General features: G+C 39.2%; 3 protein-coding genes across 6 annotated transcripts; 2 read left to right on the forward strand and 1 right to left on the reverse strand.

The window, feature by feature from the left end:
• The first annotated feature begins 1816 nt into the window (after positions 1 to 1816).
• Positions 1817 to 74955, forward strand: GOLGA4 (golgin A4). 3 transcript variants are annotated; one of them, XM_088167930.1, is made up of 26 exons: positions 1817 to 1937; positions 7354 to 7449; positions 18454 to 18552; positions 24450 to 24515; positions 25642 to 25956; positions 27931 to 27978; positions 28311 to 28367; positions 31986 to 32084; positions 32615 to 32753; positions 35291 to 35478; positions 36426 to 36509; positions 37345 to 37492; positions 43586 to 43764; positions 44731 to 44862; positions 45890 to 46045; positions 48172 to 52250; positions 52946 to 53067; positions 54070 to 54200; positions 58264 to 58377; positions 65160 to 65180; positions 65346 to 65414; positions 66014 to 66089; positions 67880 to 67983; positions 69670 to 69756; positions 72133 to 72196; positions 74227 to 74955. In XM_088167930.1, the coding sequence occupies exons 1-25, from the start codon at positions 1851 to 1853 to the stop codon at positions 72160 to 72162; spliced, it is 6726 nt and encodes a 2241-aa protein (XP_088024056.1). In that variant the 5' UTR covers positions 1817 to 1850; the 3' UTR covers positions 72163 to 72196; positions 74227 to 74955. The 3 variants fall into 3 exon arrangements, with proteins under 3 accessions (XP_088024056.1, XP_088024062.1, XP_014732529.2); XM_088167936.1 differs by lacking the exon at positions 72133 to 72196; XM_014877043.2 differs by lacking the exon at positions 18454 to 18552.
• Positions 74956 to 91006: 16051 nt separating this feature from the next.
• Positions 91007 to 306258, forward strand: ITGA9 (integrin subunit alpha 9). Its single transcript, XM_014877065.2, has 28 exons — positions 91007 to 91289; positions 99438 to 99565; positions 100793 to 100899; positions 106758 to 106881; positions 112824 to 112891; positions 115072 to 115201; positions 116705 to 116790; positions 119361 to 119429; positions 122694 to 122831; positions 125443 to 125548; positions 126955 to 127049; positions 129915 to 130005; positions 130530 to 130575; positions 133969 to 134123; positions 142856 to 143016; positions 199230 to 199385; positions 211039 to 211115; positions 225493 to 225643; positions 245384 to 245470; positions 246804 to 246883; positions 250070 to 250159; positions 252888 to 252996; positions 256320 to 256427; positions 268879 to 269004; positions 269596 to 269715; positions 271406 to 271507; positions 281653 to 281772; positions 303326 to 306258. The coding sequence occupies exons 1-28, from the start codon at positions 91123 to 91125 to the stop codon at positions 303422 to 303424; spliced, it is 3096 nt and encodes a 1031-aa protein (XP_014732551.2). The 5' UTR covers positions 91007 to 91122; the 3' UTR covers positions 303425 to 306258.
• A 70715-nt stretch (positions 306259 to 376973) lies between these two features.
• On the reverse strand, positions 376974 to 380566 carry NEUROD6 (neuronal differentiation 6). 2 transcript variants are annotated; one of them, XM_088168001.1, is made up of 3 exons: positions 380286 to 380496; positions 379661 to 379929; positions 376974 to 378862 (listed from the first exon to the last, which is right to left on the reverse strand). In XM_088168001.1, the coding sequence occupies exon 3, from the start codon at positions 378839 to 378841 to the stop codon at positions 377828 to 377830; it is 1014 nt and encodes a 337-aa protein (XP_088024127.1). In that variant the 5' UTR covers positions 378842 to 378862; positions 379661 to 379929; positions 380286 to 380496; the 3' UTR covers positions 376974 to 377827. The 2 variants fall into 2 exon arrangements, with proteins under 2 accessions (XP_088024127.1, XP_014732611.1); XM_014877125.2 differs by lacking the exon at positions 379661 to 379929 and having other exon boundaries at positions 380286 to 380566.
• Positions 380567 to 475579: the final 95013 nt, after the last annotated feature.

The following is a 475579-nucleotide window of genomic DNA, read 5'->3' on the forward strand; positions in this document are numbered from 1 at the left end:
TTATTGAAGATGGTTAAAGGGTTTCCCAAAACATTCATCAGGCAATGCTCGTCTCATTTGATAAGCTGTGATTTTTACCACCATGCTGCTGCATGTCATATTTAGAGGAAATAGAAGCTACCTCACTGAAGTAGAAAATGTTTAAATTTTATGGATGCAATAAACTTAATTGCCCATTTTATCTCATTTCCTCATGGACTGCTATTCAGATAGTTTTGCCTTTTTAGTCCCGGAGACTTTTCCCTATAACCCTGTTTCAACCTACAGGAAAGATACCCTACAAATCTTCAAGATACTTACCTGGCTAACACAGCTTGCAGGTTCAGACTAACTTTTTTGAAGGTGTTTTCACATCCGTTGTTCTCACCAAAAATCAGTAGAGCGTGCAAGTCACTGCTGTCACCTGAAGTATGCCTAGTAATCTTAACAGCAACACTCAAACAAAAGGGTCACTACCAGTCACAGTTTATCTACAACTAAACAGATTGCTAAAAAATATTTTTGTTTAAACATATAGCAAAAAAAACCCCAGGAAAACCAGCAGTTTATTTTTGCTGTAGATGTATCTTGATTATTTTTTTAGTCAGTGTAACAACAAATGGGAAAATAATTTCCTATCCACTTCCCCCCCCCCCCCCCCCCAAATTATTTAGAGATTTTAGGAGTGTATTTCAGTGAAAACATTTCTGGGCATTTGATTACTGCATACAGCCTCCTTAGTAGGAAGCTTTACAGAAAACCACATGGTTCATCGTTTCTTGCAAACACCACCATGTAATTTTTAGCCTTCATACAATGTCACTGCCAACACAGTAAGTTTCAAAATAGTCCCATTGTCGGCGAATGAATGCTGGCTGCTGCTGACAGCCCTCTGCATCTACACTCGCAGCACTAATCACACAAACGTCATCCAACAAGGCATCTAAAGCAGAGGTTTTAACCTTAAGCAGCCAAGAACTTTTCCGCCCTAGTTTCGTGGAGACAGCAGCAGCAGCAATAGTAGCAAACCCTGCCTTTCCACCTTCAAAGGCACTTTAGTTATAACAGTGTATCTCGGGTTTACAAACAGAAGATTTCCGGGCCGACTAAACGAAAACGTCGCGACTTTGTTTTGAGCAGACAGGCTTCCAGGCAGTTTCAAAAAGCAAGTTTTGGGCATTTTTTAGTCGGAAGCTTTCACAAGCCTAATAACCGAGCACCTTTTTGTTACCTTGCTGCCCGATTCTTCGGCTTGTGACAGCTTGTCCTCGACACTGTGGCTGAGGAGGACTCTCACGGGAGGGCTTACAGACCCTCCGGGTCAGCGTTCTGGCAGATCCGGCGTCTCCGTGGCGGGGTTTAAGATATGGAATCACACGGCTAGGGCGGCGGAAAGGCGCAGCGACACGCCAGTCTTTACCGCTCTGCTCTTCCTCCCTCCGGACAGAAGCGGTCACTCCTCCGCCCGCTCCGTTCCCGGGACGGCACCGCCTCCCTCGCCCGCCGTGAGAGATGGAACAAGCGAGGCCGGGCAGCGCCGCTCCGCTCGGCTCCGCCCCGCCGCAGTCCCGGAGCCCAGGGCCGCACCTCTGCCCGCGGTGTGGGAGGAGTCGCGCCGGGCATTGCGTTGGGAAGTTTGTGCCTCGCCGCGCACCGTGCCGGCCGGAGCGCTCGGCTCCACGTTGGCTGCGCAGGCGCAGCGGCCGCGGCTGCCTGTGCCCCGCGGAGGGGGGCCCGAGGGCGGAGCGGCGGCGGCTCCGCGGGCCGGGGCGAGGGGAGATCGGTTCCACCGCCCCCTGGGCGCCCCTCGCCGCCTGACCGACCGGCCGGCCCGGAAACCGTACCCTCATCTCATTCTCCGTCCTGCCACCATGTTCAAGAAGCTGAAGCAGAAGATCAGCGAGGAGCAAGTGCTGCCGCGCGGAGCGGGGGGACGTGCGGGCTCCGTCCCGTCGCAGGTACGGCGGGGAGGGGCCGCTGCGAGACGTGTCCGCCGGAGCGTTGTGGGCGCTTGTGGCGGCCTGGCACCCGGCAGGGCAGGGCCGCGCCTCGCCCGGGGAGGCCTCGGCGTCCCGCGGGTCGGGCGGACCGGCCCCGCCGCCGCAGCCGCGGGAGGGTCGCGTCGCGCAGGCCGAGCCGACCGGAGGCTCCGGGATCGGTGGGCTGGCGGGAATCGCTCCCCGGGTCGCTGTCAGAGCGGGGCGGCTCCGCTAGAACTTCGTCATCCAAGTTTGTTGTTACCGGAACGCCTCCTGCCAGAGACCGTGCTTCGTTTTGGCCACTTTACAAAGGCTGTCTTGTGGTGGAATGCAAAAGCGATCTCTTGCCTGAACATCAAACAGAACGAAACAGAAATATGTTTTTCCTTGGCATTTAAAGTCATGATACTTTCGCGTGCACTGAATAACAATCGAGCATTGAGTTCCCTCGTTATCTTTGTCTCTCATCCTAATGTTTGTTTTTTCAGTTCTGTCCGTCCCTTCTGTTAGCATCTTTTAGAGGGCTGGTTTGCTTACCTCAACCTTATTCTTGAGGTTTTTAAACTGTAGATTGAGAATATAGTATAAATCTAAGAACAAGGCGCTTATTTATTTGTTCTAGTCATAATTTAATTGGCCATTTTCCTCTTGCATATACTTTCACTAAGTTATTATAAATGTATTCTAGAAAAAGCTGCTTTTACATGATAATAATACATGGTAGATAGGATATGTGTGGAGAGTATCCATCTAAGTGAAAGTGGCCAAAAGATATTATGATAATTTCATGCATGTGCCAAAGCAAAATAAACTGATAGTGTCTGTCTGTGTCTCATTGTTAGCTTAAGTAGCCTATGTATCTTGGAATCTAAAAGTATAAAAACTGATATAAACTCCGAGTCCTGTGAATGTTAAACTGCAGACAAATAATTTAGTTAATTTGACAAATAGATGATTACTTGCCTGAGCTTGGTCTGAGTGTAATTTGAACCACTGGGAGATTTGTCACTGCATAGTCTCAGTATTAGACCATGGTTTCAAAACTGCTGATGGTTAGGTTCTATTCTTTGAATCACTCATTTGTGAAATAGAGGTAAGATTTTTGGAAATGGATATATTGTAAAGTTTTATGTAGCTTGTTGAGTCTTACTTTAGGGCCTTCCACAGTATTAATTTTCTGCTTTTTCTAGTCAGCAAAGTTTATTTTTATATACAGTTTAAAGTGCTGTATTAATTGCCATATGTGGTGAACTTTCAGTGCAGTGTAAAAGAGATCGAGCTGCAGAGTTTACTGTTTTCAATATGCAGCAGCTAAATTTTGATAACTTTCACACAGTATTGTAATCCACTTAGTTCAAGGATACTTGGTGCATGTGTTCAAGAGTTGGTACTTGCTGAAAATCATCCTACTGAATAGATATGAGCTTATGTGCATACATGCACCCAACAATGTAATATACTTTAGTCTTTATCTGGCCTAGAATTAACATTGACAAATACCCCGAAACTTGATACGAGAGCTTATGATAAATTATACCGAGTCTATAGACCTAATCTGCTGTACTGTGGACAGAGCAGATCAAGTAACTCAAGGGTTGACATAAATGGAAAGGCAGAAGCAAAAAATTACAACGTATTTTTATTTTCATGTAAAATAGTTGTCTTGCAATGTTTCTTACTCATCAGTTGCTCTCAAGTAACACTAGGAGGAAATAGTTAAATTTGATCTTAGAGGTAAAATAGGTTTGTCTTCTCACTTCTTGTGTCTCATTTAAAAACAGGTTCTGTAAAGGAGGAAGAACTGACTTTTTGAGGCTTATAAAATATACTGTAGCCTTGCAAAAAAGTGTGGGATATGCTTTTTTCCTTTACTTTTTTGTAACTCAGATCCTTAAAATGCATTACTTCCTGTTAAATTTCTCAAGTGTAACACTTTTTTTCTGAGGAGGTGTTTGTAGGCCTTACTCTTCTGTATGAACAGTTATCTGACTGATGTCATCTGTCACATTGAGGATACCTGCCCCTCGCAGCCTGAGGAACACCTCCCTTTCTGACTGCTGGCAGGGAGGAAGAAAGCACTATTGCAATTACAGGCGTCTTGAACTGATACTTGTCCAAGATTGTCACCTGACAAATAGGGATGAAGGAGAAATGGAGGCAGTCAGTACTTTCTTTGCCTTAGCCTTTAATAGTACTGGCAGACCTTGGGCTGCCTGGTCCTGAGTCAGAGGACCACGACTGCAGGAACATTGACTTTCCATTTGTGAACACTGAAATTTTAAGAGACAAGTTGTGTCAGTTGAATGAATGTGCATAATTTCATGCGGCCTGTGGGATTCAACCCAGGGTACTAAAGGAGCTAGCAGTTATTACAATCTCAGTCATCCTGGGAATCTGGGGAGGTCTCTGCTGACTGGGAGCTAGCCAACATTATTCCAGGTTACAGGAAGGTCATGAGGGAATATGCAGGAAACGACAGAGTTAACCTCAGGACGTGGAAAAATTATTAAGGAGGTCATACTGGATGCTCTTGAAAGACATTTAAGAAACAGTGCAATCATCAGATACAGTCAACATGGGTTCACAAAGGGGGAATCCTGTTTAAAAAACCTTCTGCAGTAGGTTTACCTGCCTGGTAGATGAAGGGAAGGTGGTGGATGTAGTTTTTCTGGGTTTTATAAAGGCTTTTGGTACTGTTCTTCTCAGCATTTTTCCAGACAAGTTTTCCAGCAGTGGGATGAGCAGGTGTGCAGTGCACAGGGTGAAGAATTGGTTGAAGAGCAGGGCTCAAACTGTTGCAGCAAACAGGACATCTGGCTGGTGACCAGTTAGCAGTGGTGCTCCTCAGGGCTCAGTTCTAGAGACAGCTCTGTTCTGTCTCCTTATCAGTGAGCTGGAGGCTGAATGTGCAGAGAGTTTGGTGATGATACCAAACTGGGAAATGACTCTCCCACGGGACAAAAGGCTTTGCCTTGCAGAGGGATCTGGATTGACTGGAGTCACCAATTGATTGATTGAGCTGTCACCAATGACATGAAACAAAACAAGACCGACCAAATTCTGGATTCTGCACCTGGGATGGAGCAATCCCAGACATGAGTCTGAACTGAGAGAGGAATGGCTGGAGAGCAGCCCTGCAGAAAGGGGTTTGGGAATGCTGGTTGGCAGGAAGCTCACTGGGATCAGCAGTGTGTGTGCCCTGGCAGCCAGGAGAGCAAATCTCATCCTGGGGTGCATCAAACACAGCATCACCAGCCAGCCAGGAGAGGTGATTATCCCACTGAATTCAGCACTGCTGCAGCCTCACCTCGAGTACTGTGTGCAGTTCTGGGCCCCACCATTTAAAAAGGACGTGAAGGGACTTGAACGTGTCCTGAGAAGGGCACCAAAGCAGGGGAGGGGCTGGCAGGAATGTGCTCTGGGGAGCAGCTGAGGGCACTGGGCTTGTCTGGTTTGGAGAGGAGGAGGCTGAGGGGTGACCTCAGTGCTGCCTACAGCTTCCTGAGGAGGGGAATAGACAGGGAGGTGCTGAGCTCTTCTCCCTGCTACACAGTGCCAGGACATGCAGGAATAACTCAAACTATGTCTGTCATGGGAGGTTTGGACTTAACATGAGGAAACACTTCTTCACCCAGAGGGTGGCCAAAACCTGGAATAGGCTTCCTGGAGAGGTGGTCAATGCCTTCCCCAGCCATGCCTGTCAGTGTTGAAGAGGCATTTGGACAGTGCCCTTAAAGCCTGCTTTAACTTTGCTCAGCCCTGAGCTGATCAGGCAGTTGATCCCTTCCAATTTAACTGTACTGTCCTCCTTCAGCTCTTTCTGTTTTTGCATAAGATCGATGAATATTTGTGCTGCAAAGCTTAATGCCACTGAAATGACTAAATCGACAAGAAGTCTGAATGCAGTAGTGAGAATTGTAGGACCATTAAGGGCAGGGTCAAGAGGTATGTTCATACTGCTTCTAAGCAGTGACAGTGTCCTTGAATGTTTCTGGCCCTCGTCAAACAGAAGGAAATTGATTTCCAAATCATCTTCTTAAAATCCTTGCATTAGATTGAGGGTAGGAATGAAAGAAGAGTAGGCTGTCAGCATGAATATATCGGGTTTTTTTACAAACCCTATGAATACTTTGGTATGATTGTTTTCAGCAGTACATAAAGCTTCCATGATGAACACCTATTTTGATTTGGTACTAGCTAAGCTGTGTGACTTTTGAGTAGTATTTTCAAGTTGGGACATTAGTCTACCCCATCAGACCTGTAACTGTGACTGATTTTAGAATAATTTTGATATAAAAAAGAACAAATACAGCTACCACTCCTGGTTCCAGCAGTGTTCAGCTGATAGAAATTTCAAGAGGAGATAGGGTTAAAATATGCATGCACTTGCCTCATATCCTGGGTTAAGTACCCCTGTGCTCTTCTGCACAGGTGGAACTTCTGATCATCTGACAACTCTGGGCCTGGATTGGGGCTCCAGGGGTGGAGTGTGGCACATTTCCTCCGTGTACCAGGTACTGGCAGTCACTGCAGGACTGTGATGCAAGTCCGCAGGAATGGAGTGTGTGCAGAAGGGCATCACCTCATCAAAGCAAAGCCTGACCTTCCTCTTTCCCCCACCACATGCCTGAAATATTTTGAGTCCACAATCCTTCCAGCCTCTCATAATAGCCAATGAGAAATCTTTCTAATTACTTTCTTTTGTATGGGTCTGCTTGTTGATACTTTATGACTCATTACATTTATACTGAAATTTTATATTTGAAGTTTGCATTATGAGGCTGGCAGAGTAGTTTATTTGAGTTGGTGTGACTTTTTAGAACCTCAGTTTAAATGAGGTTGTAAAATTTCCGTGAATAGATGTTTAGTTCTGATAGGAACAACAAGTAAATATTGACATCAGAAAATACAGCAATTTCTTGTGCGTTTTTGATTGCTTAGATTAAATTTTATAGATTTTATAAATTTAACATTTATAATTTTTTTAGTATCATTTTTTGTTGTTAATTTTCTAACTTCTTGATCCAATTCTGTTCCACTTGTAAATTCTTGATTCCTTGTCAAATCACTAAACTTTTAAACCTGAGGCAACAGTACTATGTTCCTAAAATATTAGGAGGCTTGTTTTTCAAATATGGTCTAGGAGGACCATAGTCAGAAACAGTCAAAATAACACATTTTTTTGCTTGTTCCTGTGGCTAATTCATGACATATTTTGCTCTGGGGACTTTGTGGCAAGGTACAACTTGTCACAGACAGTTGCTTTCTTTAAAAAGATCTAGACTAGGCTTTACTGAGATGATATAGTTAGTAATTCTTGAAGTAAACTATGATACAGAATAATTAGGTCTGGAGTTAAAAATATTAATTGTTGATATACATGATCTCTCTGTAGGTCCCTTCCAAATCCCCTCCATCAACTGGCAACAGAAGCAGGACAACTTCATTTACAGATCAGAATGATGAAGGCACTTTAACACCAGACAAAGAGGTCAGTTGAGAACTGTTTTTCTCTGTTTTTCAGCTTTAAAAAAATCTAACTTTATGTCATTCCTTGCGTTTTTAAAAAAGTGTCTCAATCTCAATATTTTCTGTGTATTTATAGATATGAATAGTCTATTTTTTAGATTAAATACCTAAATATGTAATAGTAATAAAACAAATCTTTAATCTGTAGTGATTAACCTCCAGATTAGGAAATGTTTTAAGTCTTCAGGTCTTAAAAATCTTATTCCTGAACTGAACTCAGTGAGGCAGTGGGACACAAGATACATTCAGATAGACTAACTTTGGTTTTGTCCCACTTTTGGTTGAAAAGCTAGGTGAATCCAGGTCATTTGAGGTGTATAATCCAAAAGGTTTATACAAAATATTTGTGATTGTTTCTAACCGTACTAGTAATAAGTATCGAACTCAAAGTTATTTCCCCCACCCCACTTCCTCTCTCCTCTGCCCCCAAACTAAAAAACAACACAGCTCTCCTCACCCCCCCAAAAAAAACCCTCCAAAAACGAAACAACAAACCAAACTGATTCTAAATTATCAGTCATGAAATATTAAAATCATTATCAGGATGATGGGTAACCTTGACTTGCATAATAAAGCAAACTAAGAAGACAACCTGCACTTAACCTTGTTTCATATTAAGTAATACTGCTCTTTTGAAGCAGCTTGATTAACAAAAGGAACAAATACAAATAAACAAACATTTACCTGACTTAGTGAGCATGGACATTGGCTGGTGGCATAAAGCAGGATGCTTCTGTGGTTCTGTGAACTTTTTCAGAGGAAATGTTGTGTCCTAGTCAGAAAATTCAGTTGCTTTGTTTTGCCACAAAATATGATGTGTCTTCTTGCAGTGGAACAGTCCACTTTAATTTTTAACACCATGTTTTCTTTAGGAGCTAATCAGCTATACCTGAAATTTGTAATAGATTTCATTATGAATGCTATCAATGATTATAGCTTGGCAGTTTGCTTCCTGCAAAATAGAAATTGAAGGGAAAGTATCTAATGGTCTTGTTTAGTATTTTGGTATTTTCTAATAAATGCTTATTTTCTCCACTGTGATATATATATATATATATCTCTGTAATGAATTCCCTCTCTCCTTGGAAAAAAAAAAATTCTGTTAACTGGTGCTCCTGAATATTGGCAATCAGTGTCACCCAGGATAATTTACTAAGTTTTTCAATAAGGAGAGTTTTCTGATCTTAATACAGGGTATAGAAGTAGCATATTGCCACATGAAAACTACTACTGTGGCCTAGAAGGAGTGGGTTGGTACTGAGAATCGATTTCCCTTTTTAAAAAAAAAAATTATTGTATAATGTGAAGAAAAACTCATTTTGGCCAATGTTTTCTTCATGATTTCTATTGAGAACTACATTTACTTCATTAGATATGAGTTGTCCCTAGCAAACTCCATTTTCAGAGTGCTGTTCCAGACAAACAAGAGAAGCAAAAGATTACCCATAGCACATGCCAAGTGACATTGGAAGAACATTAATCTCTCAATAGACTGGTTAGACTGGAATGACCAGAGAGGCAGAAGGAGGAATAAGATTAAGAGTGGAAACAGAGGTACTAAGTACCTTCAGATTTATAGTTATCCTTGGTCTTAGGGGAGCTGCCATAACAGCTTTACTTGTGAAACACATCCTTTAATTAGAAATTCAGGAAATAGTGAAGTCCTAAGGGGATGAAAACCTCTGGGTTTTTTTTGTAAGGACTGATTTTACATCAAATGGAAAATTTTACGAAAAACTAAGTTTAAATGATTAAAACAATAAATTCATTTTCTCCAAAAATTTCTCGTCAATTTTGGCGGTATGATTAAAAGCAAATCATCTTTGAAATCTGTTGGATGAGATTTTCATAAAATTCAGTTCAGCAGCAGTATAGTTTGTTTGTTTAAATATGATGCAGATATTGCATATTGTCACTGAAAATACATGCCCTGGTTATATGAATGCATTATGTCTTTTGGAGGGCATTTTTTTGCTGTGTTCTCATTTGACCAGGCAGTTGCTCTATGTGCAGGTGTCAATGGCAGTGGCATTACAGTGAACTGCTGAACAACATTTAATATGCTGAAAATATTTGGTTGAAGAGTATTGCATGCTAGAACATTTTTGCAGTACATGAATAATTGCTAACTATTTTAGTACTGAAAGCCAAGCAAAATTAATGTTTCATCATTGTTTTGTATATTTTGTGTCCTCTGTGAGCTATGTTTTAGTATGTCTTTAAATAGATAAAGTTTTTGTGTATTTTTACTTCCACAGTATTAAAGTTGCAAGTATTACAAATGAAATATTTGGTTTATTCTCAGAATGTTTTGATAATAAAAACAATTTCAGAATTAGTTACAGTTGTAAATGACATCATTAGTCTGATCAAAGAATTGTAATAAAACTTATGTGCCAACATTATTGCTTTATACTCTACAATGATAAGATTTAAAAAATATTTTAGTATTTCAAAATTCCAAGATGCTGTCAGTTTAAAATAAACCTGCAGCTGGTATGCTCCATTTACAGAATACGCGGTAAGTTTCTTTTTCATGCCACCTTTCCTCTTCAGCTTGTATTTTATTGGATATCTGATTATCCAGTAGCAGTGTTATAGAAAACTTCAAATTTTTTTCGTGTATAGGAAAAAGCAGACATCTGACTAGTTCTGTATTCTCTTATTGCAAGTAGCTCATAAAATATGATCACGTTGTGAGGTAAAACTACTTCCACAGAGCTTTGGCAGACAATTTGCATATCCAGTCATTTCTGAGCTGATATGCTGCTGTCTGAAACAGCCCCAGACCATTAATACGGTTACTTAGTGAGTTCTTCTTTTCTAGGGAAGAATAGTGTTCAGTTTTCAAACTTACCACATTGACTTTTGAGCAGAGTTTGAGGTGAAATACTTAAATAGTATTCACTATAGTTCCTGTAAGTTAAAGATGTCCTTTTTGTTCTACTATATATGTTTGTATACTTAAAAATATATAAATCCCAACTGCAGAAGATAACAAAGCTGGTGCTAGTTCGCTTTCAGCTGTTAGATTGCTGTAAGTGACCTACCAGTCATGCATCCAAATGTCACTGACATCCTAATGAGTGTTATGGAAGTGACAGCAGAGCACAATATATATAGCTCTTAGACCTAAAGATACTTAGCCAAGGTACTTTCCAGTCTCACTTCAGTGATATTTAACGACTGTGTTATTAAATTAGTTGAGATGTTTCTCTAACATTGGCTATTAATAAGGCACCACAAGTAAAGCTGAAATAATATTCCTTCTGCACTTTTGTTATTCCTGTGTCTTTTCTGTATTCTTATACTTAATTTGAAGTACTTCTAAATAGGTGTTGCCATGCAAAGATGGTAGTGGTTCAGACATATCTGTACTTTTTTCCTTTCTGATATTTGGGACGAGATTTTGAAGGCTGCATAAGCTAGTTTGAATCTAAACTTGTATTTTACAACTCCTGATACATAAACCAACATGCTTAGCTTGCTCATCAAAATAAAAAGCAAACCAGGAAAGACCTATTTGATTTCTGTATTACCACTTTCTGAGAGTGCAGTTCTGTTCTCCTAGATTCTGGGGCTTGTTTAATTGCAGAGAGAAACCCTTGAAATTTTAGCTCTTCAGTTATTTCTATTCCCTTGTCACAGTAGTGATGAGGCATAAAAGATCATATTGCAAATTGCACAAAGCTTTTTGTGAATAAATATTTTGTAAATAAGAAAATTACTGAATTATTCACAACTTTTTTCCTGACTTTCACCACCTTGGACAAATAACCAAATTTATTTATTTATTTATTTATTTTACTCTGAGGAATGAGTTCTTTTTAAGTAAGAGTTGAAACGAAACCTTTTAGCTGATAGCTGACATCTTCTAGCTACTCAAAGTAGATGAGGAAATAGTGGCTTTTCTCTTAGACAAATTTTGTAGTCCCATCCTCTTCCCTCTGTCTTGCTGTGCTGGTATATAACATAGCAAAACTGCTCATGTACAATTATAGCAGCTTTTAGGTATTAACATATTAGAAATACGCATATGCCATGGTGCACTTTGCTAACAAGATGTATGAATTTTCAAATTTGCTTGATAACAGGCTAATAAAAAATTTGTATCTACTGATTCCCTTCTTTTTCTGAAAGGGAATAATGATTACCTTTTGCAGTCAAACGTATTAGATGCATGTAACATGTATAATATTCAACTACTGCCATCTCCAGAGCAATGAGACTTGAGTCAAGCTCTGATCCCTGTTAAATTTTGAGTTTTCTTTCACATCATATTAAAGAAGCTCTTTGATCTAGGAGGAATTGCAGGTACTTTGACCTTTGCACCCCACTCATCAGAATCCTTGTGAAAGAAGATTTGAGCATGGTAATTCTTCAGGGGGAGGAGGAATAGTAAGAATAATAAGAACACAGTCATTTCTGGAGTTCATAAAGTCCTTAAAAATCAATTAGGGCTGCTTCACTTAGGCCAAACTTGAGGGCTACAAAAACTGTTCAGAATATTGAAAATACAAAGGTTATTGAAACAGAAACTTTGTGTCCTTTGATAATACTGCAGGTAATGTCATCTGGTGTTTGGCTTCCTCAGCAATTTTACCTCATTTGCAACTTTCTATCCAAGGTAGAAACATTTGTTGCTCAGTAGGATTTTACTGTCAGAAAAGCAAAATAAGAGTTAAATACTGTGACAAAAGATCAGTAATGTCAGAGCCTGTCAGGAAACGTTTCTGTTTGACCACCCAGTAGCCACTCTGGCAGTCACACTTGAGCCACCCCAGGCTTTTGCTGTGGGACTGAAGCCCCCTCACCACAAGCAGCTCCAATGAGCTGATGGGTGCCCCACCTGACACACTCACAGGGAGACAAGTTTTATGAGAATTGCATGCCAGACAAGTTTCTCTCACTGCCTTGACCCACTTTTTCCCATAGAGTTCTAGACTCCGCTTCCTTTAGGAATTTTTAGCATGATGCAGCAAATAATGAGAGATGGAGTTGGGTGTCTCCTGGTAGGGACCCTGAACAAAGGAATGCCTGGCTTTCATTCTGTCTGCCTGTTCTAATGGTGATATTTGATCTGGGGTCTTCTCAGTGTTCACTGGGTTCTGCAGAGTCTCTGGGTGACTGGGCACCATCCAGCTGGCATGGCAAGTCTGTGCCTTTTATTGGGCAAAGGGCTCATCACTGGGGGTTTCAGCCATTTCTCACCACCCAGGGCACAACCTATACCTTGCAGTGCAACTCTTTGTAGTCTTCAGCCTATAAATCTAGTGCTTGAGATTAAGGTCAGTGTGGGCTGAGGAGACAGTTTACCCTGGAGTATCACAGAATTGGTAGGATTGGAAGGAACCTCTGGAGATGATGTAGTCCAACCCTGTTCCAAAAGCAGGGTCACCTAGAGCAGGTTACACAGGAAAAGAATGTGTCCAGGTAGGTTTTGAATGTCTCCAGAGATGGATGCTCTATGACCTCCTTGGGAAGTCTGTTTTAGTGTTCTGTTACCCTAAGTGTAAAGAAGTTCTTCCTCATGTTGAGGTGGAACTTTCTGTGGTTTAGTTTATGGCCATTACTCCTTGTCCTGTCACTGGACACCACTGAGAAGAGTCTGGTGCCATCATCTTGACAACTTTCTTTGAGATATTTGTATGCATTGATTAGATCCCTTCTCTGTCTTCTCTCCTTTAGACTAAATAGACTCAGCTCCTGCAGTCTCTCCTTATGAGAAAAGTGTTCCAGACCCCTAATTATCGTAATGGCTCTCTGCTGGATCCTCTCCAGTAGCTCCTTATCTTTCTTGTACTGAGGAGCCCAGAACTCCACACAGCACTCCATATGTTGTTTTATTCGGGATGAATAGAGGGGGAGGATCACCTCCCTCAGCCTGCTGGGCACAGTCTTCCTGATGTACTGCAGAATACCACAGGCCCTCCTAGCTGCAAGGGCACTGCTGGCTCATGTTCAGCTTGTGGCTCCACCAAGATTCCAGGGTCTTTCTCTGCAGAGGTGCTCTCTGGTTGGTCAGCCCCTAAGCTGTGCTGATACTTGGGGTTGATCTATTCCAGGTGCAGTCCCCTTGTTGAACTTCATTAGGTTTCTCTGTGCCAATTCTCCAGCCTATCAAGGTCCTGCTAAATGGCAGCACAGCCTTTAGGTGTATTAGGCAATCCCCCCAGAGTATGTTTGAAACCAAGTGTTGGGAGATCTTAGTAGGATTTCTGTAGCAAGCTTCAAGTGTGATATGATTGCATTCTTAGGATTAGAGAAGGTTAAAGACTGACCTGCATCTTTGCATCTTCTGTTTACAGTATGCTTCATCTCAGTTGATTCTAGCTTGTCTAGTTTTATTGATTGCAATACCAGCTTAGTGCTGATATGCTGCTAATATGATATTAGACAGTATAGCACCAGATGTATTTAATGTTTCTGAAGCTATTAAGATAATTTAGAGTGGGTTTTAGGATGAATCCTGAAGCACAAGAATCCTGTGTGGTAATGCTATTTAATGTTGGCTGACTAACAGGTTGTTTCTTGCCTGTTTGCTGGGAGAGGTAAATAATTTTCTTGTGAATTTTAATAATCCATTCCCTAACATCCCCGCCCCATGGTTAACTAGACAGTTAGTTCTTTAAGTTATACTAAATAGATGGTTGAAAAAATGAAAAAGGCAGATAAAAACAGATTGGAAATATTGGAAAGCATTAAGTAGTGTAATTGCAGGACTCACTAGAGGGCTCTGCCTGTAATTGAACTAAATATGTAGCAGGTTATGAGCTATCAGAGTGTCATGGTTTGACATTGGCCAGATGCCAGGCACTAAAGAAAGCCTTTCCCTCACTCTCTTGTTACAGTTGAGCAGAGGAGAGGGAAATGAAATTAATTAAGGATTCATGAGTTGAGATAAAGATTGGGAGAAAACACTCTAAGGACAAAATAGATTCAAACTTAAAGGTATAAGGGAAGTTTATTATTAGCAGAGTCAGAGAAGGATAATGAGAAGTAAAATAAATCTTTAAAACACCTTTCCCCTCCCCCCCAGCTGCTCCCTCTTTCCCCCTGATAGTGCAGGGAGATGGGATGGGGGTTTTGGTTAGTTCATCACCTGAGATATTTTTTCTGTTTGCTCAGGGAGGGAAGTCTTTTTTCTGCTATGCCGTAGGGTCCCTTCCATGGGAGATGGTTCTCCATTAACTCCTCCAATGTGGCTTCAATCTTACAAGCAGCAGTCCTGCCAAAATTGCTACATTTTGAGTCCCTCCCATGGGCAAACAATCTGTCTAAAATTGCTGTAGTGTGGGTCATTCATCCACAGGGTGCAGTAGTGCAGTACTTTGAGAATCGGCTGTTGTAGTTTGGAAGCAAGGGCCCTCTATCTCTTATCTCTGGAAGCAGGGACCCTCTCTCTCTATTCAGGTCTCCCACTGGATCACAGCTTTCTCTGGCATTCACCTGCTGCAGTGTGAGTACTTCTCTTATGGGCTGCAAGTGGACATCTGTATTTTTCTGGGCATCTCATGGCCTGCAGGAGGACAGCCTGATTCACCATAGTCCTCACCACAGCCTGCAGAGGAATCTCAGCTCCAGCACTTGGAGTACTTCCCCCCTTCTTTTTCTGTTGACCTTGGTGTCACCATGTTGTTTTCCTTCACATGTCCTCACTTCCTCTTCTTCTCTGACTGGAAGCAAAACTGTTGTCCATAGGTACCATTGCCAATAAATTCCACCAATTCAAAGATTTTTGCAGGATCCTGCAGTGCTGGGAGGTCAGTCTCGTCTAGCTTCCATGCTGGGGAATTGCTTGCCATGTTTTTGCCACCAGCCAGGGCCACTTGCAGTGGCAGCCACCATGGTGCTGGTGATATTTAATGCCTCTCCTTATGCAGGGTGGTGGGAAGGAGAAGCTGCTGCCCCTGCTCTTCTGCCCACAGTGTGGCTGTCTAGTGGTGGCCAGGCAAAGGCTCACTGTGGGCCACGCCGAGATGGTGGCAGCCACAGTGGCACAGTGCTGTGGGCTGTGCTGGGATGGCCCCCGGCAGCGATGCCTTGCTGCCCCTGGAAAAGTCTGCCTGTGCTCTGTTTTGATTTTCTTCTTAAATTTATGTCATACAGAGGTATTACCAACCTCTCTAATTGGGCCAGCAGCATGTCCATCTTCAGAGCCATCTGTCAGACACGGTGGAAGCCTCCAGCAGTTTCTCGCAGAAGCCACTTATGTGTCCCTCCCCCACTACTAAAAAATCAGGCCGTGCCAAATCAACACACTGAGTAACAAAAATACTGTAAGCAAGTCCGTAAATGTTGTTGGTCACCTAATATTGGAAAGTGGAGGATGACTAATGGGCAAATGCAGCCAGTTCTAAATGTGTTAAAGAAATACTGTTCTTGGATCATGGCTGAGTATATTCTGTCTTTGGTAGCTGTTTGAAGTGTGAAACTGTCATCTTGGCTACTGAAGAGGAAATATTTTGAAATTTCATATTGATAGAGTGCTCAATATTGTTTACTTGTAAGGTTGGCTCACAGAATCACTGTACATTCTACTGTTTGTGCAAACTTTTAGTTATGATGGAGACATTGGAATTGTACATTTGCAAACTCAAGCAGTACTGCATCAATTTCTTTTTTCTCAAATGCATTGGTATATTTTAGGCATTTTTGGATCTTCTTACTGTCTTATCATTCTACCAGGTAGTTTGAATGAATTTTTGAAATGAACCTGTGCCATTGCTTAAAGTTCTGTCATCTTACCTGTATGTTTTGGGTTTTATAATGAACATTTTGTGAAAGAATGAATTTTTAAAATCTGTGAATTTATGTCTGAGCCTTCTGAACTTGGCTGCAGTAACATGGTCATGGACTTCCAGGAGTGACTGAAAATTGAACAATTCATAGCTGCTGAACAAACTGAGAGACCATCTTTTTTGGGGGGGATGAATTTGTTAGAGATCAAATAGGAATTCTTTTTAATGCAAACTTTTAGTGTACTAAATAGTGCTATTAGGATTAAGCAAAGTAATGCTATGGTGAAATGTAACTTAGTATTTTAAGCATTAGCAAGCTGTTACTGTGAAGAGATAATAATTGAAATTGTCTGTGGTTCCTGAAGTTCTTGATGGTCATGTCATTAAAAGTGATTTAATTAAGCTGAAGATAATGCATGTTACATGTTGAAAATGTTAATAATCTTTTGGTTAATAATAGTTGCCTAATCCATTTATCAGTGCTTTGCAAACTGTGTTTCATCTTCGTAACTGGTCTTCTCCAAACATACAATGTAATTTTTATCTTAAAAAAATTAATAATTTTATTTGTGAATTTGCATACTTCTAATTCATGAGGCCATCAGGCTTGCTTGTAGTATTGCTGCTGTTTGTTTTTACACTTGTATGTACATAGTAGATGCCTTTTCTTTTATTGGCGTATGCCCTTTCCAAGAGGAGCAAGAACTTCTAGACCATCAACACTTGATGATTTTCTGGAACCATTATCACTTGTCAGTTTTGTCAGTTTCCTTATTTTTGTCTTGTCTTAGAGCTCAGAGGAAGAAAAAAACCATATATATATATTTATATATGTACCCACATACATATACACATATATATATCAGGAGCTTTTGCACAGCTAACTCATAAGAATTACACTTCTACCAGGCTGAGAGAGGAGGACAACAAACTCAATATGTGGTTGGTACCACAGTGAATGCACAGGGCAAGTGGATGGAGGCTCTGGGGGAGTGAAGAAGGTTGAGAGCATGAGGAACGTGAGCATCTCTTTTATTAGTAGCTCATCTTTGTTGTAACTTAAAAGTGAGAAATTTTAGCTGGGTTTGTTGGACATAACTAGTTATTGGCAAATCTGAGGCTATTTATTGTATATGGCTCTCACAGGACATTTACCACTTCTTACATTTTCTGAAAGGGTTCTTCGGCTAATATAAATTCAAAGTCATGTAGTCTTTCCCATCTTACCTGTGAAAATATTTTTCTCTCTCAATTTGAATTTATGTAATTAATCTGCTACAGCAGTGCAGTCAATGTAATTGCCACAAAAAAAGTAAATTAAACTCCTAAGTTATATTAGTATTTGATTCCTAAAAGTACTGTGTAGTAACTTGATAGAAGAGTTTGTCTCATTATTTCAGAACAATTTTGTTTTGTTTAGTGTTTTGGTTCAGTCAGCAATCAGTACAATTCTGAAATGTCAAGCAGTAAGGAAGTTGAACCTTGAACTTAGGTATGTGGGTATAATCATGAATGGAATCTTTTCCTCTCTCAGTTACAGCATCCTAAATGCATTAGGTTGCATTATATTACATGTATATATCCAATTTTAATTCAAATTCCAGTCTCTCTGCTTCATGTTTTCACCTCTAGGAATTCATATCTCTTCTTAGATACTGACTTGATAAAATGGTTAAATTGAACTATTGTATTTTTATGCAGTAGTTTAAAAATACTGCTAGTAGTTTAAAAAAAAATTGTAAGGAATTTTAAAAAATGTAGACAGAATTCTAGAGTATAAAAGCACTAGATGATTAATACTCCAAAGCAAGTATTTTATATGATATATAACTGAAACACTGATGGAATTTTTAGAATAGTGAATTGTTAATGAATAACTGAGAGCAAATAGGGCTCAGGGGTATATGAAGACAACTCATCCACAGAAGTTTAAAAAAATTGCAATAGAAATGCCTGAAACATAGTTTTTATCGGGCTAAACTAGGATCTTTTAAATACCATGCTTCATTAGTTCTAAATGATCAAAACTGTATTTTGGCTGTTCTGAAATGATGTAGTGTATATTTTCTGATTATGGCCTCCCTTTATCAATATCTCTTGTCTCATAAGCTGCTGTATTGTTTTGTTATGTTTTTAATAGCATGGAAAAATGGAATAAAATTTTGCAATGTGTTCTTTATTGCTTGATTTATTTTCATTTTCCTCCTTTTTGCATTAAATAACAGCTGTTAGCCGGGATGATAGCAGAACCTGCTTTTCTCTCTGAGTATACTATCTTTGCTTTGGATGCCACCAAACAGCCTAAGCCACAGAGTGACGGTGTGGTGAGTCCTCCCCACCCCTCTTAGTGATGCCTTTAGCAGGTGGAGGAGAGTAATGTACTAGAAGGCAAACTTAGTTGCTTGTGGCTTGTTCTCACAAAGACGTCTCTCTTAACTACCTTGTTGCTAACCCTGCACTAAATTTCACAGAGGTAATACCTGATTCTGGCTGGTATGCTGTATGATGTGAATTTATTGTAACATTAAAAAATTAACGTATTTTCTCTTTTACAGGTAACAATACACAGATTTAAATAACTGTTGCACAAGTTTGTATGTGTGTTACGTAGAAATTTCCTCTTCATATTTATGTATGTCTGTATGTATTTCAAGATAAATGGATAGAATTAACATTGGGATTGATTATGTGTAAAATTTATATGCTGTTTACTGTATACAGTGAAATGTAGTATGTGATTTACTGCTAATGGTAGCAGGAAATAATTATTTCACATAGACACATAAATTAATCTACAACTAGTTGAAAACCTGGCAGTTGTTATTGTGAGGATAAATAGTCTTCTTTTTTTTAATAATTAGATTTTACTTTAAATATATGTTTCTTTGCCTGGAAATTTCTTCACTGTATGTAAGTGGAGCAGCTCAGTGAGAAGAGGCAAGAAGTGAAGAAAAAAGAAGCAGGCATAGAGAGAAAGTCAGACTTCTGCTTTCTGATATAGCCACATACAAAGCTGTATTCTTATTATTGGCACAGGACAGGAATGGCATTTTTCACATGTTTCAGAAGCATGGCATTCTTAGTCCATAAGTGATTTAAAGCACAGTAATTTTTAGCATCTCAGCTGATTGTAATATTTCATGATTATATTGTAAGTGCTCTTTTCCTGCTCATGGTTTAAAATGACTAGACACTGAAAGCTGTAACAGGATCAAAATTCAGTAAGCAGGACCTAGCACAACAGCATATTGTGTTGGACTTGTCTCTCTCAGGCTAAGCAAGATTGGACAGAAACAGTGACTAAAATGGTGGTCCCATTCTGTATTCTGACCATATTCCAGGTCCAGCAATCGTTACTTAAAGATTCACTGCAAATTTAAGTAAACTTTTTTAGTTTTCACTATGCAACAGAATTATCTCAAAAAAAATTAATTTCAAACATCCTGTTTGTGTGAATGCTTCAATGTTACATTTTTAAGATCTTTTAGTATTCTTAGTGGCATATTTCTAGATATTTTGGTACTTTAGTGGCATATTTACTGGCTCATGTATTTATGCAAGACTGAATACATGCAAATAATTGTAATGTAACAGTTATTGTTAATGTGTTACAGTGTGTACTAATAATATGCTACCCTGTAAAACTCATTTTGGTCTCTGAACTTTTTGAAAATTCTAAAGCAGTACTCACAATAAGAATTGAGAGAGGGAGAAAATGATAAGAAATTTATAGAGAATAGGATGACTGATTAAAAAAAATATATTAAAGAAACACTCACATTATATATGTTTGCAAAACCTAGATACACTAAAAATACAGGAGAGGAAAGTTTCACCAACACACACAAACACATATTAATTCTGCTAAAAAAACCCCGTATTTTAACTGTATATGTGATCTGAGAGTGAACAGCATAGAGAAGTGACTGTAACTGTGGATTTTTTGGCATAGATGAAATTAGTATAAACTCTTTACTAACTAAAAGGTTTGTTGCATGAAGAAACGGTTCAAAATATTCTTGGACACAGTGGGTGTCCAATTTTTTTTTGAAGAAAAAGTTAAAGGAAAATTAAGGAAGAAAACATGCATTAAGCTCTCATTCCTTTCTCCCTTCCTAATTATTCAGTTTTGGAATACTTGAGAAAGTATTACTATTAAAAGCAGTAGAATGTTCTTAAATACAGACATTTTAGCTTTAACTTCCCAGGCTTGCTAATCTATTTAAACCTTTGAGAAATATGTATGATTTTGCATTTCAGAAATAGGAAAGTAAGGTGGCAGAAATGTTACTGGAACCTCCTAATGTGCTCCAGTTGAAACTGAGCTCTAATTTATACATCTTCATAATAAAAAAGCAATGTTTTTATCAGGGATTGTAAGTATAGCTGTCTTTGGATAGAGATATGGATGTTATGTTTTATGAGTTTGTGGAGGAACAACTTCCATTGGTCTCCAGAAACCCTGATTTAACTGCTGGTCTTAAGACTTTGAAAATGGCTGCTTGTGCTCTGTGAGAGTAATTTTGCTGAAAGCTCTCTTCAGGCTTATGAAAAGCTAGGGCTTTTAAGCTTTTCAAAGCCTCTTGGATCTATATTTATATATAGAACTTCAATTCATGCTTACCATTCGGTGTGTGGATTCCTAAATACAACCCTTCACTCTAGAGCACAGTGATGTAGACTTGGAGCAGCCAGATACCTATGGTGGTCCATTTTTTATATGAAAGATTACTGGTGTATCTCTAGTTTTCTATCATGTCAATAGAAAGTGTAACCCCAAATATAGGTTTTTTTTGTTCCCAAAGATAGCTGCATGATGAGTAGGAAACTTTTAAAAGTGGCAACACTAGTTTAGTTTTGAAATTACATTTTTAAGGATTTTTATAGGTCCATAAACGTCAGCTTTTAAAGCATCTTCACAAAAAGTAACAGCATCCATGGGTTTTATATTCATAAAAACCTTATTAAATTTAATAAATCTACTTAATCTTGTGTTTTAAAATAGATGTTAAATATTAAATTATACTTATGAATTACATGCACAAGCTCTCCATAGTTTCCTTTAACTCTTTTTTATGTGTATGAGAATACATGATTTTTGAAAGAAGTGTATTTAGTTTGTAAGTCACAGAATTAAGTAGGTTGAAAAAGACCTCTAAGATCATCAAGTCCAACCTATGACCTAACACCACTTTATCAAGACCAAGGCACTAAGTCCCACATCCAGTCTTTTCTTAAGTACCTGTAGAGATGATAACACCACCACCTCCTTGGGCAGCCCATTCCAATACCCAATTACTCTTTCTGTGAAGTCTTGGTAAAGTGTTTGCCTTCCTCTGTTGTCAGTCCTATAGTAGCACAGCAGATGCTTTGTAAATTATAAAGCAGAAGTAAAATTTTTTGTTCGGATTATCTCATTATTAACTTTTCCTGTTAGGAGATAAAACAAGAATGGGTAATGGAGCCAAGAATACAGTGTAAAAGTTTAAGCTTCAGTTTAAGACCCCCAAAACTGTTAATCTGCTAGGACCAAATCCACTGCCACAGGATAGTGTTCTGAAGCCAAATGCAGGTTTTATTCAAGCTAGGTGAAGCACAGTTTCTAAATCCAGACTTCTTGTATGGCTCGTTTTCTTTTGTCTGCATATGGGTAACTGCTCAGTTCGCTGGTTTCCTTAACTATCTGGATTTTTCTTTGTTCTGTGGTATTTCTGTACTACCTCAAATTTGCTCCATGTCAGACCTTTTTGAAGCCCTTTTACAGTGAATCATTCCTCTGCCACATTAATGTTTAGATATGCTCATAGGCATATCCAGAGTAGAAGCTGTGAGTGTGATCGTGTAGGGTGCATATGCAAGGGTGATTGTGATTGAGATTTCATTTCTATGTACACCTTAGATTTTGCAGTTTGCATGTAAGTGTCAGGGTACAACTTGATTAAAAGTTAAGAGTTACACTGCTCCTAGGTGAATTTACCACTATTTTGTTTGATATGCCTTAGTGTTTCACTTCTCTTGAAAAATCCATGTCCAAGATGGTGTCAAGCATATTCTGCTAATTCATTTGGACCGGATTTATAAAGCAAAAAACTATTTGGATTTGTGTAAGTTAGAATCATGGAATACTCTGAGGTGGAAGGGACGACAAGATTGACTCAAGTCCTACTTCCGTCCCTGCACAGCCCAAAGAATCATACCATGTTCCTGAGAGTGTTGTCCAGTCACTTCTTGAACTCAGATAGGCTTGGTGCTGTGACCACTTCTCTGGGGAGCCTGTTCCAGTGCCCAACCACCCCCTGGGTATAGAACTTTATTCTAATATCCAACATATTCTTCCCTGACAGAACCTCATGCTCTTCCCTTGGGTCATGTCACTGGTCACCACATCTTCTGTCCTTCCACATCCCCTCATGAGGAAGCTGTAAACTGCATGAAGTCTCCCTTCTGTCTCCTCCAAGATGAGCAAGTCAAGTGACCTTAGCTGCTCCTTGTTCAGCTTCTCAATGCCCTTCATCATCTTTATAGCCCTTCTTTGGATGCTCTCTAATAGTTTTGTATCTTTCTTATATTGTGGCACCCAAAACTGCCCCCAGCACTTGAGGTGAGGCTGCACCAATGCAGAGCAGAGCAGGACGATCCCCTTCCTTGCCCAGCTGGTGATGTTGTCCCTGATATACCCAGAACATGGTTGGCCCTCCTGGCTGCCAGGGCACTGCTGATTCACATTCAACTTTCCATCAGCCAGGACCCCCAGGTCCCTTTCCTTGGTGCTGCTCTCTTGTGTCTTGTTCCCCTGTCTATCTGTACTTCCAGGGTTGACCCATCTCAGGTGCAGAATTTGGCACTTGTCTTCATTGAACTTCCTATGGTTGCTGATTACTCAGCCCTCTAATTTGCTGAGACCTCCTCTTCCAGGGCTTCTGCCTTCAAGGGAGTCAACAGCTTCTCCCAATTAATTATCATTGTCAAACTTAGTGTACCTTCAAGTCCTACATTCAAGCGATTTATGAAGAGCACAGGGCTGAGGGTGGAGCCTTGTGGAACCCTGCTAGTGACAGCTCACCAGTCTGATGTCACTGACTGATGTCACCATCACAGCCCGATCCATGAGCCAGCTGCTCACGCACTGCATGTTACGTTTATCCAGCTGTATGCTGAACATATTGTCCGGAAGAGACAGTGAGAGACGGTATCAGAAGCTTTACTGAAATCCAGAAAGATTACAGCAAGTGGCTTCCCTTTGTCAGCTCAGTAGGTAACCTTCTAATAAAAGGAAATCAGATTTGGCAAGCAGGAGTGTCCTGTCGTGAACCCATTACTGGTTGTGACCAAGGACTGCTCTGTCTCACAGTTGTTTTTCAATAACTCTCAGAAAAAGAATCTCCATAATTTTACCAGTCAATGAAGTGCGTCTCAGAGACCTGTAGTTTCCAGGGTTATCCTTCTTGAAAATTAGAACTGAGCTAAAAAAAGTGAACACAGGACACAGGAAAAGCAGGATAGACAGGCTAGGAACAGAAATGTCTAAACTCTGTAAAAAAGAACCCCAAACCAATAAAAAAAACAAACCCCAAACCCAAACCAAACAAACTAACCAATTCAAGACTATTGTTTTTGTTGTATAGGTTTTGTTGTTTTGGGTGAGGTTTTTTAAATGTGTGTGTGTTTTGTTTTCCCTTCTTTGGGAATGCAAAAGTTTAATGCAAGATATATTTTCTTTATAAAATCTAATTTTCTTCCCATGCTTGTTGGAGTTTGAAACAGTTTGTTACCAGCACTTCTTTTCCAGGTAGTTTCTGTCACCCCAGTGCACTGAAACAGAGAAAGATGGTGTTACAGCCAATTCTTACTCATATTGGCTGTAAATACTAGTCATCAATTAGATTTTTCCTGCTATAATTTTGTCTTTTTGGTGTGTCTTTGATTTGTCCATAAATGTTATATAAATAATCGTTATGAATTACTTAATTGGAGATATCCGTATTTGCAGATGTCTCATACTAATCCATGCACATATAGCTGCTTTGTAGTTCTGCATATTGCAGCAATCTGTTTTGAATTTAACAAACTAGCCTGTTTGCATGAAGACATCTTAATAAGCTTTCTAAAGAAAGTACTAAAAACACAGGCAAAGAGAAAAGCACAGATGCTGTTTTTAGGAATCATTGAATTACAGTCCTTGTACTCTGTTTCTTCTAATGGTTGTTTTTACCTCCTGTAGAACTTGAATAAACAACCACTTCCTGGATCCACAGAAAACAATGGAAGTGAACCTGTCACTCCACAGGTACATGGAGGGCATGGGGGGTTTGCTTCCACCTTCACTGCTTTGTTGTCTTTGTGTTACATCGGCTTAAGTGTCCAGTATATATCTTCATGCTGAAGTAGGGATGATAAGTACTTGCCTGTCAGGATGTTCAGATATTTTGTTTGTGTGTTTGCTAATCCCATTAGCTGGTATTGCCACTGCTGTGTGGAGCTATTTTTTTTTTTTTTGTAAGGACTGGGTAACAGACTGCCAGCATTGAGATGCATCTTGTTGCACAGCCAGCATAGGATACAAAGCATTAAACTCACTTTCAAAAGTAGAGGGCCTATTGCATCTCTGGAAAGCTACCTTCTAGCTGGAGGAAAAGAACTGATAGGCTAAAAATATTGTCACTAGTGATAAAGATGTAGGTTATTTTTTAATATGTCTCAGGGAAACGTTTAGCTTGTTGAAATTGGATTAGCAGTGGCTTCTGATACGTGCCTTCCAACATTTGATTGTAGGGGCAACATCGTGCAGCAATGCTTTTGCATCACTTCTGTAGCACCAGCAGTATAGGTTATCACAGCACAGATCTTGTGGTGTAGAATGAAGTAAGTACTATAGCTATATAAATCAATAATTTCGTTTTATGTAAAAATCATACAGCCATTTAAAATAAAAATAAGTAAAGGACTGTTCAAGATGGCTTGCTAGAACTAACTATCATACAAGGAATTCTACCATTAATTTGTTCCCTATATCATAGGAAAGTATCTGTATCTTTGAGATAAATACAGTCTTCTATGTAAAACATCAAGAAGTGAGTCAGTTACATTTTTTAAGTTTGAGACAATAGTAAACAACCATTTATATTAGTCACACATCCTTCACTTTTTAGAGGGATTACACAGAAATGCATTCTTCTAAAAGTTTAAATCAGAGCTGTAGTTCATCAGATTTAGTTGCCATCTGAAATTGCGCACATCTGGTAGTTGCACACTTGATTTTTCTGCACAAGGAGATGGTTCTTTTAAGGGAGTGGCAGCTATTTGGTGCATATTTCTTTGCACGGGTCAGGTCTCTTTCCTGGACTTTAGTATGTCTGTCTGCCTGCCTGCCTAAAAGCAGCACAGAAATAATTACTTTCTTTGAATTTTTGCAGCCAAGTGACAGTCAGTCTTTTGCCCAGAGGCTTCAGCTTCGAGTTCCCTCCATGGAGTCTTTGTTTCGAAGCCCAGTAAAAGAGACCCTATTTCGGTCTTCTTCTAAAGAATCCCTAGTACGAAGTTCTTCAAGAGACTCACTGAATCGACTAGACTTGGAAACAGTCAGTCCCACCTTTGATTCACCTTCTGACATTGAAAGTGAAACAGAAGAGCCTCTGGGAAATATGGACAGCTTCAGCAAAGAGCAGTTGCTGCAGCGTCTGCGTAGAATGGAGCGCAGCTTGGGCAACTATCGGGGAAAATACTCAGAGGTAGGCAATGTGACTGGTAAGTAGGCAGCAAGGGGAAAGAGATTAGGCTAACAGATACTAAAGCAGTGGACAATCTTTTTGTTTTCCTGTTTGGAATAAATGTTTCAACTTACAGCTGACACGGAAGTTAAATTATTCCAAGTATTTTTGACCTAGATATGTCAAATGGTTTTTGGTAATAAAACGTGGAAATATTTTTCTCTTGTTTGTAAATAATTTCCCAATGTCAGCAGTAGAGATTAATTAATGGTTACACAGAGCAGGCCTATTAAGATTTCAACTTAATCTAGCAGGGGGTGGAGTTCACTACAGAGATGAGCATGACTTGTACTCCCATACTAGCAAATTTATTTTTTTTCTGCAACTTTTTCTTGAAATGCACAGTGTATATTCTACCCATGTGCAATAGGCAAGCATTTTGTTTTCAAGAAACAAGTTCTGTTCTTCATAATTTCCAGGTATTCCCTGGGAGGAATTAATTAAAACTTTTTTTTTTTTTTATGTTTTAGTGAAAACTAATTATATGAGTAGTTTTATTACTCATTTTCCAAATTACTGGGGAAAATAAAGCTGTTTAGCTGATGAGTTTTTAAATTAGTTTTGGGGTTTTGTTTGGGTTTTTTGTTATTTTTTGAAGTGTGAGTGTGTTGTATTTAAAACTGGATGTTTGTACTGTTTTTACAGTTAATATATATTAAATACAAAAATTCCTGTGCAGACTTTTGTTGAAATCCCTGGATTCTAAAATATGTATACAGTGACTGCAGTATTCAGCATATGCCTGAAAAAGCAGTTTTCTCACAGTAATTTTTCTTCAACTTACAGCTAGTGTAATAAGTATATTTTTCAAGTTTTTGTGAATAGTAGTTGGTAAAATGAAAATTATTCAGTTTGTGTGTTTGTTTTAGTGCTTTTTTTTGGTTATTTGGGTTTTTTTGTATTAGTGTAATCTGTCCACCAAGTCCTAACTTTCTCTGTCAAAAAGGCTTGGGTTTTTCCCTTGGTTTTATGAGTTTCTTTAGTTCAACTGAAAAGATTTTTTTTGCTGGAGCATGGAAGAAACTTGTTTTGAGTAATTGCAAAATTATTTTTTCCCTCTTAAAGTAGGATGGAAAGTTAGCATTTCAAAAATATGGTAAAGGAAACCACCCGTAGCAGTTTTGATTTTCTTAAAAGGGAAAAATAAATATGACTTTGAAATTAAAAGTAATTTTGAATTCTGAAAATGTTTAGTTTATTTTAAAATAAGAATTTGAAGATCTATTTTGATTTACTGATTTCTGGTTTAAGTGTTCCAGATTTAGTTTTCTTAAATTTTTAATCAATTTGAAAACAGAATGTTGTAATTCCAAGTGCCATTATGCTACTTCAGCATAATGCTACTTGGCAGTTGTAATCAAATATTTAAATAAACTCAGTTGTGGAGTTATTCTTTTTGCCAGCTTACAGTGAGAGAGGAAATACTCTCCACTTTCAATCTGTCTTTGCTGAATAGATGCAAAGCTTATGGGATGAGAACACTACACCTTGTTTTGTTAAATCTAGAAATGTATTTTTTAATGCATGCTTTTTGTAAAATTAGTTTTGCTTAATCTCCCTGGGACATGTACTCTTAAAAGTGGTTACCCCTGTGGGGTGGCTGTCTGGGATGTAACTTTCTGATACTATTGGGTTTGACCCCCCATGTTGAAGAATGGTATGTGGTGTGTTGTCTCAGGGAAGGGAAAACTGTGTGTGAATGCTGAGTAACATCATTGTTTTGTCATGTAGGTTTGTATTTTCTAACACATTGGAGACATTTTATAGATAGAAAAAGAGAACATTAAGAAAATTTAAGTACATTTCTATCAAAAGAGCATTGTCAAGTGGAGTGAAGAGTTTGAAAATGCAGGTAGTAATACAACTAAGGAAATTATTTTAATGGCTATACACAGATCATCTTTATCATCTTTATATCCAATTTGTGTATTTTAGCTAGTGTCTGCTTATCAAGTTATCCAGCGGGAAAAGAAGAAGCTCCAGGTAAGCATTACTTTTTGTCCTCTGCATGCCTTTTTGAATCTTAAAATGTGTAGTGACAATTCAGATTTAATTTTCTGTGTGTTGTGTGTATGTAACAGATGATTTCTTAGCTGGGATTTCTAAGGAAGTCAAGGTAAAATTAATTTGTCAAAATAACTGGGAAGTCTTGTACTCCAGCCTTTTTTGTTGCACCAGTTTATGACAATATTTGACATGAAGTGTGACTTGAAAGAGAAACAAATCATTACATCTGTGATTTTTTTTAAAATTTATTTATCCGTTTTAAAATTACATTTAATACACCTGATCTTTATTCTTCCTTTTTTCTTAAGAGCATTCTGAGTCAAAGCCAAGATAAAGCACTTCGCAGAATTGGAGAACTGAGAGAGGTAATTTCCTTTATTGATCACGTTTATTTTATGTCACACCTACATAGGATAGTTTTCTGCCTAGCTTTTGACTTTTTGTTCACAAAATATTTTCTATTATAGAGCAAGGTATTTTACTGCTTTTTTGTTTCGTTTTGTTTGTTTATATGGGGTTACTCCTCTGGCTTGCTTCCCATTCAGCAGCTTATTGCTATAGTCTGAGACAGAGCAGTGCATCACCAACTGAACTACTTCTCTTGTTCACTGTGAAATAAGTAGAAGTATGTGTGGTTCTTCCAGTATTGTTGGGCCCAGCCACAGATGTCCCTGTTTGTTGCTCTTCTGTTACTAAATAAGTAACTAATAAGTAATAAGTAAAATAAGTACTAATTCAGGCAAACACAAGTAATAGGCACATTTTCATAAGGATTTCAATGACTAGAAATAAAAATTAGGATAATAAAAAAAACATCTTTATCTCAGTTGTAATACTTATATTGTTTTATGGATTTTAGTACAGTTTAGGTCCGATCATAAAATCAATTAGGTTGTGTTATGTCTTGCCTCCTTAGGTTATAGTGAAATTAAAAGGAGAAGCTCTGGTGTATTTGGTATTGATAATAAACACAATGGATGTAAAAACATGTATAGATGAACAGGCAAAACAGATTAAAAGGGCAAGTTGAAAAACACCATATTGTCAAGTCCCAGTGAAGCACAAAGTGAAGCTGAAGCCATTTTATTGCCTCGGAAGCTAGTGCAACACCAGGTTTGGAGATGGGCATGTAAAGGTCTCTGTCCATGCTCTTATGTTGCTGGAGAGCTGAGTACCCTTTAGGCCAAAGTCACAGGCTTTGTATTATGACTGCACACCTCCTTCTGGCATGTGCCATGCTGAGCAGCAGCACTGGCATGGAGGTTCTGGCATAGAGGTTGCAGGAGCCATTAGACCATGGTGAGGTCCCACATTTGCCTGGAAGGGGAGACTTCTACATTTGCCAAGGGAGACTCATCCAGGCAGTTGGATGTTTTCCCTGCAGACAAGAACCAAAACCTGTCCCCTTCATAATGAGGGGTGGTGGCTGTGAGCATCTGGCCAAGTGTGTACTCAAGGCTCAAGCTCACCCACGAGCAGCTACTAGTCAGGCAGCCAGTCATTTCAAGGGAGGTCACTGGCAAATTGCTGGGCACTCTGCAGTGATCCTGGGAGTAATACAGGTAAACGTGCTGTGAATTGTGTGTTAGTGGGGTAGCATTTTGGTTCACATCTGTGCTGTTTCTGCCCCAGCAGCTGAGAACTGTGTGTCAGTGCTGGGAGCACCATGCTCATCTGAGCTGTAGCCTGGTCTACATATCCTAAGCTAAAGGATATGTCGATATCCTAAGCTGTCACCATATCCTAAGCTAAACTCTCAGTGCATAGGAGGGGAAAAAACCATTGCATTACTGTCAGAATTGGCTTACCAAGGTTGTATCTTTTCCAGATCTCTACAAGGTCAAATGAAAAAGCTTATTCTGTGCTAGATCTATATCTGCAAGCTCCTGTAGGATTAGTTTTCCAGTTTATTGCTACTTGTTGAAGTCAGGAAGGCATATGTGGAACAGAGTTAAATCTTTGGCATATGACAGAGTTGGACATGTGCATTTTATTTTTCACTTCTGTCATAGTCTTTGTGATTCATATATCTAGATAAGTTATACATATATTTCTGATTTATATATATACCTTTGTGTATGTATATATTGTGCAAAATTTAATTTCATTCTTACCAATCTTGTAAATTTAAAGATTACTTCAAATCTACCACTGAAATTATTTTTCATTAATTAATACACTTCAAAAAGTGTTTTTCTAATCTTTTGGAAACCCAGGTGTTGCAGCATTAGGTAAAACAGACAACAAAGGAAAAATTACAAATAATTTCCATTGTGGAAGCTAAAATGGTCCAAAGTAGTTAATTCATTGATATAGTAATTTGTTATCAGAAATTAATTTTAGTAATCCTTTTCTTCATCATGCTGGCCATTTCCCCCATGAATATGTTGAATCAGGCAAGCTTCTTCTAAGAAGGCCATGTAAGAGTATAACTGATCTTCCTTTAGGCTAAATTGACAGTGTGACACAGTCCCTAGAAGTCAATGTGTTTTTGCTTACCTTAGTTTTCTTCTGTTAGGAGTAATTACTCAAAACCAGTCTTAAAGCAGTCTTCAGTGCTCTCCTTCTCAGAAAAGGATCAGAAGGGACTCTGGGATCCAAAGAGGACCATTTCTGTATTGGTTTCAATAAACCTCTTTGACACTTTTTCTCACCCTGGCCTGCTTTGCTTTGTTTGAAAGGAATTGCTTCTAAAGCTCAGAAGCAGAAGCATGATCAGTAATTGCTGAGAACATGAGGTGTTAAGAGGTGGATATAGTTGGGAAGAGAATAATGGTTTTTGGCATGTTGCTTTCCCTCACTGTCCTGCCTGTGCATGGCTGGGTAGGCTCAGCTCATAGAGCTGTGGTTTTCAAAGCTGGTATCAGCCTCATCTGTGCAGGGCATTCACTGTTGGAGGTAAGGGATAGACAGCAAGACAGCATTAAAACAAGTTTTACAGTTGGAGGAAAGCAGCACAGGAAGCATCCAGTGCTCTGTTTTGTTTCATTTGCTTTTTCATCCTTTCTTTCTATCCTCCTCTGTCTTTGCCTGGCTAATGGAACTCATGTTTATGGTTGGTGATTGCTTTTATACAAGTGATCTTTGCAGAATAACAGTCATAGAAGCATTCTTTTCCTGGGGTAAATCATGGAGAAGATATATATGGATGAAATATATATATAAAGAAAAAATATTAAAAAAATTCTGAAAATATTTGCACTGCTTGCGTAATATATGTGTGGTTCTGGCTCTCTCAATAAGCAGTTAGATGTGAATTAAGTACATTTATTTTCTATTAGAATGATAATTATTTAAAGAAATTTAAATGTTTAAACTTTAAAAGCACAGGAAATAATTAGAAGATATCTCCTTCAGAAAATATGTTACAAGACTCTGTAGATCCTACTAATGAATTTAGGCAATATCTACAAGTTTCTAAGAGTGTTCAGCCAAACAAATGCATGTAGGTATAGAGTGAAGCCACATATTTAAATTATTTGGCATTCTCTGCCTTTCTCATTTGAGACACATTCTTGGAATAAAAAGACCGATTTTCTTCTCTTACACATAGTATTTGTAATTTTTAGAATGGTGAAATATTGAATGAGCATAATGAATTTTATATTTCTGCACTTAATTTGGTGGCTAAACGAAGAATCTATGAAAGTGCAGTCTTCAGTTTCCAGGAGAAATGTGTGCATGGAAGACAGTTTTTCAGGAGCAGGCTTGAAATGATCCCTATACAAATTTACTTTAAGGAAAAAGAATCCTTGATAATTTTGCATCAAATCTCAACTCTTGCTGTTTAATGCTGGTATTATAATTGGATATTCTTATTATATTGTATGGAATGTTACATAGTAAAAATAAATACACACTTTGTGGTAGTATTTTGGGATCACAACTATGAAAGAGGTATTTTTGATATTATTTCATAATATTTTTGTAAGTCTTTTGAGTTCACATTTCAGTATTCATTTGAGATGTGTTTGTATTATCAGGAGCTCCAGATGGATCAACAAGCTAAGAAACATCTCCAAGAGGAATTTGATGCTTCTTTAGAAGAAAAAGATCAACTTATTAGTGTCCTGCAAACTCAGGTAAGTTCATTTACCCAGCAGATGTTTAAAACTGCTCTTCTTACTTTTTCTTCTTTATTTATATATTTCCAATAATGCATATCCATGTTTTATTATAATTGCTCTGAAATTGTAAAGCTTCTTGTGAATTTAGGATTTTCTAGAAATTGAGTGTGTCTTTGTGGTACAGGATACCTTTGTAAAAATCTCACTCATGTTAAATATGATTGACTGATTTGCACTTAAATACTTTTGTGATACTTTTGTTATCAAAACATCGACATTATCAGGTGTCTGATCTAAAATTGCTTTGGCAAAATTAATATACTTTGCTTAATTGGTCTTTCTTTCTCTACCCATAGTAATTTTATTTTTGTTAATTGGAAGCATAATTCTGTCTTTTAAAAATGGTTAAAAATTTCAGACAGATTTTTCCATTTTCTACTTGCTAATATCAACATTAATTTAACTCTTTCTAGTTTTAAAGATGAAAAAAATTATCTGCTTAGAATCATTGGATTTTTTAAACAAAAAGAAGATTTTGGTTTTAGGTGTCGTTGCTGAAGCAGAGATTGCAGAATGGTCAGACAGGCACTGAATTGCCTGATCAAAACGTCCAATCAGAACCACAAGTTCAAAGCCCAACGAAAGAAGTCAGTGCAGAAAATATTGTGGAACCAGGAAGCAATGGTAGGTATTGTGGCTTTTTCAAGAGAACTTACATTATGGGGAATAAACCTGCTGTTATTTATGATGGAGTAACAATATTTAGGGCTGACCATGTCATAGTAAAGATATATTTTCTAGAAGAAAATAACTGTTTTGAAAGCCATCTGGCTGCTAGAGGACAGGATAACCCTTTTAAGAAACGAAATTTTCATAAGAATTCAGATCTGGTATGTCTTCTTTGTCAATATTGATAATAACATTTTAATTATTGCTTTGTTGGTAGGTGTTCTTACTATCCCAGCTTAATACTATTAAAAGATTCTGTCTCCCATAAGTGAGGACCTATTCTTGGAGTTAGAGAGCAGATTAGTTGCCAGTCTCTGTCTTTTTGTTTATGAATTTGGGATTTTCTTTCTCTTGTTTTATCAGAAAAAAAAAGTAGAAACTAAGATCAGTTTTGATATTCCTACTATTGAATAACCTAAGTGTTCCTCACATCCAGACACTGTTTAAATTAATGAGATTCTCAGTGTTGTGTATATTTGATTACTAAGCAGGGGACATTATAATGCTGACATATAGTAAGTGTCTTTCATTGGTACCCTTCATAAAAGGTAGGGTTAAGACAGAGGTAAACATACATCTTGAAATTATATTTGTTCAGCGTCTGCTATGGTTTTTACATGTACAGATGATATGAAGTGTTAGGTGAGATATGTTCTTATCTAGTGCCATGGTTTCTGTACTACTTAGTCAATAATGAAAAGTTTTGATTTAAGATGTTTTCTGGACTGTAGTGTGCCAGGCATCCACCAAAGTGTCTCTCTCACTCTCCTTCACAGCTGGACAGAGGAGAGAAAATTTAAAGAAGGGTTCATAAGTTGAGATGAGGCTTGGGAGAGATCCCTCACTAAATACCGTCGTGGCCAAAACAGGCTTGAATTGGCTCTCCTTCCCCAGTGGGGCAGGGAGACAGGGAATGTGGGTTTATGGTCAGTTCATCACCTGTGGTTTCATCTGCTGCTCTGGAAGAGGAGTCCTTCCCCTGCTCCACCGTGGGATTCCTTCTACAGGAGACAGTTCTCCAAGAACTTCTCCAGCATGAGTCCATCTCCTGGGCAGCAGCTCCCTGTGCTGCAATGTGAGCCCATCCCACAGGCAACAGTCCTTGCCAAACTGCTGCAGCACGGGTCACTCTTCCACGGGGTGCAGTTCTTCAAGGACAGGCTATCCAGAGTGGGCTTCTCTCTCCAGGGGCCTCCTATGGGGTCACAGCCTCCTCTGAGGCATCGACCTGCTCTGGCAAGGGCTGCCCCACGGGCTGTGGGTGGATCTCTGCATCCCCTTGGTCCTCCATGGGCTATAGGGACACAGCTGCTTCTCCATGGTGTCAGGTGCCAGGGAAATCTCGACTCCCGTGCCTGGAGCACCTCCTCCTTCTCCACAGACCTTCACTTCATGTCTGCAGAGTTCTTCCCCTCACATGTTCTCACTTTGCTTTTCTTTAGCTGCAATTATTGCACAATAACTTATTTTTCTTTCTTCTAAAATTTTTTGTCACAGAGGCGTTCCCCCCATTTCTAATTGGCCCAGCCTTGACCAGCAGCACATCTTTCTTTGGAGTTTTACCAGGAATTGACTCTGCCAGATGTGAAGAAAGCTTCTGGCAGCTCCTTGCAGAAACCACCCCTGTAGCTCCCTTTCCACTACTGAAGCTTGGCCATGCAAATCAGTACAATGCCAAATACTCTTGCAGCCTCCAGAGCATCAAAGCAGAAGCACACAGCAAAATACTACTGAATATGCTAGTTATCCAGTGATTCAAACTGAAAAGGAGTAGGTTTAAATTATAGACATGAGAAAAAATTCTTTACTGTGAGAGTGGTGAGGCACTGGAACAGGTTGCTCAGAGAAGTTGTGGCTGCCCCATCCTTTGAAGTGTTAAAGACCAGGCTATATGGAGCTCTGAGCAGTTTGTTCTGTTGTGAAATGTTCCTGCCTAAGGCAGAGGTTGGAACTAGATCTTTAAGATCCTTTCACAACCCAAACCATTCTTTGATTCTATGAATAGTACAACTCAGAATGGCACTAAGTATAACCTTTATCCTGCTGAATGTACTATTGCCAACCTGGATATTTTAGAACTCATGTCATACCCTGCCTTGGAAAAGCAAGAATCTGTGCATGGTACTTGAGAGGTGTGATTTGCTTTGCTTCACATTTTTTCCTACTTGTGCATATTCTCTTCGTAGCAGCAGGCAGGTTTATAAATCATGATGACTTTTTAATTACATAAAAAACCTTGTTGATTAATAGCTTTGTTTTGAAGCTGATAAAGTAACTGGGGTTTTGTAAGCTAACTTGGTGTGAAAGACTGTGTTTACCATTCTGTGTATGTGTAGAATGTTTCTGGCACTTAGAGTAGGAACTGGGAAGTTTTGCAGACTTCACACAACTTTCTCTAGAGACCTATAAGTCCACTGCATTGTGAATGATGAGTGTAGATCTACATTTTGGAAATGGTGTGCATATGGTAACGTTGGTATGTTGTCTTATAGAGGGTACTGAAGCTTCTGCTAAAACACTGGAAACTCTTAATCAGAGGGTGAAGCGCCAAGAGAACTTGCTACAACGCTGTAAGGAGAATATTCGGTCACATAAGGAGCGCTGTGCCCAGTTAACCAACGAGAAAGAGGCACTTCAAGAACAGCTGGAAGAGAGGCTTCAGGAACTGGAGAAAATGAAGGTATGGAAAATGCTCTTAGCTTTATAGGTAACCATGAAAATACAGTAACAACTCAAGTATTTCCAAAATTTATTGATTGGGCAGACTGTGTAACAAACTGTCCCTGTACTTTTTTGGAGATAAATGTGCAAAACCAACCTGGAATTTATACACTCAGCAATTATTCTAGAGTGGTGAAGTAGTATGTGAAACTTTACTGTATAAATAACCATCAGAATGGTATCAGAAATAAGTAGTTGTGGGAAACTGGGGTGAGAAAAAGACTGTCTTAGCACAGAACACAAGGTAAAGTGAGAAAAGTGGAGTAGAACTAAACCTTTAAGACATAGTGAATGAGGCATTAATTATGTAAATTAACAGATAAAAGAAAGGTAGGGCAGTGGAGATCACAATATAGGGAGCGTAAGTGCAATCCCAAAGCTACTAAACTAACACTTGGCTCAATTTTTCTTTTAAGGCCATTAATGCTGAGTGTGGAGCATACATAAGGTATCATAAACCTGAAAATGTGCTAAGTATAGGTGTACTTAACTTCAGTTGCAGAGACCAGATTCCCATCTATGTCTTCATTTCTGACCACTAGGCTGGTTTGAAAAAGCTTTGAAACACTTGAGTATTTTAATGACATTTTCTACAACCAGGCTAGTAATAATAATTTATGTTGCATTGCTGAGATCCTCTTGTAAACTGAGATGCAGGTAATAGAGCAGAAATCTTAGGCATATTTCATGTTTCACTTTAGCAACTCAGACCTCCGTGTGGGGAGGCTCTGACAAAGCCTTCAAGCCATAAGGCAGCCTACCTCTGGGAGATAGAAAAGTAACTTAAAACTGCCCACTTCAGTTTCCCTCGACTGTGTTCTTTGTTCTTCCACCAAGGGATAGTGCAGGATAAGAGCCAAAGCTGAGCTGTTTGTCAACCAACTTGTGGTTGGGATCTTTTTTTAGGACCTTCACATGGCTGAGAAGACTAAACTGATTACGCAGCTACGTGATGCAAAGAATTTGATTGAACAGCTAGAGCAAGACAAGGTAAACAAAGCCATAGGTTTTGAGGAAGATTGTTTAAAACACAAAATATTTGGCTCTTGGTATTAGAAGCTTGTTTTAGAGGTCTGATGGTTTTGTCTATGTTTTAATAAACAAGTAGTTTAAACTACTTAAGAATTTTTTTATATATATACCGTAAGATATAAATCTGTTAGGTAATAAGTAATACAGCAATGTGATATTATTTAGGATGAAGCAGATATACTAAATATACTCCTTGATGCCAACTGTAAAACAAAAAACCCCAAACACACGAAGATGAGATACAATTAAATTAATTTAAAAATAAACAGTAAAGTAACTGTATTTTCAATAGATGATAAGGAGTTTCTCAGTTTTTAGCTCCTTGAAAGTTATTTAATCACAATCTTGATTACTGGAAGATTACAGAAGTTACTGGAGTTACTTCTGGTGGTGTTGTAAATGACATGACTAACATTGTATGGTGTATTCTCAAAGGAGAAGTACAGACTCTACAATGCTTTTAGTTTGGGTTTGTTTACAGAATACGTGTTTCAAAGGAAAATATCTATACTAGAAGGAGGAAGGTTTTGGATGGTCCATGTTTGCTGGAGTTCTTTTCACCACTAGATAAATTTTGGATGCTCATAAAAATAATTCCTATTCATATCTTCTTTTTGTTAGCATTTTCTGTTAGCTTTTTCTGTTTTCTGCCATAGAAAAATCCCATGATCTCTGTTCTCATAATAACAGACTACAGTTTATTCCTTGCAAGGATTGTGCCCTGGCTTGAAATTGTTTCAGATATGTGTCTTATTTATTTGCTAGCTTTTTATCACAAGGACCTCTTCCATAGGGCATGGTAATTGCGGAGACAAAGCGGCAAATGCATGAAACATTGGAAATGAAGGAGGAGGAGGTAGCCCAACTGCGTGCTCGAATCAAACAAATAACTACAAAAGGCGAGGAATTAAAAGAACAGAAAGAAAAATCTGAAAGAGCTGGTAAGAATATAAGTAGATTACTGGCTTTCACATTTGTACATCAGAAAGCTTCAGTGTGGTTTTTTTTCAACAGTTGTTGTTTGGAATAGATATTAAGAGGTGCTCTTTTTTCTATTGTTCTACACATCACCCCGTACTACCATCATTACTAACTTCACTTCTGGACAGCAGAGTTTAGGGATGCTTTTTTACTCATTTGTTTGTTACCAATAAAACTGGATTTAGGAAAGAAACCTCTGAAAGGCAACTGTACTTCCCTGTTTATAGGTGAAACAATCGATGGAATCTTCTTCTGGTCTAACTTAAGAAGAGAAACTTGCAACTACCTATAAATTGTCATTATAATGCCATGAGGAATTCACATAGAAAACATAGTAGTGAGTGTATAAGAGTTTGTGAAGAAGTAAAAATGTTATAACCTTAGTAAGCATTTTCTTTGAATTATTTTAATGGAAGCATTTCTGATTTAAGCAAAACAGAAGTGATGATTCCTTTAGCTTCAGGCTTGTAACAGAAGAACATTTATGTAACTGTTCTATGATGTAGTTTGCTTTTTATGGAAATTAGGTAACATTATGTGTGCTTGAAGTTCTTTTGTGTGAAGTTAAACCATTGTTTTTTAAACATTGAAATTGTTTTATACTACATCAGAATTCTTTTAGAATAATTTAATTTGTTCTTATGGGCATGTAAAGAAGCTCACTCTTTCAGCAGAAGCTCAGGTGTTACTTTGAATAAAATATTATACATATTTTCTTTCTCTAAAAAGCAATGAGGAGTTCAAACAATACAGTTCATAGTGGTTTATTTTAAATCTATATAGATTTAGATTAGACCTTGCAATTTTAAAGATTAATTTGCATAGATCATTCTGCTGTAATGCAGAATAGCAGCTAGAACATCCATCTTGTCAAAGTAACAAACATTTTGATTAGGTATCTTCCTCTCCTGCCCTTTCAAGGTTGCATGTGTCTTTTTAGTCCTGGAAATTCATATTTCAGAAGTCAGTCAGTCCTGCTAAAGTTATATTTTGTTTGGTACTGGGAGAGTAGGAAGCTTTTCATGATTAAAAAAAGAAGATGAATAACCTGTTAATATTTCTGTAGACATGAAGTTATTGTCATAGTTGTTTGCAATAGTGTTTTTTAAGGCAGGAGAAACTATTATGAATTATTAATGTGTTATATATATACACCAATTAATGCAGTAATTTCTTCAAGTTTGCCTGGCCAGGAGCTGAAATCAGATTAGAGATGATTCTGTAGGCAACTGGAAAACTTTCTGTTATAAGAGAAGTAATTTAATTTGAATGAATGTTGTGTTGAGTACACTAGACTTTTCTAGGGGGAGATTTGTGTGTTAAATGTTCTCTTTTCAAAACAAAAATTTTAAGTACTTTGGTTCATTTTACAGTGCATAAGTATCATAAGTAACTTTACCTTTAAGTACATTTATTTATTACAGTCTTTTAAGCATGTATATATGTGTGTTGGAACCCTTGGAAAATTAGTTAACACTGCTTTTAAGACAGAATTGTAATATGACCTGTATTAGATTTTTCTATTACATCCTTGGCTTAATACATTCAAAAAATATTGTAATCTACAATGTTAGTGTGGTTCAATACAGTTGAACTAAATTATTTGAGAAAACCACCTTGCATACTGGGAGAGCATGAATTTGCTTTTTAGTCTGCAACCTTTGAATTGGAACGGTTTTATGCATTGGGCAATTTCATGTATTTTAGGTCAACAATTAAAGTTCTGGTTTTTGGATAGTTGATGTGAGGTGACTTTCACAGAATGGATAAGGTTGGAATGGATCACAGTATGTCACCTGGTCCAACCTCCCTGCTCTACTAGGGTCATCATAGACCACACTGCACAGGACTGCACCTAGACTGTTAAATTCTAGACATCTTTTTTTTTAATCATGGTTTAGTGAAGACGTGAATTCATGGAATGACGTAGAAATATTAATTTCCTTTATGTTGTAGCAAAATAATGATAAGCATTATACATTTGAAATTTACTTTTGTAGTGCTGCCTAGAGACTAAAAAGTGGTATAGTTTTCTATGTCATCATGCCTACTGGTACATCTCTGGCATTTTTCTTTGTAAATCAGGACTTAAGTGAATTGTTCCAGTGTTTGATTTAATGTGAATGCATTTTTGTATAATGAAATAGTGAAAAGATATGTATGCTTATTTTTTGTTGTGTTGTGTAAACTGTGACTTGGTCTCCCCAGTTGAAGTTCTTTTTTATTTTGTAGTTAGAGGTACATTATGTTGAAATCTCACAGAGCATCTTGTTTTTGTGCATCCACACATGCCAATAAGTGAATCATGGTGCCTTTCCCAAGCCTTGTATGAACAGGACTGGGGTAAGGGCTCTGGTTTTTTTTACATCACACTTGAACTGGGTGCTTGAACTGGGTTCTAAAAAGTAAATTCTGTGCTTCTCAGGCGCTTCTACTTGAGATAACTGCAACACATTTTTTTTTTACTTCAACAAAGATCTTTTTAATATTTGTAAATTTCCAGATAAACTAAGTTTGTTTCTCCTGAGATTACCTACCATAAGTACTTTATGACTTCTCAGGATGTAGATTACTGACCTATTTATATTCTATGAGCAAACAAAGTCTTTAGAAAGCAAATCCTATTTGTAGGCAGCATTTCTTTTGCAAGCTTAATTAACATATGCTTTGCACCTTTCTTCAGTGAAAAAAAGAAACTTGGACTATGCATTTAAAATCCTGCCTAGATGGACAAATCGGCCGCAGGAATGATTTCAACCTTTTTTTTTTTTTTTTTTTTTTTTTTTTTCAAAATTCGGACACGATACCTTCTCTCAGCCCTCAGAAATTGAACGTGCAATCCCTCCTTTGCCAGCTGGTTTACAGAGCTGGTTTGCTTCCTTCACAATTTTTAGCACCAGGAGGCACTGTAGGCAAAGAGAAAAGATGTGCGGCGCCAGCAGAGGAAACCAGAAGGCTTTGCAGTGCACCTGGGTGTTTCTCTGGGTGGGAGGGAAAAGGCAAAGGGAGCCGAGATTGGTACTTTGGAGTGGCACAGGTGAAGCAGTCAACTCTCCAGCATATGTTTTATAAAAAACAGGTTTGCAAACCTTGCGCTCCTTAAACTCTGCTCAGACTCATTTTTTGTGATTTACATATTACACAGGAAGGTTTTCAGTTTGTCTGGCTTTGTCACATGAATGGGGTTTTGCAACACTCACCTGAGATTCTACTGATGTGCTTGTTTCTATTGCTGACTTGCTAATGTGCCTTTCTGAGACTTCATTTAACCAATGAAAGATCTTCCCTGAACAAAAGTTCTGCAGGCTGGAGAAGAATGCAGAGGCAGTGCCTTTACTCTCTGCTTTCAGAGTAGGTGTATTTAAATAAAAACATGGACGTTATTTAATGTTTTATTACATGATAGAATTAAAATCTCTCACAGATTAAAAGTAATAGAGACAACATTCTGTCTGCTTGATGATAGTTTAGCCCTCTGCTGAACTTGGTTGTGTCCAGCTACACTAGAAATAACTACTTTGAATGAAAATGTTGTGTTTTGTGTAAGGGCTAAATGTGCCTGAGATGCATATAATTTAACTTTTAGAGAGCTAACTGTGTTTCTGTCAAGTATTGCTTTGTGCTTTCATACCCTCTTGGCTTTTTGACCACCAGCTTTTGTCCAGTTTTTGTATTAGCATCCTGCTTGTGATTATGGTGTTGCAGCTTTTGTACTGCATGTTGCTCAGCAATTCCATATCCTGTTGTGGACCTGGATCTTCTCTTTGGCTGATCTGTGGGCTATGGCAAAAGTATTCTCTTTCCTTTTGCAGAATTAGCAGGTTTCTCAACTGAAAATAATGTACATAATGCCCAGAACAAGAATTGGAAAATGTGTATGGAAAAGTGAAATAACTTGATTTTCTACTTACAGGCTATAGTTTCAAGCTATACTTTGCAAAGGTCCATAGGGTGGGGTTTTTTGGTTTGATATTTTTGTTTGCTTGTTTGGTTGTTTTTTGTTTTTTTTTTATTTGGTTTTTAAAAAGATGATGCTGTAATACTGAAGGACTTTGCCAGTTTTGCTTGGCCTGTGTTTATGAGGACTGAGAGGAGCATCAGGGAAGTCATTACCATTCTCCAAACATAGTTCTGCAGGCTGTATCCATAATTGACTTGTGCCTTGTGGCGAAGGGGGGGAACTTGAGTCCTGCAGATTGCAGGTTGCAAATGCCTTGATAGGGCTATGAGAAACTGTGCAAAATAAGGAGCTATAAGCCTGTGTATGCTTGTATTACATTTTAGTCTGCTTTCCTGCTTGAAATAATCTCTAGTGATCTTAATTTTTTGTAATAGATTTAGCATTTAAGCAGAACAAGGAGTGGAAAAGTGGATACAGTGGTCTGCTTTGGTATTGCCAAGGTCAATAACAGCCCTATTTTGCCTTAAAACATGATTGTTGCTGTGAGTAGTCTGGAAAAGGCTTTCTCAAAAAACAGAAGAAAATTCTGTAAAAGGTCAGAATTTGTGTGAATCCAGTTTTATGAAATTAAGTTACTTGAAAGCATAATTGCATCACTGCCTTAAAAGTTTTTAATGTTATCAAAAGATGTGGAGTAGAAATTATTGCTCACTTCTCAAACACGTCTGAATGATATTAAAGATAATTTCAAAAAAGCAAAGATTGCAATAACTGCTGTGAATGCCTACTAACTAATGATGAATCAGAAAAACTAGACATGTGTGAGTCTATTATGATTTTCTTTTGGGGACAGAATTTATTGGAAGAAAGCTTAGCATACTAAATAACATTGCAAAATAGAGTCCAAGTAGTCCAGGGTATAATAGAATAATATAATTTTAGGAAGTTGTGCTCTGATAAATTACAGTCTTAATATTGGCACTGTGATTTTGAATTTTACCTGCCAAAATTCTATTATGCAACATACTAACCATATTGTAGAGTATAGAGTAGAATACTAACCACATAGTAGAGTGTTCTGAGACTGAATTTTTCTAATATTCTGCAGGGGTTTTTCACGTTTATGATCCATTCAGGAAAAGAGATTTCTCTAATAATGATTGAACTCTAGTCGTGTGTAATTCTGTATAGATTCTGACATCAGTTGTAGTGAGTTTTAGGGATATTGAATAAATAAATAAGACCACAATACTGGAATTTATTTCCTTTCTTTTTATATACAAATTATAATCTGTGAAGTGAATAAAGCATGTTAGAATACTTCTCCTTAGCATGGATAAAGCTGTAGAATTATTGCTTCTATTTTGTAAATTAAAATATGTTTCAGTGGATTTGTGCTTCCTGTGCAAGAGTAAATAAATTTCAGCACTGCAGCTTGAGTGTTCTTTTGAATCAACTTACAGCTATTCAGGTTTTCTGGGAACAAATCTTAACCTCTATTTTTTTTTTTAATTTTTACATTTTATTTGTGAAGTTAGACGCACCAGACAGTCTTCTTAACACTCAGCTACTACACTAGTAGAAGTGTACATTAAATGTAAATAGTGAGATAATGAAATTAGCAAAGCCATCTCTGTGGACTCTCTGAAACACAGTTTAAAGAAACAATTCTCTAAGTTTTACAGTTTGGAATTACTCTTAGGTATATAAAGTGCCTGGTTAGTTATATAAAGTGCCATACATCAATATTCTATTCAGGAGAAACTCTGCGTGACCCACTAGTAAGTGATTTGCATAGTAGTCATTCTTGGTTTGTTTCTGTCTGCTGGTTTTAGTGTGAATTACCTTTCTTTGTGCAGCTGTTTTCCACTTCTTCAAAGTTTACTCAGCAGATGTAGGCAGAAGAGGAGTGTTATAGTTCATTCATTAATATGGTTTATGCATTTTGTAGTAATTTTAGGCAAAGAAATAGAAGCTACAGGATGTATTGGAAGAAATTCACATCTATTTGTCAGTTCTTTTCCCTTTCTAGAAAATAAACGTGTGAATTCTTGATGAATTTCTAAGTTCATTCTTCTCTTTTTGTGAAATTCTTCTATCAAAATATATAGATATTTCTCAATTATCATATACTCTTTTTTTTTCTTGGCAGCTTTTGAAGAGCTTGAGAAGGCTTTAAGTATGGCCCAAAAGACAGAGGAAGCCCGGAAAAAACTGCAGATAGAAATGGATGAAAAAATTAAAGCAGTGGAAAAGGCAAGTGAAGAAGAGAGAGTAAATCTTCAGCGGGAATTAACCAGAGTGAAACAAGAGGTGGTTGAGATTATGAAGGTAAAAACTTTATTACTATTATGCCATTGTTGTAAAATACATCAGTATGGCAGAACTCTGTTATAAAGCTTTTGCTAGTTAATAAAACTTATAAACGTTATTTTCTGTGATTAAAGATTTACTTAATGAAAAATAGAAAACTCCTCATAGGTTTTTTTGCTCCATCAGTTTAAATCAGTTCATTAATGGCATGTAAAAATAAATAATATTCCTCTTTGCTTCGCAGGATTTAATAAAATTATCTATTAAAAGTACACTTGAGGCTTTAAGCAGAGGCAAGAAGAAGAGATTAATGACAGGAAGCTCACACATCTCCACCAGGATCTTGGGTTTTAATCACTTCTAGCTTTTAATCATTATCCTAGCTGAGTACGTGTAAATGTTAAGGAACTTGTTGCCATATTGTTTGCTGATTAAAAGTTTTTATAATTTACTTCATCTGGTGTATTTAGGTAGGAATTGCTGGAGTACTTCACATGCCTTGTAAAGCTGTAAATTTGAACACCCTTAAGTTACAGTTCTTGTGTTGACATTCATAATAGTATAAGAGAATGCACTAATGTTTTAAGGGGATAACTGTCTACACAGAGTATCACCACTTGACTTTTTGGCTCATGAAATAAGAATACTGGGAAAGCTACAAAAAAGTTTCTTTTCCAATATATTATCACATTTGAACTGAAAACACTTAAGTTTGCTTTGGAAGAAGAGTCTTCATAAACTTTGGTGCTTCCTTTACTACAACTATGAAGGACTTGAGAAGGAAGATGGGTAACTTCAAGCTTGAAAATAAGAACTGTCAGGGCTTACTATTAAGCACTCCAAGTGGTCTTAACTTATTCAAAGGGAGCAAAGAGATGGTTCTGGTTTCTTCTGTCTGTTGCACTACATTCTTATGAAGAAAAGATAGAAAATGTTTTGTTAGTTACTATTTTGAAATTATTTTTTTCTGACTTGGATTCACAGAAGTCTTCAGAGGAACGAGTTGCTGAACTAGAAAAAATCCATAAAAAAGAACTGGCTACCAAAGATCAGGAGCTAAATGAGAGATTACAGGCTCAAGAAAAGGTATTCCAGGAGAAGATGAAGGCAGCTCTTGTAAGTAAACCTAAAATGCATAGAAAGACATTTCTCTAAGTGTAAGTTGGATTAGAAGTCTTGAGTTGGCACTATTCCACAGTGAGAGGCCTTCTGTACTCAAAGATAAGAGTGGCCTCCAAAAGTCAGATAGCTCAGAGACTTCAGCAATATGAAAATAAAGCAGCTGCAATGATCCAGACTGAATAGTATCACTATCAATACTCAGTAAAAGCTGTGTCTTGTGGAAACAAATTATATTTTTGAAATTTTTTTAGACTTGCTTTTTTAATATCTTCCTATTGGCAATCAGCCCCAGCAACTAGAGTAAAAGTACAAAAAATGAGGCTGTTTGAAAAATGTTTGTATAGTTATGTCTGGTTGTATTGTGTTATGTGAACAAGTTTAGCTATTCATAGTGTTTGACATCAGAAAAAGAATTTTCTTCTAGATCAGACTGGGAAGAATTGTTGGAATTCTTTGCACTTTTTCATGATCCACTGTAATCCACTATAGATAATAATGTAATTTTGCCTAAATAATTGATGTATATGTAACATATATGCATATATATCATCTACATATATCTGTTACAAATAGTGGATTAGTTTTTGTGCCCCTCCATGATGGATAGTGACTAGGACTGAGAGACATCGACAGCCGTGTCCTGAGTATATTTTTCTACCTGTTTCACAGGTTACTTCCTTAATTGTAAGAAACAGAAGCTTAAAAATATATTAGCAGTGGAATCAAAGGAGAACAGACTTTATTCTTCTCAGATATAATTCTCAATTAGTAGTGATAAACAAACCAAAATGGAAGGCTTGATTGCATTTTTTTTCATGCAAAAACAAATGGTTTCCAAGAATAAAGGAAGTGATTTATTACAATTATGTTTTCACAGATCAAATACAAACTACATGTCTTTTTGTGTAGAAAATAAAGGTGATTAGTGTATGACTCCTATTAACTGACTTGAAAATGTCCTATCATAATGTTCTTGAAGATGTGATGACTATATTTATAGTTTATTGTTTACTTCATGCAGGAAAAAAATCAGACTGAGTGCTTAAAAGCTCTTCAAGAGCAAGAGCAGCAAGAATCCCTAGCCTTAGAAGAATTAGAGCTACAGAAGAAAGCCATACAGTCTGAGTGTGATAAGAAAGTTCAGAAGATGCATCAAGAAATAGAGACTTGTAGAACTGTGAGTAAAGATTCCAAAAGACTAAACATTTACAAGTATGTGTTAACTGTGACAAGTTTACAAATGGTGATTTGTCGTGATTGGGTTTTGTGGGATTAAAGTGACAAAAGTTTAATATATTGCCATGCTATTCTGCAGTCCCTAATTTTTTATAAAATTAGATAGCAAAATATGGAAATACATTCAATTTGTATCATAGTGTGGGATATGAATTTGTATCCATCTACTTAATTTTTAGATATGTTATAAAGAGGAGTTGAATTTCAGGCTGTTTAATTTCTGGGTACTGCTACCTTAAAAATGCTTATAAGGATACTTTAGTAAGTGTTACAAATGAGTGTTTGAGATCACTTAAAAAAATCAGCAACAAGGGTATCAGTAAAAACCAGATTTAATATTAAGTGACAGCACACAGAACACAAAGTTCGTTTGCAATATTCACTATACCACTTATAGGACAGTTAAAGCACACTAAGGAAAAACAAGCAACAACAAAACCAACAAAATCCAGGCAATCAAATAGAAATGAACTGAGAACTATCTAGGTGGTGTGTGGGGGGGTGTGAGTTAAGTGCACGTGACAAAAGGACAGCGAGAGCACAGATGAAAAGGAATACAGTCTAAAAGTTTAACAGCACTCAAACTTAAGAGTACTTTAACTTAAATTATACCTTAAACCTAACAATTTAACAAAGAGATAACACTTGACTTATAACTAACTCAACTTACAACCTCACCTTAACAATTTAACAGAGCAATAACGTTTAACAGCATTTAGCCTAACCTGTAAGTTAAAATTAGCAAAGAAAACACTTAACAGCATTCCACTTAGCTTGTAACTTAATGACTTAACCTTACTGCAGGTCTAGCTTACTTAGATACCTAAGGTGCATAAAAATGTAAGAAAGCAGTATTTCTCCCAGCTTTGCTATAGCATATGCTCATATGCATGCACACAGACATAAAGAGTCAGTTCAAGCAAGGTGCCTGTGAAAAATTCCTCTCTAAGGTAAGTGAAATACTCACTTCGGATGCCTTTGCTTCTCCTCAACAAGTGAAGGGTTGAGCGTTGAGGAATGAGGATGTTGGCCCAGTATTCATCTTCTTTTTGTTGATCCTCTGAATAAAAAAATCTTGAGAGTTCTCTAGTTCTGACAAGTGGCCCACTCAGAGGGAGATTGCTGGTTGCAGCCCTCTGTGGTCCAGGGGAGCTGAAAGGGCCCCATTTTGGACTGCTGTTTACAGGATTGCTAGAGGGTGGGCTTTAGTCATAACAATGTTTCATCCTGGCCACACTTTCTGTTGGCACTTCCTTGAAAGTGTGAGAACAGGGATGTTCTACCATTCAGGCAAGAAGAATATTTTCCAATCCTGTTTGTAAGGAAAACCCAAGCTCCTTAGACAGCAGCAGTCACTGGGATTTCACAGGGTTTCTGATAAGCTTGGGAAGAGCTGAGTCCAGATGCTGTTTTTTCAAGGCTGAGGCCTAACAAGCATTTCTCAGTATCAGTGCAGCCTGAAAAGGAAGGGGGAACACACCACCATAGTAAGCAAAAAGATTTGCTTAAATTTTTGAAGTATGCTTTGCTTTATGTAATAAGACTGTATTATCTGCTAATGCAAGTTTGTACATTATTCCACCACTCCCAGATATTAGTTTGGAAGTTTTGTCTATAGAAAGATTAAAGCTTTACAGCAGCATTTCCATGAGAGGTAGAATTATGATAAATCAGTATGCAGGTACAAAACTCCATAATACTGTTGTAAATTCCCTATATTTTTCATCCTATATGCTGGTACTTTAGTTTAGGAAGAAAATGCAAACATACCTCTCATAAATATCACATTACTTACTTTATTTGAATTACTTACATTTTTTTCAAATTTTTGTGTTTATTTTCACTGCAGTGAAATAGAAATTTTTTTCTTAATTAACTAACTCTCCCTAATGGAAGCAAAAGTAAGAACAAACCAGATGAATGAAAGTCTTATAGAAGAAGCTGACATTAAGTAAAGATAATGGAATAACAGACCTGTAGCTATGTGAACCTGGTAAGATTTAAAAAAATTTAATCAAATTGTTACCTTTTGAGTAATCATATTCTTTTAAAACTGTTTTCTAACAGAGGATTCTTGAATTGGAAAGCTCTCTTGCAAAGTATTCACATGATGACAGAAAGCAGTCAGAGGAATTAAATACTCTCATAGAGTCTGAAAAAAACCAGCACAGTAAGGAAATTAATGATATGGTTGAAAAACACAATAAAGAACTGGAGAATGTGAAACAGCAGCAAGAAAAGCTTTGGACAGAAAAACTTGAAATTTTAAAGCAGCAACAAATAACTGAAATAGAAAAACTAAGAGAGGAGCAACAACAAGAGATACAAACCATTTTGAAAGAGAAAGAAACCATTTTTCGTGCACACATAGAAGAGATGAATGAAAAAACATTAGAAAAACTTGATGTGAAACAAACAGAATTAGAAGCACTGTCTTCTGAACTATCAGAAGCACTAAAAATACGTCATGATTTAGAGCTAGAACTCTCAGAATTAAATAGTAAAATGTGTGAAGCAAAGCAAGAATTGAAAGGAAAGTTGGAAGAAGAGAGAAAACGGCACAATGAAGTGATTGAAACAATGTTAAAAGAGCATGAAATGTCTATTCAAGGTGTTGAGAAGGTACTCAAAGAGGAACTCAACAAGCTCAAACAGTCACTGGAGGAGAAAGACAGACGTTTGGAGGAGTTAAAAGTACATGAACAGAAAATGAAGGAATCTGCAGAAAGATCTGAAGCTGAACTTGTCCAAATATCTGCAAAGCTGGAGGAGCAAAGCAGTGAAAATACACAGAAAGTAACCACTCTAACCCAGCAATATGAATGTCAGCTGGAGGACCTACAAAGAAAGGCTGATGAAATGAAGAGTAGTCTGACTGAGAAGGAAAATGAAATGGAGCACATGAAGAAGTTACAGAACAAGCAGGTGGAAGAGCTTAAAGAGAAGCTGTTAGCTGCAGAAGAGAGATTGAGTGCTTTACAACAAGAGTATGAAAATAAACTGAAATGTCAAGAGAAGAAAGTGGAGAAAATGAAACAGAAATCAAAAGATATGCAGGAAACTTTCAAAAAGAAACTTGCTGAGCAGGAAGCTAAACTAAAAAAAGAGCTTGAGAACAAGCAGTTGGAATTCAGTCAGAAAGAGAGTGAATTCAATACTAAAATTTTGGAAATGGCGCATGCCAGCTCATCTGGAATCAATGATGCAGTGTCAAAACTGGAATCTAATCAGAAAGAGCAACTAGACAATCTTGCTGAGGACCACAGGAGGAAATTGGAAGAAGTAATCCAAAGTTGGGAAAAGAAACTTAATCAGCGGATTGAAGAACTCAAGGAAGAACATGATATGGAACTGCAAGAGAAAGAGCAGGAAGTTGGAGACCTGAAACAGAAGCTTTTCATCTTCAGTGCTGAAAAAGAGGACTCCAGAACAGAAATAACCCAACTGAAGGAAGAGCAAGTGAAAAAGGAGGAGTGCCTGAAGGAGTTGCAAGAACAGCTGAGGCAGTCAGTGGACAAGGTGAATGCTTTGTCAGATAAGGAAAGTGACCTGAAAACACAGTTGAAAAAACTGGAAAGTGATCTTAAACAGTCTCTGAAACAGCAGACAGAACTTCAGGAACAGCTCAGTAAGCAGAAAGCAGTTGAAGAGAAAGACAAAGCCACAATTACTGAGCTGGCTGATACATTGAGAACCCTTGAAGAGAAACTCCAAACTGTGGAATCTTCTCAGTTTAAAGATCATGAAAATTATGAGAAAAAAATAGAGGCAATTCGACTAAAAGAAACTGAGTTTGAAAGGTTGTCAGGAGAACTTACAGCCCAGTTACATGCTTGGAAGAGTGCTGAAGCTTCGTTGCAAACTAAAGGTAATGACTTAATTGAAAAATGTATTGACAAAATTGGCATAGTAACATGTAAAATTGCAGACTGTGAGAGCCGAACTGCTAAAATTAAAGAAGCAATATTAATCAAAACAAGTAAGATAGCTGAACTAGAAGCTCAACTTAGAGAAATAACAGAGCATCATTCTGCTGCTACTACTTCTTTGCAAAAGTCAATGCAAGAACTGCAGGAGAAGGACAATTTAATTATGACCATGAGAGCTGACATTGCAGGACTTGTAACAGAAAAGGAACAATTGCAAAAAGAGGGAGGACATCAGAGGCAAGCAGCGTCAGAGAAAGAAACTTGCATAACACAGCTGAGGAAAGAGTTATCTGAAAATATCAATGCTGTCACATCAATGAGGGAAGAACTCCAGGAAAAACAATCTGAAGTGTGTGCTCTGAACAAAACAGTTACTGACCTTAATGTTAGACTTGAAAGCACAGTAAGTTTAACAGAGAAGGAAGCAGCCATATCTTTGTTGAGCAAACAACATCAAGAGGATCGGTTGCAGTTGTTAAATCAAGTAGAGGAGTTATCATCCCGAATTGAAATGCTGAGTCAAGAGAAAGCATCAGCTCTTGATCAGATAGATCATTGCAAGGCCCAGCTGTCAGAGTGGAAGATGAAAGCACAAACCAGGTTTACACAAAATCATGATACTATCAAAGATTTGCAGAGCAAACTTGAATTAAGAAATACTGAAGCCAGTAAAAAAGATGAAGAGCTAAATAAACTGAAGGAACAGCTGGCTAAACAAAGCAGGAATCTTGATAGTTTAAAAAGTGAATTGGAACAAAAGCAAAACAGGAAGGAAAAGGAAGAAAGTGAGTTAACCTCAAAGTTAAAAAAACAAGCAGCAAAAATTGCTGAACTAGAAAAAGACATTGCTCAGAAAACTTTAGAAAATGATTCCTTGGTGGAGGAACTTAAAAAGTGTAATGAACAAAAAAACGCAGAGAAAGAAGAAATAGCTTGTCAACTTCATCAGGCAGAGAAGGTGGCTTTTGAAAAGGAAAACAGATTTAAGAAGGCTGAAGAAAAAGTGCTTAATCTTGAGAAGCAAATAAGTTCACTGAAAGCTGATTTTGAAGCAAAGGAGAAAGAATTTGATCAAATGAAGTCAGTGATACTTCAAAGGAAAGAGGAAGAACTGAAAGAATTAGAAGAGAGACTGACTGCAGAGAACAGCACTAAGCTGGCCGATCTGAAAAAGAAGGCAGAGCAAAAAATAGGTTCTATTAGAAAGCAGTTATGGTCTCAGATGGAAGAAAAGGAACAGCAATTAAAGCAAGATAAGGAGGATCAGTTAAGAGAATTGGAGCAGAAAGTGCAGGAGAGAGAAGCCAAAATTGAGTCCTTAGAAGAAAAAATTAAGTCAACAAAAGATTCCACAGAATTAGAGAAGGAGATGCTGGAAAAAGTAGACAGTGTAAAAGCTGCTGTAGAACAAGAAAAAAAAAACTTGCTTGAGAGTGTCCAACAGACATATGAAGAGAAAATGCAGGTATTACAGAAGGGCTTAACTGAAAAAGATGCATTATTACAGAAGTATGAGAGGGAACAACGAGAGAGTAATGACAGCCATCTAGAACTGCAAAACAAACAGAAAGAACTCCTTAAAAAACTAGAATGTGTTGAGAAGAGCCATCAGGAAGAGCAGGTTAGGACCGAAAGCCTCAGGAAAGAACTTGAGGAGCAAACAAAAAAATATTCATTGTTAGTGGATGAGCATGCTTGTTGTGGTGGTGTTTTAGCTAGCAGTAGGGAAGAATTGAAGGTTAAAGAGCAAAAATATCTTGATATGGAGAATGTAATTGGAGATTTACAGAAAAAAGTGCAGGAAAAGGAGGCAGTCAGTCAGTCTTTAGAACAGAAGATAAAAGAGTTAGAAAATAATATAGTGAAGAAAAATGAAGTGCATAAGATTGAGATGGAAGATATGAGTTTAAGATATGAAGAAAAGCTAAAATGTCTACAGGAACAGTTGGGTGAAAGAAATGACAGTCTTAAAGTTTTTGAGGAAAATGCTGAAGAAAAAGCCAGATCTGTTTTGGAGCTGCAGAAATCACTAGTTGACATGCAGAACCAACAGAAGGACTTACAGACTAAACTAGAAGAGAGTGAAGCAGAAAAACAGAAACTATGGAAACAGGTGAATAATCTTCAAAAAGACATACGTGCTCTGCGAAAGGAACATCAGCAAGAGCTTGACATAGTCAAGAAAGAGTCCTTAGAGGAAATGGAGCAGAAAATCAGGTAAATTCTTTGTTCCTGTCTGTGTTACCATTTCTGTATTTTATCTCTAGCCTCTAAAACCTCAAGAATACTTTTCTAAAGCTCAGTTTGTAACAAGGAAATGTCTGATATTTTTCTTTAATTGTTCTAAATAGACTTAGTAAAACAGAAAGAAAAGAGGTTTGACATTTGGCAGAGTAATATCGTTTCTGATCTGTTTCAGTGATGGTAATTTTCAATATTACTGAAACATATTATATAATTCTGCTTTTCTCTAACAGGAAATAAAGTTTATTAAAACTTAGTACTGAGAGCTTCATGTTCAGATGGTATCAATAATTATTCATATGTACTGCACAAAATGCAGTGTATTTCTCAGCACTCTTAGTAGTTTCTCAAGAAATTCTAAAAGTTCCCTAAAAATTCTTCTTATTACACACTGTTTTCTTCTAGTTCTTCAACTTTCTCAGCAAAAATTCCATATCTTTGAACGGGTTCAATTCTGGGTTGTTTTTAAGTGAAACACCTATACCTACCAGGTGAATTAGAAGAGGAATAAAAAGCCTCCCTGAATCCCACAGAATTTATATAATTCAAAACCACCCCGTTCTAAAATAGTTTGGAAGAAATTTCCACATCTCTTGCCTTGCCTTGTATTTTCACACACTCTTTAAATGTTATATTTCCTTGCCGTGTCTTTTAACATTTTTGTACAGATGTGAACAAGAAGACATTGAGTTAAAGCACAACTCCACCTTAAAGCAGTTAATAAGAGAGTTCAATACTCAGCTGGCTCAAAAAGAGAAAGAATTGGAAACAGCAGTAAAAGAGACAATCAGTAAGTGAAATATTAATGCAACTGTAATCAGTAAAATAGTCAGAGAACTGAATCTTCAGTTATTGTTGTTTTGGGGGAGGGATTTTACCTATGACTGATAAACACAACATGTGTTTTGTGAATGTCTAGAGAACTTAGGGAAAGAACTTCTCTTGCTCAGGAAATAAATATTAATTGTAGTACAATTAGGAAAATGCATATGTAGCTGTTCTGCAGGAGGGATCTTTGATCTAGCACTCTTTACACCTGCCATGGCAAGAGTTACCCATTCTAGCCATAGGTACTTATCTTTCTGTCATATGTATAAAAGAAAAGAAAATGAGAGTAAAATTTTGAAGATGAAAGTGCATTGGTAAGTTTGCATTGCAATGCTACTTTGTCTCCAGTAGTACAAACTTTAACATTCCATTGTTAAATATATGGCACCTGGAGAGTGCCTTTTAGAGAAGCTGAGATCCATCTGAGGATGAGAATTGTGTTTTCTTAAGTGTGTCTTGCAGATTTCATTCACTAACCACTAACAGGTATACCAACTGGGTTGGTCTGATTGTAACACAATGTGGTTATAACTAGAGTACAACATATTTTGTCTTCTTGGTCTTTTGCCACCATAGTATAAGTTGGAGATTAGAGAAGTGAGAAAAAGGTGTGATTTGATTCCAGTTACTAGAAGTACACCTACAGGTGAGGAGTTTCTGAAGATTTGCAAAAGTTTCAATCACATCTCTAGGCAGGAGATAGAATTAGTTGATAAATATTGGTTGTCATCTTCTAGAAGAAGAAAAAAATTGCTCTAGATAACAAATTGCGGACAACAAATTTCATACATGTTAGGATCAAGGGACATAATAGGAGCTGATAGTGTGGAAAAATGAATTTTCTTGGCAAGTTTTCCTTACAGTTACTTTAAAGCATTTTAAAAATACTGTTATGACATAATTTTTGAAAAAAGAACAAACCAAAACTATGCTTTTCTAATACTCCTTAACTTTTTTTTTATAGGTAAAGCCCAGGAGGTAGAAAATGAATTGATAGAAAATCATCACATAGAGACAACACAGTTGCATAAAAAAATTGCTGAAAAAGATGATGATCTAAAAAACACTGTGAAAAAATATGAAGAAATCCTTGAGGTACCTTTTTTGAAAAGTGATATGACTACATAAATTTCAAAATAACTCTTTTGATTGCATATCTAGACAGAAAAACTGGAGTTCCTTCTAGTAAAGGTCTTACTGCTTGAATTACATATGATATGTCTGATGACCCAGCTTGCAATTAAAATATTTGTTTCTGTGCTTTATGGGCATGAAAGAACATCAGAAATTAAGCCCTAACTCTGATCATTCAATAAAAATCAGATGGCTTAGTCCTTACATCCTTGCACAGTTTGTGTGCCAGACTGGATTGAGAAAACTGAGTGACATTTAAGCCTTTACTAGAGTTGTGGTGATGATGTATTGTTTTTTATAAGAATTTAAATACAGTGTTTATGGGGCAATCTCACTCTCTATCCCCTTCCTCTGATGCCCTGCTGAGATTGGTGCCATAACCCTTAAAGTAGGGTTCTGTTCCATGCAGGGTGCAGTGTGTTTGCATGGTTTCTATGCTAGTAAAGATTTCTCTTTTTTTTTTTTGCTTGTTTTTGAACAGTTTTTCAGCATGATATTTGCAGATAGACATGATTTTTCTCTAGTAGCATTTCAACCAGAAGTTACCAGCCAATTTCAATTTAAGGATCACCAAGGATGTCTCCTGTTTTATCCAAGTGAATTGTCCAAGTCCTGCCTGTATGTTTTGAAAAGATTAAATGATTTTCAGCTCTAGACTGTACATCATATTGGAATGCAGGCTTTAACTTTGTTAATCTTAGCCCTCTTTGCACAAATAGTGTAATAAAAGAGAGGCTGTAATAGATGTAAGTGGACTGTTTGTGATCAGTTACCAATCCAAAGATACTCAGTACGTAACACTACTGAGTGCTTCATACTAAAAATTTCAAACGTGAGCAGGCTGGTGTGTTTCACTCTGATTTTTGAACTTCTAGCAGGATTAATAGCGTTAGCAGGGTTTTACATTTAGAGTCCCTTTCTTTTGTTTCCTAATTTTAAAAAAATGATTGATATTTAAAAAAGGTTGTTTTTGGGGGGGGGAGAGGCATGGGGGATTTTTTGTTTATTTTTGGTTTTGGTGGGGTTTTTTTATTTTGGTTTTTGGGGTTTTTTGTGTGTGTGTGCGTGTTTTTTTCTTTGTTTGTGGTTTTTATTTTGTTTTGTAGTTTGGTTTTTTTTATAACATAGGTCTAAATTCAGCATTTCTGGAGGATTTAAATTTTCCTCACCTTAGTGTGCAGTGTGTTGCCATTCAGGTCCTTACTTTATGGGTGCAGATAGGTATGTGATTTCAAGTCGTGCAGGTGTAATTCCTTCGTGTTTTCTGCTCCTTTCATCCTTAATGTCAGAAACAAGCATGATGTAGTCAATGTATTATCTTGAAGGTTTAGGCTAATTCGATTTATTAGTGCAGTTGGAGGTCATGAAAACTGCCATTTCTTTGCATCTAATTGATAATGGTAATACAGTTACCTGGAACTGAAATAAATGGTAGTTTGATATTTTAAATTATAGAATATCTAGGTATTCTGTGAATCTATCTTTCATAGGTATATGTGTGTTTTATTTCTGCTATTTTAGGGAATTAAAAAAAAATAGAGTTTTTTTTCCAGAAAGAAGTATTGCAAGCATCTCAAAAGTTGAGAAATATTTATGTTAAATTAAATGTATCTAATGTTCATTGACATCTCTGATAGAAATAGGAACATATACATCACTAGATTTAGGCTAAAGTACCAGTTATTGCCCCACTTATACTTGACTTGGCTTATGATGCATTTGAGAAATTTCATATCGTGCAGAGGAGTATATCTCAATGGTAAGAAGATGAAGCAAAAATAAAGCCAATTGCAAGAATAAATCTTGCTCATGTAACTTTGTTGCTCTCTGTTGCAGTTTAAACATGGTTGATGCTAAAAATTGTCTAACTTGATTTGAGTATTGATACTTGAGGACAAGCAAGAATTATTCCATATTTTAAACTTAATATGATTTACTTGTGAAGTGCCCCACTTGCACTTTATGTGTTGTTTTCTTTCATGAAAACTTTGATCACATATGATTTCATGAAAGTCTCCCTAAATAAAGGAATTTTAGACTGGCATAGCTAGCCTCTAATTTGAGAACTAAGTATTTTTTCTTCTACTACAGTATATCATTAGAGAAAAATTGATTGCTGTTTTCCAGGTAGTTTATTTTAAGCCTAAATATGAGTTAAAAATAAAATACCTAACTTCAGTTATGTATCCTTTCATTTGTTGTAATGCCTTCCATTAGAGTACAGGATAGGCTTTCTGATGAAGATTTGGGAAATTATAAGTTTTTTGAAGTCTCAGTCTATAACTGTGATTAAATGCTATTTGGATAGCATGTAGTTTATTTTCACAGTATGTCAGGTACTATATAGAACAATAAATTCTTACTGTAAATATAAATCAGTAGCATGTTGGAGCCCCACTTGATCGCTGGTAATTTCAAACTTAAAATAATAATCTCTCTTCAGGGGTTTATCCAAATAATTGCTCACAGGTATGTCCCTTCTACAAAAGTGTAATTCACCATTTTGACTTTAATTTTTTTTCACCTTTTCAACTATCATTTATAACTAAGAATAAAGTACATTCAATTGTGATTTATTTAATTAAACAGTTGTGTGCAAATTGTAAAATTTTAGATTCTTGGTAGACAAAAAAATCAAAAAATCTGCAAAAGCCAAAACAACAATCATTGCTATCCCTGAATATGCCAGGTATTGAGAAATTTTTACCTGGAGAGTATAGCCATCTATTAAAAAAAAAAAAAAGAGAGAAAAAAATTCTTAGAAATTAATAATTGTTGATGCACTTCTGAGGGCATATAAAATCATGGTAATGAATAGAAGCTAACATTGTTTGGAGGTCATGATGTTTGAACAAGGTTTTCTTTGAGCATGGGTATTTTTTGAGGCTGTAAAAATACTGCATCTTCTCAATTTTTGTGGGTAGATTTGCTTAGTTTCTTTTTGATGATGCATTCTGGACTGAGGGGCTGAATGGAGAAGGTGTTTTATTCTTAAGTCATGTGCAAGGAACACCTTAAAAATTGGTCTTAGAGAGAACTAGTTATTTTATTAGGAATGACATACTGTATGTCTATTAAGCCTAGATCAGTTTTCTAGTCCTTTCAGAGCATATTCTGTATCATTATAATTTTTACTCTTGAGATTTTTGAATAGAATAAAATTTCCATCAGGAGTTCTGGACTTGTTATCAGTTAATTAATTGTAGTAATTTGACTTGAAGTGCTACTGTGTTAGTAGAGCCATCAGCTGACTGACTGCCCTGTAGGGTTAGCATGAGTTAAACTAGAGTTTTAGTTTTGTTCAGCAACAGAGACATGCACTAGGAATCAGGGTGCTGTTTTATAAGGTCCCTAACATATTCTCTCACAAAAAGGCCAGAGGGTACACAATTTTTAAAAATACTTGTTTTTGCAAAGTGCCATATAGATGGATTAACTTCCTAGGATTTAGGTCATTGTATTTTTCTCCTATACAGGAAAAGTTAATTTCCTCCCTATTATTCTTGTTAGTGCTCCTTTCCTCCACACTGAATACTGCCTTCCAAACCCTTGAGAATTGGAAATTGTTGGTCACTGTTTTGGAAAATGTGCTTAAAACTGCTTTAGTAACATCTTTGTAAGAGTGGCTGAAGAAAGGATTTAGGTCCTTGTCACTTCCATAATATAGGAATTAATTCTGTGTTGTCATCTACCCCTTCCATGAAGATTATGACCTTTATGCATTTACTGGATTATACTCCAGTGCTGTTTTAGTGCCCAAGAGAAAGAGATCTTTTTTGGAACTTAAAAAAATGTAACTGTAGTCCTAACTACGTAATCTTTATTTTTGGAGGCCTAGAAAGTCTTGTTAAGCACCAATTCTTTTTCTTGGTCTGTTCTGTAGGAGTCTGGTGTAACTAGCTTTTACACAAATATCAAGCATATCCTTTCTGTGTTTGTTGATTGCTTTATGTCCACCATAGTTAAAGTTTGGAGTAGTTAGATGATTAATTGTATAAGTAATTTTTTTTCCTTTATTTTGAAGTCTCGTGAGGAAGAGATGACAGCAAAAGTTCATGAGTTGCAGGCACAGCTGGAAGACTTGCAGAAGGAATACAAACAAAGGATTGCAGAAGAGGAACATTGCAACAGTGAAAAAGTGAGCTGACAATGACGTTTGTTTTTATACCTCTAAGTGTGAAATTCTTGGTCCACATGAAACTCTGTAGTTTATTCCTAATTGGACTTTATTTATATATCTGACCGTTCACATACAAAATTAACCTCTTTAGAATCTGCAATATTTGATACAACCTTTTAATTGGTACGTTGAAAAGTCCAGTTCTGTTGTTGTTGTGAAAGTGGTTTTTTTTTTTCTCCTCTATACATGTTTATGCTGACTTTACTGGAAGCCCTTTAGAAGGAAAGAAAATCCTATTGTCATTTTTAGAGTGATTTTTCAAAAATTCACATTTCAGACGTGTCTGAAGTAGTGCCTTGAATATATCAATTATGGACAGAGAGGCCTTCATTGAAAGAAGACTGACTGCATTCTTTTGTCTCTCTGAGATCACATTTTAATTTGAGGAATTCTTTGGTGAACATACAGCTGTTATTATACTGAGGAGAGAGAAATTGTATGAGTTGTTGAGTCACTGATGAGAATTCATATTGACCTTACTTTAAATTTTTCAGTTTTTACAACAGGTAGATCTGGGGAGAGTAAATTTATGTATTTGACATTAGAAACCTAAAGTACAAATTATCTCACTGTCCTAGTGTTTGTTACTTCTTCCTTGCACTTGCATACAAAACCCTTTATATTACTTTTCATAACTATTCCATGGTATGTGTTGTTTTCATAACAGAAAAAGCAGAAGTATTTGTATAAGACTGCCTTGTCTTAATTAATCTGCCTTGTTCAGTTACTGATAGGCTTATATAATCTTATTATCTAGAGGAAGATTCTTAAAGAGACTACTAACTTCTAAAACATGATTATGAAAAGTTTGAACAGTACTTTTTCTTTAGAACTTTTTTAACTGTTCCACTCCTGGTTTGTTATAGCAGTCTGCTATTAATACAGGCAGTAATTTAGTTTTGTATTACACATGCATTGTCCAGATTACTGATATGACATGAAAGTTATATCAAATTTATAAACGGGCAATGGTATTTCATGTATTCAGCTCAGAAGCAGTGCATCCCAACAAGGAGTAAATCAAGCAAAAATTCCAGGAGGCCTCCATGGATGAATAAGGACCTGCTGGGCAAACTCAGAGCAAAAAAAAAAAAAAATAAAAAAAGAAGCTCTTAAGAAGTGTAAACAAGGACAGGTGGCCTGAGAGTGATATGGGGAAATTTTACAGGAAGCTAGGGACAAAGTTAGGGAAGCCAAAGCTCAGTTAGAATTGTTCTGGCTAGGGAAATAAAGGCAAACAGGAAGGGCTTCTATACATATGTTGCAAAGAAAAGGAAGACTAGGGATAATGTGGGCCCTTTTTGGAAGGAAATGGGAAACCTGGCTACCCCTGACTAAGAGGACGCTGGGATTCTCCATGATTGCTGTGCCTCTGTCTTCAACAGCAAGTGCTCCAGCCATGCCACCCAAGTGAAGAAAGGCAGATGCAGGGACTGGGAGGATGAAGACCCTGAGCCCACTTGTCGTGGTTTGACCCTGGCCAAACGCAAGGCAGCCATTAAAGCTGCTCACTCACCCTCCCCTGCCACAGCTGAGCAGAGGAGAGAAAAATGTAATGAAGGCTTCATGAGTTGAGAAAAGGACCAGGAAAGAACATTCCAAGAGCAGAACAGGCTCAACTTAGAGTTACCAAGTGAACTTTTTACTAACAAAATTAGAAGAGGATAATGAGAAGTAAAATAAGCCCTTAAAAACACCTTTTCTTCCCCCAGCCCCTCCCTCCTTCCCAGTGACAGCACAGGGATACAGGGAGTGAGGGTTTTGGTCAGTTAGTCACCCAAGTTTTTTTCTGCTGCTCAGTGGTTGGAGTCCTTCCCCTGTGAGACTGTGGGGTCCCTCCCATGGGAGACAGTTGTCCATGAACTTCTCCAGCATGGCTCCAATCTCATGAGCAGCAGTCCTGCCAAAACTGCACTGTGAGTCTCTCCCACAGTCCTCCCAGAGCTGTTGTGGCATGGGTCACTCTCCCACAGGGTGCAGTCCTCCAAGGACAGGCTGCTCCAGCCTGGAAGCAGGAACCCCTCTCTCCATCGGGTCTCCCACTGGATCACAGCCCCCTCCCAGGCATCCACCTGCTCCAGCATGGGCAGCTCCCCACGGGCTGTGGGTGGATCCCTGCATCCCCCGTGGATCCCATGGGCTGTGGGTGGATCTCTGCATCCCCCGTGGATCCCATGGGCTGTGGATGGATCTCTGCATCCCCCGTGGATCCCATGGGCTGTGGGTGGATCTCTGCATCCCCCATGGATCCCATGGGCTGTGGGTGGATCTCTGCATCCCCCGTGGATCCCATGGGCTGCAGGGGCACAGCTGCTTCACCATGGTCTCACCACAGCCTGCAGAGGAATCTCAGCTCTGGCACTTGGAGCACCTCCTGCCCCTCCTTCTGCACTGACCTTGGTGTCTCCATGTTGTTTCCCTCACATGTTCTCACCTCCTCCTCTTTTTGACAGAAATTAAAATGGTCCCCCACTTCGTTTTGATTTTTTTCTTAGATATGTTATCATAGAGGCATTACCATCTCTCTCATCTCCATCATCTCTCACTGGCCCAGCTTTGGCCAACAGCATGTCCATCTTCAGAGCCATCAGGGATTGGATCTGCTGGACATGGTGGAAGCTTCCAGCAGCTTCTCACAGAAGCCACCTCTGGGGCCCCCCTGTTACCCAAAACCAGGCCAAGCAAAACCAACGTATCACTGTAGGATAGGATCAGGTTCGAGACCATCTAAGGAACCTGAACATGCACAAGTCCATTGGACTAAATGAGGTTAATCTATGAGTCCTGATGGAGCTGAAGATGAAGTCACTGAGCCACTATCCATCATTTTTGAAAAATTGTGTCAGTCTGGTGAAGTCCCTGATGAGTGGAAAAAGGGACACATAACCCCCATTTTTAAAAAGGAGAAATTGGAATATCAATGAAACTACAGACCAATCAGTCTCACCTCTGTGTTAGGCAAGATCATAGAGCAGATTCTACTGGAAACTGTGCAAAGGCACATAGGAAAAAAAGAAAAAAGAAGTGATTAGTAACAGCCAAAATGGCTTTACAGGGGGGAGATTGCACCTAACAAACTTGGTGTCCTTCTGTGATGAGGCTACAATGTTGGTGGACAGGGGCAGAGCAACTGGCATTGTCTACCTGGACTTAATGCATTTCACACTGCTGCATGACATCCTTGTCTCCAGATTGGAGAGACAGGGATTTGATGGATGGACCACTTGGTGGATACAGAACTGGCTGGATGGCCACACCAACAGAGTTTTGGTCAAGGGCTCATTGGTCACATGAAGACCAATTACATGGAGAGGTTGCAGCAGTGGTAAATAGAGTAGGATAATCACCTCTTTTGGCAGATGATGCTATGTTTGATGCAGTCATGGGGTCAGTACTAGCTGGGGCTGATACTATTCAACGTCTTTGTCAGTGACATGGACAGTGAAACCTGTCAGTTCTGAGTGCCCCCTTAGCAAATTTGTTGAAAACACGAAGCTCTGTGGTGGTGCAGTCCACATGACAGAGGGAAAGGGTACTACCATCCAAAGGGACCTCAACAGGCTTGAGATGTGGGCCGAAGCAAACCTCATGAAGTGGAACAAAGCAAAGCCCAAGGTCCTACACGTGGGCCACTGCAATCCCAGATACACCAATGGGTTGGACAGAAGTGACTGAGAGCAGCCCTGCTAAGAAAGACCTGGGGGTGACAGGTGATGAAAAACTCCACATGAGCCAGCAGTGTGTGCTCACAGCCCAGAAAGACAATTGAGTCCTGGGCTGCATCACAAGGAGCGTGGCCAGAGGGTCAAAGGGGGCGATTCTGCCCCTCTGCTTGGAGTACTGTGCATGATTCTGGTGTCCCCAACATAAGAAAGACATGGAACTGTTGTAGCAAGTCCAGAGGAGAGCCATGAAATTTGTGAGAGGACTGGAGCACCTCCCCTCTGAACACAGGCTGAGAAAGCTGAGGCTGTTCAGCCTGGAGAAGAGAAGGTTACATGGAGACCTCATGGCAAACTTTCAGTATCTGAAGGGAGCCTGCATGGAAGCTGGAGAGGGACTGTTTATCAGGAACTGTAGTGAAAGGACAAGGAATAATGGGTATAACTTGAAAAAGGGGATATTTAGATTACATGTTAGGAAGGAATTTTTCACTTTCAGGGTGGTGAGACTGAACAGGTTGCCCAGGGGTGTTGTGGATGCCCCAGTCCTGACGGTGTTCAATGTCAGGTTTTATAGGCCTTGAGCAACCTGGTCTACTGGGAGGTGACCCTGCTCATGGCAGAGAGTGTTGAGATTAGATGATCTTGAAGGTCCATTCCAACCTGTTAGCATTGTATGATTCCTCAGTTGTTCCCAGAAGTGTATCAGACAGATTGGCTATGAGCTGTAAAGTATTTGAATATTGCAAATATTAAATCACTAAAAGTGCATATGTTTACAATAAAATAAACGTCTCAATTTCCCTGTGTCTGGAATGTTGTCCACAGCTCTCCACTCCTTGGAGTTTCCATGGCAGACTTTGGAGAAACTCAAAGGAGTTCTTCCATCTGTGGCGGATATAAACCAGTTTAGAGAGTTCCATCGCTGATAAACAGCTTAGTTTTCAAGGATAAAGGAGGTTTCATTTGTGGGGGAAGAAGATCAGGTTGTGTGGTAGTGCTGATGCTTAGATACAGTTAAAGCATTCAGGTTCAAAGTAGTTGCAGAATAAGATCACAGGGTTTTTTTTTCCTGAGTGTATATATGTGATTTCTCTAGAATACAGGAATCAAACTTTTTTGAGTAATTTTGAGAATTCCAACTAAATTCAAATTTAGCAGATTTTTCACAAGCTTTCTTTTGCATAGCTGATTCAACTGAATGTAAATGCCTTATTTGATAGCATACACAATGGTGATTTAGTCTCAAAAGAATATAACTATTCTAATAGATTGTGCTGTGGAAAGTGCACATAATTCCTGGTATATCTTCTGATCCAGTCAAAGCTCAAATATTTAGAGTGATACAAGTGGGCTTTCAGTTCCTGTTTTATCAGTATTTCAGGATTTGATTCTTACTCTGACACAATCTGTTCTGTGGTCAAGAGGTAGTTTTCTTTTGTCCTTCTTTGAAATTGAGTTGGTTTTAATTTTTACTCCTGTCTCAGTTTGTCTGTTGCCTGTGCTTGGTATGCTTGTAGGAAACTAATTTTGCTTTTACCTGGTACAATAGTAGATATTTACAGTGGCTATAATAGCATATCTAGGCAGCATTACAGAGCTATATGAGAAAATTAGACAGGGCCTGTGGAACCTGTCAACATACCCAAACAGAGCTGTATAAATCCACATCTGGATTTTACAGTGCATTCAAATTAATTATATTTGCCATGATATTTTTTGTCTCACTTGATCTCTTTTTTATTTTGTTGCTTTGTAACATTTTTCTATTTTGGTATTGGTTTCTTTTACCCTTCATTACTAGTAATCAAACAATTTGAAGTCTTGCATTGACTGGATGCAACTTTTTGTGGGTAACATTTTTTATCTAAAATCAGAGACTCCCAGATCACAGAAGTTTGTCTTATAAAACTTTCCTTGCTGCTTGTTGTCAGCTCAGATTAAACATTACACATAATATATCCACTTTGACATGAAGTGTAATAGACATTGGAACAGTATTTATCTGACTGTGATAACAAATTGACAAATACTAACAAACTTAAGTGTTAATGTTTGGAGGTAAGAATATCAGAAAGTGTCTATATGAGAAAATAAATGTCTGATTGAGGTTTTCAGAATCAAGAATTTAACTTAGAGGTTTGAGATCCTTAGAGGAATGATTTTCCTCTATTTTCTGTTTGTGGAGTATAGGAGACGCCACAGATTTTTATCAATCTGAGATGGGGAATAAATCTCTTTTTTGACACAATTGCAAAGAAGCTTGGGAAGAAAAAAGTAATATTGTCCCTGAGTTCAGCTGAGTAGGTTAGAACATGATGCTAATTACACCACAGTCACAGGTTTGATGCATGGGCCATTCACTTTAAAAGTTGGACTCTGAGCTCCTTGTTGGTCTCTTCCAACTTAGAATATTCTGTGATTCTTTGAATACATACCATTCCTGTGTTAAGGTTTAGCCTACCTTAAAAAAAATTCACACATAAATTATTTTATGTTTAAATACTTATACAACCTTGAGTTATACCCATGACTACTGAAGCATTACTTTCCTTAGAGTTGAAACACTGAAAGATAGAAATTTCAGCTTAAACTTTTTTCTGTACTTCATAAACTTTTTTGCAAGATGTAAAGCTCATGAAGCTCTTAACTGAAACTATTTTCAGGTAAATGTTCACATTTCCAAATTTGACTTGAAGAATTAAGGAGAAACATAAAATATTATGAATAATATTAATTGTAGTTAGGGTATCCTGTGATACATTTCTTACTCATTCAGTTATTATTCATCTCCAATATGCATTTCATAAAGAATTGGAAACACTAGGTTCTTGAAGTTATATTTGTGATGATTGTCTTACAGAATCAAGTGAGATAATTTAAATATCAGCTTTATGTACTATCAATACAAATCACTTGAACTATTTATGAGACTAGTTGTTATTATTCAGTAATTTCAATTTTTGTCATCCTCAATTAACACACTGTATCAGAACTAGATTGATATTTCTTTCTGCAGTGCTTGATATAGTCAGTATTTTTCATACATTTTAATCTAAATTTTTATTGTTGTTACAGGTCACAATAACAGAACTAAAGGTAAGTCTTACATGTTACTGATTTTCCTCTCTAATACTTTCGTTGTGAAGCAGTTTTAAATACTGAAATACTGCTTATAAGTTTGTGTGTGTACAAAGGAGAAATAAGTTTATTGCAAAGGTACCTATGATGTATTTTCAGCAATTTCCATATGTGACTTTTCAGGCACAACTTGCACAGAAGACAACACTAGTCAATGATTCAAAACTGAAGGAGCAGGAATTGAAAGAGCAGGTAAGGGTGACATTGAATGAGTAAGAAGTATTCTTGTTTGATACTCTGTGTTTGCAGTATTAAAAGATTTGTTCTTTTCAAGTGATGATATGGTGCATCTCCATAAAAGGTAATATGAATATAATAGACAAAAAATAGTTTTCATTCATACTTGCTCTCAGAAGATCTGTGTACTTTTCAAAGTATTCCTGTATCTCTTGAGAATAAAAATACCACATGCTTGTGATACTCATTAACAAAGCAATTGCACAATGAAAAAGGGAACAGTGTACTTTATGAAATTCTGGAATTTATCTTCAAAACTAAAACTTTTTTGGTGTTAAAGTACAATTTTTGTTGTATGCTTTTTTATCTGTGCTTATATATAAAATAGAAACATTAATATATAATATATGCATAACATCTGCTATAGATATTTTTATGTGTATATACACGTGCAACGTTGGGACAGTTTTTAATAACACAGTTTTTAATGTTTTCCTTCCTTAAAACTGTATTTTGCTTTTATAAGAGATGATATGTGGCTGGAAACTGTTTCAGTTGTGCTTATTTTAGCTGCTAGTTAAGACCTTTTATCATGTCAACTATTCTCTATTTAGATTCATGTACTGGAAGACCAGCTGAAACATTATGAGAAAAAGATGTATGTCACAGCAGTTGGAACACCATATAGAGGTAAGTACACAGTTTTCATCCCAAATAAGTTTTTCGTTTGTTAGAAAGATACAGTTTGGTCTAGAAAAGAAAGTGTCAGTCTTTTAAAAACACTTGTATAATACACTTAAGACATCCTTGTTTTCTCTTGTCTATTATAATAGAGTTGGTGTGCGATTTCAGATGAAAAATCACACAGCGTTTTGTTTGATGTTTTCTTATTTGTGTCATCCAGTTAAGAGAGCTCTGTATCAGAGTTCTCAAGCACTCTGCAGTGCAGGAGCCAAGAGTATCCAGTAGACAGGGGCAGAGATGGGCACAACTATGGCAGGGCACAGGAGGTCCCACCTGGGACACATCCCTCGGGCCCTTGGCAGGAGATGGTGGGGCTACCAGGGGAGGCTGGTCCCAGCCATCCAAGGCCTGTGAGCAGCCCCACGACCCAGATTGTAGTAGATTTTCACTGCTCATGTGCTGTCCTTCAGACACTGGTGCTTGGAGATACTTTGGAGATAGAGTATTGGGCCAGATGAACCTTCTCTCTGGTGGTATACTGTTCCTCTCAGACTCTTTTAACATAAGATAGAAAAGTGCACAAGGAAATGAACAGGTATTGCTCACTTCCAAAAGATTTGCAGCTGTTTAGTTGAGGAGACTGCATGAGACTGAGGGCTCAAACATTGAGCCTTGCTAATGTTAGAGATATGGAGTTTTGCCATCCTGTGCAGACCCATCTTAGCTGGATGAACCCAGAAGACTTTCAAAAACCACGTCACACTTGCTTTTTGCAAATTCGTGCAAATGGCCAAATTATCTCAGAATGATCTATATCTCTCATCCCCTCAGGAGGTCCATGCCTCCTTCCCTCAAGGTGACTGAGCCAGTGATGGGAGATGGTTGTGGGTGTTCAGTGCTTTCTGCTAGTGCAGGGCTGGGAAGAAACTTAATCAACGATTTCCTCAGCATAAACTGGTAGGGAGAGATGCAGGAAGCATAGCATAGCATAGTTCAGCTGGAAGGGACCAACATCAGTTTTGTAGTCCAGCTGTGTGACCACTTCAGGGCTGATGAAAAGATAAAGTATGTCTTTAAGGGCATTCTCCAAATGCCTCTTGAACAGTGACAATCATGAGGCATCAACCACCTCTCCAAGAGGTCTGTTCCAGAGTTTGATACCCTCTTGGTAAAGAAATGTTTCCTCACATCCAGTCTGAGCTCCCCATGATAGATGAAGGTTTCAACCATTTTCCATGCGTCCTGGCACTGGGTACCAGGGAGAAGAGAGGAGCCCATGCCTATCAACGTCTCCTCAGGAAGCCGTAGAGAGCACTGAGGTCACCCCTTAGCCTCCATCTCTCCAAATTAGACAAACCCAGACTCCTCAGCTGCTTCTCAGAGGACATGCCTGCCAGCACCTTATCCAGTAGCAGAGGTACCCTCTGGGTGTGTTCATGTACCTTCACATCCTTTTTAAATGGTGGGGCCCAGAACTGCACACAGTACTCGAGGTGAGGCTGCACCAGTGCTGAATTCAGTGGGATAATCACCTCTCTTGACCAACTGATGATGCTGTGTTTGATGCACTCCAGGATGAGGTTTGCCCTCGTGGCTGCCAAGGGCACATACACTGATGACTCCTGTTGCACCTCCTGCCAGCCAGCACCCCAAAATGCCTTTCTGAAGGGCTGCAGTTACTCCATCCCAGGTGCAGAATACAGCATTTGTTCTTGTTTGGTTTCGTGCCATTAGTGAAACTCGGATTTGGATGAGTGACTCTCGGTATAAATATTCTCTTCTTTTTGTTTGCACAGATGGAAACCTTCACCATACTGACGTTTCCCTGTTTGAGGAACCCACTGAGTTTGAATACTTGAGGAAAGTACTCTTTGAATATATGATGGGTCGTGAGACAAAGGTATGGAAATTTTTATGTGTTTACAGGTGATTCAAGTCAGAGTAAAGTTTAACACCCTGTTGCATAGATGTGAAATACTAAGTGTTTGTGATTTGTTATATGCTGTTTATTTCTGACATAGGATTCAATAGGCTTTCAATTTTTTTTCCAAAGAGGCATGATCCATAACTTCAAAACTTATCAGCCTGCCAAGATGAGTGGTAGGTGGAGGAGGTTTTCACATCTCTCACCACTGTACCTGCAAGACAAAAACCTTTATGGGTAGATGTGATTTTATCAGCAGAAGTCCTGTCGTCAGTCAAACTTAATGTAAAATGAAAGCTCATATGCACAATATTAGCAAAAGTGATCTTTTGATGTAATCTTGACATAAACATGGTAAATAACAGTTGGATTAAATAAAAGTTTCTAGTAGCTGTGTTACCAGCTGAAGATGGTGAAATACCTCTTCAGTAGTTGCTTAAAGATGTTTTCTAGTATTCCCGAATTTGTATACCTTAGATGTTACTAATTCACTCTTAAAAATAGTGAAAACCTGGTCAGTAGGCTTCTTGATTTCATCTGTTGTTTTTTTTTCAGTCATTAGATATGTTGCTGGAGGACACTGAGCTTAGTGTCTGCTCTCATCAGGATTATATCATATAATCATAAATTTATGAATATGTCTTGAGAACTGGTTTCATCCTGCAACATGGACTGGAAAACCATGAGCAGTGATGATGCGAATGATAAAACTTTTTAAAACAGTTTTAGGTATGCTTATAAAGTATTACTGTGCTTTCCACCACTGCACTCAACACTTCTTGAGTTAAAAGACCTACATTGCAATTTAACTTCTCAGTACAGATATTGCTTTCTCTCAACTTTTATCTTCCTGGACAAAAAGAGGCATTTTTTAAAATCTAATTTTGTCTTGTGAGATCATTCTGGCAGCTCTTCTCTGTGCACGATCCCCCTTTGTAGTGCAAATACATGTGCCTTGTCTCAAAGGTGATTCAGTAATGGAATTGTTGATATCTCTGGACATGCTTCCTTTTTTTTTTTTTTAGCAGTGTTCAAAATAATCTGTGCAAATTATCTTACATGTATTGCCAATTATGCATCCTAATAAATGACACTGGAATGCAATCAAGACATTAATGAATGCACCAGTTGTTCTACAATATTGGAGATATAGGAGAAATGTGGAGTTTGATATGGATCTAAGGGTCAGGAGTTAGTTTAATGATTTGTAATGTGTAACTTACCACATTCTTCATAAACTGCTTGACCAAGGTGTGTATGTGTCTTTGTGTCTTTGTTGAGAGGTTTTACTGTCTTGCCCTCTAATCCAACTTTATTATTTGCTTCTTGCTTGGCAGGATATCTGCAGCAATATTGACAGATTGTTTTTCTAGGCATGCACTTTATCTAGTGTGCTGTCTTATTAATGGACTCTATCATTTGAGCCTAGATGCCATAGAACTTACATCACATGACAGTAGTTAAGTTTGTGACCCTGTGCAAACATTGTTTTCATATAATTCACATCATGCATATACAATGGGAAAGAAATAATTACATCTTACTGATTTCACTGTTTTCCATTGACATTAATATAATACTACCCAGTATTATTAAATTAAATTAATTTTAAAATATTATAAAGCATTTTTGTGGATGTATGTATAACCTGTGTTTCTTTAGACAATGGCCAAGGTTATAACAACAGTGCTGAAGTTCCCAGCAGATCAGACTCAGAAGATACTAGAACGAGAAGATGCTCGACCAATGGTAAGTTATATAAGTAAATCAAGTTTGTGCAAGAGGATTAGGTTTCAAGAATAAGGAATTAGAAACTTTTTTAATGTCTTCCCTGTGTCCACATTCAAGTGGACTCCTTTTCTCCCTGCTCCCTCTTCTTCAGTGGAATATCAAATTCCAGCTCTAGGTTTGAATTTATAGCAAGAGTGAGAATAAAAGCAAGCATGTTTTCTTTGCTAGTATTTTTGTTCAGTTAAGACATATTTCTGATAGGGTACAATAGGACCAAAGCAAGTTCAAGCATCACTACTATTTGGGGATGAATTATCCAAATTAAAAAAGTAATCTGACATATTAAATATATATATAAATACATATAATATATAAAATTCATGCTTCTTAAATTCAGAAGTTTTTGTGGAGTCATACCAGTTTTTATGAAAAATATATCAAAAAACATTTTTTCAGCCCTGGGATAAAATTTCTGGTAAAAACAGGAGGCATTTTGCTTGTAGAATAGGAAGTTGATCATCTGAATCACCTGAGATATGTGTGTTTGAAGTGAGATTTGTACAGTTTTATCTTAAGTGGGTATCCTAACAAGACTGGGGATTTGATTAGGTTTTGGGGTTTTTTGTGTGAGCTGCTTTATTTTTATACTTAAAAAACATGAAAATACGTTAGTTCACTTTGGGTTGGGACAGGGCAAAAATAAGAGTCATCAACACTTTTACTTTTTTGTCTAATTTTTCCCCTTTTTTTTTTTTTGACATTTGCTTAGTATTTACCAGTTGACCTATTTACTAGAAAGTTGAAATTGGTTTTGAGAAGCAGATGCAAAAGGATATAAGATTATTTGAGCATAAGCATTTATTTGGTGTTGCTGTTACTATTTTATGTATTGGAGCTACTTTTAATTAAAATAAAAACTGCAGTAATAGTCTCCTCTATATCGTATCTGGAATCAACACTGTGATCACTCTCTTTGTTTAGGAATATTTAGGAATTAAAGTGAGAGGAAGAATTGCACGCTGTTTCTCTCACTGACCTTGCATATATATTTATTTAGTTCTTGCAAATATAGAATAAAATAAAAATAAAAATAATTTTACATTTAACTTAAAGTAGATACATTAAAGTCCTGTTGATTCACTGAAAAAAAAAATTTAAAGGCAGTGTTTTCATCTTGCAATATCACATCTGAGGAAAGTGTAAAATACTTCAACATTTTCCTGTACACTTAGTATGTTTGAGAGTCTTGCAGTCTTAAATATTTTAAATACTTTTAGAAGATAAAAATATTGATTATACTGCACCTTCAGTAAATATCATGTATCCCAAGCATTATTTTTTCCTCTCTCTAACATTAAAATAGAAAGCTGAGACTGTTTTGTTTTGTTTTGTTTTGGTAAGCCAGAGTAATATTTAGGAAAGATTTTGAGAACAGAGATGGGCCTTGTTTTGCAGCCACTTTAAACCTGTTCTTCCTACAACAGATATTCACAATTTCTGATACAAAATAAAAATTTAACTTGAATTCATCCAACAAATTTTTATCCTTGATATTAAATTTGACTAAAACAGACAGTGAGGTTTTTTTTGCAGGCTTTGATTTGTTAAGGATATTGTTCAAAGGGCTCTTGGGTTTCACATAACAGTCCCTTCTTGGCTCATATCTAGCTTATGAATTTTCTCCTTTCCAAATCCACAAAGAGATCGAGTTAGACATCTAATGGAAACTCAAATATTGGAGCATATTATGAAAAAGGATTTTTTTCCTTCACTTTCAACATTACTATGTTTGTTTGCTGAAGCATAGATTATTCTGGGGATGAGTCTTCCATAATTCTGTTTAGAACTAAAAAGTTGGAGATGTCTTAATAAATTATTCTGTCAAGAAATATGCTTGGGTTTTTTTGATTTTTATTTATTGCTTGACCATGGTACTAGTGTTTCTCCATGCTTAATATTGGACTGATGCTGGTACATGAAAATATCCAATGTTTAGCTCTCAGGAGCAATGAAGTTCTGAACTACAACATAAATGTGCATTTTAAAATAAAGCTTTTAGTTTATTGCTAAAACATCTCTAAGTAATTTTAACGTGTAAATTATTAACTTACTGTGCTCTTAGAGTAAGTGTGTGGTTCTAAGTGTCTCTGAGTAATTTTATACCCTCTTAGTGGGCATATATTTAACAAATTTCTGAAAACTTGTAGCACTTCCTGGTCAATAAACATATGCTAGATCAATGTAATCTTCAGTAGTCTGGCTTTTACTATGTAATTGTTGTGATCTAACTGCAGCAATCTCATCCATAGATGTCCACAGTGTTCTTACTTGTTAACATTACATAACGCTATTAACAAAATAGTCCAATAAGCTCTTTTCTTCCTGGCTTTGTAGTTTGCCTCACCTCGCAGTGGTATCTTTTGAATATGCCACCAGTCTGTGCTTAGCTAGCATGTGGGTGAGTGAAATCTAATACATTCTTGTTTATGTAGAATAAAATCTGTATGATGCAATTAATGATTCTTCTGCTTTTTTTTTTCTGCCTGCTTTCCTTTGTTAAAAAACAGATTTTGGTTGTATATGCATATAATAATTTTTCTTCTCCTCTTAATCATGTTTTGCTTTACAAAGCTGAGTTTGAAAATGGTAAATATTGATTCAAAACCTATCTTTTTGATTGACCCTAATCCTAAGCATAACTTCAAATGTTGATTAAGCCACAAAAATCTCAGTTGTAGAAATAAAATCAGATTTTAAATCAGTTAATATGTAATATTGAATTATATTGCACTTGGCTTTGTTTTGTATTTATTCATTTTCTGAGTTCCTTTTTTGAATAGGCAAATAAATCAGATTCGTGGGAGACATGCTGTACTGCTTAAAATGAAATATTACATATTGTAAATATGAAAATGAATTTTCTTAAAAAAGATTGATGGATATTCTCTGCAGAGGGATTAGGATATGATTGCATTTAAACACCAATGCCTTTCTGAATCACAGCTTTGGTTTGATATAAGAGAAGCTAAAGCAGAGAGATGATGGAGAGCAATTAGGAGAGCTTTATGCTCTATGAAAACTATTCAAGTTTTATTAAGCTACTTCAATTATGAATCTGCAAGACTAATTGTAGCGTTCCAAGAAAGGAACAAGTGATGTAGGCCTATAGATGCAGGTTGCATCAGACTAGCCTAGCTAAACAAGCAACATGAAAGCAATAACTGATTGAGAGAGGACTGAGATATGGAAGTACAAAGGAAAAAACTTTCTGCACTGACTGATAAAGATTATAATTTGAGTCACTAGTGGTGTATGATGTTTAATAAACTCTGCAGATGAATTCTATAGGATATAGTCAGTTCAAATTTCAATTTATTTTTCCTCTTTTCTGACTGGAAAGCAATGCACAGTTGCCAGGAGTTGATTCAGTGCATATGAAGCAGTTGCTATCTCTTGGCTGAAATGCAGTTGTTGGCCTGCATCACTGCCAGAGCAAAATTAATTAATTTAGGCTATTGCCATTGCCAGTTAACAGGTTATCTTCCTCTCCTGCAGTCATGTTAAACACAGCCTTCAACACAAAATAATACTTCTTTGAAAGGAAAAATTTGTTTCTCAACAGTCATGGCTTCTACTTTGTCTTCTTTTCCATCTTTGAATACTATAGTGAATGCACTTCATTGCACTTAAAATGCAGTAAAGTTTGGACTGTTTACCAACAGCCTTCATCAGTTCTGACAAAATCAGCAACTGTTTTCTCTAGTCCCTTGTTGAAAAGAAATTTTTGATGCTGATGTGACAAAGCTATTTACACTATTGCAGAATTGGTTGCAGAAGATATGTTTGAAACTTACATTCAGTCATGCTGTCTGTAATGCTGGTGTAAAAAAATCCAGGTGTTCTGAGCTGCCTTGGAAACATACCACAGAAAGGCTTGTTGATATCGACCTCAATGTCGGTTACACTTTCATAACATCAGCTAATGTATATGTAAACTGTTCAGACGCCATTATTCGATTGTAATTGCCTACTTCATCTCAAGTATTTTTGTCACATATTCTTGCATGTATATTACTTTTAAATTAAGAAGATGTTGACTTTATTGTGAAGGCAATTGATATTTTCCTGTAGAGGAGGCTATTTTCTAGGTCCAAAATTTTGCATCATCATTTCAATTTTGATGATGAGCCTTATGCAAGAGAGTCCAACTTTGTTTTTCTTTGGATTAATATGTAGTGATGTGGTGGGTCATTTCCAGTGAGACTGCTGACTGTTTTGCTGCACTTTATTTTGTTTTCATCAGTTTCTCAACTGTTTTGCAGGTACTGGAATGGAATTGCTTTCTCAAATAATTTTGCAGTTTGACTTATTTGAAATTCTTTTATCTCCTAATTGTATTAATAAACAACGCAATTATTTTAATATTAAGAGCTTCTACGTTGTTCTGAATAATGTAACATTTGATAATTTCTTTTAACTTTCTTCTAGTTGTGGCTACGACCATCTTGAAGATTTTGTGATGAGAATGTCTCATGACATTGCTGCTTAGAAATATGTTTATATCTCTGTTGCCCCTTGAGAAGGGACAAGAAGAAAAGCTATTATTCAAGGTCACAAACAGAACAGCAAGAACCAAAACTCAGCACCACTTCTGGACTGTGAATATAATCAAAACTGCCTTGGCAGAAATGCTAATCAGGGGTTATTTGGTTATTTTCTTCTATTGAATACTGTCTTCTATTTTGTGTTAAAGGTTATTTTTTTAAAGGAGAGAAAAGACTTTATCCTAGGAAAGAATTGCCTGCTACTGTATCTCTATACAGGTTTTACTGGGTGTTTTTTAAAAGTTGAAATAAATGATTTGTTTCTTCTATTTATTATTTTTATTTTTGATTGAATTGTGCAATACATTTTGGATGGATAGCGATTGAGGTGATTTTTCTGATGAACTAGGCACTCTTGTTGAATATTCTCTCCTGATTTGATCTTGATTGTTTGCTAGAAGGTCACTTCTATATGCTTTTGCCTACAATAAATCCAAATTGCAGTACCTCGTTTGTTTACTCCTAGCTTTTGTACTTACATTTTCTGGAGAAAAGGTGTGTTCCTGTAAATTGTAAATAATTACTACATAACTGTATCATATGCTGATCTGTGACTGTTGACAGCACTAATATGAATAGAGCTGAGATGAAATAAAGTTTATTTACTGTATAATTTTGGAACATCTCTGGTATGATTTTTCTTTTGAAGGACACACCAGTTTTGTTCTTTCTTACTCTGTTGGAGACATTGTTAGCTATTTCCAGGCTGAAATCACTCTAATAAGAACAGCTATTCAACTGTAATTATTCAACTGTAAGAAGTCAATGGAGACATTCAAGTTTCCAAGGGGTCACAACCTGCAAAACAGATACATGATGAGCTGAAAATTTAGCATGAGAATGTAGCAAATAGAGAAGCTTGATTTGTAAAAGTTCTAAATTATCATAGAATCACAGTCTGGTTTGGGTTTGAAGGGACCTTAAAGGTCATGTCGTTTCCACCCCCTTGCCATGGGCAGGGATGCCTTTCACTAGACCATGCTCAGAGCCCCTCTCCAGCCTGGCCTTGGACACTTCCAGGGATGGGACATTCACAACTTTTCTGGGCAACGTGTTCCAGTGCCTCACCATGCTCACAGTAAAGAGTTTCTTCTTAACATCTAATCTAAATCTATCGTCTTTCAGTTTAGAACCAACCCCTTTATCTTGTCACTATCTGCCTGTGTAAAAAATTTGTTCTGAAAGGCTGCAGTGAGGTCTTCTTGGAGGCTTTTCTTCTCCAGATTAAGAACCCCCACTCTCTCAGCCAGCCTTCATAGTGTAGCTGCTCCAGCCCACTGAGCATCTTTGTGGCCTCCTCTGGACCCATTCCAACAGGTCCATGTTTTTTCTTGTGCTGAGGACCCCAGACCTGGGCACAGCACTGCAGGTGGGGTCTCATGAGAGCAGAGTAGAAGGGGACAATCACCTACCTCAACCTGTTACCAATCCTCTTTTGCTGCAGCACAGGATACCATTGGCCTTCTGGGCTGTGAGTGCACATGGCCAGGTCGTGACCAGCTTTTCATTCCCCAGCACCTCCAAGTTGTTCTCCAGAGGACTGTTCTCAATGAGTTGTTTTCCCAGTCTGGACTCATTGAGACTGCTCCCAGCCAAGATTGTAGGACTTTGCACTTTTAAACTTGTTGAATCTCATGAGCTTCTTATGGGCCCACTCCCCAAGTTTGTCGAGGTGCACCTGCATGGCATCCTTTCCTTATGCTAACTGCACCACTCAGTTTTGTGGCATCTTCAAACTTGCTGAGGGTGCACTCAATCCCATTGTCTGTGTCACTATGATAAAGATGTTAAAGAGCACCAGTCCCAAGACAGAGCCCTGATGGACAAGTGTCATCACAGACCTCGGTGAGAGCCATTGACCACAACTTTTGGGCTGTGTCCATCTAGCCATTTCCTTATCCCCTGCATAGTCCACCCTTCAAACCTATGTCTTTCCAATTTGGAGATAAGGATGTCACGTGAGACCATGTCAGAGGCTTTACAGATGTCTAGGGAGATGGCATTGGTTGGTCTTTTCAGTCATTCCATCTATAGAAGTCCACCATGATGGAAAATTATGTATTTTTGTTCTTTTAAATAGTTCCTATGTGGTTTTTTTGTTGTGGTCCTCTGAAGTGAGACACAAGTATGCAGAAATTTAACCTCTAGCTACCATGATACTTAACGTATCTATAACTAACATCTGTAATATATGTTAGTGTGCCAGGGTAGTTCAGGGTGATCAGTCCTCTATGAATGTATATTTTAACAGGTATTTGAGGGGCAGCAGTCTGCAATGTATGAATGAGGCATGGTCCCCAGTCATGGTATACCTGGAAGCATTTATTAAAAGTGTATATAGTTCTTACAATATTTTCACTATTCACTGTCTGCTTACCAGTAATATACATGATCAAGTTTCTATTAGTCACATCAGCCTTTTTTCCTTAAAACAAGTGCTTGTGTAACAATTTCTTCTGCTCGCTACTGTGCCTCTGATACTTGTTACATTTTAGAAACTTTGTTACATCTCTCCTGCCTTGGCTGAATAGCATTCTTCCCTTAACTACAAGTTCTCTTTGTTTTCTTACTCCTCAGCAGTCCTCTAAGTTAACTTAGAACATTAAGGATGTGGTTTTTTTACCGTGGTTTTTTTTTTTTTTTTTTTTTTTTTTTTTTTTTTGTTTGTTTGTTTGTTTTGTTTTTGTTTTTGTTTTTTTTGCCAAGTGCACTGGGATTCACCTCTTTTGGTTATCTGCAGGAAAAGCAAAACCAAAAAACCTGACTTTATTTGCATAGATTTTTATTCTAGTGAAACTAGAAGGGGAACAATTTGAGTGCTCCAAGGCCTATTGTGGCCACTAGCAGTCTAAAGAATACATCTTGTTTTAAATTGTTGTTTAGGGTTTAAAGGGAGACAGGTTTCTTTTGATAGTTAAGTACCAAAAGTTACATCTTTATTTCCCACTGCGTTGTGTCTGGCAAAACTTGAAGTTTCATGCTGCTTTATCATTAGTAGCTTCTGGGAGGTTTAGGGGAAAGGGGTTAAACTTTTCCCTTTTATCAAACATCAAATGTATCACATTTTTTTAAAATATCCAATATTCTTTTTAAGTGTTTCCAATGTAAGTCGTCTTTCCTTCTGTTGTCTAGCAGAAAGACATCCTCCAGACAATCAGAGCAGCAGCCTCCACTGGACTTGACATGAGTACGTTTGGCTCTGAAAAAGCCTATACCTCTCATAGCTGACTGAGGATTTGTGAGATTTTGCTGTTGCTATATCATTACAGCAGTGTAAAACATAGATTTGAGTTTCAGTTTTCCATGTAAGCTATATGTTGTCTTAGGCTTTGGGAACTTCACTGCAGGGATCTGTTGCTTTAACAGCAAGTATTACTGTACTCTCTTACAGTTCTCTTGTCCTCACAAATAAGCTATTTTTCACATTTACTGGTTTTGTTCTTTTCCCTTTCCATGAAAGAAATGAGTTATGAACTGTACTTTGTCAAGCATGACCATGCAAGTGCAATGGAACAAACTGAAATAGTCTATTTAATACTCATACAACATTGGATGGACTAAATAATATTTCCCCTTAAGTAACTTAAATAAATAATCCAAAAGGGATTATAAAGTCACTATATTTTAAAAAACTAAAATCGGTAACCACCACCCAAATTCACATATTGAAAAAGTTAAACGTTTGGGGTGCTTTTCATATATATATATATATATATATATATATATATATACTTATTAGCAAGCACATAATTATTCCTTAATATAATGGGAAAGTGTGCTAAGTACAAGATTTTTTTTCAGGCTGAAGTTTTAACTGCTTCTAGATTTTCTTAGAAGAGAATATGTAAATAAGGGATTGCTTTAAAATTAAGATGAGCACATGAAAATAGGTGCTTTGCTTTGAGTAATGGTTTTTTGTTGTTGGAATGTCAAATGGTGTAGTAGTGCAAATCAAAGGTTGGGCTGCCTTTTTAACAAAGGTTAGAGGATGTTAAACTTGTTCAGACACAATTGTTAAAAGATGCATCTGCAAGAGAATGTATTTGAATAATCTTGTATTGAACCATGTCTTAGTCTAATGTGCAATATGTATGATATTTGTAATTTTATGAACTTATATACATGCGCACAGAAAAGGTGTAGTTCTCTTTATAAAAATAAGACTTAAAATGTTTATTGAGCATCCTCTAGTGTTCTAAGGATTTAACATTGATAATTTTGATGAAAAATACCAGGGATTTTATTCATGTATTATTTCAGTGCCGAGTCTGATACTTACTTGCAACATACTATTTCGAACTTTTTATAAACACTATCTATAAATCCATCCAACTTCTAGTTCTGCCATTTGTAGTACCTCTTTCTGTGATCTGTACTAAAATTTATTTGCTCTTCCATGTGGTACATGGTATCTGGTTCTTTCCTCAAAAAATGAGGGTTTCAGACTCTGTAAACTGGAATGAATACTGAGAAGATGGGTTTGATTTTTGTAACTGAAACTCTTGCATAAATCCTATTGTCCTTCTATGTGTGTTAAAAGAAAGAAGATATTTTCTTTTCCTCTGTGGAGTTTGTGAAATTGAGAAACTTATTTTTCATTTGCTGTTTCAAGAAAAAACAGCTCTTTTGTCAAAGTCATTACAGCTTTGTTATGGCCATCAATATGAGCAGAAGCCTATCAACCTCTCAACTATGTGAGGAATATCTAGAACAAGTTATGGTATAGCTGTTCATAGTGCTGGTCCTCAGTAACACTACTATTGTGGGATTTTCAAACTCTTTGGTTGTGTAAATTCATTATATGGCAAATTAGAAATGATAGAACAGAAATAAGCATGTTGGATGTTCTTCTACATTGTGTCTATCCATGCTCTAGCAGTTGCTACCTTTTATTTTCTTTCTCGGGCTTTCATTTACACTGATTCTGGTCTTCTGTTAGCACTGCCTTAGTTTCCTGTATGCACGTGAGTAATTTCAAAGCACATTGACTTAAAGGAAGTACATCTGTGGAGATTTCTTTTGCTGTAGAACAGTGACAGCCATTATTTTCTGCAGTTGCCACCTAATACCGTGTGACATATCAGAGAAGTAATAATTAAGCTTGTGGTAATGACATGTTATTTTATGGCTGTGCTTGCACATCATGGTACAGCAATGAATGGTAATGGAGCTAACAGTGGTGCAGGAACCTGCTGTGTCACATGGCTTGTGCCTCTTGGTTGCAACTTTCAGAGCAGCCCGGGTCACCTGGTGGCCATTAGGCAAATATTAGCTGCTTTCTAATTAGTTGAAAGTCCTTTTGATTAGGCAGGTGACTTTTCAAAATGGAGACAAAGGCCTGTGTGACTCTGGGGGCTGACCAGGTCCAGGGTGTGGAGAGCATCGTGGGTGCTGCTGCCAAACCAGGACTGCCTGCCTGTGGCAGAGATGCCTTTGCCTGATTACCTCTGGTTGTATCAGGATGCTTTGGATGTCCAGCATTTCTGTGAGCATTTAACTTTGCTTAAAGGAAAAGGAATGAACAGCAGAGTGCATCCTCAGTTATGTGGTCCTTTTAGAACAGTAGATAAATAAGAGGGGAAAGAAAAGAAAAAGGAGGAAGGGTGAGGTGAAAAGTCTTCCCTTATGGTAAAGAAAGTTGTAATTAGGCTGAGCTTCTACCTTCTACTTCCCTGAAATGTGTTTTCACATTGAAAGAAACTGTCCTCACCTTGAAGCCCTGCAGTGAGTGTTACCTGCATGTTATTTAAAGCTGACCACACTTCAGCCCCAAGATTCCAGTGTTGTTACTTAATTAAATCCGGTCCAACCAAATATTCAGTACAGCAAGTGTCTAGCTCAGTTACTGTGGACTTTTTTCCTCTTCTCAGCTCCAGAGGTAGCACATTCATGACATTATGATTCTCAGGATATGGAACTGTTTGAGGTGAAGCACAGTTTCTCTGTATTTTATGCAGGTTCTGCTAAGGCGGGACCTAATTTCTGGAATGGACTGATAGAAATGTGGGTGCTCTTCCTCCAGATGCAAGTATTCACATGCTACTTAAAAATAGTGTGGAATTTGAGCTGATCTTAGAGTACTCTCCTTGTTCAAGCAGTGAGTAAATACAAAACTGCCATGCCAATCCTTGGGCATCTGGGTGTGCCTTTATATATTGTAGTTGTATCTATCTGACATCCACTGGGTTTTTAATGTTGTCTTTTTTAGATGTGACTTGCTCAGTAGAGTAATAGAGGGAAGAATGTACCCGTTACAATGGCCAGCATGAATTAAGTCTTACAAGGAGATGTGGTTGCTTTGTTGTGTGTTGCTCATGGCCAGGCATAGGACCTCCTAGGTTTAGGATTTTAAGCATATGCAGATGCACTTCCTTAGTTCTTTGTAATGGTATTAAACCTTCTTTAAAAAAAGAAAATAAAGAAAAAAAGGTTTTGTGATTAGAGAAAGCCTTTCTGCTTGGACAGCCACGCTTGATGTCACACCTTCTGGCTGGGTGCCCATGGACACCTCAGTAAAACAGCAGGACAAACCAGAAGTTTGGGCAGAGCTAGCAGCTTCCTCTAGGCAAGAATGCTGCAGGCTGGAGAGCTGCTGGGCAACAGCCACAGCCACAGCCAGCCTTTCATTGTACAGGTAATCTCTTCAGATCCTCTTAAACATTTTATTTCAGTTGTCTTCATTGACCCTTTCCAGAGCTTGTGCATTGGTATTTCCTTGGAAATAAGTTTTTAAAGAGGGAGAAGATGGAGAGTGACTTTCAGTGAGCTGTTAGACAGCACAGATATGCTGTTGGTTTTATATAAAATCGGCAGACTGAACATAAGAAACAAATGCATGATGTCAACAGCTTCTTTTTAAGTTGAGAGTAGAATTGTGTATGACTTTAGGGAAGCTGTAATTAACATTTACTTTAGATAAGCTCTAATATTGACTAAGAATAGAAGTCGACTTAGGTATATTTGTAAACATCCTTCATCAGGACCCTGATGGTTTTCAGAAGCCTTTTGTGGCAGCAGTAGTGGCATACTGTAGTTAGGGAATCAAATAAATGCAGTGTATCTTATATGTCACTGCTGCTGTCAACCAATTGTGAGTGTAGTACATTTGTTTAATGTACATTCGTTTAATGTATTGCACTGGGATGCCTGGACTGATTTGTCATGTGTCAGGGAAGGCAGGGCAATTAACATCTCAACTGATTTCATGTGCTTTGTGACCAGCCCAGCCAGGCTGGTCCCAGTTTTGTTTGTGATGTTGCTGAGACAGAAGCATGGCTTGCTTTCACCTGGGACGTGCAGTCTCTAGGCACTCAGAAGGAGGCTGGGGAAGCATAATATACTCTCAATTTTTCCAAAAATTCTGCCTTTCTCTGAAATTGGAGTTGTGACTGAGCTCAGATTTTTTAATTTTTGCTGGAGGAGTCTATATCAAAAAGGTCTCACATCTTGGGCACAACAGTTGCTGTCTCCATTTTGGATGACATCCTAAGACTTTTCTAACCTTGCTAGTACCACCTGGTTGGTATCTTTGTTTTAATAAAGTGATGCTATAAGCAACTTGTTAGAAATCAGATAGTGAACCATGGAATTGTCACATCGACCTCCAAATTTGTCATGTTTTCTTTCTAGTCTATGGGATGGCAGGGTTGTTACTGTTGAATTCCTCCCAGAATATCTCTTATAGCAGGGCCAGTCACTGAGGTATGTGAATAATGTTGCTCATAAACAAGAGAGCTTGCTGTGTTATCACACCTGCTGTGCTTCTCTCTTTATGTTATTTGTAGTGAGTATCACTCTGGGGAATGCAAATTTCTTATCTTAAGTCCACTGAGTTAAATTTAATTATACTTGCCAAAAATTCTGTCAGAGCGAGGAGGGAGGGGGAGTGTGGTGTTTGAGGGGTTCATTTTGTTTGGCTTTTTTTTTCTTGTATTTTTTTTCTAAAATCACTGGTATCACATTTCATCTTCTTTTTCTTCTGCCAGAGTTGGGATTAAATGTATAAGAGCCAGTATTTCTTGTTCAGACTCAGATGTTTATTAATTCTTGTCTATATTACAGTGAGCTCTACAGCACTTCTAGCTAACAAGCTAACAAGCTAAAAAATGGAGATGTATCTCTCTCTACAAGGCCTTTTAAGGCCAAACTGTCCAATTTAGAACAGACACCTAAATTATTTTTACTTTTAACCCAATAACTCATCACCTGTGACCTGCAATGCGGAATTTTCTGTCCAATTAAACAAGATCCCACCTAGACCTATGAAGAAGAAGGTGAAGAAGAAGGAAACCTCCATCCCAAAACTTCCATCTTGCTTTATATATATACTACTATATTCTAAAACCTTAAATTCTAAATTTTCCGCCATGTGATATCACACACTTCTATTCAAACTACACACACATGATCCCAGTTCCATCACTCAATTTTGGAAGCAGCCTCCATGGCCTCAGGTCAAAAGCTGTGTTTTCTTGGAGGTCAGTGCCTGTAAACACAGAAAGTCTAAAATTCTCAGTGTCCAGGGTTCCACTGGCATCAAACAATATCCTTCTTGCTATCCAGATGCTCAGATTCAGTGTTTTCCATATTATTAAGCTGGATAACTATTCTGCTTCTGACATATCTCAGGACAATAGCAAGTCCTATGGAGTCCTACAGAATCCCACAGTTTATTTTTCTGAACTCTCTGTAGGTGCAATATACACCAACTTAAGCCATAGCATAGCAGAGCATTTACAAATAACTGGATCACAGAAGGGTCTGTGTATCCTAGATTATTTGTTTAAAGCTCAAGCTTTGAGCTCACACACACAACTTCAGAAAGTGTCTTCTCTATGTAGAGAATGGGTTTGGATCTCCTAAAGATCATAAATAGGTTATTGTTTGCATGAACTTTTCATGCAAAGAGTGTACAATGGTTAACATGTGGAATAATAAACATCGAGTGGCTGAATAATGGATAACAGATGTGCCAAGAATGCCAAGCAAGATATTTGAAAGCTGTGGTGTAAAGTGGACCTTTCAACAAGTAGCCAAAGCTTGTGTGACCACTAGGATCTCAGCCTAAGACATTTAAAAATCAGAAAGAAGAGATACCACTTCAATGTCTAAATCAGTGAGATTTAATATCATGTAGAAAAATGGTGGATCACAGGATCCATTATGGGGAGAGTATTCTATGACTTTCTCATATCTAGTACGTTTCCCACTTGGGATTTTTCTTCTGATGTAGTCAAATGAGAAAAATGAGATAAAATCCACTTGTATTTGGTTTAAAAATTCTAAGCAGTCTGGCTTCATTAAAGCTTCTGGGAGCTATTCCCTGACTTTCTGTGGGTTAGATCCAGGCTGTACCTGTATCACTGGAGGTTCACTAAGAGATGAAAATCAAAGGAAGCAGACTATCTATCTATCTCTCTGTCTACTTCTGTCTATCTATCTAATTATATACCTCATATCTTTGTCTTAAGCTGTAATTTTATAAAGCTAAGACATAAATTTAAGGGCATGTAAATTGGTATAATTTTTGCCTAGTTAATTCCACATAGATTTAAAACTCTATTATTGAAAATAGAATAATTCCTGGTTTCTAATAGTGTTTTTGTTTTGTAGGTCTCATCATCAGTTAATCCTTCAAGTCTGGCCACAGAAAATCTAGTAGGGAGGGTTAGCTGTCTGTAAAGCAGCAGTTCCATAAACTGTTAGGATAGTGTTGCTGATATACAGGCTGCAAAGTGGCTTTCCTTGCCTTGGTAAATGGTAGCCTCTAGCTGTGCTTAGCATATGAAGTGTGCTGGTTGAAATCAGTCGGATTTTTTCATGAGAGGTGATGCTTTCAGAATCTCATAATTTATTCTCTTCACTGCAACATTGCAGCATGTTAGTTCCCCTTAGGAAATTGTTCCATTCTCCTGAGGATCCTCTAGAAGAAGGAGGAAGAGCTGTTGGTGGTTTGCAACTCATATACTGACTGAGGCTAGGACTCAGCTGCTTACAAAAATTGTGATACCAATCCTCTATACCTTTATATCTCAGGGACACAAATGCGTGACAGACTGAGGTCACTGTAGAAAGTGCAGTTTTTGTGGCAGGTCTATTCCCCTCCTGATTCTGGACAGAGAACATTGGTAGGAGGATTTGATTTATCATTTCTCTTTGATGTATTTCTCTCATTGGCCTAGCACTTTTCTCAGTAGTTCCAGGGTTAGCAATAAAGAGGTAGTCTTCTAGGATAAAAGCTCTCTTGTGAAAGGTCACAATTTCAGCATTCACCTCCATTACTTATAATCCCCATTAAGTTATTAAAAAGATTATGGAGAGGATCTATAGCCTGGAACAATGTCTTTTGAAAGCTAGCAATATGTTTTTCTCCAAATTGCATGACTCATTTAACAGCCTCATCTATTCTGAGGTTAGAATTCAGCCATGGGTGAGAGCTCACTACGTGGCCAAGAAATATTAAGTTAGATGAAACTGAAACAATGCTATCAAGCAAGTCCAATTAAGAGCACATCAACTTTCTTAGGTGTGGGGGATACCCATGAATTATGTTTTAGGGGTATCATATATATAGTTGCATTCCAGTGATTGTTTAGGAGGTACTAGAGGCTAGTTTTGGTGGAGGGCAGTTAGTATTTCTGGAGTTTCATAAGTAAGAGAGAGGTTTTATCTCTTGAAAGCCCAGCTTTGAGTGCTCTGAATTGTCCACTGATGGAGCTTCACTTTTCCTTAACCATAGCTCTAGTACCTTGATAACCTGTCCCCTTTCTTATAGTGGTCCCCTGGAGCATCTCTGAAGGAAACAAAATTTCTTCATCATTTTGCTTAAGAGAAGCCTCATGGAGTAGGTGTAGCAATTTTAGGGGTAACTGAGACATGTTGCATGTGCTTCTGGAATATGTTACCACTTGGATTATTTTTGGATTTACAGATTTTTATCCACTGGTCTTTCTTATAAGTTGTATATAACAAAATAAATACCGCTTAGAAGATTCGATTATAGTATGCTGCCAAATTAAAGTGTGTCTCCAGTTGTTACAGTGATAAAAGGTGTGATAAAGTGATAAAAGAATTAAAAATATCCATCGATCCCTGAGCTGTGGTAATGAGGTTTAATTTGGGTAACTGAGCATGATCTCACTAAAGTAAAATTGCATAGTCACAACCCTACTAGCGAGATCAATGCTAGTGAAAAAAAAGAAGCCTGTGTGTATTTGACTTGCAAGGTGTGTGTGTACATTTTAAATTATGTAGTCTATAAGTAGGTACAGCAAAACTGTATTTCTGACTACATGCTGGCTGTCAGAAAATGAGAGATGCAAACTATGATGCCTGCTTGCTGTTAGCAGTATGAAAGGTAGCCTGAATCCTGTTCACCCCAAACTTCAGGCTCAGGTCTGCCATTCAGTTCCCCTTAGGTCAATAAAGTACAAGCATGTTCTCATATTTAAGCATGTACTTAAGGGAAGCATATACCACAGCTGAATGGAGACTGTTAGAGAAGGTCTGTTACATGAGTATGAAAATGCAGAGATCTGGACCTAGTTAAGAAAGAAAAAAGCCCCAAACCAAATAACAAAAATTTATCTGATGGATTTATGTTTCTTTTACTTGGCTCAGATAAATTCTTTCAGTTCCTGGTATACAGCATATGATAAATAATTTATAAATATGATGCATTTATGGCACAAATTGACCATAAATCAGACTGAAATAAACCCCAGTACTGAAACTATCCAGTGTTTAAGTGTTAATGCACAGTTTTCAATGGAATATAAAAAGGGCAGGAACACTAAGACTGGATTGCTGCTGAAATAGTACAATTTAAGAAAAGAAATCCCTTAAATGCCTTTGAAGTCACAATTTATTTCTGTATATGAGGCTTTGAAAATTCTCTTTCCACTCTATTATTTTCACTGTTTTTATGAGAAGATGATTTTTTTATTAAATCATCACCTTCTGTACTTTCCAAGATGTGCAATGGCTTAGCCAGTTGGTGTCTGGTCGCCAGTGGTGCACCCCAGGGATCTGTATAGGGCCCAGTCCTCTTTAATATCTTTAATAATGATCTGGATGAGGGGATTGAGTCTACCAACAGCAGATTCATAGGCACCAGGTTGTCTTGGAGTGTTGATCTGCTCGAAGGTAGAAAGGCTCTGCAGAGGGTTCTGGACAGGCTGGATAGATTGGCCAAGACCAATGGGATCAGGTTCCACAAGACCAAGTGTCAGGTTCTGCACTCCTTCTTACCTATTTACTCCAACTGGAGAGCTACCTACAGACAAATGGAAGAACAGACCAGCAGGAATTAAATGTCTGTATTATGTGAGGAGATCAGTGTAGGCACCTCACTCAGTTTTTCAGCAGCCTGAGGGTTAAACCTCCTAGTGCAGGATCAGTGGCACACAGACATGAGCTTGACCTGAACATGTTATCCAACCAAAGTAATTAGTCTTGCATTTGATGCAGAAATTGAGAGTGACATCTTCTTAATTTAATGGGAATAATGTAGAAAGGTATAGTTTCTGCAACAGCAGTCTAGATTTTCCCTCAAAGTCAAGATATAGGAAGTGATTTGATGTCTGACAGACTGAAATCATACCAGTAGAAATGTAGTCAGCTCCTCTCAGGGTGAGAGTTTCCTCTTTATCCAAAATACTTTATATTGCTAATATTTTATGTATATATATAAATATTTTGGCATTTTACAGGTACTCCTTTTATGTATTTCTTACAAAGGAACACCCCTTTCTCTGACAGCTTCGACAGTGATGAGGCCTTGAAAAGAAGGAAAACTCTTTTCCACTGTCCTTGCAGTGCAACGAAAGGTGGCAGCACTTCTTCGATGGGGGAAGCAAGCACAATCTATCTTTAGAATGAAGCCACAGTGGAAGAAGAATTGAAGAGGATGCTCTTTACCTGGTAGGCAAGAAGAGCTATGAGAAGCGTCTGGAAAACATCTCATCTAAGTTTGGTCACCTGAACTCTTTTCAGATGAGTCTGTAGGTGGGCTAGATCAGAGAGTTCTGTGGGAACTGACTGAAAATGAACTGCAGTGTTATTAGGACCTGATTTCTAAATAGAGTTACCAATCTCCTTGTATTGAGCACTTGCCAGAGAAATATGAAAAATGCACTGGAACAATCAGCAAGGCTCATCACTGCAATGGGAAACTTTTAACACAATTTCAGTTAAAACCTCCTTAATACTGAGCATGTAGTGACATAAATGTGTGAATAATGATGGGGAGAGGCAGCAACCTTTGTATTAAAGAGATTATGGGATGCTTTCCCATTGTTACCATGTCCCTGCTGATGGATGCCAGGGTGGGAGAAGGAGGTATCCTCCCATCCCCACTCAGCAGCACCTCCTCTCCTCATTTGTGGCTAAGAGGAGTAGGATGGAGCTGGGGGCCAGGCAGAGAAATCTGCACCCAAACAAGTAGGGCTCAAAAAAGATTGTCAGATAAGCTTACAGCAACTGTTAGTTGTAAGTGCCTATGGGAAGTGAAAATGAAGTTACTTGTGCATAGAAACTGTTTTGAAACAGATAGTAAAATTTCAACCTCAGCACTACTTCAGTACAAATGCAAAGAAAGGCAAATGATAAGTAGAATTATGTGTGAAGAATTAACTTCAAATTAAATAAAGTATTGGTAAAAGTGAGGAAACCAATATTAAATTCACCATGTGCAGTACAGGAACAAATTTATCTTTATATTTATATATACACACATATATATAAATCGCCTTTGAAGTGCCATTTTGGGAGGAGAAGCTTCCAGGAAGATAACTTATCTGTTAATGCTCACTCTTGATGAATGGAGTCTGTACACAACTGAATCTTTTAGCAATGAAGACATGGGGCATTTTGTTTTAATTTTAATTTTCTTTCCACAGGCATAACATTATTGCATTGGACTTTTTTTTTCCTAAGCTGTACTATTAATTAAAAAGTATTGTCAAGGGTGCTACTTCACTGTTGATTCTCGATTTACAGGTAATGTTTCTAATTTATAAACTGATCTGGAGACCGAGTCTTGCCAAAATACAGTGTTTAATTAATATAGGTAGGTGTAAAGTACAAATAAGCCCTATGGCACAGGTATGGAGCTTCTCTAGATGATACAAACATCAAGGCTCACATAGTGAGAATAGAGATACAGAAGTGCTTATTATAGATATTCCTGGTTTAAATGGTTCCTTCACAAAGGGTTTGCACCAGGATTTGTGTTCAGTGAGGAAAGAATTCTGTGGTATATGATTTAATGTATTATTCCGTGTTCTCACCCCTTAGTTTTACCGTCATTTTCATTTAACTGTAAATTATTATTATCCTTGTCAGTGCAGTTGGATGTCCCGTTGTTTTCATAAATGGCATGCCAGAATTGTATCAGCTAAACCTATGCCACTGAGACAGGCAGTTTCTGTTTCTGTTTCTGTTTGGACTGACAAAATTCCCATAGGATTAAATATTGTGAGATGACTTCAGTATTTGGACTAAAAGAAAGAAAAGGATGGAAGTACCATATTCCTAGCCTTTCCCTGGATACTCTCCCTTGCAAAGAATGGAGAGCTGACATTTTTATGGACTGTCACAATTTTGTATGTATCACTTCTAGCTGAAATAAGTCCTCCCGAGAGCACTCTACAACGTGAAAGACAAGTGTTCCATTTATATCATCTAGTTGCTTTTCTTCCCTCCACCCTCTGGAGAAGGATGAACCCATTGCTCTCTCTAGCATATCGTCCACATTTCCTTTAACTTGGTTTGAGAGCTTCCTGAGGACCATTTAGTGCCCAGATAATTAATTGAAAACCCCCAACACTTTCTTGCTTCAAAAGGCAGAGACGTGGCTTTGTAGTGCTAATGGGATTGCGTGTCATTTGTGGAATTTGCTTAATTGTGGCGTATTGACTTTCTGCCTAAATCAGATTACTTTTATCCATATTGATTGCACAGTTATAAAACCCCTGTGAAAATCTTTCTATTAAATGTTGTAAGTCTCCCTGCTAATATGACATTAAATGCCCCGCTGTTTTCACTTGATGCACCAATAAACAAATCAGTTCTTGCAGTTTGATCATACACCTAAGGCTTAAGTTTCTGATAAAGTGACTTTCCCTTTTTATTTGATAGTGAGCATTGTGCCACTCAGATTTGACTGGAAAATTTTCACTACTCCTGGTCACAGATGAAGGAAGGCTCACACTACTGCAACCTTTTCTCCAACCAGCTTGAATAAGAACACTAAATATTTATACCACTAAGCTTCACACAGCCAATATAAAACACCTTGGTGACTGGAAACATCCATTCCTCTATTGAATTTTTTTCACCACCAAATTCTGTAATTACTACTTCTCTATTTAACCCGTCCCTGAAAATTTTTATGTTTGCTTTCTGGCAACGCAGTCAACATCAAAAATAGCAGTTTCTAAACAGCAACATGTAGGTATGGCATGATACTCTGAGGGTGATGCTCAAAAGCAATGATTGCGATCCATCTTCTTCCGGATAAGCATGCTTGCAGAAACAGGCTGTGCTTTTGAAAGAGCCACATGGATATCATGAAACAGCTTATCCCAGAATTCCCTCCGCACTGAACACAAATCCTGGTGCAAACCCTTTGCAGAAAAATAATTCCTCTTTCACTCTTCACTGAAAGAAGATTCGACCTGCAAGAATGTGTTTCCATGACAGCTTTCCAGGAGCCTCAACGTGCAGCACTCTTCCCTGGAGATCACCGTTGTCACCAGAAGCAAATTTCCCATTAACCATCGTGTGCATATGCGAGAGGAACTGCACGTGGCTGCAAATCTCCAGTGACCTGCCACAGGTGGCAGTTCCTGTTGTGTGAGTTCCTGGCTCCTCTATTCTTGTGTTTCCCAGGTGTCACTCTGCTTCTCCTGGTGCACCTTCTAATGAATGAAGGGTGTACACGGAATTAAATAGTCAAAGCCAAGGCCAACAGAAACATATGAAAGTCACAATTATCTGTGAGATTATCTATTTATCCTCTGAGATTCTGAGTTTGATCCTTAAGAAGGATCTAAACATATGAATCCTGAGCACTAAACATATTGCTTTTTACTGAGAAAAGACACTGCCTCTCCTCACGGCTTCACTTTTCCCAAGAAAATCTCCCGTGCGTTTCGGCATGATGCAAATCAGATCTTTCTTCTGTCACTCGTGAAGCGTTCCTCTCCGCGTGTCAAATTCAAGCAGAGCTGATAGCCTCAAACTAATGGAAGTCGGGACTGATTCCTCCATGTCTTTCTGCCCTAAACTTTGCAATTTCCCTCTTCCCCCTCCGGGAGGCGACAGGGGGAGGGGCTGCGCGAGAAGGGGAGTAGGTGGAAAAAATGAAAGACAGGCGTAGCTGACGGGCAGTTTGCTGGAAGGGAGGGACGCGGCGGGGTGGCCGCGGCGGGAGGAGCCGGGCATCGGAGCCGAGCACGGAGCGTTCCGGGGCCGGCGGGATCGGGATCGGGATCGGGATCGGGATCGGGATCGGGATCGGGATCGGGATCGGGATCGGGATCGGGATCGGGCGCGGCACGGCCGGTGCCGCCCGAGGCCGCCAGGGGGCGCGCGGTGCCCGCGGTGCCGGCGGGGCCGGGCCGGGCCGGGCCGAGCCGGGACGCGGGGCGGGCACAAAAGCGCCGCGCCCGGACACGCCGCCTTGGAGTCGGCAACGGGGGCAGCGTGGGGTCGGCGGGCCGGAGCGCAGCGCTCAGAGGCGCCGGTACGGGCGGCCGTCTCGGGACTGACTCGCAGGATGCCGGCGGCGCGGCGGTGCGGAGCGCGGGTGCTGTGGACGCTGCTGTGGGTGGCCGTGGTGCGCTCCTACAACGTGGACGTGGGTAGCCCCGTGATTTTCCGGGGTCCCAACGGGTCCTTCTTTGGGTACTCGGTGCTGCAGCACTACCACGACAGCACGCGGTGGTGAGTAGCGCGGGGTGGGCGAGGGCGCGGGTGGCGGCGGGGATGCGGGCGGGAGAGATATCCCATCTTATCCTATCCTATCCTGCCAGGAGGGATGGGTAGCATAGGATATCCCTCCTGGCAGGCAGCCGCATCTCCCGCAGCGGGCGGCAGGACCCCAGCCCGCTCGCCAGGGCGGCGAAGGAGCGCCTCCGCCCCGGCTGCGGGGCCTCTCCCCGCGCTCGGTCCCGCTCCTCGCGTGGGTGCGCCCCAGTCGGGGCTGTGGGCTCCGCGCCCCTTGTGCGGGAGGGATTTCCCTGATGCGAGCAGGGGGCCCCGCGCTGGGAGGCGTTTGAACACGGGGATGTCCTTTCTGGGCTGGCAGCCGGCGCTCGGCATTGTGACCTAATTGTCTTCAAGCGCCGGCCGGCCCGCAGGCGATGTCTCGACGCTGTGCTCGATCCTTCTTCCTCCCAGAAAATGTTTAGAAGCTCGCCGTCTCGGCTGGGTACGAAAAAGCGCACGGGGTACGGCAGATGATGGGTTTTGCTGTGTTAATGGGAAATGTTTCTCATAGCGGGTAACCTCCAGCGGGAGCAGCACGCTCAGCGTTCCCTGAGCTAAACTCTCCGCACTCTGCTTGGCGGGGATCAAAATTCCTTCGGAGGCTGAAGAGACGCTTCCAAATCGCAGAGGAAATGTCTGTGTAACTTAACAAATATATAAGAAAGAAGGCCGAAGATAGAAAATTTATCTGCATCCAAAAACTTGTGAAACTGGCAAGCTTCATGTTTTCCCGTTGATTGAAAAGAGCATTGGACCATAGTCTCTCTGTTGTCTGGGTTAGAGGCTCTTTGTTAGAATTAATAGTAATTTCTCTTAATTGGACCTAGCTGGTGTCATCCGGTGCACTTCTAATGTGAGTAGGAGCCACCACTGCCAGTAAGCGTCCACAAAGCATGTATTTATCTTTTTATACTTAGATATTCAGCTATTGATGTTGGAACTTTGGTGCACTGTGGTTTAAATAAATGTATTCATTCTGGCATACAGATCTTTAAAAATGAATTTCTTTCACACCGTTTAGTTCACAAGTGGTTCTATGCTCTGCCTTTCTCCATGGTGGCTTTCATGAAGCATTCATTTTTAAGGACTTATAAGAAGATTTCATTGAGGAAAAGTACCCTGAGAGAAGAAAAGAGCTCAGTTTAAAGCAGTGCTTAACTTGGGTCAGGAGTCAATGAAGGGTGCAGAGGCTGAAAGGAACTTATATTCAACACAAGTTGCTGGGGATTTGAAATGGTGTGCATGAAATGATGATCTAATGCAATGTGGTGGGACAAAAGTGATAGAATTTGTTGCTTCTTATGTAAGTATCTGTCATTCTGACTGATAATATGAATTATCTTCAGATAGCACCTGCTGGTGTGGTATTTTTGGAAAGGAAGGTGGGCTAGGGAGGAGTCTTGCAGATATCCCCACTTTGTTTAGAAATATGCTGGACTTTAAGTGTTGGGCATCTGTCTGAAGGCAGGGGTCTGTTAGAAGTCTGGTGCTCAAAATTAAAATCTCCAGTTGTGTAAACTAAATTTTTAAAAAAATGGAGCTGATTCATGGTGCCTTCCCTGTGGCACTCAGAAGAAATTAAAAAACCAAACCAACCAATATCTAAGATGGTTAAATATTTTTAAATTGCAAAAAGGCCTAAGATCCAGAAGGGTTAACAGCAGCTGAATATGGTCAGCATCAGCACAGTCAGAAATCGTGAGGGTGGGATTGTTACCACTGATGGGAAAGTTCCTCTTTTCATTGTGAAACCAGGAAGTTTGCTTTCATGGGTACTTCAAAATCCTGTTCCCAACAGACACTGGGATAACAAGTTGGGAGAAGAATATTTTTACACTCCTCTTGATTCTAGTGTGCTACGTGCAGTTGTGCTCATAATGTGTGTGTGCATCCTAAAGGTCAATAATGAATGTATCTTAAAGGTATATGCAGCCTTCTTCCAGTTTTCTGAAGAAGCTGATCTTAAAAGTCAGGGTTATTGTTTGGTTTTGTGTGTCAAGATTTTTTTCTTTGTTCCTGTGACATTTATATACCCAAGGAAGAGCTATGATTTCAGCTTTCTTGTGTCCATACTACAGTGGGAAGTAGGTATAATAATTCAACTTGAGCAGTGATATTTTGGGCATTATAGGCTTGCCTGGTGAGTTTAGCACTGTGTGAGCCTGTAAAAATGTGGTTGCTCATATCTGAGGCTGATAAGGCTCCTGCCCATCTAAAATTGTTTAATGTGTTAATATGCTCTCAAGCATTTGAAAGTATCCAGGGAACTCTTGCTCTTTACTAGCTGTGGGCCTGATACTCACTTAATCTACTTCTGATCATGAGAGCTGTGTTGTTTTTGGTAGCCTTGTCTGTGTGCTGGTGTGTGTGAATGTATTTGTGTGTGTATATATGTATATATACACATATATATGGTCACCAATTCATATTAAGATAGTATCTCTCATAGCCACATCTTCCATGTTTAAATTCTTTATTTTCCAAGGCCACAAAGGCACCTGTCTGTATTGCCTACCTTAGGCCTGTAAGTTTTCAGTAAATTAGTTTGAGGTTTGGTGATTCTTTCAGGCTTTATATGAACCAAATATTCATGTAGAATGAAAAAAGGGAGGGGTGGGATATTTGATATGAAATCTTACATCAGATAAATTGAATAGTCAGGCTGCTGCACACAAATTATAATGGAATATGGGTGTAGCCACCACTACAGTAGTGGAGCAAGTCAGTGCCTTTGACGTTTTCTGCAAGTTGATTGCAATGATGGTTTCATTGAGCTGGTTTTTGCACATGTCTTTTTCTTGTCTCAAGAAAGCTTTCTCAACACAGATGTGCTGAGGTTATTGTATTTCTGACAATGTCTGCTTTTCCTTCCTTAAGTGGGTTTTATGGCTGTAAATCTTGACAAGTTTACTCAGTTACCCATCATTGCCATTTTCAGCAAGAAACCAGGTGTCTGGTTGCATTTGGAGCAGCAACAAGCTGAAGTGCTTCTGCTCTCTGCATATAATTTTGAAACTTGGTCAAAAAACCACCGAGAAACAACCCCAGACCGTTAAAAAAGAAAAAAAAAATTCCCAAAGAAAAGATGTTAGTAATTTGAAGTATGATTCTTCTTTTTAAAATTGAATGTTACTTTATTCTCTCTCCCCTTCTCTCCTTATGACTCCTTCTTGCTGACACCTTCAAATCTCTCAGCAGTCCAGGGTGACCATTTCATCTTGTCTGGCAAAATGATCTGGCATCAAAAAGTAATGAAGTCAGTTTAGTTGCACCGTGTCCTGCTGTGAGTTTTACAATAAAGAATGAGTCTGGTGTCTGTGCTGTTGCATCATTCCTTCAGCCCTGCTCTTCGCTGGTTTGCACTGCTGCTGGAATAATGAAGGTTGATCTGCACCTTGGGCTGGTCGATCCGTGTTGTTAGCATGTCATGTGTGCAGTGGGTAGGAAAGCGATTCAAAATTGGATGGAATAAACTTTCTAATACAATTTAAAACGTTAGAAAGCAGGCATTCTTTATCTGTGCAGGACAGGCAGCTGATCTCTCCTTGTTGTGCATATGTTGTGTGAGACTTTACAGCAAGGTAGTTATCATAAACATATATTCAATAAAGCATGTTTCTTATCTAATGCATAAACATCACTTTCCTAGAACTATTTTGCATGCATCTGCCTCCTTCTGAAAGTCCTTTTATGGTTCTGGAGGTTTATTAAGAGGGGTCTCTGGTGGTTGTATGCCCTGAATGCTTCAATATTAAGGGTGACCTTTCTTTGAACTTTTTCTTTGGGCACGCTCTATTGCTTCTTGTTACACAACTTGCCCAAACAAACACTGTAGGCCTCTTCATCTGTTTCTCCACTGGTTCCAGTCACATTTATCATCCTGTGTGTATACCTTTATATCTTTTCTTCTTTTATTTTTCTTTTTTTTGCCAGCTTAATCTTTAGGCTCTATTCAGCAACTTTAGGAGAGCTGAAAATTATTATTCTGATATTCATCAAAGGTATGGGAACAGACTGACCCGGTGGATACTAGATGTTGTATGCATAATCTAATCAGTGATACTGTAGGTCCTGCCATGGAATTTTGAGGAACCTGAGCTTGCTGATCCGTTGGTGATGGATCATCCAGCCCTCCTGCTTCTTACTCTGTGTGTAATGGATGAAACATGGGGTTTTATTTCAAGTAACTGGGATTTTTTTGCAAGTAACAGAGACCTTTCTAAAGGGGGCAAACTCAGCTGGGATATGATGGCAGGGCACCCTTCTCTGGTATTGCTTTTGAAATGAGCTGTGGTATGTGAGGATATTTAAAGACCTTTTTCCCCTGCCACTTAACATTTCAGTGAGGTGAGATACCTACAGTCCTCAGTCATTAAACTGTGATTGTCTAATCACTGCTGACGTGCTGTAGACTGATGCTTATTGTGCTTGGCCTCTCTCCAGCCATCGGTCAGCTCTGCCTTTTTGCTCACTGTTCCTTCTGTTAAATGCAACAATTAATTTCCAAATCTGTATGTCCTGAGGGTCAGTCACCGGGGAAGTGATCCTTACTGTTCTTCAGGAAGTAATTTTAAGCAAGTGTGAATTTTTCTGTGGCCAAGAAAACTTCTTGTCATCCAATAAAATTAACTGCTGCAACTTCTTCAGTGGGATGGTTTCTGGCCATGCAGCTGCATAGTTTTATCAACACAGATGAAGATGTTTGCCTTTGATCCTGTGAATATGAATGCAAGAAGGGAAAGTTAAGTGGCCTTTCTGCTTAATGCTCCATATTTTGGTTCAAACCCCTATATATTTTTTCACAGAGCCAGTGGGATGAGGCTGTTTCTTACAGATTTCCTCAAGGAAAATGGCTGAAATGGTTCCAAACTCCCCTCCTCCTTTTCTTGGTCCTCTTCCTTTCTGCATAGAAAATAACCTCTTTCTCTTGAAGGGATTTCCCCTTCAAGGTATCTTTTATGCAGCTGCTCACTAATATTCTAGGGGCTTCCCATGGAAGAGTATGGTTGTGGTGAGAACCTGCACTCATCAATATTCTCTGCAAAGAGTATTACTCACATAGTAAGCCTTTGGGGAAAAGGCTGGAGAACTGCTGGTGCTTGCTTGCTGACAGCCCAAGTAGTCATGTAATAGCATTGGAAATCTGTGCTGCAAAAATCAGTCATTCTAAACAAGTGCTGGTTAAACTATTTGGAGTATGTTGGAAAGCTGTACTTCTAGCTGTATTTATATCTTCTGTGTTTATGCCAGGCAAGACTCCACAGCACTGAAATGAGAGAAGACTCTATTAGACTCTAAGACTTTGTTATGAAATGTATTTGATTTGATATAGTAGCAGAGAATAGAGAGATTGCAGTGCTGTTTCATAGACAGTGCAAAAGATTTCAAAGGTGTTTTAAATATGTAGGGGAGATAAAAAACAGGTCCTTTTTTTTCACCAAAAGTCCCAAAGTATTTAGATGGAAATGAGTAGTCTATCCAGGTGAAAAGTCTCATGATAGTTACATGGGTGACTTCCTTACAACAGTTAAGGCATTACCTACTACAGCTAGTGAAAGAGTAAGCAAGTCTTTGTTGGCAAAGGAAATATTCCAGTCTCAAACCTTTGAATAAAATTAAAGTAATTGGTATGTAACAAATACCAGTCAAAAGGCATGTGAACCAACAGAAAACGTCCCCTTTCCCTGAAGGTAACCATCTTAGGGCATGGGTGAGCATGGATCATGCCAGATGAAAGAGTAGCTCTGCAAAGGTTTCAGTTGTTGAGTTTTAGGTCCAAGAGTGAATGAATGAGCCAAGATCTTAAGATGACATGGTGTATGCTGATTTAAATTTGAATGCATGGACATTCAGGACAATCCAAAATATATTTGCCATTAGCACACATCACTGGCTGCTTCTTTCTACTCAGTCCACATGAAGAAATGGCAATGAACATTTTCTTTTTGAAAGGTATAATTGCTCAAGCAATATTATCTGTGCCAGTAGCCTACTCAAATTGTTAATTATCAATTTTTCCCATTAATCTTTTTAAAGAGAGATGAAAAGTCTCTGTAATTTAGGCTCCATTGTCTCTTTCATGCTGCAACCCAAGGTATCTTGTGCCTAAGTTGCTAAATAACATTTACTTTTCTTAGGTTAGAGCAGAATCTCTTTTGAACTGGAGTTCAGAGTGACCTGTGTTATCTTATTGTTATAACGGGTCATAGAAACATGGTGTTTCCTTTTGCAGTTTGAACCTGTAACTCTTTAAGCTAGTAACGTTTATTTTTGTTAGACCTCATGAATGTCAATAAGTGAATGTTATGCATTCATTGCTTGTTTGAATAAAATGACTGGCATTTGATTTTATATCTGCTGCCTGCCTGGTAGAATTTCCATTTAGAGCTGTTTTTCAAGCTCCTTTGCACTTGCTCGCCAACTGTGCAGCCTTTGTAGGTTTTAGCAATTTAAGTATTTCAGACATTAATTCTCCTCACTTGTGAAACCATGACCTGTGTTGTAGAGTGCAAGATTGCAATTCCATCAGAATTTTCCAAATGAAATAGTTTAGTCTATAAAACCTCAGAGAAAATGGTCACTTAACACAGGAGTTTTTCATATTTTTGTAAATCTATCAAGTGCCACAAGGACAGTTTTGTTGCATCCAACATGCAGGGCAGTGTGTCAGGAGTGGAGATGTGCTCCTGTTGTGTGTGGATGAGGCTCTGATGCAGGACAAGCTCTTCTGGATGACTCAGGTTGACCCTGGACAAGTGCATACCTTGTGCCTTGGGTCTTCCTGTGTGTGCTGGGATGGTGTTGATCAGTGGTGATTGGCATGGAACTTTGGATTGGAGGGTGAAGGAACAGTTGTTTAAAACAGGGAAAGCATCCATTTTGGGGTTGGTGCTGGGCTGCCCATCTGTGAGTGGGAGAGCTGTGTATGCAGACTGACTTTGCACCCACAGCTCTTTAGTGGCTAAACCAAGAGCAGGGTCCCCTTGGTCAGCTGCTGCCTCCCAGGTGGCAGCCTGGGTGTGCACAGGGACTTCTGGAGCCTTAGCCTTTTAGAGATGGTTATCCTAAGTTCCAGCCCTGGACTTAACTTTAGTGAGGATTTTTTTACATTCAGACGCTCTGTCATGCATGACAGTACCAGAGAATTGCAGAGCTGTTCCCTGGCTACCTGGTGCTCCCCACTGCCCTCCTCAGAGTTGCCTTCCTCCTGCTTTACCTCCCTCCTCCTCCTCACCTGCTCAGGTCTGGGGTCACAACCACTTGAGAAAGATTGCCCTTTTAATGAAGAGACAGTGAAAGGACTCCTTTAATACTTGTGCTTCCCCTGTAATCCTCTTCAAAAAGCATCCCTTAGGGCATGAGAAGATAGAAGCCGGGTTGTTAAAGAGTTTAACTAGATCCTGACACTAGTGGTTAGAAAGTGCTGACTGTCTTTCTTTCAGGGGTAACCCTTGGTCAGAGCAGGCCATTGGTGCTTCCCAGAAACACTGGATCTCATGTGGGATAAATAGTCCAGGCCAAGTCTTCACAGCCCTAAAGATAAATATTGGCTGATAGCAATGTATTGTGGAAGAGATTTGCTTGTATGTAGGGGTGATTTTTTGCTGTTGTTTTTTGAAGATGTAATTATATAAAATGTTCTGAGAACTGGGTGCCTCAACTTTCTAAACAAGCTTGCAAATCTTGGGCTGGCTAGCAAGAGTGCAGGCAGCAGGAGGTTCAGATTTTTTCTGCTCGTGGGTATATTAGTTCTGGTTTGATAGGGATGTAGCTAAAACTGAGGCAAAATGGATGGAGATGCTGTTGTCCATCCTAATGTTTTCCTAAATGCTTTTGGGAGGTGTGTGGTGAGGGTGTGTCACTTTAAATGTGGTACACTCCTAGTGGAAATTTAATTTGTTAAAAATATTTGTGCCTTCACTGTGGAGAAATGCCTTTACTGTGTGGTGTTATCAGTTTGTGAATCAGTGTCATTGTTTTACAAGGTTGCTGAGAAAAGTGCTTTTGCTGGTGGAGCTCTGGTAATGTGAGCCTTGGTGGTGTTTGTTGTTTTTTCCTTTCCTCCTGAAACTAATCACTTGTTGCTTTGCTTTTGGTTTCCAGGGTCTTGGTTGGTGCTCCCAAGGCAGAATCTAAATACAGCACCTCTGTGCAGTCCCCAGGAGCAGTGTTTAAATGTCGAGTTCATACCAACCCTGACAGAAGATGCACAGAACTGGATATGGGGAGAGGTGCGTAGTTATGATGTTGGGACAGCAGGAGGTAACAAAAAAAATCCAAACCCCATGGCTGGCAGTCCTTCTGTCAACTTCAAATTGGCCCTGAAATACTGAGAGAGAACCATCAGCCTTTCCTGATGGATTTTGAGCACTATTAGCAGAACTGTCATATTCTCTTCAGCATTACAAAATAAATCCCACTCGTGCTGGTGTCTTCCCAGTGACCTTGCTTGCTCTTTCCAGAGGGTCATTAGGTAAATGTGGGTTTTTCCCTGCTTATCCTAAGCTTCTGTCTTTTCTTCACCTGCTTCAGTGTGACTTTTTAGCATGTTGGTGACTACCTAAGTGCTTTGGAGTGCTACTGCCTGCTCTGGGCAGTGCTGAAGTAAGTGTGCATGGGATGACCCCAGCCAGTGCAGTGATGGCCTTATGATCTGTGGTGATCTAGTAATGGGTTCCTTCATAATGCAGAAAATAATTTATTGAGTTTACTTTTTGTACTCAAGTGGTCTCAGTGAGACCATTTGTCTGCCATTGCATGGGATCAGGGTCGACTTCAGTTAATCTGATGAACTGTCTGAGGCAGGGGAAGGTGGAGGCCTCAATTAAAATTATGATCTAAAACTTTCCGCTGGATAATGATGGTAAAAATTGAAGCATTTTAATATTTTGGTTTTCTTGGTGACATGTTGCTTTCTCTGCCTATAAGAAAAAGGCATTGTTCATCTTTTCATACTTATACTAAGTAGAATTTCAGTTTATGAAACTTACATGTGTTAAAACAGTGTTTTGGCTAAGTGGTTTGTCCTCTACTAGACTGTAAATTGTCATGGATTCATGAGTGCTGCCTGATGAGACCACAGATTTCAGCCTCACTTTTTTTAAGTGCCCCTGATCTCATTTTCAAGATTGCATTCAGGAGGCCATCTGATACCTCTCCCATTGACTTGGTGGTTTGATGGCTCATTTAAGTAGAGCTGTGGACATAATGTGGTAGCTGCTGCCTGTTGTGCACAGGGTCTGTCCTCAGCCATTTATGTGTATGGTGCCACTTAAGAGTAAGAAGATTGCCCCAGTTAGTGCATTCAAGAGCTAATAAATAATCAGGATGCAGGGAGAAAGAAAAGCATCATCAGATGTTTGAGCAATTTCCTTTCCTTGTTAGGATTCTTTGGGAGGTATTTAAAACTTATGTCTCGTTGCCTTGCTGCCTTTCCTTTTTTTTTTTTTTTTCTGTAGGCAATTCTCGGGGCATGCTGTGTGGAAAGACCTGTAAGGAAGACAGAGATGATGAATGGATGGGTGTGAGCCTAGCTAGACAGCCAAAGGCTGGTGGAAGTGTGCTGGTAAGTCCATACTATCTTTGATCTCATTAAAAATGTAGCTACTGCCTGACTAAGCACATCAGGATTGTGTTTGGCAGTGACTGAAGGAGTCCAGAGTAAGAGGCAGCAGATTCTGTAGTCACTTTTCTTCAAGCAGAAGTGAGCCCCAGCCAGAAGATGTGATTTATAGAGGGAGGATTCCAAGCCATCACACCTGACTTGTGTCAGCCAGGGACTTCCTCTGAAATCTGAGGGTTTATGTCTTTAAACTGAATAAATACAGCTTGTCTGGGAGGTATTCTACTAATTTTTTCTTTTTGTTGTTTGCCTGTGTTTATCTAGGAAACACAAAAGCATACATTTTCCTTCAGCATATGAATTGTGTCTCAAAACTTACAAGGAAAAATGTCAATTGCTCTTTGTGGCCATATTTTTCATTTATCTATGTTAATTTCCTATTAACAAGGTGGAAGAGTTGCAAATAGAGATGTCTTAACTGTGTGTGGATTGGCTTCTTGTCTTCAGTGTGGTTACTGTGCACATAGACAGAACAAGGAGAACAGATATGATCCTTAGAATGTGCAATATTTCTTTGTGAAACTTTTCCTGTGATATCATGAAGAGTCCTGGGCATGGGTGTTTTACATTTTGATCAATAACTGTCTATCTGAGTGAGTGTGTCTGCAGGGAGGTTAACAGAAATAAAAAAAATTGCAGCAAAATGTTGTGCATGTTGTATGTGGCAGGCAAATGTCAAGGTTGTATCAGGGCAGCCCTGACATCAGTCTAATTCTGAACAGCACTGTTTGTGAGGAGGAAACTTTCAGCTGGCCCCATCTTTCCAGTGATACAGAGGACTGCCCTTGTATGCAACATCAAACTGTCAAAAAGCTGCCAGTGAGAAAGATCTTGTGCAGTCATTACTGCTCCAATCACCTGCAAAAGGCAAGAGGACAAACCTGCTTCCCTCAGACTTTTGATTAATATTTGCTTAGAGTACAGGTGCTCATACCCCAAATCTCTGTGCACTGACTTCCCCATGAGAGAGCAGGTGGGTTTGGTGTCTTTCTGTCACAGTGCTGAGATTTTTTTCTACTCCTCTCTTGGTAGATACCTTGTTAGTGTGATAGGGGCTCTCTTTACTTTTCTTGGATGTTTTAAATGTGTTCAGGAATAGAGGAGGAGAGGAGAAAGAGGGGCATAAATAAGACACACTGTAAACATGTACAACAGAGGACAAAATTAAGGCATTCATGCTAGTGCAAGCAATTAATATTTTCGAGTTGTATCCTGAGCTGTATGTGTGCTCAAATGTGTGTGACAACTGAGGAGTAACTTGTATTGTTCAGCATAACACTACCCTTGAGAGAGAGCATCCTTTTCATTGTCCAGTCATCAGGCTGAAATAGACAAATTCATCCTAATTAATTTTTAGAAGGCTGGTCATACATTTTTTTTTTTTTTTTTAAGCAACTCTAAAATTCTTCTTAAAATGATATTTTAAGAACAGTGGGTTTCTGTATTTTGATTCAAATGGAAACAGCTGATGCTTAGGGGTCATCTCCCTAGACAAGAAACAGTAGTTGAAGGGAGTGCTGGTAGGGCAAAAAGCCAAGTAGCTGCCAGGCTGGGTGCTGGCTGGCTGAATGGAAGCTACAAGGGTGAGACAAGGGCAGTCTTGGATTAGGGCTGAGGGGGTAGAAATTTCACACATAAAGCAGGTTAAAAGTGAAATGTAGATAAAGTGAAATAAACAGCTGGTGGTATGCTTATTTCACTGCAACTTAGGCTGGTAAAATGTCTCCACAAGTGACACTGATTTAAAGCAATCCTAATCCGGCCATTTGACAAGATCATGCTGCCCTCACGAGTGGATCATGCCCAGATACTGCAGAATATTTAATTATGTAATTCTCATTACTATTTATCACCAAGTCTTAAACTACTAATTATATATCTGTGTATGAACAGAGCCTGAAATGAATACATACAGGTTCCTTTGTGGAAGGAAATTACCTGGGTGTTTCAGGTCATTGTTACTCTCTGTTTTGACAACTTTTTACTGAAAAATATTTGTGGTTTTCCCACAGATGGTTTTCAATACACATGCTCTTCTAATTGTAAGGATTAGTGCTTCTTTAAAATGTAGCTTTTCTTTGATGCCCGTTTGAAAACCTGGTGTTCTGAGATGTGTCTGAATGTATGTTTATAGCTGTATTTGCCTTTTCTTTTTTAAATTGCTAGATAACATTCGTGTGTTTCTTTAGTTTGGAGAATTTAGAGTCTATATTGTCAGACATTACAACTCTATTTACTGCATCTCTTCCAGTGATTCCTTTAAGTCAGAGTAATATCTCTCTGGTCAGTAGCCCTGGATGGATTGTTTTTATTTTTTTTTAAATTTTTTTCATAAACAAGTGTAATTGCCTATGTGAAATATTCATTCTCTTGACATCTTGTGTTAGATTAACTAGTCCCACACTTTAACTGTATATGGAAGTTGTTGCTTTTGCATTGTAGCTGCTTAGTGGCCTAAATTTTTTTCTTATCAGCCTTTCCCAGTTGCCTGATAAGAGTACTGGCAAGGGGCAGTAGGGAAGGTGAGGAGTGTGCCAGAGTAAATGGTAAAGTGTTGGGTAAAATGTGGATTGTGTTTGAGCCCAAATTGTGCCAGATGTCACTAAGCCAGAATTTGGTGTTTGTGTGATGGATTAAATAGTAAAGCATCGAGCAGTGAAGGAGTAAGATTAAGTAAGAAAACTTCTTGTCCTTGGATGTACTGTCAGTCAGTCTGCATTAATCTCGGTACTGCAATAATGCATCTGAGATTGTTTGGAAAGAGCAGGCAGAAACAGTAAAATTCCTCCTTTTACTTTTGTTGGCAGAGGAACCAGGGACAGTGCATTGTGATTTGGAGATAAGCCACATCCTTCGGCCTTGCTCTTCCTAAATACCTGCCACTTCTGTCACTGTGGTGCTCTTCCTGTGCAGCAAAGCCCGCGGTGTTTTGCACAATATGCAAAACAGCCGAGTGTCAGCAGTTCCGAATTGGCCTATTCAGTGTATTGCAGCAATGCAACGTTGGCCATCAATAGGTGTCTCATCTTGCTTTGCTCAGAGGGATTTTATTGTGCTTCAAGGGTTTGCATCATTTCTCCCCTGGTCTGGGGTAGAGCTGGAACCTGTAGCCCAGCAGCAGCTGCTGAGCACCCAGGTGTGCTGGTGGTTTCCTTACTGCTCAGGGTCCTACCTATAACTTGCACTTAAATAGAGTGCACAGGCTGTCACTTGTCTGCAATTGCCTCAAATTCAGGGGTCTCAGTTCTGTTCCAAAGACTTCTTCAGACATGTGCAGTTGCTGCCAGAGAAGGAAACCTGTAGCCACATTGCCTTGCCTTGGCAGCATTGAATGATACAGCAGTGGCAGTGAACTGTAATCCACTCTAAATGCTTTTGGGAAGACAGAAAAACCAAAATCAGATGTGTTGTGGCAGGGAGACACGTGCCAGTTGTCTGGCTGCAGAGAAATGTGTTTTGAGGAGGAAGAGGGGCTGCTGGACTCCTGTCCATTGTGAAAATGTCAAGTTCTGTAGCTGTGGGACAAGGAAGTCTGGAGAAGTGCTGACTCAGGTAACCAAGGAGAGTTCATCCCTTGAAGCTTTGCAGACTAAGGCAGTCAGTGGTGAACTATAGTGTGTGTGCCTGAATACACATCCTGATGAAGGTACAGAAAAGTGGTCATTAACCCAAGACTTAACAGATTGGTTTAAATGAGCTCAGAATTGCTAGACTGAGCCCGTAGCCTCCAGTTGAGTTTGAACATACTTCTTACCCAGAAGCAGCTTTTTCTCTCCTTATATTATTTTATATTTCTTGGCCTCTGCACCTCACTCCTGAGCAGAGCCACCTGCTTGTGATGAAATACTGCTGCTCTATGGGACTCCATTGTTTGTACTCTTCCAAGAGATTAATTAGTAGTTTAATTTATGTGAGTGTCTTGTAGTTTCTGAAATATAAAATACCAAGGAATTTATAATACCACAATCCTTTATCTTTCCAAAATCTTAAAAAATACTCTTGGTCTGTTTCCATTTGAGTTTATATCCAGAGTTGAGGTTGACTTGACTATTGCTGTAATGGTATATAATGGTACTTAATGGTGTCTTTATGGCATTGTTTCTGCAAGGGTTGTGCATGTGTATATTTGTGCTCACAGCACAGATCCACCAGGAGAGAACCTGTTTTCTGGTTTTGCTGAAAATGAGCTATTCACGTGTTGGTTGTCTGTTGAATTTTGGATGAGTAGTGCATGGGGATGAAGATCATAACTGAGCCTCCTTCAAGTGCATGCCGGAGTCTCCAAAGCTCCTCTATGTTGTACTTCTCACATGCATTTGGCTGTGGAGCAGAGAGCCCTCAGAAGGATATTTTGCATCACAGGTGGCAGTCTGCAGCATGCAGTGTGGTGCAAAACTTTCTGCAGCCCCCAGAGCCCCTCGCTGTCCCTCTGTGATAGCCATATGTGGAAATATGTGCCTCTCCTTGAGCACAGGAAATTAGGAAAGCAATAAATATCAAACTCCAAACGTAGCACTGCTAACAGCAGAGCAGGTTTTGCACAACTGATTATGCTCTTTGAGAGTAGTATTGCCTATTTATGTCTTTCTGGACATAAGTATATTGAAATCTATTGATGGCTGTACTGAATTTTGAGCTTCTCAGAAGCTGATACGCTTCCCATGTCCTTGAATGGAGAGGTGACACAGCTGTGCCTGCTTTATGAGTGAATATCATTTTTAGCAATGTTGAGATGCTCTGGTGGGCAGCTCTGAGGTGCTGGAGGCAGAAAAGTGGAGTAGCACACAGAAATGGAAGACAGAGGGTATCTCATCTGGGGAGGATGGTGTCAAATATGGGGTTTGTGAAGGGGGTTGATGCAAAGCCTCCAGGAACAGCTGAAGGTATGTGAAGGAGGTGATTTGTAGCATAGAGGCTTGCTCTGTTGGCATGAAGTTAAGCCTTAAATGATATTAATTGACACATCTACAGTGACTTCAGTGTAGACTTAGACTAGCTGGAGATATGGTCTGGCATGTGCCAAGTTCAAAGTCCTTGCTGTTTGACATTTCCTTTTATTCCAAATAAATCCAGAGCAGAAGCCAACTTGTGGTTTGGCTGGCAGCAATGCAGTGTTAATTTTTGGAGCAAATGGGTTCTGAGAAGGTGTGAACCAGGCTCTACATGGCTTGCATGTGTGCCTGTGCATGGCAGTTGTACTGAGCAAGTGTCCTGGTGAGTCCTGTTTTTCAGGATGATCTCATTGTTCACTATAAAGCTCTGGAGCTTGTCTGCACCTTGGCTAAAGTTGCCACTCTTGTTGCTACAAAATCCTTGGCATTTTCAATCAAATTCAGTACCAGTAAGCAAGGCTCAGAACATCTGTCACCAGAACACAGAACTGCATTTCCCAGTGGAACCCAACCTTTGACTCACACCTGCATTATTTGGTGGTTTAACCTTCCAAGTATTCTCAGTGTCTTTATTTCTGTTTTTCACCTTTTGCTGGGTTGTGCTACTGCATCTTAAGTTAGAAAAGCTTTGCTGCCTGTGAGGACTCATGCAGTCAGAGATTTTGAAGTTTCCAGTATAGGCTCTGAGACCTCTTGTTTTCCTAGTTATACACATGTGAAGGCTGAGATCTGAGCTGCAGAAGCTAACATTGAGATACTTTATCTCAAAACAGTAGAATGTAAGGAGAGCACAATGGGTTTGTGGAGTGAAGGTAGTGCTGGGTGGGCCTGTTCATTCATGCTCTGCCTTGGTCAGAGTGCTCTCCTGTGGCTCTGGGCCAATAACCCATGTTGTATGATCTGCTCTAGGCATGTGCACACCGCTGGAAAAACATCTACTATGAGACGGAGTACATCTTGCCCCATGGCTTCTGCAACATCATTCCTCCTGACCTGCAGTCCAAAGGGAGGAAGCTCTTGCCCTGCTATGAAGGTAAGGAGTCAGACCAGGAGTGGAGCTTATAATGTCCCTGTCCCTTCCTATGCTTCTAGTACTACAGTAACCTTGACTACTGATTTGTTTCTTCTGTTGTTTATTTTTTTTTTGTGGTTTGGTTGCCTTGTGGTGTAGCTGTGGTGGCAGTTGGGTTTTGGATGAAGTTGGGAGAGTAGCACAATTACTGGGTTCTGTGACTGGCAAAGTGCATGGTTGCACTCTACTGGAGGAATAAAAAGTTTCTGAATTGTGTTTTGAGGCAGCAGCCCTCCCCTTAGGTAAATAACGAGAGGATATTGATATGAGCTTGGCCTCTTATGCTTCACTGTGACATGGAATAAAAATCCTGAATTATGAATCATGAACAAATTCGCAGATCTTATTGAAACACTTCCATTTTTATATTGTCATTTATCGGAGGATTGGGATGTGAGACTGGGAGAAGAGTTAGTTTCCTCATTTTGGGGTACTTCTGCATCAATTTATATGAAATTGCTACTATGATAAAGTCTGGGTTTGAGTTGGGTGCAGAGGGAGGGCTCCAGCTCTGAGCCATGGGTGGCTGTGCCTTTTGGTTCTGTGCCAAATTCCGTGTTCCATTGTTTTAATTTCTCCTTCTCTAGTGCATGTGAGACTTTTATACATGTTTCCATTTTTCAAAGACTTCAGAAGACAGAGTCTCCTTGGCCAAGAGCAATTAACTAAACTAGAGGCACAAGTGTCTTTTTAGGTAGAAGATATGGTATCTTTTAAGATCCTTTGCCTTGAGAGGCGCATTTTGGAGAAAGCACCCTTGCTTCTTCACTGTAGGAGCCTGAGGAAGTGGGCGAGTTTGGAGGACAAAACACAGCAGGGTTTGTTGTGGGCAAGACCTCTGATTTTACTTATTTGCTTTTAAGTGTTTTCCCTCCTGTCCATAGCTGGCAGCAGCCAGCAGCAGGTTGCTGGCATTCCTTAAGTTGGAAAGGGATAAGGCAGTGAATGTCCTGGCAAGTTTCTCTGCTGCTGTCGGGTGGCCAGGTCCTACCTTGGTGGCCTGTAAAGCCAGGTCTGTGACAGAACTGTGTCCATTTCATGCTCACTCTTCTGAGGTGCTCCTCACCTCCCTCTGGGCTTTGCTTAGGAATTTGCCATTGCAAACCCACAGGCCTTTTGGAGATAGCATACACTTGTGCATTGAGTGCTTCCCTGCCTTGAAATTGGTCTTTATTTGATATGTGAGGAGTTTTGAGGGACTTGTCCCAGCCATGCTAGCTGTTGTTCAGTAAGGTACCTATAAGCTATGTAAGCCTTCCTGTTGTGAGTACTGTCCTACTGTATTTGTTCTTTCCTGCCTCCCTGCCCTCCCTGTTACTGTCAGGAAAATCAGGATAAGGCCTCACACTGATGTCATACACAGCAAATCATCTGATATTAACTTCATGGACAATGTGTATGTGCAGGGATGCCAATGCCCTGTGAGCCTTTGGTACTGCTCCTGCACTGCCCGAAGCCATGGTGGGGATGTGGTTTCTGGAAGAGAAGAATCACTTGTGTTTATCTATGTGTCATATTTTTGGAGTAAAACTACTGATAATCTGACAGGATATTTGCCAGGAATTGCTAAAAAATAGAAATGTGTGGGCCTAGTATATGTAGAGCAGCCAATGGAAAGTTGGCAGGGTTGATGCAGTACTACGCTGGCTTAATTTCACTGCTTGGTAAAGAGAAAATTGAAAGTTTGAGACTTATTTCCACCCAGCCCCCTCACCCCATCAGACATGAAATCAGTGTCACAAGGAATGGGTGCTGTTGTTTACTCCTGATTCTTTAAATTTCATTAAAACAAGCTCAGAGAGATAGCTGTGGTGTGTCACACAGAGGAGTTCATTGTTTAAGGTTTGCTCTGAAATAAGTTCGCAATCATCCTTGTAACTTTTTTCTCCTTCACTTTCTGGAAGGAGCAGAATAATTTTCCTCCACTGACACTGTGAATGACTAATGCAAAGCATTCAGAGTCTGAAATGCTCCTGCCTGTGGCTGCACACCCTGCCCTAGGACATGTGCCTTTTTCCTGACAAGATTCCAGCGTCTCAGCCTTCTCTAGATCTCACCATAGGGGTAGACAGTGGCATCCTGGCCCTGTTTTCAGTGCAGCTAAGGTGGCAAGCCTCAGCTGGTGAAGGGTGCAGGCCAGCTGAGTGCACATCAGTGTCCACCCACGGAGCAAAAGGAAACTTCCTGACTAGGTGGCAGTGGTGCAACTGTGTCGTAGTCTCAATCCATCTTATTCTTGCCTGGTTTCCCTGAAAGGGCTGATGGAAGTCTGGAATTGAGAGATAATAAGAACACATTAGTTAAATATAATCTCTCTGAGTAGGAACTAATCTGATTTAGATGAGCTTGGATGTCCTTTGTGGTATAGCTGATGTATGGGGCCACAGTTTTCCAGGCAATACTTTCAGTTGGTTATTTTTCTGAAAGTTTTAATAGCTTTCCAAAAAAGTGAGCTGCCTCTTCATTCCCCCAATGCATTTGATTTGCAAAGAAGGATGGTTGTGTGTACTGTGAGAGGCAGTCCAGCTGATGTGGAGAGCTGGAATGGTTTCCTCCTTTTCTGTGGTAAGAATTGATGGTGGAAATAAGGAAGACTGATGGTCCCTTTGGTTAGTAAATAAGGGGAACAGCACATGCTCATTTTCCTTGCCTCCAAAAGAAACAGTAATTTTTCCCACGGGTCCAAACCACATTTGGTTTTCTGGGAGCCATCAAAACATCCCTGCTTTGTGGTGGAAACTCAGTATCACAATGCTGGGTCAGAAAGATTACTACTGTTTCTTCCTAGAGTAGTGAAACACTGTGAGATAGGAAATAAAAAGCTTTCAGTGCATGTGATAGTTTACATCTTTGAGGATTATAGATTATTTTATTGTACTCTGTAGTTTAGCTTATGTTATGGCACTGAAGCTTGCTTAGAGACTGGCAGAGAGTTTTGTTCAAAGAAAAAGTTCAGGGGCATTTACCTTCAGAATTGTCACACATCAAAGCTTATTCTTTTTGCTTGTTTGTTTCATGCAATTACTCGTTCCTGGGTCTCACTTCTCTTGTAACCTGAGATCATCCTGGCTACAAACCACTGCCATCTTCTCTTTTTTCCTGTATGTGTTATTCATGGCACATCTTCCAAGTTGCACAGGCTGCAGCTTCCTCCAGACTCAGCCTTATCATGCTGCTTTGCTGTCAGCTGTTGCTGCAGCAGTTTCATGGCTTGCAATCTCTGTAATCAGGAATGCACAGCAGTCAGCAGGTAAACAAGAAAGAATAAAGAAGTGTAGAAACAAAAAATTTGTCCTTGACTGCAGTTATTGCCTGGAGTTATGCGAAAAGAAAAATAATTTAACCTCATGCAAAGGTTGCTATTCAGGTTTATTTTGTTATTGACAAAAGCTGTGGGCTGGTACAATAACTACACAATTTCCATCCAGTTGGTTGCTTTGCTTTGTGGCTATGTTGTATGAGTGACAGGGGTCACTGCTGTGCACTGGAGTGGAGGCAAAGTAGAAGCAATCTTAGTTTTCATCCCTTTTGGGCTCATCCCTTGCTTGGGAGAGGCAGACTGGCTCTAGGGAGCAGACAGAAGTCTGTGATGCTGGGATGTGACCATCTAGGATGGGTGGCACCCCTTGGCCATGGGTGCATGAGTGGAAAGGAGTCTTGCTTGGGTGTGGAGGCAGGTGTACATCACTGCAGGTGGGAGCTAGGGGGAAGGCAAGGAGAGGTAGTTTTGTGCTGAAAGGGTTGGGCAAAAAATCCAGGAGTCCAGTGTCTCTACTGGGCTGCTGGCTCCTTGGGGAGGACTACATCTGTCTTGGTTCCCCCCAAAATGTGGGGTGCTGATCTCTCCTCGGTGTCACTAGAGCTTTAAATTCTCAAACAGCCCCAATATCTGAGGTGTTTGGGCCTCTGTGCTTACATTTCCACTTGTGAAGTGTTATGGCCTTGGCAGTGAGGACTGAAGCAAAGACAGCCTGAAGACAGGAAGAAAGCAAATGTCACCCCAGTCTTCAAAAGAGGCAGCTAAAGAAGCTGTTCAGTATTTCAGCCTTCTCTGCAATTTCTGTTGCAAGGTGTCCCTGTTTCCATTCAGAAGTGGGTCCTACCTTTTACTTCGTATCCTTTTGTTGTTGATGTATCTGAAGAAGCCCTTCTTGTTAGCCTTGACAGCCTTCACCAGATTTAATTCCAAATGGGCCTTGACCTTTCTCATTGCATTGTGCAAGGGTGGGGATCCTGCTATAGTGAATGCAGGGCTTTTAAGGACATGCACAGAATTATTTTTCATGAAATGCTGGGAGAAGCAATCTCCTCTCCCTGGGTCTCTTAATGAAAAAAATATTCATCTTGATAAAAAAATATTTTTCCTCAGACAAGTACTGCCTGGAGAACCTGTATATGGAGAATTAGCAATTCAGAAGCCCAACACTTGCTGAATAGCTATGGGCTTCAGTTCTCAGTGGAATTGTCATGCATTCCCACTAGGAGACCCAGCTGTGTTCCCAGTCTGCTGGGATGCATATCTGCTTTGGCAGGGCCCTGCCTTGGCCAAGACTGTTGGGCATTTGGACTGTAATTTGTGGATCAAGTCTCTATTCTGCATGATGTCTCCAACTGAACCTCTCCCTGTGCAACTGGTATGACCTCAGCAAATGTCTGAAATTCTGAACATCTTTATGATGTTAGGAAGAGACTGTATGTAATGCAAAAGGGAGAATGGGGTGTGTGTGTGTACGTATGAATACCTAAAATATTTAGAAAGAAGCCACCAGTTTTTATAATTAATTCCTTCCGATCTTCAATAAGACAAAATGCAATTCCAAAGGAACTTGCTTGGTTCCAGAGGCAGTTTGCTCATTTGATTTCATTATAATTTTTATCATTTGGCAATGACTTATGAGGCTTAATGAGGCTTAAAACAAAAAACTATTAAAAAGTTTCACAATTATCAGGTAAATTGTTTTTGTACATGAATTACTGTAATATACAGGAAGTAGTGATAGTATGGTAGATATTTGAAAATAATGCTCTGGAAAAAAACTGCAAAGGCTCTGATCCAGCTGCAAGTTTCAAATACTTCCAAGATGAAAATATTTGAGTTGGGGCAGGGTGGAAAGTGATTTTCTTTGTTTTCCCCTTTCCTGCTCCCCACCCTGAACTTAATGTATTTCTAGAAATATTTTTTTCCTCATTATAAAAAAGATAGAGTAAAAATTCCTCAGGTTTGTCAGGGCAAATGATTGCTATGTAAAATCCATAAACAAAATGTGGGGTGCTGGTTGGCTCCCTGTGAACTGGGAGCTCTGAGCACATGGCCATGAAAAGCAGCAGATCTAAACATCCTGCAGAAGAGACAGTCTGATCATGTAGAAACACATGGCTTTTCCTCAGTCTGTCTTCTTGGAGCTTGTGTCTTGAAGCACCCTCACCAGAAATGTTTCTGGGGCTTTAATGACTGTCATTGTAGGGAAGATCACTTTATTTCTCTGAGGTGGTAATGGGTCTGAGAGTTAAAACCTCCTAGTGCAGAGTCTGTGGTACACAGGCATGTGCATCACTTTTTGCTCCCCCCTTCTGAGCTGTGGTGATGTACCACAGGTGGAAGCCTCTTGTAATGCACCTTCTCTGGGGCAATGCTGCTGTTCTCTTCATGCTGCTGTGGTACTGCTTGCTTTGCATCTCAGTAGGAGCACTCTGGCCTCTCTCCCCAGCTGGCTGCTTGTGATGCTGCCTGGTGTGGGTGAGTGTGCTGCATGGTGCACGTTGGTGGCCGATGCACTGATAAAACCCAGGAGCCCTGCATGCTGGTGCCTCTCCAGGCTGTGTGAGTAGCAATGCAGGTGGCTCAGGTGAAGAGTGTGTGGCAGGGATGACCACAATTTGTTTTCTTCCCTTCTTCCATCCAGAGTACAAGAAGAAGTATGGGGAGGAGCATGGTTCATGCCAGGCAGGGATCGCAGGCTTCTTCACCGAGGTGAGCTGGGGCACATGCATGGAAGGGTTGGGGTTGGTGAGTGGCTCTCCTGTTGCATGCCCCAGGAGGGGATTCCCAGGCATGGCTTGGACAGTGGGCTGAGTGCTGAGAATGGTCCCTTCCTGCCAGCAAACACCCTCCTGCCTTGTCTAGCTTCTCGGGTATCTGTTTCTTGCACAGTGACTGCACAGTGGTTCATACATGTGTGTATGTGTCTCTCAAGGTCTGTGGACAAGTATAAATGAATTGACTCTGGAAATGTCTTCAGGGAATATTCATGTTATGTACATCCTAAAACTTGCATAGAGGTATTGTAAGTGGTGAGGCAAAACAGTCTTTCCTGAATCTTTTTTTTTATTATGTGTACATGTGCATGAATATAATGCACATACATACAGAAGATAAACACTTTTTTCCAGTTCTGCTACAGTTCTTTGTTGCAGAAGGACAGAGAAAAAATAGTGTGGTAGAATATATATGTACCACAGTCGTTCTAAATATTTGACCACATTCTTTCCTGTAAGAAGTCTATCAGTCATGTTTCAGTTTTGTCAATAATTAACTTGTTCCCTTTTGCATGGATTTTTTTTTGTGTTAATGTTGCAGGGTTGTGGCTTTTTTGCTTGTTTGTTTTGGTTTTATTTTAAGTTTTTAAAGAACACATACCCACTCCTAATTATATATATATATGCACTGATCTACAGAATGTATTGTCCACACTCATACAAACAGAATAAAGGTTTTCTCTTTCAGAAATTGCTTTCTGCCATTTCAGTAAACTGGGATGGCAGGCAATGCTGCCACAAGGGCACTGTCTGATAACTGTGTGTTCAGCCAGCAGCAGCTGTTTCCTGACTTGTGTGCTCTCCCCAGCCTGTTTCTGTTCCCAGGCTTAAATTCTCCTTTGTTACCCTAGTTCAAAAGATACCTTTGAACTTTTATCACTTCAGCCTGATGGCAGCAGGAAATGCAGATAAAAATTTGACCTTTTTGGGTCAAACAAGCAATCCTCTATCATATATTCAGTGCTGTGGATGGTAGCTGTTCCTGTCAGTAAGTGACCTGGCAGGTATGGCCCATAAGGAGGAAAAAGCTGTTTCTAAGCACATCCTGCTCTTTGGTTGATTTTGCAGTCCTGTCCCTGTAGTCTTATTAGGAGAATCCCTTGTTTTACATCTCCCCCCTGGCTGGAACTGGTCACCTGAAGGGGACTCAGCTATGATAGCCATTTCCCACAAGGGTGGAGTCCACCCATGGCTTTGCACTGAATGGAGATATGAGGAAAGCAGCTGTTCACATGTATTCTTGGGGGATGGAGAACTTCCTGGGCTTAATGCTCCTTGGGCTTAATTTGATCTCTTGCTGGTATTTATTATTCCACGGCCAGGAACATGGTTTTTCTGCAAGAATGTAGGATATTTTGGGACAACATTTTGTGAATTTCTCTTGAATGTAAATGTACCTTGGATTTTGACTCACAAACAATATCCATGACCATCTACCCTTGAATGCTGGATCAATCTGTGCCTGATGGTCTTTTCAAATGCTCAATCACTCTGGGTTGTCTGTAATGATCCCAAGCCATTTTATGATGCTATGATGACTCTATAGCCAGGTTATCTCTCAAAGACCAGAGTGTATCTGATGACAGAGCTGGGCAAAATGTTCCACCTAGGATGTAACACACATCTTGCTTGTTGAGTGCGTGGCAGCTGTCTAGCTTCATAGTTGTAAAATCAAAATCCTTTGTGCTGTTTCCACCATGGTTGGTTAGTATAGCCTGTCAGCCAGCATCAGGGCATGATCTGTAGCTGAGTGATGGGTTCTGGGTGGGCTGGAGTACCTCTGTCTCTGGGTCTTCTGAAGAATGTTTGGGAAGAGAGATTTTTTTGGAGAACTATGTTAGCAGGGATGAGCTTGATGGTTAGTAAGGTTGAGGAAAGTCTTCTGTTGCAGCAGAAGAGCTGAGCAGAAGTGGACCATAAAAGGATGATGTGTGTCTAGGGTATATGCAGTGACCTCCACGTTTGGGAAGAAGGAAGGATACTGTCCAAATGCACACAGAATGGACTTATTGGTGTTTTAAATACCTGGTCCCTTCTCCATTAATGTGTAAAGTTTGGATTGTTGTTTTTTCCTCCTGCCCTTTTCCCCACACACTTCCATTTTTCCTGTTGCAGGAACTGGTCATCATGGGGGCACCAGGATCTTATTATTGGACAGGAACTGTCAAAGTACTGAATCTCACTGACAACACTTATTACAAGCTGAATGATGATGCTGTGATAGCCAGGAGGTACACATACCTTGGTAAGCAGCTCTCTAGTGCTCACTGTGAATATGAAATTGTCCAACAATTTATTTCAAGGCTTTGATGCTATAAAGTAGATACAGGTTTTTTTCTATGGTGATGTATTTTTATAAAAAGTGTGAAAGGAAGAATATTTGAATTCAAGTGATACTTATCTGGAAGTGAAGAAACATTTAAAATACTCAGTTTTTCTCCCCTTGTTCTAACACCCTCCCCCCTACTTTGCTGTAATTTTTTTTAATAATATAGAGTAGGTATTTTAACTAAACAGCCCATTGGATTGGGGTGGGCTTCTTAACATTCCTGCCTTTGCCCTGTAACAGGAAAATTATTTGTCAGTAGTTAAACTGCATGCCTGCTTACATGTGCCTTTAAAATGGGTACAACAATTTGTATTTCAGATGTATTTATTTCAACAAAAAATAGCACTATCTAAATGTGTTATTGGCAACTGAAGGAAGTTGAAAAAGGTGTGTCTATAGGTACATCTTTAACTCAATTGGTTTTACTTGCTCTAAAACCAGCTAATGTCCCTAAAATGCTTAATTTAAAGGCTTCCATCTATTCTGAAGTGCCTAAGACTATTGAGACCTAGAAGGCATTTCAGCAGTTTGCTATTGTTTGACTAAAATCTTGCCCATACCTCTCATTGTCCCCTTAACCTTTAGTATTTAAAATACAAGATACTGCTTGGTGATCACTAGATGAAGAGTAAATGTTTACCTGTTGCAGACATAAATAGGTTTTGCCACAGATAGACTTGAATTATAGGGTTTACCATGTTGATGAAAGCCTCATAATTTGTAGCAAAAGAGCAAGGCAAATACAAAAGAGCCTTAGAAGGAAAGCTACTCTACTCATCCTTAGTTATTATATATAATTTTAATATATCTAATAAAGCAGAATCTTTGATCTTTCTTTCAAACACACACCTTTTTCTTTGATATATCATCCCATTTTTCTTCTTGCCTAGACAAAAGTATTTTTAAGCTATTTACTTCTCTGACCTCTTTGCCTACTGTCTTCTTCTGTCTCCCTCAACCTAAAAAGAACATGATTTTCCAAGCCTTCCTGGGCAGTGATTTTAGCCAAAGGGGGACACTTCTGATTCAAGTGGGACTGTTGTTCTTTGACGTGATACTTTCTCTATGGTCATATGATTGCTTTTGTCTATTTGTGTATGCCTTTTCCTGTTTTACTGCTTCCCTCTTTTGACTTGTTGTTGGCAAACTGCTCCCAGTATAGGCTCCTTGTGTCACTTGCTCATCTCCACGCCCATGGCTTTCTTCTCTCAGCTTTTGGAAGGGTACTGGGGGTGCAGTCTCACTTCACCGTCCCTATGAACTTCTGAACAGTATATTGGGACATCCTGAGAACAATGGTTGTTGAACTCTAAAGTGCAGCCCAGGAGCAGTGAAGCCTTATAAGCCTGATCTGTTTCTCAGGCTCTTCTCTGTCACATTTATTTATTTATGTGTTTATTTATTTCCTTTTCCTCCCAGGATACGCAGTGACAGCAGGTCATTTCTCTCAGCCAACTACCACTGACATTGTAGGAGGAGCTCCCCAGGATGGAGGCATTGGAAAGGTGGGGCTCTTTATCAAACAGTAATGTGGTTGAGTGCAACAGCACATGAAATGTAATACTGAGGCAGTTCTAAAGTGTATGAGAAGACAGGAGTTTCTGTTTTGAGCACTGAGCAGGGGAGAGATAAGGTAGTTTGGTGAAGTTGCCAAATTTTCTCAACCTGTTCCTCTTGATGCCTTGCATCCTTTGCCCCTCTACCCTCTCTTTCCCACCCAATCCTTACAATACTCATTTTAATGAGACACAGGCAAGATCTCTTTCACACTGGTTTTGTTTAGGATTTTTTATGTTTAGGTATTACTTAAAACTGAATTTTCACTACTTAAATTCTCTTTTACAACTATTTTCATTTATCTCCTGCTTCTTTTATTCACACATTTGACTATTCCAGTATTTACTTCAAGGTAACATCTCTAATAGAATGAGATTAGGTGGTTTGATGCCATTTTTAAAACTTCATAATACGTTGATGTTTAGTGTATTAGAGGCTGGATTTTTGCCAGTTGTACTTAGAAATCTTGGTGATAGTATCTTAAGAAGGAAAGAAACAAAAAAGGTCTTCCTGTAGCCATATATAGGTTCAATGTCCCAAAGATGTAGTGAATGTCTAGATGAAAATGGCTAGTGAGTTAGGCAAAGCTGGTTCTCCTGTGCTGAGTATCCATGTGCTGTTGGAGAAACTGGTTGAGGGTGAGCACTGTGACCTCCTATACCCTTCTAAACCAAAGGTAGAAAAAGTGGGAGTGGGGAGAGGCAGAGAAAGAATGTAAAGGATCTGCTTTTGTCTCTCTTTCTTCAAAATGCAATCCTTTTGGGGACCTGCTGTCACCACTTGCTTTAGCAGAGATGTCCAGCAGCCCCTTTCCATCTTCCTCCCTTTGGCTCTCATGCTCTATAGTGACATGAGCTGCAGCTGAATCATAACAAGCAGTGAGAAGTCTTCACTAGCAGGAACACTATTGTGTTTAGGCAGATTATTTTTTTATAGTAACCATGTCCTGGGAGTAGCAGTGCAAGTAGGGAAAATGGATGATAGTAGAGGATGAGCTTGGTACTTAGATCTGATTCGGCATGACTAGAACATACAGGCTATAGTAGCATCACAGTTGCTACTGAGAGGATGTGTGCATGAGAGAGACAAAGTTTCTTTATCCCAGGTGTTCTGCTACAGCTGCTGCAGTGCACCTTCCCTCCAAGCTGTTTTTCCTGTAGAACAGATTTAATTTCTCAACAAGGAAGAGAGTGGGGAAACACAGCTGCTAGCAAGAGATGCACAAGAAAGCAGCTGGCTCTGTAGTTTAAAGACTACTGCTCTAGTCACAAAAGCTCATGTTATTCTCCCTTGGCATGGGATGCAGGTAGCAGGAACACATGGCAAAGTGTCAGTAACAGGAGCTGAATACAGAACATTACAATGAGCAGTCCTGCTGTGCTTTCCAAACACTAACAAGCTGATCTTTTCCACTTCTCCGATAGAAAGTGATTAGCATTGTCACACCTTTTCACTTAAGTTAAAGCCAAGATTCTAAGTGAGACTGGGTGATTCCTACAAAGTCACAGAGAGTGTCATTGTTTGGGTTTGTAGTTGAGATGCCTGGCAACATGCTGCTAAATATGCCACTGCAAAATCTAGGGAGTCCTGTGTATGTAGAGCAATTGTCCATGGTAAACCTGTGCAGTGTTCTTGACTGAAAACAGCTTTGAACTCTGTCTCACCATCTGTTAATAACTCGCCACATATTCAGTTATGTCCAGTGCTTGGCTCTGTCACATAGCCTTGGAAGTTAGGGATCCTCTGTCCTACAAACTGTGTGAGCACCTGCTGGGAGGGAGCCTGTCTAATGCCACAGGAGTCTCAAAGACTGACTGAACCAGCCTTTCTGTTGAAGGGAATCCCTTTCTACAAGCCATGCATCTTAAATTTTGGTACAAGATATGTTCTTTAACTTGTATCATCAACACTTTTATCCCTGAGAATTCCAGATTAAACAGTTTTCCCTGTGGAAATGAGCAATGAGTAGGCTGTGTTTGAATAGTTTGCTGATTTAAAAATTGTTTTAGACAGAAACAATGGAAATGCTGCGGGTGGTCTGATTGGAGTTTCTATCCTGATTTTTGCTAAAGCATCATGCAGTTTGCAGTGCAGTACGTGCAGGTACATTTTCTTGATAAGGTAATGATAGATAAGGAAAGCAGAGCAGGGACTGAGCAGCATTCTCAGTCTTTTGCCCTACTTATTTCCAGACAGTTTCCAGATGCCACTTGTTTGAGAGTTGGAAAGTTGTTTGGCTAGGTGCTTTTAAATACACACATGTGCACATACCATACGTGTACCAAAAAAAGTAGGCAACAAGATAATATTCAAGTATTTCTTATGACAAGCCTAGGATTTTTCAGGACAGTGGAGAACTGTGTCATCCTTTAAAACTAGACTGTCCAGTAAAGTGGTCATGAAATTGGATCCTGGCAATAGCCATGATCATGATTTAGATATTATTTAGAAAGCACACGTGCTTTCTAAAAAGAAAGCAAAAGTAGTGGTTAACTTTTTTTCTTTTTTCACCTTTCAGGTTTATATTTTCAGAACAGACAGGCAATCAGGCTCTCTAATAAAGATTTTTCAGGCTTCAGGAAAAAAGGTGAGCATTTATATATGTGTTTTCTATTAAGAGACATGTGGTGGGGGGGAATAATGGCAGAGTCATCCCGGAGCATCATTTTCATTCTACTCCTTCATAAATTGTCCAGCAAACCCTGTTTCTTCTTATCCTCCCAGAAGAGCTAAACTTATTTCACAGATCAGCTGTATGCCATTTCTTCTGTAGCAGTCATGACTGCAATGTCTGCTCAATGCCCGTGTGACTGAAATAAAAGGTCTTGCTGGAAACTGTAATAGTGCTTCTCTTTAGTTTCATGTGACTGTAGCAGTACCTCTGAGATGTGGGACATGGGGCACCAGGTGAGCTTAGATGCAGAGATTTCCTGTTGGTAGATGTTACTGGGAGATGTGGGTGACCTGGAGTTTAGTTTGCTATGCAAAGCCCCAGTCTGTTTTCCTGTGTTCTGCTGTGACAAGGGGGATATTGCAGTTACACTGTTTTGTGGAGGAGCAATTTCATTGCCTCGACAGATGATGACTTCTCCCCTTCCAACTATAAATCAGTGTTGCATTCTGTTCTTGAGACTGCTGTCTTAAAGCTGAACTGCTCTCCCCCTCCATGAAATTTAGTGAATATTAGTGAGATCTAGCTTCCTCAGTGTGGTGTTGAGTCTGAATGGGGAACAGCTTGTGCTCTTCACTTGGGAGCTTGCTGGAGCTGTGCTGCAGGAGAAACAAAGCTGGCATATGTCTAGGTATAGGTAACAAAAAAAAAAAAGCTTTATTTGGGAGTAACTCAGTGATGAAATGATGCCTCGTGTCTGGGGTCTCCTGTGTTCTTCTGGAAGGAGAAGAAATACAGAAAAAAAAAGTTTTCTGGAGGCTTTTGGCTCTGTGAAGACCTGCTAACCTCAGAAAGACCCGAAGTGTTTGCCTGTAACCTCAGATTGGGAGTGTTACTATATCTTCTTATTTTTTTTCCCAGCAAGACACAGCTGCACTATTTAAAAACTTGCCTGGAATAGGGGATGTTAATTTACTGAATTTAATGAAATAAATTGAATGAAATAAAGTACAAGAATGTGTAGGTGGATGGTGTGATTTGTATTTTAGGGCCTCTCCAAAATTTTAATTTCCCTGCACTAACAGAATTACAGACATCTTGAAAGGAAAAGACCTCCCAGTTCATCCAGGGCATCTCCTGTGTTTGATTGCTTCCGGTTAATTTCTTTCCCTGTTGAGTTTTAAATGTCCCTAAGGATGTGCTTCTGATTATTCCTCAACCTAAAAAATGAAGCCGTTAGGAAGTTTCCAAGTCTTAGCCAAAACCTTTCCCTTTTCAATTTAATTGCTTTACTTTTGTATGTAACTTAAGTAAGTATTTACAAGTACTTAACACGTATTTACATCATCTAGAGTTCTTTTTCATTAGCATCTTCTTCTACAAATTCTCTAAAGTCCAAATGAGAATTTTATTTTAAAAAGAAGGCTGTGCTAAATCTTTTGTTTGCTTGTTGTTTTTTGTTTTGCTTTGTGGTAGAAGCAAAACCAGACCTGCTCAGCAATGAGCACTGCTTGGAAATGAGCTCTCACAAAATGCTGCATCCTTCCCAGTGGTGGGAAAGTTCATTGCCCTGACATTCTTTGTAGACAGATGTGAACAGCAGGCCAGTTTCTTCCTTCCTTTTTTATTAATGGAGGCTGAACTAGGCAATCAAGTGCAGGCAAGAAAAAAAGAAAATTCAGTACCTTATTGCAAATGTTAAGTGTGCAAATTTCAGATTCTTACCTAAACTGTTATTACTGTGAACTCCCCCATGCTGCAAACATATCATGTTACAGTTAAGTAAATAATAGCTTTTTCCTGAAAACTGCCTGAATACATAATAAAATGCTTTTCATAACTTTTGTTCCTTACCCATGAGAAATTTACCCATGAGAAATTTCTTTTAAAACCTTTGTGGATTAAGAAAATAAACAAAAAATCCGCAAGGGAACTTAAGCTACAAAATAACTGGAGTGAAATGATATTTGAGGTCCGGCTTTAAACCCACACAAGCACAAAAATCTGCATTAACAAACTGAAATGCTGTTCTTCAATCACCATTGTGTTATATATTTAGCAACTTTTAAATCTTACAGACTGCACAGAACAGAGTTGCTGCTGCCCATCTTGTTTCATGCCCAGTAGTTCTGGTTCATGCATGTTGACTTACAGGCATGGAGGACCATAGGTCAGACATCTGCTATGAGGAATGTAAAAGCATTCAAGAACATAAATAATGATTTCTTTAACCTCGGTTTTTCCTACTTTGTAGGAAACAGCATTCGGTTTCAAATACAAAGTGTATCTTTCCCAGTTTCCTGCTGAAGCAGCTTTTAATCTTGAGGCTGTAGTTTGTAGCTGGTTTCAAAGAGCATGCCTTGTGTTACCTTAGCAGAAGTCAATGAAATAAGGGTGAAATATTATTCTTGCTTTTAGTTTCCTTCTTGTGTTTAAATGTGTTTTGAAATTTGTAATGTCAGTGCCAACTGGGAGATGGTCTTCAATGTTCACCCATATTAAAAAATCATGAAGTAAAATGAATGTATTTCTTTATTTTAGGTAATTAAGTTTATTGAGCAATAATAAGTGGAAATTGAAAGTGGTTTACATATGTTCTGTATCAACTGAAAAGCTTTTATTGCAAGTCTTTGCTTCTGTATCAACTTACCTGCCTGTACATGAGAGGAAAGGCAATGATTAAGACCCCCAACCCTTTGACAGTGATTGGTACAAATAAATATGAATAGAACAGGGAAAGATACTCCACAATCAAGAGCTAGGCTTAGAGATCTGTTTTCATGGCCTCTTGCCTGTTTTTCTTTTTTCTTTCATTATTTATTTAAGGTATCCCCAGATCATCTGTGGTACCCAACTTCAAGGAAATTTGGCACTGGGCATGAATAATCACTGTCTAGGTCTGGTTTGGGAAACTCATTTCACCCCTTTCTAGTTTTAGGCATTTGACAAGCAAAAGCTAGTCTAAGAAAGCTCTAAGTTTCTCACTGAAGTGTGTCCCAGAGTATAACTTCTATTCTGTTGGTAAAGCATCCAGGTTTGATGCACTGTTATAGCAAAGTGTTTGCATTTCTCCCAGAATTATTCCTAAAGCTTTCCATCTAGTGCTTGTGAGTGATAAAGCAGCAAGTCATCATGTGAAATGAAAAGAATAATCAAGTCAAACAAAAACCACGCCTTTATGATTTCCTCCTGTGTGTGGGCAGATACTGAATGCTTTGTTGTGACTCAACTTGGTTACAGATGGGCTCTTACTTTGGCTCCTCCTTATGTGCAGTTGACCTGAATTCGGATGGGTTGTCAGACCTGCTGGTTGGAGCTCCTATGTTTTCTGAGATCAGAGATGAGGGTCAAGTCACAGTCTATATCAACAGAGGAAATGTGAGTATTTACAGGAGGTGACTTGGTAAGGGATGAGGGTGTGGGTCCCTGGGCTTATGTTCTTCCAGCCCTGCATGGTGAAACTTGATGTCTCAAATAAGTGGGGCTCTGGATGTCTCTAGCAAAACAAGAAGTCACAGGAAGACTCATCTGGTATTGTAGTTTGCCAGATGCCTGCCCATATTCATCACAGAGCTGTAAATCTTTCAAGGAGATCTGAGAAAGTCTCTAGTTGTATGTTGAAACTTGGTGGTATTTGTGGCTTTATGTGGATTTGATGCCAAAACCAAGTAAAAGTCAGCAGCTTTGACTGAATTTCCTTTGTGTTTTGGGTGGTCACTAAAACCTAAAGCACAAATTAGAACACAAATATCTGTGGATTGAGGAAGAGGAGAGAAAGCAGAGACTAAATTCATGTTACTTCTACATTATTCCCCATATTTTAGGGGAAGTTCTTATCAGCTGGTACTGTTAGATTTCACATGACCTAACAATAGCCTAGGAAAAGTCTGAACTTTGTTGCATTGGCTAACAAAGGCCATTCTTATGTTTTATTTATAGGAAAACAATGGTTGCTTACATACTATTAAATATTTAATATTCAGGTCCTAAAGCTGCTATCTTAAAGGAAGAGTTGTTATGGACTAAAATTAAATTGGCTTATATTTAGTGAACTTTGAGTTTATTTATGCTAGACTTCAAATTCACCAGAAGTCCTAGCATTTGGGAGACTTGAGAAGTGTTTTTTGCTGTAATTTTATTTTTTATTACTGCTCTTTTAATTGAGCTTTACTTTTTCAATTTCATCCACAGGATGTTCCACCTTTTATGTTGCAGTGTTGCTGTTGGGCCCTCAGGATAGGGTCCAGAATGCTAAACAGATAGCCAACATTTCCTGCTCACAGTGGCAGTATACATGAGTTAATGTTTATCTTCTATAAAATAGTCAAGAAGCTAGTATGAGTTTCTTATACTCCTGCACCAGGAGTGTTAGAATTACTTGCAGAAGCCATGGCTTGCAGGATAGTGGGCTTTATTTTGGGCAGTGGACATTTTAAACTTTGTTTTGATGCTTTTCCTTGATCCTAAAAGTTAAGAGCCAGACACGGTTAAAGGATAAAGGGTTTTTACCTTGGTGTTTAATAAGGATCCTTATGATGCATCACTTCACCAAAGTGGGATGTGCTGAAATGCACACACCTGATAGATCATGAATACAATTTTATAGACCTTACAAATTAGCATATCTAACAAAGATGCCCCAATGAGAAGCTTGAATTAATAGTGTGATATCCCCCCATCCTGAAGAATTCCCCCCTGGAGAGGCCTAATCCCAATTTGCAGGGTGTATTTTAAAGAGGACATTGGTTTCTCAAGATAGCATAGGGCTTTCCAGCCTCTAACTGCCAGGCCTCTGAGATGTTTGGTCTTCTGGCCTAATAGAATACCAGGACTAAGCTAAGTTATCAGACTTAGGGAATTACAAGTATGCATGCAAAGACCACTGAGGTTACATAAAAGATATATAAAAGAAAAAGCAAAACTCATAATGGCATCAGTTTTATTCTTCAAGCACCATTGCTTAAGAGGCTGTTGCAGGGCATCAAAGAAAACTGTATTATAAAACAAGCACGCATAGTGATGCTACATTTAAAATGCTCATATTTTGCCCTTTCCTGTGAAAACTGCAAAGAATTGAGTCACACATACAGGCTTGCCTGTCTTCTCTCTGTTGTGTTTCAATTTCATTAAGTGGGATTTTCTTAAAGTCAGCAACTCCTTGCAGCTATGTAAAAGATTTTAGTACATGTTCCAGAGGGTAGCTTATTCTCATTCACAAAGGAAGCAAAACCAAAATAACCCTGAGGTGGGTATAGACTTAGACTGCGTAATTGAAATTTTTTTGTTGTAGAAATGTTCCTTTACCCTGAAGGGAAGGCTGTAAGAAAATAAAACTTACATATCTGACCAGAAGGTGGGTGGGCAAGAAATACCAGAACCATACAAAGCTTCTCACAGCATAGTAGTACAAAGCTACTTAATTTTCAACTTTTCTCAGTCTCTTTAGTTCATTGAATACATTTGCTTAATTTAAGGCGGCTTTTGGAGAACTTTGCTTTAATCCTTCTGTCTTGTACTTAAAAATGTTTTCAAATCCAATTATCAAATGTTCTTTGCTTAGGGAAAAATACTCCTTAGCTTGCTGGAGTTCAGCTGAATAAACCTGGATTGGGGATTTTGGTCCTTGAATGTAATCTGCCAGTAGAGCAAACTCTGGGCTGTTATGTTTTAGGGATCTGTAAGCTTTCATGATTCACCAATCCCTGTGACTGCAGTTAATTACATCTCTGAGTTACTGTTCAGTTAATTTAGTATTTTGGTTAAGTCATGCACTCCTTTGTCTTCCCTTCCCCCTTTCGAATGAAAATCCAGAAGGTTTTAAATGCAACTTCTAGAGCCCAGGTAATCTGCAATGAAAGCAAGAGGCAGGCTGCAGCTCAGCTCTGCCCCAGATCATTCCCACAGCACATGGGCAGCTTCCATGGGGAAGGATTTCCTCATCCAGGGCTTGCAGCATGTCCCTGACCCTGTTTTATTTCTTGCTTGCCAGGGAGTGCTGGAAGAGCAGCTCGCCCTGGATGGTGACAGCGCCTACAACGCGCACTTTGGGGAGAGCATGGCTGCCCTTGGCGACATCGATGACGATGGCTTCCCAGGTCAGTGCCAACTCCTCCAGGGACATTTCTCCATAAGTGTGAGCAACTCTGGTGACCCTGTCAGTCTTGCATGGCATGCATGGCTTATCCAGACCTGACTAGCACCTGGGTTCAACCTAAGGATAAATCTGTGTGTGTAGGATTTGTGTGCTAAAGCGTTCTGTAGCTCACTGTCCTTGATGTTGTTTTAATTTGTGTCTATTCAGGTCACATTAACATTGCTTTGCTTTCCTTGCTGTTGTATTTTCTTCTTCCCTGTGTGGCTTTAGATACCCTCACCCTGAACAAAACAGAAATCTATGTCTGACTTCTTTCTCCTTGCCCATTTCCTTATGTTTCCAAGCCTTTCTGGTTGACATAATCTCATTTCTTATTGAGAAGTGTAATTCAGAAGTAGCTTCTCACTCTTGATAGCACATAGTCTATTAATTTCTCTCTTTTGCTTTGTTCTCCTCCTGCTCCACTCTCAGGTTGCTCAGTGTGAGAGCAGTGGGTGTGAACAAAAAGCTGATGTTCCTTTTCTGCCCTGGTTTTTGGAAGTGCAGATTAAGGACTTCTAAACAAAGGCCAATTTAGTATGTGCCTGGATTTTTCTTCCAGGTTACTCAGGACACAGTATTCCATTAAGCCTAACCCAGCCTTGTTGCAGGTTGCCCTCACAAATCATGAACATGCTCTTCCTCTGCCCTGGGACATGTGCTTGTGTGTTCTTGCTAATATTTGTAGTTGATCATGGTGATGGTGAGACTGCAGAGGGAGTTGTATCAGTCCATGGGTACGAAGCAATCGTGAAAAGCTTAATTTTAGCAGATAGCATAGTCACTAAATCCAAATAGGAGAGGAGAATGGGAGGTGGGATCATGTTTCCTGTAGGAGCTTGCAGTTAAATTGGATCATTTGTAATTTGAAAATTCACTCTCAGCAGCCGTTTTTTAATTCTTGCCTATCCATTTAATATACCCAGCCTCTCTGTGTAGCCTTGGGTTTTCAACCAACCTTAATGTACTGCTACAGTAAACATTTTACCACCAGTCTTGTCTTGGTTCACAAAGCTGATGTTCTCATGGGTTGAAGATTTGGTTATGAAAGCATTCTAAATTCACTTTTCTGCATATGGTTGCTGGTTGATAAAGACATTTTTATAAAAGAACATGTTTCTAATTAGGCATAGCATCTGATTCTGTGAAATATACATATGTTTACAAATTCATATGCGTTTGTGTATTTCTAAAGTTTATCTTAACACGAGCTCTTAATTAAATCAAACAAGTTCCTTCTACCCAGGTTCATATAAGCTGCTGATCATCTTTGTCATGGGGAGCTGTTTTCCTATGGATAGCTACATCCTAAAATGAGGGAAAATTTGGATTAATGGAATGGATTGTGAAATCTAAACTGTTTTACAGATGTTGCCATTGGAGCACCTAAGGAGGATAACTACGTAGGAGCAGTGTACATTTACCATGGGGATGCCAATGGCATTATACCTCAGTACTCTATGGTATGTGACACTATTGTTTATGATCCCTGTCTGAAAGTCACTTTCCCAGGACTCACAGAAATAAACCAGACTTGAGGGTCCCTTAATAGGTAACCTTGTCATAGCTCTACAGCCTTTTCTCAGTCCTGGTTTGAAGGTGGCTTCTCCCAAAGTTTGTCTATATCTATGCTGAAAGGTAAAATTATGTTAGTCAGGAGGTATTTTTTACTGTCTTTTGTTACAGTTGTCAGCTACATCTTCTTGAAGCAAGCAGAGTCTTAAAAGCTGAGTGTTAGTTTTTAGAGATAGTACGGATGCAGAGGAGAAATGAAAACCCTGGAAAGATTGAACATGCAAATTATGGAGAGTCCTGTGGGAAGTTGGGAGGTTGCACTTTCTTCCTGTAGAAGCAGATTTTGTGAGAATGAAGAGCTACTAACTGTTCTTTTGTGCCTCTTTCCCCACCTTGCTGGCCTTCTTGCACTCTGACAATATATCAGAAGGCCATTCTTAGGTGCCACCCCCCTTACCCACTTACTAGGAAGTAAAACCTTGTTAGGGATATGCTGTGGTATCTTGTGCAGAGACGATACAGTGCAATTTAACTGCTCTAGCCAGGCAGTAGAGAAGAAATTTATGCTCATGCTGCCCAACATGTGTCTGTCTCATAGTCTCTGTCTAGCACATTTCATTGTTCTTTAAGCCTGACTCTTCCCTCCCTCTGTGTGTTTGAAGTTCTGGTTGTTTTGTTTTGTTGCTGGGTGGGATCCTTCATAGTAAATCAGTTTACACAGAATTAAAGAGTTCAGCGGTTATATTGGCAACTCTTTCAACAGACTATAAAAGTTTAATCCTTCTTCCTTTACCATGCAAATGGTTTGCACTGCTTTTGAGAAAAAAGGAAGTTAAGTGACTCTAGTGCATTTTAGAAGTATTCATAATGTGTGGCCTGTGGAGGATTCTGCCTGATTTTTGCCAAGAGCCACTGTTAGGGAGGTTCTTCTCTGAAAACCCAAGAGCTTTCCAGCTCTTGCTGAAAAGGATCAGATTTTTTTTTTTTTTTTTCGTCATTCATGGGAAAATTTTACATTTTTAAGGAGGACAGATCAGCAGGGTGGGAAGGAAGGCATCCTGTCTGTGATCTCTCCCTCCCTATTGGAGCAAGGCCAGCAAATACAGCTCATGTCTCTCCATTTGGTCAGTGGGAAAGCACCCAGCTCAAGACCATGGCAGGGTATGTGGTCCCTGACTCCTGATAAACCATTCCTATCGTTGTCCCATGTCCTGAGGCAGCCAAGGGGACACTGCTTACAGGCATCAGCTCTGTGCCACTTCCCAGTGCCTGGTGCAGGGCACTAGGCACACTGCTGATTCAAGTCCTATGTGCAACCAAAACTGTGTAGCAGCTTCAGCTCTTTACTTATCTGCTCTGGATTTTAACCTGGAGGTGGAAGACATTTTTTTATCTTATTAATATATTCCTGATCCATCTTAATGCTGTGGAATTCCTCTTTGAAATAAGCTGGGGGAGGGTCCAGCAGGGTATATATTTTCACCCTTTTCATTTTTTTAGCCCTTCCCCCTCCCTCCTGCTGCTTTCATCATTTAAAGTGCTGGTAAGTGTTTTCTCTGATGTTCCTTCAGCAGCTTCAGTGGCAGCTATTAGCAGAAGCAGTTAACTTGTCCTTGTGTCCTGCAATTTTCATTTATGGTACTTAAAAGCAATGTTATTCTTCTGTCTTGTAGGCTGAAAGAACCCACAGATATCTTTTAGGTGTTTGCAGGTGGGATTTACCACCTTAACTGGGACCTCCAAAAATGAAATGCGAGTGTAATGTGGGAATGAAGTTACTTCCAATTGACTGAAGCTTACCTGCCCACAAGTAGAAAAAGAGATCTGTACCCAGAGGAGCACTATTTCCCTTTAAACTAACAGTCAGGATATCTTTCTTACCTTCAACTAATCTTTTTTTCCATAATTTTCCTGCCTGATCTTTTGTCGAATATTACATTCTTTTATGGCAGGGCCAGGCAAGGTTGGTCACATGTCACAAGCAGTGAAACCTCCAACAGACTTAAAATTGCTTCATGGTTTCCTCTGTCTATAACTTCTGCTGTCAGAAGTTGATTTGAGGTCTTGCATTGGTGGCCCAGCAGAATGATTGAAAGCTGAGACTTCTGATTTCCTTCCAGAAAAATAGATTTTGACATGTTAATTTGCCTTAGACAAAGGCATTTACAATGCAAAACATTTAGAGAAAGTTTTGTGTTAGTAATCAAAAAAAGAAAGAAACTATGTTAGAAGTTAATTAATCTTTGTGCTGGGGAGGCAGAAATGAAATACAACTTCCAAATTGACAGAAAATACTTTGCAATAGATGATAGAAACCAGAATTTCCAAGTGGGATGAGAATTAATAATTTTGAGTTTGGGTATGCTGGCAAACTTGGTGAAAATAAATAGTTGTGTGTGATTTTTCTATTCTAACTAATCATAAATATTATTAAGATGCTCTTAAAACTTTTCTTCACTGAAATCAAGGTAATAAAATCTCTTGGGTGCAGTTATATTTTTTTTCCTCATGCAGAAATCTGTTTGATGTGTTCCTTATTTTGCTTGGGTCTGCAGGAGTATTGTAATGCAGGTGTGGGTTTTCAGTCCAAGTCAACGCTGGTCTCCTACCAGCCGGGAGCAGAAGGGCAGGGGACAGCCTTCCTGTTAGGGCTGTGTGGGGGAAATGCAAACTGCAGCACTTCCAGCCTGCTGAAGAGAGACCAGTGGCCATGAAAATCATGCTTGAATGTTTTGGGATTTTTTTTTTTGTTTTTTTTTTAAGAGTATTTTTTGTGTTAATGACTAATTTCACTTGTGTGTTTTCTACTGCAGAAGCTGTCTGGGCAAACAATAAACCCAAAGCTGCGTATGTTTGGCCAGTCCATATCAGGGGGAGTCGATATGGATAGCAATGGTTATCCAGGTATGTCAGCTACTCTGGCAGTGAGAGCATCAGGAAAATACAGCAGCAAGCTGAGAAAACAGCAGAGTTGGTTGTTGTCAGGCTGCTAGTTCCTGCCATTGCAGGTGGTCAGTGAAACTGAGCTGCTTTTTCCATTTCCTTTCTGCCACTCAAAACTCCTGATTAAAAATTTTAGGTGATAGCCTAATTTAAGCGTTTGGACAGTCACAATGATTGAGGGTTCAGTACCTGGCCAAGGTTTAAAGTTTCTGGGAAGCTGCTCTGTCAGCATGGCAATCTTAAAATAACCCAAAAAGTAGACAATAATATAATGGTAATTATAAACATCAAACAACTAAACAGAAGTGAACATCACAGAACTAATCCTTCAGTTACAAATGTCATTATGTCATAAGTCTTGAAGGGACAAACTGGCTAAGTCAGAAAATGCTTTTTTTTCATTCATGCTCTGTGATTTAGCAACATTTGAGAGAACTGAATTTTATGCCTCCTTTGTAACTGCCTCAATATTACAAACATTTCAGATATGACCGTCGGAGCCTTCCTGTCAGACAATGTGGTACTTCTGAGGTGAGATGTCTTTTTCATTCACTGTTACCTTCTTCTGTTTTCTGTTTATATCTTATGTGGTCTAAATCCAGTTTCCTCCATAGTGTATTGTGGCCAGAAGAAGCAAGCTGGGTTACTTTTTAAGCAAAACCTTAGACATGAATCTCAAAGAATGCAGTCTAATTTAAATAAAATAGAAGAGGGTGATAATACCAAGAAAATACCTGAAGAGATAGGGTTAGAGCTGAAAGGAGATGTGTTGTATCTTGGTGCCTCTTAACAAAGATTGCTCCTGACTTGTGACAAGGCTTTATCATTATTCTGCTGTTTACCTAAAGTAAATCAATTGTGATTAAAGAGAATGCAGTTGAGCAAAAAATGAGCTGTGTAGGGTGCCAGGATGTGTGTGTGTATATATATGTAGTATATGTAATATATGCACATTATATATATAATATATACACACACAGTTTTGCATATATGTAATTTTATAAGGGGATGCAGAGTGAAATAAAATCTTTGGGGAAATTAAATACGGGTATGTTTTCAGTGCACACAGGAACTGGGCTGCTGTTCCAGGTTTGTGAATTCAGTGTAATTGCTTGTTCCATCTGATAGAGCTGGGACAGCTTGGTTCACCAAATTATTCAGGTGGAGAATTAAGAGTGCAAATGACCTGGGTAACAGAGTGGAAAGTTGGATTTTTGTCGGTAGCTCCTTTGTTACCCTTGTTAATGTTAAATAAAAAATCTCTTTCCATACTTAGATATCTTTAGGAACTCCTGCATCTTAATGCAGGGATGGGGTGACCGTGGTAAGACAAATGCTGGTGTTGCATGACAGATATGCCAGCCTTCTTCATGTTCAAGGCAGGAGAAACTTGGCTCTGTTTCCATTTGAATCAATTACACTGAAGAAAAAGAAAAAGGAGAGGAAGGGAAGAAATACTCTGGATGATCAGCATGGCAGGTGGTCAAGGCTTTCGAAGAGTTTTCTGTTTCTTCACCATGTATACAGAAAACACTAATAACTGCTTCTGAGAAAAGGTGTATTATGCCCTAGATGGGAATTTGCAGTCTCACGACTCTGAAGCTCCTAGAAATAAAACTGCATTTTTCACCTACATTGATGTTACTTGCAGGGAGGGGAAGGCAAACTGAAAGGCTTACTGTGATTAAAAGCACATACATCACAACAACATGATGACTTCTGTTCATGCATTCAGTTAGGCTTGTGCATTTCAGAGGAAATTGGTGCATTACTGACTAACTTAGTGGGCAGCTTGATTAATTGCTGTTACTGCCAATTTACAGCGTCCCTGTTGCTGTTAGGATAAAGAGAAACTTTTTTTCCCCCATGCATCCCCTCACCCTTCCCGCTTTTGTGAAACCAAAACCAACAAATGTTTTGCCAAGTGATATTTAATGCCTTTGGTGGAAGACTTTCTTGACTTGGGACAGATGCATTCTGTTGATCATGTGTGTGCATGGCTCTTTGACAGATGCACTGGGCTTTTCCCCAGTCAATAAGCAAATGACATAACATTAAGGAAAAATTGCACAGTGCATGATAGCTGGAAGAATACTTTTTGGAAGGAGAAATATTTTTCTAGATCAGTTATATCATTTACTCTTTTATATTCCCCTAAACATTCAGAAAGAGTGATGGTGTGAAATGATCCTAGGACACTGATTGGGTTTTTTTCCTCCCTTCCCCCTTCCGTATGCATTTCTAAGGCCAGCATTTATTTTTATCCTCCATCTGAAAATGTGAACTTGCACTGCTATTTCAGGCTGTGGTACAAGAGTCTGAGTAGCTGTATCAGACATTGATGTGAATCTTGGCCCAGTTGGTATAAATTAGGTGTAACCACAATCCTTGCTCTCTTCTCCCTCTCCCCTACCTCTAAATTTAAGTGGCTTGTGGAGTGAGTGTCCTGAAGTGGTTTACAAGCTCTGGCCTTGCATGGCTGCTGGGACTGGCTTAGAACTGAATCTGCTGGTTGCTGCACATTTTTTTTATTACTGTAGTTGGTTTTGGAAGAACGTGTTCATTTTGAACATATACAGCATTGAAAACAGGAAGAATAACACCCATAATTTTTGGGCTGAAGTCCTGCACTGGAGATAGCTCAGGAGTGCCTGAGTTTCTCAGTTATTTTTCCCAATCAAGCTGCTGGGGCTTCTGTGTTGTGTGAAAAAGGAAACTGTTGAGGAATACATTCAGTGCAGGTGGCTTGGTGTGTGAGCTGCAGATTGAGCTCTGGGTGGTGGGAGCCCAAAGCAAGAGGACACTCGGGGACCCTGAGACACGGCAGGAGCCAAGGACTCAGGAGGCAGAACAGAGACTTTTGTGTGCTTGGACTGTGAGGGTATAAAAGCCTACGGGGTCCTTTGTTCGGGGTCCCTCCTTGGAGGCAGCACCTCGAGCTGTTTCTGTATTACTGCACTGCTTTATGAAATGATGGGAAACCTGGTCTGACTGTGTGGTGTGTGCAGGGAGTCAAGGGGAGCACCTGTCAGCTCCCTGGAGCCACACACTGCAAGCGAGCTTTGGTGCCAGCAGTTAACTCTGGTGGTGGGAATGTGACTGCCTGAGTGCCTCCTGGATGGTCAGACAGGGAAGTGTCCCTAGCAAGGCACCTGTGCCTTAAGGCACTCAGCTTGCTCTGTGCTTCTGGCTGAGGTCTCCCTCAGCCAGGAGAACTGGTAGCAATAACCTGGTGCTGGAGTTGCAAGAGTAGAAAGCTTTTGTTCACAGTGCACTGGAAAATTCCTGAAACACAGCTCAGCAGCATAATAGAAGTATTCAGTCCTTGTCACTTGCCAGGAGGGAATTAGCCAAACATTTAATCCTCCACAAAACATGGATGTGGTGTCTGTTGTCTCATTTATACTGTCAGAAAAACTATGTGTGAATCCACCTTCTGTGGAGGACCTCTGTGCTCTCTCCTTGGTTTTGAGGTCACAAATTTGACTGTAGACCACTCTGTGGAAACCCATAGTCTCTCTACTTGTCCCTGTTCATCCAAGATGGTTACATCCAGTCTCATTTGCATGAGCTTTTTCTTGTTTGCTTTTCTGGTAATTTTGTTATCCTCTTCAGTCATTCAGGAAGGCTTTATGCAACCTTTGCTGGAGATGATTATTGTTATTACATAATATCAGTTTCCCCAGCTTCCTGCCTGTAGTCTGTATCTGAGCACTAAACTTCAAGCTGACATTACCACTTTCATTTAAATGCTAGTAGCTCTTGCCAGCTAGGTAAAATGCTAGTTTATTTTACAATTCAAATGTACTCTTATTTTTCCTGTCTGCTTGAAATGGTGCAGTTAACCAAATTTGCTTTCTTTTTCTTTCATGGAGAAATTCCCTCTGAATGGTCACTCAATTCTACTTCTCTGTTGATCTCCAGATCCAGACCTGTCATTACCATGGATGTCTCCATTTTCCTGCCCGTATCTATCAATATCACAGCTCCTCAGTGCCATGATGGTTTGCAGCCAGTGAACTGCTTCAATGTCACAGCATGCTTTCGTTTCAGTGGCAAGCATGTTCCTGGAGAAATAGGTAAGGTACCTGTGCCAGCCCCAGACAGACAGGAGCACAGTAACAGGCTGACCCTGAGTTGGGGTCTCTCTTTGTACTTAATAACAAAGCTTTTGAGTGAAATAAGTAGTTTCAAGATGAACATGGACCATACAATCCCAGAAAGCTGGAGGCTTGAAAACTCTTCTGGGCATGTTTTTACTTTCTGATGAGGCTGTCATAATACTGAGGCAGATTCTTCCTGAGTGAAACAAGGGAAATGTCTTCTTGGGCTTACTGCAAGGATAGAGAACAGAGCCTTCTGAGTTCATATTCCCTGTCTACCTCTTGATAATGCATATCTGTGTCCATATCCTCCATCAGTGTTAATAGAAAACAGGTATGGTTTGCTCTTGATGAATAGTGTTTGAAAATCTGCAAGGAGCTCTTCAAACAGACATCAGAAAATCCTTTTCTATGAATCAGTTTACATGTTTGTAAAATGATTATAAATGGTCCAGTATTTCACTGATTGCAAGAATATCTTCCAGATTAGTTAGTCTCTGTAAAACATTGAGTTTCTCAGGTGAATGGAATTGTGTAGTGTTGCTGTCTGCTACAGGGAGTGGTGGAGAGGTCAGCAATATGGTTTCCTCTCAGAGAGTAGAAGGAGCAATTTATTGTAAAAGTACACACATTTTATAGACTACTTTGCTGAACCAAGAATAGGGTCAGCTTATTGGTCCAAGGAAGGCAACACCTCTTGTAAACATGCTTTTACCAAAATATCATGTTTCACACACACACATCCTGTCAACCACACCAGGTGCAACTTTTGTTGTTAATTTTTTCCTTTCTGTTTTCTTTGGAGCACCTGGGGAAACTGTTGTTTCCAGTATCCACAGTGTAACATGTAATTGTCCTAGCCTTTGTCTTGGCTCTTTTAATATACTACTTATGTCTTTTACATCCCAATGCTTACAAATCTTAGCTGTTTTATGAAGTGATATGGGACAGATACAGCATTTCTAAATATTTGAGGCCTGGGTTAATTTTTTTCATGATGTTTTGCTTTTGTCATGCTTTAAGAATGGTAGAGGACTTGGACTGTGCTGTTCAGGGAAGATGCCTCAGCCTCACAGCATGCTGTGTCTTGATAGTGAGTCTGGTAAGGAGCTGGGGAAGCACTGCTTCCTCCTGCTCTGTGCCCTAAACTTTTTGAGCAGCTGGTTAAGAAGGGTGAGTTGTATCTGTGCACCCTCACCTGGGCCTGCTGCGATATTCTGTTTTTAATTAAATCAGAAAAGGAAGGCTTCCTGCTACTTCTTGCAATCACATGAAGTTAGAACTACAAGCAGCTAGTCAGTCACCTGAACTGCTCAAAACAATGGAGTTACTATATTTAAGATTCCTCTGTATTCTAACATATTCGTGCAACTGAGACTTCAGTTTTGATTTTTGCTTCCTCTGAATGCTGACTTTTTCCTTCCCTGTAAATGATGACTCTTAAGTAGACAAATACATGCTTTGATAAAATATTTTTTTACTACCCACTACTCTGTCATTAAGAAAATGCATCTGAGGGCTCCTGAGGTGTTAATCCCTCTCTGAAAAAAATTACAAATAGGTATTCTGACTATCTAGATGTTCTTACATTCCTGGGGTACTATTTAAAATGTTTCCTTTGCTTTAATTTCATATCTTTGGACCTGTGGCTAAGAAGTAAAATGTCTTTTTTCCAATCTAAACATTTGTTTCTCTTGTTTACAAAAGACCTATCTTCCTGTTCATCATGTCTTTTAAGAGCTGGTTGAATTCCCCTGTGTTGTGATACAAACTGTAATTCCCATGAAACCCTGGGTAAAAGCACATATGCATCTTCTTCAGTGACTAACATCCATCATGTTATGAGGAACGTTTTTATTATTAAGTAGGTTATTATAAACTTCAACCATTGCCCTTTCATACAATGCTTCTAACAAAGTGATTTTTCTCAAAAATGTTACAGCCAGGACTACTTGACTGTATAAAACCCCTTCAGGATGTGATTTGGATAAAATATCTCAAATAAGCTTTGAGTTAGTAGTCTAGCAGTCAGGCTATTTTAATTACGTTGCAGTTGAAGAATATCAATTAACAAAGGATGGAACAATTAATGGAAATACTGTAGTGCTTCCTTTCCTGCATGGTTAAAAGTAGGGAAAAAAACCCTAGAATATCCCTGTTAATGCATTGTTATGCAGTTCAATCTTTGAAAGGCTTATGGAGGTGTTAAAATGCTATGCCAGAATTTTATGGCTAAAAATGTAGGGATTGTCTCACCCTCAGATATCTGGGTGCATTTTGTTAAATCAGACTGCAAGAATGCAGAGTGGCACTTCCCTAGGGCTTGTCAGTGTGGATTCTCAGGATTACTGCTTACTGGTGTCAAGGCGAGCATTTTTACTGTTTTGGGCAGCTAAAATTGGCCATCTACTACGTAATGTTCAGAAAATCAAGATGAACATGGATGCAGCATTCTCCTGTGTGTCTTCAATCCTATTTGAATGTGTGGCTATTTTGTTAACAAGAATGGGAAGAAAAGTCATCTTCATCTAGCACTACCTCACACTTGCATGTAAACATTACCTACCTTTTTTTGTTTTTTTTTTTCCCCTTCTAGTGGTAGTTGCAATGCTACTGGTCATGAAACAGCTATCTGAGGATCTGTGTTTTTGGGTACTGCTTGATACTGCAAACGGCAGTACAATTTCCATTAAGTTGTTTCTTGCAGACGATAGTTTTCAGAAGTATGGATTTATTGCTGAAATGTTTTTATCTGAACAAAGAGCCTTGGCCAAGTGAAACACGTGCTCTACACTTTGTGCCACGCTCTGTCTGACCCTTCACTCTGCCTCAGTGCTTGCTGGGGAGCTGAATATCTAATTGTACACTTCTTGACAGAGACAGCCTCCAGTATGTCTTGGACATATGAGAAGTACAGCATTGTAAGTTTTCACTCTGTCATATCAGAATCTCACTTAGACTGTTCCCCCCTCACCTGAGGGGTCATTGCTTTGTCTCCCCTGAGGTCTCTGGATCACCAGGAAAGGCTAAGATTAGAGGAGGGGCTTACTTATCTTGGATGAAAAGGTTTCAGCCTGTTCAGACTGTACTTCTGTGTGACCAGAACAAGAAGGAGGCTGCTGGCATCTCTGTGCATCTGGTGCTGCTTCTGCATTCATCCCTGAAGGAAAATGGAAGTAAACTTGTGGTCACAGTTGTCAAGATCTGGTTATTAAAGTGATTAGAAATGCCTCTGCCTAAATTAAGGTGCACATGAGACCATATGCCAAAGTCAATATTATGGATTTTATTTGACAGTAAATATGAGAGAAAGAAAGAAAGATAGATATAGAAAATAGGTAGGGGGAAGAAAGAGTGACAGAGTAAAGAAAATACCACCTTCTGTGGATCCCATGATGTTCTGTTGATCTTCTCCAGTTGATCTTCTTGGTGTTGATGGTCCTCCTCAAAAGCATTTTTAGGGAGGGATTGACTTTGTTGGCTCCTCTATACAGTTCTGCTGTAATGAGAACAATTTTATATCAATGTTTGAGGCATGAACTATTTCAGTCTCTGCTAGAAAAGAGACATTAATTATAATGTTTGGGTCATGGGGTGGATCTAAATCTTCTTCAGTTTATGGGTTGTCCATGGAGAAAGATAATAGGAGAAAAGATAGAAACAGCAGAAGCAATAGCATGGGTTAATGATACAGCATACAGTAATCTCAACCCAATTCTCATTAGTCAGTGCCCTGACCCCATGAATGCAAAGAATCAGTGTTTTTTAATGGGTAGTGGGTGTGAGGGATATCACAATATTGTATCTCTTAGGTGTTGGTTCAATATGCTTTGAAATTAGTTATAGAATTATAGAGCGAGTCTTCATTTTTAAATTCTATAGAGGGGTATCCTCAACTGATACATGTATTAACATGTGTCAGTCAGCCAAGCTTCAAGAGGATTCCCAGCTCTTGTAGTATAAGTGATTAACTTTGCACCCTGGAATAAAAGTAAATGGATTTGTTGAGGATGTGTGTTTTCTTCTTGACTGCATTTACATATAGTAGGAATAATTTTATATAAAATATTCTTAGTCCACTGGATAATTCTATATATTATGAAAACCAGTTTTTATGATACAAAATGACCACACAAAACATTTTCATACAGCATGTTCTCATATTTTTACAGCAGAGCTATGCTCTGTTTTCCAGGAGACAATTGTAATTTAATCTTGACACAAAATAGAAAATGTGGATTTATTATTGGTGGGATTAGAAATGAAATTAATACCCTTTCAAACTTAGTTCAATTATCCCAAGTAGCTTTTTTTCTTCTTTGGAATTTCAGTGAGTAAATTGCCTTCATCATATTCTGCACCCTGCATGACTGAGAAACGTGTATTGCAGAATGTCCTATAGTCACTACACTGATTAGCATAAATAGAATTCAGGCCAAGTTAAAATACTCTTTGGAAATAGGGCAGGAAATTTAACATACATTGGCTTGAGAGCTGGTAGAAGGCTTTTTTGTATTTTATTCATGTCCTTTTTGCAGTCCATGGCTATCACTCGAGGTTTAGGAAGCAGGATTCAATCATTTCTTAATTGACATTTGCTTGTGTTTTGTTAAGATTTTTTAGTTCTCTCATTAGTAAATTAGAAAAATTTAGCTAAATTGTAATAATTTTAAAGCTCTCCAAGGCATAACTGGGGAGGTTAGTACATATTTGTATGATTTCAAATATGTATAAATATTTATACTAACTGTCAGGATAAAATTGGTTGAGACAAATTATAGATTCATTAGACCTTTTGCCACACCAATTTTCAGTAAAAAGAAAACAACTTAGACAAAAATCAAACTTATGTAGAGTTTACTTTAACTAATATTCGATCTCCCAGAAAGCCACTTGAAATGAAAATACAAATTACAAACATTCTCAAATTGAAAATGCAAGCAATTATGGTGACACTTTAAATTTCATTGGTTTTCAGGCAGCTCCATCTCATGTGTTGGTAGGTTCCTATAAAAGGGAACTGAATGTGCTGCTTGCAGTTTCTCTGCTCCCAAACTGGTTTCCTTATTTTCAATATAGGGATGTTTGACATTCCTAGAGAATAAGGAAAAGAAATAAACTTCCCTGGCAAAATATGCCAGAATGAAACAAGTTGCTAATTGCATTAACTTTTGAAGTTGAAGTTTTAGCTTTTATTCTATGAAGTGCTTGTTGTTGTACCACTTCTGTTGTTTTCCACAGTTTTTAATGAGGTCTCCTCCAACTGATTTCACGTTCAGTGGAGGGAGTGAAACTGCTTTAATTGCAGTCTGTGAATTAGGAAGTGGTTTTGGCATTTGAGTTGCCTTTTTTTTTTTTTTTTTTTTTTCTTCTCGGTTTTAGTAGGCTTCTGCTTTTCACCTGGGAGCACTCAGCCGTATCAGTTTGCTCCTTTTATTCCAGTGATTTTCCTTTTGGCCATGATTGAATTTGGCACCAAGCAATGCCACTGCCTAAAACCTTTTCTGATAACCCATCACCTTTTTAGTAACCTAAACCATTTTTTTCCCCTACTATGGCCACCCTAGGGATAGAGAGGCGACTAACAAATTAACTAAGGAAGGACAACAAAACATTTTCCCCTAAAGTTCTACATCTGCCACAGAAGAAACTGCATGATAATTACCTAAGCCTGCATAGGGACAATACCATCCCCACAAAGCAGCAGTTGCAGGATTGGCTCCAGGATTAGAACCTTCGAGTTCTAGTTCTCCACAACAAACCACAGACTGATGGGAGAGCATTCCACACAAGATAGGAACTGCAGAATTGGCTTCAAGGACTGGAACCTGCCAATTCTGGCTCTTCAAAACAAAACACAAAAAAAGTACAGGGGCATCAGTCCCTACCAAGCACAAAATCCCGAAGACAAGGGAACTAAACTCCCAAATCCCTTTACCACCATTTCCACAATTCCCTCAGAGAAAGATGCATTCTACTTTCTAAGGCTGCAGAAGAAACCACAGTCTCAACAACCCCTCAAAGGAAGTTGGTCCCAAGTGCTAAGAATTCCTACAGAAGGAATCCTAACAATCCTCCCAGCTCCTTAAAAGAAGTAATGTTTAGGTTTCTAAGATTTACTACAGAAGGAAGTATATGAAATAGTTTTGTGAGAAGAGAGAACACTATTGTGAAAGCCACTTTGGGTCAGAGAACGTTCATCCTGCTGACTATGCTGATTAAATGTCAAGGTCCAGTTATTCAAGTTGTTAGAAGTGCCTCTGCCTGAATAAAGAGAGACCATATGCCAAAGTCAATAGTATGGATTTTATTTGATAGCACGTATGAGAGAGAGAGGGAAACGAAGAAAGAAATAAAAAATAGGTGGGGGGAACAGAAAGAGAGTAACAGAGACAGAATAAAGAAAATCACCATCTGTGGGTCCCAGCAACGTTCCAGCTGGTCTTCTTGGTGGTGATAGTCCCCCTGAAAAGCATCTTTAGGGAGGGATGGGCTTCAATGGCTCCTTTAAACCGTTTTGCTATAATAAGCAAAATTTTACATCAAGGTTTGAGGCATGAACTATTTCTGTATCTGACAATAGCCTAGATAATTTCCCCTACAATAATAACAACAATAGTAATAGTGCCAGTGTGACAATTAGGTGAATTTTAGTGGCTATGAAAATGAAGAGTTTTGGTCATTTGACTAGAGTTAAGCACATAGATACGTTATAATTGCTCCAAATTTTCTCCTGCACATTGCATGTGTGTTGATCCAGTTCTAGAGCAGTCCTTCATGTCCCTAGTAATGTTGCCTGAAAGACTGTCAAGATTGAGTGTAGGATAATATGTTGTTTGATATTTTCACTGTTTAAACATGTTGCTAGGACTAAAGAAACATGCCTAATCGAAAACTTTTCAAAAGTAGCCTCTAGTCTTCTAACCTGTATGCAGCTATAGTTTGGTGCAGGGGTATTATTTCTGTCTGTGTCATTTTTCCAGTCTGTTTGGAGGCAGGCATGAGTCAGTGCCACTCTCAGAATGCCTCAGAAGCAGATGTGCTGCAGGGATGTGTTGTTCAGTGTATGGAGCAGTGTGGATTGCTACCTGCTTAGATCCAGGGACAGCACTATGAGAGAGGACTTGAAACAAGTGGGAAGTACTGGGAAAAAGAAAGCTTTTTGGAAGAGGACAGAGTGAATGTCCTATATGTTCTCTAGCACTTTTTTTTTTTTAATGCTTTCATTACTTAAGAATTTTCTTTGCAAGCAAAATTCATGAATCATTTTCTCCTCATAATTACTGGCAGAGACAGCAAAGAGACACATTCCTTTTCCAATGGCTTTTTATAATTATTTAGTTAGTTCTTCATTTTTTCCATGTGGTGCCTCCCACTTACCCCCCAGCAAATCAGTACTATAGCTATTAGTTTAGCAACCACTCACAGATGTGCTTGTTCCTGATGAGCATTTTGCCTCCTGCAGTTAGTGTGCTTTGTCATAATCTTAGTGGGTGAGGAAGGGACGTTCTAAGTGGTTCAGAGTGTGAAACCCATCCATTAGCACAGCCAGCTGTGATTCACGTTTTTTCAGCTTGTGGGATACCATGGCTTGATCTTAATCTCTTCTCACTCCTCATTGCTTCAGGGGTGCTTTCAGACTTATTGCATCATAACTATATATATATATGCTATTTAGGATGAAAATCCATTATGAAATGCCTGCTGCCATTTACTTGGTACATCTCTTACTGACTGGAATAGTTCACCTGGTCTGCTGGGTAGCAGCCATCCTGAAGATATGAGCAAAAATTTCTCAGAGGGAGCCATTATCAAAGCTTTTAGGTATTTAACTTTAGTTATGGAAAACGACTAGTCATTAGAAGAATTGAGTTCTTCTTCTGAGTTCATCAAATTCATGCCAGAGTTTTATTTTCATTGTGTGAAGTTGGGTGGGTATATCTTCAGAAGAAAGGGAGAAAACTCACTGAAAGCTTCTGGACCAATGTTTGAAGGCATTACTTGAAGAGTTAATTTGCTAGTGAAAACTTGCCTTGTGATCTCCTACTGGAGTGAGCAGGAAGAACTTACATCACCAGCAGTGATAAGTTTGGCCAGTTATCTCCCCAGCCCCCACTGCCCCAGGCTGCATTTTGGAAGCAACAGAGTTGTAGGAGGGGGGGAAGTGTATGGAATGAGTGCTAAGATTCATTGCTAAAATGACTGTAAATCAAAGAAAACAATTGTCAGGAAGTATCACATCCTGGTTGGCATTTGCATGATTTGTGCTGTTTTAGAAGGAAAACAGAGTTTGAGGTTGCTGCTGTTGTTTGTTGGGGTTTTTTTTTGTTTTTTTTCTTTTTTTGTCAAGAACACCGTTTAAACATCTCTTCTGGGATTTTTGGTAGGTTTTTATTTGTTTGTTTGTAGGTTTCTTTTTTTTTGTGTGTGTTAAGTGTATGTATCTAGATGTATTACACATAATTTCCTACAGGAAAGGATGGACTGGGAATAACAGTGACACGAAACATGGGAGTATGTTCGTAATTGGATCTGGTTTTCTGTAGCTGCAGGGAATTTAGTGATTGATTGAGGGCCCTCAAGGGTTGACCTTTTTTCAAGCACAGATGCCCTGGAGGCAACAGGAGCCATTGATAGGTGGCTGGAAAATAACTATTTTTCACTGACATCCTTTGTTTTCTTCTTCCTCTTCTTCCTTTTTAAAACAGGTTTGAATTATAACTTGACTGCTGATGTGGCAAAGAAGGAAAAGAGCCAGCAACCCAGAGTTTATTTTGTGACTTCTGGAGAGGCAGCAGGGCAGACCACAGAAAAGTTACAACTGTCATTCATGCAGGAGAAGTGCAAGCATTACGTAGCATACGTCAAGGTCAGTTCATTCATGTCCTTCCTTGCTTTGGCCTTACTACATTTCACTCTTGAAAAAAAAAATTAATCAATCAAAGTAATGCTGCTTTGGTTTCAAATGTTTGATTTCCTGATAGGTAGAAGTTCAGAACTTCTTGCTTGGCATGATTTGTCAGTCTGAGCACCTTCAAGACCTGGTGCCAGGAAAATACATTTTTTTTAATGTTCGATCTGGCAAGTCTGTGTTTCTCTCTCTGTGTTTCCCTCTCTCTCTTTCTCCTTTTTCCTTGCATTGTTGCTACAGGTATTATTCCCAAGGAGACAACATCTTGTTTTATTAGGAACAGCAGGTTTAGTGTTTAGTTTTGTTTAAGGTCTGACCACACAAAAGACTGGTGATACAATCTGCATGGAAATGACAGGATAAAGTGGAGCCTGCAACGAAGTAATTGGGCTCTTGGATTTGAAGAGCCCTGTGGATTTCATCTGGGCTTGAAAGCAGCAGTGGGATAACTTAATTTCACATGCTTCATGGTCCTAGGGAAACAGAGAGTGCTTTCCAGACTGAGACACAGAAAGGGTCTGTTTTTCCTGTGACAAACTCTTATCTAGAGCTTGCTAGTACTGTAGTTATCCTCATTTGGCGGGTGTTGAAGAAATGTCACCCAGGTGCCATTGTTTTCAGAGTAAGCACAACAATCTTCTTTTATGCTAAAAATGTATAGAATGGATTTTAAAATTACACAGGAAGGACATTTATCTTTTAAACCACATATGTCTTACAAACACTAATCTTTATTACCAGTCCTTGCTGAAGGACTTCTTCCCATAGATGACCTAAATTTGATGGATAACATTTGGCACTCTCTTGTTTTGAGAATACAGCACATCCAGATTTTTCTCAATGTATAAACTTCTCTAGGAAGCTTTTTTGCACCTAAAAGCTGTGGGAATGGAAGATAAAATTCATCCTTTAACTCCATCAATATTTTGCACATGGCTGTTGAGAGAAAATAAAATAAATAAGGACACCAAGGAGGAAATGCTGCCCTATTAAATTGTGTGGATCTCTGTGAAGAAACTACGTATCTTCCACTTTTTTTTTTCCTGGAACAACCGTTGCTTTCTGCTGTGGAAAAGCTTGTTAAAGAAAATTTAGGCCTATAAGATTACCTTTACTTAGAAAATGTATCACTGACTTTACTAATCTTGGTCTTTCTCCAATGAACACATCTGGTTAGACTTCAATTTATTGAGTTTGGATCAAAAGGAGCCACATGCCTATCTTAAATCCAATAATGATTTCTTTCACACTAGCTTAGCTCTTGTAGTTTTTGGATACTACACAGAATTCATTAAAGAGCTACATATGCCTAAGAAACTCTTTAAATTATTGTGACATTTCTAGCTAATTTTGGGAATGAAAAGGTAAAATCTGTTCTTCTGGAAAATTCCTGGGAAATTGGATTTTTATAGGCAAGAGAAACATTTAAACATGTTTTAAAATACCTACAGCTTAAAGCTAAATAGCTGGTTAACAAACAAGGCTACTGGTTTTCTCTGTGATATAAGCAGCCATTTTTCACTGTTGGAAGAATAGCAGGAAGTCTTGTAAGGGAGAATGCAAAGTAGTGAAGGAAGATAACCCCTGTGCTTTTCTGAAAAAGATGGTGTAATCCACAAGACTACAGAACATTTGAAACATCAAAGAGAGCCCTGCACACTCCAAAGGAGTGGAAATGGGGTCACGACCACTGCTATGCTTAAGTAATAGCTAGTAAAAGAAACCCCCTGAAAAACAAACAAACAAAAAACCTTCCACAGATTCCAACCAGAGTTCCTCTTAATTGCATATATTTGTGATGGAATGGGTGATTAAAAATATGTGGGCTTAAAATATGCAAATATTTCGTTTAGGCAGCCTTTTTTCCTTTTATTTACTGTATGTCTGATGATTTCTCCTGCATGGCAAATTGAGTTGTTTGTAGTTGCATCCTTAATACATTCTTTTTGTTATTGTTTATTTGTATCACTGGTCACACAGGGGTCAATGTGGCATAAAGATGCCAATTCTGGACTGCCTATAATAAAGGACAGAGAAGCTGTTTAGACTTGTGTGTGACCTCATGTGCTAACTTGAAAAACTCTGCTAGGTACACAAGGTCTCCAGCCCAAATGGAGCACAGCAGAACTCTGTGACTTAAGTTAGTTAAATGAAAGCCTGTTCCAGGCCTCACTGGATGATATTGTCTTATCAACATGTAATTCTACTATGCTGGAGGCACAAATGGAAGGACTGAGAAAAGCCATTGAAAAACAAGCTGCCTGCAATTTTTGGTAGATTTGATCTCAAGAAATCCCTGCAAAACTGAGCGCTAAAGGAGTTGCAGTCTGCAAATAAACTAACATTTGATTGTTTTGCAATTGATAAGTATCCATGTTTTGAGCATGACTCACTTCCTCTTTGTGATCCCTTTCAGGAAAGTAGCTACTTTCCTTATTGCTGCTACTGAATTTGACTATTAAATTCTGTATTTCCTCTTATCTGTGTGACCAAGGGGATCTCAGAAGCTTTGTAGGATACACGTAGCTGGGATCTTCATCTTGTACAGGGCAGGCTATCAAATTACATCTGAAGTTGTTAGGGCTGTGGTAGTTCATGAGAAAACATGTTTTTCTGGTTGTGAACAGAGAATGAAATGGAAACGCTTTGGGACTTCAAAATGCATTACATTTGGTTTTGTAGTGGGCACAGAGTTGTAGAGGAATGATATGGTTTTATGACACTTTTATACTTTTCTTTTAAAATTGCTTATCCTCACTGTAACCTTTTTGATGATTACTAGTTAAGGAGTTTTCTTTAATGTACATGGGTAATAAAACCAATACTGACAGAACCTCAGGTGGCATCTCCAAAAGCTGTATTATTTTAATTTAAACAACTTTTGAAGGTTTGACTGATACATTGAGTAGAACATGGCTGTTAGTCGAGAAGTTCAGGAGCAGCCCAGACTTTCTCCTGCCAATGTGTAGCTGATCCCTTGTGTCTCTGAGGAGGTTCTTCACTGCTGAACCATTCTTCTTCCAGCTCTCTGGGGATGATGGTGCTACCACTAAAGAGCTTCTCTCCTTCAGTGTTGATAAAACTAGTAAGAGCAGATGAGTACCTTGTGTGACAACTGTCAGTTTTGCTGGAGTACAAGGATGAGAAGTTTAAATCTGATTTAAATCTTTCTTTTTTCTCCTTTCTTTCGTAAAAGGATTTGGGCTTTTTTTGGTATAAGGAATGGTGGAAAAATGGAATGGGGTACTAACAAGAAAAGAAACAGAGTTTGCAGAAAGGAGTAGGATCAGAGAAGACTAAGAAAACAAATGGATCTGGAGGCTTTAGAAGTGTCTCCTTAATATCTGGGCCTGCAGCTGAAAAGTAGAATTTTCTCATGGCAAATGCTCTCATTTGATGGTGTTCATAAGACTGGGGCAATGGGCTTAAGAGGTGCTGTGATCTGAGGAAACATTGTTTCCCTTTTCTCATAACTGCCCTGGTTGTTTCCGGGTTGTGTGGGCTCTCCTAATATTTACGATGGATTTATCAGTGTATAGGATGAGAATTTTACAGAGATACCAAAGAACATTGTGCCTGCAGATTTATCCAGGATCAGAACACATCTTTCTTGATTTTATCACAAAGGGGTAATGGGGATCATGTTGAAAGCCCCTGTAAGAATTCCTGCGTTTATTAAAGAAGCACCCCCTGATTTCTTACCCCACTCTGAGCCAGCCAGCTGGGCTGTCTGTTGCTACCAGTCACTGCTGTCGGTGTGCAGACTGGATGCTCTAATAGTGGCAGACACCATCAGCAGTGCTGGCACATGATTAAACTAGACACAGCATTGGTATTTTCCAGAGATCTTTTTTTTTTGTTATTTTAAGCAGTTTCATATAAGTCATAATACTAATTCTTAATGGATCCAAGGCACAACTTATGGGAAGGATGGGGCTTGAGAAGTAACAGCCTTTGCATAATATGTGTGTAAGTGAAGAGATGGTGTTTGTACAGACAGATTTGGAAAAAAAACACCTGCTTTTCAACAGAAATTGCACAATTGTGCTTTATTCATTGCTGAGTTCTGTAGCAAAAAAATTTGCATTTTTATGGATATGTTTCTGGTCTTCGTCTGCCATGCATCACTTGCTTTTAAAGATACTCTAGGCTGCTGACCTCACACAAACTTAATTTCTAGTGCTCAACTGTTTCAGTCAAGGTCTGTGGTCATGTTTATTTCTCCCTCTATAGCAGTTTGATCTCCTCTGAGGGGGTGGCATGTATTGAAGTCTTCTTTTTGATTCATAGTGCTCTAAGTTTTTTCTAGAGATTGGTTAACAAGTCGTTTGATCTCAGTCACATGAGATGGAGAGATGGTGTCACCTTGATCATATGCTTTCTTCTGAGAGTTGTCTGCCTGTGAATTAGTATTTCTATATAAAGGTTTGGTTGGTAGTATTACAGGATAGAGATAACACTTGAAGCAGAGACTGCTTTTCCAGCAACAGCAACAATGAAAACTTTGTCACGATTATCTAGAATTTCACAGGGTTTGGATCACTTAGCAGACAAAGGGAATGCTGAACTGTTCCAGCCTGTAGTAGAAAGATTATCATCACTGCAAGACTAAAGCTGCTGTGGAGTTTTACCAAGAATAATGACTGCAGTGAGATACAGTGCGAAGACCAAGAGCAAAGTTGATGCCTTTGGGTTTGTTCCTTTTACTTGTTTAATGTAACTTTATTTTACCCTTTTGCAGAGCCAACTGGAGAGTGTTAGGCCCAGCCAGATGCAGTCATAACACGTGTGCAGCCTTAAAAGGCTGTGGGATAGGTGGGGTGATCATGAAGCACAGGCTGGGGTTTATTTACAAGAAGCATGCTTTCCAGAACAGTTCTCTTTTCCAAAACTGTGCAAAGTCTACTGATAATCTATTAGGACTGCCTGCCTCCTCTCCATTTATGTATTAAAATGTGTTTTAATACATAAATACGAATAAAAATAAGTTAGCAGTTTTTTCTGTTGCCTTATTCTGTAAAGTGATCAATCATCTCTTTTTGGATAAATTCTGTCTGGCACTGAGCAGAGCTGATGTCTCACCTTGAAAAATAAGCCAGGGAGAAGAGAAGCTGCATTTTTTCCTGCATAGCTCATATGGGCAAGGGAAGAGCAGTGGTCAGCTGCATAACTCTTTTCATCACCTCTTAAGTAAACGGATTTAGGAGTACCAGAAGGAGTATTAGGAGTCAGTGACATCTTTGAGCTGAGCATTAACTGTATCAAGATTTAAATACTGTTAATGATCATGCAGTTATCTTTGGCTTTTTCATAGATTTTTACAAGGTTCACCAAGAACAAGGAAGATTATCTTTCAGGGGTCAGTTTATAGTCCCGTTAAAAATTGTCCTGCACAACATGATCAAAATCAAGCTGCCAAATATTCCTCTTTTCAGGGAGGGACCCATGCTGAGAGATCTGTAAGGGCTAGCAGTGCAGCTATGTGGGAAAGCAAGTTCTATCAGATACTCTATTCTTAAATGTTTAGGAACTTTTTACTGAACAGTGTAGCTTGAGAGCTGTATGGCAGCCCAAAGTTGCTTGTGTCTTGAGGCCATTGGGAGGTTTTCAGCTGTGAGCTGAAGGTAGAGATTTTGTCCAGAAATCCTCCTCTGCCCATCCTCACAGGTTTTAAAAAAATTCCTTTTTTCATCCTCTCTTCTCACATTGTTAGGTGATATAATTGGGTGAGTAACTACCTCCTTTTTATAGTCGAAGAGTATCTTTGAATGTTTTCTGCTCTCTACAGAGCTTATCCATCATAAAACCTATGAAAAAAAAGCCCATTTAAAATCTCAAGAAGGTAATTGATTTTACTGAATTCACTGTTGCTCTTTAACTTTTGCCATTATGTATGAAAAAGGCAAAATACATTGTTTATGGCCCAGGCAGAACTTGGTTGCTGTGGTGAAGTAGCTGTCAGAGCTAATCATATTTATGAATCCAAGTAGAGATTTTTGTAGTCCCTAAATGAAATAAATGGTATTTTGAGTGAGGCTCAGTTGGTAGGCTTACAGCACAGTAGGTGTTTAAATTCTGCTTTGCCTCCCTTTTTAAGCTGTAATGTACCCTGCTAAACCCTGAAGGGGTGCAAATCTTTAATCTTGAGCCCTTTGATGAACTTGTCACTTTGATATGTTCTGTAATGGAAAAGAAATAAGATTTATTTTTCAAGCAGAGTATCTCCAAAAAGCGTATTTCTCAAGTTTTGGCAGAGTTGAGAATTATTTTTAGTGCATGCAGACTCTTAATGAAGCATGACACTTCACTCCTGCTTTTAGATATTCAGTCACAGACTTACGCCTGGCTTTGCTGTCTGCCCACTGACGTATTTCTGTCTGATACTGCAGTTTCTAAGCAAGAGATTTCATTTGCAGATTAAAGCTTTTAGAGACTGAGGAGAGGCAGATTTAGGCCTGGACAGAGCATGGCACTTTTAGGGTGGAGGTTGATGAGAGGGCTGGAGTACCTCTCCTACAAAGCCAGGCTGAAAGGTTTGGGATTGTTCAGGCTGGAGAAGAGATAGCTCCAGGGAGACCTCATTGCAGCCTTCCAAGGCTTGAAGGAGACTTATAAAAAAGAGAAAGTGACTTTTTTTTAAACTAATAGACAGTAGATTTAGGTTAGAGGTTAGGAAGATCTTTATTGAGAGGGTGGTGATGCACTGAAACAGGTTGGCCAGAGAAGTTGTGGATGCCCTGTCCCTGGAAGTGTCCAGATAGGCTGGATGGGGCCCTGAGGAACCTGGTCTAGTGAAAGGTGTCCCTGCCTGTGGGGGGTGTGGGGGGTTGGAATTAGATGATCTCTAAGGTCCCTTCCAACCCAAGCCTTTCCATGATTCTTTGATATCAGAGTCCACAGTTTTGTGAAGCAGTTAATGGGATTTTTATCTGAAAGAAGTATTTGCATTTCCCAGTGATGGCACTTTAGGAAGCAAATGGACAAACAGAGATAAAAGCTAGCTTTGTGCCTAGGAAAAAATAATTTTAAAAGGCAGGTAATGATGGATAGGAATATTTTTTGCTTTTTCTGGCACTCCTGGTTAACCGGAGAGTTTTTCTCAGGTGGAAAGAAGCAGCAGAGAAGGCAACACTACTGTTTTTGAAACTTTCCAACATGTTTTTTGTAGAGTTATATAAACTAAATACATGATGGCAAATTGTACTGTGAAAGTTTATTATTTGCTTCTTTGGCACAAATTTACATTTAAGGGAAATACACTTAAGGGTAGAGTTTTGCTGCAGAAAACTGCAGGAGAGAACAACTTGTTTATCTTAGTGGTTTTCCTGTTTAGAGCACATGGAGGAATATCAGAAGGTGTGCTAATCTCAAACAGACACACACAAAACCAACACACACATGCACACAGTCACCTTATCCGAACTGGGGAATGCCTAAAATTATTACCCTTTCATTTTGCTGCCCTTAGGAAGGAATGACCAGGGCATTTCACCAGGAAACACTGAAAGCAAATTCCAATAGAAAACTCTCTAGGCCAAAGAGAAAACAATTAATTTTACAGGCTGTGGCTTCTGGGTATGTTCCAAACCTATAACCTCCTCTTAGTCAGAGTCTTCCTGGGAGACTCTTACACGTGCTGTGTTTAATTTGGGTGGCAACAACATAATCCTAATCCAGTGCCCTAGTTCATACCAAAAGTGTGTGTCAATGTGTTTGGAGAAATGTGGGAGTAATAAATTGCAGCATGGTGCTTCTTTGACACAAAGTGCCTTTTCTCCCTTTTTCTCATAGGGAGATGCTCACTGTGTAACTTCAGGTGTGGAACTGAATTAATCTTGTACTCCTAAGGTCCAGAAATTGAGGAAAGGTGCATACTCTGTCATGTTACCCTCACATACCCACCAGCGCTTACATAAGCAACGGGGTAGTTACAGTTTATATGGTTGTGCTGGTGATCAGAAGTTAAATCCCTGGTCATAAACTTCTATTTTTTATTTTTATTTGTCAGCTCTCCTTATAGAGCTCTGTGACCTCTCCTGGAATCCTAGTTACTCTGGGGAATGTGTAGCATTTTGTATTGATACCACAGTAATGTGTAGTATTTTGTCCTGCATTAGCTGTTCTCTGGAGATTTGAAATGGATATTTATCCAGGAATTTAAATTACTTCCCCCTTGCCCACAATATCTTTGACCTGATGACATATTCTTAAGCTTGTTTCCTGACTTTATACTAGATGTTCTTATGAATTTGAAGTATTAGGCAAATTAGATTACTGTGATTTTACGATGGCCTTTTCTCCCATCAAATTATGTCAACAACTGACCACTGTACTTGCATTCAGTGGTCACTTTTACTTGGAAAAAAATGTTCATAATTGAAAAAACTGTACTTGTGAAACCTATCCTCAAAGCAGTGAAGTAGTCAAATTTTAGGAATATATGTAATCTTGATTTGAGGGTTTATTTCATCCACTGGTATCCCCTGACTGGCTCAGTGTAATATGCCATTTGTTTTCATCTTGTGTTAACATTTATATTGCTGCATATGAATTCCACAGCTTCAAAAGAGCAATCTTTAGAAGGAATTATTGTAAAATATATTTAACATATTGTAGAACATATTTAATCAATTGGTTCTTAAGCAAAAGCTCAGTGTACCTGCTTGAGGGAGATTTCTCTGATCAAATTGCACTAAGAACATAATGTATTGACTTCATCGTTGTAAAGAAAGTTTCACCAGAGTATCTTCTAGTCTGTCTTTATAGTCAAGTTATTGACAACATTTTCTGCCTAAATTGTACATGTTGGTGTTTGTGATTTCTCATATGTGACACAGGACATTTCTTGTAAAAAAGTCTTCCTTGAAAGTATTTGTGAACACTTATCTCCTTTGTGAAAAACTGAAAAATATTTGACAATGAGTGGCTTTTGCATGCTTTTTATGCAAGTTGGTTTATTTCTATCTTGTTGTTCTCATTATTTTTAATCTCCATTTATGAAAGGGCTTTAAGGCCCTGAATATATTTTACTCTGTATTATCTGAGTGTGTGTAATACCATAAGGGTAGGACTGGGTGATAGCCTGACTGTAACAACAAAATGCAACAAAAAAGGAGCGAATCCTGTAGGAATTTATATTGCCCCCCCGCCTTTTAAAAGAAATAATTTAATTTGATTTAATTTCTTTAAAAAAATTATTTTTTGGCCTGAGAGAAGGCCCACATCTAGTGTTAAATTCTAGACTGAAATGTGAAAAGTTAATGGTAATTCTAAGGGAATCTAATGTGAGAGTAAATTAAATTTACTACTTCCTTCTTAGATGACAGTAAGTTGAAAATACAGCTGTTTAAAATTGTCATGACTTGGTAACTTTGATCCTATTAGCAGACTTACAGCTGCTCATTTGGCAAGATTGACTAAAAGGAAGCAGACTTTAGTCTGCTAATATAACTTTAGTGAGAAGTAAAAAGAGTTAAAATCGGAACAAGTAAGAAAGAATGTAAGTTGAAACAGGTTGTCATAAGTTTATACATTCTTTTACATGTTTTTGACCCTCTAGAATCTAAACAGTAGCAAGTGAAATGTACCACTAGCCATAAAAAGCAGTTTTAGTAAAGACAAAGTATATAGGGACAATGGTCTGATTAAAAGACTTTAAAATTCCTTTCTTTTAAGAGACTAAGCTCTATCACTTGGCTTACAAATCTGCCTTGTGTGCTCTTACTCAACGAGCTAGAAAGGATGCCAGAGTTGAAAAGCCAGGAATTTTGTCATGTTGAGGAAAGCTTCCTCTCTGACCATCCAGGAGCCACTGGCAGTTACATTCCCACCACTCCAGACTTTTGCTGCTGCAGCCAAAGCCCCCTCCTAGTGGGGTGGCTCTGCTTGAGCGTCCCCACACGCCACTGTAATGCAATCAGACAGGTTTCCCTGACAGTCTTGACAGAGGGTATCCCATTGCTGAGTCTCAGATGTCTGGTTCCTTTAAGTAGTGTGATCATGGTAACAGCTCAAGCTGGGTGCCTGGGTGGGATGGGGAGATGGGGACAGGGGCATCCTGAGCAAGAGAATTGCAGAGCTTTTGTAGCATTACAGTTTGTGTGCCAGTTCTTCATGTGTTTTTCACACCCCTTACATTTGCCTTTTGGTCCAGTGGTGATATTTGGTCTGTCTCTGTAGTGAGAGTGATTGTATCAGTCCAGGATTTTGGATTGTGAGCTGTTGTGATCAGGAACCACCTCTGATACAGTCTTTTGTATAAAGGAGTGCTTTATATAAACCACAGCAGTGCTCATGGATTATAAACAGCCAGGGAGACAGTCACTATGATGGATGAGGAAATTGTAAGGTTTGAATGTTTGAAGGGTTGTTTTCTTAAAATAGACAACCCCAGTATAGTCCAAAAGAGTATATAAGGTGTCTAAATCTTTTGAGGAAGCAAGTTTAGACTGGACATCCTACGAGAGGTTTTCCTCTCTTGTACCTCAGAGTTCTTCCTTGTCTGCAGGTGTATTGTAGAGTGTTTCTGAGGCTGTATGTAGGTACTGTTGTCCTATGAGTTCTAGTCAGAACCAGAAAAAAAAAAAGGTCAGAAATAATTCATATCTTATTAAGAAAAAGAAAATTCCAATGCTTGAAAAAGGCTTATGTAAATGTATATGTGCTATATTTTGATACGGCTGCAGTGTTTGCCATTTGAGCAATGCTGCATTCTGAGGTTGCTTAGAAGCAGGAAATGAAATAAGTAGGTGTGAAGAAGAAATGAAAACCATGAATTTTGTGTGTATATATCTGTCATATACTTCTAATGTCAAGTTGCAAGGACTGTTTAAATGAATTTAGGATCTAATGATATGTTTTTAATTGTCGTATTTGTTTCATCTTCCTTTATTTTCCTTCCCTGATTGATTTTTTTTTTTTCCTACTTAGAGATGTGTTACATGTGTGTTAGAGGGATATATAGTGTGCCAGATGTTTATGCTTTGGATGTATTTTGCCAGGCTGGATAATTGGTGTAGGCCATGAGACAAGTGTTGCATAGCACTTCGCCAACAGCTCAGCAGTGTCCAAAATTATCTTGATTTATGATCCTGGGAGAGGTTAGCTTAGATTACCAAGATCTGGCAAACATACTGACAAACTTTATTCAGGAGCTTGTTGGTCAATGCTGGACCTTCAGCTGACTGTAGGCTTTGGCAGATGAATTTACCATACCTCTATTGCAAACACTTTTCTTTTAAAACCTTTCTGTCTGTGAACAACTATCAAAACTATAACTGCAGATTGCAGTGTTTTAAGTGAGTGTGCTAATTTCCTTCATAGCTACTCAGTTGGTAATAGCATAGTTAAGGAGCAGTGTGATCAGGTTTTGCTCGTTTGTGTACCACTTGCAATTTTTAGCAGATGGAATATTTTTATTCAGTTTTGTCCTCACCATTGATCTGTTCTCCACCCTCAGAAAAGTTTTTCCTTTTGAGGTGTTGCAGGAACTTACTTTTGTGGATGCATACTTCTGAATGTGGGTATGCAATAAGGGCTACATCAAATAATTATTTGCAAATAATTATTTTATGTACACAGTAAACAGAAATGATGGAGGTTTTGACTCATAAGACTGATGCACTGGACAGATGTATGAAACGAACTCAAAATATGCAAGTTAGTTTCATGCCTGTGGGAAAGGACTTTGGGTCATAAAGTGTCTGTACAAACAAATTTCTGTTTTTATTTTACTATTATTTCCACTAATATACTGATATTTTGACTAATATTTACAAAATTTTAGTATGCATTTTCAGCTTATTCTTCATTTTATATAGACCACAGATTTCTAAGTAAATGAGTGGGAATAAACGCCAGCCACTTGCATAACTAAGCCTTCTGCTTTTTCTTTTTCTCTCACTTTGGAGCTGATTTGTTCATATGAAGGGAGAGGGAATGATGCTGAGGTTCACGTTATTTTTCTATGTATATTAATGTATGTGTATATTTAACACATTATGACTATTTAAATAAATCACCCCTAATCAAAATTGCTTTGAAAAACAAAGCCTGTTTAGAAGGAATTTTATAAGATATTTCTCTAGGAAAAGAGAAACAGTACTGGTATATTATAGTAACATCTAAAAATGCTTGACAAGACACAAACTTTTACTGTGGTAGTCATAAACAAAAGGACATTTGGGAATAGACCTTTGCCCCTTGCATGAGATAATCTCTCTGAACTCCTTTTGCTCTGCTAGCTTGAGAATTGTTGCTGGATAATCCAAGGAAGGAGAAGTCACTGAGGGAAGTGAAAGATGGCTTCAGCTCTTGCATGTATCTTTCCTACTTAATCTCAAATAGATCTCTTTCAAGCCTAGCTTTTATAAACAAAATTGAAAGGGCTAAAGAGATCCTTACTTATAATGTTTTCTTGCAAGTGTCATGGATTTGGTCAGTTTGTCACCCGAGGTTTTCTTCTGCTTGGCTCAGAGAGGCAAGTTGTTCCCCTGCTGTGCCATGGGGTCTCTTCCCACGGGAGGCTGTTCTCCATGAACTTCTCCAATCTGGTTCCAATTTCACGAACAGCAGTCCTGCCAAAACCACTGCAACAGGAGTCCCTCTCACAGGCAGCAGTCCTCCCACAACTGCTGCAGTGTGGGTCACCCTTCCACAGGGTGCAGTCCTCCAAGGACAGGCTGCTCCAGCCTGGAAGCAGGGACCCCTCTCTCCATCGGGTCTCCCACTGGATCACAGCCCCCTCCAGGCATCCACCTGCTCCAGCATGGGCACCTCCCCACGGGCTGTGGGTGGATCTCTGCATCCCCCATGGATCCCATGGGCTGTGGGTGGATCCCTGCATCCCCCATGGATCCCATGGGCTGTGGGTGGATCCCTGCATCCCCCGTGGATCCCATGGGCTGTGGGTGGATCTCTGCATCCCCCGTGGATCCCATGGGCTGTGGGTGGATCTCTGCATCCCCCATGGATCCCATGGGCTGCAGGGGCACAGCTGCTTCACCATGGTCTCACCACAGCCTGCAGAGGAATCTCAGCTCTGGCACCTGGAGCACCTCCTGCCCCTCCTTCTGCACTGACCTTGGTGTCTCCATGTTGTTTCCCTCATACATTCTCACCTCTTCTCTGGCTGGAAAAAACTGTGCCCCACTTTGTTTTAATTTCTTCTTAAATATGTTATCATAGAGGCATTACCAACATCTCTAATTGGCCCAGCTTTAGCAAGCAGCATGTCCATCTTCAGAGCCATCAGGGATTGGCTCTGCAGGACATGGTGGAAGCTTCTCAAAGAAGCCACCTCTGTGGCCCCCCTGTTACCAAAAAAGGCTGAGCAAAGCCAACACAACCAGCCAATGGCTGTGCACTGTGGCACTAAACCAAACCCCCAGAAATTTTTGCCACCATATACAAAAAGAACATACCAGGTTCCTTTCTTAGGCAGGCAGTGGTGAGCAGGAACATGAGTGGGGCATTGGGAGTCAGCACTGCCCATCAGCTAAAAGACAGCTGCAATGTTTACCACACCACCTCTGCAGCTGGATAATATGGCTGGATGGGTTTTATGAGTTAGGTCTGTACTACAGGTAACTGAAACTTTGTTATCGTCTCTATGTTTTTAGTTGTGACTTTCATAAAAGGTGTAATTGGTGTTTAATGCTGTATTTGAAAATGGATCTTTTTAGTCGGCAGCCCTCAGGTTTTTGTCAAGCAGGTAGAAATTCTGTTTTAGCCTACAAGAAAGTGGTGTTTTGTCCATGTAATCTCTTTTCCAAATAGTGCAAAGAGAATAAGCTATGAGCATGTTTCATTCCAGCTCAGTCATTAAAGCTTCTTATTTCATACTACTTTAGGCATTGGAAGAAACTTGTGATTCTACTTTCTGGGGAACATAGCATGACTTAAGAAATTTTCTGAGATTGTCTGGAATAGGATGCCAGCACAGGTCATCTGAGAGAAAGTGATAGTTGTGCTGTCATTAGGCTGATATGCATAATGGGTGATACTCATCTCATCACCCATCTGTTCCTGTTCACCTTTGGTTGCCCTTGTAATTAGTGGCAAGAAATAAACATTTTTAGGGCATGATTCACTTGGGCCCCTCCATATGTGTGTTTTAGGGCAAGACAAGTAAGACTCCATTGACCAGGTCTCTACTGGCTCACAAAAAAGCCAAAAGCAACTTCTTGGAGGTTGACATCTGTGTTACAGATGTCAACATTTAGCCAAAGGAATCGCACTCTATTCAGTCCAGTGTTGTTTGATATTATTTACAATTTAAGAAGGAAAAGTGCCCAGTTGGTAATGAGGCACTGATCTGTTTCCAATATTCTCTTTAAGTGAACCAGATGGAATTTTAGCCAAAGGACTAGAATAGAGAAGTGGTATAGTCAAAAACCCATTTTTCACATCGTCCCTGCCCCTTGCAGTGAAATAATAAGAAAAAATACCCACACTTTTCAGCTGTAAATCTGAACTCAGCTTGGGGACATATACAAGGTCTAATTGAGTGAAAAGAAATTAAAGCAAGCAGAATGCAAATTTGTTACCAGATGATAAATTGTCTACACCTGGTGAGTTAACACAGTGCTTATTCTTTAAAAACCACTGCCTATGGAACTGCACAATGCCCATGGCGTAAGAAATAAAGCAGGAAGTTCACCAGCCCCAGTGCCCTAGTAACTTAGTAGGTTGGCAGTAGCACTGGGGTCCCTGGTCAAAGAGACCCCCAGGACAGAAGAACTCATGCATAAGGGGGAGGGAAAATATGTTAATGATTTTGGGGAAAAGATTATCATATATATATTTATTCTGGGACATCAATGAATATGTATATAAAATACAGTCTATAAACAGAAACTTTCCTGTACTCAGCATGCATTGCTTTAGGAGGAGCTATCCCCCTTGTGCATCTAGCCAAATAAAGAATGCTTGCTTTTCAATGCTACATTGGTATTAAGGAGTTTCTTGTTTTACTGAATTTTTTGGTAACAGCTCTGTCCATTGTTCCTGTTTTTTCTGTCTGCTGGTCATGGGATAAAAGATGTAGGAGTCTTTCATGCATCTACATCCTAATTCTCTTCAGCTTTACTGAAATATGATCTGATGGATATATATGATCATCAGACTTGCATTCCTATGTTACAGCTAGGTATTCCACCCTGCTTTTAAGATGGCAACCAATCCACATGGGAGATCATCATAGCCCTTCCATTGAGACTTGTAGTAGTAGTTGGATCAGAGCCCTGGCAAACAACTCAACAGCTGTGAAAGATGTTAGTTAAATGGTTTAAAAAAGTTCATATTACTTTCACTGAATAGCTTAGTGGTAGCTTTATTATGGTCTACTTCTTTTTCATGTTTGAAACGCCCATAAAATTGTTTATCAATGTGGAGAACAGTGTGAAGTGTAGAAGGCAGATGGCATGGCCTGGAAATGTTAGTGCAAGGGGATATCTGAGGTTTGTGTTTGGACTCTGTCAGGATTAAGTGCCATCACCTTTTTCCTCTTATCTATGACCGCAGCTGTATTAAACATTTTTGTTTTGGTGAATCATTGTGGCCTATTTTGTTGAGCTGAAAGAAGTAGCTGTTGAACATCTGCATGAGAGTAAAGCAATATTGATGTGAAGGCTTATCTCTTAAAAGCTTCTGTGCAGAGGTTGATTCAAAGTGTCAGTGGAAAGAATTGTGCTAGTCTGAAATGGCTTTTGCTGAGTACTGTGACAAAGTGGTTGTACTTGGTGGTGGGTACAAAGATGTCATGAACAGTAAGGAAAAATCATTGCTGTTCCATAGCAAACAAAATTTTTGCTGAGAAATTACATTCTTGCCGTAGCACATGTACTTCAGTCTCAGTTTTGTTGTCCCAAACATGAAGGACCAGGTTGCCTTTGCCTGTGCTGGAGAAATTTTGTCTTGCTGTCAACGGGCAAGCAAAATAATAGATAAGCTGCAGCAGTGACTTCCAGTGTAGGTAAATTTATTGCTACAGAGCTGCAGCAGCCTGGATGTCAGTGATCAGGAATAAAAAGAGGGACCAGTTTGTTGCCTTCGTGGTTACCAACCTGCTAGCACTATCTCTGAGACCTACTGTTGCATCAGACCTCTTGTTAGGGGTAGAAATGAGCCAAGACACAGACTCTCATTCAACAATATGAAAGGGTACCAGTTTATTCTTCTTTCCAGCTTAGCCATCTTGACTGACTACAGCAAGCTCCTACTATAGGGTCCAGCTGCAGACTCTGTCTGCTGGCTATTTCCTGCTGTACTATGACTGCAGTATTTGTTTGCAGACTCTGAACACAGGCTTTCATCTATGACTGCAGGCTCTGACTCCATCCCATAGCAGTCTGACCTCATAGCAGATCTTTTATTACAGCAACTCTTCCTTGTTTTATTCTTCTTTATGTCTCTGGATCGTTCCTCCTTCCTCAAGGCTCCTCTTCTTCCAGGATACCCCAACCAGCCAACCCACCCCTTCTATCACACTTATCTTTATTAGTCACAGCTGTGACCCATTAAGGACAAGGCTGTTTCTCTTTTCTGGTAATTAGTACAACAGTGACTTATCAGGGGTGGGGTCTCCTGTAATCCCTTCTACACCTACTACCCACCACATCCTTTACTGCTGGGGCCCTTGCATCATGGACCCAGCATTTCAGACATAGGGTAGCAGATGTGAAAATGACTACTGGAAAGGCAGGCCTTGCCTTATTCCAGGGGTTCAACTCACACCTTAGAGATGTTTTTGGGTTTTTTTTTCCCCTTTGTGCAATGCACCCATGCAAATATTTTGTTATGTTGGGCTACAGTTGGTGTTTAGTGTAGTTTTGCAAGTTCTGAGTCAATATAGTCATGCCTGGTAGCCATATTGTTGTATGGATTTATTTTTACTAGAGTTTCCAGTGCTTTTCTTGGCTGATGTGATTCACAGCCCTAAAAATTTATCCTTCTCTGGTAAAGACTGTATATCTAAGGATTATTGGCAAGGTTGAAAGCTCTCACATATATAAAAGTACTTTACCAAGTAGCGCAGAAATTTGTAAGAATTACGTGAAATTATGTGTGAACCAAAACTTACCCTAGCGTAGACAATTGAGGCAGGACTAATTTATTTCTGTTCCAGAACCAGACCCATAGCACACTCTTCACCAGTGTGTGTCCTCACCTTGACCAACCCTTCAGCTTGAAGACTCTATTAACCAGGTTTTAGAATAAAAACATGGACTCACAGAGAGATCCATTGCACTCTGAAGAGCAGATTGGCTCACAAAAGACAAAAGCACCTGTTCTTTTAATATCTAACAGAATCTCAACATTTAATTCAAGTGTCTTTGTTTCAGGTTACTGCCTTACATACTGTAGGAGGTGGGTCTGCCTGAATTGTCCATAGTGCTGCCCTGTTCTTTGTTTTCTTAAGTGATATCCAACCATATAAATTAAATTATTGCTCTGAAGTTGTTATTATCCTAGCTTTATCAAAATTAAACTTCATGTGTCCCAACCATCTTTTCCATTTTTTTGTGTTTCTGAATTTCATCATGATCTTTTCTAGTTTGGGCTAAACTTAATAAATTGACATAATTTGCCACTTCAGTGGCTTGCCTATTTTACTCGATCATTTCAGATTGTATTAAATGGTGGTCTTCACTCTTTGAATGCTAGACTGCACTCTTAATCTCTTGCAATGTGTCCACTGTAATTAGTTTAAGGTGATAAAAATTCTGATGTGAATCATCTAGGGAAGGAAAATGTTCATGTGAAAGACAATGTCTTGAGTGTGACCTTGAGGTTCACAGAAATTAAAGCTTTTAGAAATACTACCACATCACTACAATACTGCCCTTATTAACCTCCCCACCCTGAAAAAACGGATGCCCCCTTTCCCTCCTTACTTACAAAAGCTAAAAGGATGCAAATAAAAGCACAAGAGATGCAGGTAAATGCTTAGGTTTTAATATTGATTTTTAATTTTTTTTTTTTTTTTACACAAAGAAGTTATCTTCTTATCAGGAAATTGTGAAATAATAATTCTTTTCTCCTCTTAAACAGTTTCCATGCTGTATAAATGATTTTGGGGGCACTGAAAGCTCATAACTGAATGTTTAAAGATAGGAAGTTACTGCTTGTCTCTATGCTTAGGGTGAATTCAGGTCTAGTCTGAGTCTTTGCCTGGTCTTCCTCAATATAAAAATAGACTCCAAAGTGTTCAGTGGTTCCTGCATGGGCCCACCATAAAACAGAGTCATGCTCCAAGCAACTCTTGTTTAACAAATGCAGTGCTAAACATGCCTGGGTAGTTATCATCTCCAGTAAAGAAATCCTGATGCTTGATCTCCAAGGCAGTCACACCGTTTTGAACTGAAGGGATCACTTTATTAGCTGCTACTATTAGCAGTCACCATCTCCTTTGGGAAGCAGCAAGCAACTAACCAGTGTATGGCAAGCACTCCTGACCACCCAGTTTGTTGTTTAAATAATCCAGAGAAATGAAAAAAAAAAAAATAAAAAAAAGGCCTTTAGACCACCACCACCAAACTTGGCATGTCCTAGAGAGTTTTGCTTTAAACTGTTGCTGTTTCCCTAAGAGGAAATGTTGCATGTTTGAAGCCCTGGCCTGGGAGTTCAAATGTCTGAGTTGAACTCCCAGCTGTAAAGCAGTAATCTGGTGTGAAGCTGGGAAGGCTCTTAACAATTTTTCTTTTGGTTTCTGATCTTTGTGTTGCCCTCCTGTCTTGCCTTTGGGTTGCCACACCTGTTTGCTCCATGGGCTCTTTGCAGCACAGTCAGGACTTAGGGTAATCATTTGTTTTATGTATTTTTGTATTACTGTAGCACTAATCCTCTGAATCTGGCTCAAGAGTTTAGAGTGGTTCTGCCACAAATTCATTTGCATTTTGGGGTTTTTTTTCCTTTCCCCCCCTTGCTTTGGGTGTTTGGGCAAAGGCAGATATTGCCAAATCTTTCCACCATATGCTGTGGTATGGAAAGCTTGGGTGAAAATGTACAGATTGGTTACTCACAGCTACCAATGGTGTAAGAGAGAGAGAGCACTCCAGAAGCCCAAGGCACTTCATTACAGAAGTTGGATGTCATCATTTTTGAGTTGGAACCACTGATTTGCTTTCACATTTGAGCTGGCTTTAAAGTTCTTCTCATCTTCCACACATTTCATCTATGTGCACTTCTCTTTCAGCTGGTGTACATCAGCCCCATTCTGTAAATTTATTTTTCACTATGCTTTCAGTCACATTCTCTATTTGGAACCTTCTGTTAGGCTCTTCCACTCAAATCTATTTGAGTGCTTCATACAGCTTAAGTCTTGTAAGCTCCATTACAAATATCTATCAATGTAGATTTTTTTCCTAAAAAAAGCAGGACTAGCTGTTATTTGGCCTGTTAGTAGCAAAGAATTGAACTGAGGGCCTCAAACTCTTGATACCTCAAGCTGTGACCTTGCTATATCTCATAAGAAAAACAAGGCCTAGCAAGCTGGAAAAGTTTGAAGACCAAAAAGGTGTAGCAAAGTGGGGCTTTGGGTTTTGGCCTTCATTACTCCAACTTAGAAATTAACCAGTTGCCTAGCATGATACTGCTCTGCTATTGTAGGGGCTTTTATTTCAAATGGACTGAAAAATTTTAGGCTTGGGTTATCCTTTATGACTTAAGGCAGTTAACTGTTGTAAAGGGAGGGCTGCATTGCAGCAGTGTTGCTAAACGAGACTGTAACTCCAGGAGTCAGGTGTCTTCGGTCTTGGTGACACAGAAAGTGTGAAAGAGAAACACCTAAGCATCCAGTAATGAGTCTCAGATGAAATGCTGACCTTGGGGTATCTCAAACCTTCTCAGAAGATACCAGCATCACAGATATTGATGCAGCCAATATTTCATTTGCTTTTCATTGCCTCCAGGAGCTGGTGCTAGCTTAGCTTCAGAGAACAACCAAAGGAGGCAGAGATGAGGCTTTGGTTAAAAGGGGAGCTGGGGAGGCGTGTGTCTCACAGCTTTTTCTCTGAATGATTCTAGGTAACCTGAGAGTGTCTTAACTGAGTATGGCAGAAGGCAGCTGCTTGAAATGGAGTTCCTTTTGGATGCCAAAACTGTACCTGGGTTCAAACAGTAATCACATGAATCCGTGGCATAATACTTCAAAGATAAATGCAGAAATACAACCCTGGACTCAGACAGCCTTTCCATATTGCTGGCAACTGGGACAGTGTGTGAGAGGGATATCACTGTGTAACCCTTTGCTTATTCTTCTCTGATAGGATTTGTCATTGGCTGTGATTGAGAATGGACACAGTCTGAGACAGCTCCCTGTTCTTAACCACTATTCTTACCCCATATTCTCACCCTTCTTATTGAACTTAACTATTGAAATTAATTGTACTTTAAACACCAAGGTCACAGGAGATCCGTAAAGAGGATTTTGATGAATTTAACATGTCTGTTGGTGCTCCAGTTGACTGACAGGCATTTTTCAGTACCTGGTTGCACTCAATGTATTTTAGAGTGACAGGCAGAAAGATACAGAAGAGCTGTGCCTGTAGGCACATTGCAGGATAACCTGCAAGTGAGTAAACTGTGGCATCAGAAGGGACAGGGTCTGAGCTAGGAGGGGAGACTGACTCTGTGCTGTAACCTGAGGAACAAGATGTTTTAGAGCCCAGAAAAGTAATTGTCAATGGGATGTGAGACTCTTAAGATGAGTGAGCTAAAGCCAGAGTGCTCTTGGAAAGGACACTTCCTCTTACTGTAGGTTATGTCTCCCAGTTTTCCAAAAGTCTAATCTCATAAAAAAAAAGATAGTAGCAAGCAGTTCTGCAGTGTTCATTTGCAGGTGTGTATTTGTTTCCAGAGACCACAAGGGAGGGAAAGGTTCTAAACTGACCATACTGTTATCCAACAATCTTTTTTTTAATCACTGTTTATTTTCAAGAAACCAGCTCTTTGCACTGTTTCCGTAATCAGCTGGAAGTATTCTTATTAAACAAGCAGAAAACAGTTATTTCATTAAGTTGCAAGTGACATGAAAATGAAGATGTCTTGAAAACTCTGCTTCTTCTTCCACCTCTTGGAAAAGAAAGAAAATCATTGCAATGTCCCAGGAATGTCTTGGCAACTGTCAAGATAATGAAAAATATGTAAGCTGTACTCTGATTTTACTTTTAGTTTTAAAAATAGTGGTTGTGATTGTGTTTGTGTTCAGTCAACAGGTTCCTTGACAAGCCAAAAAATTACTTTATGCTATTGGATCTAAAAACAATCCTGTGATTTAATAAAAGTGGCAAGGAAGGTTTGCAAAGAGAAGCTGGAACAATGTTGAAAACCTTTTCTGGGTTAGTATTTTGCTTTTTTAAAATAAGGGGAAAACTTGAACTCCAGAAGGAGTGACTGGGCTGGGGAAGATTTTGTGATTTCAGATGATATCATTCAGCCCTGGCAGATGTGTTGTGTGGTGTGTTGTATGATGGGTCAGGTGTCTGAGAAGTGCTCTGGAAAAAATTATTTTGTATGAGACAGCAAAGAGTAACTACAGCTTATGTCTGTATTCAGCTGATTCTCAGAAAGGAAAGAAACACAGTGACAGCTGGCAGTGCTCAAACCTCTGAGAGTGTTTGGTTCCCTCTCTGATAATGCCTAGATTATTAATGTTCTCCTTTCTTGGGTTACACAGAAACACTGATGACAGTATCTTCGGGATTCAGATTTACTTTGATTGTTTTCATCCGTGAAAAGATGAAAGAGCTTTTGTGCAGACTCACTGGCTTGTGTGACTTGCAATCCCATTAATATGAAATTCTGTAGGTCTGCTTTGACATAAGTCCAGGTGGACATTTCCCATCAACTCAGGGACGAGTGTGTGCCTGACAGCATGTGAAGAACAGTGGTTTCATTCTGCTTGAGTCTGTTTGAGGAGCGGGGCAAAGAGGGGTGATGCATCTCACAGAGATTGTTTCAAGAAATACAGTGATGGAGGGGAGGAAGATCATGAGTCTTAGTAGTTTTGCATCTTAGAGTCATCATTGTCATGTCCTTCCATGTTCCTGGAACTGCACATTCCAAAAAAAAAGAGGTGTCCTTCCAATTGATGGTATTTACCAATTCTTAATGCTGCCTAGGGTTTTACTCCCCATGGCACTGTAAACTGATTCTTTGTGGCTGTATCTGAAGTGCATACACTGAAACAAGGGGCTGCTCTGAAAAGGATTAGCTAACATTTAGCAGCTGGAAGAGCAATGGCTGGGAGCAGGAAAGAACAACATGGCAGAGAGGATGACTTGCTGTATTTGTACAGCCCATGAGGACTGATTCAGGAGCAGAGAGGAAGCACACTCTGGCTTTAATGAAGACTTTGGTTTTCTGATTCATTTGCAAAATAATACTTAGAGCATGATGCCATTTCCTTATCTCATGAATATTAGTTAATTAGAGGTTATGTGAATGCTAAATGTATTTTGGCTCAGCCCTACACTGGAAAAAGTAGGAGGTAAAGGAGAAAGAAAACTGAAAGGGATATCAAAGGCTGAATTGAATGAACCATTTTTGAAAAAACTGCCCATGAAAGGAAAAGCTCCACCAAACTCAGAGATTTTCAAGTTAAATATTTCATTCTGGTGAAAACAATGGTTGTTTCTTTCTCATTTTAGAAAGAGTTTTTACAAAAATAAAAGAAGTAGTAGAAACAAAGACTTCAAAAGCATTTACAAAACCAGTGAAAACAAAGGTATGTGGTGGGTGAGGTAACAGCTGCTAACCAAGACAGTGAGTAGTTTCATATTAATCCTGGATATGAAAGGAACATTAACTTCCCTCTGCACGAGGAGAGGAGGAAGAAATCCAAGGTTACAATCCAAGGTTAATCCTACGTTACAATCCAAAAGATCTGTAGAATATCAGGTCCTGGAATGAAAATTCACAGACAGCATGACAGAAAAATTTCAGTTGATTCTTTCAATTGAAGATTCCTCTCCAGATGTTCAGAAGGTTTTAGTACATGATGGGAGACCAATCAGGTGAGTTGTCTCCAGGCAAAGTGGCAGCAAAGAGCTTTTATGACGAGCTGATGCAATGAATGATTGTGTATACATTTTTCAGGAGCAGCTGGTTTTCAACCCAAAGTTCTGAGCCAACTCAAATAATAAATAGTGAATTAATAACTCCAGTTAATAAGATACTTACTTTGCTATTTGGTACCAAAGCAATTGCAAAAGTGATACAAATGTAACAGTGTTCATTGAGGACAAATACTGTTTGTCTTACATACCAAGGAAACTGATAGAAAGCTTAGAAAGAATAGAATTATTATGTCCATAAATCACAGACAGAATGAGGGAAAATCAATGTGATTTTCTTAGGGGAAAATCTCTTTTTCACAAATCTATTTTCATTCATTAGAAAGTGTCTATGAAGGTACTATTGTGGATACTGTTTAAATGAATTTCTAGAAAGGTTTTACAATCTCTTTTATAAAGTAACCGTGTTGAAATGAAGCCTTAAAGGAGAAAAAGATACTGTTGGAAATTAGGAGCTGATTGAATAGTGGAAATAATAGTCTGTTTTTGTAGTTGGAGATAACTGGGCGTGTCACTGATAGCCTGTTTCCCAAGTGATACAGAAAAGAGATAAATGGCAAAGTGTGCTGAGTATGCAGTAGAATTCACAGTAGGAAAAAAGTGCCATTGATATGGTATGATAGTATTCTGGGTAGAAAAAAACAAAAGATATTATTCCAGCTTTACAGAAAGATTTTGCAGTGAATAGGTATTAAAATGGTGGCTAAAATTCCCAGTAATGTTCATGGTATAAGCCAGCAATATACACAAAATTATAATTATATATTATAAAATTATAATACCAGTTTAAACTCGTTATTAAAATTCATTATAGAAATGTTGAAGTCTTTGAAATGTTGAGGTCTTTGAAAACATCAGTTCAGGTGGCAGCCAAAATGCTGATTCTTAATCAGAATTAGGAGAGAAGTGGAGAGCCAAACTGAACGTTCATTTATGTTCAGGTTATCTCTTAGTATATGCATATTCTGGGTACTGTCATCTTTCTTTGCTTTCAGAAAAGAGTATGACAAAGCTAAAAAAGTTATACAAAAATAAGGATAGTTAAATGACTGAGATGACTTCAAAAGATGAGTAGGCTAATTCAAGGAAGAAAAGCCATGAAGTATTAATAACAAACGTTATATGTAAAAGATCAAGTGTATGAACTTGAGAGTATACAGCAGAAATGGTGCTGTTCTCTTCTCTTGGCTCATGTAATCACTCCCTCAGTGTCCTTTATTGACTGGTGCCATATGTCATGCCCAGTGGTTTGTTTAATCCCATGCTGATAGCCTGGGCTCCTAGTTGAAGCTATATTTCTCACTGACACTGGAAGAACACTTATCACAAGGCTGGCTGTGTGATGTCTTGTTCTTGGCTTTGAGGTCCATTTTGCTATTTTACTTCCCTGTCAAGTGTTGTATTCTTGGGGAAGAAAAGTAAACTTTTGACTGAAACCTTATTGTTAAATCATATCCTTGATGGTGAGTTCTGAGTCAGGGTTAGAGTGGGTATAAACTCGATTTGCTCAAGTTGCTCTTGTCCTGCCTTAGAAATGTGAGTACTTTGTGGGAGAGTAGGATGGGGAAGTAGTTTAATATTTCCCTTAGCAGTTTTGACTGAAAAAGGTATTCTTGTTGTATTCATAGCAAGATGCTGTGAGCTCCTTTCACCTTTTATTGTGGTTGAGTCTGTGCATTCTTTGGCAAATCCCAGCCTGAGGCAAAGGACCTGTAGGCATTATCATAGACAGTTACAAGGGGTTGTGTGTTTTGTGCAGGCAGAGCACAGGAAAGGTTTAAGGAATCATGTCTCAGGACTGGTGATTTCCAGGAGGCTACAGAGCACTGTGATGTTGATTGCTTTATAGACGTGATGGATAGGAACAAAGAATCTGTCTAAATACTTGTGAGTCTAAATTCTATGTGTTAAAGAGTAAGTAGTTGCCTCTTTTGATCACAGGGAAGTTCCACATTGTAACTAAGACTTCCTTGCTTTTCAGAAGTTTTCATTCTATTTTTTTTCATCTAGACTTTTCTTCTGCCAGCATTTTGGAAGTCATGCCTTTCAAAATTCTGGCGTAAAATGCTAAGAAAGTTGGGTTTGTTTAGTCTTTTAAAGAAGAAAGGGGAAACAGGAAAAAAAAAAAAAAGAAAAGAAGAAAAGAAAAGCAAAAGTCTAGTAACTTGGTCTTAAAAGTTTTAATTATGGATTCAAAATTCAACAACTAGCAAACTAAACTAGGATCAAGGCATGTTTTGTTTAAAAATGACCCAACCAAGTGTTCATGTGAAAGGGAAAAATGAGTATGTGAGTGAAGACCCAAGACCTATTCCAATAGTCTGTTAACATTACAGGAAACATGGTTGTTTACAGTATTTGACAGAGGATTTTGGAGTAGATTTTTTGTTTTGTCTGCAGGGGGTAGGAAGTGCTCAGGCACTTGCTTGAAGTAGTTCTAAATATTAACTTTCTTCTCCTGCTTTGTCTCAGGCTGCTTGTGTTAGGGTTACACTGCTACATCTGATTATGGCAGGAAAAGGCAATCCTAATATTGAATGAAACCTATATATGTGGGCTTTCACTGCTGAGTATCTGAGAGGGACCAATCCGATTTTTATTTATGCCTCAACATATCTTATACGTGAGGTGAAAAATAACTCTGGGGGCTGTACACCCCTGCTGGCAGCCCTGTCTGCAGGGAGGCTTCACCTGGCAGCGGATCAGGGCAGGGAAAGCTTCCACAATCAGGCTGCAAGTGAGCTCCCACTTGCTGGTGGGGCAGACGCCCCGATGGGCGGGAAAAATCCTGGAGAAATCGGGCAGTGGAAGGAGCTTTAGCACATAAAAGAAGTTAACAGTGGGGGCCATTTTTCTTTGGGTTTCTTGGACGGAGCAGGGAATCGCCTGTAGGGTCAGCTTGGCCCCTCTCCCCCCCGCCAGCCTTTTCCTCCCTGTGGTCCTGCTTCCCTGTCTCCAGCTGTGCTGCCCTGCTTCACCCTTTTTCCAAGGCGGCTCAATGCCATGGCAGCCTCTTTCCCCATGGAGCAGCCACCCTGCTCCGACCCTTGGCACCCTGAGGTGCCCCACGAGTGTGCCCATGGCCACGGCAGCCTGTTCTTCACTGACAGGAGCCACACACCGCCGGCTGCTGTTTGGAAATCGTGCCCAGCCACCCTGGGAGCCACACGGACTCAGGGCAGCTTGCAGCACACACGCTGCATCTGCCGAGCTGATGCTCACAGGGCACCCGGGATACAGTGGAAATGATCTATCCCAGTATTCTATCTGTCTCTCTTTGCTCCCTTTTCTATCCCCCCTTCCATAGGAACACTTACCTTTCTTTATCAATAAAATGTTCTCAGATATAGTATGGCCACGTTTGCACCTTATTTTCATCCAAGAAATCTACCGAAAAGAATCCTCCTCAACTCCCCTTTTACAGTGGGATGGGACAGTATCAAAATAGCTGATTTCATATTTGCTAATCTCCGGAGGCATAGAAATCAGGAGACTGCTATGGAAGAATGAGAATGCAGTGTGGTGATGGCTGTGTTGCAGCCACTCTATATCAAGATGAACTGCAGAATATAGTGTCAGGATAAAGAGAACCAGATATTTGCATTGTTATGAGATAACGTAATGACTATGTACTGAAAGGAACAAAGTTTTAGTGGCTGAACAAGTCCTCTGGCAGCGGTTTCATTTTCCATTCCAAACACTCTTCCCCCCCTCAAACTGTGAGGAAATCTTGCAACCCTGCTTGTAAAAAGTAACACTGATGAGTTGACTTTACTTTGGGGACAAGAGGTCACGCCAGCTGCTTCTCAGCCAGTGCAACAGATGTTGCTTCCTAAAAAGGGCATGCTGCACTCTTTCTCCAGCATTCGTGTGTCTCCAAAATACTGTATATTGAGTACTGCAGCTTTTGTGCACAGAACTTGGCATTAGATATTTATAGTTACTCCTTCATGGGATGACTCAGCCCCTGTTTTACACAAAAGAACATGGTTCTTTTCATGGTTAAAGCTTTCCAAAAAGTGGGAAAACTTTGCAATTGAAATCGATCAAATGTCTGGGATTTCTCCACTGTGTATTTTGATTTGCTAGTGAGGTCCCGTGGTGGTCTTGGTGCTTTGGTTCTTTTCAATGGAAGCAAACAAAATGCACAGTGGTGTATTCCCTTAATTACTCTGCTCCTAAAAAAAGCCCCAATTTGACCTGAGGATGCACTAGGTTGATTTTAGGCTGCTACTGATTAGCATTCACTGCTTCTTATGAAACGCACTAAGTCCACTGGGGAAGAAAATCCTGTAACTGACGTCAGGAAAATGTGCTCCATTTAATTTGTTTTACATTCAGACTGACACTGTGGGTGTCCAGTCTCCTTTCTAGTGATTCCTGCTGTGTTACATGATGCATTTGTGTCCACTTGCTTTGATAACTAAGTATCAACAAGTTGTTTGGACTGAAGTCCATTAGTTTGGTGTTCTATCAGTACTGATTTGCCCAGCTACCGAGCAAGGTGGTGCTGGGAAACAGCAAGGCTACCAAGCAATTGTGAAAGTCCCATCTATATTGCTACTCCTACTCTTCCTCTGACACTTGGGATAGAACTTGCTGTTTGCAATCCAAACTGAATGACATCTACCTCACAATACTTCAATTTACTGGAAGTTGGAGATAATAGGGAAGTAGTGTCTTCTTTTTGCCAGGAGTCTATAAATGTCAAGTTTTTGGTTAAAACACCAAGTCTCCAGATGAGGAGTTGATGGAACAGCCTTCTGGATGCCTTCTAAAATGAAACAAGTAATTTTCCATCTGCTAGTTCTGGAGTTAATATAATTACCCTTTTTTCTCTCTCCTTTGTGTTTATTTATTTTATTTGGTTTCATTTATAATTTTAAATTTAAATAGTACTGCAAGGACTACGCTGTCCAGTCACAGCATTCAGTCACTAATCTTAAATGTTGCTAAACTTGTTTTCCTGAGACTATGCTCAGATGATAACTCCACAGGATACAGATGCAACGTGAAGCCCCTTTCTCTCCCGAAGTTCAGTTCAAGCCCAGATTTTGTAAATCAGAAGACACTGTGAATTAGCAAATTAAAGTGCTGCAGCAAGTGTTAAAAGCTAAAAACTGAATAGTCCATAGTCCCCGGTCATGTCAAGCAGAATTTGCAACATTCAGTCATTTTTTCTTTACTAAAGTTCACAGAGCTCGCTGAAGCTCCTTGATTTTTACATGGTTTAAAGGCTACATTGGGACAAATAAAACTTCTGCTACTGTGCCTGTAACCATTCAACTTCATTTTTGTTTAGGTGAAGTAAGCTGGAGAAATCAGTAGGATAAAAGTGACTTGTAGAATGACAAATATTCAATACAATAGAAAGAATTATTTTAGGAGCTTTTTGGATGCACATAAAAACGATGATAGCTATTGTATTTCTTAAAAATTTCTGTTGACTGGATTTAGGTGACAAATTTGTAAGAGGAGAACAGGTGTCAGAGATGGGTTTCTCATGAAGCCTATAATCTTTCCTGACTGTGTCTTTTGAATTTGAAATGTTTCTAGGTTTTTTTGGTTTTTAAAAAATCCCTCAAGAACAGGAGAAACCCCACGATTCATCCAGTAGTTACACTGTTTCCATTCATGTTAGCAATAGTGCTGAACATCTGGTGAAACTCCTGATCTAATGTCCCATTGCAGCTCTAATTTTAAAATTGTTTGCCTTATTTAGTAACCACTCTAGTGTTCTTGCTGCTTTTTATCTCAGTGATTTTTCCTGTGTTCTCTATTAGCATTTGTCTTGTGCCAACATTGCATCACCCATTATGCAGCTGAGTCTGAAAGCAGCATCATCACACTTCTTGGTTTCTTTGTAATGGGAGCTGCAGTGGTTCTGAAAACTCTTGGTCAGCGAAATCTTGCAAGATTAAATCCTCCAGTACAGCTCAAGCTGTGTAAATGGCTGTAAATCATGAATGCACTTGAATTGACTTCCCTCCTTCACAGAGTTTATGTGAAATGACAACATAGTGGACAGGGGGAAACCCCCCCCCCCTGTATCCTATTCCCCACTTCCAGAAACAGCCTGCACCTGGGTTTCAGTAAGTCAGCTGCCCTGATGGCCATGCTGCTGGTGCACAGGGATTTGGCTTCAGTCCAAGCACAGGACTGTCTTTCTGCTGGTCAGATGTAGCATGTGCTAAACACATAAGAGCCTTGTTGTGTTTGGGTTATTTACCCAAATGCCTTGTTTCTGGTAGTGCAGTTGATTCTGAGTGTGGTTTTATAGGTTTGGTTTTTTTTGTGAGATATGAGTTAAGTGATATGATTATCCTGGAGACAATTTAGTATTTCTGTGAGTATTGTTTAATGGGAAACAATAGCCTAGTGCCTTGTTTTTAGCTCAGATATTTTCGTCTTGTTTATTGACAGGATAGCAATGGGAGCTTTAGTTGAAAAATACTTTGCATTTTAAAATGTTTTGCTTCAGGGTGTTGCAGACAGTTATCAATCACAAGAAGCTCCTTTAAGATAGCCTGAATAGCATTGTCTCTGTTTTAATCAGATCAGAAAGTGAGGTAATAAAACAAAACCATTTACTCAAAACTACAAAGTTTTGAAGTAAGTGTCAAAATCCTTTGTAGCTTTCGCTCCTTTTCAGGTAAAGTCCAAAAGAGGAAGTAGGGCCAGGTCAGGCAGTGCATTAAGGGAACTTGGCCACATTGCACCTCATGCAAGCTGCACCTAAGCATGAAAATTAGGTTCATTGGAACTAATTTGTGTGAGAATCTATTATATTTATTTCGTTTGTGAAAATAAATTATTGAAAATAATTAAGAATAAGTTATTGAAAAGTTTGTGAATTGAATGTACTGTAATTTTTTGCTGGGGGACTTTTCTGTTTAGCAGTTCAGATGTGACCAAGAGGTCACATCTGTGTAACCTTCAGAAATGTACAAAGCACTTAAGAAGTAATTTTTTACATTTTTGACCTTTCTTCTCAGGTTTTTGTTCTTTACTAGAATTCGGAAGGTGTTGGAGTATGGGTTTGAAAGAAAAACCAGTTATGGAAAGAAGGCAAGGAAATGTTTTGCCCAAACTTGAAATCATCCTATACCTGTGTTTCTCCTTGATGTAGGCTGCCTTCAATCAGTAGATTTTGATAGTTTTGGTAGAGAAGATATTTCTATTTCATGTACATACCTTTCATATTTTGAAACTTGAATTTTTTTCAGGCCTTCTGTTACTGATTTTTCTTTAAAGTATCTCTCAGACATCCAGTGTCATTCTGATGTGACTTCTTTTAATAGGACATCAAGTTAAAAAAAAAAAAGTCATTATACTAATTTCTGCTGGTATCTTAGTCCCAGAGGAGTCACCATCGCAGTCTGTGGCACATTTCACCATGGGAACAGTTTCAGTAGGCACTCTGCCATCTCCTTGTCTCTATCAAACTCCCCTAAAACCATGTCATGAATCCCCAGTGGCAACTGAAAGAGCTGAAGAAGCCCTGGAGAATGAACATTGTTAGTGCACCCTTGCAGTTAAATGGAGTGAGGAAGGGGAAGCAGCAGAAACTGTGTGCATTGCCTGCAGCCAAATCCTGATGCCACACTGACACTGCAGCTTGTCCCACCTGGCCCCAAACCACATCCAGCCATGCTGTGTGACAGCCTTGGGTGTGGAGAATTTGTAGATGTGTGCTTATCAGTGGAGGGTTTAGGATTAGATTTGGCAGGTCTGTAACAGCACTTATACTGGCCAGGGTGGTTTGTGAGAGTGCCCATCTGGATCCATGGGGGGACCTGAAATCCCATGGCATCCCACACTGATTGTCCCTCCATGGTCTCTTCCACCAGTGTAGAGAAACCCCCACCCCTCTCAGAGGAATTAATTTTCTGTGTCCAGCTGTGTTTGGGGTCTTTGTTTATAGTACTGAGGATGGTTGTTTAAGCAGCAGCATTATCCAAGGTGTGTTTGTCCATCCAGGGGAGGCTCTGTGGAGCTACTTGACATCGCATGTGAAAGCCTTTTTTCTATTTTAGTGAACCCATTTTTCCACAAGCAGTTGCACCCAGCCCTTGTCCTGGTGTACAAAGCTGCACCCAGAAGGGAGGCACTGCATTGTCCCTGACAGAGCCCTGGTGGCATTGAGCAACAGGATCCTCTCTAGGTGTTGTTGTGGCAACTGAAACCTCTCTGCTACACAATTTCTGATAGCCGTCCCTGAAGGTGGGGCTGCATTTGGAGTTAATTTAAACCTCCAGCTGGTTTAATAATCATCAGAGTACATATAGGTAGTGGCTGTTTCCCACAGACTGGGCAGAGATTGGGGATTAATGAAGTACAGATACCATTTATCCTTGGACAGGAAATGTGTCCTTGGGAATTTTTGAGTCTGTGGATTTGGAGGACTTCAGGGTGGAAGAGTGCAATGACTCTGATAATTTTAGAGAGGAAAGACAGTTGAGGAGAAAGAGCTGTTATAAACATGTCCCTGTAGCACAGTGTGTCTTTGATAAGGTGGGTTTAATGAGATAGTATATGATACTTTCAGTCAATAAATCAAGGTTTTTGCATCTCTTCCAGAAGCTGGCAGTGACCAAGACTATATGCATGGTTGTGCTTAAAAAAAAAAAAAAAGAAAAACAAAAAGGAAAAATGTAAATACATTAATTTATTCTCTAGCTCTGTAGGCAGCTCTTTTCCACTCAAAAATATTCAGGAGTCCCTCAAATTGGAAAACTATAGTTTTCAGCAACTCAGTCTAAAGCTAGTTTAGCTAGCACTACACAGTTATACTCCTGAGATGTAACACAGATAATTAGATAATGATCTTTTCCAAATCCTGCAAATTATTCTCATTTATTTTATTCCAAGTGGTCTTTACTTTATTTGCACATTTAAGGAACTCTATTTTCTTACTTTAAAAGTGTGCCTTTGCATGTCCACATTTTTTATTATTTGTCTGCATATTCAATTTGCAAATAAGCTGCTTTTCTTAAAGTAGTTTAAGAACTGATCAAGAAGTTTAAATCTTTCAGCCTTATTTTCGTCTCCTGTGGTTTTCCTCATATGAAATGTGATTCTTCTGAAGTGCATTACTTGGAATAGTTTAAAGGCTGTGCTTTCTTTCAAGTATAAAGGGACCATTTCTTATGAATACCATGCCAAGGAGGGAAAAGATTCTTCATTATGATGATGCTCTTCAGGGTTTCATATTAATAAAATTGAAAGGAACTTGACATGATGTAGCCACATCTGACCCTTCCCCATTAAACTCTCAATACCCAAAATTGAAACAATCTTTTCATAATGGGCCTAGAGGAATACTGAAACTATCCCAAACCCAAGCTGCTTTTGTCATTCGAACCAATCAACATTTGGTGTTTGGGTGTCTTTTCAGTGGGATAACATTGTGTTTTAAACAGAAGCTTTGCTGGCAAGTGTTACGACTTTGAAAAAATGAAGTGGTCTGCCATCATGGTCAGCTTGGCACAAACGTAAAAGAAAACATGTTTCTTCTTACTCTGCCGTGTAAGATGAATTGCATGGCACTTGCTGCTCTTGGGACAAGAATAGTCAAATGTGTGTGGCAGACATTCACATGGCTTAAAATAAGAGAAATTTTTATGGTAATACTGGGATTATTCTATGTAAGTGGATTTGCATGATGAAGATATGTAAAGACATTCTGACTTATTTTGGGTAAAAATGGGCTTGGTTTGATATGAGAACAAATTGCACTATTTGACATATGCATTTTCTTTTGATTCAGACACTTGGAATGAGGAATTTCTCAGTATAGCTATGTAAACTCTAAACAACTGCAAGTAAGCAGTCAGTTTTACTGCCAATAAGCACTAATGCTTTTCCATATTAATTCCTCTCTGAATTTGTACAACTCCTGAAATACACTTTAAACATGTATTTATTCATGGTAACATTTATCTTTGGGGTAGAATTTTTTCCATGCTTATCAGAAATGGAAGTTAAGTAAAGCCATACTGCCTGTGGTGAATGATGCTTGCAAGTGAAAGGAAAATTGTAATGTGGGAAGGTTGAGGCATTATGCCTAAAAGATACAGGGAACAAGGAGTGACTGGGGTTTCCAGTAAAGAATGAGTTATATGCAGAGAGTGACATGGCCTTGAGAAAATACAGTATGTATAAGTGGAAAAGATAAGCTTTTTATAAAGTTATGTCAATACCCAGAAGTTTGAAGATAGAAGAAAATCAGTTTTTCAAACTTTAGATATTTCATACTGCAACATTAGAAAGTATATTTTTTTTTTCTGTTTGTATGCTTATGTGGGAAGAGACAGTTTAGAACAAAAGGTTTGTTTTGTCTTCCAGATGTGGTTGGTGTTTTTCTTCCATCACCTTATGCTCTTTTTTTTTCGATTTGGGATAGTAATTTCTATAGAAAATGATCGTGAATCATTCCCTCATTTTTATTTCCATGATTTTTCCCTTCAAATTCAGAATTAACTATTTCTAAACCTAATTAAAAAAAATAATTGTAAATACTTTCAATCTTTTCCATACTGTGTCACAAAGAGTTGTGAGAATGCTTTTTGTCACTGAAAGAGCTTGCTATTTTTCTCCTTCAGCTTTGCAGAAAATTTTCTGAACCTTGACTAGAACACCATTTATCTTTCTATCACAAGAGAAAGAGAACCAGTCTCGAGTCCTGCTTATCTGTAGTTACAAACATAGTCAGTAGCCTTTTATCTCAAAGAAAGTATCTGGAAAAAATATCTAGAGAAATGAGAAGCTATGAAAGAAAGGAATATAAATACTGTATTTAAGAAACTGACTGATAGCTCAGTAGTTTGGAAGAGGTCAAGCATTTTTTTTCCAGTAATACCTCAAAGATCAAGTTACCAAAAATAGCATTGATTATTCTCTTGTAAACCGGGACAAAATATTTATAGATACTTTGCTTTTTAAAAATGGATTATTGACCATGGTACAAAGTGATTTATGGATATTTTTACAAAGGTTTGTTTGTTGGCTAAACTAGCAATTTATCTCAAATACAGGAAAAATAAAACACATTCTCTTTTTATAGAATTTTTATATTTTGAAAAAAATCTAAAACACATACCCTTTAACCAGCTGCAGAAGATACATGAAGAACAAATAAGATGGTACATTCAAAATCTGTGTTTAGTTAAGTATGATTATATTTAATATTTCTATATATTTGCCATTTTGAAAACTGGTAATCCTCAGAGTTCATAAATTGAGCCAGTGCTGTTCAAATTTAAAATGCTATTTGATCATGCAGCAGTGCTGAATTCTGCTCAAATAGTCAACCCTGCTTGCTTTAGCTGCAAACATAAACATGAGACCCTGAATTGTCTCCTTATGTTTCAGCTGAGCATGCTTTCACAAAATAGTATGGGAGCTGAAACATCCCTTTTGAAACTGAGAAGTACAGATGTGCATAAAATATTCAAAGCAGAGATTCTTGCATTGATAGTGTATCCCCTCACCCTAAGAAAGACGGGAGGGAACATCATCATCATCATCATTTCACTTATCCTCAGGAAATTTTTGGTCTCTATTTATTGTGCTGAAAAGCAAAAAGGAAATCTTGCCACGAAAGCAGATCAATGTAAATTCTGTAGCTAAACAAAGCAAAACCTGTTCTCCAATCCAAAAATTTGAGTTCTAGCTGCCTTGCTGGGTTTCTCTACACTGTAGTGAGGTCTAAGAGGTTGAGGTTGGTTGTGTGCATACTTCAGCCTGCATTTTTCAGTGAGGACACCCCCTTACAACTTTGCTTTGCCTGACTGTCTTGGGTGGAGATCTTGCTCCTGCTTCTTCTCTTTTTCATTAGTTTGCAGCACTTTTCTCAACTACTATATCTAAATAATTAGTTACTCTCTGGCCATAGTAATTTAAGTCATTATGGAGCCTATTACAGGATTAAGAGTTGAATTTATTTTCCCCCCTTTTCTGGGGTAATGTTCCAGATGATTTATGAAATAATTTAATTGTGTTGTGCTGCAAAAATATGGAGAAGCCTGGATCCCAACAAAGAACAGTAGTACAGCTTTCATGACTCTTCACGACCCAAATCTTCAGTACTTTGATTAAACAGCAGGAAAGGAAAGAAAACAGCTCATAGCTTTCAAAAAAATTGCAGTGTTTTTGTTCCGTTCACTTTAGTTTGGCTTGCAAAAATTACAGCTTCGGCTTTATAGCAACTGCAATAATTATGGCTGCAAATGGATTTCAATTATAACACTCTTTTTTCACACTATTGTACCTTTTTGGTAGGCTGCTCTTTGGGGAATGAAATTTTCCATGTGGTGTGGCTGTGAGATATAGAGGAAATAAGACTTGTCTTTGAATTTGGGCAAGGTTGGAAAAGCACATTTTTGAACCGCTTTATTTTTTCATCTTTTTAACATCTTCACAAGATATAAGTCTTACCTGGTGAACATGCCCTTTTCGATTGTTTGCAGCTTGGAAAGCCTACCGAAATGTTCATCTGAGGTTTTTTGGCCTGAGTTGGAGTCTTTGGGTACTATAAGGGAAGGATAGTAGAGCAGATATACTTTACAACAAAAGTGAAACAAGATGGTTATCAGGAGTGCTTCTTAGAGAAGCAGAATCCCATTTGTGCATTTCCTTTTCCCCCCACGATGCACTTACTCATGAGGAAAAAGTCAGGTGAAAATTAAGGTAATCTATGAGTAGATAAAAAGGATTTGATTCATAGTTCATGTAGCTGGAATTAGTTCTTATGATCTGTGTTCCATTCACAGACCAGGTACCTGGGCTGTAGTCCTGTTTCTGGGCTGCATGGTGCCTGGATGGTCTGCAGCAGGATTCCACACAGATGGCTCTTCAGCTGCTCTTCAAGTTTGTTGAGAAAAATGGATTTGCTTTTCATGCTGAGTTTTGATATGCAATATCTCCACTCGTACTCTCTTCAAAAACATTTCCTTCCTCCATTGCACTTTGTTTGCTTCATGTCTGGCCAGGTATTTGTATTGTATTAACAGAAAGAAGTGGATTTAAGAAAGCAAGGGTATACTTTACACTTTATACTTATTCTGGTTGAGAGACTGCTGACCTTGTTTTAGATTGCTTTATGTTTGTCTTCTGGGAGAAAAAAAAAAGCTGAATGTATAAATTTTCCAGCTAGCAGAGGGGTAGAAAGTGGTAGAGTGTTTAAAAAAAACCACCATGATTCCAAATCAAGAACGCATAGCGTCTTCCTTTTTTGGTTTACAGGATATGCCATCTATGTCTCACTGCTTTGTATATGAATGAGTCCTGACAGTGTTATTGTAAATGGCTGTGGAAGTGTTCTTCAGGCTGACCAAAAGCCAAATGTTTCCATTAATAGGAAGTGCCACAGAAGTTTTATAAAGCGAAAGTGGCATTTGTCTGCCTTTCCCACAGCTGTCTCCATGCCTCTTTCCCTTCCACAGCATACCTTGTCAAGGCCGTCTGACACTCAGTTCCCTCTTGGGAGGTTTGCAAGCTCTGAGCTGATAAACAGAGTGAGTTGAGGAGCTATGGGATTGACTGGTCCAGGCCTTGCTCTGCTCTTAAAAGTATACATATATATGAGAAGGTAACAATATCATTTTGCTGTCTTAAAATCGTTGGATAGTGTTGCTACATTTTATTCAAGTGGCAGTGATGGCCATAGAGATTGGTGTACAGATTTGGGTTATACACAAACCTGAGCTCACAGGAGATGCAGCAGCAGTAGTTGCAAGGAAGTACTGCTGGAAGGACAGAACATCTTTAGGCTAAAGGAGCTTGGGTACAAGCAGTGCTGTACAGAGGACCTTGAAAATAGTTTTTTGATCTTTGTTACTGCCACGTTCAGAGAACTGGGACATTGCATGTACTCTTCATGGGACAACAGGTGCTCCTGATTGCAGTTTCAGTCCTGCCTTGAAGCAGATGTGAAAATGTATTTTGGTTTTAGGAGTATTAGTGTCTTGGTTTGAAAAGACAGGTGTCTGCTAAGGGAGGTAGGAACTTTTCTTGAAATGGAAAATGTAAACCACCTCCTTCTGAATTATTATAATTTGGAAATTGAGGGGCTCTCAGGCAAAGATATGGGAATAGGAATAACAGTTCTTTACTAGGAAAATTAAAATATAATGCAGTACTAAAAAAACCCCAACAAAACAAACCATTGACAGAGTCAGAATACAACCTGACACCCTGTTGCTCAGGGTGTTGGTAGCAGTCCCATTAAATGGTGGCTGCAGCCCTCCTGGATGACAGATGTGGTTCAGTTGAAGCAGTGGCTCTGTAGAAGGTGCAGTTTTCCTCTGAAGGTCCAGTGATGATGTAGAAGGGTCTGGTTATCCCCTGGGAATCCAGTGGAAAAAGGCTGCCTTGGTGTTCTAAATTTCAGATTTTTATCTGAAATGGAAATGCTTGGCTCCCCCCCCTGACTGGAGCATCTCCCAATGGGATGATGTCATTTTATCAGTCATACAGTGGGACTCAATGGCCCATTAACAGGAGATATCTCCCTGGAGAGAGGATGGGTTGTGGAAAAGATAAAGAACACTGCTCTACCTGGATTCAACACATGGTGATAGAATACACACTGCTGGTTGCATCTTGCATTGCAACTTAAGACAGATGTCCAGCTTTCATTTTCATTGACTAAGGTACTCTCTCTTCAAATGGTCTATAAATTTATGTTGTCATACATTTGGGGGTCTGTTTGTTAATGTACCATTCACTGTCTGTGGGGATTGACCAAATCAGTTCCTAAGTAATGCCTTACATTCAGACCATGTGTTGTTTGTCTAGAGTGACAAACATAATTTTAATTGTATGTAGGATTTGTGTGTGTATGTTTAAGAAACAGTTTTAAAGCAAGCCTAGTGAGGCTAAATTTGAAGCTTGAAAAGAATTGCTAAATGAGTAGAAGTCTTTCAGAAACTTTCAGGTCTCATGTCTTTTTGTAATAAAGGGTTAATGTATTACAGTACGATGTGAAACATAGAAGAGAAGTGGAATATGTTACAGTTATAGTAAATGGAAAGAAAAATGGGCCTTTTAAAAACTTATATTTTTTATAGGTTTTTCTGGTCCCTCAAGGCTGGGATGGAGCTCAGGACACAGCACAGGATTTTTCAGTGTGTAGAAATGATCATACCAAGGGCAGATTTTTAAAAAATATGTATGCAAACTGCATCTGCATTCATATAAAAACGAAATAATCAGGAACACAGAATATGCTGACCTGGAAGGAACCTGTAAGGATCATTGAGTTCAACTCTTGGCCTTGCACAGGACCATCCCCAAGAGAGTTGTCTAAACACTTCTTGAACTCTGTCAGGCTTTGGTGCTGTGACCGCTTCCCTGAGGAGCCTGCTCCAGTGCCCAACCACCCTCTGGGGGAAGAATTCTAATACCCAACCTAAACCTCCCCTGACGCAGCTTCAGGCCATTCTCTTCTCTTGTCACTGGTCACCACAGAGAGGGATCAGTGTCTGCCCCTTCTCTTCCCCTCATGAGGAAATTGTAGACTTTGATAGCTGTATCCAGGGTCAGTTGGAAGGGTAATAATTTGATTTGCATGTCAAAGATGTACATTAATGTACACAGAGAATGAAATGGGCAGGTGCTATTTAGGCAGGGATTTTCAGAGAAAACTGGTTTTGACTAGTTGTTTAGCTCATTGTTTGGATGTGACAGTGTTGCAGTTGAAGGTTGTCATCTGAGATACTGACATCTGATAATGTGAGAACTCATGATGGCAGGAGTCATTATTTGAAGAGTTCCATACATTTCTTCCCATCAAGTTGGAGAGTTATAAAAATGCTTTCTTTGACCAAGTGCTTTAAAAACAAGTATTAAATGTGAAAGGAAGTGAAGGATGTGTAAAATGCAACTTTCAAAAGATGTACCTTTTTTCGTTGTGTCATGTCACAAATGTTTTTCAGGACTGCATGGCTGCAGTGATGTTCACCTGAGCTTCACCTCCAAGGCAATGATTTCATCAACTGGGTGTGCAGGTTTTCCTTTCTTTCAAAGAAAGATCTTACTTTGTTTCAGGAGAAATGACTTCTGGACTTTTTGAGTAATCCTGATTTTCTTTGAAAATGAGACAATTTTCCTATCTTTGGGTTTCCAGAGGAGATTAACAAACCTTCATGAATGTTATTCTGAGTCTTATGGTAGTCATGCCTTCTGCTGGGTAGCCAATTTTCATTTTATATTCCATTTACTCTAGCCAAGAAAGTAAATTGGCAAACCTTCAGTCTTTACATAATTTTATCTTTGTAAAGCAGGTAACATTGTTTATGTTAAACATTGTGGTTTACGTGATATACATAGAACACCACAAATATCTCAGTGACTATTTCCTAAAGCATTAAGGTTAAGCAACACTAAGTATAACAGTCTTACCCAAGGATTTGAAGTTTTAGGAAAGTATTTCATTCATCTACCATAAGCTGGGACTTGCTAGCAGTGAAGAATTGTTAATTTAGGCTCCTAAGGATGCTTTGTAATATATTTTTGTATTGTTTTGGTTGCTTAAGATTTTTTTATAATCTTTTTAAATGCCCTTTTCAAGGAAAAGATGTAGTTGATTGGTAAAAGGTAGACCTTTGAGATGACATGTGCTGCAAACTGGCAGTTAGAGGAGTGGAAAAGTCAGCCAAGGCTATTTCTACATAATGAAAAGGGTTTTCCTCTCAGAGGCCTTGGAAAAACTTGCCGGAGGTGGATACTGACAGCTGTAACATGAGCTGTATTTTTTCCTTTTTGTTTCCTTTTTAAATGTCAGGCTGAGAGAAGTCTCTTCTTTACAGACCAGTAGTGCTAAAAACAGGTTTCTATGGAAAGAAATTTCCGACCACTTTAAATAAAAAGAAAACCTAAAAATCCTTCCATATTTTTAACAAAACTGAGCTAAGTAAGCCTTTTCTTTTCATCCTGTTGCTTGTGATGACTCATGTTATTCTTCCTTGCCTGACTGAGGTATTTTTTAAAAGAATGAGATTACCTGTGGGCAGAGGTAAATAGTTTCTGCCATCTAGATTTAAGTATCTACTGTTGAATGGAGCTTTATACAGGACATTTTTCCATTCTTAGTAAAATGCTCTGTGTCTATTGACTATACCAGTAAGTCTAGCATATAAATTTACCTTCATGCTCTCATTTGTAGCTGTTTTCATGATTTCAGGTTATGGAGAATTCCAGCTGTCATGCTTGAAATCAGTCTGGATGGTGAGGAAGCTGAGAGTAGTTGTCTGGACACATGCATTTATCTTGGGAGAGGAAAGAAAGAAGTGCAGTGCATTTTTAGAAAGCTTTCTCAGCTCACATCCTTCCCTGTGTTGTTCTCTAAGATGATAAATCATTACTGACCTATTGCCTGGCTACCCCATGATTACTATAACAAGGCCATTAGAACTTGTGGTACAGCAGCTGTACTTTGTTGCCTCAGAAGGTGTGTGTGAAATTCTTTCCTGTGTGGTTATAGTCTCTTCAGAATAAAGTTGTGATGCATTAATGAAATAAATCCTAGGAATAATATTATATAATGATATTATTTGATTACGGTGATAAAATCATTTGTACATGGAGTCAAAAACGCTTCATTAAATACTTACACGTTTTGTTAAGGAGGATGAGATAATATTCATATTTAATGAATTTTATGCTGTGCTTTTTAATGCATTTGTAAATATGGACAATCTCAAATATTGTTTATCACAAATAAACAGACTAAAATGATCTGGAAATTTAAGAGTCCCAACAACTTGCTGAAGAGCTCTCTGGCTCCATATTGTAAACTTTTTCTAAATCTTGCAATGCAAGGGAAATTCCAGGAAACACTGAGAGCTTTAAAGTGTCAATATACCAAAAAAGGGTAGGAAAGTTGATCTAAAGGGCTGTAGATTGACATCATAGTATAAACAATATAATGGAAATGCAATTATGTCATGCTCAAGAAATTAAAGGAACAAAACCAGCTTGATTTAAAAAAGAAAAAAACCCCAAACTCTGATGAATTAATTAATGAGTTTGATCAGTGAAGGCAGCTATGATGATTGTGATAGAATTTTAGGGGCTTGCAATTTCACTTAACATTTTAGACACTGATTTAAAAAAAAAAAAAAATTGCACAAAATTTGTATATATAAAAGTTAAGGCCCAGCAGACTGATACAGAAAGATGTCAGTGTAGGGTTATTAAGGGAGTTATTTCTAATTATATTGTACAGAGGTCAGTAGAAAGATTAAAATTAGTAATTAAAGATCTGAAAATAAATACAAAATTGCTACCACATATTGGAGGTAACACAAAAATGCTTGGATAAAAGGGGAGGATAGGGACTTGATAAAAAGAGCTTTGAATCATCTACTATGCTGAGCCACTTAAGTAAAGTTTATTTTAATCCGTTTAAGTGTGAGATCACTCATCCAGGAGCAAAGATTGTGCATCCTGCATGTGAAGGGGGAGAAGGGGCTTTGTCTTGGTATGAGACAATTCAAAGGAGAGCGCTCTGGAACAACTTGTTTCCTTTAAGGTTCCAACAATCCCATTCCACCAATAACAAATGAATACTAGCAGATGAAAGTGGAAAAAAACCCCAGTTTATTAACAGATAGAATGCCAACAGGGAGGGGGAAGAAACATAAATAACTTCTAGATATCAAACTGTTAGACTTCACCAACCCACTGGAACAAGAGAAACCCCAAATCCTGGAAATACCTGTTCCTCATATGGAACCTGTTTTTTTTCAGACAGGGAGCTGTGGAATTCGTCCTCAAGGCAGCTCAAAGATTGCTACTGCAGCTTTTCTGAGCCAAGGAAAAAAAAAACCTAAAAAGAAAGAGAAACCTTTTCCTAAGCAAAGATTAAGTAGTCACTGGCATAAATACCACCCCAACACCTGTGCACAAGCAGCTTCCACACACACAGGTACATGAGGTCCCTGAATACAGAGTCTTAAGGATCCAATAACAATTTGTACTATTGTTATTGTATAATCACAGATGATTATGGGATACAATATCATGATGAATCACCCTAAGACAGGCTTGTCTTCTGTAAAGCACAGACCTTGAGAAAGATTTCAGGATCATAGCAGAACCAACAATTGAACATGACTTCTCAGCATGATGATTGGCAAAAAGAAGCAGTGAGCTCTTTGGGTATGGATACAGAGAGAATGGTGCCTTGGAGTGGGTCTTTTTCTGTATAGATTGTTGCTTTGTCTAGGGGTAGAATTGTGTGTTCACTGATGAGATGCTTCCTGTTTAGATGATGTAAAAGACTATAAAACCTGTTCAAGTGTTTAAAGGAATGCCTCAATTAGAAATTTCAACTAATCACAGCATTTTTATTTTAATGAAGGCCAAGAGGCACCTAAGAGTTATTTGTAATCTATCAGAGAAAGGTGTAACAGAAACCTGTAATTGAAATGTGATGTATATATTTACATAAACCAGACCCAGGACCTTTTCAATTCAAGAGGGATTACTGTAGGGCCTAACTATAAGTGTTCCTGGGAAATACACTGTAGCTAAACAAATTATTTCTGTCATGGAAGATTAACAAATGAATTGTAATGTCTGGGACATACAAGAAGGTAGACTAAATGACACAGTCTATTACTGCCTCTTAGGATAATTTATTTTTAAGAGGGGAGAATTTAGAGTATCATTAGTACCACAATATTTGTTTCTGAGACTTTTCTGTTGATAAAATAGAGACAAATTATAGGAATGCAATATCAGTCTCTCTGTACAGGAGTTTTGAAACAGTGCCAAAGCACTGTGATAAAATCCCAGAGCGAGTGGGATAAAAATGGCAGAATGTGGTTCATGTCTGGGAGTGAAGATACAATTTTTGATCAAATAATACAGGAACTGAGATAAAGTTCAAAATATTGCAACTTGTTAGTGTCAGTTTGTATTCATTACCCTTACAGCACGGTTTGGTGAATAAAATGTGTTCTGTGTCCAAGGCAAGGCAAAGCTCAGTTGGTGCTTGAGCAGGCTGTGCAGGGAATCTGATGCACAATTATGAGCTGTGATTCTTTTGTGAAAAGCTCTGTGTCTACTACTGGAGCTCCCTACACAGATATTTTTCTTACGTATGACAAAGCACTGGGAGGTTGCTGGTGCTCATTTTCAGGATTTGGTATGTTCTGCTTGTAGGGTCAATGCTCTTTAATCCTGGCCTGTAGCCTTTGATATCCATGTCTACTCCATCTCCCCTCCACTTTGTCTTTTCCAAGCTCTGAGTACCGTGCTTCTGATGCACTTACAACTGTCTGCAGTTGCTCCTTGCACTGTCTGATATTTTTCCTCCCATGCACTTAGTGTTCTCTAATCTGCTCTTACTTCAGCACTGCATTCCAGCCAATTTGGAAATGAATAGACCCTGGAAAAATATGTTCCAAAGTTCATTCAGTAGGAAAATTAAGGAAAGACTTCACTCCTGGAAATGAAATACCATCAGTTTTGGCCTAGTTTGATAGCTAGGGTGGGCATTATTATCGTGGTTGATGCTGCTAGCAAAACTGCTTCCAATCCTAGTGCTGCTGAGCCCTCAGCCTTTAAAAATTAGTTACACAAGGGCAGGGTTGCTATGCTGCATACACTCCAATTGGAGAGCTACAAAGGGCTCTTTTCCCTTCGACTGGGTCTGTCATGGTCAGTGTCAGAGGTGTTTTTGGCACAATGCACCTGGTTCCAGTCATCTTATGCCTTAGACCTGAGAAGATGCCTTTCTCCACAGGAGTGTCTCTTGGCTTTTAATGGGTTGCTGTATATATATATTTAGAGGAGGTCATTTTGCATCACAGCCCTTCATAAAATGTGTATATTATCCTCAGGGTTCCATGTAAATGATAATAATCAGGAGGAAAGAAGTGGTTATTTCTGAGGCACCCAAAGACCCAAGGAGAGCAATCTGGACAGATCAAGATTATTTTACACCTCTACAGAGCAAGATAATATCTAGTGCATATAAACGTGTATTTTAATGACTTTTTGTTATATTACATCTTCCTGAAAACTGAATTATAAAACAATAAGCCAATCTCCAGTGCCCCCTGCCCTCATTGGTCCCCCACCCCTCACTTCTGATACTTTCTCCTTATGACTCCCACTGGTTAGAATCTCTTTCACACCTCTCCCCAGGGATTTATGTGTATTTATTTATGTGTCAGGTGCTGTGGTTGGGATGAGGCTAATTCTGCCCTCTCCCACCTTTGCTGAATCTCTTCTCTTGTCCCAAATCACAGCATATTCTGTTTATCCATTTCGAGTCACTGCTAGAGTAGTCTTCCATGTAGGCCACAAATTTGTGTTGTTACCAAAATTTTACATGTGATGGAACAGAGAAATGGGGATTTGAGAAAAGTACTGCTATTAGGATAAACACACTTGATGCATTGGATAATGTGTAAAATAATCAAAAGTACTCAAAGGAGAACATGCAATCACAGGAGATGTGTAAAGTGGTAATACCTGCACCTAATCATGTTAGGTTAAAATCTTATTGAAGTTCATACAATATTGCTGTTGTAAAATGCCATTTTTCCTCTTCCCTGTGAATGCATCTCCAGCTTCAGAGTAAAGCTCTCAGCTTTGATCTGAAGAGCTGGTTTCCACTCATGTGTGGAAATATTTCCCTTGTTTTTTTTTAAAGCCTCCTGAACTTGAAGGGAAAGTTTTGGTTTTCCTTGGTTCCCCTGAGAAACACTTGTTCATTCTGCTCTTGTCCATGGATAGTTTCCCTTTGTCATTTTATAATATCCTCTAGCCCAGCCATCTGAGAGGTGGGCAGCTGTATTTGCTGATGTGGCTTCTAAGCAGGAGGTTCCTGCCCCTTAAATGATCTATGAAACGAGGAGAAAAGCCTTATCATTGTCATAAGGAATGGCAAGCTTTCTATTAATTTGCGATTTCAGCTGTAAATGGACTAAAATGACCATAAAATTTCTGAAGTACTGATTCTTTCCTGTTTTTCCTTTTGGTTTCATGTAAGTTGTGAGCAGAGGCTCAGAGTGTGAAGAGGGGAGAGTGTTAGCAAAATGCTGTCTGGATGATTAGAGGAGAATGGAAGAAGAGAAAAGTGGTGGGGAGGAAGACAGCATGGAGATAGAGTGTTACTGTGGTGATTGTTAGCATACTGATATGTAGGTATGTGCAGTATAGGAGAACTAGAGGCTACCAAAATGCCCCTGGCACCATGCATAATGCTTGTACTATGTAAAGGATAAGTTTCCTTTAACTCTTCTTCTCAATATTTATTGGTTAATAATATTAATTCTATTACTTAGAGTGTTGGAATATAGTGAATGGGAGTTTGTCATCCTTAGAGACAAATATTGCTTCCAGTAAAATATGGTTCCCTCATGCTCTTCAGATATCACAGCTCATATCTATACAGAAGCCATGGCATAGTGGAATAGGGAAGTAAAGAACTCAACCTGTGAGTCCTGGTTTCACAAGGCTTCTAGGAGGTACCTAGGATATGAAATATGAATTGATATTAAACATAAAAGCTGACATCACAGATGAGTTCTGTTCACATTTTTAAATTCATGTGACAAAGCAGACAATTATAACACTCTTTACTCTTTCCTTTTACTTGTATTGATTTAAAATTCTGCTTTGAAGAGGATTAGACTAATAAATACTACCTCCTCTGTTTAATAGTGCAAGAATAGACTTGGGTCACGTAATTACAACCGTATTGGGTTTGTGTGGCCAGGTTTTGGCAGCATGGGGACTGCAGAGGTTCTTCTGTGAGAAGCTACTGGAAGCTTCCCTCACGTCCAACAGAGCTAATGTCAATAGGTTCTGAGACAGACCAGCTGCTGGCCAAGGCCAAGCCTCTCAGAGATGATGGTAACACCTCTATGATAGCATAATTAAGAAGAAAATAAAAGTTACTGAGCAGATGTGATTGTGCTCAGAGAAGAAATGAGTGAGAATATGAGAGAGCAGCCGCTGTGCAGACACCAAATTCAGTGGAGGAGGAGGGGTAAGAGGTGCTCAGGCACTGGAGCTGAGATTCCCCTGCAGCCTCTGGTGTGACCATGGTGAAGCAGCTGTGCAGCTGCAGCCCATGAAGGACTGCAGGGATGCTGAGATCTCCCTGCACCCATGGAGTAGACCCATGCTGAAGACCCAAAAGAAGGTTGTGATGCTGTGGGGAGCCTGTACTACAGCAGGCTCGTGGCAGGGACCTACAGACCATAGAGAGAAAAGCACATTTCCTGGTATGACTTGTGACCCCATGAGCTACCCATGCTGCCATAGCCTGCTCTGGCAGGACTGCATCCCATGGAAGGAACCCATGTTCATGAAGAACTGTAGCCTATGGGAAGGACTCATGCTGCAGAAGTTCATGGAGAGCTGTCTCCCATGAGAGGGATCCCATGCTGGAGCAAGGGAAGGACTCCTCTACCTGCACCAGCAGAAACAACCCATAATTAACTGACCATAACCCCCATCTCCCTGGGTCACTCTGGTGGAGGAGACAGAGCTTGGGAAGGAGGGAGGGATGGGAAAAATGTGTTTTTAAGATTTGTTTTATTTCTCATTATCCTTCTCTGATTTTGATTGGAAATAAATTTAGTTCATTTCCCCATGGCAAGTCTGTTTTGCCCATGATGATAATTGGTGACTCCTTATCCTTGGATAAAAATATTGTTGGATGTCCTTGTCCTTATCTCAGCTTGTGAACCTTTTATCATACCACTCTCCTGTCCAGCTGAATAGGGTAGTGATAGAGCAGCTTTGGTGGGCACCTGGCTTCAGCCCGGTTAAACCACTATGGCAACGCTCCTCCCAAATTCTCATTGTGTTCTATCTACTCTCCTGTTACCAAAAGAAGGATTTATATTTTTGTGTGTAAATACCTCTAGACTTCATATGTAGTCTGTTCTCATGTCACTAGTTTGTAAATGAAAATACAGAAACATCATTCTTCTCATGTACTTTGCCTCTCTCTTTCAGATGCATGCAGACAGGAAAGCATGCTAAATAGTATGTTGTTTTCTTTGCAAGAGTTCCCAGGACCGTTTCTATCACCTCTACTTTACTGAATTAACTGTAAAAATATTGATGTTAACCATCTTTTATGTCTAGCTATCCTCTTCGACTCAGGATGATTCTGCTTACTTTGAATCCTGACACGATGGTACTATTTTCTCTTGTACTGTTTTACAGGAAACTGGGCTTAACTAGAATGCTTCCTTGTTTCATACATGTGTTTCTTATAAAGCTGTATTAATGCTTTTTATAACAACAACATTGAAAGAATCATAACAGCATAGTGTCAGGCCTTCAATTCAGGAAAAAAAAAAGTTAAAATTAAGTATCTATCAAAACATTTTCTACTGCTACTGTGACGTTTCAGAGCCCTCCAGCCTTTCTATCCACTGCCTCTTGACTCTTCTAGCAGATTTTCAACCTCCTGGACTACTTGAGATACTGGGGTTCAAACTAAAGTGACATCTGGACATCTGTTGTTTGGTACTGATGCTTTTCTCAAACAAATCCATTGCAGTTCTAGGGAATGTGGCAGGATAATCTCATCCATAGATGTTTGACCTACTGATAGTAAGGTGACCTGCTGGATAGGACATAGATATACTTTAAGAGAGTGTGAGAGAAAATGTGCCCCAGGACCCTGTCCTGGTACCAGCCAAGATTATTAATTTTGGCAGTGGCCACAAGGGGCATGGCTGGAACTTGGAGGCTCTTCTATACCAGCTCATGTAATTTTCCAGTAACAGGGAAAGGGGTCCCTTTTCTGGGTCACATAATGTGGCAGAGGGAGTGGTTGGGTATTGCTGGGGGCTTTCCTCGTGGTGAACATGTGAATCATTGACCTCTTGAATCGTTCACCTCCTTCTTGTACATATTTGTATTGTTGCTGCTACTGTTCATTGTCTTAATTCATTGCTTTTTCTGGTAAATTGTTCTTATCTCAGGCCTTTTGGGCCTCTGATTCTCCTCTCCAGCCCACTGCAGGATGGAGAAAGAGAGAAAGAGGGGAGTAAGGGAGCAGTGCATGGTTTGGAGTGATTCAGTGGGAATAAATTGGGGAACACCATTCTTAAACCACCAGAGACTCATATGCATGGAGGAGTGGGGAATCCTGCCTCAATTCGTATAAACCTGTCTTAGATGGTTATTTTCCCTGAGAAGTGACAGGCACCTTCAAAAGGGAGCAGACATTTAGTCACGTACTTTGTGGGATGGTCAGTGAGAAACACTGAGAAGAGCATGTCCTTCTCCTGTGTCCTTTACAGAGATTCTGTGGGAAGCCTTTTGATTACTTTGCTTTTGGCTCTTGAAATGTACCCAGGTGCTTCTGCCATATTTTTTCCAAGAGAAAGAGGAAAAACCATCATGAGAAGAAGGGAATGAAGGAAGGATGTCTGCTTTCTCTTACAGAGTAGGTCAGAGGTTTACTTATGGCTATGAAGAAGGAGATAGAACTCAGGCAAAGACTGCAGGCACAATGTCATTCAGTGTCAATCAAGCAGCAGTCATCAGCTGCTGAGCTGCATTATGCCTTCAGTCTGAAATACCCCACACAGCAAAAGGTGCATAGGACCAGCAAGGAGGACTCCTAACCACCCCTGTGGGCTATGGCCTCAGGAAGGGGCTGGAAGAGTCAGTTGTCACCCCAGTCCTTGGCTATGAGGACAGCTTGTGTGGGAGATTTTGCATTGGAAGTTTGTTGGATGACACATACACACAACTGGTTTTATCCAGATGTATATAGGAAGAAAGCAAGAGATTGAACAAGCAAATACAGTATATGAATGCTGAAATTAACCATGATGTTAACAACACTTTCCCAGGTCCATTGGTGTGTTGATCTTTTAGCAGACCGGTTACCGTATATGATGACTCAGGATCTTAAACTCCTCCTCTAACAGCTTCATACACAGTTCTCCTGTGCTTGACTTGTCAATCAGGGTTGGAGGGAAATGCTGTGTAAAAGGAAAGTTGAACTAACTCTACACTCAGTGCAGTTTAAGACACCTTTAAAGGAAATCTCTTTTAAACTTTATTTTGATAAAACGTTTTATCAGTGGAATATGAAATGTGGAAACTCCAGTGGGGAAAAAAAAGAGTATATGATAAATTATATATGTGCAGGAAGAGTCTGGATTTAATTATTGTCTCTATTCTGTTGTCTTGGTTTGAAAGACAGGTGTCTGCCAAGAAAGGTGGGAGCTTCTTTTTAAAATGGAGAATGTAAAACCCCTCCCTCTAAATTATTATAATTTTGAAATTAAGAGGGCTCTCAAGCAAAGCTATGGAAATAATAATAACAGTTCTTTACTAGGAAAATGAAAATAGAAATACAGTATTACAGAGAACAAATCCAAAAACTGACAGTCAGAATACAACCTGACACCCTGTCAGGCAGGGTGTTGGTAGCAGTCCCATTAAATGGTGCCTGCAGCCCTCCTGGATGACAGATGTGGTTCAGTTGAAGCAGTGCTCCTGTAGAAGGTGCAGTTTTCCTCTGAAGGTCCAGTAATGATGTGGAAAGGTCTGGTTTTTCCTCTGGAATCCAGTGGAAAAAGGCTGCCTTGGTGTTCCAGATCTCAGTTTTTATCTAGGTAGGAAATGCTTGGCTCCTCCCCCTGGCTGGAGCATCTCCCAGTGGGATGATGTAATTTTATCAGTTATTCAGTGGGACTCAGTGGCCCATTAACAGAAGATATCTCCCTGGAGAAAGGATGGGTTGTGGAGAAGATAAAGATTGATTTTAACAGATTGCCCATTAGCAGAGAATGTCTCCCACAGAGATAAGGATCACTGCCCCACCTGTTTTCAACAGATGGTGATAGAATACATACTTTTGGTCACGTCCTATATTGCCACCTAAGACGTCTGAAATAGATTATATTTTCAGAAAGAGAACAAAATAAATAAAAGCTTGAGTTGTTACCCCTATTCCTCCTTCTTGGGTTCTCTTTGCTCACCTAAGTTCACATCTTCATTTCATAAATACCCATCAGCTCCTGGGCTTTCTAAGGATTTGTATTTTTGTGTTGTCAGTATTGCAGGTGTCTTGTCATATATTGCAGATTGGTTGTGCTTTGCCTGGTGCCAGGAAAAAGCTGGGCATTTTAACCCAGCAGGTCTATTTTCTTGAAATGAGAGTAACATCATTTTATATAGTCAAGGAATTTTCTGTATTTTTCATCTAAAAAACCCCAATGAAAGGCTGAAAGTGAACTACGAAGGAGAAAGGGAATGGGTAATAAAAACATAACTGAAAACAGTAGGCCAAATAAAAGAGCTGACATTTAAATGTGTAAGAAGAACACAAAATTATATTGCCATAATGCATTTTAGTCCAGAGCTAAAAAATCAAAATCTGAGATCACTAATACATAAACCGAATTTGGATGGCAGGCAGTACCTTTTCTTACTGATTATCACGAGAGGATTACCCATAGTATATTATTGCTAAGCCTTTGCAACCTTTGACATGGAATATTCGCAATATTGATTGCAATTTCTCCTATGCCCACATCAGCAATACCTTTATCACTCACCAGCTGATAGCAGAATCCAGGTGCACAGGGATGGGTGAGCATTTAGACTTGCAGTGAGACTGTTCTCAGCTGGGTTTTGACTCCCAGCTCTTCATTCAGTGTTTCAGGGTGTTTTCTCAATGCATACAGGCTCCCAGGCGCCTGGTGTTTATTTAACTAGATTTAGGATTTGCTTTTTTCTTTCCCAGGATATCTTTTCACTTTTCAGTGTGTGTGCCAAGAGGAGTTGCTGACCTAATGGAAACAGTTGTGTGCTGAAGTAAAGCATTTAGGAAGATGATAAAGAAAGCACTCCCGTTCTTTTGAACACTAACCCTAAATAACATTAGGGCATGAGACAACCTGCAATTACTTTGCTTTTTTTTTTTTTTTTTTTCCGTTCTAAACTTTGAGATTCTTCAGAAATCTGGTAATAGTTGAAGTTTAGCAACAAAGGCTATTCACCTACTTGTTGAATTGTAGCTGTTACAAGATTGTAAAACAGTAGCATGTATGATTGAAACATCAGGCTTCTGATTACCTTCATATAAATTTGGCAAAAAATTCATCTGTAACTTTGTAAATGAGCTTTTACCAATCAAGTAGACTTTTAGTTCTGTCACTTCTCTGGAAAAGAGTTTGCAGATGGGCTTTTCCCCCTCTTAACTACAATAACATCTTAAAACCTCAAAAAGATATGTATTAAAAAAAATCCCCAACTTGTGTGTAATGGAAACTAGATCTTTTCTAGCTGATTTTGTCATGACCGTGTTATGTATGCCTTTGCAGTGGGGAGACATCAACTCTAAAATTATGCCAGTCTGAAGTAACATACTACAAATCCTAGAATACCTTTATCAAAGTAAGCAAAGGACAGAGGAAAGCTCTTGGGAAGACAAAGGTTGTTATTCTTTTGCATAGTAGGAGGCTGGAAGTATTAACTTGTATGAGTGTTGCAAGGAACAGGGCAAGGAAGTTGCTCCTTATTTGTTTTCAGGTACTAGAATGACATACACACATTCATTCATTTGAAATGAATGAAAATCTTCAAGTTAAAAGCCAATTTGTCAAATTAATACTCTTATTGAATTTAAACCTTGCACCCTGGATGACTCACAGTTTAGAGAGGGAGACTGCGATAACAGGAGAAGATAGTTAATTTTAAAGTCAAGCATTGTCATCTTACTGCTTCACAAGCTATAATGTATGCTTATTAAGACCTACAGCCGTGATTTCATTTGATAAATTGTGGCAGGTAGTGGCTTTTGTTTCTGAAAGGGGGTGGACATTAGAGTAATTTTTGAGATCGCTGATCAGGGAACTATTTATCTCTTGACACTGAGTTGAGGATTGATGTTGTAGTGACCTGTGAGTTGATTGAAGTTGTATGCTGGATTAGCACAGTGCCTTTCATACATTTTGCAGCATTAATATGTTGTCTGCTAAATTGGAATTGTCAAATCTTTTCTGTATATTTAAGCCAGTAAAAATTCCTAGTCTTTATTCGTGCTTGTTATTTAGCACCTGAAAGAATTAGATTTAGACTAAAAGTTTCAAGCTGTGTGTTTTAAAAAACAGGTTCTGGAATTAATTCTCCGTCATTTAACTAACCAGAACTTAATTCTCAGAAGTAACTGAAAAGCTATGCCGAATTCAGTTGAAGCTCTGGAATTCACGCATGGGTTAAAATCCTCAGGAACAAGTCAGAGGGAATAGAATAAAGGCCAGACAGATCAGAGAACTTTCCCACAGAGAAAGAAAAGAGAATCTCCAGAAAGACATGAACAAGAACAAATGCACCAAGCAACTGTAGAAGTCATCCTGATGATTATGTGTATTTCTTCAGATGATGCTGCTGGAAATTAGTTCATATTCATTCCTGTAAAGGGCCGTGCTTCATCCTTTATTCCTGCTGTAGATTGTAGGCATTATTTACATCTCAATTTATTTCTCAGCCCATTGGTCATAATTAAAAATGGAATTTGGCACTCTCTAGAGTCCTTGCTGGAGACTTTCACCTTGTTGAAGAAAGGGGATTAAATGTGATGATTTATTGAGCTCATGTACAGTCCCCTGAGTGTACTGGGGCACTGAGCCAAAAGAAAGCTGAAATGATATCCAGTCTGGCAACCACTTACACCATGAGTAGAATAAATCCTATCCCTTGACTCAAACTCTGTCTTGTTCCAGCCAAATTTACTCGAATTCCTGATGTGTGTGGGCTCTTGGTAGCCTAAAGTTAAGGTTGTAGAAGACAGTGGCTGCCTGCCAAGGCAGTGCCTTTGAGGTGTTGGACTCTATATTTGTGTATTGTCATGATGTGTCTTAGTCCTTGCCTATTAAAAGTGACAAAAATTATTTCTTCCAGTTACCACACTCCATCTTCAATTAGAAATTATATTCTGAGTCACAGATGTGACGTCTGATCATTGCTCTTTGATTACTTTTCAGATTTTTATGACTTCTTGATACTAAAGTCAAACAGAAATACAGTCATAAATCTGGCAGAGGCTTTGGTTTCTCTGCTAAGTCAGAGAAAAAAAAAGAAGGAATAGGTGGAAGGAACATGTACAGTTACTGCCACAACATTCAAAAAATTATTTGGGGTGATTGTTCTGCGAGAGGACATAGCAAGCCTTTGTTACCACGTTTGCTAGGGTAAGCTTTGCAGTTCAGTCACGGTGAAAACTTGCACCAGTTCAGTGACTCCAGTCTGTACAGATTATTTATTGCTGTTACTCACTGAACCTTAGTTTCAGAATTGTTTCTGTTCATAATTTGAAGTCCTTATATATTACATTCATTATAGTGTCCTTCAAGCTCTTTTTTCTATTACTGGATCTGTGCTGTCCATATGCTATGATTTGCCAGGTTTGTTTTTTCAGGGCTCAGAAATGTCTTTAACCTACACCACTTCCATAGCATAGAAGCCTTGTGGTGCCAAATAGTGATTACATATAAAAGCTGCTTGTGGAAATCATATCCCTTGGCAAATCCAGTTCATTAGGGTCATGCAACTTACACAAAAAATGTACAGTTTCCTTGGCTTAAAGGATTTTTCAGTCAGCCTAAAACCTTATTCTCATTGAATCTTTTGACTTCCTCTTAGAAATCAGGAATACTTAAAAGAAATCTGCAGGCTGTGTCATCAATATATGATTCAACACAGGAAACAATACGTTTGGGTAGACTGAAAGAAACTCTATTTCTAGCATAAAATAGTACTTCTCCAGACTGTGCTTGGCCAAATATTAATTATTCTCTTTATGTGTTCACATCCCAGACAGTCTGGTGTACCTGTGAGACAGAACTGTCTTGCCTCTGTCTTACTGAGGACAAATGTCACAGACCATTGCCTTAATTTTTGAAGGATTGTGAGCAGAAGGGACTGAGCATGTGGCAAAATTAATAACTGGGTAGCATTCATAATTTTATCCTTACTTATAGATAAATGGGTATGTGAAATGTATTTCCCAGGGTTGTGGTGGTGAAGAAGTCACCACTAAATTCAAGCTGAATTTCACCACTAAAATCAAGCAGAACACCAGCAAACAATAAAGGCACACTCCAACATTCATCAAAGTCAATAGGAAACTTACCTTTTGACTTTAAAGGGCATTGGACTGAACTTTGCAAGACCATATTAAGTGGTGATTAAGTGATTAAGTACTTATTCTTACCATACTGCAGTAATAAAGTTACAAAAATGGCAGGTAGATTTTAATTTAACCCACTGCGTACATTTTTATTATTCTGTGTTTACATAGTTGGTTGTGTCCAGTTGGATTGGGTTACAATTTACCTGATGATTTTTTTACCTGACTGTTGCTGTATGACATGCTCTTTTATAGTCTCGTTTCTCTGTATTTGAAGTCTTCACATAGGCTGATAACAATCCTCACTTAAGTTAATACCCTTGATTTTCTGTGAGAGCAAAGCTAGCAGCTTCTGTGAGTTGTGATGTTGTTGTTTAGTGGACTCTAATTGTAGGGCACAGTTGCTGCCCTGAGGAAGGGGCTGCAGGCACGAGTGTCTCTTCTGCTGAGAGGATTAACAGTGCTACAGATCATGCATCGTCCTTTTTATGGAGCTGGGAAGAGGTCACGCTATCACCACTGCTGCTATGTCTGTTGTTGATCAGTGTTCTTTACCCAGAAAGCACAAATTGCTCCAAGCAATGTACAGTCTAAACTTTAGAGTACTGGCAGGCATTCGTAATTAGGGTTGGGAATTTAAGGGCTGGCTGAAGGTGCAGGAGGGTAAATGTCATCCAGCCTGATATTTGCTATTATTCATTCAACTAACCAATGTTTTGGGAATTTGGTTAGCCACTAATCTTTGACTTCAGAGATCTGTGGACAGTCAACATACTGGGGAGAGCAAACGGTTGTCTTGAAACAGATCAAACAGGGTGGTCTGAAAGCCAGTTAGTACCTAGGTCTCCCACATCTGGAAGATGTAATTTTAATGGCATTGCATCTCAATTGCTTCTTGTGGTAAGTGGGCTGTGTTCAGAGAAACCCACCAACCAGTGCAAGGCAAAGTTGAGAGCTGGCCCATTTGAAGGTTTGATGTGCTTACTTATGGGATTTATTTATTGCCTCAATTTCATCTGTGCTGAATTAATGCTATGTTTTTAAGTAACTAAAATTTAAGAGGAATGTTTTACTATGAAAAGGTAGAGCATTTGCACTTAGGTTTTCTGCTAAATTGGATTTTGGAAGTCAGGACTGAACAGAGCACAATGAGCACTTTGTCCTGGCACAGCAATCTGGATCTAGGCATTGCATGTTGTGACAAATGGTACGAATTTTGTGGTTTGGGCTCCAGCAACAAGAAAAGGTGATCCTTTTGTCCCATCAGCCAAATAATATGGCACCATTCTATCTGGTGTGGAGCCTACAATAAGCAAATAAAGAAACTGAAAAGCTTCTTTTACAAACTGGAAGTGTTGCTGTGCTGAGGATGGGGAACACTGTAAATTTCGCTTTGAGAAACACACTTTTCTTGTACCTGCATGTCTGTAATACTATTTTATAGCCACATTAGTACCTTTACTCAGCCATTCGTTTCACTGATATTGCCAAACAACAAGGGAAGATGGAGTTTTCTGTTCTTTTAATGAGTGGAGCTCACTGGAGGTGATCTCAGTCAAAGTCTAGGATTTTGAAACCCCAGAGATTATGATTATTTGCTCTTTGCTTCTGTGAGAATAATTTACTTTCTATTTTTTTTTAAGAAAATATTTTTATTAAAAACCACTTGATTTATAGGTGGGAAAAATATTCCACAGCTTCCTGTGTCTTGAAGAGTAGGTCCCAAAAGAATAACTTAAAAAAAAATTTTTTTAAACTTCTGACGTTTTCGTTGTAGTGTACTTATTCCTGTTTGACCTGGTGAAAGATAAAGGAAGTACAGAAACCTGTCTGCAGTGTTGAATCTGGTTTAATTGCATATTTAATTAAATTATCTACTTTAATTGAATGTAAAATTGTTGTAGATAGAAACTTGCTTGGTTATATTTATAGGTGAAATATCTGTTTGTCTTGTACAGAAAAGAGTCAAGGATGTCATCTCTCCAATTGTATTTGAAGCTTCATACAGCCTTGGGGAACATGTGATAGAAAGAGGAAAAGAGGACAAGGAACTAACTGCTCTGAAGCCCGTTCTTCGCTGGAAGAGAGGACAGAAGATAGCACAAAGGAATCAGGTCAGATTTGGACTGTGTTATTTCCCAAGAAAGCCTGTGGCTGAACTTAGAGCAGATGTGGCTCTAAAAGTGGGTTGCCAAGCTCTGGGTCGTTTGCACACAGTAGCCTTTTTGTGCAATCTCTGCTGTTTCTGACTTCAGTGCTGCTCTGTGACATGGTAAAGGCTTGTGCCTCCAAGGCTGGACAGCACCAAGTGAGGTCACTTTGTTGTTTCAGGGTGTTTGTGCTGGGAGGGTGTCCTGGTTTTGGGCAAATTTGGGGGAAAACCTCCAGAAGGAGCCCCCAGACAGCAAACCCCACGACTCCTCCCCCCCCACCCCACCGGGTTCGGGAAGAATTTCCTCGGAGAAGAGTGGGAGAAAAAAACCTGTTTATTTAACAAGCAAGACACTCCCCAGCACAGGGAAAAAAGACAACACCAGCTGACAAAAAAACTCTTTCACCGTTCTGAAGGGATGACAAACTCAGTCTCTCTGGCGAGTGGTCGCTCAGTTATCAGTCTCTGGCGCTGGGGATGACTGCTGCAGGTGACAAAGTGTAGCCTCCCGGTGTTTCTTGGGGTTCCCAGGTCCCCGTCCGTTCAGATGGTATCCAGGAGAGGGAGGGGACGGGGTGGAAGAGAAAACAGTCCAGGGAAAAAGTTGGACTGCCTAGCTGAACTAACTAATAAGCAGAAAGCAAGGGCAAAGCGAAGGAAAGAAAAAGGCAGAAGCGAGCAAGCAGGCAAGCAAGCAAGCAAGCAAGCAAGCAAGCAAGCCGAGCTAAAACCTCTCCTAAACATAGACCATGGGGGAGGTGAGCCGGCTGATAACAAGACAAAACAAAGCTTCACTCTCAGACTCAGTCCTGGAAGCACAGGACATAATACCAAACATAATCAGGACACACGATTGGAGATAGAAACACCATAACATCACCCTAGGACATTCCACCCCTTATCTCCATATCGTGAACATACTAAACAGCATGTAAAAACTTCAGCAAGTAGAAATTTCCATCTTTCACTTATTCGGACACATTTCCTTCTGTCTCATGCTGCCTCACCCCACAATCAGATCTCCCTGAGGCACACATCGTGTTGTTCCATCTCTCTGCATTACCCACCATGTACAACCTGGTCCTTGAGCAAAGACAATCCCACGAATGGGTTTGTCTGTACTCGGGGCAGAATTGATCCAAACTGCCTTCCCTAACAAACCTCTGATATGTGCCACTGGGACTTTGTCTCCATCTACTATATTCAGGGACTTAGACTGGGCAGGGCCCGCTCGGTTGGTGGAACCCCGGGTGTTAACTAACCAAGTGGCCTTTGCTAAATGCTGCTCCCAGTTTTTGAATGATCCCCCACCCAATGCTCTCAAGGTGGTTTTTAACAGTCCATTGTACCTTTCCACCTTCCCTGCAGCTGGTGCATGGTAGGGGATATGGTACACCCACTCAATGCCATGTTCCCTAGCCCAAGTGTTGATAAGGCTATTCTTGAAATGAGTCCCATTGTCTGACTCAATCCTCTCAGGGGTGCCATGCCTCCAAAGGACCTGCTTTTCCAGGCCCAGGATGGTGTTACGGGCTGTAGCGTGAGACACAGGGTAGGTCTCCAACCATCCAGTGGTGGCTTCCACCATGGTCAGTACATAGCGCTTGCCCTGGCGGGTTTGAGGCAGTGTGATGTAGTCAATCTGCCAGGCCTCTCCATACTTGTACTTGGACCATCGCCCCCCATACCAGAGGGGCTTCACCCGCTTGGCTTGCTTGATGGCAGCGCATGTCTCACAGTCATGGATAACTTGAGAAATACTGTCCATGGTTAGATCCACCCCTCGGTCTCGTGCCCACTTATATGTGGCATCTCTGCCCTGATGACCTGAGGCATCATGGGCCCATCGAGCCAGGAACAACTCTCCCTTGTGTTCCCAATCAAGGTCTATCTTCGACACCCCTATCTTTGCAGCCTGATCTACCTGCTGATTGTTTTTCTGCTCTTCATTAGCCCTACTTCTGGGAACATGGGCATCTACATGGCGAACCTTCACAGGTAATTTCTCTAACCGGGTAGCGATACCTTTCCACTCTTCGGCAGCCCAAATTGGTTTTCCTCTACGCTGCCAGTTAGCCTCTTTCCATCTCTCCAACCATCCCCACAGAGCATTGGCTACCATCCATGAATCGGTATAAAGGTAAAGCTTTGGCCACTTCTCTCTTTCAGCAATGTCTAAGGCCAGTTGAACCGCTTTGAGTTCAGCAAGTTGACTGGATCCACCCTCTCCTTCAGTGGCCTCTGCTACCCGTCGCGTGGGGCTCCATACGGCTGCTTTCCACCTCCGATTCATCCCCACAATGCGACAGGAACCGTCGGTGAATAGAGCATAGCGTGTTTCCTCTGCTGGCAGTTGGTTATATGGTGGAGCTTCTTCAGCCCGTGTCACTGGTTCTTGTTCCTCATCTGTGACACCAAAACTTTCACCTTCAGGCCAATTTGTAATTACTTCCAAAATCCCAGGGCGATTCAGTTTTCCAATCCGGGTGCGCTGTGTAATGAGGGCAATCCACTTGCTCCATGTAGCACTGGTGGCATGGTGGGTTGAGGGAACCTTTCCTCTGAACATCCACCCCAAAAGACATGAATTCCAACAACATAGCCAATAACTGCTCTATACCAACACAAAAGAATTTGAACCAAATTATTATTATTAGAACAGGGTTTTTTTCCCACTTTCTCGAGCCCCACGTTGGGCGCCAATTTATTTGTCCTGGTTTTGGGCAAATTTGGGGGAAAACCTCCAGAAGGAGCCCCCAGACAGCAAACCCCACGACTCCTCCCCCCCCACCCCACCGGGTTCGGGAAGAATTTCCTCGGAGAAGAGTGGGAGAAAAAAACCTGTTTATTTAACAAGCAAGACACTCCCCAGCACAGGGAAAAAAGACAACACCAGCTGACAAAAAAACTCTTTCACCGTTCTGAAGGGATGACAAACTCAGTCTCTCTGGCGAGTGGTCGCTCAGTTATCAGTCTCTGGCGCTGGGGATGACTGCTGCAGGTGACAAAGTGTAGCCTCCCGGTGTTTCTTGGGGTTCCCAGGTCCCCGTCCGTTCAGATGGTATCCAGGAGAGGGAGGGGACGGGGTGGAAGAGAAAACAGTCCAGGGAAAAAGTTGGACTGCCTAGCTGAACTAACTAATAAGCAGAAAGCAAGGGCAAAGCGAAGGAAAGAAAAAGGCAGAAGCGAGCAAGCAGGCAAGCAAGCAGGCAAGCAAGCAAGCAAGCAAGCAAGCAAGCAAGCCGAGCTAAAACCTCTCCTAAACATAGACCATGGGGGAGGTGAGCCGGCTGATAACAAGACAAAACAAAGCTTCACTCTCAGACTCAGTCCTGGAAGCACAGGACATAATACCAAACATAATCAGGACACACGATTGGAGATAGAAACACCATAACATCACCCTAGGACAGAGGGGAAAGATGAGAAAGGTCCTGCTGCTTCTGGTTCTTCCCTTAATGTTCTTGTGAAAGGCTTGGTCCTGGTCTTCTCTCCAGGGTAAGCCTTTGTTAGTGCAGAAGGGGACATGGGAACTGCCTGAGGGGAGAACAGTGGGCAGAAGAACAAAAAATTTGCCTGACTCAACTCTCCTCTTTTCTTGGGGACTTCACACATCCAGTCATGTTGAAAGGGAAACCTGCTCCTGCTGCTATTATAGGACATGCCATGCTAAAATAGGTTGGTTTTATCCCCTCCCCTCCCCTTCCCTTTCCTCCCCTTTAACACTGGTGTAAACCTGGGTATTACATGAACAAAGCTTCTTGTATCTTTTACTAATGGGCTTAAACTCAAAAGGTCACATCTTGCCCTGCAGGCAAGTCTCAGATCAATGTTCAATACCTAAATGCTGAGATTATAGAGCAGGAACAAAAGTATGTTGGGAATTTCTCTGACTTGTTTTCTTTTGCAATTTGGATGGGAGGGAACCCGTTTAAAAATCCCCCTTTAATTCATTTTCCAGATGTTGTTCACTTAGATTAGTAAGAAAAAGTTTTCGACACTGGGTGTGCTGTCAAGTGTGCTTTCAGCTAAGGAGTGACAAGAGCTTCAGAGGTAGTATGACAGTCGTGTTGACAAAGCCCTGATGAAGTACCCTTGAGGCATGGTGCATGGGGTTCTCAAAGACTGAGTTCATGGGAAAACTGGAATGTAGAATTCTCTTTCAGAAGTCTTGTTATATTGTAAGAAAAATTGCTTTAAAAGGCCAAAAGGGACAGTAAGAGCCAAAATTAATAATAAAGGATTTACATTTTCAAATAATCTAATGATTATGGAGGAGCCTTACATTTTGAAAGTCCAATGCAAGACTCCGGTGTTTTCTGCTTCCGGAAGATATGGCACAGGTGAGATCACGTAGACAAAATCAGTGTTAATGTTAGTACTAATGTCTTTAAATATAGCTAGTTGTGTGTTGTTTTCAAAAGCCCTAGATCTTGCTGATCCAGTAAGAAGTGATTTTCCATTAGTCTTTTTGTTGCCTCCCAAAAAACCTAGTAAGTCTTCTTGCTTCAGGGAAATTATTGTGTGTTTAGAACTGGGTTTGGCTTAGTTCTTTGTAAATTATTTGTACTATAACATTTATTTTTTATACCCACTGTATAAATACAAGCTAACCAAGATGGAGAAAGCTATCCTGCCAAATACAGTGGGGATTTGTTCTTAGTAGTATCCAGTAAAATATCTTAGAGTTCAAAATGTGATAGGCTAGTATTCTGCCTGTTTTAAATACTGTAATAAAATCACCAGCTATTATGTGGATGGAGATACCATTTTGTTTTAGGAAAATATTCTCAGTAGATTTAGTTGTGTCACTGTCTCCAGGACTTTGTGAGTGCCAAAACTGTTTGTTAGTTAAAAGAAGAGAGAGAAAATGTCTACAACCTTCTGTTCCTACTCTGCCACTGACTTGCAGTGAAAATTTGTGCCCAGTGTTGCACTCCTGGGTGAATGAGACTGCATGTTTCTTGGATGAACTTCATTTTTTAAAGCATGGGTCTGTTTTTTGAAAGAGTTGTGTTTGAAAACCTGGTTAAGTAAATAAATTAGCTTGGTTTGCAGGCATGAGAGAGTATAGAAGGATTTTCATGGAGATTATTTATGAACACATCCAGTGATTTTGGTTTGCTGCACAAATAATGCCATTCTGTATTTTAAAACATGCACATCAATCTCATGTTGCAAAGAAATGACATATCTGGACAGGATGAAATGCAGTGTCCACACACACACAGCGTGGTCCAGGTCTGTCAGTGGCGTCTTCTTCAGAGCAGAGATCCCTGCGTTCCTTCTTGAGTCAGGTTGTGTCACTGTCTGCAAGCTGAGCTGTGCCCATGACATTTCTTGGCATTGGAATGACACCTTTATTCTAGCAAACTGTTGAAATAGCTCTTGGCATGATTTTAACCTATGCCAACTACTGCATTGCTAGGCATTGGTCAGGAGTTAGGATGCTCCTGTCCTGGAGACAAGGACAATTCCGTTTACTGGTGCAGCTGAGTAACTTAGTACAGCTGTCAGTAGTTGGGTATGTGGTAATCTGAAGATTAATTGACTTATACCTAGGCATATTGGAAGTCCTTAGGAGACTGCAGGGATCAGTCTAATTGCCATGTTCCATATGAAATAGTTTGCCACAAAACTCCTTCTCTTGGCAGGGCAAGGTCCCGAATTATGTTTTGCATTTTTTCTTGCAGAGATCATGGGCCACCCTTCCTGCCTAATTGCAATTGTTTTCCCTTTGCTTGAAGTGGTATTGCTGAAAGCAATTTATATTCCTCCCTCTGCCGTCCCTTCAGTGGTGTCTCTTTTGCTCTCAATGGGTTTGGTCAGCTGAAATAGTGGAGAAATGACTGCATTTGGCTTAGATGGCTTGACAAGTGGCAATCTTCTGCCTTCAAACCTAGTGCTCTGATGAAGCCTGTGTGGAGCTGAGGGAGCTTGATAGCTAACCCTCATCCCCTGCACCGTGCAGTACAAGCACACAAGTTTCACTCCTCTAGTGCTCCTGCCTTTGTCACGTGTTCACATTGCCACCCAGTTAGGGGTATTGTGGAAATCGTGTATTGTCATTTTAGTCAGCGCATCTGATGAAATCCTGGGACGTTTTTCACTGTAATAATTGCTCTTCTAGTGGGAATTTAAATTAGCCATTTTGTGTTTGGCTCAGCAGCATATATTAATGGACTGTTTCCATGAGTAGCATAGTAAAGCAAGGGGTGCCTTGGAAAGAATTGATCTACATTTCTTTTTCCGTGGTCAGTAGACATGTAAGTAATAGCTTTATTTTTCAGGCACCTTGAAGGTTTAAAATCCAAATAAATTCAGGTCTAAAATCAAGCTCCTGAATCTATATTTAGGCACATTGATGTAATTGGTTTGTAAAGCTATAAACAGAAAATACTTCCTAGAGTGAGAGTTGCTTACAGGTCAGCATTTGAAAATTGGATCATATATCCCAGTTTCTAAATAAGAGCCAAGAACTCAACTTCACCAGATAACATGTTTATAATCAGATAGCATCAATATCTAAAAACTAAAGAATTATTAGAATGACAAGCCCCCTTATTGAATTTTGTGTTACTAGCATGATCTAATTGCTAAGTCATCTCTGCGTATACCATAGAGTTGGTGACAATTTAGTGGAAATCAGTGTAGAGATTGAAGTACTGTATTCTTAACTGCAATTGTTTTGCATAACCGAAGTATTCCTACAGAAGTCCATGGCACAGTTTATGAAATTAAAGGAATGGGTCCTCAGATACCAAAGTCCAGCTCTACCACTTTTTAAGGGATACTATCTGAACTTTTTGTAGACTAATGTGTGAGGAAGTTCTTAAATGTCTGATCTAGAGTGAATCACCGTTCTCTTATCCAGTCCATAAAATGACATGTTTTCAAGGGCTCTTTTGAGAATTATGTTTCTCTCCCTTCTCTTCAAATATTGACCTTCAGCTGTTGCTTTCCCTTTCTGTTAAAGCATAGGCAGAACTCTTGCTAGAATAGTGCTGGCAACCTCTCAAACTCTTGATAGTACATTTTGGCTACAACCTGAAATTTCCATGTGCTTTCCTGAATTTTGGTAGGTTGGATATTGTGAATAGCATTTTTCCCCTTAAATTTATGGAAAGACTTCTAGTATTTTCTATGGGCTGGAGTGGCACAGGAGCTTTTTTATTTTTTATGTTTCCTGTTCTCTTCCCTACTTCCAGAAACATAGATTTGTTTAATTTTAGATGGCTATTGAAAGAAAGTGAAGCAGTTTAGTAAGCCTGGTTTGAAATCACAGACCACCTTCCTCAGAGCACAGAGGTCTGATCTTTAGGCTGAAGCCAAGCTCCTTCTTACTTGTTTTACATCTTACCAGCTTTCAGTAGAGCCCACTACCAGCAAGAAGGAAAAGAAGAATATCTACATGCCCAATACCCAGCAGCTTTATGCTTAGGATGCAGGAACTAGAGATTTATCCCTCTCCTATTTTCTCCTACACTTACCCCTGGCCTCTACCACAAAATGTGGAATTTAGTCCTTATTGCCTCTCTTCAAGAGGCATAATGGACACAAGGATACTTACTCTGAGGCCCTGATCTGACTACCTATGTAAACATATTGCCTTCCTGATCAGCTCTAGATCTCTCTTTACTGTAGGTTCGATTGTGTATATTCACTTTTTATAACGAGTGTACTTTAATGCAAGCTTTTTGACTTACCTTTTGGAGGACATGGGTGCCATCCATCTTTCCTAACCTCTTAGGGAGATATCTGTCACATTACTGGACCTCCCAAGGAGCATATTTTTATTCAGAGAAGTTACCATGTAGAATTTGAAGAAACTCTGTTTGACAAGAAGGTTTGGTGACTTTGTGAGAACTCCTCTGGAACAATTTCCCATAGCTGCTGGGTTCTGTGCAGCAGTGGAGAAAGAGCAGAGAGGAATAGTCAGCCCTGGAAATGCTGGGTTTTGTCTCTGCGTTGCTGTACAGCTGGTGATAGCAGGAAGTCTGACAGAGTCACTGAGAATGAACTTTACACTAGTTTTGTGTTTATACAGTGAAGATGTGTCCTAGAAGCATTGAGGTTATCCTGTTACTGAGAACACAAACACCTATTTTTCTCGTGGAAATGCCAGACATGTGGTAGCCTTGAGATAAGAGATGCAGCTGTGTTTCTCAGGGCAATTTTTGCCCTGATCTCTGTCCCCCACTCCTCAATTTTTCATGTATGTATTTTTTATGTAAGGAAGCCTCCTGGCCATCTCTGATATATATATTCAAATCTGTGAGGTACTTGGTACAATGTTAGTGGAATACAATTAAATTTCATAAAACCACTGTTCAGAATTGCTCCTCTTCACTTTGGGTAACAGTAATGGCAAAAATTATGAGCTGCTTCCACAGTTAGTTTCACCCTACTTCCTTTTTTCAATTGTGGCTAACACGTACAACCTATGGGTTACCTTCTTCAACAATTTTAATGTTTAAAGAGCTCTATAAATCCTCAAAGCTGGTATTGTAAAGCTACAACCACTTTAAAGATTGCTTAGAATTAAAATTAGTGGTGATGTTGTAGTAGGGAATGGACTCCTGCCCTAACAACATGCAGTGTTAAGTTAGGTACAGTTTCTGCTCCAAAGAAATTGCAGCTCAAGTAGACCAAGTAAGGGCACAGTGACAATATATAAGCAGTGTTCACAAATGTTATGATGCCTTAAGGTGTGTTTACTTCATAATTGTTTAGGAGGGATTTAAATAGCCAGGAGTTTGTCAGCCTGAAAGGTAGAAGTGACAAAAGGGTGAGGAAGGAAAGGCTCAAGTTAGCAGAGAAGAAAATGGAGGAAATAGACTGTGAGAAGCTGGAGGCTCGAGACTCTAGAAGACATACAAGAAGGGAAGGTGGAGTAGAGTCTAGGTAGACCAGGGAAATAGTGGAAAATAGCAAAATAAACCAGAGATGTCATTAACCTGGAATTGGGTTGCTGAATCAGTTGTGCCTGCATCCGTGGCTCTTAGGGGTGGACTGGCAATCCAGACCAGCCAGCTGCTTTGAGGTGAGAGAGCTCCCCCCAAACCTGAACAGATTCAAGATCCTCCGCAGAAGCAAACAGTTCACTCCTCCACAGTTACAAATCTTGGAACTTACCACCCTTACTTCTTTATCCCAAACAGGTGTTGTGTAGAAACCTGGGTATCTATGACATAAGGAAATATTCCCAAAGTATTTCAAAGTAGCTTGCTCTGTAGTACATGATATGCTGGAAGACACACATGCTCAGTGATTTAGAAAATGAAGTATTTGTTCATTCTTTCTGAGTAATGGTAACTATAGATTCAGTAAGGAAATTCCAGGATTATTAGATAGTTACTTAAATGTACTTACAGTATTTTATACTTTGAAAAATACAGATAATTTCTTTGATTGCTGTGTTCATTTTGCCAAGATTTCTGCAATTCACACAGAGAAACTGACAGGCTAGAATTTTTTTAGTTTATTATTCTTTTTCCTCTGAGGGTTACCAAGTGGTCTTTCCTATGTGAAACTATTACAGTGGTTTGAGGATTAATTCTGAGAAACTTTTGAAACTATACCACTGAAATGTGCCATGTTGGAGAGGGAAGCCTCGTGCTGGTTCCTGTCTCAGGATTGTTCTTGTCCTTTGGTTGTGATAGTCTTGATTAAGGAGGAAGGGTAAGTTCAGTCCTCGTTTCTAAATCCCCCAAAAATTTCATTTCTGAGATTCTGAGAAAGCAAAAAGTAGGGAAGAAAAATGAAAGAGCAAAGTAAATTGCCTGGATGAGCTGGCCACCTTTATTCTTTTGCAACACAGTAGAACCTACAGCAGAGTTTGTTATCTGTTATCAAACAAAAGAACTAAGAAATAAAACAATACACTTTCAAGACAATATTAGTATAGGAGGTAATATAAGGGCTGGTCTTCATTGGACGCCTCCAGGGACAGATACAGAAAATGGCCACCCCCACACAGGATTAAAACAGTTTTATAGGTTTAACAAATTAGCATAACTAACAAAAACCCCTAATTAGAGACAGAAGTGGTAAGGTAGTTCCGCTTGGTTCAACCCTTTTCTAAATCCTGCCTCTTTAGACAGGAACTAAACTTTGTATATGAAAATGTGTCTTGAAGAGCTGGGTTCAACCTTGGCTCCCAGGAAGAACCAAGATAGGATAGGGGCCCTAAACCCCCCAAATTGGAGCCTCTGGAATGTACTTTGTCCATCTGCCTATCAGGGAAGGAAAAATGTAGGGAAAAGTAATGGAGCTAGCTAGGAACTATATAACTATACAACAATAGAGCTATGAATATATATTAAGGAAAGATAAAAGCAAAAAGGCAAAATTCATTTTGGCATCACAACAATTAACTTCATAAATACTCACTCCATTTGGTGAGCTCAGACAGCATAGGAAAAGGAGAACGAGCTGCCTGCTTAGTCAAGAACCTTCCTGGAAAGCAAAGGACTAGAAGTCTCTATGCCCTCTGGGCTTAAGATTGAAGTGTTTTTCCAGTCCTGATAGAGTTGGGCAGAGCTCTTAAAACATGTACTAACTCAGCATGGTTTGCATTTTTGTGCCTTCTCAGTCTCTCCAGCCCCATCTGACCATTACATGTGTCCTGCACAGATTTTCCCTGTCCCTGCGTTTAAGATTGAAATATATTTACTTTGGTAATAAAAGTCATGAAGCCTGTAGAAAGGAACATTCATATTAAAGGAAGAGATCAGTGGATTCTCAGGTTTCCTTTCTGAACAGTGTTGGCAACATTCATCTTGGGTATTTGATTATTTGGTAGACTGAAGAGCATTATACCTCTGGAAGAATGAGTCCTCCAACCTGAAAAGTCTGGCCTTCTGCTTAGAAAGGTATTGGTCTGTGGTCTAAACAGCAGGGGAAAGTATCCATGATCTTAATGGCATCTAGGTTTCTTCAATGCCAAGAGCATGTTTCTGTTCTCTTCTTTCACTTTCTGGTGGCTGTCTCATTTAGCCATGGCAAACTACTGCCACTTAATTAGTATGCCCATATGTTGTCCCTTCATAGTTCCTTAGCTTTATCAATCTGTTACATTTCCTCAGTATTACCAGAGTTAAAAAGATTGAAAATGTTTCCATTATCTGAGAAGTATCAGTGATGCATAACAGTCTTTGTAATTTTCTACTGCTTGCACGAAGGCAGAAATGTTTCCTGCCATATATAAAATCTAGGGAAAAAGTTTGCTGTATGATTTCTTTACTTGCAATCCTTAGGTCTGAAAATAGTTTAATAAATATTTCATATTCTGATTCATTTTCGTGAAGATGGCTGGGAAGAGAAAGGAGAATGCCAGAAATATTGTATGAGCAGTTACTCTTGTCAGATGAGAAGGGAGAATGGATTGATGAAAACCTCTGAGAGAGAGTCTGGTTTTGTTGAAACTTCTTGTTCAGTTAGAAGATAATAAAACCAGAGATAAGAGATAAGATTTGCCTCATCTTGAATTTCCTTAACATTCACACCATATATCCCTGTATCACAGATTTTGACCTGGTTTTTATTTCGTCCAAGCATGTTCCTTCTTTGAATTTTTTTAATGTTTTAACAGTTCTTTCCTCTATTTTTCACAGACTGTTTTTGAGAGGAACTGTCAATCTGATGACTGTGCTGCTGATTTGAAACTTCAGGGTAAATTATTGCTATCTGGGTGAGTAGGTGAACTTTTATTTTTTCTTGCACACTAGTATGCCATTTATTTTATGTGGAATGGCATTGAAAAGTCAGAATACAAACACAGATGTTTTAGATCCAGACGAGAAAGAAGGTGACAGTGATGTCACCTTTAGTGCAAAAGGTCTTGAGATGTTCACAGAATCTGAACTCTTGTGGTGGTGGCCTCTGGTCACGTAAAGCACAAGACACCTTCATCTTAACAGTCACAATGGAAAAAAATAGAGAAAAAAATAGAATAGCAGAGAGGGGCAAAGAAAGTAAAGATGCATGCTCAAATCAAGTACCAGTGTGGAACACATAATTTTTCAAAATACCATCCATGACATGGTAGGAGTAAAACTGCCTGCAGAAAAGTAGTTTGTTCTGTCACATATAAGGTTAAAAAATCCCTCTGAACATGGCAAATTTTCTTCAAATTACTGTTTTCTGTTTCTCAACTTGTAGTTTTGCAAACTCTTCTAAATACTCCTCCTTTCAAATTCTTCTTGTTGCAACTTGGAGATGAATGTCTGATTTCACTTTCTTCTGGGATAATAAAACTCATCAAACAGACCAGAGGTGAAGTTTATGTTCTGTCTCTTGTGACTGGTGACTTGTGACAAAACAATTGTCTACTGTTTTGCCTGGATGTGTATTCAATTTTAGAAATCAGGCTAAAGGTGAACTTCACATGACTTCTGTTTCCTTTTTATTTTTTTCTCAGTATTTTTAGAGATGGAAATGTTGATATATGAGTTACTTAATTGTGTGCCAGAGATTTTGCTCTTTGATGGAGAATCTGTGAAGTGCTTTACTTTCAGATCAGGAAAGAGTGAAAGGCAAAAAAAACCCAGCACAAACGAAACAACAAAAATAGAATAGTCACAGACATGTTTTATATAAATCTACAGCATGCTGTAACAGTACTTAGAGACAAAACTGAACCAGAGTCAAGTCTGAGAAGTTACAGACAGACTTCTCCAGACACGACTGAAATCCACATGAATTTTTTGAGGGATTGGCTGGGAGCAGGGTTAGGTTTTAGACTACAGAGTCCAAGATTTGGCTGAAGTTAGTCTGGATATTTGACTCAATCTTTGTGGTGAGCAAAATCTGTTGAGAGCCAGATAGGTGTCTGTGTGGATTGGAGAAGCTAGGGAAGGATTTTGTCCCACACTTGGTGAATAAATAGCAAGGGACACATCCTAAAGCTTGTCAGTCAGTGTATACTAATCATTGCAGTAAGAGCTGCAGTTGGGATTGGACCATTAGGCTGTTTGTTTTTACAGCTGTTATTTATGTTATCTTGGCAATTTAAAGGTCACACCTGTCACAAGAGCTTAGGATATTCAAATACAGTTTCTACATTTGTAAACCAAAATATTCAACAAATGCTCTCAAATTTTCTTTACCCAGTGACAATCTGAAGTCCTTTTTGAAATAAACAGGATGTTGTCAAATCTCTTCACTGTATGGGTTTTCTTTAGCTAAAGAGCTCTGTACTACTACCTAATTAAAAGATGGTCAACAGAGAAAAGGTGTAAAGAGTTGGTTTTGGTGGTGGAGAAAGCTGTGATAGTGGTATTCAGCATATTCACAAATTATATGAGAAATAATCTGCTAAAATTGAATAGCAAGATGATAAAATTTGCTAATCCTATTAAACTATTCAGAGCAATGAAAAAAACAAGCAAGAAGGTATGCTTTCATGAAGTATATGATTAATCTGTGGATTTTACTGTTTGGAATACCGTAAATGCTGAGACTGTATATAGTAGTGAAATGGCTAATATAAATTCTGAAAGCTGCAGAAATATATCAGCAAAATGCCACTCTGTACTTGCCTTGTTCTTCCATTGTCCTCTTGCTTTAGATACAGTTGGACACAGGGCTCTGTGCTACATGAACTGGCTGTCCTTACACGCTTTTCTTAAATTTGTAGCATGTCAGATCCAAAAGCTGTTCAGAGTTGGAACTGTACCTTGCTATATATGGCAAGGTATAGTTTTGTTCATCACTACATGTGCTTTCAAATGTGTGCTGGTTACAGCATATATGTGCATGGGAAGTTATCTCAAATTACATTGTCATCAAGAGAATTGTTTGCATTCGGGAACTGCACAAGCTATTGTGATACAGAGTTCACCCATGATGCATTTGAATCATTAGAATTACCCAATTAAAAATGGCATCCAGCTTTGAAGAGATGAAACCCCAACCAGTAACCAAGCACTACACAGCCACTCACTCAGTCTCCCACCAAAAGGATTAGGGGAGAAAATCGGAAGGGTAAAAGCTAGAAAACTTGTGCATTGAGATCAAGACAGTTTCTTACAGGAAGCAAAATCTTTGCACACCAACAAAGAAAACTAAGGAATTAAATCACCACTTCCCATGGGCAGGCAGATGTGCAACCATCACATATAATGTTGAGTTGGGAAGACCAATGCTGTCACTCCAAATATCTCCCCTTCCTCCTTCTTCCCCATAATTTATATACAGAGCATAATGTTATATGGAATCATCAGTTGGGGTCACCTGTCCTGGCTGTGTCTCCTCCCAACTTCCCATGCCACCCCCAGCTTCCTTGCCAGTGTGGCAGTATGAAAAGCAGAAAAGGCCTTGGCTCTGGTTCAGACCAGAGATTTGGAAAAACCTTGTGTAGGCAGTTCATGCTGCTCAGGAATGAGATGTGCTGAGATGGTGTGCTCTGCCACCCTGGGTTTTAGGACTAATTTGGAGGTCTAGGTCCCTGCTGACCTCATTTGTTGATGATGATGCTGCTGTGTTCAGGAGGAACAGAATGGATTTTCTGACCTTTAGAAATCCCTTCCAACCAGCTTTTCTTTGGTGTTCTGACTTGAGGTAAATCCTCTCTGTACCCTAAGCAAAATTGCTTCAACAAAAATCAGCCTTTCTTCAGCACAGAAACATCTGAGTAGGGATGGTTGTGGACATGCTCCAGCACTGTGGCTGGAAACTTGCTGGTGGGACTCCATGCCTCTCACTGAATGCCACCTCTGCCAGCAAGAACGTGCAGCTTCACAAGAGGGGAGGACTGGACCTGGCAAAGCAAACTGAGGATTGAACTCTCTGTGGCAGACATTATGAGCTAGCACGTAGAAACAGCGACAGTGGTGTGTGCTAGTATTGCTACAAGTGTTCTTTCTAGTGGTTAGCCTGGACTTTTTCATAGGAGTATGAGTGTTGCTAGTCTAAAACTACAGATGGCAATTAAGAAAGAGGAAAATGTAGCTGTGGGGTGTGCTGGGGACTTGATGAAGGCAGCATTAGGAGAAACTGAAGGAGCAGAAGAGAGGCATTTCATCTTTCCAGTCATGACTGTTCTCAAATCCGTTTTTCTTAAAGAAGAAATACATGAAGTTTTGGCAGCATGGCACAGAAACATGACTCATTACCTCCCCTGCAAAAGCTATCCCGTGTTGAGTCTTGCAGCTGTCCTTGGAGATGGCAAAATCTGACCTTATCCATGCAGTTATACCCGGAGGATAGTGGTGTTGGTGATTTATAAATGAAGTGACTTAGAAGTGTCTTAGTGTAAAGAATATATGTATGTATTCTGTATGGGTAACTTTAGTGACACAACCTGAAACTGTAAGAGAAATAGGAATAGAATATTTTGCAATAAACTTTATTTTTTTGACCATAACTTGGTCCAGGTTTCTTCTCCAGCAATTCACTACTGAAAACCAAAATGTTATATTAATTATTATTGGCAGATACTTTTTAGTGTTAAAAATATATTTATTACTTATCATTTTACTTTAATGCACCACTGTTCTCTCGGCACAGTAAATATCTTTTCTATCATATTTCTGCAGCACCTAGCACATTTTTATTGTTTATTATTATTTATTTATTGACCCTCCCATAGATACTTATTTAGAAGCTCAGCTGCATCTGTTTCCTCAATATGTCCTGAGGTATACTCTGAAGTAGGTATTTTGCAGAAGTTTTTATCTCCCTAGCCTTTAAAATCTCATATCCATTCATTTGGTGCTTCATGTGGGAGAAAGGCTCTCTGGTCTTTTAATAAGAACCTGAAATTGCTGAGGGAGGTCTTGTTTGACATTCCAATGCAGTTTCAGCTCCTGACCTGATGCCTATCCATCTGTTATCCGTGCAGACTGGTTCTGCAAAGGCAGTGGTAGTTATCAAGCCTTTTTAGGATGTAACAGGAGCCAGGTGAAAAGTGTGAAGACATTTGAGGAACAATGAGGGTGTTTGAAAGAACAGACTTTCTTCCAGCTATAATAAACAAGATAGCTAAAAAGACCAGGGCAGAAGGGATGGTTGCTTCCATGCAAGGTACAGCTGAGAAGGAAATGCTGTATGGCTATGTAAATACCCTGACAACCCGTGTGTTGCAATGAACAGAGCAGCTTTACCAAAAACAAACAGTACAAGAAGAAAGAGAGATGATGTTGTGAATGTCATGTAGCTGCTGTGTTCCAGCACAGGCTGTGTGTATGATATGTAAGCATATGACTATGAGCCCCCTTGGATAGAAAATGCTGTAATAAATATTACTATTCCTAAGAAGAGGTTCCAAGAGGATGTCTGTCTTTCATTCAGACCTTATTTGACATGAGGTTACTTTTTATCTGTCATTAGAACAGAATTGCTTATCCATCCAAGTGCTTCTGAATGACGTTTGGCTATTAGGAAGAAACAGCTTGCTTTTATGTGTTGGTTTAGAGCATCTTCAAAGGCCATCATTCATTGAGCTTAAATTTATGTTCTTCTCCTACAGACTGGCTGGGGTGGGTTCCTGTATATACTGCTTAAAACTGGTGGGTTTTTTTGGAAATGTGAAATTGGAAGCAAAAGTCATAGGAAGCCAAAGGAGTGACAGGTGCATTTTGCAGAAATTTTCAACTTTTTCCAAATTATGAGTTTAATTGAGTTGAAGTGAAGACTTTCAAAAGTTCTCTTATGAAATGGAATTTTTGTAAAATGTCCTTTTCCAATTGAAAGGTCAAGTTTGTGGGTTGGACTATTTCTCCTTCCATTCGTTACTCTGAAATTAGCCAGAGAAGGGACAAAATTCCAGTCTGTCAAATCTTTCCTCGAGTTTAAAATGTTTCCATTTTAATGAAATAGTAATTTATGAAGAAAAAGTATTTTCCAGTATTATCTGGTCAGTTTCTCAGAAGATTGATTTTGCCTTTTTTCCATATAAATTCCTTCTCTGACTTATTAAAGGATTAACGGTTTTTATGCCAACACTTCTTTTGTTTCTGTGACCTCTTTTGTCTTATGCATGGCTCTGTATATGATAAGCAGGTAAATAACTTGATATGATGTTTTAGGATGTAATATTGAAGTACTTAAGCCTTTCTGAAAACAGAGGAGTGTGTGCATCACTTCCAGACTTTGAGCTTACAACTCTGAAGTTTATAAGCATATTATTTGTAGTATTGAGGAATGAATAATTTTGCATAGGAACTCTCTATGCAACTGCAAAACTAACTGTTTGCCAGTGCTGTGTATATATGCAAGGATGAATATGCTCATGGACCTATTAAGATCAGCAGAAGGATGCCGTCTGGTTCAGTAGTCACATTATCAGATACTAGGAACCTGATTTGAAAAATGAACTTCAGAAGTTTCACATTGACTTGTCAAATTATTACAGAACCTGATCTGAAAGAATCCAAAAATAAAAATATGTTATGACAGCCTTGTCCAATTTGCTTTTCACCAGCACAAAGTGTAACTGCATAGAACATGAATTAGTGTTGTAACAGTGCAGAAAATCGGTGTGTTCTGAAGGAAGGAGCTATAACACAAAATGTTGGGCAGAAAGTTCAAAGCTTTTTGAATATATCTCATTAATATAGTAATGTTTACTAAAAAAGTTAGTAAATATTTTCACTGATCATTTTTCTGACTTTTGCAAAGCCACAAAGAAAAGTTGCAAGCCTGTGGTTTAATGTGGGAAGCAAAGCCCTTTGATAAATTTGACCAGGGTCACACCTCAGCACTTAGCTTCCTTTGATCATACAATGGAAATTTGTCTCCAGAGTAGCCCCATGTTTCATAGTGTCCCCATTGAGGTTTTATGCCCCTAAAGTGCATCTTAACAAAAGAGTCGTGATGAGGAAACACAATATCCTTTTTTTGTGGAGCTTAATTATTTGCTCTGGTAATATCTGTTTTCCCTTCCTCTTCATTCATAGCAGATGAAGAATTTGTTTTCACGTATTTTATCTTTCATTGAATAAACACTTTTTTAAACAATATTTCTGACATTCTGCTTACCCTAGACAATCTACCCTAAATAACAGAGCTCCTCAGATGAAAGTAATATCTGCCTTACAAAAAAAACAACCAAATTGAAATTAGTAAATATTATGGTTCAGCATTTCTAGTGCTAGAGAAGTGGTCTTGACAGTCAAGGCCCTATGTGTATAAAGCTGTGTAAGCCAGTATGGATAGTCCCAACTCTCAGAGCACAAATACAAAGCCATGACTGCAGTCATGTGCTGCCCACTGGTTATTAGGTAATACCCTAGCTCAAGATCTTTTAAACTAATAAAAATGTTCTAAGGAGAAAAAAAATGATGAAACATTGGGAAAATGGATACAAGTAGATTGCTTCCTTTTTTCTCAAAAAGTCATACCAAGTCTTGTGCTGTAATTTAAGAGCTTTCATAAATTATAGCATAGTTTAATGTTATTTAAAAGTGATTTGCTGCACTGCAAAGGGTGCAATGAAAAACTACTTACTAACATTTAATGTATATTTGTAATTCTGTTTGGAATTTAGCTTTTTTTAGTGAAGCTATGAAGCAGAATTCTGATTTCTAATTTATTTATCTTTTACCTGCAGACAGTTGTTAGTGGATTGAATGCTGAGTTTGTGAGGCATATGGAAAACTCTGTTGTAACTCATCCGGGGCTGGATTTGCAGTTTCCTGAAAGGGCAGAGCTCATAATTAATCAGGATGTAGTGCAAATTGCAGTGGGAGCATAATTTCAAAGTATAAGTGAATGTTTTCTGTTGTCAAGGATGAATGGAGATGAAGAAATGGTTTCTCAGTTCCCATCTGGTTCGCTGTGCTCAGAGCTTCATAAATCTCTCCCAAAATAAATAAACCCAGCTTGATAACAGTGGACAGTCCTCTTCCTTTTGAAAATAGAGTGATGGAACCCATATGGATGGTAATAGAACTATCAAGTGATGAGTTAACAAACCTGAGTAGTCCACATATCTAGTACAAGAATACAGATTCCCAGTCTCTATTTTCTAGTAACAGGTCACTGATGATCAGTCAAGAATATTGTACAAGCCAGTCTTGTCCCTTCTTCAACACTGGTTTTGTTTTGAAATAATTGTTTAACTGTATCTACTGGATTAGGATTTTGTTGTTATTTTCAACTAGACCCTAAAGAGATGTTCTTTCATATAATTTGAATTCATTGCTGGGCTACTGTGTAACCTGGCCCTCCTTGTGAACATCCCAACATCAGTATTTTATGGGCCTAAGATAATTAAAGTCACTGTTGCTGTAGCAACCAAAGCATAAAGCTAACAAAACAAAAGCTTAACTTCAGGAAGCGCTGCCATATATCAGCTGCCTCAAGAGGTGGAAATTCTTGATGATGTACAGACCACAATGAGAAGCAGATGCACTTCTGTTTTGCATTTGTAGTATATAGCTTAACTGGTACAGATGTGCACATGTATGTACATATACATACAGGTATACATTGTCTTTTGTGGTCTTGAAATTATTTATGTCTTGAAATTGCAAAATCTGGTAAGCCTGAGGTTCTTCATCAGTCACCAGGTAAATCCTCTTGCTGGTTTTGTGTGAGCTGCAGAGGAAATGTGGTGATATGGGGATATGTTACTTATCATGTTTGACATTTAGACATAGCTTACTCTTAGAGTATAACACCTGCTACTGCAAAACAATTGCCTTAAGTAACAAAGATGTAATGTTTCTAATGTTTTCTCTCTGTTTAACTGCCTTTTATTGACCTCTGAAAGTGATTGATGGGTAGGGCACTGATCTTCTCTCATCAGTGCTTTGCTGAATATGGTTTCTAAATTGCATATTGCATCCCAAATCCCAGAAGTAGGACAAGCAATTGAAGCTATCTAGTAGCAGGATATCTATTTCTAAAGGCATAATTGTTATGGTAAACACATAGGTTTGCATGATGACTTCATTAATTAAATTTAATTTAAATTTAAATTATCTAATTTCTAGAAACAGTATGGTATTAAGTGCTATTGATTCAGTTTCAAATTTCAGATCTATGGTCAAGAATCATGTAGTTTAACAGAGCTCTTCAAATATTTTAACAAGTAGGGAAAATATAGAGTTGTTTTTTTTCATGTCAGGCTGATGTCTGCAGCTTTACCTACATGCCTGACACCGTATATCTGTTGCATTTCTTTTCTGCCACTAATAACTAGTTTTTGTTTGCATTGCAACATTAGGATGCTGTCTTTCACACACATGGAGGGATAAATTTGTCCCAGAAGCACAGTAACATTGATTTCAAGGGTAGTTTATAAAGATGGTAGTTTGTTAGATTAGATTAGATTAGATTAGATTAGATTAGATTAGATTAGATTAGATTAGAGCTTCTCTAGGTATTGTACCTCATCCTGCTTTCCTGTCAGAGTTTCATAAACCAGTGCAACTTGATTCAAGTCAAAAGCTTCTCCCTGGAGTAAACATTGTGTGAAAACAGAGGCAGCTCTTTCCCTATTGATTTTTCAATTCTGTTTATAAAGAGTTGTGAATGTCTGGGTGTAGTTGAAATTACTGATAATAATAAAAGGCCATCAGATTTCTGTAGGGTGAAAAGGGGTGTTTTTATGCAGATGTTACTCCTTGTTCTGTCCATTTTATTTCAAAGTTTGAAGGCACACATGGCTGGGATTTATATCTGTTCTGTACTTCAGAGGTAGAAACTACACTTGGGGAAAAGAGGACAATTTCCAGAGAAGCATTGAATGTATGTTAACTAGCCATAATTAGGAATTACTGGTTTTTTTCTATACTATAATAAAGAGTGATGTATGTATGATATGTGTCTTCCCCCACCTCCATCCAATTCCCCTGCCCTCTCCATATCTTGTTTACTACTCAAATGCATTAATTTTTAACATTAAAGTGTAGGAAAGATGGAAAAGGTAAGGCTGTGTGCCATGTTCCTGAATTGCAATATATATGGGAACTGAAGCACTAGAGACAGCAGCCCTGTGCCAAAAAGCAGTTCTATGGCCATAGCCCCAGGCTCAGCACAGCAAGCACTTTTTTTCATGTGGGACATTTAGTTCCTTCCTAAGAGGGAACATTGCTATTCAGTCTCCATCGAGAGCAGTATTGTTGTGGTACTACTCTTAACCTGTGCTCTTCTGACACAGAATCTTGGCTGATCACTCCTTGAATTCTCAATTATATTTTTTCTATCACCTCATGTTATGTACTACTCAGGGCACACTGCAAACTCTCTGCTTGAGAACTAGATTGAGAAATACAGAGAAAGGTCATGAAGGAAATGATCTGATGGCCTCAGTGCTAGTTTGCCACAGCTGGTTAATGTACCTCAGATAGGCTCTGGTCATCAGCTGTGTGAGGTCCCTTTGTGCCTTTGCTGGCATAGACTTCAGCTTGAGAAAGGAAAGGCAGAAGTTCAGTCAGTGCAGAATAAGCCACGGTATCTTGAATGTTTGGCCCATTCCTTAGTCTAAATTGGCTGTGAACTTTCCAGAGAGAATTGCAATGAATGCACATGGGATGAGAAGACAATCATCATCTCAAATATTATGGTTTAACATTTCTAGTGCTAGAGAAGTGGTCTTGACAGTCAAGGCCCTATGTGTGTAACCAAGCAGTGTAAAATCCAATAACTTTACTCCCTGGCAGGTTGTTTAAAATTTTTATTTGGTTTATATTTGTTTCTGGGGCTGTTATCTCAGTTTTGCACTGAGATATCAAATGAAGTCTCAGATCAACTGAGGGTTTCAGTTTTTCAGTGGCCTTTGAGGTTTAAGTATTTGCAAAATCTCCTCTTGAAGTTCAGCTAACCCTGAAGCCTGCAATTAAGCCAACAGAAGAAAGGTATTCAGGATTGATGTAAAGAGACTGCAGAGACAAAATTAATATTTAATTATTCTAGTAACTACAAAGACCAACTGCAGTGCTGGTTGGTGAAGGTAGAAATCTGTTTGGATCTGTCACAGCACCACTGTTTGTTGATTGACACCTTTTATTGATTTAAAAGGAAAAGGTGGAGTTGTTTAATTTCATCTAATGGAGTTAGAGGACAGATTGAACTTCAGTTGTTTGAAACATTTTTATCCATTTGCAGTCTAATTGACCATAGTTGTAACTTCCACTGTCTATTGAGCAGTAATGGTGATTTATCCATGTAGTTATGCTAATTTGCTGTAAGAAAAGAAACGTTCCTAATACAAAAGGAAAAGTCAGTGACCCAGATAATAGGGTAAGTGTGACCTGTCACATTCCTTGCCCTATGTATGATCTGCACAGACTGAGAGTAAGTGCTGAATGCCTTCTCACTTTTTAAAAAAATTCACCCTGGTGAAATAGAGAAACAAAATACAAAATAGAGAAAATGTCCCTGCACATCATTTGGAATGCAGATTATGTGCCCACTGATCCATGTTAATAAAAAGCAGCATCTTGAGGGGTGGAGAAATGAAGATTGCAGATCTTTTCAGTTTGTCTTCCTCAGATGGTCTTCCCTCACTGACAATAATGCAATGATGTGGTGTGGACATTAACAATTAGAGCATTAAAGTATGCAAAAAAGATATTTGCTTTATCTTGGAATTTGCTTTCCTTTTCTTAATCACTTAAAAGGTAAATTAAATATCTCTACGTTTGATGTGTACTGCCATTGTCAGTGAATTTAAAACTATGGCAGAAATTTGGAGCCTGATTTTTAGAATTGCTTGTTGCTTGCAGATTTGGGTCATGTGAATGAAAGCTGGAAGTACTTAGTACTTCTGAATTTAAAACTTTTTTTCTTTCCATGCAAACATTGATAACTTGACATCCTTCAGGCATCTGTATGTATGTGTGTACAAATGTGTTTGCCTATATACAAAAAAACCATACATCTACAGACTACCCAGAACTTTTACTCAGTTCATTTTTTGGAATGTAACAAGATTATAGTATTCTGTCCAATTAACTGATTATTTCTTGATATTTTCCCACTTCTTTTCTTTCTTTACTTTTCTTTTTCCTTTTGGAGTTTTTTTGTTCGATTAGTTGTTTTTTCTGGTTTTGTTTCGTTGGGGTTTTTATTTGTTCGTTTTGTTTTTGTTTTTCATTTGTTTGTGGTTTTGTTTGTTTGTTTTAGCCTTTCTTTAAGTGAGCAAGGTTATAAGGATCATGTCGAGAATGTTGGCAGCTGTGTAGTTCTCATCTATGAAAATATAAACAAAAAGTTATTGCTTGATGATGTTTCTTAAATTGTTTGACAAACCTTGTTGAGACCAAGGGATGGCTCTGGTTTTCCTTTTTTCTGAAGGGTGACAACAAATTCTTTAGCTGGCATATTTTGACTTGGCAGCTAGGGTGGTTAACGTGTGGCAGGTGCTGGAGGAGGATGGCACCCGGCTGGCAACAGAGCAACACAGCAGGCTTCTGTACTCGTGACATTACTCTCTCAAGCAGCCAACAGGCTTGGTAACTCCCTTCTAAATGGGGAGATTCCTAATCCTCCTCTCACTGCAAGGGAACCTGATTAATTCCAGACGTACACAAATTCAATGACTCAGAAACCTGCTCTTTTAAAATGGGACTTACAGCCTTTCAGGAGGAGAGCTGAACTCACTTGCCAGCCTAAAATCAGTTTGAAGTTTATTAGTGTGTGAATTTTTTATAGGAGTATCTACAATGTGCTTTTAAAAGTGGATTTTCTTTCTCTGTTGAGAAAAAGGTCGTTTTGATGTGATATGTGTTGAACCACAGAGTGGTAGCTTTAGAAAGGAGTGACACAAACCACTGGTGTTAATTTTTGAATTTTTTTTGGTGGGGTTTAGTTTTGAGTATGATTTTATTATGAGAATTTTTAGGTATTCGTTAGAAAGGAAAATATTCTCAATTGTCTTCACTTTATGTTAAATCTCAAAGTTTTGCTACTACCAATTCAGAGAACATTCTGTAGCATTCATTGCATTTAATATCAACTCTACTTAAATAAAAAGCTTGTAATGTTTCTTTGCTTACTGGAGCAATACTGCCAGATTCTGCTAATGAGTATAACAGATACTGATTAAATTTTGATGCAATTGCAAGAAGTGAGATTATAAAGTTCGTAAAAAATAATTCACAGTATTAAATGGTTGGGGTTTCTTTTTTGCTTCCAAGTATACATTTTGTTTATTAGAAAATCCCAGCAGATTGTTTAGCATCTTCATAATTTTTCTGTTTGTCAACAGTAAGTGTTGAAATTGGTGCCAAAAGGTTAAATGCTTTCAAGTATTCCTATATAGATGAGAATTAATTTGGTACATAAGAAGCAACAACTCAAATTAGTTTTGCAGTCAATTCTATATTATACTACACACACTTCTGCAAATCTTTATTTGCACTGATAATTGATTATGAAAATAAACTAATATTTTGAAAGCAAAATGTCCATTTATCAATATGATTGGTTAGTGTCTGCAGTTGATTTTAAGTGTGAGAAAGCAGACACATTTCTTGTATACTTATATCTTCCTCATAATAAGTTGTCATTGAACTGTAAGCCATAATTTTGGACTTAATAAATGAAGATCATCATAAATGACGTAAATAGAGGAAACAAATACGCTACAAATATTGTTCACATTACACAGTGAAGTTATACTCACAGCCCATATCCATCAGCTTTAAAGCCTGAGTCTGGACCATCTTCCAAACTTCTGATTCACTAGAGCACCTGTCTGATTTGTATCTATCATCAGAAACCTACATTTAGGAACTTCTTGATAAGCACAGGCAGATGGAGCCTGGCAAGCTCTGCCTTTGGATGTCTGGTACAGCTGTGATTGGCAGAAGATGTTGAACAGTGTATAAACACTGCATTTCCAGAAACTCCACTTTTATGCAAATACCGTGGCTGCAGTAACATGAAGAAGGCTGTCAGAGGAGGACTGGTAGCACTGGAGGGTCAGGCTGCCTTTAAATGCAGTTCTTGGCCTGCATCTGCAGAGTTGCTGATAAGCAGAAGTGTGGTGTGTGCCAATGTGTATGCCACTGGAACAGCTGTTCCTTTCAAGAAATTGGGTGAATGGAAAGTGGTTCCTTCTTCCTTTTGGGCTGGCTGTACTCTAGAAGAAATAATTGTGAGCATCTCCCTGCTGTGTGGCTGGAGTTCTTTGTTCTTTTCTGACTAGCTACTCAGTGTTTTCTCTGTGGCACTGCCTCTGTTTCTTCAGGATGCATGGGTGATCTTAGAGTCCAGTTATGATAACTACCAAATTTAATATTTGTCTATTTTTGCCATTTTTAAAATGAATACCTGGTGTACTTCATATTATCTTTTACTGTTACTTCTAAGACCTGCAGATCTGTGCATTGATAGTGTATATTCTTGTGATTTATCTTTAGCCTTTATTCCTACCTGTTAGCTCATTTTCTGAACAGCCTAGAAGGATTAAATACCAAATAATAAATGTATGTGCACGAATATCTATATTTACCTCTATGTGTGCATGTCTGTGTTTGTACATAATCTGTGATTCCCTATTGTAACAGTGTGTTGATTCGTGATATATAGCTGTTACTCTTTATATTCCACTTATAGAAGGTGATCCACCATGTTAAGTCCAGCATAAACATTTAAAGAAAGATTAGTCACATTCAGTGGTAATTTGTTGTAATTTTTTTCATTTACACCGGTTTCTGGATTTTATTTCAGCCTGGTTTAGATTTTTTCTATCCATAGCATAACTCCAAGAAGATTTTTCAGAGGGTTGCTAGAATAAGTCTGAATTATTGAGGGATAAACTGAAATATCTCGTGTATTTGAATGCAGGCTTAATATCTTGATGTTGTTGCATTTCCCCCCTACCATTACTTTACAGTTTTCAACTAATTTATTATCACAAAAAGTAAGGCGTGTGAAATAGTTTCTTGTGGGAGTCATGGGGTTTTCCTACAGTCCCAAAATACAGTGTCAGAACCCTGAGTGAGGGTTCATTCCTAGTATGGCCCTCTGCACTATGCAGTGCACCACATTCCTGAATTTCTCACTGCTGAGCTTTGAAATAGTTGAGTTGTGACACTTCTGTAGCAGGCAGAAAGCAGAATCAGTGTGAAAGTTGACCAGAGTTAAACCAATGTAACTGTTTCTGCCTACAGTGTTGATGACAGAACTGCCTACCTGGCCCTGGGAGCAGTGAGGAACATCTCACTTAACATTTTCATCTCCAACATTGGTGATGATGCCTACGACACCAATGTTTTCTTCAATTTTTCTGGAGAGCTCTTCTTCATCAAAATGTGGCAAAAGGTAAGAAAGGCTAATCTCACTGTGAGCAAGTCTCTTAACTTTAAGTCAATTTATTTACAAATTAAGGCTGGACTAGGGGTGGTCCACACTGCTGAGACATTTGGAAGTTGTGTTTGGTTATGCTGGACTTTAATTTCTTTCAGGCTCTTTAATGAGATTTTTTTTCTTTTGTGGATTTGGTGTGTATAGATTACACCTTCTGTATTTCTGTAGAAGACACGTGCCTGTTATTTGTGGTGCACTAATGAGAAAGGAAGACTGAGACATACAGAGGTAGAGGGAGACTGGTTGGAAACTGATAAGGTACCAAATGGCACTGAAATACAAAGCATAACATTTGTTTAAATGGTGCCACACTGCACCCAGCAGTCCTGGTTATCTCTTCACCTGGGCTTCTAGACTTTCTCCTTGTCAAAACCAAGACACAAGGCTTGTTTCTTTGCTCATATCCTGGTGCAGCTTTGGGTTGTGGCCAGGGCACATCACTAGATCCAAGAGGTCAAGAGTGCTTTGAATTTCATCCATATGGAGTCAGGTGAATGTTTTGAGTTTAGTCTCTTTTCATGTAGATAGAAATGCTTGGATGTTTTCATTAGCACGAGTTCATTTAGAAATAAAGGTGTTGTAATGCAAACAGTGAATAAAGCTTTTTGCAAACTGATGGCCATGAAAGGTTTTTGAATGTGAGTGATGTGACAATAGTTGTGCAAAATGGGAGCTGTATGATTGTGATAACATTCTCTGTTTGTTCTTGCTTTTCACAGTTTTTGTCTGTCTTCTAGAGCTTTGCTTTGCAAGCCATAAGAGCAATATAAAACACTAATACAACTATTGCGAAGTTCAGGATTAAACTGGTCCACTGAACCAATGAGATTTTGCCATTATTGTCATGTTTTATGATAGGTTTAAATTATTATAACCCTCTTCAAATAACCCACTGCATAATAAAAAAACACAATTTCTTATGCATGTTAATTGTCTTAGTGTTCAGTTTTGACTGCACAGTTGCAAGCCCCAGTGAGTTGTATTTTTATTATAAACTTAATTTTCAGACATTATGTGCTGCAAGTGTCCAATTTATTTGGAGGGAAAAGACAGGGGATAAACTGGAAATGCCTATGCCAATATACAACTTCTCCATAGTGAAAGTTTTATGGGAAGACTTTCAGGGTCTGGCCCAGTTCTCGTTGAAGTCGGTGATTGTTGTCATCTTTTTCTTTTTTGAATATTTTACACATACCAAGTAACTGGAACACCAATTCCTTCATCGTTTTCCTTGGCCAACACTGTGAGGAAAGAAGCTGATGTGTTGTTTCCCATGATATTTTACCTTGAGCTTGGATCTATAGAGGACTTGAAAACGTCTGTGCTGAGTGCTGCATAGAAGGAGCAGTTTCTGGAAGCAGCTGGCATTCTAGTATTATCTCACTACTCAGTGTATTTTCTTCTAAGGAAAGCTAGTATTTCATTAAAAAAAGTACTGCACACATCTTCCTCAGCATCAAAGTACAGTCTGCAATTATTCCTGCTGTTCTAATGTTTCCTATGATTAATTTCATAGGGTTTGAATTTTTTTTTCTGATATTTATTTCATTATTTCAGTAACAGTTTTGAAAAACCAAGTTGCAGGATTATGTTAGGCTATTTTACTTTCTCTCATTCATCTTTTTCTTTTGGTCAAACTAATGTATAATTGGCCTCATTTTTTTGAGGTGGGAAACTGGATAATGACCTCATAGCCTCAATTACACTGTTATATTTTCCCTAAGGTCTTTGACAATGTGGGGTTTTTTTTGGTAAAATATCACAGTTTCCATGTCTCATAACCTACTCCCATCCTTTGACATCTATGCAGATTTTGATCCTTGTTGAATATTGTCCAAGCAAAAACCCATAACAGAAAGCCAGAATGAAAAAAACCAAAACAAACAGCACCTAAGTTTTTCCATAGTGGAGCAATTTAGTAATGAAAAGAGCTTTGCATGGTGGGAAGTATTAAGTATCACCTGCCTTTTAATAAATAATGGTAAAGTGAAATTGAGTGAGATCTTTCATGTGGCTGCTGTATTGTTTCTCTGCAAGGTGACTCTAAGAATGATGATTATATAGCAGCCTTTGGAGTCCATTCACGATGCTGTGAGTTCCCTGAGTGTTTTTCCTATTACTCCACTGGGGACATTTGTAGTGAATCCAGTGCAGATTTGTTTTGTTCTGTGGATTGGTTACAATGAGACCCGACAATGCAAAAGTTTAATGCTGCTTTTTTTCAACAGAGTTCCTGAAACAAAATGTCACATCTTGTGTTTGAAAAGCAATGAGGTGGCCTAGTTCAGGGATGGTGATGGTAGTGTTCTCTGAGGAGTCTGAGTAAGCAAGCCCCTCTTTCCTTCCTGAAGATTGAGATTTCATGAGACTTTATAAATAGAGACACCACCTGGAGATCAGTCGTCCACTGGAATAATTTCACCAGTGGATTCCCCAGTGCTGGACACTTTTAAGATTCAGGATGGTGGGCCATCTTGTCTAGGCTGTGTTTTTCCAAGAAAGGTTGGACCAGATGGTCTTTGAGGTCCCTTCCGACCTGATATTCCAGGCTTTGCTGTATCTCTGCAAGTTGAAAAAGCATTTGCTGATTGATATATAGGAGACTCCACCTATTCCACTCTCTGATTTTTCTATTATGCTGCAGCCAGTCCTGTCCATTTCATGGATGAAATCCAGCCTTTTCTTTACATCACTCCTGATAGGCAGTTTTTCTCTGAAGAGGCACAGTATGCAGTGTGGGCTGACTTCTCATTCCTTTGTGGTCCTATGGATACAATTCCTGTGCCATGTTTCAAGATCTCACTCTATGAGATAGAGTGCATGGAGTACTGCACTGCAGTGAATTTCAAAATATGTCCACTGAGAAAAGTGTTACTTTTGAAATACATATTCTTTAAAAAAATATAGAGAGGAAGAAAGACACTTCACCTGTGTGCTTAGATTTTTTTTTACTCTGTTGGCAAAGAAATCTTGCTCCCCTCTTCTGTGTAAAATAGATTTTAAAATATTCTTTTAATCTGAGAATTTATCATTCCTTAATTTTAATTCAGCTTTAGGAAAGCATTATATTTCAGAGTCTGAAAAATCCACTTAACAGAGCTGATACAACTTTACTATCAAAGAATGCAGAGTGTTGCAGTGTGCTGAGTCTGGAAAAAGAATAAAAAGCTATTGCTACTAATTTCTTCACCATTTTACTTCTATTGGAATTACCTCCTGGCTTGTGTTGTTTAGCTGAAGATGCATGCCAGGCACTTTGCTAACTGTTCTTAGCTGCTGCTCAGTGCAGAGGGATATTTTCAGGACAGTTGCAGAAATAGCACTGTAAGCTTGCTGGCAGTGGCAGTAAATGTGTAGGGCAGGAGCCATGTCTCTATTAAATGAGCTCAGCTATGGCATAAGATTTTATAGCAATAGTATAAATCCAGCATATTTATCATAATTACAGTAAAAGGGCAATAATGTATAGCATTAATCTCTCCCTGTACTGAAAGGGCTGACAGGAATCTCTCAGCTAACCCAGCACTGGTTTTGGAGAGAGTAGGTCAGGAAGATTCCATGGCTGAACATCATTCCCTGATGTAGATTGTTCCTACATTTCAGATAGGTTTCCAGTATCCAAAGCCAGCTGTGTATAACATTCCTACTGCTTCTCACAACAGCTTTTGCCAAGCAAGAGGTGAGTGCAGTTAGCAGGGCCAGACTAGGGCAGGGTTAACAGTGAGGTTTTGGTTTGTTTGGATGCAGTAGTTGCCCATGATTCCTGAGTGAGTGTGTACCTGAAACACTGGTGTGGAGTATGAATATTGCTGATAACCAGAGTCATGCTGCTTATGGGCTCTGGGGTTTGACTTCTGATGAGTAATGTGATACTCTGTGTTACCAGGGAGATCGTGCAATTTGGATATGAACTCACTCTTCTTCCTCACTCCCAGAGCTCTTGCTGCCATCTCTTGACTAGGATTGCCCAGGAGGGCTGCAAATGAAGGCAGAGTTTAACATTTTCCAAACTGGAGTTCTCTTGCACCAGATTCTCACACTGATCAAACTGTCCCAGAGTCTTAAGTTTGGCAGAGAGAGGATAGGACACAAAAATCAAAGACACATGCTCCCTTTTGGGCTACTGGAAGAAAATTTAAGTCCTGGATATTCATTTTCTCTGTTTTTCTAGCAGTTTCTGCCCCTTTGGGTTGATGCTTTTATCTAAGCCCTAAAATAATGGTTAGGTGATAAAATGCAGATAACTTTATAAAGGATCCCCTCAGGTGCACAAGATGCTGAAATGCACTGAAGATACACCCATGGCATAAAGTCAGTACAGTTTTATAAGTTTAGCAAACTAGCATAATTGACAAGAAATCCCAGTTAAAGACACAAGTGATGAGGTAATTCCCCCTTTTGGTTCACCCTCTTTTAAAGCCCTCCTTCCTCATTAGTTGTTTATGGGAAAGTGGCACTTGACTTTGGTTCTCAGGAAAATCAGGGTTAGGATTGGGACTTGGAATGTGTTTTGTCTTTCTGTCTAACAGAGCAGGTATAATACTGGCTACAAATCTATTAAGTTGTACAATAATAGACTACAGAGTATTATACCTATATAAATTATATGTGAAGAACATATAAAAGCAAAAATCAGTTTGGCATCAGGATCCCCTGGCAGATGAGTTAACATGATCAGTCTCAATTCACATCGAGCTTGTTAGCAGAAACCTCTTAAAGACTGCTAGCAGAAATCTTTTAAATTAGTGTTTTGATTTGATTCACCTGATTTTGCATGTAGTGTGTCTGAGTAGCTCTTGTAAACCACTCTGACAGCGGGTCAGAGGAGAGCGTTGCCAAGTAGTGCGGAAGCTCTGACCCCTTGCACAAGTTCACCTGGAAGATTGCCCAAGCCATATATCACTTACATGAAGAGATTTGAACCCTTTGCCAGGAAAGCAAAAGCTTTTATTGCCATGCCTTGGGAATATGAGTAGTGTGACAGTAGCCATGCCATATGTTGCCTCTCTGTTTTTGCAAATCTAATGGTCAACTATTGCTCCAGAGTGTGCCAAAATGTTTTGGATCCCTGGGGTAAAATTGTCCACTTTCTTAACTGGGAAGAAAAAAACATGTGCAGCTCAAGCTATCAGACTTCATTGTTTATTTTAATTTTCTTTTTCTGTGAATGCTCAATGGAACCCACAACTTTTCTGCTTCCCTAGGGATAAGTAAGGAGCAGTGCTTTTTCAGGTCAGGAGCTGTGAGTGTTATGTAATATACCCCTACTCACAGCAGGCAGGAATTGAAGGCTAGACTGTTGATCCAAACTTTCCACTTGGGATTCACGTATGATGCCTATCATCAGGGAATGAACATTGTAGATTTGGTTTATTTGTGTAGATAGTAGCAATTTCAGCCTTTAAAATTTTTCTCTTATACTATCCTTTATCATGTAGAGCTGAGAGATACTGGTATTTTGCTTATATGGGGTTTATATATAGATATATAGATAATTTTTTATTACTATCAAATTTTTTCCCAACAAATTAACTGAATGAATAAAGTGACAGCTTAGAAGTTTTACAGTTTAGAAGCTGTGATTTTTCAGGACATTAAATCTTGTTCCGCTCAGTGTTGGAAGAACTTGTATGAGTTTGATTATTATGAATGCTGAGAAGTTTTATGCTGATCATGTGAGGCTGTGTTTCAGGTTACACAGTGTGGAAAGTGTCCTGGAAGTAGCTCATAATGATTTATCATAATGTTTATCTTGGGTGTCTTTTCCAACTTTGATGATTCTATGATCCTATATATATATATAGTGGTTTTGAGGAAGATCTTGGGATGCTTTGTGTGGCTCAAATTATTAAGGAAGGTTTTATGTGATTGCCTAGTTCTGCCCTTCTCACAGGTCTGCCAGGGGAATGATTTTGTAAAGGAAGAACAGCTGTGTGGATTAATACAATCACGTGAGATGTACTTTTTGTAGGGGTTTAGAAGGCAGCCTGTGCTATAGCAAAGACCATTTACAGTGAATCCTGACCTACCTGCTGGTGTAGATCATCGTAATGAATAGCTGTACCACACAATGTTGCATTTCTCTGTGTCTGGGCATCAGCAGAGGTCCTGGTTTCCATCCAGGTGAGGTAGGGAAAAGGAGATCCAAAGCACTTAACTTATGAGACATCTTCAAGGAGGTGGAGAAAGGCTTCATGAGCCCAACAGGCAGTAGCTGTTCACCCCTTTTCAGTCTCTGAGTGGCCCATAGCTCACCAGCCAAGCTGCTTCTCCCTGCACATTTTCAGGAGCTGTACAGAGCTGGGAGCCAGCAGTGCCAAGTCATGGGTGAGGCTTTGGCAAAGAGATTTTCCTGTCTCTGTTGCTGAGATCCAGCTGCTCCTATCTAGACTGTTATTTTGATAAACTGCATTACTAAGAGAAAGGTAAAAATCCTTTCACAGAGTCCAGTATACAGTGAATTCAATATCCTTGGATACGCTTATTTAAAGGTTTTGCTGTCCCTATGGATCCCAAAGATCACCAGTGACTTTCCTGTGTCTCACTTCATTATCATGTTTTGCTCTTAAACTCAGTGGACAAAGACTTGCCAACATTTGAGATTAAAAGGCTATGGGCCAGGGTTCATCTCCTGTGTTCCTAGGATGAGGCTTAAAATTGTCTGAACTTTCACATCTTCTGCAAAAGATCTAAATGAGACTTAATTTGTACAGCTTTCAGTGGCTTTTGTTACAGCAAGAAAAGGGGGGTTATTTTTGTTGTTATTTGAAGCCTTAAGTTTATTGAGTTTCCAGTATGAAAGGTCAGTTCTATTTTGGCAGGAGTTTCTCTAGGTCACTTTTCTAACAGGCATCTCTGATGCTGTTGGAAGATAAATGACACTCCTGATATAAAATCCAATAGAATTGTAAACAAACATATATATATATATATCTTTACAGTATATATAAACATGTATATTATATGGATAATATGCATGTATATATATAGTTATGCTTATCTGCATTGCTTAGTCCTTTAGAATGTTGTAGTCATGGTTTTCTGTGCCTGGAAGTAGTGCCAATTGTTCTCTCTCACCTAGTTGTTTAGTTTTCTCCTGTGAAGCTAATAGGATAAAACCCAAACCCTCTTTAATCTTATTAAGCTCAGGACATGATCATGTGGCATACTTCAGGTGTAGCCTCTCTGAAGTCAATGACAGCTTTGCTGTAGAAAGACTAAAAAAATCAGCTGCATGGTCAAAAATGTGAGTAAGGTTTTGAAAAGTTTTTAGCTGAAAATCAAAGGAGGGGCCAGTGCTGCTTAAGAAACCACAAACTTTCCTGTCTGTGGGTTTTATATCAGTCTGTGTCCCTGTTAGAAGAAGCAGGCATGTTAAACCCCATCTGAAGGAGGCCCCAAATCTAGTTTTGGTTTGTGGTTTTGGGTTTTTTTTTTTTTTGAGAGGGAGCTTCCTGTGGCGTTTCATCAAAACCAGAGGCATTGAGCACAGCAGGGAGGAAGAGTGAGAAGTATTTCAGCTGGCTTTGTTGCAGGCTCTGGGGGTGAGCAGGGGACTGTCTCCTCACTGTGGACCCCCCACCCAGGCAGGCTGCAGGGGATGCCGAGCCAGGCACGTTCCCAGATGGCAGCGCTTTTGGCAGCCTACCTTTGGGAGGAGGCCAGAAAACCCGCACTTGACTTTTGGCCATAACAATCTGCAGACACAGTGAATTCCACTCAGTAAGGGAAAAGGAGGAGTGCACTAAAAAACTGCTCTCTAGTGTGGTACATCTTAAAGCCTTACAAGTGATCTGCTAAGCTTTTATTGTAAAGAAAGGGAAATATATTTTTAATTAAGCCTGTTTTGATACCCAAGTGCAGTAGGTAATGGGTAGTACCTTTGCATTTCAGCGTTGTTCCTAGGTTTCAAGGTTTTCATGACATTAAAAGGGTTTTTGGGGAAGATATCCTAATGCACACTGTGTTTGAGTTTCTGAAAGAGAAAGACCAAAATCCCCAAACCTATATGTGTTTCAACGAGGCATTTCCTGCGGTTTCAGATTTGACTTTGGTTGTTGGGGGATTTTATGTATAAATTCCAGGAAAATGTCCAGTGCGAGCTCATTATCATTGTTATTACCTTGACGTTATTCTTTACATTTGAAAATTACTACCAATGAAGGATGGAAAGGACAGAAGGGTAGGGTAAGGCTTGATTTTATTGATTGTATTTCCTCATTTTGTATTTGGTTTTAATTGTGAGTCTGGTGGGATGTGTTAAATTATTTGTGAGGGTTTTAGTTTACTTTTTCAGGGTTTGTGTAGTTGATGATACCTGAATTTATTTTCTGAACTTGTTATGAATTTAAGCATTTCATTGTAACACTGAATGAATAGCTGTGCTGCAGTTGAATACACCAATATGCATTATAGCTGAAGCCTTATACACAGAAGGTTGTCTTACAGTATAGCTGGGCATATATTATCCATGCCTTCAGAAGTACCACTAGAAAATTAATATTGGCAACTTGTTTGATTTTTGCCTTTTGTTTCCTGCTTTTAATTTTTGGAGGAGCATGTATTAAAGATACGGTTTTGTTGTCAAATTAAAATGTGTATAACTATTGGATTTGCATGGTAGCAGGGAGGGCTCTAGGAGTGGCTTCTCAGAGAAGCTGCTGGAAGCTTCCCCCATGTTCAATGTCAGTCAGCTCCATAACAGACCTGCTGCTGGTCAAGGCCAAGGCAGTCAGAGGTGGTGGTAACATATTGTGATAACATATTCAAATATCTGTGATAACATATTTAGCAGGAAAAATGTTATAATGTAGAAGTAACTATGGCCAGAAAAGAGTGAGAACATGTGAGAGGAACAACTCTGGAGACACCAAGGTGAGTGGAGAAGGAGGGGTAAGAAGTGCTCCAGATGCCAGAGCTGAGATTTCCCTGCAGTCCATGATGAAGACCATGGTGAAGCAGCTGTGCCCCTGCAGCCCTTGGAGATCAATGGGAGTGCAGAGATCCACCTGCAGCCCATGGAGGAGACCCACAATGGAGCAGGTAGATGCCCAAAAGGCATAGGAAGCTCATGCTGAGGCAGTCTCCTGGCAAGAATCTGCAGACCCATGGAGAAAGGAGCTCACACTAGAGCAGGACTTGTAACCCTGTGGGGAACCCACAGTTGTAGCAGATGGTTTGAAGGACTGCACACAGTGGAAGGGACCCATGCTGGAACAGTTTGTGAAGAACTGTAGCCCATGAGAAGGACTCGTGTTGGAGAAGTTAATGAAGAACTGTCTCCTGTAGGAGGCACCCCATGCTGTAGCAGGGGGAGGATTTCTCTCCCTGAGCAGGACACAACAGCAGAAACAGCATGTGATGAGCTGACCATAACTCCCATTCCCCATCTCCCTGTGCTGCTCAGAGAGCAGGTGGTAGAGCCCAACAAGCAGGGAGGGCTAGAGAGAAGGTTTTTAAAATTTGTTTTACTTCTCATTCTCCTGCTCTGATTTTGATTGGTAATAAATTCAATTCGTTTCCCCACAGCTGAGTCTGTTTTACTGGTGATGGTCATCAATGAATGATCTCTACCAGTCCTTATTCAACACATGAACCTTATGTTGTATTTTCTCTCCCTTGCTCACTTGAGGAGGGTACTGATATAGTGTCTTTGGTGGGCACTTGGCATCCAGCCAGGATCAAACCACCAGAGTATTCCTCTGTAATAGTTTAAAAACAATATCTTTGTTAATAGTTCATGCAGCCACAATTTAATAGTGTGAAACACATATGTGTGAGAGCACATGTATACATATATCTACATGTGAAGTGGGATGAAGGAAAGCTTACCCCAGAGCCCTTCAGTCTCCCAATGATTTGTCTCTGATTTTTCCCTGGGTTTTTGGAGAGCATGGACTCATACAAACAAGAATGTGTATGAAGCTTATCATAATAATCCTATGCACAGATAATGAGGGAATAATAAAGATTACAAAAATACATCTTTATGTACATTCTCTTTTAAGTAAAGGTATAATCAAATACAATATGCTGACAAATTGCAACAGCATATGTATTTTGGATATACATGTCAGGCTATGAAGAATATAGGAACAGTGTATAATTCTGCACATTCTTTTTCTTGAGTCTTAAGACTGAAATTGCTTTTCTAGATAATTGGATTATGTCTGGACAGGCATTTAATCAAACAAATTTTCTGCAGTTTTAGAGAGAAAAACCTTTTCGTGGGAATAGCACAATCTAAATTACTTCTGAATTTAGCTGTATGTGTGTCAGAGATACTTTGTGTAATAGTTCTTATGATTGCTTCTTAAATATTTTACTACATAGAAGTTGCCTTATGCTTGGTACTGTAGTGGTATATTTGCTAGCCAGTGCAATGTTTTTAAAAGGCATGTCTTCAAATGTTTATGAGCAAAGGTTTTGTCTTGATTGGCAAACTGATAGTACATTACTAAGTAGGCACCTTTTTGTTATGCTTTGGTGTATGTGGATCCTGGATTTTTCCCATCTGTACCTAAGTATCCATTTTTTTGGTGGTGAATGGTGGCATATCTGGTTGGCAGCCAGTCACTAGTGGTGTTCCCCAGATCTCAATACTGGGACCAGTCCTGTTGAGTATGATGCTCTGGATGAGGTGATCGAGTGCACCCTCAGTAAGTTTGTGGATGACACCAAATTAGAAGGGAGTGTTGATCTGCTGGAGAGTAGGGAGGCTTTGTATAGGGCTCTGGATAGGCTGGATTGATGGGCTGAGAGCAATGATATGAGCTTCAACAATGCCAAGATCCACGTCCTGCACTTGGGTCACAACAACCCCATGCTTCCCCCACTACAGGCTGGGGGAAGAGTGGCTGGAAAACTGCCCTGAGGGAAATGAGCTGTGGGTGCTGGTTTGACAGCAGCTGAGCATGAGCCAGTGTGTGCTCAGGTGGCCAAGAAAGCCAATGGCATCCTGAGCTGCATTGAGAATAATGTGGCCAGCAGGACCAGGAAAGTGATTCTCCCCCTGTCTCAAATAATGTGTTCATTTCTGGGCCCCTCATTACAAGAAAGAGCATTTCCAGAGAAGGGTAACAAAGCTGTTTGAAGGGTCTGGAGCATATGTCTTATGAGAGGTGGCTGAGGGAGCTGCAGTTATTTAGTCTGGAGAAAAGGATTCTCAGGGGTGACCCATCACCCTCTACAACTACCTGGAAGGAGGTGGGGGTTGGCCTCCTCTCCCTGGAAACCAGCAACAGGACAGGAGGAAATGGCCTCAAGCCATGTCAGAGAAGACTCAGGTTGGACATCAGGAAGAATTTCTTCACAGTTGTTAAGCATTGGAATGGACTGCTTTGGGAGGTGGTGGAATGACCATCCCTGGAGATGTTCAAGAAACGACTGGATGTGGTCTTAGTGCCATGGTTTAGTCAACCAGGTGATTTTTGGACAAAGGTTGGACTTACTGATATCAGAGGTCTTTTCCAGCCTTAATGGTTCTATGATTCTAAGTACTTTCTATAGTGGAGAAATGTGCAGCTGCGCATAAACACATGGGAATGGGTCATAGAGTCAAGCATAGTTGGAATGTGGCCATCCTCTCTGTGAATGAGAGTCAGCTGATCTAACCTCTCTATGGGGGTAATGTATCTTGGTGACGTTTCCTGTATGGTTTTCTTGAAAAAATTAAGTTGAGCAGTTCTCAACAAGTAGGGAAAAGAAATATTTAGCTAGTGTAGTACAGTGAAAGTCAATGTAAGTATAATTGGTCTGTTAAAATGGCAGCAAAGGAGGTGGAACATCTCAGGGTGGCCCAGATCCCAGTTTCTCCTTGTAGTTTCACCACCTACCCTGTACATCCCTTAAAAGATGAGAGGAACAAAAACATGATTTGTTTTATTGACTGGGTCTGAAAATTGTTTTGGAGCCTAATCACTTGAGCTGAACGAACAATTTATGCTGCCTCTTCAGCTTCTTAGGTGTGGTGCTTTAAAAATTTGCTGCAATAGCTTTTCACCATTTAAGATAAAAGTTTATGAGAGAGTTGGAAATATCTAGTAAATAGAAATGTCTTTGTCTTTCCCTTTCTGCTCAAATATTTGCTGTGTTGGCTGGGATCAGTAAGCTCTCTGTAAAATAAGTTCCATTCAGAGATGAGAAGGAAGAGGTGAGAGGCTTTAATTAATCACACAGAAATAGCCATTTTCTCAAAATAAGGAGCAAATCCAAGATGTTTGAAGCCAGGCTTGCTGGGTTTCAGGGTGGGATGTGCCTACAGCATTTACTAGTGAGGTCATGGAATAGGACAGGAAATTTCTTCCTAATGGCAAAGGAAACTTCATTTTTCCCTCTAATTATTTTCATTAAACAATGGTTGAGTTTCCCTAATCCCCTTTCAAGTTTATTTTCTGGTATTGAGTCAAAGGATCGATTTATTATTAGAATACAGGTCAAGGTGCCCCAGTGCCCCACATACTCATATGTGGATTTGGCTGTGTGAATGTCAGCATACTCAGATATGTAATTTTGCTTATTCGTTAAACATTGGGATGGTGAAGATCAATTGGTGAAACAGCAGTTCACAGAATTTGTAATGTGTGACATACATATTTCTTGTTGTGGTTTGTTAGGGGAATGTGTTGAAAATAAAGGAAAACTTTCAGTCCCTGTGACATCATTAAAATAGACCTTTGCGGTACACACATAATATCCTTTTATTCCAATTTATAATTTGATTTGATATCCTATATTCTTTAATCATTGCATTCAAAAGGTTAGGTAAATGCTAATTTCATGACAAGGTCTAGATAAGCAAGTCTAAAATTCTCTCTCTCTGTAATATTTTTTTCTAACAGGTAATGATTGACAGTTATTTTCACATTATAGTTGCTATTGATGCTGGTTTATCATTGACTTGGCCTTCATGTTATTCACATTGTTACTTGCATTCCACCTGTGTTTGAAAATTACTTACAAGAGAATAAATGTTTGAAGCTCTAGATCCAGAGCTGTTATGTTAAAAGAGTAAAGCCATCTTAATTTCTTTCCATCATGAACATCTTTCTTCTCCTTTTGGGTGATTCCATCACTCACTTTGCTTTGGCAAGTGGAGAACTGTATGCAGAAGAGTTTCTGACCACAAGATGCTTGCTTGAAATTGCTAAGTAAACTATATTTCCATAAAGTGAAAATAAACCTCATGGGATTTTCACTCTGAGAGGAGAAACTGCTTGAAATGTACATGAAAATATTTCCTGACTCATGATTACTTTTTCAGCTACAGCCCTGTGCTAACTACTGCAGTCTATCTTCACACTTACTATCAATAACAGGATGATTTTTCCCCGGCTTGCAATGTGTACTCACAGCTCGTGAGAGGCACTGTGGCCTTCCCAGGTGGCCTGGTGCCACCACTGGGTGCCATCTGCACTGCCCAAGAAGCTCAGAGAAGCAGTGCATCCCAACAACATGTACAACTCTCCCTGTGCTTCCCCCATGCCCAGTCCCTGGGCTGTGCAGTACTGAGAGAGTTGGGCACTGATGGCAGTGGTTGTTTGAAGACTTTTTGTGCATTTGGAACTCCTGACACAGATGAACAAAAGGAGAAAAACCAAACCCCAAAACTGCAGGCTCAGTTTGTGAGATACTGAGATTTCCAAGCAAAAGTGAATTCCTGATGCCTTTGGCATTGGCTGTGGGCTGATAGAGTTGGGGGAAGTCTGTGCCTGGCAAGGTCCAGCCCAGAAACATGGAGGAAATACTGTCTGCTCAGGTACCAGAGAGTACTTCTGACAAAGACACAAGGCAGACATCAGGCTGCTAGTTATCTGAAGAAAAGAGAGGCTTAAAGGGCTTTTGAGGATGATAATCAGAACAACTTTTAAGAAGTATCTGAGGTAGATCACACACACCATTTCAGTAATTTCAGATGATTTTGAATTATTGCACAGTGTCACTGAATTCCCAGTCAGTAACACCATTAATCCTCTTTGTGTTCTTGCAGTTTTAAAATATCCTACGAAGCACTATTTTAGAGGAAAGTGTGGTATCTGTGGAATTTTGTGTTAGAACAACTAAGCTGTATGCACATGAGGAGGCCTCCAAGATTAAATTACTCTGAGCTGTACTTGCTGTCAGTCATAAGGAAGCTCAGTCAGAGCCAGACTTCTTATTTGAAAAAAATCCCTAGCCTTTTATGAGCTCAGGCATCCCTAATTACACTGCATATGTGGAGAATTGTGACCCACATTCTTTTGTACCTCAGTTGCTGTAGAAAGAAAGTACATTAGTATGTTCAGGAGGTGGCTGTTAAATTAAATTGGTACATCTTTATATCCTTGAAGCCTCAGTGAAGGGATTTAGAGAACTGCGAGGCAGGGAGAGGTAAGTAGAAGCAAAATAAAAATTTTGTTTTCCAAACCCTAGAGAAACCCATGAGTTCTTGATAGCACAACTGAAGGGCTTAGACAAGATCATGAAGAGTGATTTGGAGGAGCCATTTCAAATGTCATCGAAGACATGAGTCCTTATTTTAGGTTCCTGACATGTTTGTTCTACCCAGCTTTGCAAGCCACGTGTGTAGGAAGCAAATTACCAGCTGTGAACAGGCATATGTTTTGTGATATCTCCCAAAAGTAAGAAGTTCTCAAAATGCAGGTCAAGTCTATATAATTGTCCTGTTGTGTAGAACAAAATATCCAGATGTTCATCTAAACTCTCATTTGGGAAAGTATCCCTTCTCACAAAAAGTTCACATTGAAATTACTGAGTAATAAGTATGACTTTTAGTCAGGGTCCATGATGAGAATAAAAAACTGTACATATTTAGCAAATTTTCCCAGAGTCCAGTGTAAGCCTCTACCTTTGGTGTGGGTCAGAGAATTTCCAAATAGCTAGTGGGGATAAAGTCTGTATGGCAGAGAGGATATAGTAGGTAGATGCATAGTACCTAACTTTTGAGACTTAGCATAGCATGAGGTGGACAGTGCAAGCAGCCTACCCTTGTGGTATTTTCTCAGGATAATTGTTTTAAGACTTCTTGGATGAGGATACTGTTCATGATCCTCTGTGGTGTTAAGTGCACCAGTTCACAGAGAAGCATCACAGAACAAGAAAACTAAGAACAGCAAGGAAAGCAGTAAGAAGAGTGTGTGCTCTGACAACAGATGCAGGGCTCTTCAGAACTCACTCTTGTCATTTTGCTTTTTGTATCCTTTGGAAAACAAGCAGCATCACAAGAAAATATCCTAAAATGTTAAGTAAATTTTCAACATCTTCAAAACAGGAGTGTTCTGCCAACATATTATCAAGTCTTCCAGGACATTTTCTCATCAGTTCCAGAATGTATGTGCTAGTAGCCAAGATTTGCGAGGAGGGTTTTTTTCAATTTAAACAACAACAATAAAAAAAGATCTTTAATTTGAGTATAGCTAAGGAAAGAGAAATAAAAGCTGCTGGCAGATGTATTTTCTAGCAACTTGAGGTTTTTTCCCTTTTAAAATATATAGGTTAATTTAATAATCCCTCAATGAAGTTTCAATGCCTTTCATTGGTGGTTTTTAATCAAAAGTTCCTTAAAAAATAGCAGGTAATCAGAAGAGTTCTAAAAAGTATGACGTGAATTCTGGCACAGATAGTCAGCAGTATTCAGCACAATACAGAAACTACCTTAAGTTCAGAAATTAATATAACTTTCTATTGAGAGTCACTTCTGGCATATCCTTTTTTCATGTTTAATATTCTTCTGTCACATCTACTTGTTGACACTGTAGATGTGGTATCTATTAGTAGGTTGTGTGCTTAGAAAAGCAAAGAGCTAGCAGGTCATAAATGAGTGTTAGAATAGTTGAATTCACCCCTTCTCTGTGGGAACACTGGTGAATGCAAAATAACACAAATGACTTGGATTTCTTTGAATGTTTGCTTTTGCTGAGAGTCATAATATGGTAGAAGAGTTGTCAGATAGATAAAAGCCTGGTGTTGGAGTACCAGTGTTGAAGGGCAGTTAATGGGCTGGGGAAGATTACTTAAGGAGATGTTTTAGGCAAGGAGCTTGCAACCAGTCATGAACGGAGATGAGTGGGGAGAAAGTTGAGGAAGTGACTCTGGGTTGGCACCAGGGCCAACATCAGTTCAGAGGAGTTGTTCTACCTTTAGGGAAGAAATGAATGATGTTAAGGGTGGGGAAAATAAAAACTGAATATAATTATATGAACTGCCAGGTCAGGCTCAGGAAGATTGGAGAGTTTTGGTTGGACATAAGTGAGGGAGAATGGTCAGGTTGTACTGGCTAGTCAGTAAGTCATCTCATATGAGCTCTGCAAGACTTGGTAAAAAAATTATGGGGTCTGATTTGACAATGGTAAATCAAGATGAGGCTGAGGAAGTTTCAATGTCTTGAACTTGAGTGTTTCATTGTTCATGTTATAATGATGAGGAACTTTTTATTTTTTCTGTGATAAAGAACTTTGAGAAACAGACTGTGAGCCAGCCTGAGCTTTGTATTTCTCACAACCAGGTCAACATTGCAATGAAGTAATAATACAGTTATTTGACTAATTATCTGACTATTTATCTGGTTGACTAAAAGTATGTAACACTCTGAAATGTTTCAGAAAGAAAGTTTTCCAGATAAAGCTTCACACTGTCTTGTTGGAAGGGAAATGGCCAGCCCTTTTGCCTATGTTTTCTATGCAAACTAGGAACTGCTATGAAGCTCGTGCAGTAAGCTGAGTTTTTCAAATGGGCTGTATAGTCATAGAGAAATATTTTTCACTAAAAGCATGACCTAACATCAGCAAGAAGTGGAATCTGCAATTTCTGTAAGCTCTGAGTTGCACTGCTGTTCCCTATTTGTAAGATAAGACTGCACCAACCCTTCAGCCTCCTGGAACAGTGTGAAAATTGAGTTTAGAGAGCTGACCACCATGGAAAACCACATAAAGAAACAATTTTCTCTCCCTCCAGAACTGCACACTGAAATTGAAGCCTGAAGCTAAACAGTGAACAGTGAAGGAAAACCAAAATATTTACTCACTAGCTGAGTTTCTCCATCTTAATCACAGAGCAAGCCAAGGAGTCCATGGGAAAAGTTTTTCTGGGTACTCTTTAATTTATAGATTTGTGGGAGGCTGAACCAGTATGATGAAGCCAAACTTATTTCTGCTATTTCCTTGCACTGGAAAGTTTTTTTGTGCACCATTACTGGAATCACATAATTTGGAAGGGACCCATAAAGATCATTAAATGCAAACAGGACTCCCTAATGAAACCTATAACCTAAAGCACTGTCCAGATACTTTCTGAGCTCTGACAGGGTTGGTGCCCTGACCACTTTCCTGGAGAGCCTGTTGCTGTGACTGACCACCTCTCAGGGAATAACCTTTTCATACTCTCCTCTCTGAACTTCAGTAATGTTGTATTAATACTAATTATTAAACCGGACAATAAGCTAATGAAGCCAGAAAGTCATTCAAGTCAATCTTCCTGCATCTGTTAAACTTTTCTAAGCAACAATAGCAAAACCAGTGAATTCAATGTTATCTTGTCATTTCCTTTCACAGACAATAAAATCATGAGCATCTGCCTACCAGCTGTCTGGTCTGCAAAGGCATTAATGTGTAAAATGAAGGAGTGCTCTTCTGTTATCAGTATGAGGGTTCTCTCAATTATCCTGCTCTTTGACATCTCTGAAGGGACATGGCATTGAGGAGAGGAGACAGTCTCTTGGATCTGTCTGATCACTGCCACCATACTGGACAGCTGTGTAATTAAAAACCATCCTTGAAAGAACACAGGCTAGGTGTTGATGGAAAACAGTTCATAGTTTGCCCCAGTTAGCAAGAGACATTTGATCAACCCAGAACCAAGAATGTTTTCAGAGGAAATTTTTCATTTGGTTATGCAGCAGCTCAGACTTTGTGTTCTCTTGATCACTCTCATAAAACTGGAGAACCTTCCAGATTCTTGAGAGGAAAAGGCTAGTGAAAGAGATGCTTTGCCCATGAAGCACTTGTTTTTCTATTTCATGTTCATTTAGAGGAGAAAATCTAACACATATGTGGATGGTAGCTCCATACTACTGAAGCTAGATATTTGATTTGCTAAGCAGTGCCATCTTTCGTATTTCCAGAAATGCAAGCCTGCTAAAGATTGCAAGGAAACAAATCCATAGAGAAACTCAATGGGAAGGTAACTCCTCTGGCATTTTAGTAGTATTGCAGTAATGTTACTCCATCAGGCATCTCCAGGTGTGCACTGATTTTCTCCTTACATTATTTTTGCTTCTCATGAAACCAGTGAAATACTGTCTGAGTCAGGTAAAAAAGATAATATTTAATCTATCATTTTCTATAAATATGTGCCCTGATTTGAGCCATGATTTTGAAGCTAAATGTCTGTAGAGCACTAAAGGCAGAGAGGGATTTCCTGGAGATGCCTATAACCCAAGTGCACGGTTCAGGAAGCTCCTTCCACTTGTTCCAGCTGAGAATGTTAACTTCTAAGTGCATATTTGAAGAAACTCAGGAAATGCACATGAGCATGAGCTTTGCAAACTGTTGTAAATACTAAAAATAGGTCAAGTAAATAATATGTTCTGTAGCAAAGAGATTCTCAGCTGCATGTCTGGAATAAAATTAATTTATACATTGAGATATCTAAAATTTAGGCATTTGTATTATTATAGCACATACCATAAGCACTATAGTTTGGGTGGTGATCTGATCAACAGGAGGTCCTAGAGAGGTATCCAACCCTAAGTCTAAATTAAACACCTGCATTTGGTCTGCTGGACTGTTTTCTACATCCTTTTACTACCATGGGAGCAGTAACATGTGAATCACACAGCAGTCACTTGCTGTGTAGGCTCTTAAAAGCATGTATCAGATTCCAGAGCTGAATCACACTCCTAAAGTTTAGTGAGGTGAACTTGCCCACAGTGGCAAAGTATTAAACTGTTCCCTGATAATCTTGTAATGGGAACGTGCCCATCTGGAGCTAGGCACTAATTTCATGGAGCAATGAAACACTCTCTATTCACCAGAAGAATTTCTGTTGTAGTGGAGTCACCAGTCAAGCAGGATAGGGCTGCTCTGACCTTTTGCATTTGAATTATATAGTCCATAGTCAATGTTTAGCATGAGGAGATGCTTATTCCTCTACTTTATCTTTGCCACCATTGTCTCACCAAAGAAGGTTCGTATCCATACCAGCATGATTCATCTTGCTGGTCCGTGATTCATCATGGACCAGAGCAAGAGACCAGGGCATTGAATGTCACCAGAACCAGATTAACTTTCTCTTCTGCATCTGTGTAGGCATGCTTTGGTCACTGTCTCCCAACACTGTTCTCTCTTTATGGTACAGGTACCTGGAAAAACTACCTTAGAAAACTTATATTCTGGAACATTTGAAAGCTTTAATTTGATAAATGGAGGAAAGAACTGAGTTATCCAAGAATTTGGGCTGATCCCCTAACTCCAATGTGTTTAGTCATGCAGTATTTCCTCGTGATCTGTCTCTTAGAGCAAGGTCCTGATGGCTGTCTTTTTCCCAATACTGGTCTGGCTAATGTGGAATAAAGAAGTACAACACAGTGCTTTGATGGGAAATATTTAATTTTCCATAGTACTTCATCATGTTACTGTTTCTTAGCAATCTTCTCTTTCTCCCCAAATCTGTAATCTTATGGTCTTTTTTATTTTCTTTCAGGAGGAGCTGGGCATTGCTTGTGAGTTACTGGAGTCAGATTTCCTCAAGTGCAGTGTGGGATTTCCATTCATGAGATCCCAATCAACGGTAAAGTTGTGATATTTACATTTGCAGAATAATGGTTCATTTACCTCTGTCTCCAAGGAGTGGCTGCAAAGCCAACTGCTCTGTTAAATGTCTGATTGATACTTTCTCTAGCTTGCTAAGCCAGATATCCAAGCCTTTCACAGTTACAGAGACTGGCTATCCTCTTTCCCACCAGACAGAGCCAAAGACAGTGCCCTAGGCACTGCAGTAAAATGGTTTGAAAAGTGATGCAAGAGTTGCAGCTGTGAAAACCTTACATATTTCCTCTGCAGAAAATTAGAAAAGGACTCTCTATCTCACTTATGTTTCCTCTGTGAGTTTTTTTGTCTTCGTTCACATTAAGGTGCATTTTATAAATGACAATGAAAATGCACTAATGGCTTTTTCATCTTATCGTCTTCTGGTAGATTTTTTAAAGAGGGTTTTGTTCTGTAAGAGAAGATACACTCTCTCATAGTGTTTAAAAACCCATCTGGGTTCTTTCTGCCACTAAAATGATCTATGCAAATGACCAACTCAGAAAGGTGAGAAAATGAGGAAGAACTTAAGGATGACCTGAAAAAAGTCTGAAATTGTTCAGAAAGTTTCAATTTCAAAAGCAAATCCTTTCCATTTGAATTGATGTATCCTTTGACCCAACATTAAAGTTTTTGTCTTCTGGTTTTTTTTTTAATTTACTCTTTCTTGCTATTTTGAAAAAGTAACATATATTTAAATGGAATTGAAAAAAATGCATGCAATAGGAAAATATGATCTAGAATGTAAGAATGTAAGCCATTGAAATTACAATGAATTTGGGCACTGTTTTTACTTGGCCAAAGTCTGTTTTGGAGTTAGGCAGAAAAACTACATGGAGAAATTATTCATCAAAGTAAAGTCCTTATTTCAAAATTAGCACCTGTTTTCCCCCATTATGATGAGTGTCCTGAATGCTGCTTTAGCTTGTGCCACCAAGTCTCCAAGTGCAGGCCTGTGGTGTGGCCTTTATTCTCTCAAAAGTTCTCTTTATCAGCAAATAACATATAGAGTGGTGCTGAAATAATTTCAGGTAGTGATCCTCCTATACTGGAAGACTCATTCCCAGGTAGATGATCTCCTCAAGAAATATCTTTGAATGGCAATTCTAATAAAGGCCTTCTTTTAATGAAGGAAAATTCAAACTCTGTAGTATTTGAAGAGAAACACGATTACTAAGATTTAATAGCTAATTTACAGTAGAGGAAGCACTCTTCCATGTATATCATTAGCCCAGTAAAATATAAATAAAGTTTCAGAATAAATACATTTTGAAACAATATTAAGTGTCTCTAAATACTGCTTTTTCTTTGCACAGTATGAGTTCAATGTGGTCTTTGACACAAGCCACTTGACCGGGCAGGAAGAAACACTTTCCTTCCTTGTCACTGCCCAAAGGTAAGGGGACCATTTTATGTGTAGAGGACTTGGATGTTCTTTGTTACATGAAGTGTGCATTATGTGTGCTTGACAATTTTAGCTGTAGATATGTATATGTGCAGTAAATTTGGTTAAATTACTGGGGCTAAATGCATGTATTTCGGTGATGCAGAGGAACTATGTATTGAAGCTTCCTGAAAAACGAGGCAGGATCGTACTGGGTTTTCTTTGTCAAGCAGTTGCAATTCTGAAGGATCATTCTGTATTCTCCCAGTTGAAAGGCTCTTGTGTTTCAGTGACCATCTCTTTGGGCCATATTTTAAGCTCAGCTCAGCTGCAGTTGATGATCAACACAAGATAGACTCATTTGTTCCAGCATTTGAATGAAACAAACATGCTGGGATGCAAACAGAAAAAGATAAATGCTGATAAATTATAATCCCACTGTTAGGTTCTAAAGTCACGTATGTATTTCTTCTCCCTCTGGATCTTCAGTGATCTGTGACATACTGTGTAAAACATCTAGACAGGGTACTTCTCGAGGGGCACTTGAAGTAGGGATTGAAGTAGGGTGTTGCCAGGTATGCAGGCATAGGCATTTTGTCTTGGGCAGAATAAAAAGTGAGACACGTGCTCTGTGCCTTCTAAGATGATGTACCACAGAGAAGCAGACTGCATGGGTGATTCAGTCACAAGCACTGTCAGTGTCTGTATGGGAACCAATGTGCAGCTGTGTTAACATTGGCCATGAACTCCTGCTTTGATGTGTTGACTAGTTACTCCTCCCCTTTGCTGTGTCAATGAGCCAACTTCATATCCTTACGTATCCAAATCAGGATCTTCAGCCTGAATTCTCCTCCCAAATGGGATGACACCTCTACTAAAAGCTAGAGATGAGAGACAAGGTGTAGCAGCTGCTGAGTGATTGCTCTCACAAGGAATAGTCCTCCCCTGCAGTAACAGCTGTAAGTGGGAACAAGATCCTGCAGCACGTAGAACAGGCATCTGAAAAGTGAGAGAGACACTGAAAGTGAGACGTCACCATGTCTTGCATGTTAGTGAAGTTTTATCCTCCATCAGAAGTTCATCATGTTCTCAGATGACCCTGCAATGCTTCTCAGTCAGAGACATCAGTATCAGCTAGGTGAATGCCAGCTGGTGGAAAGATGGGTCAGCAGTGCTTTAAATTTGCCCAGCCAGTGTTTTCCAACCTTGGGTAGCACAGGACTTCCCTCTGTAACCTTACTTCTTATATTTCTGTACCCTACCAGTGAGAAGTGTTAGTCTGTGCCTTTAGATGAGCAAAGGAATAGACAGTAATTTTTACACATCGAGTGCATACTTAGAGGTGTTACGAGAAAGTTTCTCATGGTAGAAGGTCGAGAGAGGTTAGTTATGTTTTGAAGGATTCAGCTAAACCTCCAAAGAGAGTAGTGCAGGTCTCAGTCCTGATTACCCTCATTTTCTCTATGACTTTAGGCAAATTGCTCAATTCCTTCGCTATCAAATGAGTGTAATAAAATTTTTCTATCACAAGAGTTGCAGGGAGCCCTGAGGTAAAGTCAGTGATAGGGAAATTGAGAGAAAGTACCTGTGCTGCAGTCAGACTGAATAGGTGAAGACATTGTTTCCACACAGAACTGGAGCTAGTCTGGCTGGAATAGCTGGATAGGGAAGCTATGTCATGCTGTCATGGGAAAGCAAGTGTTGCCTTTCAAGTTGCCCTTGAGCCTGTCCCATGTAGCTGCAAATTTCGCAGTAGAATCTGTAACGAGAGATGGTTCAGTATTGGAACAACTGGAGAAAGAAATAAACATTACATTATATTGATCCTACACTATTTGGTTGTTTTTAAAAAACAACAAACCTTCTTTTCTTCCAGGTGTGAACTGTTTTTCTAGACCTAGATTCCTTGAGTTGTGTTCTCCTTTTTTGACAGTACCTTTACTCCATTTGAAACAGATAAGAACATAACCGTGAGCCCTATATAGAATTCTGCTTGCTTATTCTGTTTGCCACCATGGTATCTCGGTATTTATGTTGGATGAGAAATGTGTCCGTTTTGGACTCCTCTGTGAGCCTATTCAGAGGAAAAGCTTTTATTAACTGGGGTTCTTTCCCAGGAGTGAAAGTTTGTGGTGTTTTCTGTCTGGGCCATAGTTTTATCAGCAGACATAGGCAATGCATCAGTTACAGAAAGCTGAGCTGTATCTAAGCATGTATGTAGCCAGCAGGCTCTGTTTTTGTAATGTGAGCAATTTATAATCTGCATGGTATCACTTGGGATGTTACTGCCTCGGTGATACTGTCCTCAAATATGGTCATGTCTTTTGTTTTGCCACTTTGATTTGTGAGTAAATCCAATGAACAGCAAAGCAAAAGTGATTCCACAGTCACTGCTGAAGAAATTGGAAATACATGAAACATATCTTTCAAGATTGTTGTTCTGAGCAGTCACCCAACAAGCAGACTCATCATCAGAATTAGAATAGTTGCAGATTTGTGTGCTAGACATGCATTACAGGAACGTTTCCCAGACTTCATACAAAAAGTATTCACACTGAAACAAAATGATTTAAGTGAGAGATAATTTCTCACTTTTCTCTTTCTTCTTTTTGGTTTTGGCTGAGGTAGCTGCTTTTGACAATGTAAAGTAGTAGTGCTTTCATTTTGCAGCTAAGTACAGGAATGGGGGGAAGAGAGGGTCGAATTGCTGAGAGGTTATGGCCAGTTCATTGCAAGGATCTTGCCAAAAAAACTGCTTGCAGTGGCAGCAAATTGTTACTATAGTACAGTGCAGGTACACTGAAAACGTTTCTTCATTTAGTGAGTCAGACCCTCTGCGAGGTGCGTGTGTCCCTCACAAACTGACGTGCAGTCAGACTGGGAGAAAGTGAACCATTGCATGGAAATCGAAATGTTCTTGTTTCTCTCCACTGTGTATGATGGCTGCTGTAATTTCCCACAGACGTTTGAATTCACACCTTGTTCCAATATACATTTTTTTTGTTATGAGCCTGTTCATGTCATAGCTGGGAAACTCGTGCTTTTTGTGTGTGCCCTCTCCAAGGCTGGGTGAACATTCTTAAGGAGGTGATATCACTCAAATAGAGAGCACAAGGCAGAGAGATGGTAACTGTGAAACTGTGATATGTTGCAAAGGTTGTCGATTTGCAGTATGTTTATTTTTCCTTTCTGGCATAGTGGAAACCTAGAACACACTGAATGTCTGCATGATAATACTCTAATCCTGTCAGTGCCCCTGATGCATGAAGTGGACTCATCCATCAATGGGTAAGTATCAGTCACCAAATGAAAACAAAAACAACAATAATAATAATAATCATCACCATCAGTATTATCATCATCCTAAGAATAACATCTGGGTGTCTTCCCGTGAAAAAAAAGAAATCTTATTTTTGTTTACATGTAGCCAGACTGTTGTTTTTTCCTTGTTTTCCAGACTCCCGTCATTCACACAATCTCATTCAATATCTGGACATTTTATTAATTTCAAGACTGTACCTCATTTTCACTACTTCCTAATTAATGCTAATTAGTTACCATCACATTTTTAGTAGGTATTTTAGTGATATGTTTGAATTCAAGTGATGCTGTAGATAGGATGGACCTTAAAATTAAATTTTAAAAGAACAAGTAAACCACATCTTGTTCCTAAGGGCATGTTTTTAAGGAAATGGTTGAGAGTAACCAGGCCAAAGGTTACGGTCAAATGCTCTGGAATTTTAAGGAGATTGGTGAAATCTATCTGTTTGCCTTTCTGTTTAATTTCACAAACAGAGTTTGCTTCTGCTTCTGTTTATTTTCCTACTTCCTCTGTTCCCTTGTCTGTGAGGCATATGACTACCAACTGCACAGCATCACTCACCCTTTGACTGAAATACTTGTATAACACATAGCCATTGTGTCCTCTCCCTAAGGCTGCACATGTATGAGCTCCTGCCTTTGTGCTTGGGTCTCTTCCCTTCCACTTGGCATCACAATCTTAAGCCTAGAATTAAAGATTTGTGGTCAGTCTCAACAGTCAGACCATTCTTTAACATAAACAGTGCTTTGAGTTGGAATTGGATGACCTGGTCACTGAAGATGAATTAGTATTCATTTAGACTGAGAAAATTGCCATTAATTCCTAAACTGGGGAAGCAAAAAACTTATCAATAGTGTCCCCAGAGGGTCAGTGTCTGGTTTAGCTACCAGACTACAGGTATTGTCTAAATGACCAGTGCAGGTTGGCATAAGTAGAAGTCAAATATTCCCTTGACCACTATGCTACATGTGTAGAAAAAAAGTTAACCTGCACTGACGTGATTTGATTGAAAAGCTGAATAAACTCAGATTCAAGGCCTAGACTGGGTTTTACCTCGTAAAACTCATCTTGTTGGATAGAAATAAAATCCTTAATTACTGCCACAGCAGTCAGAATGGGTAAAAGGTATGTTTGAGCCTCCTTTCAGAGAAAGGAAGTGCATTATCAGACCTCACAAGATGACTAGCAAGGACAAAAATCTCTATATTGAGAGTACAGCCTCAGCAGCATGCTCCGGAAGTTTTTGAATGTTTTCATTGTTACAAATTCTTTAGAAATTTAACTCTTGTTTCTTGATGCTTTGATACAGATGGATTTTTATTCAGTTTTACAGATATGAATGCTTTCATCTGTGTCTTTCGATCTCTGTTTATTACCTACACAATACTGCATGCCAAAACATAATAAAATTTGGTTTATCTTCTTTCTCTTCAGAATGTACTTTTTTAAAGTACAAGGTCTCTGAATTTATAAGCCCCACCCAAGTGCCTGTATGGATTATATTTTTCTTTCTCATAGACAAGGCTTAGTTAATTGAAGTTCACAGAAAAATTCAACTGCCAAAGAAAAGCTGGGTTTATGGGAGGGCACATTCCCAGGCATGGTAATATTAGTAATACTCTCTTTTTTTGGACAGTATCTTTCTGAAGCTTGTTTTATTAGCTTAATTGTCCTATATTTGAATCTAAAGGAGTAAACTTCATTCCTGGTTATAAATAGCCCAGAATGGCTTGTACCATATTTGGGAGAAGCCTTCTGGCATAACATTGTAAACGGGAGGAGAAAATCTGTCTTTCACTGTTTCCCGTAGCAATTGCTGGCATGGCATGCAGGCAGGAAAAAAGGAAATGTACCTAAACAGGCTTAAAATCCTGTCTCAAAGTGCTCTGATTCCAAAGGACAACCTGGGAAGGAAGCAGAGTTTTAAGCAGTAGGAAGGACTAAGGTTTGTCTGAAAATACACCAGGACCCTTTCCATACAGTGGAGAAGCCTGAGATTAGAAGGAGACATAAAGGATGCTTAAAGCACTCCTAGTCCTCTTCTGCAGATTTTCAGGTACTGAGTTGTGCTTCCAAGTAATTTCTGATAAAATCTTACTGCATTTTACTGTGAAATTAGATGATAAGAGTGGTTGAGGAAACTTGGACTGCTCCACTCTAGTTGAAAGCAGGGTATCCCCCTGTAATCTTTCCTTTAATCATCTGTTAATGATAAAGGTAGTAAAACTTAGATAATTGACTGTTTATTCCAGAAATGCTATGTAAATTTTAGATAAAATTGAAATATTACTTTAGTTTATATGTAGCTTACAGTATTCCTCTTAGATACTGTTTCTTCAGATTAACTTGGTAGTGCAATGATTTCCTTTGTTAATCCAAGCTACGAGACTTATCCAAATCATCCATGGCGGGGGACCCCAGAGAGGAGGATTTGTGACAGGAAAGGGGAAAAAGGGATAAGTAATGAAAAGAAATCTGCTTCGTTGGTTGCATGTTAACCCAGGTCAGTTGAGATGCTACTTGTGTAGTCTAATGTTGCCAAGAGAAAATCAAATCACAAAAAATAAATTAATGTAAAATAGTCCCATAGAATTTCACATGACTCGAAAGCAAGGGGCACAATTCAGCTAGACGCAAATATATTTCGTTTTGGTCACAGTTTCTGCTTACCATATCTGTATCTTGGTCTTACAGAGAAGTCTTCCCTAGTTCATTTTTCTATGGCGATTCTGTGGAAGCGTCCAACTTTGTTCAGCTGGCAAACCATGAATGCCTTTTCCAGTCTCTCAACTTCACACTGCAGGTAAAACTCATCCTTATTTTGACTGCTTTCCTGCTTGACAGCACATTATTGTTTTGTATCTATTTTATTCTGAGTGTGGTATGGGGTTTTGTGCATGATTTTGCATCACAGTCATGGGCAGAATGGAATCTTCGGATGAGGTTTATAAAGAAGACCCTCTTGCTGAGTTATGAGATTCAGAAAGAACTCCCTTGCTTTCTAAACTTCTTCTCAGAGAGGAGTCTAGGTGCGACTGGATCCAATCCTAGCCCTGACTGGGTCAACAGTTTTTGTGTAAAGGTTATACAGGTGTACTCACTCGTACCAACAACTGTGGGCAAATCTCTTTTGCTCAGCCTCAAGGAGAAACCTTGAGGGACATCTCCACTCAAGGGAAGAATCTCCAGACTCTCTCCTGGAAGTGGTGTTAGAAGTCCATGCTGATAAAAAGTGGGACTGAGCTTTTACAGTATAAAGTGATCAACTGTCACTCGTGTGTTTCTAGGCTAGCTGTGCCAGCTCAACAGCTTTAGACAAGTTATCTATCACTTGTTGATTCCTTTGTCAGGAGCTTTACCTGTCACATCCTCACTGGTACCAGTTTTTGTCAGGAAATTATGTCTGAGTGTTTAACTTTGGGATTGATTAGCCAGCTTCAGCAGTTTTTAACACCAAAGGCAGCACGACCACCCTTCTCCATCCATCGTGGGTAACTTTTACAAATAGGGCTTAGTTTGAGATGTTTTACCCCCACTGAGGCAGTGTTCTGCTACAATTCTGTACAATGCATTCTTGAATGGATACTATATTTACAATGTGCAGGGATGGTATATGTCCTTTATCTGGATATATTATAACAAGAATTGCAAACATGGCATCTCACTTCCATATGAAAAAAGCTCCTACCATTTGTTTCTCTTTCAACTTTTTTCACATGCTGGATGAGGAGCCCTAGTTATGTGCCACATCTTGGATGAAGCCACAGGTTAAAAGTGGAGGAGGAAGTTTTTTTAGTGGCATGGCCATTGAGCAAAGGAGTGGGCAGCCTTTATCCAAGAGAACAAACACATATCTGTGCTAGGGATTCAGGCTTGCTAGATGCCCCAGTATGAAAATATTTATAGTGCGACCGAGAGGAGTACAGTACAGGGGAGAGATGAGGACACTAAAAAGACAGGTGTGAGAAGCTTTCAATAAATACCTCATAGCATCTCAGCACTATTCAAGTGTTACTTAGATATTACGCTTCACATGGCAGTTAGATGGGTTCCTGATGTGACAAAGTACATGGATGGTTTATTATAAGAAACTCTTGTGATGTGGCCAAAATTAACTGGCATTGTGTTTCTCTGCTGTAACTGCATCTATTACAAGCCCTGCAAATCCTTTTTGACCGCTAGGTGGGACTAGGGAATGATAAGTCATGCAGAGGTAGGTTCATTTATTGTGAAAAATAGTGGTTTGCTATTTTTCTTTCTGTTTTCCCAGGCGGAAAACTCAGCTCATAACAAATAACATGTCTGCCTCCATGGGCAGATTGTGATCCAGACCAATTAAGCCCCCACAGTCAAGAGCCCTTGACTATTTACTGAAGGACTTAAAAGCAGGATTTCAGGACATAAAAGATTTTATGAATCAGGCTATTAATTCTTGCAATTCGGGTTTCCTTCTTGGGGGTTTATAGGTCTTCTTCCCTTACCCCCCTCATATGCAGTGATTGGTTGATCCAGATGACAAACGGATGTACTGGTGCTTTAACTAGATAAATATTTTCAGTAAAGCAAAATGATAACAGGGAAGAGAGAGAGAGAATCTATGTATTGGCAGTGCCACCATTTGTCCCACCAAATGCTCTTGTGTCTCATGCACACACTATCAGTTGCAGTATTATTTTTTTTTCCATATGGAAGTAGAAAATTATACTATAACAAGTCACACATCTTCTCTCCAGTAATGGAGCAAACCTTTTAACTGTGTGTATCAGAGAGAAAAGGTAGCTTCATAATAGACAGAGCATTGTTTGTATCATTCTTTGCTTGATTATTTCCTGCCATATATTTAACTTCTCCAAATGGAGAAAAATAATAGTTCCTTAACCAAGAGAGAGAGATGAGTTCCAAAAATATGGGCCTTTATAGCAGTTTTTATATGTGAAAATCTCTACTAGTTCCAATATGAACAAGGGAACAGAAAATGTCTTTTCTGCAATAACTCATAGCTTAGTATGAGATCTTAGTGAGATAATCAAAGTTTTTAAAATGTCTAACATGAAGCATTATGTTTGTATTTCATGCAGCATTTATCATACTTCATTCTAATGGGATTTCTCCCCCTGCTTGGAGCCTCAGGGCTTTTGTGAAGATTTGGCATTGCAAACTAGTTCTGTTTATCAGTCAGGCATTTCTTCACATATAAACAGTATTTAAAGAATGAAAACCTATTGATTTTAGTATTTGTACTTTACACAATTAACAACTGCATATTACATATTTTCACAGTAATATCTCAATGTGGATAAATATTGTAATGGGCTTCATGGTTTTGCTTCAATGCTTTTGTAATGCATTTATATTTGTGCTGTTAGAAAAGACCAGAATATATTTTTCCTAATTAAAAAAATGTAGATACAAATGAAAACTTACTTTAATTGTATTTTATCCATGGATTATTTCTCTTCAGCAAAACCCCACAAATTTTGGAATTTTTACTGGATGCATTTTGGTGGTAGATGGGAAATTCTTTGAGTTTTTGTTGAAATTTTGGGGGCCAGGGAGTGATAGAAAGCTAATATTTTCCAGTAAAAGTGTAATTTAATTGAAAATGCCAGAACTTGAATGGAAGTTGTTCACATGCATTTCCTGGCAACTCACTCAGAAAACTCACAGTCCAGTAGTCACAGTAAGTGTTTGGCTTCTGCTACATAAGGAAAACATATGCAGAATATCATGCAGTGGTTACCAGATGGAAATGAGAATTTTAACTGAGACAATTGTATTTCTTATAACCTTCAAGATTTTGTTACCAAAACACTCAGTGTACTAGCAGTGTCTCTGTATACAAAATAGATGTATTATGCTGTTTGTATTGATGACTGGCAATTATCCTGCAAAACTGCTTCTCCTTTTGATGTGTGAGCAGGGCCTGAAGACTGTTAGGTAAGCTAATCCTTTGACTTCATTCTGACACTTGAAAAAGAAGTTTTAGTCTGAAGACATTGAAAAACCTGCAAAGTACTTGTATTTCTTCAAATGTGCCTATACTTCCAGCACTGAATCTACAGTATTTTTCCATTTATGAGAAGTCAAGTGTGCAATATTATTTGTATTCATTTTTTTCTCTTGCAGGTTTACAATGCTGGACCAAGCACTCTTCCTGGAGCTTTTCTTGATATTTCAATTCCAAATCGCCTCTCTGCCACTGGAGCAGAAATATTTCATATTCAGCAGATGATGGTGAGTATGTTATGATGTGCTTCAAGCCCAGAGAGGCACTTAGAGCTACTGATGACTAAAACAAAAGAAGTTCACCAAAACTCAGTGAACCAGTTGCTTTTTAAGACAGTCAAAGATTCTTTGCCTCTGTGGCCAGATCAAAAGTATCTGAACCCCTCCAGCTGTTGGCTGTTCTCCCTCACCTAGGGTAAAGACAACAAATTGTGTGTTCCTGGTTTCCTACAATGCTGTGAAACTAGGTCAGGCTGATGCTGAAGGAAATATAGAGAACACTTCCATGAGTCACACCTTAAATTAAATTAGATTAAATGGTGTATGTAATATCAGTAGGCTGCTTTATTGAGCTCACTCAGATTCCCTGGTTTGTTGTTTTGGGTTTTTTTTCTGTGGTTATCAGGTCTGAATACATTATCTGTATCAGTTTTGCTCTAGTCCATATTATAATTTGCTCTTTTTGAGTGTTCTTTTAACAAATGGAAATAATAGAGAAAGTTATTCTTTCAACACAATGCTTTTCTAAAGATGACTTTGTGTCAGTTTCAAAGAAATTAAACATAAACTGTGGTAGACAGATTCTTAGATTAAATTTCTAAGATTTATTTCTTTATTTATTTCAAAGGCTTTGTTAAACCACTAAAATGTCATCATTTACACAGTGGTGGCCAAAAGATGGAAATCTTACTATGGAGGTAAATTTATTGCTGAAATTCAGAGTAATCTGCCTCTGTGAAATGAAACCAGCTCTCTGGGATAATTGAAAGGAAGTATACTTTCATGTTCTTGGTTACTTTTCTAGCCTTTTAGCTGAAAAGTATTACCCATTATGTAGGTAACAGTGTCAGAGAATATGTGTAAATATAGACCTGAAAGATCTTTCTAAGCAGGTTTCCAAGATTTTTGCTGTTGGAAGGTATGAGATAAATACAGATATGGCTTACAGGTGGGCACTAAAGACAGAATGACTGAGAAACATGTGGGGATATTGTATGAAGCAATAGTAGTGTATAGACAGAGTAATTCACCAACCAGACTTAATTAGTTCTCCAGCCTATGTATAATTTTCTGTGGCATTTTCTTTTAATGTTTATTTAGTCCAGCTTTATATGCAGAAAATCACCTTTCCTTTGGCACATTGCCTGCCAAAGTATCACGACCCATTTGCTTGTTCATTCCCTGGTCTCTGTGTGCTGCAGGACAGACAGGGCGTGTTCACAGCAGCCCCAGAGAGGTGGGAATCTCCTCAATGGATTTTGTCTCCCCAGGTGTCGATATCTCCTCTAAAGTCAGTCATCCTGTAAAGGTCTTGAGCACTGAGGTAACAAATGCTAGCAGGGGTTATATTGGTTTTCCCCAACAACAGGTTGCATTTCTCTGCACATGATTTGACTGAATTGTACTTAGAAATTTGTTTTTGTGGAAATGTTGAACTGCTGTTGTGAAACCTCTTTGCAGGTAGTAGGCCACTATGTTTTTATGAGAGATGTCTGCCTGATACACTGGCATTCCAGTAATTTTCAATACTGATTTTGGGTATAGGGTCAGTAGAATTCTCCTATATGACTTTCTAAATACCTCTAGCATGTTAATAAACATGAGCCAAGAAAATCCTGTCTGAGGCACTGGTTATCATTGCTTGACAGATACACAATTGAAACACCGAAAGGTTTGCTTGACTTCACACAGGAAATTTGTGTCAGAGCCAGGCACTGAACCAATGTATTCCAAATCTTACTAGAATCGATGTATCCCAAGTCTTATTATTGTAACAGAGAAGGTATCCTGCTCTCTTTCCTACTGCTCTCTCCCAGCGACTTTATATTGACTGAAAAGGGAACTAAAAATAAATAATAAATAAAATAGTTAAGTTTTTCAACTTTTCATAGAATAGATATAATTAAACAAAGAAACCTAAAAGGATATCTAGAAAATTGTTTACAACAGCTGTTTTTCCAAGGCAATTTTTGTAAGCATAGTCATAAAATATTTTGCTTATTTTGCTTATTCCCAGAATCTACACTTCAATAAAGATAGTAAGGTAATAGAAGGTAATAGTAACGTGTTTCTGTCATTATTTTCTTTATGCCTATAATCCAATCATTCTAGCTGTCAGTGTTGACAATACTTTGAGAATAGCTGTCATTAACACAGAGGATTAGGAATTGTTATTTATCTATAAAATACACTGTTGATACAGCACTTGGGATTTGATGACATAATGCTTTTCATCTTAAAGCTAGTAATTCTATTGCCACTTCTCTGATACACAGTGAGGCAGTGAAATTTATGAGTCAAAATGCATAGTTAAAGCACTGGAGTTTGTCTCAAATACACATAAACCACACAAGATAGTTTCAGGAGCAAACTCCCTCATATTGTGTTGATTGAGCTAGTCTTTCAGGCACAGAAATTAATAGCAGGAAGACAGTCACATATGGCTCACTGGAACAGTCTGTGTCTCTGGGAGGTGTTAATAGGAAGTATTATCTGCTGCTCTCAGAGGAAATGACAGCCCTCATGCTTTCTCTGTTCCTGACATTCTGAGCTTTTGGCTTTATTGCAGAAGCTGTTTTAACATTTTGTTTGAGACTAATTCAGATCATAGAGATGTTTTGACATTTGGAGTTCTGCCTCAGAGATGTTCAGATGCAATTCAAGGACTATTGGGAGCAGCACTGCAGTTTCTGCAGCACTTCCCCCAACAAAGCCCCCAATATATAAAGGGAATGAATCAACAATAAAAGCCAGAAGGAAATAAGAAAATGGATAATTGTAAGAAAACTAGGAAAAAAACCCCCAAAATAATTGGACTTTCTCCCTATTAAAAATTTTTAATGATCAGAAGATACTAGAAAATTTCAAATAATTTTAGCTAGGAAATTTCACCTCTGACATTGGTTTTACATAGTAAATATTCAGATTCTGCAGTGGTAAATGATATTTTGGAAACACTTAAGTCAAATTAGTAGCAGTTTGTTTTTATGTATTTTTGTATTTGCTTTCTTGCAAAGGTTAAAAGCATAATATATGAAATACCTCAGCTTGTTAGTAAAAGTGTTGTGATAGAATAACATGGATGATGACATAGAAGATCTTCACACAAGCAGAGAAGTTAGTCTTAATACAAAGATATATTCTCCACTCCTCAAGCCATTGACTATCTATTCTTCCAAGAAGAAAACCACTGCTCATTATATTTGTGTATGTTTTTGGTTTTGAACTGAAAGAGCAGTAATTTCCTTTGTGTATCCAGCGAGGGATACACAAGGGCAAGGGAAGCATTACCAGACTTGCCAGCCAAGGAGCTGCTTTCTAGGATCACCAAGAAGATTTTCACAATGAGAATTCCTACTAAATTAACCAGGGTATATCCTGAGGCTGTTCATAAATTAACAATGTTTCCAGGATTATTCTGGTGCTGGCTTTACGGAACTGGATCAGATTGTTGACTTCTGGTTTATTTTATTTTCATTGAAGGTAGATACAATAGTGAGGAATTAACAGTTAGAAACCAAATTTGTCTATTTGAACTGGATGATCCTCTTCCCTCCTCTGAAGGGACCAAGCAGAGGCTGTTTGGGTGAATCAATACCAAGAATATAAAAGAACATGTTATCACCATGACTGAGATAAGAATCTTGTTGGAAAGTAAGCTGCAAGACAGTCTCTTCAGAAAGAGTTTGAAATCTGGGCAATGGTATAAAAAGGAATTTGGAAGAAAGAGGGAAAGAAATACTGTTTTCAGTTTTTTTATTTTTTTGATTACAAACTCCCTCCTTCCATGTAACTCTTGATGTCTAAGTCTAGTAATTGCTGTTTTAGTAATTGCTATTAATAGAATATATTTAAATTACTATGTTCTCTTACTCTAGCAATTAATGGAGAGAGAGGCATAGAAGCAGCTCTGAAGAAGCACTTGCCAGTCTCCACTGGTAATACAGAAACCACCTAATTTCCCTGATTTTCCCCAGGCTTCTAAACTTAGATCTTGAGAATTATTTACAGAGAGTGAAAAATGGGTTAAACTTCAGTCTTGTGACTCCTGTCCCCATCAACCTCAAATGGGCCAGTTAGCCCAGGCCACTAGTTTCTGGTCCAACCTTTCCCATCACTTCTGTTTAGGAAGCAAAATAAAAAGTCCTCTTGCAAGGACAAAGAGAAGTCCTCCAGTTGTCCTATTATGTTTGGCATATTTACTTCACACTTCTTCCGACAGAGGTGAGACCTGGATTGTGCCTTTATGATAGCTGGATATCAGTAAGATTTTTAAAAGTGAAGAAAAACTGAATGAATTAATGGAATTAAAGAGAATTCCTTTTACAGGTTGCCTTTTAAGTTGATGGCTGCCTGAGCATGGAACTCTAGAAACGCTTGTCATGTTCATTAGAGAAAGCTGTGTAAAATAAACATTGATCTCTTCCTGTGATTGTTGAAAGAGAAAAAGTTAAAGGGAGTCAGTCCCAGAGCTACAAGTGCTGCTGATGACAGGTTACATTTTTTAAGGCCAGTTTGTATAGCAGTCGTGTAATTTTTCTTCCTGCATTTGCACAGTAATGTCTGTAAGGAGCAGAAAGAAGTTAGGGAGAAGAGTTAAAGCTTGCTGTCTCATTCCATGAAAGGTCCCAAACTAATTGAGGTTTTTCTTCACTTATAGAATGTAAAAGAAATATAGTCAATAAGCAGAAATTACGCTTAAGATTTTAAAATTATCTGTAGGTTTTATCTTCCAGCATAGAAATAAGCTGCTTTGTCTGCTGCAGTGCTGGTGTTTAAAATCTAAAACTGAGCTAAGAAGGACGGTCAAAGGTCTCAAAATCTGATTGGGCATGAGTATTCCTTGAGGCATATGTTGAGATTGTCAAGCTCACAGCTACATGCTCCACATAGAGAGGCAAGTCTGAATATTGATATAATTATGTAGAGAACCTCTTTTTTTTTTTTGGTAGATGGTTTGTTTATTTATTTATGTCATTTGACATTTCAAGTCTTGTCCCTGAAAACATATATGTGCAGTCCCAGCATGTGAAGACAGAAATATTTGCTGATAGTGTTTGGTACAGCAACTTTCTTTTTCAGCAGCAATTCATGCTGCTGCTGGTTGCCACATTTCACAGAAGGATTGTACAAGAACATTTTGCACTTACAGCAACATTTATTTTAGCCCTTTGTGTTAGTCATCCTGCATGTAGTCTCTTCATTTCAATGGCTTACACACATTGGCATACACATATTTTGGCACCATATTTAAAGGCATAGCGAGATTACTGGAGGAAATTATTCATTCTAGGGAACGTATTGTACAGAAATTTGAACAGAAAATTGTACAGACACTTTCTGACCTTCCTGCCTCTTTCACTTTAATTGCTTTTTAAATGACTTTTCCAAAACATTTTTGCTTAGGCAGTTGGAGGTGTTCCCCACCCCCAGTGTAGAGCACTTTAGTGATATCAACTGGATCTGGCTTTGCCCAGGAGCCCTGTCCCTTGCAAGAGAAATTAGTGCATCCAGTCCAGGATGGCCGTGAGGAGAGGCAGAAGCATACATTGTGGTCCAGTCTGGCACAGTTGCCTTTAGACAGGAGCAGGGAGCAGGACTGCAAAGCAGCTCAGAAAGAGTTCCTGATGTCAGCATGATGAACTGAAACTCTTTATGCAAAGAGGAACTTTGATGTCTTTTAAGTTTCCATTGTTATACTGGCTGCCCAGCCATTAAATTAAGATTTTTCCTAAGTTAAGACCTTAAAATAAATCTAAAAAACCCCAGTATTTTTGCCATCTGCGTTATAATACAAAAGCTATACCTTGGTCAGAGCTCACAAATTTCCAGTGTTTCAAAATAATCTTTTCAGGCATTGCTAAGTGCATCCTTGTAGATGGAGCAAAACTTCTTAACATGGAAGAAAGTTTTCTGTGACTTCCTAGCTGAGGTCTTAAGGTGAAACCAGATTTGAACAATTTTTTTGACATTTTCCAGTTGTTTTGACCGAATCTTCTAGAAATGAAAGTGACATAGTATTTGTATAAGCAGTGGATTTTTTTGAAAATTCTAAAGATGTTCTCAGAAAAGGCATTTTGAATGTAAAAAAGTAATTGTCTTTCAAGAAAGTCGAATACTATAAAATCAAGACCATTGAAATACAGGAAAAAACCCACTGTGATCCATCTATTAAATCAGGCCACAGCAATTCTTGTCCAGTTGTGGGCTGCTCATGATTAGCTTCTACACGAAAGTAAAATTTGTCAAATTACTTAGTTATTGAAATTTTACAACACTGTCCCCCAGAAAATCGTGGTCTTTCAAATGAGCAACTGTTTGATTAATGATTAATCAATTTTGGGTCAGCTGAGTGTTGCTACTTTGTGAATGGCCCATAGCTCTTACTTTTTCTGGCTGAATATGTGAATTCCAATTTTGAAAAAGATGGCTGATTTGCTTTTTGATAAAAGGAAATTTCAGATAAAGAAAGACATGAAATATAATGGATATATAAACAATCTGTTATCAGAATGATGAAGGAAACAGGAAGTTTGGCAGATCACCAGGAGTAATCATGTAGTAATCAAGAGTTTTACTGAGGTGTGGAAAAAATACATTTAGTTGGTTTTTTTGTAAGCTTCCTTTTGGCTTCAATCCCAGTTGAAGGATACTGAATGTAAAGAAAATCTACACATGTTTTTTCATTTCTTTTCTTCCTTTTGAAGGAATGAATGTAAGAATTCGCCATTGGCAAAGCTTTTCCGTTAGCAAAGCTTTTCCTGTCAAAAACAATGAAGAAAGAAATTCAGAAAATAATTGCTTGGTAAATTCTTTTAACACACAGTCCTGCTTTAAATTCTGACTCTCAGACTAGCCTTTCTCTTCTATAACTAATGTGGTGTAAATGAAGGAAGCAAAAACCAAGGAAGCATTTAAAACAATGGTATCTGTGCATATCTGGTGACAGAAGGGTTTTCCTCCCAGTCCATGTATCAAGTGAAAATAGGCATAATTTATTGGATTTCTCTCCTGGCTTTGAAAGCATATCATTCCAGTCTTCTGCAAGGTACCAGATGGTATCAAAAGTATCAATAAACCATTTCTTGGAGGAAACTCTGAAGATGTCTTGGAAACAAAGGACATCTCCTTAACTTAATATATCTCCTCCATGCCCCAAGAAGTTTTTTTGAATGTAAATAATCCTTTAAATCTTCAATTGTCTACATGGATAAGGAAAATCATCCTCTTGAAAGTCCTACCTTCTCTCCACTGCCTCTGAAAAGAGTTCGGGTCTTAGGCACCTTTCTGATACATTCAAACATCTGCTTTAGTGAAACATCCCACAGGAGTTGTTTGAGCCCTACAGGGAATGTACTTACCTGCACAGCCTTCAGAGCTCCTCATCCTGCCATCAACACAGCCCATAGAGGAAGTCCAACAATTAATTAAAGAACAAACATGGGCTTATTTGTGTTTAATACATCATAGGTAAGGCTGCAGAAGAGGATATGCTATAGACAGATAGAACCTAGCTGAAGGCACATCAAATGCCAAGTGATCTCAGGGGATTTTTAAATAGAGACACACCCTGAGAATTATTTGTTGTCTCACATGTTGGTTAAACATTTCACAGTTCATCATAGGGATAGGAAAAGTACTTCTCAGTGATCCTTTCTCAGGTTTCATCTGCCAGAGGCCAGTATACAAGGAGCACAGGAATGTTAGTGGTAAGCTGATTTTTGTGTAAGGTGGTGGTCATTCATTCCTAGGACTGAATCTTCTGTGGACCTGACAGTTAAGTCATCCAAGTGGTCAGTGTTCCTTCTTACTGTGTACATGTGGCATGTACAGTTCTGTCTAAGAAAGAATCTGCTGTCTTGTAAGTCAGGAACTTTATATGAGAAGATCTTTGCTTTTGTCACAAAACTGGGTAGGAATCGCTAGTTCTTGAGAGCAGTACTTCTGGGAATTTCTGCTAAGTATGTGCAAATTGGCTGCAGGGCCAAGACCAGGCCAATGTTGCAAGAATCATGCTTACCAAACTTGATTATTTAATTGAGCTGTATATTAAGTGCATCGGAAAAACATTTAAAGGCGCATGACTTATGCCAAACATGCATCTGGTGCATTCTCCTGTTATCTATAGGAGCAGAAGCCAGAACTATGGTGTACTCCTCTAAGCTGATTTAATGCTTTAGCATCTCCACTTTGTTTCCATTTGCCTCTTCTCATGGTCTTGTAAGGCTACTTATTAGATCTGTGGACTATTGGTTTTCCTTGCCATCATTGCTATTTTTAGTTGAAATCCTTCAGGAGTTGTGTAAAATGGGTTAATTTTTAAAATTATTTTCTGTTGTTTCAGTGGCTCTTAAATGTATTACCAGAAACAACAAGACTGCTCTGATTCAAATGTATTTCATTATCTGTGAATATTAAACATTCTTGGCATATGGCACAAGTAGTCAGATAACATATTTACATAACTTATTTGTCTACTGTTGAAAGTCTGACCTTGTCTGGAATTTCTTGTCAGTACCCTTTTTTTCTCAGTGTGACATGTTAGATTAACCCTGCTTATCAATTCTTTGTTCACCTAATAAAGGATGAATCAGTATCTTTGAATCAGAGTACTTGCATGCATTTTTTCCCTAATACTAGGATGAATGTGCTATGGTTAGCAACAAAGACAGACAAACGCATCTGTTATTTATTTTTCAAGTTTGAAAACTTGAACCACTGCTTAGTTATTCATACATAAATAAAGCAGTTAAAAAAAAGCATACAGGGGAAAATGTGTAAAAACTCCCTGCCAACAATTTCCAGACCATGGCTAAACTCCTAGTCCTTTGGAGTCAGTATAGCCCAGGGATGATGAGAAAGGCATCCATTACAGAGTTGAACAATGCTAAAAATTTTGTGAAATGACTGGCCTGTGTTCAGACCTTGAGCATGTTTCCTGCAAGTAAGATTGCTGTTCCAAATATCTTGTGTTTCATGATGTTTTCCCTGAACTTGCCCACACACTTTTTCTGAGGTCGGATATGGGTTTTGTTTTAACACATGCACTCATGTCTGGATTCCACCTTCATACTTGCTTTGTATCAGCTTAGTTCTGCTGACTTCCAAGCCCTCCTCCACACCTAGTGATGATTTAGCTCAAGAGGGGAATCCCAGACTTACTGGAAGAGTCTGGAAACTGTAAGTTTTAACACCATAATTAATTCTTTTGCCTTAGTGGAAATCTAGTGTTGCTAGTATAAGGAATGAGCTGAAGATACACATTTACTTGCCCATTTATTTTGTAAAATGTCAGTCATTAAATATGGGAATAGCCCTTGGCTTCTTATATACAACAATGCAACAGGGAGATTGTACATAATGATTTATTGGAAGCAACAGCCAGTTTTCCTTCCATTTTTCTGTCTCATTCTTCCAATAGACTCCTATCACTTGCACATTCTTAACCCCATGTCAGCTGCTAATATCCACTTCTCGTGCTTGGTCCTCAACTGTCCTGTCCAGCCCATTTTGAAATTGTATTTGATTTCCTTCTCCCTGGTTGACATCTTGTGCTGCATACAGGGCCCTGAAAAAATGGGAGGTCTTGCTTTTGATGCATGTTAATGGGTTGAGGTTAAATCTAGAAGGGGCCACTGGCTTTCAGTTCACATGTGAAGTTTATGTTACAGATAATGTGGCCTAAACCCTTAAACAGTTTACCAAACCCCAACAATTTCTGAAAGTCTCTAAAGGCTTGCTAGAAATTGCCATGTTCTGAGAGTAGCTACAGATGGGCAGAGATGATGTCGCAGGTACCCTGAAGGTGGGAAACAGAGCTGATAGCAGAACGGAAATGTGCTGAGGCAGTAGCTGTATTATCTCTCCTAGAAACACCAACCACTCCCAGGTGACCTGGCTTCATTGGCAGCCCTTGGTTATCCTCTGCGTTTCCTGGAAAATGTGTGGTTTTTTCCCCTTTGCACTGATACATCCTTCTTGGAGTTGCAAACCAGTCCCAAGTATTCTCATAAGTCCCTACAAATTCAGGGAAAGTCAGAGATGATGATCCCTGTGTATGCAATAAATTCAACATGGTGTTCTCATACAGCCCTATTAAAAATCCTGCAGGCTTTTTAGGATGTGATGTGTGTGAAGTGTATGTGATATATTTTACCTACAGCTGTTACACTCTGAAATGTCCTCTTGCCACTTTTTTTCAAGAGTGGTGTAATCTTACAGGATTAAAAACCATGGCTACTTTATTGGTTTGCCTCTGCTCAACCTATAAAGTAGCAGGAGAAAAGTAATTCAGATTCAAATATTCAAAATTCATTAAAGTCATTCTGCAGTAATTTCTTCCTTGTTGCAGATAGAGCATTTTAAAAGCATGGAGTAACATGCATGCTTTCTCCAGTGGTTATATCTTGTCTCTGAGAAATTTAGGGGTTTGTGCTGACAACAAAAAGTTGGCAGAGTAACCCAGTCCTATTTAAAGGTCTCTCAAGCGTGTTCATAAGCTTTTCAAGGGGAGAGCAACTTACACTAAATTAACAAAGCTAGAGACTAACTTTTCTCTGAATGAGTGTGTGGTCATTTATAGAACCATAACATGAGAGAATGGTGTGGGTTGGAATGGGTAGAACAGGCAATATGAGGGATTTTCTGCTACTCTGCATGATGACAGATTAGTAATATTATTAGCCTTTGCAGAGTTATGGTGACACGTAGAGGCAAGGTGCCATTTACAGTCTCTGTGGTGCAAATGTTCTGGCTTGTCTCTCTACATTTATGCATGTGACCTGTATATGCACACATGTTGAAAACAATAGATTACACAAATATATCCATACACATATATATATATATACATATACATACACACACACGTATATGTATATTCTGGAGCGAGTAATGGTTTTTCAGTCCCTTGGATTTTGGATGTCCACTTAAAACCATCTGAAAGGTGGTGATTTTCAAGTGCTACAGATGTCTAAGTGAGGCACCTGGCAATAATGTGTTGTTATTGAGAAATGTTGAAGGCTATTCTGACATCCAGTGGTGCTCGAGAATGCACATGATATCTGAGTACAGGCTGTGCTACTGCATTAATCACTCTCTCTCATATTCCACAGTGGGAATATCAGAATGATTTTTTTACCTTTCTTTACACTGGGCCTGAGCACTTTGACAAAAGTGCCTTTGAGGTAAAAACTAGAAAAAACCTGATGTGTGTATTGATGTTAAGTGTTTTGCAGCCTAAGACAAGACATTGCTAGAGAATGGAAACATCCCAACCATGGTAAAAAGAAATGATTGTCAGTAAAAACTTTTGTGGGAAGATTTTACTTTTGCTCTTGATGTTGGTTTGCCTCACGTGAAAGTGAAGAAATTCAAGATAGTGAAAGTATGTTTTGTTCTAATAATGAAAAATGACTAATAATAGATATATCAAATCTGTGTGAAAAGATATTATAAAATGTTTGGATATCCATCAGACAACCATCCCCTCGCAAATTTTTAGTTTAGAATTGGAATTCTGAAAATGTAAATTCTTTGCAAAATAATGTATTTTTTTAAAATCAGAAATATTTTCCAGGAGTTGAAGGCTAGGATCAGAGCATGGCAAACAAGCCTGTGTTATTCCGAAACTCCCTCCCTTCCCGTCTGCCAAACAAATAACCAACGGGAAACAGTGACAAAAAAAAAATAAAAATCTGGAAAACCAGTTTTTGTCCAAAAGCAGCGAGCGCTGCCCTCTCCTCGCAGCCCACCAGGGGCTCTCCCTGGCCCGGCCCGGCTGCTGCCAGCGGCTGGAATTCGTGGAGCGGCTGGAACTTGCGGAGCGGCTCTGCCCTTGTGGCGTGGAGGGCAAGCCCGACCCCTCCCCTGCAATGGCCCGCGGCAGCGGCTGCAGGGATTTTGGGATACTTCAGAGCCCGCAAAGAATGGAAGTGAGAGTTCCATGTTTCCGACCCCCGTTTTTAATGGCACGAAGCCCCTCTCCCGTTTTTTGAACTGGGGTAAAACACACAGGTTCTGCTTAAAGAAGCAATAAACAAACTTGTGCGTGTTGATGTAGAGAAAGATTTTGGGTAAGCCCTAATGCTGACCTCCCCCTACTATCTCTATATCTAGGACAACTATTGCTTTAAAATGCTGTGTAATAACATCTATTTTCCTGAGGTTTTTCTCTATCTCCAGACATGTAGAACACGGACACCTACACGTGAGCTACGTTAGGCACATTTGTATCCTATCCAGTCAAAGCACTTCCAGTGCATTATTCATCTGGCTTACTTCAGATACTTTATTTAGGGTTATTTTACTCCCACGGTGGTTATTTTTTCTTCTGACTATTAATGGGAGTCCAGACATTTTGCTCAGATTTAGGTGTGTTGTTACAGACAGGCCAATTCGACCTTCTTGTATAATTTCATGAATTCAGAATAATAATTGTGATTTATAATTGTGCATGCAGGTTGGTCAGGACAAAGGAAGCTGTTCTTTCCGTAGAAACCACAGCCCATGCGTTGTTCCTCAAGAGAATGAAAATATTTTCCACACAATATTTGCTTTTTTCACGAAGTCTGGCAGAAAAGTATTGGTAAGAATCGTTATCACTTGAACATATAGCATATTTTACAAAACATTTTGCATGGTTTGACATGAAGATCTGAAGCAGATAGTTCTTTATGGAGCACACATAACAATACTGATGATGTGCCAGGGGGACATTAGTGATTATAATTGTTGGGTTTTTAAAAGCAAATAGAAAGTTCCAGGACGTTCAGGAGAAAGGGATTTAGCTGTCATGGCAGCACACACAAGGTTACCAGAGTCTTTGCTCCCGTGTTCTGTCAAAGGCATATGGGGGCAGTGGGTCACTGCACTGTGCTTGGTGCTGGCCCACACAAAGGGCTCGTGTGCAGCTGTGGTCCCGTTCCTTGCAGTCCTGAATGCTTGCCTGGCTCAGCAGCTCTGCAGAGAACTGAATTTTACCCGGCTTGCTTTCATGCAGGCATCTGTACCCAGCTATCTTTAGGTCTTGAAAGTTGCTATTTCAATGCAGGAGTGCTGTATGAAAGCAGTTTACTATATAACTTAGTTTTCTGGTGTGTTTGCTGTCACAGAATTTATCATTTCTCATTGAATTTTTCTCTCCTTTGCCTAACAACTTTTTCCATATTTCCTGTAGGACTGTGAAAGACCAGGCAGATCTTGTTTAATTCTACACTGCAACTTAAGCTCACTACCTAAAGCAGAGTCCTGTGATATAAGTATCTACATGCTGCTGAATACTGAGATACTCAAGAAGGTACATGGTCTCCTTAAAGGTCGCCTTCAATGCCAATTTAATTGTGCTTATGTGAACCAATGAACTCAAAACTTGCATTTCTTCCTCTCTTTACTAGTGTGTGAAAAATAATAACGTTATCAAAGAAAATGGATCTACTTACTAACAGTGTATATAGAGGTGTTAATCCTAGTTCTTACCCATTACCCTTAAGACAGAAATAAATTTAGTTAAGAAATTTATAAATTGAAAAATGACAAATGAGACCCCTAATTGTGTGCATGGTGTTAAGGCTAGAGATTTCTGAAAATTGAATTGATTTCTGAAAGTTCGTTCTAAAAAATGTAAGTGAATGTAAACTGTGACCAGGTGTATATATTATCTTTCTGTGTAAACAGAGACGTGGCAGCATTTTATCATTTTTACTTCAAATTATTATTATTCAAAGAAGATGCATCATGACCACATTAATGCTGAGCTTAACATTTGTGACAAGAAACAAATGGTTGCAAGTTAATTTCTGTCTTCTCTGAAGCCACTGAATGAGACAGAAAATCTTTTAAATTTTTTGTGATTTACTGCATTTTCCTTTACTTACAAAAATGCTGACTCTAATTCTGGCAAGATGCTGTAAGGTTATGAGGGAATAAGATAATTGGAGGAGAAAGCTGATAACATGAGCCTATTAAAATAAACCTGTCTTTCATAGTTGTCAGATTAAAAGCATCAGAGAGAGCCCTTATTAGAAAACAGTTGCTAAAGTAATTAATAGACCTGAGCTTTTCCAATTGAAACCATTAAATCTGTTAATGTTTGTTCGTATTTGAAAACAGGAAGTACAAGCAAGGCCACAAATTTCAGGTATTTGTTACATGCTTATAGAAATGCTGAAATATGTGAACAAGTAACTGAGTGCATGCAAAAGATGCTTCTGGAAAATTCAGACTTGGGAATAGCCAGGATTCATCCCATCTGCTGGGTCCCTTCTAAGATTGATTTTAGCAACACTCCTTTAAAAGACATACAGTGTTTACACATGTTTGAGTGTCACCAGTGCATGCCATTTTCTCCTTATTGTGTACCCTTCCCAAGGCAAACTGCATACAAGTGACTAATCTGTAAGTTGAAATGGCATCTTACTGAAATGTGCCTGTTAAAATGTACCAGGCGTTTTATTGGAGAAATACATATTAATGAGAGGAATTGTACAGTGAGTAATTAAGACATTTGCAGTGCACAGATTCAAATAAGAAGTTCTCCCCCTGGGATGTATTGTAGTTTATCTCAGTTTCTGTGTATCATTTTTCTGTTAACTTGAAAAACAAATTGGAACACTTTTCACAGTGAATTTTGAGCCTGCCTGTGTCTTTGGAAATGTTCTGTCTTGCTTTTGTGGTAAATGTGGGAAACATTAACAAACCAAATACAAAGTATGTGTTTAAAGTCTAACATACCTGATTTTGATATGATCTGAAATAATGTGCTCAGGTATATCTGTCTGTTATGAGCATAAAGTATATATTTTCAAAGCAGAGTTGTAGCAGGCTGGTACTTAACTGGGTGCAGCCCAGCCTTCACTAAGCATTATCTGGGTGTATTTATTACACTGGCAAATGTTTGATGGTTTGTTGTGCTTTTTTTGACCGGAGGATTGGTGCTTTTGTTGTTGCTTTTGTTGTTAAGTCCAGTTCTTCCTCTTTTTACTTCCCAGGACAGTTCATCAGTCATCCAGTTTGTCACAAGGGCGAGGTTGCAGGTGGACCATGACCTCAGAGTTGTGGAATTGCCCAATGGGAGCCCAGAAGAAAAAACAGTGAGTACACAAACCTGAAGAGAAATGTTTCCTTATCCTGGTGGGCTGGAAATCACTGAGAACTCTACACAAACTGGAATTTGTGCCTGGGCTAGCCCACAGGAGTGCCCAGGCTTTGTCTGACTTCACTGTGTTTTTGAACTCTGAACTGTGAACTGTGTTTTTGTGATTTGGCTCTCTGTGTTAACCACGTCAACAGAGAGAATGATGTTATGTCAAACCAGAGGGATCTGTGTTGTACTAGCTAAAATACCCTTGAGGTATTAATGCAAAAATTAGGTTTAGGTCCTGATTTAGGGTTAACATTTGCTTTAATCTAATTCAAATTTCCCTTGAAAACCTACAAGAGACTTGAAACCTCAGCAATGTCTTTTCACATGTGCCAGAATGAAATATTTAGAAGTGTTAATGATATTTTGGGAGCTGTGAAAATGCAAAAGGGTGTCTAAACTTGCAGAAATTAATTTTTTTTTTTGTGCTGAACTGGTAAAAGTAAAATACGAGCTGATACCACATATTGTGTTGATCTCCCTCTTCCTCCTGAATCTTCTGTTCCTACTCTGTCTCCTACCTTTTTGGTGCCATTGGTCTTCCTTCCTTTTGTTATCCAAAAGTCTGGCAGTTCACTGCTCCTGCTGTGTCTCAGTGTCCATCCACCTGGCTGGCACCAGTTCACAGCCTCTTGTCTCCTACAAGGGGGTCAATCTGCATTTAAATCAGTATCTTAATCTGCAGCTTGCAAACCCAGATACTTGCACCAGATGTATCCTTCAACTATCATGTCTGTAACTGTAGTCTTGAATTTCTGTTTCATTAGACCTGTCAGAAAAAGGAATTCTTTTATATGACAGGAACTTTTTTTTCCCCTTCTGTTTTATTTTCATTGTCACGTTTCTGTACCATTCTATACAATAGGCTTGGAAGATAAAATGAAAAACATAGTTAACCATTGCTGGGAATGTGCCTTTTAAGTGGCCTGCAGTCCTGAGTGTTAATGCATTGCTTGGCCTCTCCTTAGTTCTGCATCTTGCACAGAACACATCTTGCAATTGTATGGCAAAATTTCATTAATGACTGAAGCAACACCTGACTGTGATACCCATAGCCCAACTGAAATGGAAGAAGCCAGTATCTCTGTGAGAAATGCTTTCAACTGTAAAAGGTTTTAGAATATCTAAGAATGATAGGTACACTGTAAAACGTGTCAGATTGCCATTTTTTAATGTTCAACATTTAGAAATACTTTTTTGTAGAAATGCAATCTCTGCTGTATTTCATTGCTATCTAATGCTTAGAGAAAAAAAAAAGAAAATTAAGCAAAAAAATAAATTGTCCTTTTCCTATTCTCAGAAAACCTTTCATCAAGCCATGAGTTGCATTATAAAGCACACTCTGTGTGTGTTGGGAAGCTCTCTTGATCTTCAAATGAGCTTGCTTCCAGTTCCTGGGAAGCCCCAGCTATAAAAGAGCATGTTTGGCATGTTGTAGCCATGCAACATTAATCTGTAATTTCAAGTCTTATGTGAGTGCCATTTCCTCTCTGCTTTATGGTATTTCCATATGCCAGCTTCAGTATTGCTGGATGTTTTGCACAGGATCATGTTCAGGCAAACATTTAAGATATGGCTTGGCTCAAGGTATTAATTTTTCTGTGTTCTCTTCTTGAGGAATGTAGAAGGGAAGAGTAGTTGTTGCAAGCCATGACTATTTAGCTGAAAATAGAGGTGGAGAAAGAAAATGTCTTCGTTCAAACTCCTCTCTTTTATAAAGCCCATCCTGTACTCTTCATTGACCAGAGAGTGCTGTATTGTATCCATTTGGATAGCAACTCCTTCTGTACAGTTGTGCATGGACTTCCTATGAGACTGCTTATGACAGTGTTCCCTAACATTTCTTAGACGCTTTATCATGCTCAGATTGAAAAGCTTTTTGCTTTCTATGGCTAAATGTGAGCTTATTATCACATTCAAATGGTTCTTAAAGACCAGGTACCATTATTTCAATTGGTGCTTTTACATTATAGTGTACAGTATCAGAGTACAAACTCTCTGTGAAGAAGATAAATGGAGAAAGAAAGAAAAAATGGAAAAGAAAGGCTGATATTTTTTATGATAGTGTAAGAAATACCAGTGGACCACCCATACAAACACCAACTCTGTCAGAAACTTCAATAGACAATTTGTAAGGGAGATACAAAAGTGTATGTGAGTATCTCAAAGTTGGATAGTAGGCTGTCTTTGAAATTAACCCATTTTAAAAAATATATGCATTTGTGCAATTCTCAAAAATAATTTCTCTGGCTTTGGTACGATTTTATGTGATTTTTGGTTCTGATTACAATAGGCTGCTTGAGCTCTTATATTAGACAAATCACATTAAGAAGGTGATCAGAGTTTGGATTTGGCTCTGTGATGACAGTGGTATTAACATACGCATATATTGTCTGAAACTGATGGGATATTTTCAGGAGGCATACTTTATTTTCTTCATCATTTGAGTTTCCATGAAGGTTTGGCTCTCTTGTTCTTGGTCTGCGAGCAAAACCAAGAACAAGCTCCAAGAGAACACAGTAGGCAAATACCAGATCGAAGAATCCACATTTTCTGCTCACTGCTTGGGTGCAGGAAGAGGAGGAGTGCTCTTAAGGAGCAAAAGGACTGCCTTTGGAAGTGTGGAAGGAAGAATTAACTAGATTTTACAACAAAACTATTCAAATGCCTCTGAGTCTTCCTGTATTGAAAGTGAGGGGAGGCAAAGCTGACTGCATGAAAAGGCAACCCCAGATAAAATGTATGCAGATCCTGCAACACACTGTAAAGTGTAAGGCAGTAAAGCATAAGGCTGCTGTCTGGTGCTGTCCACTATGTACAGATATGCTCCATCAAGCCTTTGTACCTTTCCTGCCTTCTAGATAGAGTTCGTGTTCTTTTATTTCCAGCTCAGTCACTCCAGGTTTAATGCATATCCCGGGTATCCCAAAATGTTACTGTATCCCCTATATGCCGATGGCCAAAATTGTTACTGTCTCTTTAAGAACCTGCAACTAGAAACCAGAATGGGGAGGTGGTGTCCAGGGCTTTTTAAAAGTTGGGATACCCAGGCATGTTTCTCTCTCCCAGTTTGGCTTGCCGTTTGGCCTTTTCTGGCCTCTACTTGCAACAATAGCAAGTGGAGAATCTGCATTTTGCAATCAGAAACTGTTTCAGAGTAAATTTTGCAACACCTGTGAACAGCACTAAACCAGAGCTGGTCTGGTGCCGGGGCAGCACATGTTACTGCTCAAAGTCCCAAACCTTCCCAAACCTTCCCAAACCTTCCCTTCCCAAACCTTCCCAAACCTAACCTTCCCTTCCCAAACCTTCCCAAACCTTCCCTTCCCAAACCTTCCCTTCCCAAACCTTCCCAAACCTTCCCCTTTTCCATTGGAGTAGTGACCTGAGACAGCAACTCCAAAAGTGGCAGAGTCCAGCAGGTGTCAGGAGGTGGCAACACTGATCCCACAAAATCCCGCTGGCAATTCCTGTCTGCCGCTGGAGCTGCTTCCTAAGCTCCTACCTCCATGGGAGGGTTTGCTGCCATTTTCCCTTTGCCTTTAGAACCACACACTAAGCTGTGACATCTTAGAATGGATCACTCTGCAAATTCAGGTTTCTCTTTGTCCCTGGTGGGAGTCTGTGAGATTCAGCAATTTTGTAGCTGGAAATTGTCTACTGGGCTTTTTTTTTCCTGTTGCTGTTATGCTTGCTAATAATCAGTATTTTTTCCACTTACATCTACTAGTATTCAATTTCTCCCTTCTTGGTGGAAAGGGATTGGTTAAAACTAAGGGGGAGAACTCATTGTAGAGTGTTCCTGTTAAATTGTCCTAAACCAAGACCATGGAACACAGGCAAGTGGTTGTCCTTCATGGATTTTTTCTGCTTAGAATTTAGGTATGTTTATATTTGCAATGATAAAACAATATATTTTGGAGAAAAACAATAGCAAAAAAAAACCTTACAAAAAGTGAGTTTATGGTTGTGAAGACTTGGAAGGTGTCTTGGAAGATGCATATCTCTATGCAAAGAGATTTAAATGTATATTCATGGACCTAAGCTTTAGCTGTCTGCCTGCAGCATGGAAGACTCCTGACTTTGGCCTGTTCTCCATGTCTGTGTTGAAAGGAGCAGCCTATGGTACTGGACAGTGTTCATGATGTTCCAGCTGGTTTTTTTAATGCATGTGGGAATACCTCAGCAATCCACCACCAAGCTCTCATTTTTTACAAACACTCAGTATTTTAAGGCACCAGTTCTCCCCAGCTTACCTTTTTGATGCCTGGCTGGAGCTTCCTCCAGCAGCTTTGCAGCCTTCTTGCCAGCAAATTATTTGCTGCCTTATTGTTCTCGTCATGTTAAGTTATTCACTTTATTGTTTTACCTTTCCATTTGCTACTATAACATTCCTTTTATAGATTTTCTTGTTCTTTACACTGCAGTCTGTCAGGTAGAAGTATACCTTGGTAAAGGAATAGAATGCACAATAACAATAAAATACAGTTAATTTCCCAGGGGTAGAGACAAGCAGGTTGTGAGGAAACCTCATATTTGTGTTTTTTAAGAAAATACTGCTTTTCTTAGTATATGTAAATAAATAAATATGTAAAAGGGATGTGTATATATAATATATATATGTATATATATATAATATATATGTATGTACAGACATAAAGGATAATAGTGTCTTAATGGTGAAGTCCCTCCAAGCATAATAGTACTTGAATGGAAAAGTCAACCAGCAATGCAGTGGGTTTAGAAAATATAGGTGATAATACAGAAATACAGAAATAGAATAGCATTTTTTATGTCTGTGCCTTCCATGGTGCTGTGGCTCATGATGCAAGCACATAAAATTAATTTAATATACATAATAAAAAAAAAAAAGGAAATTTTTCAATTTGTCTTTTAAATCTTCTTTTACTGAAGTATGTTTCTTTTCTTTCGAAGTACCAGTGCAGTAGCCTGTACCTCTTCTGCTTTGACAGAGTATCAACTTTACTTTTAAAAATTCCTACTCAGTTAACTTAACTTCTTGCTTACATACTTTACTGAAATAAGGTGTTCTAAACGTTCTTAAAAACAAAAGTTCTGTTTCTTCATAGTTTGTTAACCAAGATAAAGCTGTCAGAATTTAGCAAATGTTTGGCACAGGTAGAAGATGAACTGGTAGGTGCTCTTGCACATCTGGGTTCAACATTGCAAAAATCAGTGTTTGGGTGGAAATCTCAGTTATTTTCCAGAAGGGCAGTTACACTGTGTAAAACCTGATTGAGGTGTGAGCTACACAAAGCTAAATGGCCAGCTGCACTCCCTCCTGGGCTTCCCCACTTTCAAATCCTGCATGTACAGTGCAAAATGCAAAAGATAAATATGAAACTGAAAATCCTCATGTCATCAAGACAGCAATGCTTTTCATGGTTTTCCCTGGCATTTTGTCAGAATACGAAAACAAACATCTAATCCACTCTGTATTTTGTAACTGCATTCTGTGAAACAGCTGCTGCCCCTACTGCCCTCTCTGGGCACACCCCTTATCTTCAGCATCACTTACTCTTTTGATTCCTGTCTTCTCTGTAGGTCAGTGCTGTGGGAAGTGTGCTGAACTGGAGGCTGTCTTGTGCCCCCCAACCTGTTAGCCACCCTGTAGAGGCTGTACTGCTGGAAAGGATAGGGAATACAAGTTTGCCCAAGAATGGCTTTTAGAGACTGCAAAATGGCCAGTGGGCCAAGCAGCAGGTGGTAGATGGTGTGCTTCTCTTTAGTACCAATTACCCTCTGCCTCCAACCTTCCCCAGAGATGGCTTGCTTCCCTGACATCCTGCCACTGACTGTATTGCCTTTTTTCTGACACTCCAGATATGCAATATACACTGACTGATACTTAAGAAGCTTCTCTGTTCAGCAAAATATCTTTAAAAGTCTGACAAAGCCTTTGTGCAATTATCTGAAATGCTAGCATTATTTTTTATTGGTTGGAGAACTGGTCCATGTTTGAGAGCTATTTTGAAAATTGTGATACTAGTTATGGGAATTTTGGATAATGCTAAATATGTAGAGCTTAGTTCATATCTGTTTGCTGTGTTTTCAAGTCTTGTTATGACACCAAAGCAAGGCCACTCATGGTCATCTTTGAAAAGTTGTGGTGATCAGGAGAGGTGTCTGAGAAGTATCACCCTGGTCTTCAGAAAGAGCAAAGAGGACCCAGGTCACTAGCAGCCAATCAATCCCTGGAAAGAGGAGTGCCTCATTCTGGAGGCCATCTCTATCCGTGTGGATAACAAGAAGGGGATCAGGAGTAGTCAGCATGGATTCACTAAAGATAAAACATGCTTGACCACCCTGATGGCCTTTCATGATGGGAAAACTACCTGGATGGATGATGGGAGAGCAGTGTGCACTGTCTACCTCAACTTCAACAAGGCTTTTCACACTGCCTCTCACAATGTCCTCATAGGCAAACTCAGGAAGTGTGGACTGGACAAGTGGACAACAAGTGGATTGAGAACTGGTTGAACAACAGACACTAGAGTGTTACAGTGGCACAACATCTAGTCGGAGGCCTGTCACTAGTGGTGTCTGCCAAGGTTTAGTATTGTTTAACTTGTTCATCAGTGACTTGGGGGAAGGGGCAGCAAGTTCACTGGCAACACAAAGCTGGGAGTAGTGACTGATACCTCAGAGGGCTGTGAAGCCCTTTGAAAAGACCTCAAGAGTTTAGAGAGATGGGCAGAAGAGAAAGGTCTTGAAGTCCAACAAAGGCAATTGCAGGGTCCTGTGCCTGAGGAAGAATAACCCCCTGCACCAGCACAGGCTGGGGGCCAAACTGCTGGAAAGCAGCTCTGTGGAGAAGGACCTGTGGGTCCTGGTGGAGAACAAGCTGTCCATGAGCCAGCAGTGAGCCCCTGTGGCCAAGGCAGCCAATGGGATCCTGGGGTGCATTGGGAAGAGCAAGGCCAGCAGGTGGAGGAGGTGATCCTGACCCTCTCCTCAGCACAGGTGAGGCCACATCTGGAGTGCTGTGTCTGGTTCTGGGCTCCTCAGGACAAGAGTGACATGGAGCTCCTGGAGGGGGTTCAGCGGAGGGCAACAGAATTGATTACTGGGAATGGAACATCTTTCCTGTGAGGAAAGGCCAAGAGAGTTGTGCCTGTTCAGTCCCAAGAAGAGATGACTGGGGAGGGGGTGTTGCTCATCAATATATATATATAAATATCTGAAGGAAGGGTGCCAGGAGAATGGAATCAGACTCTTCTTGGTGCTGCCAAGCAATAGCACAAGAGGCAACAGGAAGACACTAATGCACAGGAAGTTCCTACTGAATATGAAGAATAAGTTCATTACTGTGCAGGTGACCGAGCAATGGAACTGATTGACTAGAGAGGTTGTGGAGCCTCCCTCACTGGAGATAGTCCAGAACCATCTGGATGCAATTCTGTGCAATGTGCTCTAGAATGACTCTGCTGGAGCAGGGAGGTTGGACCAGATGACTCACTGTGGTCCCTTTCAACCTTACTCATTTTGTCATTCTGTGAAATGCCTGAAAACATCTCATGGATAGAAAAAAGCAGTGTATATAAATCAACTATATTCAAATTCTTCCTCCAGAAAAGCTGCTGTCTTAATCAGCATTAAATTAACCTGTGAAACTGAAATGAAGGCTGAGTGCTTCTTTATTGGAAAACTGATGAAATATAGTGACCCCCTTTCTCTCATCTGTGCCCCTTTTCTCTCATCTGTGCCTATAATTTTCATGGCTGTTTGCTAAGGCTATACCTGCTTATGGAAACAGAGAAATGTTTCTTGAGTGAGATCTTGAGAGACTGTCCTTGTCCCATCTCCCACTCAAAGAAGAGCTTTTGCCTGCACTCACTCAGAATCCCCATGGCTTTCTCTGAGGCTTGGACATCTGCGTGGTTGGAGGACACAGGGCATCTCTGGCCCCTGTACCAGTGCTGCCACCTCCTTCCTTTTGCAGACTTTTCTTGAATGCCCACCTTCAAGACTCATAGAAGTTGGGTGGTATTGCATTGCCTTTTCTTTCTCATAAATGAAGCTGTTTGAATAGGGTTAGCAGTGAATGAATGTGTTTTAGAGGTCTTTCATTCACCTTTTATCTTGGGATTGCATAATTCTATGTGACTATAACTCCTGGATTTTCACCTACTTTTAACAGTAAATTTTTAAAAAACCTGATTTAGCAGTTCATATCTACAGAATGGTTCTGGCATTTTTAAGTAAAGGTGGTGAAAGTGGTCCATGAAGGAGGGAGAAAAACTAGCTACTTTGTCTTGCAAAACAAAGCCAGACAAAGCAAATGAATTACCTTAAAAAAACCCCTGCTGCCTCTCTGCATTTGCTGGATATTAGACTGCAAAATTTAACATAGAAATAGCCCTTCTTGAGGAGAGACATTCTTGAGTTTTCCACTGAGGAACTAGTTTTGATTGAAATAAGAGAATGAAAATTCACAGTGTATATGAATAATGTAATTTGCTCCCATTGTCTTCTTGAGACAGATGGTGGGAAGGCTCTTTGTATTTTTCTGCCATACATGCAATAGAAAAAGAGAGAACAGCTCCCAGCATTTCCAGAAGAACCCATGACTGCGTGTGTCCTTGCCTCTTGCACAATGTGTCTTGTAAAGCACAGCAGGGATGATTTGTATTTAATAGTGATGTATGAGTTGTCCAGCTTTGTTAACAAGCAGGCTTGGTTTAAATGACAAATATCTGCCAAGGAAGGTGGAAACCTTCCTGGAATGCTGAGATGACCCCTCCCTCCAAATTACTGTGACTTCAAAAATTTCGGGGCTTCCAGGCAATATGGGAGAAGGAATAACACTTCTTTAAGAAGACAGAACAAACAACAACAACGATGATTTAAAAAACCCCAATAACAGAATTTTCCCATCCATTAAGCTATTTCCCCTCTGGTGTAGCTACAGCCTCAACAGGGGGTGATGCTGACTCAGGAGAGGCAGAGGATGTTCAGTTCCTCCCTCGCGGCTTCAGGGGGCATTCTGATACAAGAGCGGAACATCTCTGCTGGTGATACCAGCAGCTCAGGGGAGAGAGAGGGAAAGGAAAAAGAAAACAACTCCCCCAGGCACCCAGGCGAGCAGTGATGGGTCTCTGGCACGGTTAATTGGAACCAGGACACGCTGGGAAGCAAGGCAAGGCTTTGTCGGGATGTTGCACTGCCATACAGAGAGGAGGTCCGGAGGGGGCAACTCCGGCTTCAGGCGTCTCACCTCGTAGCGGCTGCGGGGAGGGGGTGGGAAGGAATAACTCCCCCAGACACCCACATGGACTGTGCTTGTCCCTCTCGGTGCTGGCAGCTGGCAAAGTCTCAGTCAATGGGGCAGCCAGGACTCTCTCTCTCTCTCTTGCAAGCAACGGGCTTAGAAGCAGGCGGCAGGCAGAGCTCCATGGCAGTGTTGAAACCACTGTGCAGGAGAGGTCCTAGGTGGAAAAAACCCCACATGACTGTCTCTGCTCCCAGCTAGGAAATGAATACTCCCACCCAGCTAAGAAACTCCAAACCCCCGTTCCCCTCCCCAAAACCATTTCAATGATATATCAGGGTGGTTGGCTACTCCTTTCAAGCCACCCCCAGCATCTCCCTGACAACAAATGGGAAGAAATTCACTTGAGAAAACCTAACCCACAGAAGCTCATAATGAATATTTCATGTGAAGCATCAGGGGGTATGGCTGGGCCAGAACATGATGAGTAAGACAAGCCATGCAAGATGTCATGCCAATCCCTGCCAATCCAAGGGATGGATATTTTCATGCAAAACTTTGTGCACATTTGATGCCCCAGCACCTGAACAAGCTCAGTGTTGAGGGTTGGCAGGGTAAGTGTTATGCTGGAGAGAAGGCTGATATTCTTTGGATCCAGCACCACTACTCAAAATCCACTTGAAAGCTTTAAATCCTTTGGGAAAAATTGATGGAAAGCACTAAATTAAGGCTGCATTCCTTATTTGTTTGACAGATGAAATACTATCAGTGAGGCCACCGTACAATGTGTTTAATAAGATAAGTACAAGAGAAAACAATACATATTCCAATTCTAAAAAGATCTTTTTCTAATTGCTTTGTAGGTGGTCTTTGAGGCTTTGCACAATCTGGAGCCTCGTGGGTATGTTGTCGGATGGATCATTGCCATCAGTTTGTTGGTGGGAATTCTCATCTTCCTGTTGCTGGCTGTGCTCTTATGGAAGGTAAGGTAACAGATGCAACATAAAACCAAAGCTAATCCCAGGGAAAAAAAAAAGCTTAAATTTATCCTTGTATTTAACCTCAATTTTCTTTAGGAACTGAATAATTGTTTTCTCCATTAGAGAAGTCATTATTCAGCAAAATCAATTTAATATACAAGCTTTTGTGAGGGACATGGGGGTATTAATGACATAGAGAAGAAGTGAAACAGTGGGGGTTTTTAGAGGCTGGTTATTAAAAGTTGAAACCTCTGATAACCATTTCAGGACAACGGAAGGTCTCTCTTATAAATCTACTGTTATATTACACTTCGATACATTGCATTTCTATGTTTTTATGATGACTGAGGTTCATGGATTTCAACAGTGTTTCCTGAAAATCAGGTTAACATTGCTTAACCAGCGAAGAGTGCATGTCTAGCAAAAACTATTGGTAGCTACTTTCCTAGAGATAGATGCCCTTGGGAGAGGAGTATCCAGCAATAAATTTTTCAGCTCCCTCAGACAAAGAGTTCCAGATCAGTAAAATGCCTTACCAGAACAAGAAGCATCTGGACCTGTTAAAAGACAGCTTTCACACCGTTCTGATAAAGTGCAATTCTTTTACCCAAGCACGATTACAAAGTAAAACTAGGCTGATGCACTTGCCAGCAGCCGTCTGGTGTGGTAAATATGAAGGGTAAGGAACTTCAAGTGTTTTCATTTTTCAGTTCCCTCTTACCAATCCATAATTTTAAAAGACTACAGTCAAGGTCATGGACTGTCTTTGAGAGAAGTAAATCTCAAATGCACACATGGGAACAAGTCCAGCATTATTTTGCTTCCCATGGCAGAAATCCAGGAGCCTGACTTGCACTGTTTAGCAGCATGTGTACTGCAGGCTCTGCTAGCCCACTGTGCTGGGACAGGAGGCCACAGCCCCAATGTGCTGGTCATATTGCTTCATAGATCATGAAGCTATAAAATGGATTTAGAAACCTAAAACTGGCCATGCAATTCTTATTTTAAATTATATAGATATGTGAATAGTTGGGTTATAGATTATATGCTACATCATATAATATATAAATTTTATATGGGTTATGGATTTAAAGTACTTTTATAACCAGTTTTGAAGATTTTTAAGTATTTACTGGCCAGGTTCATTTGGAAAACAATGTCTGACCACGTTCTAGAATATCTCATAACTTCTGTTTCTCTGGCATTTAAAAAATACTTCTGCTTTCTGTGTCAGAAATAGTAAAAGGAAAAAAATGTTCAGGCAATTAAGATGGAAGAATAACCGTGAGAATGGAAAAATGTGAGACTGGAAGAGGCCCAGGGTTTATGTCTCAATGACACATAGTTTTGATAAAGGACATATTGCTGCTAATACCTATAGGACTGATCTCATATTACTCATTTCCTGTCATAAAAAGGCATGAAATGAACTGTTTGAAATTGTGCAAGATAAGAGAAATATCACCCTGTGAGTCTTCAGGTAAAACTTGCACAAGTTCAATTCTTGGTCTCCACTAGAGTTAATACAGTCCTTTGCTTCTTAATCTTGATACTTTGAGCTCTTTTATATTTTATAGGGATCACTCAGTACATGTGGAAAAACTGCCATTTTGTTGCATGAAAGCTTTGAAAGAAATTCCAAGTAACAGTACCAAATAGCTATAAGTAGGGTTACAGAGCTGTTTTTGCATGCACATGTGCTGAGGGAAAGGAAGTTGAGGTGCCTTGCCCAGAGTCAGACATGATGGTTGGGCTTTGCAAGATGAGCTCCAGTGCTTCATCTACAGGTTTGCATGATTACTAAAGGATCCAATAATTTAAGGTTTGATTTTAAAGTTGATTAAAACTGTGTAGCTGCTAGTATCAGCCAGTATTTTAATTTATTGTAGTTTGATACATAAATATATATAAGTAATACTTTGCACTCACTAGTTACTCTATTTATTAAAATTATGGTAATATTAAAGTTGAAATAAAGCTGACATGGGAAAGTTGCAGTCCTACAGAGGAATCTTAATTGTCTGATTGCAAATATTTTTTAGACAAAATTGGCCAAGTAGATCCTACAGTCATTCCTAAATTTTGTGTGTGAAGAAGTAAAAAAATTCTCAACTTTGTATTAGGATTTAGTTTATAAATCTGGAATGAAATAACAGATTTTTATTACGCAGAGATTTGGATATCTTAGAACTGCCAGTGAGAACAAGAATTTACCCAAATTTCAGGACTAGATTATAAAATAAATTATATTTTTATTAGAAATTAATTATAGCTAAACTGTGGTGCTGGAAGGCAGCTGTTTACACAAAAAAGAGCAGGAGCTGAAGCAAACTCATTGTAACAGAACTGAGCACTGGCAGCAGTGCAGAGTGTGCTGGCAGCACCCATGTCTCAGCCCTGTGTGGAAAATAGGCTCTTGCTGTGTGCACAGCTACACCACAAGTGGCACTACACAATGGACAAACCTTCAAACGTGATGATGTTTTGCAAATGGAGTAAACAGTTCCTTAAATTTGCAGAAGAATACTAGAATACATGTAAATATTTCACATTACACACTGCTAGAATTGATAGCATTAGCAGGAGTGAGATCTCAGGGACATTCCAGCACAAAATTCTGTTTTAAATCAGAATAGGTTTACTGTGCATCACACTAAGATGAGGATGGTAATTATTTCATTATTTGTAGATCTAAAATTGCACAGTTTTGGGGGTTCTTGTCAGTGGAAATAATGTTAATTCTTTTTTTCATTTCAAATAAAAGCTTACTTATTCATGTCCAAAATCATAGCCATGTTTATACTCATGAAAAGCTTTTCAGCATGAGCTTGATCACTTTTTGAGTGGCTTTGCCTCTCTGTTTGTTTTCATCCTTCATGTAGATGTTGTGCTTTCCCTGGTTTCAGTGCATACTGATTCAGAGGGGCTGGGCAGCTTTTCCCTGACTTCCACAAGATGCCATGCATAAGGCAGACTGGCAAGGATTGCCCCAATTTTGCCTATTTTGTTGGACAGCCCAACCTGTGGCTTTTTCTGTCTTGTTCATTTTTCTGGATAATTTTGTGCAGGCATCTGTGGGGACATGCTCTCATACTTGCCAGATTCTCTGCAGCATGGCTCATTCTCCACACTCCTGCCTCACCTGTTCACACTCCTGGTCACCTGTTGGCAGGTGGAGCAGGAGAAGCTCTCATGCTGCTGTCCACAGCAACACATTTTGCTTTTTTATGTGGAGATTGCCCTATACCCCTTTGGGGGCCTCCAGACTCTTGTGGAAAGTGGAGCAGGAGAGGAGGTTGCTTTTCTTCAGGCCAGCTACCCTCATGCTGTGGTTTCACAAGCAACAATTCAGGAGGGAAAGGCAGTGATGGCTGGTTTATTTTGGCGAGTGCTGTCCCAAACACACTTCTCTCAGGTGTCAGGACTGCAGCAATGTGTCAGGATAAAGTCTCCTTCAAGCATAGTGTATTTATGTACATGTAGACCAGGTATACACTGTGCAAATACAAAACTGAAGCATAATATAGTGTAACACGATGAATATTCTGTTACAAGAAATAATTACACAATAAATATGCTTTACAATGTTTTGGATTGAAATTCTGACATTTGAACTGGCTTGCATTGTGAAGTGAATTATTTAATCCATATCATTTTAGATTAAGCACACAGAAAAAACAAAATGTTATCAAAGAGGGAATGTGTAAGTGAGCACCAGGCTAGACAGTTTGAGCAGTGATCCATGGAGCCAGTTGTGCAAGTGATTTTCAAAACAAGGATTTTATATTAATTTATGTTCACTGCAGCAACATTATTTTGTTTCTCTGTGGTATGTTTAACACAGGAGAGGGACTTTTATCAAAACTTATTTATCTTGACATTAAGCATGTCACTGAGCTGAGCCTGTCTCTGTGGTGTACAATCTCTGACTTGTCTAAAATGAGGTTTCTAGCACTGCTTTCTGGATTCCTGGGTCAAAGAATTGACCTCTACATGTCCCTTATGTAATAAGAACCTTCTCTTTATGAATTTTTGAGAGGATTGTGGAGAGGAGGACAAGGAGAATAACACCCACATATGTTGTTTTTTGACTAGCCAGAGGGTTCCTGCTCTTCAGTGTGTGCTACACATTAGATTTTTATCTTTTATCTCAAAATGAGAATTTGAAGAGTTTTTTTTTCTCAGATTTTAGGAGAAATAATTGTGACTGCATAAGTGTCCTTGAAAGAGCACTTGTAATCCCCTACACAGAGTAGTTGCCATTGCCTCACATATTGTTTCAGTAGTCAGATGATATCTAAAGTTAACCAAGGCTAAAGCTAACTTGAATTTCATCTATGTAGTAAAACCAAAAAAAATTTACCCTTTTTGGAAGGAGGTGCTTTCTCTTACTTAGAGCCTCAAACATTAAGTCTTTTTAAATGGGCCAAAACATACAGCTCCTCATGTTCCCATAAAAGAAAAAAAAAATACTCTTAAACTCTGCACCTAATCTTTACCAGTGGTTGCTCTGTATTCTTTGTTACAAGCCCCAAAACATTTTCTCTCCCTTTCATTTACAGCTCAGGTGGCAGTGTCTACTGTTTCCTGAGTAGTCATCACTCCAACCCCCTTTCCTGGTGGCCAGGTTTTGGAGTAGTAGCTCTGCAACAAAATAAAACTGGTTTAAAAAAAAAACACAAAAAAGCCTCCCCACAACAGTTTCCCTCTGAGGTGCATAAGGAAATACAGTTCCTATCATTTATTTTTATTTATTATTATTATTATTATTATTATTATTATTATTATTATTATTATTATTATTATTATTATTATTATTATTATTATTATTATTATTATACAGTTATACAAAATATCTTTGGATTTCAGTGCAGGGGAGTAGTGTGGCTATTATACATACATACATACATACATACATACATACATATACACACACACATATATATTCATGGTCATAAAATCAAGGTTGAAAAAGACTTCCAAGATCATTGAGTCCAACCTTTGATCAATCTCCACCTTGTCAACTAGACCAATAGCACTAAGTGCTACATCTAGTCATTTCTTGAGCACTATGAGATAGTGACTGTACTGCTTCCCTGGGCAGCTGTTTCCAATGCTTAACCACCGTCCCAGTGAAGAAATTCTTCCTCGTGTCCATCTGGAATCTCCCCTGGCACAGCTTGAGGCCATTTCCTCTTGTCCTGCCCCTAGTTGCCTGAGAGAAGCAGCTGACTCCCCCTTTGCTACAGCCTACTTCCAGGTAGACTAGTAGAAATCAGTAAGGTCTCTCCTGACCTTTCTTTTTTCCAGACTGAACAACCCGAGCTCCATCTATAATACACTCCTTATATTATTTATTCTTCAGAATAAGACCCTTCATCAGTTTTATTGTCTCTGCTCATGATTTGTGCCAGCATTCTCAATGTCTGTCTTGAAGTGAATAGCTCAAAACTGGGCACAGTACTCAAGGCACAGCCTCAGCAGTGCTGAGTACGGGAGGACAGTCACTGCCTTGGTCCTGCTGGCCACGTTATTGCTGATACAGGCCAGGATGTCATTTGCCTTCCTGGCCACCTGGACACACTGCAGGCTCATTTTCAGCCAGTTGTTGACCAGAATCCTCAGGTTCTTTTCCATCAGGCAGTTTTCCAGTCACTCTGTCCCCATCCTATTGTTCTTACATGGGGTTGTTGTGACCAAAGTGTACATTTATATATATGTACATAAACACATATGTACATATACATATACTTCCCATCTCTAGCTCTGTCTCTCTCTCTCTCTCCCCCCACTCTATTTATATATAATCTTTCCAGTAAGAGTATATTTCGATTTTTAAAATGTCCCCCAGCTGGGTGTAATAGCTATATAAATTTGAATGCTGTTTTTAGAGAAGTCTATTGAAACTGAGTGGTATTTCATATCTGAGGTGAAAAGTTGTTATGTCTATTCTGAGTTCACATGCTTCTTCCTTTCTGTACATATCATTCCAAGAACAAACCATTATGTACTATGCTAAAGCCAAAAATTAAGAGTCATAATTGCTGTTCAGATAAACAAGGCAGTCAGATCAACTTGCTGTGAAAGCACTTACTAGGCATTACTGGTGGGAATGGTGTATTTCACAGCTGTGCTTGTTTGAAAGCAAATCAGAGGAAGAATTAGCTCCACACAAATATTTTGTGAGAGACTCCAAATCAGAACTACAATTTACTAGGAAAATTACAGTAAAGGCAGTAGCACAGAAACACTGTCTTAAACTGACAAAGTCAGAATATGACCTGATACCCTGCTGGTCATGGTGGTGGTAGCAGTCCAATTAAACTGTGACTGCAGTACTGCTGGAGTCATGGATGTGGTCTTGTCAAAGCAGTGATCCTTTAGAAAAGGTCTGGTCCTTTTCTGGAGGTCCAGTGGTGGTTATCAAGAGCTCCTGTCCTCTGGGAATGCAATGGTATTCCAAGCCTCAGATTATATCCAGGAATGCTTGGTTCCTCCCTCAGGGCAGGGCATCTCACAATGGGATGATGGATTCTGTGAGTGATGCTGAGAGATGGGTTAGCAGAGATGGACTCCCCAGGGTGGCTCCTGCTTCCCCAAGGGAGTTATCAGGGCTGAGTCATGGAGGAGATAAAGAACACTGCTCCATCCATTTTAACACCTTATGTAAATGGTAGTAGAATATGTTCTTTTGGTTGCATCTTACATTGCAACCCAAGAGAACAGACCACAAAAGTCTTCCCTGCAGAGATGTAGATGAATGTGCCAGTTGCCTTGGAACTTAAGAAGTCTATATTTCTTCTAATTTATTTATTGGTTTTTTTCTTCTTCATTATCTCTCCTTTATTTAAATACATGTCAACACTATATTTTCAAACTTACTTCTAAGTTCCTAGCCTCCTTTTCCTCTATTTTTTCAGGCAGTCTCATTCACAAAAATACGATCTCTGTGTGTAGCAACCTAAAATCCCATACTTGTCTGTCCATAAAAACTGCAAAAAGTGTCTTTGTTTGGGTTCTCTGAAATTCATCTTTCTGTAGTCCTTGAAGCATCGCATTCTCTACAGTTTTGTGATAAACTTTTCAATTTTATTGCTTTTGTTGTCCACTTATCTAGTTGCTTCAAGTAATTTGCTACTTGCTATCTCACATATAGGCTTCTCAGGATACTATTTTTTTGATACACACTAGGGCAGTAGACCTAGAAAAAGCTTTTTTCAATATTATCCTGTTACAAATATTAAAATGCAGTCAGGTGATAATTAACTTCTGTGATTCAAGACCAAGCCTGTATTACCTCCCAAACATGGACAGATTTTCATATTGTATAATATCTAGGAAACCTTGAGGAGAAAATGGGACAATGGAAGTGGTTGGCTGTCTGTACAAATAATGAAGTTTTAACCAAGCAGAAGCTGAGTGGATCATTTTAAGTCTGCTTATTTTCTTAAAGAACGATCAAACTTGTTTTATTTTTTCCTTTTCCTGAAAGCAAGCACCACAAAATTTTTGTAGACCCATGGCTTTCTGAGACCAAAAGGGCTTGTGTTCTTGCAACAGTGACTCAAACTTCGGGTTTTCTACAGCTCATTATGCCAGTGATTGGCTGTGCTTTTTGAATTCTTACTGGATGTTGCAGAAAGATTGAGTTTGATAATCTTTTATTTGTTCTTGCACAAGTAAGTGGTTACTGCTGCTGTTACAGCTAAAACACTGCCTTCACCACTGAGCTTGCTGGCTGCCATGTAATATTTGTTCACTACCCTCAAGAGAAAGATTAGCAACATTTCAGTGGTGATATGTGTCCAGTACTTGTAAAATGCCTTCGTTATCTTTCATGATAAAATGAGCTGTGCAAATTTGCAACAATAATGTTGTGACTGGATGTTCTCTGTGGTCTCAGTGTCCTCCAAATGAGAGCTGTGCATGGTACATATAAATTTAATCCACTGCAGAGTGAGGTAGAGTAGTAGTTCAGAATGTGTTTCAGCAAAGATGAAAGATAGCCGTCATTTTCAGGAGTCTAAACAAGAAAAAGAATGTACATGTACACCAAAAATTGCAAATAAGTACCTAAGATTCCAAGATTTCCCACTACCAGAACACAATATGTGTATTATTGGAAGTCATTTGCATCTCTCAGTCCCAAATACCAATAACAGAGCTAATGTGATTTGTCTAGTCTCAATTCTGTCTTTAGGCTTAGTGTTACAATGGGAAATACTGTATTATAACTTACACCAGCCACAGCCATTTCCTTTAGGTTTGGCTAACCCATGAGGGGTGACTTATTCTGGCAATTGTGAACTTTCATTCAAGTATTTTTGACAGATCAAATATATCAAAGTATGACTGTAAAGCTACTTTTTATTGATTACAGAATGGTCTTTAATATTTCGTCTCTGGTTTTAAAACAAAACAAAAAATATTTCAGTAATGTTTCTTTCTTTTCTTTGAAGAAGAAATGAAAAATATGGATTGAGATATATCTTAAGTTAATTGTGTTCACAGAAATTATATCTTTAGTTACTGTCCTATTCCCTGTGAGATTTTAGAAGACAGTTTTATCTGGACGTATCTGCAGTAGACATTGTGCTCTTTCTCAGTTTTGAGAGCGATAATCAGAGAGGAACTTATGTTGATGGCTGTATTCATTCTACAACTTTTTAAAAAACAAACTATATGGTGAAATTTTGCAATAGGGAAAAATTTTAAAACTATTAAACTATCTAAATGTTGGCCAATTCTCTTTTTAATTACACTTATAAATATACTGGTAACATCTGTCTTGCAAGATACTGTACATAGTTACTATCCTGCAAGATGCAAGAAGTTTGTGCTTTCATTAAACTCAGGTTACCCTAACTCACACTGAAAGATTTTTTTAAGTCCAGTCACTGGAATTATCTTAATTTTTGAAGTACTGTGAATACCAAGTCCTTAACAAAAGATACTATGTATGCACAAATTAATCAAAGCCTAGATGAATAAGTCTTCTCTGATTCAGCCTAGTTGGTATCTACATGGTAAAGATATTCCAAGGGTAAATAACAGAACTAACAGCTCTATTCACTATTACTAAGTAGGTCCATGGAAGCTATCTGAATAGCTCCTGGGAGAAAAGTTGCACAAGGATTGGTTAGAGGAACAAATTACTGATGAATGGGGTGACACTCTGGCATCAGCAACAAAGGCAAGGCATGTTGTATTAAAAGACCCTAATGTATTAAATTAGATTATCTGTACTGGTGTCCCTCTCTGTTGTGCAGTTAACTGTTTTGCATACCTAAATGCATCTTTTCCATGCTGCTGCTAGTCTGAATTATGCATCTATTTTGAGGTACCAAGGCTTAATTACAGGTTTCTTGATATTTGGTCTTTCATATAGGTATATAGCATTTAGTTAAAATAATAATTTATTTAATGGTCTCTTTAGGTAAGTTTATTAATTGTTAATGCTCTTATAAAAAAAAAAGTTTATCTTATTATTTCAACATTACAAAGTAACTACCTAATAAAATGCGTGTTTAAAAACTATGCTTTTTTTAGTACTACAACATGTGAAATAAATTTAATATCTATGGAGGACTACAGACCTTCTCCCATATACCAGCAGTAAGCAAGAAAGCTTAGCCAGGTTAGATGAAAATAAGTTAAAAGTTAAGGGTTATTTTGTGTACATTGCTAATACTTTTGTGCCATAGCAATGTCTATCAGTTGCAATGCATTGGGATCAGATACAAATAGTAGGTATCAAATCCTTCCACAGTAGCCAAACAAAATGTTTGCAGAGGAGAACTTATGTTTGAGCAAGCTGTTGAACTTATCTTTGCCTCAGTTCCCTGGCTGTATAAGTATATATGTCATTGTGTTAATTTACAAAGTGTATATTATATGTGTGTTTTGTATATTATATATGCGTACAGCCATTTGTTGAATGGTGATGTTTGAATCACATTCTTTTCTTGTACTTGTTTCATTGAGCAAATGAGGACCTACATTACAAGTAAGTTGAGGGATTTGCCTCTCATAAAATCAATGAAAGACTGAATAATCAAAGCCAGACCTCCTGAGTCCTCATGAGCTTACTTTAGTTACACTCTCGTCCTTCCTCCAAAATGCACGTTTTCTTCTTTAACTATAGACAAGACACATGACTCCTCGCCAGACTTGCCTCTTCCTCACATGGTGACTCAGGATTGATAGTTTGACAGTTCTTGGTGGAAAACATGATACAAATGACCCCTTTGTACTGTGGCAAGCATCCTTTAACTGGGAGAAAGGATACACTGCATCCTCTTGAAACTGATGGCTTGCCAGAATCATCCAGGGCTATGCAAACCCAAGTGCAAAGTGTTTTTGCCTTCCTTCCTTCTTGTTGATAGTAAAATGAGATATGCTCAGTTACCAATGGTCGATCTCTACATGGTGAAATATTCCATGCTTCCAATCTCAACAACACTGCTTTGTAGATGTTGGGTGTGTTGCTCCTCTGCCAGCTGGTGGCATCTTAATGGGGTGAGGTTCCTGGCCCTGCTTTGACCCATGATTAGCTGCATATTTTTCTAGCTGTGGTACTGTTTATGTGAAAGGAAAAGTGCCCAAGTAGCGCACACCAAAAAAAAAGGTGAGATGTTTAAGTTAACTGTGAATAGCTTGGGGCGTCCTTCTAGATTAGCAATATGGCAGTAAAAGATTAATTATGTAAATACAGACTATTCATCAGGTATGACTGGACACTGTTTATATTAGATAAAAAAATTGTGTACCAGAGGAAAGACAGTTTGTGACTAAGGCACTGAACCCAAAGTATGTTGTCAATGTTCCCTGGGAGATTTTTTCAGTGGTTCTTATGTTTTATTTCTTACCCCTTTGTTAGTACTTACTTTGCTCTCTTTTCTTTTTACACATTAGCTTGTACTGTGGTCAGTAACCTTGTCGATAGAGTAGTATTGTTAAAAATCAGTATTTCTTGTGTGCAGTTTAACACCCAGCCTGCACTACAGAAACTTAGTTTTGCACATATTGTTCACAAACCTCTATTCCAAACTCAGTTATAGTCTTGAAACACTACCATAACTAAGACATAATGTTGTTTTTACAGCGATATGTGACTGTTATAATTTTTTTCTTAATCATTCTTCTGCAATCCATGTTTCAAGCTATTTCTCATTTTATTTGATTGGGAGAATCAACCTTGTTGGGCATGATAAAAACACTTTAGAAATTTTCCTAACAGTGAATAAAATAAAAGCAGAGATATTGCTTGTCCTCTGATCAGCTTTGTTTTCTTTTCCCAACTGCAAATTGAATTTTATTTTGTAATCTCATCACTCTTCAAACATATTTATAATTCGTATCCTAGAGAGATAGCAATGGGCCCATACTTCAGGATGTGTTGGCTAAGTGCTTATACTTTTGGAGTTTAGGAAAATATAAGATCTAGTAATTCAGCCTTTTGATATTCTAAAAGTAGCAGCAGAAAAAAACCCCGACAAGATAATTCATTGTGATGATAATTCAACAGTTTGAAATAATTTTTAACTGAAATTTTCCATTTTTGCGGATGCTTGAAGAACGCTATTCTATTTGAGTATTGTTAGATGTGATTTATCTGGGATTGAAGGGATTTAAATCTGGCATGGCAGTTAAAGGAAGTTGTGTATGGTAAAGACTTTAAATACCCGTGTTTGAATAGAAGACTTGATAGTGCTGTCACATGACAAGAAATAACTTCACAGTAATAGGTGTAATTTCCCATCTCAGACTAACACAGTTTTTGTGTTACTTTATTATTCAATATTGCCAGAAACATGTTTTCTGCTCAGTATATACTGTAGATGGCAGTAAGGTTATGCTACAAAAGGGTACACGGGCTAGTATAACTAAATTAAAGATGTCTGTAGAAACCTATGAGTGGTTTCAGATTTTGAAGGGACAAACAATAACCAGTCCTCTCTGGAGATGCTTCAATAAGTATTAGAGCTGCTGTAAGTAGGTGGTTTAGATTCAAAACCTGAAACCATCCACGGGTTTTATATCCATCCTTTAATTTAATTATTCTAGCCCATCTATCCTTTTCTCATTTCCTGCATTGTCTTTAGTGGATGGTGCCTACCTACTCTTCCCTTATAACTCTAGCTTTCCACAGTCTCTCTCTGTCTCCTGAAAATGCACTTTCTTTTTGCTCTTCTTCCCATGAGTGCCTTTCAAGCCAGGCAGAGGTTAACTGTTCAGAGCTTTCCTTGAATGGGGATGTGTGAACTCAGACTGCCTGATGGGATCACAATTCTGGAGCTGGGTATTTCTTTACTCTATACATACAACTGTATGTGTGTGCACACATGTGTGTGTCTGTATTTATGGAAAGCAAAATTTGGGAGAAATCAACAATATTAGAGACTCATTGCCCATGAAACTAGTGTTAGCAACCATTGGCCCACTGTAAACATCGATTCTACAAATGAGATCAATACTCCTGTGAAAGATGAGGATCTCTCCCTTCCTTGTTTGAAATTCAGGACTGAGTCCCAGCAGTGCTTTCCTCAATGGTTTTTCTCGGTTTTCTTAATGGCTTTGCATTAGCCACAGAAAAGGGACCTGGTGTCACTTCAGCCCCAGTGATAAAAGAGCTTGTAAATATTCAACTCTGTGTTGTATCAACTCTCCTGCTTTGGCCCAGTTGCCTGCCTCCTTATTACCCATCACTGTACATCAAATTCACTTGTTTTTCTCCAGCTTGCCACAGGTACTTACCAGCCTTCCCCATATGGGGAATACTGCTGTCCTTCTTGAATGAAATGAGTTAATTGTAAGGAGATAGATATGTGGGTTGTGTGGTCTTCTGTGAGACTATAACTATGTTGTGATTTCTTCATAGTGATTACAAAAAAATCTCTTTCTTGTAATGATAGGGATTTTATTACATTAAATGTAAATATATGTCACTGAAGAACAGTGTCACATAACAAAGGAACATCCTTATCTCTCGAGGATGGGAAATGTATCTAATCCCTCACCACTATTTCTGAAAACATTTTAAAAAATCCTTAGGGTCCAGCTTCTCTTTTTGCTTGCATTTAAGTCCTCCACATAATTTTAGAGTATCTACATAATTTACATCAAATAAACATAATTATTCATAGTGGAATCACCTCTAGATGTAGGGTTTCATGCTTCATTAATATTTATTACAGTTTTCAGCTCACTTTTTATCCCTACCAGAAAGTTATAGAACAGCATTCTTTATCCAGAAAAAAAAGTAGCAAAATACCAAAACCCTCATTACCAACTTTTAAAGACAATTCCTGAAGCAGATGTTTGGAAACAGACATTTTTTAATTAAAATAACAGTGGGAAATAGTTGGGGTTTGTTTGTTTGGCCCTCAAGGAAATTAAAAAGCCTTTCTATAATTTTGATTATAACTTCATAAGGAAGTTTTATTGTACCAAAGATGTGGTTGCATGAAAGATGAAAACCTTAAGGATTTAAAACCTGTTTTTAAAACTGGAAATTGAACTTCTCTTGGCAGTTTTGTTTTCTAATGCACAGAACATGTAGGGTCTGTTACAAAAACTGAGAATACAAAAAAAGCCACTCACATTTTCATAACATCTGCTCCCTGAGCATATGTAAGTAGTAGCAGCAGATTCCTGTGAATGAATAAATACCCATGATTAATCCAGCTGGAGCAGAACACAAAAGTAGTAGGCTCTTACACTTTTTTTAAAATTATCAATATAATTCACTTCCATTTTACGCTGAAAATCTAGAGAAACTTCTGCTATTTGCTTGCAGTCTCCACTGAGCTGAGTTCTGTTGGCATCACTGGTGAATTTTCACTGTGATTTTATGATGGTGCAATCTTGAGGATGTCTTCTCAAAATAAATTCTTTGCATTGGTATAGCTTCTGGATCCAAGTATAAAAATTACTAGTAAAGATGTATTTCTGCTAAAGAAAGAATTTGATCTCACTTCTGGAGTAAGTTTGAAGAATTGGGAACTAGAGAAACTCCTCTCCAAGTCTTGCTTCCTGAATCCTTAAAAACAGTGTTGAAAGAGTCTAGGAAGAGAGAAAATTCAACAGTCACTTCTGTGAGTTAATTTTGCAGGACAGGACCACCATTACCAATGCATTTGCATGTACATTGCAACAGATATAGCTTTGCTTATGGGAAAGATACTATGCTCACAGTCTGTGCACAAGAATGACTGAGAAAATGACTTCTAAGGTCTAATTCCAATTATCCAGGGGGACATTCAGGTCATGGGACCTTTGTAACATTGAGATCATGGGCATTTATATATATGTCTATCGATTGTGCATTTATAAAGTAGTTACAGGCGTTGTGGTTTAGGAATGGTATTCTCTAATTTAGTGCTCCCTCTAAAACCTTGGGCCTTTTGCTCCCCCCTGCCCCTACCTGCTCCCCTGTGGTGGGCTGGAGAGGAGTGGAAGCACAAAATGTAAAGATCACAGGCTGTGATAATTTACTGGAAACAGAAATGAGGTAAGAAAGCAAACAGAAGCAGCAACAATACTAATAACAAAAGCGTACAAAAGAAAGAAAGTAATTCACATGCAAAAGGCTCACTGAGGCCAACCTGGCCCAACCACATCCATGCTATCCCAACCATTCCCTCCAGCTCAGAACCAACAAACCTCATCATTCCCTCTGCCCCACTTACTCAACTGGAAGGAAATCCTTCTCCCCTGAAGAGATTATCTTCCCTCTGCCCCTACCAATGACATGAGGTGGTATAGAATAATCAGCATGTTCTAGCCATGCCTGCTCTGGCTACTACAAAAATTAACCCTGTCCTGGCTGGAACTAGGATATTACCCACCCTTTATTCTATACCATGAATGTCATGCCCAGATCCTGCACCTTCCAAGTCTATACAAATATGAATATGTATATGTATACATATATGTGTGTGTGCAGGGGGGGTTATGTATGTATGTACAAGCAGTATCATCATTTCTATAGTCAATGGCCATCCCTCTAAGATTCCTGTTGAGTTCATTTAGTCCATGACTCTGGATTCTATCCATCCTAAGTGTTTTCCAGGGTAGGAGGGCTGATGTGCTGTTGGGTGGTTGCAAGCTGCATCAGGAGTTCACAACTGGTGTGTCTGGAACAGTCCATACTTTTTGTCCATGGTGGTTATGGCATACAGTGGCAGTGTCATTCAGCAGCCAATATTACACAATTCAACATTATTCTGTTCTTACCAAAAAATCAAATCCTCTTGAAGTACACATTGTGTTTCCCTGTCCCTCTTCCTTACCCACCCTGTGCACCCAGGTCCTTCACCAAAAACAATCCCACAGATGGCTTTGCCTTTGCCTTAGAAGCAAGGAATTACCCAAACTGTGTTCCCTAAAACATATTCCTCATGTGCACCATGGGGAGTTTATCCCCTTCTCTGGTATGTGGAGGTTTTGATGGAGCAGGGCCAACTCAATTAGTAGAACGTCTAGTGTTAACTAACTAGGTGGCCTCTGCTAGATGTAGATCCCAATGTTTGAAGGTTCTACCACCCATTGCTTTGAATGTAGTTTTTGAACAGTCTGTTGTACCATTAAATATTCCCAGAGGCTGGTGCATGAGAGACAATATGATACACCCACTCCATACTGTGCTCTCTGGCCCAGCTGTCTATCAGGCCACTTTTAGAATGAGTCTGTTGTCTGACTCATTTCTTTCTGGGATGCCATGTTGCCATAGAACTTGCTTTTCAAGGCCCAAGATGATGCCCCTGGCAGTGGTGTGAGGCACAGGGTACAATCTCCAGCCATCCAGTGTTTGTTTGCACCATTGTAAGAACTCAGCACTTACCTTGGTGGGTTTGCAGGAGTGTGACACAATCAATCTGCCAGACCTCCCCATATTTATATTTCAACCATTATTCCCCCATACCAAAGGGACTTTTCTTGCTTGGCCTGCAGCATGTTTCACAGTTGTGGATAACCTGGGAGACTGTTCATGGTTAATTCCATCCCTTGATCACAAGACCATCTGTGTGTTGAATCTCTTCACTGATGATCTGAGTTGTCATGAGCCCACTGAGCCAGAAGAAAATCACGCTTATGTTGCCAGTCCAGATACACCTACAGTCCAACACTTTAATCTTGGCAGCTTAATCTACCTGTCTGTTGTTGTGGTGTTTTTCAGTAGCCTGACTCTTGGGTATGCCAAGACATAGGTGTACGTTTAGATGACGTACAGCCAGCTTCTCTAGCTGGGTAGTGATGTCTTGCCAGAACTCAGTAACCCAGGTGGGTTTATCTCTGTGCTGGCAATTTTTTCATCAGTCTAGCCACCCCCACTCATGCTCCCATTCATGAGTCAGTGTACAGGTAGAGCACTGGCCATTTCTCTCATTCAGTGATATCTGAACTTAGCTGGACAGCTTTCAGCACTGCAATCTGACTTGATCCAGTTTGTCCCTCAATAACTTCTGTGACTTGCCATGTAGGATTCCATCCACATACCCATTGGAATCTGATGATATTCATCTTTCCATTTTACTCCTAAAAACTGAATTTCCTTGCCTTGGCCTAGCTTTGCTTTATGACAGAACTGGCCATCAGGAGGATTTGGATTATTTCCTTTTTCTCAAAAACTTCCTTTACAAAATGATGTCATCAATGAATTGCAGCTATTTTGGAGCCTCACCCTTTTCCAATTCAGTCTGGATGAGTGCATGGCAAATAGTGGGATCTTGGACTCCGGTTTATGCTGAAGTTCCAGCATGTCCTTCACAGCAGCACTCAGTGGTGGTGTTGCTTCATTCAGGCCATGATACTCCACTGTCACTCTCCCCTCTCCATTGGGCTCTCCATTGGAGTCCGGTTGGTGCGGGGTTGTTGATGATGCACTGTTGTGGTAGTGATTGGTGCCTGTTGTTCTTTCACCTTCATCAGTCCCACAGCAGAAGGGTCCTTTGAGAGACCAGGCAAGGTGTTCAGTTGTCTAATTTCCTCTGCCTCCACAACACTTACCCCAAAAGCCCAACAATGCCCTTTTGAGTTCTTGAAATACCCTCTCCTGAGTTAATCTATGCCAAGAGTCCATGAGGTTTCTGGGCCAATGAGAATGGGGTGATTTTGCCATTCATTCCCAGTCAGGCTCACCTCAGCTTCCAGTACTGTCAGCTGTTGGGATCCCCCTGTCACCCCAGAAACAGAGATAGATTCTGCCCTGCGGATCTTGATGACATCAGGGTACACTGTGTGCCAGTGTCAACTAAAGCCTTGGACTCTTGTAGGTCTGATGTGCCAGGCCATGAGATCCACACAGTCCAATAGATCTGAATCTCCCTTTCTTCCACATGGCTGGAGACAGGGCCCCTGTAGTTCTGGTCATGGTAGTCATTGCTCAGCTCTTGTAAACATGAACTGGAGATCTCTTCAAGAGGATCAGAAATAACATTCAGCCCATCCATTCAGTCTGAAGACTTGCCCACTGGAAACTGGATTATCCTTGAAGAATTTCCTTTGGTGGTTGTTCTTCCTCTCAATTCATGTACCCCTGCTGTTAGGGCAGAGGTGGGTTTTCCATCCCACTTTCTCATGTCCTCTCTGTGGTCATGTAGGTGAAACTGCAGGTTACCTCGTGGTGTGTACTTCTCTCTCCAGCAGAGGGGTGCATGCTCCCAATAGCAGAGACTCTGTGATGCAGCTCACCTTCCCCGCCCACTCTGTCTGGGCCCCGACTAGCTCTGGGCAAGCCCACGTCAAGAGTGGCCTCTGCCCAGGATTCCGTAGGAAACCCGAGGTAGAGGTGTAGCTCCACGCTACCACTTGGGCAATCGGTCCAGAGAGAATGAAGAGAGTGGGGGAGACCTTTCGTGGTTCCGGAGGAAGGGATTTATTGGAGGAGGAACAGGGAGGAGGTCAGGAGTCAGGAAGGAGAAAGCGCAAAAGGCACAGAACTCACCTGTGCATCGACTTAAATACAGGGGAGGTTCTGGGGGAGGGTACAAAGAATTGGCCAATTGTGGTAACTTGGGGGAGGTACACAAGGCAAGGAAAATCACATAGTGAACCAATGAGGGAATACAGAGGCAGGAACATGGTTACATCAAATCATACATAGCAGAGGGGATAACTGGCATAGAAGTTTCTGGAAGTAAAGGAGGGGCTTATGAGGATTGATAGGGCTCTGGGTGGAGACTGGGGAGACGGGCAGGGAACAATTTAGAACACAGGGTGGGTTTTAGGGTTGACCGACAGGGGATGGGCGGGAAGGGAACAAACCATTTTACACTGAACTCGGGGGAGTAAACAGGGAATAAACCACTTAAAAGAAACCAAACTAAACATCACACCACAACAACTCTGGTCCATACTGGATGTTTTCTTTCCAGCTTGTTTGATTCTTTCAAGTCTGTCTGCAGTCTTGTTCAGTCTTTTCAGAGCCAAGGCGTAGGTTGGTAGGGGGGAAAAAGAATTTCATATTGCTGAAGTTGGGAAATCACCTGAAGCAGTGTTTCTTCTTCTTTCATTGACATCAATGCCAAAGGGTTGGTGTACAATGACTCCATAGAAACTTCTGCCCCATGGATTGTGTCCATTGGACCTGATCTGGATCTACAGGGTACTGTTTGTTATCTGAATCCCTATAGATTACCTCCAGCACAGCTAATTCTTTCCGATCCTTGATGCCTTTCTCCGTGGCTTTCCACTTGTCTTGGTGCACTATTAGGTCATCCATGAGAGAATACCATTCCCTCGTGCTTGACAGATGTTGCCTCCAGAGGCTGAGAGTTTGTCTTCTTTCCAACCCCCTTGCCTATGCCTACATCCTGGAACAGGGATCCCAATTGCCTGGCTTCACTACCATCTAGTTTCATATTGCATGTTGTGATATCCCAGCATCAGAACAGGCAGGTCACAAAGGGCTCTCCTGACTGGTGGCTGAAATGCTTTTGCATATCTTGCAGCTCACCTGTGGGTACGGATCAGGTGATCCTCTCTGGCTCTGCCTCTTCCTCCTGTTGTGGGTGCCCTGTTCCTCTTCATCCCTCACTAAGTCAAATACATTTGTCTTGAATTTCTTTATAGGGGCATCTTCTTCTGGCACGAGTTTTTCATCTGTTTCAGTTGCAGTTTGAGTGGCCACAGTGCCTGCAGGTCTGTTTTCCTTCTCCTCCCCCTGAGAGTGCTGTCTAGTACAGAGCTCTGTTCAATAAATCATAGTCTGAGCCTAGCACATTGTAATAAATTGCTCCTCTCTGGAATTGCCACAGTATTCTCCTTGCAAATGTTCTGCCACTTTATCCGGGTTCCATAGTTGTTCAGGGATGAACTCCAGAGTCATTGGAGCAGATAATTTCTCCAGCAACTTGGCCTTTTTCTCCCACATTCCATGCCACTCATGGCTATCCACCACCAGGGCAGATCTCTGTGTTAAAATCTCTTTTATTTAATTCTTACCATGGTGTGGACTTCATTGAGGACACCTGGCAAACTTAGCAACAGCAACATACTTCCCTTTACACCTAAAGGGAATTCAAAATTCCCCAAAGCTGTTGTAACAGGCCTGATGAAGGAAAAGGGGGTAAAAAGCTGGGGGAAATCATCCTTCCCTACTCCCCTGACAGACGGGGTACAATTTTTACTGGACCACCAAATATTGCACCTGAGGCAAAGGTAGGAGAGCAACGCTGAATACAACCCCCAAATGACCATCATTACATGTTATCATGTGATAAACTGATATCACACAGGACATCTACATAGTAATCCTGGTCCTTCTCCCTGCTCTGAAAAAGAGCACTGCAAGGAACAAACACGGGAATGTATACAGGGTTAAGTACCATAAGCACATGAACAGATCAAGCATTATTGCTGCCAGTGGCTCTGTACCTAACACAACAAAGGCTAAGATTAATTTTGTTTCCAGCCTGCTCTGGGCAGATCTGTTGTTATCATGACCTTTGTGTCCCACTCGGGCACTAAATTAGGCTGTTGTGGTTTAGGAATTGTATTCTCGAATTTAATGTTCCTACTGAAACACTCCAAACTCCCCTTAGGTGGGATGGAGGGGAGAATTGGAGGTACAAAACGTGAAGATCGTGGGTTGTGATAAGAACAATTTACTGGAAATAGCAATGACAGAACAAAACAAACAGTAACAGCAACAATATTAATAACAAAAGAGTAGAAAAGAGTGATTCACATGCCAAATGCAACCGAGCCACATTACCTGGACTGCTCTCTCTGGCTACTGCAAAAACTATCCCTGTCTGGAACTAGGATAGTAGGTATGTATATAATGTATACTTATGCCCCTAGAGGAGTACACTTATCTCTAGATTGACAGCATGTTCCATTTACCAAAAGACAGGGGCTTGTTAGACTGTGCTACAGCTTCTATGTCCTTTTCACAGAAGGCGAGATGCAGAGATAAGGACTGATGATAGGGTGGTGTGTGCAGTCTTATGCTGCTGTGAATTCAGGATGTAATTCAAGGCACAGACAAGGACTTGGACTTCAGGAAGATGTGCTGGAGAAGTCCCCTTGACAGATTGAATATGCTGCCTTTTAGACCCCTGGGAATTAAAAATACACTTGAAGAAAATTAAAATTGTTCAAAACTGAAACTAAGAAGTCCAATTTAATGGAATTTTATTTTTTGTAATGACAAAACAACACAAAATATTCCTAAACACAAGCAATTTGGGGATAAAGGGTGGCAATAACTGTTTGATAAAAGAAGACTAAAATATGTTTTACGCAGCAGGAGTAAGAAAACAGGTTTAGAGTGCTAGGCATTACATAAATGTTTAATTATGTTGAACAAAATATTTATTCAGTGATCTCAACAGTGCACTGCTAAGTTTGAGGAGTTATTCTTGAATGCTTACCAAAGTCTGTTATTAAAATAATGTTTGTTTATCTGAGAGACTTAAAGAAACAGAGATATGAGAATTTTTATCCAAACTGCGATGAAAACCAGTTATAGTTCTTTAAGTACAAGGGTTTAGGAAACAAGAAGATATGCAAAAGTGACTATCAGTGATTATAGCTGGAACTGAGAAATGGGGCCTGGGTGACTGTACTGTATTCCTCTGGTCCCTCTTGTTTTGTGCGGTTGTAGACACTGAGATTACTGTTCATAAAACTCTGTCAGCATTTAATCAAGGCCCAACAATTAGCCTGGTTTTAGGTTCTGCTGCAAATTTAGCATTAGTTTCAATTTTAAACCAATAAAACTGTATCTGCCTCTGCTGACTGGAATTTATTAGAAATACTTCATGTGCTTTTATATTTTTTTGGACCTCATACTTCATATAAGAGGACTTCTACCTCAGAGCAGTGCATCTATAAGGAGCAGAGTACTTGTGAAGATTTGGGACCCTGTCTGATCTCATTTATATTGATGTAAATAAGGAATTAAATTTTTGGATTGGCACTTGGAGGAGTTAGATGAAAATTCCTGGGCTAGTTCTTTCTGCATAAGGCTATCTGTTGTCATACCAACAAAGTAAGATTCATTTTGATGATTCAATAACTTAGCACTGTCATCTCTTCTGATTTGCAGATGGGCTTCTTCCGCCGGAGGTACAAAGAAATTATTGAGGCTGAAAAGAGCAGAAAGGAGAATGAAGATAGCTGGAACTGGGTCCAGAAGAACCAGTAAACTGCCCATGAAAACAAAACTGCCCAGTCATGTGACATGCACTCGTTAGTCTATAGGTCCTGCTTCGTATCTTCCATATGTGGAAGAAGGAATCTTCTCCAGATTTTTTGGAGACCCCATTGATGCTGTGTCTTTATTACTCCAAAAAGCTAGGGAACATATCCTGAGGCAACCACTGCAGCCATGTCAGGTGACTGGAGCGATTCACACTTCATTTAAGAGTTGAACTTTGAACTTTGGTAACCAAGCTGCAGTGCAAAAGCAATATTTATGAATCCAACTATGTAGTATGCCCTCAGGGGAAGACTTTTACCTAAGAATATTTTTTATAAATACAAGCTTTTTATATTGAGTATGTCTTTATATTTGTATCAATGTTTTATAATTTCTATTGAATAGCTATATAGTTCACTCAAGCACTGATATCTGGCTAAATCTTTGGAAATATATATATATATATAAATTCTATTGTACTTTTAAACATCAATGCAAGAGAGAAAAGAGAGATTTGCAGATAAAAGTAGCTGAAATCCTGATATGCTTAATTCACAATGCTTGGTAATATCATATATAGATCATTTAATAGAAATAACCCAAAATCTTTTTACTGTCTCTTTCTTTAAGTTAAATTTGGTGTTTGATTTATAAGCTACAGAACCTAAAGTAAAGTAAAGTATTCACAGTAAAGTATTTCACAGTAAAGACTGTATCTTGACTCTGTCCTTTACTAGCCTAGATAGGAGAGGATAAAAACACTTCTTCAGTGACATGTAGCAAGATGTAGCTTGCTTTGGCTCACTGAAGAAGGCAGCACAGAATGTTCTCTTTGGGAAGTTTTCTTTTGCAGTCTCTAGGACTGTACACTTGTTATACCAGAAGGATATATTTGGGCCAACCACTATGGCATTGACAAATTCCTTTCAGTAATAATAATAATAAAGTAATTAAGTCATATTAATATTAAGATGGATAGTTTTAAAGCTACTGTTAAGGATTGTGATCTGTTGCTATCAAAGCAAGTAATAAATTGCTACATGCTGTGAGCATTGTGTCTACCATGTGAGTTACATACTTGAGTCATGAGTTTGTTTGTATGATAATTTTAAGAGAGATAAGTAGATGCAAGGATTAAAATGTTTGGATATTTGAGTCTTGAGATTGCCTATCTGGGTGTTCCAAGTACTGAATGTATTTCCTCAAGAATTTAGAAGAAGTTTAGTAAAGGCACAGATGTTATTGGATCTCAGCTTGCCACTTTTATTGCTGGTAATTCTTTAACAAATTGTTGAATTAGAAGAAATCCAATTGTAATTAATTCAAAAAAGTTTCTTCAAAAAACTCTTGGATTTCTGAATAGAAGTAGTGGAACTTTGTAAGACTTGGGTTTAGATACTACTTGTATTTTGCACTTTGTGTAAATAAGGAGTAAATGTCATGTTGGTATAAAATCCATATAAAGGAAAGAAGGGCCAAGCTCTGTGGTAGAAAGTGAAACCAGGATTGAAAGGTTGCAGGATGTCTTCTTCCTTAAGGGTGTGGTAAAAGAACAGCTGGAAGTTTGGAAACTTGAATGCAGAGAACATGCAAGAAATCTGCTTGAGAACAGGTCTTGCTCTTCCTTGCCATATTCATGATAGCTTCAAATTATAAAAATGGACCACATTCATATTCCTGTTTGCTTTTTTCCACCACCATCATCAAGTGCCTGCTATAACTACAGTATTGATATTTATTAACTATTAGCTATCTGCATGCATTAGGGAGAAAATAGTTTTAAAGTGAATTAAGTGTGTTGATTCAGCGTCTGACAAGAAAAACTCACAAGTTGCTTGGGTTATCTGAGAGAGAAATTTTGCCTGATGTAAACCCCAAGCCTGTAGACCACTTAAGCAATCTTTTCATTTCAAAGTGGTGAAGACTTCTTCAATGCCAAGCATAATAGTGAAAACAGCCCTTTCTATGCCTAAATACATGAATGATAATGACCTCACATACCAAGTCAGTGATGTGCAGGTAGCCCAGCTTGCTGAAAGCAATGGATATGAAAATTTTTTCTTTGACAATATTTAGTATCAATTTTCTTGAATGTCTTCTGTTTCTGGGCACATTTTGGAGTCTTGCACAAGTTTGAAGCATAGTATCCATTTGACATGGAAATATATAATATTGCTTTCACTAAAGAATTAAGGGAGTCATGGAACTAATTTCTATCCTTTGTCCAAGTCTACCCACTTGCTAGGGTTTCTTGGATATAAATGATAGTAGAATTTCGTTCATTGAATGTGCATTGATTGAACTGGCACGAAGACTAAGTGGTTTTGGAGCTTGGTTTGCACGCACAGTCGAGTACCTGCACCATCGTCCCTTCTTCTTCTCAGAATGTCACTGCTTACATATTGTAAAATTGTGTATTTCTTTCTGTGAACTTGTGGTTGGAAGAATGTGTTCACTTTTACTAATGTCACCTGTATTTAGAAGCTTGTGTTCACCTGTATTCTGATTCACTTGCACTGTTTTGGAAATGTCAGGTTTACAAAAAATACAACTTTTTTGAATAAAAAATGACTGCAAAATTATCCTAATAATATCATTTTGTCAGTTATTGTCCTTGTCTAGCTCAAGTGCTTTTCCATTAAGTGGGTGAGACATTTTCTCCTGTATGTTTGAATTAAATACTACATGTATGTGTTTATCTGTGTGTGGATAATGGACATCTTTTATTGTAATTCTATGACTTATAACATCAAACTGTTTGGAGACAAAGAGTACAGCTGATTTGACTACAGTATTTTAAAACCATGGAAATAAAATAAAGGTAGTAAGAATTGCTTATATTTCATCAATCTTGTTTTATCAACATAAAATCAAACCCATTGATTGTGATACTGAGCCGTGATAAGATTGTCAACCTGTGTAACTTGAGTTCTGTTTCAATCTATGAATTTGGACAAAACCTGAATTTTTTCAGCTTCCTGTGCTTTTCCTGCAAGGATTTATAGTCCATAGTGGCTGGAATATAGTAGCTAAATAATATATTTGAAATTACGTCTTCAACTCTATATATCCCCATGCTTACTGGTCACCTGTATAGGGAGCAGAAGCTGGATCCAAGATTTTACTTCAACAACTGTAAGAGTTTCAAGGTTCTCCATCCATACAAAAGCAGTCTGTTTCCTCAGGAATGCAGTGCCCAGTTTGCTTTTGGAGATTATTGGAAGCACTAGTGCTGCAGCAGCTAAAATAATAACCGGAGAGTTTTGGATGTACTAAAATTTCTTTGTTATCATGTGAGTGTATGTGTGTGAGTGTATGTAAGCAGGCAGTGTACACCCCCTTCTGGGGCCAGAGAATTGATGAGCAAATGGTGCCCTCTGTGGGGCTCACTTCTTGTCTTCTTGATAAGCAGTTTGTACATAGCAGGATTTTGTGTGTTGTGTTACCCCAAACAGCTTTTAAGGACCTTGTGGGACTTCTGTGACAAAGTGGCTTTGTTTTAGAAATCAAACCAACAACCGTTAGCAGATTTGTTTCTTCCAGTTTCACCAAGAAAGGAAGAAATAGATCAAAATTTAAGAAAAATAAGATGTTCTTTCACAATGGAGAAAACCAGGTTATTTATTAGCATGCTGCTCAGCCTGGCTCGTGTGTCTGGACTGGAGCTGATCTGACATTTTGACTCTATGTCTGCCAATGCCCTACTCTTCAGATTGGACATAATGGAAGTTTCTCTGCTAAATATTTTGCATTTAGTAGTGAAATACCCCTTGAAAAAGATAGGAGATTTTTCCCCCATACCTTTTGGGTCTAGTGGGGTGCATATTGACCTGAGTAGTCTTGGGTAAGATGTCTTGATTTGATTAAAATTCTGAGTGCATAATGCACTGGATAATTGAAATCCCAAAGGCTTGAGGACAATGTCATGGTAGCCATTAAGGATGCCAAGTAGATTTTAGTGTCCCCTGGCCCCACTTTGCTTACTACCAGAATTAAAATGCAATGAAGACAGCTATTTTGTGTAGATTCAAATATTCAAATTTTAAATCGTATTACTATTTACTACTGCAAATCCAAAGCTTCAATATTTCAAATGGCTGCAAATGGAGATTTTATTTGCAAGTGGTTTTCACAGAAATAAGAATGAGTGGAGAAATGAATTTTATTGATAAAAGAGCAATGAAAGTTAGTTTATCATGTCTTGGTCATGCTATAATCTCCTGTGAGTGTTGGAAAGGAATAATTCACATATTTCTGGTTCATTTCTACTTTGCTTTTTTATGTAGCTAGTGCCATTTTAATGCTTTAATTCTAGATATGCAATGTTTTAATAAATAAACCTGCAGTTCAACAGCTGTAAAGAATCACAAATTAATGAAGTAGTAACCTTGAGCAGAGATGTCTCTGCTGCAGATGCACATTCAGATGTGATGTACTGACTTGCATTAAATTATTCTGGATTTATACCAACAGAAGAGAGAAGGGACTCAAACAGGCTCCCCTGAAGCTGAAGGACACACATCATGAGACAAGCTTTGCACTAACCTGTGTAAGTGGTAATGTACAGTAATTTCTGTTATTTAAGCAGTATTCCCCTGGACTTGAAACTTGAGAGCTGTGTAATTCATTCTTAACGATGCTACTCTGTGCTACAGTCAAAAAGATAAAAGGAACAGTAAAGGGAGTGATTGCTTTATCTAGCAGAGATCACTTCATAGAGAGAATGTATTCTGTCCTACATCAGTCTCTCAGTGGAGATAGGGCATTTGAGAACTGGGCATGATCTGCCCCCTTACCTTTATCTAACTTAAATTATCAGACTAAGTACTAAAATTATAATTTTGTTGTGTTGATTTTAGGTGAATGGCACAGACTAGGAAACTGATGATAAAGTGATTATCTGTTAAGAGGTCAGAATACTTGCTTAGTATTAAATTCATGAAATCTATATATAGGATTGGATAGAAGATGATATAAATGTGATAAAATACTTTTCTCCATTTTAATTTTCAGGGTGAGGGATGAGAAATCAAATCTAACAGTCTATGAAAACAGAAGTTTTTTTGGTGACATTGCCAAATGCTAGGATCAAGGTATCATCGTTGCCCTACTTCTTAGCTCAAGACTGTGTCCCTGACATGGCTTCATCAAAGGGGAGACTCGTGTTTCACCTTCCCCAGGTGGCACATGTTAAGCCTTGTCTCATATTCTACTGCCTGCTCAGCTGTGCTTCTCCCACTCTCACTCCCATTCTACAAACACTACCAGTTTTTTCCCCTGGCCTTTTTCTGAATTTTTTCTTCTGCTTCATACCTGGTATTACCCTTCTCTCACAGTTTTTCTGAATAAGGCTAACTTAAATTTAAGTGATTTTTCCCAACCTGCACTTAGTTTGAAATATGTCACTGTTGTTTCAGACCCAAAAAAGATTTGTCCTCAAAACCTGGCAGTTTTCCCAATTACATCAGCAGTTCTGAGACCTATGGGAGGTTAGGTCAGGAACTGTGGTCCTCTCCTCAGGTTTCTTTTCATTGAACTTATTAGCCAGGCTGAAGTGTACCCTGTCAAATCACTAATAAATGTGAAATCTGAGGGAGGTAGAGAGGTTGACAGACAGACAGACATGTATAAGACTGAAACTTATTTTGGAAGTGGACAAGTCATATAAAAAAGGACAAGCCTGACAAAGCCGGAACCATTCAAAATTATGTATGAATTTTTTTAAAAAATTCTGAAACACAGTTAGGGACATGGAACTGAAAGGTCTTCAGTTTCACTCTCCTATTTTCATTGGCAACTATTCCATACCTTTCCTTTTATGAACTGAACAAAGTCCAGGAGAATCAGTTAAATTTCTTTTTCCTTATTATTCTTGCTAAAGACTATTTTAGCATTTTGTTTTGATGGTGCTTTCAATGGTAATTTTCTTCTCAATTTGTTCTCTTGCCCTCAAGGACTTTTAATTTAAGGAGTTCCTTTCCTTCCTTCCTGTTCTGAGTTGATCTTTCTTGAATACAGGTGACCAAACACTTCTTCCTGGTAAGATACTGTTTTGAACCAATTTAAACACGGAAGAGCAAAGAAAACTGTCTCTGTGAATAAAATTGAGTTAACCCAGAAAGGTTCAAAATATACCCCAGAACTTGATCAAAACCAAATGAAGTTAGATGTTGGTGACAAAAAATTGATCTTTTTAATAATAAAAGAGGTAAAAAGAGAGTGAGAGAGAAAGGAAAGGAAAGGAAAGGAAAGGAAAGGAAAGGAAAGGAAAGGAAAGGAAAGGAAAGGAAAGGAAAGGAAAGGAAAGGAAAGGAAAGGAAAGGAAAGGAAAGGAAAGGAAAGGAAAGGAAAGGAAAGGAAAGGAAAGGAAAGGAAAGGAAAGGAAAGGAAAGGAAAGGAAAGGAAAGGAAAGGAAAGGAAAGGAAAGGAAAGGAAAGTGTGGGGGGACAGAAAGAGTGACGTGGATTAGCTAGAAGCATATCACCCTTCCCAGGGTCCCAATGATGCCTCATGGTTCCCCTCCACCTGATCCCCTGCCACCCTGCCAAAAAGTATAGAATCCAATGGATTAATATACATTTGGGTTAGGTGGGAATGCCCAGGTGCCTCCCCTGAGGGGGCTAGGTTTGACATTCTTCCTTGCAGCACTGTGCATCTGTTGCATCATGTTGTGGTGCAGGATCTGGGGACCGCTTTGAGGGGAGTCTTTGATGGGCCATGACCCCCCTTCTTGTGAGTCCCTCACATGAAAGTGGCTTTTCCCGTGGTGAAGGGGCCCCTGCAGCTGGGCTCCTCTGCACAGCAGAGGATGGACATTGTCTTGGATGGACACTGGCTCGATGCCAGGCACCCACAAGACACCCCACTCCACCCACACTCGCTCACCCCCTCCTGCCACAGCTGGGCAGAGGAGAGGAAAAATTAACTAAAGATTCATGAGTTGAGATAAAGACCAGGAGAAAACCACTTCAAGGGCACTTTAAGGCTCAGCTTAAGGCTGCAAAGTGAATTAATTACTAACAAAATCAGAGGAGGATAATAAGCAGTAGAATAAGTCCCTTAGAACATCTTTTCCCCTCAGCCTCTCCTTCCTTCCCTCTGACTGCTGCTTCACCATGGTCTCACCACAGCCTGCAGAGGAATCTCAGCTCTGGCACCTGGAGCACCTCCTGCCCCTCCTTCTGCACTGACCTTGGTGTCTCCATGGCGTTTCCCTCACATGTTCTCACCTCTTCTCTGGCTGGAATTAACACTGCCCACACTTTGTTTTGATTTTCTTCTTAGATGTATTATCACATTTAGAGCCTCTCTAATTGGCCCAGCTTTGGCCAGCAGCATGTCCATCTTCAGAGCCATCAGGGATTGGCTCTGCTGGACATGGTGGAAGCTTCCAGCAGCTTCACACAGGAGTCACCTCTGTGGCTCCCTGCTACCAAAAACCAGGATGTGCAAGACCACCACCTCCCCACCACTGAGTAGGTTGGGTGTGCAGGTGTGCATAAGAAACTCGGAGAGGACACAGCTCAGACAGCTGACCTGAACTGAACAAAGGGATACCCCAGACATTATGGCTTCATGCTCAGTATATAAAGTGAGGGAAGGAAGGAGGAAGGGAAAATGGAATTATGGCATTTGTCTTCCCAAGGCACCATCATGTAGGATGGAACCAGCTTTCCTGGAGAGGCCTGAACACCTGTCCACTCACGAGAAGTGGTGAATAAATTCCTTTTTTTTGCTCTTCTTGTACATGCAATTCTTGCTTTACCTATTAAAGTGTCTTTACCTCCATCCAGCATTTTTTCTCTTTTTCTTCTTCTGATTCTCTCCCCTATTCCACCAGGGCTGAGTGAGTAAGTAACTTCATGGATCTTGGTTGCTGGTTGGAGTTAAAACATGACAGTCAGCTGTCATCTGTTCCAGACTGAGTAATAGAATATAATAACAGAATAAGGAAGACCAAGATCAGTTTAGTTTTTTTCAGTCTTGTGGGTTTTTTTTGTTCATGCGTTTTTTAAAAATATTGATCTTTTGCATTTGGAGTGCGAATTATTTCAATAGCTCTTCCCCCTCATCAAAGACTACTTCCAAGGAAAATCAATTTTCAGACTAAACATATCCCCAGTATCAAATATCCCAAGCTTTCAATATCAAGCACTCCATACACCCAACTTCCCAATAATGCTTTTGAGCCATTTCAAACCTCACCAAAATGATACCTAAACATTCTGATTATTTCCATCATTCAAAGTTTTCCCTCCTTCTGGCATAGATCTTTACAGATTATTTTACTGTGTAGCGTTTTTCCATCATATGGTTGATAACAAATACCTTACCTCTGCCATCCCAAACATATGTTACTGCAGCAAAACACTGCAGGTTTTTCCCAGAGGAAAACTGTCCTTCATATGCCAATCAACAGTATTAATAACAACAACAACAAAATTAATTCTTCTTTGATTGGCTCATCCTAAAAAGCTAAAGACTGGTCAGAAACATGACTGAAAGTTAAAGGTGTCCTCGTAAAGAATATTGAAGAGCCATAATCCAAAATAGTGGGTGACAGCTCCATCTATATCTTTGTGTTGCAGCAATTACATAAACTGATGTGCTAATAAATGTTTATGCCACACTTCTTTTTTTTTCCTCTTTTCCAGCAGAGATGAAAAGCTTTGAGTTGTGGCAGAATAAAAGCTCCAGAGGACCAGATCTCCTTCCTGGGGGGTAGGTAGGCACTCAAAGCAACATCAGCATTTTGATGAGTGTTGCCATGGCAAGAATTTACATACTGAAAGAGGAGTTTTGGGAATGTGAAGCTGGATCCTAATTTTACCTGAGAGCAAAATTTCAGTGAGACCTTTGGTGGTAATGGAGGCATGAATGCGCTGTTTAGCAGAATCAATCACAGTTCTTGAGCCTGCTGGATATATTTAAGAAGAGAAGTTATGACTAAGGTCAAAATCCATTTAGTGCTAGAAGGTTTTTATCAGGGCCTAGACAGGCATAAAAATTCATTTCATGTAGACCATCCCGGATAATTTTAAATATGTGTTTTTAAAGCTGAAAAACACCTCCATTTCTCCTGAGCTGTTGTTTTGCATATCGATGTTAGCCTACTACCCAGATGGTCTAAGCTCTAGACTCAGTTGTGTGAAGTAAGAGAAATGTTCCAAAGCTTATATAGGGTTAGAAGATCCTACAGGATTTTGATATTTATTCTACTGATTGATCCCAACGATATAAAAAAATCTGTCAGCTCTTGAAAACGCTGTGGTCGACACAAAGAGTGTGAAAGAGAATGAAACACAAAATTTTGGTTTTAGCAAGAATGACATTGGACCTAAAATCTGAAAGCAAGCTGTTCTAGTATGAAGCAGCATTCTCTTTGTCATTCTGTTCTAAACACACTCTGAATGATAGCTAGACTTCTAGAGTAGCATACATGTTGATATTAGACAAGTTTTCATTGTAATTTATATTTACTCGCTGGACCTAAATTTCTGAAAACTCGAGCACTAACTTTGCCAAACAAAGCATTTCTGCCCTGCCCAAGCAGTAATATAATACAGTAGTCTTAATGCTTTTGGCTAGGTTAAGAAAACATGGATCATATCTTCTAATATGAGTATTCTCCTCATTTTTCCTGAATTTGAATCACTAATGTATTCAAAGACACCTTGAATAATTAGGAAAATCTCCTTAAATTGATTGTGTCTCATGATGCTACGAAAATACCACAGCAGCATCCTGCTGTTCATATATTGCAATGCCAAGTGCCTTACTATTTCACACCATTCTTCTTTCCTGTACCATTTATTTTATTGACCTGGTGCCTTGGACTATAGAAACTGCAGAAGTGATGGAGCAGGGATCCTTTTTCCCTCTATTTAGCATGCCCATAGTTCAGTCTATTACGTCAGAGACTATATTGTGGATGCTACAAACCTTGCTACTTGCAACCTGGATAGACATTGATTCCTAGGCAGAAAAAACACAAAACATTAGAACTGTAAAAACATTTGGTTGATAAAAACCTATTCTTTTTAGTTTAGAGGATTTAATTTCCTTATGGCGAGCACTTGCAGCACAGAGCTGAGGTAATTGGTACAGCTGAGTGAATGTAAATCTGAGGGAGTTTAAGTGCACTGTCTATAAAGCTGATGTAGTTCTTGAGCAGTCCAGCAGTGATCAATTCATTGTCATTACAAACAGCCTTCCAAAGAAAACCTACGGGCTATTGAAGACAAGATGACTGTAAAATTAGAGATCAGACCAACTCTAACATTCGCTAATGGATGTGACCATTAGCCTTGCAGCTTCAGCCAACTGCACTGAATGAGACCCTGGTGACACTTTTGAATAAAGTACATTAGGGATTAAAGATTTTATTTAACATATTGATTTTTTTTCTTTATTAGGAGCTAAAGTAGCTGAGGAAAGAAAGGATTTGGAAAAGATACTGGAAGTGGAAAGAAATGAAGGTTGTCAACTGGCTTGCCTTAAATATGCCTTTCCTAGGTTTCTGCAATATTCAGCAATGGAAAGGAAACTGAGGGAATATTTTCTCCCCACAAAACTTCATTTGTTTATTTTACAGTCCAGTGCTAGCACTGACAAGCATGCCAAATGTAACATTAGAGGTAAAACTGACACCATGTAAACTCAATAAAGCATCAAGTTTTTGTGTACAGTTTTGTATTACTGAGATCTTGATCAATAAGTAGAAAAAACACCATTTCTGTTGTCTTGAGTGTTTTATTGTTAAAAAGCTGAGAAGACATCTTAATAGAAATCATTATTTTTACAGTCTTTGGGAGGCAAGCAACCTTCTCACAACAGCTATAAAAACATAAGTGGTTTGAAATATACCTTGATGTCTTAGCAGTGGTCCGATTTCCCTATTAGACTTAGCTCACATCAAGAAACTTTGTTTAATTATTCTTGTTATTGCACAAATGACACTAAAATAAAAAATTTTCAACTCTGATGCTTTCATTCTTCTGTCTAAACTCCTTTTATGCTATTAGCTGTCTACAGCTCGACCACCCAGGATTGGTTCAGCCCTTTTTAGTTCTTTTACAAACCACTTTATTATGTCGAGGTGTAACAGGCTCCATAATATAAAATAGCATAACCACAACACTGGAAGTTACATGCAAATGTCTAGACAGGCTTTCTTCACTGGCAGCCAGTGGGATTTTGCATTAGTTATGCATTTTAGGCATGCCTTGTCTTTGTGTAGACTTCAAAAAGCACATTAAGAGAAATCCGGAGTTATTGAAAAGTTTTACTTCCACAGAGTTTTCTGAAGCTTTAAACAGAAGTTGCTGTTATTTGTGCCAGATGTCTGTGTGATTCTATGCTACCACGTAATATTTTGCATCTTCCCCATAACAATTCTGTGCAAGTAATTCATACAGAGAAGAGGCACCCACTGCCCTCTTGTCTGGAGCTTGGTGGCCATGTGATCATTAGCCCAGCAAATGCTGGCCATGCTGGCATATAAAGATCAGGGTAATGGATTGAAATGGCTTAAAATTGATATGGCAGGTTTCAGCAACCCCTTCCCCACTCAGGTTCGAAAAAGAATCTCTGGAGGAAAGTTAAAAAAAAAATCTATTTAATAAGCAGGATGCTCACATGCATTAAAAAAAAAAAAAAAAAAAAAAAAAAAAAAGAAAAAGAAAATATAACCTCTCACTGCAGAGAAGAGCTGGTAGATTCCGGGTCCTTTCTGTAGGGGCAGTCCTTTCCGCAGGGTCCCTCCGGGATCCAGAGCTGCCCTCTGGGGCAGCAGCACAGGGGGGTCCCAGCGATGTTCTGAGGTTCCGGACCGGAGAAAAGCTGAGCAGTTCCAGGAGAAGAAGAAGAAGACACAGTCCTAGAAAAAACTTCCTGCCTCAGCTAACTAAAAGAAAACCTGGCTAAAAAGCGAAGAAAAATTGTCTCTCTCCGGAGAACAAGAGAGCCGAGAGGCGCAGGGAAAAAGCCGAGCGAGTTATCTGCGTTTTGAACACAGGCGCCGACAGAATTCCACCGCCTTTTCCACCCCACCTCCCTTCGAATTTAAAGCTACAGGACTCATGTCCGGGCATAGAGCAGCCAGTCTGGGCATAGAGATACAGGACCATACAGTCCCCCCAGGATAATTGGATATTAAGAAGAATTAGAGGGTGGTGAGCCACTGGAACAGGATATCCAGAGAAGTTGTGGATGGCTCATCACTGGAAGTGTCCAAGGGCAGGTTGCATGGGGTTTGAGCAACCTGAGCTAGTGAAAGGTGTCCCTGGCCATAGTGGGGAGGTTGGAACTACGTGGTCTGAAAGGTCATTGTATCATTCTTTGAAATCTGAGTTGGACCCACTGCTTCACAGTATGCCCTTTCTAAAGATAGGTGTGGAAAATAGATTTTTGAGACTATGAAGCTCAGACAGAGACCCAGGGGATGATGGTATCTGTGGAGTACCTAACCTGAAGAGGGCTGCTTTAATTCACTGGGGAGTTGAAGGTGTGATAATTGATAAAAGATTCGTGCTAATCACCAAAGCATTGGGGTTTGTATAAACCAGAATACTAAGCTCTGAAGTGAAGCATGGACAGTAGATAAAGGAAAAGATATGATTAAATCATTCTGTTCTAAATCACCTTGTTATGAATATTCCAAATAAGTTGTATCAGCTACCAGCTTGCAAAATCAGACTTCCTGATAGCCCTTCCTGCCTTTGTCTGATCAATGCTGCCTAACTACAAAGACCAGACTTCCAGAACTTCTCTGGTGGTAGTCTACAAAGACCAGATGGTTATCTATGAGACTGACTATCGCTGGAGATTTTGTGAGTACGGATGTTTATTCGACCACCACTGCTTACCTGGCAAAATTATGACAGCAAAAAACCAAAAATTATTTATTACAACCAGAACCCACAGTATAAGAAGGGACTGCAAACCAAGGTTTGATGGAGAGTGGAGTGGGTGGTGACCCCTCACATTCCCCAGCACTGCTTGATCCATCTATATCAAATAAAGCAATCTAAATTTTGCTGAATATCGAGACTTTTGTTTCTCATTTATAACAAAGGCTACAGAGGTAGCTGAAGGAATGCAGTGCCTGAGATGTACTTAAGGGCTAGGGTGAGAAAGGAAAAGATGGTAAAGCTCAGCGTTATCTGAGGCCTGTTTAGCCAACAACCTAAATTATTTCATCTTTAAAAGAAGAGCTAGGCATAAAACTTTTCTGAGATTATTATATGGTCTGCATCTTGGAGACAAATGAGACATCCTTCTTAAGGCTGAATGAATACTGCCCCAATGCTCACCAAAGCAGAACATAGTTGAGACACTCCCTAGCTTCACATTATATTTTCCTACAGAGACATTTCCTCCTCCTTCCCATACTTATGTTTTCTCCATATTTGTCACTTGACTTCTCTTTCTCTCAGATATTATTGTTGTTGCTATAACAATAAAATCCTGAATAAGATAACAAGAAATGAAGAAAAGGAGTGTTCAACCCTTTCCTATAAGCCATAAGTGGTTGACACAGTGGAAGCTAGACTCAGTCTTCCCTGACCCCATACCTATCATAAACTGCTCAGCTTTACTAGTTATGACTGACTTGATGGATGCCCCTTACTTTAGGGGAAAAACAGTTGATGCCTTAACTTTTAAGTTTTTCTATTCTGCTTGGTTGTGCTTTTCTGATGTGCTAGGGTGATGAAGACAAAACAGTCCTATTCTAGTTAAGAACTCAAGGACACTTTCTCCAAACTTCAGGCCCTAAGCACAAACAACGTGGAAACGTGGAGGGTGGGTTCATGCAAATGAACCAAAACCTATGAAAGTGTGAGATTTTGTGACCAAGCCTCCTTTGCTTCCATCTTGGAGCCATCCAGGCAGGGGCCACGACTGTGGCACTGATACTGCTGGTGTGGCAATCGTAGGCCTCTCAATAAATACCCATTTTATTCCCCTCACAGAGTTCTGTGTGTGCCCTCTGTTCCAGCTCCCCAAGGCATCAGAGCGGTGGGGAAGCAAATCTGACACTTTTGTAGCAAGTGTCACTTGTGTAACTTGTGTAATTTGTGTGACTTTGTGTAGCAAAAAGCAGTCAAAACATGTGAAAGTGCAGTGAAAAGGCAATGCACTATATTTAGACATCTGTATGAAAGAAAACTCTGCAGCAAAGGAGCTTCTGGGACTAAGGTTTGACTTCTTTGTACTCCCCAATTACAGAACTGCCCTTCTGTACAATTTAGGGTGAAATCCTATCCCTTTGAGATCACCACAATTCTTTACTGTTTCATTTTTTTTATGGGAGCAGAGACTTAACTGAAATAAATATTTTATGGCACCATCATATAGTATACACATCTTATATTTCTTGGGCGAAAAAGTCAGATATTCATTTGTGATGCCATGTGGCAAAGGATGTGTCCATAGGGCTGTGTTCCCAGGAAACAGGTGATACCTCTGAATTCAGTAGGCACCAATGTGGCATGGTCCTGAGGAGGCTGAAAGAGAAAAAAAAAAAAATTTGATTCAAATGAGGCCAAGATTTCACCTCATGTTTTTAATGTAGCAAATGTTATTGCAAATCCACACAGAGCCAGTGTAAAGTGCAAATTACCATTGAAGTTTGACATATTCATTACCAAACAAGCATTATCAGTTTATATGAGTGTAGGTAGTTAGAGAAGAGGCTTCATTTTCTTTCTTTAAAAATGGGAAATTTATTAACAAAATAGCCAACTTTCTTTCAATGAAAGCAAGTCATATGCTGCAGGAAGAGACAACAAATTTGAGAAAAGAACCGAGAGCCAATATTTAGTGAAGACAGCATCACTGTACAGTTGAGAAAACAGACAGTAACTCACTCCCTTGTGTAAATGGAAATTGAGCAGAAGTAAGCATGGCAGAAGAGGTTTCATTTGCAAAGGCAGATGAAAAGCTACTGAAGACAGAGTAAAGACACTCAGAGAACATCAGGGGACCTTGTTAGATGCCATAGATAGATTTGATTATTTTCTATTGAGCTTCATTATTTTTCAGTAATTCCATGAAACAGCTCCCTCCCTCCCTCCCTCCCTCCCTCCCATCCCTCCCTTCTGGAACCATTTGATAACTCCTGTATGTTAAGTGAAGCTGCACTACTTATCATGGACAATAATATTTTTCCCAATAATTGAACACAAGTGATGAAGATGCCATCCTTTTCTTCTGTGACAGTCAGTTCCACCTTGGCACATTGCTATTGGGTCAAATCTGGGTCTACCTTTTTGAGTATCAGTGGGAGAAGAAAAAAAATATACTGTTTAGGGCATGAATGTATAAATATTGTATATTTTTGGAAAAGCTACATGCAGAGGGAAGGAAACCAACCCAGCTTTCAATCTGGTGTAACTTTCTTGCACTTCTAGCTGTGTTTCCTTATTGTTTGTCACCCTGCAGGGTTAACGGGAGCTTCCAGGGCTTTGTAATCCTATTCTAGAGTGACCTCTCATGTTATGTCACTCAACTTCTGTTTGAATCTCTGTCTTTTACTGTTTCCAGGAAAGTTGTGAAAATAGCATCAATTGCTTTGGATGCTGGTTTTATTGTATGCAGCCAAGTCCAGTTACACTCCCCTCCACCTTCTGCTTGTTTCTGTCAGTGCACTGCATTTGCCTGTAATCATCCCAACAACACTCACAAGATGATTTTCCCCTTCTTTTAAATTAATTTTCATATATGTTCAGTTCTATCTGCAGTCTTCACCTTATAGTGAAATGACCAGATGTCTCAGAAAGCCTCAAGCTATGCTGGCATCAGGAGACTTTGCCCCCATCCTGAGTGACTGCAGACTGAGATGCCAATATGTTCTGGTTTGTAATGGATGATTGATTTGCAAGGCTGTTTTGCTCTGATCCTCCCTTGCTTAAAGAAGCATTGGACCTTTTAAAAATGATTTTACTTTTTTCATTTTATACCAGGCAGTATTTCCCCTGTCTGTGGTCTTGTGTTCACTAAATTCTAACTAGCTGGTCTATTGTTTGTGATTTTTTTCCCCTTGCAGGGAAGTTAATTTTTTAAAAATTTTAATGGCAAAAAAAATTACATTGGAGAAATAGCCAGATCAGCTGTCTAAATACCTTTGAATGTACAAGGATGAGCCTTGGTGGAAGAAGGTGGAAGACCATTCCTCAGCAGACTTCTGGACAGATCATCACGCTTTTTGTCTTCTCCTTAGGACAGCTATGTGACATCTCCTCTTCCCATCTAAAACACTGGATCCAAACATCTAACATCCACACTTCATAAATCTTTGCAAGCTGTGTCTTCAGACACCAGGGTGTCAACCCTGTGGTGAGACCCCTCAGGTTTGGCCAGGGTGTGCAGACATGTAGCCATGTTCCCCCTCTGCTAATGTGAGGAAATCCTCCACGTTCAGCAAAAAAAACCAAACAAACTGTTTCTCTGTTTCCCCTTTCCGTATGAATGCTTACCTTGGAAATACCAGTACAGGCAAGGCCACCTCTGGGAAAAAGCCTGTGAATAGCCAGAAAGTCCGAGCCTGGACATTGGGGGCAGCTGGTATTGAGGAATACACCCAGTGTGTGTAGCTCAGTGTGCTGCTGCCATGCAGTGCAAGTTGCAGGTTGTATTTTGTGTGGGGGGAAATGGCTGGAGATTCCAGCAAGAGCAATGATCTGGCACTGACCCTTTGCACAACAAGGGCCATGGGGACCTGTGGCACCAGCCAGGTAAGTGGCCACTCGGAGATAGGACCGGAGCCAAAGGCTCAGCAGGAAGATCCCAGCCCCCTGGTGTGCAGGGACTGTGGATACAAAAGCCCAGGGACTGCTTGGTTCAGGGTCCCTCCTTGGTGGCACCCACCTTGATCTCGAGCCAGTTTTGTGTCTCTGGCATGACTAAAGTACTTAGAGACATCAGATGTCTGAGACTCTGCTATGGGACACCTGTGGCCGAGCCTGCAAGGAAAACTCCTCTGACTCTGCGAGGGTGATGTGTTTAGGGAGTCTAGCCATGCATCCATTGACTCACTGGAGCCATCCCCTGCAAAGGGTGTTTGGCACCAGCTGGGGTGAAATTCTGGGGTGGTAGAAGTGTGACTGCCAGAGTGGGTCCTGGATGGTCAGACAGGAAGGTTTCCTTAACAGCTGTTGTAGGACTTGAAGTGGGATTTGCAAATTGCAACCTCCACTTTATAGACCTGTCTTTTCCCTTAGAATTCGACTATAGCTTCATTGAAGAGCAGTACAATTATTAATTTAACCTATTCCAGTTCCCTGGAGTATTTAATGCATGCTAAAAATTGATTACACAACTTTTACAAATAACAGGAACTGAGCTTTTAATTCCTCATGCAAGGTACTCAAACATAACTCAAACACCTGGCAGCATACGTTTCTCTGCCTGACAGACTTTTAAAGCTGATCTGGCAAGAAAAAGGAGTCCCTGAATAAATGGTAATTGGTTTCTCAATGTTTTTAGTTGGGAGTGGGTTATCACAGAACAACACTCTCAAGTTACCTGCTTTTAGGTGTGAAGGATTGCTGGGGTATTTTTAGAGCATTATTCTTTGTGCAGGACTATGTCTGCAATCTGTTTGGGTAGTAAAAAATGAATGAAAGTCCATTGCGTCCTTCACTTACTAAGGTGGCTGTGAGTTTTGCCACTATATTCAACAGACAGAGGTACTGACTTTTTATTTTCTTCCACTCTGAGATCACGTTCTCCCATCATTACATTAACCTGTTTTCTGTAAAGCAACCTTTTTGTGCTATGTTCATATTTGGAAATACTTATCATTGTTTCAAATATCTGGATACACTGTCGAGGTACTCAAGGAGGAAATTTTGGATAATCCTCAGTAAAAATCCTCTTAAGACTCTTTTGGTGTAGAAGAAAGACGCATTTCCTTCCGAACCGGGGGAATCCTGCAGATGTACAACTCACCCCTAGAGGTCACTGCGATCCAGGGATTTCAGCGTTCTCCGGCGAGCGCCCCGAAGCCGCAGCTTCAGGTGGGGTCCTGCGGGCAGGGCTGGCCGGGCATCAGCACCCGCAGGGAATGATGCTCACCAGGGCTGCTCCCACCTTCCTTTCCTTCAGCCTACCTCCCATTCCTTTTCTCCTCATGGCATTTAAGGCTTACCACCAGAAACCGGCTTTTTTTTTTTTTTTTTTTCAGATGACACTGTCTTCCGTGGAGTTTTTTTTGTTGCTGTTATTTTTTCTTGGTTTTCTTTTGGCATCTTCCTTTCCACTCAAAAAGAAAAAATAGAAGGACAACTATGGCAAATTATGGTAATTATTTTAGATTCAGGAGAAAATTCCTTTTCAGAAGGCGAAGAACATGACTTCTGGATTCTTTGGTGTTAATTCTTCATAGAAGTGGATTTTACTGTGCTGTGCAATTTAGGCTGCTTTTGATTTTGTTTTCTGGAATGATTTACCAGTATCTCCTATTTTTTAGCATATAATTCGGGATATTTCTGAGTTGACTCTCCGGTTTCAGTGTAGATTGCCAGTAGCTCTGAGGCTCAGTGTTATGCAGACAGGTTCAAAAGCATCATGCTTCTTTAGCAAGGATTTTGTATAATGACTTCTTCATGCTTTACTTTCACTTTTATTCTGCCTTTTAAAACAACCAAAGATTACTTGGAGCTATGCTGTTGTTGGTAGCATTCTAATGAACCACAGGCCAGAGTTTTAGTCGAGTAGGGGGAGAGACACCGAAGTGTCTCACTTTAAATAAGTCTATTCAGTGTTTTTTGGGGACTGCTAGAAATTTTGAAACACCTTTGAAATATAAGCTTCTTTGTCTCAAACCTAGAAAAATAGATATGTACTCAAATGTGTGAAAAAAGTCTAAAAATTATTTTTCTGATTCTTCACGATATTGTTATCATATTTTGCCTACAGAAATTTGCCTGAGTAAGTTCTGCAATAAATTAAGTATATGTAGCCAGAAGAATTGAAAGAATTGTTGGCCAAAACTTTCTACATAGAAAAGTTAACCTGAAAAAATACCCATGGCTAAAAATGAATGTACTGGTTGAGCTGGGTACACTGTGGTCCTTCCTATATGACATGCACTGTAATTGAATACAGCAGAAGCCCAGCTTTGCAAAACATGAAAATTTCTGTGAATAACACATTTATTCCTATTAGAAAAGAGATGAAAAGTAGTTTAACCTGTCAGCCTGGATTCTGCTCCATGGCTTGTTAGCAGAGACAGAGATGTGTGCTTGTCCTGTTGATGAACCTTTGTGCCATCAGCAGCCCCAGCCTTCTCTCGGGAACTTGCCACATTTGCAGAACTTTGGTGCTATATTTCTCATTACCTGGAATTACTTTTAAAATAGCATCAGCTATCTAATACTATACATTCTGGTGATAATCCTGTGCTCATTTGTTTTGGACTGGCCTAGCACATGGAGGAGAAATCACCAATGCAGAAAGGGTCAAGTGCATTTTGTTTTTTGTGTCTAGCTTCACTACCGACTCTTGGTAAGCCCTGTGGCAAGCCATTTAACCTCTCTAACTTTTGTTTTCCTCATTTACACAAGATTCAGCATAGCTACATTAGTAAACATTGTGTGGGAATGATCAATTATTAACATAGGTTGCATAATCCTATTTAGATAGTACAGAAATTACAGAAAATTGCAGGCTTTCTGTTACTGAAATAACGACTATCTGACCAAATAGTTATGATAAAATATCACAGTGGGGTAAAGAAGACATATTGTGAAATAATACATAGTTATATGGAAAAATGGAAGAAATACCACTGTCATACTCAATAAATAAAAACATAAATACAGAAATTGACCTTATGTAGGTTCCTAAAATGAGCTGCATATGTTGGGGTGGGAGGTGCATAACATTAGTGGGGTGGAAGAAGTTAGTTGAACTGGAGTGGGGAGGAGTGGTAATGCTGGTTCTGATTACATTCTGTTTCTTGAGAGAAGGGGAATAATGGGGGAAGACTTGAATTTTAGAGGTTAGTTGAGAGAAACAGAATAAGCCCTCCTCTGGTAAAGGCTTTACAGGCAACTCTAGCACAGGGAATTTAATGGTCTCAGTTGGCTGCAGTGGAAGTACTTGTGGTCTGAAAGTACTTCAGTGTCCATCCAAAGCAGAGCCATGAGACCCTTCTGTTACATGAGGCCACAGCAGAAGGGCAACTGGAAAAGCTAAAAATGCGTCAATTAATACAAAGTATGTGTGAACATATGCATGTAGTTTGCTAACATGAAAGATCAAAGTTCTAAGAAGATCAATCCTTTGGTTTTTTGTATTTTCTTTTTTAATTTCCGTTTTATAATATCTTCTTTAGTTGTGGCTGCTTAAATGCTTGGCCCCACAGAAGATCATTATAATCCTATTGAAATATGAAATTTCTGGAAATTATCTGAAAATGTACTCCGCTTCAGCCATTCAGTCTTTCCTTCAGTGTGGAAATTTAGCTATTTGTGAGATGGGTTTTCACTCACATAACAGACCCCTGCTCTTCCCTGTAGTGTTGATTGATCACCTGCTTTACTTTGCAATTGTTTTTATTCGTAACAGTTAAGATTGAGGGTGAGACCATACAGTTTTTTAATATCGGTGGCAAAAGTCCTCCTGCAGCCCACCTGGCCTTCAGCTGAGAGGCAGCACCACTCAGGAGAAAGCAATGTCCTACTTTCTGGATTTTGTCACTGTTGTTTAATGAGATAACAACATGCTTTATCATTTAGCTGTGACATATGATGGGGTTAGGAGATCCAGAGAGATTTCTCAGAGCTGCCAAATTTGATGCTGTTCTGTAAAGGATATTTCTTACCAGTGAGAAACCCTCCCATTTCTTGCTCCCTTCTCATCACCAAAAATGTATCTGTTTCTTTCTCTAGGTCAGCCTACTTCCTGGCAGGCTTGCAGCACACCAGAAGAAGTAGGACGATGAAAGAGACAAAAACCCATGAAATATCATGGTTTCATCAATCCCCAACTCCCATCAGAAAGACCAGCAGCCCTGAATCCTGTGCCCCAAACTGTGCTTCCTTTTGATTTTTTGGTGCCTTAACAGTTTCTGCTGCAATTATGAGTGCAAGAAAGGTGCTCCTGATGAGAGCACTGGGGCAGTCCTCAGGAGCTGCAGGGGAAGATGGGCGTCTATTCTACGTTGTGATCTGCAAGAACCAGGAGCAAGGAATAATCTCAGAGACTGAGAATAGGTGTTTTTGGCAGCTAGTGCAGTGAGTAGCAGAAAGGAAAGAGGTGGATCTGTTTTAAACAGGCATATTACTGTTGGGGGGCAGAGAGGAGGAGAAAAAATTATCGGGAAGGGTAGAGAGCATATAGGAAAAAAAACCAGGCAAAGGGAAAGAGAGGCATGCAGGCTTGACTCCTCACAGAGGGCAAACAGCAGTGAAGACCCCAGTGAAGAGGGGAAGGAGCAGCTGGAGTGACTGGTCCTGCCCATAGTGCCTACAGGCTTGGCATTGCTTCCCACTAAAATTGTACCCCCCTCCCCATCCAACATGAGGGCACCAAACAGAACAGACAGAACCTACCAAGTGAAACTACCTTTTGTGCTGGAGGGACAATCCAGGTGAGGATTGTTTTCTTCTCAGTATGTCTGCTGTGCTAGACTTAAACTTGCCTTGCCAAAGAGCAGACACCTGTCATTTCTTGAGAAAAAAAATTCAGTCTCTGTTGTCTCTGGAGACCACAGAGACAAATAGTGCAGCAGCTTGCTGGGGTGCTCGTTGTTCCAGGGATAAAACAGAGTGTCGGGGGCCTATTGATGCCCAGGAGAAACAATAGAAGCCAACTGCTGCAGTGAGAAAGAGACCATTTGCTGTGCCTGCTGCAGCCAGGGACAGGAGAGAGCTTGGGCTAGGCTGCTGAATCATTACTGTCCAGGCTCCAGCCCCAGTGTGTCTTGATGCAGTGCCCCTGCTGCCTTTCAGCAGTTAGGAGCTGGGGAGAAAAATAGGGAAAGGAAAACAATGAATGATGTTGCATGAAATCCGATTTTCTGTCCAAATTTTACACTGCTGTGGATTTTCTGTGCTTGGAGCTAGTTGATATGGGCTTCTCAGAAATTTCCTAGCCCAGAATCTGGCTAGATCACAGCTCAGTGACACTCAGAGAGGGACTGTGTGAGTGGCTGGTGGGGCTGTGGGCTGCCTGCCCTTGCCTCCACAATGGGCTTTGGGTATCACGCTGGATCAACCCTCAGTTTCTGTCTCTCAAAGTGAAGCCCTCAGATCTGTCAAAGCAATTCTGTATGTGTCATTTTGGTATGTTAGTGCCACATGTTAGTGTCGTGTGGTGCAGGAATACATCTCTTCTGGAGAGTCATGTCAAGTCCAGGGGACAGTGCATGGCAGAACACATTTTTCAGCCAGGGCTTGCCAAGCTGCCATGGAACTTTAAACAGACCTCAGAGAAATCTGCAGATCTAGGCTTTTCCCCAAAGCTTTACATCATTAGACTTCAAGTCTTGCTCAGCATTTGCTAATTAGATCTGTTTCTAATGCAAAGCAGTGACAGAAGTGTTTGGGCACTGCTGTTCTTTGGATGTTTAGCCTCAATAGGTGTTTAAAGGGTGGAGATCAATAGACAGCTCTATGCATTATCCATGCCACCAAACATCCTGAAGTACTGTTACAAACTTAAAATGAGTTGTAGAATACTAACAACCATGAAAATAAGGGAAAATTAATGGGTGTTTGGTATTACTATGTAGGATTCTCAAAGGCCTAAGAAGAGTCACTGCTGTTTCAGTGGAAGAAGGTGAAAGAAAAGTCACACAAACCATAGTACATGTCCAAAGATAGGGATATAATTATGAAAATGGAGTTTATTCCAGTTTATTCAGTGACCAGCTGAAGCTCTTAAGTATGCAGATAATACCCTATAATAATGGAAGCTCACTAGTAGGTGATGATTTCCTTTCAAATATTTTTGGAGATCTCATCACATCAGAGATCTAAGCATTTAGCTTAAAAGCTCAATTCTAAGTTATACCACCCCTTCCATAAAATTACAAGCAAACTAAATGAGAAGAAAGGACTTTTTTAGGTGAGAGAATGTCTTATAGCAGGCAGTAAATATGGTTAAAAAATTCAGGCACATCAGCATTTCTCCTAATGTCTTCTCCTGTGCTGTGACTGACACTCTGTATAGTTGGGGGGGAAACTACAAAACCACACCACTGCAGCTGTTCTGTAAAACGTAATGCTATATAAGAGCATTGGGTTTGTGGATGGGAGTCCACAGTCTGCTCTTCAGAAACATACACAGAAATGTGCAAAGAAAGTGAAGGTCTATAAAGCGTGTGAGGGAACTGCAACAAGCCTATCATCCTCCTAGCCTGGACCTAGCACCTAGAAAAACAAGCAGCAAGACTGATAGGCCAGAGAAAATGACTTCTCAACTGTACCTTTGTTGCTCCAAATGTAGTGTTATAGGGAGAAATGAGTAGACATCAAAATGATTTTACTGAGTTTTTATATATTCATACTTTGATTTCACACAAGAGTTTACTAATAGGCATATTTATTGAAACTGTGAATTTGAAGTGAATATTAAGAATATTAAGGAAAAATGAAACCTTTAAATGTAATAATTTCCTGTCATCCTACTTCTGAGAACCAGAGTGCTAGGGTGACATGAAGCAAGTAACTTGTGTTCTAGTTGAATCTACCCAAACTGATCTATCTGATGGCAGCTCAAAATTGCCCATGTTGGGCTGGGAATAAAAATGGTTGCAAAATTCCTCTGGTTTTGCAGTAACTGACAACAGAGAAAAATAACAAAAGTGGGTATAAAATGATTTTTTAAAAAACATAACATTATTGGGAAAAAAAGGGGGGGGGGTAATCCTGTGTGCCACTTTTTCCTAATATGTTAAGAAGAAATACAGAAAAAAAGAAGTCTCTCAGAAGTCAGAAGACATCTAAACTTTCCATATAAATTAATACTTGTGAAATACTTGCTCAACTTTATTCAGTCTTGTACTGGGCAAGAAGCAAGAGAGTACCTAGCTCTTTTATCAGTTATTTCTTTGACGCAGTCATTCAGAGAGTAAAATCCTTCTTTCACTGGGAGAATATAGGGAGAGATGAAGAGAGATCTCTGGTCAGCACATCATGTTTTCCATCTGATTTGTTTCCAAAACATGGGAAAAACATAGCAGATTGTATGTTGCATTTATTAAAGAACATACACGTGTTTAAATCACAGTTTCCTTTCTTATGATGCAATTGTGAATAACCTTTTTGCATTTGTAGTTGGAGGGCAGAGCTGATACAAAAGCTTAGTGTAAAGTAGCATTTCCATTAAAGTAACCTAGAGTACTGAGAAATTATTCATTATAATGGGGGAATATGCCTATAGGAATAGTGGGTTTGTTCCAGTTCAATATTACAGGGACACAAGTCTTTGGCCAATGTTACTCAGAAACAAGGTACTGGACTGGTGCTGAGGAAAAAAAAGTCTTTCTTATGAAAGAAACAGGGAAATTCTCACAAATTTAAACTATTAGTTTGATGTTTTGTACCACGATAAGGTATGGTAGTGTTTGCATCACCTTTTTTCCACAGCATGACTTTTACTACAATGGTACATAGGTTACAAAATATTTGAAAATACTATTATGTTTTTCGTTTGGAATGGGACTAAACAAGGACTCAGATTTTGATCAGACAGCCCCGTAGTCTGTATGCTTGACTGAGATAGGCTCTGACAGCCAACATAATAACAGACAGACCATTCTTTAACATATTAACCCTTGTGACCTAATTCTCCATCCAACAAATGCAAATAGGATCCTCAGCAACCTTTTTAACCATTCACTTCTCAATGACATTTGATTTTCCTTTTGCAATGTAAGTGCACTTGTGCTACGATTTTAAAGATATTTAGTCTTTCTGCAGAACAGATAAAGACACTGGGCACTTGCTTGAAAATGTCTCTCTTTAGCCACCAGTGCTCCCAGCAACATTTGCAAGCTCAAGACTGAAGTTCTTAATTTAACAGAGTGTTAACCTCCCTCACTACATCGTTTAAACTTTTGCTCCTTATTAGTAAATATAGTTGAAATTGTACGGAGGGGATTGATGGTGGCAGGAGAGAGCAGAAGGGAAAGAAGAGAGGAAGTGGGAAAGGAAGAACTGAAAAAGGTTACCTATTTACTTCTGCAAGGAAATCCTTATTTCTCTGAGTCATTTCAAAAAAGTTCAGAAAGAATAATGCACATGACACAACAAAAAATACAGAGAGAAAAAATCCCTGCCATTTTATTGGTTTCTAACTAGCATTACACTATCTGTTCATATTAACTGTATGTATCTTCAGCATGTCTTTTTACTTTTTTCCCATTAAAAGCAAAGTCATACTGTCCTCTGAAAGTTAACCCTAGTCTATTCTGGGCAAGAAGATTTAAATCAAAATGGGTACAGGAATATTTAAATTCAGTTTACAGTAATCCCCATGTAGTTAACTATAGCCTCTAAGTAATTCTAGCAATGTCCTAATTTGCAAATGTAACAACCCTTCCCATTATAATTTTTAGAAACCAGTGGAATGCAAGTATGAATTGGTTTGTCTATTTTCTCTCTCTTTTTTTTCTTATTCTTTCTCTACCTTCAGAAGTTGTCTCCTGCCAGCACTTCGGGTGTACATGCACACACAGCTCTTTGTCAGCAGGGCAGGATGCCTTTCATCCAAGTATGTGTCCTATTTCTTTATCACATAAATCAAATACACTGTATGTCTGTTCCTTTGGATTGGGTAATAGAATAACATCACAACGAGGAGTTGTGGGATAAGAACCTGATGTTTGATCAACAGAGCTTAAAATCCTCTTGGTGCTGAAAAAGCCTGTTGTGTAAATTGTTGATGTAGCTGGGTTTTGGACTCTCAGAAACATGCCTTTCCTAGAATTTTGAGTGTATGGATCAGCATACATTAGTCTACTGCGAGCGCAAAGCATGCCAAAACTTTCACTAGCATTTGCTGCAGAGATGAGCAGATGAAATGTTTTAAGAAGTGAATAAATCAAAACATGCTAAGCAACAGCTCATGTGTCCAGCCCTCAAAAAATTTCTAGAGACACTTGTTTCATCATTTTTTTGAGAAGGGAGGTCTCACTTGCTGACTTTTATCCTGGATAAAGGTTTACTTTTTTATTTGCTTTTTATAAACCAGAGGCTGAAATTGCTGACACGATTTCATGATTCAAAAGTACTTGGATTTTGAGAGAAACCACAAATATCTCTTCATTCACAAGTAATTCACAGTAATACCTTCAGCTGAAGACTTTAGGGATTTTTATCCCTAAAGGTCTTATAGGTGAGCCTTTGACACACATGAGTGTGTGTGGTGTACCTGGGCTGGCCTTATTCATGCTAACTGGTGATGCTCAGCAGGAGCTGATCTGTCTCTTGTCGTCTGAAGTGTGGCTCTGCATTCACACATCTGCTGGTTTAAAACGAGATTGGATGGTGGGCAGAACTCACTGACTTTGTTGTGACTGCAATGCAGACACATATTGTGTTTCTTCGCCTAAAAGAACAGAAGACAAATGGGGATTTGCGACAATCTGCATTAAGAGGTTTATTCACTGTGAGTGCTAATGATAACTGGAGAAAAATAGCATGCCAGAGTGTGGTGGCAGCTTAGGCTGTCAGAGTACATATCTCATCACACCTCTGACCAACACAGCTGTGCTGTCAGAACAGGATGCAGTTGGCCCTCATAGGGAAGCAGATGAAAATAGAAGGAAGCAACCATTGGACATGGTGAAAGCTCCTGCCCAGTTGTGGCTGCAGGGTTGACAATCCATGTCTCCCTGCCCAGGTTCTTTCCCTCTTTTGGAAAATCTGTCTCATCCTGTGGACTGCTTGGGCATTTCCAACCATGATCCCAACAAGTGCTTGTACAGTTCATGAGTTTCATACAGTCTTTCCTAGAGAGGAAAAATCACAATGAATGCTCTAGTGAACACAAGGAGAGTGGGCTATGATATTATATTTAAACTGTGACAGGATTAGATATACTTCTGTAGCTCCACCAGTCTCAGAAGACCCCAAATCTGCCTTGACTAATTCACTGGTAAGACTATTGCCTTTTCCTACACTTTTTTTGTCTTAAAATGGGTTGACTTGGATTTTTAAATGAAGAAAGTGAATTGGTGCAACCATGTGCTGAGTCAACTCCCCTTATAAGTTTTTTTTGCAATTGAAGGCTCAAATGTGTCAGTGTTTTTAAGGTTTTGTCACCACTGTTGCTGTCTCCATCCCACAGCCACAATTAACAGTAGAGACATCAACAGAAAGCACAGCAGAGGTGGCAGGAGCACAAGGGTTTTCTCAGTCCTTGAGGAGAAATACCCTGAGAAAAATAGTCCCTCAGGACACATAAAGTACTTTTCTGATGATCAATGGAAGAAGGAACATTGCAGTGTAGCTCAAAGTCTGTAAAAGTTGACTGCTGCTTGAGAGGTGCTTTTTGGAGAGCAGCAGGACAAGGAAGTAACGAGATGCACTGGCCTAACTTCTGTGCAGAATTGCCATTGGAATAATAGTACATTCCAACAGTACTGTTGTCAATGGTCATTGATATTCAGTCAGGGCAGTAAACCACTCTCCAATTTAAGACTTTAGATTCATCTGTAAGAAACAGGTGGAAACATTCCTGCTGCCCCAGTGGCTTGTCAAAAACACCAGGGTTCAATGTCAGCTCTGTCTCGTGGTGAAACTACTCCTGTGGTCCATGCTCAGGAGACACAGACTTCCTTCAGGAGCTGGTCCAGAGCCCAAAGAACTACTGCAGCTCTGTGATATGGATGTGTCCTGTGAGGTGGGCTAGACCTCTCAGACTTGGCAAGAGGGTGGCTATAACTTACAGGGGAGAGAGGAATTTCAGATAGTCTCCCCACGATGAGTCTGTGGGTAGCAAGATGCTTTATTGCCTCTCTTCAAATTGGGAAAAGTGAGCTATGCTCTTCTCCTTTGCTATGCTTTTCTCCATCAGTGGGAGCTGATGGACAGCTCGGCCTCAAGGACGCCAGATAGCAGAGAGGTACAAAGGATCCCATGATTTCTCCACAGAAGATAACAATATGGCTTCCTCTAATTCCACTGACTACGCCTATGGGGAAATGTGGGGTGGATTTTCCACATACCTGTGGAACTTCTATACTTGTGGAGGGAATTTTAACCTTTATGGAACAATAGTGTTCTGCTGCAACCTCTCTGAGTAAATAACTATCTTTATTTCTTTTCTTTTTGTCCCTAGCTCTGGATTTTTAAATCTTTAATTTACTTCTGCTTACTGTGGCATAAATGTTTATCTTGGTTTTCTGTTGTTCATAGATTGTTAAATAATGTCCATATTGCTAAATCTTTGGTATTCTTACATTGGAGTCATAGAGCAGTAAAGAATGGAAATTAATCCCAAAATGTGCTGATAAAGTCCAGAGAAGAAAGAAATACAAAGCAAGGGCACAGGTACCAGAGCTGCATAGAGGAAGGAGGCTCTTGAATGCTAAGCAAAAGTGCTTTCTTTTTAGAAAAAATTACTAGCAAAGATGTATCATTCACCCAAATTTGCTCATTTAATACAACATATAACCACAAGTATTTTGCACCAAAAAAAACCTGAAAAACTGGTGGTTCTGGACTTCACTGGTGTTTGCCAAAATTATAGTCCATGGTCTGAGAGCTTTACATCTAATCTAGTGGAGTCACTAGCCAGAGACTCAGTTGTTCTCACCAACTCTGAGCACAAGTTCAGACTACTCTTTACCAGGGGGTTGTGAACTGGGAGGAAAGGTGTACATTCACACCTACAATGATGTAAGTGTGACCACAAGGACATTTATGTGGGAAGAGGCGAGATGGAGTTGAGCTGTGGGCTGTGGGATGAACCTGCAGGAGCACATGGCAGCACAAAGGAGCACATGGCAGCACAGAGAGCTTGTCTCCTCCTGACCTTGGGGTGAGGACGTGTCACAGGGAAAAGCCCTGCAGGAGATGAGCTGGAAGCTGACTGCCAGGTGAACAGTGTGTGATCATCCCATAGAAGGACATTTAAAATGCGTGTTGCTGATGTGGCAACCTGAGATAGGTCATACAGTGAGAATTAATTACCACGTAAGGAAATACTGTGCCTTGAGAAAGTGTATAAAACCAGCTCACTTCTTTGAATAAACAACTCAGATTCCCTGCTGGTCGGGGTCTGTGTCTCAGTCATTACACATTTGGATGCAACCTTTTGGCTATGGAAAAGAGAACAAGTTGAGTGCCTGCATTATACAGAGAAAGAGTCAAATGTCTAGGTAATCTCAGGAGCAGGAGGTGTCCTTCATCTCTAAAGCTGCTGCTGCTATGATTTCATTTGAAGCCAACAGTGTAGATTTTGGATAGGGAAAAGTTTTTTCATTTAATCTCTTAACTAGGACTACCACATTGCAAATGGATATAGAATCAAATATACAAGAGTATGTGCCTGGTTTTATGAGTAAAACCTTTCCTAACAGAGAGCAGCTGTTGCCCTATAAAGACACAGGCATTTTATTAGCCCCCCCTTTCTTTTTAACTGTGCTATATACTTGTTGTCTCCTCTTAATTTTTCCTTTCTATCATCACTGTTTGATAATTGTTTTTATGTAAGATCTCTTCATTGACTTGACATTTCTCACAACAGCTAGAACAAAAGTGATTTGTTTGAACTGTAGGAGGTACCATGAATTAATAGCTGAATTCTATATTGTGTTCTCATTAAGGGGGAAGACAAGTCATCTTTTTTATGAGTAACAGTTTTACCTTGTAATATTTCACAGCAAGTAAAGACAGCCCTGGACACCTACGGTGTCTCAATCAGAGGGTGACAGACAGTGCAATAGCATACACCCTGTCTTCAGTATGCTGCTGTCACTCACCGGTGACTGAAGCTATTTGTGGTCCATAATAATGCACAGTTGCTTTGCAGGAGAAATACCATCACTAGACAAATACAGTGCCTTGCGAGCTATGTTATTGGTTGTAGATATTTTTAAAGTTCTGAAAAACTCCTTTTTTTAAGGGAAGACATTATTCTTTCCAGTTTGTTAAAGCGAATTTATGGGTTGTTTGTGTAACTCTCTTTCATGTAAATCATTCTTCTTAAGAACTTTTCTGGGACTGTTGGTAGGAGAGCAGATACCAGCACAGTGGTTTTCCATGTTATGCTATTTACTGTTTGCATTTGGAAATGCATTGGACACAGTAAATTTTGATACATTGCATATAATAACCCAGTTAAGACATAGTTTTTCATTAAAGTATTCATCAGTTTATTGGGCAAAGTTTAGGAATATAAAGCAGTTGGGGCAATTGCTTAAGGACAGAGTGCCTGGAATAAAAGGGCTATACCCATTGACCAGCCTTTCCTTTCACCACCTAAAAGTCAGAAAAATTATAGAGTTCGTCAACCACACACTATAAATGAAAACCTTGGTCAGAGTCCCTGGCGAGGAATTTGTATTTGATGTCAGGAGGAGTGGAATGAGGGCCTAAGTAATAAAGAAAGCAGTTATATCCCTGCTAGAAAAATAGCTCAGGACTAAACATTGTCATCTTTAAGGTTGAATTCTTATCCTTTTAGAGTCCACGGCAATTTTGCCACTGTCATTTTTATGATCAGGGTTACACTACTAATATATTTTGACCCGTCTTCAATTAAAAAAAAAAAAAATTAAAAGAAAAAGCCTTACCCTCCCGTTTTTCATATACTCATGCAATATGCCCACTTGCACATAAAGTGGCTTTTGTAACTTTTATTTCTTGCCTTTGGGCTTGATTTCAAAATATTGTAATATATTTGGCTTTTGTGACTTTCACTAATTAAACCATCTAAAGCAGATGGAATTACAGAAATTACAGGGTTTAGAATACCGTCCTAATTGGTTTACGATCTATGTGACACTACAGTGCCATTCAGACTGTGTAATGTATAAGGACTGCACAAAAGAGAATCCTCACCAATTAATTTCCTTAAACTCCATTATCTGCAATTTTTTCTTCCTTTTAATTCTTTTCTGTTAAGCTTTTTCCTGGTGTCCTTGGTGCTGTGGGAAGAGAGAAAGCATCCCATTGCCATATTGGGGCTTTTTCTGTTTGCTAAAAAATCCCAAACATTTTTTTTTTCATCTGCAATGGAATAAAACAAGAGAATAATAGAATAAAAATGAGTGAACTTAAGAGAAATAAGCCATTTTAGAAATGTAAAATAGTCTTTGTGTACTCTGATACATTTTAAAATGATTGGGATTTGAGAACGGATAGAAAAAGATTGCATTTTTTGAGAATGTAATTCCGAAAAGTTGTAATAATGCTGTGGTTCCCTTGCACAGGAGGAAAAAAAAAATCCTTCTGTTTCTTTAAATTATCTCATTTTGCCATTTAGACATGATTTTTAAACTCACGATTCCCTTTTGTTGCCATGGTAACAGGTTTTGGCCCTCATGGTGACAGAAAAGTATCTCAGTTCTTGTTCCTCTTTGAACACGTATGTTTCTATGTATAGCTGAACAGGCAGAGGGAAGGGAGGTGTGACAAGATCACACCTTTTGGAGCAAGGTAACACCTTGTGCCAAACCAAGTCTGTGCTGAGGAAATAGCCTGAAGCAAGGACAGATTTATTCCTCCTGATTCCTGTGTGGACTCATTCAGACTCCAGCTTTAATGATGCCAGATAGGTTTGCTCCCCCTGCTCCCATCCCCCTGGCACCCCCTCTTTCCTAGGTGACACTTTAGGGATTTTTTATATATGAAGCAAGTATTTGAATGAAATCTAGTTTTAGGGGATTCCTATGGAGCTGGCTGCTAGCATCTTGCAGCATTGCGGGGGTCAATTAAGAAAAACAATTATCTGGTTTTAAAGCTTTAATAAGAAAAGCAAATCAAAACAGAAAAAGCAACAACAACAGAAACTGAATAGAACAGAAAATCAAGAAGAAAGAGAGGAAAATAAAAAGTGGACAAAAAGTAATGTTAAATAGCATGGAGCATGACTAATGGCACAAGCATGTTAAAATCATTGGGAAAATGTCCTTGGAAGACAAATGAATTTTCAGCAGAATAATTAACTTAATTAACAAATTTGCATGCATATTCATCAGGCTATTGAAGTCTTTCCAGCACAGCTTGATGAGCATTGGTGTAATAATTGTCTCATTTACATTCTGCAATCTACTACAATTTGGGGCATGCAAAAAAAGCCGACCTCTTCCTTTTGACTTTCTTTAGGACCCTGACCCTCTCAATAAACACATGCAAACAACATGTAGTGTCCAATACTTAGCCTTGTGTTCCAAGCTTGATAAAAACCCCTGCTCCCACTCTGCCATGCTTTCCTGCCTTTCACTTCCCTCTTCCTTTGCTTTATTTTTTTCCCCCCCTTTGGCCCAGGTTCTCTTTTTGCCTCTGCTTGCTCTCCTGGGTAAATCTTGGCACCAGTTTTGACTTCAAATCTCCTGGGCTGCCAGACTGCATCATGTAAAAATTGCCATTTTCCTCTATCTCTGCAGGGCAATCTTTAAAGGCAGTAAGGTGTGACGCTCCAGACTGGCAGCTTGGCAAGAAAGAGCCCATGGATACCAACACACAGGAATCTGGAGGGTTCACTCTGACAGGCAGTCAGTACTGGGAACAAAAGAAATTTAAAAGAAAAATTTTATTTTACATGTTGCAGGCATATGGTCACAAGACCAGCAGAAATATATTTAATTACTGATATTGTCTGCTAAGCAGAAATAATGTACCATTATTTCCAATAATTACCATTAACAGCAGTACCTTAATTTTTTTCTCCTTAGATTGTAATAAAGTGAATTAAAAGAGGCGTCTAGAATGTAGTTGTTTCATTTCAAAAAGTGTTGCATTTCAGCTCTATTTACATTTTTACCCCAATCATTTGCAAATAGAACCCAATCACTTGATTTCAGACTACCATGATTATTTTAGCACGATTTTAATTGTATGAATATTTTTAAATGCAATTAGGCCATTTACCGGCAATTCTGTTACCTTGTTTTAAATCAAACCCTTCAACCGTGCAGGATAGAGTCCCTACAATATTTACAACTAATATTAGGTATGCAAACTGTGCTATAAGTGAATTGTCTTGTAAGATACCAGCCTGAATGTTTTGTACCAAATGTACATTTGTACCAAATGTAACTCTCACTGTGTTACTTTTCAGGCTGCGTAACAACACTGTACAAGCTGTTTTCCTCAGAACATAAAATCATAGGAAAATTATGTTTAAAGGTTCACTGGTAAAAGAAATGCAGGACCTAAACTGGGATGGATATGGAAGGTAAAAACAGTGAACCAGGGTTATGATATAGAAGTCCTAAGCCTATTAGCTTCTGTTTCCCTCTCCATCACTCCTGAGATGCCCTTGTGTCTAGATCTCTGCTCACACTCTGCACCACACTGAGCAAGGCAATGCTGATTTCCAGCTTGCTTAAATAAAATGAGGATCCTGAAACCTCCATATTTCATTATTTCTGTCCCTTCAGTAACTTCAGCCAGAAAGTATGTTATGGGTGTTCCCCCATGAAAATCAAAAGAATTGGACCTTTCAGGAAATGTGGTCGTTTCCTTCTGAAATATTGCTGCTGCTGGGATTCATGCAGCAAACTGCAGCCCGGCCTGAAGCAACCAAATAGAATTCCCTTCTCAGTCTGATGGAATTCAAACCTACCATTAACCAAGCAGGTACTCTAAGCAACTAGTTGTAGTGTGTTTTGGCAGGAGGGGAGAGCATTTCTGCACGTCTTCGTTGGAGTGGTTCTGTAGTTACACTTAAATACCAAAAGTATATCTATGTAAAAGCAATGAAGTTGTTACGGTAAGACAACTCTTTCAAGAATGTAAGCTGCATTTACTTGCTCCATGGAGGTGAATTTTTTCATCAAAGTATAACAAGAAAAAGTTAGAAAACATTTAAAATTAAAATTTCTCAATTTGCTAGGATATTTATGGCCCATTCAAATCTGTAAAACAGATAATGCTTAACATTACAGAGACACTATCCAAAAGTGGTATTATTATACTTGGTATTATTTAGCTTATAGAAAAGACATATATATATATATATATATATATTTTTAACCTTTGAACAGTGCTGCATGTCCTCACCAAACTGTGAATTCTTCCTTTACAGGTATTTGATAAATTTCAAAAACATTCACATAATGCAGTTCTCCTGGTTTCAGCCACGATAGGGTTAATTTTTGCAGTGGCCAGGAGGGAGCATGGGTAGGACCTGGAAGTTATTCCATACTTGAGTGGGGGACTGGGAGGGGTGGGAATGATGTTGAGGGGTGGGAGGGGGGCAGAAGAGGGGGGCAGGTGGGAAGGCAGTCTCTTTCAGGCAGAAGAAGTCCTTTTTGGGTAATAACTTGGGGAATACTATTCCTAAACCACAAGGGACATTAATTAGTTTGCCAGTTAAAGTAGTTTAAAACTGGGTCATTTACAGACTTTGGCACCTGTGTCAGGCCAAAAGTACCAAATGGTCCTAGTAGTATAATAATTGTCATTTGAGACCTTTTGTATAAAGTTAATTCAGACCTCAGGTTTAGGCCATATTTGAAAAACAGAGGCTGCAATTAAGCAATGTTATTAATATTTTTTCTTTCCAGTTGTAGTGACTATTATAGGCTAGAATGGATGTGCCATGATCAATAGATTTTATAAGTCTTAAATAGAGCCTATACAATACAAATAATCCTGGCAAGAACCATATTTCCACTCCATATTAATATGTTTGCAACAGTTCCACTGATTTCAGTGGCTCTGAGGAAATTGCACTTTTCAAGAGGTGGTTCCTTGTTCCGTTTTTCACTGCACTTGACAATTACACTGCTACAAGGAGATGGGCAGTTTCGAGGCTCTCACAAAACTCCTGCTTTCGCATTCCTGCAAACTGAGTCAGTAGCACCAGGGAGAACTGAGGAAGGAATCAATCCTGTGGTCACAATGGAAAAATGAGGGTTTTTTTCATTGAAGGATTAACCTCATCTGAATTATAGCAAGAATATTCTGAAAGCATCATATTGGGGCGTGGTGGAGATTTTCTTGTTTTGAGTGCTCTAACTTGAATTCTTATTTTGCTAAATTAATCCTTTTTACTTGAGACACTGTGTAGTTTAAGTTAAGTGAAACCATTAAAAATATTTTATTTTTTAGCAGTTTTTCATACTTGTATTAATTTGAAGTTTCAATGACTAAACTGAAATTAAAACAGTGGCCAAATGTTCATTTTTATACAAAATTTACCATGTTTGTTACTTTAAAATTGAAATCTCAATGAAAAGAACAATGGAAAAATTTTACACGGAAGTTTTAAAGCAAGCATTTAACTTCTCAGAAAAAAGTCCCAACTTTTTTCAGCTAAGATTGTTGACAGGTTTCAACATGACTGTGAATAGGCTCTGTGGGGTTTTATGCTGGTTCTCAAGCTGCATTTTTGATGTATTTTCTATTCGAAGAAATAAAATTTCTTCTGAAACTGAGGCTGATAAACCTGTACAACATGAGAGAGGGAGGAAACCTTGGGACTGGGTTGGAGCTCAGGATTTTTCCACTTCTTATTCCACCCACCTCACTATAAACCCAAGACTCTTCCACCCCTACAATCCATGAGTCAGAGTGTTGGCCATTTCTCTCATTCAGTGATATCTAAAGCCAGCTGTACAGTTTTCAGCTCTTCAACCTTACTTCATCTACCTTATTCCTCAATAGTTTCTGCAATTCACCACATAGGACTCCAGACTGGAGCTTTCCATTTTCAATGAATCCCTACAGTGTGGCAGGAACCATCATTAAAGAGAAGGTATTGCTTTTCATTTTCTGGTAGTTGATTTTGTGGTAGGGCCTCCTCAGCACATGACACATTCTCCTCCTCCCCCTCTGATAATAGTCTGACACTTTTACCTTTTGGCCAGTTTGTGATGACTTCCAAGATCCCTGGGGAGTTGGGGTTTCCTGCTCAAGCTCGCTGTGTGATCAGCACGATCCAGTTAGTCTATGTAGCATCAGTGGCATGATGTGTGGAAGGCACTTTCCCTTTGAACATCCAGCACAGCAGCTGCTGTAAGGGTGCCAGGAGGAGCTGTGCTTCAGTGACAATCACTTCTGAAGCAGACTGAACCCCCTCATAGGATGCCACTATCTCTTTTTTTCGGCTGGATTTTTTCAGGCCTCAAATACTTTGTATTTCTGACTCCAGAACCCCAGGGCTCATCCTCGAGTCTCTCTGGGTACCTTTTTGCCAGATACTGCAGGAAGAACCATCCTCTCCAGCTACAATGTAGAACACATTTTTCACATTTTGTCCTGTCCTGACTGCCCCAAGGGCTACTGCATGAACAATCTCCTGTTTAATTTGCTCAAAAGCTGCTTATTGTTCAGGACCCCACTTGAAATCATTCTTCTACTGGGCCAGTTAATAGAAATAGTTTACAATCTGACTGTAATCTGGAATATGCATCCTTGAAACATTCACAGTGCCTAGGAAAGTGTACGTTTCCTTCTTGCTGGTCGATGGGAACATAACTTCTCTTGATCTTCATGATGTCCATCTTGCCATTTTACTCCTAAAAACTGAATTTCCTGGGCAAGTTCCTTGACCTCACTTTGCTTTATGGCAGAACTGGCCATCAGGAGGATTCTGCCTCTTTTCAAAAATTTCCTCTGCTGTGTTGTTGCACACAATGATGTCATCAATATATTACAACTATTCTGGAGCCTCACCCTTTTCCAATTCAGCCTGGATGAGTGCATGGCAAATAGTGAGATCTTGGACTCCAGTTCATGCTGAAGTTCCAGCATGTCCAGCACAGCAGCACTCAGTGATGGTGTGACTTTGTCCAGGCCATGGTAGTCCACTGTCAGTCTCCCCTCTCCACTGGACTTACACACTGGCCATACAGGACTATTAAAGGGTGAGTGAGTGTTACTGACCACTCCCTGGCTCTCCAGTTCAGGAATCATCTCATGGATGAGGGTCACGGAGTCCGGTTGGTGCGGGGTTGTTGATGATGCACTGTTGTGGTAGTGATTGGTGCCTGTTGTTCTTTGACCTTCATCAGTCCCACAGCAGAAGGGTCCTTTGAGAGACCAGGCAAGGTGTTCATCTGTCTAATTTCCTGTGCCTCCACAACAGTTATCCCAAAAGCCCAACAATGCCCTTTTGAGTCCCTGAAATACCCTTTCCTGAGTTAATCTATGCCAAGAGTCCATGAGGTCTCTGGGCCAATCAGAATGGAGTCGTTTTGCCATTCATTCCCAATCACCTCAGGTTCCAGTACTGTCAGCTGTTGGGATCCCCCTGTCATCCCAGAAACAGAGATAGATTCTGCCCTGTGGATCTTGATGACATCAGGGTACACTGTGTGCCAGTGTCAACTAAAGCCTTGGACTCTTGTAGGTCTGATGTGCCAGGCCATGGGATCCACACAGTCCAATAGATCTGAATCTCCCTTTCTTCCACATGGCTGGAGACAGAGCCCCTGTAGTTCTGGTCATGGTAGTCATTGCTCAGCTCTTGTAATCATGAACTGGAGATCTCTTCAAGAGGATCAGAAATAACATTCAGTCCATCCATTCAGTCTGAAGACTTGCCCACTGGAAACTGGATTATCCTTGAAGAATTTCCTTTGGTGGTTGTTCTTCCTCTCAGTTCATGTACCCCTGCTGTTAGGGCAGAGGTGGGTTTTCCATCCCACTTTCTCATGTCCTCTCTGTGGTCATGTAGGTGAAACTGCAGGTTACCTCGTGGTGTGTACTTCTCTTTCCAGCAGAGGGGTGCATGCTCCCAATAGCAGAGACTCTGGTCAATACTGGACATTTTCTCTCCATCTTGTTTGATTCTTTCAAGTCTGTCTGCAGTCTTGTTCAGTCTTTTCACAGCCAAGGCATAGGTTGGTAGGGGGGAAAAAGAATTTCATATTGCTGAAGTTGGGAAATCACCTGAAGCAGTGTTTCTTCTTCTTTCATTGACATCAGTGCCAAAGGGCTGGTGTACAATGACTCCATAGAAATTTCTGCCACATGGATTGTGTCCATTGGACCTGATCTGGATCTACAGGGTACTGTTTGTTATCTGAATCCCTATAGATTACCTCCAGCACAGCTAATTCTTTCAGATCCTTGATGCCTTTCTCCATGGCTTTCCACTTGTCTTGGTGCACTATTAGGTCATCCATGAGAGAATACCATTCCCTCGTGCTTGACAGATGTTGCCTCCAGAGGCTGAGAGTTTGTCTTCTTTCCAACCCCCTTGCCTATGCCTACATCCTGGAACAGGGATCCCAATTGCCTGGCTTCACTACCATCTAGTTTCATATTGCATGTTGTGATATCCCAGCATCAGAACAGGCAGGTCACAAAGGGCTCTCCTGACTGGTGGCTGAAATGCTTTTGCATATCTTGCAGCTCACCTGTGGGTACGGATCAGGTGATCCTCTCTGGCTCTGCCTCTTCCTCCTGTTGTGGGTGCCCTGTTCCTCTTCATCCCTCACTAAGTCAAATACATTTGTCTTGAATTTCTTTATAGGGGCATCTTCTTCTGGCACGAGTTCTTCATCTGTTTCAGGTGCAGTTTGAGTGGCCACAGTGCCTGCAGGTCTGTTTTTCTTCTCCTCCCCCTAGAGGTGCTGTCTAGTAAAGGACACTCTCCAATAAATAGTAGCCATGGCCCAGCAATAAATTGCTCCTCTCTGGAATTGCCACAGTATTCTCCTTGCAAATGTTCTGCCACTTTATCCGGGTTCCACAGTTGTTCAGGGATGAACTCCAGAGTCATTGGAGCAGATAATTTCTCCAGCAACTTGGCCTTTTTCTCCCACATTCCATGCCACTCATGACTATCCACCATCAGGGCAGATCTCTGAATGACCTTCTTATAAATCTCTGTCCTGACTCTAAACATGGTGTGGACTGCATTGAGGACACCTGGCAGACTTAGCAACAGCAACATGCTTTCCTTAACATCTAAAGGGAATTCAAAATTCTCCAAAGCTGTTTTAACAAGCATGAGGAAGGAAAAGGGGGTAAAAATCTGGGAAAAATCATATTCCCATCACAGGCTGGGTGTGGTAGATAATGAATTCCCAGGGGTAGAATCCAAGTCTAGGGCAGGAGAGCAACTCTGAATACACATCCCAAATGAATCTGCTTGCCCTTGATGTTATCATGCCATAAACTGATATCATAAAGCATATCAACAAAGCAATCCTGGTCCTCTCTCCACTCTGAAAAATAGCACCATGGTGGGCACAAATTGCATATAGTGAAACATATACAGCGTTAGATACCCCAAACACATGAAAAGACTGAGCAACATTGTAACCAGAGGGCTTCACAGCTAATATACAAATACTTAGATTAAAATTGTTTCCAACCCATTCTGATCAGATCTGTTGTTATCTCAGCACTTCATACTCCACATTGAGTACCAATTAAAAACTGTCATGGTTTAAGCTGCTACAGAATTTAAACTCCCTACAGCTCCTCCGCTTTCCCACCCCCTCCAGTGAGAGAGACAGAGAGAAAAGGCAGAGATTTTGGGCTGTCTTGTTTGAATTGTGGAGACCAGAATTGAACACAATACTCCTCTACTACAGCCCAGTAGAGGGGCAGGATCACCTTGCTTGACCACACATGACCTGATGCATGCCAGGGTACCATTGTCACTCCTGGCTGCAAGGGCACTGCTGGCTCATGGTCAGCTTGCCATTCATCACTACCCTGAGGTCCTTCTTTACAGAGGTGCTCTGCAGCAGGTCAGCCTCCAACCTGTGATGGCACTTGGGGTTATTCCTCCCCAGGTGCAGGACCCCACATTTACTTGCCTTTGTGGTTTCTTGCCACTCAAACCTATCCTCACTGAATGGCAGCACAGCCTTCAGGTGTATCAGCCACTCCTCTTAGTCTCATATGATTGGCAGACTTGTTGAGGACGCATTCTATCCCTTCATCCAAGTCATTGATAAACAAGTTGAATAAGACTGAACCCAATATTGGTCCTTGGGGAATGCCACTGACTACAAGCCTCTGACTGGATTCTGCTCCACTGATCATGACACTCTGATCTGTGCCATTCGTCCAGTTCTTGATCCACCTCACTGTCCATTCCTTTTACCTGCATTTTATAAGCCTTCCTATAAGGATGGGAGATAATGTAAAAACCCTTGCAGAAATCAAGATAGACAGCATCCACTGCATTCTCCTAGTCAACCCATCCTACCATACCTGAAGGTCTACCCTCTCTATTGGGATAAACCAGCTGACAATTTAACCTTTATCTATTGTCAGCAAGACACTAGAATATAAAGTCCCTTCCAGAGCTGCATGTTTCTATTTAGTATGAAAAGAAAAACCTCTGGCGAGTGTAGAGGGAGTCTTCAGTTTACAAGAAAATTGGTACTTTAGAAGATGCTTGACTTACTTAACAGAAAATAGAGTAATAGGCAGATTCTCAAACTTCTTGGTAGGATATTTTTTAACACCATACTTTGTGCATTTTTGTCATGCATTGCCAACATGCCATATGCTTATAACACATGGTAAAAGCATGGGTAAGAAAATGTAATTGTGACATGTAAAGACAGCTCCGGATCCATAATACTTCTGAGCTAAAATACACTTGTGCATTTGTTATATAAGTTCAGAGGACTTTTAAATCAAGCTCTTTGTATGTGTATCACAGAAAGGCATACCATACCTCAGACTTAGCAGAATCCATAGAAAGAGAACAAGGACTGGATTAGGTGGTATCAGCCAGGGCTTCAAGGCTATAGTCTGTAGTTTGCTACTGATTTTCAGAAGTTAAGAGCTTTTCACTTGAGTATCCGGTTGTAAATTTACTACACTGGAAAAGCAGATTTAACTAAATGTTTCTAAAGTGTTTAAAAATTACATGCAAGTACAAAAGAATTGAAGTGCTGTATTTATGATTTAATTGTGTAATGCTTCTGTTTTTCTATAAGTAAAAATTAGTAGCTCTTATCTCAAAGAATGTATACCATGGAGAGATAATGAAGAAAATTATTGGTAGAGAGAAAAAGCTAATGAATGATAAAGAAGATTTACCTAAGGTGAGTCACACAACACACAGTGACAGTTTTGGAATAAAATCCAGGCTTCCTGCATTCCAGACCAGTTTCAGACGTACTAGATCTTGCTGTCTTCAGCTACCACTGTTACTCATCTCCCTGGAGAGATGAGGAGCCTAGCAGCTGTCCTCACATACTGGCATATGGGGCAAACTCCTCTTCAGAAGTTGCTGCAGGAGTTTATCTTTCCAAATATGCCACCGATGAAGCCAACTGCATTTGAGAAAAGTAGACAATAGAAGAAAATGCATGAGAAATTGCAATTAGGGACCTTAACCTACTGAGTCATTCAGGAACATAGACTCCATCCGTGATTGAGCAGAGAGAGGGGCTCTTTCATGGAGATATTCAGGAAAGAATATAGTGAAGATGCCTTAGTCAGGCCAGTCTTACAGGTATACATATTTATAAGTGGTCATTGAAGCTTGGAAATTATTTCAGTAGCCGATTGAAGAACATTTTATTACTTATTCCCACAAAAATACAGTATTCTAATTGCAAGTAACCTGCCACCAAACAATATGCAGACTTCTCAGAGATTATGTGTATGACACAGTTTTATCAGTGACACCCAGGCACAAGACACAGCAAACCCGGGGTTACTCTGCTCCTTGTCTTTTCCTTTGCCTCCTTTTTCTCAGCAGGCCACTGGGCTAATCACAAGCTATGAGAAGAGAGAAGGAAAAGTTATCCTTCATTTATCATCCCTTCAAATTTGTAGCCCAAGTGGTCACTCAGTTCAGACAGATTTAATTAGTTTATCCAACAACAGAAAGGAAAACCAAGACCAACATACAATTTTGTACATTTACTGTGCCCCAGAGTGCTTGTAATGGAGTTTGCTAATACCTTGTTGGCAATGACAGTGAAATACTCCAGACTTTTACCTCCGGAGATTTCAGCATTCATGGTGACAGGAGTACAGATTTAAGAAAAAAACCCATAGAACTCTCTTTACTACTTGCTTTCCTGGCACTTAAGAAATTTGTAGGTGAAGTTTCTGGGATTGCTTAAAGAGATTGTACTGAAACATCAAATATATCAATAGGCTCTTCCCTGTCTGATGAGAAAGAAGATTTTAAAGAACTGGTGCTGCCAAAACACACAATGTTTTTATCTGGAAACAGTGTGTCCAATCCTTCTTTGAAGTGTGAGATAATGCAGTCCACATTGAAGAAACTCATTTTCAGCATGTCAATCCCAGCTCTAGGTTTTCTCCCCAGGATGCCTTGCAAAAACAGTGGAGGGTGTGCCTTTGTCCCACAAGGACATTATTTTTCTCCCTGCAGAATCTCCATATGTACATATTAACAAAATGTAAGGCAAAAACCCTCAACCAACAAACATATACAGGTAACAAGTAAAAACCCTCACTACACGAGGCCTTGCATTTTCTCCTGTGGCACCCACTGCCTTAGGACAGTGTTGACTGAGGTGATGTTAGAGAAGCTGCAGGTCTTATCAACGTTTGTTGAGAATTTTTTTTATCATTTTACATTACTTCATTTTTTCAGTATTGACTTTTAGTATTTCTGCTTGACGTCTGTATGTGTGCTAGTCCTTAACCATATTTCTGCCCTTTTTGACTGGTGGTCTTGTATACAGGAAACCACCAGCAAGACACAACATTGGAACATACATGGAAAACAGAGGTGTTGTGTTTGATTCTAGACACTCTCCACACCAGGAGACTTGGTGAGGGGCAAATCTATTCTCAGTTCTTCTATTGAAGGTGCTCAGTTGTTGTCCTTTTATTTCTAATGAAGCCATTCACTCCAGAAGGGAGATTGTAGTAACAGTTTTGTGTTTGGACCCTTTTGGAACTCATTTAAGTACAAACCTTATCTGTGCAGAGCCAATAGCATGGTGGTGGTGGTGCTGAAAACTTTTGAGAGCCTGAGAACTCAATTAACCCCAAAGCTATGCAACCTCACACCATTATTGATACACCTGATAGAACAAGAGTTGGGAGAGCTGATAGAAGGCTGAAAAGAAGGGACTAAGACTCCAGGGCCTGACCTTACCTTTTTTGGTTGGTGTTGAGTACCCTCAATCCTGCATTATGTTCATCTCCTTGGTATAAGAAGTTCAGCCTCCACTCAAGGCTTTGGAGTTTTAGGGTACATTTACCTAAAATTTCAAGACCAGTGAGTTTCAGAAAGCATGAAAGACTTAGAAAGAAGGAAAGAGGTTTTTCCTTCATTGAGGAGGTTTTTTTGTGGGAGTTCTTTTCTTTTCTTTTCTTTTCTTTTCTTTTCTTTTCTTTTCTTTTCTTTTCTTTTCTTTTCTTTTCTTTTCTTTTCTTTTCTTTTCTTTTCTTTTCTTTTCTTTTCTTTTCTTTTCTTTTCTTTTCTTTTCTTTTCTTTTCTTTTCTTTTCTTTTCTTTTCTTTTCTTTTCTTTTCTTTTCCTTTCCTCTGCCCTCTCCTTAATTGAAAATAGACTAATATAATAGTAGTTAATAGGGAAATTTAAAAACAAATTAGCTATTTGGGGCATTATTATATTAGAATAAATTTCGCAGGCAGTTGCTGATTAAATTCAAGGTGGACTTACCTGAATTTGAGAACCTAACAAAGAAATTTAGAGAAAGTTTAGACCCTGAACAGATAAGGCTAAAATCAATTTTCAGTACTGGTACTAGGTCCCATGCTCTGGTCTCTGTGCAGATATTATCCTAATACTCTCTTGACCTCAGACTGCAGGAACAGTGTCATAAGCCTAACCAAAATGGATCCCTGAAAGTGACAGTGAGCCTGTCAGTCCCCTAGGAGAGCAATGGGAACCTGCACCCGGCTGTGATGCAACTTTCTAGGATTAAATCCCCCAGAACACTATGGAAGAGTGTATAATGAGAATTTTGCTCTTTTCATTTTGCTGTCAAATTCAAATCTGGATCCCTTCTGTTGTCAAGGTTTTCGAACCTTGAATTTTAATTTTGATGGATTTATCACCAACCACCCTTTGCACACAGTTGTTTCCATCTATTTCTGGACATACTGGCTGTGCTGGGATTGCAAACGGTAAGAGAAGGTACTATCTTAAATGAGCTACATGAAACAGATTTCTGTCCGTGTCCCCTCGGCATTTCTTGATAACAACACTGTCAACAGATCTAAACATTGTCAAGATGTGTGAAAGAAGCTAAGTTTATGTCTATGACTAGAACTTTTCAGAGAATGGGTTTCAAAAACTTTTCATGTTTTTATTTTTTCAACAAGCAGGCAAAATTTCCATAGAAAGTAGGTGCTTCCTGTAAAATTTTTTTAGTCAGAACATCAATTTTCTGTTGAAAGAGTTTTGCTGGGAAAATGTTAACAGGCTCTTCTTGGTGATTTAGTGGTTTGAACATTTCATCACATAAATTTGCATGTCTGCTAATGGAAGAGAGTTCAGCTTAAATCTTTAAGATTTCTAGTGCATGATTGTGACCAAGTTTTCACCAATCCTCTGAATTTTTTACAATACTGATGACTCAGCCCTTAGCACATACTCTGTGCAGTAAATATTTAGGTCAATGAGAGAATAACTTTGTACACATAAGGCTAAAAGATGGTTTTACTCAAAGGACATTATTCTCTGTATGGCCTTGCAATGCTTTTGCACAGAGATGAAATAGCACTGTAGAGTTTAATCTTTTAATCTTTGACACTAACACAAGTTTTTCACCCTAGCTTCCCCAGCACAAATTTCCCCCAGCAGCCTATATGTGCAAGAAATGAAGCAAAACACCACACACAATTGTCCTCTTGAGGAGAAGAAGAAAGAACAAACGTGTGACATACATCAATTCCTGGTCTAATGGAAAGTCCTCTGATGCTGTAATGAAGACAATACAAGAGATTGAACAGAAGTACTTTTGCTAAACTGTCAAGTTTTTACTGCTCTTTTTCTGGGATCGTGTCAAAAAGAGATATATGGACCACTGAATATCGGTCTCCCAGAAAAGCTTAATGTAACTAAGCAATAGATGACAATGTGTAAGTGCATATCACTGAAATTCTTAGCCTATCCTTATCAATAAAATATTACTGCTAACATATGAAAAATAATTATTTATGTATTTTTATATACATTCTTTATTGCAGTAAACATATTCTACCTTATTGTATGCATTCTATATGCATTTCTTTAGTATACATGTTTCTGTATGTCTGGGGCTCAAAGAATTTTGGAACTTTTCTGCTTGTTGATTCATTCCAAGTTCTGGGCTTGATACCATACTTAAGCAATGAATGATTTCAGGGAACAAGTGGTTTCTCTTTGCACAATTATTTTCATACATGGAAACTTTCCTTCCTGCAAGTGAATGAAGTCTAACTTTGCCTGTTCCTCTGCTCTTGTGTTCTAGATTTGCTGCTTGAGCAAGTGCTTTCTGAGCAGCCCTGGCAATGGGGTGGGGAAAGAGGAGTTGCTCTTGCCTGTAGGCAAGAGAAAGGAAAGCCTTGTAGTGAGCATAACATATTTGATAAGAATAGTTTTGATAGGCCAAATCATGAATATTAAGGTGCTGAATTCAGTTGTACTAAACTTTTTTACATTTTACCTCTGACTCCAGAAAGGCCTCATGGGCACTTCTCCATCAAAGAACTCAATAGTTCATTTTCAAGAAGAAAGGTGAGTTATAGGTCCATTAAACACAGTGAAATTCCCTAATGTATCATAATTACAAAACCACCTGGCTAGGCAGAGTAACATTTTGTTGAGTCACTGGATTAGACTCTTTAAGTCGATGTGCTTATGTTCATTTGTAAATCACTTTAATAAATAAGCAGCATTCCAAACTGCAATTTACTATCTTTAGATAATTGCATAATTGCAGAATTCTTTACAGTATTTATATGAGGAAATTGGCAATTCATAAATGTTAAATTGTACTGTTTCTGCCTGTTTGCCAATTGCATAAAATTACTGAACTAAATCTTACAGTCATCAGAGCAACATAGCTTAAGCTACAGTAAATTCTAAAATACAGCTAATCTGTGCAATGCTTCTTCACATAAACTTATGTCAAATACTGTTGTGCTGTGAAGAGATACTACTACCTGTTATGTAGAATAGATACAGCCATGTCACAACTGCAGTGCACTGGAGTATTTTGCTCTGCTTCTGAGGGTTGTTAAAGATTTACTAAGTAATTGTATTCAGATGGGTTCATATTCTCAGGGAAACTGCCTTTTGTGCTTGGTTTTGGACAACTACCTTATCTCAGTTGTTTTATAAAATATGCTTCTGTACTTATTTATTCCCTGTGGCTATCTCTTTATTTTTACATAATTTGTTTAATTATTCAGGCTGGGTTCAAAATATCTGATGGTTTTTCTAAAAATTACTTCTTTTTTTTAAATGTTGTTGTCTTTGCCTAGGTTTGTGGGGTTTTTTTTTCCCCGGAACGCTAAATCAGTGAATTCATAAGAGCCTAGAACTGTGGTTTTGCAGCAATTCTGAGTTCGGGGGTTTTATATGCCACAGGAAAAATAAATATATATATCTTTATAAAACAAATCCTAATGATCAAAGACCTGGATAGGCTGCTTTGGTATTCTTTGTTGATGTTACTTATGAAGCCACCTTCATTTCAAAACAGAACATATATGTTATGTCTCTTGGGAATCCAAACTACACTCCTTCTTCCCTGAAAAATAGAGGTGATGTCTTTCAGTCTTGGGTATTCCTTTCCACAGAAAGGCTCTTTCCACACCTTAGGAGCTCTGAGATCCTTTGATGATAAAAGGAGACAGAACAGAATATTTTTCTTTTTCAATCTGGCTTTTTTTTCTCACTCGAATGTGGTATCCAGATACACCAGTAATGAGCAGTGCAGCCCGGGCTGAGGCAACCGAGTCAGAATGTCGGCATATGGATTCCTCAAGCAATCTGGTGTGCAGCTCTATTATTAAGCTAGGAAACAGTACAGGGCACTTGACCCATCAATGTTGCATCACACAAAGATTGCTCTCTGGAACTGATGATCATGATCATCTTGAATTTCCTGCGATGGTTACAGGCTGAGTTGGTAATCGCAGAAGTATTTTGTCCCATCCCATTAGCACCTTGTCAGGTAGCAATGCTTTTGGAGGTATGGTATTTGAATGTTGTGGGGTTTGTTTGGCTTTTTTCTTTTGAATGTAACAAAATTTAAGTTGCAGTCTCACTTCTTCAATACAAGCACCCAGCTAAATTATCTGGCAGACATTTATTAACATTTTGCCTTTGTAGCCATTTTCTAATCATTGTGCAGATTAAGTATTTCAGGAAGAAAAAGTTACTGTAGTTTTTTAACAAGTACCTCAGGCAATTTGCTGACATATATCAGTGCACTTGTCAAATGCTTTGACACAGATGTCTGGTTTTGGCAACTACAGAATTTGAATATCCTACCCTGTACATAGCTATTCATAGAGTCAATTCAGATCTGGTGTAGGTGGGTGCAACTTCATTGACTTCAACTCTGAGGCAGCCGCCTGTACTCAAGCTGAATTTAGGCTTGGAGAAGTGTGCCGAAGAACAACCCAGAGAGCACTCAAAACACTCCTCTAAGACCTATTGCTGTCCCTGCCTGTGTGGGAGGATGTGCCACAGGTGTTCCTGGGCCACCATGGACAGCCATGGCACTGATGGACGGTCTGGCCTCACCCTTCCTCTTTAGGAATGTTAATTTGGAGTAAGAGCCAGCACTGGGTAGTGGTTCCACACACACTCCAGTGCCAGTCTTACCCTCTGGCTATCACATTTCTTCCCCAGTTGGAGCTTGGAAGTTGGGATTCTGTATTTCCCCTTACAGACAGTTTCTTTGGCCACTGTAAATATGCCATAAATGAAAAAGGCTTTTTATTCTCCCTTTCAACCAGCCAGCCTAACTTCTTGCAGCTACAAATTTCTAGGATTATCATTATTTACTTAACTGAGCTTTTCTCTAGTTTTACAGTAGGCATTGAGAAGAAAGGTGTTTCTTCCTCCCTTGTAAGTGCGTCCACCCCTGTCTCTGTGACGGTCCAGGCTGGGGGCACAGAGACTGTCGTCACCTCAGGTGGTCCCAGTCACTGGGTACCCATTAGAGCTTCTACTCTGCAGCTCAAAAGCTCTCCCAGGGACTGTTTCACATAGTGAAGAGGACAGCAAAGAAATTAATGACAAGAGGATCAGCCTCAATGTACCTGCTAATATTCCATAGGTCTGTGGAGGCTGGGACTGCCTCTGCAGCTGTTACTTGCTCACACCATGAAATACGTTAGTGTGACTGGAGGGGAAAGGAAGGGCTTGGGTCTCTGGCATTGCTGATAATCACCTGTTCTGCTCTGTCCCAGTCTAGTGCTGTCAGCTTCCCTTCCCCTGTGTCTGGTATGAAGGGCTCAGTGAATGCATTGCAATTTGGAGAAGAACCCTAACATTAGCATGTCAATATTCCCAGACACTGGGATTTGCTAAATTTATTTTATCAATGCTATGAGAGAAGAATAAAAACCTTGCTGTAGATGTTTGTCTGCCTGCAGATAGAAACACAACTGCCATAGTAAATTTGGGATTGTCACTGCATATCACTTCTAGATTTGATTTTTCTCAAGATGGTTGTGAAGTGAAACCCAGAGGATTGACACAATGTCTTTGATTGTAAATCGTTACGCTGAGCTGCCCTGCTGCTATCGGAAATAATCACAAAATACACGACACACGTCATCCTTTAGTTTGAAGAACACTTTTAATTTTATACTCTACTTTCACATAAATGCCCTCACTTGCACCTTAACAAGCCCCCAAGCATTGGTTACCAAATGATATTTTATCAACCTCCCCTTTTGTTCTCTCACTATAAAATTGAACAACTGGGATGGAGAAAATTTGGCTTTGGTCCAAAACATGGCTAGATGCATCTGCATTTGGCTCTGTGCCTTAAGATATAATATTCAAATATGAGTTGTCCTTAATTTTTGTTTAAATAATCCTTCTTCCTTTTTTTTCTTTTTTTTTCTGGGGTGATTGCAGTGCTTGCAAGATGTTTTCCCCTCCTGTTATCAGATTTTTATTATTGTTAAATGCAAATTCATCTCTTTTTCCCCCATGGAATTCAGAAGAGATGAAACCCAGTGGGACTGTTTAGAAATTAAACGGACCCTATAGAAACTGTTCTTTCAGAACCTCTTGATATTTAATAAATAATTGTACCATTTCTGTGTTTTTCTTTAAATATCACAAGTATATTGAGGAAACTTATTTCTCTGATTTAAGTTTGTTTTCTAAAAAGAGCTTTTATTACCTATGAAATCCTAGAGGTCTTTTACTCAAACAGCTTTAGCTGATATTGTTGTTGGTCAGTAATTATGCATGTGCTATAGAGAGTAAGTAAGAGTAATATTTCCAGGGTGGACCTGGTCTGACAGCAATGGGATTCAGGTTAAATCAGAGTAAACCCTTGCTTGCAAGAGTTACACATAAATCCTTTGTGCATGATGCTTCCTGTAATTAAAGTAGGGCAGGACTTTGAGAAGTGGCCTGGTACAAAATTAGCTGTAAATTGAGTCTTGTCTTGTACTTTTCCACTCATGCTGCCCTAAATTCAAAGACAGAAAGGGGGGAGCAGGTCAATGGAGATTGTGACCTTCAGCTGAGAAAACATTTGCTATATTCTCAGTGCTTTAGTTGTTTTTATTAGCACTGGTATTGCCAAGCAGCAGTACCAGTTAAATTGGTGTAAATAGAGATTATAATGTGGTGAGGGATAACACAATTGACAATACCTGTATTTAAAAAATAGGAGTGTCAGGATGTATAAAGCATCACCAACGTGTTAAAGCTTGGTGTTTCATAAGACAGCAGAGCATGGGGATTGCTTTAAGACAGCAAGCTGAAAAAAACATTTCATTTATAAATGAAATGTGTTTTAGTGTTATATGCCCCAGCAGGCAATTCACTCATTGGGGATAATCATTCAAAATCTGCTCTGCTTTGGTAATAAGCTGAAAGAGAGACAGAGCAGCATTTCCAAACACATTGGTTTTCCTAGTCCTTAGGAATAAGTTATTTTAGCTTTGATTTGTCTTTTTGTTTGGGGTTTTTTGGTTGTTGTTTTGTGGTTTTTTGTTTATTTTGTTTTGTTGGGTTTTTTAATTTAAAAAATGCTGTCTTTTGTCTGGAGAGTAGTCCTAAAAGACTAGGTTTATTAAATTTTTTTTCAGATTTATATGAATTGTTATGTAAATGACAAATATGAGAACTTAATATACACATTGTGTGATGGGGGAATTAAGAGTCTTCCTTAGCCACCTGATCCAACAACCTTGAATAAGGTATTTAAATCAGGTACAGTGAGTGATTGCAAGTCAAGGGCTTCAGTTGCTGAAGCAGTTAACAAAAGAAGTTTTTGCTCATTATTAAAGTGTTTCCAGAGGCTGAATTGCTCACTGTCACTTCTCAGGCTATAGTTACTGTTCCCCCCCAGCAATGAATGGGAGATTTTTAGCTTGTTGCCAGGGCTGGAAAGATGGCAGACTGCTGAAGCAGAAGAGGTTTAGGTCTTGCTCAGTGAATGTGAAAACTTGAGTTGGTGTCAGTAAATGTTGATCTCCAAGAGGTAATAAGGTGCAAAAAATTTTATCTTCTTATTTTTCAAGGATCAGATTTTACTGAAACCGACTCTAAAAAAATCTCTCATTCCTGGCTTGGCATTTTGTCTTCCTCGTCTTTTCTCCCTATCTTCCTGTAATGGTACAAGACTTTTCTTCCCCCCTCAGCTATAACTGTGAATAAGATTCAAATCTGGGAGATATACAGTGGCTGTGGATCGATCTTATTCAACAGCTGAAAAAAATGTGATGATGCAGAGTCCCAAGAGAAACTATTTAAGAACTTTTCTGTAAAATTCTGGTCCTGGTTGCTACATGAGTTGCAGTTGACCAGCATTGGGAAGGGTCTCAGCAAACCTGGAAACCATTATTACAACATAATAGCATGTTGTCTGTTCCTATTCTTATTTTCAAAATTTTTCTGATAAAAAGAAGAGCTTTACTTTAAAGGTGTGAACTGTGAAGGAGACTCTTATCTTTCTGAATTGGTATAATGAAGGTCACTTAAAAATTGAAAAATATAAATGGTATAAGAGTTATTTGGTACCTATCTTACAAAAATTAACGCTAGAAGTTGTTGATGAGGCCGTGAAAAGAGTTTCTTTCAAGAAAATTTACTGAACCTAGTAATAAAAAAAAAAGCAAAGTAGGTGTACCTCTGCATGGAACAAAACAGCCATACCTTTCCTAAATTAGAAGGGGAAAAGAGTGTATTTCTGCTAATCTGATGCTCTTCTCTTGCTTTTCTTTTTACTAGAAGACTTCACAGCCAGATATTGGTTCCTATTGAGTCTATTCCTTACACATTTTATAAACTGGTATGGCAGCTTCCACACATAAGCTATCAAAAGGGTGACCTATTTTTTCATTTCAAGGAAAGATTTTTGCTAGTAACTGCTTCTCTCCCTTAATCGTGAGCAAGGAGGTTGCTGGAAAAAAAAGCATTAAAATAATATCAGCTCTCTCAAGAAAAAGACAGTGGAGGCAGATCTAATTTGTATATACTGCTGTTAAATTATAGAGCAGCACCAATGAGGCGTGAATCATCACCTGCTGACATTTTCTTCAACTGCTGGCTGCACAGCTCAGTGTCTGCACAGTTAGACATTGATGTCAGTGTGAGAAAGGACAAAGATCAGAAAACAGCATATTTTGTACGGTTTGACCACTTAAGTATTGTCATTTCTCCAATGAGTGATACTGGGTGTGTCTGCACCAGGAGGCTGTGGCTGCACATTACAGACGTGACAAACGAGGCAGCTCTGCAGTTGCATGAAGCTTCCAGTCCCAGCAACTGAGGTGGGTCTCGTTGCTGCTGCCTGAAAGTCATGTGTGGATGTGCAGGTCCAGTGCTGCAGCTACTGACTGGTTCTGTTTGAGACAACAGGTTCTTTATAGGCAGCTGCTGATGTGCATTGTGTTCATATTGTTATTTTTAAGCTTGACAAGAAGATGGTTGTGGGGAACTGTGACTTGTGGGTCTTTCCCACAGCAGTGGTGGGCACAGTGCCTGTATTACACTGATGCCTTTTCCTGGTCTTAAAAAAATTGAGTGCCAGGCGCAGATAAGGGATAAGGATTTTACAGGATAGTTTGCAGGATATGTTGTAGAGGGGGTTTTGGTTTCTCAAGAAAACTTAGGGCTTTCTGGCCTCCTACTATGAGGCCTTTGGGATGTTTGTTCTCCTAGCCTAACAATACCAGGACTATGCGAAGTCATCAGACTTAGGGAATTACAAGTATGATACTTAGGATACATAAAAGTTATATAAAATGTATATAAAAGAAAATATCAAAAAATCATCTTGGCTTCAGCACAGAAGCTCACATTTCCTTGTGCTGTCTGGCTGCCATTCTGATGCAGCCTGTAAGGAGCTTCTTAGCTTTAAGAAATTTCTGAACAGTGCAAGTGTAGTGCAGCTCCCCTTATTATCAGTAAGTGCAGAGGCTGAAATGCTTATCACTGTGCTTCAGTGCAGATGTTTTCTTTTCTGCTTGGGCTCTTCGTGTGTCTCTTGCCCAGCTGCTGTCTGGGTGTTTTCCACAGCATTTTCTCCATCTCCTCTCCTGTGCAGCTCCCTAATGCGATACCAATGCCAAAACCACCTTTCTGCTGCCCTCTCTACAGCAGTCAAGCTCTTGTGAAAGCAACTCAAAATCCTTCCATGACATATTTGAGTGACTGCATCATGGATGTCATGGATCACATATGAATGTCATATCACTGGACTGTGTTGTCTACTGCTAATTTTAGGTTACAGATTTACTCAGAAACAAATGAACTTTTTCTATGGCTTGTGTAGCTCTGGCTTTCATCTTTGGTGCTACACGGTTGCTGGGAAGCAGATACAGCCTTTCAGCTGGCTACTTTGGCTGGGTTTTTTTCTGCAAAGTGTTTACATCCAACTCATGACAAATATTTTGTGTCCATTTTTCCTTATCTTTAACTGTTCTCATTAAAGCCTCTCACATGTCCAAGGACAGGGGTCTTTTCTTGCCTTTCCTCGGGAAGGAAGGAGTTTTTACTCTAAAACTTCCATTTCTTGGCTATTTGCTTTCCCCTAAAGCTGTGGAAGCCGTTCCTTTCTGTAGTCATGCAGTGAAATCCTGTGTGGCTTGCAGCATATCCTACTTTCTATCTGAAGTCCCTTGGCAATTTTAAAGGCCTGCTGAGTCTTTAGCAGAAGAGGCAATGCTCATTCCTTACCAAATAGCTTTTCAATTTTAGATGTCTATTCCAAAATTCCAGTTCAAGACAAATGTGGAAAGTTCATTGTCAAACATATGTGATATGTCAGCCACAAAATTAGGTTAATGTAGCAGAAATTATGTGCTTTCTGAGTTAAAAAGACATCTAAAAAGAAAAGCCTTTTACTTCTCATTAATAGTTTTAAAAAGTAAATCCTACTTAGAAAATTTAAAATTATTTCTAGAAATATGATAGAACAGTTTTAGGAGATCCCAAGAGTCTGCTTTAAAGGCTCTTTCTGTCCAGTTTCCTCCATTGGCCTGTATCAAGTTACACAGTTGTGTCTCACATTGTCTCCTAATGTTCAGCCTTTGCTCTATCACTCTCCTAGCCCACAGCAGCCAAAAATCCTCCAAAGCCTTTGAGACAAATGGTTTTTTTTGCTGTTCCCATCTCAAAAAACCAACCAATAAACAAGCAAATCTAAGGACAAACAAACAAACAAGCAAACAAACAAAAACCCCAAACCACTAAAAGCCCCACAAGAAACCTCACCAAAACCCTAGCTTCTGCCTACCGCCTGTGAGACCAATTTGAAGGTAATGCTTCAGTGCAAGAACAAGTCATATGGGTGTGGCAGGGGCCAAGGTGAAAAATTGATGCTTTCTTGTCATTTAAGAGAGCACAGACCAGAGCAGTGGTGCAGAGCTACTCATCCTTGCAACTGCTGCATAGTGTACATAGAAGTTAATTTTTACTGGAATAGAGACACATTCAATTCTTTGAATGCAGACCATTATTTCTACCTCAGTGAGCTCTTATGCCTTCAAAAATAGCTCAAAGAAAAGACCCATGTAATTTATGGAGAGTCTTTTGATATTTGGACTCCCCAAATCAACAAAATTAAGCTATCTTTCTTATCACGTCTTCTGTGTTTGCTCCTTTTCCAAGCTCCCCACACAATAAGGTTTTGATGAGCAAAGAAGTCATGATCAGATTATTTCTCTAGATCCTCTTTGGCAGGAGGAATTTTGAAAAGCTAAGAAACAAATTGTTGTGAGGGTGTACCTTTTCTTTGTTAACCTTCTTCTCTATTTCAGCTTTCCAACACCAGCAATTCCAGAAGAAACTTGCATTCCAAAAAGCAAAATTTAATCTGGCATTTCTGCTATTTTTCCAAAGACCCACTTATCACAGCACATGCAGGGCTAGAAAACAGTTACTCACCTGAAGTCTATCTTAATTTAATTTAGTTTCTCCCTTCCATAAGACACCTGCCTTATGGTGAGTGAGATATATCATATTAACCAATGCAGGTTTTCTGTAATGATCTGAAAGAAGTATGAGAATATAGTTGAGAGACTGTAGTATAATTGCTAATATATATATGAATGCAGGATTGAGGTCTCCAGCAGTATGTTGGCAGCTTTGGAAAATTTGTAAGTCTTTATCAAACTGACCCAAGGTGGCAGGGAACAACTAAAATCAAGGAATATTCAAATGCTCATTCATTTTAAGTGGGTAATCATTCACAAATTTCAGTGAGTTTATGTACCAGGGCAGAAATGTGAAGCTCAGATGACACAGAGCTACCTGTGTGGCCTCCTAAAGGAGCTTCTGGCCATATGGAGATATAATAGTTACAGTCCATACTGGAGAGGACTCTTATCCTAGTGGGAACTGATTCTAAGATCTCTTATCTGTATCAAACCAATACATAGCACTTTGTCCAAACAGTGTTGACAAAATGCTATTATAACATAGGCAATAGTCAAATGCTTGATAGGCTTGAGCTGGGGTCCTGGTGTGGAGTGTACACAGGACTCGGTTTTGTTATAGGGCTCTGATTTGAAAACTGGTTTTTAACAGCCATTTACAAAGCCATGGTCACAGAGTTTCTCCCTGTTCTGGTACCTTTCTTCGTATTTGCCTGTAAACAATTGACAGTTAAATACCTCTATGAGGAATTTCATTAATTTGAAAGTATCTTTTGGCTCAGAAACGTGATAGTAAAAATACTGTGTGCATGTTTCCCATGTTCAGTTTTGTTCCTTGCTAGTTCCTGTATTGTCTGCAATATGCTAAAAATCTTCCTTAAAAGAAAATCTCTTATAAACTCAGCCTACCATTCAGGGGTCCAATTACCTTCTTCTTTAGTTGTTAATCACCACTAGTGGTGAAAATGCAAGTCCATATTTTTCCCTGCCACAACTTTTCATTCAAGGTTAGATGTGACACATAGTTAGGGTTAACACATTGGGCCATGTATTTTGCTCTTCATTGTCAACACTGCTCCTAAAAAGAAATAACCAAACTCATTCTTTGCTGTTTTGTCTCTGGAGGGCAGACAAAGAACAGAAGCAACAATAGCAACAACAGTGATTTGATGTCTAAGCAGATATTATTTAAAGGCAGTGACAAAATGTTTTTTAAATGTTTTTTTAATTATTATTCAGTGAGATTCATTCTCTTTGTTCCAAATGCTTATGATGTTTTAGACTTTATGCACAGTTTCTGTAACAACTTAAAGATTCTGTATTTTGTCTATTTTTGTCCCCAAAATAAATAGTATGCAGTTGTGCCATGGGAAAAATAATAAAATTCCCTGATAACTTTGTTAAATTGTTTGCAGATATCAGTCATAAGCATAGACATGAATAAACCAAAATAATAACTGTGCAACAATAAAGAACCATAACACAGGAATACAGCATGAATAAACTAAAACATCAAAGGGTCTTGAATATAGTTCCAGTCTTTCATTTCATATGGTAATCTCTGGGTTATGCATTATCTCCCCTGTTCTAACGATGCAGCAACCTACTACAATTTCTTTTCAATAGAGAGTAGATGTAACTTTTGGGGAAAAAGAATTTCGCTCCAAAACAGTATCAAGGACTCTGTTCTTGACATATTAGAAAAAGTATTAAATAATATGCTCTGTCATCTAATAGAGAGAAGTTTTTGATTCTGTAATATAAAATGTAGTAATCTTACTTTAGCATCTGTGTATATCTGCTGTCTCCCCACAGAAGCTTGCTAGAATTCTTGACATTTAGCTTGAAGCACAATATTTACTCTGCACCATGCTTATCTTCATAAGCACGGTGAGTGATCTGCATTTATCCAGGCTCCAGCTTCTGGTGACAGAGAAGGGTACAAGCAGCTGACACTGTGACCCTGGAATTGCTCTAGCCTTAGAGCAAACAAAGCCTTCTGCTGAGCAGTTATAGAGTTTAGGAGAGGTTTTGGCAGTTTAGTAGAATTAGCTGTGACAGAGGGATGCTGCAGAGGATCCTGCCACCCTTCTTCCCCCTGCAGGCATGACTTCTGTTTCTTGAGGGTGAGGAAGGGGTGTGCAAAGCAGGTGCTTCAGCAGATCATATTCTTACAGAAATACTGTGCTAGACCATGAAAGCCTTTGAGGCTGCCCTAAGACTCCTTGGCAATGCCACTCCTGTGCCTCAGCAAAGTTATGCTTGTAATTGTAAAGAGCAAGGATGGAAGTAATGTCAACCTGGCTTCACCAGCAATCCTAGAAATATGTTTCAGGCATTCTTCCAAAATTGGTGTCGGCAGAGTATTTCCATGGAAAAGGCATGTCTTTGTTTTGATGAAATGCAGAGTGCTAAGAAAATGCTGGGTTTAGATACCATTTCCCATCTATTGCATCAGCAGTCCATTCTGTACCCATCCTGGAAGCTGCTCTGCTAATAGATTGGCTCCTGATATGATGTCTGAAGCCCTTGATCAATTTTTTTCCTCATTTGCTTGGCTCAGACAGAGGGAGCTTTCTGTAAAGTAAGTGCTGGCTCAAACATTCTCTGCTTTTTCTCTGGGTGTGTTTGTATATGTATGTGTGTGATAGATACATAATGATGTGCTATCTCTGCATCTAGAGCCTGGTGATTTTCTTTTATAGTCTATATCAAACCACCAAGCACAGCTCTGGGGGGCCATGAAATAAATCTCCCTCAAAAATCCATGTATCTCATGTGTAATGAGCTGAGTATGGGACCCACTAGCAAGAAAGAAAGTGTGCCATTCTGTCAAAGCAGTAAATTCTCCCTTCCCTCAAAGACAGTACCATGACCTGGCATTTGAGGGGCAGCGACCATATCAGGGGGGTGAGCTGCTCTTTGATGACAGACACTTCTTTAGTATTCTATTACCAATTTGTAAATGTAGCTGATTGCCCAGGTGGGGTTTAATTTGCATGCTTGGTGGTTTTTGGTTTTTGTTTGTTTTTTCTTTTTGTTGTTGTTGTTTTATTTTTGTTGTTCGTTTTGGTTTTTGCTTTTGGTTTTTTGTTTTCGTTTTTTTTTTTTTTTTTTTTTGTTTTGTTTTGTTTTGTGTGTGTGTGTGTGTGTGTGTATGACTATGACAGTATGCAAATATGAGTGTCCTGCACCCCAGGATAATGACAAGGAGTGGAGGTAATTTTTAAGGAGAAGCTGTATAAGCATGGAACTGTTATAGTTCTTGATGTAAAGAAAGTCACCAATTCACAAAGGAATTTGATTACCTCTATCCATTATACACACACAGTGAGTGATCGTGCTACTAACCATCTGTCATCTATTTCATTTGCATCATCAACACCTGCCCTGTTTATCTGCTACATTCTTTTCTTCTCTGAATTCTTACACTGCTTTAATAAAATACAGAAGTGTTATTGTTAAAAACCAATTAATTTACAATCCTCCACAGAGATCGTATTACTTATATTTCAATTTAGCTTCTAATGACCTGCTTTCTTGCAAAATGACTTAATTCTGGTGTCAAAGATTAGTTATTAGACATTACCCTGATGCACCAGTCATGTACTGCTGAGACAGCCAAAGCAGCTCTAGGTGTCCCCAGTCATTAATCAGAACTCAGAGACGTTTTCTCTATAACTCATTACAGAACCTGATTTCATCTGCCACTTTAACTCTTTGCTTTACTGAGTATTTTAAATCTACTTTTCTTTGTTGTTTTCACAGTTTGGACCTTCAAGGGGGAGAAAATTATTGGAAGTCTAATTGCTTTGGAAAAAACCTGTTGTTTCTTGTGTTTTTTGCTGGCCCTCTGCTGAGAAATTAATTTTGTGTCTCAACTGTTATGTGGATGGGGCCTAAAAAGCAGGACTTCTTGTTCTCTACATTGGTTTTTGGAGAAATTAACACAACTGGATTTTCCACACAGTTGCAGCATGGGATGTACATTCCTTCTGATGACACGAGACGGCATTATAACAATAAACCTCAGAGGCCAAGCTGCTTCCAGGGAGTGCCTTGGGAAGGCAGCTACCACCAGCCACCTCCTTCCTGGGCTTAACTAAAGGTGCTATGAAGCAAGTGGACAAATGTAGTCAATTCTTACAGAGTCAGCTGGGCTTGTGAGCATTCAGAAGAATGGCTGGTTCTGCAGTTTACACATTGATGTTTCATACAAAAAATATTATGTGCAGTGTAGGGTAGGGCCAAATTCTTCATTCTCACCATATTCCAGGGTTGAGTTGGCCTTTCTTGTTGTAAACTAGTATGGCTTTTTCCTCCTTCACAAATGGTGTAGCACTTTATTGAGAGTAACCTTATTTGTGAGGCATTTTCAGGCTGTGATTTGCAGACAGTAAGGATGAATTTGATCTTTGGAGAAAGAATAGTATAAAGCACTATTCTGTGTCACTATTCTGTGACACATAAGAGAAACAATTGCCATTATATTAAATCTGAAATCTTTAGAACATTTCAACAATTAAGTTATAAAATTGCATATAGAAATTAATGGATTATATATAGAAATTAAACCTTTTAAGCAATTTATGTCAATGTAAGGTTTTGAACAATTACATGCAAAGTATTTTTAAAATGCATAACAAAATTAAAACTTCAGGCTTACAAAAACTCATTCATGGAGATGGCACAACTGGCAGGATTTAATGCAGAAAAGGTTATTTCTTTTATTCACAGCCAAGTCTATATGCTGCAGTACTACTTCCAATAAAATTTTATTTTTAGCATATGTAAGTGGTGCAGTTGAGAGTGGGTGAAATTTTTCTCCTTTCCCAAATCACAGTCACTTCTGTCTGTCGAAAACTGAAAAGATACCTAGCGCCATAAAAAGGCAAATAATGTCTCATTTGACTTCTTGACAACTGCATACCATGCTGGAAGAATAAGAGATGCTCTTCGTTTTCCTAAAGAAAGGAATTGCCTGTAGAGTGTAAGCTGATGAAACTTCAACAGCTGTCTTACAAGAAGTAGGGTTTTTTTCACAATAGACTATCAAGGGACATGTGAATAGTACACCAGACTAACTGTTAAACAACAGGCATTCTGTGAAATGCTCAAACTCAGCTATGAGGGCCTAAGAATAACTTCCTTTGGATGGCAGAGGTGGGACATTGTTCTTCACATACTGTGAATTCTAAAGTTGTACAAAAAACGTTTTGCTAGGTGTGTGTTGTATTTTTATAGCTTATAATATTTGCAGATATAATTAATCTGAAACATTTATATCTTAAATACCAAGATGATCAACCCTTTGGAAAATACAGTATGTCTCTTTGTATGAGAATCCTTAATAGTGCTGTTTCCAAATGATACAGACTAATTGTTTCAATCAAACTAATAAATAATTCACATTTATAAATAGTTTCTACACAGGGTGACGGAGCATGGTGGTAGGATAGGCAACATCCACCTATAGAGCCTAAAATGTCTTCAGACATAATCCTAAAATAATTCTGTTTTCAAATGGTGAAATGTTGTGCCTTCAACTCAGGCGGCATATCATCAGCATCCAGATCAGGAGCTATGCCAAACTAGATGCAATCTAATATGGAAATGAGATGTTGGCCTTGATATTGTGTCATTCTTCTGAATGGGATCACCTGCACCCATATCTCCTAAGAGGAAATTTCAAACAGAGTTAGCTCCTTAAACCTTCTAATTAAAATGAGAAATCCCCAGGCTTCCATGACTCAGCCTCAGAAAAAGATTATTAGGAATTTAATAGGGAAAAGATCGCATCTCAGACCATCTGTGACCCAGTGCTCTGTGAGAATTTAAAGAAAACTGGAGGGAGGAGGCACACGCTCCAAAGCACACTCTAGAAGTATTTTGTTGGAGCTGCAATAAATCAACATAGTTAGAGTACAACCTTTTTCAGATTTAATTACTGTTACATAATTATTAGCAAAGCAGTCTCCTCTGAAACTGTAGAACTCATTATATCAAAAATCCCCAAGCTCCTGATGGAATTTATGAGCTAGGTACTCTCTTCCTAGCTCTGGCAAAATGGAATAAGATGCATTTGATTTTGTCTCCAGCAATATTTTTTGTGGGGGGAGCTATTCTATTCTATTCTAAATTTTAGTTTGAAGAATATTCCCTATTTGGCTTTTTTAGTACAAAGCATGTTCATTTTCATTTATGCACTTTTCTGCTCCCAGCATAGAATCTAGCCATAAGCATTCAGGGGCAGATACCCTTTCCCCTTTGTTGAAAGGGATTCACATCTCATATTCTCCATCACTCTAGTAGCTACTGATTGAACTAAAGTATGGATTCCCTCATGGAGATGCCAAAGGACAACATTTTTATTGTCTTTTCCCAGAGGTTTTGCTATGAAAACAGTTTCAAAACCTGCCAATGATGTGAACAAATTGCCACCAGGGAAGACTATTTGGTCTATCTCAAGCAAACCTTGGGCCAGCCGCTTCCCTGGACATTGTTGCCTTTTGACAGCTGTCTCCTGGCTCCTCTGTAGGACAATGGAGAGATTGCAAGATGTCCTGATGGACAGGCTGACCCCTAAATCCATGACATTGCTTCATAGATAGAAGCAGTAAGAGGCATCTCCCCCAGAGAGCTGAGAGAACACGTGAAGAATGGTAATGGCATGGGTCTTTTAAAGTCACATTATTCCACAGCTCGTGGGACTGGGCTGAGGAGGAAGCAAGGTCTCAATTCAATCAGTTGAATAAAACTACAGAAATCCTCCCTTTCCTACTTCTTCCTTTAGTTCTTAGCAGCCTTGTGCTAGCACAGCCCAGCCATCAGCCCTGGGAGGTACTCCTAAAGCTAAGGGAGGCTTTAGTTTCTTGTGAGCCCATGAGGCACAAGTCTAGGAAAATTATCATAGTATGTTAAGGGGTTACTCACAGATAATCAGTGTTTTTCTGCCACAGCACAAAGCTGAAATTATATTTACCTGTTGAAATTGCTATGATAATACTGCCAGATGGAACAAGACCAGCCTGCTTTTTCATTGAGCTGCATAAATTTGAGGCATCAGACAGTAACTGGTCTTCCTGCATTTACCCACTCCAAAATACTATTTTGTTGTCACATTAGGTGACTTGAAAAATTGCAAATCTTATCCTGGTAATTTTATATATATACAAAATTTCTCAGCTCAATCCAATTTTTTTTACCTGTAGACATAATCGTTGAGATAACACATCCCCCAAGGTTTAGACCAGTGCCTTACAAAAGGTGAGATGCTGAGCTATACTGGGTAAGGTATACTGGGATATTCACTTTTGCTCTGCATTTAATATAATTCAACTAACTTCAGAGATATTACCCTTGGTAGATATTACAGATTGCAAAATAAAAATAAGTAAAATATAAATTAATTTTGTATAACACTTGAATGTGATCTGTATCTTATATTTAATAAATTATACACTTACAATACTCCAAAAGAGAGATAAAGAAAGAAATCAAGAATGAATATGGGCCCTCTTTCTTATAAGAAGGCTCAAGGATCAGGATGTGCATTTCACATGGCACCAGCTGAAGTAAAGTTTGCTGCACTATATTTCTAATATATGAATAGATGGTTTAGAGAGGAAGAGAGAATGATAGAGAGAGCTTGAAACTGGATTTCTAAATGAAGGAGGAGTCAGTATATATACATATTTAATTTTCTTTTCTTCCCTAGGAAAAGCAGTTGCTTGAAGTGCTCTGGAGAAGTATATCTGGAGGTGATCACAAGGAGAAATTACAATAGTTAAGGAAAGAGGAATCTGTAGTGTAATACTTGGTGGGCTGAAGAAGAAAAAATGGTGTATAAAACAGAAGACAAAGACAGGACGTAGAGAAATCCTAGTACTATCCATGAGGTTTATTTGAATTGCAGAGAGATCCAGACCTAGCTGCTTATCTAAATAAATCTTCTGAAGCATCCCACTGGAAAAGTGTACTGAGCTAATTTTCTTGGGCACATCCTTACTTTGTGAAGGATGGGCTCAGGAGGTTTATTGGCATGAAGGCAGAGAGAATGTTTTGGGCAGTTATGTGGGCCACTGGGCAGAGCATCAGATTGAGGTTTCAGACTCTTGAGCAAGTTACCATAGCTTAATGAGTTCCTATGTAGCAGCTGAGCAGTTGCAAATATAGGGTAGCACATGCTAATTTAAACTATTTTCACTGGGGCTCAGCTGATGCGTGGCAGCCATTAAGCCAAAGTTACTCAGTCACATGTCTGAAATCCGATTTAAGGAATCTGGGTTCAGCTTGGTTCAGGAAGTGGATCGCTCACTAGGTTTCTGCTCAGTTTGTAACTCCTTGGGACAGCCATTTCATCTTGGGTTTTCTCATGCGTTTAAATTGTAGTAATGGTGCCAGCTCACAAATACAAAGTGTTCTGAGGGAAATAAAAAAAGAAGGGGATGTTATAAGAGTAGGATGTTTGGATTTGTTATTGGGTAGAAGTGTGGAGGATGATGAACTTTGGCAGAACTAAATGTAAGTTTTTATTCTTATCCCAATTAATAATTGAGTAAATCCAGTGTGTTTAAAGGAGTTTTGCTGGTAGGGATGAGAGCAGAATCTTGCCAAAGTGATTTAGCCTTCTATTGGCGAGCACATATAACCTCAGTTGAGATTTATCGCATTTCCTGGGAAGTGAGGAGAGGATGGAAAATTGGGAAATGCGAATTTTATTTACCACTTGCTAACTTTGGGACTTTGAAAAGTGTCCCTATGCTCTCAGGAAAGGTGAGAGCACAAATGTCCATTTTTATTTTTTCCCAGTATGGAATGCTTTTAATAATTTAATACTGAGAATTTTGTTTTCTCCCTTGTTTGAAATGAAGGCCTCCCCTGTGGAAGGATTTTATTTTGTATTCGTGTACTGATCATAACATGTGGCACTCCAGACAGCTATTCTGCTCAGAGCTGAAAAACATCAAGCCGCTCCTTTAATACTACCAATAAACATTTTTGTTACTTTTTTCCACAAAGTGGTACTCTAAGCATTGTGCCAGTTCTCCAAGTGACAGATGCTCTTAGAGGTAAAAGAAAAGTATCAGTATTTACTGGTTACTGTAACTATTCCAAAACAATTTAAGAATTACTAAATCCTAAAATATTTATGCATGTATGTCAGTTACAGTACTCTGGTAGTCTTTATTAGACACATTGACAAAATACATGTATCATCAGAGTTACAATTGCCATGATAATTACTCGAGGGAATAACTCTGTAATGAAAATGTAAAATAAAACCATAGTATTGTGTACAGTGATTAAATATTTTTGTGATTTTTTTTATTCTAAAGTCGTCGGGGTTGTTCATATATCAAAATGTTTGATCCAAAAAGTAACATCTTGCTGCAAAAATGATAACTGTATTCTTAAAATAGTGCTTTTGGAAGTTAAAAAGGACAATGCTTTTCACATTCTCACAGTCCATTTCTTGTCTTGCTCCTCCTGTTACAAAGGACTTGAAGACAATAAACTCACAAACTTCAATAAAATCACCTGACATCACTCCTGTGTGCATCTACAGTGGCTGATAACGTGGAGCAAGATTTGAAGCCCTGGATTTGGGGGTCCCCCCTTGTAAATATATGCAGTCTTTGCCTAGTTATTCATCAGACTAAAGATTTTCAAAGAGTCGTGCTAGCCCCCTCAGCTACTGCTTCTGGGCTGGCAGAAGCAGCTGTCTCTTACCATTATGCCTGGAGGAAGCGGTGGCATTTGCCAGCAACTCCCTTTGTGTCAAACTCATTTTCTACATTCTCTTATTTCATTTGCATAGTCAACTGGTCCTTACGCCTCGAGAAAATCAGGAGAGCATGTGAGGAGTAAGTTGTTAGGAATGGAGGTGCATGAACAGACCTCATTATATTCCCGACAGATCTGCCAGCTCACGAGAACATAACACCGGGGAGAGACTCTCTGTACTAACAGTTGACAGTACTAAAATAAAGAAGGCAGCTCCCCCGCTCCCTCACATTTCAGGAAATCATTGTGTAAATGCAGTGAAATATATCCGTGAGCCCTCTCTTCACTGTGATGCCCTTCTGGTGGACAGAGCTTACTGATGTCAGGAGTGCTGGAAAGAGTAAGAATTAAGTTATAATGGGCTGCCTGCTTCTATTTTCTTCCCTCCATCTGTCTCACTTCTTTCACAGTAATTTAGTCTGGGATTGTCCCAAAAGTGTTGGTTAGAAATTCGTCAAAATAATCTGAAATTCTTAGAATAGCCTAGATCAGAGACTTCTTTTATTGAATATCTTCACAATTAGGGCTTCAGCATTGTTAGTGCTTTGATCTCTGATGTTTTTTCCTCTTCTGTGTCTAGCCTGGCTGCAATGGTATGTTGATTCCTTTGCTGCCCAGGAGAGGTCTGGCAAAGATATTTTCCAGGAGAGGACATCTATATCTATATATGCTGTGCTTACAACAACCACTCTGAACTACCAACAGCTAATGATGGCTCAGATGTGTCTGATAAACAGCCATCAAGAACTTCTTTCTCACTCTTCTTGAGTAGCTCCGTGGATGTTTGATAAGCCTGACCTCTTAATTCTGATTGTGCTCATGTCTTTGATAGGTACTTACTCGATGTACTGTGGTCTCAGGATCTGAAAGCCTCTTTTTCTGCCCCAGCCCCTCGCCTTTTTATTCTGAGTTTTGATATAACTGGCATCGTGCTGGATGTGGTTTCCCAGCTACAAGTGAAATCTAGGCATAGATGAACAATGCCAAACCAAAACTGATGCTGACTTATCAAACAAGTGTCAGTTGCAAGTACTGTTAATGAAAAAAATAATTCTGTGCCTATAATTTTGGCCTTATTTACTGTTGATGTTGATCACCATGCCACAGCTGGTGCCATTTTGAAGAAAAAAAGAAAGCATGCTGGGAATCTCGACAATTTAATTAACAAAGCTGATCAGAAAATTTCCAACAAAGCAAAAATGCTTTGAAATATCTTGCTTTGGTTATAAGATATACTTCATTGCATGGGTTTTTTCAAGAAGGAGAAAGAGGGAAGGAATAAGATCCACTGTAATCACTCTCCAGCAGGCTTTCTTAAGTAAAAATTAGCTAGGTATTGCTGGAATTTGATGTGGTTGAAGAAGGTAAGAGAGATGACTTTGAAAACAGGCACTGTTGCTTGTTCAGTCATGACAGTGTTCTGCAACAAGATTGCTGATAATGAAATGTATGTGCAGCATATTGCCTTTATCTAGTTGATATGTTCAAGCTAATCACAGTGCATGCACAACTCTGGGTACATTATGCAAAAATTCAGCAGTACCTCACTTACAGGTGATCTATATATCCTAGTTAAAATTCATGTTCTTTAGTTGGTTTTAAGTTTTGTAGAATTTTTTAAGCTTTATAAAGCTGATGTTGCAACATCTTATTATATTTTGGTACAGTTTTCTCTAAAAGAGGTATGAGATGCTCAGTGCTTTTAAAAATGTGCCTTCATGGTTAGGATGAACTGGTAAATAGCGGTTCTTACTATGGTTGCTTTTTTTTATAAGCACCGATTATATCTGTAGCTCTGTGGTTGAATGTAGATATTCCTCTTAGGCAGTCTTAGGCAGGATATGATAATCCCAAGTGATTTTAGTGGTTTGGGACCTTTTCGGACTGTTATGCCTCTGTAGTAACCACTTTGAACAGCTTTTCTCCCAGTAAGCACAAGCTGATTTCATATGCCTACAGACCATTCTGCAAATGAGCCTCTGTAGTGACCAGGGAACCTAAAATTGAAGCCATATGGAAACTTACTGTGCATATTAAATTGCATGCAGCAGTGTTAACAACGTTTTGATTTGTGGCTGCAAGTAATAAATGAATTACATTAATTTTGTAGCTGCAAGCTAATTTATCCAGAATTACTTTTTAATAACCAGCATCATGTTCACTGGTAACATTTAAATACATTTAGGAAAAAGTCTGAAGATTTTTTCTTAGGGAAAAAAAAATCTAGATTTTAATTTGAGACTGAGTTTATTTTTTTAATTCTCTAGATATTTATAAGTAAATTGTCACAGAGCATTGGAGTGAACTGGAGACCAAATTACCTCTACATGATGCAGGAACTAGGGTAAATCACAGATTAAATGGACAAACCATGCAAAGACTCTTGTCTACTACTGCCTACACACACACTGGACGGCAGAAGAGAAGGGGCAGATATTACAGTGATCTAGGACATCTGAGCAGAGATATCCCTCCCTGTGTGCAGTCCTTCCTTGCCAATAACTTGTCCTTTTTGGAGAAGGAGTTTCTTCCCAGAATGTGTTGGCGACTTTAAGAAGGCAGAGGATGTTATTGAGTGTATGCTTGTAGTCTGTGACTGCCAGAAATATGTGTGGCCCCACATAAAATACCTTCTCTTATACCTTGGTTCATTAATAACATAATTAATATATTAAAAATAATGCAGGATGTTATTTTTGCCCAGAAGAATGCTCAATTTGAAGGGAGGACACCTCCCAACGCATGGATAGCAAAACGAGTTAAGGGAATATGACCACAGTATCAGTGAGATGCTGCTTTCAATCAGTATGTACTGTTAATCACTCATGGAGGCCACTAGGCATGTCTTAAATGAAGAGCTTTTCCATAAGGCTGTGCCTGTGGTGGAGACCATTACTCATGGCAGAGTCACCATTCTACAGAACGTGCTGACATCTGTGTGAGTACCTGAGGGTACAGGGAACCCGTGACTGAGTAAGATGTGGATGTGTGGTACAGCAGCATAATCTCCTCTAGGACATCTTTTGCAGGCTCAGCTGTTTGAAGTGGCTGTGAATCCAGCACGAAGGCTGAAGTTGCTGTCACGGGGTAGCTGACCTGCTGTGTGAAGCAACCAACTCATTCAAAATGGGGATGGACAGAGTTGTATTTGAGACACATTTGAGACATATTTGAGACAGTCATGTATAATGTGCCTGTGTCTGAGGAGGTAATTAACTGAATTTGTTGTGACCACAAAGTTGCTTTTTCCTCGCAGAAATTTCCTCACCTGTGTTTCCGCTGGGTGCTGCAGTGCATCTTGCATTGAATCCACTAGGAAAGATGTTGTCATACTTTTGGTGGTGTCTATTCACATCCTGCATAATTTGTTATGTTAGGGCTGTGTTTCTGTGGCTGCAATATTTGTCATTCTGATTTCTGGGCTTAGCTATTTTAAGATTCTCCTATAGTGAGAGTGTGAGATGAGGCACAGGGACAGGTTTATCCTTTCAGCTAAGCTTCTATTTTTTAATTGAATAAGGGGAAAAATGATAGTGTAGTAAGAATAAGAATATGTGAAATTTAGGAGTAGTGGGAACATGATGGTTATGGCTAACTTGAATCCATGGGCTGAAAATTCCTGTATCAGAACACCCGACAACTTGTGGTTGTACATATTGAACGGCTATTCACTCACCGTCTTACCACATTAATAAATTTTCTGGCATTTTGGCATCAAAATAATTATAACAGCGTGCATTCAAATTATTTCCCCCACTTTCTGGTGGAAACCTGCAAAATCTGTCCCAATGGGTGTAGGTGTGCCTCTGTATCTAAGCTGATAGGTGTGAACTAAAATGGTTATTATATCTATTGTGGGGGAAAATACTTACTTTTCTAAAGTAATGCCGGTTACCAAGACAAAGATGCTAAGCCCAAGAACAGCTCTCCTTGTAAATCCAGAAGGAAAAGGCTTTTCATCATGGCTGACATTAACTCTCCCTTACAATTTGAGAATGCGATGGTGTTCTCCTTGTCTAGACAATGCTTTTCTTTCCTACAGGCGCTTCTCCTCATGCAGGGCAAATATTGACTAACATTCCTGTGGACCTCTCCCTGGATTCTGAGGAGGATCCTGTCAGAGTCTCTTTGTTTGCAAGCTGTCTGCCCAACAGAAATGTCATTTCAGTTGCATCTAAGCATTATACATCTGCTCATGTGTCTGTAAATAAATAACATCGTGGATAAGGCTATGCTTATCTTCCCATGTGATTTAGACTCCAATCTGGTATCTGCTGAATTCCAACAGAACAAGAGTGGACCCAAGTCCTAATGTTCCTGCTTTCAAGAGTACAAAATCTATGATATAATCTGTGATTTATCCTGCATTCTCTATCTGTTCAAGGACCTCCAATTCAGCTGATTATTCGATTTTGCATTTGCAAACAGAATGTCCAAGCACTTCAGAATTCATGACATTTTACACGTGGCCATACTTATAGATCAGGAAATGCCATCAATTTCAAAAATACTATTTCACATACCAATCAGTTACAACTAAAATACTAAGAGGGGGGAAAACTCTCAGACCTGCTTAGCGATGTTCTGCAGATTTGCAAAAAAACCCCAGAGTATCAGAAAGTACAATGTTCACAAGACTGGGGTGAGGATGAGAATATACTGAATATCCTATAAAAACAAACAATCATAAGCATCACTTTTTTCCAGCAAATATTTTTTTAACCTCCTAAAGTAGTGCAGATTTTCGGCTACAACCAGATATGTTCTACATATGTGGTGTAGAATTAAGTCATGCAAGAATAGAATTAAATAATGCAAGTAATGCAGTTACAGGGATAAATGTGTAAGTGTAAGGAGCAAGTGACAAGGAAACAGTCAAAAGAAAATGGTGTTTTGGGGAAGTAGGGGGAGGAAATCTCTTTATCATTCTGTAACAACCTTTCTGGCTGTTGCCAATTCAAGGCCAGTTATGAGTCATAGGGACTCCATACTGTAGGCATTACAAAAAAAAGAAGAAGAAAAAGAAAATAAATGAATCTTCTTCCCCCCACAGCTCTTTTGCTTGCAAATTTGCCTTTCCCTTTTCCATTCTTGCAAATCCTCTGAGATGAGGGAGAAAGCTCTGCAGGAAAACATGCCATTCTTTTGGCATAGCATAGAAGATTTTTGTGAGATGACTTGCTCTGGTCTAATTGTGTGGTGGAGAAGGCTTGGGAGTGTGATTCTGCATGGCAGCCCTGTGTACTGTAGTTAGATTTGTATCAGTGAGATACGACAGGTCTGCCCTTGAGATTCTGCAGTGGCACAGTGCCAGCTGTTCACCACGCTGATCTGTGTCTCTCCAGAGCAAAATCAAAACCTGCTGCCATGGTTCAGCTCTGGGTCAGACCCACAGCCAGATTACTGAAGGTTGGTGTTTTTGTTTGTTTCTTCTTAATTAAAAAATTGCTGAAATTTTGTAAGGGAAGCTGCTTTCCTGGCAGTTCAGCTTAAAGCAGCACTGTATCTGCTACTTATACATCAAAGTCTGAAGGATTTTGGTATTAGTGACCTTGTGACCATAAAATATAACGACAGTTAAGCTAGATTCACAATCTGATAAGCAAAACCATCCAAAGACTTCAGTTTTGCTTTTGCAAGGAAAGATTCTGCCATGTATTACACTGGGATTTCACTCATCTTTGTTGATGGCATTTCACTTAATTGCTGCCATTTGAGAGCCCTATAGGCAAGGCAGAGAAAGAAGAATAAAAGTAGGGATAAAAATGGGAGAGGGAATTGCTAGTACAGAAAAAATTCCCATCATGTTTGTGCTTGTGCAGTCTCCATACATTTTAAAAAGCTTCGTAGAAATAGCTATGAAATGAAAAAATGGAGATGGTCCCAAAGGGACTATAGTCAGGATGTGTCCTTAAACACGGGGATCCCTACTGTAATTCAGAAAATGTTTGAGATCTCCACTAAGGTCTGGCAAAGCAGTGGCTGCCCCTCCCTCTCTGTGGCTTCACTGGGATTTGTAGGACTGGAGCTTTGGCCACTGGTTTTAAATTGTGCTCTGGATGAGGTTTTTCTTGGCATGGGGTTCAGAGGTACCACCTAGTACTACCCAGTGTGTCCTACTCAGTGATTACTGATGAGTCCAGTGCTGCAGAGGAAAGGGTGCTAACATTACAGTACAATGTTATGTCTCCTGGCCCTTTCTCCAATTCAGGCACATCTCTGTCTTCAATGAAACTGAAATATTATGTTAAGTTTATTTTTCAGTACTTTTTAGTAAAAAAAATTATTTTCCTTGCCCTCTTCTGACACATTTGGAAAATTTTTTATTCTCTCATATTAAAAATGGATATAAGGTCAGATGGATGATTAATCTGAGCCAGTACAGCCATTCTTAAATTATCAGCGTGTTTCCAATACCATAAAAACACACAGGGTTTTTTAAAAATCACATTAAAATATTACTCTGGGAAACAATAAACGGCAAAGCATTCCACTGTGTAACAAAGCCACATATGAAATAGCTCTTCTTCTGCCAGCTTTGGGGTTCCCATCCCTAAAACTGACAGAAGGTTTCAATATTTTTGTGCTAAAGGACACGGAACAATAGAAAATTCTCACCTAATTTTTCTGAAGCAGTTGCTCTTTTACATAATTCTATCCTCAAGAAATTGAAGGCAGTGAAGAGGAGAACAAGACACACAGAACTGAACAGTTTTGTTTTGCTGTATGACAGGGACTGAAAGGAGACAAACCTCAGAAAGTGGAGATAATGAGTAAGAAACCCATTGGCTTTTATTACTGTAATTTTAAAGGACCAGACTTTCACTAGTACTCAGATTTTTTCCCTAAAATAAGGCATCTTCAAAAGGCTTTTAAAAATCAAGTCAGAGCTTGGAGCACCTTTTTATTCTGTGACTGGCCAGTGAAGGAGCACAGAAATGTTTGTTGTGTGCATTAAAGAAGGTATGCAAGAGAGCCTGCTCCCAAGGGAGTTTCCTACCTCCATATCTCTAAATAATCCATACCCTCCTCGAAAGAGAATGTTGGAGGGTTTTTATGCCATCTTAATATTTTCCTATTACTTGTTCCATTATTTATTGTGGAATGACTTTCCAACTTGCAATGCCCTGAGCAAGCGTGGTTCTCGCCTTGAGCTACCAGAGGGGGAATCTGGCTGCAAACTGCCTCCCCATCTGTCGTGGAGTGAGTGAGAAAGATCCGAACTGGCAGGGATTTTTTTCCCCCTTTCCCTTTGTCTCTGCTGCCAGAAGGGGAAACAGGAACTGGCCCATGAGTTATTGAGTTAATATAGGGCCACAGAGTTGGAGACCCCGGATCGCAGAGCCTTAAGATTGAACACCCCTTTGATTCCCCCTGGATATATTGTGGTGGGCATTTCTTTCCCTTGGATTCCCTTGGATTCCCCTTGTATTGTGGTGGGAATTTCTTTCCCTTGGTGCAGGACTTTAAGTTGCCTCATCACACCACTCTCAACTTATGCAAAGACCCTCTCCCTCTGCAGCGAGGCAGCTCTGAAGTACCTGGTGAACTTTCAGCCTCCTAGAGGAGGTTTCTCTTAGTAAAAGTGGTTAGATAAGTTTGCTGCCAATGCTCAGTGGGGGGGTATTTAACCCCCTATAAATGATCTGGTTTCTGGGCTCTCTTGCCTACAGCTTCTTGTTATATATTATTATTTCTTAGCGTAGCCCAAGCTTCTGTGCTTTCCCCTCATCGACTGGCTTATTCCCTCTTCTCTCTCTCATCACCCTTCCAAATATCAGCTAATTCTGAGTAACAGCAAATGCAATCTATCTTCAAGTCTTCTTTTCTCCCAAATCCCTCCTATATTCAGTGCAGAACACCTGGGGATGCTTTTATGATGACAGTCATCACCATCACCTTTCATCCAAGGAGGAAAATGGCTGCCTGTACCTTCCATGCCTGACCCTGAGGAAACAGGGGACGATCCTGAGCCCTGAAATTTGGCCCAAGACTCTGCTCCAAAAGACTCCATCTTGGTGTCATATTTGTGGCTAGAGAGGATACTGCTTGAAAAAAATCCCATGCTTATCCCTCTACCCCTGCAAACCTGAAAGCATTTAGACCCTGATACAAACTTTGGGACATGTTACCCCTCTCTTTTGAGGGCAGCCTGGTCTTACTTAGAAGAGATGAATATCAGGCTGTGGTTTTCCTGAGGGAGCTGCAATGCTTGGCAGGGCAGACTGTTTACAACAAGTATTGCTTGTGACATTAGGCAAATTATCAGGAGAAACTGGCCCATCCCCTCTTTGCCCAGCTGCGTACTCAAGTGGGGCTCTGAGATTGATGTGTCATTAACAAACTGTGACCCAGATTGTGATTCAGCCAGGAGCTTCCAACTTGCATGTGAAATTTGCACTTTTTATACAGTTTTTAAAAAAGTTTTCCCTCCTCATTCAGACCAGAGTACTTTTGTTTGTTGGACAGCTGCTGTTTATCCATCATAATAAAGAGGTCTTGCTCATTCAGAGGTTTAAAGACTGTTGGCTTTGAGACCAACAGTTCATTCATTTTATCACTTATGAGCTTATAAATAAATATTCTAGCTGGTTAGCAAAAAACTGAGGTTCAACTAAGCTCAACTCTTTTATGGTGTGTAGGACTGTGCAGACCTCTGTAGCTGCTGAGCTGCTGGGGGTTGCATACACATCTGTAGTTCACTGATGCTGTTTTTCATTCAACACTAAATTTAGCAATGTCCAGGAATTCTCTTTCTCTGAAGTTCTTATCATTCTCATGCTCCTGCCACTCCCCCACGAGCCAGAGCTGGAGCAGCAGCCAGTGGCTTGTGTGTTAGCTCAGGGCCCTTCCCCATATGAAATTTGGCATTTCATTGAGATACAAAATTACTTACTTCCCATAACCTATGTTTCATTTAGCACACAGCTATTTTTGGGGTATTTTGAATTACTGCATCACTAATACATCTTTCGGAAAATAGCATGAGGTTCACCCTGATAATTCTTCACTTCCAACCCCAGACTTGAGCATTATGAGTTTCCTGGGAAGAAAGGTGTGTAGGCAAGACCAAAGGCAGCTGTATACTGTGAAATAATAAGTATCAGACAAAAAACAGTATCACAGCTAATAGATGTATTTTAAAAGTGGAAACATCTATCTTTAATTGCATTTTAAGTACGTAGTGAGAAACCACAGTTATACATTTTTATAACAAAACTTTACATTTGAAGTAATAATAATACAAATAAAAAGTGCTGATTATATATGGTCAAAAAAACTGAGGCAAATTTTTGACAACATCTTCTAAATATGATCATGAGTGTTCCCTGTCAGCAACACTCCAAAGTCAGGCTGAATAATGTCAATGACCACCACTGTTTTTCCTTAGTTTACCAAAAACCAACAACCCAAAAAACGATTTTTTTTTGTTTGCCTTTTTTTTTTTTTTGCATAGCTTTCAATATTGCTGCCCTCTCACCTCTGCATATTGCCAGCCCATCTCAGTTCTGGATAATTACTTTAAAGTTCTTAGTATTTTTAATCCAGTTCTCCTTGAATACATAATATATATTTTCTACCAATTATAAATACATAATTTTTATTAATCTGATTTCAATAACATGCATTTGTATAATTACTATACAATCAAAATAGACATTGACTTTACACAGTGTGTACGCTTTTATTTCAGTAATATTGTTCAGACACACTGCTCAACAAATCAAACAAATAGGGAAATGAAAAGTTAAAAAGGAGGGAGAAAACCTCTGGGAGGAAACATATTCTCACAGTGATTACAGACAAAAAAATACTTATAATAAAAAGGGTTTATTAATACATAGAAAATCCTCACAATAGTTGAAACACGCTTTAGGAACTAGTAAACATTTTAAATAGAATTGTGCCAATTACGCAGTGCCCAAGCATCTGCTTGCTCTTAATTAGATGGGGAGGTGAATGACCACTGTTTATTTTCATTTTCCTCATTAATTATGAAAAACTGCATTCAATTCATCTTGCATGGTGAGAGACTGGCTGCGCAGATGTAAGTCGTAAGGGAAGTGGCTCTCTGTAGGCAACCTGAACATCGAGCTCTGCCCAAGGGGACCCCTGGGTGGCACTGCACAGTAATGCATGCCGTAATTGTAATTTTTGCCATAGTCCAAGCTTTCCTCTTGCTTCAGGGAAAATATCCCATTATAGTTAATTGGGGGAGGACTTAAGGGACCTTCAAACTGTGGGCTGGCGCACTCGGGGGAAGTGCTTTCATAGAAGGACTCGTACGCGCTGCAGTAATTGTACGGTTTCATGGACTTGGAGTTGTCCAGAGTCCCATGCCCTGGGGGGGTGCCAAGCTCCGGGCTGTGGTAGGGAGGATAGAAGGTGGAGTAGGGCGTGCGGGTATGATGGGCACCTTCACCTGCCTGGCCCATTAGGAAACTTCTGGCATTTAGCTGCAGGCATCCTGCCACCAAGTTTGTAGTTGGCTGGGACAGACCCTTGCACAGGTTCTGGACAAAGGTGAGCAGGTCAGGTCTCTTCCCAATTCGCAGTATTTCAGAAAGAGCCCAAATATAGTTCTTGGCAAGTCTTAAAGTTTCTATTTTGGACAGTTTTTGCGTTTTAGAATAACAAGGGACGACTTTCCTTAAATTGTCCAGAGCGTCGTTAAGGCCGTGCATACGGTTCCTTTCTCTAGCATTGGCTTCTTGACGCCTGAATTTAATCCTTTCCATCCTTATCTTGCTCGTCTTTTTTTTCCTAAGGCCCCTTCGCCTTGGCAAGCCATTCTCATCCTCCTCTTCTCTCTCCTCCTCTTCCTCTTCTTTTTCTGTGTCTTCTCCAGGAGATCTTTTAATATTCTTTCCTCGGAGGATGATCTGCTTTGAAAAGCTTTCTGGGTTCTTCATTTGCTTTTGGTCATCACTTTCTCTGGGAAACTTTCTACACATCTGGGATTCTGGCATTACAACAGACTCATCAAATGGTAGTGTTAACATGGTTCTATAATCTTAAGTTACCTGAAAGAATGCCAGCACAATGTTTAAATATTTCCATTTTTAAAGTTTTCCGACTCACACAGACAGCCTCATGCACCTTATTTGTGTCTGTGTGTAAGCTCTCTGTATAAGAGAGAGAGTGTGTGTGTGTGTGTGTGTGTGTATAAATGCTCAATCTATATTTTAAAATAAAATGGCAGTTACAAATGCCCACTTTTTAAAAACAATAGCTGTTGAGAATTCTGAAATCACTTGAAACATTTTACTCTGCAACTAAAAAGCCACATTTCTCAGAGATAAATATGCAGCAAATCGACATTTTTAATGTACAATTAGGTCCCTGCTCATTTATTTTATTTTTAAACAAACCCTTCAAACTCTCACCATCATTGAATTTAAAGAAATGTAAAACGTGACAAAGCAATACAGAAATTTCATTAATCCAAATTCCCCTGGGTGGAAAAATGAGGAGAGGGAGCGCAGTTTTAAAATTGAAAAAGTGCCATATCTCTATTACCTGATGGCAAATATTTTAAAATCACTTTTTGACTTATACTTCAAAATTGTGGGTTTTTCCCCTCCACATTTCTTCCTACATGTATCAAGATATTAAACTTTAGTAAGTTACAGTGGCTGAGAAGGAAAAAAAATGGAATATACCCCCCAAATCACTCAGCTAGTAATATAATTCAAAACAAAGCATTTTTCCTAGTTATTTGTATTAAAATAACGTAAAACTTATTTCATATTATGACAAAAATCAGAATTATTTAACCCTAAACGTATTCAGATTAGAGTTAGGAAATAAAATCCCCCTACCTTATTTTTCCCCCCCTTTTTCAAGCAAAAATTCTATTTGCTATTATCTGATTAGTTAGAATCAACTTATTTGCTTTTTTTCTTGTTTTTTTCTCCTTTTTTTTTTTCTTTCCCATCAATGGGGGAGTGGGGGGGGAGGTGAAAAATTCCCTGCACGCTATAGCAGTGTTTATGTTCTGCGAGGCTCAGATGTCTTCCTCCAGCTCTTAGCTGACAGGAGCGGTCTGTAGATTCTGACTGTAATCCTGCACGTGTGCTCAGAATCCAGCCTGGAAAGGAAAAATAATTTCCTTTTCCCAATTACTTTGCTTTTGTTTGCAGTTTGGGAGCAGCAAAAGCTTGTTTCCCATGGACTTCTAAGAGACAAGCAAAGTAAATGCAGGGACTTTTTAACACAACAAAATTAAACAAAAACCCCAGTTAAAGACTAACTCTATCAGTATTGTCTACACAGTTGCAGTATTACATAAAAGCAAAGAAAGTTTGTAATTGCATCAGAAGAATAAAATGTTAGGAGTTATTAGACAGCAAATAGCATACACAAAATACAAGACAATGATACTGTATCTTTAAACACTTGCATGCACACCCAACACCAATTGAAATATATCTTTATTTGTATTACCTTAGCTTTTTATTTCATTCAACAATCAGTTTTCATTTTTTGCCTTCCAAATCTTTTCAGTCTGAATGTCGCATCGCCTGCTGGAGTCTAGATCTGTGTATATCTGCACTATCTCATTGATCTCTAAAAAGTGACATTGATGCCAACTGCCAGAGCTGGTACCCATGCCATCTGCTAGTGACGTCACGGGGCAGAGAAAACCACGTGAGCCTTTCTCCTGGGACCTTCATTCTGCACTGATCATCTGGCATCCCTCTAAGTGGGTACCAGCATTCATGTATCAACACAGAAGGTTAGACCGATAGAAAAAAAAAAAAAAAAAAAAAAAAAAAAAAAAAAAAAAAGAAAAGAAAAAAAATTCTGCACCAGCATTTCACATACAGTAGGTGCATTTCCACTGTAGTTGCTTGTTTTTAGCAGTCTAGCTGCATGGATAGACATGCCAGCATTTGGTGCTATCCCTGCCTACAGGTACAGCCGCCCTCTGGTTGTTAATATGGCATTGTTTATATGAGAAATGCTGTCTTGTGTTGATCTGAGTCCCTCCAGTGCACCTGGTACCCAGGGACAAAAAAGAAAAGGCAAGGAAAGGAAGGCAGTAAATGGGGGAAGTAACGCTGGGGCTGTAATGCATAGCACAGTCACAAAAAGTAGTTTTTGTGTGATGCTGCTGGATGTGATTCTTGGGGTGTGGGGGTTTTTTTGAGTGCAGTTTGTTGCCCCAGAGCACAGAATAATAGGAGCAAACCTCGTGCCATCTGTAAGAAATCCTTCCTTTGCATCCTTGGTGGTTTTTGACACGGCAAAATAAAAGAGGCATTTATAGAAAACTGGGCATACAGCACGAAGGTTTAACAAATCATGCCTTTTTTTCTGAAGCACGTGGCAAGGCTCGCTGACCTGCTCTGGCATGTTGCAATGTGACTGGCGTGCACCTGCTCAAAAGTGTAACTTACAATTCTTGAAGGGTTTGGCCCCTGCCATATTTTCTCAGTCTGTCTGGCCTTTTTGTGAACGTTTCCCCAATATCCCTTTAAAAACTGAGTTATTCCCTTTGGAAACCTCCTAAAAATCTCCCCCTGCTCTTCTGTTTTCATACCTAGCTTCTCCGTTCTTCATGCCCTTGTTTCTCCTGTCAGCTGCCTCTCCTGTGCTCCCTGCTCTTCCTCCTTTAACCCTTTTGTCTCTTTCTGCAGGCTAAACACTGTTAAATGAAGCTGACAAAGACTCTTAGCTCAGCCTTACCATGGAGCTTATGACAAACTCCACCTTCATGTGTTAGGGGTTTGTGGTTTTTTTAATTTAAGGAGTGGCATGTCACATATAGGCGATATCAAGAGAGTTACAGGGGGAACGATGTGTCACCTTAGAAACATTATTTTTTAAAATTTGGTTTCATTATTATTGTGTATCACTGCCTTTTTGTAACTAAATAATCTCTATATTAAAATAATGAGTGACTGAGTATGCTTTTAGTATTAAAATAATCCCTGGCAGAGCTGCTATTGTTACAGGTCCGTGTCAGCATTTCCATTATAAATCCTGGTTTTGAAGGGTTTATAATTCATCTGCTTTAATTCACATTGGTCCAAACCTTGGCATTAATGTTCTCAGCCCTCATCCAATTATTTTTTTCTTTCACAAAGTTTAATTTAAATATGTCGGGGCATTTTTTTGGATTAGAGACGGGAACAAAAAATACGGCTGCAGTAGAGAACAACACGTGTGTGGGAAGATCATGTTTTACACATCTATATGTATGTGCTCAATGATTTTACAGCCTTTCATTAAAAAAAACCCCTCACTCCAAACCTTGAGAGGTTTTTTTTGTTTTTGTTTTATTTTAAAGAAGTAAGACATTCAGGTCACTCATTCTTGATAAAATGCAGGCTTTTTTTTTTTTTAGTTTTTGTTTATTAAGGAAAATTTATCTGAAGTGACAAAGATGTTAAAACTTAAGGGGAAACTGTTCAAAAAGAGCAAGCGCTGTACTATTCATAGCATTTGGTTCCTTTTTACTGCAAATATTACAATCTGTGTAACAAAGGAGAGGGTAGAATCCCATTATCCTCGATAGGAATTTATGTATTAAGATTTATATTGTTAAAGGTTCTAGGGGTTGTCAACCTTTTCAAGGATTTTGCTTTTTCAAAGTATTAAAAATGTGTTATTAAAAAATTGAAAAGTTCTAGAGTAACCAACACTGTTTCAATACATACTAAAAATACCACGAGATACTAAAGGAAAGGTTGACATTGTTAGAGTTCAATGTTTAGGGAAGGACCAACAAAATTTTCAGTTATATCACACAGCGCCCAAAATACATGAAAATATTTTCTCCATCCTTTTTTATTGTTGAAGTAGGTGGTTATTTTTTTTTAAATAACTCAAATGCGTTTTTGAACGGCTTTTATACTGCTACTAAAACAAAAAATGAATTTGTTTGTGTTGAATGATTCCCTCTATAGGAGTAATATTACAGTTTCACACATTCCTAATCCATCATCTGACCTTTTTAATATTTTCAAATAAATTGTGAAGAAACAAAATAGCTGAGATATCAAGGTTTAAAAAGCCTCTACTGTGCATGCATAATAACTTTTCATAAGGATTTTACTACGCATTTTGTATTATGGATCCATGATATGCAAATAGTTACTGCTGTTAATATGCATTCACAGCATACCCGATAACTGCTGTTTTGCTGTCTACTGTGAATGCATGTTAAGAATAATACACAAAATACAGTTAAATGCACTGTATAGAATGGTTGCACAGCACCAAGTATGTTACAGAACACATATCACAATTTTTTTCCTGTACTTGGACTGTCTAGTCTTGAATTAAAAGTGAGTTTATTTCAAAAGCAATATTATAATAATACATTAATATTAATATGTCTAAATAATAACACAACCAAACATTTACAGATTTATTTAAATAATAACTAGTCATTAATAGATTTACTGAAATAATACCGAGTTCCAGGGACTGCAGAACCTCTATGGTACATGAGAGGGACTAACCCAAACTGCACTGCATTCAATGAGAGTCCTTCAAGTAAGTTCAATATGCTATTTACTCTTTTTCTTTTTCTCTCTCTCCTCTTTTTTTTTTTTAATCATCCTCTCCAACCCTCTCCTAACTGGCCCATACCTCCTCGTTTTGCTGAAACAGGAAAACCACATCAAATTAAGGAACTCAGGATCATCTTGAAGTGTGGTAGCCCTGATCGTTCACTGGGAGCAGTGGGGCTTTATGGGCAGCAGGAAACTTCAGAAGGGGAAGATGGCTAAATCTTTTATTTGCTTCCTCATCTTCCTAATGCATTAAACATCACTGCAACACAGACAAAGTGACAATCATGCCATGCCAAAGTCCCCCTTCCACACTCATGACCTGACATGAGTTTGCCCTCCTGCCATGGCACCCACGTGCACAGCCCAAACACCAGAGCAGCTGCTGCCTTGGGAGCCAGACTGGGGGAATGCACATCTAGTGCATCCTAAATTGCAAAGTCAGACCACAGGGGACAAACACATGGCTAAGAGTGTAGAAAACAATGGCTCTGGTCTCCTGCTGGGTTCAATGCTAAGGAGGGGTGGGAACCTGTTCAGCAGGGGTTTTGTGCGTGCTTTTGGGGTTTTGGTTGGTTGGTTGGTTTGGGGGTTTGTGGTTTATTTACTTTCTTTTTCATTTAAATGATATTGTTTTACAAAAATATTCATTATCTTGGGCAGGGACCCTGGTCTGCCAGCCTCTGTGAGTTTCAGACTGGGCAGAAAGTGAGTTTCAGACTGGTCAGATTTGGGACTTTCTTGGTGAAGGCTAGACTGTATAGACAAAATGAGCTGCTGGGGAAAGAACCAGAGCGATGTGCCACATGAATGGTGCATGCCAGCTGCCTGTCCTGTGTGCAGCCAACACACCATGGGACCAAAGTAATGTCTCTCTGCCTGTGAAGACCTGTCCCTCTTCTGCCTCTCCATGTCCCCAGTATGCTGCTGTAGACTGTGGACTTTTTTATGAGGGGAACTTGCCATTCCCATAAAGTTGACTAAGCAACCTTCTGCCAGTGCTAAGACAATGTATGCCCTCCTCCCAGGACAGATTAGAGGACACCAGTAAGGACCCCTGGCTTCAGAGAAATAAATTACATTAGCTCAAGAAGATTTGGTTCAGTCTGAAAATACAATTTTTAACCTATCTGCCAATGTAGCAAAATATAAGTGTGTTTTGTATTAAGCCCCCTTTAATAAGGATATACTTCTAGCTCTAATCAGACACCCTTAGTTTCATGTTTTGAATAGGCTGTTAGACACAAATAGGGAAGAGCTGTAAAGAGGTTAGTTACTCTATTTTAATGGAAGTTATTTGAGTAAAACACAAATGTGGAATCTGAAAATGGTTGCTAACTGTAATTGCTTACAGTTAACCAAAAATTAGTTTATGACCAGAAATTAAGATTTCTGAAACACATGACTAGAATAGGTCTTATATAGATACAACATACATCTGGGATAATGTTATTAATTTTGAGTTAACATAAATATAAAGGAGTTGAGAGATGTTGGAACCAAATAATTTAAAAAATGAAAAATACCTTTGCATTTTTTAAGTCACCTAGAAAAGTAGAGGCACAGCATGGCCTGAAAGTTTTAGTACCAGACCAAGAGGTGATGTGTGCTTTGCAGGAATGTGGGATTTAAGGTACTTCTCTCTCTGGGGTAAAAAATATTCTAGTCGGACCAGTCATGTAGCTGTGTCACTTCTTAAAACTGCAGGGTGTTAAGATGATTGGTATTGCTTTGTGGTGTGAAGCAGCCCTATGGTACATCTGAGAAATGGATTTTCTTCATTCATATTTGGTGACTGGAGTTGTCACACTCTCTGCTACCTTACCTTAAGGATGGTCTGAGATCAGTAAATCTGTAAATATTTAGAAGCTGCTGCAGGGACACTTGGCTGAAGGGCACTCCCTGACACTGCTCATCACCGCTCATTCTTTAATGACAATCTCTGTCAAACAGCCAGTCAGTGATGATGACTTTCAGCCTTTTCTTCTGCTGATGCCTGCACAGGTGTGCTTCCTCTGTGTTTCCATTTTGAGACTCTCTGCTCCCATCAATGCGTGTTTTTTCATGGACTTTGCAGCTAGTCCCTGTTAGTAGACATATCATTGCCTAAAATCAAATAAAACAAAACTTGCAACAGTGCTAAAACAGTGACCTAAAAAGCAAGTCTTTATTGAAAGCTTCCAGGCACCTCTATCATCTTAGGCACATCCAGCATTGGATTTCTACAGTTTTTATATTAACAAATCAGCATATTTAAAAAACATTATTCAATTAGAAGAGCAGTTGGTTAGGTAGTTTCCTTTGGGTTCTGCCTCACTGGAGTTGTTCCAGGGGCTTCTTTTCCCCATGTCTTGTTATGACTTCTAATTTCTAGTGGAAAACAAAATGCCAGACTTCTTAATACAACTAAACAGAATTCCAAGTATGCATTACACAGGTTAGCTTATTGTTCTAATATCTAAGAGGAAGAGTAGGAAAAATACCAGGAGTTATATAACTGTGCATTAACAGTCTGCAAAGTTGCAAATATATGAAAAATATATAAAAAGCTAAAATCAATAGCGTGGGTGTGTGCAACCCCAGAAGAGACCTGCACTGCCTCCCCTTCCCCAAGGAGACCCTAGGGCTATGATGTATGCTATTTCTTCCATAGATTGCCCTGCAATCTCTCTAAAGCTAATGGGCTGCTTTCTTCTCCCCACTGCAAATCTCCCTCAGCAAGAGTTGCCTGATGAGATAATCTCCCTAGATTACCTGCGTAGATGTTCCCAAACTTTTTTCTCCATTTCTGCAGTCTTCTCCCTGTGACAGGGTTACCCATCCCACAGGGAGTGGGGACATGCTGCACTCTACATGGTGTGGTCATGCTGGGGAAAAGCCTGTCCAGGAAGTGATGGGAGCTCTGAGCACATGGCTACAGCATTGACACAGGAGAGCAGAGTGGCCTCACAGAAAGCATGTGCCACAAGATGGGCAGTTTGCTTAGGACCTAAGGTCATGTGTGTATATATGTATATGTATATGTATATGTAGATGTAGATGTAGATGTAGATGTAGATGTAGATGTAGATGTAGATGTAGATGTAGATGTAGATGTAGATGTATGTATTTTTATATGTGCACTCTATAAATTAAATGCAATATGCAATGTAAGAGGCTTAAACAATTGTCTTAAACACTGTTAAGATCACCAAAGGGCTTTGCCCACTGTAGCAAACAGTATAAAGAAGCAACTGCTTATCTGCAACCACTCAAGCCCACCCCTCACCTGTCCTCCAACCCATTCCTCCTACCTGTCCCCTCTACCTTTCCCACCTACCCCCAGTATGCCTCTCGGATTCCTGGAATTTGGACTGTGAGTTAAGTCACCTGATGGGAATTTCAGAAAAATTAAAAGTGTTACTATTGTCCAATGATCTCAGGTCTAAGGAGAAGTAAACAAGGCTGTGGGAGAAGAATGTATCCCCAAGGAAAGCCAGACTCGGAGCTGTCCTGAAAATCAGCTCTGCCTGGGTGCAGCGGGGGGAGGCCATAGCCCGCAGACACATTTCTGAGATTTTCCACCAGGGGACTGAACATGTGTTGCAACAGATCCTCAGAGCTGCAAAAGCCAGTGTAAAACTCTCCCCTTCACGTGTACCTGAGTGTATATTAACCCACTGAACTTTCTTTCATGGGACCCCCTTCACTGAGAAGACCAGAAAAAGGGCAATGGGACACAGTCTGCATCCACGGTTTGGTGACTACCCTCTCACTCTTTCTCCCCTCCAACCCCTTTCTCCCTTTCCTATTTTATTCTCTCTCTCTCACATTTACTGTTAAATAAAATCCATACTATTGATATTGACATATGGTCTCATTTGCACATTAATTCGGGCAGAGGCAACTCTCTAGTAATTGGATCTTAAAATGCAAGGAAACTAAGAAGTTGAATTAACGATGACTTGATGGAAGTGTAAAATAGAACTTAAGTGTTGGACAGTTCCCTCCCAGGAAATTATAGGATGCTTTGTAGGGCCAACTTTGTCAAATGTTCCTCGGAAACTTTATAAGAAAGACTGACACTTTTATTATTTGCAGTAGACCTTTGAAACTCCACAGGGAGAAATTCCTCATACTAGAGAAGTGACATCTTTAGCCCCGTGAAACTTCACTAAGTCCAGGTGAGCTGTAAGCTCATATGTAGGAATCATCCTTTCCTTCTACTCATAAGCATGAATGCCTCAGAAAAATAAATAAATGAAAGTAAAAACCCTAGAACTTTAAGCCTATTTTGAATGCACTTTATTAAAGGTGAGAAGGCAAGTAGATGACAAAAGTAAATGCCAGAGCTACAATTGCCTATGAAACCTCCATTCTCTCTACACACAAGTATGTAGGTAGTTTTCATAATATGTCAGCAGAGATACTTGTCTATAGGAAATAATATTAAGTGTTTAGCAGAATGACTCAGGCTTACTGTAATGGAAATATATGCTCTTTTTGATTTGCCTTTTATTATTTGAATTTATAACCCTTTTAGGACAGGGCTTTTCCTGAGATTAGTAGATCCTGATTAAGATTAGTAAATTTTCATTTAAAAAGCAAAAAAAAAGCTGTGCAATCAGGCATCCCAAGCTGTTAGTGAACTATGGCCTCCCTTAGGTTTCTCAAATCTGTATTACACTTTTGACTGGTCCTAGCATCCATGATTGCCAAACAGCATGTCAACATGCATGTACTTAAAAACCTTAATAGAGATCTTCCCTTATTGAAAAGAAAGGTAATTTTGGATTAAAAAAACCAAAAAGCAAAATAAGCAAACTTAAGCTAGTGCCAGAATTAAACGTTTATAAGAATGAAGCAGAGAAATGTTACAATCTAGGAGGAAAAGAGATAAGGGTCTTACGTAAAGATCTTACAGCATTGATCCTGAACTTTTTCCATTGATTTAAAATGCTCGATGCCAGTGTTAGGAATAATGAGGAATCCAATGTCTATTTGATGGGCATGCCAGAAAGTATTTTTTAGAGAGATTAGGTGATGTGTACAGTTACTGAATCATCTAGCTTTCCTGCTTTTTCTTGTTACACAAAACTATATGCACCTTTCACTGATTTGAAAGCAGTGGACAGCTATATATTTTGAAGGATCTTGACCATTTCACTTTACCTCAAGACAAGCTGGAACATTTGAGGTCTTTTACACACAGGATGAATTTTCCCCTGAAAGTCCTGGAGATTCGGTGGCGGAATTCCACTGCAGATAGAACAGGGATTTATAAAACTGTTTTCTGGATTCTATCCTCAAGCTTCTGCAAAAGTGAAAGGCACAGCTAATTTCATCTCAGATGTAAGGTGGTGCTGAATTCAGAAAGGGCTGTAATGGTATTTTCCCAAAATGGTTTTGGAAAACCTGATGTTTAAAGAACAATTTTTTCAGTGATGAATGAACAATTCTATTACTTCTAGCTGCAGATTTACTTTCAGAGTAACTAATGTTTCTCATCTTTTTTAAAAATCCATTGTAATTGTGTTTTTCACCAAATATGCTGAACAAGCAGACACATTGGTATTGTAAGATGCAAATTTCTTAGATTCTTAACCCAACAAATTCAATTCCCATATATTCAATTATGCAATTAAAGGAGCAAAGTCAAGAAAGTATTTTACTTACAGCTGCATAGATGTTCTTTATAAAATACATGGACACCCTCTCAGACACAACATCGTCTAAACAGTCAATCAAGTTTTCCAAAATCAACATGACGATGTGATCTGCTGTAAAGAGAAGTGGGGTTATCATGCACTTAAGTGCAAGATGAAGTAAACAGTATTTTCTTTAATTAACATCCCTTATGTCTGAGCAATCTCTAAGGAGTTCAGTAAATCCTACAGCTTGCCAGCTTCCTTGTCCACCAGTCATCATGAAAATCAGTGTTTCATGCTGCAGTTTGAGTACACAGTGTTGGTTTTGAAGGTAACCACTCTGTCGAGTGATCTCACCTAACAGGATGTGCAAAGGAAATTGCATATCTTTTGGCAGCTTGAAGTTTTCATTTCAGTCCTTTGCCTGGCTGAGGACTAGTTTGAATCTCCAGATAGTTTAAAAATACCACGGCCAGAAGGCACCTGGAAGTTTGGCAAAATCCCTTTCCTAAGAAGGGAATGTGGCTTGCAGAGCCTGAATATTGCTTGTGTTCCCCCTCTGTTGTGCTAGTTGCCATATTAGCTTTCTACCTGGTTTGTGTGACCTTACTGTGAGCTCTTAAAGCTTTAAGCTCTTGAAGTACTGGGAAAAGTTCATGGCATAGTTTGCAAGATGCTGAAACAGTCAGTGGTCAGCAAAAACAGTACTGAAGATGTACATATTTTTGCAAGTTAGAAATCCTTTTTTTTCTTCCCATGGTATTTTTCCTAGTGTTAGACAATATGTATCTGATATATCTAGCTTTATTTTGGTTTGTTTCTGATCATCCTTAATTAATTAGTTGCTATTTTTTGAGAAATACGTACAGCAGTTCAAGTCTTACTACTGCAGTGTGTCAAGGAGAGAAAAAAAATTGCACTTAACAAATTGTTCAAAGGCATGCATTCTGATGAGTGTACTATGGTATATTCAGGGTTTCATTCTTGTGTTCAGGAATTTTATGTGTGACTTGGGTTGAAGTGTGCTTTCTGCCTAGAGAGGCATGCTGGAATTTACATTCTGCATTTGGACCTGGAAGACATCTTGGTATGTAAAGCCATATAGGTAAGATTTCTCTCAAAAGGGTTATGAATTTTGAAGACAGCTGATGTTAGCAGATGGTGACTAGAATAGCCATCTCTCCCAGTATCTCAAAATCCTTAAACAGTGTGAATACAGGCAGTGCAGTAATGATTTGGTGAGGCAACATAGGAAAGATACTTGGCATTATGGCATGAGGCCAAATCCTGAGAGATTCATGGTTCCTGCACTGTGTCTTGAAGGCTGGATGCTGGAAGAATGAAATCTGTGATGCTCAGGTTGGTGGGGTTTGGAGTAAATATTGCTTTCCATTCAATCTGTTATTAATTTGGTTCTTGTGGCACAAATTAACAATACGATTTTTTTTTATAGAGACTGTGCAAATGCTCTTACTCCCATAGAAACAGAAATCTTGATTATGAAGTAGATATTTGCAGTTTGACCTTGTAAAAAAAAAAGAAATTATTTTCTTTCACAAGAATGTGTTTATTTTTTGGCAAAAAATTTGTATTTTAAGTGCACTGTAATGAAATTTCATTCTGAGAATGAAAGGTGCTTAGGAAAACTAAGATCTTTAAATCACTTCAAAGGGATTTGAAAGGATGCTTCTTTCAAAAATTGCATATAATACATAAAACCAAAACCAGAGCAATTCGTTAGAAAATGATTTATTGAAAACTAATATTCACTGGAAATTTTTCATTGCAGAACATACTTTTTTCCTTTGCTTTTGTTCCATATCTAAAGGAAAAAAAAATTTAAAAGGGGATATGCGTTCAAACAAAGAAATGTCTCAATTTGTCTAATGCATTAAAATCCCTACAGCACCTGGCTTAAATCATTATTTCCAAACGGCAAACCTCTTTCAGCCGTGTATTGTGAATTTGCAGTTTTCACTTTTTTAATCCATTTCTCTATCATTTACAATATTCTACAATTCAGACAGCATATGCTTCCTGTTTAACTACCATATCTAAATGTTTCTACATGCTCCCCAATTTTTTTCTTTTTTCCTTTAATCATCAGCAATTCTTGGAAGCAAGAGGTTCAGGCTTCCTTATAGCCTCAATTCCATTTTGCCAAACCTAACACAAAAAAGATAGCCTTTGTTTAAAAGTTTAATGTTCTTAATTAGTAGAATTGTCAGACTAATTGGAATACCAATTAGAATTGGCAGGGCTATCGTTATTTAGAAGTGCTGTGGTCTAGTGTTAACTGCTATTAAACCTTATAGTTTGTGAAAGAGAGGGGGGAAGGAGATGTATACACACACTCACAACCTCTATTCTCTTCCATTTTAGATGACAAGGATCCATAATAATTCGTGCTGTCAATATGTACTTAGGGACTGTTTAATCCATGAAGACACTGATAAAAAGTTAATGACTGTTTATGCATAAAAGTAGCATTAAGGAATAAAAACTTATTAAAATGGCTAAATTCCATCTGTGGCTGGAAAAAGTACTCAAAGCACCGTGGATTTTCATTTGAGCTGAACAAGAGAAATCTACTTTATTTTACTTTCCATACTTGTGAAAGTTACCTTGGGGTTCTTACAGCACAGGGCAAATGGAGATCTTATAGCATTGTATGAACTGAAATTTAGCTTCAGTGCCTGCTGGCTCAGGGAGTGTTTCATAGACAGAGGAGCTATTGCTCAAGTTCCCATGGTGAGTCAGATGTACAATGAGAAATACACTGAGAGCTCAGCAATGCTCCTCTGCACATGTGCCCTTCCCATTGACCTAATTCTACATTCTGAGATGGAAGGAAACAATTTTCTTGTTCAGCCTCAAAGGAAAATAAAAAGTCTGTATTCAGACTATGTACTTAAAGCATATGTTCCTGACTGAAACCATAAGGGACTGCTTCCCAGAGGTGAATGCTGTGAATATTGCTGTGAATTCCATGCACTCTGCTACCACATGCATGTAGTACAATTTATATCTGCAAATGATTATATCTACAAGTGATTAGGAAAAAAGGGTGCTCAGGCACCTAGAGAGCCACTTGAGAGCTTGGTGTGTCCAAGTCCAAGTATAAATGTAATACTTCCATTTTCTAAGCACAAATGTATTTTCCACTTTAATGTTTTCTCCAGCTGGGCTGATTGCCTTCTCAAATATCTTACCAGTGATAGATCGAGGCAAGAATGATGGTATTGATTGTTATTTATCTGGGGCAATGGTGGTGTGAGCTACAAGAGGATAGACAGAGGGCAGGACAGAAAATAAAAGGTCTGTAACACTGCTGCCTATGGAGCACGTGGAGGTAATGCATCTTGGCAAAAACATTTTTCTGTTCCTCTCCAGCCCAATGTAGTTCAAGTATTTCTCAATTTATGGCACAGCCAGTTCACAGTCTGATAAAATCAATCTAGACCTAACTGCGCTTCCTCTTCTATTCCAGATAAACTGAATAATTGATTTTCATGTAAGTCAGATGTTTAAAATGTACATGTATGGTCAAAAAACCAGTGCCTTGATCCAATCTTATGTGCCAACATTTTCTTTAAGTTTTGTTTATGAAAAGGTAGAGTCAAATATGACAAATGTGTCTTTGCTCTTACAGGAGAAAAGGTATGAATTTACATGATTTATATAGGAAAAGTAATTTAAGAATCAGCTACAAACTTAAACTTCGTAGCTCCTATTGTGTTATTGCACAAAGATAAATTTTATTCTGGATAAGTAAAATGCTGAAAAAAAGAAATAATTAAGATACTTTAAGAGAAATTAACTGATGAAAAAATCTTTAACTGAAAGGCACTGTTTTCTTTCAGCTTTCCACTAAATAGGTATTTCTCTCTTTTGTGTGTCTTGCAATGATCTGTTCCTCTCTACTTTGTTCATCAAAGCAGGAAAGGGTCAGCTTCTGAAATTTAAACTCAGTTTTTCTTTTGAAAATACTGTGAGGGAGCATATAAATGAAATATTTCAACATTTTATAATGGCTGGGATTAAAAACAAACATGAAACTTTTGTGATAGCTCACTGGAAGAATTATCTCATTTAATTTTCCCTAATTTGCAGCCACAACTTTATTTCAACCTTTTACATCACAGGTTTATGGTTTCTGCCTCAATGTGGTACAGTGAGGTATCACCCAACAAGTTGAGCAAAGGACTTTGAAATACAATAAAAGAGGGAGCCAGACCTTTTTCTCTCCAGTAGGGATGCAGTGGTTCAGTTTCACTTTTCTGGCCTACACTAGTGACCTGCACACATGGCTCTGAGGCACTAAATAGCTTCACACCTTGATTTGTATTAGAGATGCTTCTTCTTGCTGCCTTGGGCAGCTGTAAACCACAGTGTCCCAGCCCTGGGCTACCTCACTGCTTTATATCTGAATATGCCTCAAGCGTGGCTCCTTGCACAGACGCCCTCTCCGAGCTGTGATGATGGTAGGGCACGAACGTGGGAGCAGAGAGGAAAGCAGAACTCTACTCCTGTAAGAGAGGTGAACAGCAGTCTCAGTTTGCTTCTCTGGGTATCTCATTACTTGGGTGAAAAGGCACCCTTGTGTTTGGAGTCCCTGGAGGCAAAGTGCTGAGGACATGGAGCTTGAGTATAGAAAAATATTTTCCTATTTTACTGTTATTTCCCCAATCATTATTTTTATTTTTTGCTTAGGTGGTTTGCATTTACCATACTTATTAATTCTGTTGTTTGCCTTTAGGGCTTCTCTGTGCTTTTTCTCCACCATTAGTCTGTTCTCCTTTTTTTTCCCCCAACGATTTTATATGTGATTTTTATGTTAATTTAGCCTGTTAGCTGTCCTCTTGTCCATTGTGAATGAAATTGTTTCTACAGAGATAAACAATATTAATTAATTTGTTGGGTACAAAAGACCATGTGTATTATGCTACCCCTGTTACTTCATCACTGGAGTGATCAAGTTTAAGAAAAACTTTTTTCATTCCTTTTGCATTCTAGCCTTATAAGGAATTAGAAAAGAGACTAAATAAACTTCCAAGAGCCATTCACTCCCATAAGACAAAGGACCACGTAGACATATAGTCCACAATTAAGAACATAGTAATTTTTGGTGTTTGTTTAGACCTGTGATCACTTATCTCGTATATATTTTCTAGCATTAGCCTTTGATGAAGAGAGACCCCTAAAGTCTGTACATGAAGGTTAAAAAGAGATTACTCTTATTAAATCTCAACCTGTTCTCTAACAGTTGCTGAATTCTGAGAGCCATGAAGCATGACCCAAAAAGCATTACTATAATTAATTATGGTAACTCTGATATGCATATCAATTCCTTTTTCCAAACATGCATTTCGGAAATCCACTTCTTATGGTGGTGTGTTGTCTAGCCTAAGTACCTATTGAGCATAGTCCATTTAGGGTGTTTAATTTGGGGGGTTTTTTTCTGTTTAAACCCCTGGTGTGTATGAGCAAATCAGTCACATCTCAGCTTTAGCAAATCAGAGATGTTTTAGCCATCCTTTTGCCTTCTCTTCTATCACTGAGTCTTTTATTCCTCAATTTAGAATGAACAGACTTGTTCAAAACCCATCAAAATCCTTGATGAATTTCTGGCAACCGTTGCTGTATTGCCATAAGGCTTCCTAGTTCTGTGCCCTTCCTCCAGACATTACTGAGTCAGTACACAACCAAGAAAAAGACTGCAAATAAGCTCAGCGGCATGGTACATATTCTGTTGTACTGAGGCCACCCATCCTTCCCTCAGCAAGGGAGGGAGGGAGGGAGGGAGGGGGATCTTTACACTTAAAGAAAAATATATTGGAAAACAGTGCCCCAGCGCTGTGCTTATGGAAAACATTCACTTGGAAGCAGCAGAGTGACTTTAGGCAGGTGAGGTCCTCCTTCGGAGCAGGGCAAAGGAGAGGAGCATCACATAGTTCTTGCTCATGCTTTGCTCACAGTAAATTCTTTTTGAATAGAATACTAATAAATAGTGAAAAGTACATAGCAAAATATACAGCTAACAGAACTCAGTAGTAAGTATGCTGTTTTACTTGCCAACAAAAAACAAAAGTGAAAATGTTAACATGTGAATGATGCTCTCTGTATGAAGAGGTGCCATGTTCCAAGCATAAGTGCAAACTAAACCCACATTTGTGTGAATCGCTAATTACAAGGGTGAAAACACTGTCAATCTTAACACTCATCTGGGTTTCATCTTGGATACCAAATGGGTCTTGCTGTTCTATATGTTAAAAGTCTTGATTTCACAGTCCTGACAAGAGAATGAATATCAGCCAGAAGTAAGTGAAAGGGCATAAACATATCATGATAGAATTTTATTAGCATTATTTTTTTTTGCTATATATAAATATTCTGAACACAATCAGAAAAAGAAAAAATAAAGAGAAAGAAAAGGAGAAAAGGAAGAAAAAGAAAAAGAAAAAGAAAAAGAAAAAGAAAAAGAAAAAGAAAAAGAAAAAGAAAAAGAAAAAGAAAAAGAAAAAGAAAAAGAAAAAGAAAAAGAAAAAGAAAAAGAAAAAGAAAAAGGAAAAGAAAAAGAAAAAGAAAAAGAAAAAGAAAAAGAAGAAAAAGAAAATATCTATTGCAATTTGCAAAATATGCATGTCCTGTTGAAGCTTTGTAATAAAAGCAAACCCATCAAAGGATGGGTTTTATCAAATATCTTAAGTTGCATCTCATGTCCTAGTACAATTACAATTTAAATGTAACTCTTTACAGCACCCTACAATCAGAACGTGACCATCTCGTATCTATTAATTATTTAAGAGGCACCCATTGAGTTTTGTTAAAATCTTTACATATTAATCTCTGAAACTTTGTAGATCTTATTAAAAAAAAAAAAAAAAAAAAAAAAGCAACTGCAAAACTGTCAGCAGATGGGGAAGCCTGCACTCTAAAATAAATAATTTGGATCCCATGTGAGTCCAGGATCCTGCAAATCCAGAAAGAAGAAAGGTGGTTTGCTTTTAAATAAATATTCTAATTTGCATGATGTTGAATGGCATATTAGTGCATATTAGTATTTCAAACAAAAATGACAACTGTTTGAGAAACAAATTTCATCTTTGGCTCTTCCATAAACTGCTCTTTCAATTTGAGCCATTTTAATGGGTTTTTAATTTTCCTTTGTTTCCTAGAGCCTAAATCACAGGACCTTAGGTTATCAGTTTAACGGTATTTTATTCCAGTGTTTGGACAGGAAAGTAACATAAATAAAAAAGAAGTTATCCTAGGGTTTCAAACTATGTGAAAAGTATATAGCTCAGCTTCTGGTGGAATCTAGAATGACAAAGGCCCTTGGAATTTAATTACCTGTAAATCTCATTTACTGTTTCAATTTAAAACATGAAGCAAAACATTTGCTAATCCTGTAGATTACTTTTTTTTTTAATAATGGAAGACTATGATATGTGAGTTGTCTGAATTTCTCCTAATAGAAGTCCTCTGTTGACTTTTATAACATCTTTGATTGGTTTCCAACCTACATCTATAAGTCAGGTTAACTTAAGATTCATTCAAACTCTCAAGAAAATGCTCTGTAGATGTTTCACATTAATGGAAACAATGGTACATGACTGTGGAAAAAAGAGCAAGCAAGTGGAAGATGAAAAAGCCTGGGAGTTGTGGAATATTTCCAGTTAGCCTGAACTTGTTTGAAAGAAGAGGGTTCATTTTGCTTAATGCCTTTCTAATCCTCTTAGGAAGGTCTTCGGCTCCAAGAATACCTATAATGAACAGCTCACTACAGCATTGCTGGTAGTTGGTGTAGCTTCACTGGATGAGGGGATTCTCTTTTTACAGCCAGGTGCTGTTGGGTTTGAAGATGGGGTTTTTTTTTTTCCTCGTCCTGAAAAAAGTAAAACATAGAATAAGCCCCACCTTGCACATTGACTATCACACCTTGGCAGGCTTTGGTACCTGTGGTTCTACAAGCATGATGTTCTGCTATTGCTGGGGCATTAAATCAGTGTGGGGAACTCGCTGCACCTTCCAGATACTGGCATGGTGAAGGAAGACTACAGATCACCTGAGGTTGGCCAAACACCTGTGGAGGGGCAGTGGAATGACCCTCCCTATTCCCAGGGTGTAATGGCAAGGTAAGGATTGCAAGCGGGAGGTGGTGCCAGATGGGGAATTGAAAGTTTTCCATTGAAATGGATCAGAAACAAAGCAAAATTCGAGACCAGGGAAGAGCTCTGCAAGCAGTTTCTTCTTCAGTTACCCTTCATTTTCCTTGAACAACCCATTCAAATGTGATCTAATGAAGCTGCAGAATTAAAGAGTATATACAGCAGACCCAGATTCCTGGGATTTAAATGCAAGCCTTAACAGAACATTCAGGTAGAGCAAAGTGAGTGTTTTCCTCCAGATAATCTTTCATGGATGTATAAACAGCATTTGCTGCAAAATGTGTCAACTATGGAGCTCAGAGTCACAGCCTGCAGCACAGCAAACTGGCTTTTCCTGGAGCTCATAATGTGATAATTAAATTGCTAACAGGCACCTTAGTGATGGCATTTGCTGGGGATGTGCAAGACTTCTTACAATCATACCTTTCTGTCGGGAACCTATCAGTAGAGTCAGAATCAGGGTTTTTTTAATATATTTTCTTCAATTAGTACATTAAATTTTTATGTGGAGTGAAATGGGACAGGACGTGTTTCGCTTCCACTGCACAATGATTTATTACCCCAAAAAGACTGCAGAACTAATTAGCAGAGTAATTAATTAATATAAATTTGCATATTTGCATTTGCAATTAGTGCAGCCGACTGATTAGTCTGAAAATGGGAAGTTTGTCTCATTAGATGTTAGTGTCTGCTGGACCGGAAAGCGGCTGCCAGATGAGGCGAAAAAGCATAGAATAAGCAAGAGTGTGTGTGTGTGCACACGCTCAAGCTCATAATGTTCTTTTGTTAGAGGAACGGAGGGCAAATATGTGGTTCTAAGATACTAAGACTGCTGGGGGGTTTTAATACTCTTTTCTTGCTTTTCATTCTTAATCACTTTTCCTGCCTGGTTTTCCCATTCATTTACTTCCTGCAGTGAGTCATTGCAACCATGAAACTCATTGATGGTTCTGTACAGTCAGATCTTTAAGGCAGGGCAGCTGCTGCAGATCTCCTGATTTTGGTGCAGAAGGGAACCTGTAAGAAGCCTTCTTTCTGTGTGATGGATAGGACAGGGCTATTTCCCATCTTACTAGTCACATCCTATAATCAATTCCTAATGCTGGGAAGCCAAACCAGAAAAGCCCAAGGTAAGTGATTAGCTTTCTAGGTTGCTGTGCTGTTCTTTTCCTTGGACACGCTTGTAGGTATGTCTCTTTGTATACACCTAAACAGTCCTTCTGCTCTCAGTACCTGAACTTGGTATGACCGGACAGCTATTGTCCCAGGTTTTAGTGACGTTGGAGAGGACATTGAAGACAATGTGTATGTCTGTCAGGTAAAATACCCAGAAGCCAAAATATCTGTAGGCTGATTACCAATGCTCTTCTCAGGGTGTCAGAGCAGAGCTAGTTTTCACGGGAGTCAGTGGAGGAGTTCTGGTACCTCTTTGGGGCACTTCACTTTGCTCTCTCCACTACAGCTGGAGGAAATCTTCAGTCTTCCCCCACTGAGACTGATTGTATCCCTTCACGATTACTGAGACTGGAAATGGCTGGCCTTAAAACAGTCCTCTTAAGTTCACTGTGTCCTCGTTCAAAAGCTTTGACCAGATTTCAGCCATTTGGTGTCACTTTGACATTTGTGTGAGCGTTGCAAAGGTTGAAATGCATACTGCCATTGATTACTCACCATCAGCATGTATTTACAGCACAGTGAAGTCCAATTCCTCTCTAGCTCCTCTGCAGTATCATAGCAAGTCACTTTGCTTATTCCTTTTAATTTTTTTCCCCTTTTATACAAAACTTAAAATTTTAACTACAGCTGTTAGAACTATGGTACAACTGCAGTTATAATTTCAATAAAGTATAATTCTATATGGTTCCAGGAATAAGCTTAAGCTAATGTACACTTTACAGGTACAAATTCTGTCCCCTCTGGTATACCATCGTTTGTAAAATCTGAGTGCAAACTGGGCCCAAGTCAACAGGAATATATTATAAACTTGAATCCAATTTTTTTTTGAGATTTGCAGATGTTGATTACCTCTCAAGATGCTCTTGTCCAATTAGATGTGTATAACATAATTCAAATTGTAATCATCCCTATGAAATGAGGAAACTCCTATTTTTTCTTTGTATACCTACACCAATGTAAGATAATTTGTTATTATGATGTCTGTGTGGGACTGCAAGCAAAATTATTCTTTTCACCCTACAAATCAGTAAATTTTAATTCTCTGTTTACTACAAAAATTCCAATATATACCATCAGTCTTTGAAATAATTACAAAGTGAGAAAATATTATTTTCTAGGATATTATTTCTATTATTATTTTCAATCATGAAATCCAATATTAGTAAGAAGGAATTTAGGAAGAAATATTTGATGAAGAAAGAACTAATATGGGTAAAGAACGCTACTTAAAAGAATCTTATCACCACTACAGATGAAGATATAAGATATACAGTCATTCTTTAATAAGAATATATTTTAAAAATTCTATCATACTCAATTGCATCATAAACAATTAGGAGAAAATATGAACATAAGTAAAATTTGTCCCATAAGAATGTCATCTCAGGCAAAAAACGCAAACAATTTGTAGGATCAAATAATCAAACTTAGTTCCACCAAATTCGTTATTATATTTGAAACAAAACCAGATTTTCAGACACATTCAGGACCAATAGAAGCAAATCATTTTTCATGCCCCGTTCCCATGGAGCTCTCTATCTGCACCCTTTGACAATCTTTAAAAATCTAGCCTAGGTGAGCGTTGTTTTGGACATGCATACATGTACCTGAGGCAGCCCTGGTCTGGGACTACAGCCCCGTGTTATGTAGGTGCTCACCATCGCCAGGACATGCCTGCTGGGGTGGCATGCTGCAGGGGCTCAGCAGCACCAGGTGCACACAGCCATGTCACCTCCCGGCAGGTGACAATCGCTCCGTACCCACAGCCTCAAGTGCCGGCAGGTGCGTGCTCCACTGAGCTGGTCTTAGTTTTAATTTACATGCAGCTGTGGATTTGCTCTTGAATCCAGATTGAAACATCATTTGCCTTTATTTGCAGCTTTGCATTCTGACACTGTTTCCAATTCTGACTGTCAAAACTGTGCTAAAGTAAAATAATGCTCTAGTCATTTAGGGAGATACTTTTCACCCTTACTTTCCTCTTCCTCCAAATGCTGACTCAACAGCTGAGAAGCTGTTCACCCTCTTCCTAAAATTCCCTGTGCAAAATAGCAAAACATTCTGTTTTCATGCGGTCCAAATGTTTCATTACACCTTTGCTAAAAGGGTAAAGCAAAAAAACAACTCTTTACCAAAAGAGTTGCATTTTGGTCGGGCTGTTTGAGTCCGACCACGAAGTAAATCATTTTGCAGAAGCATGACGCATAAACAAACAGAAAAGCACAGGGTGTACAGTGCAGTTCGTGCCTGCAGTTGGAGAGCACCCCCAAAGGGACTCCAGCAGCAGCAGTGACACAGCACTCTTCTTGGCTTCAGTACATGGCAAAGAGAAGGATAACAATGTAGCTAGCTTCCTCCCTCTAATTAGCTGCACAGGGCCAAAGGAGAACCTCTGACATTCAGTTTTGAATAAACAGCTGGGGAAAAAGTGTTCTGTATTCATGACACACAAGAAGGGCAAAAGACAGCTTCCATTTGGGTTCCACTAATGAAATACAGAGTTCTTCAAACCCAGTTGCTGGAGAACTACAGATTAACTATAGATGCAAAGGGAAAGGTCAGAATCTCTCACTGAGTTTGACATGCTGTCAAATCAAAAAACATGCTACCTCCCATGTTTCTGGTACTGACAACTAGGTATTTCAGCAGCTACTTCCACAAGTGAGATGCAAAAGAACCTCAGTGTCCAAGAAAAGGGTGTGATTTAAAGTAGTCAAACCTCTGATGTGAGTACAAAGAGGAAAAAAAAAAGGCAGCCTGGATACTTACTGATCACTGCAAAAAATAGGCTCCCTGTGCTATAGGCTATAATTTATCAGGACCTTGCAGCACATTCTGCATATAAACTGCCCATCCTGGGCAAGGTAGGTGGGACTGGAATGAGATATGAGCAGCCACAACATTTGGTAGGAAACACCTGCTGGCCTGTTATCAGAACACAAGATTTCCTGGGAAAAGGGGGAATGATGCACGACTGCTGACAGGAGGTGAAAACATACATGACAGTGTAGACATATGTGACCAAGACAAGAGGGAATACCACTGCTCAGTCAAAATTCAGGAAGAATAAACTAAAGCTGGATTATAGCAGAATGTAAATCACGGCATAGAAAATTAAGGACTTCAGGAACCACAAATGAAGTGAATGCTGTAAAACTATTTCCAGTACCAAGAACAGCAGAAGTCACAGGGTGTCCATAAAGAACTGGGATGAGGTAGCAATCTGAAACATGAAGGATGCTGTTGAGAAAGAAGCAAAATACTTTATAGAAACAAGGGAAATCCCACCAGAAGAAGTGTTAAGCAGCACTCGAAACAGCTGTGGTGCAAGAAGAAGCTCACAGTGAAAGGCTCAAAGTATATATGTCAACACAGCAAAATTATATTCAGATAGAAAAAAAATATTATTCTTGTTTTCCCTGGGTGTCAGGAGCTTAGTCACCACATCTAGCTGTGCTATTACCACTGAAGCAGATCACAGGCCCCTAGGGTACATTCATGACAAATTGCTAGTATCCACATGGCCAAGACTTCTTTACTTCACTTTTGAACTGTGAAGGTGCTTCTTGGAAAGCACCATACAAGCCTGGAAGAACAATTCCTTCAGGGGATTTTTCTTGACTGCCGTTATGTTGGGCAGCAAGTTGCAAAGGGAAAAGAATTTTAAAATGTTGTAGCAGTGCTTACCAGGAAATTAATAGAAAGTGACGATGTAATCAGTCATTTGGAAGACAGAATAATGTCAAGGGGGTCTGTACAAGAGTGAGTTTCTTTTGCTTTGGAGAGAAAATAAAGTGAATTGTGCAAAGTGTAGCAGGTTAAGTCAAAAGAATCTGTGACCAGAGGCAGAAAAAGTACTCCCAGCAAATACCATCATACAGTACTATATGATTTGGAGGCATATCCTCCTAGTTAAATATTTCTCCACTGAGAGCCACATCATAACACTAATTCCTAGATTTGCTTCACATGGCAGGGCTGTTGTTGTGGGAAATCTTTGAGCATGTGAGTTGGACCTAGAAAAGTAAGGCAGCAGTTGGTCTCTGACACAGAGGAAAAACTCTCTGAAGTTGAGTGATGACAACAGAAATTTTTGAGGCCGCTCCTAAAAAAGAAATGCTGTTAGATACCACATTACCACCAAAATAATTCCAGAAAGCAGAGAGGGTGCAAAAAACCTCTTCTTGAGGCGTGTCTCATGAAGAAGAATTCATGGCATGGACTTGCACTTTCAACATCCCAAGTCCAACTTTCTGTCGGGCAATACACCTGGTGCAGGTAGCTCAGTTTGTATACTGCAGTTCAAGATGCAGACTGAGCTCTGGGTGAGAACCCAGAGAGACAAGAGGCCTTGAACTGCCAATCCTTTGGGATTGGGAAAGGTGCAAAATTACTGGCCAGGTAGATGAATGGACACTGAAAGACACAGCAGGAGCCAAAGACTCGAAAAGAGCAAGACTTGCCCACATGTGATTGTGAGGGGGTTCCTTTGTTGGGGGTTCTCCTGGCAGGCACCATCTCAAGCTGTTTTTGTTCCATTACTGCACCACGAATAAATTGCTTTATGGATATCTGAGACTCTGCTATTGGAAACCTGTGGTCGAACTGGTAAGGAAAGCTGGTCTGACTGCATTTTTGGGGTGGGTAAAGCAAGGCTCACTGCCGCCACCTCCTGTGGAGGTGTTTCAGTCCTAGCAGTGAAAGTGTCTGGCATTGGGAATGTGACTGCTAAAGTGTCTGCCAGTGGTCAGACTGGGATGTTTCCTTAACATTCTCAGGACCGGCAGGAATATAGAAGCTGAATGCCCATTGATTTTCTAGAAGGGAGAGGCTTTACTAATAAGTCATGGTGGGATTTTTCTTTCTCTAGGTGGTAAATGTTGCAAGAAGACCCCTCATATATTTTCAAAAATATCTGAGGACTGTTATGGCCTAAGTACTAAAAAGAGATAAGCAATCCAGGGTATTTACTGTTTGAAGTTGCCAGATCTGAGCAATCAGTTGAAAACAGAAGAAACTATGCCTAAAGCAATCTGAGCATGATATTTTGCAATTAGAAGTAAAAGTTTAAAAAAAGAGATGTTTTTGGGATAACTTGAGATCTGCTGAATAATGCTGGAGTCACTTTTTCAATCACTCAGGTATTTCAGGAAGATTACTACTAGTGACAGTAGAGTCAGGTCTTCCAGAGTTAGGTGAACACATTGAGAGCCTTAATTAAATAAAGAATCTAGAAGAAGAGTTCCATGGAGTACATAGTAAGGAAGAACTGTCTGAACTATCTGTTGGACTAGCAAATATAAATTTGTCTGTTTATATATATGTTGAAAGTGAACATGTCAGAACATTCTGAGGGTTTTGTCTTAGTTTAGTGACTTTGGTTAATGGTGTCTTCCCTTGAATGATCATCGTTCTTACCTTGTGTGTATCCTTTGTTCTAGAAAAAAGATGGGACATATTGCACTTGTGAACTTGCTACACCTGTTTTTGATGACAATGTACAAGACATGCAAAATCGTTCTAGTGAGTATTAACTACTTATATGACTATGTTTGAATATGCAAAATATCTTTGTTGTGTTGCTAAAGGTACAGTGAATAAGGCTTGATATTTCTGTGGATATTAGCTATTTATTTAAAGGCATATCAGGATATGAGCCTTGGATTCACAAATATGCATATAGGCTCCAGAATTCAGAACATCATAATCAAGTTAATTAAGACAGAAAGAAGAAATTTGAGTATTGTCTGGTTCTGGATAGTATGACAGCCTTCACTCTACTGAGAAAAGGCAAATCTACCATAGCAGTAGCTTTCAGTCAAACCACATTTGTTTTGATGCAAGTTGTGATCCAATAAACTTATTTATCATATATATATAAAGAGTGTGTAGGAGAGCCATCTTACAGCTACTAGAGACTCCATCTTTATGCATGATTCCACAAACAAACTCCATCTTGTACACGAAGCTGGAGCAAACCTACTGGGTAGGCAGTGTAAGAAATCCAGCCACTCCTGTGAAGGTGGGCTCATTCCTTACTGCATTAGTGTGGCTGTGAGAGGTTTTCTGCTACAGTTTATGGGCACTTTACATGCCTGACAAAGTCAATCATGTTCTGGAACAACACAGGGCTGTGTGATGTACTACATATAACATGAGAAGAATGTAGGAATCTAGGATTTGAATTGTTAACAGTGGCTTCAAAATGTATGCACAACTATTGCCCATTTTATTTGGGGTCTAATGTAATAATTTAAACCTGAAACTGAACTTTCAGAGAAAAACACCAAATATTGTGAAAATTCCTGAAAAACATGACGTCTGGCATCACCATGTTTAAGTTGGCTCCACAGTTTTATATTGGTATACCTACAATAATTTTATACATCATTGTTTAGAAAACCTTTCATCCAAATGTATGTACTGACATGTTCTCTGTTTTTCCTTTCTTTTACTTTTGATTTTAAAAGGTGGAGTGTCATAAATATTATCTGAAGGCCAGAGTCTGAATTCTTGGTTTGTATTGAAGAACAATTTCAAAACCTCCACCAATTCCAGAAGAGTCAGGCTTTAGCTGGAGAAGACTACTAAATCAATCAGAGGGAACAAAAATTTATTATATATTAGGTTAATATCCTCCAGAACTTGAAGGCCAGTTCATGTTTCCAAAACTGAATGGTTTAATTTTTCAATTTCTTTGCAGGCATTTGGTGATTTAATGTATGCCCAAAGCATGACTCTGAGGCCTAAAGGATTTGAGAATATGATCTAATAGCATCAATGTCAATGATACATGAAAGGAGACTAAATTGGTAAGGAAATAAAAACTGCTTGTATAGGCTTTTTCTAATGGTAATTCCTGTATTACCAGGATAATTTTATTCAAGTATCAGAGTATGAAAGAAAAATCTGCCCTAGCAATTGAAATTTTACATCAGGATATCATTCATTTTAATATGTCAAATTACAAGAAACTGTTGAAAAACTCAGACTGGAAAGTCCCAGGCAAGACCATATACCTCAAGACTGAAACTGATTTTACTTTCAAGAACAAGTAGCTGAGAAAGACCATTTTCATAGATTAATATTTTTCACGTGGGTTTTACCTATCTGGAAGAAATATACATTGCATTGGTTGTGCATTGATCAAACTTTTATTGTGCCAGCTGTACTTCATAGACCTGAGAAAGTGATTCAAGCAAAACAAAAGAGAACATAAAAGCACAACTCTAATAGTTTTAAATCCCAAAGAGACAATTACAAGTTTGATTCCAGCCATGCAGCTGGACTACATTGGAAACCTAAACACTTTACCCATATTAAGTAGATGTGAAGGTTTGGACTAGGACTGTAAATAATAAATCTATCCTGCAGTTTTATTTGCGAAGTACCACCCTTTTAATAAGTTGGGAAAATACAGCAATAAAATTCACACTAATTCATGTGTAAAATGTAGTTTAACACAGCTGAAATGTGTTAGAACATTTTTTTTAAAAATGAGAAAAGTAAGCTGGGCAATAACTAATCATTTAAATAAACCAACTGAGAAGTGAATTAAAGTAATGTTGCAACAAGAATAATTTATAGTTCTTTAGCCTTTGTGAATTATAATTCTTTATCATTTGTGAATGTGTTAGGGTATAGTATATATATAGTGTTATATATTTAGAATGTTTTTAGAATATTTATCTTTACTCTGGTAGCTAAGGAGAAAGGTAAACAGCAGGATATCACAGAATGCAACAAGCTACCCAAAAAATGACATCAAGATGGAGCAAGGTTTAAAACCCTAGCGATGCAGATGGTAACTGGCTGGTGAGGATAGAGGTGAAGGAGAAACACAGCTGCCTTTGTGTGCATTGTATCCCAAAAGCAGCTTTTTCATTCAGGGTACCTGCACAGGCCCTTTGCCCTCAGATAAATGTGGCATGCTGTGTACAAGCTCATTCTGTGGGCTGCTTCAGTAGGCACCCACATTTCTGGAGGGCAATTTAACCCACAGGAAATGCTTCAGGCTGAGCTGGATCCTCGCTCTCCACTGAGCATTGAGCCACCCTATGTGGGTGCTTCCATCACACATCTTTATTTTCAATGTCTGAAGTTCAGTAAATGAGTTATTCTCTTGATGGATGTAATCCAGCTCTTCTCTGCTTTTTCCCGAGTTCTGGGCTTAGAGATGGACAGAGCAAGTTGAGGCAGCTCCCGGGCTGTTTGGAGCAGTGTCTGGACTAAAGTCTTGCTTTGCAGTTCTCTCTGGATGTAGTAAGGCCAAGGCAAACACCAGTATTTGGAGAGGAGAGGGATAGAAGGAGGTATCTAATTATATTTCTGTTCTCCAACATTTTGGCTCTGAGAATTAAAGTAAATTAAAAAAAAATAAGTAGAAACGGAAAGGCAGAAATAGGCAGACCATGAGAAAAGGTGGTAGGACATAAAGTAAGTCCTATATTATAATTTTAGTTCTTTGCTTTCTCTTCTGGAAAATACAGGTACATTGAAAAAACAACAAAACCTGCTTGTAAGAAAAATGAGTTCTTATTATTCTGATCTAACTTGAAACAATTCTTCAAGGTCTTCTTGAAATGTTCCCTTTTGGTAGTTTTGAGAAAAATGTGTTACTATTTTATAGTTCAAAACAATGATTTTATCACATTATTTTAGTTAATTTGTTGTTTAAAGTGTGAAAAATTAACGACAGCAAAAAAAAAAGGAGATAATATTATTTGCATGAAATATTTTAACAATTTAATCTTAGGGATTTCTACTCATTTTTCTTCCTGACAGTATTATTTTCCAGGCTTTTGGTTGCCGAAACTTGTGGGACAGGAAAAAAACATTTGTGACTTAGCTTAGTGCTTAACATCTAAAAAGGTCTGTGGCACAAATTATATCAATGCTGGACTTTGTCGGATTTTGGGTGTACTCAGTTGAAATGGGTTTCCTCGGGACCCTGAGTTTGCTGCTTCTCTTTGGGCAGAGGCAGGGCCAGAAGAGCAACGTTAAATCCACCCTAACATTTCCAAAGCCACATTTCCTGAGAAGTATGCTCCAGACTGTTCCTTGCTACTGTTTGTCCTTGCCATTTGAGGACACAGCTGTGTGGTCGGGCAGAGATGTGCGCAGAGGCAGAGAGAAGAATGTTTCATGCTTGGCTTGTCTGGAGTTGCTTCTGCACGTGTTTAACGCTGGGGATTAACACCTAGACCGGCAGCAAGGAAGAAGCCAGGGTGGAAGGGTCGAGGTCTGCAGGGATATGGGAAGATACGGACATGAGCAGGGATTTGGGCAGACACGGACTCAGGTGTTGCGAACACGACTGGTGCCACCTATGGGCACGTAGAAGAAGAGTAGCAGGCAGAGCTGGGCTGTGCTTTACTGACGGAGCGCAGCAACATTTGCTGGATTTTGGCACCACAGGTGATTGGCTGTAGTATTTGCATAGTTTATAAACGGGTGGTATTTCTTTATCCTTCTTATTTTTTTTTTCCTTGTAGTATGGACATACTATTGCTCTAGCCAGTGACTTAAAGCCGCAAAATAAAAGCAGTGAATGATTGAAAAGGAAATATAAAATAATGGTTTCCTTCAGAGCTAAAACCCCCAAAACATCTATGTTTTATAGCTTTATACTGTAGCCAGGAGGTGGACTCCATGACCTGATGGGATCCTTCCAACTCAGCATATTCTAAGATTCTATGATAAAGGAAGCTACAAACATCCTGAGATGAGGGTCATTTACTTAAGTTTAGATATTACTTTGTAACAGGACCAAAACAGAGCTAAGAAGCTGAACTGCACCTGACCAAGAAGGAAAAACAAAACTGGAAACCAGAGTAGGGACACAATGAGTTTTAAGGAAAGTTTTAAGGGTTCTTCTCTCTCTACCTTTTGCAGTCGTATTATGATTTTTATTGGTATTAAAACTAAAAATATTTCAGGCCAAATAAAATACTGATATGACACTTTTTTGAAATTAGGTAAAAATAAAACAAGGATCCTCACTTGACTTCTAGCCCTGGGCATTATTCCTACTTACAAACTGTATCAATTTCTGTAGATTTTAAATCACATTGTTTTTTCCTCTTTCTGTAAAAGACCTAGAGGATTAGGCAGAATAACAAGAAACTCAGATCATGATAAAACTTGCCAGAGACGTTTCTTGTTTCCACTTCATGGGACCCTATAAAGATTTGAGCCCAAACATGTTGGCAGGTGCATAACCAGCCCCTGTTTTCCTACTCAGGAGTAATACTGAAATTGTTGAATTCTGAATGTTCCCAAAGGACTGTTACATGTGGACTTAAGCAACCTCAGTGCCACTAAATGAGAAAAAAAGTGATTCCTGTTGTAAAATTAAATTGATTTTAGGTGTGGGAAATTAATTCAATATGAAAAAAAGATATTAATTTCGACTATATTTTTTCAATTATATTTATTACAATAATATTTGCTTAAAACTTTTGAGTGGAAATGTGAATCTGAAGTTTCCTTTTCCTATGTTGCTGTTGTTAACAGCTTCCAACAGAGTTTCAAAAATTGTTTTGAAATGTTTTTTCAGTATACCTCCTATGTGTTGTCATTTTTCTTTACTGTTTCCTTCTGTATCTGTGAGAGAAATGCAATATGCTACCCATGAGATTTTGTCTTGCCTTGCTTTCCTCCCTAGTGCTCATCCTTCATACGTGCCATGGTGCTAACCTTTGGTCAGTCTTAAACTCTATGCTCCAATTCCATTTGTCGATGTGTACATGCACATATGCCTCATAATACTAGGGTTAAAGAAAAAAAGATTTTACTTTTCTAAAGAACATCCTCCTCATCTGACACTTTCTTTGTGGTTGCTTTTTATTATCACTGTAAAGTGTATTATTGCTCGTGGGATAAGCTGAGAAGAAACCAGAATGGCAGTCCTTTTATGAAGCTTCAAGCTTTCAATCTCTTCTGTTCATCTCATTTCCACTCTTACCTTCAGCTGATGGAACTTTGGACATGGTTTTCCTTTTTCTTTCTATGCCTTTTAAACCAAATTCGGGCTACTGTTTTGTTGGTGAGAATGAATAGATGTCTTCTAGCTTGCCAAAGAAGAAAGAATGATCTTCATATGAGTGGTAAGCACAAGTGATTAATTTAATAGAGCTGCTCTTAAATATCACTGTCTGGATTTAAATATTTGGACAAAGATTAGCTGCCAGTACAAAATAAATAGCATGAATGTTTAATCAATATCTATCATTCCTACTGGTCCTTTGTTTAAATGGAGACACCATGCCTGCTAAGTACTATAACTGTCTTAAAATTTGGACAGTTTTAAACAAAATCCAATTCATACCTTGGTGCACAATTAGGAATGAAAAATAAGAAAGTTGAATCTACACATCATAGGTAGATACATGCTTTACAGAGTCTTTAAAAGTTATGTTGGGGCTTGGCTTTCAAAAATACATTTAGTCACTAGAGGGAGACACGATATAACAGAAATTTTCACATTGAGGAGGCAGATACCAACCAGGCTGGAGTGCTACTGCCCAAGTGAAAGGCTGCTGATTTGGTAAGCATCTGGGGGCCATGGGAATTGGAGACCCTTCACGGATCTGCCTGATCTTCTAGAATTGCATTAGCAATTCCTTTTCATAAAGTCATCTGATCTGGGCTCCAGTGAGAAGATCACTTTCAACTTAAGTGAGCAGAAAAGGCTTTTACCTCATTTTCAGCCAATGCCGGTCTGTGCTACGTTGCTCATCTTTCTGGAGAATCCTGCTGGACATGGCCGAATTTCTCAGCCAGAGTAGCTTGACCAGGTGGAGAAGAGGAAGGGCAATGAAGAAAGCCCTGTGTCTCCTCGGGAGTTTTTCTACTGTCAGAACTGGGCTGGCACACCTTAATAGCTCGTAATGTATGCTGCCAGCAACCACGGATTCCCCCACAGCTGCATTTGGGCTGAACAGAGATGCTGCTTGGGGGAAGCCAGTGAGGATGTGCAGAGCAGGCTCCTGGATGATTTGTTGGCATGGGTGGGAGAAGACCAGTTTTTCTCTTGGTGGAAGACCCTGCAGGGGACAATCTGTGCAACTGTTTGGCTGGAGAAAGTGATATGCAAAGCTAAATTGGCAGGGTCTCACCTCAGTGATTTACTTTAAAATGAAAGCTAAGGTGCAAACATTAGAGGCAGATTTTGTGCCCACTGGAAAGTGCTTTGATCAAAGCACCTAGCCCAGTCTGAAGCTTGCATAAGTGTTAATACTCATCCAAAAACCAAACAGAGCAAACCAAAGGCCCTGTCTACACTGGGGTCAGGACTGGGTTAGCATTAACCATGTTGCTGCTGATAAAATCACAGGGAAACATCTCTACATCTAGAGTTTCTGTTCAGTGTTTATCCATTCTGGGATGCTGTTTAATAATGTATTAAACTAGTGTATTGCAGAGGTGTGGTAAGTTACATTCTTGACCATTACATTAATAATAGGTGCTATTTATTCTTTACTGTCCAGAAATACTTTATGGACCTGTTAATATTGCCTCCAAAGATATGTTTATGGAATCACTAATTCTGACTTTATTTGCCATATTTCTCACAGAGATTCTGAGTCATGATTTCAGGTCTGCTAGGATTTGTGATCCTATTTTCTCTTTGCTTGGTACATTATGTATGTCTGTGTAATTTGAAGAGACAATTGTAGAGTGTAAGATGGAGGCAAGTATTCTTTATTTTAATTAAAATGCTAACACAAGAAATTATCCTATTGAGTGATTTTGTTGTAACATAGCCACTTGCTCTGCCATACAGTAGTAAAATTGCTATTTGATGCTTCCTCGAGAATGCTTCCTATTCTCCAGGGCTTATACTGTAGCCAAAACCACGCTCCTTTTAGGCTGAAACTTGGCACACAAAATCTCAGATCAACTTCAATGTGGCTTGAAACTTAAAACAAAAATATTTTGCTTTTCTATGTTCAAGTTGCTTTGGGACACTACACCTTGAGGTTCCTTGTATTGTTCCTTTGTAGAGTGATTAAGGACTTCAGCATCATTCCAAGATTAAAAATGAAGTGTTGTTGGCATTAATTTTTAATAGAAATATCATTACTGCTGACTACAGAAAAAAAACCCTCTGTATCAAACCCCCTGTCTGGGTTCAAGAAGGACGTAGATGTATCACTTCACAGAAAGAAAAAGGTTATTCTTTTGCTGGCAGTTTTTGCTTGTATTGGCCATCCTAGATGGAAGACTCATACCATTTGTGGAGGGGCCATGGCACAGGCTTTCATGTCACTGACCCTCAGTGGAGACATTTGATCTGATCTGAGCATGAGCTGTTGTTGCTTCTATGAAGCCCAGTGAGTCTAAACTCTTCTTAATAAATCCCTCATCTATGGTTATTTCTGTATAAATGGTTTCTGAAGCAAGACAAGTGTGGTACTGAGGAAGTTGCCTGTCCCCACTCACTGACTACAGGAAGTTAGTCATAATAATCTGATTGGCCAGCTAGATTTGGGTAGACCTTTGATCTTTTAATAACAGCATATTCATATACCTAGAAAAGGAAAGTCAAGTTCATTGCAACCTGAGGATACATAAAGGTTGAGTCTAGCACAATTTGAACACCTAGGACCAAGGGGAATTTGTGCAGCAGGATTACAAATTTGGACAATATTTATGTACTTATCTTTTTTTTTTTTAACTGAGTTGTGCACCTGACACATAAAGTAATTTTTGCACCATGCTTTCCCAAGATACTTACCATAAATTTAGTAGTTTCAGATGACTGGAAATTGTTTTCTAACAAATTTTTCTCCTGATTTTATTTACAGTCACTCTTTGAAATGTCTTTGTGCATAAAGAATTAAAGATAGTGTTTAATAGATGGAAATTTCTCTGTAAGATACATATAAAAAGTCTTCCTCTTTGTAGAAATAATGAAAAATTGTAGTTTTTTTCAGAATAGGAGAAAAAGTTGGGGAAGGACTGACTGACACTTGTAAACAGGAAAATAAACTCTCATGTGAATGAATTTATAGTTGTTTACATCAGTCAAGAGCTGTATGGAAATCCAGAAAGAGACAACAGGACATTACACAATGGCATAGAATACCTTGGGTTGATAAATGCAAATCATTTAACTTGGAATAATGAAGGGGGAATTTGAAATGGCCCATTCATTTTGGAGATTACAAGCTAAATTTTTCCTACTTAGGAAAAGTTCCACTGAACTCAGGTCAGTCAGAACTTACCAGTCTGTAATCGCTTAAAAATATAGGCAAAATATTAGTACCTGTAAAGGTTACACTCTAAACTGTGTCAACCATTTACAGATCAATGCAAGCCTGAAAATGTCACAACATCAGTGGTATGTTGTGCCCTGCAACAGATGGGCATATGCTGAGCTATTTTTCTCTTTTCTTCTCCTTTGTTGGTTTGTTTGTTGGTTTGCTTTTTTTCAAACAGCACTTGTATTACATTTGTAAGAGACCAGTGCTTATATGTTTCACAGTTTAGGAAACCTGCTTTTGGCAGCAGAGATTCAGAAACTGTTGTGAACCCTCCTTGTAAACCATTCCCAAGCTTGTGGTTATATAAAGTTGTAAAAATCCCGAAGAAAGCCTGAATAACCATTTTCTACCTTTCCATGGGTCTCTTATTCCCTTGTGTTGTCTTTCTTGAGGCATCAAACTTATTCCCTTGTGCTGTCTTGAGACATCAAACCTCCAGTAACTGGAATAAGTGTCATGTCACCAATCCTACAAGAAGTGAAGCATTTTCTTGTTCTCTGCGGCCAAGCCCAGCTCTGAACACATCAGTGACTTTGGGGGTTTTGCAAGAACTTTCATGGTAGCAGTGCTCAGCAGGAACCGAGCAAGCAGATACTTGTGGGTCCCCAGACTGTTGTGGGAAGCAAAGTGGAGTGCACTAATGGGCAAAGGTGTTCACTGTTTACATGAAAGAAGAATGGCTGTTAGAAAATGAAACAACGGGGTCTGGCTCTGCTCACAGGGCTTATGGAAATCACTGGTCCGAAACAGATGGAGTGATGTTCATGTGGAAGTGGTTTAAGAGGAATGAAACTCTGTTTTGCACTCTTTATGGAGTAGTCTTTTCTTATTTCTGAGAGCAGAATCAGTGAGCAAGGTGAGTGAATAGTACACAAGTAAAATTGAAGCCTACAGCAATTAAATTAAAAGCTAGAAAATTAGGAATGGTAAAACTGAATACATTTTAATTGAACATAATCAGTTGAAGACTATTACATTGCCAGAGTGGAACAGAAGCACAAAATAACATGATAATCACTTCCTGAATTAAAATTTTAAACCAATAAACTGAAAAATTGCAGGTACCCCAGTGTATGACATGCAGAGTACTCATGATATGAGAACATGAATTATTTATATCTTCTTTAAGTGTAGAATGTAAATTTGTCTTGAATTAATTTCTGCTGGGAAATCAGTAAATGTAACTGTCTCCTGTGGCAACGTTTTTTCCTTCTAATTATTGTTAATATTATTTTATCATTTTACTGTTTGGAGAGAGAAAGAAAAAATGAAAAATTTAATGGTAGTAAGTCATTTAAGTAAGGGTTATATTGAAAAAATGTAGTGCTTTTCTTTTCAGTGAAATACACTGCAAGGTAGACAGATGTTAAAATAACTTCAGACAGAAAGACTCCACTTTGTTAGGACAAATAGGTGTTAATGTCTTCAAAATTACTTGATCTGAAAGGACCAATCAGATTCTGGAAGAATGGGTGTGGGGGTCTTTATGAACATCAAATCACACTAGTTTGTTGCAGTCTGAACTGTCGAAATTTAGAGAAAAATACAAAGGCTTAATAGATTCCAAATAAAGTTGCAGGACTCCTCTGTCTCCTTTTTGAACACTGACTTTTCACAGCATGATTTTCTGCACAAATTTGATATTACTATTCTGTGACAAGAAGTCAGTATCTACTTGCTTTCCCTACAGAGAGTAAATCAGTAGACTGGTAGGGAACATGAAAGAGTTTAGCTAGTGCCTTATTATTATTGTGGTCTGTGGGATGCAGAAGCAGGTGCCAAAGCTTATGATGGCCATAACATCACTGAAACTTGGGAAGAAGAAAAACCCTCCAACATTATTCCTTTAATTGTTAGAGAACGAGGCATTATTTTATTCTGGTCAGGATGTGCCATGGAAATAATTCCATCCACCCATGCTTTTGTACCAGACTTTTTACATATTTATACATTAAAAAATATGAAGAAATTCTCATTCATTGGTTCTATATTACACAATTTAGTATTTGATCTCTTATTGGTTATTGATTCCTTAGCCTTCAATGCTAATTTGGTCCTCATTCTTTGGTTCTCTTATCAATTTTTTCCCGGATCAGGTGTCTCCAACTGCACCAGGGGTTAATGTCTGTTAATGTCCAGTTATCTCCCCTGTGTCTCCTGGCTACTCCCAACATGTAGATGTTAAACTCTCAGAGTTTAGGAATCCTCTTTCTAGGATTGAGCCTTATCAGGCCACATCCACCAAAACTCAACTCCAGTCCTCACCCTGGCAAAGACAAACAAACCCATGACTACAGTTACTAAAAATTTAAAGAGTTATGTTGTTGGAAAAACAACAGGAATAATCTAAAAATTAAGGAAAATCTCTTTTGAATAGGGAGAGTGTTATTAAATGAATGACCCACTCTGTTCTTGCTTTGTTTTTACCTGTACAGGTGTGCTCCACAGTGCCCTCACCGTGGAAATCTACCACGTTGAGGGAATTAGGACAAACAGGTTTCTTAAAGGGCAGATATGCTCATAGCTTGCTTGTTGGCACTGGACAAGTGATTATTGCTTTGCCTTTGCAGTACTCCTGCTGGAGTATTTTGCAGGGAAGTCTAGAGTAAAGTCACTCAGGAATTAGGCCTTTCTAGCTTTGTTTTGTACTCCTAAGCTTATTAAAATTGAGGTAGAGAGCTTCTTTTGAATTCTGTGTCACCTTGTCCTTGGGGGTTACAGAAGTATCTATCTAAGTCAGAGTAACCAGGACTGAGGCTTTTGTTGACTGGCCTGACCTTTACAACCCTTTCTACTCATTTTGTACACTTAATTCGTCCATCTCTTCTATCCTAGGGAATAATGATACCTTGTGGATAATGTTATATGGCAAGCATTACGTATGAGAGGCAAGTAGAAGATGGAAAATATTAAATAGTTTTGTTTCATATAATGCAGTATTTTTTCCTTACTTGTATCTTTGTCTTGTAACCCATCTGGGTCTGCAAGTCCTCGTTGACTGTAAACTATGTTCTCCCCGTTCTCGATCCTCTGACAATGGGAAGGTGATGAGCTAAAAATGTAAAGATTTTTGTTCTTATGATTTTGGAACAACTGCTCTCCTGTTTTCTGCTGTTTTCTTTTCATGGACCATTAGCAGCTTCCAAAGGCAATATCCTTTCACTGTCACACTATGCCATGGGGTGCCATTTCAACAACTTCAGATGAGGGCATTAAGTACAATTCTGGATGAGAGTCAGAGCATAACCAAATAAAAATAATAAAGGAAACCTTGTAAGAGCAATTTGGAATGCTGTCCTGTGCTGAATTCATTTGCAACTTAGCAGAAAGCTACCAATCACTGGTGATTGGTACAATAGTCTTCAGCACCTTATTTAATCGTAAAGTATTTCATACCCTAAGAAACATCATTGTTCATTTGCTTTTCTTTTTTCGGTGATCATCTTAGCTGAATGCTGAGTGGTGAATCAGTAGGAGGGGAAGAAAATTCATGTTTCTAATTCAAGGAGAATAAAAATGGACTCCTTGTTGTTCCTCTCCCTTCCCCCTTGCAGTTAATCTGGAGTTAAACATTTCTTAGGAGAATTTAAAAAAAATCCTGGAAGGAAGGAAATAACCTTCATAATCCTTTAGTAAATCTCTCAATGCATAGAGGTCAAACTGCGGCCAGCATTGCATACAGGTCCAAGACAAAGCATGCTCCCAGCCAGTGGTAGGACTGTGAGATAGAAGCTCACCTCCTTTAGCTCATCTCCTAGGGAAACAGACAAAGGTTAGTCTACAGGTCCTCACAGTAACACGTGCTCTGGGGAGGACTCAGGCTACCTAAAGCCCCTGAGTTGGTGCTGACTGATTTGACACCAGCATTCAGCGCATGAATAAATTATTCATTCTTTATAGTGGGGAAAATTTGTAAGGTGCACAATAAGTGGACTGCTCAGAGGTAGAAGTGAGGCATCTCCTGACTCTGTTGATGTATTCCCTTTCCACACCTCTTTCATGGGGACAGATAGGCAACTTAGCAGGCACTGCTAAGTGTCATGCAGAGATCTACAGAGAGTTTGTCAGTGTTGCGGGTTGACACTGGCTGGATGCCAGGCACCCACAAAAGCCAGTCACTCACTCCCCTCTGCAGCTGGACAGAGGAGTGAAAATTTATTTCACAGATTCACAGGTAAGATAGGGACAAGAAGAGATTACTCGTCAAACATCATGGGCAAAACAGGCTCAACTTAGAGATATGAAGTGAATTTATTACTAACAAAATCAGAGCAGGATGACAAGAAGTAAAAAGACTCTCAGAAACACATTCCTCCCACCCCTCCCTCCTCCCAGCTCTACCTCTTACCCCAGGGGTGCAAGAAAACAGGGAATGGGGGTTATGGTCATTTAATCACTCAAGGCTTCTCCCACTGTCAGGGAGAGGAGTCCTTCCCCTGCTGCACCATCGGATCCCTCTCACAGGAGACAGTTCTCCATTAACTTCTCCAACATCAATCCATCTCATGAGCAGATCCCATGGGCAACAGTATCCCTCAAACTGCTGCAGCATGGGTCACTTCCACGAGGTGCAGTCTTTCAAGGACAGGATTCTCCAGCATGGGAGCAGGGCCCCTCACTCTACGGGTCTCTTATGGGTTCCCTGCCTCTTCTAGGCATCCACCTGCTCTGGTGTGGGGCTCCTCCACAGGCTGCAGATGGATCCCTGCATCCCCCGTGCATCCCACGGGCTGTGGGTGGATCCCTGCATCCCCCGTGGATCCCCATGGGCTGCAGGGGCACAGCTGCTTCACCATGGTCTGTACCACAGACTGAAGAGGAATCTGGGCCTTGGTGCCTGGAGCATCTCTTCCCCCTCCTTCACTGACCTTGGTGTCTGCAGAGTTCTTCTTCTCACATGTTCTCACTTTGTTCTTCTCTGGCCAGAATTAAAACTTCTTGTTTTAATTTCTTCTTAAATCTCTTATCACAGAGAAGTTACCACCCTTTCTAATTGGCCCAGCCTTGGCTGGAGGCATATCTGTCTTTGGAGCCAGCATGGATTGGCTCTGCCAGACATGGAAGAAGCTTCCAGTAGCTTCTCACAGGAGACACCCCTGTACCCCCCCGTTACCAAAAAACAGGCCATGCAAAATCAATACAGTTAGCAGAAGAGCAGATCAGTCAAGAGGTTTAAGCATAGGACAGGGAGGTAGCTGGGACAGTTGCTGTCTTGGCTCTGCTGATGGATGACTTTCTGCTAGGTACTTAACATCTGTGTATTCTATTTTTTTGTGCTCTAAAAGAGGACTAATCTCTCATCCTGTACTGGCATTGTAATAATATCTGAATGCCAGTAGGGAAGGTGTTGCAAGACTGTGAAGGTTTATAAAGCACTATGTATGTGTGTTGGGCTAGGTGTTATATGTTACCTGTGCCTTGCTACCAGAATGTTTACATTTGACTTGCACCTTATGTAAAATACAGTTTTATACTATTACTGTCTGCTCTGCTGAACAATATTGAGTCTTGTAATATTCTCCCTAACACAGAAATTATTTCACCTTGACATGGAAGACTAGGCAAGGGGGTCCTGTTCTGGAGTAAAAGGCCCATGGGACATGTTCAAGAATACTCCTAGTGGGGGATAGCTTGGTGTTCTGCTGTAGTGTAGTGCAAGCTGCAGATTGTGCTTTGGGTGGGAGGAAGTGGTGGAATATCCAGCCATGAGCTGTCAAGTGACACAGACCCTTTGCATAACAAAGGGCACGGGGGATTTGTCCCCAGCCAGGTGACTGGCCACTCTGAGATATGGTGGGAGGAGCCCATGGCTCAACAGGAATGCCCCACACTATTGTGTGCGTAGACTGTGAGGATACAAAAGCCCAGAGACTGATTGGTTCAAGGTCCCTCCTCAGAAGCACCCAGCTTGATCTCAAGCCCTTTCTGTGTGATTGTGCCATGATTAAAAATTGCTTTAAGGATTTTCAGAGGTCAAGTTCCTTTTTTTCTTTATTTCAGGGAATTTTGTTCCATTTGTTGCCTAAGAGATGATAAAGACCAAGATACAAAGAAGTGGCCAAGGTGGGGGGGTAGGGTGCAGTTGGCTGCTCTCTTGGCCAGGGGAGTTTTCTCTTGGCAAGGGTAGAGATACTGTGAGATTTTGGCTGAGAGGTGAGGGGCTGGGCTCAGTTCCTCACTCTCTCTCACCCTCAGATCTGAGGGGAATGGTTGAGTTGCTGCTACCACAGGCAGAATTCACTGCCACCAGGGAGTCCAGCCCCTTTACTGCTTCTCTGACAGTGAGTGAGCCTTTGCTTGTGTGATAAATGTGATTCGTGCTAATTAAATTGTAACTATATTAGCAAAATTGTATTTAGATCAATAGAAGACAATTGTTACAGAGTGAGGGGGGAGATGGGTGAGACAGGGCAAAGGACATCTTCCAGATGTTGGGAGTTGAACAAGGATGTTGGAAGCGAATAGCAGAAGGACGTAGGTCTGATAAGTAGCATGTAGAAATAGAGTTTCGACCTTGAAATGGACCAAAATGGGACGATTCCAAGCATGGGATTTAATTAGAGTCTTGTTATGGAAAACATGTACTCAGTTACATAGTGTGCCTGCACTACCTGCAGGTCACACCTCAGTCACCGAGGAAGATGATGAGCCTTCATCGGAAATGAGACCCTCAAAAGGATGAGAGACCCCTAACCCATTAGTAGAGCATGTGCCATGCAACATAGTGGCGTAGATTCTAGGAATAGAAACTAGGAGGAGTTTCCTAGAAACTTCTGTATCATGTAGTATATAAATAGGATTGTTAGCCTTGATGCTTTGGTACCTGAGGAATGGGAGCCACTCCCCGTATCCCTGGTCGGAGGGGGGCCCGGTCGGTTTTGCTTATGCTTTATATGAACCTCAATTATACTAAATTACTTACTGCCAGATTTTGTATATTCTCAAATATATACACTTTGATTGTATTCATTTCCAACACTTCAATTGTATGCATTTATAATTGTTACTATTAAAAATTTGCTGCTACATTTAATCTTGTTGTTTGATAAATTGGAAAAATAGAACAACATTCATAACAGCTTGTAAGAGAGGAACCTTATTAACATCCAATCACATTGGAAAGGACCCTCATCATCTACTCATGTGCCTCAGGGGAAAATCTAGGACCTCAACTTCTTCCCCCTTCCCAGAGGACTCAGCTTCTCCTCAGATGCATGCAGCAGCTGCTTTCAGGAACCCGGCTGCCACTGCCCAGCTCCCTTGTTTTCTGCCACTGCCTGGGGCTTTTTTACCACACTTTAACCCAGCACCCTGTGCCTGCTGGCACATATCCCCCACACCCCATCCACAGCTGCTGCTACAGCTGCCAAGTTGCTGCTACATTTTGTTGGCCACCCTGGTTGTGTCCACGTCTGCCATTACAATAGCTGCTCCAAGGTTCCTGCTACAGCCCATTTTGCCATCCGTAGGGGCACCGGGACCGGCTGCCCCCCGTGAGTTTGTAAAGGAAGCTCCTTCTCCATCCCTTCCCGCCGGCTGTGCCGCCATTCCCGTGTGCAGAGAGGCAGCTGGGCCCGCGCCACAGCGCCCCCTGCAGGCGCGGGGGAATCATCGCACCCGCCCTGCCCGGCCGGGAGCCACCAGCGCCCCTGGCGGCTGTGACCGGAACTGCTCCAAAGGGGAAAGTGCCCCACAGCCCCGAGAAGGCTGGCACTGCCTCTGGGGCCTGCTGGCTGTGGTTAATGCTGCAGCTGGGGTTGTTTGGTTGCCTTGTTATACACGTATATACTAGCAAATTATTCCTTTTTGTTCCTTCCTATTGTTATTCCTTTTCCTATATCTTTGCCTGAAAACCCCATAATTTCAAAGCTGTAATAATTTGGAGTGAAGAGGTTCATGTTTTCCATTCCAAGGGAGGTTCACAACTTCAATTGCAGACACTTGTCTTTCAAACTAAGACAAGGATTCAGATGAGAACACATGTGGGGCAGAGCCAGCAAGTAAATCTTGTCTAGTGTGCCTATGGTGTATGTAGGGAGTAAAGCGATGTACTCACTGGCTCACTGGAGCTGACGGCTTCAAAGGGCATTTGGTCCCATAAGTGACAGTCTGAGGTGCTGGAAATGTTGATTGCCAGAATGGCTCCTGTATGGTCAGAGAGAAAATTTTCTTTATCAGCTGGCATGAGATTGGGGATGCCAGGGCTGCAAAGAGAAGGCTAGGGCAGTGATTCCCTTATCTCAGCTTCATTAATGTTGGATAGATTACTGATCCTGATATGGTTGTGTTTGGGCTGGGGGTATTTTGGCTGGTTGGTTGGTTGTTTTTTTGTTTGTTTGTTTGTGGTTTTTTGTTCTTTGAATTTGCTCAGTCTCATTCTGACTCATGCGGATTTTTAGCATTTCTTTTGACACAGAAACCTGCGATATAATCATATCCTCTGTGAAGAACTGTTGTTTTCAGTTAAATTTGAACTGGATGTTGCTAGCTTTGTTTCATATGCCTTGCTTCTTACTCCACAAGATAGAAGATAGTTCGTTTTATCTCACTGGCACTCATGGTTTCATAGATTTATTTACATACCCAAATGATCATCCCATGACAGCATGAAACAGTCCCAGTCATTTAGTCATTTCTCTAACAAAAAAAAGTGTCATACAAATCTTGACCATCCTTGCCACAATTCCTTTTACCTTTTCAGTTCCACTGAGTTGTTTTAAAAGAGGGGGGTACTAGAGTTGCAAACAACCAGCACATTCCAAATCTATAAAATGCTCCATATATCCCAGGTTTGTTCTTTATGGTAAGTCTGTCATTCATGGACTTCCATTACAATTATTTCAGGTGTGGCAATAATGTTGTTACAGAGGCTGGGGTTATATTATAGCCATGACTGTGAGTGATAGAATAAATTACTGCCTCTGCAAGTCTGAGCATGAGAGGAATGAGTCACCCAGACCAGGAGAGCTTCCTCTTAATTTTGCCTTGTTTGTCTCTGCTTGCTTTATGATACCCCACCTTGGAGTGTTTTCAACTTGTCGTACATTTGCTAGAAAATAAAAAGTCTCTCTAAAACTGCTGGACTGAAAATGAAATATAGGATGGCTGCAGGCTATGTTTTTCTTTGCTGGGAAGAACTATCATGATAATTGTTTCTACCACTCTGGAGAAACTACTACTCTGGAAAAAAATGAAAAACAAAAACAACAACAAAAAAAGAGACAAAACAAAAGCCAAGCTCCTGAACACCCTCTATTTGCCTGAACTTACCATAAAGTGTTGCTAGTAATTATAGAAGCCAACTGCACAACATCTTCATTTGACTTAACAGGCATTTTTTTAAAGCAGAAAAACAATAAAAATAGAAAATTAACTCAGTGCATAGGTTCTGGAGATGTTAAATTTCACTTCATGAGAAAGCTGTAAACTTTCATGCAAGTGTTGTCTTGTAATTCACTTCAGTTTGTTATATATTATTTTTTCCTTCCTTTTTTTTTCTTCTATTGTAATATGGAAGTGTAGAAATATACAGCAGTGTTGGAAAGAAGACTAAGCTTTGCTGTTGCTCTCAGTGCTAAGTTCTGTGTGACAGAAATATTTCACAGTGAAAGATTATCAAGAGGTAGAGAGATCATATGCTAGCCTTATTTCTTAATGGCTGCAGGGTTGAGGTTATTTTTTGTTAGGATGTTTGTTGTTTTTTTTTTTAAGTGACTAGCAATTCTAAATGACAAATTCTTTTGATCTCCCCAAACATTTAAGAAATGTTAGTTTATTAAAGAGACAAATCCTTTTTGAGATAAAAATTTATCCACTGTGGGTTTAACTTTAAATAGATTGGTAGTCCCCTCTAAATCAATTGAGCTTTAGTGAGTATTACAGAAAATTAAGCCATCTGTACACGCTACCAGTGAGATGATTTAACTACACAATGTTCTGATCTGGTAAGAGAAAAATTTATATTAATCAACGTTTATTTATTTGAATGTGAGCTGAGGATTGTCTATTATAATACACATATATTATACAAGTTGATGTGATGACAGAATTGTTTATGCTATAAATACCTAAGGGATTAAAATCTATGTATGCAGTTTAAATACCAAGTAAGGATCTGCAAAATTAAGAGTCAAGACTACATTCTCCACCCCACTTTACACCTTTTCTGTCCCATATGAAACACCTAGTCCCAGCTGCTCGAACTGTGACTCTGGTCACAGAAATCCTTCAGAGGTCTCCCAGGCCCTTCTCCAAGAAATGTGATGTAGATGGATGGAGGGTACTTGGCAGGGGAGGGCCTAGGACACGTTGCAACTAGTGGGGAAGTCCTAAGGGACATTTTATATCTGACACAGTTTACCACAATTGCAGGTCAGTCAGAAAATCAGCTGTCTCATCCAAAGCACACAGTACTGTGATGAATTTACTCCCAACTTTGACATTAGTCCTCTGTAGGCATCAGAATCCAGACTCTGCACTTTGTCTAAAAGAGTTCAAGAAAGAAGAGGACATAAAGCTGATTTTAAGTGAAATTTGAAGTTCCTTAACCTTAGAATTGGTGCACATTGAAAGCTATTTTGAATTGCTTGGCTTCATTTCACCTAGCTAATCGCAATAGATACATTTCCTCTTCTGATACCTCTTATAGTGGCTGACAGGATCATAGGTTCCACAGTACAGCTTTGTAGCAATGACTGTTTGATTTGGTGGCTTAAACTGATCCAAAAGTTGTCAACAGCAACAGAAGAATCATTCCAGGTAAAGAGGAAGCCTGTGCAAGGCACACAGTTCCAGTGGAAAATGTGTATACGTGCCATAGCATGTAGCCACTCCTGGAAAACGTTTAACTACAGACCTGTATTTGATGTGCTCAGTGCTTATATGAAAGAATTGTGAAAAACGACACTCACTTTTAAAATTTCAAAGGTTTATTAAACCTTAACAAAAATACAACATAAGACTGAATAAGGAGGGCAAGCAGGCTGGGAGCACAGGACTAAACTACCATGTGCTCACCTACAAAACAGATGCTCTCACTTTTATGCCTCGAGGCCCTCCCAAAATCTTGTTGTTTAACTCCTTCTCTGCCGTCCATTGGTGAAGACTACTTCCTTACATCTGGATTGGAGGTCAGGTGTAGTACCAAGCCAGCCCACCCCAAATGCCCCGATTACCCCAGTCATCTCATCTGTGACAACAATACAAGGCAGAGGGGGAAGAGGACTGGAGGAGAACATATAACAATAACATATACATCCACAAAACTTATCTTAACATACACACAATATTAATCTTTTAATTGTGAGAGCCAACCATTACAGTACTCATCTATAACAGAGTTATGCTAGAACTGAGCTTATGGGAATCAGTTTGTTTTCTACATGAGTTCCAAGCACTCTGATGCTGCTGAGTACCATGCTGGAGTGTAGTTTAGTTCTGCATTAAAGTGCTACTTCAGGTAAATTCTGATGTCATGTAGTAGTACATATATATAAGTGTCATTACTTTTTGTCTCATTGCTTTATGGAGAAAGGAAGCATTTAAACGTGGAACTATAAAGATAGCATTTAAAACCTGTGGGCCAGATTTGTCTATGTATTTATGGCTATGTACTTTAATGAAATCACAGCACACTTCACACTCTCCACACTGAGTAGAAGAGAAATAGGGAGAACATCTGAGACCTAAAACTGAAAGTATGAAAATACATGGAATTCCCAGTAGAAAATGCAGGATCTGCCACACAATCTATCTTTTCAGAGTCAGTTTTAGCTCTGCCTCATTGCAAAGAGATTGTTAGCAACAGGAGCAGGACTGGACCTTTTTAATCATTGACGCTCCTAAATGACATATTTTTTGCCTGTCAATAAAGTGATTCATCTGATGTGTTTATTGAGCAGTGGAGAATCATGTAGCTGGATTTATAACAGAATGGGGGATAGGGGCTGATAGTGCTGTTATCTTCTGAAATTTGATGAGGGAAATATGGAAAAAAGCAGCAAAATCCTAGCTTAAGGGCTGTGAATGGAAAAGGTTCTACTTTATGTATGCACTTTACATTATTCCCAAGGCAGATGTAGATGTTTATATTGTTTTGATAAAATATATCTCAAGGCAGCAGAGGATAGCATATGTGCTATAGAAAATGAACAATAAAGATTCAGACTTTTCCAGGTCAAGAGAATACTCTGTCAATCACAGAAAATTCTGGACTATCCAAAGCCATTTACCAATGTACAGTTGGGTCCAAATAACTGTGATGACAATTTAGTGGCTTAAAATGGCAAGAAAACAGCAATGTGGGAATTTTTTTTAGATAGTCCAAACTTGGAGCATTCATTTTACTTTCATGCTAACATCATTTAAGCCAGTAGTCTGTTCTTTTTGATTTCTTCATAACTGGAAATATCCCAGAGGGGGAAAAAAACAGAAGCATTAGTATTTGCACTTCAAAGGAATAAATCAGTATGTGCACATAGGGGCATAGAGAATTAAAATAATTGTATTAATTTTTTCAAGGTTCATGGAAGGCTAAATATGGAATTTTTTGGAAGTTATTTTCAGGTTTTTATGACCAGAGCTGGTTCAACATCTGTAGCTTAGATAACTCAGTTGCCAAACAAATAAAATACTGAAAGATTAGATCTGGACATGACTTCAGTGTTAGTGAAGATGCATTTACATGCTCATTTCCATATATTTCTCCCCGTCCTCCAATATACCTGTGTCTGAATAACTTTTTTTTACCTTGGGTGGTTCCCCTAACTTAAATATTCTTTTTTTCTCTATCTATACATTGACATTGCCTCTGCCTAAGACAATTGCATAGAGCCAATAAATGACAGAAAGGAAAAAGGTTTTGGCTTTCTGCTCTACTCCCCCCAAACCCAAACACTAAGATTTCATTTTTAATTTCATTTTCTACTTCATATAGGAGTTTCAAGCACATGCTAGGAGAAAAGCATGACTTCACCCATAGCACATATTCAGCCCAATTGATTTTTTTAACAGGTTTCACTTATACCTGTCCAGAAAACTGGACCAATAGACCCACAACAGCAAGTGGACTGTACTGAATTAGTGTTGTTTTGGCTTTCAGCCTATACTCTCTAAACAGTTGGGCTTTTGGAGGAGGGGAGATTCAATGTATTGTACTGACCTAAATTTTCTTGTACTTATGAAAAAGTCAGTCAATTTATTGTGTACATTAAGTTCATATGAGATTTTCCTTTACTTGACTTAAAGCTCAGCGTGATGTGCTTAAATTTAATGCTGTAAAAAGAACTGCTGAAAAAACTCACAAGGTATGGATCATTATTTGTGATTACCTAGCTCAGAGACCTCTAGAAAGTGAGCTATAATTTATCCTGTACTATTGTACTATTCAGGCATTGTAAAGACCTCCATTTCTCAAAAAAAAAACCAAAACAAAAAAAAAACCCAAAAAACCAAAAAAACCCAACCAAAGGGCAGAGAAGTAGTCCACTGATAAAAAGCAGTATTTCCTCTTTATTTCAAATAGTTGTGTGCCAGATATATGCCTACAATGAACAGAAATGCACTGTGGTGGTTTTCTAGTCCTTTAGGTACCACAAGTTTCATAATTGGATATTTTATATTTAATGTATTAATTCCCTTCCCTTCCCTTAATAGGATACTCAAGGTCTCTTCTCACATTTCTCCATAACCAGGTGAGATTTGAAGATTATTCCTTAAATTTCTGATTTCATGATGGGTGCTGTCATAACACAACGGCTTCCATTTGTGCTCCTCCCATATACAACTGTTATTATGAAAGATGTAGTCGCTGTACTTGGGAAGTAATTGGAAATGAATCTGACCATTAACAGCAACTCATTCTGAGGAGTACTACATAAATTTGTTAATGGTGTGAGGTTGAGACTAACTAAAGCAAGAGTTTGAGAAACCTAATAATTTTAAACTCCCCACCTCAGAAACAATTAGTTTAATCAACCTTCTGCTTCTCTTCACCTATCCAATAAACTCTTTCTTAAACAGATTTCATGTAAATATTTAAGACCAATGAAGGATATAATTCTTTAAATGATTACTAGATTTTTAATGGAGTTTTGTTGTTGTTCTTTTGTTTTTCTTTTGAGGTGTTTGCTTCAGGTTATTTGTCTCATATTCAACAGATACCCTTTTGTGATGTTCATTTCATAGCCAAAACCTCATTATATTTCACCTTCTAGGTTGTCAAGAGAGCCTCCAAAGGCTCTCTGGAGGAAGGGGAAAGGATTTTCTAAATGTCAGAAGGCACAGTGAACATGCAGGTGAGAAAAGAGTTTATCTTTCAAATTTTCAGGGGTATGAGGATCAGTCTCCTAGGGGAAATCACCTATCAGTATTTTCTGTGGGAAGACATAGGGTAAATAGAGTTTGTTTCTCAAACTATGAGCATTAGATGTTCAATATTTAAGCCAATGTATAAAAACATTATTCTGGAACTAAAAGTTTGGTGCTAGTATTAATGCATGCATGATAGCAAGTACTGAAAAGAAATGATCTGATGAGACAGGTAAGAGTATATGGTAGGTAACTTCCTATCCTAGGCAGAACAGGACATTCTGGAAGACCTTGATTTAATGCTTGTGTTTGTCAGTCTTTTGTGACCATAGGCAGGGTATTTAATGTGATACTGATTCAGGTTTTTCAGTTCCGTGAATTTACTTTTATTGCATTTGGATTATGAACGCCTTAAAAAGAAAATGCCTTACTCTGTGCCCTATAATGGAAAAGAAACTTAAGAAAAATAATGTAATGAAGCTAAATGTTATCATTATGAAAGACTGATTTAGTCCAGTGAGTAGCATGATGAGCTGTGAAGGGCATTGATGATGTCGCATGTGGTCTGAAATCTTATGCAGAGATCAACCGTACTCCTGATATTTTAATGAAATTTTAAGTAGGAGGAATAATATGTGGTTGTGTTAAATGATGGCAGAGAGATATTTTGCCAATCTGCAAGTTCCCATATAACACTGTAAACAAAATTTTAAAAGCCCTTCCCTTAGAAGACTTTGAAAAAGACACAAATCACACAAAACCCCTTATATGTGAAATAGCCTAAAAAGAAGAGTTGCAATATTATCATAATAATTTCAAAGCAAAAGGATAAAACTAGGAAGCCAAGTATTTCATAATGAATGCAGCATATAGCTTTTAAACAGGGCTAACATATGGACCACTAATGTGAATGTGAATGCAAATTAGATACTTTTGATTGCTTGAAATAAAGTCAGCGAAATCCAAGCTTCAAAAAGCAAATTGTGCGGATTTAACTACCTGAGTGCCACAGAAAGATTATTGTTCATGCAATATTTCCATATGAAAGAAGGTAATGAAGCTAATTTAGGTAATTCTAGGGCAAGCTGCTCCAGATTATTTGAAGATAAACTGTCCACTTTCTCTGGCATTTTTTTTTCCTGTTTGGTTTCTTGATCCTGGTTTGTTTAACCTTTTACTTCTACTCTCTGCTGAATTTGCCACCCAAAATTACCAGGCATCTCACTTTTAGACGTGGTATATCTTTCTACAAACATGCTGGTTTTAGACACAACTAGTGCTGGCTAGCAGCCAGCATTGGGAACTTCTTAACGTATAAAGCATGATTTAGCAGATAATGTTCAAGGGCTTCAAGCGTCTTCTGGCTCAGGCAAATAGAGGGAGATCAGAAGTTCCCCTAAACCTTGGGAATGCTGGTGTAACTTGCAGCAGCACACATTTTGCACCCAGCTTTTCTCTGCTGAGACTAGTGGGAAAAACTGAAGAGCAGCATTCTCTCCATGAGTCACTACCCTTCATGCAAAAGCAGTAAGTTACTCTTGGCAAGAGGGAAAATTAAGGGAGTTGCTTACTGCCAAAGATTTGGCACGGCTCACCCCCATGTAGCAGCTGTACCCTCACTGTGACCTGCAATTTTCAGGCTGCAGGAGCTACTGCCAGGAGCTCCTGAGAGATGGGTCCCAAAGGAGCTCCTTAGGTCAGAGCAACACCAGCCAAGTGGGAGCCTGGGTGTTTTGACATATCCACTCCTACTCCACTTCCTGCTTGCCTATCTTAGAGCAAAATCTTGGGCTCTACCAGAAGAATCAAGAGGTGACTTTTATCACCATACCTCTTGATGTATAGCCTTCCCCTGTCAGACCTTCCCTCACCTGGGGTAATCAACTATATTCCAAACTGCTGCCCACTTGCAATGAGAGCAGCTCTTTAGCTTCCCTCACAGCCAGAATTGCCTTGCACCCTCAGACATCTCAGCTGTTGACCACTCTAAACATGATCACATCCACACCCATTTACTGCTGATACATCTGCAGCTGTTCTAAGTACTCCCCTGATGCCTTCCTACCACATCTGGAGATCTTTTTAGTGCATCAGCAGCCTGTGGTGGTTTTTAGCATTCTTCCCATACTCAGGGCACATGGTTACCCTAAGCCAAACCCCTACCCCAGGGTCCACGCACTTGCATTACATTCTCCTCATTGCCATAACTTGGGGAAGGGTGTACTAAAACTAAATTTTAACGAAAAGGGAAAATGGCTAAATGAGCTCATTTACATGCTTGCCAATCACTTGCCAATTTGCAAATATGTGAACTAGCACATTCTGAAATTTGCATAAATTCACACATAGAACTGTGCAAGACTTGGCAGCTATGAAACAAAAAAACAAAACAAAAAAACTCCCAAAAACAAAATAAAGCAAAACAAAACAACACCAACAAAAAAAAAAGAATAAAAGAAAAAATGTATTAATGGATGTGCAAAAAGGAAAGGAAAACAGCTCCAGAATATAAATTTCTTTTTGTTTATACAGATTCATAACTGGGAAAACCAGAAACAATTCTGTTAGTATCAGTGGCATTTATATAATTCTGAAACTGGGTTTCATGATTCAAAACATTGACTTGGGCCCTCTTCTTTCTTGGAAAACATAAAAAGCAGTTGCAAAGACTAGGAAGAGAATTTGTTGCAAATAGAAAAATGCAGTACCTAGTCATTGGCTAGCGTCAGCAAAGTGTTTTGGAACACTTAGAAGATTTTCTATCTTCTACTCTGTGTGTTTCACACCAGCATTACTCACCCCTGGCCGTGCACTTGCATTCTGACAATTATACTGATTAAAGCAAATGATGTTTTTAAATCATGGCTGTGATAAAATTTAAATTGAGCCTGAAGGACTTCCTGGACCGCTGATGTTGCACTCATGTTCATGTGTGGGGCTTAGCCAGCAAGGTCACTCAGCTCAGGCTGCAGCCTGACTTGTTTTTGTTCAGAGGAATCAAGGTAGCAAACAGGTGTGTGGTGTTTGCTACCTTGATTACTTCAGCTAGCAGTTGGTGTTGGTGTTGTTTGGGACCATGTCTCCCTTTATCTTCAAAACTGTGTAGCAGCTTGAATTGGCAGCAGCACCTTCTTTACAGCATGAAAACTCTGAAGTATGCATTTACATCATCACTTATTTGAGGAAAGACTTCTTGCTGTTGGACAGCCAATGCATAATCCTCATTGTCTGTTCCTTCTGTCTCCAACTAGTTATCTCTCAGCAGAGAAAACTGGCTGACAATGTCAGTGAATATTAATTAATTGGTCAGTGCCAGTTATTTTATTAGGAGAGGTGTAGTCACCATGCATAGGCATGGCAAGGAGTGATGTATGGCACCAAGGGGTAAATGATGGTATTTTATGCTAACAGAATTTTAATTGTTGGCAGTATATTCTGCTTTACCTGCAAAAGTTGGATTAATAGCAACTAAAAAAGTGTACTGTCACCCTCAAAAAATGATAAACACTTTGTTAGTCCCACATCCTGTTATTTTTACACAAGCTGCTCCCTTCATCAGTGGTTCTGACCTCTGTTTCCAGCAGATTTTTACAAGTTGAAAATTTAAGGGGCAGAGCTGTGTACGATGCAGTGATCTAATATATATATAAAGGCTGACAGAGGCCTCTTCTTGAAAATGCCTTTTTATAAGCAAAAATGGTAGATTTGACTGGAATTTTTGAACTCTAAAAGCAAGACAGAAAAAGAAAGGAAGTCAAAGTAAAATTGCCTTGATTTTGCCAAACTGTATTATTTTACTGAGACCTTTTTTTATGCATTATAGAAATCAAATAATACTTAGGAAAATTTAGGAAAGCAGGAGAGCTATTAAATATTGCAAGTTCCAGTTTTAAAATCCAACTGAAGCATCTTCATTCTGAAATGCCTTGATACCACACATTCAGAAACCCTGCTAAAGTTTTTTGGACCGTTGCTTTCACTAGATAAAAACATTTGCAATGAGTTAGTCCCTTGCTACTCCTGCTACAGAGGTAACTGGACTGCAATCAGACTTTCTGTTAGGAAGAATGTGATGGTATGATATATGGGGAAAAATGGTATTTCCAAAATAACTGGAAAGATTTGGAGCCTTCAAAGTCTTACAGGTTCTTTCCTCCCTGATTTAAATGTCATACTCCACACTGAATATGTTTAGATAGTAGTGTCACTGACTACTTTGTAGACCTCAGTAATTAGTCTAGTAATGCTCCCCTTCATATGGATGACACAACTGGAAATCTGTCCAGGTGGAGACAATTTTGTCAAGCACAGAAACAATCCTTCTGTCCCTGAAGCAATATATTAGTTAGCTGACATTCTTCTTATGTTTCTTCTTGTGAGAATTGGCAACTATTTTAGTTTCTCTCATTTTATATACTTTCAAGTCATAGCTAGATAATTCTGTTTTTTACCTCCCTTCCTTATATTCCAGGAAAACAGAGATGAGTGATTAGCTTTTTAAAGATCATTTAGTTTCCTTAATGGGTCACTTTGATTTTTCAAATCTGTGAAGTCATAGGTAGAAGCTGAAATGATTTCATTTGCATTGGAGAAAATAAATCCACTTGATACTAAGCAAGTGGTCTACATATGTAAAACCAAAGAGTGCACAGCCTCATCTGCCACAGCAATGATGAAGGAGCTCCTGTAGTGTCAGCAGCACCTGGTGACATTCACATACACAATCTACTTTGTAGACAGAAAGGCCCCAAAGTTCTGGCAATTTCAAGTATTCTTAACCTGAAGCAGAGAGGAGCTGAGAGGGTGAAATATCCTACCAGATTAAGAATATGTTATGCAAAACTATTCATGTAAATATTTGTATTTGGGGTGATATTGCTCCAGGCAATTTGCTCTTTGTATGTTTTATTTCTGATTTTCTGAAAACAGGCAGATGAGAGGCCTGAGAAGGATGATGTGCAAAGTCTTGCCTTGCTCCAGACTTCTCAGGTGGTCTGAAGCATGTAATTTATCTCCTCTGAGATTTTGTTGACCACCCGTCTAATAAAAATATAAAATATATAAAATATAAAGATAAATCTTTTAGAGGTTGTGGAGACTCAGAAATGTTATAGTGGAGGTGATGTGTATTAAAACGATTGCAGAAAAAAAGTACAACTTGCCAAGATTTATACATAATCTCCATATCCTTCAAGTTTGGATAAAGATTTTTCATCCAATTTCTCCAGCAAATAGCTGCCAGCGAGTCTATCTCTACATACAGATTCTAAGACTTCACTGTCTCTCTAGGCTTTTGAAATTAAAACACAGGACGGTTGTTTTTCATTTAGGACTGGGAAGGATCTTGTCTGCTAGTGAGGCTCATAGCAGCCTGGAGCTGCTGTGCAATCACTTTGTAATAAATGGATAGTGTGATGCTGGCTCTTGTGAATGTTAAATGTGTGTGATAGGATTGAAAGAAGTTCTGTTAAGATCTGGTGTTTTTTATCTGAGTTTTGTAATGTTGAAAGTTGATCTCTGACCATTGGGGAAGACAAAGCACAGAGGACTGCACAGACTCTGAGAGGAGGGAGGAAGGAGGAGCTGGGTGGGAGAAGTGACATCTGCAGGAGTGCGGGGAGGGCTGTGTTACCAGGGGCTTGGCTTGTCAATAGCACATACAAGGATTGTTATGGGTGTGGGCAGTGTGCCTGTGGCTGCAGCTAAGCGCCCAGAGCTGTTCCTTTTTCCTTACTCAGTCCCTTGTTGTGGTTCAATATACCTTTAAAACTTTAAAAAGTGAGGCATCGTTTCTCAAAACCTTTAACAATTTTGAAAATTACAACATCTTATCTGTGAGATAAAATAGGTGTTGGGGGGTTAGGATTTTTTCCTTTTGTTTCTTTCCCTCACGGAATTTTGTCCCATATATTGCTAGGAAACAATAGCTATCAATATTTAGGAAAACAAAAGATGTACCTGGGTGTCACAACATTCCATTGAAATGGCCCTGACTGGGAGCAGGTTGGGAGACAAAAGGTGAGGGGGTTATTCCGGAGGTTTGGGGCTGGGTTTTCGGTTGGTCTGGATTCTGGGTTTGGGGCAGGAAGGAGTGGTTTGCTGTTTTTCCTGCCGTCTGACCGCTCAGAGCTCAGAACCAGCGAGTGTGGTGCCGAAATATCGGGATCAGCTCCTGCAGTGAAGATATTTTGCAAAAGAAGAAAAAGTCCTGAGTAATGAACCAGTGATTTTTTTTCTCTATAGCAGGAGCAAAGAGCAGGGTTCAAGAAGGGGAAGCTTCTCAAAGCCATGTGAGACCATGCCAGAGCATAGGAGCCAAACAGAAAGGTTCACCTGAGGCAGGCAGCCTAAAAGAACCCTTTTAGCAGGCTCCTGTGCTTCCCTGAAAGTGAAAAGTCTGCGAGGCCAGGAACCTGCTCATCATTAGCATTTCTTAGAAAGCAATGGAGAGTGAGTCTGCTTTGCGTTCCATTGAATAATTTGGGTGTTGCAAGCAGGAGTTCCAGGCTGGGGTAATGGTCATGTTGTGTCCCTTTTCTCTGCTGTGCTGCATATTGGACCACTGGGATCCAGGCCTGGCACTGGGGTCTGTCAAAACCCCTGCCTGTAAGGCCTCTGTAGTACCAGATGTGTAATATATGCACATCTATTTTAACAGATACTTCATTCTCTCTTTATTTATTCTATTTCATCGTGTCAGAGAAATAAAAGACTCTGTATCAAACACATAAAGCACTTAAACACATCTTTAGAGTAGTTCTACATATTTAGTAAGGAGTTTCAAAATGTCTGTCACCACAAGATCACTTTTAATAATGTTTTCTTTTGTATTTCAATGCTGGAACTTCCGGTCTTGATCATGATTAGAAAAAATTAAAGTAAGAAATGTAAAAGATTACATTTTATTGTTTTCTTCTTTCCCAAAGGTGTGTGATCTGATTTGTTTCATGTTTAAATAAAAAATTGTGTCATTTCTTATTTAACAGTATTGTTATTCCTTTTCGGAATTAACTCATCCTGCAGGCAGATTTGTCTTTTAGCTCTATCTTGGCTGCTTTTTAACCCACTTGTAGAACATAAATACTCTAATGATGCAGTGTTATTTTGAACAGTTGTCTATAGTCTAGAGATCTACAGAGTTTACATTCTTTGGTCTGTGGAATTAATGAATGCTCACACTTTGCTTGATCCCTCTGTATCCAGATTGGACTAAGCAATGGCAAAAGTTCTGGTACAAAAAGAAATGCATTTCCTTTGGTATTTAAATTACATGTCTAACCATGGAGTGAAGTGCTGAACTGACATGAGGCATAGTTCACAGGCATCAAACTGGGAACTTCATTTTACAAGAAGGGTGAGACAAGCCTGTTTTCTTGACAGAAATACTTGCACATGTGCTGTGAAGTAAGTGGACAGTATTGGGAGGACTTCAGATACGTTGCATGTACACAGACAGTCTTTGTGGTAAGGATCACAAGAGTGTATGTGGTACACATCCTGAAAGCAGTAGATTCACTACACCTGGACTATAAGATTTTTCCATACTTATCTACTATTCTTCAGCAGGCACATATTAGGACAAAAATGTGCATTTCACCCAGTAGGAAAAGATAGGTCTGAAGGACACCAAAACCAGAATAGCTTTATGTAAACACCAGGTGTAGGCTTTTTATTTGCAGATAGTTTAACCACTTCAGAGTGACACTTAAGATTGTTTACTGAGTGAAAGTGCCTTTCATATCTTTGATCAAATCAACAAGATAACCATGGGGAGACATGTGAAATATTAAAAGTAACTTTGTTTTTGTTTCTCCACTCCATGTATCTAGAATTGTATCTGTGCAGAGTTGTAACTTTAAAGTCTTTTAAACACAGATGGAAATAATGCCAAATGAAAAACTGCTGGTATCCTTAGGATACCATCCATAGGATGCAGCAGACAGACAGCTCCTGTAAATCTTTTGTGTAAATGGTGGCACTGCTGATAAATCAAGAATCAGAGATGGCTAATAATGTACCCAGGCAGTTACAAAGAAAGTAAATGGGGTTGTGAAACAGGGTCTTGACTTACCAGTGAATCAAAAACCAGGTCTCATGGTCTCAAAGCGGGGGAAAGATTGTATTGCTTAGTTTGTTTAGAGCTTTACAGCAGAGTTTGGAGGAAAAAATATGCTACTGATAGTGGACAGACCTCAAAGACCTTTGACAGAGAGAAGAAAAAAGTAACAAAACCAACTCAGTAACTGTGCTAAAATCAGTCCCAGTTATGTAAAAGGTAATTCCAGCAGGGTGAGATTGTGACCACTGACTCAAGAAACCACAGACTCAAGAGAATGACTGATCAAGCAGGCTAATAAGAATGAGAAGCAAGAGAATAATTTAACAAATAGAAGGAAGAATACTGATTAACAAGGGAGTTAGGTAACTTGCTAGTATACCATGACTCCTTTATTTGCTAAATTTTATACATAAAGTTTGGAGAATCAATGCGCTCTCTTTGTGGATTTACCACCTAGCACCAATCATTGAGCAAAAAAAAAAAATAAATGAATACTTCAGCTCTGTGTATGAGATTGTTTTACAGCACTGGATGATGAATCCTGCTTTTAGGGACAACAATGCTACTTCTGGAATTGCTATATGACATATTGAAGTACTTGCTCCAACTGCAAACAAGTTCAGATGAGGCCAGACCAGGTTACTACAGTGTTGGAAGAGATGTGGAGGTGTAATGGGCTTAGAGGAACCTTGCAGCAGAATGGGGGATAGCTGTCAAAGTACCTGCATGTGAGTTGGACCTTGTAGTGCAAGAAATAAAACCAATTTTTTCTGCTCCAGTGAGCTTGCATTTGGAGGCAAGATATTTATTGTGAGGAAGAGAAGGACTGTATAGACTGGTGAGACAACTTGTTGTTGTAGACAGAGCTGGAAAGTCAGGATGAACATTTTAGAGTTTCCTGTCATAGGTTAGAAATGCAGAGAGAAAAAATAATATTGTTCTTGTGCTGGATTTTTTTATCCCAGAAGAAAGCCAGAGAATCATACTCTCATTTCTGTACTCCAGCCCTTCAAAATGGTTTCTGTACCAAATAAGTATTTTAAGTGAATTACTGTTTTACTATTACTATTTTAAGTAAATTACTGTGTCCAGGCAGTATTAGTCCCTTATGATTCTGCTATGCTCTAAGGTAAATATATTTTTAGTACTTAATATTCTGTTTTGTTACATTCAGTAAATATTGGGCACATATAGCAGCTTTCTAAACTCTAACAAAAGGAGTGGAATGCATCCTACCTCACTCCTGCTGTCTGGTGAGTTTGGTGAGCCTGGCTCCCATTGATATCATTTGGGCAAATGAGTCCTATTCTAGGCATCTGAATTTCATGGACATTATCTTTCATTTAGATTTTATGTAAGCAACTTTTACTTTTTTAGTATTCTATTCTTCCTTGTTTTGAACTCTTATCACTACGTAAATCCTCTCTCCCTTTATGAACTTTGTACTCCTCTATGCTGTTATTCACAAAAGAAGGTTTGAATTTTGTTTATAAATGTACAAACAGTACTTTATAAGTACTAGCTGAAATATATTCATCATACTTTTAATTGTTAAAGTGTTAAAATATTTCTTTTGTATTGATGGATGAGTGAAAACTGTAGATTTTTTTCTCCTAACTTCTCATACACTGGAGAAGAAAAATCGAGCAAAGATGCTGCTTAACTTAAAGAACTTTTGTACATTTCGTTTCAGCACAACCTGTGTAGATGTTGTGAAGTCTTCTGCAAACTCTTTAAATGAACAGCTTTGATTCTTAAAGATTCCTCTGGCTTCAGTAGCTGAAGCTATTGTGATACATACTTGATAATGTAATACATTAATGAGATTTAGATGAATAATAATGATAATCCAGAGCTCAAACTCTAGGATTGAGCTTCCACTTTTCCAGGATACGCTTTGGGTTAATCAACCTGTATCCTCCTTCCTTTGTGAGATTTCCTGCGTGGAGGATGCAGCAGTTTCACTGCTGCTCATCTGCACTGCTCCTGCATCCAGGCTGGCTCTTGGTTTGAGGTTTTCCTTCCACACTGTTTAGAGGATGTTCTTTCTTGGCTGGACCATCCAAAAGTCCAGAGGTCTCTCTGTGACTGGAGTTCAGGTACCCTAAAAAGGGTAGAACTGTGGCTTCCAGTTTGAAATGTATGCACATTAAGGGCCAATCTCTGAGCAGCCGTGAGACTAATGGTAGGAAGTCATAATTTCTTATGTGTCATGCCGATCATTTACATTTTGAGAAAAAGTGTCCTTAAATAACTAATTTTCAGTATTGGGAAATTATGTACAGCTTTTTATAATTTTATAATTATTTATCAGCCTTTCTCCTGCAGTCCTATGCTGGCTGGCTGCTCTAAAAGTATACAATCAACAAGACAGCAATGGACAGAAGTATTTTCAAGAGCAGATAGGATGTACCTTCAAAATCAAGATTGTCCCAGTGAAACTGGGACATCTGGCAATCTTAAATAAATCCCAACTAGATGAACTAAAAATTATGAAATGGAAGAACAGAAAAATATATTTTTGCACTGATTAGCAGGCAAAGTAATTGATCTCCAACTCCCCTTTCAGTCCTTGGTGTAAACGAAGGAAAATAGGGGTATTGTTTCCAGATTTAGAAGGGATAGTTCACACCCTTTCCTCTCTCTTTTGTGCTGTCCCCAGTAACAGTCTTTATGGCACTTACAAACAAAATCTGTGCCTTGCCATCCTTGCTGCTGGGTCCAATCAAAGGTTTACCATTGTCTTTCAGGTGCTTTGCATCAAACTCAAGCCTATCGTTGCTGAGTGTGTTACTGTGCAGGACACCACTTGTCCACAGTCCCGTTTGCAACTGAATTTCTTTCCTGGCCAACATATATTGGCCTTCTCAAAACACCAGGCAGACAAGGTAGCATATCCAGCTGGTCTCTTTCAAGTGTGGGAGAGCCACATGTACACTGGATCTACAATAGATACCATAGTGTTTTTCCTGTAAGTTGTTTTTAACTGCATTATACTACTATAATGTTACATAGCTACATAAATACAGTTAGACTCAATGATCTTAAAGGTGTTTTCCAACCTAAACGATTCTACAATTCTATATCTGTTGTTTCATATACATGATCTAGTCTCAGGGTAGGTTTTGTGGTAGGAAGTCCACAAAGATGTTAAGTGTGAAAGATAGATCTCTCTGTTTAGGATGTATCTTGCTAGAAAAATGTGCTAGACCTACAAATGAAGTATAAAATGATAGTATGTGCATTGGTAGGAATTATTTAAATTTATATAGAAATTATTTCGACACATTTAGAAGACAGTGAGTGCCTATAGACACAGTGTCCAGTGCAGTGGATTCCTCATCTCTGATGGGGTGTGGGAAAAAATCATGTCATGTTACAGATGATGAGCACTGTAATAAAGTTAAACAGTACTGGTTTTATGCTGCATTTCATCAGCAGATAGCACAATTTATACATATTGGAAAACTATATTTTCAGTAAAGGGAAAAGCTAAATAGTAGAGTTTGGCCAGTGAGTGCTTATATTTTAATGGCAGTTTGACAATGTAGAGGGAAATATTTCTCTAAGCACCTTTTTATCCATAAATTAACAAGACAACTCAAAAATCAGAGCTCCCTGAAAACCAGCATACATGTGTTTCCCAGTACGATTATAAGAGGAATCAATCCTCCTCCCATACACGTCCACTTACCTGAGTCATTGTTACCCATTTCCCTTCATTTATATTTTTAATTTTTTACAGTACAATAATTCAATGCTTTATCATGTTCATGCCTAAGAGATATTTCTTAAATTTTAACTTTTTTTTTTAAATTTCAGAACATTTTCTAAATAACTCTTACTGTTGCTAAAGCCAAAAACCTAAAAGGACCTACCTTCCTCAAACTCAAATGTCAGTATGTATCAGTTCATAATTTGATCTTCAGACAAATTTTATGCATGTATATCCTTGTGAACACAGTCTGTCAGAGATATCCCTCAATGACAGCCATGCATCCAGGGAAGCTGTATGAGGGTGGGATTTGTCTTTCTAGGAAGGAATTCACAGCTGATACTGGTAGACTGAGAAAAAAGGAGAAAAGAGGTGGCTCCCATTTGCCCACTGCATTTTTACTGAGACTTACAGGAAGTTTTAGGGTTGCATCGGCAAGCTTTTTCCCAACAAATATAAATGTTCAGGAAAATGTATTTAAGCCATCAGGGTCACTTAAATTTATCAATCCCGTATGTACAAGAAATGTGAAATGTAAATGTGAAAACAGAGGTTTTGCTGATATCGCACCCATGATTGCTTTCATGATGAATACTGCAGAGACTGGGACTGTTTTTAAGATATCCCCTTAGATAAAAAGATAGCCTTTTATGAACTCCTTAACTCATTCTAGAGTGAAAATGACCTCTGCTGGTGGAAATTTGCACATCTATTCAAATAATCATTTTTCAGGTCTTTTAATAAACGTTTGTGTCCAAACACTGTTGCAACTACTTCCTCTGTATTTTTTTTTACAGTAATCTTCTAAGAGGAACTGGAATATTTCAGACTTGCTGTATGTTAGAAGATCATCACCTATCTTCAGTACCCGAAATAGATATACCCAAGAAATATTATTGAGGGTGTCACAAATGTTGAAAAACTAAAGAAAAGACAGAGTGACCCCAAAATACTTGTTCTTATATAAAGCATTTTGCCTGTGGCATCCATTCTGGCTTCATCTTGTCCTTATAATGACCAGATTCCCATAAGGATAAAATTAAATTATGTAAGTGATACTAGAATAATCTGTACCGAAGACAGATTTGATTTGAAAGACAATGGTCATTCTGCTCTTACTAATAGATTGTTTCTAACCTTTCTATAGGATCCAAAAGATTTGTGATTTGAATTGTGTTTATAAAATATGTGATTTTCTATCTCCTCCTGTGAATGTTACTTAGGGAGTGATAACAGCCAACAACCTTTGCAAGGACCATAGTATTAATTTTTAGGCAGGCATGGAGAAATAGAAAATTATAGTCTTGTAGATTTCTTAGATTATGTCTGTTTTGAAAACATTATCTAAATTCTGGAATCACTTAAATTCCTAAAGTTACAGTACCATTTTCTAGCTCACTATTTTCTATGAAAATATGTGCACACTTTTGTTATTGATAAAGATCTGAAAGTAATAAAGAAAAAATGGGGGGGAGAGGGTTACCCACTTCCTGTAGTTGCTGAGCAATGTTTGCCAGTTGTATTATAGCAGCAGAGTGGTAAAAAGCAACGTGAAAATGCTGGATTATTTATAAATGTGGTTGTTTAAGGACAATTTTAGAAAGAAAAAACACATTAAAAAAATTCCAGCTTGTGAAAGCTTCAGTCTCAGAAGATTCTCCATTTCAACATAACCCTTCAGAAACTTTCTATCCAGCCAGATATCTCTCAGGAGAATGCTGTCACAGGACAGGGAAATTCCCGTCATTTATACGCTGTTTTCACAAATTACTTTCAGCGCTCCAACTTGGAGTGTTCTGTGTGACAAAAAAGGTAGCAGAAAAAGCATGGCAAGAGCACAGACTGATGTATTTGTGCCCTCGGTTGCAAGGGAACTTGCATAAGTTTTTTGCCATCCAGATTTGTTCTTTATCATGTTTCTGGCTAAGTTCACAGAGAATGCTGGAAAATATACTTTCAGCACTTTCTTCTAATTTAGAACACTCCCCATATGCACCCATAGAAGAGCAGACACATGCAGAGATGAAAATAGCTCCTTATTAATGGCTGTTCTGTTGAAAAATGTTCTCTTTTTTAGAGTAGTATTTTAGAAGTAACTCTGAGAGGAATAGTTTTTCTTCAGTGTCACAGGTCATCAACCAAACTATTTGCACAGAAGATATTTGTGGCTTTAAATCTCTGAGGAGAAAGCTGAGTTGTTGCTGTTGTGTTGTTGTTTTAGGGTTTTTTAACAGGAGATTGGGAAGGAAAATTTAAAATATTATCCTAAAAAAGTTGACAAAAAAATCTATTGCTGAAGGGCTGGGTCCAACTTGCTGAGAATATCTTTATGAGCTTGGATTATTTGTTTGTCAGGCTGTTAGATTTTTTCAAGTCTGACCAGAGCGGTTTTGTAGATTTTGGCTGCCTAATTTTCATTAGTTTTCCAGTGCTGAGTTTGTTTTTTTGTTAGCGCACCTAATTTCTTTTTAAATCTTGTTTCTTATTGGGATTGATGTTTGAGATAACTTTGTGCTGTTTCCACGAGTCATGAAGGCATCAGAAATTTTTTCTGTTCTGATAAACTCTCTGATCACCGCCATCCCTGGGCACCCGATTGACAGCTGGATAGGCTGGCTTCTCACAGGCAGCTGGTCCTTCATACCTGTAGAAGATGGAATATACTGGCATAGGCAATCCAGTTTTGGATGTCATTAGGACATCTCCCCAGTGTGTCTCGTCCTTATCCCGCAGGATTGCCTAGAGTGTTTTGCATTCATCTATGTCTGTGTACAGTGGGGATGGCTGCCATCAGCAGGTTGGCAGCACAAAAAATAGTTATCAAAGGCCCTAAAATCTGTGCCACATCCACTTCTCACATAATTTTAAGAAAAAACTCAACGACACTAAGCTTCCTGAACATGTCTGTTCTTGAAAACACTTATGTGACACGGAGTAGAAGAAGTGTATTTAAAAAATAGGCAGGTTGGGCATCGATGCGTGGGGATTATGAAAATATCAGTCCATGTTAGGCAAATGTTTGTCCTTTCTCCTCTAGAAAGAGGAAAGCTGTGAGAGTTTTTCAGAGCTGTAAAGCTGAGACAGGAGAGCTGCTTTACAGCAGACTGTCCTTTGTCTCTCCTCTGGCTTCTGAAGAAGCATTAGGGCATGCTCTGCAGTACCTGTGCTGGCACTGGTAAGACTTGTTTACTTTCCCTTATTCTTCATCGAAGCTGCTTGTGTTTTTTAAGCCTACTCCACAGAAGCACTGCTGCCAGAAGGGCGATGCCAAGGGAAGTATCTTTGGAGGACAAAACTCCTTTTCTGCTGTGCCACTGTGCTCAAATACATTTAATATAGAGGGAAGGTATGTCTTACACAGCAGGACTGTCTCTCATACCATATCATTCCAGGTGCATGGGACAATGCCATTAGCAGTGGCTAAAGCTTGAAACTTAAGTCACTTAGTAATTAAATATATACTATCTAAGATAGTAAGCTGTGTAGTTTTATTGGTTTGTATAAATTCAGATTAAGTTGTTGATTTATTGACAATACTTGTTTTATCAGACATAGAGATAGAATTAGTAATTGCTTAAATGAAATGTCTGGTTGACTAAGGGACAAAAAATTTGGCCTACTACACAAAAGTTTACAGTGTTCCTCCTGCCTACTCCAGTATGTCAAATATACTCTTATCAACATAGAAAAGCAAAATGTTTGCCCTCAGGGTTTCCCATGCCAGTTCACAGATGGGCAAAGTTAATGTTCATGAAGGCTAGCAGAGTCTGATGTGAATGAAGCCTTAACCAGGTTTTCAGTGGGCAACTTTCAATTTACTTTTGTAGCCTCAGAATTAGACCTGAAGTGGCTGTCAGTTAAATCAGGACTACTTTTGGACAAAACCTATCTACTAAAAAAAGTCAGTTGAAACTTTGTACTGTAGAGAGAAAAAAGGAGTAATTACTGTTAAACACTTGTCAGGCCAATTCTGGTAAACCTATAGTATTTCTAATCTGAGATACAAGATCAATCTCATTTAGTTTTTTTCCTTATAAACTGACACACACCAAGAATGTTGACTTCTGACTGAAGTCAGCCAGGTTGCCTGTGAAACAACCAAAAGCTATCTGAATTTGCTCCAAATACATGACAAAATTGTGTAGTAATATATGCAAGCAAGCTGAATCAGTGCTTGCTCCTCTATGTTAAACCATTATTGAGATATTAGTGAAATGCATACTCATCCTATAATGGCTTTTTGAACCATTATCATCTAATAAGAAGTTTGAACTCATATGTAAGGATGAGGTAGGGAATAAAAAGTTTGAAGAGAACCAGATTCTACCTGAACTGTATTCCTATAGATAGCAACATGTAAAAATAGTTTGTGCTGATTCTATACCTTGAAATGAGTCCTTACAGGACTAATTTTCCATTGCAAGGGCCGGTACACTTAATTGTTGTCTCTTACAGAGACTAATTTTATCAAGAAGAAAAGAAAATGTTCTAAATTTCAGTTCTGGAAATTTAGCTTTGTCCATAAGAATGAGGGCAGTTATTCCTGGCTCTGACAATGTTAAAAATAAAAACAACCAGGCCATTTGTCTCTTCTGGAATATCTATATGTAACTCTCTTGAAACCAGTGGAAATGGAAATAACAGGATATCTGCCTTTTATAGATTCAGCATTTCTATATAGGTTTCACTGTTATGCTGATATGAGGAGACAGGGAATGCTGCTTTTGTCATTCCCCTTGAGGTTGTGCAGGATTTTTAAAATGAAAGTAACAATATGGTTTTCAATAAAATCAATAGAAGACTGAACACATAGAGGAAATAAATCTGTTGATTGGAGGACAGATCCCAAACATGTTTTCAGACATTAAAGAAGACAATACTTTTCATAGGTTATTCCCTGAAAGTTATTTTGTCATTCAGGAGACTTACCATCCTGCCTACCTCACTCATGTCCACTGACTGGTGCTCTATTATTTAAAGCAATGCCAAGACAACTGTTTCTGAACAAACTCTGTAGCAGAGGAAGGAGAAGATCCCACAGGGCAGGAGGATGAGACTAACAGTAAACAAAGTGCTAAGTTTAGTTTTCAAGGAGACTTACACATAGAAAGGATTTGTAATCACTTCGGCTTAACAGGACAGGTTGGCACTGGAATTTTCTATGCTTTCCTGTTGCTGCTGCTGAGTGCATATGGAAGAGCATTATGAGTGGCCCATGGGCAACACAACCCCACTCTGCACTACTGCAAGGATAGGCTGAGGACTTGAAGCCCTGGAGAGCTGTTGTAGGCATGCAGGGATTGCTGCCAGTTCATCTGTTTGCTCCCATTGCAAATCTCACCTTCATCCCTTTTTCCTCTTGACTTGCTTCATGGGCTAGTGCAGAAAGGGAAGAGGAAAGAATAGATCAAGGGCTTTATTTAATTGCCAGGTGCTCTGAAAGGATAGAGAAAGGCTGAAGCATGTGTCCAGCTGTGCTTACATAGGCAACATGAGCCCAGGGCAGTATTTCTGTGTTTTATACATGCTCCCTTCTCTGTCTCTTTCACTAGCAGCACAATGGTTGAAAGGCCTGACCAAATCTTCCCCATCAGTAGTTAGCATTAGGGCTACTGGAAATGCCCGAAATAATCCTCAGAGTATCTGAAGATCTTGGTCTGGTGATGTTGCTGTCCTCTTCTAATACTGGCCTCAAGGCTATATATGACTGCTAAAGGGTCTGAGTTCAAGGAACATGATGTGGTGGGACAGAGGAGCAAAGAGGTGACTCAATCAATTTGTCAAGCTCCCTTTTCTTTGCTTCCAGTATTTGCTCAGGGACACAATGGCAGTGGGCTTGAGCTCCCCATGACAACAGTGATAGAAAATGCATTCAAGGATAGGCATGGTGCCAGCTGCTTGGTTTGGAAGAAAGGGACAAGGCTAAGATGTTTGGGGCTGATACTTCTCTCACTTACAGACAGTGACAGGAAACAAATCCACTGATGTAAGTGGGATTATATTGGTGCAAATCTATTATTTCACTGACCCTTATGAGAGCAACTGAAGGGTTGGTGGTCCTAATTAGTCCCCCGTTCCCACAGAGAATGATGGTGTGAGAATAGATAGGTTTGATTGCACTCTTTTTGTCAAGGGAAACCTACTTAGATGGTGCTGGTGCCCTGTCACCAATCGTGGGCCACTCTCCTGAAGGGGGGAGACAAGAAGAGTATCTTGGAATTATATATCTGCCCTAGACCCATCAGAGAAGTGCCTAGTCCAGTGCTAAGGGGGGAAAATATTTTTGCTCAACATCTGATCTACTATTCTGCCTAAGATCCTTTGGAAAGAAAACCCTTGATTCACTTATGTGGCCGAACCATTTGGTACCCAGTTCTCTTTTTGCCAAACCAATGACACTTTGGCCAAGTCTCTCTGTAGAAGTAGGGCCTCACCATTTGTATACCATGTCAGTTGAAATAAAAATAATATATGACTATATATCTGGCTGAGCTTAAAGCATTAATAATAAAAAATACTAACAATCTAACAGCCAAACAATCATCCATTATTTCTTTTTGGGAAACAAGACCATTTCCCTCCTCCCTATTAACTGTACTCCACCAGTTCCAACTAAGTCTCCTTAGAGAACTGCTCATTTAACTGGACCTCTTGTAACAAAGTTAAGGTACTATACAGTACTTCTGCAGAATGAAGAGGACATTCAGCTAGATAAAAGCTATTGTAGAAAAGCCCAGCAATCCTAAGATCTGGCTGCTTCTTAACCATTCCATTGCTTGTGGAAATTACTTAGTCTGGGTTATCAGCATATTCGTTTAGCTTTAGTATCCCACCGAGAAAAGGATAGAAAGGTGAATTGGTGTCATACCTATATGTTAGCTATTTCACACTGGGTAGCACCAGAAATACCAATTGTTCTGCAGATTGAGTGATTCTGCCTATTCCTTCATCTGAAATGCAACATCCCTTACTTTTTTTCTCTTTATAGTAAATGCAGACCCAAAGCTGGTGATTGCTTTACTTGTGATCAGTCACAAGGAAGATCCTGGGACAGTCTTTTGCCAGAATACCATATTGTGTGTCCTTCACTCCTCCCGGTTGTTTGCAATGCAAATTGTAGGCTTTGTCTCCTGTAGTGCCATATCCATGGTAACCAAATGAAGGTAAGTTTGCATTACTTCCTTACTAAAGTGTAATCCTTTCCCTGGTATATGTGCCAAGAAGGCATACAAACTTAAAGGGACAGTAATATATCTCATGGAAAGGGAAACAATCAAAGCATTTTCTGCTTTTTTTTTTTTTCCTAATTCTTTTCCCCCTGTGTCTGTTATCACTGCACTCACTCCTTCACCCTCTCTTTCCTATCTTGTCTTTTTCTATAATTCCATTGTTAAAAGCTAGGCTAGCTCTGATTTCTCTTTTCCCTTTGCCTAGAGGCTAAGCAAACAAGTCAAACTGCCAACTTAAACACCACTTCTTGGCAAAAACCCTTCTTTGACCTTCTTGATATCTCCAGAAAAACATAAACAACGGGAGTGGAAAGCCAAACAAAGAATGACAGTGCTTGTATTCCAGTTTTTCAGACCTTGGGTCTCTGGTAGAGCAGAGGCAGAGGTGCACCAGCCTCTTATTATTCCCCTGTATTAATAAATGGATCAAACCATACAGGTTAGAGTTATAATTTTCTTTGTAATGGCAAAATATTTTAGAAATATTTGGGTTTTTTTCTGATCCGTAAAATATGATGTAAAAATATTTTTTTCTTAGTTTCTGGTTTTAATTCCACTTAAAAGAGCTTAATTCCAGATTTAAAGAGGTTTTTATTTTTTTCATAGCTTCATAGACTCTCTTTTGACTGGACAGATATGTTTTTGAGCAAAGGGAACAGATTCAAACTGAAAGTACTGCAAATTTGTTGCTCTTGATACTGTTTCCAATGTTGTTTAGGTTTTCTGCGATCAATTTATGCACTTTCCCTTATGTATCTGGAAGGTTTAAATGCAGCTCTTTCCCTCTTCAGCACAGTCTCATGCTGTTTGAATACAAGGAAGAACTTTACTATGTAGGTGATCAAGCACTGGAACAGATTGCCCAGAGAGGGTTGGACTCTCCCTCATTGGAGACACTCAAGAATCATTACCTGTGCCAGGTGCTCTAGGATGAGTCTGCTTGAGCAGGGAGGCTGGACCAGATGACCCACTGTGGTACATTCCAATCCCACCCATTCTGTGATTCTGTGAAACATTGTTATTTACCTTTATCTGCAGTGTTCTCAATTAGAGCGAGCTCATGTGATTAAAATGCAACATGAGGATACCATCATCTTCCAATCTTGTTATTTACAGCGAGCAACACTGCTTGTCTCAACCAGCTTTATGACTTCTACGTTGACAAGAGAAGAACAAGTTGATATTACGGCCTCTGGACAGAAATTTTACCAAAGACTTCATATGGGTAGAACCCTCTCAAAATTTATATTTACCAGCATATGAGAAAGCTTGAAGTGTTATTACAGCATTCATTACCTGTTATGCTTTCAGAAAAGCTTCATTTCTTGGAGTCACTCATCCTTGTGAGTTTTCACATGGATGTTTCAGCAGTGCTTTGAATACCAAACTGAGTGTCCTTTGTTTCTGTCAAAGCAAATGGCAGGCATGTTGAGAGACAAAATAAATTAAGATCATCCTACAGCACCTATGAGTTCAGTGTGCTTAACAGTTTGGATATTGATGGGTAGGGAAAGGAGACCTCAGCTTCATTTAGCTGCCCAAAGCCAAATCCTAAAGCTAAAGACTGAAAAGGCTTTTGTCATGTCCTTTTGCTTCTGATTAAGACAGAGAGAAAACAGGAAGTTTTCAAGCAGTGATTTGTCCTAATACATGGCAACCGAAAAGAAAGAATAACACAGACCAGGAAATACGACTATTTTGTGCCTCGGGGCACCTGGCTAGATGCATATTTCTTCTTGTTTACTGGAGCAGCCACTGGTAGAGAGATACTGTGCTCTTTTTCCCTAATAGAACTGCCATAAAAAGTGTAGCTAAATCAGAATGCGGAGCACAACTATGTCGCATAATTGACTCCACAGTAGTAGTATGAAGGATATCTGCTGCTTTCCTCCATTTTTCTTTTGTAAATGTTACCTAAAAGCAGCAATTAATTCATACATGATACTGAGTATGAACTCTATAGTTCATAGAGCTGATAATAGAAGAATTTTCATCCTAGCTATGGGATCTGAAAAGAAGCGTATTTTTTCCCTATTCATTCTATGTTGCAAAAGCATACTTAGTATTCTGTTTTCATGCCAAAATAGCCCAGCTACCAAAAATATACTCAAATACAGGGGACACTGAGGTGCTGGAGCATGTTCAATGAAGGGCAACATCTCAGATTTGCGACGTATTTAAGAGAGGTCACTCTGTAATGAGTAGTCTCCTCTAAAGGGTTTTAACAGTCCCCTTCCACCAATAGAAAATGAATACTAACAGCAAAATGTGGGAAAAAAAACCCCTAAACCAAGAGTTTATTAACATCAGGATTCCCACAAGGCAAGGAAGAAAAATAAATAACTAGTAAACACCAAATTATCAGAACTCACACTCCTCCACACACAGAGGAACAAAGACCCAAAGATGCCTGAAAAATGGGGCAAATGTAGGAGAAATACCCCTTCCCGACATGTGGTGCAAGATGCTGCCAGTTTTCACTCTGAGGACAGTAGAGCTTCCATAGGGGAGGTCCAGCAGAACCTGGTGGTTTTCTGGTGTCAACTTTCTCTCCACAGCAGTCACAGTGGGTGAAGCAGCTGGCCTGGAGCCTCTTGGTGGGCTTTGTCTCCCTGCCTTGTCTCTCTGAGGCTTGGGGTTGGAATGGGGTGGCACACTCAGGCCAGTCCTGCTTCTCTGTTCTCACATCAGCAGATGCTCAATTGACCTCAAGGCAACGGAAGGATTTCTACTGCAGTTCCTCCAAGACATGGAAGGGAAAAAGTTTTTGCCTGGACCAAGAAAACCCAGATAGCCAAGCAAAAACTAAAAGCACAGCACCACAGAACGCCTGGGCAGGGAGGCTTCAAAAATGCCCACCAAAGACACCAAAGCTCTGCCTTCCCTGGTCTGGCACACGTCCAGTCTTAATGTGTCTAGGACCAGTTCAGGGCCTTAAAGATACAAAGACCATTTTTGGGCATAAAGCAGATGATCATGGAATAGAGTATCATTATAAATCACTCCAAGACAGGCAACAAAGCTGGTGAAAGGTCTAGAATATATGTCCTATGAGAAGCATATGTGTAACCTATGAGAGGTTGAACAACTGGGGTTGTTTAGCCTGGAGAAGAGGAAGCTCGAGGAGGGACTTAATTTCTCCCTACTATTACCTGAAAGAAAGTTGTAGTGAGGTAGGGGTCAGTCTCTTCTGTCATGGCTCAAGTGAAAGGATGAGAGAAAATGGCCATAAGTTGCGCTAGGGGAGGCTCTTATTAGATTTAGGGGGAAAAATTCACTGAAAGAGTGATTAGGCATTGAAATAAGCTACCCACGGAGATGACCGTCTCTGGAAGTGTTCTTGGGGGTATTGTTTAGCAGTCATTATGGTGCTTCTACACTGATGGTTGCACTAGGTGGTGTTGAAGGTTTCTTCTAACCTTGTTATTTTGTGATTCTGTAACAGGAAAGTAATTTTTTTTCCACCCCAAACAGATATAGTGTCTTTGCAACATATTTTGCCTCTGGTGTTACATCTGAGCTGCTGTGCGTGACTATGCCAGACCTAGACACTGCTTTTTTGTGTTTCACGCCAGGAAAGTCATAAAATCACTTCTCTTAGATGCAGTTCACCTCATGGATGGGATTTCCTCAGGAGGTGGTGGCATTGTCCCAGGTGATGCAGATCAAGTGTCTCAGCAAAGTGAAGACATTTCTTCTGTGGCAGCTGAGCTGTGCCTTGAACCAACAATCCCAAGGTCAGACAAGAAGCTTCCCAAATTCACTGAATAATACAGCATTTTATGTATTCTCTTCAGCACCATGTCCCCTGATACTAAGCCATTTAAAAGCTGCTTTTGCAGGGCTTAATCCATTTTTCTCTCTGAATGTCTTTAACACAGCCTGGTTTCTATCTCTTCTTCCTACTCCTTTCACCATCTCAGGAACCTTGATGTGATTAAAAATTGCATTGAAAGAACATTGTTTTTGTGGTTTGATGGGCCAGTTTGCATGGTCTGAGGGCTAGCAACTGGACAGCTATGTCAGTGCCATCACACTAAACTAACATTTGGTTGCAAAGGCATCTGAACAGGTGGGAAAGTTTAATTTCTGAAAGACATGAGAACTGACAAAAAACAAGATACCCCAGAACTTGCTGTTTCAGAGGGCTTCAAAATTTCTGCTACAGTGATATTAAAAAGAAAAAAAAGAACACATTATTCCACTGATTAGAATACAAGGACAGAAATCCTACAAATTAAAAGGATACTATTGGCAAGACAAAGTATTATTATGTTTGTGTCACACAGAGGAAACTCATGTGCAACAGAAAGAGGAGATATGTCCATTTGGAGTTCATGTTTCCAGAGTACCAGCCCAAAGATTCATCCTCAAAAAATATCTTCCAACAGTATCATCAGCAACAGAGCTCTCTAAACACTAGTGTTTCACATAAATAAGTGCAGGGAATTTTTCTTTTATTTCCAGACTTTTTTGAGTTGGCATTAGACCCAGGCCAATATATTGTACTGGTGATGAACATTTGTGCTTTGCTCTTAGTCACTAATTCCAGCCTTCTTTTTATTCTCACTGTTGCTTTCTTTCTCACAGAGGTTCTGGTGGAATCTTTGCACCTGTTTGTATTTCCTATTTGTCGTGGTTTAACATAGCTTGGTTTTTAGTTAAGGAGAAATCCATCAGCTACCGAAGTGATTCGGCACCGAAGGTACCCAAGTGTGAAGAACTTCCTTTGGACCCGACAGAACCAATCAGCTGGCTAGTTTTGAATATTGACCCCCTGTTAAACCACTTAAGAGAGCTGAACACGCCTCTGTGAAATCACATTTAAAAATGAACAGAGCCTGGGAAAGCTCTCTTGCTTCCAGCTTTTGGACAGGTAAGTGGGAGCCTGCTTGACCCAGCAGGGCTGGGCTGGGTCCTGCTCCAGAAACCATTTCCATGCAGAAAGAGCCCTGTGGCTGGAATTGACCATGGCAGGGGCAGGAAAACAGCCATGGAGCCAGAGCAGCCACTGGCTGGCAGAGATCACACGGCCATCCACAGGCCCAGGTGAGATTTTAACTCTGTCAGTGCACAGATGAAACTTGCAGACATCAATCGTCTCTTGAGTGAGACGAAAGGAAAAAAAGTGAAGGCACATGAAGAGAGCACAGACACATCAAAGTCAGTGAAGAAGGAAGAGCCAAAGTCCAGAGGGTGGAGAAAGAGGAGATGTTTCAAACTTAAGAGCTGAAATTCTTTTGTAAGGCCATGGTGATGGACTATGATATAGTAAAATATACCTGCAATTCATGAAAAGCATGGGAAGATGGAATGTTCAAACTGCAGATACGAGCAAAGGCACCTGTGCTGAAGAAAGCAAATGTTGAAAAAGCTGTGATTCCATGAGAAACTTGAATAGAGAGAGATAAGAGTGATGAAGACCTTTGCTCCCAGGGGAGAAAAGGAAAACCTCTGTTCCCAGAGCTGAAGATGATCTTAGAGATAGATGAAGAGAACCTTTTCTTTTGAACAGCTCATCCTTAAAAGTGTCCCCCATTAACCACAGATTGAGCCCTCAAAAATATTTGTGGGGAAAGGTGTAAGTCAAGGGGAGGGACTTTCACATGGTGAACAGATTTTCACTTCCTGGAAAGCTGATTCGCTATGACACTGATGCCATGAGAAAACTGTTTCTGGTGGAGAAGTTTCCATGGCATAGCAAGGAGACTCCTCTCCCTAAGTGAACTGAAGAAAGACTATTTTAAAGGTGGTAAACTTACTGAAAGTCCCAGGTTTTGTCTCTTTATGTTGTCAGTGAGAAAGAAAAGAGGAGGTGGGGGGAGGAGAAATGTTCTGAAGGTTTATTCTGATTTTTATTATTCTTTTTTTAGTTCTGTTAATAAAGCTTTCTTTATACCCTTTAAAGTTTTGAGCCTGCTTTTCCCTTCTCCTAATCCTTCTCCTATCTCACAGCAGAAAATGAGTAAATAATTTTAGTGAGTGCGCACTAAACTCAACCCACTACACTACTGAAATATTAAAAAAAGCACAACTTTCTTGTTTCCCAGGTGAGTTTTTAAGTACCAGATACTTATATTGATACTCAATGTCATAGTAGTGATAGTGGTTTGCCTCCTATTTCTTCACTGGACAGGGAAAACATTGCCAGTGTTCCAAAATCTAATCTTTCTTTCACCAAACCTTCACCAGTATTCTACTGTTTTCATTTCTGTCTGGGTGAAATGCACCACTTGTCAGGGAACATAATCTCAGTGCTCTGTGTTTAGTCCAAGGCTATGCTGCTTCTTCTACCAACAGAGCTAAAAACCTCTTTGTGTGTTCCACCCACATAATGTGGGTGAACTCTTTTACTGACCATAAAGGGAACTGAAAAGATTGGTTGGGAGAAAACATGCTGGCTTTACTGGTAGAGTCTAATCTTCACTGAATCAGTAAAGAGCTCTCAGAGCTACAGCTAGGCAGACATTGACAGTCATAACTCTGTTGCTCTGTAGTTCAACAAAAAAATAGAGTAACTTTGTAAATTCATATTCCACATGTCAAAATCAGGTCTCTAAAGACTTGAGTGTAAAGACTTGTGACTCTCTCTCCATGTCTTTTCACTGTGCTAATGAGAGTTGCAGCATTGAATTCAGGAGGTAATAATGTAATTGAGGCCACCTCTCACTTTATCTTATGTCTAACTCAGCCATATTGCAGATCAGCCCTTCCCTCCCTCCTCTGTAATGGAAAGCAAGGCAGCTCCTTAAACTGATGGTCTCAGTGGCTTTGGTTGAACCTGCAGGGAAAGAAGCCTGCCTTTGACATTTTTCAGCAATGACTTAAATGTCTGTGAGCCATATTTGTTTATCTTTAGGTTAAAAAAATGAACAAAAAGGTAGGATAGCTGGCATCTATTTCTGGCTCTGCTGGAGACTTCCTTGGTGTTTGGTAAAAAGGCAATAATCCTCCCTCTACACAAGAGTGGACAGTCACCACAATTCGAGCTATGCAGGAACTGTGTATTGGGATACATTCATACAGAATAAGAAAAGATTGTTTTCAATTTTCATTAAGACTGCTAGATACTTCCAGAATATTTACAGCTGCGTATAATAAAGGAATGCTTTGCAATTTTATTTTGCTTTCCAAATTCAATTATAAAAAGCCTCAGACCACTAAAGGAAATTACTAGACACTTCCCCCAGTATTTCCTATCCATTCCAAGATTCATCAAAAATGAATTATAAGATGATTTGTCAATGGTCTTCCAGAGAGCTCTACTTTTATTTTTAGAGGATTATATAGAATAAAATATCCATTACTGGTTACATTCTTGTTTTCTGTAAGTTGGTGTTACTTCATTATAAAATTTTTTATCTTTTTTCTCCAGTAAGAAATATAGTATCTTCAGTATTGAAGATTCTGGTAGGAAAATTGTGCCCCCTGAAAATTCAGAACAAAATGTTCTACTTTGTCTGATTTGAATCAAATAGTGAGGTTTTTATTTTGTTGAACTACATAAAAATGCTTTTTTCACAAATATTTGTTCTGAAACGACCTGTCTTGCTTATGACACAGTCCCTCATGAGAAATGTGTCTCAATGCTCCATTAATTTCCAGGCTATTCTTTGAAGGATAGAATTTCTCATCATGTGTCTCGATCTCTTTCTGATCAAATAATCTGCTTTGTCATGGGAATTTCACAAGGCTGTGTGCCCCAGGGTAGATATAGCATGCTGTACAAGAATGATTTATAGCAAAAACTGTGGTTACTATACTATACTTACAGTCCCATAGGCAAAGTACCACTATGGTTTAACCTTAGGCTTACTTAGAATTAATTGTATTTCCCATGAATTCTTCAGTATGACTTCATGTATTCGCTGCTTTTAAAGTGTAAAAAAACCAAAATATGTGCAGATTTAGGAATGATATTTGGAAGTGAGATGAGGAATGAAAAAAAAATAGCAGTAGCCTTATATTACAGTCATAGCAACATTTTTCAGTGTTAGGGTAATATTGAAATATTAACCTACTGGTAAGACCAAGTAAGCCCCATTCATAGAAAGGAGAGCTAGCTATTATTGCAGGTGTCATTGCCAATTACCATGTCACTATGCAAACATGGAACAGTGGAGAGCTATCATACAGCTTCCTCTTAGGTGATACACTGAAAAGGCCTTTGCTTCCATTCTACTCAATCCTGGCCCAGATAAGCTGATTTAATTAGGTTCTTAGCTACATTTAAGTTCAGAAATGGCAGACTTTACTCATGCAGAGTGCTAAAATTTCATGGGTTTTTGCCTTAAGCATAAACTCAAGATTTGAATCTCAATGCTTAGCAGAAGTCAATATGTAGTGAGGGGAAAGTAGGTAAACATACAGGAAACATGAGCCTATGGCTCTGTTTTTCCACCAGACTTTACCATCCATGTCCTGGATGACCTGTGTTGTGCCTGCCTATTGGATTGCCTCCCTGACCTTGTCTCTCCTTAGGACAGAGCAGATGTTCTTTTGGAGGATATAATTTATTATTTTTTTTGTCTTTCTTCAGTGGTTTTTATCTTATAGTCTACCAACAAGAGGGAACAAGCTGTGAGGACAAGAGCAGGAAGGTAAGACAGAACAACAGAATATCATTCATCATTTCTAATAAGGACTGCTTAATGATAAAATATCAAGCACCACAGTTCTTGGTCTGGGCTGGGGGGAGCTATTGGGAGAATGTGACATCATGGAAAAGGTGTATATTTTTTCTCTCATGAGGCCTTCAGCTAAAAATCCCACGCTCACTTTCTTTACTGCCATGATTTCATTTTCTTCTGCCGAAGGAGTAGAGATTTCTAGGATGGGTTAGCAATGTATTCTGGAAGTTATGATATGAGATTTTTAGGACTATAATCCTGCTTGACTTAAATACAAAACTTCTCACTTGTTCTCACCTACTTTCCTGATCTGTTGAACACAGGGAATTTAGATTTTATTTTTAATAGGAAAAGAACCAGAAGCTCAACTCACTTTGCAGCTCTTCATATCCACAGGAGAATATTTTTGAAGCCAAAAATATTATTTATCAGTCTTTCCATATCTCTATTTTCTGTTTATTGGGTTCACAAGCAGAAGATGAAGTTCAACAATTTGTGATTTAACCTTGTCTTCTGTTAGTAAGAGATTGCTAAGGCTAAAATGTCCTATCTTCCCTCAAGTATATGAGGCCAAATTTTGGTTAGCAAAGGTATATTTAGATGTTCAGTGAAGAGTCACAATTACTACCACAGTTAGTTTAAAAAATATTTTTTATTTGTTTGTGTTAGTTAGGTTTTGTGACAGATTTCTAAAGGGTATTATTTCCCCCAAAGTATCTTCCAGTTTGGTAATGAAATCCAGTCTTTCTAGCATTGGGAACAAAATACTTACACAGACCAGGAAACATAAACATCGTTCTCTCCCCATTACTGTTTCTGTGATGTCTTGACTATAGAGAAAACAAACTCTAATAAATGTCAACCTCTCTAATGAGAAACGTGTCATGACAGTCTTCTCATTAGAAAAAAAGCTGGAGACTAACCATGAGTGAAATTATGTGTCTTGCACTACCCAGAGATGTAAACTTTGTCCAAGTCATGAGGTGGACAAGGGGTCCTGAGCAGTTTATTACCACTTAACAGATTGGATGGCTTAGTCTTAGTAGCAGTACACTGGCATGCTCTTGCCCCACAGAAATACAGGAAAAGTCAACTTACTTTGGCCTACAACAAAAGCTAGTCAAGGTGTCACAGCCTGTGTTTGTCTAATTTTAGAGTACAGCCACACCAGCTGCTGCCTCTTACCCAATCTATCATGTTCTGCCCATATAATTTTTAGGTGACTTACTACTGCCTATATCGCCTTTAAACACTGCATCATTAAAATAATCAGTAAGTTTTTTACTTAACACCCTAGCCAGTGTTTCACAGTGCTAGGGTTTCATTTTGCAGCATTTGTGCTCATTGAGTCCTTGCAATGTGAGATATTGATGAAATCACATCAGCAGCCAGTTTGTGGTATAATGTTCTCTTACAGAGAGGAGTAAATGTGTGCTGCTAGGGTAAAAACTGTATTAATTCTCACTTTCTAATCTTTTTTTTTTACATTTTCAAGGATTTTATAGTTAATTTATAACTTCTGTTGGCACACGAGTAGGAAAGAGTATACAACTAGCAGTTGATTCTAATTCAAAATATACTCAGTTTGCTGCTACAAAGTCTGTTTTATGTTCCTACACAAATTACAGGATGTCAGTAACCTTTATGTTCTCTATTTGGATGGATATCCTTTCAATGAATAAGCCAGGAGAAACTCTTGATAGAATTTATGAGCAGAAGAATAATCCTCTGAAAGGATGTTTTCTCCTTCTTTACTGAGACAATTTTGTTAAGTAGAAGAGAAACTTCAAAAATTGTTCTTCTCTATTTATTTTTACAGGTAAAAAAACCCCTAGCATTTATCTTATGGAATTCAAGTGTCTTCTACTCCTTGTAGGCAAATATTACCCTAGCTTTCAGAAGATCAGCAAGTGTGTTATTTCAGTGTTAAAAGAGGAAGTTGCAGCTACAGCACTGTACATTTTAATTTAATTTATTCCTATCTCATCCTCATGAAATGATCAAATATATACCTTACAGCTCACAGATATAGCACACTTGGAGTCCACTAAAGAGTGTCATAACATCTTGGACATATATTTCCTCCTCCAGAAGCTCTTGGAAGTATTCAGCACCTGTCACTACTCTCAAACATATATAGTGTATGATGCTAAGCCCAGAGAAATCAATATTCACAAATATTCACAAAATTTTGAACGTACTTGAAAAATTATTATGTACCAAAAAATCATACCTGTATATATTGGAATGAGACTATAAAAAGCAATATATGAAAATTTTTGATTCTAAAAAGTCCTCCTTTTTATTAAAAAAAACAGGTATTGAAATTTATTTTAATAAAATTTGCTCTATATATACCTTCAATGGTTCTGCAGCACATGGTGGAACCCAATTCACAGTACCTACTTTTAAATACAGGGGCTTAGAGTGTACTGATATTGATCCATGAAATGTAAAGGTACTTATCTTCCCTTTCCTACTGACATGTATTGCATTATTCTATGACTAAGCAAAACTTTGAGCTTCCCACAGTGATATTGTTTGGCACCTTTGTCACTCAGGCTAAATTTTTTCCTTATTTCATTAAATCAGTCTTTTGGTCTTTTCTCTAATTTGTCAAATTTCTGTTTTAAGGGGAAAAATGTAAGAAAAATAAATTCTTTTTAGTTCTTGTTTGTGGTTTCCTTCTCTCGAATGTATATCAACAATGTTAGTTCAAAAATCCGCATATCCCTCTAGGCCTGTTTAATATATGAGCTGCAATGGTAAAAAAAATTATCAATGCAATGCTTTCACTCTATATAAACATTTGCTACTGATCTTGATAGATGTGTGTAAGATAAAGTTCATTTTGGGCGTGATAAAACCTGTTGACAAAGACTACCGTGGTGTGGGATATTCCTTTTACAGTGTGAGGGCTCTGAAAAGCAGTTATTTCTGTACAGATTAGCAAATACAGACACAATCAAGTGAAGAACAGAATCATTCTCAGTTGTCACTCCTGCTGCTGCAATTCATTGTGCCTTGTGTCTCCAAAACTTTGTTTTGAGCAATTATATCTTTTGAAGTAGGTGGCTAGAGAAACCATACTCTCTAAAGGTTCCCCAAAGATTCACCATCTGTCAAAAGTGAGCCACTCTGCCACCTTTATAATTAACTGGTACCTTACACCTACATTCTCACACCTACTGTAACATACTGTTCTTGAGAATAAGCGTATTGCCTCACTCATATCAACTCCTCTTCTAAGACATTGCAATTATTGTGCCATAATAAACCAAAACAAAATGCAAATGTTTACTCTAGAAAAAAATAATAATGACATCCCAGAGGAATTCGTAAGTAAAAACATTTCATGATTGCTTTCTTACCAACCAGGTCTCTGCTAGAGTTTTCAGAAAGTCCAGTTATGTCAAGCTGCAAGAATCTCAGCTTTTCCCACATGTTCACCAGTCCACCCCAGAGGTTAGTTATATCCATATATTACCAGCGTGGAATACAAGTTATTAGTCTGTCAAGAGATCAACAAATGTGAGTACAATTTTAAATAAACAGTCAAGGTCTTAACGTTTTAAAAGCCATGTACTGGTTTATTCGAACAAGATCAATTTTCTCAATAATAGTTATCTGATCTCAAGTGAATTTGTAAAAAAATAAAACATACCTGAAGCTACTGTGGGCTTTGGATCCTCTGGAAGGTAAAAGGCTGAGAGACTTTATGGCAGCTGCAGCATATCTTGTCTGTGCTGTGTCTAGAGCAAAGGGAGCCTGCAGAACCGTGAACCTACACCTTTTATTAAAGTTCACTTGCTAAGCTATCTAGATGTAAGGTCACCAGATTATTCTGGGGAGAGGAACATATATATTCATCTTTTAGCAACATGACCCAAAATGCAAAGTGAGTACTTCCACTTCAGTAATAGCCCCCACAAGAGGTGAAAAGAAGGAAAGGTAATTATTAAAAACGAGACCGTATGATACTGACTGCAAGATGAAAGTGGTACCAAGACAGTGATGTAAATAATCTTGATGTTTCCACCATAGCATCACTGAATGGCTGGTGTGCTGGGAAAAGGATCCAGTGGAGATTCTGCTTAATTTGGGGTTTGGTACAGAAGAACCTGATGTCTTCACAAAAATCCCTCCTCGGTTCCTCAGTGGTGTTTCTGTAGCAAAAGGATTCGACATCCAAGCCTTTTTGGAAGCTCAGAAGAAGCAGATGGATATTAAGAGGCCAAACCTATATGGTAAGGAGAAACATTCTGGCAAAAGGAGAAGATTTACCCATAAATAGTGTGGGAACTGAGAGGGTAGAGAAGAAGAGGCTTATGAAAGAAAATAATGAGAGACATTTTTAGGAGACATTGAGGGACATCATGTAGCACTTTGTGACAATTATACTTCCTGATATGACTGAAGTACTGTTTAGCTCTACTCAGCTATGGACTCTGATTTACGTGCTGAAGCTACCAGCTTGTGGCATTTTAAAACAAAACTCCATGATCTCTGTAAGACCTATCCCACAACCAGAGGTAATCCCTGGTGTTGCAGAGACTGCAGAATTAAATGGGTCCATTGGCTCAGCCACTTCACCAGCAGTACATTAATATGAGCTGATTGTCACTGGTGATGTCAGTCAATAGAGAAGATAGGGAATTCAGCCAGGCCAGACATGGGCCTACGTTCCCTTTTAACCTTGCTGGATTCCTCTCACAGGGCAATGTTCAGAGCAGATAACAAGATATTAACTTCCCATTACTAGAGGTGCCAGAGCTTGTGCATTAGACCCTAAATAAACCTAACAGTTTTGTGGTTCAAATATGCACTAAGGGTAGATGAGGATCATATTTTAAGTACAACAAGTTCCTTGTTCAAATTGCACCATTTTAAGCATAATTTGGATGCTTTTAGTTCTTGTTTTGTGTATTTTGCTATTGAGAAATAAATACATGGTCTTCACCTTGAAGATATTTCTACATTAAAATAGCATGTTAATCCGCTGGTATATCATGAGTCTGAAAAGTCCCTTTTTGACAACATAATCCCACAAGTTGTGGCATGGGATAGCCAGATGGCTCTTGAAATCTTCTGTTTACTGAAGATGGTCAGTGAAGCAGGATCTCTCACACAGCCCATGTATTGTCGTGTAGAAATGAACCAAGCAAGAAGGATGGAATTAGAATTGAAAGTGAAATGTCAAAGTATTGTGAAAAATGTGTTCCCCCTCCTCCCCACCAAGCCCCTCTCCTTTTATAGCAAGGACCATGCACACATTTCAATATTTACAGCAAACCGATACATCAAACAGGTTTCTCAGCTCTCACTTGATTTCTCTCATTACAGAAAGGGAAGAGAGGGATCTGAGCTCATGGGTATGAGTGGATGGAGATGTATTTAGTGAGAGGATTTTTAAATGGATAAGAAATTGGTTGGATGGATGCATCCAGATGGTAGTAGTCAGCGGCACACATTCCTGATGGATTCTGGGATCCAGTGCACCTTCAGCAAATTTGCAGATGACACCAAGCTGGGTGGTGCAGTTGACACACGTGAAGAGCAGGATGTTATCCAGAGGAACCTGGACAAACTCAAGAAGTGGTCCCATGGGAATCTCATGGAGTTTAATAAAATCAAGTGCAAGATGCTGATTCTGGGTCAGGCTGCGGGATGAACAGATTGAGAGCAGCCCTGAAAGAATAGGGGAGGTGTTGATGGATGAGAGGCTGAACAGGACCCAACAATGTGTGCTTGCAGCCCAGAGAGCCAAATGTATCTTTGGCTGCATCAGATGAAGTGTGGCCAGCAGGGTGAGGGAGGTGATTCTGCCCCTCTGTTTTGCTCTAGTGAAATCTCATCTGGAGTGCTGCATCCAGCTCTGGGGTTTTTAAGCCAGAAAGAACCTGTAAGAGCAAGTCCAAAGGAGGGCTCCCAAGATGATCAGAAGGATGGAGCTTTTAGGAAGAAAAGAGAAAATGCTAGGATGAAAATTTAAGAGAGTTGGGATTGTTCAGCCTGAAGAAGAGAAGGCTCCAGAATGACCTAATTGCTGCCTCCTCTTCAGTACCTGAAGGCAGTGACAAAGAGGCTGATGAGGGTCTTTTTTATAAGAGCATGTAGTGATGAGATAAGGGAGAATGGCTTCTCTGAAAGAAAATAGGTTTAGATTAGGTGTCAGGAAGAAACCCTTTACTGTGGCACTGGTGAGGCATTGGAACAAGTTACCTAGGGAAGTTGTGGACACTGCAATCCCTGGAAGTGTTCCATGCCAGGTTAGATGGAGCTCTGAGCAACCTGGTGTGCTGCACTGAAAGATGTCCCTGCCCAGGGCAGAAGAGTTGGAATTAGATAGTCTTTAAGGTTTCTTCCAACCCTAGGCATTCTATGATCCTCTTATGGTGGATGGAGACTTAGATGGTAGAGAATTAGAAGGGAATGAGAGCAGAGAAAAAGTCTTTGAGTGAAGGAGTTTGCATAGTGTAGGTAGGCAGTCAGTAACCAAGGTGTAATTTTATGACTTGTCCTGTGGTCATGCTCATTGTAGAGAATTGTACAATTGTAAATCTTCTGTACAGTCTTCTACTGTCCCTGTAATGTCAATGAAAAGAATAGGTGCTTTTGAAGGTCTCCAGAAAAATACTGTTCTCTGTAAATTAAGTAGAAGGTTGTGCTGGTTTTGCATTAATCGATTTGTGGTGAAGAGAGAAAAAGTCAGCCATAGAAGTGATTCTCTGTGAGGACCTGCTAGCAGCTTACTCCGTGGGTGGCAAAACCAAGTGCTGGCTAGCTCTGAGAACTGGCACACTGCTAAGCCAATTAGAAGAAGTCTGATAATGCTTCTATTATAACATATTTAGGAACAAAAAGCCAAGAGAGGCTATCTTGCTCCCTGCTCTTAGAAGAGGGGTGGGGGGTACAGCTGGGACCCCTTCCTAGTGGGGCTGGGGCCCTTTCCCAGAGAGGGCCGCTGGACCCTGTCCTGGCATGGCTTCTGGGCCACGGTGCCGGGGGCCATCCTGGCTCCACGAGAACCGTGCATCCAGGGCAGCACCGCTTGGCCATGGCTGTCTCGGCGTGGCTCACAATGAACTTCACTTACTTAGCTGCTTTTAACCAGACATGCTGCAGACAGAAAGGCAAAGGTGACAGCAGCAGTTCTTCTCTTTTTTGGTGTCCCACATGAAGAAAAGGCGTGGAGTGGAGCTGGCAGCCAGCGTGGTTTGTGCAGTGCTGGTGGAGACCAGGAGACCAACAGAGAGAGAGAGGCACGGTGAGCAATTCCCCAATTGTGGAGCCTGGATAAGATTAACCTGTCAGCACTGCAGTGCTCTATAAAAACTGTTTCAATTGACAGAACTTGAGAACAAACGAACCTACATACTCCAATTCTCTCCTGAATTTTTCTCTCAGAGAAAAGGAAAAAGTGAGGACACATTAGGAGAACAACGTGGCAACACTGAGGTCGCTGCAAAGGAGGGAGGGGGAGGAGGAATTGCTCCGAGCATCAGAGCTGAGATTCTTCTACAAGCTGTGGTGAGGACTGTGATACAACAACCTGTTCCCTGTAATTCATGAAGTGCATGGGGGATGCAGCAATTCACCCACAGCCCATGAGAAAAAGGCACTCATGCTGGAACATGTGGATGCTGAAAAGCTGTAATTCACTGAGAAGCTTGAACAGAGAGAGAGCCTTTGCTTTCATAAAAAGTGGAAGAGGACCCTTGTTTTAATACTAGAACAGCTCATCCTTGAAAACTGCACCCCATAAGCCAAATGGCCCACAAAAAGCAGTTGTGGGAAGACTGAAGGCCGTGAGAGGGACTTCACCTTGCAAGCAGGTCCCAGGCAGATTGTTAGCCATGAAAATTAAAACCATATTAGTAAAGTTCACAGACAACTGTTTCCAGTAGGAAGACCCCATGGCATAACAAAAGAGACACTTCTCCCTAAGTGACCTGAAGAAAGACTTTAGAAGTGACAAACTGACTAAAGATCCCATGTTCTGTCTCCCTGTGCTGTCAGTGGGAAGGAAAGAAGGGTGGCGGAGAAAGGTGTTCTAATGGTTTATTTTTTGTTCTCAACATCCTCTTTTAATACTGTTAATAATGTTTTCTTTATATCTCTGAAGTTTTAAGCCTGTTTTGCCCTTAAAGTGTTTTTCTCAATCCTTATCTCACCCCATGAATTTTCTTTCCCCCTCCTCTGCTTAACTATAGAAGAGGAAAATTAATAAATTATTTTTGTGGGTGCACTGGCATTTGGCCAGCGTCATCACAAAGGTTCAAGTCTAGAGATGTTCAACAACATTTCCCTTTCCATGAACAATTTAGGAAATTCCAGACTCCTTACTGTTGGAGAATACTAGAATAAGTACCAGAATAAGGCAGACCATATCCCACTTCTGGACATTTAACACTGTATTGAAGCACTGATTCCAGAGATAGTGGTGTTGGATGAATTCAGTTATTGTTACCCTGTTTGGTTTACTATCACTGAGCCATTTCAATCCTAAAGCACTCTAAATATCTCATTTGCCTTTAGGAAAAAAAGGGAAAAATTGCTTAATATGAGTTAAAGAATACTTGAGAGGTTTTCTCATTGTCAGTTTACTTCTTCATATTCTCTGAGTCAGCAGAGAAAGTTAGTTGATTTAGTACTCTGGAAAGGGAAGAGATATGGAGAAAGGTTATAGGTAAAATATGGAAGACAAGAAACCTGGAGGAAAAAGGGAGAGGGAGGTGAGGGAGACTAAGGACTTCCATAGTGAAGTGATTCTTCTCCATTTTCATATCCCATTCATTTCCTATTGCAGTTTTTTCTGTTTCTGTGTGGATATTTCAGGAATATAGTTTTCTAGGCCTCCTTCACAGCTAATTAGATCTTTTAAAATAAGCATAGATTACTGTAGATTTACTCACACTCAGTGCTGTTTCCTTAGCATTGTCAGAGTTTTCAAGAGATTCAGTTCACAAAAAAAAAAAAAGGTGTTTTTTCAGAAACATCAGTCAGTCACCCTTTTAATTTCTCAACCAGATCCAAAAGAAAAGCTTATCCTCATCATTTGACATCGGTGAAAATTTTACTGACTTCATTAGAAGTGATATTAGTGACTTCTAACTGAAGAAATAGTGAGCTAACAGTCAGAAATTTTAAGTGAAAAGTGATTTCATTTTTTAATATGTTGATCCTCAAATTCTTTGAAAACTTCAAGTTTCTGAACATCTCAGTTCAGAAATGTTGAAATGTTTCAATCTGATGCTTAATAATAAAAACACCCCAACCCATCATATTTCAATATCACTTTTTTATAATGCCCTATCTAAATTTACTTGGGGCTTTGTGCCTTGTTTCTGTTGATTTTTCACACTCATTTCTGCCTGTGTTGGCTGCTGCAAAGCCCTCACTGGAACAGTTCAAGTCTCACTACTCTCAGTGAGATAAGTATATTAGGTATCATTCCCCATTATACATTGTTGTCCTGTGAATACCACAGGTTAATTAGAACAGAGGAAATACATGTCAACCCCTCCTAAAAGGGGAAGGAAATATAAATTGCTAAATATAGTCTCTGAAGCACAGCTTTGATTCAAGCTAAGGCAGTATTGCCAACACTTGAGTTGAAACCATCTAGAGAAACCAATATATTTAAATATATGACAAAGTACACAATGTTGAAACTTCATTTTCATTTCACCTAAGAAAACCTGAGCAATTTCAGCTGTCTTGATTTTCCCACTGAAAAGTTAGATTTTTTTTTTTTCAAATTCTGCCATTTGCTGTGAAAAAGACCTTGTTGATTGAAAATTTTTTACTGATTCTGGAAATGTTCTGTGCTTCTTCAATTCATTGTGGGCCTACTGAAGATTTTCAAATCTTTCACATAGACAATTACATGAGCCTGTGCAATACCAGATCCAAGGAAGGAGGAACAAAACTAAATTTCCCCTCCTAAATTATAAAATGGTTGATCACAAAGCCAAAAACAACCCCTAAAAAAGATACAGATATTATTGAAGATTGATTGATCCTATTTACAGCACGACCATTTGCTGTTTTGGCTGAAGTTTCTAGTGAAAATGACCCCATGTTTATGTAATTTGTTATCTGCGTTACCATTTCAGACTATTTTGCAGGGATTAAAGAGACTTTTTTAGGCTCTTGCTCATTTCAGGTGCAGTACTTGGGGAACATACATTAAAAGGAAGGAATTGCTTGCTTAGAGAGAAATAGTCCATGAAACAAGGCTATCCTAACATAATTTCTTCATGGCCTGAGTATTTATTACATTGCACTAGAGTGAGGTGTTTGTTTTTATGTTGTTTATTTATAATTTATCTTGTTCAGTTTGCTATTTAGGTGTCTCAAGCTCTTTGAAATCATATACAAAATCTATGCAGTAGGTAAACATAATTCAAATCACAGCAAGTTTTGTTCTGGTTCTAATCAAAGAATGACTGGACTGCTGTGCCACTGTCAGTGGAGATTAGCACTTGGCATGTTTATGGTGTGATGTAGTGGGACACAGATGAAATACTGAGGATAAAATATGATTTATATGGAGAGCATGTGGTAATACAATGGATGTCCAAAAAAAATTATTTACTCTGAGATCCTAACACAAATGGAAAGTATACAACACTGTGTAACAGTGTAGTGTTGATCAGATCAGATAGATCAGATAACTCTGTTAACCAGCCTCAAGTGAAACTTTTTTTTTTTAAAGTGGCCAAGTTTTCCTCCAGCATTAAAATACAGGCAGGGACAAGAACAGAAAGGAGTATTCTTGACATATAGTAACTATCAGGAATTACATATCGTGGTGTTTGTCCTCAGTGGACCAGCCCACATCCATGTTAAATATCCCCTCATTGACTAGTTGTCAGTGAAGCAGCTTTACCAACAGCCTGCATGCCAACTGCATAGAGAAAATGTGGCTGCTCTCTAAGTAAAACAACAGCCAAGAAAGTTAGCATTTTGCCATCTACTGTCCTCAATTAATCTCTCAAGGAAGGAGGAGCTCTGGTGACATATTTGTTGCCTCAAGGGGAGAGGTACTGACAAAACATGCAAGAAAATGTGTTGTGTTCTACTGTATAAATAGCTTCCTAGTACTGTAGTGATGGAGATCTCCAAGATACCTTAGATACAACATTATTGGCTTATCTATATATATATATTGTAACATGGAAAAGATGCCCCACAAATTACAAGAGGTTAGTACATTGAAAAAAAATTTGGAACTTCTATACAACTGCAGTTATGAGTTTCTGGAGGGTGTTTTGCTTTGTACTCCTATGAAAATGAGAACATAGCTTTTGTCATCAATTTTCGTCAGTTAATGACCATATGCATTTTACAGCTATCCTGGACAGCTGGCAGCTGTAAATTTTTGAGGTCAGACTTAGAGAACTTTCTTCACATGATTTTTAATATGTCCTGAAATATGGAGTCCAAGTCTGGCCAAGCCAGCTGGAGAATTTCAGGCTGGATTCTGTAACCTTTTTTCACAGAGAGCAGTATTTAGCTGTACTTGACCCAATGAATTCAATGTTGCATGATTTTCTAATGTAAAGAACTACACACTGGCATCTCTATGTAATCTGATCTGGTCCTTTGGAAACAAATGGAAAAATGTAGTCATTTTTGAATCAAGTAATTAGTATGTGTCTTGGTAATGACAAGTTTGAATTATCATTGCACCTGATTATTTAAAATTATGAGTTTTAATAACCATGTTTCCTCCCATTCTGCCAAATTTATGAACATTTTCAACAGCTGGAAGTACTTGACCATGTAGTCAGTGTCCTCTCATCTTTTCTGACCCCTGTCAATACCCAACAGACCAAAGCACAGGACACTGGCAGGGGTGACACTAGTCTGCTGGATGCTGAAAAACTCAGATCTGCCATCACACAATTGAAGTGGAAACAATAAGTCAGCTGCTGTCAAGGGCTTCTCAGCAACCAATGCTACCGCCCTGGTTTGAAAGACAGATGTCTGGTAAGGAAGGTGGGAACCTTCTTGGAATGGAAAGATGACCCCTTCCCTCCAAATTATTATTAGCTCAAAATTATAGGGCTTCCAGGGGAAAAAATACGGTAAAAAGAATAACAAATCTTTACTGGACTTTATATATAGCAAGACAAAACAAACAACAATAACGACAGTAACAAGAAGTCCAAGAAGATCCAGTATCAGCCCATTAGGCAGTCTCCTCTTTGGTATAGTTGCGAACACAACCAGCAGGGGACACTGCTGGCTTGCGTTGAGGCAGAGAGGCTGCAGTACCTCCCTCGCGGCTTCGGGGGGCGCTCCAACGCGATGACAGCTCAGATCAGGGAGAGGCAAGACGGGTCGACTTCCCCAGCACCCACATGGACTGCGCTGGGCTCTCCCTGCACTGGCAGCTGGCAAAGTCTGTGTCAGTGGAGCAGCTGGGACTCTCTTTTTCTCTTTCAAGCAATGGGCATACAAGCCAGCAGTTCCATGGCAGTGTTAAAAATCGCTGCACAGGAGAGGTACAAAGCAACGAAAAAACCACACAACTGTCTCTGCTCCCAACTGGGCAAAAGATTGATGACCCTCCAGCCAAGAAACTTCCAAAACCCCCACACTTCTGCTCCTCCCCCAGAATCATTCCAAAGGTATACCGAGGCACTCAGCCACATTTTCTGTGTCTTAATTGCCCACCATTCATTCTCTCCTGGGTATCAACTGCCTCTTCTTCACAATGTCCCCCTTTTCAGGTAACAAATGGGAGAAAACTCACCAGAAACCCAAATCCACATCAGCTAATGAAACAGGGCTCACTAGCACTTGGGTAAGCCAACTTGCCCATATTCTCCAGAAAAAAGCAACCCTTCTCTTGTGCAGATGTTGCTGAGTGGAGGGACAGATCAGGCACTCATTTCACATGTGTTAAATTGGGCTGTCTGAGACAACAGCAAGTTCCTGGAAACAAATATGCCTTAGCATATCCTTCATCCCAGTGCCCACCAATGCCATCAAAGAGTGGGCTTCATTGCACCTAGCTGCAGAACAGCCCCACCATTCTCCTGCATGCAAGGTGCCTGCTATAAATAGGCCAAGAAAGGAGTCTCAATTTCTGGTGGCCCACATGCTCAAAAAACGTGGCTGACCTAACCTGCAAGCTGTCAGATTCATTTGAAATCTAAGATATAACATGGATTTTGTACTTTATCTCCATTCTATTTGCAGTGTACGTTAGGATTCCCTTTTTCAGGATGGAAGCTAGAGTAAATATTTGCAACAAACACCATGCAGCAGCATTATGGGAAAAATAAGTAGAATTCGTACTACTGATTGGGAGTCTGAAAATTTGAAATTGTGTTAGGATATTGTCAAAGAAGTTACCACTGAAGTTACTGAGATAGGATTCATTCAACCAGCATTATAGTGTAAGATGCCAATGTTTTTATGCAGCACTAGATGTTGGGTTTTTTATGGAAGGAAGTTGCAGGGACATTGATACATATGGTAAAGAATATTTTTGTAGATCCAGTCATTAACCAGGGTTGATCCTTTTTTCCTATATTTCTTTTTTTCCCCTCAAGTTCCTTTCCTAGTGTGCTTTTTCAGAAGGTTGCATGGCAAAATTAGCCTTACTTTATAGCAGTGTTTGAAATAATCTACTCTCTAAACTAAGCATACTAAAACCCAAATAAAGCATTGGGAATGTTTAGGCTGAGGTAGTAGCATTCTTCTCAAGGAAAATGTATTTATCTTTTCAAGTCCTTCCAAAAGTGTATTTTTCTGTGATTGGGTTGGTGCAGCTTTTCTCTCAGTAGAGCTGATTCAAGAGTTGGAGGACAGACATAATCATCAGCCTCGGTGGGAAATAAGAGTGTCTTTTACAGATCTGCAGCACTGAAAATTTATAGTCCTGGAGCAACCTCTATGTCTTTCTAAAGCACTTAACATGCTTGTAGTTCCATGGCTAGAAGTTCACACAAAAGTGAGGGCACTGTCAGAGCAGTAAACACAGATGATCATGAACTGCCCAGTTTGATGTCTAAGACTATTTGGTAAGTGCTGTGTTCTCAAATTACATCGGGTATGTATTGTTTAACTTCTGAGTATTCTCTACCTACCATTAAATTAAGACCATGTACTGTTTAAAACCATGAGGCCACCTCAATTTTTAGTCTGGCAATGGCCATTAGCGAACATGCAGGGAACAGAAGAACAGGCATGTATAGAATGATCCTTGTCTCTTATTCTAGCCTTTGAAAATTAGAATTAGAGACCCCTTAAGCTACAGACTTTATGGAGAACACACCCAATATCAATGTTAATGTGTTATTTGTATCTAATGGATCCTCTCCTCTCTGAAAATACTTTTTGAAGGAGTTTATGCAGTACCATGACATGATATACTCATTGATACTATGAAAAAGTCAAATGGGTCTAGAGTAAAAAAAAATCTGACCTTATATATACTCTTTGGTAAAAATATTTTCTTGGATTTCTTCTGCTAAATAATTTCTTTTTCTTAGAGACATTCCTCTGAGATTGTTCAAACAAGATTATTAGTGTATTATAACCTTTATGAATTGATTACTTTTACCAAGGCTTGGAAAGTTCTGAGACTATTTTAAAGAGAAGACTACAAAAAGAGAATCACCTGAAAGATGTTATGTTTTCACCTAGAAACATCCAGAATTTTTTTTGTTTGTTTTTTACTTTTGCTCCTAACTTTCCCAACATTAAAAATCATTATCAACAGTAAGAATTCTTCCTCCTTTCTTTTCAGATTCTGACTTTGAGGATCAAACTCTATGTGGAAATGCTCCTGGAACCCCTTCAGCTGAGTGTTAAGAAATTATTTGGCTCTTTTTATTTTTAAAAATAAAAATATCTTCCCATCTACCTGCTTTTAAAGTTTAGCCGAACAATACATTTTCCCCTCTCTGCTCCCATCATCTCTGGCATTTGAATGCATCATTCTAGACATGATTGCCTAGATGATACGACTTGCTAAATCTTAGGGCTGTAAAATATACTTAGCTTGCCAAGAAGACTCAAGGAGTGCACATGAAAAGGGTATATCTCACAGGCACTCCTTTGAGCGTCTAGGGTCCCTGTCTGATGCTGTAAGCAGACCTCTCTACTCTTCTAAGCAACACTAAAGCTGTGCTTCTGCTTGGTGAATTATTTGTCAGACTCAGATGACGCTTTATACACCAACTGTCAGATCCTTGCAAGTATAGGAGACTGAAGATAGCAGCTCTACAGCCATTCTGTGCTCAACTCAAACAGGACCATTCAGCCAGAGCTCTCTGGTGGCAGCATGGCCCCTACCCCATGATCTGTGTCCACTGTATCACAGAGATTATCACCACATGAGCTGAAATAGTAGCGAATCATGAGTTAGAAAATAAATTATTTGAGGAGCTTATGAAAAGATCAAAGGCAATGCTGTTGGACCAGATGTTACACTATAATTTGGAGTAAACTAAGTTCAGATCCTGAGAAGCATTTGCTGTCAGGGATGGTGGTGGTATTGGGGAAATGGCTGCTCAGTCTCCAAAGCAGGAAAGTAATTGCTTTCTGGAGACCTTTCCTATTCAGTGTTTAGAGAAGGACTGGTAGATCTTATTTTTTTTTTAATGGGATATAAATTTAATGTGAAAGAGCTAGTAACTAGCAAGGGACAAAGGTGGGCTACATTATATTACTTTTGTGGAGCCTGCACAAATAATATAGCAACTCAAGATCCTACACAGGTGTCTGTCCGAGTTTAAAAGACAGGTGTCTGCCAAGGAAGGTGGGAACCTTCCTGGAATGGAAAAGATGATCCCCTCCCTTCAAATTATTGTAACTTTGAAATTATGGGGCTTTCAGCCAAAGATATGAGAAAAGGAGTTCTTTACTAGTTCTTTACTAGAATACACACACATACACAAACACACACACACACACATATATGAAAAACAAGACAAGCAAGCAACAACAACAACAACAAAAACCAATATAAAAACCCAGAAAAACCTGGTAACAGCCTTTTCCTGCCTGTCAAGCAATTTCCTCTTTGGTATAATTACAACCACAACTGTCTCCCCTCCAAGCCAGGCAAAGAGTGAACCACTCCCAGCTAAGAAACTGCCAAAACCACACTACATCCTCTCTCAGCAAGCCAGAATCCAACCCACGCCCTCCCTCCCTGGAAGCTTTTGAGTGGAATGCAAAGGTCATTGGACTGTTGTTCTGTATTTTAATTGCCCACCATCCATTCCCCACTCCCAATCCCGATCCAGCTTCAACTGCCCTTTCTTTGCAAAGACCTCTTTTTCAGGTAACAAATGGGAAAAAACTCACTGGGAAAAACAAAGCCACAGTATCTAAAAAAAATTCAGGTATCCACTGGTGCTTGGCATTCACAGATGCCATTGGCTAAAGCTGCAGCTGTGTTTGCAGGAGTGAAATCATGAGCCTGTTGAAGTCAGTGTCCTACTGACTTAAGCTGGCCAATGTTTTTATCAAAATGCATGTGGTTTTCTTGATTAGTGCTAGAGCTCAAGAAAGGTGATGGAGTAGAATAATTAGTTATTCAGTTCTGAAGTGTTTATTTGTATTTTCAAATTATCTGTAAACATGTTTGCTGTTTTCCTGAGGGGCTGTTGGTCGTGGTGTGATGTTTATCTGTATACAGGATTGCATACCTGTGGCATTCAATTGCTCTTGCTACATCTTTTGTCTTTTTGCATGTGTCCAGTTTGTGGTTTCACCAACCTTCGGGGCTCAGTGTTGCTATTCAGATTTGTCACCTGAGTTACATGAGGTTACTTTGGTTTTGTTTTCTGATGAATTTCTTGATGTTCATGAACAAAGATGTGAACACAGTAGTATCATACTTGCTCATAGAAGTATCTGCAAAAATAATAGCAATTCTCCAGGAATGATGAAATGAAAAACTATTTGGATAAACCTTCAGTGATAAATTGAAAAATGAGAATGTGGACATAGCCCAATGGGTAAAAAAATTCAAAATGTAACAATACACATACAAATGCTTTTTTGCATTCTTTGTCCATCTCTAAAAAATGACTGTGCTATTTAATCAAAGGATTTAACAGATAGTATAGATAAAGTAATCACAACATAAGGTGCAAAAAATAACAGTATATCCCAAATACTCATTCAAGACATGTGAATAAGCACATGTTTAATACTAATTTCATGACAGAAAATAGAAACTGCAATTATTTATTTTCAGTTCAGGAAAGACTGTCATCCAGTTAAGTTATCAACCAAAATTATACGAGTAAACTGAATCTATATAAAACTTATGCCTTTGTAGAACCATATTACTATTTAGACTTCTTTTTAAACACCATAATTTTTCTCTCTCTTTTCTCTCTTGTTTTAGTCTTTGATGTTTTTGCCTAAATTTAAAGTGGAGATTTCCAGCTTTTTAAACAGGCTTTTTTAATGTTCTTTGTTTTTTTCTCACTGACTGTTATTAAATGGCGTATCCCTCCATACTCAAAGACGTCTTTCTGCAACTTCAACTTGCTGTGCCTCATGGAAATTATCTAAAAATATTCAGTTGTGAATGTAATATTATTAGTGAATAATACCTAGCTTTTAAGAAAGTTCCTATTAAATTCAGCAGGATGTGGCTCAGACCCATAAGAGGGGTCCTCAGAACAGGAGCAAGTGGGAAATAACGTCCATAACGAACCTACACAAAGAAAATCTCAAGCTCATGCCTGAATTTATATTTGGCCTCCAAATCCCCTAGGGCACAAGCTGCCTATTTTTCAAGTCTCGTGCAGTGCCTGATGCCATAAGGGTCCACTCTCAATTGGCTGTGGGCTCTCTTGGAAAGGGTGTGAGTAATGATAAAGATGTGAGAGCCTGACGTGACCCTGCTGAAATGAGAGCTTACCTGAGTGAAAGTGTGAAATGACCAACATGAGAAGAAATAGAGATAGACAGGAACTGACTGCTTTGCCTAGATGAAGCATATTAGAGAAGACTCCTAGAAGTACTTTTCCCACTGGTATTATTCCTTGGCTTTGTAGCCTGGCCTCAATTTTAGTCCAATTGCTTAATTTTCTACATTCCCCATGAAAGCCAATTCCCTAACTGCAGTGTGTCTTCTTTATATTTCTCCATAATGTAGAGTCTGGCTGTTTAACTGCAGTAGACTTTATGATAAGGCTTTTTCCCCCTCTTTCTTGGCAGAATACCGAGACTTAATTTTAAAAGACACTCAAACCTTCAAACACCCTTGAATGACTTACAGGAAAAGCAGAGTGTTTACTAGCTCTGTTTTTAAAAATATGACGATTTTTTTTATTAGGCAATTTTATCATTGTTATAAATAAGTAATTGTACTGGGGAGAAGGGATAATCCTTATTTAATTAAATTCATCTATACTCCCAGGTTGGCAGCAACCACACATATGTGAGACTAATACCCACAGCCTGCCAGTATGCATGTGCAATTAAAAATTCACTCTACAGTAGCACTGGCAGTTTAGTGTTGCTTTTGGCATTTACAAATTCTTTTATTTTGTGACTTTTTTTTTACCATACACATATGCTGGAGCAGATGTTGCTTATTTGTTGTTTATTCAAATCTGTAGGCTCTGGCAGCTAACTCCATTGTTCTGTAATGAAGCTTTATTCACTGTCCTGTATTAGGACCCAGCAAATGCATGACAGGCAGAGTTAGCTCTCAGCAGGAGCTACAGTTATTGTCCTTACTTATTGGCTGTTTATACGCCAGAGCTCACAGTTTAGAAAGCTGGCTGGGCAGGGTATGGGGCTAGTTGCTATATGCAGAGAAGAAATACTTGATTCCACTCACTATATCTTTGCCCTGATAAGGTATGGGCTTGCACGTAAACTCAACTGTTGCAGAGGTTTTGCATTCAGCACCTGAAAAATAGATTGGTTCTCCCCCTCTGTACCCTCTCTTCTTGTTCTCTCCCTTCCACCCCTGCTGCTCCTTGCTTTTTTCAATTACCCTTTGTAAAGTACTGAGTATAGCTAAAGGATGTTTCAATGTTGCTCACCCCATTAACTCAGTGTGTGCCTGAAAATTCATTAACAGCAGCTCCTATCAGGAGGTATGGGAAGTCAGTGTTATTTGTGTGTGTGTGTGTGTTGTAGTCATCCACTTCCTCTTGTTCTTGCTTACTTGCCTCTAGATCTGCTGGGCAGCCATGCACCAGAAAGGCAGCAATTCCTGCACAGCGCTGACCCAAGGGGACACATTGCTCCTAGGCACTCCAGTGCCAACAGAAACTCATTAGCTTGCTGGAAGAGCCCTTGGTAGCCCAAGAGATAATCAATCAGGCAAGTAACCGCCTCCATTTGGCTCACTGTGACATGATATCTTGTGATATATCTTGTCCCAACTAGTGGTGCTGAGGATCACATACATATGGTTTTTGCAGCAGCTGGGGATGTCCCAGCTTCCCCACATGCTGAGCTAACACATTAGCTCCTGTGACTTATCAAGTAGCAATTTTTTCAATTATCACACCTTCACTCTTCCTACTCGCCAGCTCCTCTGATGGTTTGGCACCATTGCAATACTCACAAAATTCAATTGGTATTGCTCTTAATTGACTGAGTACCAAGAATGTGAATTTTATTTATTATCCATTATCCATTGTAAACTCTGCCAGTCGTTGAAGGAGCAACATCTTCAAAAGTACAAGAAGAAAAGGTATGTATGCTTTAAATAGTACAGGATTTTCCGTGTTCCTTTCTCTGGTTTCAATATTAAGAAGTGAACAGCTGTTTCATATTTCATATTTTTGTAGTGCAAACATAACACTGTTTTTCTTCATGTATAACACAGTGACTTTTAGTGTTAAATATATATTAAAGAAAAGGGAAAGGCAAAGAGACAGACAACAGGAAGACTTGTTAAATCTGCAGTCAAAATTTGGGTGCCTTAACTTAAAAATGTTTTACAACTATTCTTGTGTTGATACCACCTGACATTTACATTAAAATTTGTCATTGGTTCATAAAAACAGTCTCCAAATTCTTCCTTCATAAAACGTGATGAATAATAGACTCATAATAGATAAATCCCTCTTTGCAGCACTTCTATCTCCTGCAGGTGACCTGGCACAAAGGAGACATACACCTTTAGTTGCTTTGTGCTGCCTCCACTTGTTTTATGATGCCACAGCCTGTATTTTCCCCCTCTTATACACATGAAGCATGTAAAGGCCTTCTTCTTCTTCTTCTTCTTCTTCTTCTTCTTCTTCTTCTTCTTCTTCTTCTTCTTTCATGTTTCTACATAAGGGATCTGTAAATGGGATTAAGAGGAAGTTGCTGTATTTTAATGCATTTTACATACTGAATTAGTCTGGAGGGAAAGTCCCGTGGTCCCAGAAAGAAGCAGAAAGAAAAGAGCAACGTTGTGAAATGATGAGTCTTCAAACTTTCCTGCTTTTTCCCCTCCAAAAACATCTTGAATTACCTGTTTTCCCCACAGAAGTCCTGCTGGATAAACAATTTGCTTTTGCAGCTCTTGGTAACACCTTGTCTGCTTCACTTCACCATGGTCCTTCTTGATGTATCTCACACTCTTGTATATGCTTAAGTCCAGCAATGGATATAAAATTGAAACAGGATGTGGTGATGTCAGCTTCACCAGCACAAAAACTAGATGGGCAGCAAAGAAAGGAACATTACTAGGTTTTGAAATAGTTTCTGCCACCCAGCAGAGGTGCGAGGATACCCTGTCTACAATCCTTGAGTCTAGCAGCATCCCAAGGCCTTTAGAAGGCTGTACAATTTTTAGTGAGAACATTCCTAAAAGTCATTGCACATTTATGTCATTTTGTTGCATATGTGTGTCATATTTTATCAGCAGGCTGATTCATCCTAGTGGAAAAGGATATGCACACACTGCATACTTATGGCAGATGGCCCAGTGAAGCTTATAGAACCTGCTGTTGTTTAAATCATAGGGAGGAAAAATCATAAAATATCTTAGGTATACAGGAGGACAACTGAATACTTAAAAAATGAGAGATTGGT

Source organism: Sturnus vulgaris, chromosome 1 (genome assembly GCF_052056855.1).
Source record: "Sturnus vulgaris isolate bStuVul1 chromosome 1, bStuVul1.hap1, whole genome shotgun sequence".
Taxonomy (NCBI): Eukaryota; Metazoa; Chordata; class Aves; order Passeriformes; family Sturnidae; genus Sturnus; species Sturnus vulgaris.

Bases quoted from the DNA above. Each gene is read 5' to 3' on its own strand.
- GOLGA4 (XM_088167930.1), top strand. From the start codon at position 1,851: ATGTTCAAGAAGCTGAAGCAGAAGATCAGCGAGGAGCAAGTGCTGCCG. The intron at 7,450-18,453 runs GTCAGTTGAGAA...ATTAAATAACAG, and splicing joins CTTTAACACCAGACAAAGAG to CTGTTAGCCGGGATGATAGC. The intron at 37,493-43,585 runs GTAAGAATATAA...TTTTCTTGGCAG, and splicing joins AGAAAAATCTGAAAGAGCTG to CTTTTGAAGAGCTTGAGAAG.
- ITGA9 (XM_014877065.2), top strand. From the start codon at position 91,123: ATGCCGGCGGCGCGGCGGTGCGGAGCGCGGGTGCTGTGGACGCTGCTG. The intron at 119,430-122,693 runs GTGAGCATTTAT...ACTTGGTTACAG, and splicing joins TTCAGGCTTCAGGAAAAAAG to ATGGGCTCTTACTTTGGCTC. The intron at 246,884-250,069 runs GTAAGGGGACCA...TTTCTGGCATAG, and splicing joins TTCCTTGTCACTGCCCAAAG to TGGAAACCTAGAACACACTG.
- NEUROD6 (XM_014877125.2), bottom strand. From the start codon at position 378,841: ATGTTAACACTACCATTTGATGAGTCTGTTGTAATGCCAGAATCCCAG.